Below are 576,716 nucleotides of genomic sequence, written 5' to 3' on the forward strand. Positions count from 1 at the left end.
TTAGCATTAGCAAGATAGTTGCACCATATACCCTAGAACCATCCCTTGTGCATATATTTCTTTGTGAACATAGTCTGACCATGCAATCCCTTTCTGGGTGCGTGAGCCAAAGACTCTCAGTAAAGCCTGCTCAGTACAGGCTGAACAGGTCCAGTGTGTGATCCAGCCCATAAGTGCGTAGGATAAGATATACTGATTGCCAAATCAACATGCCATGATATTATGCCAGAGCCTGAGCACAAATAAGCAATACATCAAATGTGAAAACCTTTAATCATATAGCAGATTTGCTTCATAGTGCCCTCTCATTTCCTTTCAGTTTTGATACTGTGCTGTATGTGTGAAGTGGGGCTGTAATAAAATGCTCTGTAGATTTCAGAAGAAATTGCAAAAGCAAAAGAAAATACATGCCAAAGAATTTCAGTATTACCTTCTTTTAACTTCGTTCCAAGATACCAAATTCAATCTTGATAGGCACTAAACAGTATTAGGTCTGTTCATAGTGAATTCACATCAGACTAAGTGGTGCATCCTTTTGAAACAAACAAGCAAAAGTGTAATGAAGATATTGGATTGAAAAAAACCAGATATTGGATTGAAAAAAACCAACGGGATAAGGCTGGATGTTATGGTCTCTGACGGCAAAAGGATCCTATTTTATATGCTAATGTTCTTTAGAGCCAGGATTAGTTTCATGCACCAGGCTCTTGCATGTTGTCTGATCCAAAGAGGTCCATGCAGATCCATAGTCACTCTTGTAGATGACAATTCTTGTCCTCATGCTTATGTCCAAGGCATTCTCTATGCCAGGGGTTCCCAACCTTGGGCCTGGAGATGATGGAGGACACTGACTCCCATCATTCCCCATCACAAAGACCATTGTTGCTAGGCATGATGGAAGTTGTAGTCTGACAATATCTGGGGACTCTGGGTTGGGAAGCCCTGTTCTGTGGTGTGCTATGTCATTTGACTGGCATAAGGGTTAGAAATGTCTAATATTTTTTGTAAAGGGACATCCCTTATTTTACACAATTCCAACTGAGCAACTTCATAAAACAAGCAATCGTCCTGATTTCAGAGTACTACAGATACTGCAGTGCCAGTTCCATTTTTCTCCTTTTTGGTCTTACTATTAAAGTTGCACTGACAGCCACAGACACCATTTTCAACATTGGTATTTGTACTGGATCAGAATTTATCTATCTTTCTATCTGTCTATCTATCTACACCGCTTTGGGAAACTTTGTTGAAAAGCGGCATACAAATATTCGTCATCTTCGTCCAAGCAACGAGGAATGGTCACTTGCCTGTATGACATGCAGAGGTCCACAGGCTCAAGGGAAGGATATCTGCGCTGCTGCTGCTGCACCTGTACACCTGTGCTGCTGCTGAAAACAAAAAGGCTCTGTGGTTACTAGGGAGTATGTCATTGCAGTAATGATGCTACTCCCACTGGGAATAGCATCACAACTGCTTGGAAGCTAAGCATGTGCCTCTCGTTTCAATCAGGGGCTTCCTACACAGTGTGGAAGTCACTGCTCCTTATCTCTTCATTCCCTCAAGGACATACTGGCCTGCCATGAACACTTTCTGTCAAAATTAGTTGGTTCAACTTCAACCTGCTGATACCTCTTTCTCCAGCTACCCCTTAAATGTGATAATAGTAATAAGAATAATAAATTTTATTTGTTGGCTGCCAGATAACAAATTGTTCTCTGGCCGGCTCACAACAGAAGATCAAAACATACAATTAAAAACACATAACACATTAAATTTTAACAGACAAAAAAGAGAAGAAAATACAAAATGCTATACAAAGCAGCTTAAAATCTCATTTTAAAATTAGTTAAAAATCAGATCAAATCTGAATTTAAAAGGCCTGTGTGAACAAAAAGGTCTTTACCTGGTGTCTAAAAAACCAAAATGATGAAGCCAGGTGAATCTCATTGGGGAGGCTATTCCATAAACGGGGTGCAACCACCGGAAAGGCCCTCTCCCTGGTAGCCACTGCCTCACCTCATTTGTCAGGGGCACTCAGAGGAGGGCCTCTGAAGAATATCTTGAGGTACAGGTAGGGACATATGGGGCAAGGCACTCTCTCAGGTAACCCGGTTCTTATCCATTTAGGGCTTTAAAGGTTAAAACCAGCACTTTGAATTGGGCCCAGAAATGGACTGGGAGCCAGTGCAGCTGACGAAGCACTGGCATAATATGATCAAAATTTCCAGTCCCAGTTTAATTTAAGTAGCTGGCCTACAATTGCCAATTGATAAATGAGTCGGCTCCTATCTACAGTTCTCTGGCTTCCTTCCTTCCTCAGTGTCCCTTGGCTGAGCCACAAGCACAGTTAAAGGAAGTGCCCCTCTTGGCACTTTGGGCAGGTTCTGACCTAGGTTTTTTTGCTCTATGTAGGGAACAATTGTGTACACTGTCCTATGAAAACTGCTTGCCGTGTTTCAAAGTCTCTGCTTTGTCATGACCACACATGTTTGAAACCCATTGTGCACAGCAGCTTTTGGCTTGTTTAACTCCAGTAAAATGGGTTCTTACTCAGGAAATGTTATTGCTTACCAGTCTATATAGGTATAAATATTTCCCCATACTGAAGTTCTCTCCATGTTGGGGAAAGTGTCACGTGTGAAATAGCCATTTTTGAACTAACTCTGTAGCATTAGCATTGCCAAGGAAGAACTGGAACAGAGACCATTTCTGAAAACAATTGTCTTTATTTACTGAAATATCTGCTTCAGAAAGCTTAAAGATAGAAACAAAATTATTTTTAATCTTATAATAATAACTATGCAGGTTCCAATATATAAACCAATATTCATTTTTCACCGACTGGAGAGCTAAATTCAGTTCTCCTGCCAGTCCTGCCTCTTAATTTGTTCATTTAAATTAAATCCAGAATTTTAATTAGCCACTCCTTGAATGCTGGAATTACAGGCTTTCCCCAATACTGAGTCAGTACTATCTTAGCTGTCAATATTTACTGAAAACGATGCAGTCTGAAGCACGGGCCTGTTGGAGCAACAACTAGGCCTCACTGTGGCAAAATGTGCTTCCTTGTTCTTCCTACTGGTTGGAGGTAGACAGAATGGAAGGCTTTCTAAGCAGTTATCAATCAAATAGCTTTCTTTGAGGTCCTAAGGTCACAAAGTAGTTGATGTAAATCTTTATAGCAACTCTATGGTATGAGACTCAAACTGCCATATTGGGAAAGAAGGCACGATGCTGTGTGGGAACCTTTGCTTTAATTATTGCTGATGAACATTTAGGTCTCAAGAGTTTCTGATGTTAATTTTTTCCGTTATTCAAGCTTTTCCTTTGTTTTCAAGGTTTCTTTTAGAAATTAACAAAGCCTACCATTGTGTTTAGTTTAACAGAAACAATAAATTAACTAAGACTATTCAGACAATTATCTTGCTCATGTGACTGATTGTTGTGACATCTTTTTGTAGAAAAAAATCTTGTTATATGAAGGCACCATTATACTCTTAACAGACTGGATATAGGCTTGGTTGGTTGGTTTGCCCCATCAGGTGAAAATATGCTAATTTGATATTGTTGACATGCTTCCAAATAGATCTTTACCCATAGTACATCACAATGGGAAAGAAAGCAGAGAGAAGAGACCCCTCACATTTCTTCCCCACATCTCTTTTCCTTCGCTGCATGATTCCATCAGGTCTGGGTCCCTCTGCAAGCCGCCTTAGTGAAAGTGATTTGCCTAAAGATATAAACCTTATTCACATGTTACGTTCAACACTGGTACAATTTGTGTAACATGCACACTGGTATAAGAACTGTATGTTCAACGCAAGTACATTAATACACTTTCTGTCTGTACCATGCATTTGTGAGCCCTGTACCCAGGTTTGTTTTTTAAATGAATGCAGGTACAGTAATTCACACACAAAGCATGTTCAGACAGCTGAATGATTGTACCTGTGTTCATTTTAAAAATGAACCTGGATACAGGCCCTTCAAATGCATGGTACAGATGGGAAGTGCATTTCGGTACATGTGTTCTGCCTAACATGTGAATGACTGTACTTGTGTGCATATCTGTACCTGTATACACTGGACATTTGTATGAGTATTGAACATAATGTGTGAATGGGCATTTATTTATTTATTTATTTATTTATTTCATTTCATTTCATTTCATTTATAAACTGCCCCATCCAGAGGCTCTGGGCAGTGTACAACTAGTTTAAAAAACATAAAAACAAACATTTAAAACACACTACATGAAACAAAATTAAAATTATTTTAACAATTTAAAAACAATTAAAATACTTAAAAACAATTTAAAAACCTTGGAAGGCCAGGCCAAACAAGTAAGTGTTTACGGTTCTCTTAAAGGCCAACAGTGAGCCTAAACTGCAGATATCTGTCAGGAGTGCATTCCAGAGGCCAGGAGCAGCTACAGAGAAGGCCCGGTTCTGAGTCGCCACCAGACGTGCTGGCAGTAACTGGAGATGGGCCTCTCCAGATGACCTTAACATACGATGGGGATCATACAGAAGAAGGCACTCTCTAAGGCAGCCCAGACCCAAGCTATTCAAGGCTATAGTGTTCTAAATCAGACACTGATAACTTCTGCTGTTGCTTGCCACCAGTATGATTGTACCCCATTACTGATAGTACTAGGACAACAAGTTGGACCTCTCTAATGGGAGTAGGCCGCCTTCCAGCAACTCACCCCCACCCAAAAATGGAAGACTTTTTTTAAATTTCTGCTTGTGTTTTGGGGCCACCATCACCACTCAGCCCTGTCTGTGGACCATAAAAGCCCTTGCTTAGACTAGGAGGTTGTTTGAAGAAAGCTACCTATTCCCTCTGCGCTCAGCCTAACATTTCAGTGCTCAAGGAGTCATGCCCATTAGCACCAGATGCAGTAATGATGTGCTTGGGAGCTGTGATCATTTGCATTGCATACAACTGTTCACAGCCCGCATGCCCAGCAGAATCCAAGGGCATTGGTCTGGAGATAATAGATGGGAGACCAAATAATCTTCCCTCAATTCTATAGGAACATAAGAAGTTGCTATATACTGAGTCAGACCATTGAACCATCTAGCTCAGTATTGTCTACCCAGTCTGGCAGCAGCTTCAGCTTAAGGTAATAGAAATGTATAACACTGAGACAATTATCATGTGAGACAAGCACACCTACATTGTCTGCATGATGGTTTGGGGCAGACTGGGAACAGTGGGGGATCAATTGTCTACTTCCCAACTATTTTGGGGAAGGATAGAGTGACCAGTAGAAAAGACTTCAGTGCTAACCTATGGTAACCTCTTTTTATGCCCTGTACTAGCTACACAATTAGTGTGTCAGAAATAGAAAACAGGCACTGGCAGGCACTGGCAGACAGACAAGGCAGCTTCTACATATATATTTGCAAAGCATATAAGCCCCATTCAGATGTATGTGGATACAGGTGTCTGTACATAAGCACGTGGTGTGTGTGTGTGAATGAATGAATACTTTATTATGGTCATTGTCCCAACAACGCAGTATAAATAGTACAAATACATATCAGAATCTTCATAGTACTATTAAGTATAACTTAAACCATCTCATTACATGCAGCTGCACAGAATTTGGCCCCACACGGTGTTTGTGGTCATTTTCTTTTGACAATCAACCAAAAGAAAATGGCATATTTATCATCTGTTCTATACAAAATGTCTATAGAATGAACAATATAAAAGAATGTGAGTCACAGACTCAGTGGCCTGACCTCAGTAGGGACAAATCCAGCTGATAAAGGGAATTTTTTGATACCTGCCCTCCAACATGGCAGATGGAAGAACATGAAACCGTGCAAAGGAAAAGGCCCTTCTCTGAGATAGAATGGTTCAGCTCATTAGATAATGAGCTACTCTAGGATAATCTGGAAAGCTACCAGGAAAATTTCTTGCAGAGATCAGTCCCCAAGCACTCTGCTTTTCAATGTCCACTATTCATTGTTTTAGAAGTCCTTTACAGCATCAAGTCCCAATGGCATTAAAAATGGAGAAGAAAATCCACGCTTGCCAAGCATATCATAAAAGCCAACTAGATTGAAAACCATCTTCCAGAACAAGAGGAGCTAGGCCTTTCAGATGGAAAATAAGTGTAAGCCAAAAGTTAAATACAGACAGCCAAACTTTGGCCTCCACTCCTCTTAGGCCAGCTTCCAGCGGTAAAATAGCATTGGGCATGCATCTAGGGACCAAGAATATAGCCTGCAGACTTTTGAACTGGACTATCTCCATTTGTTTAAAGTTGTAGATAGCACAGATAGCCGCACCATACAGCAGTTGTGAAAGCACTTTAGGCTCATAAACCTGAATTGCAGTCGGTATGTATTGTCCATCTCTGTGGGTGGCGGGAGGGGACTGTAATATAGCAGAGGCAGTCTGGTGATGTGTGAATGGCTGTACCTGCATTCATTTTAAAAGTGAACCCAGGTGCAGGCAGGCACCCCCAAATGCAGAGTACAGATAGGAAGTGTACTACTGTACTTTCGCCTGAATAACATGTACATAATGCGAAAACCCAGCTCCCTTGAGAAGTCCATAATGCTGGGAAAAGTTGAAAGAAAGAGAAGAAAAGGACAACCTGCAGCAAGGTGGATGGACTTGATTACGACAGCAATGAATGCACCACTGAGAGACCTTAAAGGCCAAGCTGCTCATCCTGGAGAGAATCTATCTATGTGGTCGCTAAGAGTCGACACCGACTTGACGGCACGTAATCAATCCAATCAATCAATCAATCAATGTCTGAATAACTGCGTGTGTATGCCGATCTGTATGTGCTGTACATAGATTGTATATGTGTTGCACATAACATATGAATAGGGCTAAAGTTAAGCAACTTTGTAAATATTTCTTCATGAGCCCATATTTACATTTATACTTTTAACAAAATGTTCTTTATTTTCAGCAAACATATTTGTTGCATCTGTACTTCCACTTTCCTTCAAAGCATACAAGGAGGGACCATCTATTTATTTATTTATTTATTTTTCTATTTATATACATACTGCTTTTGATTAAAAACATCTCAAAGTGGTTTACAATATAGTTAAAACAATACATAATTAAAATACAGAAAGTACAGCTATTAATATAAATATAAAAATAATATCTATTCAAAAAAAACTTTAAACCTATATAAAATACATAATACCTATATAATACACAAAACACGGAACAGCAGAAGTAAAAACTAATCTCATTTAAAAGACATAAAAAAACCATGTCTTTATTGGTTTTCTAAAAACCGTGGTGGAAGATGAGGAGTGGATGCCAGCCGGGAGAGCATTCCAAAGCCTGGGGAAGGCCTTGTCCTGCGTGCTCAACAATGCAGTCTTTACCCCACTCCCCCGGGTAGGTTCAGGGGTGTAAGAGCATCAAATATGCCATCTGCTTTATTATTATTATTATTATTATTATTATTATTATTATTATTATTATTATTATTTAATTCTATCATTTATCATTTATCAAATCATTTTCTTTCCAGTTCTTTAAAAAAAAAAACCAGAAATAAAAGTATGGTCATAAACATTATGACAATCTGTGTTGTATTCTAAACAATTTCCCGCAAAAGCCCTGAAAATACATGGTGTCAGATATAATTTGAAATATAATTCTGCTGCTTAGTTTTATCTTAGCTGTTCAGGTGTTGTTTTAGTGCATCTGATCTCCAATTAATTCTTCCAGTATCTATAGCACTTGCAAAATTTCTTTCACTGTATATTATTTCCGCCCCATCAATCCATCTGCTTATTTTAGCTACTTGTTCCTTCCTCTTTTCTGGCTTCTGAATGGAACTCACAAAGGTCAGAGGTTTACATTTCAGCTTTGTTTGTACAGTATAAGGACATAGGCAAAGGCTTTTAATTCATTTCTCCTCTATGGATTTGCTCTAGCTTTTGAAGACATTCGGGAAAGGGCTGTTTCCTTCCTCAAGGTCTGTTTGTGATGCAAACACAAGAGAGCAGAATTAATTTCCTTAGTCAAGACTCTTACTTGACTCTGTAAAACCAATGTTAAATATTAATTAGAATATTCTTATTAATTAGCACAAGGCTTGGCTTGAACGCTAGGGAGTACACGTGCTTTATGAGTTTATATAGCAACAACTTCAGATCTCTTGTCAGCATCTCAGTAGTTATTGGCTTTGCGGGGTAAGGGTCCTTACAGGCTGTGAAAAACTGCATGAACTGAAGAGCTTGCTCACAAGCTAGAAGTGAGAGCGTGTAGAACTTCCAGACCATCCTACAGGCTTGCATCTTCTTTCCCTGTGGGATTTCACATAGTGGTCATACAGCAAGCAGGGTGCTTGCACAATTCCACAGCACCACCTGCTGGCCATTTGTAGAATAACTAAAATGGAGTCTTTCAAGACTACTTTAAAAGTACTTTACTTTTCATCACGAAGAAGATGCAAGCCTACAGGAGGATCTGGAAGCTCCACAACCTCTTACTTCCAACTTGCAGGGAAGCCACTACACTCACACATTTTTTTGCAGTCTGGAAGGACCCTAAATCATAGACCTGAAATTACTATCCGACATTTTTTACGTTCCCATGCTGATTTTCTGTCACAATCATGATGATGTTCTAAACTGCCATTTTGCACAGTTGCCTTGTGATTAAATATTGTTTAGATTTTTGAGATTCCTGTAGCCCTTTTTTCTGCTTTCTGGAAATTTCGCAGTCTATGGCTCCAAATTAGGAATGAAGGGGCTGTTCACTGTCTGCTACAGTCATGGAGACCATCTCCCACTACTGAACAGATTATTAATACTATCATGGTTGAAAGTCAGCCCACACTAGTGGAAAACCACAGCTTTCATTTTCTTGGAGGGTCATGGGAATTCATCCAGTTTTACAGCTTTAGGTGCAAGTGCGCAGCCTGAGAGTACTGCTGGACCCAACTAAGCTTTTGGAAGCTTAGGTGGAGGCGGTGGCCAGAGGTGCTTTTGCACAGCTTCAGCTAGTGCGTTAGCTGCATTCCTTTCTCTAGAAGGCAGAACTGGTCACAGTTACCCACGCCCTAGTCATGTTGCAGATGGATTACTGTAGCACACTCTATGTAGGGCTGCCCTTGAAGAATATTCAGAAACTGCAGCTAGTGCAAAATGCAGCAGTTAGGACTGTATCTGGAGCTGCCAATTTGGATCATGTTACACCCACTCTGAAAGAGCTGCACTGGCTACCAATTTGTTTCCGGGTCCATTCAAGGTGCTGGTTTTGACTTTTAAAACCTTTAAAACCCTTATTGGTTTGGACCCTGGATATCTGGAGGACTACCTGCTCCCAAGGGTTGCTGCCCACTTGACGATGTCATCTGAGGGGGTTCTGCTCCAGGTGCCGACAATGAGGGAGGCTCGGTTGTCGTGCACACAGGACAGGGCCTTTTCTGTTGCTGCCCCCAGACTTTGGAATACTCTCCTGACTGAAATTGCTCCTCAGTCTCCTTGACAGTTTTTAGGAAAAATGTTAAGATGTGGCTCTTCACCCAGGCTTTTGAATGAGAGTATTGGTTGTTGTTGTTGTTTTTAACTGCTGCTGCTTTGTGTTATGTATTATTATTAGTAGTAGTATTAGTATTTTATGGGTTATTAAATTTTCAAATAGAGTATTTTTATATTTATATTAGCTGTACTTTTATATTCTAATTTTTGAGATCATCTGTACCTTTGTATTTTAATTATGCATTGTTTTAATTATATTGTAAACCGCTTTGAGATTATTTTAATGGAAAGAGGTATATAAATTGAACAATAAATAAATAAATAATAAACCTGAAATGCCAAGATAAGATTCAGATATAGGCTGTGGCTGTGTAAACTCTGTTACACTGTAAACTCTGTGACTCTGTTGGTCCTTTTGGACCTCTCAGCAGCTTTCGATACTATCGACCATAGTATCCTTCTGGAACATCTCAGGGTGTTGCGTGTGGGAGTCACTGTTTTACAGTGGTTCCGCTCCTACCTCTCAGACAGATTTCAGATGGTGTTGATTGGAGACTGTTGCTTTTCAAAATCTGAGCTTAAGCATGGTGTCCCTCAAGGCTTCATACTCTCTCCAAAGCTTTTCAACATCTACATGAAACCTCTGGGAGAGATCATCAGGGGATTTGGAGCGGGATGTTATCAGTATGCTGATGATACCAGATCTATTTCTCCATGTCAGCTTCTTCAGGAGATGGCATATTTTCCCTGAATGCCTGCCTGGAGGCAGTAATGGGCTGGATGAGGGAGAATAAACTGAAGCTGAATCCAGATAAGATGGAGGTACTTGTTGTGCGGGGTCAGAACTCCAGAGATGATGATGATGATGATGATGATGATGATGATGACATTTGTACACCGCCCCAAACTTTCATCTCTGGGCGGTTAACAATAGTATAAAACAAGTTAAAATATATACAAAAACTTAAAACAATTTAACAATTTAAAATCAACCACGAATTAAAACCTTAAAAATTTATACAGAAAAAGCTTGGGTGAAGAGGTGGGTTTTCAAATGCTTTCTAAAAAGTGTCAGAGATGGGGAGGATCGTATCTCAGTAGGGAGTGTATTCCACAGTCTCGGGGCAGCAACCGAGAAAGCCCATCCCCGTGTGGCCACCAGCTGACTTGGCAGCAACTGGAGATGGATCTCTCCGGACGACCTCAATGGGCGGCAGGGATCATAATAAAGAAGATGTTCTCTTAGATACCTGGGGCCTAAGCCATTTAGGGCTTTATAAGTTATGACAAGCACTTTGTATTTTGCCCGGAAACCTATTGGTAGCCAGTGTAACTATATCAACAAAGGAGTGATGTGGTCTCTCCGAGATGAGCAAGAGACCAACCTGGCCGCCGCATTCTGTACCAACTGAAGCTTCCGGACTACATACAAAGGCAGCCCCACATAGAGCACATTACAGAAGTCAAGTCTGGAGGTTACCAACATATGTACCACTGTTTTGAGGTCATTCATCTCAAGAAACAGACGCAGCTGGCGTATCAGCCGAAGCTGATAAAAAGCACCCCTGGCCACCACCTCAACCTGAGAAACCAGGGAGAGGTGTAGATCCAGAAGTACTACCAGACTGCGAACCTGTTCCTTTTGGGGATGTGTGACCCCATCTAGAACAGGCAGATCAAAATCTTCTCTAGAGTTCTGACCCCGCACAATAAGTACCTCCGTCTTATCTGGATTCAGTTTCAGTTTATTCTCCCTCATCCAGCCCATTACTGTTTCCAGGCAAGCATTTAGGGAAGTTATGCCATCCCCTGAAGAAGTTGACATGGAGAAGTAGATTTGGGTGTCATTAGCATACTGATAACACCCAGCTCCAAATCCCTGATCTCTCCCAGATGATTTTGATCTACCTGTTCTAGATGGGGTCACACTTCCCCAAAAGGAACAGGTCCACAGTCTTGGAGTACTTCTGGATCCACACCTCTCTCTGGTTTCTCAGGTTGAGGCGGTGGCCAGCGGTGCTTTCTATCAGCTTCGGCTGATATGCCAGCTGCACCCGTTTCTTGAGACCAATGACCTCAAAACAGTGGTACATCTGTTGGTAACCGCCAGACTGGCCTTCTGTAATGTGCTCTACGTGGGGCTGCCTTTGTATGTAGTCCGGAAACTTCATTTGGTTCAGAATGCGGCAGCCAGGTTGGTCTCCGATTCATCTCAGAGAGACTGGTCTATGACCGAAATAAATATATATTATATTACTTCCTTGTTGATTGAGCTACACTGGCTGCCAGTAGGTTTCCAGGCAGAATACAAAGTGCTAGTTATAACTTATAAAGCCCTAAACGGCTTAGGCCCTAGGTATTTAAGAGAACGTCTTCTTCGTTATGTGCCCCACCGCCCATTGAGGTCACTTGAGGTCTGTCTCCAGTTACCGCCGGCTCGTCTGGTGGTCACACGGAGACAAGCCTTCTTGATTGCTGCCCTGAGATTGTGGAATGCGCTCCCTGCTGAGATGTGATCCTCCCCATCTCTGACTATTTTTAAAAAACGTCTGAAGACCCAACTCTTCACCCAAGCCTTTTCAGCTTTTTTAATTTGTAGGTTTTAACTTTATGCTGTTTTTAAATTGTTAAAACTGTTTTAACCTTTTATATTTGTTTTAATTGTTTTTATGTCATTGTTAACCACCCAGAGACGAAAGTTTGGGCGGTATACAAGTTAAATAAATAAATAAAATAAAAATAAAATAAACATTTCCGTATGCAAGATGCTGTCAAAACTCAGATCGTACGAATGCACACCAAGCCCATTGCAAAGCAATTTTAAGCTGCTATCTGGAAAGCACCCAGGCATTTATAGTTTTGACCCCAAGCTTAATTTACAAGAAATTTCAAGTACTGTTTATAGAATGCAAGCATTAGACTGGGCTTTCCACATAAGAACTTTCTGGTCTGTTTTCTTAATTGATATAATTGCCACATTTCTGGTTCTCCCATGAGTTTGTTCCTATGTGGACAACATCAGGAAAACAAGACATTATTAACACATTTTGATTTGCAGGTTGAATTAAGTGAAATCTGATATCCATTTAGTTCTTTGGGAAATGGCCTTTGCTCTTCTTCTTTTTAAGCTGAATCCCATGCTTTCTTTCGGCAAGTTGTCTCAAGCAAAATTTCAGGAGAATTTCTCTGTGTGCTGTGGAAGGCGGCCATGAAAACTGTACGTTCAATCAAGTAGATGATCTCCAGATAACAGCATCATGTGGATGAACACCCTGTGAATGTCGGGGTAGCAAAGAATACGGAGGTGTCCCAGTTGTGCCTTTAGGAATAAAACCAGACCTCCAATGCCTCAAGACAGGTTATTCAATCCATCAAAGACAAGTGGGAGGTATTTAACAATATTCTCTTTCTCTTTAAATAACAAATATTAGGTAGGTTGCTAGGAAGAAACTCAAAAGTATTTCATTTACCAACAGACTTTAAAGCACCATATAAATTTCTTTTCACTACTCTGATTTATGGATTGTCTGGAGAACTTATCGGAGGTTAAAAAAGGTCAAGAGAAGAAATAATCATGTTGTTGAACACTTGTTTAATGCTAAATTATGGGCCAGAACAAAAACAAAGATATTAGGGCCTCTTAAATTATAATTGCTTGGATACAAATCATATTAGTTTTGGGAAGACTTAAGTGTGAAAACATCTTTTTTCTATGCAACAGAACTCAGGCTAACTTGTTTTGGTTAACAGATTCTACAGGAACCTCACCCCTCTACTCCCATGCGATTTGTCAGCTGAAATTTTTGTTCTCATCACATTGTTATTTTCAAAATCTGATGTAACAGAAGTTACACTTCACAGTTTTTCTTTTGCAGCCTGTCTTTCTTTTCCTATTGGTTTACTGGGAACCATCTTCACACATTCTTATTGGTATGTAAACAATGCCAAGTTTTCTTTTTAATTTAAAAGTGGTATATAAATATTCCAATTAATAGACAAATATTTCTATGTAAATGCTTTAAAAGGTCATATAAAGATGTATTTAGAACATTCTGAACATTGTAAACAAAGTTCATGTAGGACTTTGTTTACAATGCAGGCATGTCCTTTAATTTGTTCTGTGGCTGCTCAAATCTGAGAAAACCTAGGCATACCAAGTGGGAATATTTTATCATCAAGATAGCAAGGGTTTGCTCATAGGTGACACTTTTAGTGATGCTGTGGTTGGTAGAGCACAGTTTTAGCAACTGTGCTAAAATCCCTCCATTGTTTTCCACAGAAGTACATTGGAAGTAGGATTTCTGACACATTCCATATTGATGATGTTGGAGATCCAGCTCCAGATGGCTTCGACCTTTTGCACCAGCAACCCTAATGGACCACTAGGAGCATTAGGAGTAGAGGTAGTTAGTTAGGGTCTCCTTCTCTTTCCTGTTTATCTCTGCTTCTATGACCTCTCTATGGATAGAATGTACTCAGGAACTTCCTGGGAGTGACTGACTTCTTCCCAGAATGCTTCTAGCCCTCTCTCTGAACACCATGCTTCTATAGGTCTCTCTCTAACGAACATATAGCCAGTGGTTAGATATAGGTCTTCTTTTCCTATCATCATGTACTTGGAATAAAGTAGATCAGTTTAACCTTACATGAATCCCCATGCTTATCATTTACAAGCTGTTGCCCCTGAGACCCTGTTAATTCTGCTCTAATGGGAGTGAGTTAGCTCCTGAAATACTCTGCTATGATCCTGTGGTTGTCAGAGCACAGTTTTAGCAATTGTGCTAAAATCCCTCCATTGTTTTCCACAGAAGTACATTGGAAATAGGATTTCTGACACATTTCATATTGATGTTGCAGAAGGTGTAATATAGTCTCTGTGAGGACCAGACACACGTCTGGTCCTCACAGTGTTTTTATTAACAAACGAGTTCACCAGAACACATACTTCAGGCAGCATCCATCTTGTAGCTCACAAACTGGAAAGAAAACTCACTGAGCATGCTCAACCCACCAGATAAAATAGCGCTGGGAATGCTCAATAACCAAGTAAGATAGACTACTAATAGTCTAGAGTTGACTCCTAAACTACAAAACACTACAGAGTGTATTCTCTCCTTTAATATTCTGCTAACACCTGGACCAATTTTGTTTATGACCCACCCTGCCAAATAATCCCATGTAATTTAGGGAGTTATGCCAAGAGTGAAGCCATCTTTATGCCCTTTCCCAACACGTTCCCCCAGCACATTCTTTTATTGCAGGTGGGGGTGATTTGTTTGAGTCACTACTTTACTTGCAACCCAAATGTTTGTTTAAACTTGTATCTGGTTGCCGTAAATATTTGGGTTGTGTGTTGCTTGATTCAGATGAAACCCGCCCCCTTCTATGCAATGAAGGAACCTTCCCCCATCTGCTAGGAGGACATTTAGGAAAGGTGTCAGGACAGGCATGCTTTCAACATGTCCCCCTCTTTAATTGTATGGGCTAATGGAGGCATTGTCCAAACTGGCCCAGATTTAGTTGGCAAAGCTCCAGTAAAATTCCAGAGAAGGGCTGTCGTTCAGTGGCAGAGCTCATGATTTGCATGCAGAAGATCCCAGTTCAATCCCTAGCATCTCCAGTTAAGACTGGGAAATGCTGCTAGGGATGTGCACAAATCAATTTGGTGCATTGAATAGGGATGTGCCGAATTGTTTCAGCGGGGTGGGGAGCAGTACCATTTAAGCATGAGTAAAGCAAGTCCGTACCTGCTCCTCTGCCACCTTGCCGCTTTCCTGGGCACGGCACTGTGCCACTGAGGAGTCTGCACATGGCCATGAGGTTTCACCCAGCAGCCTGCACGTGGTGGTGCAGGACGCACATGGCCACCGCATATGCGCAGTGGCCACGTGCGCCCCACCACTCTGTGCACACTGCTGGGTGAAGCACTGCAGCCATGCACATACTTCTGAGTGGCACAGCACTGCACCCAGAAAAGCGGTGGGGCTGCAGAGGAGCAGGTAAGGACCTGGTGTACTCACACTTAAGGGTACTGCTCCCTGCCCCGCCAAAATATTTGTATGCATCCCTAATTGCTGCTAGTTATCTGAACAAGATGGATCAATGATCTGACTTGGTATAAGACAGGTTCACATATCTGTGTAAAGCTGAGGTGAAAACAAACCAGCAATTGTTTTGCTGCTTTTGATGGGTTTCTATGGCAGACGGAAAAGGTTGCCCAGATGAAAAAAAATTTTCATGACTGTGGGATTGTCACTGATGTTGGAGTCCCTAAAAACATCACGCATGAGCAAAAGCCTAACAATAGAACACCTTAAATAAGAAAAAATACAGTGACATTGCACAGGGTGATGCTTCAGCTATTTGTGGCATTTCAAAAAACAAACAAAAAACAAATCTGAAGCCTTATGCTTTTGGTGCATTAACTAGCATAAGGGTCCAGAGTATAAGCAGGGAGAGAAAGGGGGCATTTGTCCGACTGGAATAGAGAGATCTGAGACCATATGTAGTAACAGCATAATAGTAGGCTTTTAGTCAGGACTCTCTGTACCATTCCGAGGGAGGGCATAGGCCGGCACCTCACTGTACAGATGATAGCTGCCTATTCTGCTCTATTTAATTGTATGTAAACCACCTAGAGAAGTTTCATTAGGTGGATTATAAATTTAAACAAGTTCTTCTAGTAAGAACTAATCAGCCTACTTTCCTTTCACTTTCTCTACATCTGGAGTAAATTTGGTGCAAACCGAGGTCATCAAGTTAGATCTCTTGCACCTCAAATGTTCTTGTGTCTGCCATCTTGGATTGGGGTGGATGTCATCATTATGAACTGAACCATTGAGATGTGTCACTCACTACAGCTGTTCCAAATTTGGTTCAAATCAGTTAGACATTTCACAGGTAAGTGCACTTGTGCCTCAAATGTTTATGCATCTGCCATCTTGGATCAGGGTGGGTGACATCATCACAAACTGCACCGTTGGGGCATCCCTATGTGTCCAATTAGCTGTAGCAGATTTGGTTCAAATCAGTTAGACTGTCCATAGTTCTGCCATCTAGAATCAGGGTGGATGACATCACAAACTACACCACCAAGGTGTCCCTGTGTGTCACTCACTGCAAGTGTACCTAATTTGGTTCAATTCAGTTAGACAGTCCACAAGTTAGCCCATTTGCACATCAAACGTCCACACATCCACCATCTTGGATTGGGGTAGATGACATAATCACAAACTATGCCATTGAGGGGTCCCTATATGCCCCTACAGCTGCAGCAAATTTGGTTCATATCAGTTAAGCGGTTCACAAGTTAGCCCACTTGCACCTCAAAAGTTTACATGTCTGCCATGAGATGACATCATCACAAATTATGCCATTGAGGTGTCCCTGTGTGTCACTCACTGCAACTGTACCTAATTTGGTTTATATTAGTTAGACAGTCCACAAATTAGCCTGCTTACACCTCAGTTGTTCACATGGCCACCATTTTGAATTGGAGTGGATGACATCATACACACCACAACATTAGGGCACTCCTATGTTTACGCATCCACCATCTTGAATCGGTGTGGATGACATCATCACAAACTACACTGTTGAGGTGCCCCTGTGTGTCACTCACTGCAACTGTACCCAATTTGGTTCATATGGGTTAGGCAGTTCATAAATTAGCCCACTTGGACCTCAGATGTTCACATGGCCACCATCTTGAATTGGAGTGGATGAACCTCTGCAGCTCATGTAGTGTTTGGGAGCTGTAGCTGTTGGTGGAGATTAGTTGTAACATTAAAGAACAATTGTGGTTTTTAGGCATCTGTGACCCCTCTGTTTTTCCTGCTACCAACACAGCTCTTTCTTCCTCCCCATGGCAGAGAGGAAGATTACCTCTGCAGGGATCCATCTTTCCTCCATGTTAAGAGCCCAACCCAGGCAACTGGTATGTGCTTGAACATGATGTGAGTTAAAAGGTGGTTGTGGTTATTGTGAGAAAGCTGGAGGGGTTCAGGCAAGGGCATGGGATGGAGGTTTCAGGTGGGGCAGGGTATGGGACTGGATTAATAGCAATAAAAATACTACGAATTTTTAGGGGTAGGAAGAGGTGGAAGATGAGATAATGGGTTCTGGGAGCTGCTCATACTGAAGGCGGGGTAAAAATATTTTTATACATTTAAATCAGATTTTTTTATTTTTTAAAGAAGTATTTATATACTAAAATAAGATTTTTAAATACATGGGTTATAATTAATTAAATATGCCTCAAGGGATCAATTAAACGAAGCATCATACAAATTAGATACCCCCCCTCTCTCTACACACACACACACACACACACACACACACACACACGATCCTGAGTTAAGTGAACAATTTAAATTGTGTGCAGCAGCTTATTTCCAAATATAAAAGACACTAATGCACTAGATCACCCAGATAGGCCAGGTTCCTGTGGCTTACATACCTGGTTGACGGATTATCTTACTACTACGGATGATCTTACTACTACGAATAGTTATATAGTGCTCTTCAACCAAAGTTCACAAAGTGGTTTACAAAGACAAATACATAAATAAAATGGTCTCCTGTCCCCAAATGGCTCACAGTCTTACATACTGGAAGCAGGAATATAGACATGCTTCTCTGTGTTCTGGTAGCTGTGCATTCTGAATGGACGAGGGGCACCTGACTTGGTTATATTATGTAAGAGAAATGTACTCTACATATATGCAGAGGCACTTTCCTAACTGCAAAGTCCCAGGTATTACAACTACTACTGTTTATATATTGCTTTTCAACAAAGTGCTCAAAGCGGTTTACGTAGAAATATAAATAAATAATAAATAGGATGGCTCCCTGGCCCATAAATCTAAAAGAAAATACAAGGTAGACTCCAGCAACAATCACGAGGGCTGCTGTGATGGAATTGCATAGGGGCAGTTGCTTTCCTCTTGCTCTAATAATAATAATAATAATAATAATAATAATAATAATAATTCTTATTATCCATATTTTTATTCCACCTGATGTGTACATCTCTAGGTGGTGTACAAAATTTAAAACAATATTTTAAAATCAACACAGATTAAAATACATGTAATAATTAAAAGAGTAGCATAAAACAGAAATAAAAACAGGAGCATAAAACAATTATTAAAACAAATTATTAAAATTAATTCTAATTAGAAGTCTGTGAAAACAGGTGAGTCTTGAGGGTCTTCTTGAAAACAAACAGAGACTGAGATGCTCTTATTTCAGCAGGAAGCTTATTCCAAAGCCCTGGGGCAGCCACAGAGAAAGCCCAGTCCTGGGTCTCCATCAAATGAGCCGGTGGCAACCGTAACTAGACTTCTCCAGAAGATTGTAACAGGTGGCAGGATTCATGATAAAGGAGGCACTCTCTTAAATACCCCAAAAAACCATATTAAGGGCTTTATAGATAATAATCAGCACCTTGTATTTCACCCGGAAACATATCGGCAGCCAGTACAGTTCCCTTAAAACTGGTGTTATGTGGTCCCTTCGAGTTGTCCCAGAGACCAATCTGGCTGCCGCATTCTATACCAGTTATAGTTTCCAGACTATGTACAAAGGCAGCCCACATAGAGTGCATTACAGTTGTCAAGCCTGGAGGTTACCAGCATATGTATTACTGTTTTAAGGTTATTTACCTCTAGAAATGGATGAAGCTGTTCTATCAGCCAAAGCTTATAAAAAGTGCTCCTGGCCACTGCCTCTACCTGAGAAACCAGGGAGAGCTTTAGGTCCAGGAGCACTCCCAAGCTATGTACCTGATCTTTCAGGGAGAGTGTAACCCCATCCAGAACAGGCAGATATAAACCACCTCTCAGGTCCCAAACCCCCACAGTCAGTACCTCCAACTTATTTGGATTCAACTTCAGTTTGTTGTTGTTGTTGTTGTTGTTGTTGTTATTTACATTTATATCCCACTCTTCCTCCAAGGAGCCCAGAGTGGTGTACTACATACTTAGGTTTCTCTTCACAACAATCCTGTGAAGTAGGTTAGGCTGAGAGAGAAATGACTAGCCCAGAGTTACCCAGCAAGTATCATGGCTGAATTATCCCTCATCCAGCCCATTACTGCCTCCAGGCAGGCATTTAGGGAAGATATGCCATTTCCTGATGAGGTCAGCATGGAGAAGTAGATCAGCATATTGATAACACCCAGCACCAAACTTCCTGATGATCTTTTCCAGCGGTTTAATGTAGATGTTAAAGAGCATTGGAGACAGTATGGAGCCTTGTGGGACTCCACACTTCAGTTCTCGCTTAGTGGAACAGCAGTCTCTAAGCAACACCATCTGGAATCTGCCAGAGAGGAAGGAGCGGAACCACTGTAGAACAGTGCTAGCCAATCCCACCTCCCTCAGACAGTCCAGAAGGACACCATGTTTGATGGTATTGAAAGCTGCAGAGAGATCCAAAATGATCAGCAGTCACACTCCCTCTGTTGATAGCCAGTTGGAGATCATCCATCAGGCCGACCATGACAGTCTTAACCCCATAGCCCACACGAAAGCCAGTTTGGGTCTGGATAATCTGCATCCTCCAAAACTGCCTGAAGCTGAGAGGCCACCACCCACTCAATCAAGTTGCCCAACCATGGAAGATTGGAAACACGTCTGTAATTAGCTAACTTTGAGGGATCCAATGCAAGTTTCTTCAAAAGTGATCTAATAATAGCCTCCTTAAGACAAGGAGGCATCCTGTCTTCCCTCAGAGAAGCATTTATAATATTTACCAGACCCTCTCTGATAATATAATTACCAGCTGAGATAAGCCAAGTTGAACAAGGGTCAAGAGAACAGGTTGTAAGATGCATGGTCCGCAGCGGTTTGTCCACTTCCTCATGAGTCACAAACTGAAAATGATCCAATCTAATCCCATAAGAGGAGTTGCTGGACACCTCCACAGTAGACTCTGCAGTAACTGTGGAATCTGACAATGTATGTGGTAATGTATGTGAATAACCACTTTAAAAGGTGCCTCCTTGCTCAGTTGGCAGGAGTTGCTAGCAGGAAATGTGGATGCAGGCAATGCAAAGGCAGTTAAAATGTGGCACATGATCCCTGAAGTGGGGGTGGGGGGGATGGCTTTGATTATACACTGGGTCGAGGCTGGTGTGTTTCAGAGCATGCAGAGACACAAAATAAATGTGCATATGTGCTGCAGCAGTACATGCTAGGGTACATGCTAGAACAACATAAAGCACACACTATGCACTCCAACCATAGCCCCACCAACTCCAAACTCACCAGCCACCACTGGGCTTTTCCTCCCCTCCCCAAATATTATTTTTACAGACACCTGGCCCTTGTAAGGGCCTGCTTGCTCTGTTAGAGTGCTTTATAATCCAACTCATCATGTTCACTAAAACAGCCATTAGCTCATTAGCTCATTTGAAAATTGAACAGGATGTCATGGAATATAAAATGTAGGCAATAGGCACATACATCATACTTTCACAAGCAGCCTTTCTTGTACAGGATTATGGAGAACAAAGTAGCAGGCTAACTTTGATATCTATAGAATGGCCAAATGAGATGAAGGAATGGGTACAGAATTCAATATGCCTACAAGTGTTTTGATGATGAATCAATATTTGATATTGTTGGCTACACTCTTTAGAAACAAGACTGCATTCTTCTCTCTGCATGGAGGCTATTAATTTACAGCTGAACTATACACTTTTCTCTGATAGCTACTATGGCTGCCTTTTGTGGACACCTTCAATAGACACAGCTTTAATTAAAGTTGTAAAGACTGGAAAATAACAATCCAAGGGAGAGCTTGTCACCAGGAATGAATAACAGTTACTGTTTGTACAGTGAAGGTTTTTGGCAGAAAGAGTCATGTTTTAAAAAGCCCACCCTTATTTTCTGAGAAAGGGAAGGTCAGAGTTCAACAAATTTACTTGTGACAAAGATTTAACACTTAGGTTTGAGAACATTTGGAAATATATGCAGAGGTCATTATTCAAAGGGGACTTGTCCTAAAAGTAAAATGAGATCAAGATGCAGGAGAGGGGGAAAATAATTGTACCACGTTGTGGGCTGCTGTTCTGGGAAGCAGTGACATAACATTGGCAAAAAGAAGAGGAAAGTAATTCACATCTCTCCTCTTAATCCAGCCATATAAATTGGACAACACAACTGACAAAGGAAGAGTGATATGATAGATTTGAGATTTGAGAAATTAATAGGTGTTGGAGCAGGAAGGGAATATGCAATGAATCAAAAATGAGATGCTAAGTGGGTATTAGGGAAAGGAGAGGCTATGAGAAGACAACTGTGTTGAGAATTATCTGGGTCTGTGGGAACACTGGCTGGGGATGGACAGTAGTTTTTAAGAGAATTGAAAGTGATGTGATGCAGATATCATTGACCTTCGTGTAGTGCTGGTTCCCAGGATCAGCAGGTCAGGAACTGGCCCAGGGCCCCAAGACTATCAAAGGGGCCCTGGCTGACATTGAGGCCCTCGAGACCCCATATAGAGGGAGAAAGGAACAGTACAAATTCATTCCTTTCCCTAGCATCCTCCCCACCGTCAAATGGGAATGTCCACTGGAGACCTGTGGGGAATATTTCTATTTGTGGGAGTGCTGGAAGACACACACCTTTGCTGCCTTCTCCCCATTTGCCAATGGACTTGCTCTCTGAAGCCTTTGCAATGACGCAAGAGCCTCTGGGAGGAAGCCTACTGACAAGTGGGGAGGGGGAAGAAGGCCTGTGCTGGCAGCTCCTCCCTCTCCCATCAGCAAATAGGGATAGAAGCAACAGTAGCTGCTTGGAGAAAGAACTACACCACCCAGAGGCATAGTTAGGGGAGAAGGGGCCCATGCTCTCTCCCCAGGGCCCCTCAGAGTGAGGGAGATAATGAAGAAAATAGGGAGTCATGGAGCTGGAGGGCCCGGGTTATTTGAACCCATCCGCTCAATGATAGCAACACCCCTGGCACCATCATTGCACCCCCTTCCCAGGGGATGGAGGGACTCAGCCTGTCTGAGGAGAAATCACCACCAGAACCAAAGTTCCCACCAGTTCCCTTCCCTGCTTGCGAAGGTAATGCCTCCCTGCAATGCTTCATGGCATTCACATACCTAACTAAGGGTCCCTAACATCCTGGAGCCATTCTTGCCTTTGTGTACACACTCATTTCTTTTTTCCTGCTGTCATGTATGATCAAAAGTTTGTGCAGGTTTTTAAAACTACAAAAACCTGCACAACCTGTTGATCAATAGCAAGATAGCAGACATCACAAGTAATGATACCTCTACCATAACATCTCTGTTAAAACCACTGTCTGTCTCTTGAGCCAAAGAGTAAATTCTTCAGGGCATTTGGGAGAAAGGAAAGCCATAGAGTACTGCATAACTTCCAAGAGAAAAGAAACCAAGACACCCACAGTGGTGTCAGGTGCCGAGACTTGCTTTACGTACCCAGCAGCAGGATTTTGGATGTGTTTCTTAAAAAGCAGTTAAAGGATTTATTGGGTCCATGCAAAACCTTTGGACTTCCATATGCTTGCAAGAGCTCTCTAGATTATGGCCCAGGATTCCCCCACCCCATCTGCCTATGAACCCGTTTAATCAAGGAAATTTCAGCCAAGCCATGTCCTCTAGGCATTAAAGTAAGGGCCAGCTGTTTATATGGCAGTAAAGAGATTTACAAATCCAGCCCTTGATTGTTTTCTGTAGATTGCAGGGCTTTGTATAAAACTATTAAAAACATCATTTTTGTTCTAGACAGTAAAACTGTGTTTGAGTGAGTTTAGTCATTTAAGATATCAGATAATTTCATTTCCATCATTACAAATTATATGTGAAATGGTTAAATTTACTCAAACAAACCTTTATTGTGTAGAATAAAAATGGAGAATCTCCTTCCAATTCCTCTGTCATAATCACATCGTGACATCAGCTTTGCTGAGCTGCCAGAAAAGTGAGCTGTGAATGACAGGATGATCTATTAGCATTAAGTTTTAAATCAGTGAAGATCATCATACTAATAGTTTCAATCAGCAGTGTCACTGGCTAGTATGTTTTTATGGAGAAGTAACCAGTGATATATTCATTTCCATCTCATTCCCATGGCTAAGAACCCGTTCGGCCACTTCTTAATCAAAGAGATGTTACACCACAGAGAACCACACAGTTTGCTTTATCTACCCAGAGGAGCTTTCAGCTTGTGGTTCTGGAACAGCATTGTCCCATGCTGTGTGCCAAATTAGTTTTTGGATTTGAGATGAATTTCAGATGCATATGATTATATGCCATGAGGAAATGACATATGGACAATGAGATTCAAAGAAATGTTAGAAGTCCTACTATGCATGCTTTTTGTGTGTGCTTAATGCAGTCCTCTGATTTATGGATATAGTTTATTTATTTTATTTATTTATTATTAAAACTTTTATACCGCCCTTCCAAAAGGCTCAGGGTGGTTTACATTAAAACACCATTAAAATCAATTAATAATTAAACAAAAATTATAAAACATAAAACAATGATTAACAATTAAAAACATCATAAAACAACAATTAAATAATCAAAACAATTTAAAAACAAGTTTTAAAAAGCTGAGAAAGCCTGGTTGAAGAGATGTGTTTTCAGGTGTTTTCTGAAAATTGCCAGAAATGGGGAGGTTCGTATCTCAGCAGGGAGCGCATTCCACAATCTTGGGGCAGCAGCCGAGAAGGCCCGTCTCTGTGTAGCCACCAAACGAGTTGGTGGCAACTGGAGACGGACCTCCTCAAGTGAACTTAGTGGCCGGTGGGGCTCATAGCGAAGAAGACGCTCTCTTAAATACCCAGGGCCTAAGCCATTTAGGGCTTTATAAGTTATGACTAGCACTTTGTATTTTGCCTGGAAGCCTATTGGCAGCCAGTGTAACTCCATCAACAAGGGAGTAATGTGGTCTCTCCGAGATGACCCAGAGACCAACCTGGCTGCCGCATTCTGAACCAACTGAACTTTCTGGGCTACGTACAAAGGCAGCCCCATGTACAGCACATTACAGAAGTCCAGTCTGGAGGTTACCAACAAATGTACCACTGTTTTGAGGTCATTGATCTCGAGAAACGGGCGCAGCTAGCGTATCAGCCGGAGCTGATAGAAAGCACCCCTGGCCACCGCCTCAGCCTGAGAAACCAAGGAGAGACGTTGACCCAGAAGTACTCCCAGACTGCGAACCTGTTCCTTTTGGGGAAGTGTGACCCCGTCTAGAACAGGCAGATCAAAATCGTCTCTAGAGTTCCAACCCCGCACAATAAGTACCTCCGTCTTATCTGGATTCAGTTTATTCTCCCTCATCCAGCCCTTTACTGCTTCCAGGCAGGCATTTAGGGAGGATATGCCAACTCCTGAAGAAGTTGACATGGAGAAGTAGATCTGGGTGTCATCAGCATACTGGTAACACCCAGCTCCAAATCCCCTGATGATCTCTCCCAGCGGTTTCATGTAGATGTTAAAAAGCATTGGAGAGAGTATGGAGCCTTGAGGAACACCATACTTAAGCTCAGATTTTGAAGAGCAACTATCTCCAATTGACACCATCTGGAATCTGTCCGAGAGGTAGGAGCGGAACCACTGTAAAACAGTGCCTCCCACCCCCAACCCCCTCAGACGTTCCAGAAGGATACTATGGTCGATAGTATCGAAAGCCTCTGAGATATCCAAGAGGACCAACAGAGTCACACTTCCTCTGTCCATTGCCAATTGGAGATCATCCATCAGGCCGACCAAGGCAGTCTCCACCCCATAGCCCACCCGAAAACCAGTTTGAAATGGGTCTAGATAATCAGTTTCCTCCAAGACTGCCTGGAGCTGAGAGGCCACCACCCTCTCAATTACCTTGGTCGGCCTGATGGATGATCTCCAATTGGCAATGGACAGAGGAAGTGTGACTCTGTTGGTCCTCTTGGATATCTCGGCGGCTTTCGATACTATCAACCATAGTTCTTGCCTCTCAGCATCTATGTCACAAAACTCTTTTGTGAATTAACTCCCACATGGTAAAACTGACAACATGTTCTAAAAATGTGTGATGGCCAATTCTGCTATCTCACTTTAAAAAAAAAAATCTGGTGTGTGTGTGTGTGTGTATGCTTTATTGATTTTTGTGAATGGATCAACCCACGGCCAGATCATGGATTAATATGTGGGAAGTAGTATTTGGTTTTATAGATATAGGTTGGCTGAAACTGTGTTGAGTCATTCCTAGGACTAGGAATATGAGATACAAGTTGATTCAAAAACATACGAAAACAGAATTTCTGTTGGAAAAAATTAGAACATGTTCTGGCAATCTAACCTCCTCAAGTCACCATTATCAGTTAAAGTGATAAAATCTGCTGTCCATAAAACCTCCTGGGAGGCATGGGGTACAATTCCAACTACAAGCATGTTACCACAAATGGAGAGCAGATAAAGTGTATGCAGAGTACATGATTCCAGATTGCCAAAGGAAAGGAGCCAAGCCCATACCCTCCAACACTTCACAGGTGAATATAGGGGTACACTTGTAACATCTCTCATGCCAAGGATTACTGCTCAAGCCTCCACCCTACCCCACCCCACATGTTGCTGAACCCTGGATCCCACCTACTATACACAGTGCACTGCAGAGTGTGATGCACCCTGTCAAGGCTTCATGAACAAAGTAGCAGCTAGGAGAGTTTCAAGGAGCGCTATAGAACCAGCAAAGTGCAGCTTTGAAATGACAGCTCAGGCAGCCACAACCTTCCAGGCCAGTCCAGGCCTGCTTTACTCATGAGAAGTCTTCAGCCAGCTTACCCTTCCTCTTGAGTAGACCCCCTGGAGGACAAAACCCCATACTGCCAGTCGTGCACTCCATCATCTATGCTGGGATTCTTCCCTAGCTCATCAGCGTCTGCTTTCCTGGAGGCTAGGAGGTAAGTCTGGGGATTCAGGAGGCTCTGAAGATCATCCCCTGAGAAAGGCTTGGGGTATAGCATGCAGTTGGTGGGAGGAGACCAGTCTGCTGGTATCTCCTTGTCATCTGAGGTGGAGAGACCTGGTGTTGTGGGGTCTCTGAAGTCGAGGGCTCAGGGAGTACCATGTCCTCCTCTGGAGATGTGCAAAATGGGATTTCCCCTGGGGTTTCCTGTTCTGGGGTTTCTGGAGGGCAGGGGTCTGGTGTGGCTTCTTCCCCAGAATATCTTCTTCTTCTTCTTCTCTGGAGTAGCTTGTCTCTGGGTCTGAGTCAGGACAGATTCTGACAGTGAGTCAAGTGTGCTAGAGACATGATGTATCCATCCACCCATTTGAAGATTTAGTTTCTAGAGACTCTGAGGAGGTAGCTGAATCCTGAAGGACAAGGCTAGCAACTCACATAGTGAGAGAAAAAATGAACACGGCATCCCCAAGAGGCAAAAATAGGGTCAGTGATTTGCCAGGGACAGATTTTTAAAAAATGGGGGCTGATGTCCCTGGGTAGGCACAGTGGAACCTCTGCTAATTGACTCTGAAACTGCTTATCTTGGTTCTGATCCTTCAGAGGCCTGCGTCAGAGCTGGGCATGGGCTTAGCACCTAACATTGCTGGTGTTCTGTCTTTTTTTTTAAACTAGGAAGGCCAGAGGTTCAATAATCTGTAACATGTAGGCTGACATAAAAGACAAAAACTGAAGCTGATAAGATAAATGTGGCCAAGCCGCACGAGAATGTAGCGACTTTTCCCAATATAAACACTTCTGTAGCCAACGCAGCACTTCTGGGCTTTTATTTGTAAAATGTTCCACCTCTCCTTAATCATCCTAAACAGAAAAGGCAGGGAAGATACTGAAGGCCTTTGTTTCCATTTAATAAATACTATAGCACTGCAATTAAACACTCTTTCTTTATTAGCTGCATCCTCTTTCCACAGATACATCTTGGATATAGATGGCATCATGACACTTCCCTACTCCATCTGGAGCAGAGGAAGAAGAAAAAATTCAAATGACTTGCCAATGTTTACTTGATATAGGTACTTTGGACATATCCTGTGTAGATAATGAGTGATAATGTAACAACCTCCATTGTTCAGGGGTACACTTGAAAACATGCTGATGGCAATGGTGATAGTCTCATTCTTAAAAAGTGCTTGCTCAGACACTTTGTATTGTGTCCCCTTCTCAGTTTCTAAGTATACAATCTATTTCTCCTCTGCGTGCCTTGTCTCTGTTCTGCTAGTTATCATTTAACCGCCTTCAATGATAACAGACTATGGACCTACAAGAGCCAAATCTCTCACTCTGAGCAGATTTTGGTTTTTGAAAGCCACAACACTGAAGAAGCATGACTGAGAAAATCCATTACACATTTCTGGATTCAATATACATGTTAACTTTTATATCTTAAAATAATGCAGTCTTGTCCCTTGCTAGAGCCTTCTCGTCAGCAAAATGACGAGAGTCTGTGCAGGACTGCGGCCCAGGGGTGACTCAGCAGTTCCTGAATTCCATCTGCCCAGACTAGCCAACTCAGGGCCTATTTAGGGACACTGCCTGTGGCAGTGGGCTTGCTACCAGGGGGGGAGACACCAAAGAGGGTTGCCCCTTCGTGGGAGCCACTTTGGGGTTCACTAGGGTGAGGGCCCGGCCTCCTGGCCCAGGAACCTACGTGCGGGTGGTAGAGGCAAGTGGATGGGTATTTTATATTAGGGATGTGCTCAAAGTGTTTCGGCACCTCTATTTCAAGGCACTGAAACACTTCAAGCTGCCCCTGCCAAATTGAGGATGAGCAGGCACTTTAAAAAGAGGGAGGAAGGTCTTACTGCATCCCTCCAGTGGCTGTTGTTGGCATCTACCTTTATGTTTCTTTTTAGATTGTGAGCGTTTTGGGACAGGAAATCACCTTATTAATTATTTTTCTATGTAAACTTGCCCCTCCTTTGCTCCTCCACCATGTGCTGAGTGGCACTGTTTGTATTCAGCAGCTGGGCTCTCTGTTTGCCCAGCTGCATCCTGCTGAGAACAGGAAGTTGCCTGTTCCCAGCAGCCTTTGGGCAGCGTCAGGAAGGAAATAGCATCTGAGCATGTGCAGATGTCATCTTAAGTGTTCAGCAACACTGAATACTCAAGATGGTGTCCGCACATGCTCAGACAACATTTCCTTCCTGGCACAACCCAAAGGCTGCTGGGAACAGGCAACTTCCTGTTCCATGAAAGATGCAGCTGGGCAAACAGAGAGCCCGGCTGCTGAATACAAACAGTGCCGCTTGGGAGCAGCGGGGGGCAGCAGAAGAGCAAGGGAGGGGCAGGTAAGACCTGCCTTCCTCCTTTTAAAGTGCCCGCTTGCACACACACACACACGGTTGTGCATGAAATACTTTGTACACATCCCTATTTTATATTTTGGTTTCTGTTTTAAGTCCTGGGCGAGATTGGTTTATAATGTGTCTGGGTTTGTCTGGAGATGGAGAGACAGGGGATGTATCCTCAGATTATAGGGTGGTCATTCCAATGGGGAAACAGCTTGCCTAGAGCGCAAGAGGCTGTTAGTTCAAATCCCCGCTGGTGTGCTTCCCAGACTGTGCCTAGTAAATACATTTGTAGTCACCTATATTGGGTATAGGGAGCGATATAGGGAGCTGCTGAAAGGCATCATCTCATACTGCGCAGGAGGAGGCACTGGTAAACCACTCCTGTATTCTCCCAAGAAAATCACATGGAATGTGATCTCTATGAGTCGACACCGACTCAATGGCACAATTCCAGTGGTGGTGGGGAATAGAAGAAGTAATGTTGGCAAGTCAGCGGGCCGTTACAGGGAAAGGAAAATCCGAAATCTAATAGTTGTTTCTCCCTTCCGGCTGTCCTGCCAGCTCTTTGACCTCAGGGAGCAGTACCAACCAGCCACAGAGCCTCACCTTGCTCCTGTGGAAATCGTCCACAATCTGATTCTGAATAAAGGAACTGATCTGGTATGTATCACAGAGACTTGGTTGGGGGAGGCTGGTGGCCCAGTCTGGTCCCAGCTTCTCTTCCAGGGTACTCTGTTGAGGAGCTGGTGAGGGGATGTGGGCAGGCAGGTGGAGTGGCTGTGGTCTGTAAGAACAACATCTCCCTTGCCAGTATCCCTTTTGAAGTGTCGGACCATATCAAATGTGTGTGCTTAAATTTGGGGACCAGAGATAGATTTGGACTTCTGTTGGTGTAACGACCACCCTGCTACCTAAAAGAGTCCCTAACTGAGGTGACAGATGTGGTCTCAGGTTTGGTTTTGGAGTTCCCCAAGTTATGGTGGTGGGGGGCTTCAATGTTCACTTTGGGACCAATTTGTCTGGCTCAGGAGTTCATATCGGCCATGACCAAGTGGTCTCGGGACTGACACATGTTGACTGACACATGTCACACGCTTGATCTGGTCTTTCACTCTGATCAGGGTGGTGGTCCATGGATGGGGACTCCTGTTATTTCCCCATTGTCATGGACAGACCACCATCTGGCTAAGGTTGGACTCATGACCATGTCCCACCTCCGCAGAGGTGAGGGGCCTATTAGGATGGTCTGCCCAAGAAGGTTATTGGATCCAATAGGATTCCAAGAAACCTTGGAAGGATTTAGTGTTGGCTCTGCTGGTGATCCTCTTGATGCCCTGGTAGAGAATTGGAAAAGCAAACTCACCAGGGTAGTAGACATGATCTCTCCTAGCATCCTCTCTGACCCACTTCAAAACTGGCCCCTTGGTATACAGAAGATCTACGGGGGCCGAAGCAGCAAAGTTGATGACCGGAGCGCAAGTGGAGGAACCTGACATTACAATGAATCTGCAATGAAGATACTTCTTCCCAGTACACAGGTGTTCCCAGTACACAACATCTTATTAGGCAGGATGTTGGCCATGGCCACTGAGGCAGACCAGTGGTCCATCTAGCTCAGTATTGTCCACATTGATTGGAAATGACTCTGCAGACATTTCAGATGGGCCTTTTCCAGACCTACCTGGAGATGTCAATGATTGAACCTGGGACTGTCTATATGCAAAGCACATGCCCTATCCCTAAGCTATGACTGCTTCTTGTTGCCCTGTGTAATTTTCTGAATCGTTAAGACCAGGTTATGTTAAATTCTACATTCCTAATCCCAGCTTAAAACCTAAAAGGCAGTCTAAAATCAGATAGGATGGTACATTTGGCATTCTTATATATTCTCTCTTTTTTAACTTGAAAAGGTTTATTTATTATAAAAACATTGAAGTATCTCTGTCCCGCCCCTCTAAAGGAACCAGTGGGTGGTTTGGATCATAACACCTGACTAGCATGCCCAAATGTGTAATGAAGGACATGTGTCTGCACAAACTGTGCTACCCCATGGCCAAATAAATACATGGGGGCAGAATGGCTGAACCTCCTTGTATTTCTTGAAAAGCAGCCCCCCATGTTGCCTGACAAATCTCTCTTAAAACTAGGGAATTTCAAAGCAGCTTGAGATACTTCAAGATACCTCATAGTCAAAGGAGAAATATCAAAAACCCCACATGAACTGCCCAAGCTCTTGGTTACCCTAAAGTGGCTTTTTAATTCTCAGCCATTGTGTTGTTATCTGATTCAGTTAGGTGTTGCTAGTGATGAATTTCCCCTCTATAATATTGTAATTGAGGCTAATATTGAGGTGATTTTTTTAAAAATCGATAACTGCTTGCTTGTTAAGAGCCTGCCTTTCCCCATATCTATATATAGATATAGATATGGATATAGAGATAAAGACAGAGATCTAGAACTAGGTATATATAAAGAAACAAAAGACAAAGGCCCTTTTTGGCCTTCTAAGGCTGTGTAGGCTCAATGTATGCAGGCGGTAGCAGGATTGTGTCTGGTCTCCCTGCCCCATACCTCCAGAACTGATCTGAACAGAACCTACACACAGAGCTTCAATGCACATGAGTTCTGCACAGCCCCTGATCACATAGAGAAACGCTACATTTGTACCAGTTTTCTATGTGCAGAGCGATGGATAGATGTCAGGGGTCGGGGACAGTGGGCTCAGTCTTGACTAAACCATTTTTAACAGTGTGGAAAGCACTAAATGGTTGGGAGTGGGGAAGGACTAAAGAACCTTCTCCTAACAGGTGAAAAAATGAAAGCGCCAAAACGGAAATGACTTGCCCCTTAAACTTGGGCTGTATTTGCTGCTATCTTTAGCTAGGTAAGAGCAAGAACAATGCTGTTCATTAGGAATTGGAAGCTATAAAGCAAACAGAACTTTCCTCTGGTTAGAGCCCAGTAGTGGTGCCAATTGGTTTATTGATTGCTCCCTCCGTAACAAGAGCTTTTGCCCCTGTAGCTTTGTTGTTGGTTTAAGCTTTTAATAGACTGGATTCTTTGATGCATAGATATCAATCCATTTATTCCTTTTTGGCAGGAGAAACACTTTCTGAACCTTATGCTGGTATGTCTGTTCCTAAATTTGCTATATATAGCCTTTCAAACAGTTCCCTCTTCTCTGTAGTAGGCACATTTGCTCTTTGTCCTTTAAAGAGCAGGCCAGCACACACACACCCGACGCATCTCTCGTCTCAACCCAGTTGCATGCTGTACATCGCCTGCAGTGTTTCAGGCCTGAATTCTGGCCATCTGTGTCTCATTGCTTCAGCAACTTTCCTCTGAGTGCTGTCATTAAGCATTTCCTCTGTGTAGCTTTTTGCTTTTTAAAAAAATATCTGGAAACTAGAACAGTCATAATCTTCTCATTTTCCATCCACATTATTTTGTCCACTGTTTTGTGTGTATACTTAAGTAGGACCCACTAAATTCAGTGGGGCTTACTCCCCAGTAAATGGCATATGACTGCATGGGGAATAGGACTGTAGCTCCGTGGTAGAGCATCTGCTTTGCATGCAGAAGGCCCCAGGTTCAATCCCTGGCATCTCCATGTAGGACTAGGAAAGAGTCCTGCCTGAAACCTTGGAGGGCTGTTGCCAGTCAATGCAGAAAATATTGAACTAGATGGACCAGTGGTCTGACTCAGTATAAGGCAGCTTCCCATGTTCCTATTGTAGCCTTAATGTAAGAACAAAATTGTGAGTGTGTTCCAAACAGGGTCAAGAAATGTTGGGTCTGTTCACCAGCCAGACAAAATAATTTTACTCGTTATGTTGGTACATTGTTGGTCAGATTTTTTTTGCTTGTCAGACATCATTTTTCACTCATCACAGACAAGTAGACTAGTAGATTTCCTGAGCCCTAGTTCCAAATAAATATAGACTGTTTGCTGCTCTGCCTTTGCCTGGGATTTGTTATTTGTTAATCTAAGACAATGACCTTTGTTGCTTTTCCCCTTTTGCTGTTCATCTAGTCTGATGAAGAGTTCGGTAGAACTCAAAAACTCGTGGTTTAATGCTTTGTGACTCTTTAGTTAGTCCTAATAAAAGTATTATCCTCCTTTGGACTGTAGATTTTTATATTAATTGTCACTTCTTTGGTAACCTTGGCTATCTTCTGTCTAAAGTTAATCAAAATCCGAATGATGAAATAATGAATATATTAGAAATGTATTTGTATTGCAAGGGTAATTCAAATTTACATGAATGAACTCTTTGGGCAAATTTGCTTGGCTTTTATCCCATTTTCACTATATTTGCTTTAGTGAATTGATATGTTTACAGCAGACCTCTGTCCCAAAACTTAATTAGGTCAGTCTCGTAACTGCCCCCCCACCCCACACAAACAAAGCAATGCCCCCTCAAAGTACTCAGGAGTATTCTTTTTATATTATTTTGCCACAGTGGAAGCTTTAACAGCATACCAACAGGCAAATGGTGCTGGTTGCCAACTTATTTGTAATCTGGAATGAGGCAGGAAATGATTCCATATTGCATTGTAGGACCATTTTCTACTTTATTCTAGTCTTTAAAAAGATGGCTGGTGTTTGTTGACATCTTTTTTTAGTCTACTCTCCCTTTTAGTCTACTCTCCATGTGAGGTGCTTTCTCCTTGCATCCTGAATTGCTGTGGTCAAATCAGCGTTTCCAGTGTATGTTTAATTTTTTTTGGGGGGGGGGTCCTGAATGAGGCAGGAAATGACCCCATTGTAGGACCATTTCCTGCCTTATACTAGACTTTCTACTCTGATAAGAGCAGAAGCAGATTCAGGAGGTAAGCAAGCTTTTCTAAACAAAACAACAACAAGTTCTTTTCCTTCAAACAAACTAACAGGAGGAGGGGAGATTTAAAGGGGCTGGTTTCTCTTTAAGGGAGAAGTGTGTGTGTGTGTGTGTGTGTGTGTGTGTGTGTGTGTGTGTGTGTGTGTGTGTGTTTCTTGCCAGGGCTAGCATTTGCCAGGGCTTGCATTAGGGGCTCTGTGGCATTTAGTTGTTGTTTCTCCCTGCCTGGAGGGGAACAGAGGGAGGTGTCCTCTAGGGCTGTAGTGAGTCACACCTGATGTAAGGGGCGACATTCCTGAGCAACATTCCTTTGTCTCAGTTTGAAGCCTACTCTCTGTATAAGAGGTGAAGGCCCAAGAGTTTAGTGAACAGAAATTAGCGAGCAGGGATAGCAAACAGAGCATTGGAGTTTTGTGGGGAAGTGCGGGGGAGCCTAAAACAAGTCCCCTTGATCACAAGTACTACTTCTTTCTTCATATTCTTGAGAAAGGAAGTTTGAACAGTTAAATAGCTAACCAATACAGCTAAGACCTAACTTTCTAATATACAATCTCTCAGCCAACATAACCAGTTATGAAGATAGAAAGCCATCAGGGGAGGGGGCACTTCCCAGTGTTTTGCACAGAGTGTCACACATATGACTGTTTGCTCCATGGGCAGAAGTCATGGGTGTGTGTTCAGTGCAAGGAACTCCTGGCTCTCAGGGAACATGTTCGTTCCCTCAAGACCAAGGTGATGGATCTGGAGAAGCTCAGAGAGGCTTGCAAATGAGACCTTCAGGGAAATGGTAGAGGAATGCCATTCAAAAGCTGATAGCTCCTCTTCTGTCAGGGAGAATGAAGGTCTCAGGAGCGGAGGACATCAGTCTGAGGATGAGGGAAATTTTCCATTAGAAGGGATCCCTTCTGTGAATGATAAGCCCATATCCTCTCGCACAAAGGATACTCTGGGGGGGGGCTCCTTTTAGTGGGCGATTCAGTCATTAGAGGTATAGAGAGACGGGTCTGTGACCCATGTGTTGACCACACGGTGACTTGCCTGCCTGATGCAAAGGTTGCAGGCATCATGCAGCATCTAGATAGGCTGTCAGGCAGTGCTGGGGAGGAGCCAGCTGTCATGCACATCAGCACCAATGATGTGGGGAAATGTAGTCGGGAGGTCCTGGAAGTCAAACTTAGGCTGATAGGTAGCATATTGAAGTCTAGGATCCCCAAGATAGCATTCTCAGAAATACTACCTGTTCCACATGCAGGTTCAGCGAGACAGGCAGAGCTGAGGGGTCTCAATGTGTGGATGAGATGTTGGTGCTGGGAGGCATAGACTTGTTAGGCACAGTAGAAAAAGTAGTAGAATTCTAGATCAAAATTCTAGATCAACAGAAGCAAGGGGGCAAGTGGACTGCTTTGGATGTTGTACACATTTTTTAAAGAAGATACTGTTTTAAAAGAGACATAGAAAGTATTTATGGAGCTTTTTGGTAGTGAGAAAAGATCACAGAATGAAAAGGTCCCAGACCAAGCATATATTATCCAGGGGTGTTGCTATAATTGAGCGGATGGGTTCAAAGAACCCAGGCCACCCCCAGCTCCTGAGGGCCCCCCACTCCACACCTCCCTATTTTCTTCATTATCTCCCCCACACTGAGAGCCCACTGGAGAGAGGGGCAAACACGGGCCCCCTCTCACCTAGCTACGCCCCTTATTTCATCACACATACTGCTGATGTTAATTTTTAAGGGCAACCTTTGAAAAACCCAGTAATGTCACTTGGTGAAAATGCAAATATATCTTCCTCAGTGCTTAAGGGAAACAGAAAAGAAAAAAAAAGTGCTAATGCAAACACTGGACTAATGCACAATAAATGTGACATCACTGAGAGAGTCACAAAGTCGATGGCTTAATAAATTTCAGTGGACTGACCTTGGTCAGATTTTGAGTCAAATGTATTGAGCTATAAGTCCAGCAAGGTGCTCTGAGATACTCCTGTGATTTACCAGGAATTAATTATTAACTCAAAGGCTTCAGGAGAATTGAGAGCAGTTCATAAGCTCAACCATCATTTACTTGCAAGCACATACTGTAAGTGGCTATCCATAGGCCACATTTGGTCTTGGGCCTATATGAGAAATCTCTAGTGTCCATGAAATAGTGATGCAGTGACACTATTCAACAGAGTTTTGGAGCATGTGTTGAGGGGTGATTAAAATTAATGCCCCCCTCATACAATGGAGGGATGCCCTAGAGCGCATTGGGATGTTTTCTTGTGGCATCAGGGTGGGCACACTCTTGGCTTGAACCTGACCTTGTTGTGTGTGCCTGGCTGCATTCTTCTGAGCTGGCCCAGAGAGTTGAAGACAGTATGACGGGAGCATCATTGTCCATGGCATGCATACTCATCCTGCCTTTGTTTCTCTTCTCAGGTGTGTAGCACTTCAAATATCTGTTAAAAATTGTTTTTGCTCCACAGTCATCTCTAACCAAAGAAACAATGCTCTGTTGCACTACCTTTAATTCTTTTAAAAATAATTGTTTGTAATAGTAATGGTCTCTAGCCTTTTTAAAACTATAAAATATATAGATAGGTAATAAGAAAGCATTTAAGATATCTTCTGTGGCTTTAAAATCTTTTAATGTATAATGTGTAACAGAAAGGTTGTTCCCACGCACAGCCTAACCCAGGCTAGGGAAGCCCAGCCTGGGTTAAGCTGCACAAGAGAACCAGGCCTGATCCCGACCAGGTCCGATCCCAGCGGGGCAGCGCCACCTAGCCCAGTTTTTTAGGCAGGGACGTATCTAGGGTGGGGCAGGCAGGGCACGTGCCCCGGGCACCACTTGAAGGGGGGTGCCATTTATAAAAATGAAAAAAAAATTGAAAATGGCCACCTAAAACAAAATGGCCACCGGGCATGCTCAAATGGCCTCTGTGAGGCCCTAGACCATGCCAGGCCTTGCAGAGGCCAATTGAGCATGAGCGGTGGCCATTTTGTTTTCTGCAACCATTTTTAATATATATATATATTTTAAAAATGGCCACTGCACATGCTCAAATGGTCCCTGTGAGGCCCTCAGCCTGGGATGGGCTGCAGCAGTGAATTAAGAGGCCAGTGGGGGGAAGGGGAAGCTTTGCAGACCCCACCTCCCATGGCTTTTAGGAAGTCCCCCAAAGGGGCTACAGGTATTTTTTAATTTAATATAATATAAGTCACTGTACACATATTCAGTTTGGCACTATGTACAGAGAATCAGGGCTTGTGAATACTGAGCTGAAGCTTATGAGCTAGGATTGTATTCATTTGCTCTTATTTTGCTTCTTATGATAAGTGAGTTAAATGTGATGTCTTAATAATATGGCTATTAATGGTGAGTTTGTCTCTGAATCAGTGTGAAATCCTTAGTATTAAGGCCCACTGGGAGTTTTTTGCTCTCCTTTTCTCATTTCAACTGTCTTTCTGAAATACTAGAATATATTCCAAGCAGTGATACAGTTTACTCTGCATATCCTTTAATTATTTTCAGAGTATCTGGGAAAAGTCAAATTCTCCATTCATTTTAAAAACTTATGTAATAGTGATGCTACAACGCATAGTAGAGAATTAGACAGGCACTTCTGTTTAGTTTCCCAAGTACACCTCCACATAGTATTTGGGTATTTCATGAGCCCCAGCATACTGAAATTTGTAGTTTTCCAGCACGTTTTGGTCTGGCTATGTCCACTGCTAAATAGTTTTTGAAATATTAAAAGATTAACAAGTTTGACTTGTATTTCTGAGCTGATATTATGGTAAAGTTATCTGAAAGATGGGTGTCAGATGTTTGTACAGGGGGCGCAATTTCAGTGCTTGCCCTAGGCGCTATTTTCCCTAGATACGCCTCTGTTTTTAGGCCAGCTTTTTAGCCCAGCTTCTAGTTGGGGTTAAGGGAGCGAGCGCTCCCTTAACCCAGGCTTCCTGATTGTGTGTTTCTTTGGGCTATGTTCAGTTTGAGGAGACACAGAGATGAGTGCCTAGAGTGCCCGGCCCTGGTGTAATCCCCAATGCACCATGGTCGGCGCATGGTACATTTTAGGATAGTGATACCTGTATGCCGGGACATGTCGTTCTAGTTCTTCAATGGAGTGCAGACAGTAAGGATGTGTACGAGCCTGTTCAGCACTCCTTTTCTGAAGTACCGAACTGATTCCGAGTGGCGGTGTTCGAGCCAGTTCACGGGGGGGGGGGTATCCTTTAAGGGGTAGGGAAGGTGCCCTTACCTGCTCTGCCACTTCCACCCACCGGTGCTCTCCCCAAAAGTGATGATGTGGAGCTGCAGCATACCCCCCTGCAGCCCCAGTCAGCATCATACCAGAAATGGCCAACATGCATGTGCATGGCACGCATGCGCACGGGCGTTGGCAATTTCTGGTACAACACTGACCAGGGCTGCAGGGGGGTATGCTGCAGCCCCATTCCAATGCTTTTGGGGAGAGCACCGGTGGAGGGAAAGTGGTAGGGCAGGTAAGGGCACCCTCCCTGCCCCTTAAAGGACCCCCCCTGCCTCCCAAGAGTGCACAAACCAGTTTGTGCACATGCCTAGCAGATGGTGCTCCCAGCAACATTTAGTCAATTGTCTGGGGTGGGGGGGGAAGGTGAATGAAGCGCAGCCTTTCCCCCACCCGCCTAGTCATGTGAATGACCTCAGTGTCTATTAACCATAATTTGAAGTATGTTTTGCTAATAATGGCATTCCACTCCCCAGGGCACTTGATGACTTAGTGGCCTTAAGCCATTGATTTACTGTCTACTTTGTACTGCAAGAGCACACAATAATCCTGTTGAGGGATCAGTGGCCCATAATGAGTAGGAGATACTTGTTAATCTAGGCACTAGTGCAGATGGAGCCATGTCCCCTTTATACTTAAATTTGTTTCACATGGCAGGAAATTAATGACCACTGCCAAAATCTGAGACTCACTTAACATAAAAAAATAAATAAATCACAAAGTCGAGAGGACTCCCTTAGTCACCAGCTGCAAAGAGGAATTTGACCACATATTCCTTATACCACAGATTTTCTTCAAGCCTTTTTTAGCAAAGCAAGAGGATTTTCTGGGAAACTGTGTGGCTGGTTTAAAAGTAATAATAATTTGATTTATCAGCTCGCTTGAATGTTTGTAGGACTGACTGAAAAATAATTAGGGATAACAGTTAAAAATAAGCATTTGGGTGGTGTCCTTTATCTCAAAATAATTATACAAACCATATCCACTTCCCCTTAAAATCAACTGGAGGTCTGCCATGTCCTCAATGGGAGAAGCATCCAGCTTTATGAAATTGAATCCTAAGTGTAAACTTAAAGCTTTATCAATGAGATGAAACACATTTAATGCAACTTTACTATATTTTGAAATCAAAGCAGAGTTAAAAAAAATTTGGTGACAAAGTCTTATGCCAGACTTTGGGCCAATGAAATAAAGATTTATGTACTAAGCTGTTGGATCATTCAGTTTTACATGGTTTTATATGTTTTCTTTTTGCTGACTTAACTTAGGTGAATCCTGGCTACCATAACATTGACAGCAACATTTATATCATATTACAGGGTGGGATATGTAGAGTCAACCAAGAGGAAGTATCAGTGTTCCTAAAGGAGACCAATATTCAGCACAAAGCATCTATCAATATTGCTCTAGTTTCATATTTGCTTTGTAGTTCACTTTCAGCAGACATGATTCTGTCCACAGGCTGCTGCTCCATGATACAGGGATTGTCATCTATATTTTATGCTTTTAATGGAGTAATTGAAAACTCCAGAAGAATATTTGTGGCTTTGGTGAAATGTTCTCTGTGGGGGAAACAACAACAACCCCACATGTCTGTAACCATAGGCGTTCCACAATGGCTGCCATACAGATGAGGGTCTAATGTCTGATCCAGATAAGGGTCCCAGAACACTTAGGGAAATATTTTCAGGAACATGAGAACAGCCCTGCTGGATCAGGCCCAAGGCCCATCTAGTCCAGCATCTTGTTTCACACAGTGGCCCACCAGATGCCTCTGGGGAGCCCACAGGCAAGAGGTGAGGGCATGCCCTCTCTCCTGCTGTTGCTGTCTTCCATGAATTTGTCTAAGCCCCTTTTAAAGCCATCCAAGCTGGTGGCCATCACCACATCCCATGGCAAAGAATTCCATAGATTAATTATGTTGTGTGTGAAACAGTAATTCTTCTTGCTAGTCCTAAATTTCCCATTCTTCAGTTTCATGGGATGACCCCTGGTTCTAGTGTTGTGAGAGAGGGAGAAAAATTTATCTCTGTCCACTCTTTCCACTGCATGCATAGTTTTATACACCTTGACCATGTCTCCCCTTAGTTGCCTCTTTTCCAAAGAGCCCCAGATGCTATAGCCTTGCCTCATAAGGAAAGTGCTCCAGGCCCCTGATCATCTTGGCTGCCTTTTTCTGCAACTTTTCCAGTTCCACAATATCCTTCTTAAGATACGGTGACCAAAGGAGGTAATCTTGTGGTAGCCAGCATGATTCGTCCCCATAGCTAAGCGAGGTCCACCCTGGTTGCATATGAATGGGAGACTAGATGTGTGAGCACTGTAAAATATTCCCCTTAGGGTATTGAGCCGCTCTGGAAAGAGCAGAAGGTTCCAAGTTCCCTCCTGGCATCTCCAAGATAGGGCTGAGAGAGATTTCTGCCTACAACCTTGGAGAAGCTGCTGCCAGTCTGTGTAGACAATACTGAGCTAGATTAACCTATGGTCTGACCCAGTATATGGCAGCTTCCTGTGTTCATAAAATTGTATGCAGTACTCCAGATGTGGCCGCACCATAGATTTGTATAAGGGCATTATAATATTAACATTTTTATTTTCAATCCCCTTCCTAATGACTTCCAGCATGGAATTAGCCTTTTTCACAGCTGCCACACTCTGAGTCAACACTTTCAGTGAGCTGTCAACCATGATCCTAAGATATCTCTCCTGGTCAGTCACCGACAGCTCAGATCCCATAATTGTATATGTGGAAGTTGGGGTTTTTTGTCCCAATATGTATCACTTTACACTTGCTTACATTGAACTGCATTTGTCATTTTGTTGTCCACTCCTCCAGTTTGGAGAAATCTTTTTGGAGCTCTTCAGTCTGTTGTGGACTTCACTACCCTAAATAGTGCAGTGTTACCTGCAAAATTGACCACTTCGCTGCTTACCCCAACTTCTATATAATTTATGAACAAGTTAAAGAGCACTGGTCCCAGTACTGATCCCTGGGGGATCCCACTTCCTACCTACCTCCATTGTGAAAACTGTCCATTTATTCCTACCCTCTGTTTCCTGTCCTTCAACCAGTTACCAATCCACACATGAACCTGTCCCCTTATCCCATGACTGCTAAGTTTACTCAAGATTCTTTGGTGGGGAACTCTGTCAAAAGCATTTTTGAAGTCCAAGTATGCCTGTTGACACTTCCTCAAATAACTCCAAAAGGTTAGTGAGGCAAGACTTGCTCTTGCAGAAGCCATGCTAGTTCTCCTTCAGCAAGGCCTGTTCTTCTGTATGTTTAACAATGTTGTCCTTAAGTATGCTTTCCATCAATTTACTCAACACTGAAGTTAAGCTAACAGGCCTGTAATTTCCCAGATCCCCCCTGGATCCCTTTTTGAAAATCGGCTGGCAGGAGATCATTGTAGTTGTAGTCAAACAATGACTGGAGATCCAAGGTTGCCTCACCCTGAAATATAGGGATGCCCCGAGAGTGTGTTGGGAAGTCCTCTGCTTGCTCTTGGTGTGACCCGTCCTTATGCTGTGCGGGTAGACAGCTTGTCTGAACTGGCCCTGGCCCATAATTAAGATTCCCTCACCACCACCGCTGTCTGCACAGTATATACTTACCATCTGTCCTCTGTGGGAGATAATGCTACCATGTGTTGAAGAAGAGAGGATTTTTTAAAATTAGTAGCCCACCACATGCAAAATGTTCTCCCCATTTTGCATGTGGTGGGTTGGAAGTTGTGCAGGGGTAAAGGATGAAGATATATCCTACTTTGAGGCAAGGAGGCCTTTGGGATCACATCATTTACACAATTCTTTACCTCAAGAGTGAGTGGGGATAGACTCCTATATACAAAGATTGTGCAAACAAGAAAGATAGAAGACATGCTCTTCAGAATTACTTCTACCAAGTACCTAATGCTGCTGCCTTTGTTCCTGTCAACATGGCTCAGGTTGGGTTAGGCACTTTTGTTCATCACAAGATTCACCTCGGTGGAGAAGTGCAAGTATAAATAACTGAATGACACAAAGCTCTTGACCAGCCACCTAACGGCACAGCAGGGAAATGACTTGACTAGCAAGCCAGAGGTTGCCGGTTCAAATCCCCACTGGTATGTTTCCCAGACTATGGGAGGATCTCAAAGGCCTCCTCTGCTTGCGAGGTAGCAATCAGAGGAAGCCTTTGAGACCACTTCATGTATTAAATCCTTTACTACAGGGAGGGGTGGGAAATACTCCTATATTAAAAAATTGTGCGTTTACTAGGTAGCAAGTATTGCTTCTTCCTCTGAGGTGGGTAGGGCACCCTGGGAAGATGAGTGGGAATGTTTACATGAACAAACTACTCAGAAGTAGGTGTACGTTTTTTTAAAGGAATGGTTTAATCCTTAATTTCCCCCTTAATCTTAATTCTCAGGGCCAATTCAAACATGGAGGCCACAAAAAATGCTTCCTTATGGCAATATTCCATGTGGCAGGGGATAATGTTTGCATTATATTTAGCATGTGAGTCAGTTCAATCATCTCACTCGTGTTGTATTTTCTTGGCAACAGTTAGCACATCCTTCTTGCTAACGATGGGATCCTTATGGAATGTGATGTCCTGCTATTTCCCTCAAGTAAAAAATGGACTTTGCTCAAAGCAGTTCTTATGATTAATCAGCCATTTGCTGTTTGCAGGAGACCATGCAGAACACCCTAATTGGAAAGCAGACAACTCTTTGCTTTTAAAGAAGCTCTTTAAAGAAGCCCTTTAAAAGTCTACGGTTTGAATCTTGCTCCCTTACTGGCAGTGGATCGGTACCTTGGCGGAATCGATTCTGCTTTATGCAGTGAAACAAAGCTTTGTCATTTAGGTACTGTGTAATTCATCAGAACCTGAGCTTCTGAATATATTCATATTTAGAATTTGGATAGGAAAGAACGTGTTGTGGAGCAGAGCAAACTTTAATTATTCACTTGTCTAGGAATCAGTGCAAGCTCATGCATTATTTAGTCTTAATGACACCCTTGACAAACGACACCCTTTAGCATTATTTGGCCTGACTTCAGAGGAGCTAAGTAGCTGAGGCTTCCGTTATCTTGAGCACCTTGTATTGTATTTCCTCTTCTGTGCTAATGCCTTCGACTTCTCAGATGCAGTGACCACCTGCAGCTCCGAATTGAGTATCTTACCTTTGGACACTTGTGTTCTCTCAAATGCATATAGCTATAATCGTTTTTTGGCAGTGGTGGTGCGGGGGGGCGTTATTCATTTTCTGCTGCACAATCACCTAATGGTGCAATATCACTGTTTGAAAGGGCAGCATAGTTTGTGCTAGAATTTTCCTCGGAATCGTCTGGAGCATATCTGCCCCCTCTGTCCTCTTAAGAAGAAAAGCTGTTCTTGCAGATAACTGATCACCTCATTGTTCATGTATTGCATGGTTTTTAGACTGTATCACCAATGATCTTGCCACCTGATACAGCTACCATAGTCAGGGATTTCTAGAATGGCTACTGTCATGTGGCAGTTTGCCCTTTGTTAATCTGCCCTTGAGTTTTATGGATTAATACATCTATGTTGCCTATTTCAGCAACCATCTTATATGGCAGGGAAGCAATATTTTGGACCTCATTTATCTATAAAGTTCATTCTGCTGATAGTACTTCTTTTATTTCTTGGATTGTGTTATTGTGAAGCAATAAGACTGCTCATGTGGTCATAGTTCATACTTCTCTTTTCGTCTAGGACATCACTTATTATAATAATAAAAACTACCTGATGATTTTAAGATATGTGTTGAATTAATGTATATGTCCCTTTAATACAGTTGAAGGGAGGAAAAAAATATTGTTGGCTGCATAGAGTGAACTAACTGTGGCTGTTTGGCAGTCACTAAATTTAAGTTAAGATTGATAGAAGCCTTGTTTCCCTCTGTATGGGTAGGAAGGAAACATGTTCTGGAAAGCTGAATGTAAAGAGATCCTAGGAAGTAAGACATCTAAAGGATCCAGAGGAAGGAAGCTGGAAGCATAAGGCAAGAGCAGGCAAGGGCTTGAGAAGCAGGGTCCTGCAGATAGGCCCAGAATAAAGTGGCCTAGAAAATCTTGGCTCTGGCCATAAGGACAAGGTCAGTTCTGCTCCATTGGAAGACATGGCAAATGGTAGAGTCCAAAAATGTAGTGGGAAGATGGTCAAGAGGCAGGATGACTAAAGGCCAGAGGGAGCACTGGGTTAAGAAACGTGAAAGAAAGGGAAGTGTGGGTTCTGAGGTGAGGTGGGGGAGCTTGACATAAGGAAGCTGGAACCAGGGAGCTGAAGGTTGCACTTGATGTTATGAAGAAAATATGAATTTTTCAACCTGTTTTTTCTTTTCAAATCAGATGTGGAGGGGTCACTTTAAGCACAGAATCGGTGGGCTAAAGGGAGTAACTTAGCCCTTCTCCACCTAGCCTTTAAGATGGAAGGCCACCAAGCTGTGGAAAAAACAGCTTATGAGAGGGGCATTCACAGAGTCGAATCAAAGAGTGTGACGAGCTAAGTATCTGTTCTTCCCACAAACTTTTCTTTATAAATGTCCCTTGCACCCTTGCAGTCTCATTGCCTCTTTAAAAAACTGGGCTTGGGAATATTTATTTGACAAGAAAACATCCAACTTCTATCTCAGGGCTGAGAAGGAAGTGGGGGGTGAGAAAAACATTTGCAGGGTGTAGGGAGAGGAAGATAGAAATGTGTGCTAACAGCAGAGAGGGAGTGAAGAGCAAGGTCATTTTATTTATTTCATTTCATTATTTATTATTTATTTCACTTTTCTTCCATCATCAAGGTGGTGTAAATGATGTTTTCAAGCAGTCACTTCATCCAGACACTGACTAGATTTAGACCCGCTTCTGACTCAGGAAACCAGTGGAGCAAAAAGGTAGGGGTGTGTGTGTGTGTGTGTGTGTTTGTGTACACATTATATATTCATTTATATATGAAATTAATTCCATACATTGATCTGAACCAACTAGCCATACTCTTAAAGCCCAACCTTTAAGAGAGCCCTAAAAATGTACTTGCTTGGCTTGGCCTTCCAAGGTCTTTAAATTGCTTTTTAGTTTTAAATGGTTTTTAAATTGTTTTTTAATTGTTTTTAGCACTGTGTCTTAAATGGTGTGTGTTTTTATATCTTTTTAAATTTGAGCCTTTGGATGGGGTGGTTTATAAATGTAATAATAAATAAATAAATAAAATACTCTTGGCAGTAGGTTTTTATTTTGAATGTTTTATTTCCTACCATGGATTCTACTCAAGCTGAATTTCAATATTCTGAGCTTGGCTTATATAGAAAGACACTAAGAAGGGAATTTACAAAAGGTGAAGAAACATATATTCAAGGAATTACAAGCCATCTCTGTATAAACATGGATTAAAGATAGTTGAATCCACAGCACAAAATAGATAAATAATGTGATAGAGCCTTTGGGTTTTTATTTGTAACATTTTCTATTCAGTAATAACATTGTTCATCTGGATAGCAAGTGGAAGCCTAAGTATCTGAGCAGAACAGAGGGTTGTTAAGCCTTAGTTTCTGCAAAATGAACTGTGTGATAGTGATCCTAGCTGTTACATTATTTTTAGAAAGCTGTCTGTTGATAGCATACTCTGTAAGAATGACCTTTGAAGATGATGACCCCTCCCCCACCTGAGATAAGGGTTTTTGAAGATTTTCTCCCATTCAAAGCAGATGCTCCTGCTTCTTTGGTTATACAATGTGCTACTTTTCAAAGAGAAGTTATCAGAATTGATACTGCCTTTTTTTTAATTTTTCCTGTGATTGTTAGAAACCTCACACACGTTTTTACTGTACATCAAACTCTCCATTCAGTTGCTGTTTCAGTGCAACTATTAGGTCCTTGTCTGTCTGAACAAAGTCCTCTCCAGTTATGGCCAGCCTAAGGCTTTTTAAAAGTATGTGATAATAAAATTAAACAGAAATTATAATGAAACACAAGGTCAAAAAGAGTCTCTTTCTCTTTCTCGTGTATAAAATCAATAGGCACTAGTAAAGTGGCTAGCAGTTTGCAAGCATGCATCCTGTACCACAAAGTCCGGACTTTCTGTTTTGTCAATCCATTGTCTTTCAAGGGTAATTCAGGATGTGAACAATTAGGAGTAGATGTGAGTGGGTTCATTTTACAGTTGTTTGAATTTTCTATGAGAGGAGATAAAACATTGCAAGAAATTGTGACAACAGTTCCTGCAAATGCTAAACACACTAGTGCTGAATGAAATGAAATGAAATGATCTACATCATGGCTAAAACAGTTCTGGAAGAGATCATGGAGCAGATTAATAAGAGAACTTGTGTTGCGTTGTTGGCTGGTGAGACTAGGGACAAGCAAGGCATTGAGGATTTAACAATTGCTCTCCGATATCTTGTAAACACGAAGCTGACAGAAAGATGTGTTGCTATTTTAAAGCTTCATTTACAAAATACATCTTGAGCATCTTGAATTTTGTCAGCACTGACAAAAGTTAAATTTTGACAAGCTAATTGACTCAATTGTATGACGGAGCATCTGTCATGAAAGGCATATCTGGTGGTGTTCCTTTGATCTCAAAGGAGCTTGACTGAAACACTGAGGCTGTTCTCATGCACAACCTAACCCAGGCTAGGGAACCTGGATTAGGCTGTGCTTGAGATCTGCCGGGATTGGGCCTGATCATGGTGGTGCCGTGCCACCTAGCCTAGCTTTTAGCCTGGGTTAATGGTGCCAGCGTGCTGTTAGCCCAGGCTCTGGGATCATGTGTCTCCTCATGCTTCGTTTAGCCTGTGGAGACACAGAGACGGGCACAGAGAGCCCGTCTCCTGGGAAAATCCTTCAATTTACTGCGCATGGTATGTGGTGCATTGTGGGATACCTGGAGGCTGGGATGAGTCATCCTGGCCTCCAGAGCTCTGTACTGCCTGGTGCAGCAGAGGATAATCTGGAGATGCAGTTTGTGCTCCCAGAAATGATACATGGGCCATCTGGGGGGAAAGGTAAGCTTTGTGCAGCCTTCCCCTCCACCTGCCCACTCCCCTGTTCTCCTGGCCATGTGAATCGCCCCATTGTATTTCTTCATTCTTTTATCACCACATGTTAATAGTACATGCAACTGAGGCTATACCTGAAGTGAAGGAATATTTTGATTTATGTGAAGAGTTGTATGCATTATTTATTTTTTTTGGAAGGGGTGTGTTCCTCAGATGTATTAAGGATGCTTGGATTCAGTTATGGTTGTACATTCAGACAAAGAATTCATCCTTTACACACTCAAATTTATCAGTGCATCTTCCCTTTGTGAAAAATTTGGTCATCAGAAAACTTAAGCTATAAGATAGTTCAATCAAATCTGTACTCTTCCCCACGGAATCTACTGACCATGAAGCACCTTCAGAACATCTTCATAAACTCCTGAAAAATTTTCTGACAGTATTGTTGATGGTGGAGAGTGTTAATTCTGAAGAAAGGAGTGACGATGAACTAGAAGGCTTTATAATAGTGTTATTGACCATTTTGCTCTTGAACCGGAAAGCAGATTCAAGGAGAGAGACAATATTGGTATAGTAACTGCTTTGAATAGGGCACTTTCAGTCAGAAAATCATACCATTTACTATTCAGGACACAAGAAACAAAGAAGGAATGGTGTTGCTTTCATAGTCAGGAAGCATATAGCAATGGCAGTACTGGGGTACAACTAACTAATATCAATCAGAATTCGTGGACAACCTTTTAACATGACAGTTCTTCAAGTCTATGCCCCAACAACTGATGCGGAAGAAGAGGAAGTTGATGAGTTTTATGCTCAAGTTCAGTCTGAAATTGACAGAACATGCAAGCAAGATGTGCTGCTTGTGATTAGAGACTGGAATGCCAAAACTGGAAATGGTAAGGAGGAAAACACAGTCGGACTATATGGCCTAGGAAACAGATATGAAGCAGGAGAACGACTTATTAGTTTCTGCCAAGCCAGTGATCTCTTCATTGCTAACACATTCTTCATACAAACAAAGCGGCTCCTATACACATGGACTGCACCAGATGGAGTACACAGAAATCAAATTGATTACATTATTGGTGCAAGGAGGTGGAAGAGCTTAGTTATAACAGTAAAGACGTGGCTGGGGGCTGATAGTAGAACAGATCACGAACTGCTCATGTGCAAGTTCCAAGTCAAACTAAAGCGGAATCTTGAGAATGTACCCACCATTTTCATGGAAAACATCAGGAACAGCTTTGGAGTTCTGAACCTTATTGATAGGGAACCAGAGGAACTGTGGAATGAAATCAAAGAAGTTGGTAAGGATGAATGTGAAAAGAGCCTGCCAAAGACCAAGAAAGAGAAGAAAGCAAAATGGATGCCAGAACAGATGGTAGAAATTCCCCAGAAGAGGAGAGAAGCCAAAGTCAAAAAAGATAAAGACCTCAGGAAGGAACTTAATAGGGAAAGTTCATACTAAAGAAAGGAAATTTCACAGATTGCGCAAACCATCACACAATATGCTTAATTTCACGTGCTAGCAAAATAATGCTCAGGATCATCCAATGCAGATTAGAGCCCTATGTGGACTCTTACCCCTTCGGGGCCAAAGTCCAGGGCCTCCACAGCCCCTGGGGGGCCCCCAAACCCTCTTTATTCTTTCCTGGGTGGTGAAATCGCCCAGTGGAGCATGATGATGCTTAATTTGCAGGGGAGGGGGGCCTCCAAAGGCCTTTAGGTCCAGGCTCCAAAATTACCTCAGTGCACCTCTGTATGAGGAAAGGGAAATGCTGGATGTTCAAGCTGGTTTCAGAAAAGACCAAGGATCGAGAGACATCACTGCTGATACACACTGGATAAATGAGAAAGCAAAAGAATACCAAAGAGAAGTCAATAAGTGCTTTATTGACTACAGAAAAGGCTTTGATTGTGTCAACCATGTCAAGTTGTGGAATATCCTTAGGAAAATGGGTGTCCCAGAACATCTCATTGTACTCATGAGAAACCTGTACAAAGGACAGAAAGCCACAGTCAAGACAGAACATGGTGAAACAGACTAGTTCCAGATCGGCAAAGGAGTAAGACAAGGCTGTATACTTTCTCCTTATTTATTCAGTTTATATGCTGAACATATACTGAGAGAAGCTGGATTGGAAGAAGATGAGCGTGGTTTTAAAGCTGGAGGGAGAATCATCAATAACCTGCACTATGCTGATGACACCACTCTGATAGCTGAGAATGTGGATGATCAGCAAGCTCTAGTAATGAAAGTCAAGGAACACAGTGAAAAAATGGGACTACGACTAAATATCAAGAAGACTAAACTAATGACAACGGGTACAGCAAATAGCCTCAGAACTGATAATAAAGACACTGAAGTGGTGAATAGCTTCTGCCTTTTAGGATCAACCAACAGTAAAGGATCCAGTAGTCAAGAAATACACCACAGACTAGCACTTGGTAGGGTTGCAATGAAGGCCTTGTAAAGAGGATTTAGATGCTGCGATGTGTCTATACCTACAAAGATTAGAATCGTTTGAACAATGGTTTTTCCTGTGACACTCCGAAAGCTGAACTTCAAAGAAGCATGATAGGGGAAAAAATTTGACACTTTTGAACTTTGGTGCTGGAGAATATGTTTGAGGATACCATGGACAGCCAGGAGAAGAAACAAATGGATCATAGAACAAATCAATCCAGAATTTTCACTTGAGGCACAAATGACTAGGCTCAAACTATCATACTTGGGACACATTATGCGAAGACCCAGCTCCCTTGAGAAGTCCATAATGCTGGGGAAAGTGTAAGGAAAGAGAAGAAGAGGATGACCAGCAACAAGGTGGATGGACTTGATTACGACAGCAATGAATGCACCACTGAGAGACCTTAAAGGCCAAGTTGAAGACAGATCATCCTGGAGAGAATCTATCTATGTGGTCGCTAAAAGTCGACACCGACTTGACTTCATTTAATCAATCAATCAACTGCTTGCATGCATTTGTTATGGGAATGAAGAGAATTTGCATCTGCTGTGTGAAATATTAAAACACAACTCGGATAAATTTAAAAAGCTAGAAAATTTAAATTTGGTGCCTCAGTTGACAAGATCTCTTATTAAAAGAAAGGTCATTACTGATGCAATTTGCAAAGGATCCCACAAAATATGGACCTGTGTTTCCTGGAACTGGTCTTTTGGTTGAGGTTGCATTGACCATTCCAAGTAGTACTGCAAAAGTCGAGACTTGTCTTTCTCATTTAACATCAGTTTTACATCCACAGAGATTATCAGTGCTATATGAATATAAAGCTGATCTTGTTCTTTTGAGTTATAATAAGGACGTAACTAGAGCATTGGACTTGGATGAACCAGTACTATGTTTTGCAGCATCAAAGAGAAGAACACTTTTGTGATAAACTATAAGAATACTCTTGTTGTAGGCTCTTAATGAAAACAGTTTACTACTTTAACAATGTGAATTTTTAATTAATAATAAATGTTGTTAGCCGTCTATAACAAATTGTTCAATAACAATTTTTTATTAAATTTATTAAATGTATTGATTCAGAGAATTCCAATTTCTGTATACTTTTGCACTACTTCAGTATAAGTGCCCCAGACTGCAAGTTGTCTTAGAAAGGCCAGATAAACTGCCTCCCCCCTGCACTTTTGTTGGCCCCTCCAAACTTTTAGGCTGGCTATCAACCTGAGTCCTCCCCACACCTCCATGAAATACATAAAAATGTAAACACCGTGATACATCATTTTAAAAATTATGATGGTGACTGATGGGAATTTCCTCATCCTTTCTGATCTCTTGGTAGGTACCTTTTCCTGGTCACATCCAGTTGGTGTAACGTCCCCTTTTGTATCAGCCCTAGGAGCTCCCCAGCTAAATGATGTGAGAATTTAGGTTTCTTACTCTGGATCTGAGAATGCCTCATAATGGGTTTTCCTGTAGCAATTCAATAAGGCAGGAATTGTCAGAGGTTGTTGGATTACAGCTCCCTTCATCCCCAGCCACAGTGACTGAGGACAATGAGAGTTGTAGTCCAACAATATTTGGCAACCCAAGATTGAAAACCCCTGCAGTGAGGCTTATCGTCTTCACAAGGCAGTACACAACCAGGACAATGTGGGGCATCTTTGCTGGTGCCAGGCACTGCATCATCCCCTTTTTGATTTGCTCCTCAAAGACCCTTTTGAAGGAAAGAGAAATAGGAATGCCTCTTCTCAGATGGCAGCACTGCCACCATGGGTTTTTTAAGTAATTGAAAAGAATTAACTTTTAAAACGATCGACTTCCTAATTAATTGAGGGGACCCTTTTAATTAATCAAAAGGTTTTAAATCAGTAAACCTAAGGAATTAATTGACTGAGCCCTGGAGCCCAACTGCTTTTCATTATATGGGATGAAAGTAGACAAGAAGGATTTCTAGCTGCTGTGCAATCTGGACTTAACTCTGTTACTAGTAAGACGTCTGACCTCTCTGGATATCACCTTGTGCAAGGTGTAGTGGAAATGTAATGTAGCTAACCATATACGAACTCCAGAAATTCAGCATACAATGTTGGGAGCCTAGTCAGGAGTCTAGCATGGCTCAGATCCAGGTACTGATGCAACAATACAGCTCAAGGCAAGAATTTAAGACAACCATAGAGCCAGGTTCAAGATGTGATTGTGACGAAATGGGCTTTGTTTTGTTTTAGAGTTACAATTACAGAGGGTAATATTTGCTTCTATTTATGTTTGTGTTAAATTATGCTGGAGGTTATGTACTGAATGTACTAGAGGCAGTAAAAGCACTGTGGTGATTGGGCAAGGGAGGTTATTTTGTAAGCAGGTTGGTACAAGGGGTTTGTGTGAGTTAAAGTCAACAGGAGTTTTCTGTTACTGTTGGGAACATGTGCTTCATTTAGCTCTGTGTAAAAGGATAACTGTTGTATGCTTTTCCAACCAGAATAAATCCCTGGTGGTTGTTTATCCTGATTGGCAACTTTATTGTCAATAACAGAGGAACTGTTGGACCAAAACAGCAGGCCTGCTCTACTTTGGACCCCCAGCTGTTTGGACAACTCCTCCCATAATCCCCAGTCAAAGTGGTCAATAGCCAGGGATTATGGGAGTTGTAGGCCAACATTTGCATGAGGGCTGAAGTTAGTAGTCCTGCAGTACAGTGACCCTGAGAAGTTTGGAGGCTGAAAGTTTCTTCAAGTGGTGGCAGTGAACTGAAATTTTTCACTACAAGTGTCTCAGTGTTGCATCCCAGTGATTTTCCAGTGTAGATTTTCCTCCCCCTCCCCCGTAGAGAATTTGGATTTTTATTGGCTGCATCCATTCCTTTTATTATCTATCTATCTATCTATCTATCTATCTATCTATCTATCTATCTATCTATCAGTCATGGAATTTTTATTCTGCTTTTCCATTCTCAAAAGAGAAAGCTCAAGATAGTTTACATCACAAAGCAAAAAAGCACAATCCAGAAAGAATCCTAAAACCAGACATGAATCATATATTACAACACCATCGGTTACTGGTGATGCAGTTATGCTGCTGTTCTATTTTTGTGCTTTTTAATTAGTTTTTACATTCTTTTGTTGTTAGATGCTTTATTACAGCTACGAGCCACAAAGGTCCCTTTTCTCCATCTTGTAAAGCATTTGGAAAATAACCAACGTGTCTGAATATTATCATTACTTAAACTCTAAATAGTGGTTGCAAGAAAAATCTGTGGTGACAGGATTTATTTATTTTTACTGCACGCTAAATGTTTGTGCAGATTTACACATCTGTGCAATTATAGCTGCAAAGAAATATGCTTTGTTTAGTTCACAGAAGGAATCATAGGTAGCAACATTCATTGAGGTCATTCATATGACCTTTGAAGGAGGGCAGAAGAGCATCCCTTGTGGTCCCGGGACGCATGGCTCATGCACCCATCTGACTGGCGATTTTGTGATCCATGTGGCATTCTGGAGGCCAGGAAAAATGCATTCCGGCCTCCAGATATCCCACAATGCCCCGTGCGATGATCGGGGTGTATTGAGGGATTCTGCCACGAGTCAGGCACTTTAGGCATCCGGCTCTGTGTCTGCTTGGGCTGCATGCAGCCCAAGCATTCACACAACCCTGTACCTGAGTACAGGTAAACGATACCTAGGTAAGCAGTCAGGTAAAAATCCTGGGCTACATGGAAAGGCAGCGCCGGGATTGGCTTCAATCCCGGCACTTCACATGAGTAGCCCTACCCAGGTAGGGCTGCTTGTGTGAACAGCCTCATTATTTTCTTGGTTCTGAGCTGGACGTGCAGCACAGCCTACAAGCGGAGATGTCACTGCACATTGCATCTTACTGTTTCCATGTATTGTTTTGTTTCTCAATATTCTTGCCAGGTAGCTCCACTATTGCTATCTTTATTTTCCAAACCTACGTTTCAGATGGGTTCCTCTTGTTCAGCCTTCTGGATTTCTTCAAAGTAGGATCTGTATACTGCCAAATGATGCTGTGTGAAATTAATAAAATACGTCCAGAACTTTGTCTTAGCAGAGCCAAACTCTAACTCAAACCATTTGCCCTTGCAGTAATAATATACAGAAGCATAGTAGCATAGGGAAATGTTTGCTTGTGATGACTTTGGCCCTTGTCCTATGAGCTACTGAGCATCTCAGAAGAGAATAAGAATTTCTCCAGTCGATTTGATTATAAATCATTGTCATTAATATCATGAGCTTAGCCATTTGATGTTTATTCAAGAGTACTCTTTATCATACAGTGGCAATTAAATAACCCTCAATATTGAGATGACCAGTCAAATTCACAAGGGTACATGTCAAGCAGCTGAAATTGACATTGATACTGGATACTGACCATTTGGGATGTAGTGATTTAGAGATGCAGCTCTGTGGAATGTGGGTGCCTTGGATAATTGATTGTATGAGTCCAGTAGAAAGGAAGCTATGCCCAAGAGACAGAAGTGTGTTAGTGAATCCTAGGAATTGCTGCATATGTCTAAAATTTCTGAAAAACAGTTTGTGTTACTTTCAGTACCTAAATCCTATTCAGACATTACATTGCACATGAATACTGATGTTTGGACACATGTTCATGGTTTTGTGTGAATGTACATGGGTGCATGTGATAAGGGTGGGGTTGTATCAAGAGCATACCAATCCTGATGTCAGGATCTCCTGATGTGCTATTAGGGTGTCCCTTAATGACCCGAGGGGGCTGTTTATTTGAATTGTGCCACATGTAGAGGGGCCATTCAGATGAATAGCCCCCTCTTGTGATATAAGGATGCACTGGGAGTGCATTGGGACGTCCTCTAATGATACAGGATGGGTGTGCTCTTGGCACAACCCTATCACATGTGCTGTGGGTATCTTGTCCGCACCATCCTCATTTGTTCATTTTAAAAGTGAACCTGGATACAGCCCACCCTCAGATTTATTTATTTATTTATTTATTTATTTATTTATTTATTTATTTATTTAGCAATTTTGTATACTGCCCATTGCCGAAGTCCCTAGGTGGTTTACAACATCAAAACAAAACAAAAATTTTAGAATAACTTAACACATCTAAAAGTTCATATTAAAAGAGCTAAAAACAAAATAGCTAAAAAGATGTAGATAGGAAGTGTATTACCCCACATTCATTGAACATAAGGTATGAATAACTGTCCATGTGTAATTCATACCATAATAATACCATACGGTATGAATAACTGTTCATGTGTATACAGATCTGTCCATGTGTAACTCTGTACAGCAATTGTATGTATGTTGAACATAACTTGTGTATGGGGCTGTATAGACCCACTGCACTCTTAAGTTGGCTATATAGGATTTGCTTAGGTCCCCATCTACTCAGGAGGTGAAGTGGACAGTAAAGCAGACCAGAGTCATCTTATTTACTTTATTTCTTTATTATCGTCGTTACCTTCATTTTCTGACCATGAACACCTGCGGCAATGAAAATGTTATAAAATACTTACAATCCAATAAAATCCTATTTAAAATGGCATCATAAAAATAGTAGTAATAATGAAGCAAAGCTGTGGCTCTGATTCTATGAAACCAGGAGCTTCCACAAACATAGTTTCCAGCTTTCAGAGTAAATGTTGAGTGAAGCCACTTTGAATTACACTCGTGGCATGAGGGAAGCAGCCCCTCCACTCTGCTCTCGGGTTTTCTTTTTGCGCAGGGTCACGTTGCATGCCTCCATGTTTTCCTTCTAGCCAATGGAGTATGAGTGAGTGAGTAAGTGAGGCACTTAACATGAGTGGGTGTGAAGCGCCTCACAGTGGTTTGCGGGGAGAGCGGGTTTAACATGTAGCCCTGGACGGCTGGCTCAGCCACCCACACAACTACTGGCTCCGTTACAGAGCTCGTGGGGGCTGCAGGGATCAAGGGGCCACTTGGCCTCCGGAAGTCCCATGATGCCCTGTGCAAAGCATGGGGGACATTCTGGGGGACCTGCAGAACTGTGAGGTTTCTTGTAGCCTTCTGGCTGTGTCTACTCGTGTGTCACCACGCACCACAGTGGCACACAAGCAAATAAATAAGATTAACAGAGCTCTCGCTCTGTTAACCTCGTTTAAGGGGAGGTGGATTTAGGTGGGCTAGCTGCCTTGGGACCACTGGGCTTGCCCGTGGTTCCGATGAGCACCAGAAAGTGGGCTAGGCTCCTTAGCCCGCTTTCTGGTGATCGTCAGAATAGCCTCAGTAAGTGAAAGAGTGAGGCTATTCACATGATGGTAGAAAATCGGGCTAGCCTCCGCTAGCCCGATTTTCTACCATCACAAGAACCACCAGGCTCGTCTGCGAGCCCGGTGGTTCTTAAGCGGGTCACCCGCTTAAGTAGCCCAGTGTTTAAACCAGGTTTGTGGAGCGAGCGCTCTGCAAACCCAGTTTTTGCAATCGTGATTTGCTGCAGCGTGGCTCTGCACCGTGGCAACTCACTAGTAGACCCCCGTCTGGGAAGCGAAAAGCAGCCTCCGAGCTCAGGAGTCTCTCTAGCATGCCCTGAGCACTCACTCAGGACATGCTGGAGCTTCTGGGGACCGCATGGCCCCTGATCCCTCCAGCCCCCGCCGGCTCCGTAACAGAGCTGGCAGTCGAGTGGGTGGCCAAGCTGCTGCCCTGCTCGTCTATGAATAATAATTCTATGATAGCAAATTAGAGTGGATTCATGGTGTCTCATTGAAAATCTCATTTGCTATCATAGAATCCACACTCAGAATACCTCAGAAACAACAGAACCCTGTACCCCATGGGTTAGCAACCCATGGGGGTGGTTGTCACCCTATGTGCACTACACCACCACTCGCTCTGGGCCACCCCAGCACCCTCCAAGTGCACTTATGGGGCTGCTGAAATCTCCATTATACCTTATGAGGAAAAACCTTAAAGACGCGTAAACTTCAACTATTCACCAAAAATCAGCCCTCTGCCCAAATCCTTTGAAAAAAATCAGGTAGCTTCCTTGCCCCTACCCGGCACTACCACCAACCCCACACCGCTCTAGGCCACCCCTTTACCCCCGATGTGAAGCGATACACCTTCCATTATACCTAATGGGGGAAAACCTTAAAGATGCGTAAACTTCAGAAATTCACCAAAAATCATCCCTCTGCCCAATTACTCTGCAATTGGGGTGGTAGCCTTCGCCCATTAGGCACTACCACCCCACCCCACTCTTCTGGCCCATATCCCATGTTATGCCCCGATCTGCCCCAAAGACACTAAAACTTCAAAAATTCACCAAAAACCAGCCCTTTGCCCAATCCCTCTGCAATTGGGGTGGTAGCCTCCACCCATTAGGCCCTACCACCCCACCCCACTATTTGCCCCTGGGACCCGAAATTCGAGCAGACGTCACATCAGACCTTTTTGCATTGAAGTCAATGGGAGGCAAAAAGGCGGGAAATTCAAATAGACATCATTGCTCAAAATGGGGGTGGGGGAGAGAAGGCATTTATTGGACACAAAATGGAGGTCCGAAACATCCGAATATTTCAGATCCGAAACAGGGGTGATTTGTTTCAGATCCGAAATTTTTCAGGGTTCTTCGGGGGTGATTCGGTTCGGATCCGAATCACCCAAAATTCGCTGTTTCGGGTACAGATCATTCTGTACCCGAAACATTTTGCACATCCCTAGTTAATGACTCTCTTACCACGTTAATGACTCTACTTCAGTGCCTCTCTCTATTTTCCCTAGGGTTTTCAGGAAAACTCACTTAGAACCAGAATTTTAAAAACCTGGAAATAAATCGAGACAAGCTAGAATTCGGAAGACAAAGCCCAATTTGTGTGGGGGGTGCTTCCAAAGATCTCAAATGGACTTCGGGGTAAGTTTGGTTGGTGTGTGAATGTACACACTCTCTTCCAGAGGAGATTCGTGGTAGCAGCCCTGTGTGGAAACGCCCCACATTCCCCGAAAGGTCTACCTCTAGTTTTCTGGAACCCTTTAAAAAACAACAACAACCTGAGGCAGGCCTTGGAACGTCTCTGACTGCCTCAGTAGGGTTTGGTTGGTTCTTTTGTAATTGAGCACTTTGCTAGCCTGTGGCATTTGTGCATTTTTAGGTTCATTTGTGAATTTTGGAAAGTCATCTGTATTCCTTTGTTAGCTGCTTAGTGTCACTGGAATATACAGGATATTGGGCTGGTTTGGGAGCTGTGCTGGGATCACGCCTGCCCTGACATCACCAAAGGATTCCCAAAGCGGTCTCAGATGTCCTTAAGGACTTCTTAATGACTGCCTGCTAGGCAGAATTTAGCAGGTGCATCTTTCCCCATGATATTATCTTTACACCAGGAAAACTATCACCTGTTGAATTTCTGCCTGTTGGAGAGAAGAATGTAGACAGCCATACAAAGAAGCAATTACAAAATAAATTGGTAATAATAAGTAGAACTCTGCCTTTTGTAGCCTAATACAGCTGCCTTTCAGTTGCCAACTATTTAATTCCTTGTTAGGAATGCTTACTGCAACTTTTTTTAAAAAAGGAACCTGGAATTATTTTTTCCTAGCATAAGGGATTGCTGTTTGATACAGCACCATACATAAAGCACCATCCTTATTGCTTCTCTTGCTGCTGATTCGATTAACTGAGAAAAACAATATTCTTCACAGCTGCCTAGATGCCCTTTGGATTTTAGTGCCAATATTGGCAAAACAAATAAACAAAACCCACCAAACAATAAAAAGGGGAGGTAAATAGGGTTGCCAACTTTTTCTGGCAGGGCTTCTGTGCCTTGAGCAGCTGTGGGACAAGCAGAAATTCAGCAGCTGGTGCTTTCCACATTATCACATCTCCATGTCCAAAGACAGCTTCACCTATCCTGAATTCCTGCTTGTTGCACAGCTGTTAAAAGCATAGGGACTGCCAGAGTAAATGTTGTCAACCTAATGTTTTGTTGAATATCTAGTAATTCAATCATTCCTAGAACGTCTGGGAAGCTTCCATTGACTTGTGGAACAAATGAAGTATCTTTAGATGACTTAAGGATTGGGTGTGTGTGTAAATGGTGTATTATTTGTGCCATTATAGTAACAGCTGCTGAAATTCAGTTTTGCAAATAATGCCATAGACTGCTGGTTGAATATATTTAAAATGTTTGTTTAGTTTCAGTGCTAGACTGTTTCCTGTACAGTGCCTACTGAATATGGGGAGATGTAAATGTAACATTCATATGTATGTGTCTATTCCTTTAATTTTGAATCATCTCAATATTTTCAGTGCTTTTGTTTCTGTTGTCACAATAAATCTGGATACTTCAATGAGCTCTATGTGGGGCTGCCCTTGAAGACAGTTCAGAAGCTTTAGCTGGTCCATAACGATGCTGCCAGAATGCTCGTGGGTGAAAGTCACTTCATGATTGTCTTACCCATTATGCAGCAGTTTCATTGGTTAGCAGTCTGCTTCCAGGCTGGATTCAAGGTTAGGGTTAAAGCCCTACAGGGCTTGGGTCCGGGTTACCTGTTGGAAAGTATTCACCCATTTGAACCTGCCAGGGTCCTCTGCTCGGCATTTGAGGCCCTGCTTATGGGCCTCAAGTGCTAAGAGATCTGGTTGGCGGGGACTAGAGACAGGGCCTTTTTGGTTGTGGCCCCTTGGCTTTGGAACAACCTCTCTGAAGAGCTTTGCCATGCACCTTCCCTCAGTGTTTTTAAAAAACAGTTTAAAACTCATCTTTTAAAAGAGGCTTTAAAATGTTTTATCTGCTGCTTGTATCTGGTAAGTTTTTTAGATTTTTAGTTCTCTGTTTTTCGCTTTTTATTAATAACTTTTAATTGGAAACTTGTAAAATTTGTAATTTTAAATGTGGTTTTAGCCTGGTCTTTTAACTTATTACACTTTTACTTTATATTGTATCTGTTTTGTTGGTGTTGTGGGCCGCCCCAAGCAGTAATGTAATGGAGGGACTAGGTATAAATATTTTGAATAAATAAGTAGGATAGCAAGCAGCCAAATTTAATGAGCTTATGTGATCTGCTGGAATATTTTACTGTTTTACAGTGTTCAGTTTTAGTTTACAGAAAACTGTGGGAAGTCCAAAATGCTTGACCCAGTCCCATTTTTTGTTAAGGTTTAAGAGGGTGTGTGGGTGACACTCTGAACACAGTGATAGGAACAAGATGCTGATTCTTTATATTCATGTGATGTATACATTAAGATATATAAGCTATTTCAGGTCTTGCATTTGCCTTCTTTTAGTAGATTGACGCCTGTACATATTGATATATATGTTTGAATTGTGCAAATCCTTTGCCACAGTATTAACAATGTGATAAACAGATCTATGTGACTAAAAGGCTTCCATATCCATCAACAATGAATAAGAGAACTCACTTGGTTTCATATATATCATGTTCTTTTGGAACAACATGGCAACAACCACCTGTACTAAATTGCATTTTTTACTTTCTGTTTCTCTTGGTTTAGTTTTACCTACATTGTTTGTATAGTTGTATGCTTGTCATTTCCCTTTTTCAATTTAGTAGCTCTTTCAGATCCTCTCTATGTACACAGATTATGTCTTTCCTATTCTTCATAGGCTGCATTCTCACAGACACAAGGAACTTGGTTTAAAAGTTAATCAGGATCAGCAAACCCCTAGGGAAAATTTAAGAACAATCCTGATCAAACCACTCTGGTTAACCAGTGTTTAACCAAGATAAATAACTGGGATTCAATCCTAGTTATCTACCTTGTTAACTGTGCTGGTTTGAACAGGGTTGTCCTGAAATTCTGTGTTATCATAATCAGCTCTGTGGGGCTTGCTGATCCTGATTAACATTTTAACCAGGATCCTTGTGATTGTGAGAACGCAACCTTAATGTGCATTTATTTAGCACTCTCCATTTAGGCTCCTTTCTGTATCAGCCCTCATTCTTTTTCATTTTATTCTTTGATCTTTTTGATGCATCTTGACTTTAACTTTGTCTATCCATCTTTCTGTCCATTGTATGTCCAATGGTGCCGTATGCCAGCGTTTTCTCCATCCCTGTTTCATACTCCTTTGTCTGCAATGTCAAAACAGCCCTTCTCTTACAGGTTCATCACTGCAGTTATCTTTTCTTTGCTGCATCACTGTAGTCTTGATGCTGATGAGCTAACCCACAGTTTGAGAGTTATACAGTTATACATAGATTGATAATATAATCACCATGGCAACTGTCAAACCTCCCAGAAGAATCATTCAAAATAATTCATATTTGTGACCTCACCTGACACAAGAAGCCTTTTTCTGCTCCTTACTTGAATTAAATACTTTGATACAAGGTTAGAGAAGATAGTCAGAAACTTATAATATAAACTAAACAAAGCAGATACAAACAAGAGGACAATCTATGATAAAACTGAAAGACATTTGTGTAGATTGATATCTATAAGCCACAAAAACGAAATAAAAGGATAGCAAAACTTTACAACATTAGATTTGAACTTCAGTGCTTATATTAACAAAAAGACTTCTCAGATGTTTGGACAACCAGCTGGTCATAAAGCAAGTAAATGTTATTTTTCAGGCTGGTCACTAATCTGAAGACTCCGTAGAGATTATTCTGTAGCATGTGTTGCAACCCCCTCAGATCAGAATGGGTAAATGTTTTTTCTAAAAGATACTGTAAGGAGTGGGGGTAATTTAAGGCCCATTAAAATGAATGGGGTTTTTGTTATTGACTTCATTGGGTTATGGATGGCACCCTGTATCTAAACCTGTCAGTCTCAGCTGGGCCTCTTTGACCTTTCCTGCAGCATGCTAGTAATGAGATTGACCTTTCCCTTCCAAACACAGTTTCATAGCTTGACACAAAGAGCTAAGCACTGTCAATATAAGTCTATATTCTCAAGAGATGCCATTTTCTGATTAAAGCAAATCAGAAATGTTCAGACTTGGCATGGAAATATTAAAATGCTTTCCAGATGTTTTATTTAAAAAATAGCACTGCACACTTTTCCTTGGTCACAATGATTTTCTTTTTTCTTTTCATCATCCATTTCCTACACATAAAGAAGACAAAGTGGATCTACAGTCAAGCCAAATGATGACCATCACTCTGTGTGTGTGTGTGTGTCCCTTGCTCTTTTGTTGCTCTACTACTACTTTCTGTATCATTATTTATAACCTTCCAGTTAAAGTTCAAAGATGCAATCCTACACCCTGCACTCACAGATGCAAAGCATGTCCCACAGCGCCCTATTATAACCCTCCCATCTCTGATCAGTGGCTTCCATGCATGCTGCATTGCTGCTCTTCCAAGTGTGTGCTTCAGTTTGGGAGGACCATTTAATTCTCTCCAAGCCTTCCATTTTCCTGCCATCTTATCCTGCTGCCAGATCTTACTCAGACTTTTGTGTGCAGCTTGACTTCCTTTTTTTTTTTTTTTTTTTTGCTGGAATTAGCCTGTGGCCCTGGAGAAAGAGAGCTGCTGAATGCTGGTGCTAGAACAAGGGAGTGGTAATAAAAGCATTGCTGCCTCAGCTGCAATCCAGTGGCCATGCTGGATTGAAAGAGCCAGCATGGTGTAGTGCTTAGAGTGCTGGTCTAGGGCCGGGAAGACCCAAGTTCAAATCCCCATTCAGCCATGATACTTGCTGGGTAACACTGGGCCAGTCACGTCTCTCAGCCTAACCTACTTCACAGGGTTGTTGTGAGGAGAAACGTAAGTAAGTAGTACATTGCTCTGGGCTCCTTGGAGGAAGAGAGGGATATAAAAAATGATTTAAAAAGAAAGAAAGATAAAAGAGCAGCAGCACGTTATGCAGGTGGGGAACAGGAAGATTATTTTGATTGATTGATTGATTGATTGATTGTTAAATTTATATACCACCTTTCATTAAATAATCCCAAGGCAGTTTACAGCAAAAATTTAAACACAAGATGGTAAAAAAAGACACAATTAAAAGATTAAGTGAAAAATATTAAACAAATCTGATTAAAAATTTAAAATAAAAGCAATAGAGAGTATAAAGAGCAGCAGCAGAGAATCAAATAAATGCCTGGGCAAAAAGCCAAGATTTTACACTCTTTCGAAAAGCTGTGATGGAGACTGAGGAGCTAATAGTCACCGGGAGAGCATCCAGAGTCTGGGGGCAGCAACAGAGAAGGCTCTGTCCCATGTGCACGACAAATGAGCCTCTCTCATTGCTGGCAACCGTAGCATCTGAGGGGCCCTCAGATGACCTTGTCAAGCGGGCAGTAACCCTTGGGAGCAGGTGATCCCTTGGGTATCCCAGGCCCAAACCATTAAGGGCTTTAAAGGTCAAAAAGAGCACCTTGAATTGGACCCGGAAACAAACTGGTAGCCAGTGCAGCTCTTTCAAAATGGGTGTGATGTGCTCCCACCGGGCAGCTCCAGATAAAACCCTTGCTGCCGCATTTTGCACTAGCTGCAGTTTCTGGATATTCTTCAAGGGCAGCCCCACGTAGAGCGTGTTACAGTAATCCAGCCATGCCGTGACTAAGGCATGGGTAGCCATGGCCAGATCTGCCTTCTCGAGAAAGGGACGCAGCTGGCGCACTAGCCGAAGCCGTGCAAAGGCACCCCTGGCCACCGCCTCCACCTGAGCTTCCAAATGCAGAGCTAGGTCCAGTAATACCCCCAAGCTGTGTACTTGCTCCTTCAAGGGGAGTGCAACCCCATCCAGAACCGGTAAAATCTCATCCCGATTGGTTCTCCTATTGACCAACATTACCTCCGTCTTGTCCAGATTCAATTTCAGTTTATTAGCCCACATCCAACCCATCACGGCCTCCAGCCCCTGATTCAGGACATCCACCACCACCCTAGGATCAGGTGACAAGGAGAGATAGAGCTGAGTGTCATCCGCATATTGCTGACATCTCAGTCCAATTCCTCGGATGACCTCTCCCAGCAGTTTCATGTAGATGTTAAACAGCATGGGGGACAAGACTGAACCCTGTGCGACCCCACAGGCCAATGGCCACAGAGCCGAGCAGTAGTCCCCCAGCACCACCTTCTGGACCCTCCCCCCAAGAAAGGACTGGAACCACTGAAACGCAGTACCTCTGATTCCCATACTCGAGAAGCGACCGAGAAGGATACCATGGTCAATGGTATTGAACGCCGCCTAGAGGTCCAGCAGAACCAACAGGGACGCACTCCCCCTGTCTAGTTCCCAGAATAGGTCATCCACTAGAGCAACCAAGGCAGTCTCAGTCCCATATCCGGGCCAGAAGCCAGATTGCAAAGGGTCCAGATAATCCGTATCATCCAAGACCCTCTGCAGCTGGGATGCCACCACATGCTCCATCACCTTGCCCAAGAAGGGAAGGTTAGACACAGGTCTATAATTGTCCAGGTTGGAGGGATCAAGGGAGGGCTTTTTTAATAGAGGTCTTACCATCGCCTCCTTGAGGCACGATGGCATCCTGTCCTCCCTTAATGAGGCATTAATAATAACCTCCAACCATCTACCTGTCTCCTCCCTGGCAGCTTTTATTAACCATGAAGGACAAGGGTCAAGAGCACACGATGTTGCCCACACACTGTCCAGGATCTTGTCCACATCCTCAGGCTGCACCAACGGAAAAGAATCCAACACAATAGGACCAGATGGTACCAGAGGCATGTCTGCCGGAACTGCCAAAACTCTGGAGTCCAAATCAGCATGGATGTGAGCGACTTTATCCGTAAAGTGACATGCAAACTGATCATAGCGGGCTGTGGATGGTTCCTCCCCCATTACCTGGGGGGATGTGTGCAGCAATTATAATAGGGTCCCCCTGGAGCCCCTCTGTACCCTGCTCTTGATAAGCACAAGGTGCAGAATTACACCCAAGAAAAATAAACTGTAAATAAATGCAACATCTTAAAACAGTGAAAAAGACCCATTTCCTTGCCTTCGGCCTGGTTACTGAACACTGCTCAAGTATTTCAATACAGGAAAATCATTACAAGCCTGGGATGGTCTACCATCCCATATTTTTCTCTTTTCATGTGTTCAACAGACATATAAAAGGGTTCCATACTTCCCTGAAGCAATTCAACTTTTTTTAGCCTGGGCCACTATTTAGTCAGTTAACATTTTCATTATGATTTTCCAGATAAGTTCACCTGTTTTCATATTCAGGAGCTGTGCTCATTGTTTTTATTTTTCACTGAAATCTTAGATTTCAGTTACAAATACTATGTTCTTAATACCACTTGATTTAAAGGACAATTTCAAATCCATTAACTAGGTGAAATATTTTTGTTAAGAAGAGATAACTGTAAAAGCAAAATAGTCATTGGTATTTTGGAGGTCCATAGAGCCCACAGAGAGATTTCACGGAAGAGGATTGTCAGATTATTTGTTCATAGTGTTGAGAGCAACAAAATATTGCAAAACATGTTGCACAATAGGCTTGTCTGAGACAATGAACATTTGATCTCTAGCCAGTCTTGACGCAGGCAGTGTGACAGCATATATGCATCAGCATGACCTTACTTGCATATTCCAGTTCAGAATAATGGCAAGCAACACAAAGGCAATTTGAAGCAGTTTGGATGAACAAATTCAATTACATTTCAGTAAAATATATATAATAAAGTTGTCCCTGAGCATTTCTAAGACTCAAGGATACTGGGTTTTAACAGGTCTAGGCATAATGCCACCAGTCATAAACTTTGCAAATGCCATCTTTTGTAATACGTAATATAATTTCTTTTATACAATTTATCTTACCATAATTGCTAACAGAAGACATGTGTGCAACAAGTGAAAGGTAATGCATTTCTAGATCTAACCATTCACAAAACAAGCATCAGTATCCACAGTCTTGCTTTTTCCAAATGTTTACAGATGCATTGGTGATTGACATTTTTTCAAGACACTGATAGAACTTGTTTTAACGTTAATCTGCTGATATAGAGGCAACTTGGCCAGTTAAGATGTCTACACTGGATTTAAATGAACCTGTTTTTTATGTCAAACATGTGTGTATTATAAGTGGGAAATGGTCCACAGATGCTGAGTAATGTTATCTGAGCTAAAGCTCTCATGTCCCATTCTCCTCTAGTGGGGGAAATGCTTGCATGGGTTCAGTGTGACAAATTATGCATGGTGTTGCTTTATTCATTTTTTTAAAACCTATGACTTACTGTGACATTTATATGTACATGTTCTTAAAGCTACACTAGTGCAGGGTATATCCTTGGTGGGAATATTTCTTGACAGTGTGACTCTTCAGTTCAGGGGCGTAACTATAATAGGGCAAGGGGAGACAGTGGTCTGGGGGCCCACTGCCTTGAGGCCTCCCCAGAGGCAAGTCACATGACTGACTCCCCCAGCCACGCACCCGCCCGGGCTTCCTTCAGTTGTGTTCATCCTCCAAAATTGATGTGAGTGTTAAGATCTGGAGTTACCAGAACAGCATGTCTTTCTCTAGTACCATTAAATGGCTTGCATCATCCACAATTTACAAAACCTTTTAAAAAATAATTTATTTATTTACTTCATGAGCTGAGCTTCAGTGGGGGGGGCATTTTAAAATCTTGTCTCTGGGCCCACTCCAACCTTGCTACGCCCCTGCTTCAGTGGATCATCTTTCATTTCATTTCTCACATCCACACTGTGAAGTTGTTAAAATTTTGCCTTCTTTGTACCTGAATCAAAGCCTGTTGAAACTGGTGAATAGACTGAACTGTTGTTTTTCTTCAGTGTATTTTTGCCTGGTATTGCAGTGGTGCATCACTGTCAAGAAGAAGACTAATGGGCAAGGTTGCAATCCAGCTATTAATTTATAACCGATTACTCACAGTCATCAAAATTATTGTGCTACACTGGTATTGCACTTAATTTTGAAATATCTTACTGAAATTACGTTAAATGGTTCAAAGAAACATGAAGTAGACAGAGAAGTTGCTGCATATATATACACATATATATTGAGGTGTAGTGGATACAGGATAGAAATACAGGATGATCATTTCCTTTCTTTGTAATGTGACTGGACTCTGGAGATGTATCGGTTTGTGCTGTGTTGTTATTGTTTAGTCTTTTCTCATAAGCTTGTGAAAGATGACTACATATGAAAGTCTTATTTAGCTGAATGGACTTCCCACATTGAAGTAATGTTTACATGGAAACAGTGGTGCTCTTCATTTATTTGAGAGCGTTTGAGGGCGTTTGCAGTATCTCTGCTCTGACGAAAAAAGAGACCACAATAAGAAAACCGAGTGGATTTCATTAGCATTGTGGCAAAATTCTCTTCTTCCTTCTCTGCTGCTGCTGGAAATTCCTACCAATAAATTATTAAACAAGAGAAATATCTTGCTCATGAGGATCTACCATAGTTCTGTACAATAAAGGAGTATCTTTGAATTGTTTCTTCTTCACATGCATTTCCACTCTTCATCCATTCTTAGAATAACACCAGATCAATATACATCCAATGCCCTTGATTGTGTCTCAAAAGGCACAAGCTAATGATGCTGACAGCTTTCCAGTTGGCCCAATGTGGGATAAATTATCCCGAAGAAAATTGTAGAATGTTTTCCAGTAATGCTATTAATGCAAAACATGCCATCAGCAATATGTCTCAATGCTTAATAATACATTATAGGATAAACAAGAGGGATAATGGAAGAATCTTCTTAACTACTGAAAAAACATTGCTGACGTATGTTTTTGCACCTTCTTCAATTCTCAAAAAAGGCTCCTTTCAAATGGGAGGATCGTTTAAAGAAGAACAAAATTGCTTATACTGGCTGTACAGCATTCTAAGAAAGAGATAAAGGTAGGATTTAATTTCATTCTTTTTGGAATGTTAAGTTGCTCTCAACTAATCCCCCTGAAGTTTGTATTTAAAATAGTCCAAGAAAAAGGTGTTTTGGATGACCTCTTGGGAGAGATGAAATACAGCAGAGATGATACATTAAGCAACTTTTGAGGCCCTATAATAGAATGAGCACATGCCTATTATGGATAATACGTGCAGTCTGGTATATGTATATTAGTTATATGTGTATATAAAACCAGCCTACTTGTTAGTAGGGACTAGGGATGTGCATGAACCGGTTCGGAGGTCCGGTTCAGTGGCAGGGGCTGTTTACCTTTTAAGAAGCAGGGAGGGTGCTCATTCCCTCCCACTGTGTTTCCACTATCTGTAAAACCGCTGGAGTGGGGCAGCAGCATATCTCCTTGCCGCCCTGGTCAGCATTGGACTGGAAGTGGCCAGTGCAAGTGCATGATGTACGCACACGCAGCAGCCACTTCTGGTCTGACACTGACTGGGGCGGCAAGGAGGTACGCTGCCGCCCCGGGCCAGTGGTTTTGCAGGCAGAGTCAGCAGGGGAAACATCGTGGGAGGGGCTGAGCACACTCCCTGCTCCTTAAAGGTAACCTCCCTGCTGAACCAGCTGAGCGCTTGTTTGTGCACATTCCTATTTGCACACACACTGGCCACTTCCGGTCCAACGCAGACCGGGGTGGCCAGGAGGTATGCTGCCACCCCACGCCAGTGGTTTTGCAGGCAGTGCTGGTGGAGGAAACATGGTGGGAGGGGATGGGCACCCTCCCTGCTCCTTAAAGGTAATCCCCTGCTGCCGAATCAGCTGAGTGCTGCTTTGTGCAGATCCTTATTGGCTAGTTATCAAAATAGTTAGACAATTCTCCTGTCAAGTGCCTCAATGAAAAGTTCCATAATTTCCCAAATGCCCCCATCATAGCTAATATTTATTGGAAGAATAAATCAAGCATGCCAGAGCCAATCATGTTGTTAACATAAATTATAATTTCACCCTCTATGATGACAGTTCTCTGCAATGTAAATCCTCTCCCTACCGCATATGACAGTAAGTTGCCTCTACCACTGGCCCCACCAATATTCATAGACTGAGGGTGAGGTAATAGATGGTATTAAAAAAAAGTTGCTCAGCTGGGAAGGCCCTTTTGAGCTAGCCCAGGATGCTTTATTTATTTTTGTTTATTTAGAATCTTTCTACACCACTCTCCAGCACAATGTTCACAAAGTAGTTTTCATAACTCAGAGATGGAAACAAGGTTTCCTGTCTCAGAGGAGCTCATAGTAAAAGAAAAAGAAACCCAAGGGGGACATCGACATCAGCCACTGGAACAGATGCTTTGCTAGAATGAACAGGGGCAGTTCCTCTCCTCCTAATAAATATAAATATAAAAGAGCCACCCCTTGAAAGATGCCCCTTTGACCAGTTAGTGATTAAACAATTTTATTTCCCAAGGCTAGGGAGCTGTGTGTATGCATGCCCGTTTATGGGAGCTTAGCAATGGCTCAATTACTTCTGGACAACTTTCTTGGATATGTTGATCTGAGGCACACTTGGACACCTCACGGCTCTAAGGCCTGGAAACTTCCTCATAGTATAGCTTTGGAAACATTGGCTAATATGCCCTGGAGCCTTAGAAGGGCGAAGCCAGTGCACAGGGCTTGCCTAAAAAGCAGCATGAGGAGAGAGATGGGGGAAGTGATTTTTCCTTCTCTTCCTTCCCCACAGAAGCCCTTTTTGTGTCCAAGAATATGTCCATGAGGGTTGAACATACAGAAGAATTTTACTGCAGGATGGGAGGGGATCAAGAAAGGCTACTTCGTGAAGATAACCGGAGAAGAAGTAAAAGCAACCCAGATCTCCTGGAGAAAGAGAGATTTAAAATGGTGTGACCATGCCCCCATTCAGCCAGCCAATCAGATCTACAGTATGTGCAGTTTGAAATTGTACATCCCAGACACAAGAGGCTCCTTCAGACATTACTCTGAAGGCTCACTGTATCTGTTAGTGGCAGGCCGTAGGGGGAAGAAGTCTCATGGCCCACACCCACCACATCGCTCATTCCCGTGTCCTGTCGCTCTTGGGTCTGATGGGGCTAGTCTGAAGAGGGAAAAGCCTTCTCCATGATGGCAGGTGGACCTGTTATTGTGAGGGTGAATTGTTCCACCCTCATAATCACGGATCTTCCCACCATCACAGAGAGGACTTTTTCCTTTTCAGACAATCCCTGTCGGACCGATGAATGATAGGGCATGGGGATGAGGGATGTGGCGGGAGCGAGATTTCCTCCGCCTTCACCCTGCTGCTCATGGGTATGGTGAGACTTCAGACTAACATCTGAAGGAGCCTAAGCTTACCACATCAATCAGCACTATGCCCTAGGGCTCCAGGGTCAGGTAATCTTGGGTCTATGGGAAACTGGCTAAATGATGTAGTCTCTAAATGTAGACCACTGGCATAAGAGATTTCATTCACCTTCCTCCTCCAATGTAAATACTTTTAAGACAGCTGCAGCTGAAAATACTGCAGTGTTGATGCTACTATGATAACATTCCAGGTGAGTCATGCATTGAGACAGCTGAATCAGCATAGATGTAAATCTGTAAACATTTCAGAGACTATCCAAAAGGTCAGTGATAGTCATCTTTGGTTGTTTCTCCCTAACTGATAGTACAGCAGGAAATAGAAAGCTGAGAAATTATATACTCAAGAGTTTTTTCCTTATAAATTGGGAGAGTGAATCACATGTGACCAAATCTTACAAGAAACATCACACAGAGATTGAAAAATAAATATTTCCTCATGTATCCTTTCCACTATCAAAATGTTAAAAACAGAAATTATAAATGTTAAAAGTTAATGTTTGTTTTTTTCAGGTGAAAACTTGGTTATTGAAATGCTGAGGCATGTTCTTTGAATAGCATAGCTTTAGAGTGCATGAAATTATTATGTTTTTGATGCACTGCAAAGCATGAAAAGATTTGCAAAGTGGCACTTGCCTGAAAGTGTTTGAAGAGAAAGGCACATACAGTGAAGTCTGCACTGAATAACATGCAATTATATTTAATAGGCAACTCCCTCTCAAGTGTGTTGTCTTTTAAGTTCAGTGTTCTGTTTCCAACGGCGGAGAGCTTGATAACTCTGGCAGCTCAAAAACAGGGCATAACAGACTTAGCCACTATTTATTTCTTTCTTTGGTACTCAGTTTATTCTGCTCTGAGTGATTTATTAGTATTGTTTTTAATGACAAATAGTTGTATACCCTTAACCGAAGAACGGTACACTCCTTCTATCTGGGATGGTCGTCCTCTTCCACTGAGCATGCAGCTTCGGGAGGGACGCACATGGAGCGGTGAGGAAGGAAGGGGACACCCGCCTAGCCAGCCAGATCAGCCGAATCAACCCTGGCGATCAATGTGGTGACAGATGTCGCAGCCAGATCGCCCTCACATCCGACAAATAGTTGTTAATAGTGCTATCCTCCATGAATATGTCTAATTCTTTTTAAAAGCCATCCAAACTCATCATCACATTTTTGTAGTAGTGAATTGCATCTGTTAATTATGCATTATTTGAAGACATATTTCACTTTCCTAGTCAACTTTACTGCTGACTTCATTGGGTTTTTATTGAATAACCTCTACTTACATGTTTCTTGAAACTCTCAAAGAATTCTATCATGTTGATGTGACTAAACTCCCTTTGTGGCAAAACCCCCTTTGTGAAACCACGCTAAGTGAGAAAGACTCACTCTTCTACATACAGTATTAGTAATTCTAAATTTGATATATACCATCCACAATCAGCCAATGTTGAGTTGGTTGCTTTGTGTGCCTAATAACTGGCAACTTCTTTAACAAAAACCAGCTGTGCAGTGGGGCTCCTGATTGGGATTGGGACTCTGGAGAGGGGGAATTAACAATTCCTTTTTTGCCACGTTCCCCTTAGAAATCCGCCCCCTCCCACAAGGTGCTGTCTTCAAAGCAACCATTTCCTACAAATCTGGACCTCTTGATAAAAAGTAGTTGCCCACTTAAAAGATAACACTTCATAATGCAATCAATGCAATGTGTCATTTGGCCCTAGTTTATTGGGGTGGAAATTAGATGGACAGATTTATAGTTTATGAGAACACTCTCTGCATTCTTCTTAAAAGATTGGTGTTGCATTGGCTGCTTTTCAACCCTTCCTTAAGGAGGCTGGTTTTAGCAGCATATGTATTTTAGTTAAATGATCGTCTTTGTAAGATAGTGCAAGAGCGATAAGGATTAGTGTAAGAACCAGTATAAGTACTGTGGGAATTATCAGTTAAATGACGTCTCTCTATCTTGCACACCAGATCCATTTTCTCCATACATGGAGATCAAAAGTACATAGAGAGTTCCCAAACAAGCAAGGACTACTCTGTTGTCTTAAATTCCTGAAGCTGCTCTAGAGATGCATTTCCATTCCATGCACTAAGCTTCTCCCAACATTTACATTAATACGGAAGACCATTCGCAAGAAAATTCCATAAGACCACTGGAGCACAGAAGTGCCCTTTATCAGTCTCTGCTTTTGACTTATTTTATTTATTTGTTTATTCATTCGATTTCTATACCGCCCTTCCAAAAATGGCTCAGGGCGATTTACACAGAGAAATAATAAGTAAATAAGATGGATCCCTGTCCCCAAAGGGCTCACAATCTAAAAAGAATCACAAGATAGACACCAGCAACAGTCACTGGAGGTACTGTGCTGGGGGTGGATAGGGCCAGTTATTCTCCCCCTGCTAAATAAAGAGAATCACCATGTTAAAAGGTGCCTCTTTGCCAATTTAGCAGGGACTTGAGAAAAAGCAGCTAATTCTGAATCCAACGTGTGTGTGTGTGTGTATACGGTGTATGTATGTGTGTGTGTGTGTGTATACACACACACACACACACACACACACATACTGTACAAGTTGAGATGCCACTGTCGTTACCTAGGTTAGAATGGAATGGAATAGATTTCTTTATTTACGACCCAAGGTCAGCACAACATAACATAAGCAAAACATCTCATAGCATAGGAAAATACAATTCAAAGAAGGAAATATGTCAATATGTGAATAAATGTCAACGGATAAATAATCAATTAAAAGATTAATCAAGAAAAACTTGCTGCAGTAACAGTACTGCAATAGAGCAAAAATTGGCCACCTTAAAGGTGACATCTAAAATTCTATCTGCAAGAATATAAGAAACATAAAAGTCTTCTGAACAGCCTGGGAAGTGTGTCAGAAGATGAGTTAATAGGGAGCATCTTAAAATCTCTATATAATAGACAGCGCAACAGAACATGTTGGATGGATTCGACTTCCCCCATACCACATGGGCATATCTATCCTTTCTAGGGATCCCCAGGAACCTCCCCGAAAGCACCGCTGAAGGTAGCATGTCATGTCTTGCTCTAAAAAAGGCCCTCTGGTAGCACGTCATGCTCAAAGCATTCAAACAGACAGCATGGCTCCAACTAGAACTACTCAAACCCAACCTCCTTTTAGTACAATCGGGTTAGAATGGAATTGAATTCAGTCTACCATTTTTCTCGCATATTATCTTGAGATAAATGACCTCAGAACAGTTGTACATCTGCTTGTCACCTCCAGACTTGACTACTGCAATGCGTTCTATGTGGGGCTGCCTTTGTACGCAGTCCAGAAACTGCAGTTAGTCTAGAATGTGGCGGCCAGATTGGTGTCTGGGTCATCTTGGAGAGACCATATCACTCCTCTCTTAAAACATCTACACTGGCTGCTGGTAAGTTTCCGGGCAGAGTACAAGGTGTTGGTTATAACCTATAAAGCCCTAAACATCTTGGGCCCTGGGTATTTAAGAGAACGTCTTCTTTGCTATGAACCACACTGCCCATTGAGATCATCTGGAGAGGTTCGTCTTCAGTTGCCACCGGCTAGTCTGGTGGCTACTTGGGGACGGGCCTTTTCCATTGCTGCCCCGAGGCTTTGGAACACACTTCCTGCTGAAAAAAGAGCCTCCCCATCTCTTACAACTTTTAAAAGGGCAGTCAAGACACATTTGTTCACCCAGGCTTTTAATTAAATACTGTTTTAGTTGTGTTTTAATAGTTTTAACTGTTTGATTTTGATTGTTCAGTTTTAATCTTTTATTGGCTGTTTTTATTGTTTTGTAAACTGCCCAGAGAACTTGTGTTTTGGGCGGTATTAAAATGTATTAAATAAAATAAACAAACAAATAAATAAATGATGGGGTTTCTTGTCAGTGGACACAGCTGACAATGTAGCAAAATGGCCAAAAGCTTTTGGGAATGGAGTGGCTGCTTTCTGGGTTGGCTTGTGAGCATCCAGATTGAGGACACTGCAGCTAGCTATGGACTGAAGACATTGTAGCTAGCTACCTGAATTCTCACAAATAAAGTGATTTGGGTTATTAAAGCTTGGTGTTCCACCCTGGTCTTCAAAATGATCCTTCATTAATTTTAAATCCCTGTTATAGGAACCGTTATGGGCAGCAGCAAGTGGCCACTTAAAGCTTTGTTAATTTATTATTGAATCCTTGCTAATTCATAGGTTGGGCTCTTTTGCATGCGTATACTGGCAGGCTGTGGTTGGAACTTGTCTCTTTTAAACATCTGTGCTCATATCACGAGGGATGTGTTCTTTTGACCTGGCTTGTTTGAACTGTGCTAGAAGTGAATATCTAAATCTCACTTCAGGGTGTGAATTGTTGCTGGGTGATGATAGGTAATTGGATAGTGATCTCAAAAAGAGCTATGAGAGCACCGGTGATCCCATGTTCTCAAAGGTGGGGGGAACTTCTTCAAATTCGCTTGCAAGGGAAAATAGAAACCAGCTGTATATAAAGAGAGCAGGGAGTACAATGTGTTTTTGGACAGATCTTTTTCTGACTAAAGGGCGTATCCAGATGATCAGTTCAGACCTTTTAGGACAGCCTTACAATGGCCAATTCAAAAACAATATTTAGTCCACATTAAATAAATAGGGGAGGAGGAATAAACTTGCTGCTAGAACAGGAGCTGAGATTCATGTCATTTGTTCCCAGTCCCTTTTAAATATGGTTTGCCCCCTGATATGAAATAGTTGGGTTTTAAAAACAAAATTAGGACAAGATTATCAACATTGTTTCTTGTGTGATGACAGCCCTATGAATGAACTGCTCTATGGGGAGAAGATTGGAGGATGGGGAGAAGGTGGGTCTTACTTTTGTAATGAAATGCTACTAAAAAGAATTATGATGTAAGGGAGAAGGTCACTTTAGGATTTACTCAACATCCTTTGTAAGCCTGGCGTTGATCGCAGAGCATCAGCAGCAAACTGTATACAAGATAAACACTGGATTGTTGAATGGAGCATTCTGAGGTACCTCACATATGTTTCTGTGTTACATGATAAATATTTATAGACCTGTTTTTAGTTAATATTGTTGATACAGATTACAGAGGGAAATGGAGACTAAAATAATCCCTTCAGAAGCTTTCCTAACTTATTAAGTGATCCCATCCCTAAATAATATAACTTCCTGAAAAATATATTCCTGAAGAAATATTAGAGAGTGTTTGAAGTGTGTTCCTTCAGTAGCTTTAATGGGGTATTTCTATATAGGGATGTACACGGACCGGTCCGGAGGCCATGTTAGAGGCCTCCGGACCAGTCCGGATCTGGACCGGTCCGGCGGTCCGGCACCGAGGGGGGGGTCTCCCTTTAAGGGCGGGGGGTAGAACTTACCCCTCCCACCACTCTTCCCCCTCAGGCGCTGTCGTTTAGAATGAAGTTTTTTGGGGGGCAGCGTTCGTCGCTGCCGCCCCTGCCCCCGTCATTGTTAGTAAAGCCTTCATAAGAGCTCTTAGAGAAGCACGCATGTGCGCGCGGTGGCGCGCGCCTGTCGCCACCGTGCGCGCGCCGCCGATGTCACACGCAGCGTGCGCAGTGTGTGTGTGCAGCGTGCGTGTGACATCGGCGGCGTGCATGCGCCGCCACGCGCACATGTGTGCTTCTCTAAGAGCTCTTACGAAGGCTTTACTAACAACGACGGGGGCAGGGGTAGCAGCAAGGAACGCTGCAGCCCCAAAAACTTCGTTCTAAACTACAGCGCCGGAGGGGGAAGAGCGGCGGGAGGGGTAAGTTCTTCCCCCCTGCCCTTAAAGGGAGACCCCCACTCGGTGCTGGTCCGGACCGGTCCAGACCATGCACATCCCTATTTCTATACACTAGGGTGCTTTCCAGATTCGACCTTGCAATGGGGTCACGTCATATCTCGGAAGTGTGCTTTCACATTTCCTGCTTCGTGACACCACAGTCCCTGCGTGGACAGCAGGGTGCCATTCACATTGCTAATGCCTTGTCTCAAATTTAATCACTGTGATATAGAGCTAGGGCGTTGTATATTTGGTGCAAGGAAGTTCCTGGGTTTTTTAGTTGTTAGTTGCTGCGAGACTGCTCCCCCTGCTGTTTACATTTTCAATCCGACTTGCCGGAACAGATGCATTTTGCTGCTGTTGAGCAGCTAGTTTGGAAAGCGCCCAGGAGACTTAAAAGATACATTAATTGTTGCTTCTTAATTCTAATTATGTCCATTTAGGACATTGTCACAGATCCCACAGTAAACAAATCCTGCAAATAACAAATAGGTCATCAGCATAAATGGTTTGGCCTCTGTGGTTATTAAAAAATACCCTATTAAGGTATGGTAAGCCCTATCCATCCCCCAACACAGCATCCCTCCAGTGGCTGTTCCTGGTGTCTGTCTTATGTTTCTTTTTTAGATTGTGAGTCCTTTGGGGGCTGGAAGCCATTTTATTTCTTTGTTTGTTTGTTTGTTTGTTTATATCAATGTTAACTGCTTTGGGAACTGTTGTTGAAAAGCAGTATATAAATATTCTTCATATTTGTACCCCATATATAGTTGACTTGCAAAACACCCACTATCTAAGTTAAATGTATTCTTCTATGACTTTATTTGCCTCACCATGTTTTGTTTGGTTGACCGGTAAGTCCAGTGCATTCAAAGTTCACCATTGTGGCAAAATTTGCAAAATTTAATGTATTAAATTTTAGGTAGCAGTGTTATTGGAGTCGGACCACTGTGTCACCTCTGGACACAGGAAAAAATCATTATCACTTGTTCTCAAGAAGGAGTCTCTTCCTTAATTTCCTGTCTCAAGAATGCCAAGTCATTGCACTTTTGAATTTAGAGAACAACTTCTAACCCTACTGTAACTTTCACATTTGTTCATTATTGCCCTTCTGTGCTTTGAAAACATGGGTATATATATGCATTGAGTAAGAGCTTTTTTAGCTTAGCTTTTTAAAACTTGTTTTCAAATTCTTCTGATTATCTAATTGTTGTTTTACAATGTTTTTAATTGTTAATTATTTTTTTATGCTTTATTATTTTTGTTTTAATTATTAACTGATTTTAATGGTGTTTTTAATGTAAACCACCCTGAGCCTTTTGGAAGGGTGGCATAAAAGTTCTAATAAATAAATAAATAAATAAATGCTAACTGGGCAAAGAGGCACCTTTTACCGTGGTGATTCTCTTTATTTAGCAGGGGGAGAGTAAATGGCCCTATTCACCCCCAGCACAGTACTTCCAGTGACTGTTGCTGGTGTGTGTCTTAAGTTTCTTTTTAGAATGTGAGCCCTTTGGGGACAGGGAGCCATCTATTCGTTTGTTATTTCTCTTTGTAAACTGCCCTGAGCCATTTTTGGAAGGGCAGTATAGAAATTGAATTATTATTATTATTATTATTATTATTATTATTATTACGAAATAAAATAAATAAATAAGATCAAGCAAGGTCTGTGTGTGGCGGTGGTGGTGGGGACTGCATAGATGACAGATTATTGAAAAGGCATAGGAAGGCATAAGAATGACAAGTGCTGTGCTCCAGGGGTCATCAAATTATTCCAGAGCTTGGTAGTCACCCATAATTTTTTTTTTTACTAGCCAACAATAAATTCCAGTCCCAACACTAGAATAACAATTAGAAAATTTCTCGAGTAAATTGAACCTATACACAGAGCAGTGTTGTTAAAAGGGAAAACAATTTTTAAAGCTTTAATTTGAGGAGGGGATTGCAAACAGCTGGAGTTTGAACTGTCAAGAATTCCCCCACATGTGCTTCTTGTGTCCATTGCAAGGCACAGGTCACTAGGGGGAAGGATGTCAAGCATCTTGGGACGTCCTTGATGTGGCAACACATCGCACAACATCACCCTGGCATCCTTTCCACTGCTGACAGTGCTAGAGCTCCAAGTTGTTTACCTGGTTGTTTGTTCCCCCCCAAGAATGTCTTGAGGAAGCAGCTGGCTGAGAAGCTAGGGAATTGGGAAGGCTGCAGCCTGGAAAGCTGGAGACAGCAGAAAGATCCTTTGCCTGTGAGTAATAAGATAGGGACCAGTTCAGTTAAATGTGTGAGGGAACTTATCTTCCTTTATTGTATTGCTTGAATCTGAGTTACCTGGTTAATGGAAACTCTCTGAGGCTCTTCTCACGATCGGCAAGAAGAGCCTGGGGAGGGTTAGTGGGGAGAGCGGGCTTAGCGTGCTCTTCCCGCACATGAGCAGGCAGTCTGCTCCGGACAGCTGAAGCGGCCGCCCACACAACTGCCGGCTCCATTACGGAGCCAGCGGGGACTGGGAGGATCAGGGGCCGCACGGCCCCCAGAAGCTCCAGCATGCCCTGCGCAAGCTCCAGCATGCCCCAGCGAGCGCGCAGGGGATGCTGGAGAGACCCCTGAGCTGGGAGGCTGCTTTTAAGCCTCCCCATCAGGGGTCTATTCATGAGTTTCCGCACTGCAGCAACTCACAACTGGAAAGCCCGGGTTAGCAGAGTGCTCGCTTCGCTAACCTGGGCTTAGGGCATGGGTACTTAAGCGGATGACCCGCTTAAGAACCACCGGGCTCATAACCGAGCCTGGTGGTTCTCATGATGGTAGAAAATCAGGCTAGCGGAGGCTAGCCCAGTTTTCTACCATTGTGTGAATAGCCTCTCTCTCTTACAATCTGCTTTATGAAGAGATAATTGTTCTTATTGCATACTTTTTTCATTTTAATCTAATATTTATCCCTTGTTGGTAAAGTGGGTCTGCCCTAGTCACATGCCTTTGGAGTCTTAGGATTGCTCAGCCCTGCTAGGGAGAGTTTTTGCCATTTTACAAACCACCACCCTTGATTGGGTTTCCCACATGAAAATAAAGTGGATGGTGGCAATGAATCCCTTACAGTCAAGGATTCACCCCAGTGGAAAACCACCACCCCCATCTCTGGTAGGAGCTATGACAATATCTCATATAAATAACAAGTTCTTCTGTAGTTGCCTTGTCTGTAGAACCATCTAAGAAGATGCTTACTGCAGCATCTGATAGGACACTAACAGCCCCACTGCATTTTCTATGGTTAAGTGATTTATTATGATATTTGCATGTCTCATGCTTGAAAGGTGCATTACAACTCTGGAAAAGGTTAGAGGTTTTGTCACAAATTGAAGGGAATGAAACACACACTTCACACCACTGAGCGCAAACAATTCTAACTACTAAGCACCACATTTTGTTACCTGGAACAATGATATAATAAGGGCAAAGAAGTATTGCTTCACTTCTTGATTTCCTGCCTATCCTATAGCTGTTAAAAATTACGAAGTCTCATTAGCACAAGCATAGCAACTGCTAGACCAGTCTCTGAGCTGTTCTTTTGCCAACAGCTAGGGGTGTGCACGAATTGATTTTTTTCCTTTCAATTTATACCCAAATTGAAACACGCCCGATTTGTTTTGGGTCTGAATCTGATCCGCCCCCCCCACTCCAGATTCGATTTGTACCTGAATTTTCCAACTCCAAATCGATTCATATTTTTAAAAAAGGTCCCAGGGACAAGAGTGGGGTGGGTGGTAGTGCCCAATGGGTGGAAGCTACCACCCAAATTTCAAATAAATTAGGCTAAGGGGTGATTTTTAAAAGAATTTTTGAAGTTGGCGCATCTTTAAGCTTTTCCCTATAGGGAATAATGGGGACTTCAGCAAAGTAATAGCTCATGTAGGGGAGAACAAGGGTGACCCAGAGCAGGTTGCAGTGGGTGGTCATTCCCAATGGGTGCAAGGAAGCTACCACCCAGATTTCAAAGAAATTGGGCAAAGGGGTGATTTTTAAATGATTTTTGAAGTTTACACATCTTTAAGTTTTTTTTTCCCATAGGGAAAAATGGGGATTTAAGCAGCCTTGGTTATAGGAGGGGTGGCACCAGGGTAGCCCAGAGCAGATTTGGGTGGTAGCTTCCACCCATTGGGCACTACCACCCAACCCACTTTGGCCACAAAATGGAGGTCCGAATCTCCGAATTCTTTGGATCCAAATTGGGGGTGATTTGTTTTGTACCTGCATCTGGGCAATTGAGGACAGGGGTGATTTGTTTTGTCTACAAATCACCTGAATCAGCCAGATTTGGATACAAATAATTTTGTACCCAAATAGTTTTGCACATCCCTACAAACAGCCACCTTATTTTGCACGTTAAGTGCAAAAACTGCTCATGAGAAAAGCGTCTGGCTTGCTGGGTCTCTTGCAGCGACTGCTTTGATATCAGTCAGTCAGATTCCACAGGGGAAAATGGGCAGTTGCTTTGAAACCTCCACCCCACAAAAAAGGGAGGGAAGCATCTGCAGGAGATCCGATCATAGATCTCCCAGCACCTTATCTAGTTGCATCCCCAGGCATATGTTTTAAAAAATTTTAAGGAGCTGACATTCCATAGAGTTTACCTGTCACCCCTGCAGCAACACTGAAGGCGCAGGTGTTCTGTGAGTAACTAGAGAACAGAGTATACCTATGAAATCACCATAAACGACACATTATGATTTCAGGGAGTGCACAGGAGGAGAACATATGGGAGCGTGGATTTTGTCAGCCTGTCTCCTTGGCCTCAGCCTGGAGATATATCACAGCCTCCACACCTCCCCTCTCCTCTAGCCCAGCTTGGATAGTTAGAAGACCAGCTCTGCCTAGCTGTTGTTCTGCTGCTTTGCTTCTTTCATTCCTTTTTTGAATGCCTGACAACTCTACCTGTGGGCACTAATTTCATCTGCCCCAGCTTGGAGCCAGCTGTGAGAGGGGGGACTGAGTTTTGGGGTGATCATAAGGAAGTGCCGGTGGTGCAGCCAACCTGTAGGTGGCCACCAAAGGGGGCCGGCCTTTGGTGCTGGGCCTTTGGTGTGGGACTGAGATTTGGGGGGAGGTAATATTAAGACAGGGTTGGAGGTCTGGGCTAAAGTTTGTTAATCCTCCTCTTAGTGGGTTGTGCCAGGCCTTTTGCTGTCATGTGTTTGGGCTCTCTTGGGAAGGGTGATGCAGGAGTGTGTGTGTGCATCCTGCTGCCTTGGAGCAGCTACTACTGGTGTGGTGTGAAATGGACTATTTAAATTTAATTTTAAAGGATTGTAAAGAGGAGAATTTATTCAATGTTGCTAAATTTTGTTATATTTGTGGTGTTATTCGGAATGAAGTTGTTAATTCTAAATGACTTTATTCTTGTAATTCTGGCCATTGGCTGTAATAATAAAGACTGACTGGTGGAGAATAGAAGAATTGGTGTTGGCAGAACAGTTGGCCATTACAGAGGAAGGGAGACTAGTAATTTAGTAACGGTTTCCACTTCTGGCTGCCCTGTCAGCTCTCAGGCCTTGGGGAGCAGTTCCAACTACCCACAGAACCTGGACATTCTCCTCTGCAATGCCAGGTTGGTCCAGAATAAGACTGAAATAATCCATGACTTGATCATGGATGAGAGAGTCAACCTGGCTTGTATAACTGAAACCTGATGGGGGAGGCTAGTGGCCTAGTTTGGACCCAGCTTCTCCCACCAGGCTACTACTAGGATAACTCCTACCAGGTTGTGGAGCAGGCATGGGTAAGTGGGCGGGGTGTGTGTGAAGTGGCTGTGGTCCATAAGAATACCATTTCCCGTACTAGGGCCCCTGTGAGACAGTTGACATATTGAGTGTGTATATTTTTATGGCTGGGATTTAGGGATAGATTAGGGATTCTGTTGGTGTACCATCCACCCCACTGCCCAACCGACTCCCTAACTGAGCTGATGGAGTTGGTCTCAGAGCTGGTGCTGGTCACCCAGACTTTTAGTGCTGGGGAACTTCAATATCCACTTTGAAGCTAACGTTTCTGGTGCAGCTCAGGAGTTGACAACTATCAGCCTATCCCAATAAGTTTCAGGACCAACTCATGTTACCGGTCTTACTCTTGACTTGGTCTTTTGTTCTGATCAGGGGGTGTTCCCCATTGTCATGGACGGACCACCACCTGGTTAAGGTTGGTTTCATGGCCCCAACTCAGCCTTGCAGGGGTGGTGGACCTATTAAGATGGTCCACCCAAAAAGGCTGCTGGACATAGTAGGATTCCAAAAAGCCTTGGAAGATTTCAGTGTCAGTGCTGCCAGTGATTCTGTCTATGCCCTGGTGGGAACCTGGAATAGGGAACTCCCCAGGGCAGTAGACATGATCACTCCCTTCCAACCTTCTTTAAAAGTGGCTTCTTGGTCTACAGAGGAGTTGTGGGGTCTGAAGCAGCAAGGTAGTTGACTGGAACGCAAGTGGATAAGAATTCGGCTCAAATTTGACAGGATACAGCATAAACCCCATTTGAAGGTTTATGCGGAAGCGGTGTGTGCAGCAAAAAACCAATTCTGGTCTGTGTGCATCGCTTCTGCAGGTTCACGTTCAGTGGAATTGTCCCAGGTTGTGAGAAGCTTGATTCAGGTTCCCTCCAGTTCAAACCAGCCCCCAGAGACTATGTTCTGCTGTAATGTCTTTAATGGGTTCTTTGTGGATAAGATCTCTTGTGTTCGGGCTGACTTAGACTCTACTGGTTTTACAGAGTCTATTAAGGTGGTGTCCAGCAATCCCTCTTGCAGTATTAAATTGGTTCAGTTTCAATTTGTGATGCCTAAGGAAGTGGACAAGCTGCTTGGGGTGGTGTGGCCTACCACTTGTTCTCTGGATCCTTGCCTGACTTGACTGCTTCTATCTAGCAGGGAAATATTTGGAGACGGCCTAGTTAATAGCATTAATCACTGAGGGAGGGTAGGATGCCTCCTTGTTTGAAGGAGGCAATGATTAGGCCACTTCTTAAGAAGCCTTCCCTAGATCCCTCAGCGATGGGTAGTTATAGGCCGGTTTCCAGTCTCCCATGGTTGGGGAAGGTGATTGAGAAAGTGGGGGCTAATCAGCTCCAGGCAGTTTTGGAGGAAACCAATTATCTAGACCCATTTCAAACTGGCTTTTGAACAGGCTATGGGGTTGAGTCTGCCTTGGTCAGCCTGATGGATGACCTTCACCAGGGAATCGACAGAGGGAGTGTGACTCTGTTGGTTCTTTTGGATCTTTCAGCGGTGTTCGATACAATCGACCATGGTATCCTTCTGGATCGCCTGAGGGAATTGGGGATAGGAGGCACTGCTTTGCAGTGATTTCGCTCCTACCTCTTGGACAGATTCCAGATGGTGGAGCTTGGTGACAATTGCTCTTCAAAACAGGAGCTATTATATGGAGTCCCTCAGGGCTCCATTCTGTCACCAATGCTTTTTAACATCTACATGAAACCACTGGGTGAGCTCATCAGGAGATTTGGTGCAGGGTATTATCAGTATGCTGATGAGACCCAATTTATTTATCCTTATCATGATCATCATCATCATCATCAGGAAATGGCATTCACTTCCTAAATGCCTGCCTACAGGCAGTAATGAGCTGGATGAGGCAAAACAAATTGAAGCTGAATCCAAGCAAGATAGAGGTGCTCATTGTTGGGGATTGGAATTTGAGGGATGAGTTAGAGCTTCCTGTCATGGATGGAGTTACACGCCTCCAAAAGGATCAGTTTTGCAGCTTGGGAGTGCTCTTGGATCCAGGTCTCACCCAGCTATCCCAGGTGGAGGCTATGATTTCTATCAACTTTGCCTGATTCAACAGCTGCATCCATTCCTTGAAGAGAATGATCTCAAAACAGTGGTGCATCAGCTGGCAACCTCCAAGCTTGACTATTGCAATGCACTCTCCATGGGGCTGCCTTTGTATGTAGTTCGGAAACTTCAGTTAGTTCAAAATGTGGCAACCAGACTGGTCTCTGAGGTAACCCAGAGAGACCATATTATGCCTGTTCTCAAATAGTTTCACTGGCTGCCAATATGTTTCCGGGCAAAATACAAAGTGCTGGTTATCACCTTTAAAGCCCTAAATGGCTTAGGTCCAGGTTACTTTAGAGAGCGCCTTCTTCTGTATGATCCCCATTGCACATTGAGGTCATCCAGAGAGGTCCGTCTCCAGTTACCACTGGCATGTCTGGTGGTGACTCAGAGCCGGGCCTTCTCTGTAGCTGCCCCTGGCTTGTGGAATGCACTCCTGACAGATGTCCGTAGTTGGGGCTTGTTGTTGGCCATCAAGAGAGCCCTAAATACTTACTTACATTGGCCTGGCCTTCCAAGGTTTTTAAATTGTTTTTAAGCATTTTAATTGGTTTTAAATGTTTCTGAACTATTTTAATTTTTTAATGTATTGTTTTAATTTGTTGGTTTAAAATGGTTTTGTTTTTGTATTTTACTTGCTGTGCATTTCCCAGAGCCTTTCAATGGGGTGGTATAAAATGTAATCAATAAATAAATTATAAACAAATAAATTAACACCAAGACAAAAGAAAATTGTTGCTCGCTAACTTCAGCCCACATTTTAAGCAAATATTTTATAAATAAATCACATGAATGGAATTTCAGCCTTTTTATTGACAAGTGACATTGTTCTTGGAATGTGCATGAAGCATTTTGTGCACATTGTGGGTGGAGGCAGAAAGTAGGCACATGGAGGGGTGCCCCTCCATGAATCCCCCCCACATCTGAGTGGCACTTTGTATTAAGTAGCTGGGCTCTCTGTTTGCCCAACTACATCCTGCTTGGAACCAGAAGTTCCCTGTACCCAGCAGCCTTTGGGCAGCATCAGGAAGGAAATGGTATCTGAGCTTGTGCAGATGCCATCCTGAGTTCTGTGTGTTTGGACATAATGGAGAGTGTCTTCTCTGCAGTCAACAAGACTGCAGAGAGGAGAGGGAACTGGCTGTGAGGGCTTCCTTCTTGACTCAAGCACAGTCCACAAAGCCAATCATGCCTGACTTGAGAGAGGCGCTTCCTCCCTCAATTCTGCTTCCAGGGAACACAGCTTGCATTCCCACATTCAGACGTACCTCATGCTGCATCCAACCTTGGACTGCAGCAACGAAACTCACCAAAAATGAGAGTTCAGATTGGAGTTCCAAATCTGAACCTTCAGTTTCATTGCCATGCCTACCTCCAATTGCATGTATTCACATGTAACACATGCAGAACCACTGGCCCCTTCAATTGCAGTTCTGTGTTATGTGCGAATGCGGCCTTTGTAAAGCACCTAGTGCATGTGAAGTGTCTTTATCAATGATGATCTCCATTGTTCCAAAGACCAATGACAATTGCTTTTAGTGATAGTTCATCTGAACAATTTAAGTTCAGGAATGGAAGCTCAATGTGACATTTGCAAAGTTTTCTCTTTCCTGCCTCTAGTTTATTTCATTGCTAAGAGTAAGAGATTCCAGTCTGGTCTTGTTTTTGGAAATATGACTGAATGTGAGACTGGGAGCCCAGGAAACCAATGTAAGTTGTGCTGTAAAAGTTGGACTGGCATCCTAAGCTGTGTCAGGATGCTTGGAGTGAATGCTTGCAGTATTTACTAACAATAACGGGCCATTGTTCTTGCTCTCTTTCCATTTTGAATCACTACTACTATGAATATTTATATACTGCTTTTCAACAGAAGTTCTCAAAGCAGTTTACACAGTAAATAAATCAATAAGATGGTTCCCTGTCCAAAGATGCCTCACAATGTAAAAAGAATTACTTGAGGGATGCTGTGCTGGAGAAGGATAGAGCCAGTTGTTCTCCCTTTCTAAATAAGAGCATTTATTACTTTAAGAGGAGACTCTGCTCATTTATCAGGGGCATTTTGAAATTTCATATCTGAAAATGCACTTTCTAATAATCATGGAACAAACAGCATTCAGAGAAACATTTTGTTCAAAACAACAACATATGAGCTACCACAATCATATCTGTTTACATATTAATCCCATATACCAAATCTCTCTCTCTCTCTCTCTCTCTCTCTCTCTCTCTCTCTCTCTCTCTCTCTCTAACTATGACCATGTTACTATATATGGTCATGTTTCAGCAGATAAAGGACCACCATACACTGCTGCATATTTTGTACCTGTCAGAGTAGACAGCTTGGCAGTACCAAGCAAAGTAATATGTCTTTGCGCCTGGAATCCTGAAACATCAAGAAAAATGTCAAAGCACAGAATTAGTGCATCTGGCAAGATTCGCAGAGATCGCACTGGTAGAAAAAATAGAAGATGCAAGTTAGATGATGATATGCCAATAAAGAAGAGGAAAGGTAATATTTAAATTGCATATGTGTTGCAATATATTGAGTGGTTGTCTTATGCTTGACAGTTTGAACAGAAATCAATATCAGATAAATTAGGATGAATGGATTTTGCTGTGTGTTTGGAAGAACCATACTTTAATATTAAATACTGGGTTGTTGTTTTGTTTGGGACAGGGTATGTACGTGTCTGTACCACATACTACTACTGGAAAGAAAGGAAATAATTTCTAGTAACTGTCTTTCGTGTAATTAGGAACTCCATCTTTGGCACCAGTGAATCACCAGCAAGCATCTTCCATGAAAAGAGAAGTCATAAAATAAGTCACCAATAGCCTGAGGGGAAGGCTGCAAAATCCAGGAGCACTCCTGTCCTGTTATAGAGCTAGACATGTCTGTGTGTCAATAAATTCATGAAAACTAGTTTTCTCTTCAGTGTCACCCTTAATATTTCATTCTCTTTATCTTAGATGATTGTTTGTTGTTGTATGTTAACTGAATCATTAAAAACATGACATTTGCTTAAAGGGAAAGATAGGAATTAAATGTGTTTTCTTATTATTATGAATACTTATATAGTCTACACACACACACCTACACCTCAGTGTAGTTTATATCTCGAAAGGAATCCCTGTCTCATGTGCACTCACAATTTATAATGATACACATTGTGGGGTGCCAGCAATAGTCACTGGGAGAACATTGTGCTGCATTGACTAAGGACAGTTTCCATCCCCTTGCTTACTATAAGAGAACCACCTCTTTAAAAGGCTCCTCTTTGTCTAGTTAGTAGGTGGTTTGTGCAAGCCAAGAGAAGCCATATAAACACAGTTTCACATTCCACTAATGAATCATTTTGAGGCAAAACAAGAAGTCAACAAAAGGCTAAGTGTATGTATTGTTTCTTAACTTTTTATATAAGAGGACAATCTAGAGGCCTGAACACATCTTCTAGATATGTACACAACAGAAGTTCTGGATAATACTAAGGGCTCCTGAGAAGCCATTTTTTATACACACTTGCATCATAAACTCAGCCATCAAGGCTATGAAAGAGGTATCCCCCTAATGAGTCTCATTCTTTAGAATAGGGGAATCAAACTGGAGTAGGCTGGAGGGTCACTTCACCCAGTAGATAGATGCCCAGATGTTTTTAACTAAATAATTATTGGCTTTGATGGAGAGAGCCCCAGACTTCACTCTCCTTGATATCTGGCCTTTTCTTCTTCTTCTTCAACTGTGTGTGTACATGTGTTTAATACTTCTAATAGCTGCTTTGGGAAAGTAGGGTACACATTTTTAGAATGTTGAAAAACAACAATGCTCGTTTCTTCTAAATTTCTCTTACATGGCCAGATATAAATACACCATTTAGTCTCAGATAGGGAGGTCTATTAACTTCATTTCATCACAAATGAAAGTGGCATCATTAGTTTTTGTTAACATTGCAATTTGCTTATTAAACAGTCAAAGATGCCACAGAAAATCAAAAGCTCTGGAAAGGACATCAAAGACAGGTGGTGCTCCAGTTACTTGGAGCATGTAAGGACACAAGGATGAGTACCTGGCCAGGCTCAGATGTAGGAGGGGCCAGAGCCTAACCCATCTCCATCTTATGAGGCATTGAAAGGGCAGTCATGGAGGTAGATCTGGAAGGAGGCAGAGAAGATGATCTCAAGGAAAGGGAAGAGAGGTAAAAATCCTTACAATATCTAGGACATTTAATCTTCTTACTATATACTGTAGGCGGGTTTAGTTATAGTAGAAAACTAATTGTTGGTGTTTGCCTGTTCCAGGTTACAGATCACATGAGGGGAAAGAAGGGGAAGGAGACATCACCACTAAATATCTTGAATTTGAAACCTCCTGCTCTTCCCAGAGTGGTTTCATCCCCTGAGGGGAATATCTTTCAGTGCTCACACTTCTAGTCTCCCATTCCTAAGCAACCAGGGTGGACGCTGCTTAGCTAAGGGGACAAGTCATGCTTGCTGCCACAATACCTTTATTTTAAGTCATTCATCTCACTAAAGTCTCTGCAAAACAAAAAATAAAACCACCCCTTCTGTTGGAAGACTCGGGAAGAATTCTCCAAAAGTCATGGAGCCTGAAATCATTTGAACTTTGCTTAATCAATAAGTACTAACATATAATGTCTGGGTCCAAATATAAATCCACGAAGCATCCATAATTCCATGAGGCATCTTGCTATTATTATGAGAAAAGATGTAGGTGACAAAGCAAACCTACAAATGCAGCAAAGTAATGTGCAAGAAGGACTTAAAAAAATCTCATATTAAAGTCTTTTGGCAAAAAGCAGCACACACATACTAAAAATAAATATTAAACTACCTAGATGTGACTCAACATTCATCGTCGTATCAATCATTCAATTTCTCAGTGCAGAAACAAGGTGACACAGGAGGTTAATTTTCCAAAGCAGCAAATGGCGCTAAATTCTGCATGGAGGAAAATATATGACATTATTTGAGAGTCACTGAGGCTGATCACAGGAACAGGCTTGGCCTGTCCTACTTGGGTATTGTGAAGCACTGGGATCAAAGCTACTTCTTTCGGTATAGGTAGGGCTACTTGGCTGTTGACTGGACTATACAGGCAGATCCTGCTCACCAGTTATTGAAAGTTAGGAGCTCTTCTCCATACTGGCTAGAGCCAATTTTGCTCATTTACTTGTTCCTTTAATAAAATTGGAGCCTGAAAACGTTACCTATTATCCCTCTTATCTCTTTTGCTGATATGTTTCATTCAGGGTTAGGTAGGCCTGGAATGAAGAAGGCAGCTAGGCAGCTAGCAGTCCTATCTTTCTTCAGAATATGGAAATAACAGCTTCCACAATTTTTCATATTGTTATACTTGAGCCATATGATAACTAACCTCAAGGTCTCAAATATTTTCTTTTGGAAGCATTTTTAAATCAACACAAGAGTGTTGTCTAATATCAGCAAAAAATGGAATCTCTGTACTTTCTCTCATTTTCTCATATTACCCTCCTTGTTATCTTCAGAAGTACGCCTCCTTTCCGCTCTGACTATCCTTCCTGGATTTCTGAATGTCTTTCCTGCCTTTTTTGTGTTGCTGTTCATGCACAGAATAAACTTGCCCTTTCAGTGTCTATAGATACTTTCATGCTTGTAGTTCAATGTCAGTCCAGGCCATCTGAAGTAGATTGTAGACACTAATTTAATGACAGATTTTAAAAGCCTTGCAACTGTCTTCTCTGGATGCTAACAAAGTAAGTGGCTGGGGTTACACTCCCCCTAAAAGATCAGGTTCATGGTCTGGGAGTGCTCCTGGATCCCAAACTCTCCCTGGTTTCTCAGGTTGAGGCTGTGGCCAAAAGTGCTTTTTATCAGCTTTGGCTGATACGCCAGATACGTCCATTTCTGGAGACAAATGACCTTAAAACAGTGGTACATATGCTGGTAACCTCTAGACTTGACTACTGTAATGCACTCAATGTAGGGCTGCCTTTGTACATAGTTCAGAAACTACAATTTGGTTCAGAATATGGCAGCCAGACTGGTCTCTGGGTTTACCCAAAGGGACCACATAACACCAATTCCAAAAGAACTGCACTGGTTGCAGATATGTTTCCAGGTGAAATACAAAGTGCTGGTTGTTACCTATAAAGCCCTTAACAGCTTAGGTCCAGGGTACTTAAGAGAGTGCCTCATCCGTCATGAACCCTGTCGCCTATTAAGATCATCTGGAGAAGTCCAGTTATGGTTGCTGCCAATATAGTTATGCTGGAGTGTGTTTTCAACGTTCCACCATTATAAGCCATGAACATACTATTACTTATAAAATCAAAACCATTTGTTTAATCTGCCTTATCAATAGCATATATTCACTAGGTGTCAAGAGACATTTCCCTTGCAAATTTGGCAAAGGTCTGTTGGAAAATGGCGTAGATATAGAAGTTTAAAGTGGGGTTTTTTTTGCTTTTGAGCAGGGGTTTAAAGGGTTGGTGACATTTTTTTCAGACTAAGGAAGTGCTATTTAAATGATTATGTAGTCCATTTGCATAGTTCGAGCCTTTAGATTGCATGCCAGAAAAGTACCTTCTGCATATCCCCCGCCCTGTAACCCAATTTATTGTTGTTTTATAATTGATCCTCAAAGTTGGGTTTATTTTACAACTGATTGTCAAAGAGGCAAAAAGATGCATTTTTAGTGCTAACAGAGTCTGTGCAGTGGGAAGTTTGAGGTTAAAGTGCCTACAGTGCTGCCCACAATAAACATGGTGGTTGACTCACCACTCTGCCCTCCCAGTTGCGTTGATCCTGCTTCTCTGGCCCAATAGCCACTCAATCCCTTTAGGCCTGCAGCACTGTGGCCCAGCACTGGCCCAGTGTAGCTGTGGCCCCCTTGTCTTCGCCACTCTGCCCCTCCAGTTGCCCTGCTTCTGGCGCTCAGATGGCACCCCATGTGTGGACAGCGGCTGACTTTCCCTCTGGCCATTGCCACCACTCCTGCACAATGCTCCCTTCTGCTGCTCAACCCTCACCCATTCTGGTGTGCACCTCACCCTGGCCTCAGCAACCCAGCTTTCCCTGCTGGCTGCCATGACCTCCACCCCCAGGGCTCAGTTGGCCTCTAGGCATGTGCAGACTCTGCACAAGTGCAAAGGCCATTTGAGCCCTGGGGGTGGGGCAGCCGGCAGGCAATGCTGGCTTGCCGGGACTGGGAGTCAGGGGTGAAGTGTGTGCTGGAATGGGTGAGGGTGTGTGCGTGCGTGCGTGCACCTGTGTGCATGTGCCGGCGCCCCTGTGTCTTTGTGTGCCCCTGTGTGTGCCCCATGCCTTTGTTGCCCCTGTGTGTGTGCCTGTGTCTGTGTGTGTGAAGGGCTGCAGTGTGTGTGCCTGTGTCTGTGTGAATGGCTGCAGTGTGTCTACCTGCATTTGTGTGAATGGCTGTTGTGTGTCTGTGTCTCTGTATGTGGATGGCTACATCACTTGTGTACAATTCTTACACTTTTTCTGATAACACAGTCCTGAAGGAACTTAAATCAAGGTTCCATGCACCCACACTTTGCCTTGATCAATGATGCATGAGGCAGAAATTCATCAATGGCATCTCTAGGAAGTGATTAGGGAAGCTGCACATGTTGAATGTCTGCCTGGATGCACCCTTCCCCAGCCAAATGTCCAACTGAAAGACCAAGGCAAAGTATGGGTTCATGGAACCCCGTTTCTAAAGCCATCATCATATAACAGACTACAAAGTCTTTACAGCTTATATGGTGCGGAAGTGAAGATGGGCACCTTAACTTGCAATTTCCATTCTCTTTAGAGCATGAGTGAAAAGGTAAAGCATCTTAACTATCATTTTAAACTGAAGGTTTTTGGGTGCATGTATGTGCACATGTGTGTATGCAACTGTACACACACACACACACTATTCACTGAGAAGCTTCACTGCCACAAGCAGTACAATATATGACAGGCCTCTAAGATACATATGTACATTAATAATCAAGATGATTAATATACTTAGAAATAATAGCACAGCTTATTTCTGAAAATTATGTCCTAAAATTAACATTTTGTTTACATGAGCACATGGCAAATTATGATCCAATAGGTTTTTTTTCTTTTCAGGAATTCCTGGTTTTAAAATAGACAAACCTCACTAGACCTTTTGTACCATTTACCAAAAATTACTTACTAATCAAAAACATAGTGAATGAATCACTTTTCACTTGCAATATAAATGTTGAAGAGTGTAAAGGTTTCTCATCTATATGTAGGAATGGAAACTCTATAATATAGAAGTGGTTTGGAGAGCGAGCGAGCCATTAAAAAAAAAAAAAGCTTAACAATAAAAAGTAGAAAACTGTGTCCTGTTTTTGAAAGGATATCCCTTATGCTGACAGTCTTCCATGACTTGATCTTGCTAGTGTCAAGTCAAAAGAGCCAAGCTGGCCAAAGAAAACTCAGTTCATATTGTATTTTAGCAGGTCACCAAGTTTTTGGTTAAAAAGAAAGGCTGTGAAGCTAATCCAGATGCGATAACTAATCTCTGTTTATGTTCTACTATGGTAAAGACATTCACAGCAGATACAGTTATGGAGAAAGCTTCATTTGCTGGATTTCTGCACATCAGACATTTTCCTAATAGGGTTTCAATGCATTAACAACTGCACAATAGTATTCAATTCATTATGCATTATGTGAAGTGTTTCCTCCTTGCTGCATCTGTTGAATTTCTGCATATTAAAAGCCCTGGAGCAGAAATTCTCTCTTCTAGCAAGGGAACCCTTTTGCATCTTATTATCCTAGACTTGCTCATTATTCTTTTTTCTTTGTTTAGCAAGAAATATAATTTATTGATTGATTTATTTATCATATTTTTATACCACCTGATATGTACAACTCTAGGCAGTGTACAAAATTTAAAATAATATTTAAAAGTCAACACAGATTAAAATGTGTGAGACACAATAAAAGCAATAGTATAAAACAGTTATTAAAACCAATTATTAAAATTATGAAAATTAATTCTAATAAAAAGCTTGTGAGAACAGGAGAGTCTTGAGAGACTTCCTGAAAACAAACAGAGAAGGAGATGCTCTTATTTCAGCAGGGAGTATATTCTAAAGCCCTGGGGCAATTCTAATAATGTTTATAATTAAATTAATATAAAGGGATATGACTTGTGGCAGCGGGCCTGCCACCAGTGGGGTCACCCCTTTGGGGGAGCCACTTCAGGGGTTAATGAGGGCCAGGGCCAGGCCTCCTGGCCAAGGAACCTTGTGTGTAGTAATGGTGGTTGAGTGGGTGGGTATATAACACTTTGGGCTTCTGTTTTAAGCATCTTTTGGGTGAGACATGTTTAATGTGTCTAGGGCTGTCTGGAGATGGGAAGAAAGGGGACATATCCACTAATTATGGGGTGGCAATTCTGGTGGTGGTGGAGAATAGAAGAAGTAACATTGGCAGGTCAGCGGGCCATTACAGGGGAAGGGGAATTGGAAATCGAATAGCTGTTTCCCCTTCCAGCTGTTCTCCCAGTTCTTTGACCTTGGGGAGCAGTGCCATCCCCACATTGCTCCTTTGTAATGCCAGGTCAGTCCAGAACAAATCAGAAACCATCCATGATCTGATTCTGGATGAAGGAACCGACCTGGTATGTATTACAGAGACCTGATTGGGAGTGGCTTGTGGCCCGGTCTGGTCCCAGCTTTTCCCTCCAGGGTACACTGTTGAGGAGTGGGTGAGGGACCGTTGATGAGGAGGTGAAATGGCTGTTGTCTATGAAAAACATCATCATCATCATCATGATCACATTTTATATCCCACTTTTCCTCCAAGGAGCCCAGAGTGGCGTACTACATACTTAAGTTTCTCCTCACAACAACCCTGTGAAGTAGGTTAGTCTGAGAGAGAAGTGACTGGACCAGAATCATCTCCCTTACATCTACCTTACCAGGATCCCTGTTGAACTGTCAGACCATATCGAATGTGTATACTTGAGTTTGTGGACTAAGGATAGATTGGGACTTTTTGGTGTACCAATTGCCCCACTGCTCAACAGAGTCCCTAACTGAGCTGACGGACACTGTTCCCTCTAGCAGGGAATCACAGATGTTGTTCACTACAACTCCCAGGATCCCCAGCTGTAGTGGCCTTTGGCTGGGGATTCTGGAAGTTGTAGTAAACAACATCTAAAAATCCTTGTTAGAGGAAACACTGCTGATGGACTTGGTCTCATGCTTGGTGTTAGAGTCCCCGAGGCTTGTGATGGTGGGGGACTTCATTTTGGGACCAATCTGTCTGGAGCAGATCAAGAGTTCATCGTGGCCATGACAACTATGGGCCTATCCCAAGTGGTCTTGGGACCAGCACACATTGCTGGTCACATGTGTGATTTGGTCTTTCACTCTGCTCAGGGTGGTGTTCCGTGGGTGGGGACTCCTGTGATTTCCCCATTGTCATGGACAGAATACCATCTGGTTAAGGTTGTACTCATGATCACTTCCCACCTCCGCAGGGGTGAGGGGCCTATTAGGATGGTCTGCCTGAGAAGGTTATTGGATCCAATAGGAATCCAAGAAGCTTTGGAGGGATTTAGTGTTGGCTCTGCCGGCGACCCTGTTGATGCCCTGGTGGAGAACTGGAACAGCGAACTCACCAGGACAGTAGACATGATCGCTCCCAAGCATCCTCTCTGACCCGCTTCAAACATGGCCCCTTGGTATATGCAAAAATTACGGGGGCTGAAGTGGCAAGGTAGAGTGCAAGTGGAGAAATACTTCTCAAATTCGACAGATTGCAACATGAAGCACATTTGAAGATCAGGTGATCTGTGCAGCAAAGAAGCGATTATATTTTGCTCATATTTCATCCACAAGTTCACGTCCAGCGGAGTTGTTTAGGGTTGTGAGAGAGCAAGTATGTGCCCCTCCTCCCTTGAATTAGAATCTAGAATGACCAATTATCCTCTGTGATATGTTTAATGAATTCTTTGTGGGGGAAATCTCTCGTATTCGGACCAACTTAGACTCAATCTCCACAATTACCTCAGTGTCTGATGTAGAGGTGTCCAGTGACTCCTCTTGTGTGATTAGGTTGGATCAGTTCCAGTTTGTGACTCCTGAGGATGTGGACAAGCTGATTGGAATGGTGCAGCCTACCACTTGTTCTCTTGGCCCTTGCCTGACATGGCTTATACTAGCTGGCAGGGGCGGGTTTATTGTAGAAGGCCTGGCAGAGATTATAAATGACTTTCTGAGGGAGGGCAGCCTACCTCCTTGTCTTAAGGAGACAATTATTAGACCATTTCTGAAGAAGCCTGCCTTGGATCCCTCATAGCTGAGTAACTACAGGCCTATCTCCAACCTTCCGTGGCTGGACAAGGTAATTGAGAGGGTGGTGGCCTCCCAGCTCCAGATGATCTTGGAGGAAACTGATTATCTAGACCCATTTCAGACTGGCTTTGGGGCGGGCTGTGGGATGGGGATTGTCTTGGTAGGCCTGATGGATGATCTCCAATTGGGAATTGACAGTGGGAGTGTGACTCTGTTGGTCCTTTTGGACCTCTTGGCAGCTTTCAATACTATTGACCATTGTATCCTTCTGGAGTATCTGAGTGGGTTAGGAGTGGGAGACACTGCTTTGCAGTGGTTCCGCTCCTACCTCTGTGGTAGGTTCCAGATGATGTCCCTTGGAGATTTTTGTTCTTCAAAAACTGAACTTTTGTATGGTGTCCCTCAGGGGTGTCTCCAATGTTGTTTAACATCTGTATGAAATTGCAGGGATAAATCTTCAGGAGATTTGGTGCTATCAGTGTGCTGATGACACACAAATATATTTCTCCATGTCAACATCATCGGAAGAGGGCATAACCTCCCTAAGTGCCTGCCTGGAGGCAGTGATGGGCTGGATGAGAAATAACAAACTGAGACTGAATCCAGATAAGACGGAGGTACTCATTGTGCGGGGTCAAAACGTGGGAGATGAGTTTGATCTCCCTGTTCTGGATGGGGTCATACTTCCCTAGAAAGAACCTTACTTTAGGAGAGGAGAGCTGGTCTTTTGGTAGCAAGCATGACTTGTCCCCTTAGATAAGCAGGGTCTGCCCTGGTTGCATATGAATGGGAGACTTGATGTGTGAGCACTGCAAGATATTCCCCTCAAGGGATGAAGCCGCTCTGGGAAGAGCAGAAGGTTCCAAGTTCCCTCCCTGGCTTCTCCAAGATAGAGCTGAGAGAGATTCCTGCCTGCAACCTTGGAGAAGCCGCTGCCAGTCTGTGAAGACAATACTGAGCTAGATGGACCAATGGTATGACTCAGTATATGGCAGCTTCCTGTGTTCCTATGAACAGATACATGGTCTGAGGGTGCTTCTGTATCCAAGCCTCTCCTTGATGTCCCAGGTTGAGGCAGGGGCCATAAGTGCCTTCTATCAGATTTGGCTGATATGCCAGCTGTGTCTGTTTCTTGAAATAAACTACCTCAGAACGGTGGTACATATGCTGGTAACCTCCGGACTGGATTACTGCAATGCGCTCTATGTGGGGCTGCCTTTGTATGTAGTCTAGAAACTACAGTTGGTCCACAATGCAACAGCCAGGTTGGTCTCTGGGTCATCTCGGAGAGACCATATTACTCCGGTATTGAAAGAGCTACACTGGCTGCCGATAAGTTTGCAGGCAAAATACAAGGTGCTGGTTATAACTTATATAGCTTTAAACAGCTTGGGTCCTGGGTATTTAAGATAACTTCTTCTCCATCATGAACCCCACCACCCATTGAGATCATCAGGAGAGGTCTGTCTGCAGTTGCCACTGGCTCATCTGATGGCTACTCGGGGACGGGCCTTCTCCGCTGCTGCCCCAAAACTTTGGAACTCGCTCCCTGCTGAAATAAGGGCCTCCCCATCTCTGACAACTTTTAAAAAGTCTTTAAAGACACATCTGTTCACCCAGGCTTTTAATTAAATAATGTTTTAATAGTTTTAAAATTGTTTTAAAATATTATTTTAACATTTAAAATGGTAATGGTTTAACTTTTTCTGTTGACATTTATTTTGTTTTAACTAATATTTTAACCTTTTCTGTTGTTACTTTGTTTTGTTGTAAACAACCCAGAGACTAAAGTTTTGGGCGGTATAAAATATGTTAAATAAATAAAATAATTCTAACAACATTTACTGGAATAAGGTTGCATTGGAGTTAGTGGAACCTACTTCTAAGTAAGGATTTCAGCCTTTCAGTGTTACCCTGAACAATATATTCAAAAGGAAATACTCAGAGATAAAAGGGCTTAGCCCTCTATAAGATTGGCTGTAATCCTCTGCACTGCTACCTGGAAGTAAGCCCACTGAACACAGTAGGACTTGCTTCTGAGTAATCATGAATAGAATTGTGAGTTCTAAACAGATTTGCAGGTAAGAGCTATTTCAGTCAATAGGATTATTTTCATTTCACTCTTAGGACTGCAGCACTAGCATTTGGCTATCAATTATCTATAAAGGAAATTGATTAAATCAATTGGGAGCCCTTGTAATTTTTTTTAATTGATTGACTGATTGATTGATTGATTAAGTGCTCTCAAGTCGGTTTCGACTCTTAACGACCACATAGATAGATTCTCCCCAGGATGAACTGTCTTCAACTTGGCCTATTAGGATTGATCAACTGGTCGATCCTAAAAGACAGAAGCTATCCACCACTTCAATGTCTTCAGACCAGTGTGCCTGAGAGAAAGGCAAGAAAGGATGCACCCAGGCCAGGGAGCTCTTGTCCTCAGCTCCTGAAAAGACCGACAGCCTGAGACAACATTTTATTTATCTTCTGTAATTTGTTTCTTTTAATATTGTAAACTTGGGTGCCTTTGTCAAGGCAGAAAGGTGGTATAAAAATATAGTAAGTAAGTAAATAAGTAAGTAAGTAAGTAAGTAAATAAATAAAATTATCAATTCTAAGGCTGGTTGCTATACTCATTGTCATTAGTTTAGTCTTCTTTACATTTAATTGTAGTCCCATTTTTTCACTGTACTCCTTGACGTTCATTACTAGAGCTTGCAGAACATTTGCATTCTCAGCTATCAGAGCAGTGCCAGGCCATGCAGAAGCCAATTACGCAGGCCGCCGTGCCTGAAGGGGAAGGTCTGAATGGGCCAAAGAGCTTGCCGAATGGTCTGGTTTGGGCACTAAGTGAGGCCAGTGGGGGGAGGGGGAATCTCCACTGCCACCACCACCACTGCCACCGCCTTTTAAAATTTTTAAAAAATTGTGAACCCCCCTGGGTAAGGCTGTAAGTGAGGCAGGAGGGGTAGGGGGAACCTCCACGGGACCTAACCCCAACCCCACTGGCTTGAACAACTCCCCCAAAGGGGGTAAGTTAGAAATTTAAGATAGATAGATAGATAGATAGATAGATAGATAGATAGATAGATAGATAGATAGATAGATAACTGGAAACCCCCCTTCCTGAATGTCTGGGGGGGGTGTTCAGTCCCGGGTTGGACCGAACACAAGGTAGTTCGGTTCAATCCCAAACAGTCAAAACGAACAGGTTCGACATCTAACACATTCGACGTTGAACCTGTTTGCACATCCCTACCCTGCAGAGTATGTGCTTTTCTTGTGCATCTTCAAAAATTCAAATATGACATATAAACCTATACAGTGTTAATGTTTTGATAGTATCCCTTCTGACCCATAGGACCCCCCTCCTTGCTCACAGACCACATCAAAAACTGTGCCCCCTCCCCCACAAGAAAGTCTGGATGCCTCAGAGTCGTCCTCCTCCTCCTCATGGAATACATAACCAAAATTCACACACAGGAAACAGACTAGATTGATCTTTCTATTGATATGGTTGTCATTATGGGAAGATGGTCTTCTGTGTTTTCTCTGTTTTCCTGCCTCTATTCTTCTCCCTATTCTTCCAGGTGGCTTTCCTGGTTCATCCCTTCCTCAGCTGCATCAGAGCACTCTAAGTGTTCTTCCGAGTGCTGCTCTTCAAAGTGGTCTTTGAGGCCCAAATCAAGATGGGGAGGATAGAGTGCCTGCTCCACATTGTCCTGCTCCTGTACTGCCTTATGAAGCATCTGAGCCTTACTGCAGGGGTTTTAACACCTGGGCTGGCTGCAATTTCTACAACTCCCAATTTACTACAACTCCCATCATCCCCAGCCATCATGACTGGGAATGATAGGAGTTGTGGCCCAACAACATTTGCTGACCCAAGTCTTTCAAGGTGTGTAGACATGGAGCTATATAAAACTCTGATCCATGTCAGAGTTGTATACTACAAAATTAGTACTGAATACGTGGGAACCTTGTGCCACTTTCCCATCACCGTGATCTCAACAGGTGATCTCAGGAATCAGTCCGGATGGAACATGGTGAAGCAGACTGGTTCCAGATCGGCAAAGGAGTAAGACAAGGCTGAATACTTTCTCCTTATTTATTCAACTTATATGCTGAAGATATACTGAGAGAAGCTGGATTGGAAGAAGATGAGCGTGGTTTTAAAGTTGAAGGAAAAAACATCAATAACCTGCACTACGCTGATGACACCACTCTGATAGCTGAGAATGTGGATGATCAGCAAGCTCTAGTAATGAAAGTCAAGGAGCACAGTGAAAAAATGGGGCTATGACTAAATGTCGAGAAGACTAAACTAATGACAAGGGCTACAGCAACCAGCCTCAGAACTGATAATGAGGACATTGAAGTGGTGGATAGCTTCTGCCTTTTAGGATCGACCATCAGCAGTCAAGGATCCAGCAGTCAAGAAATACACCACAGACTAGTACTTGGTAGGGTAGCAATGAAGGCCTTGGAAAGGAGATTTAGATACCGCTACGTATCTATAACTACAAAGATTAGAATCGTTCAGACAATGGTTTTCCCCATGACACTCTATGGATGCGAAAGCTGGACTTTGAAGAAGCAAGATACAAAAAGCATTGACGCTTTTGAACTTTAGTGCTGGAGAAGATGTTTGAGGATACCATGGACAGCCAGGAAAACAAACAAATGGATCATAGAACAAATCAATCCAGAATTTTCACTCAAGGCACAAATGACCATGCTCAAACTATCATACTTTGGACACATTATGTGAAAACCCAGTTCCCTCAAGAAGTCTATAATTCTGGGAAAAGTTGGGTCCCTGGGTCTATGTGACTGAGTGTTGTGCTGTGGAGCAGAGGGCCTGGTTTCTGATCCCACTGTGCCTCCCTTTTCCCATCTGAAGGTATTGTTGCCAGCAGGACCCCCAAAAGGTAAGCTTATAAAGGTCATGTTTGCATCTCCCCAGGGTACAACTCAAACACCACCTCCTATATGTTCTTGCATTGCCCTGTCCCACAGAACTACTGAGCAGTTTAGCAGTGCTGCCGCCTGCTTCTTGGCTTGCAGCAGTTTCCTTTCTGTTTGTGCATGCAGTCCCCTACCACTCTAAAATGCTTGTTCCCCTCACAGACACAGTACTACAAATTATTATTATTATTTTTAAATGTGTTGTGTCCAATGCTATGGTATTTGCACTGGACAAATTTGTAGTACGGTGTCTGTTAGGGGAATCTTTCTCCTGAGAAGCTTCTTGGTTCTCCATTCAGACCTATCTGCAGCATCATGATCGTTTGTGTAGGGTGAGGCAATATGGCCTCTCTCTTTTTTGGCTGCCAGTTTATGTATGGAAGGTGTGTGCATCTGTGATGTTAGGTGACATCTGTGATGTTAGGTGACATTTGAACACCAGTGTGTGTGTGGACTGACACACACACTGGCATGGGTAATGTGAGGTTTCATCATTGTGCAGCATTGTGATGGCAGGTCATGGCACAGTTGCCGAGAATGTTGTGGGAATAGTGTTACACATTAGCTTCTGTTTCTGTGATGGTTGTTGTCCAGTTGACTCTGCTAGCTGAGCATAGGATTGTAACTATATTATATCAAAGTTAGTTCTGTGTACTGGCAGCCTAGTATACATTGACCATTGGATCACCCTGCCAACAGGGCTGGATTAAGGCTTTGGGGGGATCAGGGCACAAGACAGGGGGGACCTTGTGTGCAGGGGCGTAGCAAGGTTGGAGTGGGCCCAGAGACAGGATTTTAAAATGGCCCCCCCCTCACTGAAGCTCAGCTCATGAAGATAGATAGACAGATAGACAGATGTTCTATGTGCCACAATAGAACATCATACTAAATTATTTTATTAAAGGTTTTGTGAATTGTGGACAATGCAAGTCATTTAATGGTACTAGAGAAAGACATGCTGTTCTGGTAGCTCCAGGTCTTAACACTCACATCAGTTTCAGAGGATGAATACAACTGAAGGAAGCCTGGGCTGGTATGCGGCTAGGGGAGTCAGTCATGTGACTTGCCTCTGGGGGCCCCCCAAGGCAGTGGGCCCCCAGACAACTGTCTCCCCTTGCCCTATTATAGTTACGCCCCTGCTTGTGTGCTTGTCCATGTGTCCAGCACATAAGAGCATGGGTTGAGTACATAAAAATTATTGGTTGAAACATGTGTAAGTTGTATGTGATTTTACATGAAATATTGTAATATTGATTTCATATTGTGTAAATAAACTACAAAGGTAGAGTAAAAAAAATAACGTGTTTTTCAAGAAACATGGGTTTTACTGCTGGCCTTGACAAATTCTGAGGTCGTTCACATGACCTCATGCTGCCACTTGGGAAGTCGGGGGGGGGGGAAGCAGGAGCTTATGAGTTGTGGCTGTTGTTGCCTCCACTGCACGATGCCATATGCACAGTGATGTGGCAGAGGCCAAAGCTGGGATCAGACAGAGGAAGACCTCCCACATCCCAGAGAGACCTGAACCAGCAGCACAGCAGATGCTCTCATTAAAGCAGCCATTGCACTCGGCATGGCCACTCCTCTACCCACCCACCCCTACAGCTTGCTGCCCAAAATGGTGATGGGTCAGGGGGAAGCCTTCTACCCAGTGGTGATCACCCAGACTACCTGCCAAGGTAGAATGAACCCACAGTTTTACCTGGGTAAAACGCCGGGTAGAAGAACAGGATTACCCTGGCTGGAGCAGCTGGGAGCAAAGGGGTTCTGGCATTCCAGACAACACGAGTTGCCTGGGTTACCCCAGGCAGCTTGTGTTGTGAGAATAGCCATATTATTTAGATGCAGGAGCCAGACTCCTCTCCCCGCACCTCCCATGGACTTTGAATAACATGGGAACAAAATTGTGTCCTACAGACAACTGAGTGCACACACTGAGGTGGGGCTGGGGGGCAGCTAACACATCTTCCAGCACACTTTCATTCTCCTTGATAGATTGTCTACAGAGGACTAACATTATTTTAGTTACATTTATACAGAGAGGGCTCACATTGTTTTAATTCTTACATTTTATACATCAAGGAAAAAAGCCATTTCAATTTTTTTTTAAAATGTATGTTGATTTTTCAGTATTTTAATACCCAACGGGATTTTCTCCCATTGGTGTGAAAGCAACAGCAAAGAAAGGTTGTGCACATGACCATACACGGCGGCAGGAGGTGGGGGGGGGAAAGCAAAACTAAGCTTCTCTCCCCCCCACCCATACCAGACGATCTGTCATCTTGGCATATGGTGTGCACACCCACACTATCTGCATTGCTCCCGGAAGTGTGGATCTCTAGAGGCTGGGAAAATGAGTCCTGGCTTCCAGGAATCCCTAAATGCATCATGTGAGCACTGCAGTGCATTTAGGGATTCCCCTGTGATTTGGGTGCTCTAGGAACCCGGCTCTGTATATGCTCGGGCTGTGTACATGGCCCCAGCCCCAGGGTTAGGAATCTGCTCGATCCTGATCTCTTTTTACCCTGGGGTTAAAAGTCAGGCTACCCACAAGGGCAGCGCCGGGATCAGGCTCAATCCCCATGCTTCACACGAGCAGCCCAGCCCAGACTGGCTTGCCCTAGGCTGGGTTGGGCTGCTCGTAAGAACAACCTTTGAGACTTGTGGTACCTTAAAAAACAATACATTTATGGTGGCATAGTGTGCTGTCATGAGCTCATGGTACAATCAATCAATCAATCAATCAATCAATCAATCAATCAATCAACCAATCATTTTAAGATACTACGAGTCACAGGGGGCTTCCACATTCTGCTCCATACATGCCATTCCCAACTCACACACCAGCTGCATTATTAGTTAATTTATATCCTTTTTCTAAGGAGCTCAGGGCAGCCTAAAATATTCTCGCCCCACTTTTATCCTCCCAACAACCCTATGAGGTAGGTTAGGTTAAAAGATACCAGGACTTTTCTCACGATCGATGGAAACCGAGCTAAGGGAGACCAGCCTGGTTTCCATTGATCATGAGAACCACCAGGCTCATGGGCAAGCCGAGAGTTTCAATGGTGGCTAGCCCACCTACATACCCCTCCCTCTAACTAAAGAGAAGCGAGCACTCTGTTAACCTTGTTTTTGTAATTCTGCTTGCAGCCATGGCAAACATACTCAGGTTGGAGTGGGGAGAGGAGAGGGGACTCCAAGACTGTACCTCACACTTGCCCGAATGAAGCCTCCGCTCATCTAGGCGGCCAGATCGGCCACCCAGCAATGAGCTACTGCTCGTCTGCAGGGAGAGCAGGTTAAACCCGCTCTCCCCACAGAACCCCTTAAGGCTCTACACTCTGATCGTGTGTAGAGCCTCACTGACTGGCCCAGAGTCATCCACTGAGCTTCAGGGCTGAATTGGGTTGTGAACAGAGATCATTCCCACTCCTAGCCGAACACTCTAAGCACTGCTGGTTCTACTGCTCTCTCCCTTCTGTGCTCCCTTCCCAATTCCAGAGGAGCTTCCCCTGCTTCACCTCTGGAACACATGCCCAGAGCTGCAGCTGCTCCACTGTGCTCCTTAGAAGCACTAGGTAGCTGCAGCTGGGTCAGGGGGGGTTGGGTCTCATGCATGAATCACTCACACTCAAGCTGATGGCCAGGGTGAGGGCCTTGGATCCTGACTGGCTGAGGCATCTGTTAAGATAACAGTAACCAAAGAGATTTCAGGCAGCAGTTTCTAAGCCTGCCTTCCTTGGCCGGAGCATTTTTCGGCTCCAAGTGACTCTCCTCCCAGCCTAGCCTACCTTGCTGTTGCAGCTTGAAGGGACAGCAGGCTCTTGAAGGCTCTTGCCCCTTCCCTCCCTCCCTTCATGCTTTTGTGTGCTCTCCCAGGAGGTCCCTTGATATGGTAAGGCCAGGGACACATACACCTTGGGCACGTGTTTCAATCTGGCCCTGCTTACCAGGGCCAGAAACGCTTACAAAAGACTTGAAACAATGAAAATGTGATATTTAACTATGAACAGGTCAACATTGGCAAGAGATATTTTGATGGTTCTGAATGCCTCTTCACATGTTAACAACAAAATATAGATATCTACATTTATTGACCTTTTGGTTGATTGCATATTTGTGCAAACTTTGAAGGGCATTTGTGCAAACTTTGAAGGGAAATAGCCAACCATTTCACAACTGTTTCAGAAATGTCAGTACCCATAGTGAAAATACAGGGCCCCAACTTCTCTAAAATGATAGTATAATGCTTGTTGGAAAGTGTTCAGTACTGTCTATCAGAGAATCTGAGGGTGGCCTGCTATTTATTGCAATTGTAATTATAATTGAAACCACCTTAGCTCTTATCATTTATAAGACTAAATTAACCAATACATTGAGAGGTAATAATTTAATACAGAGTACAGCTGGAAATGATTCACTACTAGTTTGGATCCTGATAGGGATTCCAAAGAGAAGGAATGTAGCAAACAGACTTGTGGCCAACACTCTGACTACGAGGAAGCGACACATTTATTAGCAGAAGCAGTTTCCTTTCAGCTTAGTGTCAAATGCATTGTTCAGTTCAAGATGTTGATGCTGCTGCTTCCAATGAAGAATGATTCCCTTTACCCATTCCTAAAATCCCAATATTAAGGAAACAGAAATAAAATGCACTGAAGATCTAAAAGCCATATGTACTGAACAAGAGGCAGATAACGAGTTTTATGGTGCCAATGCAAGCAGGCTCCTGTTGCACCTAGTGTATCAGCTGAGGGGGCAGGCAGAAGCAGAGTAGGCAGTTGGACTGTCTGAGGACCCAAACTAACCTGTTGTTTGCTGTAAGTTGATGGAAGAAGGAGCAGGATGCAGAAAGGCAAAGAGGGGTGAGACTAAGCATGATGGCAGGGCTGTTGCTCATTAGCTGCCTGGCAGATTGCCCATGGGAAGTGTATGGGTATGCCTGTGGGTGGGCTGCCTGAGCCAAGCAGCTAGGGGAGGGCCTTTCAAACATACACAGGAACTTATTAAGGCTCCCTGTGATCGTCACTTATCCGTGCAGTACTGGAAAGGGAGATAGCGAGAGAGGGGCTTGGTGCTACTATACTTGCTGTATTACATAAGGGCTCCTCTGGCTAAATGTCTCATGACAGATGCTATATCCTGCTTAGCTACTGCTGCAGAAAATATTTGGAAAGGCACAATTCCTGAGACTGGAAGAGGTCATATCTTGGATCCTTCTAAAAGGTTGAGAGGACCTTACCACAGATCACAAAAATGTAAAGCAAGTGATGATTCTGGAAGTGTACTGTGAGTCTTTATGGCACTGTTAAAAGTCTATGGTTGACTTCTCAAATTGCTCATTCCTGTTACATAATCTTACCCACAGAACTTCAATGATCAATATCAAAAGCCAAACAAAATGTAAATCTTCCACATTCACAAACTTCCACTTGATTGTCAAGGGCCACACTGCAGCTTCCTGGCATGAAACAGAAGAGCCCCACTGCTGCAGACTTTATAAATGTCCTTCAGGAAAGAAGTCAGCCTGAACAGCCAGCTCCCCCACCTCTCTGCAGTCTTGCTGACTGCAGAGAGGCCCCTTTCCTCAAAATCCAGAAGGGGGAGCATGGAACTACAGGTTCATTGTGTTGCAATTTGTGATTGTTTAGCAAAGCACCAAGAGGAAACTGCCCAGTCCAGTTATGAAGTAGTGCAAAGACTTATTGTTGCAGTTAGTCAAGAACAAGCATGGAGGTTGTAGTGCAGTATAAAGTAAATAAGATTTATTAGGTTAAGTACATTTGAGATAAGAAAGAATTATCCTAACTACGAACTACATAATGAATAGGAGGGGGAGAGAGAGAGATGCTCCCATCTGCTCTCCAAGGAGAAAGGAAGTAGAACTGACTCACTACAGGAAATACCTGGAGTCAAGGCAGGGGTCATAGAGTAGAGGCAAAGCAGGGACAAGTAAGGGGACCCTTATTACCTCGACTCCCAATGCCCTTAGTGGACGTTAGGATAGTTGGTGTGAAAGGTCAGTGCAATGGAACTCCATCTCTAACACATTGGACCCATGGTTCCATGTTACATCTGAACCTGGCCGCTGTCTGAGTAAACCCTCAGCATGGGATGATTCTGCAAGTGTTATCCATGTTCTGATTTCTTTTATATAACCAAATGTTGTTTGATGCATGTATTTAAGGACAAAGGAGCCTATAGGGAAAGGCTCATCTAGTATAAAAACTACCCAAAGTAATTTTTATATTATATGAAACTACTCAGCTGTGGTTTCCCCTCTTGAGACTGTCCAAAGGCCGCCATCACCTTCACCAGCATTCAAACCTCTCCTCTCAGAACAGTGGCAAGGTCTTCCATCACAGACTTCAAACATTGAACATGACGTCCTGGAGCATGAACGTTTAGACAATCTTGTTCCATGAGAGGAAAACTTCCACCAGATGTAACTACTCCTGTAAATGGAGGTTTGTGAGCTATGCGAAGTCTAGAAACTTTGAACCAACTGCTGTCTTTGTATGCCAAGTCCTACTATATTTGACTTCCTTAAAGAATTCATCAAGGTCCACATATCAGCCCTGTCTGCAGTATACATGGGTTGGAACGCTAAGACCTTTTTATCCCACTCTGACTGCAGAAGGCTTCTCAAAAGGCTGAACAATCTCTTTATCCATCAGTTTAAAAAGCTAGTTGAAACCTGGAGCTTCTCCCTTATGGTTTCTACTCTACGGAGTCTCCTTTTGAACTATTAGCCATGGCCTCTCTTAAACTTCTCTCCTTAAAGACAGCTTTCCTATTTGCAATTACCACTGCTAGGAGAGTTAGTGAACAGGGATGTGCAAACAGGTTCAATGTTGATCGTGTTCGGTTCAACCATTCGGGGTCAAACTGAACCATCCCCTGTTCAGTCCAACCTGGGACTGAACACCCCCCCAACTGTTTGGGGGGTTCGTGCACATTTTTTAAAAAATTTATTTACCCTCTTCGGGGAAGTTTTTGGAGGTAGCAGAGGGGGGTCCATGGAGGTTCCTCCCTCCCCCTCACTGGCTTCCCTTCATGCCTATAACAGCTGTTCAGCCAGCTCTTTGGCCTGTTCAGGCCTTCCCCCTCCAGCATGGCAGCCATTTTGGAGGCCGCCGCACCTGCGCAATTGGCCTCTGCATGACCCAGGCCACGCAGAGGCCAATTGCGCAGGTGCGGTGGCCTCCAAAATCACCACTGCATTGGAGGAGGAAGGCCCGAGCCGGCCAATTCTGTGCACACCCCTATTAGCGAACTGGCCTCCCTAGGAGCTAATGTTCCTTTTACTGTGTTCTTATAAATAAAGTAGTTATTTGGACTGACCCTGTGTTCCTACCTAAAGTTGTCTCTGACTTCCATATTAACCAAGACATTATCCTCCCTACTTTTTCATGAACCCTGTGTCCCACCTGGAACGCTCTCTCCATTCCCTGGATGTTCAGAGAGCACCCCTTTTCTACCTGGACAGGACCAAGGATTCTAGAAAATCCAAAAGACTCTTAGTTGCCTTTGAAGGTGCAAACAGTAGCCAACCTATCTCCTGACAAAGACTTTCAGAATGGCTGGTCCTATTGATCTCCACCTGTTATGACAGGCAAGGCATAACACACACACCCCTGCAGTATTAAAGCCCATTCCATGAGGACTATGGCCACCTCTGCTGCTCACCTGTCTGGCACTGGTTTCTCTGAAATACAGAAAGCTGCTGTCTGGTCTTCCAACTTACCTTTTGTCAAGCATTATACCTTGGACATCTATCTGCATCCGAGGCTGGCTTTGGGCACATTGTACTAAAAAAAAGTTCTCTCACACATCTTCTAAACCACTTGCTTTCTAGGAGAGCTTGCTAATCATCCATGTTGCGAAGCATACTAGATCACCATTAAGATAAACAGGTTGCTCACCTGTAACTTTTGATATTTTGGTGGTCCGGTATCATTCACAACATCCATGCTGCCTCCCCGCTCTTCAGATGTACCTACCTTCCCCACTTTAATTACTTTGAGAAACAGTGGCTAACGGTGTTTTCTAACAGTGGCTGTTCAGGAACTGAGCGGGGAAGCACTCTGCTGCCAAAGATACCGAGTGCACACTCTGTGCGAAGCGCGGAGCACCAGAGAGCTATGAGGAGCTTGAAATCCTTCTATGGGGACTATTGTGTAGGTGCAAAGCCAACATTATGAATGATACCAGATCGCCAAAAGATCAAAAATTACAGGTGAGCAACCTGCTTATCATTTATGAACAGGTTAAAGAGCACTGGTCCCATTACATATCCCTAGGGGACCCTATTTCTTACTTCCATCCTTTGTAAAAACTGCCCATTTATTCCCACCCTGTTTTCTATCCTTCAACCAGTTACAATCCACATATGAACCTGTCCCTTTACCCCATGATTGCTAAGTTTGCTCAAGAGCAGGCTTCCTCATCCTGCGGCCCTCCAGATGTTGCTGAACTACAAGTCCCATCATCCCAGCCACAGCTGAGTCTTTGGTGGGGAACTTTGTAGAAAGCTTTTTGAAAGTCTGAGTATACTATGTCAACCGGATCACCTTTATCCACATGCCTGCTGACACTGTCAAAGAACTCCAAAATGTTAGTGTGGCACGACTTGCCCTTGCAGAAGCCATGCTGGTTCTCCTTCAGCAAGGTCCATTCTTCTATATGTAACAATTTTGTCCTTGTATGCTTAAATGATGGATAAACACAAGGTGATTGTGTTGAATACTGTTGTGTTAGTCTGTTGCATCTGTACGTTTAAATAAGAGATAAAAGTATCAATATGGAACTTCCTGGATCCTTAGGTAGCTGAGGTTCTTCACCTCTACCACCCCCCCCCTTGTAGGTTTTCCAACAAGGAGCCTATTTTTGGAGCTGATGCATTCATTTTCTAATATAATCTCCACAAAGGAGCTCTCTGATCTCAAATTCCTGTGCCAGAACAGAATTGGAAAAAGAAAGCTTGAGGATGTGAAAGTGAATGATGTGAAAGTGAGGATGTGAAATGATCTCTTCTCCCTTTTTCTGGAACAGGAAGAAATTTCATATCATCATCATCATCATCATCATCATCATCATCAAATTTGATTTCTATACAACCCTTCCAAAAATGGCTCAGGGCAGTTTACACAGAGAAATAATAAATACATAAGATGGATCCCTGTCCCCAAAGGGCTCACAATCTAAAAAGAAATGTAAGATAGACACCAGCAACAGTCACTGGAGGGATGCTGTCCTGGGGCTGGATAGGGCATGACAATGTAGGATTGTTAAGTTGCATGCTCAAAAGCCTGAGAAGAGAAGATCTACTAACTCGGCTGGAACAGTTTGTAGAGGCACAGAAGGTGATCCAGCTGATCCACTAGATATCGCAGGAAAACAAAGGAAGACAAGTCTTTGTTTTTTGTGGCATACTGTTAGTTAGGGGATTTTCTTTTCTTCATGGGAATGAAGAACAGATGTAATTATTGGGAATTCTGGAGACAGGGTCTACAAATCCACTTGCGCCAGTTCACTCACAGTGGATGCCCCCAGCCGCCTGGTGAGCAGACCACACAGATCTCTTCCCCAGAGACCTCTTTTCTATTTCTGATTTTGAGAAGGTAAAAAAACAGCAAGAATCCTTTCTGAGCAGTAGGAAAGGGACCCCACTGTTTCTTACCATCTCCATAACCCAGTGCAAATGACAGAAGACCCACTTCTCTTCTAAGACCTCTGCCTGCGTGCCAGACAGGAAAGGATTTGAGGGAAACGAGGGGATTGGTGGTGACCACAGATAATGGCTAAACCAAATAAAGCCGAAATTTGTGGATCCCTGTCATGAGATATGATTCACTCTACTCATTAAGATTTGTGAGTTTATATTCAAAATTGACACTGCATTGTGCTTTCTGATTTATCTTGAAAATTTAAAGCAGAACCACCATGTAAATAAATTCTAGCCTGTTGAATAGTTAGTGGGGAAACTTCATGATGGCTATCTACTGAAAGACATACATACACTGATCCAGCTGGAGTCACATGTCTAGAACAGATCTTATGCAATAAGGAGCATAGATCTGGAACTCACTGTATTCCTTTGCTGATACTAGAAAGCCCTATCCAGCAACTAAGGCCCATGTGTGCACAGCCCTGGTCAGATTACTGGCAATAAATCAAACCATCTTTTCAAGAGTGGGAAATAAGAACAGGAAATTAGATCCAGTTTTCTTCACTCTCCCAAACTAGTGATTGGTTCTTTCACTGATAATCTGACCAGGGCTGCTGGACAGAGCTACTACTCTGTCACGGACATTATCTATGTGTGTCAGTAAACAACCAGCTAGAATTCAAAAACTGTTAGTAATAAATAGTTACAGGCATATCTACACAGGTTACCTGGCCTCAGTTTTTAGCAGGTTGTCACAAAATATTTGGAGTGGAATTATTAAATGGATTTGCACCTTGAAATGATAAATGATGCAAACATTCAACTTCTGACTTTTGTGGCTATCTTAAAATATATTTTGCTTCGCTGGTTTGATGAAGAATTTTATGAGGCTATACAAACTAGATATTCAAGTAAAGTAATAATAAAGAAGGAAAATAGTTCCATAAATTATGAAGAGCATAACTTTGGATAATGCTCTATACTCCTAGAGACCCTTTGGCAAGAATTCCCAAAGAGATTTATTGCTGTTAAAAATTAAATGTTTTGGCATGTCTTCAGATATTAAAGAGAACTGTTGGATGTGCTGGGAGTCCATGTCACACTCTAATGGAGTATCTTTAAACATGCTTATTGCATTTAGCACATTAAAATCAAATCACATATCATTAAAAATTATTTCAGTAGTCTTCTACTAATAGTCCTGGAGCAAAATTCTTCAGCAGTTTTAGAAAGCCACTCTCAAAAAGAGAAAGTGTGCTGTTGCCTTTCTTATTTTATCCGTTGTTATTTGAAACAGCTTTATCTTTTCAACCCATAAGTGAAGATTTAGCAGCCTGAGGACCGACCCTGATCTTCTCTCCATGTTCGCTGCTTAAAGGACATTGGCAGGAAATGGTCAGCCTGAGGACACAATGAAAGGAAACACAGCAGCAAAAGTTTCACTGATAACGTGTGGTTTGAGGTTGGTGAGCGGCTTCAGCCAGTCGTCCAGCTGTTCAGGCCAAAGTCTATATAACACACTGCTGACTCCAACAAGACCATGTCAGAAAAGCATGTGCAGGACTGATGAGTGATGCGTTACATAGCATCCAGGGAAGACAATGTATTTCCAGACATCATCATATAATTTCTTATTTTAATACATTATACTAATTCAGGAATGCTTTTTTTAAAAGAAAAGTTTAAAGGTGGTGGTGAAAAGTAGTATTGTCTGCTCTGAATTGGTATATGTAGATATAACATGGGTTCTGAAGAGCATGAACAGCAACTGAATTTGCAAGAGGGTTAAAGGTAAAACAAGTTATATAAATATATTTATGCAAATATGCATTAGCAGAAAGATTTAGCTTAACATATTCTTACACATACCTTTCCTCATTCTGCCCCCCCCCACCCCTTAGTCCAATTTTTAATAGGGATGTGCACAAACTGGCGCTTTGGCCAATTTGTCAGCAGAGGGGTCACTTCTGGTCCAATGCTGACCGGGGCGGCAAGGAGGTACACTGCTGCCCCACACCAGCGGTTTTGGAGACAGCGTCGATGGGGTAAATGCAGCGGGGGGGAGGAGGGGGTTGAGCACTCTCCCTGCTCCTTAAAGGTAACTGGCCCGAACTCCGGGCCTCCAAACTGGTTTGTGCACATCCCTAATTTTTAACTCATCCAAATAGCTTGGGGGGGAGGGGGGGGCAACTATCTGACTTGAAACTCCTGGAGCTTTCTGAGATGGGCAGCTTTACTGTGGCAGGAAGTGCCAAAAGTTTAAGCCATTTTGAGCACTGCACCAAAGTGCTACATTTTTAGGGCACATATAATACACAGTAACTGTGAATTGTCAGGAGCAAAGCTGAATAATGCCATTGGTTTTATGAATGGCACCTTAAGTCCTGACATCACTGTAAATGGTACCCGCATATGAACTCCCCCACCAGCCTAAATGTAGCAAAGCTGAGTTCAGTTGCCATTTGGAAAAGCTCCTGCCTTCTGAATCTGCAGAGTTGATCCAGCTCTTCTGTTTGTTTGTTTTTCCAAACAGTTGCAGCTTTCCAGTAAGGTTCACAAGACAAACACAAGTTTTATAATCCCCTAAGCAAGGGGTTAAGGCTGGTTCAACTGTCACATGCATAAGACAGACAGATATACCTCCATTATCTCCCTCTGCTTTGGGTTTACTCACAGCAGAGCTAGCTTCTCCCTAACCACTCCCACTAGCCTGAACCGACTACTACACCCTGCAGGGGCCAGGGGTTACATAGACATAATGAAAGTTTCATTGGCAAAAACAAAAAACCCCCAAACAAACCAATTTCATCTTTTTCTTTGTTAGCAGTTAGCTTTCCTTATGAGGCAAGGCTGCAACACTGGGGCCTTGTTGTTTAGAAAAAAGACAACTGCGGGGAGACATGATAGACGTCTATAAAATCATGCATGGTGTGGAGAAAGTGGATAGAGAGAAATTTCTCTCTCACACACATAACACAAGATATGGTGTTGGCTACTAGTTTGGATGGCTAAGAGGGGTTTGGATAACTTCATGGAGGAGAGGTCTATTGACGGCTACTAGTTGGAGAGCTATAGGCCACCTCCAGCCTCAGAGGCAGGATGCCTCTGAATACCAGTTGCAGGGGAGTAACAGGGAGGAAGGGCATGCACATACCTCTTGCCTGTGGGCTTCGCAGAGGCATCAGGTGGGCCACTGTGTGAAACAGGATGCTGGACTAGATGGGCCTTGGGCCTGATCCAGAAGGGCTGTTCTTATGTTCTTATCAGGCACTTGTATTAGTTGCTTATTTTCTATCAGATCTACCATTCTGGGCCTTAGAACAACATATTCGTTTGGACATATGCTTCTCTTATTTTCAACACAGCACATCAATGAAAAGCAACCAAAAGCAGTTTTTCACTGATGCAGACAATGAAAGGATGTTAGGGTTTTTTTAAAGGAAGCTTCAGTATTTTACTAAACATGTATATCCAAACGTGAAGCCACCACTCATGTTCTCAGGTATGCACCAGGGACTGTCTGTGGCATAAAGACATTAATATACACATTTGTTTTATTAACTCACACCTTCAGGCTGTGCTCAGCTGTCATTTCTCAGAGTCAAGGACAAACTTGCAATAGAGGCCCCGCTTCCCTTATCCCCAGAGAAGTCCTTGTTTGTTTTGAAAAAAGTTGAGGACTATTGGTGTCTGTAGAGGAATAGCTGTCTATCCCACTTCTGCCACAATGTGTGGAGGAATTCTTACTTGTCTTACCTGTGAGATAACATTTGTGGAGGAATTTCAGATCCTGCCAACCCCATGATATCAATTCTTTACTGCTGCCACCAAGTAGACTTTTCTTTTATATGGCTTGGTCTACTATAACAGCTTACACCTTTGCAAAAATACCAAAAAAAACAACAACCCCAAACCTCAGCAGAGTGGAAAGGCTCATCAGTGTGGAGTGGAGACAATTAACCAAGCTTCAATTTTTTTAAAAAAAAAATGTAACATACTTTGGAAAAATATATAGACAGTTTAAAATATTAATTTAGGTTTCTTTTTTCTTTTTTCAAACACAGTTGCCATAAGAGCATAAAGGAAGAAATAAAAGGGTCGGGGAAAACATATCCAACTAACCTTACTCAACTAGTCCCTAACATAGAGCCCTCTACAATTACCTTCTCTTGTCAGCAACGTGGCTTGTTCTTTTCTGCAGCTTAGCCACTTTTACTGGCCTGGGGTTAAATCCAGACTGGTGGTCCTGTATTTTCATTCCTCGAGAGAGTCTTCATGCTCTCTAGTGATTTTCAGCTATTGCTTGTGACTTCAGACTCTGAACCACACTGATCCGTCCTTTCTTCCTTCCTCTCTCCTTCTTCTTCCGAATCACAGCTGTACACAGCACTCCACTGCACCAACTCTGCCTTCTTGACTCTCTTTATTCTTCTTGACTCTGACTTTCTTCTCACTGTGACTGCCAACCAAACTCTCTCAAACTCTCTCTCTATATATATACACAATTTTACTCCAACAGTTTTTTTAAACAACCCAATCATGGTAACTCAATGTTCCCTCTATTTTTCAAATCTTCTCTTCTCTCCAAAACGAAATTGTCAGACTGACATTCCCAACATGGAACTAAATACAGCAGGCATGAACTTTTGACCCTGCCAGTTTCCCCACCACCACCATGTATAGGAATCTGCAAGCATATTAAACACACAATCTTATTCACAATAAAGAAGAGTTTTATGAATATTAATACAATACCAGGACTTATTTACAAAACCTCGAGGTCTCGGCCTCATTCCTCCACAGTGTCCTTAGCTGTTTTTAGTTCCTTTAAAACTTAAGCTCTTCATGTTTCTGGCTGCCTGATTTGTATAGATATAGGTAAGAGACTGGAGCTCTTCTCACGATTGGTGAGAGAAGCTCCAGGGAAGGCAGGTTCAGCCTACCTTCCCTGAAGACAATCTCCTGTTCTTCCCTCAGCAGGTTGCTCGCCCACCCAAAGGAGTGGTGGCTCGCCTGCGGCTTGCCCAGCAGCTCTGGGGTCAGGCTGCTGGGATGCGCCTGCCCCCAGGAGACCCGATTAAGCAACATTCAAGTGTGTGGGGCATTACTGGGATCCCCCCTCCCCGAGGGTGTAAGCCGCAGCTGACACACAATCAAAAATAAAATGAAGTTACGAGAGTGCTTCCTCCCTTAACCTCATTTTAGCATGAGGCTACTTAGGCAGGTTTGCTGCCAGTTAGCCACCAGGATCGGGCACAATCCTGGTGGTTCACATGAATGTGCAAAACTGGTCTGGGCTCCCTTAGCCCAGTTTTGCACGCTCGTGTGAATAGCCTCACTATGGGATATATGTAGATTAATTACACTCAAGTAACAAACGCCCTTTAGACATTGTTCATTGTTCCTGGTATAATTCTTTGCACTCTGGAGACCAAAGGCATACTGTAACTCATCCACTTACATAAGTTCAGGGCTTGTAGATCCTATCAGCAGCACTGGCTTCCGTGGCACCAGGGATCTTCATGTACCTGATTATTATGCCACTTGTCTGTCCCTCTTGCTACCATCGAGATGCCACATCAGTGATTCTTCCTGCCTGTGCATAGAAAATCACAGATGAAATAAGGAACTCTGGGACTAGTAGTTCTTGAGAGAGCATGTCATAGAGCACACAAGTTCTAGAGTCTCCTGAATAAACTTTATGTTCTAGAGCAGAGGTTCCAAAGCTTGGGCCCAGATGTTGTTGCACTACAATTCCCATTATCCCCAGCCATATTGGCTTGGGCATTGTGTCTGAGGATGATGGGAACTGTAGTGCAAAAAACCTGGAAGCCCAAGGTTGGGGAACCCCCAATCCAATGGAAAGCCTGGGCTGGCAGCTCACCACTCAGAAGGTTCTGTTTTAACACTGCTTCTGATTGGCTCCAGCAAATTCCGTAAGCTCTTACAAAATCTAGGCTCATTCTAACCCTGCCTCCCTCACAAGATGGTGAATTTGCAGCTCAGGCCAGGTCACTGAGCCCAAGTAAAGTATCCCCTTCCCTCTCCACCCCACCTCCGCCCTGCCTTGAAAAATCCTTAATAACCTATTTACCTCCTGAGGCTCTAGCCTAATTCTATTGCTATAGATGTCAATCTCCAGTTGGCAGATAGGATCAGGAGGCACATATCTTTGAGCCATTTTTAAGGGTTAAGTATATTAAAAGGGTCTGGGAAAGCCAGGGTGGAGATTTGACTGTCATTTTGACAGAGGTGCTCTTACAAACTGCATAAAAGGCCAAAAATGAACAATTCAAGCTTTTTGTGGCAAGGAGGTGCAGGGAGAGAAGTACTGCACCCATTGGATTTCTGCCTGTGATGCAATTGTTAAGACACAGAAACTCTACCATTAAAAAATGGCCTGCGTAGGAAGAAGAGGCTTCAGATTTTCCACAGCTGGGGTTCTAACTCTGACAAACAATTCCTGGCGTTTCCTATCACCCCAATACTTTTTTTGAATATTTAATTTTTCACAATATCAAGCCAATAACATCTCCAAGATTGCTTTCAATACTCTTTTGGAGATTGATACCAGTTCCTGGAGACCCCAGGACTCTGCACAGGCCCAACATGATCTGATAAGGGATGGAGGGCTGTTTACTGCCGCTCACATTCCCAAATCTGCAGAGATAACTCTCCCAAATCCCTTATGGTTTGGCCAGAATTCAGTGGAAGCCACATAACATGTGGCTTCAGGGTTGAAACTTGAAGGCTGGGTGCTGCAAAAGAATATTACAAACAAAAGAAGGAAATTTCTTGATTTAATGACAAACAGATTTTTTTTCACCGATTGAATTTTGAGAGATCAAGATGCATGTGAGGAATGCAGGTCTCCTCTGCATTAATGGGAGAATGTAATGGTTTCTTGTTAACTCCATTTCTCTGCCCTCTCACTCAGCTAGTGGCTCAGTTGTTACTGAGATGGTTATGAGTAATGTGGTTATAGAATGGTCATTGGCATTTAACTGATAATGCCAATACAATGACAAGACAATATGGATGTGCAGAAGGTTTCGACGTCAAAGCATTTCAATTCAAAACATCCATGTCAAGCTCGAAAGAGAACACCTTTTAAATAAAGGGCCTGTTTCAAACTTGGAGCAGAACAAACCCAGTTTGATCAAAACATTTTGATTTTTCGAGTGCCATTTTGGAAGCCTGTTTTCCCCTTGCTGGTTCGTTTTATGGCACTGACTGCCAATTTGCTTGCAATCTCCTTGCTTCTTGGTGGGCTGGGGGGAGGGAGAGGGGAACACAAAAGAGAGAATTTCAAAATGTATTCAAAGGGACTTGGGGGCAGAAAGAGCCCTTATAGTGTGCCTCTCTTGAAGAAGAGGATACACCAGAAGAGGAGGAAGGAAGGTTTGATTTTGTGGTTTTCTTTTCTCAGCACTGAGTATAATATGCTGTGCTATTGCTGCTATAACTATCTGGTTTTCCTGGATTTCAGATTGACAAACGCAGAACTTGGGTGCCTTCCTTCCTTGAGTTGTGGTTTGGTTGTTTATGAGCTAGTATTGTGGTGAGAAATTGACAGTGGTAGCTGAGCTCACTCTCTCTGTGTAATATTTTCTTGGTGATTGCTGTAAGATGAGCTCCATGTCTAGAGTAACTTCTGCTTCACTCACTTCTCTGGTCTGCTCTGCAATCTGCATTGCAAGGTGTACTGACTCAGTCAAAATTTGGCTGGAGACATTGGTGTAGTTGAGCTTATGGCTATGCTTGCTGCTAAGGGTACTGCTGTGGCAGCTGTTGCAAAGCTAAAAAGTATGGATGGAGTCATAATTGTGTGTGAGAGCAACTTGTGCCAATGATGTTACTGCAGTGCAGGCACTGTGGCTCACAGTTGATTCTGGGTCAGTGATTCTTCTTTGGCTATTTTTAGAATGTGTTTGAAAAAATGTGTTTTGTTCTGTGCTGGGAGGGACATATTCCTTTTACTGTGTGCCTCTAATCTGCAGTGTTTTTTTCAAGGCAGGGATGCAAAATGCATTGTAAATTGCAATTCAGAATGTGTCGTGTTTACTCTGTGAGTACAGTGTGTTCCAGCCATAAGGAACACTGAGTAACTCAAAACACCCCCATTGCTCCCTATGAGTAAGTCCTAGGGACACCAAAGTAGGTTGGGTGGTAGAGCAGGATGGGTGCTACCTACCACCCAACCCACAAAGGAAATGGGCAAGTGGGCAGTTTTTTGTTTTTTTTTTTAATCCTTTACCCCCCCAAACCCCATAGGCTTGCCCATTTCTTTTGAGGGTTGGGTGGTAGGTAACACTCATCATGCCGTACCATCCAAACACTTTGGTGTCGCTAGTACTTACCCATGGGGAACAATGGGGTGTTTAAAATTCCCCATTATTCCCTATGGCCAAATCACTCAAATCTTTATGAGGTGATTCGTCAGGACAGCCGGCAATGGCCACTGTTCTGACGAACTGATTTGAGGATTGTGCGATTCGTTTCAAGCTCAAAATGAATTGCAAACTCTGATTTGTGCACACCCCTAGTGAACCGTTCATAGGGTGGAAATGAGGTGAGTAAAGACCACAAAGTTAGTATTAGACCTAACATTTTATAGCTTTAAAAATCTCCCCTCTCTCTCCCAAATAACCCTCTTATATGGTATGACAGCATAAGGAGGAATTGTTTTTATTTGATTTTTCTCTGCCTTTTAAAAAAAAGGTGGGGGTTGGGAATCAACTGTGCAAAAATGGGTGTGTGAGCAGTGCTTGCTGCCTGCTCTTTTTGCCTTTTGTCCTAGTAACAGCTGGGAATAATTTCTGTCAGAGCTGGCAAATCTGCCCCTCTACCACATCCTTGGGGAAAGAGAAATCTCTTGAAAATAAAGGGCAATCATTAATACATTTTAACACATGTCTCTGAGGTAGATTGGGCCTCTTCTATCACATAGGCCTCAAATGCTTAGCAGTGTTAGAGGCTATTCTTACGGCCAGCCAAAACCAGGCTGAGGAAGCCAAGCTTGGTCTTGGCTGCTCTTAAGAACCATTGGCAGCCACATGGCTGTTGATGGCGCTTCAGTGGCAAGCCTTCACAGCTACCCTGTTAAATGAGGTTAAGGGAACGCTCGCTCCCCTAACCCCATTTCTCTGCTCATGTACAGCGCCATCTGCTTTTGGCTGGTGCTGCAGCAGGACTACTGGGATACCCATAATGCCCCGTGAACTTGCACGGTGCATTATGGGAGTTCCAAAGACCAGGAGGACACATCCCGTCCCCCGACCCTCTACACAAATATAATAAATAAATAAATTTAATATGTTTAATTGTAGCCTGCCAAGTTCTTTAACCCATGCCAAGTTATTTAACCCAAGTTCTTTAACTGGGATACCCATAATGCACCATGAACTTTCATGGTGTATTATGGGAGTTCCGAAGACCAGGAGGACACATCCCGTCCCCCGACCCTCTACACAAATATAATAAATAAATAAATTTAATATGTTTAATTGTAGCCTGCCAAGTTCTTTAACCACCATACAAGGAAATGCAATTCTCCTTGATAAGATTCTGAATACGGTATAAAGAATGAACAGAATCTGAATATAAAGGAACATTCAAAGGAAAAAGCATTTGCAAAAACACTTTGCCCCCACTTCTTCCTTATAATGCATTTAAAAGGTAGTGGGAGCCTTTCCTTTGCTTCTAATGGCCTGAATGCCAGCCTCTGTGTGAACTGATGATCACTGTGAGAAACAGGATGATGGACAAGATAGACCCTTGGTCCCACCACAGGGTGCTTCTTAAAATATGTTCTTAAAACAGCCCTTTTGTGAATGGAAGATGCCTTCCGCATGCAGTAAAACTCAATAAGGTTGTTCACATGCCCGAAAATGCTGGCAGGGAGGAGAGCTGGTGGGGAGGCGGGCTCCTCCCTGCTTCCTTGCACATGATCAAAATTAGTTTGAATGCTCTGCCACTTGTGCAGCACATGAGCCGCGCCACAGCAAGCAGCAGAGCAGGGAGCCAGAGGAGGCTGTCCTCTGGCATCCCTCAGTGCACTGCACCAGGAACGGGATGCATCAAGGAATTCCCCCTCAACAGAGCGTTCTTGCCACCTGGCTCTGTGTGTGCTTGGGCGGCTTGCAGCCTGCACACACACATGACCAGGTACTTGGGTAGAAGGGCCCACTTGCACCCTTCTACCTAGGTAATACCCTGAGGTAAAACCTTGGGCTAGCAGCCCTACCCCACTAGGGCAGCACAAGCCTCGGTAGGGCTGTTTGTGTGAATAGCCTTAGTGGCTGACATCCAGACTACCTTTCACTGATCCATCAGGGTTTTCTGTTGATCGAGTGGTGGATGGTGTGATTCCCCGCCCCCCAGTGAACTCCCGGTGCCTGTGCAGCCTTCAGTGTCTCCCAAAATGAAGTCCCTGATGATTGGGGGACTCTCGGGAAGATAGTTTCAGGTTGTATATTTGGCTGCAGAGGGAAGGGGAGTTAACTGAAAATTGTGCTCACCCCTGACTCAATGAAAGACCTGGCTTTGGGTTATCTGGATGTTGCCTGGTATTTTTCTCATGGTGGAAACTACTGAAAAACCAGTCATTTTTTAAAAAATTACATTTATATACCTCTTTTGCGCCAAGGTGTCTAAGAGGCTTTACAATGGAAAAAATCTCAAATCAGTAAAAATCAACAACACAATTACAAAATGGAGTGGCCTGCAAAAGATAAAACACAATTGCCTCCCACCTTCATTGTGGTGAAGGTGGTCCCTTTGGGGGCTGATGAGCTACAGTATGAGCTGCCCTGGCCTGGGTTCTCCTGTTCCTTCTCCTCAGGACACACAGATCTGGAGCAGCTCCTGGCAAAGTGGGGGAGAGGTTGCTGCCAACAAGTAGGAATTATTATTTAGAAGAGCGATACTAGTTTCTTTTTTCCCCCGCTTTAAAACTCTGCCAGGGATAACATGCCTTCTAGTTAATATATAATAAAAATGTTTACATTGAAAAAGGCCTTTCATACAATCCAGGAAAAACAGGGTTTGTGTCCGTTAATTCTGAACAAGCTTCACTGGCCTTTCCAACTGGCATTAAATCAATATTGGAGTGTCTGGCAGATCGATCACCCTCAGATATGCTGGTATGACCAAATTGGGAGGGAGGGAGAGGTCAGCACTTTGCATAGCCTTTTCTTCTTTTGATCATGGGCATAGCTTCCATTGGACAAGGGTGGCATTTGTACCTAGGCCTGGAGGGCCGGGGAACCCACAAGGCTTAGGATGCACCCTGCCACCACTGCCCTTTCTGTGCCAGGTGCTGGTGCCCTGCAGCTTTGGGGCACACACATGATGGGAGAGCTGGTCTTGTGGTAGCAAGCATGACTTGTCCCCATGGCTAAGCAGGGTCTGCCCTGGTTGCATTTGAATGGGAGACTTGATGTGTGAGCACTGCAAGATATTCCCCTCAGGGGATGAAGCCACTCTGGGAAGAGCAGAAGGTTTCAAGTTCCCTCCCTGGCTTCTCCAAGATAGGGCTGAGAGAGATTCCTGCCTGCAACCTTGGAGAAGCTGCTGCCAGTCTGTGAAGACAATACTGAGCTAGATAGACCAGTGGTCTGACTCAGTATATGGCAGTTTCCTATGTTCCTATGGGAAGAAGTGCACGGGGACTTCCTTCCTTTCTCCTCCCCTGCCCATGCTTCCTCCTTCCAGGAGGATGGCCATGACGGACTACCCCTCACCACCCTCGATGCTGCTCCATCCCCTGGCCACTGGAGGAGGGGGTTTCCCTGCCCTGATCCGTGCTGTTGAGCCAGCGCTGCTGCTGGCCATAGTGGCGGCCACATCCCACTCTATAATGACTCCAAGCCTCGCGGGAACTCCACCCCACCCCAGCAACAGCTAGGCAGCAGGCAGCTGCCACCACAATGGCAGCTGCAAGAACGGGACCAGCCCTGAGCAAACTGGTGAGAAATCGGGAGGGGAAGGTTTGAGTGGGTTATGTTGCCCTGCCCTATTGCGACTGATGTCAGATGTAGGGGGTGTGGCTTGGGGGCACGTGCTTTGCTTATGTGATGGAAGCCCCCTGGCTTCACTTTGTCCCCCTGCTGCCGGGAACCTCGCTACACTCCTGCTTTTGATAACTGACTTTCAAATAATCACGCCAACATTATTTCAGCATCTTAAGTGCGGTTCTGTCAGTGCTCCTTTTGACTGCCAAGTATTGAATCCTCCTGCTCTCCCAAAATATTGGACTCCTATCCTCTTGGAATCTTGGGTTTCCCTTTCAAACACAGGCTTAGCCAGAGCAAGCCATGATCCTCCATAGGGGCTATAATAAAGCAGCGGGCAGTGGCTGTTCATACCTTATTGCATTAGGCTCCCGTGAAACTGAGGTCATGAATCTGGTCACTCTAATAATGGGTGGAAAATTACCTTTCCCTGTGCGGTCCTGGTTGGAAACATGTGCTCATTTCAAAGAACTCAGCAGGCTGCCACCTAAATATATTAAGTGGAGAGAGTATTTCAAACCTTTGGCAAGTTCCAAAATGAAAGAAGAAAAATCTGCTTCTGGGATCGCTTAGCAAAGCAACAGAAATCTTTTAGCTGTCAAACTTAGTAGCATTGAGTGAATTTCAAAAGCTGATCGATTGAGTTAGAGCAAGTATTCAAAGAGTGGAGGTGGAAGATCAAAGCCTGAACACAGTGTTCCCTCTGGCTATGTACTCCTAATGTGCTGAGCATTATGATCCCAAACTTTCAAACACCATTTGCTTTTAGCTGGAGGCCACAGGGAGATACCATTGCCATACGAGAGCTCTTCACATCTCCTGGCAACTGTTCGGTGTGCTTAAGTTATCTTGCCTTTCTTTTCAATGATATTTTATGAAAGGAAGAGGAGTGGGAGAGAGGTTATGCAAGTACTAGAACTATTTTCAAAAAGGTGAATGAAATAACAGAGGTAACATGTCATACTGCACTGTTCTGATTACATCGGTTCTTTTCTTATGGAGCAATTATGACATTGCGAATGTCAAGTTGCAATTCTCATTGCCTCTTCTTATTGTTTATTGAAAAGTTGTTTGAGAAAAATATTGCATGAACTAATTTGGATGGAAGAATGGATGGAAAAAGGAAGAATATTACCGTATTTTACGGACTATAAGACGCTACGGACTATAAGACGCACCTTAATTTTAATCCAGTTTTTCAGAGTTTTAACATATTAAACTGTTAAAACATATAAGACGCTCCTGAATTTTGGGGGATATTTTTCGAGGAAAAAAGTGAGTCTTATAGTCCATAAAATACGGTATATACAGGAAATAGCGCGCTGTGCTGCATCTAAAGATGGCTTAGTGTAGTGTTCCAGGAAGATATCCTTCATGGGCTTCCAAATACTCCTTCCAGATTTTATTGAAGGTTTTTTGGATGGACCAGGTTCCTCTTGGATGAACACAGATGTTAGTCATTTCCAAATGTGTAGAAAAAGGTATATAAGTCTTAATTTAATTATTATTGGGCTCAATATTCTGTTTTTATGCCAAGATGTATGCTTTGTATGTGTGCAATAATTGTAAATGAGGAAGTGCTTCTGAACATGTGCAGAAGTGCATTTTAATTATCATTGAGTAACAGTAGCCATGTGTCGACAATGTCAAGTTGAGGAATATCTTTAGGAAAATGGGCGTCCCAGAACATCTCATTGTTCTCATGAGAAACCTATACACAGGACAGGAAGCCACAGTCCAGATGAAACATGGTGAAACAGACTGGTTCCAGATTGGCAAAGGAGTAAGTCAAGGCTGTATATTTTCTCCTTCTTTATTCAATTTATATGCTGAACATATACTGAGAGAAGCTGGATTGGAAGAAGATGAGCATGGTTTTAAAGTTGGAGGAAGAAACATCAATAACCTGTGCTATGCTGATGACACCACTCTGATAGCTGAGAATGTGGATGATCAGCAAGCTCTAGTTACTAATGAAAGTCAAGGAGCACAGTGAAAAAATGGGACTACAACTAAATGTAAAGAAGTATTTCAATAAAGTTTTTTCAATAAGGTTTTCCCCCATGACGCTCGATGGATGCGAAAGCTGGACATTGAAGAAGCAAGATAGAAAAAGCATTAATCCCTATGAAATATCCTTTTGTTTTGTTTTGTTTAGGATTGCAGCAATGCAACACTAGAGCTCACTCTACTTTTCTGTTTTCCTCTGTTGTACTTTTGGCATTTTAAGTAATACAAAATAAATGTACCTTTATTTTAATTGTTCCTTTATTTAAAGGTAACAAGCTATCTTTAGCATGGTGAAAGAGGAAACTCAGAGTGATGGGTAAACTTCCCTTGACTTGAATCAGAGTTGGCTTGGTAATTCTGAGCTTTCTTAGTGAGCTTTTGAAAAATGCTTATCTGCTTTCCTGGTTGAGTTCTTTCCTGGCTTCTAATGTTGATGAATGTGCTCCAATAATGCCTTATGTATGTTCTTGGAATTGTAATTCTACATGGTCTAGCTTTCATTCACATTAATGGGTTTCTTGTACTATTCTGGACCTATACCCTAAGAATTTTGGCAGTAACCCCTTGCAGAAGCCATGATGGAGAGCCACTTGGACATTCTAGGCTCCATTTCCAAAAGAAACACACCCAGAAATGAGTAGGTCTAAGATCTGGATGAAGGCCAACATCTATTTAAAATGTTTGCAAGAAAGGATCAAGAGAATTGCAAACAGAGAAGGTACTCACCAAAGGAAAGGTTTCCTAGTGAGTGGTCTGATCACATAGTTCACAGCAATTGATGCAAGTTTCAACAGTTAAAGCATCAAAAGTTAAAGGATTGAAATTAAAGAAATGTATGCAGGTGCGCATACAAAGCAACTGAATGGCTTAGGTCTGGGTTACCTGAGAGGGTGCTTTTCTCTACAAGACCCCCATTGCTCATTATGATCATCAGGAGGGGTATGTCTTTGGGTGTCACCAGTTCATCTGGTGGTGACCTGCAACCAGGCCTTCTCAGTTGTTGCGCCTAGGTTGTGGAATGCTCTCCCCATGGATATAAGAGGATTATCTTCCTAGGAAGCCTTCAGGAGAGCCTTAAAGACCCATCTTTTTAGCCTGGCTTTTAATGGCATCTAGTTTTAGTTTTAATTTTAATCTCATTTATTTTTTTTTATTTTAATTGCTTTATTATGTTTGATTATAATGTAAACTGCCCTGAACCACTTTAGGAAGGGTGGTAATATAAACTGAATAAATAAATTAAATAAACTGGCTTTGCAGTTCGTGTCATTTCAGTGCAAATCAATGGGATTTAAAAAGATTTAATATTGAAGGATGTTTGTGCGTGCAGCTACAAAGCAGCTGGGTGCCTGATCTGCTGAATGCTGGCTGCACATGTGCAGAATCTTGTTTTACATTCTGAGCTGGAGAAGAACTTTGGGGAAAGGGGCAGCCATGCTGAACAGATTTGTATTCTGAACCAAGGAATTAAGATTTTTGACGTAATCACTAGAAAACAGAATATTAGAAATTAATACCAGTATACCCCATTTCATGCCCAAATTATATGTTCATTTTATTAGCCTCTACAAGTCATTTTTCAATCAGCTATAAGGTTCATTAACCATGTGTTTGCTTTACTTAGCACACATTTTAAAAACAGAAACTTACAGTGGGCTGGTCCAGCCAATACTTTGCTCAACTGCCCACCCCCACATGAAGAAGACAGGAGTGCACTGTGAGCAGGCATGTCCTCCCCTCTGCGCCCAGTGCACCATTTCTTAATCATGTGGTCTAATTCTTACTTTTAAAGTAGTATTTGGCCTATGTGTATGGGTAGTTTGGATTAATGATGCCTGTCATGCTTAAGGAACAATGTGCTGGGGGCGGGGGGAGAGAAGTGCAGAGCACTCATGCCTTTATCACGTGGGGTGGGCTAGTTAGGCAAAGTACAGTATCATCTGAAGCAGTCCCAAACAATACAAGTAAGTATGAATAAGGCAATAAGGTCTTTCACGTGATCATCTGTGGATGCTCCAGGGGAGGGAAGAGTTCCTCTCCAATTGTCACAGACAAGCAGAGTCTCTATTTGGCTCTGCAAACCCTGAACCCTGATGAACATGGCAGCCACGGGCTCCATTCCTGAAAAAGGGAGCTGGGTCCTCCAAGGATCCAAGGAGGTATCCCAGAATGCATTGCACTCACAGTAGAGAGGCAGTCCTCAGTGCACCAACATCTCTCCTCTGATTGGCCCCTCTAGCCACAGCACTCTGACAAACATGGCCACTGACTACTGCAAACTATTTTAAACAGTTATTACACCACATGATCAAAGACCGAGGTTGGATAGCGAACTACTGTTGTTGTCCTTCCTCAGTAAAAAGCAAGGTTAAAAAGCCAGACTACCCAGTTTTGAACAGGCTGGGTAGGCAGGAGTCCCATGGGTTCTCCAGAGCAGCAGTAGCTGGCTTTACTGCCTCCTATGATCTAATTCTTGTTCCTGAGAATGGACTTAGTAGGTACATATTGAAATACCTTGCTACTATTATTACTACAAATATTTATATACTTTCAACAGAAGTTCTCAAAGCGGTTTACATAGACAAATAAATAAGATGGTTGCCTGTTACTGCTCTTTTTTAAATTCCAGTGGCTGATATAGTTTGACTAATGCTATGCATGTGCAGCTAAAAAAACCCACAAAACCACATGTGCAGCAAATGGGTTCCTGTTTTAGCTGTGCAGGCACTTGCACAGGGTGGGCAATTTTCACTGATTCTTCTTCCTCTGGAAACTCTCTGTGAAACCCACAGATATGTTCCCAAGGGTTGTGCAGACTCAGGGACATACTTGTGGAGAGCTTCCAGGAGAAGAGAAAATTGGCGGAAATTGCCCCTTGCCTCACAGAAACTCCTGCCCGGTTGAGGCAGGAATGCATTTGCCTCATGCATGCTTCTTTTGGCTTCAAGCATGCAGTTTTCAGTGGAATGTCGGCCACTGTTGCCCATTCCCCCTTTGAGATTTGTGGTTTTACACTGGAATTTTAAAAGAAGAGCCACTGTCCAAAATCCATAGGAGGAAATGCTGTCATGAGCATTTGGCTGTATAGAAGCTGTATGGGCTTTGCTACTTTTACTGAGGTAAAGAAGCAGGTTATCTTTCATACAAATTCCAAAAGGCTACTCAATTTCAAAGAAAAGGGAAGAATCCTCTTCCTACAGGCAAGGTTTTGGACTAGAGCACTTCCTTCTGCCTTCTGACTATTGTCCTCACACTTCGGTTCCTTTTATCATGAAAACAACATCTTCCTAGATCCTTCTTCAGACAGAATGGAAACATGTTGGCCCAACAATTACTAACATGACCTAACATAAACTCCTTATTTAAACAGAAATACAAATAAGATCTTACCATTTCTGATTTAATGTGTTTTTACAAGGGCCTGGGAGGAAGAAAGGGATTTAATAAATGATCAACTAAACAAGATTAAAAAGGCCGAGCTTTGGAATGCTGAGACAATCTAAAGTATTTTATTATGTGTTTTTTATTTTAATGTAGCCACTTTAGCCGTGAGCCACTCTAGGAAGGGCAGTATATAAACTGACTAAATAAATAAATAAATAATATATACTTTAGTTTTTGTTTGTCTCATGCCTTATGTATGCATGTAAGGCATGCAGGCATGCCTTATGCCTGCTGTGGCCATATTGACAATAAAGGTACATGCCCTGCTACACTGTTCATGAATTTCAAGACATTTTTAAATAAATAATATGTTTTTCCAGAAAAAACTGCTGAAGCCAAAGCTGCATTAAATCAAGGTAAAGAATTTACAATGCACACATATCTTTTGCTATATTCAAGAACATGTTATCCATATCCTTCTCAGTCTGTGTTCTACTGTAGGCCATTTACTTATCGGAAATGATATTCTAGCTGAATATTTGAATACTGTTTCTGCTTTCTGTTAGGTTTAAACCATGATTAAAGCTACATCGCTTGGCAGCTATAACTATAACACATGTAAATATAGCTGACATGTGCAGGAGTCAGATAGATTCAAGCAAGCTCAAGTTTCCAACCAGACTGTCTGACCTTGGATATATAGAGAAAGTACAACTTACTGAGCACTGGTTCTTCGGAGAGGAAGGCCTGAGTTAAAAAAACACTTTCAATTCTGAAATGTCTTTAAATAATACAACTCCAGAATTCTGATCCATAAGTAGCAAGAATGATAGACTGAATCTCCACTCATTCTAAAAGACTAGTACTTTGCACACAATCAACCATGCATACAATGAACAAGCCCTCGGGGACATATCTTCTGGAGGAACAGTATGGATGTTAGCCACTGTCTTTTTATATGTATTTCCAGTTACTCAGTGTTTTTACAAATAAATTAATTTAAAATATATGACATCAATCCAGTGATTTTGTTATTTTCCCCCACGTTTCTTTTATATTAAAAGGATATAAAACATTTTCCCAACATTTCTTTTATATTAAATGTTTGCCTCATGCCTTACATAAGGCATAAGACAAACAAACAAAAAACTAAAGTATATATTATTTATTTATATATTTAGTCAGTTTATATACTGCCCTTCCTAAAGTTTCTCATGGCTAATTGCCCTTCTATGCATATTCCAAATACCTGTTTAAGCAATGGAAACAATGGAAATAGTGCTGCACAAGTGCAGGTGTGCTGTTTTAAATAGTTGCGCAACTACCCACTTCCGCAATACTGGGACAAACTGGCACGTGTGCAGCAGTGCTAGTTGATGAGCAATGCCGGTGTTGTGCATTAAGTTGGCCACTGTGCTTTATGGGGTCTACTTCCTAGTAAATGTGTTTAGGATTGTAGTCTAGGTCAGCACACCTACCTGGAAACCCCAATGTAAGCCTTATGCCAGAATATTTATTTATTTATTTATTTATTTATTTTTATTTGATTTGTATATACCACCCTTCCAAAATGGCTCAAGGCAGTATACAAGAATAAGTATGCAAAGGCTCAAGCTGTATTTTTTAGCATAGCTATATCTAATAATAATAATAATAATAATAATAATAATAATAATACTAGACCAGATGCTAGTAAATTGAAAGATATGAAAGACAAGAAGCTGAAGAATGAAAACACCAAACAGTATCTGATCCAAAAATACCACCTAGATTCAAGGAAAATTAAAGAAGTCCTGGAAATAATAAAGCAGCAAATATCAGCAGTGTCAAAGAAGATTAGCAGATATGATGCCAGAATTACACAACACAGGCAGAATCTCCAATTCCAGTCGAACCAGAGACATTTCTACCAAAGCATAGAAGGAGAAACTGCAAGAAACATAGAAACACCAAATAAAGAAGAAACAGTGCAAATCTGGGGGAAATTATGGGACAATCCAATAGATTATAATAAAAAAGCAGGCTGGATGAAAGAGGTCAAAAAATGTAACCAACAAATGCAAGATCTAATAATAACACCAGAATTAATAAGTGAAAGAGCAAAGAAAATTTAAAATTGGACTGCGCCAGGTGACGATGAACTGCATGGCTTTTGGCTTAAACACCTAACAAGCCTTTATAAACAACTATCAAAACAGTTCAATCACATTTTGCAAGGAGGTGATATTGAACAATGGCTAACAACTGGGAAAACTCATCTCATCATGAAAGACCCAGCAAAAGGTGCAGTTCCAAGTAATTATAGACTGATAACCTGTCTGCCAACCATGTTCAAATTATTAACTGGAATACTAGCAGATGAAGTCATGCAACACTTATTAACTAACAAACAGCTTCCAATTGAACAGAAAGGAAATTGCCCGAACACCAGAGGCACAAAAGACCAGCTGCTGATTGACAAAATGATTTTAGAAAATTGCAAGAGAAGAAAAACCAATCTAAGTGTTGCATGGATTGACTACAAGAAAGCCTTCGATTCATTGCCTCACACATGGATACTAACATGTTTAAAAAGAAATGGTGTCAGCAAAAACATTCAGATATTTATTAAAAAAGCAATGAGCATGTGGAGTACACAGTTAACAATCAATGGCGAGACACTTAGACAGGTTAGCATTAGAAGAGGCATTTTCCAAGGGGACTCACTATCCCCTCTGTTGTTTGTAATCGCCATGACCCCACTTTCACAAATACTAAACAAAACAGGCCTCGGATACCAAACATCTAAAACATCAAGTCAAATCAACCATCTGCTGTACATGGACAATCTGAAGTTGTATGGAAAGTTCCAGTCAGAAATCGAATCACTGCTAAACACTGTCCGTATATTCAGTAGCGATATAGCAATGGAGTTTGGACTAGACAAGTGTGCTGCATTAATAATGAACAGAGGGAAAATAACAAAAACAGAAGGAATAGAACTGCCCAATGGAAGCAAGATCAAGAACCTGGAAGAGAAAGAACATTACAAATACTTGGGCATTCTCCAGGCTGATAACATCGCACACACTGAAGTTAAAAGAAAAATTGGAAGTGAATACATCAGGTGAGTTAGAAAAATCCTAAAGTCCAAACTCAATGGCGGGAACACCATACAAGCCATAAACACCTGGGCTATACCTGTTATCAGATACACTGCAGGAATAATAGACTGGACCCAGGCAGAGCTAGAGATGCTAGATCGTAAGACCAGGAAAGTCATGACCATCAATCATGCTCTGCACCCCCGCACTGATGTAGATAGGCTATACCTCCCTCGCAGCTCAGGTGGAAGAGGAATGCTGCAAGTCCATCAAGCAGTAGAGGAGGAGAAAAGAGGCCTTGAAGAATATATCAAGGACAGTGAAGAAGATGCACTTCAAATGGTCAATAATGCGAAACTATTCAACACCAATGAAACAAAGCAGGCCTACAAGAAAGAACAAGTCAAGAACCGAGCATAAAAATGGAAAAATAAGCCACTGCATGGTCAATATTTGCACAATATAAGTGGAAAATCAGACATCACCAAGAACTGGCAATGGCTTAAGAATGGCAACTTGAAGAAAGAAACAGAGGGTTTAATACTGGCTGCACAAGAACAGGCACTAAGAACAAATGCAATAAGAGCAAAAGTCGAAAGATCCACAACAAACAGCAAGTGCCGCCTTTGTAAAGAAGTAGATGAAACCAGAGGCGTAACTATAGGGGGGGCAGGGGGGGCACGTGCCCCGGGCGACATCTTTTCTGGTCACATGGGGGGCGCCACCATGACCACATTTTTAAAATTTTTTAAAAAATTTTGTTAATACAAATGTTTCCTGCTCAGTGCAGCAGCGCTGCAGCAGTCAAGGGAGCGCATTGGTGCCCCCTTCCCCACGAGCGGTCCCTTCCGCGCCGCCTGCGGCCCCCCCCCATTGCTTTGCTGGCGCCTGGCGACCAGTCAGTGGCCTGGCTTGGCGGCGGCGGGCGCTTGTGAGGAAAAACCTAAGTATAATGTAGTATGTTGGGGGGGCGATGGGGGGGCGCAGTGGGGGGGGCACCATTTCAGTGCTTGCCCCGGGCACCGTTTTCCCTAGTTACGCCTCTGGATGAAACCCTGGACCACCTAATCAGCTGTTGTAAAAAGATCGCACAGACTGACTACAAACAAAGGCATGCCAAAGTAGCAGGGATGATACACTGGAACATCTGCAAAAAATACAAGCTACCTGTAGCCAAAAATTGGTGGGACCATAAAATTGAAAAAGTTGAAGAAAATGAAGATGTAAACATATTATGGGACTTCCGACTACAAACAGACAAACATCTGCCACACAATACACCAGATATAACTGTAGTCGAGAAGAAAGAAAAACAAGTCAAAATAATCGACATAGCAGTACCAGGGGATAGCAGAATAGAAGAAAAAGAAATAGAGAAAATCACCAAATACAAAGATCTACAAATTGAAATTGAAAGGCTGTGGCAGAAAAAGACCCAAATAATCCCAGTGGTAATTGGCGCCCTGGGTGCAGTTCCAAAAGACCTTGAAGAGCACCTCAACACCATAGGGGCTACAGAAATCACCATCAGCCAATTACAAAAAGCAGCTTTACTGGGAACAGCCTATATTCTGCGACGATATCTATAACAATTGACAATAAAATTCTGGCATCCCAGGTCCTTGGGAAGGACTTGATGTCTGGATAAAACAAACCAGTCAATAACACCTGTCTGACTGTGTATGTGTAAACAAGAAATAATTGACATAGCAATACCAGGGAATAGCAGAACAGAAGAAAAGAAATAGAAAAAAATAACAAAATACAAAGATCTACAAATTGAAATTGAAAGGCTGTGGCAGAAAAAGACCAAAATAATCCAAGTCGTATTTGGCGCCCTAGGTGCAATTCCAAAACAACTTGAAGAGCACCTCAAGACCATAGGGGCCACAGAAATCACCATCAGCCAATTACAAAAAGCAACATTATTGGGAACAGCCTATATTCTGCGACAATATCTATAATAACAACAAGAACAATATTGATAACAAAACTCAGCCCTCCCAGGTCCTTGAAAAGGACTTGATATCTGGATAAAACAAACCAGTCAATAACACCTGCCTGACTGTGTAAACAAGAAATCCTATCTAATAAAAGGCCTTGGAACGTTGGGGATCTGCGTCCCTGTCTCTCTGGGCTGTTCTGGGCCTGCGTGAAGCGCAGAACAGCCCAAGGGAGACAGGACCGCCAATGCCAGTGTCCCAAAGCCACCAAACACTCGACCTCCTGCCATCGCCCACCCACCCTCCACCACCGTTCCGGCCCCACCGGCGACCATTTCGTGCCTATCCCCAGTCCTCATCGCTGTCTGCCCGCCCGCCCGCCTCCCATCACTGTCCCGGCCCCACCCGCGGCCATTTCGGGCCAATCCCTGGTCCTCCTTGCACGGAACCCACGGGCAGCCATTTCACCCCAAGCACTGCCGTTGGCCGCCTGCCCTCCCTCCCTCCCAACTGCCGAGCCCTCCTTACCCCGGCCATGTCCGTCGGGTTAAAAACTCCTTAATTTCCAAGAGAGAGAGGAGCTCGCAAGCAGAGCTCCTCTCTTTGCAACGGCTCTGCCCGTACTGGCGGTTTGGGCGTAAAGGGCGTCCTTTACGCCCAAACCGCCAGTACGGGCAGAGTCTTTGCAAAGGGAGGAGCTCTGCTTGTGAGCTCCTCTCTCTCTCAGAAATTAAGGAGTTTTTAACCCGACGGACATGGCCGGGGTAAGGAGGGCTCGGCAGTTTGGAGGGCGGGCGGCCAACGGGCAGCGGTGGCGGCGGCGTGGGCCAATTTGGCCCGGACGAAGGACTCGGAACTTGGGAGGGAGGGTGGGCGGGAGGGCAGCGGAGCCAGCGGCAGAGAAAGAGAGAGAGAGATAGGGGAAGGAGTGAGGGAGGGAGATAGGACAATAGAAAGATAAAAAGAAGGAAAGAAGGAAGAAGAGAAAAGAGAGAGGAGGGAAGGAAAAGGACAATAGAAACAAGGAGGGAGGGAGGGAAAGTAGGAAAGAGAGAAGGAAGGAAGGAAGGAAGGAAGGAAGGAAGGAAGGAAGGAAGAAGGAAAAAAAGGAGAAAGAAATGAGGGAGAAGGACCAAAAAAAAAAAAAAAAAACAAAGGGGGAGGGAGGGAGGAGCAGCCAGCCCCAAAGAACAAGCCCATTAAAGAAAGAAAAGAGGAAAAGACCAAGAAAACAGAAAGATGGGAGTTAGAAGAGGTGGAAGAAAGAAAGGAAGAGAGAGAGAGGGGGAGAGAAGAAAGGAAGACAAGGAAACAGAGGAAGAGAGAGAGGAAAGGAAGACAAAGGAAAGACAGGGGGGAAAAACAAAATAAAAGGAAAGGAATAAAGAGAGAGGAAAGGAATAAAGGGAACAACAACAACAGGTACTAGCGCCCATTATTTTAACGTGCTTACAATTACTAGTAATAATATATTTAGTTAATAAACAAATTTGTTAGCTGCTCCATAACAAGCTGTTTTCTGGGCAGCTCACAACACAACATTAAAACATCAATTAACACACATAAAATACATCAACTCACAACACACACACACACACACACACACAAATACAAAACAATTTCAAAATTTGTTTTAAAAAAAAAATTTTAAAAATCAATTTTAAAGAGGCTGAGTGAACAGAAAGGTCTTCACATGGCATCTAAAAGAACAAAGTGCCAGTGCCAGATGAACGTCACTGAGGAGGTTGTCCTATAAATGGAGTGTAACCACAGAAAAAGCCCTCTCCATAGTAGCCACCTGCCTCACCTCATTTGGCAGGGGCACTTGGAGCAGGGCCTCCAAAAATGATCTTTAGGTCTTAAGGTCTGAGCCGAAACATATGAGGCAAGGCGCTCTCACAGGTAACCCGGGCCCAAGCCATTTAGGTCTTTTTACGGTTAAATCCAGCATTTTGAATTGGGTCCAGAAATGGACTGGGATCCAGTGCAGCTGACGAAGCACTGGTGTAATATAATCAAGGTGCCCAGTCCCAGTTAATTAACTTGCAGCCCTATTTTGCGCCAATAGCAGGTTCCGCACCATTTTCAAAGGTGCCCCACATACAACACATTGCAGTAGTCTAAGAGGAAGGTTATCAGAACATGAGTAACTGTAACTGTGGCCAAGTGATCACTATAGAGGTAGAGTCTCGGTGTATCAGCCAAAGCTGATAAAAGGTGCTCTGAGCCACAGAGGCCACTTGAGCCTCTAGTGACAATGCTGGATTGATACACTCCCCACAGTCTGTGAACCTGGTCCTTCAGGGGGAGTGCAGCCCCATCTAGAACAGGCTAAACATCATTCACCCATGCAGAGGAACCACCAGCCAACAGTACTTCTATCTTGTCTGGATTGAATCTCAACTTGTTCACCCTCATCATATCCATTACTGCATCCAGGCACTGATCCAGGATAGTCACTGCCTCACCTGGGTCTGAAAAAACAGAGAGATACAACTGAGTGTCATCTGAATACTGATGACACCTCAGGCCAAATCTCCAGATGACCTCTCCGAGCGGTTTCATGTAGATATTAAAAGGCATTGGTGACAGAATGGAACCCTGCAGAACCCCCAAGCACAGCTGCCAAGAAGTAGACCCGTAATCCCCCAGCACTACCTTTTGGAAATGGGCCTCGAGGTAGGAATGGAACCACCTCCAAGCAGTGCTTGCCACACCCAACTTGGTATCCTGTCCAAAAGGATACCATAGTCAATGGTATCAAAAGCCACTGAGAGGTCCCAGAGGATTAACTCTGCTTGTCACTCTCTCTACACAGGTCATCCCACAGGGCAACCAAAACAGATTCTGTTACAAAGCCAGGCCTGAAGCCTGATTGAAATGATCTAGATAATCCATTTCTTCCAAGAGAATCTAGATTCCATTTTTGTACGAAATATTAAATATTCCACTCAGCTGTGTATAAAGTGAAATATACAGTAAGAGAATAGAGACAGTATATACTGACAGAATATACTGGGAGACCCAGTTTGGGGCGGTGAGTGGGGAGGGAGCCCTGGGCGGCCGGATTGGCCGCCCACACGATTGCTGGCTCCATGACGGAGCCAGTGGGGGCTGGGGGCAGAGAGGGCCAATTGCCCCCCGCAAGCTCCAGCCTGCCTTGCGTGAGTGTGCAAGGCATGCTGGTGAGATCCCCAGAGCTGGGAGGTGGCTTTTTGCCTTCCCTCTGGGGGTTTCTTCATGAGTAGGCGCAGCGTGAAGCCGCGCCGCAGCTACCCACGATCTATAAAACCAGGTTTGCGGAGCACTCGCTCCGCAAACCTGGTTTTAGGGCAGGGGTTCTTGAGCGGGTTACCCGCTCTAGAACCACCAGGCTCACAGCCGAGTCTGGTGGTTCTTATGATCTGCAAAAATTGGGCTAGGCTCTCCTAGCCTGATCTTTGCAGATCGTGAGAATAGCCCCACCATGAATCAATAATATCATTTCCCACAGATTTTTAAGAACTGAAAAGTAATAGCTCTTTTAGAGCTGAAAAAGACCGACAGCTTAAAAAGAAAGGTTACCAGTTTTTAGAGACCTCATATTGATTCAGTGCAATTTTTATATGTGCTCTTATGAATAATGTATACATGCCTATAGCTGTCAGTTACATCTCCTGATAAGTGAAAATAAATACATTTTGTGCAATACACTTAAAGCCTGGATGTTGCTCAAGACTAAATAAGGCTGCAGATGCATGAAATGTCAAAGGCATCTGACAAAACATTTTGTTTTAAATGAGATAAGTGATCAAAAATTTACTGCCAGTGAGTTCAGATATATCAACCTGAGAAGCAATTGTTTGATAGAAAATCTTATAAACATTGGCTTGGATCCTAAGATGTCTAGTATGAGGGGGGAAACCGTTCCACTTGTCAGTGGAATGGAGGGGGAGGTACTACAATTTCTGCAAACTCTTTCCTCTATCCACAGCCCCACACACTAATTCTCATACCATTCTAGAAGATCTTCTGAGATCTTAACTACACATTAAGCTAAATGCATTATTAGAAAACAGGGTTAACACAGAAGTAATCCTTTCATCTTTAAAAATTAGCTGCTGCAGTCCTGATCCAGTTAAGGACCATGGCATGTGGTTAGGAGGGTCAATATTTTCTTTCTACGCCATTTTTGCACTGAAATTCCCTGTCTATAGCAGCAAGAAAATACTCAAAATCCTGCGGGACTGTGGCCACAACATGGATGCAGTGGAAGGAAAGAAGGACAGGAGTCATGATCTTGAAAACAAAGGAACCCTTCTCGTGATCAATGAGAAGAGCTCCGTGGAAATCTGCGGGGAGAGCGGGTTTTATTTACCCTCCCCGCAGACGGTCACTGATTGCCTGCCCAGACGAACACCAGCTCCTGCCGATGGCTCTGGGGGTCAGGTGCAGGGAAATGCTGCTGTGCAGTGGGGCGTCCGGCCCCAAGAGCCCCAATAATGCATCACGGTGCATTACTGGGACCCCCTCCTCCTGAATGTGCCTGCTGCAGCTGAAAACAACCGCAGCTGACACACAATCAAACAAGTGAGGTAAAGGAAGCACTCACTCTCTTAACCTCATTTTAACAGGAGGCTACTTGGGCCAGTTTGCTGCTGTGTAGCCACCAGGCTTGTTCCTAATCCCGGTGGTTCACACGAGTGTGCAAAATCATACTGGGCTACCTTAGCCTAGTTTTGCAAGCTCATTGAATAGCCTCAAAGAGTTATTTTATTGAGTGATAATGGGGGTTTAGTAATTGAAAAAGAGGTGGTTAACCTTGCTGCATGTTTACCAAGTTACAGTACTGGGAAGGGAGAGGTCTGAGGGTGAGAGAAAAGAGAAAGAGAAAAGCGTTTGTTATAGCTTCCTGAATCTAGCTGGGAAAATCCTTATCTCCAGGGAGCAAAAGCACAAAGTGAGCTCATGAGATGCCCCAGGGAAGTGTGGGGCACAGAATCTGGTGGTGGGGTGTAAATGCAAGGGAACCCCAGGCAGAGTGCGGTCTTGCAAGAGTGGGGGGGGGAGGAAGGGAGCATGATTCTATGTCTGAGAGAGTTTTTATAGGCAAAAACATACCCTGAGGTGTTTTTTTAATTGTGTTATGTTAACCACCCAGAGATGAAAGTTTGGGCAGTATATAAATGTGATAGATAGATAGATAGATAGATAGATAGATAGATAGATAGATAGATAGATAGATAGATAGATAGATAAAATGAATATTGGTTATTGATTAAGTTCTGTCGGGTGGCTTCCCTGTATGCTCCTTTAGACAAATAAAATTTTATGAAAGAGTGATCGCTTTGGCAATCACCTGATTAGAGATGGGACGGGGACACATTCTGGCATATGCCTGCTGGTTCTGAAAACAACAGGGATGTACCCGGTAGTACATGGGAGGAAGATTGCTCACATTCCTTTCCCTTTTGTCTCTTTTCAACTCTAATTAGGTCTGTCCTGCATATCGCTCTCGCTCTCCCCCCCCCCGCCCGCAATGCTCATATGCAATCAGAAAGGGCACCTTTTGTCAGGAATGCAAACAAAAATGTGTTTCTCTTCCAAGCAGGCTAAGCAAAGAAAATAGATGAAAGGCTGAGTTTTAGAGGTACACTGAAGCATCCCCAAAATATCATAGTGGCCGTATCTAATAACATGGATCTGATTGTCAACACATGGATGACAAATAGATGTTGTCTACACTTGAGTTTTTGTTTTTTTTTAAACCCTGTCTGTGTCTCCTAGGATGTACTGTGAATTGGGCATGTATCAGACTGTACTAAACATACATCTCACATTATTAGAGGGAGATACCCAGACCCATGGATACACGGGGACATAGTGGTCTCATTTCTTCCCTTCAGAAAGTAGGCTAACAAATGTTAAAAAGAAGGACAAAATCCCCCAAATGGCATGCTATTGTGACTGGAAAGGATACCACTCTGTATTATATCCCACCTTCCACAGTATACAGGAACTAGTTGTCATGCAGTTGCCCATTCAAGCACTGACCAGACCCAGGTCTGCTTCGTTTCAGCAGTATTGCTACCCCATGAGCCTTCGGACCACAGCTCCAGGACCACAAACTTGTTGGGTTCTTACGTGTTTGTTTTTGATGTGAGCTCTTACATCCTTGAGTTGAACAATAGACAAAGCTTAGTTTCTAAATAACAGAAATAATATAATGAGGCAGGTCTCATGATCCGTGAGACCCACTTTTGCTAAAACGGCAGGGAAAGCGGGCTAAGCCCTCTCTCCCCGCAGACGAGCGGGCAGGGAGCCCTGGGTGGCCGGATCAGCCGCCCACACGATGGCTGACTCCGTGACTGAGCCAGCGGGGGTGGGGGGAGCGGGGGCCGCGTGACCCCCACAAGCCCCAGGATGCCCTGTGCGAGCACACAGGGCATACTGGGGAGACCCCCAAGCCGGGAGGTGGCTTTTCGCCTCCCGGTCGGGGGTCTACTTGTGAGTAGGCATGGCACGAAGCTGTGCCATGGCTACTCACAAGCCTAAAAAGCAGGTTTGCTGGAGCGCTCGCTCCGCAAACCTGCTTTTTAGCAGGGGTTCTCAAGCGGGTTACCCACTGCGAGCCCAGTGGTTCTTATGACCAACAAAAATCGGGCTAGGCTCTACTAGCCCGATTTTGTTGGTCGTGAGAATCGCCCCAATGAGTTTTTCCAAGGAAAGTTTGTAATGACTACACACTATTGAAATCTACAAATACAACAAATATTTATGTACGACTTTTCAACAAAAGTTCCCAAAGTGGTTTGCAAAGATACAGATAAATAAATAAAATGGCTCCCTGTCCCTGTCCTCAAAGGGCTCACAATCTAAAAAAGGGACATAAGATAGACACCAGCAACAGCCACTGGAGGGAAGCTTTGCTGGGGATGGAAAGGGCCAGTTGCTCTCCCCTTGCTAAATAAAGAGAATCTCCACTTTTAAAAGGCGCCTCTTTGCTCAGTTAGCAGGGGATCTACAGTAGATGCTGCTTGTGACTAACTTAAGTTGCATTAATTTCAGTGGAACTTAGTGATGAGTAACTTTCTTGGATACAACCCAATAATAACAGAAGATTCTAAGGAGTTCACAGATTATAATGCTTGTGTAGCTCATTAGCAAAGTTATCATAAGCACTATCCAGCAGGTAACTAAGGCAGTGGTGTCCAACAGCACTTTTCCTTTCTATGGAAGTGCTAGCTAAAGGGGGAAAGTATTTAGTACATTTCTAAGTACTGGAGCAATGAAATATCCCCAAAATAACATCCACAAATGATTTCAAAACTCCCTCTCCCCACAACAAATACATAAGGACTGGGTTGCACTATAAATTGATTATCTGAGAAAGCTTTCAGTCTACTTCCTTTCACATCATAATGTTCATTCCTTTTAGGAGCTTGACAGATTGTCCTAGCTGTTCCGCAGAGTCAAATTGGGCTCCTATTCGATTATTCTGAACAACTTATCTTTGTTCCCATAATCACATCTGATTTTAGGATTAGGTTCTGCTAAAAGGGTTCCAACATTTCCCATCCCCTAATAACATGTGAAAAATATATCTTGTCTATGTTTCACGTATGTACCAACTAAGATTAATGAAATGCAAGACAAGTAACATTTTCACATATCAATACAATAAATCTACTGGGCTCACAAACACCTTTTGATATACCTGAAGTAGCTCTTTGAACCCCAAGCCATAGGAACATAGGAAGCTGCCATATACTGAGTCAGACCATTGATCTATCTAGCTTAGTATTGTCTTCACAGACTGGCAGCAGCTTCTCCAAGTTGCAGGCAGGAGTCTCTCTCAGCCCTATCTTGGAGAAGCCAGGGAGGGAGCTTGAAACCTTCTGCCCTTCCCAGAGCAGCTCTATCCCCTGAGGGAAATATCTTACAGTGCTCATATGTGGTCTCCCATTCAAATGCAACCATGGTGGACCCTGCTAAGCTAAGGGGACAAGTTATGCTTGCTACCACAAGACCAGCTCTCCTCTCATATTTTGCATTCAGTATTATACTTGCAAAGTTGCAGAAGGAAAGTTTATCTTTAACAAGTGATGATGTCAAGACAGAATAAAAAAATCAGCTATACATGTATCAATGGACATCCAATGAATAGTTAGCAAAAAAAAAAAAAAAAGGTTGAGTAGTACTTTTTGAAATGTAATTCTAGTGTTGTATTAATCACCGTTGTAGTGTTGTATTAAAGTAATAAAATTATTGTATTATTTTATTACAAAAGCACCCCAGAATTACTTATACATCACATAGCTACAGATATCTTCTATAATATTTTATGTGAAGTATTTTACTTCCATCTGCCATGGATTTATTGCTTGATTGAGACATACTTATGAAGGGTATTTACACAGCATAATGGCTTGCAACGTCATTTAAAACAAAACTTTGGTAAAAGTAAAATGTCTAAACAGTCCTTTATTTTGGCATTAAGAAATAATAACACTGAAATAAATCATGAACAGTTCTCAAAACTTTCAATTTAAGTTTCAACTTAACGCATACACAATTTGAATAATGGAAATTTCAAAATGAAAAGCAACCCATTATGTCATGAGTTTTATCCAGCTTTAAATACCCCCAAGCATCTTACGTGAGAAGTCTCAGTTCAAAAATATTTTAAGACCAATACATAAACCCCTAACAATTACTTTGCAATGGAAACTCTGACATATTGCCATGTCCTCACTGTTGAACTTTTCTCTGTGTACCACATACGAGTTACACCCATTGGCCAGAGTCATTACTGGCTTATTGCTGAGATTTTGTGCTGATTGAAAGAGTTGCCAATGATAACAGAATGAAGTGAAGGGAGAACGCAGGAGGAAGTACTTCACGTTAGATACACACAGGCCATTGTTACAGTGACCACAGTAGAAAGCATTAGGAGCCCAATCCAGAGAAAATTAGATTAACCTAAATCTTTTGAAATGGATCGGAATGAAATGTTTCCCTAAGAACATAAATTCCATGTATTTCAATGAGATTTGTAATCCAGGGTTAGGCAGATGTATTTGTATCTCACTAAATTTTAAGGTGCAAATAGATGCATATATGCCAGTTATAAACTTGGTATTTTGAATGTGATTGTGCGACATTTTCCCCTTATGGTCAATGTTCTTGCAATGAGGAATCACTTAGAAACTGAAAAAGCAAGAATAAAAATAAAGATCTTAAATAAAATAAAGACCTTCCTTTGCTTTTAAGGAAGATCTAAATATATCATTTCTATCCACTATTGCAAGTGTTTATCGAAATTGAATAAATAAATAATAATAATAATAATAATAATGTATCTGTGTCTAAATTATATTTATCTTTCATCTCTCAAATACTGTATTAAGATATACTGCTTTGTCCTTTCGCATTGTAATTTGAGTGTGCTTTACTCGAGTTTTGTTTGCTCATATTTATTTATTTATTTAAAACATTAATTCCCCTGCCCTTCAAGTGCAATACTGCTTGGGACCGCTCACAAAATTAATAAAACAGATAAAACAATATAAAAATGTAACATTGATAAAAAATTAACTCAAAGCAGGACCCAGTTAAAACCAAATTTAAAAGCTGAACATTAAACAACTCTTTTTGTAACAACTTTGCAAGTTAAGAATCATTTCACTGTGGGAGGAATAGTAATTTGAGCCTCTGTTCTGCCTGCAGTCAAATGGACAGGATAAGTTACTTCTTGACAGAGGTGAAATTTCAACCCAGGCATTCCAGGTCCAAATCCAACACTGCACATACTGGAACATCTAGGAAAACCCACAGATTTGTATAAGATTGTGTGTGAACTTAAATATACTTTTCCTCATTAGTATGTGCAAAGATTGGTCAGAAGGCCCATGATGCAGTTCTGCTACTGGAGTGAAACAGGTCTAGTGCTATAAGTGTGTTGCCAACAGTCCTGTACTATATAGGAAGTCCTGTATCTGAAGCAAAAGTCACTTGCAGAACATTGTTTTCCCCATATTATTGGCAGAGCCTGGGGCAATCCCTCATCCCTCAATGCATTTGCATGGAGCCCTCAGAAGTCTGGGTGAAGTCCAGATTATAATGTAAAACAAACAACAAAGTTCACAAAAGAAGCCCCAGTTGTTTTGTAAACTTACAGGACAATTGACTTGGTTTATTTACATTTTGCTAATTGTTGGCTTGTGCGGCAAGCTGGAGGGGGGTGGTGGATGTTGTGTGTGTGTGTGTGTGTGTGTGTGTGTGTGTGTGTGTGTGTGTGTGTGAAAACCTGGGGGATTCTCTTAATTTTTCACCTGACACTTGCTCTCCCATGTCTAAATGGGATGGTCTGTGTGAACAAGGAGCTTTGTGAAATCACAGGGTTTGTGCTCTTTTGTTGTTACAAATGCATTGCTACTCAGGCTTCTGATTGCCCATGGGATAACCCCACCCCCAGATTATCTCACCCCCAAGACACTCCCCCCCCCCACTGGCCTTGTGTCCCTTATTCAGGCAGTGGAATGTTGGCAACCCTAGATAAGCCATCTGGACAAGAGACCCCTGGAAACCATATGGACCCACTCGGATCTCTTTGGAGGAAGCATAGCATATCTGCATTCCAACCAGATGCAGTTACTAGCTATATTCACTTCACCATTTGGGGGGTGCTTCAGTGTACTTCTCAAACTTAGCCTTTCAGCCATTTTCTTCCCTTAGGCTGTTGGGAAGAGAATCACTGGCTGCATTCTAGATGAAAGGTTGTTCTGGCCAGGCATCTCCCTAGGTGCCTGTCAGGTCATTTGCAAATGACTGCAAGGGACTAAAGGAGAAGCCACTCTCTGATTGCATTAGAGCACAGGCAGAGAGAGATGCAGAATAGCCCCAATTAGAATTGAAAAGAGGCAAAAGGAAAGGAATCCAAGCCCACTTCCCTCTATGATAAGCTCAAGACTGTGCACACCTTTTAAACCCCATTTCCTCCCTCCTGTTAGCAAAAGTTAAACAAGTATATGTCAGAATGCTTGATGTGTCCTCCTCCAAAAACCTATTCAGCAGATTACTTCAGCAATCATCCTTTTCAGAAAACTTCCTTTGTCTATTGGAGCCACCGGCATAAGCTAATCAATAAACAATATCAGTTCCAGCCTTATCAGAAGCTGGAACTCCTGAAGTCAGTAAATTCCTGGAGGAGACAATCTATCAGTCTCCTCTAGCCTTCAGTTAAAGCCTCAGGTTTTTGCCTATAAAAACACCCCTCAAATATGGGATCACGCTTTTGCCAGAGCCTTTGCCCCCTGCAACTGCCATCACACTTTTGCAAGCCCGCACTCTGCCTGGGGTGCCCTTGCATTTGCACCTCACCATCGGACATTGTACCCCACACTGCCTTGGTGCACCCCAAAAGAACTTGCTTTAGGCATGAGGTCCCCTGCAGAGGATCCCCACAACCAGATTCAGGTAGCTATCACTCTCTTCTTTCATCCTTAAGGCTCTATCCCAGTACTGTAACTTGATAAACATGCTACAAGATTAACCATCCACTTTTTTCATTCCCTGTACCCTCTTTATCCCTCAATTAAATAACTTTGTTTTTGAAGTCACGTCTCCATCCTCCTTATTCCCCTTCCAGTGCATCAGCTCTGCAGTCACAATCTTGACTGCGGAGTCAAGACTTGAGTATTTTCTTGCTGTTCATGGGTCTGCACCCATTTGGCACCAATTTCCTCTGCTTTATGCAAAGCATAGAAATGGATTGTGGCAGTAAATGCATATCCAGAGGACCCGAATAATAATGATAATGCCACACAAATGGCTGAGCCATCTTCTAGGCTAGGAGGTCATGCCCCTAATTGAAGGAAGAGACAGAACTATCAATAGGTTCTATTTTATGCCCCAAGATCCATTCGTATTTCAATCAGTAGCACAAATGTCAAGGAGGCTGAAGAGTGTGGAGTCAGCACTTTGCCAAACTCTGCATCCTTGGGCAAAGGATGTTGAATGGTAAACAGTATTCTGAGAACAGTGAGAAGGAAACATGAGTGACAGTGATGTTCCCATTGGCAGAAAGCGAGTGGGGGACACAGTACTTTTAACATGCAAGAGACTTTTGGAAATTAAGCAGTAGCATGTAGGACTTAAATGGCACAGAGGGGGTTACTGCCATTGGGGAGCTGGCCAATCGTGTCGTCACAGAGCTGGCAATCGTGTGGGCAGCCGATCCGGCTGCCCAGGCTCCCTCCCTGCTCGTGTGCGGGGAGAGCAGGCTTAGCCCGTTCTCCCTGCGCAGCTCCTGAAACCGGGTCTCACTGATTGTGAGAACCCGCTCATGGTGTTGTTGGTGTAGGTAGGAACATAGGAAGCTGTCAGATACTGGGTCAGACCATTGGTCTTTCTAAACACGGGAACTCATTTTGGTAAGAAACACCTAGCAAACTAATCAGCATTTTAATGGGTACGTATCATAGGAACATAGGAAGCTGCCCTATACTGAGTCAGACCATAGGTCCATCTAGCTCAGTATTGTCTTCACAGACCGGCAGCAGCTTCTCCAAGGCTGCAGGCAGGAATCTCTCTCAGCCCTATCTTGGAGATGCTGCCAGGGAGGGAACTTGGAACCTTCTGCTCTTCCCAGAGCAGCTCTATCCCCTACTAAGGGGAATATCTTACAGTGCTCACACTTCTAGTCTCCCATTCATATGCAGCCAGGGCAGACCCTGTTTAGCTAAGGGGACAAGTCATGCTTGCTACCACAAGACCAGCTCTACTCTCCAGGTAAAGGTCTTTTGTCAGGCAAGATGTGGAAGCGTGACACATTGGAGTTAAATGCCAAGAGGTATTTTGTGAAAGATAAGCACCGGTCCTACTTCTGGCTCTCTCCACTTCAAAGCTGTAATGAAGTTCTTGCACTCATTGAGCGTAAAGCTCTGGTTCCTATGTTTTGCAGCTCCTTGTTTAGCAAAAAGTTGCAAAGCCTTGGACACCTCATATAGCTTTGCAGTGATTGGCTGGCTCTTGCCCCCAGGAGTGCCTGTGTTCCAGGGAAGCTAAGAAGGAGGAGTCAGTCTGCCTGGTGGAACTGAGCCATTTAACAAGCAGCATTTTTTTTTTACTGCTCTTTGGGAGTAGGCCCCAAGGAGCTGGTAATTCAGGTTGGTTAGTTTCATTATCCTCTGTGGTTTAATGTGTGGTGGTGTTGACTTCTCTTTCCCTCACTCTTTTTCAAACCCAGGCCCTTATCACTTTGCTAAAATTAATCACCCTTTGTTTTTGTAGCTGTAGTTGTTTGTTTGGTGTCTCTAATCCCAATACTCCCCACAGCCTACCTGTTCAGGGTATGATGTTATGAACATCATACCCCAGAGGGTAGCTCTGGGGCTAGTGATCCTACCCCCATCAGGAGCTCTGTTACAAAACTGAATTATTATTTTGTTGTTTAAAACATTTGGATATCTGGATGGAGAGTCTTGTTTCTCCTCTAAAATGATTCCTTACTGGAGTGTTAATGTGTTTTCATATGGCTTTTCTTGCTTACACTGACTTGCACAATTTGATTCCTTTGTTTTTCCTAGTAAGCAAATTTCACCATCATTTTTAACAGATTGCATTTAAAAATGCAGTGATATGTCCGAGATCCAGAGAATGAAACAGGGTGAGTTTATTGACAGCCAGACAGACATATCTTGCTCCTATCATGGACGAGGCGCTGGATCTTGTCTTATTTCCCTCAGATCATGATCTGCTGATGTCCCCTGTCATGGAAGATGCCTGGTGGTGATACACTAGATTGTAGTGATCAGAGATGGAATTTTTAAGTAGGGAAAGATATTCACTGGGAATTATTTTTCCCTCCTCTCCAGTAGTAGTATGTGGCACAGACACGGACGAATCCTATCCAAAACAAAGACAAAAAACCATTATTAAAACTTGGTTCCTTCAAGTATACAACATGGTCACATCATCTTAAATTCATTTGATATTAGCTCCTGTTCCAATTGTTTACAAAGCATAATATGACCAGCCAATGTAACACATATAACACCTAATAATTACCTTTCTTCTTCTTCAGTGGTGCTTCATAGATTTTCCTGCACTTCTTGTTCCTCCTGCTTGGGGGAACTTTGCGAAACTTACACGCTGATGCTGGACTACTTTTGCGGCTTGACATCTTCCTTGAGGTTTCAGGATTCCAGGAGCAGAGACATAATCTTTTGGCCTTGTGAGGCCAAGCTGTCTACTCTGATGTTACATGAGTTTCTGAAGAAACTGGGCCTGAACTCTCACTTTTATTAAATCTGGAACAATGCAACTCATTGTTACAGTGTCCCTTTGTTTACTAAAACATGACCATATATAGTAATAACCAGGGATTGGTGGGGAATTATAGGTATGGTTGTTGAAGTCCATATTTTGTTGATCTCAACAAAACATTTTCCTGAATTTTGTTTGTACTGTTCAAAGTCCAGTGATTAAGAGTTGACACTGACTTGACCTGTCTTAATCAATCAATCAACCAACAGAGTATGCAATGCTCAGGTTTAAAGAGGGGAACATTAAGCTCCTACCAACGTAATTGTCATGCAATAGAAAAAACTAGCTGGGCCAGGCACAGAACATCTGCGCCTCTAGTTTGCCGCCACTTCCCCCGCCGCCCCTGCCCCTGTTTCCCCCCTGCTCACGCCGCTACCCCTGCCAACTCCCCCACCTGCCCACTCACCATTTTCTTCCCACCCGGCCTCTACCACCTTCTTCTGCCCGCCCACCTGCCAGCTGGCCAGCTGACTACCCACTGCTGCTGTTCACCACCGCCATTTTCTTCCCTCCCGCCCATCCCCATCACTTTCCGACCGCTGCTTGTGAACTCTCGCAAGAGCTGCCACGCATGGGATTAGCGATGGGTACGCCTAAGATATCTATCTTATCCTATCTATCTATCTATCTCCCAGGACATCATGTATTTTGATATGTTTGATAATACAACTGGGCTAGGGCCATGGCAAGTATAAATCATGGTATGTTATCTCTTTGTGAGATCACAGTGCCTACATCTGTCAAAATGAGGAAGCATTTCCCCTTCTTCATCTTCAGTTATTGTGAGTTATAATTCACTATTAGGTCAATGTCAGAGGTCAGCATCCTCAGGCTGAATTCTGACAGTTGCTGAGGGTCCTGGACCTATTTGAAAGGCTTGCTGCTTATGCCTGATCTGAGGTGTCAGGGATCAGTAGCAGACATTTCTGAAGGCCTAGGGCACATCCTGTGATGATGAAATGACTCTCTTGGCTGAGTCACCCTATTGCCTCCTGTTTCCCATTTGTATGTTCAGCAATTCTGCTGCGCCCTCTACTGGTTCCAGGTCTCCTTCTCTGCCCCCAGTGCCTCAGCTCGGGGCATGGGATTCAGTCTCTGCACAGTTCTTCATCCTCTGGGGATTCTAATTAACCTTCCTCCTTCTAGGGAGCCAAGGCTTTTGCTGAGTTGCTATCCCTTCCTGTTTATCTTTGGCATACTCCACAACCTCCTTAGATAGCCTGGTACAGTCTGCAATCCCATAAGAAACCTCCGGGCTCTGCCTCATTCCAGGGTTTCCCTTTGTTCCCATGATCCTTCCCCCAGCCTGTCTGCCTTTCTTGACAATTCCTCCCCTCTTCACTCTCTCCCAGTCAGTTGCACACTTGCAGACACATTATGTCAGTTCCACCTGGAAGTCAGTAATAGGCTTGTGGTGAGTATTGTGCCTCATGTCGTGCCTCTAGGGCTCCCAGAGAGGCTGTGCTATGATAATACAATATTTAGAGTTGGGAAGCCCAGAGAAAGTGGCAACAAAGCTCCTGCATTATCTTCTCTCTCCTATCATATCCACAAACCGGAGCTTTCCCCCAGAGGCCTTTGGGCCAAAGCTCCCATTTGCAAGGAGAGGGTACCAAGAGGAAGCTGTAAACACCCCATGAACCTTAGGAGGTTGCCCAAGTGGAAGAAGGCCCACAGTAGGGATCAATGTTCCCTCATGTGTGTGCGTCCACATTTTTTGATGTCCACTCAGTTAATTTTAGATCCCGCTCAGGTTGAATCAGGAATGCCCCACTCTGAATGCACATGCGCACACACTGTCTTGATACTGCCACCTAGAACAAAATTCATTCTGCACACAGATGAAAAAAATTAGAGAGAACACTGGTAGGGATATGCTCAGAACGCGATTCAGCATCCGAATTGCAGCACAATCCCTTTATTATTTATTTATTTATTCATTCATTCATTCATTCATTCATTCATTTAATATACTGCCTTTCCAAAAATGGCTCAGGGCAGTTTACATCAAAATAAAAATAAAACAATTAAAATCAAAACTAAAGCAATTAAACAATTAAAATCCTTTAAACATTAAAATCATTAATATTAAAATCATTTTAAACCAACATTAAAAATGTAAAGCCATAAATCTAATTAAATGCCTGGGTGAATAAATGTGTCTTCAGTGCCTTTCTAAAAGTTGCCAGAGATGGGGAGGCTCTTATTTCAACAGAGAGCACATTCCAAAGTCCAGGGGCAGCAACAGAGAAGGCCTGTTCCTGAGTAGCCGCCAAAATCGAAGGCTTAAAAACCCTTTAAAACTGAGGGCTTACCCAGCCCCTTTTGCGTGGAGAAGAGTAAGTCCATACCTGCTCCTCCTCCACTTGCTGCTTCCGTATTCATGGTGCATCCTCCCCCGCCCCGCTATGATGTGTGGGGTGTCTCCCAGCTGCACCTGCACAACACTGGCACACACATGGCCACCGTTAATGCCGGGATTGTGCAGTCAGCATTGCGCAGTCAGCAACCATGCTGACCACGCAAATGGCCACCACACATGCATGGAAGCCATGTACGTGCCGGCATCGTGCAGGGGCATCTGGGACATGCCCCGCTGGTGCGCAATCATAGCTGGTGGGAGCACCATGATTACGGAAGTGGCAAGCAAAAGAGGGGCAAATATGGACCTGCTCTCTTCTGTGTTAAAGGGCTGGGTAAACCTTCAAAGGGCTGGGTAAACCTTCAGTTTAAAAGGGATTGTGCTGCAATTCGGATGCCAAATGGCATTTTGAGCATATCCCACAGAAAGCACCTGCCAAGACCCCCTTAAACTTGGTGCCAGTCCTGTTCACTTTTTCAGTGAGTAGATTTCTGCAGCTAGTTATGTTATGACAACCTGCACAGAGCCATACTCTAGCTTCTACCAAGGCGCAGTCAACAATTAAAGTATAATTTCTTACACAGTCTACTCTGTGCATCCGAGACTGTTGCACTAGGCTACTGGTGTACCCAGTACACACCCACTGCTTGTATACATATGTGTCTGTACACTCCGTATATGCAGTCTTTGATCATTGCAATTAGCTTGGTAAGAGGAGATTATCAGGAGGAGGTACACCTGGATTGATGTACCATCCAGCACTATCTTCTCCTATGATAGCTGGCATGGTCAAAGCTGAAAGCAATGGCAGTGCATACCCTAGGTCTTGTTTATCACCATTTTGCACCAGTGATAGGGCAGCACTGTGTGTTGATGTTTGGATTAAATGGTGTACAAATTGTTCTCAAGGATAAAGCTGTATGAACTCAGCAACATCTGTCTGATTTCCTGAATGTTAGAAATACAGTAAATATAAATATTCCATCATTGTGATGATTCCTAAACACTCTAGTCTTCTCCGTATTTGCTGCCAACATTTTAAGAAGTTCTGCAATTCCAGTGTTTCCATCCATAGAATAAATGCATATGAAGTGGATCGGGTAGAACAATACATAATTTCCATTATGAAGAATATCCTCTTGGTCTCAGTAATACAGGACTATTTTTAACTTGGGTCTGGAGTTTAAATAACCTGGGATTTATTTTATGGTATGTGTGAAATTAAATGTTGTTTTTGGAGTCACTGAAATACAGAACATTAAAGTCATTCCTTGCCAACCATGGTTTTCCCAACTGCAGTTTGAGTCTCTGCAACTGGGAAATTGCTACCGGTCTTGTCAACTCCAACTTGAGTATATGTGATTCTCGTGGGATTTTATTTGCGAGAGGCATGATTTTTGTGGGCAAGAGAGGCAGGGAAGAGAGGAGGGAAAGGCAGAGGAGAGAGACAGGGAAGAAGTGGAGAAGAGATAAAGAGATACGGAGGAGAGAAAGGGAGGCAGAAGAGTAGAGGAATGAGAGAGAGAGGTGGAGGTGAGAGAGAAGCATGTTCTGCTCAGTGCAGAATGTGTTGGGGGAACTTGGGAGATATGTGAGCCAGCGTGGTGTAGTGGTTAGAGTGCTGGACTAGGACTAGGGAGACCCAAGTTCAAATCCCCATTCAGCCATGATACTAGCTGGGTGACTCTGGGCCAGTCACTTCTCTCTCAGCCTAACCTACTTCACAGGGTTGTTGTGAGGAGAAACCTAAGTATGTAGTACACCGCTCTGGGCTCCTTGGAGGAAGAGTGGGATATAAAATGTAATGATGATGATGATGATGATGAGATGATGATGTGTTGGGGGCTGTAATGGGTGCTTTCACTGCTGTGTTTCCACTGTGTGCTGCTGGGGGGAGCCTCCATGTGCTGAGGGCTGAAATGGGTCCTGTGCTCTCACTGCTGTGTTTCCACCGTGTATTACAATTGATGCCAGGGGTGCAGGCAGAGAAAAAGCTTGAGCAGCTCCTCACTTACATTCTTGCAGAATAAATGAAAACCAATTTTTGGGTGGGAGAACAAAATTTGGGGGATTGAAGATATGGGTTATTGGGCTTGGTGGGGGGAGTTCAGTAGAATGAGGGGGTGCCTAAAACACTTGCAGGAGGTCTGCACCCGATTGATACTACCACAAAAGAAATGAATACACTCCAAATCCCACAGCTGTGAAGTTTGACCATAATTTTATATAAACATAATATGTCAGTTGACCAGTCTTGTTACATTTGTATTGATATTTCTTCTAGCTGAGACACATTAAGGCAGTTCACATGATCTCTAAGAGGCATCTGGTGGGCCACTGTGTGAAATGGGATGCTGGACTAGATGGGCCTTGGGCCTGATCCAGCAGGGCTGTTATTATGTTCTTATGAGAAGAATTTTCCAATTGCACTGCCAATTTTCGATCATTTCTTAGCAAACAACTAGGTAGGACGAAGGGGGAGTTATTGTCTGTGAGACAAGTGCCGAGAAGAATGGGTTTTCCTCCTATCTCATTAAAGTGCTGGGTAGGACAGCACCGTGTCACAAACGATCACTCCTCCCTCCTACGTAGCTGCTTGCTAACAGACGACTGAAAATCAGGAGTTTACACAGCTCCTGAAGCTGAGTAGGAAGCTTGTCCTGCCCTCTTTGTGATCATGTGAGTTGCCTTATTACTTTCCTAAATTCCGAGTGGAGGCACACTTGACCAGAAGCATGCACTTCATAATTCTCACAGGGAGGCGCAGCAAAATCCCGCTCCGAGAGATTACCCACGATGTCTTTGTGTGGGTTGCTGTTCTGAATTTGTAGTGGAAGACTCAGCAAGGTACTTTCCTGGCAAGTCTGATGCATCTCTATGCTGGCTGTGATTTGAATACAAAAACAGAGCAGAATTGTTTGCTCTCTTAAGAGCCTGCTCGGAAGGAACCACGTTCACAGCCTAACAGGAGTGTGTTAATTAATTCATTTTGCACATGCATATCTTTATAAGGAGACACACACACAAAGCTCAGTGGCTTTCAGATGGTTTATTGCCCAACATGTTGCAACTGCTTGTGCTTGGTGCTTCTGGCTACTGCCATGATCTTGGTCTCATGGTCTGTTGGTTTATGGGAATGGCACTTCTGCTTCTACTCCAGGAAGTGAAGGAGACTAGGAGGTAGCTGAGGCTCTCCGGTAATGGGATTGGCGTCTGCCTATATTCAACAAAAAGAAGGGAATTAAAAGGAACAAATGCAATCATCCCCACTCCCAAATCACCCTTATTTTCCCTCATGAAGGAGTCCTATTACCATGCTCTCCATTCATATAATTCATAATGATTTTGCCCCTTTGCCCAAGGTCAAGAACTGTGGACCTTGCTTTGGTTTATGTGCTGATAAAAAGCCACAACAAAAACAATGGGCCAAGTTATTTGATACTTCTGTGTCCCATACAGTCAAAAGAGGGGCACAACAAGGACATGCCTATCCTGATGTCTGTCACAGAAGTCTGAACACCCTTCCAGCACTTTCCTTTATTGTGTGGGAGGGCTATTAGTCCAAAAGGCAGCTTTGCATGTGACCTACTAGAATTGGGATAAAGAGATGTGCCAGGAGGACGTTGGAATGTCTGCAAAAGATGTCACGATGGGTACACTCTCGGTGCATCCCCCTTTTGATCATGTGGGCTGGGTAGGTATTGTCCAAACCAACCCATAGTGAATCACATAACCATTTTTTCTTCCTCAGCCTTTCAGCCAGTCAGCTGCCTATGCAGAGATCCATGACAGGATTCTGAAATATAGAACATTGTTCCTATACATTGGAGGAGAGCTGGTCTTGTGGCAGCAAGCATGAACTGGCACCTTAGCTAAGCAAGGTCCACCTTGGTTTGCATTTGGATGGGAGACCTTGGTTTGCATTTGGATGGGAGACTACATGTCAGTGCTGAAAGGTATTCCTCTTAAGGGAAGAGCATATGCAGGCTTCCATGCACAAGGTCCCAGGTTAACTCCCTGGCATCTCTAGGTAGGGCTGGGAGAGATTGCTGCCTCAAACCTGGAGAGCCGTTGCCAGTCAGTGTAGACAGTACTGAACTATATGGATCAATGGTCTGACTCGGTATAAGGCAGCTTCCTATGATCCTATGAAATCAAACCTTCTGCTTTTCTTAGGATTCTTGTAAGATCACAATTCATCCTCAGGGGCCTAACAAGCTAGATGAGATCTCTTTGGACTGGTTCAAACTCTGTAAAAACTCCCCACAGAAAACATAGAAGTCATTTGCACAATCAAAAACTATGTTCTACCCTGATTTGGTTGCTGTGTGCGTTCCCAGTTTTCGATTGTGTGGCAGAAAGGCAGGCGGAAAACCTGGGTAGAAGTGATTGTGTGGAAGCAAGGTAGGAGGAAGAGCTATCCAGGTTTTCCTCCTGCCTTGTGTCCACATATCCAAAAATTGGGAGCGCACACAGCTCCCAAACCCAGGTAGAACACAGGTTTTGATTGTGCGAATGATCTCATAATCTCACAAAGGACCAGTTTAGATAAGCATCAGCTGCAACACACCCGCAGGACAGGTTCATGTTGAAGAGAGCACCTGCCCTGATGTCATTGGTGGATGTCCCAACATGCGTGTTGTGGAGTAATTCAGATGAATAATGGTTAAAGAATATCCTGACAGAGAATCAGGATGTCTTCTAGTGATCTCAGGTTGAGTAGAGTCTCAGCATAACCCTGTCCTGATCACATGATGTAGCTGACATTCGTCTGAACTGGCTCTTTGTGAGATTATGTTTTTTGTGGCAGGTTTTAAAAGAGAGTTTTATTTTTAGGGTTCACTAGTAGGGGAATTAAGAAATTTCAGTGGAGATGGGGGGCCAAGGCACCCAGAAAATTTCACAAGCCTGCTGCTGAATGTATGCAAGACTAAATTCCTAAATAAATAAGTAAATAAATAAAAATAATAGTAGTCTAAGTATCTAGACTACTTAGTCATGACTAAGCATCACTGAAATCAGTGAAATCCCTTATTCATGACTAATAAGTCTCACTAAATTTCAGTGGCTGACATTCTGATTAAATTACTCTATGGAAGACCTACTGAAATTAAGTAGCCTTTTACAGTAACTCCTGGGTAGTACTACTGAGTAACTTGATCTGGATATCAGATAGTGAGGTGATTCATACGAGCAAAGTGAAGCTCCTTGAGGTGGTGAGCAGGGAGCCATCCCTGGGCGGCCGGATCGGAAGTCTCAGTAAGTCCCTGGGAGACCCCCGAGGCCAAGAGGCTTGTTGTAGCCTCCCTATTGGGGGTCTACTTGCGAGTCGGTGTGGCGTGGTGCCACGCCCCATTGGCACACAATCAACCAGATGGGGTTAGCAGAGCGCTTGCTCCACTAACCTCCTTTAGAGGGGTGGGGTACCTACTGAAGTTTGCTGTCGGGAGCCGCTTAACTCCTGTGGCAGCACACAACCGCGGGATAGCGGGCCCCTCATTTAGCCTTGACTATTTTGGTTGGGATGCTCCCTGAATTTTAAGAGCATATGTTTACGATAATGTTCATGTTTATTTACGTTTATGATAAATGACCTCAGTACAGAAGTACATCTGCTGGTCACCTCCAGACTTGACCACTGCAATGCGCTCTATGTGGGGCTGCCTTTGTACGTGTCCACAGCAAAGATTTTTTTTTTTTAAGTGTACATGCTCTATTCTTGAAACAAATGCACATGTTTGAAATAAAAAAAATAAATAAGAGATATGCTCCTGAAAAATAATCACACAGGATCTGAAACAAGATTTGACATCTGTGTAGATGGGGCTGTAGCTCAGTGGTAGAGCATCTGCTTTGCATGCAGAAGGTCCCATCTCCAGGAACATTCCCAGATGGAGATTTTACTTTGTTTCAAATCAGAGAACACTCCATACAAGGTTCAGGGTTTTCATTGGGCATTGAAGCTTAGTCCGATTTATTTCCCGGATGAAATAATCCACTTTTTGTATCTTTGTTTCTTTGTTTGTTGATGTTCTAATATACCCCTTTGCCGCATTTCAGCCTCCAGTCTGGGAATTTATTTATTTATTTATTCTTTTAAAAAAATAAAAATAAAAAAATACCGCCCTTCCGAAAAGGCTCAGGGCGGTTTACAATTAAAAACAGAAACCATTAAAACCAATAACAATTAAAACAGAGATATAAATATTAACACCAATTTAAAAACATCTTAAAAAACAATTAAACTAGCGTAACAATTAAAACCCTAAAAATCAGGTTGGCATTAAAACAATTAAAACTAATTAAAAACCCTAAAAGTCCAGGCCAAACAGATGGGTTTTTAGGGCTCTCTTGAGGGTCAGTAAGGAATTAAGATAACGAATTTCTGCTGGGAGTGCATTCCACAGCCTGGGAGCAGCCACAGAGAAGGCCCGCCTCTGAGTCGCCACCAAACGAACCGGTGGTAACTGGAGACGGACCTGCTCAGATGACCTTAACATGCAGTGGGGATCATGTAAAAGAAGGCACTCTCTAAGATATCTCAGACCCAAGCCATCCAGGACTTTAAAGGTAATAACCAGCACTTTGTATTTTGCCTGGGAACATACCAGCAGCCAGTGTAATTGTTTCAAGACAGGCATAATATGGTCTCTCTGGGTTTCCCCAGAGACCAATCTGGCTGCTGCATTCTGAACTAATTGAAGTTTCCGGACTATGTACAAAGGCAGCCTCACATAGAGCGCATTGCAATAGTCAAGCCGGGAGGTTACCAGCTGATGCACCACTGTTTTGAAGTCATCCTCTTCAAGGAATGGGCGCAGCTGTTGAATCAGCTGAAGCTGATAGAAAGCACTCCTGGCCATGGCCTCCACCTAAGATACCAGGGTGAGGCCTGGGTCCAGGACTACTCCCAAGCTGCGCATTTGCTCCTTCTGGGGGAGTGTAACCCCATCTAGCACAAGAAGATCTAACTCACCCCTCAGATTCTGAGCCCCCACAATGAGCACCTTCATCTTGCTGGATTCAGCTTCAATTTTTTATCCCTCATCCAGCCCATTACTGCCTGTAGGTAGGCATTTAGAGAATGAGTGCCATTTCCTGAAGATGAAAAGGAGAAGTAGATTTGGGTGTCACAGCATACTGATAACACCCAGCACCAAATCTCCTGATGACCTCACCCAGCGGTTTCATGTAGATGTTAAAAAGCATTGCTGACAGAATGGAGCCCTGAGGGACTCCATACAACAGCTCCTGTTTTGAGGAGCAACTGTCACCAAGTTCCACCATCTGGAATCTACCCGAGAGATAGGAACTGAACCACTGCAAAGCAGTGCCCCCTATCCCCAACTCCCCCAGGCGATCCAGAAGGATACCATGGTTGATTCCCCGATAAAGGTCATCTATCAGGCCGACCAAGGCTGTCTCAACCCCATAGCCAACTCTAAAGCCAGTTTGAAATGGGTCTAGATAATCAGGAATGCACCTGCTAGGACTGGGAAAGCTTCTGCTTAAACACCTGGAGGCAGAACTGAGCTAGATGGACCAATGGCCTGACTCTGTATAGTGCAGCTTCCTGCGTTCCTAAGATGCAATAGGTTTCCCCTCCTGAAATGTGCCTGTTTGAAATGAGTCTGTTTTTACCATGAATGATTTGTTTCAACAATTTTTGATGGGCCTCCCAGAAGAATCCAGTTAGTGGTTTCCCCACCTGTTTTACCTCTCCGCCTAATTCTTCTGGCGGGTACTCTCCTGCGATGTCTTGCTCTTCTAGTACGACGCACTCTTCTGCTTCGGTAAGATCTGCGTGACCGCGCCATTGCTTCTTTTTAAGGGTTCCAATCTCAGCAGAGCTACACATTCAGTCGGTCATCTTCTATATGATGATTGATGTTGTTCTGACCAAGCACAGAAAATAAGTTACAACGGGCCTTTTGTGGCTGGTTATTATGCATTATAAGTGTTAAGATTATTATTGGCTTGTACAGGTAAAAAAAATAAGAAACAGTATCCAAAATGGTTTCCTAAGACCTGTATTTTCTCAAGAATGCTCTGCAACATGGTCCATTACAGTTTAAGTATTCAGAGTCTCAGCTGAGCACACACAGTCTCGCTGAGGCACTGCAAGTTCCGTACTAAGAAATCACAGAGGTGGGTTGTTGTTTTTTAAATTAAAAGCAGCTACAGGAGGAGGAGTCAAAGTGAGAAACTGCACAAATCTTCCAGTCTAAATCCCCACTTAACACCAAAGCTGCTATTTGCTCCTCAGACAGTTGCTTGAATTAAAAAAAGAAAAGAAATAAATCTGCAGGATGTATTTGATAGATCTAATAGATCTCCCAACATCTCATCTAGTTACATCTTCTATACATATTTTTAAACTTTAATGGAGCTGCCATTCAGTAGAGCTTACCTATCACCATCTGCAGCACCACTGAAGGTCGAGCTGTTATGTGAGTTACTAGGGAACTATGAAATCATCATAAATGTCACATTATGATGTCATTAACACCAAGACAAAGCAAAATCACCTTTCAGTCTGTTGTTTCCTCTCAAAGAGATAATATTTTTCATTATCTTTGAGCTGGATGAAATGTAATTTAACTTTTTTGTAATTCTGTACCAAGTGCAGTTCAGCATATAATATAATTAACAACAATACAACATGGCTTTAAAACATCAGACAACATTGTACAGCCACAAAGAGAAACAGGCGAAACCCAATTGCTTTCAGCCAGCATCAAATGCTTTTTTGCTAACTTGGCAAAGAGGCACCTTTTACCGTGGTGATTCTCTTTATTTAGCAGGGGGAGAGTAACTGGCCCTCTCCACCCCCAGCACAGTACCTCCAGTGACTGTTGCTGGTGTCTATCTTATGTTTCTTTTTTAGATTGTGAGCCCTTTGGGGACAGGGTTCCATCTTTGTTTGTTTATTATTTCTCTATGTAAACCGCTTTAGAAATAGAAATATTTGTTGTTGTTGTTTTAAAGGGCTTTGATCAGCTGTTAAAATGCAAGCAGGGAGATGGGACATGAACTGATTGCATATTCCAGAGTATTGGCATGGCTAGAAGGAAGGGGCAACTCTGTACTTTCATCGTCTTCACCTCTAAGGAGGTCACTCACTGGCATCTCCCTGCAGCTCTGGTGAGGAACATTTGGAGGGAAGCCTTCTTGAATGTGCATGAACACTCATCTATCTGGGGCTTCAAAAGCAATCATCAGCACTTTAAATGAGATACCAAAACATATAAGCAGCAGCTAAGTTGGGCCAAAACAGGAGTAGAACAGAGTAGGAGGGATTCTTGTAGACCAGCCACCTGTTTGATGCACGAAATCCAGAGCTAAAGCATAAGAACAGCCCTGCTGGATCAGGCCCAAGGCCTATCTAGTCCAGCATCCTGTCTCACACAGTGGCCCATGAGATGCCTCTGGGAAGCCCACAAGCAAGAGGTGAGGGCATGCCCTCTCTCCTGCTGTTGCTCCCCTGCAACTGGTATTCAGAGGCGCCTCTGAGGCTCTGGAGGTGGCCTATAGCCACCAAATTATTAGCCATTGATAGACTTGTCCTCCATGAATTTTTTACAGCCCCTTTTAAAGCCCTCCAAGATAGTGGCCATCACCATGTCCTGTGGCAGAGAATTTCATAGATAAAATATGTGCTGTGTGAAAAAGTACTTCCTTTTATCAGACCTAAATTTCCTGACCATCAGTTTCATGGGATGGTCCCTGGTTCTAGTGTTGTGGGAGAAGGAGAAAAATTTCTCTGTCCACTCTCTTTACTCCATGCATAATTTTATATACCTCAATAATGTCTCCCCTTAGTCACCTCTTTTCCAAATTTAAGAGCCACAGATGCTGTAGCCTTGTCGCATAAGGAAGGCTCCAGGCCTCTGATCATCTTGGTTGTCCTATTCTGCACCTTTTCCAGTTCTACAATGACCTTACGATACGGTGACCAGAACTGTATGCAGTACTCCAAATGTGGCTACACCATAGATTTGTATAAGAGCATTATAATGCTAACATTCTCATTTACAATCCCCTTCCTAATGAAGGGGATTGAAAATAAGCATGGGATTGGCCTTTTTCACAGCTGCTTGGGCAATGAGTTGACATTTTCAATGAGCTGTCCACCACGACCCTAAGATCTCTCTCCTGGTTAGTCTCTGACAGCTCAGATCCCATCCATATACGAAGTTGGGGTTTTTTTTTTTGTCCCAGTATGCATCACTTTACACTTGCTTACACTGAGCTACATTTGCCATTTTGTCACCCACTCCCCCAGTTTGAAGAGATACTTATGAAGCTCCTCACAATCTGTTTTGGATTTCACTACCCTAAGTATTTTAGTGTCATCTGCAAATTTGGCCACATCACTGGTTAACCCAACTTCCTCATCCTCAACAGATGACTGCCCACCCTCTGCTTGAAGACCTCCAGTGTGGAAGAGGCCACCTCCTTCCTAATAATTGGTTTCATTGCTGAATTGTTCTTATGCTTAAGAAGTTTCTCCTAAGGTTCAACCAAAATCTACCTTCCCTTAATTTAAGCCCAGTAGATCTAGGCCTGCCAGGGGTGTAGCGACAGGGAGGCAAATGGAGACATTGCCTCTCCAAATAAAAATTCTGTCTCTCCAAATGAAATTTTCTTTGAATACGCAGATTCCTTACTTGTGGGGAGGGGGGAGATAAAAATGTAGGGGAAGCTGGGCTCTGCCCTAGTCCCCACCCCCCACTACAGGTCTGAGTGTTGCTGGAACAGATGTCTACTTTGGAGCATCAGCTGCCCGCCACCATCAATGCCCCTGGAGCTGTTGATGTCTTCTCCTCCTTCTCCATGTTCCAGCCAGTCAGGGGCAAAGATCAGGACTCATGATGAGCAATGCAGGAGCTTTGGCAATGTGCTACTACACTTCCTAAGTTGCATTGCAAGAACCCATATGTGCCAAAAAAATTGGAGGATAGTGTGTGTGTGTGTGTGTGTGTGTGTGTGTATATATATATATATATATATATATATATAGAGAGAGAGAGAGAGAGAGAGAGAGAGAGAGAGAGAGAGAGAGTGAGTTCACAGGGGAGGCTTGTAATTAGTGGCCTAAATACAAATTGAAGTGGGGCGGGGAGAATTCATCCATTCTGGGTTTTTATTCACTGGTTTGTTTTTGTTTTTTAATTTGAAGATGTATTAAATAATGCTAGTGTGTTCTTAATTATTTAAATAAGTTCTCTTGTGCCCCCACCCCCAATATGTCACAATTGTTAAACAGCACATCTGCTTTATGCTTATTTCTTTTTATTCTGCTAAATGTTCAACTATCTCATCTCTCTATCTGATCATATTTCAGGGTAATCTGTTAGCCTGTTCAGGTTACCAAATGATCCATTAAAACAAGTTAACCTGATGAACAGATACTGCCTGCCCATGTATGATCATGCTGAAGACACAGAAGTTGCCATGTTGGCTGTGTGATCTCATAATTCCAGAACCCTTTAAATAAAAGTGCAGCAGGTAGCAGAGTTTCACAGACTCGAATCCCACCCAGAGGACAAGTTGTGCTGGCTTCAGCTGGAAGACATGCTTCTTTTCTAGGCCTCTAGCACCATCAGAACCCTGAGAAGATGACACGGTGCAACTGCAGGCCCCCTTCCCTCAGCAGGCGCAAAAGGAAGGGTGCTGGAGGCCAGAGGAAAGGGAGAAGAGGAAAGAAAGGGAGAAAAGGTAAGAAGTCATCCTCATGGCTTTCTCAATGAATAATGGAGTACTGGACTTGGTAACTTGGGAAATAGGCATTTGAATGCAGGCAGCTAGTTTGCCAACATGAAGTTTTATCTATGCCCCTTCTTGGCACAGATGCATTTGTTTGCTGATTTCATTAATATAATCAGTAGACAATGAAGCAATTCTCACAACCAGGAGAAATCCAGCAAAGGGACGCTAACCCGATTTCTCCTGGTCGTCTGCTGCCACAGGAGCAGCACAACTCCCGGCAGCAAACTACCAAAACCACCCCTACCCTTAAACCAGGTTAGTGGAGTGAATGCTCTGCTAACCGCATTTAGTTGCTCGTGTGCTGCCATGGCATGGCTCCACACCGCGGCAACACACAGGGAGACGTCTGCCTGGAGGCTAAAATAAGCCTCCTGGCCTCGGGGGTCTCTCCAGAATCCTGGGCATCCTGGAATTCCTGGGGGCTGGTCAGTCCCTGATCCCCACAGCCCTCACCAGCTCCGTGACAGAGCCAGTAGTTGTGTGGGCAGCCAATCTGGCTGCACGAGACTTGGGGGCTACTCATGTGTGGGGAGAGCGGGCTAAGCCCACTCTAACCACACAAACCCTCCTGGCGCTTCACATGGGTTGTGTGAAGTGCCTCATTATGTTTGTGTTTATGGGGGAACAAACCTCTTCCAATATGTTGTTCTCGTTGTTTCCACAGTATCTGTAGCTCACACTGTGTACTACTACAGGAAGGTAAAATAGCCTTTGTGAGCCTCCCTTTTCCAACGTGCAGCAGTTTTGGAAACATCAGCCGACACCGACAAGATGATTTCTGCCACAGCTCCACCAAAGTCAGATGGACTGACACACCAAGATGCTGAAGTCCTCCAGAGAGCAACAATTTGTCATTAAACGTGAAGCTGCAATGTCCTTTCCGACTGGCCTGGTTACTTTGTCAATTCTTGTTAAACTGGGGAAGATGGAAGAGAGGGCAAAAGCTCTTGGCAGTTTTTAAAGGGCTTACGGTGGTTTCACAAAGGTCCCCCCCATCGAAACAATTTTTACACAACGCGCCCTTTCTTACGATCAGAGACCCAGGCGGAAGGGCACCCAGAGAGGAAGCTACAGAAGCTTACTACTTTCCTCACAGATGACTGGGTCCCTGTTGCTGGACAATCTGCTGCTACCTCAGGCAGTGCAGAGTTGTGGGGCCCAAAATGTGTCATACTGACCAAGAGAAATCACACATTGCATCATACAGGAAATCCCACAGTGCACCCTCAGTGACGGGTGGGCACCCTTCAGTGTCTCAGCATTGTCTGAAAGCGCTGACACATGGTCAGTTAAACAGGTTTAAGGGAGCACTTGCTCCCTTTAACCTTGTTTAACAGCTGGGCTTTATAGCTGGGTCTGCCACTGAGAGCAGCACAGCTCCCAGTGGTTCTTTCCAACAGCCAAGCCCGGGCTTGGTTGCCTTAGCCCTGTTTTGGCTGCTCATGAGAACAGCCTCAATATTTTGGTATCCAGTTGTCTCCTGTTCATTGGTTGCATAGAATGAAGATCAGAAATGTCATCTACAAACATACACATTGAAGTCATTCACACAATCAAAAACTGTGTTCTACCCAGGTTTGGGAGCTGTGTGTGCTCCCAATTTCCGGTTGTGTGGAAGAAAGGTAGGAGGAAAACCTGGGTAGTTTCACCTCCTACCTTGCTTCCACACAATCACTTCTACCCAGGGTTTCCTCTTGTTTTTGATTGATTGATTGATTGATTGATTCATTTATTCATTCATTCATTCGATTTCTATACCGCCCTTCCAAAAATGGCTCAGGGCAGTTTACACAGAGAAATAAATAGATAAGATGGAACCCTGTCCCCAAAGGGCTCACAATCTAAAAAGATAATAAGATAGACACCAGCAACAGTCACTGGAGGTACTGTGCTGGGGGTGGACAGGGCCAGTTACTCTGCCCCTGCTAAAGAGAATCACCACGTTAAAAGGTGCCTCTTTGCTAGGTTAGCAGGGTTAGCAAGGTCATGATTGTGTGAATGACCTTGCTTAAGGTCATTAACATGTGCAGCCTAACCCAGGCTAGGGCAGCCAAGGTTAAGTGAACCTATTGTTAGCTTAACCTTGGCTGGTGATTGTCTGGGTGACTGCAGCAGGTTAAACAGCTTCCCCCCTCCCGGCTCACCGCCATTTCCAGCAGCAAGCTGGGGGAGGGGGAGGATTGGCTATTCCGAGTGTAGTGGCTGTTCTAAACCATCATGCTTGTGCCCTGGGGCACCCTGGGATGCAGGAGGGGGGAAGTCCTCCCACTCCCAGCATCCCCCTCCACTGCACCACTGATGGTGTGTGGTGCCGGGGAGGGGAGGATCATGGTTTTTCATCTGTTGGGGAAGGTAGGGGAGCTCCTTCCTTCCCCGCAGCCTTCCCTCCCCAGCAATGTTTATTATCCCAAAACATATGTCATAATTTATAGTAAATATTAAAAGGTAGGAATAAACTAAGTGTTTGTAAAAACATCTGAAAAAATACAAAGTCTAATAATCTAGTTCAAAAATAAATTATATAAAATATCATGGCTAAAATATCATCTTTTTAAAAGTTGCAAAATGTAGTCACACCCTTATTGATCTTATAGATCTGTGGTTCTTTTATGACTTGTAGGAGAAGCCAAATGAGTCTTGACCCTTAGTCAAGTGGCTTCTGAAGTGCTAATTCAAATATACAACACACATCCTGTTAGTGGGTTGCTTGTTCATTGGTTGTCCTCTTTCCCCCTCTTTTGCTTAAACCTACTTCTTTACTCTTCTGTGAATTTAATTTTCCTTTCAGATTTTAATCACATTACACTTCTATATGCTCCCTTCACTGGTTTCTCGTTTGGTTCATATAAAGTTCAAGCTCTTCTTAATTTTTTCATCTTTTCATAACCTTTTCCCTTTTTACCTATCTGTGTTGCATTCTGTTTGCCAGAATCCCTCTGTTCATCAAACATGAATCTTATTAAACTTCATCTCTCTTGTGCTGTATCTGTGACTCCTCATCTCCTCCTCCGGCTCATATGTGGAACTCTCTTTAAATATTTGGCTGGCCCTTTCCCCCCCTCAAAAAATTGTTTAAAATCCATATCCCCACCTCATGTTTCCTTTTGATGTCCATCCTTTTTGACTCAGCCTATGCAAACCTGCTCCTTTCTTTCCAACTCCCCTTTCATTTGTGTCCTGTAATGTTTTCCAGACTATAAGCCTGAGGACAGGGACTTGGTTATTCTTTTGAAAGCACCTAGTGCATGTGTAGTGTCTTTATAAATTATCTCCATTGTTTCAAAGAGCAATGACTGTTGCTTTAATGGATCATCTGAACCATTTAAGTTCAGGAATGGCAGTTCAGTATGACATTTGTGAGTTGTGCTCTCTCCTATCTCTATTTCATTGTGAGGAGTAAGAGATTCCTGTTGGATCTTAGTTTTGGAAATATGACAGAATGTGAGACTGGGAGCTGAAGAAACCAATGTAGTTGTGCTGTGGATGTTGAACTGGCGTCCTAAGCTGTGGCAAGATGCCTGGAGCAAATGTTTGAGGTCTGTTAACAACAGGCGGTTGTGATCTCTTGTGAGGTCACAGACAGGGGCGTAACTATAAGCAAGGGGAGACAGTTGTCTGGGGGCCCACTGCCTTGGGGGACCCCCCCAGAGGCAAGTCACATGTCTGACTCCCCCAGCTGCGAACCCTCCTGGGCTTCCTTCAGCTGTATTCATCCTCTGAAATTGATGTGAGTGTTAAGACCTGGAGCTACCAGAACAGCATGTCTTTCTCTAGTACCATTAAATGACTTGCATCGTCCACAATTTACAAAAGTGTTTTTAAAAAAATAAAATGCTACCACTATTCAGCCTCATTTAAGATTACTTTACTTCATGAGCTGAGCTTCAGGGGGGCGCATTTTAAAATCTTGTCTCTGGGCCCACTCCAACCTTTCTACGCCCCTGGTCACACAGGTCCTATATCTTAGAACTGGGGTCAGGAGGAGAAGAAAAGTGGTCCTTAGAGACTGGAACCAGAGTTGCAGCTCAGGGATTGGATAATATTTATTTTATTTTATTTTATTTTATTTTATTTTATTTTATTGATTGATTGATTCATTGATTGTTGCATTTATATACCACCTTTCGTTAAAAGACAACCCCAAGGCTCTCCTTGGCTCTCCTACTGACCAACAGTACCTCCGTCTTATCCGGATTCAATTTCAGTTTATTAGCCCACATTCAACCCATCACGGCCTCCAGCCCCCAATTCAGGACATCCACTGCCTCCCTAGGATCAGATGACAAGGAGAGATAGAGCTGAGTGTCATCTACATATTGCTGACAACTCAGTCCAAGTCCCCAGATGACCTCTCCCAGCGGCTTCATGTAGATGTTAAACAACATGGGGGACAAGACCGAACCCTGTGGGACCCCACAGGCCAATGGCCACGGGGCCGAGCAGTAGTCCCCCAACACCACCTTCTGGACCCTCCCCCCAAGAAAGGACCAGAACCACTGCAATGCAGTACCTCCGATTCCCATACTCGAGAGGCGACCCAGAAGGATACCATGGTCGATGGTATCGAACGCTGCCGAGAGGTCCAGCAGAACCAACAGGGACGCACTCCCCTTGTCTAGTTCCCGGCGTAGGTCATCCACTAGAGCGACCAAGGCAATCTCAGTCCCATACCCGGGGCGGAAGCCAGATTGAAAAGGGTCCAGATAATCTGTATCATCCAAGACCCTCTGCAGCTGGGACGCCACCACACGCTCCATCACCTTGCACAAAAAGGGAAGGTTAGACACAGGTCTATAGTTATCCAGGTTGGAGGGATCAAGGGAGGGCTTTTTTTAATAGTGGTCTTACCACCGCCTCCTTGAGGCACGATGACATCCTGCCCTCCCTTAATGAAGCATTAATGATCACCCCCAACCATCTGCCTGTCCCCTCCCTGGCAGCTTTTATTAGCCATGAAAGGCAAGGGTCAAGAGCGCACAAAGTCGCCCGCACACTGCCCAGGATCTTGTCCACGTACTCAGGCCGCACCAACCGAAAAGAATCCAACACAACAGGACCAGATGGTACCAGAGGCACGTCTGCTGGAACTGCCAAAACTCTGGAGTCCAGGTCAGCACGGATGCGAGCGACTTTATCTGCAAAGCGACAGGCAAACTGATCACAAAGAGCTGTAGATGACTCCTTCCCCATTGTCTGGGGGGATGTGTGGAGCAAGGTTTTTACCACACGAAACAGCTCTGTTTGTCTGCACTGAGCAGACACAATGGAGGTGGAGAAAAAGCATTTCTTCGCTGCCCCCACCGCCACGGAGTAGTCCCTAAAATGGGCTCTAGCCCGTGTTCGGTCGGATTCGTCACGGCTCTTCCTCCAGTGTCGTTCCAGCCGTCGTCCGAGTTGCTTCATCGCCCTAAGCTCTGAGGAAAACCAAGGAGCAGATCGGGCTCCACCAAGCCGGAGAGGGCATTTAGGAGCAACCGTGTCAACAGCCCGGGCCATCTCTCCATTCCAGAGATCAACCAGGGCCTCGACAGGGTCACCAGCTCTGGACACTGGAAACTCCCTGAGGGCCGTCTGGAATCCAAGCGCAGGGCATACTGGGGCTTCCGGGGGCCACACGGCCCCCGAGCTCCCCACCGCCCATCAGCTCCGTCTTGGAGCCGGCCATTGTATGGGCGGCCGATCCAGCCGCCCAGGGCTCCCTTCCTGCTCGTGAGTGGGGAGAGCGGGCTTAGTCCGCTCTTCCCGCTCAGCGCCCTAAACCGGGTCTCACTGATCATGAGACCCGGTCCTGTGACTACAGTCCTTTTATACTATGCAGATTGATGGGAGCTACTGCGGCAGAGCTCCTTCCCACACCACTGTGGTTTCATGGGATGTTCTGAACCACATGGCTTGATGTCAGGAACAGCCTGGGTTGAAACTGAGAGCCATAGACACTGCTTATAGCTGCTTCATGTGGCAGACCGCTGAACATCCAGAACATAGAGCTCTCTGTCCCTACTCAGTTGGCTGTTGATTGGATCTCCTAGGAATGGAAAGGGAATAGAAGCTTCCTGTTTGGAGCAAGGACAATGGTCTCAAAGGATCATTTGCCTCAGTATCAAAGACAACATGGTGTGTTGTCTATTTAAAGGAAGAGAGATCCACATGAGGAGTCACACAAGATCGACGATACTGACAAAATACAGCACGAGGCACTGAGGTTTAATAAGACTCCTGGTTCGTCTACCCTGTGGTGGTTTTGACAGAACAGCCTGTACTGTTGCATTACCTGATTCCTAGCTTGCTCATCCCAGAAGCTGGGCTAGTATGGATGCACAGGGATTCTCATGCTACCTCCATGATATAAGTAGAAGCTGCACTGCAATGACTTCCATGTCACATAGAACAGTCTGGCTAATGATACAAGCCTGGTTCACACAAATGGTCAAATCTAGGTTTAAAGTCAATAACCAACATTAGCATGATAGTGAGAACCTGTGCCAAGATGACCTATGTTGGTTTGTTTCCCGAGATGAATCTGAGATTCTTGCCTTGGCATGGGTTCACATGATTATGCCAATGTTGGTTACTAACTATAAACCTAGATTCAAACAATTGTGTGAACCAGGCTACGGTATGAGCTGGTTTTCACAATCAGGCAATATTAGTTATGTTTCAAAGTCAGGACGTGGAGCATGCATGCTCCCGTGAAAGCTGATAAAGTGATACTATGCCAATTCCAATGTTGGCTGGGCACCATGCCCCACTGGACATTCAACCATGATCTGATCTATGGTATGGATTGTGGTTGAATGTCTGGCAGGGCATGGCACCCAGTCAACATTGGAGCTGGCACACAATCATTTCAGTTGCTTTCACAAGAGTTCACGCATCTTTAATTCCTGACTTTCAACAGCATACCTAACATTGCCCAATTGTGATCCTCTGTGGAAGTCTGTGAGCTGATACAAATATTACCTTTTGGAACTTATCTGGGCAAATAACAGCATGTAGCCTATTTACATGAAGAATCACTGACTGCAATGGCGGCGGCTTCTGTTATGTTTGTGTTTTAAAGTCTAATTCTTTTGCACCTTGCACATGAAATGAGCTGCTGAACTTTTCTGTGAGCTCCTGAATTCTGTCTCAGTTGTATTTGGAGCAGGGGTGTAACTATAATAGAGCAAGGGGAGACAGTTGTCTGGGGGCCCATTGCCTTGGGGGTCCCCTAGAGGCAAGTCACATGACTGACTCCCCCAGCTGTGCACCCACCGGGGCTTCCTTCAGTTGTATTCATCCTCCGAAACTGATGTGCATGTTAAGACCTGGAGCTACCAGAACAGCATGTCTTTCTCTAGTACCATTAAATGACTTGCATTGCCCACAGTTTACAAAATCTTTTAAAAAATAATTTAGGACGATGTTCTGTTATATGATTTTTGGTACCACTATTCAGCCTCATTTAAGATTTCTTTACTTCACGAGCAGAGCTTCGGGGGGGGGGGGTATTTTAAAGTCTTGTCTCTGGGCCCACTCCAACTTTGCTACGCCCCTGATTTGGAGTCAGATTTCTGGCTCAGCTGGGATGAACACATCCGGTCAGTTCCTGTCCTCCTACCACTGTGGGTGACAGCATGTGGCTGAACTCTGCACTTACATCTGCATTTGAGAAACAATTACACATGGATTGGGGGATGCAATTCATTGCCTGCTTTTTCAAAAACTAATTTTATTTGATATGGGCTTGGCTATAAATATGTACTTGTTTATCCTGCAGCCAAGGGCAAATCTATGGTACAGACAAGGCTCTGCAGCCACAGAGTTTGTGAGAACTCAGCATTCTTGGGCACCATTAATAGTTCTAAGTACTTTTGAGACAGCCTAAAAATAAATCTGTAGAGTTCTCACATGCTACAGATATTACATTTAGTGGAGAAGGAGGGAGGAGAAAAGATTTTATTTTAAGCATAATCATTCCAGATTAATTCAAATGTCCAAAACCAACATCTTTTAAATAAGTTATTTTGGGGACTATCAGTGTACTTGGAGTTACAGTCAAGTCAAAGTCAAGTGTGAATTAAAATAGAGTTCACTTGAATCTATTGATCCAGTGCCAGAATCAGTGGATTCTCCTTGACTTCGTAGCTTCAGAATAAAATAGCTATTTCAATGCAAATAAATGCTGAGACTGAGGCATCAAATGCCTGATTGGGACTTTTGCTTTGTTCCGTGTGTGCGTGCGTGAGTGTAACTCAGCTATTTAGATTTGTCTACAATTAAGAGCCCTAAATGTAGTGTTAGTGAAGCCTTTGGAATTGATTGGCTGAGCCTCTGTGATGCTCTGCAAATATTCAGCAACAATTCTGTCCACTGAAAGAATGAAATTGTCAGCTCTGGAATATTTGTTATAGTATAATATTTTTCAGGTTCCATGCCAGGTTCAATCCCTGGCAGTTTCAGGTAAGGCTGGGAGAAGAGAGGCTTCCTTCCTGAAACCTTGGAGAGCGGCTGCCAGGCAGTGTAGGCAACACTGAATTAGAGGGACCAATGCTCTGACTTCGTATGACGTCGCTTCCTCTGTTCCTATGAAATGGATTAGTTAAAAGTAAATAATGTTAAACCTACCTGGCTTCATAGCCCAATTGATTTAAACATGAATTTCAGGTATTTGTGTGCTCATGATTATTTGGTCTGATCATATGTAGCTGGCCTACAGTTTTCATTTTATGAGGACTGAATACTAGGGCAACTGGGAAATGGTCCAAAACTGTTTAGGCAGTTTCTACACACGTGAGAAGTGTTCAGATTAATAGTATTCTAAGGAAGTTATCGGATTTTTTTTAAAAAAGGATAACCTTTTTAAACGTACATATAGTACATTATAACGTACATATAGGGTGTCTCTGAGGCAGGCAGATGAACTGTTAAATGACTTCAAATGACTTATGATGTTAATCAGTTCTCTCTTTCCTAAGGCAGGAACCTCAGATTCAACTTGGGCCATAAACTACCTTGGTGTGGGTTCACACAATCCCGCTAATGTTGGCAACTCACATTAAACCTAAATTTAAACTATTGTGTAAACCAGGCCTATATTTCAAAAGTTTTGCTGCAAATATTTTAAAATACTGTTTTTGTTTTACTTCCCAAAAGTAAACATAATAATAATGAGTGTAAACTAATTACACACATAATTTGGAGCAGTTTGAATATTGCACAATATTTATATGTGCTTATAAAAAGTGACCTTTATACAAAAATAAAATTTAAATTATGTTCCCTAACAATGGTTCAGAATAAGATAAATATAATACAGCCATTACATTTATGATTCTGTGTTACATTTATTGTTTTATTGATAGCCTTTGTTATGGAACATGGTGACATATATAATCATCTGTCAGCACATTATTGGATTCTAATGATTAACATATTGAGGCTGTTCACACGAGCAGCCCCACCCAGGCTTGGGCAGCCCTACCTGGTTAGGGCTGCTTGTGTGAAGCATCAGGATTGTGGCAGATCCCAGCGTTGCCTCCACAGGTAGCCCAGGAATTTTACTCGACCTTTTATCTGGGTTAAAGGGCGGGAGTGTGCCCTTTTACCCAGTATGGGGTCATGTGAATACACAGAGCTGGGCGCCTAGAGTGCCCAGTTCACAGGGGAATCCCTCAACACACCACATTCATTGCACGGTGCATTGTGGGATATCTAGAGGCTAGGTGACCTCTAGAATGTTGGCTCGTTGCAATGCCAGTTGTGTGGGTGCAGAAAACTGGTTCGTGGCAGTGCCAGTTGTGTGGGTGCGCAAGCTGCATGGCTGGGATTGCCACTGAATTGTCTGGGGGAAAGCTAGGCGTTCTCCTGCCTTCCCCTCACCCACCCTCCCCGGCCCAGAAGATGTTGTGTGAACAACCTTAGTGTGTACTTTTTTGACATGTGAACATGCACAGTTTATTTTAGTTCCATCAGGCAATATTTTATATAGAATGTAGCTCACGCTACAGAGAATGTACAATATACTTAGCTGTGAAATTGTATATGTGTGTGTGTATGTAAGGGGAGAAATATAGCATTCATACATTGTGCGGTACCGGCAGTTTGTTAATGATGCTGCTCCTGGGGGAATTGGCATACACCTCTGACTACTTTGGGGCTTGTGTGGGGAACTAGAAAGTTTAGATGGGGCAGCTATTTTCACAATAAATTTGAGCAAAGCTTCAGTCGCAGGGATGACTGACAGAGTGTTTGAAGTTCAGAAAATAGAATCAGGTTTATTTAGGGTTTAGGGGGCTATGGAAGAGAGCTTTTGGTTAATAAGCAACACAACATTAACTAATAAAACTAGCAAGGCTAATAAATCAATAGGACTAAATTGAAGCTCACAGAGAGGCATTTTGGCTTGACATCCAGATTAAATCCACTCAAGGCTGACCAGAGAAATGGTCTCAGAGAACAGCTTTGGATTTAAAGAGAGCAGAAGCAGAGGGGGGCCAGAGCAGAGGCATAGCAAGGTTGGAGTGGGCAAGGTTGATAGTGGACAAGATTTTAAAATAGGCCCCCCCTCACTGAAGCTCAGCTCATGAAGTAAAGAAATCTTAAATGAGGCTGAATAGTGGTAACAAAAGCATAGTAATCCTAAATTAATTTTAAAAAGGTTTTGTAAATTGTGGACGACACTGCAAGTCATTTAATGGTACTAGAGAAAGACATGCTGTTCTGGTAGCTCCAGGTCTTAACACTCACATGAATTTCGGAGGATGAATACAAACTGAAGGAAGCCTGGGTGGGTGCACAGCTGGGGGAGTCAGTCATGTGACTTGCCTCTGGGCCCCCCCCAAGGCAGTGGGCCCCCAGACAACTGTCTCCCCTTGCCCTATTATAGTTACGCCCCTGGGCCAGAGGCTTTGGAGCAGAGATTAGTTATACCTAAGCCCGTCTGGTGAAGTGTGTGGACCCTTGTAGATTGACCAACGTCGAGGGACCTCTTTCCTATGGGACAGGCAGGAAGGCAAGAGCAGGGACCCAAGTGCCACATGAGGATCAAAGAACCAGGAAGAATCCAAAGAGGGTCTGATCTCGGGAGACCTGTAGCTGGATGCAGCCAAGTGCGCTGCACAGATTGGGCTTAGAAGCCAGGCTGATCTGGAGGCGACAAGTAGGGCAGGAACGAGAGTCCAGGCACACCAAGTTAGTGTAGCTAATGCCCAAATACACAAACATGCAACGGATGAATCCAAGGAAGAGACACACAGTTTGATGGTCTTGAGGGCTGAAATAGGCAGCATCTTGCCCTGAGGCAGAATGGTGACCACACCTTTCTCTTGGAAAGGGTGACAATGGTGATAAACATAGGAATACATTGTGTTCAGTTCAGACTTCTCTGGGTGTGCTCTACCAGCACAATGAGGTGAATAGGTTAAGAAACCTGTGTAGGGTAGAATGAAATGCGTGCACCAGAGCATCCTCGTGGTCAGGAAGGACCTTGGGCATGCGTAGCAATGTTTTAACAAGCTTGTTTCTCATGCCCCAAGCCAGCCATTAACACTCTTGTTAGGGAAGGAGATCAGCCTGTTCCCTCTTATCTAGCCTGTCCTGCAAAGATGATGAGCTGGTCCGATGTGCCAACATAGGGGGAGAGCCTTTGGCTAGTTCTTTAGAAGAATAGCGCTTAATTAACTCACGCCTACTCTGGCGTCTTCACCTAGATTGGAATCAGGGAGGCGAGCAGAGGGATAGTCCTCCTGCAGTTGCAGGTTACTCTTGACCTAGAGCCACCTTTTCCAAGCTATGTGTCAAGTGACATACCCCATGAGTTAGCTCATGCAAACTGAATGGTGAACTCACAATCCCATGGGTTCAGAGAGGCAAAATGGAAACTACAAACCTGTAGCTCCAAATCAGGTGTAGGGGTGCTCTTGGGAGCCCCCAAACAGGCTAGCTGTATAACAAGTTCATTGGACAAAACAAATGAAATCAAGTCTGTAGGACCATCATATCATCACTGAACACAACAAACACCATCCACCGCTGGAACATATGAGTTTCTTTGACAAATACGAGAACAGTAATAAAATTTATGTATTCAGTTATGTATTTTCAGTTATATAACTACATATCCCACGCATCTTTTTTAAAATGCTAAAAGCAGCTAATAACATTTGGTAAAATACAAACACAATATATAAAATATCATTAAAGTAATAAAAGTGTACAGAGCCCCTTAACAGTAATGGCATTAAAATGCAAACTAAAGAGTTCAAAGGCTTCCCAGAAGTGCAATGAAATATTTATTTCACACGGTTTTCACACAGTGGAAGTCTAAGACATTTTGCTGCCAGAAGTGAAGGACACTATGATGCCCCCATATGTGGGTGGGTGCTCAGGCCACACTGCTGAGGCAGTAGTAGCAGTGGCGGCACAGGAACACTCTCAGACTACGGCATCCAGCCAGGCAGTGGCGGAAGTGGTGTTCCTAACTTGCATTGTGGGAGAAGAGAGGAAAGAAGATGTCCACCCTACAAAAAGAGCAGGGGGAAATCAACAACATGTCCCAGTGGGTTAAGTAAGGCCAGTGGCAGTGGGCAGCAAGGAGGTTCATGGGATGTTACCCATGGTGACATGGGCCCAGTGTTTTCCAACCTCTGTGCCTCTCCTCATCCCTGTACATGAGGTAACCATCTCACCCGGCTTTATGGAAGGGCCACTCCTGTTTTCTATGGCTGCCAAAAGATAAGCAGGGAGACCTCCTACAAGAGAGCATTCCTTAATCTTAGTGCCACAACAGAAAAGTTTTGTTCTTCATAAACAGCTGCCATACCCCTGATAGTGGATGGACACACAGCAGTGATTACTTACTGGCCAGCAGGACTCATATTTACTTAATGGGCCATACCTTGGTCCACTTTATAAAGGCTTAGAGGTTGTTCTCATGCACACTCTAACTCTGGCTAGGGAAGCCCAGCCTGGGTTAGGCTGTGCATGAGAACTGCCAGGATCAGGCCCAATCCCAGCCGGGCAGCACTGCCTAGTCCTGTTTTTAAAACCTGGCTTTTAGCCAGGGTTAAGGGCTCGGGCAAGCCTTTAACACAGGCTCTGGGATCGCATGTTTGCTGATGTTTAGCCCTAGCAGACACAGAAGGGCACCTCGAGCGCCTGTCTCCTGGGGGAATCCCCCAGTGCCTCACACATGTCGTGCAGTGCATTGTGGGATGCATTGTCCCAGCCTCCAGAGCTGTGCACTGCGCCACATAGCACTGCTCATCTGGGAGCCTGGTCCATGCCTCCAGAAACAAGTCATTGCTTGTCTGGGGGGAAGGTAGGCTTAAACAGCTTTCCCCTCTGCCCGCCGCCCCGCCCATCCAGTCATGTGAATGACCTCTTAGTAAATGAACAGCTGTCATATGCTGAAACTTGCTGGTTTGCTCTGTCTGCCTTAGCAAAAGGAACAGTGCAGTTCTATGTTCCTATTTTAATTCTCTGTCTCTATGCACCTCTCTATGTTCTGAATAGCTGGGTAACACAGAAGAGACGTGCAGGATAGGATGTTACCTAACCTATTCCTACACTCGCCAAAAGGCCTTTTTCTTTGACTTAATGAGAGAATTTTTATTTGATGAATACAGAAAGCCCAGATTCTGTATAGGACTGAATAATTCTTGGTATGAATCATGAACCTACTTTCAAGCTGGTAAGTTCAAATGTTCTCTATTACAAATCTTGCCTGACGTTACCATTGACATTTCATGTACCACCAACTAAAATATTACACAACTAATGGTATTCACTCACATGTCCATATTGTATCCTCAATAAAAACATTGGCCTCTCTATTTCAATTAAAGTGGATTGAAAAAAAGAAGTATGGCAAATAGATCAGGTCACATAAATAACTTTATGATCGAGAGCTTCTGAAGAAATGCTTACAGAACAGGGAATGGGCAGTTACCAGCCAGTTAGGGACTAAATAGCAGGCTTTTGTCTGAAAATTACCACCTAGGCAGCTTAGAAATTCAAATAACAGGGAAAGAAGGTATCATATTAGAATAGGCTTTAACAGGTGGAAGGACATAATTGTAGGTTTGGTGGGGAAATGAAGCAGCAGTTTTCAAACTTTCCATCGCTCCATAACAGAAACCACCAGGCTGTCCAGGGTCAGGCCACAAGCTGTCAGGCCTTTGTATCTTAGCAGATGGGTGTGTGTGTGTGTGTGTGTATGTCGGGGGGTTGAATTCTCAGTCTGAAATGAAAAGCGTAGTCTGTGACAGGTAGAAGTTCCAGTTCCAAAAGCATCAGCTGAAGATGATAAGGGCCAGAGGCAGGTAACATAATTGAAGCTATGCAAGAGGCTACGTTCCAAAACCTTTCCAAAAATAAGGATTGGGGAGAAGGAAAGAGGTACTTAGCTAGGCAGCATCCTCTCCCAGCAAGACAAGTTGCTTAGGCTGAAAGCCCCACCCTCAGAGCTTGCCTTTATAAGACTTTGTGAAGCTGAGGTCAATCAAGTGGCAGAGCTTGTATTGCAGCCCAGGTGTGACACTCTTGAGAAACATGGCTCAGGAGGCAAAGTTTGCAGGAGAAACATGGTCCTGCTGGTACAGGGGGTATGGCACTAGACTAGAACCTGGCTGTTGGAGGCCCTGCCTTGATTACCTCTACCCCTGCAAGCAACATTACACAGATAAAACTAAAGATTCACTTAAGTTTTCTTCATGTCTTGAAGTCAACACTCCTTGATTTTCACAAATACTTGCACATCATTGTGAATCTTGTCTTGTCTTGTGCTCAGCTGCCAGGAGCTATGCGCAAGTGTGCATTTATGTGCAAGCATGCACTTTAGTGAGCAAAATTTGTTTGTAATTCCCTTTTTTCCAAAGACCTGATCCTACCAAAAAGTAGCAACTAGCTCCATTCTGCATACTTCAGTGGTACCTAATCATAAGTACATATATGATTATGATCAGCGATTGATGTTTTCTAGCATATTTTTACATTGCTTATGAGGAAGGGAATTATTTTTTAGCCAACTCTCCTCTTCCATATTAATTTACTTTCACTTTTTCATATCTCTCCCACTGCTCCACTCCTCCATCCCAGGTTATTGGAAATGGGCTTCTCTGACTTCTGAAATGATGCATTATTTCTCTGCATGCATGGAGGCTGCAGTCCTAACTCATGGAGATCAATAGGTTGCAACTACATTGTTTGGGTATGGCACCTTAAGGTTTCTGTTGTATGCAATGAGTATTTACTTTCCACACATTCTCCATGCATAATCTGACAGCATTTATCTTTATTGTTGCAATACAATAAAACAATTAGTCAAGATTAGAAGATGAGCATCAACAGCATGGCAACTCAGTGGGAAAAGTGAAATCCAATTTATTGTTTATCTAAAACTAAATGAAATACTGTAAGCTTGCTGTGAAGACCCCAAGAAGACCCCAGAACAACAAAGACTGGACAGGAAGAGATGCTTCTGCTCTGCTGGCAATCTTTGTTGCTCACTAGGGGTCGCAGGATGTCAAAAAATCAATCAGCCAACAAGAGCAAGACAGCCAAGTCCGATCTATCCAAAGCAGCTTCAGTTCAATTGTTTGTGCATCAAGAGTACTTTGGGAAAACACACAAATTGGGGTACCAGCAGCTATTAGAGGCAGTCACTCAACTATGTTTTATAGGTAAGAAGTTTTTTTTAATAAAATAAAGAGCTCCAATGAAGGCTTCTGAGAAAGTCAGCTGGTGTTTAATGAACATCTGTGACAGAGATCTAGCTATATTGGCGATCTCTGCTGACTAAGAGTAGATGATATTAGTAATACTAATTCATTGAAGAGACATTTTTTCTGATGCTTTCTGAAATATTTTAGTTGCAGAAGTCACCAAAAGCTGCATTTGTTTGTAAGTCAAACAGAAAAAACTACCCCAAAGAGGTAGATAAATGTTTTTGTACATACATTTTTAAACAACTCTCTTCCATTTTCGATTCATTAATTGCACACAGAGGCATTCTTACAGTAATTTGTTAAAAGTTTCATCTTACATTTTTCATAAACCTCCATCAATTATACTTTACAATACATGACCAAAATCAGGCTAATACATAAGTGTAAGCAACTGAAAATATATTTGGAGACCAAAAAGCAATGCCCGATAAGTGTCTAAATAAATGTTTGGAAGTGATTTGTCTACTTTTCCACTTTTATGAATGTATATATGAGACAAATGTCATGATGTAAATTAAGCACATCAAAATGTGTAATGGCCTATATAGAAGCAGTTAGGCATTGCCCTATCCAGCTCCAGCACAACATTCCTCCAGTGGCTGTTGCTGGGGTCAACCTTATGTTTCTTAGATTGTGAGCCCTTTGGGGACAGAGGACTGACCATCTTATTTATGTATTATTTATTTCTCTATGTAAACTGCTTTGAAAACTTTGGTTGAAGAGTGGTATATAAATATTCGTCGTCATCTTCATACAAAGGCGTTGATCAGCATACAGAGTGCAGATACTAGTACGAACAGACTAAGGGACGATGCAGACTAATTGGTCTTTGCCTTGTATAGTCACTTTTTACAGTCACCAAACACTGGTGACTGTGACCTGTAAGTAACACTGTACAGGAATACAAACTTGTAGGAATACAAACATTGTAGGTAACCTGATTCCCTTGGTTACCTACAAGTGTAAGCATCATGATGGCAACAAGATGGCTGTAAAATCCATTGTGTCTTTGGCCTTTTTGTTCAGCCAGTTTCACTGAGGGCTCTACATTATTCTCTCTCTGTAAAAGCAGCTATATGATGGGGGGGGGGGAGTGGTCATGAATTTTCTCTTGAGCTTTGCTCCAGAGAGCCAAGCTGAGAATATAGGCTGACCTTCTGTAGAAAATTTCTGCAGATCATTCATTCATTCATGTCTTGCTTGAACTAGAATTGAAGGGTGAAAAAACCTGAGGAATTTGTGTAATTTCTTTGTATGTTTAGAGAGTTAACATTAATTACAGGAGAGTTCAAGGTGGGATGAAAAATGCAATCACATTATGGGAATCTACATTATATCTTGAGTCAGTGTGGCTCACAAAAAAAGTCTAAATGTAGCATATATAAAATAGGTGGGATATAAAATTTTAAAATAACATTTACCTTAGAAAGTGATGTTGGGTGCCTAAATAAATACCCTCTTCCATCTTATTTCTGGTACTCCCTTGCTCTGGCAGAATCTATACATGCAGCAGAATAAAGTAAATAAGGTGGTAGAACTCAGGTGTGGAATATTCAGGTGTGGAATATCTGTTTTTAATGTCCCCCCAAATAAAAAACTCTCTGAAAGCAGAAATCTAGCACACCAGGGAGAAAGATTCTAGCCCACCCCTTAACCAGTAATACTGTTCTTATAGTTGCAGAGAGCCTTTGTAAAGAAGGAGAGTGTAAAAAAATGAGCCCCGCCACCTATAGTATTAATGTGTGTAATCTATTCTACCACCCCTTACTGATGCATGAGTAGACCAGAACTCTGACTCCTCCCTTCCCATCTGTTTCTCTCCCACTTTTTAATTCTCTTGGTTGCTTGTGGGAAAGGAGGTATGTCACTGTTACCTAGCAACCACAGGGTGCACAACAACACCTGGTGGGGTTGTTTTCTCTCCTTCCTCTGGAGCCAAGATATTTTTCATTTGAGAACTGAAAAAACAGTGGCATTGGGGACTAAGAAAGAGAGCAGGAGAGATGTTTGAACCCAGGGGTAGGGAGAAGCACACACAGACCCAGAAAAAGATGTCTGTGTGTGCACAAAACTGCAGGGAAAGGAAGCTTATTCAAACCTAAAATGCAAGCCATGCATCTGGTCCTCCCTCTGGAGTGCTGTTAAACTAGAGTGCAATTAAACTATATCTCCACCCCAGAGTGCTGTTAAATATATTTGCAGATATATGTTGCTCCTCTTTTATATGGCTCAGTAAGATTATCCCCTGATATAGCCATGATGTGTAGACTGTGAACAAAAACATCTTAGGTGTTATTTAGGAAAGTCCAGATGACACTTCCATGTGCTCATATGACTCAGAACAGTCAGAACTGGCATAGTTAGCCCCTCTTAGCGCCTGAGTCTAGAATCGTTTCTGACACCCTCATCATTATACATTTAGCTTCTGCAAACTATGTAGGTTTTAGGCTATCACATTAGATTTTAATCTCGCTTTGGTTTTTGATATGATGTCCTTTCCATTTCTGTCTGGTAAAGAGCTACCAGCAACTAATGCCTTTCGCTGTGATAAAAACAGTATCCATGGATACATGAGTTGACTTAGAGCTGGATGGATTGGACATGATGTGAGTTTGTTTGAGATGCTAAGAAGTAAAGACAGTGATTATTTTAAAAAAGAAGAATGCCTCTCCATATATATATATATATATATATATATATATATATATATATATATATATGTATGAGGTTCAAATGGCATAGATGAACAGATATATAAAAGCCTCTTTTCATTGTGAAAGTCTCAAAAAATGACACATCCACACACCAGGATTTTGCATTTTGTTGCAAATGTTCAACAGCACCCACTAGAACTGTCAAGAGATATCTTTGGCAATATAGCCCTGTTCCTTGTCATAGTGACAAAGCACAGAATGTATTTTTGCTGGATGAGACCAAAGGTCTCTCTAGTCCAGTGTTCATTTCCCAACAGAGTCATGTCAGATGCTTCAGGGAAACCCACAAGCAGATCATGAAGGCAGCAACCTTACAGGTTACATGGCAATAATCTACTTCATATTTTTCTGTTAGATGAGTGCACTTTTCACACCAATTATTTCCAGAGATGTTACAGTGATTTGGTACAACCTTTTCCTACACAAAAGTCTTGAATCGCTTTCAGTCCCAGGAGCCCAGATTCTGACAGCCCCCACCCTCCATTTTGCACCGTATTTATTCATAGAAGCACCCACAGGGAATATATCCTGTCTGTGCTATTCAACATAAATAGGATTTGAAATAATATGTCTTTGTGCAGTGATGCTAGCATTCCATTTGTTCAAACTGATATTTTAATGACAAATTGAATGGATTTGGTTCTCTCCAATTATAAAGGAGCATACAGAGGAGCCCTAGTGCCAAGAGATACTGCCATCCACATACCAATTAGCATTTTTTCCATGCTGAAATAAAGCTTTTGATCAACTAGACCAAGATAACTGAGCTATAGCAACATGAGGTGTGCTGACTTGGGTCCTTTAGGAACAGAAAATTGGAAGGCTAAAGAGCCAACCAGCCATGAGAACCTAGAGAGAGCTGACATCTGGAACCCATTACATATGAACAAGAAGTTGCATAAGGTAGGGAATACAGAACTGGCATAGGGAGGACATGCACCATTCCTTTCACAATAGTCAATTTGTCATCTTAAATTACTTCACACCATTTGACCTTTTTCTGCCAAGCACTAATACTGAACAGGCCCATATGCAAATATGGTTCTGTACATGTCAGCATATTATTCGTTACATAAGAACATAAAAACAGCTCTGCTGGATCAGGCCCATGGCCTATCTAGTCCAACATCCTGTTTCCCACAGTAACCCACCAGATCACCTGCAACTGGTATTTAGAGGCTTTTAATTAGATTTGCAGTTTTAATAGTTTTAATATTATATTAAATTTTAAATTGCTGTAATGTTTTATCCTTTTGATTTTGTTTTAATTTGTATTGTTTTGTTGTAAACTGCCCAAAGCCATCAATTTTGGGTGGAATACAAATATGTCAAAAACAATAAACAAACAAACAAACAAACAAACAAAGCTTGCCTCTGAGGCTGAAGGTGGCCTATAGCCATCAGACTCTACCACAAGATGTGGCGACAGCCAACAACTTGGATGGCTTTAAGAGGGGTTTGGATAACTTAATGGAAGAGAGGTCTATCAATGGCTACTAGTCAGAGCGCTATAGGCCACCTCCAGCCTCAGAGGCAGGATGCCTCTGAGTACCAGTTGCAGGGGAGTGACAGCAGGAGAGAGGAGATGCCCTCAACTCCTGCCTGTAGGCTTTCAGCGGCATCTGGTGGGCCACTTGGTGAAACAGGATGCTGGACTAGATAGGCCTTGGGCCTGATCCAGTACAGCTGTTCTTATGTTCTTATGACTAGTAGCCATTGATAGACCACGAATTTCTCTTAGCCTCTTTTAAAGCCAAGCTAAATCCAAGCTAGTGGCCATCACCACATCCCGTGGCAGAGAATTCCATAAATTAATTATGTGCTGTGTGGAAAAGTACTTCCTTTTGTTGGTCTTAAATTTCCTCCATTTCATGGGATGACCCCTGGTTCTAGTGCTGTGAGAGAGGGAGAAAAAATGGCTGCCCATGAGGTCAATAACTGGCTATTAAAATAATTCCAACAAGACCCATCATACCTAGAAAGTTTTAGCATGCTCAGACTACATCCCCACAAACATCTGGCTGCTTGTCTTCTACCTATGATAAAACCCGATTCTTATTGCTGAATTTAAGATGCCTACTGAGATACTTGTGCCAGCATTTCCCATTGGCCTGTGCTGCTGTGAGCATCTAAGGAAACAGTGGTCTTGCGCAACAGTAAGTGAGTAAAGTGTGCCATCGAGTCGGTGTCGACTCCTGGCAACCACAGAGCCCTGTGGTTTTCTTTGGTAGAATACTGGAGGGGTTTACCATTGTCATCTCCCGTGCAGTATGAGATGATGCCTTTCAGCATCTTCCTATATCACTGCTGCCCGATATAGGTGTTTCCCATAGTCTGGAAACATACCAGCGGGGATTCGAACCGGCAACCTCTCGCTTGCTAATCAAGTCCTTTCCCCACTGTGCCATTAGGTGGTTTTGCACAAGAGTGCTCTGGCAGAAATAAGACCAGTGGGCATGCACTTCAGGAGCACAACTTACATGGTTTCCAGTGCAACTTGGCACTTCACTACATTATTTGGCAGACAAGTACATCACATAACATGATGTTACCGTAGCAGCATTATTCCAAGACTGAAACAGGCAGAAACACTATCACAATATTTAAGATTAGGATGTCTATATGGATTATAATTGATTTGGCAGTTGTTGAATCTCAATAAAATAATAACAATAATAAAGCTACATAATAATTTTGTAGCTTCATCTCTCAAAACTCTTTGAGAAAATGAACCTGCAAAACTACCATTTAAAATGTAGGGTTTTAAAAATATTTTGTTCACCCAGGTTGTAAGCAAGCAGTGGAAGTAACAATAGTTGTTGTGGACATAACTAGTTTTTGCTGCAAGAGAGAGAACTATTCAAGATGACCCCAAATAACGCATTAAAAAGTTCCCTGACTCCCAAATAAAAATGGTTCATAAAAACGAGTCAGCTACCCATTAAAGTTAATTCGATTGTTGCATGGTGTGGAGAGATGTTTTTATGTTGCTGTGTTCATATGTATTGTGTACATCTAGGGATGTGCCTGAACAGTGGTTTGAAGTGTAGTTCGAGCACTTTATTGTAAACTAGTTTGGGAATTTTAAGGAAAAGGAGAGCAAGTCCTTACTTGCTCTCTGCGATCCCATTTGGCTTCCTGCATAACCCTCAGTAGAGTGCCAGCAATGTGCGAATGTGCAGATACCATGTGTGTGCTGGCGCTGTGTGGAGGGTTATTGGGCTGCTTCCTGCCCCAGCAGGAAGTAGAATGTAGCAGAACCAGTTTCCAATAAAGTGCTCGAATTGTGCTTTGAACCGTGGTTCAGGCACATCCCTTTTGTGTTCATATGTATGTTGCGCAAAACAACCTCCTGTTCTGATTGGCTAGTTGCTTCTGAGACCTGGGGAAGATTCACAGATGATGTTTGTCACAACACAGGGAGATGTGGTCTGACAATAAACAGAGAAACTATGCACATGGAAGTGCCTACAAATTTAAAGATTCCCTGACTCACTAACCTAGAGGATAAGAGTTGGTGGTCAAAGTCTTTCTTTGGGAATTTAGATTGCAATCCTCTCCCACAGTCAGTTCTAGCAATGGGCCCTGGAGTATAGGTAACTGTGGATTCGCTTGTGGCGCTAATGAGTAAAACAAAGCAAAAATTGGCTCGAGTGTTTGTGATGGAGTTACTGTGTCTGAAACTAACCACAGTTGCTAAACTCTCTTAATCTGTTTAGCAAATATTTAGTTTGGTTCCCTCCTCTTTCTTAAATCTGGCACTCAGGATCTGCTTTCTAAGACAGAAGACACCAAGGAAACAACATCTCTCAACAAAGATCAGGGATTTATGTACACTGTTTAATAACTAGAAGATGGCAGGATCTTGGAAGGCAGTAATGTGAATGTACAGCAAACAACATGATCTGACCTCTGTAACTTTGGATGAGGCTTGTCCAATTAAATTTTCCTGGCCCTGCTTTAAAATAGCTATTCACAGCTGTGGGTGTTTGATTTATTCCCTGATGAGAGCCAGGGATGCTAACCAACACCAAAACCAATTGTTTCTTTATATATATGCTTATGGTAGACTAAAATCATCACATCCCCTTTTATCACAAACTTTAGTTATAATCTTTCTGAGTCTTTGCATTATTAAAAAGAAAGCTTATTAGAAGAGATAATATCTGCATGCCATACTTTACATTTGTTTATATTGTTTCAGACAAGCATAAAATTTTCATAGAGAAACCCAAGGAATTGTTGGGTGACTTTCCAACTCCCATAAACCTTCAGCTGAAAGTAGTGTGCCTACAGCTACCCCTTCTGGTGTGGCTGCTTAATCCCAGCAGGAAGCAGAAGACAGAGTAGAGGAACAACATGAGGTGGGAAACATCACTAGCACGATGCCTGGGGCTATCAAGATTATCTCTCTGTTGTTTTTCCCCTGCAGCGCCAATGAATGTGGGGTACGTATAACCAGTGCAAATTCAGGGGGAAATGATGTCTCATGGGGCATGTATATATATAGTGCAGATTCAGGGAAAACTGACATAGGATGGGGCATATAGAAATCCATATGTGGATTTATATATGCCCCATGCTATGTCAGTTTCCCCGGAATCTGCACTTACCCCACATTCATTAGCATGGCAGAGAAAAAACAGAGAGATAATGGGGATAATTTGGGGATGTGGCCTTCACTTAGTGCCAGAGCACATGCTTTGCACGCAAAAGGTCCCAAGGTCAATCTCTAGGTAAAGTAAAGTTGTGCTGTCGATTCGGTGTCGACTCCTGACGACCACAAAGCCATGTGGTTTTCTTTGGTAGAATACAGGAGGGGTTTACCATTGCCTCCTCCCGCGCAGTATGAGATGATGCCTTTCAGCATCTTCCTATATCGCTGCTGCCCAAAATAGGTGTTTCCCATAGTCTAGGAAACATACCAGCGGGAATTTGAACCAGCAACCTCTTGCTCCCTAGGCAAGTTACTTCCCCGCTGCACCATTAGGTGGCAGGGAATCTCTAGCTAGGACTGGGGAAGATCCTTGCCTGAAACCTTGGAGAGCTGCTGCCAATCAGTGTAGACAATACTGGGCTAAGAGAACCAAAGTTCTGACTCAGTATATGGCAGCTTCCTGTGTACCACATCCCCTTTTCTTTCATTTCTTGTAATGTTGTTTTCCTTTGACCGGCCTACCTTTGTTGCCTGCTGTTCCCTAATTCCCTGTACATAGGGGCTTTCTCTTCTGGCATGGATCGAGCTTAGGGGTGGCCACTAGTAAGACCATAAGCACTGGACAGTACCCAGATTATTTAGTCATAACTAAGCACTACTGAAATCAATGAGACAAGTTATGATGAACTTATGGTAAGTCCCCTTGGCTTCAATGGAACTTAGTCATGACTAACAGTCTGGATGCTGGTTACTACCAGACAACCCAGTGCTTCTTCTCATAGGAACATAGGAAGCTGCCATATACTGAGTCAGACCATAGGTCCATCTAGCACAGTATTGTCTTCACAGACTGGCAGCGGCTTCTCCAAGGTTGCAGGCAGGAATCTCTCTCAGCTCTATCTTGGAGAAGCCAGGGAGGGAACTTGGAACCTTCTGCTCTTCCCAGAGCGGCTTCATCCCCTGAGGGGAATATCTTGCAGTGCTTACACATCAAGTCTCCCATTCATATGCAACCAGGGCAGACCCTGCTTAGCTAAGGGGACAAGTCATGCTTGCTACCACAAGACCAGCTCTCCTCCAGCTTTCCAGTCTCTTTGCTGAAATGCTTTGTGATCTGTGAGATGACTGTGGCATGGGGGAACAGCCAGGGTTTTTGCAAAGTCAGAAACAAAAGGAAACCAGGGTTTGGTGAAACAAGGGGTTATGACACCGATTAATATGCACAAATCACATGCTTTTTTTTTTTAAGGGAAGGACATAGATTGTGGAGAACGTAGGATGGGACAATGCCAGGTGTAGGAGATGTTGTAAAATATTTGTCCAGGCAAACAAAAGGAACATCTGGGGCGGCGGGCGGGGCGTTTTAAAACTACCACTTTCACACTGAGAAAGCCAGAAAAAGCAATGCTAATTGGGATATATGAGGTGTGAACTCCACAAGCTATTGCTGGTATTTTCTGGGAGAAACCAAATGAAAAATTAGCTTTTGCAAGCAGAAGATTGAAGAGGCAGGCCAGGATGTGCATCAGAGAACACCTAACTCCTCTCTCCCGTAGTTTAAGAGAACAATCCCTTAATACTGTGCTGGGAAAACTACACTTAGCCAGAACAATATTCTGTATTGCCAGGAGCCCTGCCAGATGGCGGTTTAACTTTGGAATGGCAGCTGTGCATTCACATACGAGAATCTAGATTTACATCAAAGTCCCTGTGAGCTATCGGGGAGCACTCCATACACAATTGGGGTTTTCACTGCACATTGGAGCTTAGCCCGATTTATGTCCGGGGTAAAAAATTCCACTTTTAGCATCAGGTTTGGGGGCAAATTCGAAATATCCAATGTGTCCCGTAACTCACAGTATTTCACCCCTCTTAATCCCACGGTAAAACCTGCTGTCTGGGAAAGGCCCAGGTGAAAGAATGACCACAGAAAGGAAGACACTGAACAGTCTCTGAATTGAATCATTCAGACTTGTCTAAAGTTCCAGATATTAAAGTTCAGGGAAGATTCATCTGCCCCTCTCCAGCCCTATTCACACGTTATGCCCAACACTTGTATGAGTGTACAGATTTGTACACAGGCACAGTTATGAACACAGGTATATAGCAGTACACTTTCTATCTATACTGTGCATTTCAGAGTCCTGTACCCAGGTTCACTTTTAAAATGAACACAGGTAGTCTTTCACACACAAAATGTATGAGTGTGCAGACATCTGCCTGCTAGTACAGCAGAATGAGGCCATGCATACAACATGAGCTGCCTGGGTTCCCCCAGGCAGTTCGTGTCTGGAGCACTGAGAGCTCTGCTCCTGGCTGCTCCAGTCCTGGGGAAATGATCGGAAAATGGAGCAACCTGAAAGTGAAATGGAATCACAAAATTGTTCTACTTTACATATATTTTCTAGGGAATGCAAATTGGTGGTAAAGGTCAAGTGTGCCGTCAAGTCGATTTCGACTCCTGACGCCCACAAAGCCCTGTGGTTTTCTTTGGTAGAATACAGGAGGGGTTTACTATTGCCTCCTCCCACACAGTATAAGATGATGCATTTCAGCATCTTCCTATATCGCTGCTGCCCAATATAGTACCAGCAGGGATTCAAACCAGCAACCTTCTGCTTGTTAGTCAAGCATTTCCCCACTGCACCACTTAAGGTGAATGGGTGGTAGGGACCTTTTAATTTCTTTTAAAAAGTGTTCTACATCGACATTACACTAATTTCCTTGTCTTGTTTAGATAGGCTTGTCATACCTTTCCACTGTGGATAGGCACAGTTGACTAGGGGTGGGCATGGAACCGCCACAGTGGTCCGGCACTGGGGCGGGGGGGGTCGCTTTAAGAGTGGCGGGAGGGTTTACTTACCCCTCCCGCCGCTTTCCGCTGTGGCGCCGTAGTTGTAGGCACAATTAAAGCTCCCAGTAATGCTTTGCGCATGTGTCGTGCGCACGCTTCACGTCACTGACGTGCGCACGCGCAAAGCATTACTGGGAACTTTGCAGTGCCGCAGTGGGGAAGGGGCGGCAGGGAGGTATCCTGCCACCCCAATTACTCTACTAATTATGGCGCCATGGCAGAAAGCGGCGGGAGGGGTAAGTAAACCCTCCTGCCACTCTTAAAGCAACCCCCCACCCCCAATCCGGACCACCCAGGTCCGGGCCGGTCCGGAGGCCATTTCAATGGCCTTCGGACCGGTCCGGGCCCATCCCTACAGTTGACCTGATTGTGTCTTGGCCATCAGCTCACCTAGGACTTGCTCTGATCTTTGCCAGGGTTCTTCAAGGCCCGACTTTGCTACCCGGCTTTTTACTGAGGTTTGTTCTACCTTGGCAGGCAATCATGTGTGTGATTGCTGCTGGGTAGATTGGATTTTCCCCCGCCCACCACCATTTAGGTCAGCAAGCTGGTGGGGAAGGAGTGGCCAGCTGAGTTCTCCGCCAGAGGGGTATCTAGAGAAAATAGCGCCTAGGGCAAGCACTGAAATTGCACCCCCTGTCCAAACATCTGACACCCATCTTTCAGATAACTTTACCATATTATCAGCTCAAAAATACAAGTCAAGCTCGTTAATCTTTTAATATTTCAAAAACTATTTAGCAGTGGACGTAGCCAGACCAAAAAATGCTGGAAAACTACAAATTTCAGTATGCTGGGGCTCATGAAATACCCAATTCCTATGTGGAGGTGTACTTGGAAAACTAAACAGAAGTGCTTGTCTAATTCTCTACTATGCATTGTAGCATCACTATTACATAAGTTTTAAAAATAAATGGAGAATTTGACTTTTCCCAGATACTCTGAAAATAATTAAAGGATATGCAGAGTAAACTGTGTCACTGCTTGGAATATAGTCTAGTCTTTCAGAAAGACAGTTAAAATGAGAGAAAGAGAGCCTGAAACTCCCAGTGGGCCTTATTACTAAGGATTTCACACTGATTCAAAGACAAACTTGCCATTAATAGCCATATTATTAAGACCTCACATTTAACTCTTATCAAAAGAAGCAAAGTAAGAGCAAATGAATACAATCCTAGCTCATAAGCTTCAGCTCAGTATTCACAAACCCTGATTCTCTGTACATAGTGCCAAACTAAATATGTGTACAGTGACTTATATTATATTAATTTAAAAAAAAAATTACCTGTAGCCCCTTTGGGGGGCATCCTAAAGGCTGTGTGGAGGGGGTCTGCAAAGATTCCCCCTCCCTCCACTGGCCTCTATGTGCGGTGGCCATTTTTAAAAATGAATTTTGTGTTTAAAAAATGGTTGCTGAAAACAAAATGGCCCCCGCCATGCTCAATTTGTCTCTGTGAGACCTGGCTTGGCCTAGGGCCTCGCAGAGGCCATTTGAGCATGCATGGTGGCCATTTTGTTTTTTAAAAAATTAATTTTAAAAAATGGCGCCCCCTTCAAGTGGCGCCCAGGGCACATGCCCTGCCTGCCTCACCCTAGATACACCCCTGGTCTACGTTACGGTGCCACTCAGGTGGGCATGCAGCGTGGTGGAGCCTGAGACAGCTGCCACTTGTCTGGGGGGAAGGCAGGCACGCTCCTGCTATCCCTCTAGCGCTCCCCAGCCCTGCAGGAAAGGTTGTGAGAATGACCTTAATGTCTGAATAGGCTTCTCTTTCTCTCGCCCTAAGCATAAGTGTATGTTAAATGCATATAAAATCTGTATACAGTGTATATATGTACAGACATTATGTTCAATTCACTTACAGTAGGACACTTATCTATAGCCCACATTTGAGGGGCCTGTACACAGCTTCATGTTTAAAATGAACGTAGTTATAGTTATTCACAGGTTCAGTATGAGTGTATAGAGTGTACATCTGTACACTTTTACAATGTAATGTCTGAATAGGGCTTGTCTTGTGAGGGAAAATGTGGACTGTGTCCCTGTTGCCCAGTGGCTTCTCTTCTTTCTGCAACCTTCCCATTGAGTGAAGGTCAATGTGATTATTGTATGATGCTCCCACAAAGGGCTCGTAATTGGTATTCTCTCAAATGACATACATGATGGATTCCTTCAGGATATTACTTCTTTGATTGCCTTTCTTCAGTTTAGATTTCTTTTTAATGCAATGCAAACATTTGGATGAGCATGTAAATGCCGTATGGGTCTCTTTTTGTTGCCTCTTTTACTCATTTTGGTTTCCTTCCAGTTATGCAGTATGTCTCAGTATCTTTGTTTTGGTTGCTTGGAAATTGCTAATGCACAGGCTTTGATTGATCAAGTTGTCAGATGAAGCAACACAGTTATGAACAGGTTGGCTGTGTGTGTATATGAATGATGTGAAAAAAAGAAATCCTTGTCAACTGAAAATGATTGGAAAATTGAACAATCTGAAAGAAAGTGAAATGGAATCACAAAATTGTTCTACTCTACATACATTTACTAAGGAATGCAAATGGGTTGTAGGGAACTTTTAGTTTATTGGAAAGATTGTTCTACACTGACATTACAGTAATTTCCTGGTCTTGTATAAGATAGGCTTGTCATATACCTTTCCACTGTGGACAGGCACAGTTGACCTGATTCTGTATCTTGGCCATCAGTTTGTCTAGGTCTTGCTCCGATCTTTGCCAGGGTTTTTCGAGGCCAGCTGTCCTTAAGTCTGTTGGCAGCCAGTAGTGCTCTGTTGCCACTGGTGATGTTGAGGTCAGGGGCAGATTGCCGTATGCTGTCAGTGCGTAACTTACTGGGATAGTTAATCTGCTGGAAGGATATAGTTTAATCATGAACTCACTAGGGAGACTCTCACACTTGAGATTGCATATTGTAGGTTTTCCTTTTGGAACTTTGAGACAACAGGGAATTCCCTATAATGAATACCTTCCTTGCCTGCATTTGTGATTCTGCTAATGTATATTTTAGAGGTCTACATGACAAGATCTGTTTTATGCGTGTGATCCACAGCAGCTGAAAATCAAGTTACTGTTCCTAAGGTAGGTGTGCTTATGTATATTCTACATATTCTTTAATTATGCAAACTGGAGTTATTGGCAGAGTTATGACTAGATTCCTGAAGTTTAATTTTGGAACCAAATAAGTAACAGAGGAGACTTTTTGGGCAACTGACTTCTTTTCACTAACACCAGGAGATCTAAGCTTGGTAATGCATCTTATATTTGATGACACACATTCTGCTTGATGTGTAAGATGAAAACTGCATTACACAATCTTAGATGAACTGGTAGTGGGGGTAGTAGGGTCTCCTGCTATTTGTATGACGTTGGCTTTGGTAAATTCTGTTAATATTGTGAAAAGGATGAAAAGTCCACTAATGTTTCGATGAAATCAAAACTGTGAATAAAATGACTTTAAAGAAGATTTCAGCCAAATTTGGCAAATGACATCAAAGTTAAGGCTTTGGGGGTTCTAAAAACAAAGCACAAGGTTTCTCAGGTTGTGCATCTGCTACCATATTTACCTGAATCCAAGATAATACCCCCCCCCAACCCCAGTTCTTTCCTGTTAAATATAGGAAAGGATAGGAAATTCATCTTGAATTCAGAGTCCTCTTTCTCTTGGGTAAATATAGGCATAACCTATATTTAACCTTAATATTTTAAGGCATGGTTTTTAATGCAGAGTCACTTTCTATTCAGGCAAATACTGTATACCGTATTTTACGGACTATAAGACGCTACGGACTATAAGACGCACCTTAATTTTAATCCAGTTTTTCAGAGTTTTAACATATTAAACTGTTAAAACATATAAGACGCTCCTGAATTTTGGCGGATATCTTTCGAGGAAAAAAGTGAGTCTTATAGTCCATAAAATACGGTAAATGGAAGCATATAAATGTAAAGGATCTTTAAGAAAATATTGGTATTTTATGGATATTTTAATCTGGTTTTTATATGTTTTAACTGTTAAATTCTTGGTTTGTTTTTGTTGTATGCTGTAAACCGCCTAGAGACTTAGGTAGTGTGGGTACACAAATTTATTAAATAAATAAAATAAATAAATATAACCCTCTGTTGATGCCATTTTAAAATAGAGGGTGAGAGAAACCAATCCAGAGTACACAGTTTCTTCCAGCGAACTATTTATCTATTATTATTTTATTTATGACATTTATCCTTCCCTCCTCCACAGAGCTCAGGGTGGTACACATGCTTCTTCCCCCTTTATTTTCACAACAACCTTGTAAGGTAGGTTTGGCTGAGAGTGACTGATCCTTTGCATCAGGACAACACACTATAGCCCTGTTCAAACATTATGCACAGTAGGAATGCTGTGTTTGCAGTAGCTGGCATCCAGACATATGAAGTGACTGTAGTACATGAGAAGTAATGGTTCTGCAGTTGAGCTCCTGACTCACTCAGCATCAGAAACTCCCTGTGCTACAGGAAAATATGTCCCTGAGGGATGCATGAGTCTTATGGACATATTCTCAAATGGCAAAGAGCAATTCTGGGGGGAGAGGAGGGTGTATGAATTCCCCCACAATTGCTGGTGCTGAATTACTTGAAGCCATTGGAAGCACCACCACTTCTCATGTAGCACCATGCTTTGTAAGCCTGGATGTTGGTCAGTGTCCCCAACAGTGTGCATGAAAGCTTTGCCTTCACAATGATAGCTGAAACTCCACCCCCTTCTCTCTACACTAGCATCCTGGGCGCTTTCCAGATTAGCCGCTCAACAGCAGCAAAATGCTTCTGTTGAGGCAAATTACATTCAAAACGTAAATAGCAAAGCGCCCAGCAGAGGGAGCAGTCTCGCGAAAACCAAGAAGCTGAAAAAACAGCAACTTTTTTTTACACCGGTTATATGACATTATATCTCATACTGCGTGGGAGGAGGCAATGGTAAACCCATCCTGTATTATACCAAAGAAAACCACAGGTTTTTCCTGGGCTCTGTGGGTGACAGGACTCAAAATCGACTTGATGGCACACTTTACCTTACCTTTAGCACTATATCACAGCGATTAAATTTGAAACAAGGCATTGGAAATATGAACAGCACCCTGCTGTCAGCGTAGGGACTGTGGTGTGCCTACTTCAGAGATTCATCATGACCCTGTTGCAGGGTCTAATCTGGAAAGCGCCCTGGTGTTTTACATCAGGGATTTTCAACGTTGGGTCCCCAGATGTTAATCTACATCACGGGGAGGATCTTGACATGAAGACAGCATTTGTCTCTTCAGACATGGTAAGTGTGGAGAGTGGAGTCAGGGTTTTTGAAGGCATCACAAATCAGCATGTGGTTGGAGTTCCCAGGTGTGCATTTGTACATGAATACAGTGTCCCTTCTTTGTAAAACACATAGAGTTTATGAGTGCCAGTGTGGTGTAGTGGTTGGACTAGGACTGGAGAGACCATCTTCAAATCCCCTATCAGCCAAGAAGCAAACTTGGGCCAGTCATTCCCACTCAGCCTGAACTACTTCATAGGGTTGTTGTGGGGATAAAATGGAGGGGGTTAGAACTATGTACCCTTCTCTGAACTTCTTGACTCAGATGCAGTAAATATCCCTGCTAAACTGGCATGAAGCACCTTTGAATGTGGTGGCTGCCATATTTAACAGGGGAGAGCAACTATCACTAGCCGGCCCAGCATAGCATCCCTCCCAGTTGCTGGCGTTTCCTTTGCATATGTGGTGAGCCCTTCTGAGAAAGGGAACTATATTCTCATATCTTGTGCTATGTAAACTGCAATGAGATGTTTTTGTTGTTGAAAAGCTATATATAATAAAACCAGGGACATAGCCATACTTGAACAAGGGGGAGGGGGCAAATGTCCCTGGCCCCTGAGGAAAAGGGGGCCCACCACCTGAGCCACAACTTGCTTTTCATTCTCCCCCTCTTGTTTCTCCAAAAATGAAGGCAAGGAGGTGTTGAGAGGAGCAGGGACTCATCTTCTGTTTTTGTCCCACAGCCCACTCCAACCTTGCTACGCCCCTCAATAAAATACTAATACTATAATAAAATAAGCGCTGCCATTTTGCATTCAATAAGTAAATGGTATTCCACAAGATTGGCCTAGATGAGCATGAGAAGGGCATTTATTATTATAATTTATTTGATTTCTATACCGCTCTTCCAAAATTGGTAATTTATCCCCCCACACACACACACTGGGTAGCTTTTCCTCCTACCTTGCTTCCACACAGTCACTTCTAACCAAGTTTTGCAAACCTTGCTTCCACACACAACTGGAAATTGGGAGCACACACAGCTCCCAAACCCGGTTAGAACAGTTTTTGATTGTGTGAATGAGCTCATTTTATTTTAAGGATCAAGCCTGAGAAGGCATTTAAGAAAGCTTAATAAATGATATGAACAAACATTGGCTAGCAGCCCTTCCAGATTTTTTTTTTTTTTAAATCATCACATCTAACCGCTTCCTATTGTGTCTAGGTATCCTCTTCCACAAACAGCCACCATCCTTCCAGGGTCCTATAGTCAGCAGCAATTTTGACCGTGGATGTGATGATGAAGCAGTTTCACTGTAAATGTGATTAGGAAGCTCACATATAATGTAACCTCTCCTAACTTTGCTTGGAGACACGGGAACTCTTCCCAAGTCCTCCTCTAAGAAGCTTTTGGGAACTCCTGGATGCTAGGAGCTGCTTCTTCTTTGCTACCTCGTTGGGAGAGGAAGGAAGGAAGCATGGAAATCTCCGTCAAGCCCGAATGGGTTTGTTATGAGTGTAACTCTGTTTGTGGTTGGCATCTCCGCTAATAAGGAGATGAGAGAGACCAGCTCCCTTTTCAGCGCTCAGAAAGGGAAGCCGTCCGGGAATTTACTAAGATATCGGAGCCTTTGGAGAGCTCTCTGCTATATAATAATAGCCGGAGCAGTTACTTTGCGGCCCTTTCAAATTCCGTGTTAAATGTGACACCCCAACGAGATTTGAGCAGCAGCAGAAACTCCTAGTTAACTTTCACCTCCCCCGCTTTTTTTCTTCCGTAGACTTGTTGTAAAAGGAGGAGGGGGAGTTTCTTACTGTAAAACGCTCACCTTTTGACACAGCTCCGTGGCACATGTTGTTGCAAGCTAGGAATCCCCCTGCTTCCCTTCTCCCACGGTCGCCCAGGGATGCAAGTTGTCCCGCATGCATATACATGCATATTTTCTCCCCTTGGCTGTGTGTGCGCGCGCGTTTTTCCTTAGCCGACCTCCACGTTTTCTCTTTCCAGGCTGATCGGCTGAACTGAGGCTTTAACTCGCTGATCTGTTAGCTGGCTTGGGAAACAAATCCTCTCCTCACCGACTTCGTGGCGAATGAGCCCTCTGCAGCCGAATGCTGAGAGAAGCAGAGCGCATTTCCAAGCAAAGGAGGAAAGGCGCTGAAGCTACGACGGAAACTTTGCTCCTGCAAACCTTTCTAACCTTTTGCATCCGCTGAAAAGCCAGAGCCAAGCTGCCTGCAAAACTACTGCTACTGTCTGCTCGTGCATAACCTGGTTTGCGCGGTTTTAATTTTGCATTTGCCTTCTTGTGGTTTTTTTTTTAAAAGCTGAAACTGCTTTCCTTGGCTGATCAATGGTCCTCTTATATCCCTTTATTTAAACAAACTGGTGGACGCCTTGCAAACTTTCCTCGCCTTCTCGCGCCTTGCACGCTGGCAGCGGAGAGTGAAAGGCAGCAGAAACACTGCTGGAAAGGAGCGGGGGGAAGGCATTGCAATTATTTTTCATCGCCGTTATTGTCACCCTCGCCAAGCGTCCTCTCTCCCTCTCTGTCTCCGGATTCGGCCGACCCGCCTTGGGGGCGACTGCTGAGCAGTGATGATGCCCTTGCTCTGAGCCCCGTTCCCTGCCTGCTCCATCAAGTCCTACTATGCCTCGCTTATCTCCACAGACAGCAGCTCTATGGCGAGAGAGGCACACCGGGCAGGCGCGTGTGTTCTCCTAAGGCTATCCAGAAGGGAGCAGATCACAAGCGGTCCGGATCCTGACCCTGATTGTATGAATAAGTAAGCAGGATGCTGACGAGGACGGCGGTGGACGTTTTCGCAAATTAAAAAGGAGGGGAGGGGGGAGGAGGAGGACGCGGGTGGCGGGGGGGGGGAGAGGAACCAACAAAAATGGGGAAAAGGTGTGTGGCGGGGTGGGGAAGAAGCTTTTGCGCTTTTCTGCTGCTCCCCGTGCAAACGCTTGGGCCTCGCTACGGGGCTACTGTGGGGGAAAGAGTTGCTAGCCCCCCCTTCTTTTCTTTCTCTCCTCCTCGGCAGTTTGCTGATGTGCAGCCCGACTCCTTCGCCCAGTAGCAGGCGCGGGAGCAGTAACGGGATCGGGAGCAGCAGGAGACTCGGCGGGAGGCAAGCGGCAACCAGGATTCCCACGACTTGGCTCAGCCGCTCGAGCCCTGGCAGGAGAAACCCCGGGCAGCCCTTTGCTGCTGCTGCTGCTGCGGGGGCGGCCGTGGCTGTGGCGGGAGAATTTGCAAGAGCGGCGGCGGCGGCGGCGGCACCAGGAGCCCAGGAAAGTTTGCTTGGCCTTTGACAGAGGCGGGGGAGCCAGGCGCTCTGAGAGGGCGGCAGGCGAGCGCCTCTCTGCTTCCAACTTCCCTCCTTGCCCGAGCGGAGAAGCTCCCTTTTCCCACCTCCCTCCCCTCCCCCCACTTCCCTCATGTTTCACTCGCGAGTGGGGAAGCTCCAGATCAGACACCCGGAGAGGAGCCTTTAAGTGCGGACGAGAATCCCGCCTGCCTGCCACCCCTTCCTCGTTGCAAATCCAGCGTGGACGGGAGTGAGCCTCTAGGGGTTTGAACTTGCTTCTGCAAAGCGCCCCCCAGCCCCCACGGCTTTCCTCCTTCCACCCGGCGCCCTCTCCCTCTCCCTCTCCTCTCTTTCTGGGAAGGAGAGTGAACATGCTTTGCTGGAGGATGGCTCTGTGGCTGGCTGGCGTGACCCTCTGTGGCAAGCTCTCCCGCTGCTCCGGCCTCGATTATGACTACGCTTACGATTTCAACGAAGAGGATAAGGCTGAGGCGATAGATTATAAGGATCCTTGCAAAGCCGGTAAGTGCCTTCCTCTCAAGCCTGTCTTAGTCGGGCTAGCCCAGCGCCCTCCCCCGCGCTTGGCTTTAGGGGACTTGCCTGCTTGTATATTGCCCGGGGCGGGGGGGAGAGCGAGGAGCAGGCGAGGTTCACCTGTTTCCTCCTCCTCCTCCTCCTCCTTGGGAACGGAGTGGGGACTGACTGGCCTGGCCAAGAGGAAGTGTGGGAAGCCACAGTGGTGGGGCGCCGCCGCTACTTTTGCAGGGAAGCCACTGGGGGCAGATTGCGAAGAACCTGCTCGCTCGGCACTTGCGAGGCTCCAACTCCCCCCAGCCCTCCCCCGCCGCTCCAGACACTTTCCTTTGCGCTTTTGCAGCTGTGCCTGGAAGACAATCTGCTTTCCAGGCACTGCGAGGAGAAGACAACAACCGCCAAGGGGAGCAATCTGGAATGTGTTTCCCTTGCCCTGTGAGGGGACTCTTGGAACGTCCCAGCCTTCTTTGGGACCATCATGGCATTCCTCCGTCTCCCTTCTCCACTTCCCTAATCCCTCCCCATTGCAGTGCTAATCAAAACGGGCTCCTTTGGCTTGAGACTGCCGAGGAGGCGAAATGGCACCGAGTCGCCCTATCATGCCCTTTTACGGGTTTGATTCTAAAAGGACTAGCTGAAACCCGCGCCTTCTGCTCCCCTCTCCCCCGCCCCCATTACATAGGTGCGAGGAAGGCAAGCTGATTAAAAGGCACTCTCTCTGCACATGCTTAAGGGCACTTTTTCTTTAGTATGATGTCCCATGATGATGATGTGCCTACATTGAGCGTTGGCATGGAAAACAAATACTAGGGCTAAGCCTTGCTGAATCCTGACTCCAGTCCGGCAGTTGCTTTGTAATATAAAGATTGCCCTTTCTTCTAGATTAACACTTGTTTCTCGAATGGACATAATGCCAATTTATCCGGAGACGCCAATGCTAGGTATCAGAGCTCGCTTATGCGCAACCTGATCCAGTGCACGCTTACACAGACATAAGTGCTTCTCCGTCCGGTAGGGCTCGCTCCCAAGTTGAGCGTGTGTGGGAGCGTTAGTTCTCGCAGTGACGCTACAGCTACTTCCAGACACTCTCGCACTGCTTGTGCCATGTGTGAAAGTTGCCAGCACGTGCTTTTTAGGCCATAATAGAAACCGAATGCCCCTTCTCACCTTTATGGATTTACATTCATCCTACAGACCGATTTTAGCATCATGTGCGAAGGAGGGCAATTTGGAAGCGCCCCCCGCCCCGCCCCCCTTAATCTTACTTTATTACAGGACAGTGCTCTGGTTGGGTCACTTATTGGCATTCTGAAAGTATAATAAAGAAAACCCTCTCAAATACAGTGCAGAGTCAGCTCTTTAAGCTGTGGGAAAGAGGGGAGGGGCCATCGCTCTTCCACAGATACAGTCTGAAACCAGCAGGTGTTCTGGCTCCCTAGGAAATGCAGAGCTGGCGCCTTCCATAAACATAGGCCAGTGGTGTGGAGCCACTGAGTCCTTCCCTTAGCTGCATGGGCAGCTTCCGCTCTCTCCCCTTGTCCACTTGAGTGCTACTGGATGTGGGAGGAACTGTCTTTTGCCTTAAGGATGATTATCTTCAGATTCTGTCTTGAATGCGAAGCTGAGTCCTTTGAGGAACCTCCTCCTTCTGTCTTTTATCATCTCCAGCTGAAAAACAGATAGGAGTTATCCAGTGCAGTTAGGCTTGGGAATGGGATGCAGTCCAAAGTGCCAGTTCAGCTTTAATGTAATTCTTCCACAGAGGAAAACACGCAGAGGCATACATGTGGAAGGCATTATATTTGGAACACAAAATGCAGGTGGATTTTGCATGAAGGATTCAAGAGCAGCAATAAACAGGCTTCAAGTATCCTCCTCCCATATCTGTGCTATATGAATGGACTTTTTCATTCCATCATACCATTCCCCATGTGTGCTGCCACATGCTTTCCCTGGTGGAGGAGAGGAGTTACATCAGAGATGACCTGAAGAAAGTATCTTTTCCTAGACTCAATCTGGTAGTTTACGATGCAATCAGAGAAATGGCAGATCTGAAGATAATTAAGACTTGGGAACACTGGAAATTTGCTCATAGGCTAGAATACATTCCCAGTTCAAGAGACTAGTGATTTGAGACCTCTGTGAGATAAAGAATCATGACTTGGAAAGTTCATTTTCAACCCAGGTTGAAAACCTGGGATGGACAAACCAGCAGCAATGGATAGAATCAGGATTCAGGACTATGCAGTGGACTTTGGGAAAGCATGAAAAACAAAACATAAAGAAAAATTCACATTGCAAAGACAGAGGTTAAGTTCATTAGTCTACAGTTCCATCAGTGGTAAATGGTGACACATGGTGACTCATGTGACACGGATGGGAACAAAGGGAAGAGGTGGATGCAATAAAAGAGGGTCTTTTTCTCAGGACAAGAACTGAACATTGACCTTATCCCAGGAGATGGAGATGGAAGCAATCAGTCTGGAAGGTGCAGATCCCTCCCCTTGCTCTTTCCTCCAACCAAAACTTTTCAGTATTTCTCATTGGGCTTGAAAGCAAATATTCAAAACCTTGCCTGGTGAAGTGAGCAGGGGGAGTTGCTTACATGTTCCACACCAGCTGATGGTATCTCCATGATTAAATTTTAGGGCTCCAACTTTTGTTTCTAGATCTCAACAACTGGCCAATCCAAGATCCCGGATTGCATCTAACATTAATGTAATCTTTAAGAAAGTGTTCCTTCTCAATTAATATTTGTACCAATAATTGTGTTTTGTGTGCCATTAAAGTGGGTAGCCAGGGGAATCCTGAAGTTTATTTCAGTCTGAACACTGTGCTTTATATTATTAATTCTGATGCTTGGTTTTATCCAATGTATCTGGTTAACAGCTAATACGAAGTTAGCATGGCCACCTACTGCCTATCTATGAGTGACCTCTAAGTTAGTTTTCATTAGAGATGAGTTAATATGTCAGATTCCGTTGCAAAAGGAAGATCTCTGTTTTTCCAGACTTCAGTGAAACATCTGCTGATTGCATGACATGTGTTTTAGATTTATAGGTTCTTTAAGTGGCTTGCGTGAGTTAATACTGGATCCTTTCAATCCTCTCAGTGGCTTTTCTGGCACCAGGAATGGGGCCATAGTTCTTTAAATCAAAATGACATACCTTTGTAGTTTGGGTTTTGCTTTTCCTTCTCAAAACTCTTTTTGAAAGAGCATTGTAAACAGTAGAAGGAAGCCCATGTGCTTCAGCTGGAGTGTAACAAGTGCTGGAAATTTGGAGTCACTGCGTTAGCTGCTCTCCTCTATGAGTCTTAGTTCAGCCAGAGTTAGTGTTCGTTTTGGCCACAATCCTCACTTTATTTATTCTTTAGCAAAGAATGAAATGGAGTGGGTTGAGGTCCAAGTAGTGATGAGTATACTCATGAGGTCATTCACAATTAAAAAACTCTGTTCTATCTGGGTTTGGGAGTTGTGTTTGCTCCTAATTTTTGATTGTGTGGCAGCAAGGTAAGAGGAAAACCTGGGTAGAAGTGATTGCGTGGAAGCAAAATAGGAGGAAAAGCTACCCAGGTTTTCTTCCTACCTTGCTTCCACACAACTGAAAACTGAGAGTACATACTGCTCCCAAACCTGGGTAGAGCACAGGTTTTGAGTGTGTGAATGACCTCCTTGAGTAAGCTGCTTGAAAACTGGCCTCAGTATGTGATGCTTGGTTGCTTTTAGTCATAATTAAGGAGTAAATGCTGGCAGTGCCAACTGTGCAAAGGAATCATATGATTCTTTTTCTAATCATAAAAATATGTATCACCTAGGTATAGATTGCTAAATATTACGCGCTTGCAGCTGAAGAATGTAGAGGAGCAGAAACCAAATGAGTTTGTTTCTATTAGTAATTGCTCAACAAACATGTATGAAAAAATTAGACACATTCCGAGCACAATTCCAAGCTTCTGAGCAATGCAATGATATGGATGTTTTCTCAGAATTAAGTAGCACTGAATTCAGTGTAGCCTTTTCTCACATATGGGTACTTCCAGTTTGGATGTTTAGTCCAGGACTGTCATACCACATTCACTCACTGTTTTGGGGGGGTGAGGGTGGGGCGGGTGGGCGGATTTCACATAACACTTTCATCCATCCAACTTGCACTTTCCCCATGCTTAAATTGTCATGTTTATTTAATGGAAAAAAATCTTGTCATCTTTTAGAATAGCAGCACAATGGCTGCATGTGTGGATTGTTGTTGGCACTACTGATCCATCTGTGTGTGTGGGTGGGGGGGGGGGCAGTGTATGTCCAGATACAACAAACTACAACAGACACAAGAGGGGTAAAAGGGGGAGTAATCAATCTATTCTGTGTCCCCAAAATATGTAATATCTACTATATTGTGGATGTGGAAGGAGCATGCAATTCTCTTTGAAACACAGAGAGGAAAAGCAACAGCAGGATAGTATTACAAGAAACACATCTGGAAGTGCCTTAAGTGTGCACAAACAGCATTGCAGACTGATCCTAACTGGGTTTACTTGGAAGTAAGTCCTATTGATGCCAGTGGGACTTGCTTCCAAGTAAGTAGGCTAGAGTTGAAACATGCTTTCTTGGGACTTGCAAATTAGGGTTGTGCGTTTTTTTTCTGTTTTGTTTTTGGCCCGAATCTGAAACACCCCAATTTTGTTCTTTTTTTGAAATGTCAAAATCCAAATATGAAATGTTTTGGATTTTAAAGAACGTTCCTGGGGCAAAATTAGTGGGTGGGGGTGGTAGTGCCCAATGGGTGGAAGCTACCACCCACATTTCAGAGGAATCGGGCAAAGAGCTGATTTTTGGTGAATTTTTGATTTTCTCCATAGGGAATAATAGAGGTTTCAGCAATAATATAGCTTCATGTTGTGGGGAGAGGGGTAGTCCCCAGAGCAGAGTTGGGTGGGTGGTAGTGCCCAGTGGGAACAAGGAAGCTGCCAGAATTATTTCAAAGGAATTGGGCAGAGGGCTAATTTTTAAAGATTTAATGGAGTTTATGCATCTTTAAAGTTCTTTCCCATAGGGAATGATGGAGGTTTCAGCAGTCCCATAACTGCACTTGGGGGGCACTGTGGTGGCCCAGAGCGAGTGGTGGTGTAGAGCACAGAGGGTGCCAACCACCCCCATGGGTAGCCAACCCATGGGGTGCTGGGTTCTGTTGTTTCTAAGATGTTTTGAGTGTAGATTCTCTGGTAGCATATGAGAGTGGATTCATGGTTTGTCGTTAAAAATCTCATATGGTACCAGAGAATCTACACTCAGAACACCTCAGAAACAACAGAATCCAGCACCCCATGGGTTAGCAACCCATGGGGGTGGTTGGCATCCTGTGTGCACTACACCACTTTCTCCTGGCCACCCCAGTGCCCACCCCCCCAGGTGGAGTTATGGGTCTGCTGAAACCTCCATTATTCCCTATGGGAAAAAACGTTAAAAGATGCGTAAACTCCAGCAATTCTGAAGAAATCAGCCCTTTGCCCTATTCCTTTGGAATCTGGGTTGTGGCAGGCACCCCTTGGGGCACTGCAATCCAACCCACTGTTTTGCCCCTCAGGCCCCCTTTCTGCCCCAAATCTACCCCAAAGACTTGTAAACTTCAGAAATTCTTTAAAAATCAGCCCTTTTCCCAATTCTTTTGGAATCTGGGTGGCAGCAGGCACCCATTAGGGCACTACCACCTCACCCACTCTTCTGCCCCCAAAGCCCCCTTTCTGCCCTGAATTCACCCCAAATAACACATCAACAACAACAGCAGAGCTTTGCAAAGAACCAGGCAGGTTTCAAAAGGTCATGCACATCCACATCCCTCCCCCCAAAATGCAATTGATCTACACACAACAGTGTGAAACAACAACAATGAAATGCACACTGCCCCATGCAGTGTGCACACTTCCCCACTGGCCAATGAGGGTAAATGCACACTGGCCAATGAGGTTAAATGCACACTGCCCCACTGGCCAATGAGGTTAAATGCACACTGCCCCACTGGCCAATGAGGGTAAATTTTACCCTTAAATTTCCTTAAAAGGAATAAGGAGGCAATTGCCAGCAGATCAGCCCATGCTTTCGCTGGTCAATCTGCAGGCTGGAAATTCAAACAGATGTCAAAACTCAAAATGGAGACTGAAGGAGAAAGACTTTTTGCAGTTTCAAAATGGAATTCCGAAATAGCCGAAACAAAACGTTTTGTATCCGAAACAGGGTTGTTTTGTTTTGGCTACAAAATGTTCTTTTTTGAGCATTGGGATGGCAAGGTATTGTCATATCATTTGCACCATCCGCTCAGGTTTTCAATAATGTTCTGTTCTTTTCTTTCCTTCCCCTGTGATTCCTGTTTCATGATTGCAATGGAGGGTGCTCTGCGGTTTTCAGTCAGACCTATTTGGAGTTCACCATAACTGTTCTAATTTGAACTTGGTACTATTGTGTTATAATCTGTCCGTTTTATTATGCTGAGTCTCTTTTCTTATATGTAAGCATGTAAGTATGTATGTTTTAGCTATGCACTGGTCCATGACCGTAATAAAGGACTGACTGACTGACTGAGCATTGGGTGTTTTTTTTTTCAGTTACAAAACAGCCGAAATGGCCTGTTTTGGGCACAAAACGTTTTGTATCTGAAACAAAACGCACATCCCTATTGCAAACATCAAACTTCCCCTACCCCCTGCAACACTTCTCTGAATTGGATAACTTAATCTGTTTATGTTTTGTAAGGTTTCTTAAATGGTCAGAATAGTGGAACTCTTGCTCAGTGGCATAACAGGTTTTCTAAAATTGCATGAACTTTTCAAGAGTAAACAGGAAGGAAAAAAGAGTGGAAGTTTATTGGTTACGTCAGTTGTGACATTTAAAAACTATCAGATGCTGAGAATGCCTGAAAAACGGGTATCATCTGATTGAATATTTCATGCAAAATAAACTCTTTTTATTTATACAAATGAATATGTATTATTTATCATACTGATCACTTTGAGCTGTGCCCATGCTGAGAGCTTAGTCATTTACTGATGCTTTTGGTGGAGTCTTGGAATGATGAGAGCTGTGCAAATATATGTGTGTGTGTGTGTACACACACACACACACACACACACACACACACACACACACACACACACAGAGCTTGCATTCTGTAACCATTAAAATGCTCTGACATACACTGGAAATTTCCTCTCCAATTTGAGGGCTATTGCAGCATTGCCATTGAAATTGGGTTTTTCCATTGTCAGGCTCAGATTCTGGCACAGTAGACTGCTCTTCTCCATTCAGAGGCTAGTTTGGAACACTCCATTCAACATTCAGCAGCTCAACAGTGAGGCTATTCTCACAACCTCCCAAAAGCAGGCTAAGGGAGCCCAGCCCGCTTTTGGAAGTAAGTCCAATGTTGCTGTGCTGCAACAGGAGCTATGTGGCTCCCGGCGGCAAACCTCTCCAAATACCCCTCCCCTTAAGCGAGCACTCCGCTAACCCCGTTCTTCTGATCGGGAGTCGCCACAGCGTGGCTCGCCGTGCCAGCTCATGAGGAGACCCCCTACTGGGAAGCTCCAACAAACCTCCTGATCTCGGGGAGGGGGCTCCCCAGAATACCCTGCGCACTCACACAGGGCATCTTGGGACTTCCGGGGACCGGGTGGCCTCCGATACCTGTTGCCCCTACTGGCTCTGTGATGGAGCCGCTAATCATGTGGGCGGCCAATTTGGCCACCCAGGGTGAGCACCCTGCTCGTCTGCGGGGAGAGTGGGCTAAGCCTGCTCTCCCCGCAGAGCCCGGTTAGGTTGTTTCAGTTACAAAACAGTATGTTCTACTTGTGCCTCAGTATACTCTACCTGTGCCTTAGATTAAAGGTAGAGAAGTTTGCCCTCTTGAGTTTTCACATCAGTAGAATCTCATATCAATAATAAGACACTTCTCTGTGTCTGCCTGAAGATGGCCCTGATCAATGTGAAGAATTCCAATTAACCTGTTGTTCTGAGCATCTTTATGAGGCTTCATCTCTTTTCTTTCAATCTAAACATAGCCCCAGCAAACACACGCTCCCAGCTTTTGAGTTTGAACCACTTTTTTTTTAGTTTTTTGCTTTAAAAAGTAACTTTGTGATAAGAAGATCATTGCCAGATCACTCCTGCAACTGAAAAATGAAGGTCTGTTATGCAGCACAGCATTACAGAGTTTGTCTGCATTTAAGACTGAAATTCTAAGCACACCTATTAGATAATAAATTCAATTGAATTTAGTAGGAGATACTTTATTTACTTATTTATTTATTTTATTTTTACATTTATTTTTACATTTACATCCCACTCTTCCTCCAAGGAGCCCAGAGTGGTGTACATGGTTATGCTTATCCTCACAACAACCCTGTGAGGTAGGTTAGGTTGGGAGATAAGTGGCTGGCCCAGAGTCTACCCAGTAAGTTTCATAGCTGATTGGGGATTTGCATTTGGGTCTTCCCAGTCCTAGTCCAGCATTCTAACCACTACACCACGCTGGTTCTGAGTAAACATATTTAGGAATATGCTACACATCTTAGCATAATAAGGCTACAATCCTATGCATACTTACTTGGGAGTAAGTCCCATAGAAGCCAAATTAGGTGTATTTGCATTGGTGTTTACTCTTGCCTTGCTGCTGAAACTGCTGCTGGATACCTAAGGCTTGCACAACCAATGATAGTTTCAGTTTGTTTGTTTGTTTGTTTATTTATCCCGCTCTTCCTCCAAGAAGCCCAGAGCAGTGTATGTGGTTGTTTGTCCTGTGAATATACAGGTTGAGTATCCCTAATCCGGACATCCAAAATCCACATGAAATCTGAATTTCATCTCCACCTAAAATGCCATGTTTGAGTCTAACATGACCAGCAACATTATTGCATTGAAAATTTTCTTGCAGTTAGTTTTCATTACATTTACAGCTACCCGTAGTTATTGTAAATTGAATGCTTACTTATATTTATACTTTAAATAAAACCTGAAAAAATAAAATACAGTGTACAGTAATCTTTTGGGTTTAGACTTTGATCCCATTCCCAAGATATCTCATTAAGGTATGCAAATATTCCAAAATCTGGAAAAGTCTGAAATCTGGAACACTTCTGGTTCCAAGCAGTTCAGATAAGGGATACTCAACTTGTACCACTATTTTGCCGCTGCTTCTCCAAGGATGCTTGGAACAGACTGTGTGAATGGTTTCTGGACTTAGTGTAACTACTTCTGTTTCTCAAGTCAGAAAATAATTGAGCAGAATGATGCATTCCAAGAAGCATTCTCATACAGTGCAAGTAAAATAAGGGATAGCATCTGTGCAGGTTGGCAGTCCAAACTGATCAATCAGCTTAAAGTTAAATAGCAATCGTGAGTTGAATCTAGGACCAGTTTTGCACGTGTGGCAAAGTGCATGTGAGCCTCTCTCCTACTGTTGTTATGTCTGTGTTAAACCAGATATGAAAGCAATAGAGTAGCACCAAGAAAATGGGACAAAGAAAGGAGATGAAGCCTCATAAAGATGCTCAGAACAACAGGTTTATTGGAATACTTCATACTGGCCAGGGCCATCTTCAGGCACACACAGAGAAGTGCTTTAGTATTGATATGAGATTCCACTGATGTGAAAACTCAAGAGGGCAAACATCTCCAAGTTAAGCTAGCAGTTAAGTTGTAACCAAGAGCTGAATCTGAGATCAGTTTCACAGGTGTAACTGGTATGCCTTTGTGAAAGACAGAAGTTCAGTTTTAACTATGGTTGTATCAGGTTTTTAAATTGATTGATGGCAATGCAAGAAGGTAGATGTACAACTGCATTTCACACTTCTGCATTTTGTGGGTCACCAGTGAACAGATGTGTTCTGTCTGAAGTGTAGGGAGGAGGAGCCAAGATGGCAGTGTGAGAGCAGCTACTTCTGTGAGCTCCTCTTCGGAGTTAGATGTTTTCTTTAAAAAAAAATTTCCCCCCCCTTTTCTTCCTCTTTCTGCCTGGACTTTTGCTTTTATCTTGTTTTTATGGTGCTAGAGCCCTCCAGGTTAATTGATGCCAGGATTATGCTGCCTTGATTATTTACGAAGAGTTCATACTGAGTAGGTCTCTGATTTGTCCGAGTGTTCAGCGAACATCTTTCTCTGACAAAAAGAAGAGTAAAAAGAGATCCAGAAATTTGCTGGATGGACAATCTGGGAATAAGAGCAAACTTTCCAAGCTTCCAAAATTGAAGAATATCTGATCTTTCATGACTTTGTAAGTACTACGGGTTTTGGTTTATCTAATAGGTATGCAGCTATGAATAATGATTTACTACTAGACTCTTGGTCTTTGATTACTTCTGTGGACGCTATACCTGATTCTGCCCAAGGGGCAGAACTTATTCTTTGGATAATTCCTCCAATCAGACCCTCCCCATGATAAGCCAACAATTGATCAAGGGCTTTTTGCTGAAGGGGAGAGTGCCTTGGTTCATCAGGAGGACTTGACTGCTAAAATATATGCAGGAGAACCTCATCATTTGTGGGGGTTCTGTTCCTTGTCTACTGCCGTGAGTAATGGAACCACGAGTAATGAGGTATAAGGGCTATGGGGAAAGAGGGGTTAGGTTTCATGGTGGAGGAAAAAAATTGTAAGTCCCCAAATGACCTCCAAAATGGACCAGAACACACTGTGGTGTGCTCTGTGGGTCCCCCATGTGCCTAGGAATGCTCCCCATGGATGAAATGCCCCCCGCCAATGGTGGGGGAAAGTCCATTTTTAAAAGAGAAATGAGCCAAAAAATGACTCCTCCTGTTTCCTCCTGGGTTATTTGAGACAAAATGGTGACCAGAAGTGACATCCTCAGTGGTTTTAATCCATTAGTACCCGCAGATACTGGAAACGGGTGTCTATTAGACACCCTGTGGATACATGGAACCATGAATAATGAGATTTTCCTGTAATATCTGAAGTGTATTTTTAATCTTCACCTAACATTTATTTAGTAGGGTTGTACATGTTTGTGAATGTTTTCTCCACATTATAACCTCCCCTCCCTGTATGAATCTATATCTCTGGTCTTCTGTTAGCACGCTCAACACAGCCCCTATTGTGTTAGTCAGAAGAACTGGGCCTCAATTAGAGTCACTGCTTGGAGGGTGGGCTTCTCCAAATAAGGAAGAAAGCCTGGGAAAATCAAATTCCTGTGGCCCAATCCGGGGTGTGTTGGAGTTCAGTTCTTCCCTGGAGGCCTCTGAGTAAGGTGTGATCAGCAGCTACTTTAGGGAAAGGAGAGACTAACAGCCTTGGGCTGGGAATCAACTTGAAGTTCCTTACCTGGAAGTAAGTAAGTCCTTCCGGATAGGGACCAGTTTAGCTAGATTCGTCAGGGAATTTATTCTGGTTTAAGTGCTTGGATCTGACGGCATGGTTCTTGTAATTCCTGGAGAAGGGTTGTACTTGAATGGAAGCAGAGATTGTTGATGCCTCTGTAGTTTCCCTTTTTAAAGAATGTCCCTCCTTATTGGGTCCTGCCCTAGTCACATGCTCTTGAAGGCTGAAGATTGCTCCCAAGAAAGGCTCGGGAGATACACTCCCAAGCCTTTCTTGTAGGGAGGGTTTTTCCACTTTACACTCCCAGAATATTCCCTTGGAAGGCTGAATCTGCTCATATTAAATAGTGGGTGGTGGCAGCCTAACCGGGACTCTTCGCATCTAGATGAGGGATTTTGTATCCCTCCCTAGTTTTTATCATTACAGCCCCTTTACCTGATTTCTCAATCTTTTTCTACAGCCATGGCATTTTCTTCACTACCCCCACTCCCCGTATTTGGTGAAAAGCCTTGTCAATTTCATCAAAGTCTGAACAAGTTTTCTTTTTAATTACAGGACAACATCTAGATTAAGTTAGTCATGACTAAGTCCCATTGAAATTCATGAGACTTAAATGAGTCTCAACTAACTTGTCTCATTGGTTTCAATGGTGCTGTCATAATCAGCTAGTCTGGATGGTTTCCAAAGTATTTAAGGTATTCCTGTTTGCACCAGAAAAAGAAGCTTTTGAGAAGTTCAGTACTCTTCATCTCGAATTAGTGCTGGGTGGTTGCAACGAAGAGACCTCAGGCTTCTCTAGGAAAGCAGGCCAGGAACTCACTGCTGTAGCTGAAGTCAAGGAATCAAATGGAAGGTGGATGATTGCTTTACTATTCAATTTTGCTATGCAGCTGTATTATTTTCTTCTGAGCTTACCTTACTGTAGGCCTTGACAAATTTTCTCTGGACCTAAGAGCCAGCCCCAAAAGTTGGGAGCCAGTCAATGGACACGTCACTACATTGCCAGACTTAATGATAGACATATTGGTAGAGGAGAAGGAAGTGGGGCTTCTTTTTATCTCCTTCACAAATATTATAAGAAACCGGATTGCCTGGGAGAAATAGATATTTTATTTAATAACTCATTCTGAATATTCTAATCTAAGTGCCATGGTACATTTCTAGGCACCATGGCTCCCTGTCACCTGGGACTTATCAAGCCTTGCTGTACTGTCTTTTCTGTTCTTCATTAAAAAAATTTCAGTGTACCCTAATTGTTCACAGACTCTTTTGTGGCCACTAGGTGGGATACTGAAGTATAGCTGAGTGGGCTTGTCTCTCTCCGGAAAGCACTGAGAGTACTTTCTTAAAGTTTGAAGGCTGAGTGGTGCTTTCTTAAAGTTTCCTCAAAGTTTAAACTTCCTTGAAGTTTGACATCAGAGTGCTGATGTCCAGAAGAAATAAAGTGGGAACTCATACTTGTTGACATAGGGATTACTGGGGGTTACCTGGGCCCATGGGCCTTGAGAAGGGTGTGTATAACAAAAGGAAGTAGACTTTTTAAAAACAGCAGTCTAGGGTTTCCAGATAGTCAAACAGATGATTCAGGCACTTCTGCTGTTTAATGGTGGGTTACAGAGCCTGAGTCTCTGGGTAGTTTTCTGTGCAAGGAAACTTCCATGGAATTAGCAAAACTCACATAGTCATAGACAAGTCCTACTCTCCTGTCTCTGTTGCAGCTATAGCAACTATCATATGGAAAAGACATGCTAGCAAAGTAACTTTGGTATTTTTAGCTTTCTTTTACAGTATAAAACAAATCTTTCATCCTTTGTGAAGAAAGTTAGTCACACTGTCTACATTTGCACTTCATTTCATCTCCCCCTCCCATCTGTTCAGTTCCTCTTCCTTACTGTTGTTCCTTGTGTCTTTCCTTGCTGGCTGCTGCTGTGAGCCATCCCTTTCACTTATTGCCTTCTTCTGCTCCTTGAGCCTCATGTCCCCACACATACGATGGTCTTCCTTCCGTTGTGCTTGCCTCTTCTGCGACTTTACAGCAGTTCTGCTCCCTCTGCTTGGCGGCTGTTTCCTTGCAGTGAGAGTGCTAGTTTGCTTCTACAGTCTTCTAGCCAGTAGATTCTTCAGCTTTGTAAACTTATCTGAGATAAAATTAAAATCCTTTTGAGTTCCCCAAGCTGCAGGTAAGCACTCTGTTTGATTGGGGTGCTTTGTTAGCTTGCCTGAATTGGAGACAGAGTGGTAGTGACCAGGAAGAGAAGGTAGCAGTGGTACCAAGTGAGAGGGCAGACACAGAGGGGCAAGACTGACTGGAATTCACTGGGATGAATGCCTGATGGCTGCCTTGTGCTAGGCTTGTAGTGTGGCTGAGTCCCATTATATGCCATATTCAACCTTTGCCTCAGGGCAGGTAATAACTGCACCTTAGGAATGGGCAATGTACTGCTACTTCTGGCACCTGAGTTCTTTTTTAAATCCAGAACATCTCATCGTTTCAACAACAAAACAGTAAGAACATAATAACATAAGAACAGCCATGCTGGATCAGGCCCATGGCCCATGTAGGCCAGCATCCTGTTTCATACGGTGGCCCACCAAATGCCACTGGGAGCCTACAGGCAGGAGTTGAGGGCATGCCCTCTCTCCAGTAGCTTTTGAGCCTCCATGGTAGGAAGGAAACAGATGGATATGTGTTGGGGGGAAAATCAGTGTAGTTTTGAGCACCCAACAGATTGTGGCAAACCTGTATTATTTATCTTCACAAAAGGAATTCTGAAGAGGTTATCTAGCCCTATTCAGACATTATATTATACAAGTGTACAGAATTGCAGATATCTGTACACTTGTACATATTATTGTGTGAATGACTGTACCTGCATACATTTTAAAAGTGAATCTGGGTATAGGCTCCTCAAATGCATGGTACACATAGGAAATATACTGCTGTACCTGTGTTCAACACAACGTGTGGATAACTGTCGCTGAGTACACTGTGCACTTGTATGGGTGCTGAATATAATGTGTAAATAGGGTTTTTGTTAGTTCCATTTTATTAATCCTAGCTCTTTTGAGGAGCTATATAATGAGGTGATGCTGTATTTGTGTACTGTGTCCCTGGGAGTACACTTGAGAACTTTGCCCACACTCTCCATGCTGATGCGCTCTGATATAAACCCCACCCCAGTCCATGCTTTCAGTGTTTGTCTAAAGAGATTCTTCCTGTGACCAGAACACTGGGGAACCCTAGCATTCCACATCACAAGGGGAATTTCTCTATGAGTCCAGTGTTTGCCTTTGTAAGCTTGGAGAGCAGGGGGAACAACTGGGTTTCAAAATGGGTTAGCATGGGTGCAGGGCTTCCAAGTATGCTTTTGGGAATGCTGTGTGCAAGTGCAACGTCCCCACTTTATATAACATCTGAGCAGGGCTTCTGAGAGAGAACTTGCATATTTCTTATTTATTATCATTTGTATTTATTAAAATATTCATATCCTGCGCTTTCCGTTCTGAAGAAACTGCAAGGTGGCTTGTCCAAGAATTCACAAGACTTGCCTAAGGCTGCTCAGTGAGCTGCAGATTTTGAACCCAAATGGCCCAGACAGAGCACTTGGTCTGCTGGGCCACACTAGCTGGTACGACATAAGAATGCAAGCCTGTGGTTTTTCCCTTCAATATTTAAAAGCAGAGATTGTCAAGATTCAAAGCGGCAGAGATCAATTTTGCTCTAAAATAGCTCCTGGGCTCTTGTTTTATCGAGGTATGTGAAAGATGATGCCTAAAGGGAGGCACTCTTGGTAATTAGCCACCTGCTCAGCATACTTAACATTGCTAAGATGATATTTGCTGACAAGAGGGTCAATAATTGAACAGATAATTGATTTTGAATTGTTTTTATTGGCAAGGATACACGTTACATTTTTAAAAGGGATTTATTTTGCTGTTATGCAGCATTCTGTAATAAATATCCTCTGAAGCAATTAGCTATTGAAATGCTCTTATTTATGATATTTTATGTTGAAATAGTTATGGAAATGTCAGACAGGAATTCCAGTTCTTGGCTGGAAAGCTTTCAGGCAGCAAAGTCCGCCCAAGAATTATATCAGGAGCTGGACTTCAGCTAGTTGGCATATTAATTACTATAAGAAATAGGATTTCCATATATTTGAATAAGCATGGTGGATGTGACATCTAGTGGTCCAACTGACCTCATTCTGTGAATGTCTACAGTTCTGAAACCCATGATGTGACAAGTGTAATTCCTTGACCTATTTCAATCTGGCTTATGGCCTGGGTATGGAACAGAAAGGGTATTAGTTGCCCTGGTGAACAATCTTTGTCTAGAGACAGACTGGGGGAGTGCCACTCTGTCGATTCTCTTAGACCTTGCAGCAGCTTTCAGTATTGTGGATCATAACACTTTACTGTGCAGCCTGGAACATCTTGTGGGTGTTATTGCTCCAGCATTGGTCTAGATTAGTTCTTTCTTGTCAGGAAGATTTCAGAAGATGATTATTGGGGATAACAGCTCAGCCTTTGCAATGTTCCATATAGGTCTGTCCCATTGTCTATGTGTATCACATTTATGGACCAGTTCAGATGCTACTTTGCCCAACCAGCCTGACCCATGTGATAAAGATATGAGCATGCATATCTTCCCCCACACAGTGTGTTTTTCTTTAACTGTATGGGGGCATAGTTAGTTCAGTTTTATTTAACTAATAATACATACATCTCTATACCATATGTTCAGTTATGATCAGTTATGCAGCTTACAGTGGGCCTCTTTGAATGATAGTGTTCATCAACCCAGCCCACCACAGGATAAAAAATGAGAATGAGCAAGTCCCGCCTCCCCACCCAGCATACTGTTCTTCTTCACATCTTTGGGAGGGCAGAATGTCTGAACACCCCAAATCACATGGTTTAATATTAAACAGGGGTGATTTGGACATTTCATCCCCCACTTGAGTATGACTTTCCACTTGAGAGTGGAAAGGCATGCTGAGTGGAGGGCTGAATCTGTGCATCGCCACAATGCATCGTGCACTCATGCAGCGCATTGTGGAATTTCTGGGGGCCAGGACGACACATTCTGGCCCCCGTACCTCCATACTACCTGAGGCGCACAGTCCACATACCCAGACAGTCCTCAGGGATTGTCTGCAGAAACGGTGGTGGGCTTCTGCAGCCTTCCCTGCCTGTTGGCTGCCATACACCCACCCGTCATTCGTGAGAATGACAGTACTATAAAAAACATAATAAAACACAATATAAGCCACAAATACAAACATCAAAACAATAGTAAAACCAGCAGCTAAATGTGAAACGTTAAAAGGCCTGCAGAAATAAAAATAGTATTTCCCTGATACACGAAAATAATAATGTGGGCATCAGCAAAACTTCTGTGAAGGGAATTCTTTAGGTCAGGAAGCATCTATCCGGTTGCTACATACCTCACTTTAGATTGGAGGGGTTGCCTGAAGAAGGCCTTTTGACAAATGGTCTGAATGCATGAGCAGGTTATTGCAGAATGTATGAACCTAGAGGTATGTGCTGCAGACTCTGGAGAACAATCAGGGGTGTAGCAAGGTTGGAGGGGGCCCAGAGACAAGACTTTAAAATGGGCCCCTCGCTGATATACACACACAAACACACTTCACAATATATAATGCACTCGCACTCACATCCCTATTATGAATACGGTGAATATCTAGTTCACATTGAATCTAGTTTTTTTACTCTCTGCTCCTGCCGATCTCCAAGAGACTCAACATAATTCATAGGGGGTGCAACATGGGCGGGTGGGGAGTCATGTGATGTGCCTCTGGGGGGCCTCTCGAGGCAGTGGGGCCCCAAGATGACTGCCTCCCCTTGTCTAATGGTAGTTACGCCCCTGAGAACAATATTGTAGCGCTGAAATAATTGCAATATTCCATTTTATCAACCCCTTCCATGCCAAAAATGGGCTGCAATAATGCAACTGCCTGAAACAGTCCAGAACAGCTCCTAAACTGTCAAGCTGCATCCCAAAAACAGTGCAGTAGGCTGCAGACACTGGATAAGAATATTGTAGCCCTGAGATATTTCCAGTCTTGCACTTCTATGAACCACTTGAATGCAAAAACATGGACCACAACAGAACAATCACCTGAAACATCTCGGAACAGCCCCCTAACTGTCAGGTTGCATCCCCCAAACAGCGGAATGGGCTGTAGACACTGGAGAAGAATATTGTAGCACTGAAATATTTCTAATCTTGTGCTCTTATGAATGCTTTCAGTGCACTTTTATGAACGCTTTCCGTGCAAAAAATGTACCTGAACTGCGCAACAGCCTGGAACAGCACCCAGTTGTCTTACATGCAACCCATTTCTTGATCATTTGACTGTGTAAGTGCTATATACTTTTATGATAAATCGATCTATTTACAAATAAGTAATACATACCCAAATATATTTCAAAGATCTTTCATTGTTCCAAAGATATAACATATTACATTTGAAGCCATATTCTTTTGAAAACATGAACCAAGGAATATAACTAGAATAGCAATGTCAGCAACTAATTGTTTGTGCTAAAAAAAACCCTTTATTCTTAGCATTATTAAAAACAAAGCATTTCTAATTGTCCTCTGTTAGCATCACTACAAAATTTCATTATAATGATGGCTATGTAAAGGAAAAGAGTGTAGCCATCTTCAAAAAAGATTTCCTTTGCCACTTGTGACTCCTGCAGTCACAACACTTTGGACACATTGTATATTTTTCTCCAGTGTCTACAGTCCATTCTGCTGTGTTTGTGGGTCGGTTTGGAGGCTTTTCTGGTCTGCCTCAGGCCATTCCACAATCCCGGTCCATTTTTGGCACTGTAGGGGTTCATACAAATGTAAGACTGGAAATATTTCAGTGCTGCAATACTCTTCTCCAGTGTCGGCAGACCATTCCACTGTTTTGGGAATGCAGCAAGACTATTAGGTTCCGGGCTGTTACCAGGGGCAGATTAACCTCTTTGCTGCCCATAGACAAAGATGATTTTGCTGCGGGGGAGCGGGGCAGGGGAAATCTCCCCCTTTTCACTCTTAAAAACATCTTCGCTGCCACGGCTGGCTGGCTGCAGGGAGGGCAAGGAGGGAAGAATACCCTTTTAAATGCGCCAGGAGCAGCGGTGGCCTGACTCTGGCCCCGTTGCCTTTCAGGAACTGTAGCATGCCTTGCCTTGGACTGGCAATGCCCAGCGAGCTCCTCTCCCCATCTTTTTAGCTGCCTGAAGAGCCTTTATTTCTTTTCCTCTAGCGAGGGAGAGAAAGGGAAATAAACACTGTTTGGGCAGCATCGGCTTCCTGAAATGCGAGGGGGAGAGGAGCTTGCTGGACTTCACCAGCCCAAAGCAAGGCATGCTACAGTTCCTGGCAGGCGGTGGGGGCGGAGTCAGGCCACCGCCGCTCATGGTGCATTTCAAAATGTACTCTTCCCTCCTCGTCCCCCATCCCTGCAGCCCACCAGTTGTGGCAGCGATGATGTTTTTAAGAGTGGGAAGCAGATTTCCCCTCACGCCCCCCCTCCTGCAGCTACCACCGCCCCCAGAGAGAGGCAAGGCAAAATTTGAGGAGTGGCAAAAGTTGCCGCTCCTCAAATTTGGCCACCGTAGGCAGATGCCTCTTCTGCCTATGCGGTAATCCGCCACTGGCTGTTACAAGTTCCGGGATGTTACAAGGTGTTGTGCCATTCTGGCTCTGTAGGGGTTAATGAATGTGCACGTGCCCAGGCTTTTGCAGGGCATTCCGGACTGTTCTGATCTATTTTTAGCTCTGAACGGGTTAATAACAATGTAATTTTGGAAATATTTCAGTGCTAAAATATTGTTCTCCCGTGTCTCCAACACATTCCTCTGATTTTGGGATCCAGGTTGAATTTTAAGGGCTTGTTCTGGTCCGCTTCACCCCATTGTGGCATATTCTGGCATTCAGACAGATAAAATAAAATAAATAAATAAATAAATAAATAAATAATATTTGAACACCACCCCAAATATCCATCTCTGGGTGGCTTACATCAACATAACACAAATTAAAACAGAATTTAAAACCTTAAAACAATTTAAAACCACAAGTTTTGTTAAAAAGCTTGGGTGAATAAATGTGTCTTTAGAGACTTTTAAAAAGTTGTCAGAGAGCAGGAGGCTCATTTCAGCAGGGAATGCATTCCAGAGTCTCAGAGTGACAACAGAGAAGGCCTGTCGCTGTGTAGCCACCAGATGAGCTGGTGGTAACTGCAGACAGATCTCTCGGGATGATCTCAATGGGTGATGGGGCTCATAGTGAAGAAGCCATTCTCTTAATAATAATTATTACTAGCTTAACCCGCGCAGAGCATCTGTGTGCTACTACTTGTTTGCTGCCCTCACCCCATGCCACAGCCCCCCTCACCTTGGATATCTCTCCACCCTCACCTGAGCCTCACTCCTGCTCCTCCTCCTCCATCCCATTGCTTCCACCTCCCTCACCTCTCTTGGTCACTCCTCCATCCCTTTACTCCACCCCCCTCAACCCTATTGGTTGCAGCTGCAGCGTTGCTGGTGTCTATAGGCCAAGCTTCAGCCTCCTATCTCCAGAGATCTCCCCACCCTCACTGAGCCCCCTTCCTGCTCCTCCCCACAGGAGCAGACTGGGCCCTTCCTCGCTGCTGCCACCGCCATGGCCGCTCATTCCCCTCAGGCCACTCACAGCCTCTGGTTTGTCCCTCACCCTTCCTTCTTTCTCTCTTCACCTTCCTTCTTTCTCTCTCTTTCTCTCTCCTCTACATGCTCTTCCCATGTCTTTCTTCCCCTCCTCTCTCTCTCTCTCTCTCTCTCTCTCTCTCTCTCTCTCTCTCTCTCTTCCTCTCCCTCCGAGTTAACAGATTTTGTTCATCTTGTTTCCTCATCTAATTCACACAACGGAAGCCTCCTTCTCCTGAAGGTTCTCTTTCCTCTCTCAAGATCTCTCTCTTCACAGACCCCTGCCCACTATCCTTTTATATATAGAGATTCCTCTCCTGTACAATCAAGAACATCTTCCGACCAATAACAGTTGCATTCAAACTGACCTTAACCATCACAGGCTCCTCCTCCCTATCTGCATATGGAATCCCCACTGCCCAATCACCATGGTGCTTCTGCTTTCACAGGCTCCTCCTCCCTGTCTGCATGTGAAATCCCCACTGCCCCATCACCATGGTACTTCTGCTCGCGAACTCTTGCGAGAGCTGCCACACACGGGATTAGACACAAGTACACCTTGCAGCGGGGAAATACTTGACTAACAAGCAGAAGGTTGTCGGTTTGAATCCCTGCTGGTACTATATTGGGCAGCAGTGATATAGGAAGATGCTGAAAGGCATCATCTCATACTGTGCGGGAGGAGGCAATGGTAAACTCCTGTATTCTACCAAAAAGAATCCACAGGGCTCTGTGTGCACCAGGAGTCAAAATCGACTTGACAGTACACTTTACTTTACTTATGCCTTAGAGAATTATATATAGAGATTATTTTATTCTGCTTGATATGTACATGAGCTGGCAGCAACCATAACTGGACTTGGGCCTAAGCTGTTTAGGGCTATATAGGTTATAACCAGCACCTTGTATTTTGCCAGAAACATATTGGTAGCCAGTATAGTTCTTTTAATATAGGAGTAATATGGTCTCTTCGAGATGACCTGGAGACCAACCTGACTGCCATATTCTGTACCAACTGCAGTTTCTGGACTACGTTCAAAGACAGACCGACATAGAGCGCATTACAGTAGTCAAATCTGGAGGTCTTGGCTCCAATCTAATAAAAAGCCTGAAGTCTCTTTATGAACATGTTCTGAGGGTAACAGCACACAAACAGGATATTATATATCCTGATTTAATGTGTTTGCATCTCTAATGGAAATATATAAGAACATCTTTCATGTGGTGGCATCTGACATGGGTGAGTTAGAGCCCGGGAAAATGCTCTGTCTACCTGAGGTGTATAGTTATTACATGTGTTTTCAAATTACCTGCCCTAAGCAATACCACCCACATCTGATATATGGCTTTCACGGATCACAACACAATCTAGACTAACATAGAAAAATAAAGAAATAATAGGAAAAGCTCATAGAAAAAGTAGGAAATTAATCTAGATAAAGAGCAGAGAATAGTCTCAAGGGTAATGAAGAAACTAGGGAACACATGCAGAGTGTTTCAAACAAGTAGGCAAAGCCACAAACTACAGGTCAATACACGCATGCATTATATGGCCAAGAAATTTAGCATGTAGGAAACACACGAACACTGTAGACCCGTTCAGAGTGCAGTGGCACTCACGATTTCAGCTGCAAAAGCAGGGAGAAAGTCCCTTCCTGCTGCTGGCACTCATCCTTTCCTGCTGGTTGCTCATGGTTATGGCACTGTTTGTGTGAAGGGGGAAGCGCCATCGCTGTGATGGCTGGCGCTCCTGTGAACAGCAGTCTGGATCTCCTGAAGCTTCCACTCACGGAAGTAGCTATGAGTGATACCGCACTTAGTAATGTCTAAATGAGCCTAATCTCTCAAGAACAGGAAATACAGTAAATTAAAGGAAGCACGTTCTCTCATCATGTGTACATAGCCTAGACAAGACTCAGTCCCGATTCAAACATCTCCTCCTACCCTTTTACAGTGATAACACTGTACAGCCAGGAAGTCAGGAACAGAGGAGAGCAGCAGTGGAGAAGCCCAGGAAACCATGTGAGTGGCCTGCTGTGGTGGATGAATTAAAAGTTGTGCATTCAGACTGGCACCAGGCACACTCACAGGCTTCTGGCCTTCTTGTGCCCAGTAAATATGCATGTGCATAATGAACACATTTAAAAATTAAAAATGACATTAATGGGGAAGAGAAACTCAGATGGTGGAAACAGCACTAGCGTTCCATTTTTGTTCAGCTGCTATCCCAGACCTTTAAAAGCCCATTGGAGCCATTTTCTTTTAGCTTGGTTGGCAATTCTGTGTGCGCCATGATTAACATTGACTGAATTATTGGCAAGATGATTTATATATTGAAAATCTGAGTTTTAAAAATAACCACTTTGGCATGTTATTGATCTTTTTAAATAGAATAACAAATTAAAAAGCTTTTGATTTTTTTATTGGCAAAGATTATTCATAAGTTAAACATATGGCACATTAGATTAGTTATTTTAATGCCAACATTAATATAAATATGTAGAACTGACAATATTTAAACTAACATTTACAGAAAAGCATGATTAACAGGGTATTAATAACAGTGTTTGTCATGTGTTTAGCATATGTATATAAACCATTTTCCAGAAGAGTGACAAGTTATCTTAGTTTTTGTTGCATTCAATTTGGAACCTTTAAACGTTGTAGATTTTCCACTAATATGCTGTGTTTCCCTCCATCAGGGAGTATGTTTCTAGCTTTGTGATCTTTAATGCTGAGGCTCACATTCTGAAACAGAAAATGTATTTAAGTATCAAAAACCCTTCAACTTAAGATGAGAGTAAAGGTGCTTACAGAGTTCACTTGTGTTCCAAAAAGCCTGGAGATTGCAAACTTCTCTGCTCTATGTAAGCAATAAAGTCTTGAAGAGGAAGACAGAGGAGGTTCCTGAGTCAGAGGCCCTTGTGGCCAAGAAGCCTAAAGTCACCTCGGATCGTTCTACACCAAAGAAATTGGTATTGGGATGTCTTAGCTTTGGCTGCGGAGTCATTAGACTTTGGCCCACTCTCAGGTTTGATTGAGTAGAGAACTTTCAGTGGTGACGGATGAACCGGGGTATGCTTCATCGGAAGAAGAGGCCTGTTCTCCAGCCAAGCCCGCAGAAGACGCATTGTGGCTGCCTAGGCACCTGTCGCCCCCTCGAAGGCACCAGGAGAATGTCCTTCTTAGGGACCGTGGTGCCCATTTGGACTTGGAAGAACGCTCCTCAGTTTACAGACAGGATCGGTCTTGGGACCATCGTGAACAGTCGTATCCAGATTGATACTGGGTGGCAGAACATAGTTCTTCTTTGAGTGAAATTGAGTCGTCTTATGGAGCTTGGTGCCAGGACTCGGGTTCGTGTACTCGTTACCAAATGGACTATCTGTCTGACTATTCGGACTATGCTAGGCCCCCTTATGGGACTCGTTACTTGGAAGGTCCCATGTATGGAAGACCCATGATGATGAGGGGCTGGCGTGAACCCCCATCACACACGAAAGGGAGGCCACGTTCCAGCTCACCGCAACACCAAGATCAACCCTAAAGATCAAAACTTTGGGGGGAAAAGGTAGGTCCTTTCCTGGATCTCCTGCTACAGGACAAGTGGGATCCTGCAAAAGCGTTTCTCTGTGAGGCTATTCAGGTGGCGAACCAAGTGCTTTATTTGGCCTGGCATTCAGTAGAGTATGTGGCTAAGGTGATGGCCACATCTGTGGTGCTCAGACAACACACTTGGTTGCATTCATCTGGACTGAGCTGTGAGGCCCGTGCTAGGGTCGAAGACCTGCCCTTTGAGGGCACTAGTCTCTTTTGCAGAGCAGACTGATGACACGCTCCAGAAAGTTCAAAAATTGAGGAGCACAGCGCGCTCCATGTCATACACTTCATTGACTTCCAAACCACAGAAATCTACCAGGTGGTCACCTTGAGAAGGCTCCTTCTCAACAGCAGTCACCTTTGGAACAGTCCTTTCGTGGCAACAAGGTCCAGTCGAGATACAAGTCGGGCTTCCAGCCTAATAAGCTGGCCTTTCAGAAACAGTGCCTGAACACCTTCCAAAAGAAACAATGACTCGTGGCGCTTCAGGACTCGCTTGGCCCCGTTCTTGGTAAGCTGGGACAAAGTGACTACAGACCAGTGGGTCCTTACAATCACACGTTTGGGCTGTGCCCTGGAGTTTTGTGGGACACGGCTGGTGTCTGGGATTGTGATTGCCTCATGCACCCCAGAGTTGGACCAGGAGGTTGCTGCTCTCCTGTCAAAGGATGTGATTGAGATAGTTGCCAATCTGAACAGGCCCGGGTTTTATTCCCGGTAATTTCTTGTACCGAAACTGGACGGAAGTCAGCGTCCCATACTGGACCTCAGGGCTCTGAACAGACATTTGGTCTACAAAAAGTTCTGGATGCTGTTGGTACTGACCATTATGACTATCCTGGAAAAGAACATGTGGATGGTTTCCTTGGACTTTAAAAATGCATATTACCATGTCTTGATATGCCTTCAGCACCAACGCTTCCTGCATTTTCAGATCGGAGGGATCCCCTATCAATTCAAGGCCTTGCCGTTTGGCTTCATCATGGCACCGAGAGCTTTTACGAAATGTCTGGCCCCGGTGGTGGCTTTCCTGCAGGAGCGAGGGTTACAGGTTCTGCCATGTCTAGACGATTGGCTCATCTTGGTGATCACCAGATGAGCGGTCCTGGATGCCCTCGAGATCGTGATCGGTACTCTGCAGGTTTTGGGTTCTCAAATTTCAATAAATCTCATTTGGAACCGACCCACAGGATACAGTCCATAGGGCTGATTTTCGATATGACCTTGGAAAGGGTCTTCCTTCCAGATGCCCGCATATGTACTCTCAGGAGGCTGGCAGCTGCTTTCTTAGTGGGAGCCCCACAGACTATGCGCTCAGTGCAGCGTCTGTTGGGACATATGGCGACTACTAGGTATGTACTGCCTCAGGTGTGTCTTCGAATGGGCATCATTCAGAGATGGTTTTTAGACGTGATCCCCTTCGGGATCTGGGCCATCTAGAATGCACATCCCCTTGAGGGGTCCAGCGACGGCGGAGTGGTGGACAGCATTGCGGCACCTCAGTGTTGGGGCCCTCTTTCAGGCTCCCCGATCCCGATGGGTCATCACAACAGACGCCTTGGAGCTTGATTGGGGGGTGTACCTAGAAGGGTTTCATGTGAGCAGAGATTGGTCCCACAAGGAGCAGACCCAGCACATCAGTTATTTGGAGCTGTTGGCCATTTTCAACTCTCTCAAGGGCTTTCTGCCCATGACTGGGGGTCACTCAGTGACAATACAAACAGACAATATGACTGCAAAAGCCTACGTCAATTGTCAGGGCGGCACGTTCTCGAGGAGCTTTTTGTTCCTGTCTCTGGACCTTTGACATTGGTGTGTGGCACATGCGGTGTCACCTCAGGTGATTCATTCAGGCGAGCATCCACTTGGACACTCAGTTTTCTGAATGTCCAAGTGTATGCTCTGAGCAGGATGAAGGTGGTCTCCCATGAGTGGGTATTGAACCATGGTGGGCTCAGGAAAATATCTGTGAAATGAGATGTCCTTACTCTGGACCTGTTCGCTTCCCGGGACAATACTCAGTGTGCCAAGTATTGCTCCAGGGGAGGGGAAGGCGAGAGCTCTTGAGGCGATGCTTTTGTCCTATCTTGGACGGGCCCTCTTCTGTATGTGTTTCCCCCGTTTCCTCTCATTCTGAGGGTCCTGCACGAACTGAGGGTGGATCGAGCCAGGAGCATCCTGATAGCCCTGTGGTGGCCCAGGAGGCCTTGGTTTCTGGCTCTGTGGCACTTGGCGGTGGACCGGGCATGCCTGCCAGCCATACCAGACCTGCTGTCGCAGGAGAGGGGATGGGTGCTCCACCTGGATGTTCGGCCCCTCCATCTGATGGCATGGAAGGTCCTGCTGACTTCCTGTTGAGACTTAAGGAAGTTTTGGTTGCCACAAGGAAACAGTCCACGCAAAAGTCCTACGATCACAAGTGGACTCGTTTCTGTTCATTCACTTCATTGCATAACTTTGATGTGTTTAATACTTCTGTACAAGATGTATGTAATTATCTGTTGTCCCTTAAGGAATCTGGTTTAAAGCTTGCATCACTTAAGAAATATTTGGCTGCCATTGTGGTGCATTCTCCCACAAACCGGACTTCATGGTTTAAAGACCTGGTAGGAAATTTCCCCCCCCTAAAAGATTTATCACATATGTTTCCAGACGACCCTGTCATGTCACCAACCTGGGATCTGTCGTTGGTTTTGGCTGGTCTGCTAAGGCCTCAATTTGAGCCTTTAGCTTCAATTGATCCATGTCTCCTGACCTGGGAGATCGCCTTTTTAGTGGCCATTACTTCCGCTTGGAGGGTAAATGAGTTGAGGGCCCTGAGGGTTGACCAACCATACCTTCAGTTCCATAAGGACAAGGTTGTACTCAGGCCAGATGTCCAGTTTCTGGCCAAAGTGGTTTCCATGTTTCACCGTTTGTCCCTGCTCACTTTGCCAGTGTTTTCCCCAAATCCTTCCTCAGATGCAGAGAGATGGTTGCATCGTTTGGACATTAGAAGGGCGTTATCCTTCCATGTCCAGAGGTCTGCTGAATGGAGGAAAACTCCTTCCTTGTTTGATGGGCCGTGTAAAGGTCTCCAAGTTTTTGCCTAATCCATGTCTAGATGGATAGTTTCCACTGTTGAATTTTGTTATCAATTGGCTCATAAGCAGTTGCCTACAACCATTAAGGCACACTCGGTTAGGTCAGTGGCGGCCTCTGTTGCCCTTGATCGTGTGGTCCTCTTGGACGCTATATGTTAGGCAGCTACCTGGGCTTCGCCTCACTCGTTTATCCGTCATTATGCTATTGATGCCAGGGCACGGAATGATGCTGTATTTGGAAGGAGTGTCCTGCAATCGATTTTCAGTTGATATACTTGCTTCTGAAATAAAGAATTTTCCTGGCCGATTACATATTGCTTGTGTTCTTCCTTTCTCCTTGGATGCTAGCTTGTTATGTGCCCATTAGTGTAAAAGACAGAGACCGCGTCAAACAACTATAGGTTACTCACCTGTAACATTGCTTCTTCTAGTGGTCATCTGTCCTTTTACACGCCTTCCCGTCTTCCCCACAGGGTTCAAGCTGGACTCAGTGACTGAGGGGATGGGGAGTGGCGCAGCTGCATATAGTGCGGCTGGGGACGGGGTTCCTGCCCAGAGCAGGAGAATTGAGCTTGTTAGATTCCAGCGAGGTCTCTGTGCAGGCACATAGCCCATTAGTGTAAAAGGACAGATGACCACTAGAAGAACCAACGTTATAGGCGAGTAACCTGTAGTTTTCCCTTGCTGATTGGCTTTCTGGCACTGGCTTCTGATTGGTGAGATCTCCTTGCTTCTTGGTTGGTTTGTTGTCATTCAGACAAAATATTGGTGTGGGCAACTGTGCTTTCCCATTGGCAGGGGAAAGGAACAGGGGTGGGGGAGGCCAAAGGAGGGAGTTTGAAAATATATATAAGGTGTTGCTTAAGGCAGAGAGGGCCATTGCTTTTTGTGTCTCAGGAGAGAAGGATCAGACAACCACTGCACCAACACTGAGAGCAGAGTGGTGGTGATGATCTGGGCCTGTCTGTCTGCTTGACCCCTGGTGAGTGGACAGAGAGACAAAGAGTGCCTGCCTGTTGGGCTTATCTGTCTCTCAATTTATTTTTTTAAAAAACCTTTTAATTTGCAGTGCTACAACTGCTTAATTTTCCTTCAGTTTTTTAAAAAAATGTACCAGCAGCACCAGGCGCTTTCCCAGACAGAAGGCTTTATTGCAGATTTACTGCAAGGCTTTACTGCAAACCTTAAGTTGTCCCAAAAACCTAATGCAAAATGTGGAAATTTTTTTGCACCGGATATAAATTGGGCTACATTCTAATGCACAGTGAAAAACCTGAATTGTGTGTGAAGTGCTCCCAATAGCTCGCAGGGACTTTGGGATAAATCTGCCCAATTTCTGAACACACACCCTCCATTCTGGAGGCTCAGTTAAAGCCCAGTGGGTTTTAACTGGGTGCTGCTTGGGATTTTACTTTATTATTCTTGCTTATAGGCAGCCCCATCCTCACTGGGGTGCTGTACTGATTCCCCCCTCCCCCCATGATTATTTTAGGATTGTATCAGCAATCCCAGTGGCTTAACTGGGTCCTGTTTGGAATTTTTTTCTTTGTGTGGTTCCTGCCCCCCACAAGCTTATTGTTTTTGGATCTCCACCCCCAACTTATTGCTTGTAGCTAGCTAATCCCAGTGGCTTTAATAACTTGGGTGCTGTGCTGGTTTATTTGTTTCTCTTGAAGACCCAAGATACAACTTTTCTTTGCTGCTACACTCTGGACTGAATTTTTATTTTATTTTATTTTATTTTATTCATTCATTCATTCATTCATTCATTTTTTGCAGGCTGGTGTGCTGTGACTTCTGTCTGGTGCCCAGACTGTCCAGGCTCTCTCTGACTATTTCACTTTTTCCCCGGGTTCTCTTTTGTTTTGAATGTTTGGGAGGGTGCCTGACTGGTGCCCACCTCTGCTTCGCCCAGCTGTTGAGTCTGCTCGGCCCAAGAGTGCCTCCGAGAGCAACACCTGGCAGACTCCAGCTGAAAATGCCGGAAAGTAAGAGATACCTTCTCCCCGCCTTGGTAAGGTTCTGTTCTTTAAATAGGGCCCAGTTTGGGTAAGAGAGGGATTAGGTGGCAGGACTGTAGGATAGGAGGGGTGGGTTGGAGAGAGGCCACAGTAATCTCCTGCCCTTCTTTGCCTTCCCTTCCCTCTGACTTGCCCCATGCTTGCTTGGGCAAGTCAGACACTCCTCCCCCACAAGAAAGTCTGCTTCTTTATTTGTGGGGGCGGGGGGATTTAATTTTTCTAGTTTCTGTGTGTGTGCCACGGTGCTATAGATAGTGCTGTGTGCAGCGCACAAGTGTAAATAGAGCACACCTAGTCCCATACTCCCTTAAAGGTGCTCCACCCCCATCAGGACTTAACATATTTAAACCCCAGAGGAGTCCAGAAGGGTGCAAAGCAGAGCCAGGGGCAGAGTGGCAGGCAGAGGAAGGGGTGATGATGGTCCTGGTGGGCGATGACGAGAGGGACCTACTCCCTGAGTCATCCCCAGTGAGGTGGCTGTGCGCAGGCTCTCCTGTACGGAGGATCCTGGTACCGCAAGCTCCACTACTTCTTCCTGAGGCTGAGATAGAAGTAGCGGGAGGTCTTCCCCTGTCAGCAGATAAGCTCTTCTTCCCATGGCAGGAGGAGGAGGTGTCGGCTGCTAGCCCAGCCAGATCGCTCCCTTTATCCTCCCCAGTTTTGTTGGCATTACAACCCCACTTCTGTGACTGAGGATTAGCTAGCAGAAGTCATTCTAGTTGTTCCTGGACCTTCTCAGCCCCAGAAGGAGGGCAGTGGTGTTGGGCCCCTTCCAGAACAAACCAGCAGCCTCAGCACCACCACCACCGCCACCAAATGGTCCCCGACTGAGAGCAGCATGGTGTGGGACCATTTTGAGCTCTGCCACGGTGACCCACACCATGCTGTTTGCACCCGCTGCAGGATGGAGTAGAATGATGGGGATACTGCGGCACCTGCGATGGCATCACCCTGCTCCTGCTGGCAGCTCCTGCTCCCAAGCAGGGGAAGTCACCTGTGTGGTGGGTGCAGTCGCTGGGCAAGTGATCTGGTTGCCTATAGCCTCATCACATCACCCAGGCCATTGGGAAGTTGATCTCTTTGGACGACCAGCCATTCCAGGTGGTGAAGAATGCCAGCTTCCTCTGGGTGCTCTGACTGCTTGCCCCCAGCTACCAAATCATGCACCACCTCTAGCAGGTGGCTGGTGCCCTCCCTGTGCCGGACGTGCAGGGAGGCCGTGTCAGGGTAGCTTCATGTAGCAGCACCTGACACCAGAGTGCACTTCACTGTGGATCTGTGTACAAGTCCCAGTGGGAGGAATGTTGCTTTCCTGTCCCTCATGGCACACTGGTGGAGACAGGAGAGTGAGGGGACATCTAGTAGTGTGGCCAGCCCCCTCCATGCAGTGAAGCACAGGTGGGTTGTGCTGCATGTGGGGTGCTGGACACTGAGCACATTGCAGGTGAGCTATCGGCATTCATGGATTGCCAGGTAGTGGAATGGCTGTCCGGAAAGCCAAACCTTCACTTGAGTGTTCATGATCCCCAACAATGTCGCCAACATAACGAAGGCAGCCAAGCAGGGTCAGTTCATGTCCATCCATTGTGTGGTGCACACTTTGAACCTGGTTGTAAGGGATGTGCAAGGCTCCCTGGGGCTGCATCCAGGCAAGACATCCCCACTGTAGGCACTGGGCGCAATCCTGCTGCTTCTGCGGCTACTCTTGTGTAGAAATGTTGCAAGATAGTTGCAAGATCTCAGCTTACTTCTTCTGGAGTGAAAAGGGTAAGTGTATGCTCAGGGAGAGGCAGCTTTAGCTGGGCCAACTGATCCCTCAGAATGTTCCAACCTAGTGGAACACCACATTTCTCTTGCTCCGGTGCCTGCAGGAGCAAGAGCTGGCCATCCATGCCCTGGTAAGAAGGTGTGGCTTGGAAATGTGCAACCTGTCCAGCTAGGAATGGGCACTCTTTTTGTAGGTTTTGGAACTCAAGCCGTTCTTTGTTGCCATGAAAAACCTGTGTGCTGAGACAGCAACACTGAGCCAAGATTTGCCTACCACTTCTTTTTTTAGAAGACGATGGGTGAGCTCTGGACCACGCTGGCCACTTAGGAAGCAATCGCTTTGGCAGGTTGGCTGTGGACTGGAGTGATGGATCGGCTCAGAACACCCTTGGGTGCACCAGCAGCACATGTTTTGTCCTGCCTATGTGACCCAAGTATGTAGGGCAAAGCAGTCACCCCTGACCAGCTGTCTAGGTGGAGGGACTTCCTGGTTGCAGAGATTAGACAAGTTGATAATAGGAAGCTGGAGCACAACCAGGAGGAGGGTGCTGTAGCGCATACTGCTAGTGTGCAGCCCACCCCTAGCAGCAGTACTATCACCACTCCTTCCTGATCCAGCAGTGTGGTGTCCCTGGCAGGGTCAAGTGAGCTGCATTGCATTGCATTTATTATTTATATTTATAGCCTGCTCTTTCTTTATGGAGCCCAGAGCGGTGTACTACATACTTAAGCTTCTCTTTTCACAACAACCCTGTGAAGTAGGCTAGGCCGAGAGAGAAGTGATTGGCCCAGAGTCACCCAGCTAGTTTCATGGCTGAATGGGGATTTGAACTCGGGTCTCCCCCGTCCTAGTCCAGCACTCTAAACACTACACCACGCTGGCTCCATCTCCGTGTTTCACCCTGTGGTTCACGGAGGGGTTCCTTGTCACCTTGCCGAGGGGACAGGAGTTGTCCTTGCAGCAGTGCTGAGTAGTGTGTTCTGTAGTACCTGCAGGAGCTGGTGGCAGATGGAGAGGCTGAGCCGATCCAGTTTTGGGCAAAATATCATCAAGTCTGGCTGGACGTGGTGACAATTGCTGGACAGTTCCTCTCATGCCTTCCAACCAGCATCCATTGCGAGAGGGTCTCTCCATGTCTGGGGGTGTGGTGATGGTGACACCCCATTGCTTACACTTAGATGCTGAAATGGTGGAGTGGATGGTCTTCTTTAAGGGCAGCCTCCCTCTCCCTCAGCCTCTATCCTGAGCTGGCCATGGAGGATGAGTGATTCATGCTCACCTCCGCCCACTCAACACTACTGGCAGCTCGCCCCACTCTGACCAACACCCAAACCAGATGTGCCACAGTCTGCCCTAGTGCTGCTGACACACAGACACATAAGCACACCACCACCATGGCTGATGATGAAATGATGGACTGGTGCTCTGACTCATGTGTTAGGCTGTCAGCCAGGGCCCAGTACCAATCTGAGACAATGGAGTTATCTAGACATAGGCAGGGATGTACGCTGGAGGAAAAGAAAGGTGACCTTTTCTCATGTTAAGAGTATAAGCTTTGTTTCTTATCAGACCATTGGTCCATCAACCCATGTCTGATGCTCTGTCCTCCTATCTCTCTGTGGCTAGAAGGAAGGAAGGTTTGATTTTGTGGTTTTCTCAGCACTGTGTCACTAAATAAAATATGCTTGCTGTGCTATTGCTTGCTGTTAACTTTCTTGCTTTTGATGGATCTCAGATTGAAAAAGGCAGAATGTGGGTGCCTGCCTGCCTTCCTTGAGATGTGGTTTGGTCTGTTTCTGAGATGGTGTTCTGGTGAGAAACAGACTATGGCAGCCCAGCTGTTTGTGTGTGTGTAATATTTTCTTGGTGATTGCTGTGAGATGAACTCCATGTCTGTACTAACTTGTGCTTCACTCACTGCTCTTCTCTGCTCTGCAGTCTGCATTGCAAGGTGTACTCAGACAAAATGGCTGAAGAAGGTTCTAGTTGATCTTATGGCTATGATTCCTGGCTGATAAGGGTGCTGCTGTGGCAGCTGTTGTGTTGCTGAAGTAAGGAGTTGTAACTGTGTATTAGAGAGTAACTTGTGCCAATTATGTAACTGCAGCACAGACACTGTGGCTGGCAGTGGATTCTGGGTCAATGGTTCTTTTTGGGCCATCTTTGGATTGTGTGTTTGGCAAAATGTGGTGGTCTGTGTTGGGAGGTACTTTGTGTGCTTCTGTTCTGCAGTGTTGTTTTTCAAGGCAAGGTTGCAAAATGTGTGCACTCTGCTTGTTTCAGCCATAGGGAACAATGGGGAACTGGAATCACCCCATTGTTCCCCATGGGTAGGTCTTAGAGATATCAAAGTGGGTTTGATGGTACAGCATGATGGGTCTTACCTATCACCCAACCCACAAAATAAGTGGGCAAGCTGGCAATTTTTAATTTTTTTAAAATCTAAATCTCCCTAGAATACTATGGAGTGTGTGTGTGTGTGTGTTTTTTTTAAAAAAATTTAAATTGCTCACTTGGCCATTTCTTTTGTGGGTTGGATGGTAGGTAGCATCCATTATGCCCTACCACTGAACACTCTTTGGTGTCCCTTGGACCTACCCATGGGTAGCAATTGGGTGATTCAGGTTCCCCATTGAATGGCTGGTTTGATGAATCTATTCAAGTTTTTGTGATTCGAGGTCGAATTGAATATCAAAGAACAATTCGTTCACATCTCTACTTTAAAGGTGTAAAATGTGAGAAATACTGAACAGATTTTTTTAAAAATAAAAAGGAATGCATTCCACTATGGACCTCAATTTTTAATCCATGTTAAGTAACAAGAAAAAAGAAAGTTTCCCTTGGTTAAATATAGGTTGCCAGCAAGTTAAATCTCCTCCTTAGGGGTCAATTTTCAAGCTGTTACATCTTAGTGATTTCTTGATGAATCTGCCTTAAATCGAGAGAATGGTGGCAGTTGTCACCTAGGTACTGTATGCCAAATTTCAGGTGGATTGAATGGGCAGTTTCAGTTTTATGATTGTTCAGAGCTTATAATGCTGGAATGCAGTTCTTATTCTTACTGTACCAGTTAAAGAGCAGTTCCCCACCTTAACTATACAGGCACTAGTGTGCATGTATAATAAACCATCATTAGGTATATAAACAATGTAAACGTAGATGGACATTCATGCATGTTAGGTGTGGTGAGAGAGAGCTGTGCATAGGAGTTGATATTAATTGATGTGGCAAGGGTAGCTACGTGCAAGGAATTCAGTAATGCTGCTGACCCCTTCACTGAAATGAGAAGAGAAACTCTCTCCTAAGCAGAGGGTCTCCAAGTAAGCATTCGGATTCCTCCTCTGTTGGCCCAAAAGCAATCACTGGATTGTGACTAGGCATGCAGTAATGATATGAAATTAGTTACTACTTCGGAGATATTCTAGTAAGTAGAAATCAGTGGGTCACTGGAAGCCACTTACCCATTCTGCAGCTTTGACTAGAAATGGGACAAATTTGGAACTGGTGGAATTTGAAATATAAACTACAGAAGAAAGAGGAGATTGACTAAAATTGCTGTTCTCCTGTAGTGGTGTGCAGCATTAATCTGGATGTCAGCCAGTAATTATGATATTGAGGCACCTCATGTACAGAAATTATTAATTTATTAGGTAAAGTAATCTGCCCCCCACCCCCCGCAATCACAATGTAGCAATGTCTGGAGCTGCTGTAAGAATGACAGTATTTTCTTCAAGTTATTGTAAGTAGTCAATGCTGAAATCTACGTTCTCTCAAGTTTTGCACAGTAATGTCATGCAGTCAACCTTTTGTAATGGGCAACATGCCTTCAAACAAGTGATGAGCAGAATTTTAGATGCCTCTTACATAATATCAGTGTTTATTTCAGCATTTTACTTACACAAGCCAATTTTATTTGGTGTCATGAAGATAGTTTTAGAACAATTCAGTGGGTGTGAGAACATGATGGTGATGAACATCTGAGATGAATTCCCCAATTTCACCATCTGGCAAAATTGCTTTTTGGCATTTGTATAAAGACATTGCACGTTCTTTAATTTTAACCTGCATAATTAAAGTGTAATTTTTTTCCTTCCTTGTGGGGAAGGGAATAGTGGGGGTGGGGGGTGGGGGGACGCTGGTTCAATTTCAGTAATATGTGGAATTGTATATGACTGGATTTGTTGAGAACCCAAATGCTAAACTATAAATAAATATATCCAGAGTAAACCTAATAAGGGATATGGATATATTATGAGTAAAAGTACTGGATAATATATTATAGGCTAAGACCACAACTCAACACATTTAGGCATGCTTAAATTCATGCAAGAACTTAAATAGATTTAAGTGTTCTTGTTAGAATTCCATAGCATCCTCAGATGAAGAATAGGAAACTACATCACATTAGTTTCTATCACATTTCTAGATACGCTAAATGACTGTGCCCTAGAGCAGTTGGTTATGGAACCAACCAGAGAGAAGGCGACCTTGGATCTAATTCTGAGTGACACCCAGGACCTGGTGCATGACGTCAGTGTCATCGACCCTTTAGGGAACAGTGACCACAGTGCCATCAAATTCAGCATACATGCGGGGAGAGAATCACCAAGGATGTCTAACACAGACATATTGAATTTCAGAAGAGGAAACTTCTCCAAAATGAGGAGTATGGTGAAAAGAAAGCTGAGGGGGGAAATCAGGAGAGTCACTTCGTTCCAGAGTGCATGGAGTTTACTCAAAACCACAATACTAGAAGCCCAGTTAGATTGTATACCAAAAAGGAAGAAAGGTACCACTAAGTCCAGGAGGATGCCAGCATGGCTAACGGGTACCGTCAAGGAAGCCATAAAAGGGAAGAAGACTTCCTTCCGAAATTGGAAGGCCTGTCCAAACGAAGAGAACAGAAAGGAACACAAACTCTGGCAAAAGAAATGCAAGGTGACAATAAGGGAGGCAAAAAGAGAGTTTGAGGAACATTTAGCCAAAAGTATCAAGGGGAATAACAAAAACTTCTTTAAGTACATCAGAAGCAGGAAACCTGCCAGGGAGGCAGTTGGACCATTAGACAATGAGGGAGTGAAAGGGATTATTAAGGAGGATATGGAGGTTGCAGAGAAACTGAATGAGTTCTTTGCGTCTGTCTTCACGGCAGAGGATAGTGAGCATATACCTGTTCTGGAACCAGGCTTTTTAGGGATGGAGGCTAGAGAGCTGAGTCTGATAGAAGTGACAAGAGATGATGTTCTAACCTGTCTGGAAAAACTGAAAGCTAACAAATCACCAGGGCTGGATGGCATCAATCCAAAAGTCCTCAAAGAACTCAAATGTGAAATTGCCGAACTCCTTGCTAAAATATTTAACTTATCCCTGAAATCGGGCTCTGTACCAGAGGATTGGAGAGTAGCAAATGTAACACCAATTTTCAAAAAGGGATCCAGGGGCGATCCGGGAAATTACAGGCCGGTTAGCCTAACGTCCCTTCCAGGCAAATTGATGGAAAGGATAAAATTGTAAAGCACCTAGAAGAACAGGTCCTGCTGGGAGTGAGCCAGCATGGCTTCCGCAAAGGTAAATCTTGCCTGACCAACCTTTTGGACTTCTTTGAGAGTGTCAACGAGTGTGTGGATCAAGGTGATCCAGTTGACATAGTCTACCTGGACTTCCAAAAAGCTTTTGACAAAGTTCCTCATCAAAGACTCTTCGGAAACTTAGGGGTCATGGGATAAGGGGACAAGTACATGTGTGGATTGCTAACTGGTTGAAAGACAGAAAACAGAGGGTAGGTATAAATGGAGAGTTTTCACCATGGAGGGAAGTAAGAAGTGGGGTCCCCCAGGGATCTGTACTGGGGCCGGTGCTTTTTAATTTATTCATAAATGATCTAGAAGTAGGGGTAAGCAGCGAGGTGGCCAAATTTGCAGATGATACCAAACTCTTCCGGGTAGTGAAATCCAAATTGGATTGTGAGCAGCTCCAAAAGGATCTCTCCAAACTGGGGGAGTGGGCAACAAAACGGCAAATGCGGTTCAATGTTAGCAAGTGTAAAGTGATGCACATTGGGACGAAAAACCCCAACTTCAAGTATATGCTGATGGGATCCGAGCTGTCGGTGACGGACCAGGAGAGGGATCTTGGGGTTTTGGTGGACAGCTCGTTGAAAGTGTCGACTCAATGTGCGGCAGCTGTGAAAGAGGCAAATTCAATGCTAGGGATAATTAGAAAGGGGATTGAAAATAAAATGGCTAACATTATAATGCCCTTATACAAAACTATGGTGCGACCACACTTGGAGTACTGCATACAATTCTGGTCACCACATCTTTAAAAGGACATTGTTGAACTGGAGAAGGTACAGAAGAGGGCAACCAAGATGATCAGGGGCCTAGAGCACCTTTCTTATGAGGCAGGGCTACAACACCTGGGGCTTTTTAGTTTAGAAAAAAGACGACTGCGGGGAGACATGATAGAGGTCTATAAAATCATGCATGGTGTGGAGAAATGGAGAGAGAGAAATTCTTTTCCCTCTCACACAACACTAGAACTTGGGGTCCCTCCATAAAATTGATTGCCAGGAGGTCTAGGACCAACAAACGGAAATACCTTTTCACTTGTGATCCACTTGTGCGTGATCTACTTGTGGAACTCTCTGCTACAGGATGTGGTGACAGCCAACAACCTGGATGGCTTTAAGAGGGGTTTGGATGACTTAATGGAGGAGAGCAGGGGCGTAGCAAGGTTGGAGTTGGCCCAGAGACAAGATTTTAAAATGGGCCCCCCCTCACTGAAGCTCAGCTCATGAAGTAAAGAAATCTTAAATGAGGCTGAATAGTGGTAATAAAAATCATAGTAAAATTTATATATATATAACCTATGTGCCACAATAGAACATCATCCTAAATTATTTTTAAAATGATTTTGTAAATTGTGGACGATGCAAGTCATCTAATGGTACTAGAGAACGACATGCTGTTCTGGCAGCTCCAGGTCTTAATGCTCACATCAGTTTCGGCGGATGATACAACTGAAGGAAGTCTGTGCGAGTGTGTGGTTGGGGGAGTCAGTCATGTGACTTGCATCTGGGGGCCCGCCCCAAGGCAGTGGGCCCCCAGACAACTGTCTCCCCTTGCCCTATTATAGTTATGCCCCTGGAGGAGAGGTCTATCAATGGCTACTAGTTGGAGAGCTATGGGCCACCTCCAGCCTCAAAGGCAGGATGCCTCTGAGTACCATTTGCAGGGGAGTAATGGCAGGTGAGAGGGCACGTCCTCAACTCCTGTCTGTGGCTTCCAGCGGCATCTGGTGGGCCACTGTGCGAAACAGGATGCTGGACTAGATGGGCCTTGGGCCTGATCCAGCAGGGCTGTTCTCATGTTCTTCTGTTCTTCTGTTCTTAGTTATGCTTTTCTAACTTAACTTGTTCAGAAGAAGCCAACTCGTAGTTACCACCTAATAATCCATCAGCCCCTGCACCTTTCACCCAGGACCACTCTCTAGTGAGATGCTTACCAAAGGATCTGATTGGACTACATAACATTTCAGTGGACCATTCACTTGAAACAGCTCTGTCAAACTACACTTCCCAGTAAATTTAGGGCTGTTCCATATCAACATGATTGTAAAGTTAAAGTTTGCTGTCGAGTCGGTGTCGACTCCTGGCAACCACAGAGCCCTGTGGTTGTCTTTGGTAGAATACAGGAGGGGTTTACCATTGCCATCTCCCGTGTAGTATGAAGTGATGCCTCTCAGTATCTTCCTATATCGCTGCTGCCTGATATAGGGGTTTCCGCATAGTCTGGAAAACATACCAGTGGGGATTTGAACCAGCCACCTCTGGCTTCCTAGTCAAGTCATTTCCCCGCTGTGCCATTAGGTGGCTGTAACATGAGTGTGGCCCTGGTTGTGGCACTTGTTAAAACTTGTATATATGATTCATTTGTATTAATGTTTGACCGGTATGTGAGAATGGAAAAATAGATGGGAATGTTGCCCAGTAATTGTAGTTAAGTTTATTAAATATTTTGTATCACGAAAACTTATATCTATTAACTTGGAAGTGAAGGGTTAGTCTTACTCTTTTGAATATAATTCAGTTTCTAGTAAAAGTGTCAAATTTGTTTTCAGAGAAGGCAGAATTTAATTTATTGCAGATTTTGAATGAATGGAAGTTTGTCTTCTTGTTTCATGACTCGATACTTTAAAAAACAAATAGTTAACAAAAAAATTAGGTGGTTGCTGGAAATTACAACATGCCAATTTGGCTGAGACTCTGGATCAGCCCATTTAATCAATGGGGTAGGAACCTGAGAGCACTCTCCCCCCCCCCCCGTGTTCTTCCTCACTTCAGGGAACAGCTAATCTGAAATATCGCTTCTTAGGCAAGAGACAGTTCATCTGAAACAGGGGTTCTCAGCCTTGGATTCCCAGATGTTATTGGACTTCATCTACTATAATGCCCTAACCCAATGGCCTTTGGTTGGGAATTATGGGAGTTGAAGTCCAACAACATCTGGGGACCCAAGGTTGAGAACCTATTCTGAGAACTTTAAAGAAATCTTCAAAGACACTTTGGGGCACTTCACACGAGCAGTGTTAAGTGCCATAAGGGGGTTTGTGGGGAGAGTAGGCTTGACCCGCTCTCCCCGCACATGAGCAGGGAGCTTGCCCTGAGTGGCCGGATCAGCTGCCTACACGATTACCGGCTCCATCACAGAGCTGCTTGGGGCGGTGGGGGTTGGGGGCATTCTGGCCCCTGGAAGTAACAGAATGCCCCACGCGAGTGTGCGGGGCATTCTGGGGAGCCCCCCCGACACTGGAAGGCTTGTTGTAGCCTCCCCGTTGGGAGTCTACTTATGAGTCACTGTGATGTGGAGCTGCGCCACAGTGACACACAACCAGGGCTGACACACAACCAGGGCTTTGTCAGGGCTTTAAACTGGACTTCAGCAATGAATCATTCTGCCTGAAATAAAGAGTTCTTGGGCTACAGAAGGTGTGTGGGTGTTAGCAATTTCGGAAGAACAGCAGGAGTTGGAGAAAATCTGAGTTCCCCAAAGAACACGGCTTTCTCTTCAATTTCTCTGTTGGTCACAATGTGTAGTTCTATCCATCGCTATGACTTAACAGTGTGCTGTTTGTACTTGCCTCATTGTAAAGGTAGATGAGCAGATACATGGGCATTTTCAATCCAGGTGTACTGTTTGTCCTGCCCCAAAGCCATTGCTAAGTTTTGTGTACTGTTTTCTCATTTCATTTGATTGCATCTGTCTGTCTCTCACTTTGCAGTGATTATAAATGTCCTCTCTGAGCTGCTGGCTAGGCTAGGCTGCAGGACCCTGGAGAGGTCCCAGGGAACAAGTTGACTTGCCACTGGCTGAAGGCAGACTCAGCCCTGGGCTCTCCCTCCATGCCTTGATGTCTGAGCTTTAAATGCACAGCTTGGAGTCTGGCAATCCTAAGTGCTCTCTTTGGGTTTGCCAGTGGTATTGGTGTGCTGACCTTGGGGACTTTGAGCTATTCCTGCTCAAAGTCTCAAAATTCCTGCCCCAGGGCTTCCTGTCCAGTGATGTGATCTAGGGCTGGGGCCAGTGCCCGTCCTGCTTCCCCCCCACTCTGATACATTGGTAGGCCTAGGGTATGGGTTGTTGCTGACTCTCCCCCCCCCAACTAACTTGGAGTTGCCACTGGGGTGACGACACACCAGGTAATGACAATCAGTTTAAAAAAAATATTTGTAGATATAAGATTATTATGTCATGCCTTATGTTGTACTCTTGGATAGATGGTACTGTCTCCTGTTGTTTTTCTTCATGTAAAGTTTGGTGAGCTTGTCCAAGCTTCCATTATAATAATAAATATTCCATAATAAATAATAAATAGGGAACTGAAAGTTACATGGCTATGTTCTCTGCTGGGCTTTTTCAATCCCTTCTTCCTCTTCTTTTTTGAATATGTCGTTGGTGGTGATCCATTTATTAATGGACCTAGGAACATAGGAAGCTGCCATATACTGAGTCAGACCATTGGTCTGTCTAGCTCAGTATTGTCTTCACAGACTGGCAGCGGCTTCTCCAAGGTTGCAGGCAGGAATCTCTCTCAGCCCTATCTTGGAGAAGCCAGGGAGGCAACTTGAAACCTTCTGCTCTTCCCAGAGCGGCTTCATCCCCTGAGGGGAATATCGTACAGTACTCACACTTCTAGTCTCCCATTCATACACAACCAGGGCAGACCCTGCTTAGCTATGGGGACAAGTCATGCTTGCTACCACAAGATCAGCTCTTCTCTTTATTTGCACTACCAAATTCCACAGAACACACTCAGGTTAATGTGCGTCTTTTGGTTTGTTTGTTTGTTTGTTTATTTATTTGGTTTATTTATGAAATGCCCTGCTATCTATGTATGCATAAGCTACAAGCCCCAACATTCTTCCTATAAAGCTCTGGTTCTTAGATATGGTTTTACAGTTTATTTCTTCCCAAGGGAAAAGTGTTTTATTCCATAAGGGCTTTGTTGTGTGTGTCTTTCTTTTTAAAACATTTATTGTATTGTACTATCAGGAGAAGATCCCTTTCTCGCGGTCGAGGAGAAAGGGCTACAGGGTGAGCAGGGAAGTAGCCTTGAAATACTTATCTCCCTACAGACAATCCAAGCTGCTGGTCTGGGCACAGAGATCATATTCCCATATGTGCAGCTGCCCCCTCCGGCAGTGCAGAGGGTTGCCCCACCCCAGAACTCCCATAATGCACTACACCAGTGTGCAGTGCATTATGGGGATCCCCCCCGATGCCAGCCGAGCCCCGCAGTCTCCAAGCCCAGGCTGCAAGCAGCCAGGGCTGGCACACAATCTCAAAAATGAAGTTAAGGGAGAGCTTGCTCCCTTAACCTTGTTTTGAAGGTGGACTCCAGAGATGGGCTTGCCACTGTGGGGCTCCAAGAGCCAAGTGATTCCCAGTGGTTCTCATGTGCAAGGGAAACTGGGCTGGGCTTCCTTAGCCTGGTTTCCCCTGTGTGCAAGAACAGCCTTGAATTGTACTGTGCTAATAATTAGGTATTCTATAAAAGATATTAAATGCATTTGAAGCAAAGATCTCTCTGTGTGAAGTGCATGAAATCATTCATATACTATGTGTGAAGTGCTTTATATATGCTGAAACACTGGCTCTAGTCATAATAACTACAAAAATAGGTGGTAAAGTACATTTATTAGCTATAAAAATAAATTAGAATTATAAATCAAGTAAACTAATTTGATCCAGATTTTGTAGACCATATACTTTTGCAGCAGTGCAAATATTAACACTAATTCAGTTGGACTCTATAGGGCTGGGTTTGTTAAAGCAAGGTTCAGATAATTTACTTTCATTAATATTCACAATACTTGATAAATCCAATTATTAGCTGGCTTTTGTGTACATGAGTTGTGTACATGAAGGACATGAAGTACACTTGTAGTTACTTGTTGAGCTCTTAAGCTTAAAGAATCAAATATGTGATAATTAAATTAAGATTCTTAATTTAATCCTAATCTAAGTTTAAAGAATGAAAGATGTGATAAAGAATCAAATATTGAGCTCTTAAGATGAAAGAATAAAATATGTAATACTTACTACTAGGTTTCAGCTTTCAGGAATTTTGGAAGCCCTGATAGGTCTATCCCCTCCCTCAACCACGTGGAAGCAGCTGGTCCTCGGGCAATTGTCCCAGGTAGTATGGTGGGTGGGGTGGGTGGGGGTTCTTTAATTCCTGATCAGTGGTCCCTTTAATTCTTTTCATCTCTGTGCGGAATGAGTTTTGTTCTCGGCGGCAGTATCAAGGCAGTGTATGTGCACATGCATTCAGAGTGGGGCCTTCCTGATCCAACCGGAGCAGGATCTAAAATTAACTGAGCGGACATCAGAAAGCTTGTGAGTGCATGCACATGTGCACGCCTCAGAGGGAACAGGGTTCCTGACCCAGCACTGGCACATGGGAGGCTGGATGAGTGCAGGGAATGCTGGGAGGCTTATTGGGTAAGGCTGGGGAAAAGCGTGGAGATGCCTAGGGACTGTAGTTTCCCCCAGAGCTTTTCCCATGGGAAACTATAGGAAGGTACTGTCCCCAAGTATCCCAGCACTTTTTCCTAATCTCCCAGTGCTCTTTCCCAGCCTCCCCTGTGTGTGTCTCCCAGCCTTTCCCACAGATCCTCCTGGCAGCCTCCCATGCAACAGTGCTGGTTTGGGAATTAAAGAACCTCCACCCACCCCAATCACCACACTATCTAGGGCAATTGCCCCAGGATTGGCTGCCTTGGCATGGTGGGGGGAAGGAGTACCCCTATCAGAGCTTCCAAAATCCCCCAAAGCCCAGGCCCACTTATTCCTTGTGGTAATTGTCATATTAAAATGTATTAAATAAATAATTTTTCCTTTGACATTGTCCTTTTCCAGGTTTTTTTAAAAAAGTATACTTGTTCTAAAGAAAAATACCCACTTGACTGGATCTTTCCTCCCCAAATATGCTTATAGCAGGTCAGTTGATTCATTAAAATATTATTCCAAATTCTCCATTTCCGGTCGCTGGTGATTGGAAACCCCTGTGGCACCTAAAGTGGGGGAGCAGTTTGCGGTCTCCCCCACATGGTGCAAAGTATCTCCCATCCACTTCCAATGTCTGCTTACGTGCCCACGGTTTGCAAAGCATGCCAAAATATTTTTCACCCACCCTGACTGCTGATGCCTTCCTTGTTTCTCTCCCATCCCAGTGTGTTGTTTCCTTTCACAGACACACGTGTGCGCGTGCACACACACACAGAGCTTCCATACCTCCCTAATAATGTTTTCTCTTCCTCTCTGTCATTTTTAGCCCCTGCCCAGTCCATTGCATTCTCTCGCACTCTCCTTCTTTCTAACTCTAGTTCCACCACCTCTGCCCTGCCTGTTATGCCCCCGATTCCCTTTCCATGTGCCTTACCTAGCAGCATGAGTCACAGCTATCACTGCTCTCATCCAACCTTCATCATTCTTGCCCTAGCTTTTGAAAAGCAAGGCCAGGGAAGGAAGCAGAAGTAGGAGGTGTTTTGAGCCAGAAAAGAGAGTGCCAGCCTCAGCACACCTCCTGCTCCCTTTACTGGCCACTGGATTTTCACAGAGAAGGGGCAGAGGAACAGGACAAGGAGGGCAGCACCTTGGCATAAGGAGGGCCATCTTGGAGTGGCGTTTTGCTGTGTACTGGCTGTGGGAACAGCTCTTCACATTGCTCAGTGAAGAACTGCTCCCATGGCAGAGGGAGGCAGGTGAGGTGGCGAGGACATCTTCCCTGTTTTCTGGCACTAATAACCTGCCACTTGAGGTGACTGTCTCAGCTCATGGAAGAACCGTTCCTGTGTCCAGTTCTACTACCGCGGAGATTTGTATGCCGCTCTTCAACCAAAGTTCTCAAAGTGGCTTATATAGAAAAATAAATAATAGATAAATAAGCTGGTCCCCAAAGGGCTCACAGTCTAAAAAGAAACATAAGGCAGATACCAGCAACAGCCACTGGAGTGATAGGGTCAGTAGCTCTCCCCCTGCTAAATATAAGAGAATCACCACTTTAAAAAGTGTCTCTGATCAGTTAGCACTAGTAGTTGAGGCAGTTTTCATGTCTCACAACATTCTCCCTGTGGCTAAGATATTTGCTAGACCTGTGGAAATAGTCACCTGCACAGTGCCTGCAGGGTGCAGGTTATTTGGCTTTGGCTGTTCAGAGCTGAATATTTGCACGTGTCTTAATATTTGCCACCAATATTTTGTGTTCAGTCTTTACCTAACCACCTAGATGGTACAGTGGCAAAATTCAGTGAACTCTAATATCTGACAAACATCTCTTATATAACAGGATATTTTTCCATTATTTCTGTACATGCACTGTTTCCTGAACATGGGCAAACAGGATCGTAATACTATGCTATTTCTAGCACATTCCAGATATCATACCAAACATTTGCTTGAAGGCTTGTAGATGTGTGATACCATATGTACAAGAGCTTATAAAATGTTCCCAGGAACCTGTATCAATGAAATCTCTGGATGACTCATTACAAACCTGAGTCAATTGTGTATTTATAATACTAATTTTATTTCCCCCCTCTTTATTTTACAACTTGAATCTGTAATCAGATTCACTACAATTCTGTACATTTTAGATAGAAGTACCTTTTGATCATTATGGAGCATCAGACATACAAAAGATGTTAGATATCTGTTTATATTATGAATTAACATTGTGTAGTGATAACTATGAATCTGCAAATATTGAAAAAGAGATAAATGCTTGTCAGGAGTGGCTGCTGGAGATAATCAGGGGGGCATACAATGAGCTGCAGAGACTAGGGTTTATTTGATTTAAATCAGATTGTTTTAAATTGCTTCACAGAGAAACTCTGTTTTAATGATTTAACTCACTAGTCCAGAAGATTCTATTTAATAATCATTTTCTAGTAAAAATACAGTCTTATTGTCTAATATAACCTCAATACAAGTGGACATCCTTATCGATGGGGGTTCTGCTCATGCCGATTTTCGCAGATAACAGGGCATTGTCTATGGCGATTGGGAAGTTAGGTCCCACAGGGCAAAAAATGCTTTTAAAATGGTGGAAATCGGAGAAAGTATGTACCTTGCTTTGTGGGTCCCCAGCTGTACAGCAATGATCCCCAAATGCTGAAATTTGAAAAAAAAAATTCCTGAGAAAATCGGGTGGGGGGGTGATCCTTTTTTTTTTTTAAACACAAATGAGCCACAAAATGGCTCCTTTCTCCAAAACATTGGTGGCCAGAAATAACCTCAGAGGTCGTTTCCAGCCACCTAGGAACCATGGGTATGCGGTTCTTAACCCTTTAATTACCTGCGTATGCCGAGGTCGGGTCTAAATTACCTGACCGCAATTGATACATGAAAACATGGTTGTCAGGACTGCATATGCCAAGGTCCACCTGTGCATATTCAGAGATAGATGTAGGTTTCATTTTTATATGTAAACACAATATTATGTACACACGTCTCATAATGCAATTTCATTCCGGCAACCAGGCCTTATCTTGCTTTGTTGCACTTCCCAAATGGAGTCTGTTTTACAGCCTGCTGCCGTGTTAGGTGATTCCATTCTACAATGGAAGGATACACTCCAGAAAAGTTTCCTCAGGATTTTATTTATTTATTTAACACATTTTTATACTGCCCAAAACTTACGTCTCTGGGCCGTTTGCATGAGTATGTTTTGCTCACTTTTGTTCTCACTTTCTATTTCCCTCCCCTATCCCTTGCATTTATATCCAGATTCCTCCTTGATCAGATCTGCTCGATCCCCCCCACCCATCTTCTATTCATTTATTTACCACCTTTGTCTGCACTTTTAGGGGGTGGACTTGACTGTACAAGCCCTTAGGAGATCCTATAGGGGATTTTGAAACAATATGGTGGATTGGCAAAAGGTCCCCTGGGACTGACTCCCAAGTGCTGTGATTTATATTAAACACAAAAGTTATTAAAGGGAGACAGACACCCAGAAAGATAGAGAGAACACATAAACCTTTTTCCCTTTAGAAAGTAGGCTGAAACAGAAATAAAAATGGTAATATATCCAAAAGCTGGAGAACTAAAACAATCTGTTAAAAGTCTGAGATTATAAAATTGTATACACTTGACATAAAAATATCAAAAGGTTCGTGCTGGCTGAAAGTCTTTGAGGAGAGCATTCCACAACCTGGACACCACCGGTGAGAAGGCCTTGTCTGTGATAGCTGCCCACTGCACCTCTGAAGATATCAGCACCCGGAGCAGGGCTTCTGATGCAGTTCTTAACTAACAGACACATTCACATTGGACAGTCAGTTCTTCACATCTTCCATTCATCTTCCATTCATCTTGTTCCAAGATGAATAGGCTTTTAATGGGCTCCAACCTTACTGCAGCCCCGTTTTTGTCAACAGAGGTGGGATTTCAGAGTGAGACCCAAGCTCATTCTTCTGGGCCCTATGTGTGGATATGTTCAAAAAGAGAATGTGGATGCCTGTGATTGTGCATGCCCCATATCTGCATGTGCAGGGGAAGAGTTATGGGAGAGGAAGAGGAAGAGCCTATGGGATTTCCTCAGTGCAGATCACTGACTTAATTGTATTGTGACTCTGAGACAAAAAAGATCCAACCTCTGGGCTGGAAGGTATTATTAGCATGTCTTGTTTGTTAAATGTGTCTTTCATTCATGCTGTTGAAAAGATTGACACATTTTATTATAAAGAGGGTCTTAGTTCTGTTTGTATAAATCCCATTAGGGATCTATTCTTGGAAAGGGACAGCTTTATAGGAAGAATGTTGGGGCTTGTAGCTTATGCATACATAGATAGCAGGGCATTTCATAAATAAACCAAAGACGAGTGAAGTACATTAACCTGAGTGCGTTCTGTGGAATTTGCTAGTGTAAATAAAAAGTGAGTGCATGATGCCACAACTTGCTCTTTAAAAAAAAAAAAAAGCTTGCTGAAGTATTTGCCAACATTTTCATTGCTGTATAAACGAATACTTTTTAAATTAAAATAAAAGTGGTCAAAACTGCCTTGGGATCAATTTGCTAGTAACTGAAGATCTGCTTTGAAACTACGTTAATTGCTGTATTCATTGGTTTGGCTTTTCCTGCCTTTACCAATGTATATAGTACCAAATATGTTTGTGAACCCCATACAAGAACCCCATACCAGAACAAGAACCCATTTTATAGTGGAACACTAGAAGAAATCCTTTAAAAGAAACTCAGAACCATGCTACTTGTGTATTTGTAAAAACAACAACAACAATACACAGATAATATTTTTAAACAATCGAAACAAACCCAAGCTCCGTGGTGGTTCCACACTTATGGATCACAAAGCAACATGAAAATGCTGGTGTAAACAAACATATACAGGCCGCATAGTTTCCTCACCTGGAGGCTGGAGAGCAGCAGCAGTAGCAAACTGGTCCTTGAAGGGGGCAAAAAGAATGAGGCAGTAAGCGCAGCACACACTAGAGGCAGCATACACAAAATGCATGCATGCCTTGTCAAATGAGAAGAATGAGCACATGTTGAATGAGATGCATGTTGCTTTAAAAAGTTCAAAAGAAGCAGTGGAGAAAGCACTGGGTTATGTTTTAAGAAGGTTATGTTTTAAGACACATGGCTAATTCTGCAAGTTTACACTATTCACATTCAGGATGTGCATATATTTTGTACTTCAATACAAATAAATTATTTGGTAACTTGAGCAGTATGGCCATTTTCTGCATGTACTGGACTGTGAAAGTGTATCGTTCAATCCTATATTGCCTAATTACATAAACAATGTATGTTGTTTTGCTTTTATTAGATACGTTATGAAACAAAATGAGCACAGTACCATAAAATGTTAATATGTATAGTTTCCACATCTGCTGTTATTCAAGTGCCACCCTTAAATTCTGCATTAGTATTCATGACAGCAAATGCCAATAATTTATAATAATGCAGAAAGGAAAGACTCCAAATCCATGACCGAATGAAAATTCTTTTTATTTAAATTGATTTTCCATTGATGTCCTGGGTTGTTGTTTTTTAAGAACTCTTGTAGCATGAGAAAGGATACAAAATTTTCCTATTCTAGTAGAGAGATTGTCTTTAGGATTCACCCAGGTTGTGTTCTGCCTGTACATCCTAAGACCAGGGGATAAGATGGTTTGAATTTGAGAAAGCACACACTTTCAAAGATGTGGCTAGGCTCTGTTCCCTCAATATATTTTTAAAAGTTGTATCAATTTCTATATTGACACCTCTTTGCCCTTTAAAAAAATGTATTTATAAATTTCATGTACAATAAAAATTAAAACCACTGATAAAACCTAAGAAAAGTTACATCTTAAAATACCAACACATCACGTCCATACATGTTGCGGCAATTCAAACACTACTTTTTCAGCCCAAGGAATAAAAAGAGGAATGCGTTGGGTGCATGTGTTTTGATATCTTTCACAGACATACCTACACCTTCCCAGCGCATTCCTTTTGTGTGTGTGTGTGTGTGTGTATGTGGGTGGGGGGAGGCAGACTGTCTGAAATGCTCCTCTACATGTGCTCCAAATTCTAGTTTAAACTAGTAGGCAGTGATTCAGATGATCCACCCCACACATATGACAAAGGAATACACTAGGAGGATGTTGGGATGTCTGCAAAAGACATCACAATGCATGTGCTCACGCTTAATCACATGGACAGTAAAATGTCCAAACTGGCCCATTTTCAGGAGGGAAATCAACTCCCTTCATATACATACCCTCATACATAGACACAGCGTGTGGGAACTTTCTGGTGTAGTCCCACACAAGTGTCTGTGCATGAATATTGTAATCACATGCATGGAGCTATTGCATGGTTCTTTCCCAACTGATCAGTAATAGAGATAAACACCTTAAATGAAAAAATGCTTAGCGTTTCTCTGAACAGAAGATAATCTGTCTTCTTATCTTGTTTGCAAAAGTTTAATATATCTTGTCATACCCAGTGCTTTTATTTAACCACCATTTTCTTTTGGCAGTAATATTACCCAAGAATTTCAAGTGTCTGCACAGAAGTTGTGAATTTATAGGCATAGCCGGTGAGAAAGTTTTGCTAAGAACATTAAGCTTCTTATAAGAGGAAATAATATTAATGGCTGAGAGTTGGGAATGGGATTTAAACTCTTAAATGAACCACAATTTTATATATACAAAAAATAGGAATAAAGATATTTTGTTTAATATGATTTTTAAATGTCTGCTGGAGCAGGTAATTTCAAGTACTGAAGATTTGCTTCAGTAGCAGTTAGGATAGATTGTCTTTTTCAAGCACCTTCCCCAGGGATGGCCCCAGCATTCTTCCCACATGTTCAGCCTTCCCAGCGCCAGTGCTAGGTTGGGATTTAAAGAGCTCCCACCCCCATAGTACCTACCACCACCACCACCACCACATAAGAACCAAGAATTAGCCCTGCTGGATCAGGCCCAAGGTATATCGAGTCCAGCATCCTGTTTCACACAGTGGTCCACCAGATGCTGCTGGGAAGCCTACAGGCAGGAGTTGAGGGCATGCCCTCTCTCCTGCTGTTATTCCCCTGCAACTGGTGTCAGAGGCATTCTGTCTCTGAGGCTGAGGTGGCCTATAGCCTTAAGACCAGTAACGGTTGATAATTCGAACCACCACCACCATCACCATGCTACTTGGGGCAATTGCCCTATGATTGGCTGCCTCCCTGTGGTGGGGGGAGGAAATGGCGCTGTTGGGAGTTCTAATACTCCCAATAGCACAGGCCTATTATTTATTGGTACTATGGAGAACCTTGTGAGATGGCAATCAATAGGAGGAAGAAAGAAGAAACTTTGCTCAGTGCAGGACTTTTTTGTTATGTGCTAAAAGACATGTTCAAGAAAGTGGGTCAAAAAGAATAGTGACTAGATCAGGCCTGTACAACATAAGGCCTGAGGGCCAGATATGACCCACGGGAACCTTTTTTGCTGGACCGTTGGTAGAAATTCTCTGCAGTAAGAGCATTCCAAAAAGGCAGAGGGCCACTCCTGGGGTCAGTTCCCTATTCTTCAAGGGGGCATTTCCTGTCCTCTCTGAAAATGCCCTACAACATGATCCCATGCATGTTTAATCCTAAACAAGCATGCTTATGACTGCAATCTGAAAGCAAAATGATTTAGGGAGAAAAGACGACATTTGTTTGGGGGCAGGCATGCACTCAGGTGCCCCAGTGACTGATCAAGGACAGAGACTATTTTGTGGCCACTAGTTAAAATTGTGGGTCCCTTGAGAAGGGTAATAGATCCACAGGTAACTAATAATTGCTTTCATTAATATTTTAATAATTAATTTTAATGTAATAATACACCAAAAATCAATTCCGGCCCCCAAACCTCACATTGTGGTTGGTTCTAGCCCACTGGGGAATTTGAGCTGAGCTCCCCTGAACAAGCTGGTTTTGTCTTACCTAATAACTTAAGGAAAGAAAAAATGGCAGACATAATGGGCAGAAAGTATGTAGGTCTTATGTGAATAAGATATAATTTCGGTCAAAGATATCTGAAGTATTAGTATTTCATCTGATCTCTGAGATGTTTCTCCATGTTGTAAGTTTGTTCTGAAGTGGAAACTATTTTTGTCTCTCATACTTGGCTTTTAAATTGTGGCATCAACCAGAGGTTAGCAGAATGCTTTTCTCACGCCATTTAGTAACCAAACATTCATACTTAATGACACAGACAGGGTGATGTCATCCTTCAGATAAATTCTTAGTCATTTGATGTCTGTTGGTGGCTTTCGTTGCTGTTAAACTAATTAATCAGCATCAGGACACAGGATATGGAAAGTGGAAGAAGACAGTAAAGCCCCTTTTGCTTTAATTAAAGTTTCTCTATTTGTGCCTTGAATAGATAATTTCCTGTGTCTTTAGAGCATGAATCTGTGTAAGGCAAGAAAAGGTTGCAGCTCTATAAAGCTGAGTCACCATTAATAAGTTGGAAGACAATATAAATGGTTTATCCTTATGCTAAAATCTAGGGGTGTGCAATTTGGATTTTCGGTGATTCGGTTCGGGACCCAAACCGAATCACCTCTGTTCTGTTTTGTGCCCGAATATGGGCCACCCGAATCACCCTTGATTAGGTTCGGATTCGGATTTAATCTGAATCCGAATCGATTCGGGGGGGAAGGGGCCCAGGGGCAAAATATTGGGGTGGGGTGGTAGTGCCCAATGGGTGGAAGCTACCACCCCAATTTCAGGGGGATTGAGCAAAGGGCTGATTTTTGGGGAATTTTTGAAATTTTAGTGACTTTGGGGCAGTTTGGGGGCATAGCATGGGATCTGGGCAAAAAGAGTAGGGTGGGGTGGTAGTGCCTAATGGGTGCAGGCTACCACCCCAATTTCAGGGGGATTGGGCAAAGGGCTGATTTTTGGGGAATTTCTGAAGTTTTCATGTCTTTGGGGCAGATTGGAGCAGAAAGTGGGGCCTGCAGCAGAATAGTGGGGTGGGGTGGTAGTGCTTGGGGCTATTACTGTTGTCCCAGTCCACGCCCGCCTTCTGCGCCCGCCCATTCATGCAGCTAGCACCACTGAAAGAGCAGCGAAGGGCTGCTTCTCTCGCCTTCTGGGAGCGAGGGGAGGGGTGGAAAAGCAAAAGGACTGGCTGGCTGTTGATCCTCCCTCGCCTGCAGTCAGTCCGCAAAGAAGAAAGGGAAAGTCTCCTCCTCCTCCAGTCAAAACAAAGTGAAACGCGCCTCCTCGCTCCTAGTCCCCCCGCCCAGATGCAAGAGCCCGGTTCCAGCCTAGACAAAATCCCATCCCTTTTCCCGTCCGCGCATCCTCTGAGGGCAGAGCCAGTGAGCATGTGTGCCACTGGACTGCACATGACCAACAGTGGAAGGCACTCAAGGCAGGAAAGGAGAACGCAGACAGCGTTGTTTTTCATGTCCCCCTTCCTCGCGCCGCTGCGTCCGTGCGCGCCACGCATGCGCAGAACACCCACAAGAGACATGGACGCAGGTACCTTAGGGTTTTATTATATAGGATACTTTTATACCGCCCAAAACTTACGTCTCTGGGTGGTTTACAACAAAAAAAAGAAAAGTTAAAACATTAGTTAAAACAGATAAATGACAACAAAGAAATTAAAATATTGGTTAAAATAAATGGCAGCAAAAAGTTAAAACATTACAACAATTTAAAACCTTAAAACAATATTTTAAAATAAAGTTAAAATTATTAAAACAGTATTTAATTAATAGCCTGGGTGAACAAATATGTCTTTAAACTTTTTTAAAAAATTGTCGGAGATGGGGAGGCTCTTATTTCAACAGGGAGTGTGTTCCAAAGCATTGGGACAGCAACAGAGAAGGCCCATCCCCGAGGAGCTACCAGACGAGCTGGTGGCAACTGCAGATGGACCTTTTCTGATGATAGGAGAGGAGAGCTGGTCTTGTGGTAGAAAGCATGACTTGTCCCCATAGCTAAGCAGGGTCTGCCCTGGTTGCATATGAATGGGAGACTTGATGTGTGAGCACTGTAAGATATTCCCCTCAGGGGATGAAGCCGCTCTGGGAAGAGCAGAAGGTTTCAAGTTGCCTCCCTGGCTTCTCCAAGATAGGGCTGAGAGAGATTCCTGCCTGCAACCTTGGAGAAGCCGCTGCCAGTCTGTGAAGACAATACTGAGCTAGATGGACCAATGGTCTGACTCAGTATATGGCAGTTTCCTATGCTGATCTCAATAGGCAGTGGGGTTCATGACGAAGAAGACGTTCTCTTAAAATACCCAGGGCCCAAGCTGTTCATGGCTTTATAGGTTATAATCAGCACCTTGTATTTTGCTTGGAAACTTATCGGCAGCCAGTGTAGCTCTTTCAATACAGGAGTAACATGGTCTCTCCAAGATGTCCCAGAGACCAACCTGGCTCCCGCATTCTGAACCAGCTGTAGTTTCTGGAGTAAATACAAAGGCAGCCCCACATAGAATGCATTACAGTAATCCAGTCTGGAGGTTAGCAAGTTATCAGCAAATGTACCACTGTTTTGAGGTCAATCACCTCAAGAAAACGGACACAGCTAGCGTATCAGCAGAAGATGATAGAAGGCACCTCTGGCCACCAACCTGGGACACCAGGGAGAGGCTTGGATCCAGAAGCATTCACACAGACTGCGCACCTGTTCCTTCTGAGGAAGTGTGACCCCATCCAGAACGGGCAGATCAAACTCATCTCTCGAGTTTCAATCCTGCACAATAAGTACCTTCATCTTATCTGGATTCAGTCCTAGTTTGTTATCCCAAATCCAGCCCATCATCACCTCCAGGCAGTCATTTAGGGAGGTTATGCCTTCTCCTGATGATGTTGACATGGAGAAATAGATTTGAGTGTCATCAGCATACTAGCAGCACCCTGCACCAAATCTCCTGATGATATCTCCCAGCAGTTTCATGTAGATGTAAAACAACATCGGAGACAATACAGAGCCCTGAAGGACACCATACGAAAGTTTAGATTTTGAAGAGCAACAGTCTCCAAGGGATATCATCTGGAACCTGCCCGAAAGGTAGGAGCGGAACCACTGCAAAGCAGTGCCCCTCACTCCCAACTCCCTCAGACGTTCCAGAAGGATACTATGGTTGATAGTATCAAAAGCTGCTGAGAGGTCCAAAAGAACAAGCAGAGTCACACTACTTCTGCTCTCCACCCAATTGGAAATCATCTATCAGGCTGTTCAAGGCAGTCTCCACCCTATAGCCCACCCGAAAGCCAGTCTGAAACTGGTCTAGATAATTGGTTTCCTCCAAGACTGTCTGGAGCTGGGAAGCCACGACCCTCTCAATTACCTTGCCCAGCCATGGAAGGTTGGAGACAGGCCTGTAGTCACCCAACTCTGAGGGATCCAAGGCAGGCTTCTTTAGAAGTGGTATAATAATTGCCTCCTTAAGACAATAAGGTATCCTTCTCTCCCTCAGAGAAGCTTTTGTGATCTCTACCAGGCGTCCTACAACAATCCCCTTGCTAGATATTATAAGCCATGTTGGGCAAAGGACAAGAGAACACATAGTAGGCTACACTGCTCCAAGCAGTTTGTCCACATCCTCAGGAGTCACAAACTGGAACTAATCCAGCCTCATCCAACTAATCCAACAAAAGGAGTCGCTGGACACCTCCACATCAGACACTGAAGTAATTGTGGAGACTGAGTCTAAGTTGGCCCGAATATGAGAGATTTTCCCCACAAAGAATTCATAAACACGTCACAGCAAGTAATCAATGGTTCCAGATTCTGATTCAAAGGAGGAGGGACACGTACTAGCCCTCTCACAACCCTGAACAACTCCACCAGATGTGAACTTGTGGATGAAATACGGGCAGTAAAGAATCTCCTATTGATTGATTTGATTTGATTTGATTTTGATTTTTATACCGCCCTTCCAAAATGGCTCAGGGCGGTTTACAATTAAAACAAACCATTAAAAGAGCTAAAACAAAAATTAAAAACAATATAACAACAATTAACAATTTAAAAATATTTTAAAAGAACAATTAAACAATCACAGTAATTAAAAACCCCACATATTGCCTGAGCATAGATCTTCTCATGTAGTCTATGTTGCAATCTGTCGGATTCGAGGCCATCTCAACATTTGGAAATTTGTCTCCCAAAAGCTGGATGGGGTTACACTTCCCTGGAAGGAGCAGGTGTGCAGCTTGAGAGTACTCCTGGACCCAGGCTTCACCCTGGTAACTCCGGTGGAGGCTATGTCCAGGAGTGCTTTTTATCAGCTCTGGCTGATTCGACAGCTGCATCCATTTTTTGAGGAGGACGACCTCAAAACAGTGGTGCATCAGCTGGTAACCTCCCGGCTTGACTATTGCAATGCGCTCTACGTGCGGCTCCCTTTGTATGTAGTTCAGAAACTTCAGTTAGTTCAAAATGCGGCAGCCAGATTGGTCTCTGGGGCAACTTGGAGAGATCATATTATGCCAGTTTTGAAACAGTTGCACTGGCTGCCAATATGTTTCCGGGCAAAATACAAAGTGCTGGTTATTACCTTTAAAGCCCTGAACAGCTTAGGTCCAAGTTACTTTAGAGAGCGCCTTCTTCTACATGATCCCCACCACACATTAGGGTAATCTAAAGAGGTCCGTCTCCAGTTACCACCAGTGCGTCTGGTGGTGACTCAGAGGCGGGCCTTCTCGGTAGCCACTCCTGGACTATGGAATGAACTCCCTGCAGAAATCTGCAGTCTGTTTACATGTGCTGGCAGGAACACATTGAAGGTTCATCTGTGTGGATATGTGGCTTGTGTGCCTTTGGGGCTGTGAACAGTTGTCTGGTGGAAGGTATGTATCTCCTCCCCCACCCCACCCACCCCTGCGCGCATGTGGACATGTGAACATCCCCATAGTATGAATAGGGCTCAGGATGTTGCAGTACCATAGCATTACTGAATAATATAATTACTGGAAATTTAAATTGCCTTTAAGGAGACGGCAGTTTGTACAGTACTATTGCCACTGTTGAAAATGCCTTGTAGCACTGTCTGTTTTAATTTTAACCAACGTCCATGTTTACTTCAATAACATATAGTGCACATCTGATGTGTATTGTCTTCATTGTAAAAATCACTAGTTTTTTTTTTTTAGTTTTTTTTTTAAAGAGCATCCAGTTCTGTTTGATTTACTGTCCTTTATACTATGGGTGGGCGGAAGGAATTCTTAGAAAGGGATGTTGCAACTGATGTCTCTGGTTGGAAAATGCCACGGCCTTGCTAGCTGCCTTGTCATTTGTTTCCTTGACCTCAATTAATGAAGTGTGTGATTCTAATTATTTTACTTGTTTATACATCACATTGCACAAATGAGTTTCAGTTGTCTGCAAAATGCAGACATGAAGAGAAAAAAAAACACTGAATAGCAAATTGCTGCGCGTGACTGTTCTGTTACAGAATTCTTCCAAAGGGTTTTTTTTTTAAAGGTGAGTGATCTAGGAGGATTGAAGGAACTGAACCATACCAAGAGACGATCTTTCCCATGGACCTTGGAGATCTGGTCTGTGGCCTCCTGTCTCCAGGGGAGGCCCCAAATGTTCTGGGGGTCCCTCTCCAGAAATATAAGCCAAGCAGCTAAACAGTACAAGCAGGTTAGGTAAAGGCAGAGCCAAAGCCTTCTGCCTCCAGGCCGAAGCAGCAGCAGTGGCAGCAGTCCCTAGTTCAACAGACGTGGAGGAGAATCAGGCAGGGGGAGGGAGGGAGAGGGCTCACTCCTCCCTTCAGATAGCCTACCCTCCCTCCCCAGGTACTCCTCCCCATGTGCACTTTTAGCACTTTTCCTTGGGCAGCCGCACAAGAGCATACATTTCTCCCCCACCTGCCCCGCATCCTGCCGCAGTGGCTGCATTTGCTCTGAGACCTTCAAGCACTCTGCCTGCCAATGGATTTCAGTCGTGGCTCTGCTTCCTGCCACCATTCAAACTCTGCAAAATGAAGCAGCCTTTCCCCCCTTCTCGTGGGTGCATGGATGGTGGGGGGCTTTGTCTATACTTTCACTGGCATGGGGTCTGCCAGCAGCAGCCGCTGCCGCCTCCACAGTGTTTCTTCTCATTCCGTGGCGGCTTCTCCCACTCTCTACCTGCACCTCCACGGGTGGTGGTAGTGGCATGGAGTGTGTGTGTGTGTATGGGGGCGGCGGCGGGAACCAGCTTCCTCTGGCTGCTTTGAGTGCCACCAGGGGAACCAGGAGGACCTCCCTGGCTCGGCTCCTGGTCTTCTGCTGGGCCTGCAGGCACCACTTTCCCTTGGCAGGAGGAGCCGAGGCTGTTCTTCACCAGCAGGTTTTATTTAAAAAAGGGAGGAGGGTGCTCCAAAGCCCTTCAGGTCCGGGCTCCAAAATAACCTAGGTGTGCCACTGGCAACACCCATGCATTTGTAGAGGGAGCCAAAAAATCTTTGAACAGCCCAATGCCAGATTTGCTCCCAAGAGAGTGCCTGAAGCAGATCTACCATAATACAAAAACCATATTCACATGTTATGTTCAGTGCATGTACAACCTGTGTGCAGTATATGCACATATATATCTGAATACATGTACAGTTATTCAGACACTGGGCCAGTTTTCCCCTTCAGACTTATTTTTTCTTGTTTGCACCCCCCCGCCTTCTAAATTTGCTTTGGCGTTTTTAATTTTGTTAAGATTAAATTTGCAATTGCTAAAAAGTTCAATAATAGCAATATAGGAAATGCAGTCTCGTGATATTTCTGCAAAAGTGCAGAAGGAAGAACGTTCTGTCTAGTCCTAAAGAACTTTTGCAACCTGGGAAAAATGAGTGGTGTTAACCTATTGGCAGGTTCCCAGGCAAAATTTACAGCCCTGACCTTTGTATTCTGTGATACTTTATTAACTTTATTTTGATATTCCATATAATTCAGCCTCTGAAGAAAAACTTGTTTGACCTGATCATACCCTAGAGAAGTAAGAGATTCTTTTGAAAGGTCATATGAAAGTAACTCCTTTCCAATTTCAGACTTCCAATTGTACATGTGCTCATCTGAAAAAAACTGAACCTTGAGCCAATAACTAATTATATACCTCCAAGCCTTCATCTCAGTTTGGGCATCCCAGTCTCTCATCTGAGTACTGTATTAGATACAAATCTAGGGCAGAGAGGATGGTCCTTAAGAATTTAGTTTGAACTGTCTCTATAGAATCCTGATTAATATAGATTCCGACTTGTGCCCTGTGTAGAATTTGGGCCAAGGTTTTAGACTCAGAGAGCTTTAAAGCTGCTGGAAATATTTCTCATTTTTGAAAAAATAGCTCTTAATGGCCATTGAAGATTTTAGTGCCATTTGCATAACATGCTCTTTATGGAACTTCCAAATCCCCATGGAATGGAATACTACTCCCAAATATTTAAAATTAGGAACAGTTCAATTCTGTTTCAACAATCCATTTTTGCTGTCTCAGTCTTGGCAAAAATACCATGATTTTTGCTTTTTGAAATTTGATAACCAGCCTGTTCTCTTTACAATATTGGATTTTAGATCTCACAGCTCTTTTAAGACTGATTGGAGTATGTGAAATGACTGCCTCATCATCTGCATTCAGAAGTAGGGGATATTAATTCCCGCAATTTTAGGTGGATGAACATCTGAGTTGTCTCTTTTGGACATCGAGTTAATACAGGAATTAAATAAAGAGGGCGCCAAGATACCCTAACCCTGCTTAACCCCTTTATAGGTGGTAATCATTTTCAAGACCAACCCTTGCGGGTTGCATCTCACTCTTAGGGAATGTTCATATACATTTGTGTTCTGGGGGTTCGTGATCTGAGGGTTCTTCTGGACTTGTGGCTCCTGCTTGAACTGCAGGTGGAGGCTGTGGCCAGGGGTGCTTTTGCCTAGTTTCAGCTGGTTCGCTAGTTACAGCCTTTTCTCGACCGGCAGGCCCTGGCAACAGTAACTCCTGCCTTTGTTACCTCTTGTTTGGATTACTGTAATGCGCTCTACCTAGGGTTGCCTTTGAAAACGATTTGGAAGCTTCAACTAGTCCAGAATGCAGCGGCCCGCCTCCTCATGGGTGGCTGTAGATTTGATAGTGTCACACCTCTTTTATGGTCACTGCACTGGTTGCTTGTTCACTTCCTGGTCCAATTGAAAGTACTGGTTCTCAACTACAAAACCCTTATGGGCTTAGCACCTGTATATCTCTTGGATCGCCTCTCTCGGCCAGTTGTATCCTGTGAGGTCCTCTCAGCTTGGCATCCTTAGTGTCCCAGGCCCTGGTGTAGTGTGTGTTGCCTGGGCCTGTAGGAGGGCCTTTGCTGTGGCAACCCCCCTTCTCTCCCAGATTCATTCAGCCCCCTCCCTGGCTGCTTTTAAGGCCCTTCTTAAGACCCACCTGTTTCACCAGGCGTTTGCCCTTTTAAAAATTATTTTTATTTTATTTTATTTTATTTTGATAGTTATTGGTATTGTTGTTCAGCGCCTAGATTCTTTGGAAGAGACGGTGTAGAAGAACATTTTAATAAACAAACAACTTCTGGAAGCCTCCCATTCAAACACTGACAGGGTCTAGACCTGCTTAACTTTAACAACGTGTTTGTATCATGTGCCCTGAAACCATACCCAGAGACTAGCAAGCCACAGTTCCCCAAGTTAATATGTAATACAAATTTGACTATTTGAGCCCAGCTTGTGGTTTGATTCTTTCCAACATAACTCAAAACATATTTTTTAAAAAGACAATAGTTTTTAACATCCACATAGTAAATAATTTCACAGACATGCCAAATTTGAAAACAAATTTTAAGAGCATTAAATAACATGTTCAACTATTAATACCTTATAATGTACAGTATTATTAAAATATTATGAATAAAATTACTTTTTAACTTTTCTGGTTTGGTATAATTTTTCCTACATGCTAAGTAATTTTAAAATAGCATCCAACATTTGAAAAAGAAACACTTAAATTTGGGGTGCATAAAAGGCTTTAATTCAAAGGATAATTTATTTTGGATTACCAAATCGAAGAAATCCCATCTCCCTCTCATCCCCAAGCGAATACCTTTTCTTGTGTGCTCTAGTAGTTTTGTTCAGGGGCATAGCCACTGTTGGGTGACCAGGTTCAAAGAACCTGGGCCACCGCCCCTTAGGGGCTGCACCTCGCAGCCCTGACCCCCCCGCCCCCGTGTCTGACGTCAGACGCAGGGGGCCTGGTTTAGCTCCCGAGTGGGGCCATGAGGCCCCGTTCGGGAGTTAAATGGCCATTGCTGCGTTCACAGCGTGGCCAGGAGTGGCTCTTCCCTGCCTTAAGGCAGGGAGAGCCGCTTCTGGCCATGCTGCAAACGCAGTGCTGGCCTTGATCTAGCTCCTGAATGGTGCCGCTCAGCCCCGTTTGAGAGTTAAATGGCCAGCGTTGTGTCTGCAGTGCGGCCATGAGAGGCTCCCCCCGCCTTTAAGTCAGGGAAGAGCTGCTCCTGGCCACGTTGCAAACACAGCTATGGCCATTTAACTCCCGAACAGGGCCTCACGGCCCCACTCAGGAGCTAAACCAGCCCCCCATGTGTCTGACATCAGATGTAAGGGGCGGGGCCGCGGCAGTGGCTGGACACGGGCCGTTGCTGGTCTGGCCCCGCTACTGCTTTTGTTCACATAGTGGTAAAACATGGTTAAGTTATGTCTGAACTGGGCCACTGACATGGTTTCACCCAAGCAACCCCAGGAATTGTATTTTTGTGAAGGTGCTGAGAACTCTGTTAGAGTAACAGCTGGTTGACAAAACTACATTTCTCAGGGTTCCTGAAACTCAGGATAGAATTTAACTAGTGATACAAACATGCCTTCATTGAAAAAAGCCTGTGCTCGTAACACAGTCTCCCACTTTACTCCTAGAAGTAGAAATTTTATTTCTCACCATTTTTCTCCCTCATGAATACCTGATTTGTTTTAAGTTGTAATGAAGTAGCTCTGATGGTCCTGTATGTGGGCCATGCCACCCCATGGAAAAGGGATCCCCCCAGTTCTTTTTTATTTATTTTTATTTTTTTTTGACATTTTCTGCTTAACTATTTAACCTTAGCTGGAGTGCACATCCTCTCTCATGGCCTCTCTTTGATATGTGAGATTAAGCCCCAATGACATGGTGAGCTTTCCTCTTGTCAGCTTGCTCTGACAAATATGTATGACATGTTTCTCAACTCTTTTCTCTCCCACTGCTGTGGCCTCTGTTTGTAGCACTTGTCTGCTAATTGTCTTGGCAATAGGGGCCCTATTGACAGTTATCTTTACAGGGCTGTTTTATCCTTAATGTATGTGCCTAACTCCCTGTTGATGTTAATAGGACTTAATCACACATATCAAAGGGATAATAAACCACTTACAAGAGTCTACAGCCATCACTTGGGAAATGCACCTAATTACCATTAGTTCAGCAACAGGGCTGCTTGCAAATGTGTTTCTTATTGCCTTGTGATGAAGTGCACTGCTCACTTTGCTCCTTCAAAACCTTCTGGTTCCACTTTAGTGGGCCTTATAGCCAGGTGTTCTATTTCTTTGATTTGACTTGACTGCAGGCAATTAAGGCTCATCTCTTTCTGTTTTAAATCCCGTGCCTTGTTGACTTTATAATATCGAGCATCACAGAATGGCCCTTTTGAGCTTTATGTGTTACTGCCACTGGGGTCTGTAAATTAGCTCTTTTCAATGGCGCTTCAGGCCAGTGTTTAGTTTCTAAGAGAAAGGTTTCTGGAGCCTGATGTGAAGAAATTGGCTGAGAAAATACTCCAGTTGAGACGATAACTCTCTTGGGAAGAGCCATGAAGTCCTTTTTTGAATTTCACTTTAGTGTTGGTTGCTTCTGCTGGAACCCTTTCCCTTGATCCCTAATCTCAGCTCTTGCGCTGCGGTTACTCGGAGCTGTTTCATATATTACATTTTTTACAGGTACCGTCAAAACATTATCCAACCACATTACTGTATGCTCCACTGATTTAAGTTTGAAGGTTAGGCACATACTTAAATATCTCTCATTGAAGTCAATGGGAACTTAAAACTGCTTCATTTGGCTGGATTGAATTCATTATGTATCCCTATAGAACTGTCATATGTGAGTATGAGAGTGTGTTTCCTGCTTTATACATCATGCTACATGCACCATGTAGCTGGGTTTGTCAACCAATACGTTTGCTGCTACATAATGTATATGAAGCATTATTTCATGTGAACGGCAAGATACTCTTGTTTAGCAATATTTTTTCCATATGCTCTAGGATTAAGATTTAGCACTAGGAGTAGTTTCTGGGGTCAGATCCTGGTGAGCCCTGACTCAAAGTAGGACACAATTTTGCTCATTGTGCATTGATTTATTTACAGTTTCTTTTTGCTAGTTTATTTTCAGTGATTCACAACACTATTTCTTAGAGTGTTGGAATTAGTCTTTCCAAAGATGGGAGTTGGACTTAAAAACACATACTTAATAATGATAAGCTTCCTTATCTCTCAAGACAGTAGTTAAGTGGATTTTACTTTTCTTTGGCAAAACATGGGGCTGTAATAGTGTTGTTTCACATTTGACAAATGCTAGGATTTTTACAAGTGTTGTCTGTAAGGATTAGCTAAGTGGCAACCTCATTGTTCTAAATAAAAGGCGTAATAGGATTAGGCATTTCAGCTCCTGTTTTTTATCACTTAATTGGGACATCTTGGTCTAGAGCCAGCCTATATTAAGTGAAACCTTACCTATTCTACGTTGAAGTGCTGTAATTTGAAGGTAGTAGTTTTAAGGCAGGAAAAATTATCAAGTATATGTCATTAGAAAATTCTCCTTTCATTATTGATTGAGTGACCGCTATTAGCTGTCAGATGCTTTCCAACAGCTATGCTTCAGTGAGAATTGGCTCCCAACCATGCATCTAACAAGGGGTCTGTGATGTTTTTGGTTAATCCATTCCTTGATCCAGACAAGCTTTTGAATGGGGCTTTAGTTACTTGTGTTCCAGTCCTGGTGTAGAGGCAGAGCTAACAAATAGCCAGCAGCAAGAGCACTGAAAAGCAGCCTGCACTTGCCTCTCTGTACATAATACATATTTAATTAAACTACGAATGTTCCTGATTTTACTTCACTGCCTGGTCCTTGTGTGCCACAACTTCTCTTTCTGGATTCTATAGGGTCCAACATGGTCCATTCTTCACACACTGGTTTTTACAAGCGAGGCAGAAAAAGCATACACAGGTGTGAAGATCAGGTGTGTATCTCTTTTACTGCACACACTACTGGGACAGGATATGAGAAGAGACATGACATGAGAAAAGGTTTACGCTATGGTCGCACATGATTACAAATGGGTAACGGCTAATCTTGCACTGATACATGGGTGGCGAGTGCATGCTGAGCAGAAACAAACAGACCTGGTGGCAGGCAGGGCAGGTGTAAATAGGGGAAGCACCACCTGTTGCCATGGGCACACATGAGCGCGTGCACCACTAGCAGCTACTGGGCTTGCGATACGTATACATTTTATTTATTTACTAGTATTTTTAAGCCCGTTATGATAACGGGCGCTAGCTTTCTATCCCGTCTTTTCTGTCTCTCTCTCTCTCTTTCTGTCTCTTCCCCCCCCCTTGTCCCCTCTCTCTTTTTGTTTTTTGTTTTGTTGTTGTCTCTGTTTTTGTTCTTCCTTATTTTGCTTTTACTTTTTTGGGGGGGGGGTGGATGAATAACGGCCAAAATGGCCCATGAGAAGGTGGCCGCCCCCGCCTATCGCCCTCCCGCGCACCCAGCTGCCGGAGCCCACCTTACCCGCTCCAGCCCGAAGGAGAAGAGAGGAACTCGGGAACAGAGCTACTCTCTGTGTTAAGCTGCTGCCCACACTGTCGCAATGGACGCAATAGGCGTCTTTGCGTCCATAGCGGCAGTTTGAGCAGTGACTTAGCACAGAGAGGAGCTCTGCTCTTTTCCCTCGGGCTGGAGCGGGTAAGGTGGTCTTCGACAGCTGGGAGGGCGATAGGCGGGGGCGGCAACCTTCTCATGGGCCATTTTGGCCCTTAATCTTTTTTGGGGGGGAGCGGGGAAGGTGATTTTGGGCAGCTGGGAGGGTGGGTGAGCAGGCGGCGGCGGCTGTGAGCGGGCGGGGGCCTCGTTGGCGGCTTCGCCGCCACCTCGCCAAGCTTCATTTTGGGCAGCTGGGAGGGCGGGTGAGCAGGCGGGGGCGACGGCTGTGAGCGGGCGGGGGCCTCGTTGGCGGCTTCGCCGCCACCTCGCCCAGCTTCCCTGTCCCCCGTCTTGGTCTTCCCCCGTCGCCATTGCCCTCGCCTTTTTCAGGGCGGCCGCTTCTGGCTGCCTCGGCCTCCTCTTGCCGTGCCTCAGCTCATGGCCGAGGCGGCGGCTCCGCCGCCACCTTGGCCACTTTCCCCCGCCGCCACACACCGGCTAATGGCCGCCCGTGGCTGTGGGACACTGGTGTCTGAGGTCCTGTGTCCCTTGGGCTCTTCTGGGCCTGCGCTTTGCGCAGGCCCAGAACAACCCAGGGAGGCAGGGACGCAGATCCCCAACGTTCCAAAGCCACGGCCACTCACTTAGCCTTTTATTATATAGGATTTAAAATATTTTTATACCACCCACACCTTAGTTCTCTGGGCGGTGTACAATAACACAAAATAAAATGACAATAGAAAATTTAAAACATTACAACAATTTAAAGTTTTAAAATAATGTTAAAACTATTAAAACAGTATTTAATTAAAAGCCTGAGTGAACAGATGTGTCTTTTAAAATCTTTTAAAAGTTGTCAGAGATAACTCAGAGATAAATAAGAGGCAGCTCTTATTTCAGCAAAGAGTGCATTCCAAAGCTTCAGAGAAGGCCTGTCCCTGAGTAGCAACCAGATGAGCCAGTGCCAACTGCAGACGGACCTCTCCTGATGATCTCAATGGGTTGTGGGATTCATGAAAAAGAAGACGACATTCTCTTAAATACCCAGGGCCCAAGCCGTTTAGGGCTTTATAGGTTATAGCCAGCTCCTTGTATTTTGCTCGGAAACTTACTGTCAGCCCGTGTAGCCCTTACATGGTACATACAGTACATATGTCTGTTATCACCCAATGTAAACACAGAAAGTGGTTCCCCCTGAACTTGCCCTAAGTAATGAATTGATGATGTCCCCAGAAACTGTTGCTTTGTGTTCAGAGAAATTAATAGCCCATGCATTGCAAATGGATATTTGAAAGATGCATACAATGCAGCCACTAGAAACAAACCTTATTTAATACCTCTCAAGTTTTCTTAGAACAGTTTCTTTCCTCTGTAGAACTAACATTCCTGTTCCTGCAGAAATGACATCTTTCCAGTGGGATCCCATTGTAAGTGGATATAGACCTACGGCTTCTCAGGATACCATACAGGAGAAACCCGTTATTTGCCGAACTATTTGCGGTTCCGTGTATCCACAAGTGTAAAAAAAAACACCCAGCCTCTATATCCGCATATATGAAAAAGTTAAAACTCACATATGATAGAGGGCTGGAAATGACTGGGGAGGTCATTTCCAGCCGCCATTTTGTGTTCAGGAACCACTTGGGGGCTCATTTCATTTAAAAATAATGAAAATCCCCCAGAAAAAGTCATGATTTCCCCCCATTTAGGACTTTTTTGGGAGCATTTGTGGAGCATGGCTGTACTCCTACAGATCCGTGGAGCACAGTAGGGCACTTTATTTGGCCTGTTTTTCCTATTTTTCCTTTATTTTTACTGTGATTTTACCAAGTCTAGGAACCTAACCCCAGCAAACCCATTGACTCAATTACTCAGTATCCATGGTTTCTCTATCTCCAGAATGGAACCCCCACGAATAACGGGGTTCTCCTGTACAGTTTCGCTTTCTCCATGTGACTTTCTAGAATAGAATTCCCAGCTTCACAAAGTCTCACCAAACAGCCTTCAGCTAATTGATTGATTGACTGATTGATTAGATCTTGATATTGTTTCACCCAGATGGTTCTAGGCAGTTCACAAATGTGGGATTATCAATTTTGGTAAAACTTAGCTGGCTGCCAGATGAGAATTATCTCTTGAAAGGAGAGAGCTCTTTTTGCACCCAAAGCCCAAGAAGAGACAGAACACGAGAAAAGGGTTACACTATGGCCACACGTGATTGCAAATTGGTAATGGCTAATCTTGCGCTGATAGATGGGTGGCGAGTGCATGCTGAGCGGAAGCAAACAGACCTGGCGGCAGGCAGGGCAGGTGTAAGTAGGGGCAGCAGTACCTGCTGCCACTTGGGCACATGCAGTACTAGTACCTGGTGATGTGCCCTAGACCCTTCCAGAGCGCAACTCAGCCCACACTGGCACCCTTCCCTGCTCCCCAGTTTTCTTTCTTTCTTTCTTTCTTTCTTTCTTTCTTTCTTTCTTTCTTTCTTTCTTTCTTTCTTTCTTTCCTTCCTTTTTTATTTTCTTTTTTGCACATGCAAAAATATACATGCAGGGGTGGCTGTTCATAGGATATATGTGTAGTCGTGCATTTAAAATAGCTACCTCTTCCTCTTAGAACACCAGTCTTCTGCATGAGTAGTGGCACCGAAGAGGAGCCTTGCTGACTACCTGGCTAACTTAGCTGCTTGCTCATTTAGTCACTTTAGTTTTTTCAATAGTTAACAGTCCTCTCAAAATTCCACAGAATAGATGTCCCCTCTGAATATTATCCCATCCTTTTAGTAAATTCCTAGAGTGATAATGCCCTGGCACAGCAAGTATTTGGATTGGGCAAGTATTGGGCAATTAGCAGTTAAAGAAACTAAATATACAGTTCTGAAAAGGCTGGAGCTACAAAGCCTATTGAGTCAAAAAGGAGAGTTAATGCCAATGCGTGCATTGATAAGTAAAGGACAGAAGGAATTTTTGCAACTGCAGAGCAATTACTAATCCTAATTGTCACTTCAGATTTTATTACTTTCATGTTCTTTGCTCACTTATGCTCATATAAAGCCTTTTATAAATATTGAAGGGCCACTTTGAATGATTTTCAGACCTTGTACAAACAGAAAAAGGTTGCAGTGCCAGTGGTTGAACTTTGTGGAATTTATTATTCAGTAAAGAAAGCAACTGAGGAGTATTGGGGTTGTAGTCTGATGTGTGTAATTAAAGGTGTTCAAGAACACAATTCTCTGTAAAGCTGAGACTAACATTGCATCCATTTATTATTTTTTCCTTAATACCTGCTTGAAATTTTTTCAGTTTAATTTCAGTTTAATTAAAATTTCAGTTTAATTTAATGATTACTTTTTGTGTTATGCACAGTTTAGCAAATGTTTTGAACACAGAATCTAAATTATATTTTAAAAACCTTTCATGTAATTGTTCAGGCGCAAATTGTGGAATACCTAAACCTTTGCAACATTTGTATACCAGTTCAGCGTTAATTCAATACTTGGAGATGTCCCCACACATTTGGAAGTATTAACTATAGAAATAAAATTCACAGAATTCCATCCAAAGTGCTGGACAACCAGTTTTAATACTTTAAAAATGTTGAATGAAAATAAGGTAGTAGTACCAATAGCAGTTTTACTTAAGCCTTCCCCTTAAACAAATCAGAGCAAACTAGACATTTGGGGGCAGCTACATTTTTGACAAATATGTGCTCCAGATGGCTAAGGCAAATGTTTAGGTTTTTTCCAATACTAGTATAGACCTTCAGGTTGGGTAAAGGGAATAGTGCTGGAGAAAGGTGCCCATCATTCACTCTACCCATGTGATTCTTGCATACATTTGTAACCAGAGTGGAATGGGACTGAAAGATGGGGAAATAACTGTTGTAATGTGGCAACTGGTTCTTCCCTCCCTTTTTTTTTGCTTGCAAGTGTCACAAATATTTCCAAATCAAATATTGCAGTTTGGGATCCCTCCTAGAAAGCCCCTTTGGAAGTGACAAATAATATAACAAATGGCAAACCCTCTCACTGATTTTTTAGGTAAAAATAGTTTTTGTTTCCAACATACATATCAAAATGAAGGAAATTTCATTTTTAAACATTTTAAGAAATTTCACTCACTGAGAATACAATTGAACATCTGAAATTTTCTTACTAGAGCAAAACTACACTGTGATTGGTTGTTGAACATCCTTGCCAGCTGTGAGTTCTTTGCACTGGGCAAAATGAGCAAAGTTCATTTACATGGGAATTTTAATATACAAAGTGCTGGTTATTACCTATAAAGCCCCAAACGGCTTGGGCCCCCAAACCAGGTCTTCTCTAGGGTTTCCCTGACATTCTGGAATGCACTCCCAAATAAAATCAGAATCTCCCCATCTGTGGTTCTTTTTAAGTGACTTTTCTTTGGGAGGGGAATATATATCTATATCTATATATATGTGTGTGTATGTATATATCTATATCTCTCTCTCTGTGTGTGTATATATATGTGTGTGTGTGTGTGTATAAATATATAAATAAATCAGACATTTAGTTTATGATGTTTTACAGTTTTATTTATGGTAATTTTAATCTGTTTATATATTTTTAGGTTTTGGTTGTTTGATTGGAATGTAAACCACCAAGAGATTTTGTATAGGGCAGTATATAAATGCCATATCATTATGGCAATATAGGGTCAGTGTCGTTTAAGCCATTATTTTCTTTTAAGATGTCTGTCATCCCATGGAGACAGACCAAAAGGAGAGGAGAGCTGGTCTTGTGGTAGCAAGCATGACTTGTCCACATAGCTAAGCAGGGTCTGCCCTGGTTGCATATGAATGGGAGACTTGATGTGTGAGCACTGCAAGATATTCTCCTCAGGGGATGAAGCTGCTCTGGGAAGAGCAGAAGGTTTCAAGTTCCCTCCCTGACTTCTCCAAGATAGGGCTGACAGAGATTCCTGCCTGCAACCTTGGAGAAGCCTCTGCCAGTCTGTGAAGACAATACTGAGCTAGATAGACCAATGGTCTGACTCAGTATATGGCAGTTTTCTATGTTCCTATGAACTGCTAATAAAGATTTGAATACATTGGTGTTCAAGATTTGAACACATTGGTAACCAAACAGGTTACTTTTTTGCTACAGAATCCTTCCTGTACATTTGTTTATTGCTATAATTTATAGTCTTTTCTATGATAAAATCACACTCAAGGTAACTTAACATAAATGCACAAAATACATTAAAATGTATGGGATCACACGGTAAAACCATAATACAAACTAGACTGTACATAGGGGGAGTTTCCAGCCATTTCCATGGACATAGCAGTCCTTTTTGCAGCCACTGGAATAGACGTATTATTTTTTAATTCAAAGATGTATAAGCTGTTCCTGAGGAAACTTAGTAATGCGATTGATTGATTGATTGATTGATTGATTGATTGATTAAGTGCCGTCAAGTTGGTGTTGACTCTTAGCGACCACATAGATAAATTCTCTCCAGGATTATCTGTCTTCAACTTGGCCTTTAAAGGTCTCTCAGTGATGCATTCATTGTTGTTATTGAGTCCATCCACCTTGCTGCTGGTGGTCCTCTTCTTCTCTTTCCTTCCATTGGATAATGTTTCTAAAGTATGATAGTTTGAGTCTGGTCATTTGTGCCTTGAGTGAAAATTCTGGATTGATTTGTTCTATGATCCATTTGTTTGTTTTCCTGGCTGTCCATGGTATCCTCAAAAGTCTTCTCCAGCACTAAAGTTCAAAAGCGTCAATACTTTTTCTATCTTGCTTCTTCAAAGTCCAGTTTTTGCATCCATAGAGTGTCACGGGAAAAAACATTGTCCAAACTATTCTAATCTTTGTAGGTATAGACACGTCATGACATCTAAATATCCTTTCCAAGGCCTTCATTGCAGCCCTACCAAGTGTTAATAATGCAGTTACAAGCAAGTAAAATCAATATGTGCAATGAAACACAAGGACAGAGCAGAATAAAGCAGTGGCAATAAATCATAAAGCTATAAGAAATTAGTGGAACAAAATAAAGCCAGATTCCAATCCTGAGATGAAATGACCAAGCAAATAAAAATGTCTTCATCTGGCACCAGTGGCAGAGCCAGGGAATGGAGGCCCAGCTTCTGCCCCATCCTCAGCAGCCCCGCTGTGTGTGTGCTGTGAACACCAGTTGCACCCCTTGCATGTGACATCATACACACACGGGCATCGCCCAATCACTGGAGGGCCCAGGTGAGCTCTCTGGAGTGTATTCCAGCCAGTGTTTGCTGGCTGGGTGCATTTATCTCCTGTTCACTCCCTCCAGTGAGGGAGAGAAAGGAAAATAAATTCACCCAGCCAGCAAAAGCAACCCTTCCATGGCTCGCGGCTGAGTTCTCACCCATTTGCTCAATGGTGGTTCTTCCTCTGCCTGGCACCAATATGGCATTACAGACAGCACCAGGCAAGTTTCTTTCCTGAGGTAGGAATTCCTCAGCTGGGCTACCACAACTGAAAAACGCCCTCTCCTCAGTCATCACTCAGATGGTGATGAGGGAACCTGGAGGAGGACCTCGGATGATGAACACGATGTCATGGAAATGGCTGTGATCTGCCTCCATTATTCAGTGACTCTGAGGTTTAAACAAAACATCTCATGGATTACTGAGCCTAGCCTAATAAGTTACTGGAACTGTGTGTGTTTAGGCCACCAAGCCTTCTTCAGTCGCAGAAGAGAAGATGGATGGGCAGTGTTAGCCCTTGTAATTGCACAGTGAAGCCCCTGGATTGGATTGGCCAGGCCTGGTAAAAAGTACCAGAGCTCCCTAGAAACGTATATGTCACGGGAATACTATATAAATATTAAGATGAATAGGAAGATAGCAATAGAACGAGTACATGCAAGCTTTGTTTAACCAATTACATTAAATTCATCCGCTCATTAACTGTGGTGGAGGTTTTTTGTTGGGGGAGTATTGTTTTTATAAGTCTGCATAAACAAAAATTCATTTTAATGTGCAAATGTTCAAAGCAGCTTTCTTCCAAACAAAATATTACAAAATTTTATCACTGCTAGGTATTCCTGTTTATGTTATTGTTCGGAAAGACATGATGTGAATATGTGGCTGTTAACTTATCTGATATAATCTGTTCTCTTCAAGAGCAAAACACATGCTGCCAACCTTTTGTTATCTAATTTCCCAACTGCAGTACAGTACTGAGTCCTGCCAAATTTGCTTACATGTTACAAGCACTCACCATTGCCTTAGTTATCTCTTCCTGGTAGTCTGCATCCTGCCACTTAGCTGGAAGTCTCTCACTCACATTCATACACACACACACACACACACACTCATTCATGTTTCCTACTAATCATTTTTTAAAAACCAAAAAGCTAAAGTCACGTGCAGAAACAACCTAGCACATGCAAGGAAAATCAGATATATCATAAATGTTGAAGATTTTCTTAAATTGTGTTCCTTAGTGTTAGAACACTTTATTTTAAAACTTTTTAAAACACAGAAATTAAGGTTGTGTTGAAATGGGGAAAAAAAAATTAGATTCCTAGTTGCCAGCATTGGATGTTTGTTTCATTTTTTAGGAACCAGCTTCACATTTTTTGATTCAAGGCATGCAAAAGAGCTGAAAATGTAATGTGAATTCCTTAGCACCAGCATCAATTAATTGTTGTGCAAAGACAGAAGGAAAGGAAAAGGAAAGGTTGTGCCATTGAGTTGGTGTTGACTCCTGCCGACCACAGAGCCATGTGCTTTTCTTGGTAGAATAGAGGAGTGGTTTACCATTGCCTCACCCCGCGCAGTATGAGATTATGCCTTTCAGCACCTTCCTATATTGCTGCTGCCCTGATATAGGAGTTTCCCATATTCTGGGAAACACACTAGCAGGGAGTCAAACCAACAGCCTCCTGTTCTCTAAGCAGGCTGCTTTCCCGCTGCACCATTAGGTGGCAAAAGAAGGCGCATGGATTTCCCCCCCCAAAAAAATCTTGATATTGTGGAATAGTTATACTGTACTGAGTCACCCTAAGTGGCGCAGCGGGAAAATGCTTGACTAACAAGCAGAAGGTTGCCGGTTCGAATCCCCACTGGTACTACATCGGGCAGCAGCGATACAGGAAGTGCTCAAAGGAATAATCTCTTACTGTGCAGGAGGAGGCAATGGTAAACCCCTCCTGTATTCCACCAAAGAAAACCACAGGGCTCTGTGGGTACCAGGATTCGAAATCGACTTGATGGCACACTTTACCCTTACCTTTACTGAGTGGTGATTACAGCTAGGACAGATAAGGTTGCTGTCCTTTTTCGGGGGGGGGGGGGAGTGGACCGAGAGAGAACACAGGTGCTGATATTTAGTAACTCTGTACATGTGAAGAAGATTCTAATATGCTCCCACAACCTTAGATGTTTGAGGATGGTGCCAACTACCTTAGTGTCTGCAAATTAATTCTCTTTCTGCACAACAAAAATAGAAAATAATCTATTTAAAAATTTAATAACTCATTAAAAATACATAAAACACAAAGTTATAAATGGGGCAGCCGCAGCTTGGCCAAAGCTTTATGTTTACCTTGGTAGCCCTTAGTGCTTTTGCCTCACAGTCATTATTTAGCAGTTTCAAATGGTTTTTATATTTAATGCATATATGATATCTGACTCTGCAGCTGAGCTTATGTAACAAACTAATAATTTATAACTATGTAAATAGTTTGTCTCCAGATATTCATCCCCCCCCATCTTTTTACTTAAAATTATTATTACATCAACAGAAGATATCAAAATCAGAATAATGGTTAAGATTTCTGTAGTTTCTCTTCACTTTGCTCCATATTTCTAAGACTTTGAAATGTGTAAACAAAGGTAATGCATAAAGCAACTTAATAAGCTTGTTCACATGACTGCTAAGTGGGTAGAATAAGTGTCCTACTACGTTCAGGAACTGTATGCCCTCCCTATTTTCAAACATGTGTGAATTAAAAGTTAGGTTGAAGGAGGGTTAAGTCATGTCCCCTGCTAACTGAGCAAAGAGGCACCTTTTAAAAATGGTGGTTCTCTTTATTTAGATTGTGAGCCCTTTGGGGACAGGGAACCATTTTATTTATTTATATCTTTGTAAATCTGCGTTGCAACTTTTGTTGAAAAGCGATGTACAAATATCCGTCGTTGTATTGTGTGGGAGGCAGGTGCAGATGGTGTTTCCTTCTACCTTGATAATATGATGGGTAAAAGTGCTGGGTAGGACAATGCCATTGGCGCCTGTGCTTGCTTCCCACACGATACCTGCACCCGCCCCAACTTAGCTTTTAATTCACACATGACTGAAAATCAGGAGCATGCACAGCTACCCAAAGTTGTGTGAACGGTCATATGAACAATATATGTTCATGGATATACCTTTCAGCAGTCTTTTAAAATCTCTTCAGATTTATAAATACATTAGAAGATAAGTATATTTGATTTTATCTTGACTTGAGGAAGATAACTGTGTGGTACAGTTAATCTTGTTTGTGTAAATAATGCAGAATAAGAGGCCCTTTTAACTATACATCATGTGTTAAAATGTACCATTTCTCATTTAAAAACTATTGCTGCACTATGTCTGTATTATACTAAATATACAGGTGAAACTCGGAAAATTAGAATATCGTGCAAAAGTCCATTAATTTCAGTAATGCAAGTTAAAAGGTGAAACTGATATATGAGACAGATGCATTACATGCAAAGCGAGATAAGTCAAGCCTTAATTTGTTATAATTGTGATGATCATGGCGTACAGCTCATGAAAACCCCAAATCCACAATCTCAGAAAATTAGAATATTACATGGAACCAAGAAGACAAGGATTGAAGAATAGAACAGTATCGGACCTCTGAAAAGTATACAGTGTACTGTGCTTGATTGGCCAGCAAACTCGCCTGACCTGACCCCATAGAGAATCTATGGGGCATTGCCAAGAGAAGGATAAGAGACATGAGACCAAACAATGCAGAATTGCTGAAGGCCGCTAATGAAGCATCCTGGTCTTCCATAATACCTCATCAGTGCCACAGGCTGATAGCATCCATGCCACGCCGCATTGAGGCAGTAATTGCTGCAAAAGGGGCCCAAACCAAGTACTGAATACATATGCATGCTTATACTTTTCAGAGGTCCGATATTGTTCGATTCTTCAATCCTTGTCTTCTTGGTTCCATGTAATATTCTAATTTTCTGAGATTGTGGATTTGGGGTTTTCATGAGCTGTACGCCATGATCATCACAATTATAACAAACTAGTATTTTTAAGCCCGTTATGATAACGGGCGCTAGCTTTCTCTCCCGCCTTTAAATGGTTTTTTTTAAGTGTTTTTTTTCTTCTTTGTCTCTCTCTCTGGTGTTTTTTTTCCCCATTATCCCCTCCTCCCTCTGTCCTCCTGCCGCCCGCTCACCCGCCCTCCCAGCTTTCCAAAATCCCCTTCCCCGCTCCTCCCCCCAATTGATTACGGGCCAAAAGGGCCCATGAGAAGGCCGTCGCCCCCGCCTATCGCCCACCCGCCCACCCAGCTGCCCGAGCCCACCTTACCCGCTCCAGCCCGCGATAGTCGGGCGAAGAAAAACAAATTATTTGCACAGTGGAAGTGAGGAGCTCAGGAACAGAGCTCCTCTCTGTGCTATGCTGCTGCCCAAACTGCCGCTATGGACGCAAAGGACGTTGCGTCCTTTCGTCCATAGCGGCAGTTTGGGCAGCAGCATAGCACAGAGAGGAGCTCTGTTCCTGAGCTCCTCACTTCCACTGTGCAAATAATTTTTTTTTCCTTCGCCCGACTATCGCGGGCTGGAGCGGGTAAGGTGGGCTCGGGCAGCTGGGTGGGCGATAGGCGGGGGCGACGGCCTTCTCATGGGCCCTTTTGGCCCGTAATCAATTGGGGGAAGGAGCGGGGAAGGGGATTTTGGAAAGCTGGGAGGGCGGGTGAGCGGGTGGCGGGAGGACATGCTTCCCCTACCGCCTCTTCCCCCCTCAATCACCGGCTGGGCGGTCTCTGGAGGCGCCGCTGCCATCCTCCGCGGCCGGCCCGGGCCCTTCACGGTCGGCTCTGTCCCGTTGGCCTCCATTCCGTCCCCCGTCTCCCCAGCTTGGTTGCTGTCTCTTCTGGGCGAGGCGGCGGCTCTGCCGCTGCCTCGGCCAGTTTCCCCCGCCGGCTCTTCTCCGGCTTCTTCAGGGCGGCCGCTTGTGGCCGTCCAAGATGTCCGCCGGGTGCTGGCAGTCGTGTCTCCCTTGCCCTGTTCTGGGCCTGCGCTTCGCGCAGGCGCAGAACAGGGCAGGGAGGCACGAACACACGCTTGGTGCCCGTCCACGGACGGACACCAAGCATTTTATTAGAGAGGATTAAGGCTTGACTTCTCTCGCTTTGCATGTAATGCATCTGTCTCATATATCAGTTTCACCTTTTAATTTGCATTACTGAAATTAATGGACTTTTACACGATATTCTAATTTTCCGAGTTTCACCTGTACACAAGCTATATTGTGTATATAACGGTATAAAGCCAAAGTTGTTTAAATTAAGCTCCACACCACATTATCCCTTCCCTGGTGTTGTTTTCAGGTAGCATTAATGAAGGAAGACATGTCAGTGGGAAATTGGCATCATGTTTGTCTAAAGAATGTCTTGCTCCGAAGACATTTTTGTAATGTACGAGTGGTATGAATTTCTGCTAAAAGAGCAGAAAGATATATTGTACAGTACCAACAGTATACTGTAGGGAAGATAACAAGGATAAAATTGTTACTATTCCCTAATATGAATGATGACCTTTGTTCTTAAATCATTTAAAATAGTAATCAAGAAAAAACTATAAAATGTGTAAAAGCGAAAAGATAAAATGTAATTAAATGTAATGCATAATAATATGAATAAACAATCTGCAGATTAATGTTATATACATTTAGAAATGGGACAATTTTAAGTTTTCTTTTTCCAACTAAATGTGATATACCTTTACGGGCAGGGGCGTAGCTAGGGAAGATGGGGCCCGTGTTCACTCCTCTCTCCTGCGGCCCCTTGGATTGAGGGAGATAATGAAGAAAATAGAGAGGGGTGGATCTGGGGGGCCCTCAAGAGCTCAGGGGCCTGGATTCTTTGAACCCATCTGCTCAATTATAGCTACACCCCTGATTACAGGAAAGGGCAGTATATGTGATACACAAAAGGAGGCTTGGCTCGAATGTTATGGTTCTGAACCTCCAAAGCAATGTTGTGCACACTGGACTATCAAGCTAAAATATATAATTTAATATATAACTCCTTGCTAAAATATATAACTTATCCCTGAAATTGGGCTCTGTACCAGAGGACTGGAGAGTAGCAAATGTAACATGGTTTTCAAAAAGGGATCCAGGGGCCATCCGAGAAATTACAGGCCAGCTAGCTTAACGTCCATTCCAGGCAAATTGATGGAAAGCATCTTCAAGGATAAAATTGTAAAGTACATAGAACAACCGGCCCTGCTGGGAGTGAGCCAGCATGGCTTCCGCAAAGGTAAATCTTGCCTGACCAACCTTTTGGAGTTCTTTGACATTGTCAACAAGTGTGTGGATCAAGCTGATCCAGTTGATATAGTCTACCTGGACTTCCAAAAAGCTTTTGACAAAGTTCCTCATCAAAGACTCCTGAGGAAACTTAGCGGTCATGGGATAAGGGGACAAGTACATGTGTGGATTGCTAACTGGTTGAAAGACAGGAAACAGAGGGTAGGTATAAATGGAGAGTTTTCACAATGGAGGGAAGTAAGAAGTGGGGTCCCCCAGGGAACTGTATTGGGACCGGTGCTTTTTAATTTATTCATAAATAATCTAGAAGTTGGGGTAAGCAGCGATGTGGCCAAATTTGCAGATGATACCAAACTCTTTCGGGTAGTGAAATCTAAATGGATTATGAGGAGCTCCAAAAGGATCTCTCCAAACTGGGGGAGTGGGCAACAAAGTGGCAAATGCAGTTCAATGTTGGCAAGTTTAAGGTGATGCACATTGAGACGAAAAACTCCAACTTTAAGTATACGCTGATGGGATCTGAGCTGTCGGTTACTGACCAGGAGAGCGATCTTGGGGTTGTGGTGGACAGCTCATTGAAAGTGTCAACTCAATGTGTGGCAGCTGTGAAAAAGGCCAGTTCCATGCTAGGGATCATTAGGAAGGGGATTGAAAACAAGACTGCTAATATTATCATGTCCTTTTATAAAACTATGGTGTGGCCACACCTGGAGTACTGTATACAATTCTGGTCACCACATATAAAAAAGAACATTGTAGAATTGGAAAAGGTGTAGAAGAGGGCAACCAAGATTATCAGGGGCCTAGAGCACCTTTCTTATGAGGCAAGACTACAGCACCTGGGGCTTTCTAGTTTAGAAAAAAGACGCCTGCGGGGAGACATGATAGAAGTTTATAAAATCATGCATGGTGTGGACAAAGTGGATAAAGAGAAATTCTTTTCCCTCTCCCATAAAACTAGAACCAGAGGTAATCCCATGAAATTGATTGCCAGGAAATCTAGGACCAACAAACGGAAGTACTTTTTCACACAATGCATAATCCACTTGTGGAATTCTCTGCCACAAGATGTTGTGACAGCCAACAACCTGGATGGCTTTAAGAGGGGTTTGGATGACTTCATGGAGGAGAGGTCTATCAATGGCTACAAGTCAGAGGGCTGTGGGCCACCTCCAACCTCAAAGGCAAGATGCCTCTGAATACCAGTTTCAGGGGAGTGAGGGCATGCCCTCAACTCCTGCCTGTGGCTCCCAGCGGCATCTGGTGGGCCACTGTACGAAACAGGATGCTGGACTAGATGGGCCTTGGGCCTGATCCAGCAGGGCTGTTCTTATGTTAAGCCTCCCTCAGTGTCAGCACATTAAGCAAAGTCCCCTCTGATGATCTTGTCAAGCAGGCAGAAACATTTGGGAGGTATCCAGGGCCCAAATTGTTAAAAGCTCTAAATGTCTCTCCTCCCGCAACTCTCATTGCCTTTCTAAGGTTGGAGAAGAAAGCGAAAGAGGTCCTTTCTCAGTCTGTTGTTGATATCAGCAGTTTCCAGGCTTCATAAAATCATGGTGTTGGAAGGGAGCCTAATAGAGAAATGTCCTGCCCTAGACAGGATATCCTAAAGAAAAGGCATCACCAACAAATGTTGGCTGATTATTTATTGAAAACCTACAAGGAAAGAGATTCTTCAAACCTCAAAAGCAGCTTGTTCTACTGGTAGCCTACGTTTATAGCTAGGAGCATCCTCCTAAGTTTATACCAAAACCTTTTCACTATATTGTGGATTATTGGACTTATCTTCTTGGTGATGTGTTTCCATATGTCAGTTGTCAAGTTTTTATCCTTACTTCCCTTTCTTTTAAACTTAGAAATTTGTAGCTGCCATGCTCTGTACTAAATTGTAGCATTGGTTTTAGCTGAAGTAGACTTGGAGGAACTCTATGGTTGTTGAAAAGCGGTATATAAATATTTGTTCTTGAGTTATTTTTTGTTTTTATGTTATGTTATGACCAGTGGTCACAACAATAAACGTATTACTTACTTAAACTATAGTTCAGCTCAGTAAGTCTCTCTCTGATCAATGGGTTGGGAAATTTCTGTCTTTTGAAATATTTCTGTACTTCTGTACTTTTTTTTGCACATTGTGCTGCCTATGTTTTCATAGGAGAAACATACCCAGTTACCTTATCCTTTCCTAAGAATGTATAGACCCTCTGCCACTTTTCTAGTGCTCCTCTGAATCTTCTCGAGTTTTTCTTAAGCTGTGATGCCTTTTCTTAATACTGCATTCCTATGCCCTCTTACTTGATTGAAGTTATTCAGATCAATGGGACTTAACTTTTGAGTAAACATGCTTAGGATTGGATTGCACATGTCTTGTCAGAGCATTATCATTTTGAAATGGTTTAATAACTTTATGAAGGACATGATTAAACCTCCCTTTCTGTATCTTCTGACAAGGTAGAGGCAATTAGAGCTTTGGATTTTCCTCCTCTTCTTTCCCTGATGGTGCCATATAGATTTATCTCTAGTTGCAACCTCCCCCCCCCCGCTGAGGCAAATGAAGACTTGTGGGAGTTACATTTTGTGCGGTGATGCATTAACTATCTCATTGAGCATTGCTCTATGCTCCCAGTCATTTTAACTGATTATGATAATACCAGATGACCCTAAAAATGTTCTGCACTAATGCAGACATACCAAAGATGCCATTTTTCAAAAGCTCAATTAACTTTATGGGGAAAGTACTTCTGACAGAGCAAATAGGAAGACTGCGAAAAGGACAAGTGGACAGATTAGACTAGACAGGTGATGTGTGTTCTGAAGGATAAAAACCAGATAATTCTCAAGTCATTTTTTTTTCTTTTTAAAAAGTTTGTCACAATTCAGATCTTGCTTAACATGGTTTTACTACTGAAATTGTTATTTATTTAACATTTAGGTTTCTGTATTTATAGGAGTTGAAGGATAATGGAAAATATTTGTTTATGAAACTGATTAACATTACTGAATCCTGCAATAAGTGAAGCTGTTTGTAAAATGGGCAGGTCAGACAAATTGTAGTATTTCTTCTCACTGTACATACTTAACTAATGGAATTCATTGTAACAAGGGGCTGGTTCAGATGAACAGCAGCTATGACAATGACCATGGATATTTATATCCTGCTTTTCAACAAAAGTTCCCAAAGCGGTTTACATAGAGAAATAAAAATAAATAAATAAAATGGCTCCCTGTCCCCAAAGGTCTTTAGCTGTGCTAAAAGCGTGCCTGTCCTGAAGTCACTGAAGGATGTTTTGCTGCGCTCAAGGTGTCAGAATGGCTACACTCTCAGCACGACCCTGTCCTCCTTGCGTGTAGTGGCCACTGTTAATCTGGACCATCCCAAGATCTTTAAATGACCACTGGTTCCGATGACGTTAAAAGAGAATTAGGCAAATTCACAAAGGATAAGTCTATCGACACCTGTGATAGTTAAATAGAACTAAATATTCTACCTCCATGTTCAGAGGTAGAATATCTCTTAATACTAGATGGTGGCAGGACAGAAGCAAAGAAGAAGGAAGAACTGATGTTCCTAGAGGCATCTGGCTGACTATTATTAGGACTGTGGACTGGATGGACCCCCAATCTGCTACTGCAGGGCCCTTTTAATATCCTAATAATTGCAATTATTTTTAGGTTGTGCTGTTAGGTGTTTTAGTGTATCCTTCAAAAATGAAGCTCTGTACAAATAAAGGATTTCTTTCAAAAAAAAATTATAAGTACTGATAAGGAGGTGGCTACTTGAACTTTCTTCTAAGCTACAGCAAAGTTAAAATTTAATCTGAAAAACTGGGAATCTTGTTGCAACAGACCTCTATGATGCTTCCTGTGTCTGCAGGAAGAGAATCTTAGCAGAGAGGATGAACCCTTTCTCTGTGTCAGGTACCGATCAAAATGTTTCAGGAAGCAGATTTGTAGATTTACCCCAAACCTCACCAAGTTAGTAAAGCATTTTGTTTGGTCAGCTCTTTGCCACTGTATCTTTATTTATCTGATATAGTCTTTTCACCTTAACAAGCATCCTGTTCAGGAAAAAAGCGTCATCTTATTTCCTTGCCAGTCTTCCTAAATGCTCTGAATTTGCAAGGGAGTGTTCAGAGTGACACATGTAACAACAGTTTTCATAAGAACTTTCCCCTGAGCCAATGGGAATTTGTATTTTATTGCATCTTTTAAAATGTCAAATAGACCTGCATCATGAAGACACAAAACAAACTCATGGAAATTAACCTTCATGTGTATTTCTGGAAAGGTTTATTTAAAATGTAATCTCCCTCCCACCCATTTTCCTCTTCCACACTGAAGAATAATGGGCAAGTGTTTCCATTCTGGATCCTTGCATCACTACCCCCTTACAGTCCACTGTTTTAGTCTCTAACAGTCTTCATCAGCTTCCGGGTCCTCTTCCTTTCATTCAAGTCACTAATCCAGTCATCCTGACTGGAGAAGGTACAGCAAGTCTCCTACAGTACATGCTGGATATGCTCTAACTGTCCCTATTATTAGGTATAGACCCTATTTTACAGTATGTGTGCCTGGTAAATCAGTGTTCCTATATTTCTGTATTGGGGCTGCTTTATTAAAATGCTGTTAAATCCTGTTCAGGTGGGACTGAGCAGCAGTGCCCCTCTCTCCAACCCCAGGGGGAAAAAAAACCTAAAATAAAATCTGCATGTGAAGTAAGACCCCACTTAGAGCAGGGACTCCTGTCTTTGTTGCTAACTTATGTTTTTCTTCTTCACCTGCTCAGCCACAGGCTCAAGTGACACATGCACACCAACTTGTGACCCACCTAACTCATTTGAAACAAATCTGCTACAGCTGTAGGAAAACATAGGGACACCTCAGTGGCATAGTTTGTGATGATGCCATCCACCTGATTCAAGATGGCCGACGTGTGAATATTTGAGATGCAAGTGGGCTAACTTGTGGACCCTTTAAACAATTTGAACCAAATTTGGCACAGTTGTAGTGAGTGACAAATAGGGATACCTCAATGGTGTAGTTTGTGATGATGTCATCAAGATGGCGGACGTGTGAATATTTGAGGCTCAAGTGGGCTAACTTGTGAACCACCTAACCAATTTGAACCAAATTTGCTACAGCTGTAAGGAAACATGGGGACAACTCAATGGTATAGTTTGCAATGATGTCATCCACCCTGATTCAAGCTGGTGGATGTGTGAATGTTTGAGGCGTAAGTGGGTTAACTTGTGGACCACCTAACTGATTCCAGTCAAATTGGTACAGTTGTGGTGAGTGACACATAGGGACACCTCAATGTTTGTGACGAAGTCATCCACCCCTGTTCAAGTTGGTGGATGTGTGAACCTTTAAGGCTTCAGTGGGCTAATTTGTTAGGATTTTAATTATCAGTTAAGATTATAGTGAAAAGAAAGTAGGCAGGCTTACCCAGAACAACTTGTTTTATTCTACAGTCCTGAAAAAAAATAAAATGAGAAACTAGGTTCCACTCTCTAACTGTAGTTGCCTATTACTGGAAGTTTAATTTTATACAGAGATTTAAATGTTTTTTAATATGTTTCAAAATTATTTCAAAATACATAGTTACTTAACTCACTTGGTAGCACAACTTTTATTCTGCCACAAAAGTGATAGGTAGCCATTTGGAAAGCTTTTCAACTGTATCCTAAACTGGAGATTGAGGTATCTTAAAAATGCTAATTGATTTATCTTTAAATATAAATTTACCTGATTAGCACTGATAAGTTCAAATGTTATCATTCTTCTCATTAAGTTGTCAAGAAATAATTCCCTTCCCTTCAGCATTTAGCCAGTGTTAACGGAATGCATCTTCTTGCAATACTGGGCTTTTTCTCTTCCTGAATTAAAACACATACTGTTTACTATGACAACATGGCATAAAGCACTGCTAACAGTTAAATGCCTTCAGCAAACACTTTGAAACAATACATTTCACAAGGTTGCTTTTAAACAATGAATAAGGTAATACTGTCTGTAGGACAATTCACCCTGTTTTTGAGCTGCTTCCATTCCGTTTAGTGAGACTTGCTCAGGAGTTTGTGGTTTGTGCATGTATTTGATTCATGCTGCTTTGGAACTGGCATACCATGCTAGAAACACTCCCTTTTTTTCAAGAAGCATATCTATTTACTGAAAAGCAAGTTATGCTATGCTTAAGTTTGAAAAGAAGAACAGGCAAACAAGGTCACAGCATTAACGTCTTCAGTTCTTCACTCAAAACCCTTGTTGATTTCAGAAGTCTTTTCTAGTGTGAGAACTACAGCTTGTGACTCATATTTTGTAAGTTTTTGAAAGTCCATTTCCAATATTTTTTTTGCTGTCTTTCTTACTTCTTCAGTAATTTACAGGAAACTGCTTTCCCTTCATAATGAAGTGTCATATAATTGATAATTGTGACATTGCCCTTGGAAAAGGCAAGCATGTGACTCAGTGAAGTTTGGAGCAAGAGTCAAGCACTGAGGGGAAAAAGGAGAGAATGATGTAACCATGGAACAATGGAAGTTCTGTCTGTCAAACTGCTGAAGCACCCACTCCCCCATGCTAGGTAAATCTGCATCTGTTGAATGTCTGCCATGCAACTGTTAAAAGTCATGCAACTGTTAAAAGTCTGGGGTGGGCCATCTGGCTCTTACCTGGAACTCAGCAGTCCTTGAGGTACAAAGTTGGAGGGAGGTAAAAGCCAAATAGGAGCACTGAGAACTAGCAGTTATGAGGTAAAATAGAGCAAAAATGAAAGAGGCCACCCTGCCACTGCTATGCAGCTGAAGTTTGTGTGAATCTACCTCAGAAACATGAGTTAAACCAGTAAAGAATGATGGTTGCCCTTTATTTTAAAGACATTTCTTCTTCCCTGGGTGATGTCGGAGTGAGGCCAGATTAATCAGATTAATTTTGTCAGAACAAAGGGCTTTCTCAGCTGTTTCCAAGGTATAAAAGAAGAGCAAAGCACACTGAACAGCCACTCTTTGCATACCCCCAGTAGTGTCCACAGGGGCAAGGGCAGGTTAATGCACAGGCAAAGTAGGCACTTGCCTATGGTGGCAAATTTTGAGGTGTGGTAAATTTTTGACAGGAGAACTAAAAAGTGTGTTCCCTTTTAACATCCTACTGTATGTAACATGAAGAAAGCAAGTAATCATGAAAAACACAAGCTCATCTGATGAATCTCATCTGATGAATTCGCTTCTGATATTCTCTCCAGGAAACCATGGAGACTTTATGCACACGTGTGTCGAAGGAGCAGGCTGTCGAGCCGAACTTCCTGCGTCAGTCCCCCAGCAAGCAATACCAAGAAATGTTTTTGTTGTGAGCAGGTGGGGTATAGTAGTTGATCTCTTGTGCTCTTATTGTTTTTGGCCTTGGAAATAACTAAGAAAGACCTTTGTCCTGACAAATTTAATCTGGTTAATCTGGCTCCACTCCTACACCACCCAGAGAAGAAGAAATGTCTTTAAAATAAAGGGCAACCATCATTCTTTACTAAGTCAAAGAGACATTATGGTGATCATGGCACTAATAGAACTTTCACGTTAAATGTGTTTGAACGGACTTTTCTTAACAGAGAAAATGCCCAGAATATGGTTAGTATGTTCTGAGAGTTTGGGACAGGTGTTTTTGCGGTATTTGCCTTCTGTTTTTGAGTGATATGGCAAAACGTATCATTTTCTGAAGGAGGTTTTAACAACTGGAAGAATGCATCCATTAAGTTAAAAGAGCACAAAAATTCTGCAAGTCACAAGATGTGTGTTAATTTTCTAAAATCCAGAGCACATACTGCTGGCCAGATGGCTAGAAATTTAATAGAGCAAGTAGAAGAGGAAACAAATTACTAGAGGAAAGTACTTCAGCCTGTTGTAGTAGTAAAAACATTGGCTTCGAGAGGTTTACCTTTCTGGGGTCACGAAGAGAATTTTGGATCTAAATATAATATATGATGATACTAGAAGTCATTGCCGAATTTAATACTTTTCTCGTGGACCACATAGCGGGGTTTAGTAACCCAGGAAGAGGAAACGCTTCTTGTTTGTCTTTAGTGGTTGCTGAGGAATTTCTTCAAATAATAGACATTGCAGTCAAAACTGAAATAGCGAAAGAAATAAAAAGAACAAAGTATTTTTTCATAATCGTGGACTCTTCACCTGACATATCACATGTAGATCAACTTGCCATTATCATTAGATATGTCCAAGAGAATGGTTCTACTTTTGAACAATTCATAACTTTTCTTCCCTACGTTGGCTACAAAGCTGAAGAGATGTATGCTGTAGTCTGTAATGTTCTGGCAAGCCGTGATTTGGATATTCTTAACTGTCGAGGCCAATCTTATGACAGTGGCAGCAATATATCTGGTATGTTCTCTGGGCTACAGGCACGCATAAAGAAGCAGAATCCTTACGCTCAGTACATTCCTTGTTCTGCCCATTCCTTGTTCTGCCCATTCCTTGTTCTGCCCAATCTTGTGGGTAAAAACGCTGCAGCTAGCTGCGATGAAACAGTGTATTTTTTCCTCCAGGAACTTTACAATTTTTTTTTAGTACATCAACATATAATTGGGAAATCCTTCGGAATTCGAACCTTGTTGAGACAGATGCACAGAGAACTACTCTGAAGAGCCTCACGGGTACAAGGTGGTCAGCTCAGGATGACTGAAGTCAAGCACTGAGGAGATGCTGGTTTGTCTTCAATGATTGTCTTCAGTACAATCAAATCTATAGAGAAAGACACCGCCCAAATATCTGTAACTTGTGCTGAAGCTCGAGGGCTCCTTAACAAACTCAGTTGGTTGGAGACAGTATTTATGGCTGAATTTGGGGGATCTATTTTAGAGAGACTCAATGCCACTAACAAGAGACTTCAAAGTGTTGATATTGATATATTGCAAGTCATCGAAATTTATGATGTGGTCGTATTGCTGTGTGAAACAACGCGAGAACAAGTTGAGTTCTTTGAAGAGAAAACAGTTCAGATATCCGCTGTCAAGTGTTTTGAAGGTGATCTTGAAACGAAACAGAAGGGGGGAAAAATCTACAGCATGACGTATCAGAAGAAGGTGAAGTGGTATTCAACAATATATAAGGGACAGTTTTCAAGTCAATACTTTTCTCATAATCCTAGACAACATATTGACTGAAATGAAAAAGAGAAGGGAAGTGTATATTCAAATTAATGAAAGGTTTAGAGCTATTACTCAAATTACAGACTTGCCGTCCAGAGAAGCAGAAGAATATTTGCATTCGAAGTATCCTGAAGACTTAGAGGAAACATTGGCTGAGGAATTGCTTCACCTGAAAGGCCACCTTGTAAAATTAAGGGAAAACCTTACTCCTGTTGAGCTCTGTCAATGGCTGTGAAGAGAGCATATCATTTACTAAGGTATCTATATTGCCCTCCATATGTTTGTGTGTACTCCCATGGCCCACTGTGCTGCTGAAGACACCTTCTCTTGGCTAAAAAGAGTGAAGACGTATTTGCATTCAAACATGTCACAAGATTGGCTCAACTTGCTGGCCATAATCTCCATAGAATCAGACGTTTTGAATGTTGTGGACTTCAGCAGCATAATCGAGAACCTCACTCATCAAAAGGTGAGGCACAAAGCTTTCTGAGACATGTGCCGCAACTGAGGCAGAGCCTAATTTCTAGTTTATTCATGAAAGTGAACAATGAGTGAGTTTATCTCGTTTGACAATAAAGTAATAAAATAAATGTCTGAGGCCCTTTCGTACTGAATTTCATTTTCGCATTCTTGAGTCACGTATTTATAATATTAAGTATGTAGTCATGGAAAACAATATATTGTTGGGAAATCGTTTCATCTATGTTGGGACAGAGAGGGGAGGCAAAAAGCTTAATCCACCCCTACATACACATGGAATGGGAGTTAAACAAAATGCAGATGAGACTTCTAACCACTCACCTATCCCTGACCCACACCAGTGCTTTGTTCTTTCTTGCCTTCTCTGTCACCATGTGGCTGCTTAGTCACCTGAGTGTGAGTGGCTGACTGGCTTAACATGGTGGCAGGGGATGCAAGGTAGACAAGGCAGCTGGGGCGGGGAGAGGTGAATTGGAAAGATTCTCACCTGTGGCTCATTTACCAGATCTCCTATTCTGTCTAGTCCTTTCTCTGCCTAACCACTGTCCCTCCCACTTTTACTCTCCTTATCAAAATTCTATACTGTTGGCATACTGCTGTTGGGCACATGTGGGTCTGACAATACCGCAGAACCTAATGAGAATCATTTACTTAATTTGTAGAAATTCAAAACATATTTAATTTGACAAGCTTTTGAATGGCCTGTGCAGTGTTCTCTCTAATTTTTTTCATCTGTGTGCAGAATGAATTTTGTTCTAGGCGGCAGTATCAAGGCAGTGTGTGCGCACATGCATTCAGAGTGGGGCCTTCCTGATTCAGCCTGAGTGGGATCTAAAATTAACTGAGGGAACATTTTAAAAAACTTGTGAGCGCACACATGTGTGCATGCCTTAGAGGGAACAGTGGGCCCGTGTATGAAAGACAGATTATCTAAAGAGACCTTCGCTGAATAAATTGAGTCAGTCTGGATTTCACTATTAGTTAGCAAGACTTGCCATTGTAAATAGAGGGGGGAAGACCTCACCATACTGTGCTTTTATGTGTGTATTTATTTATTTATAATGTTTACATTCCACCACTCCAGTACAATACTGCTTGGGGAAGTTTTCAATTTTTGCTCCTTTGGGTTTTATTGTCCACAGATTCATTAGAAAACTGACATATTTTTTCTGCATGTGATTCTACTTAGAAATGCCTGTTCTAGCATGAATATTGCAAAAGGAAAACTTTGAGAAAACACGGAAAGTCAGTAGGGGAATTGAGTGAAATAACATGATGGAATGCTGTTTTACCTCTCTACCCATAATACACAGGCATTCCTGTGCCTGTGTAATGCAGTAAAGAGGAACCAATAAGGTGTGGCATCCAATTGGCAGCAGGAACGAAGGACAAGTACCATATTAAGCAGGAACATTGAATGCTCTGCTGCTGTGCAGATTTACATGTCCTATCCACATGTGAGTAAATTAGTTAGGCTTTTGGTCTCAAGAATCCATAGAAGAACTGACACTAGATCCCAAGGAAAGTCTAAAAGACATTTGTCGATTGAATATTTTACACACACACACACAATATTGCCATATCTGGCTAAAAATACAAATCAGGCTGTCAGAAATGTATGGCACTTAAACAAAGAGAACTAAAGAAGCTTAACCTCCCTAAGCATAGGAAGGTTTGAGTTAACTTAACTTCCCTAAAAAGCAAAAGAAGACGTTAGCTTAACCTCCTTAAGAAGCATAGTATCCTTAAATGCCTATTGGAGACGGTTCTGAGTTGAATGAGGGATAATTAACTGAGACTGAATCCAGATAAGACAGAGGTACTTATTGTGCAGGGTTGGAATTTGGGAGATCATTTTGATCTGCTGGTTCTGGGTGGGGTCATAATTCCCCAGAAGGAATAAGTACGTAGTCTGGGAGTGCTTCTGGATCCAAACTTCTCCCTGGTGTCCCAGGTTGAGGCGGTGGCCAGAGATGCTTTCTATCAGCTTTGGCTGGTATGCCAGCTGTATCTGTTTCTTAAGATAAACAAACTCAGAAGTGGTACATCTGCTGGTAACCTCCAGAATTGACTACTGCAATGGACTCTATGTGGGGATGCAGAATGCAGCAGCCAGATTGGTTTCTGAGTCATCTCAGAGAGACCATATTACTACTATATTAAAAGAGCTGTACTGGCTACTGATATGTTTCCGGACAAATACAAGGTGCTGGTTATAACCCATAAAGCCATAAAGCAGCTTAGGCCCTGGGGTGTTTAAGAGAACGTTTTCTTCGCCATGAGCCCCACCGCCCATTGCGATCATCTGGAGAGGTTCATCTACAGTTGCCACTGGCTTGTCTAGTGGCTACTCAGGGACAGGCCTTACCCCGAGGCTTTGGAATATGCTCCCTTCTGGAATAAAAGCCTTCCATCTCCGACATCTTTTTAAAAGGCAGTTAAGACACATTTGTTTACCTACTTTAATTAGACTTACAGTTTTTAACATAGTGTTAAATTTTAAATTATTGTAATGTTTTAATGTTTTAATTTGTACAGTTTTATTGTAAATTGCCCAGAGACAAGTTTTGTAAATATATAAATATGTTAAATTTAATAAATAAACAAATATATCACTCAATCCTCAACTTTTTTCAAAAGAGGCAAAGCTTTTCAGGAAGGGTGTTAATGGAACTGCCCAGGGTGGTTGATAAATGCCCCCAAAATTGCATTTGGGCTTTGTGTGTGGAAATTAGCTCAAAGTGGAGCAGTTCCACGTTAGAATAAATTTAATGCCAAATGTTGGTTACAGGAAAATGCCCAACTGAGAAATGTTGGTTACAGGAAAATGTCAGAGAGAGAGAGAGAGAAAACAGAGAAGGTTTTATTTGAGGGTAGGGGGATACAATGGAATAAGAGTGTTACTAAAAGCAATATGATTACTGAAAATACGTTACAAGATTGACCGTACAACTGCTAGGAGGCAATTTAGCTTAATGTCCAAATTAAAGTAGCTTCTTAGGCTGGCCAGAGAAAGGAGACTCAGAGAAACAGGCTCTTGGATTTAGGAAAGGAGAGACAGGGATAGAGGAGGCCCAGATTGGGGCCCAGCAGTTATCATATTGGTTCTTTCTTCAGTGGTGGGTAGATCCTTGCATCTCGGGAGCAACCAATGGACCTCATTCCTCAGGGGTACACCGGGGAGCAGCAAGCAGTGAAGTATCAATGGAGTTAGATAGCAGGTATGGATCCAAAGGGCATCTGTTCTCATGATGCCAAACCCAGCTGTTGGAGAAGATGGCAGTGCAGATCAGATCCGGCAAGGGAATCGATCTAGGGCTGGAAGCGAGGGTGGCCCGCAGAGCAAAACACAGCTAAGTGGTATAGCAAAAGTTCACTGCAGCATCAAAGTAAATTGGGTGACTCCATGAGGTAGTAACCAAGAGGATAGCATTGGAGGGCAAGGGGAGAACACTGGCTCAAGAATCCAGAGGCAGATAAAGCCCAAAACCTGTCCTGAGGGGACATTCCAATTGACCTTCCTCCTTGACTAAGGAAGATCCGGGGAATCTCAAATGATCCCATTGTCATTTCTGCTGTCCTGCCATTCAACATAATGAGACTATTCACACATGTAGCAGAAACCAGGCTAAGGGAGCCGAGCCCAGTTTCTGCTGTGCATGTGAACCACCGGGCTCACACCCGAGCCTGATGGCTACAAGGCAGCAAACCTGCCTATGTCACCTCCCAGTTAAATGAGGTTAGGAAAGTGAGCACTCTCCTAAACCCGTTTTTCTGGTTGTGTGTTGCCACAGCTGAGAGAGGGATCCCAATAAAGCACTGCACACTTGCGTGGTGCATTATTGGGGCTCTGGAGGCCAGGGCATCTTGTGGTGTCGCTTCCCTGCACCTGACCCCTGGAGTGGCCAGGTGAGGTGCGGGCGGCCCACAGGTGAGCCACTGGTTGTCTGGGTGGGTGATCCGCCCACCCAGTGATGTGCCTGTGATCATCTGCAGGTAGGTAAGCACTTTCGGGCCTCCTCCCCTCAAAAGAGAGTTGCCTACTCACCAATCGTGAGAAGGGCTTCAGTGAGTGAATAGGATGATGCAAATGGAGTGGCTGAACTCATTTCGGTAGGAAACACCTAGTAAACTAATCAGCATTTTAATGGGTACATATAATAGGAACATAGGAAGCTGCCATATACTGAGTCAGACCATAGGTCCATCTAGCTCAGTATTGTCTACACAGACTGGCAGTGGCTTCTCCAAAGTTGCAGGCATGAATCTCTCTGAGCCCTATCTTGGAGATGCCCAGGAGAGAACTTGAAACCTTCTGCTCTTCCCAGAGCAGCTCCATCCCCTAAGGGCAATATCTAGCAGTGCTCACATATCAAGTCTCCCATTCATATGCAACCAAGGCAGACCCTGCTTAACTAAGGGGACAAGTCATGCTTGCTACCACAAGACCAGCTCTCTTCTTTCAGTTCCTATCTTCATGTTTCTAGTGCTCCCTCCAGCCTTCTTTTGATAAGGAGGGAGTGGGCATTCTTGGAGCCTGATCTGAATTCCCTGCTGAGATAATTGTCTTTTAGCTTGTTTGAGGCATCTATGGAGAGGAGGTAATCCAAAGGAAGGTCAGTCGTGCAGAGAGACCTTGAATGGAGAGTTAACTGTTGAGAGTTAACTTCGAGAGTCTACTCAGGTATCCTAGCATGGGGAAGGTGCAAGGTGAGCTCCCTTTCGATTTGGTTCTTTTGCAGCTTCTATGGAATGACTGTTCCCCAATATGCCAACAAGCGGAGAACTCACTATGCTGTGAGGCTCCTGAGCATGTCCAAAGCGAGACCCATATGTCTGCAGTCTAAAATATAAGCAAGGAGGCTTTTGAGAGCTGGCGGAAAAGGAGTGCTAGCAACAGGGGGAGAGAGAAGGGGACCCTCTTAAATGTTTGTACCAAACCTCCCAAAAATCATGCTTGTCTCCAGGCCCGCAGCCAGCAGATGGCATGATGTGTACCTGCCACACCAAAAAATTCTCTTTCCTCCCCAGCCTCACTGACTGTTTTCACTGAACATTTTATAACCTGCCTCCCCTGTTTTCTGCAATCCCTCCCAAAAAAACTTTTAGGCTGGTTACAGGCCTGCTGAAAGGCCTTTTGAATAATTAATTACAAACAATGTTCCCTCTAACAGGAATTACCTGATGTTGTTGACTACAACTCCCATAATCCTCAAGGAAAAGCTGTTGCAGCTGGGGATTCTGGGAATTGTAGTCAACACTGATTATAAACTTTTGTTCCTTTGCTGTTTTCTGTGGCAGAAATGTTCTCCCCATGCCACCCAATGACTCTTTTTATACATTCAAAACTTCTTATAACATCTTCTTAATCCTCCCATTGACTGTCCCATTATCTCTCCACCCCAAGGTCGATACTCTAGTGAGTTTTCAACCTGGAGATTGTCACTGTCAATATCAAAACAACTCTTTATGAACTAGGTGGTTTGGAAACCATGTAGGGACAGACACACCATAAAGTACTAGCTTCATAAAAGTGCCAGTAGCTTTCTTCAAATAGTAGGTAGCAGGCTTGATCCTTTGAGGGAAACCCCCACCACTCCCAATCCAAAATAGTGTAATTGCAATGATCAAAAGGAAGGAACAATACAAAATCCCTCCTGTAGCTGTGGGGAGTCCAAGGAAGGCTGCCACCATCCAGTTTTTAATATGAGCAGATTCAGCCTTCAAAGGGTAAAATGGAAAATCCCTCCCTACAAGAAAGGCTTGAGCAGTCAGACCGTCAGGAGCATATGACTAGGGCAGGACCCAATAAGGAGTTACACTCTGCAATGACAAGGATTTGTTAATCATTGGATAATAAGGAAAACTGTAGAAGCACCAACAATCACTGCTTCCATTCAAGTAAAACCCTTTCCCAGGAACTTCAAGGACCATGCAGGCCCAAGTTTAGTGAGCTTGATGACTGAGTGGAAATTGGAATCTGGGATTCTCCAGTCCCAATCCAACGCTCTAATCGCTACATAACACTATCTCTCTCCTTCCTTCCTTTGTGTTCTGTTCTGTACACTGTTGCATCTCTCTCTCTGCAGAAAGGTAAGGATCAAGCTAGTTGATTGTGTGCATACTATTTTGTGAATCCTCCAGTAATTAAAAGAAGTAGCTTTCAAATCTTAGGAAGTTAGGGCAATGCTCTCATCTCCTTGAGAAAGGATAACTTATCCTTTCCACTAAAAGAGTACGTAAATTGACTTATAATACATTGAATTTTGAGTGCTTTTATGGAGAAAGTAGTATAGAAATGGAAAAATTATAATAAACAACACATTCTCTATTTCAGTGATCTGTCATTTGAAGAATATAGATGAGTGAGAGATCACTTTAAAAGCATTGTTAAAGCATGTTTGTTTCTCTCAGTGGATACTATTAATGCCCACAGCCCCACAATTCGCTACGGTTGGAGTGCCCACTTCTGCAAAGAATGTACCACTAATTTCAGTGGAGAAATCACATCTGTGCATGTAGATTTGTTGTCCCCTGCACATACTTGTAGGGGGAAGGGATAGAGCTTTCTGTGCACTTTGGAGGACTTGAAGGACTCTGTGATACTCAAGCTTCCTTACTTCAGATTTCTACAATTGGTTTTTCTGGTTTAATCAAGCATGGTTTTGTTTCAGAAGTGTATGTAGTTTATGAATACAGCTCACCAGTCCCTCATAGGGTGATTGTAGAATGCTGTTTGCAATCTGAGTGCTGTTTTGTCACAGGAGCAAATTTTGTTGGCAGTTTGGACAGCTGGCCATTCTGTCCAAAATACCTCTGTGATTATCTATGATAACTGTAGTCAGTTTTGTCATATAATAGTTTGGGCTACCTGAAAAACGAAACAGATTTGGAAAAAATAATAGGCAAATACACTTGTGATTTAGGCTGCTATTATTAACAGTGCTTCACATTTCATGTTTGCACAAGCTTGGTATTTATATTTGGGAGTTGTATGAAAGGAAAAACCAATAAGATAAATGTTAACGGAGTTCCTGCTCTGCTAATTTGATACGTTTAAAAAAATAGAGGAGACCAGTGTTGATTCACAAAATGGAAAATAATGCAATTAGCAAAAGGAAAAAGTATTTTTGTGCTTCAGTGATGGAATTAATAACAGGCAGAGAAAAATCAATGCACTATTCAATTGCATTCTACAATAAATAATTACATAGTTGTAAGGGTATTTCTCATGTTACTGATGCACAATACATTTCTCTCCCCCCCCCCATCAGGGTAAGCAGTAAATCAGGGCCTGTTTAGGCTTTTATGCACTCAGTGGAATTTTTTTAAACTTTTTTATCAGCTGACCCATAAGCTTGATCATAAAATGGTTGTGATACTTCCTTCATTTTTAAAAATAGCCGTGTGATGAGAAATTGATTTTAATCAAAACCAAATCTAAAGCCCCAGTAGACTCATGGAACCATTTGCTCCATTCCATTGATCCTAACCAGAACATTTACAGTAATTCATGCAGTTACCCAGATCATTAACCATACCAACATAGGGTATATTTTGAAACACGGGGGCAATTTGTACAATTGAACCAATAAGTAAGGCTAAAGGAGCTCTGTCCATTTTATGCTTAACCTATCTCTATTAGGGATGTGCATGGAATCAGCAGGTGGTTCTGCCGGTTCAACGGTGGGGTGTGTGTGCTGCTTAAGGGCAGGGAAGGGTGCACTTACCCCTTACACCCCCGCCATCGCATTTCCCCTGCTGCCACTCGGTTATCTATAAGTCCTTTGGCGTGGCAAAGTACCTCCTTGCTGCCCCATTTGCTACATTGTCCGGATGTACCCGGAAGTAGCGGGTGTGCGCAGGGTAAACAACAAAAAAGCAGATTAACAGTAGACATTGCTAGAGCTCTATTTTATTTTAACTTGGAGACTGGTTGGTTAGCTAAGCAAAGAATATGTGGTGCTATCTTTTTTTATAACTTGTATTTCACTCCTGCACTTCCTCCAGTCCTCCTCACTCATCAAGCAGTTGTAATGTCTTATTCTCCTCTGTAACTGGGGCCAAGTCAAAGCACAAGAGAGCAGGAGAATTACATGTAAGTGCGCAAAGAGCTTTGGGCAGAACCAGCTAGCAGCTTTTGGTGGGAGGAGAGACGTGATGCCTTTATATATTCTCTAGCCCAGGAAGCCATACTTTTATTAGTTTTGGCTGCCCCTCCCACCTACAGCTCCTCATCCCATCTCAGTTTGCCTTCTGGCAGATAGGATGCAGTTATTGTTGGAAAGAGCACTTTTTCATCTTCTGAAAGCAGAAAGAAGAAGGCGGGTAGTAGGGAAGTGAGCTACTGATAGCTTTGATCCCATTCCCTGACCTTCCACAGCCCCTCCCAACAACAGATTACATGGACAGCCAACATTCCCTCCCTTGCATCACTTCCTCTTTTTGAGATGCATTTCCTCCATCAGAGAGAGCTTCTTCTCATGACAAGAAGAGTTGTGGTGGGGGCGGGGGGCGGGGAAGGATTCGTTGGTGAGAAGAGAATCATCCCATCATCCCATTTTTCTTCACCCTTCCTGATATGGTTCCTAAGGATCTTCATGACTCCTGAGGTATAAGACCACGTACAAGAAATGTGCTCTGATGTTCAAGAACAGAGTGCAGGTTGTAGAAATATTTTAAGAGGGTGATGCCATGGTAGATCTGTGCTGAACTGAGGGAGCTAACAAGTTTGCCTTTACTGTTGTAGGTGATATTGAACTTTGCAACTGGCTTTAAAACCCAGGCAAAATGTGTAGCTGTCTTTGATGCACGTGTCCTGAACATACTTGTTTAAATTGACCAAGAGACAACTTTGCTACATCAGACAACCTCCAGCATGATGTGAAAAGTTGTTGCTAGGTTTGGTACAACTTGTAACCTAGCCAATTGAACACAGTCCTGTGCCCTGTAAGTTACAAGGCTCGACAACTCTTCTAGTCCTCCAGGCATGCAGCAGAAACAAGAGGTTAGTTGAACCTCTGGCAGGTGGGTGTGGGTCATAAGTTGTGTAGGCTTGTCTTAAGGTATGCCCACACTGGCACTTAGTTGTGCTTTCTACAGTCTTGAAATACTCTTTCAAACAGAATTGTGTTCTATAACCCTGCACAGTTTGTCCAAATTAGCATTTTGTCCTTGTGGCGCTGCCACTGTTATTGGCAGTGCCACAAGATGTAATCGCCCACATTTGTGGTGGGAATGGGCATGGGACCAGGATGGGCTAACACTGGGTACCATGCGAATTGTTAGGACTGAATATACATTAGTGTGCTTCAGACTTCAGTGTTGCATAAGTGGGTACTTGGAAGTAATCTCTTATGCAGCAGTTACCTTTCTGGATTCCTGAGTTGTCTCAGTTTCTGTACGAGGCATATTATATGGACTTTAAGTGTCATGTCTTCGCAGAAACCACTGGCTGGGATTGATTTGTTTGTGGTCTTTTTGATATGATGTTGAAACCCTTACCCTTTCCATGATTTCTGATTTTGTCCGTATTTTCTTGACTGAACTGTGAACTTGAAGTGATCCAACACAGTAATTATCCATAAATGTAAAAATGTTGTTAAGAAGGCTATTTAATTTCAGACAGTTTTTAATCTGTGAGAACTTTCTGATGAAGTCTGACTGTTTGAGTTAGCAATTGTACAGGGCTAGATTTTGCATTAAAAAAGGAAAAAAATGAATAGAGTGCAACCAATATGCAGATTTAAAATCTAATTTCTGAGGATGGGAATGCTTATTTCACAAAATTACTGAAGGACTATGTTAATGGATTTTACTATGCATTGCAGTCTTGAAAGGAAAATTACAGTTTTGACTGTGACTATTTCAGGACTAAAATAGCTTTGACTCAACTTCAGTTTATTATAACCTCCCTTTATTGTCTTTGCCAATAGTTCTGAGGAAAGTGAGCTTATTGAAGGCCATCCCTTAAGACCTTTATCATGAAATTAACAACTTGCTGACCTACCTTAGTTAAATATTTGAGCACTCATTTGTGGTTAGCATACAGGTCTCGACACCAACTCGACGACACACTTTACCTTTACACGTCTAAATATTTCGAATTCTGTCATAAATGAAAAATGACTTCTGGGGTGCAGTTCTATTTCTATATAATACAGTGGCAAAGCTTCCTTTAATGTAATGGAACAGGAAAGCAGCCTTAAATTGAATTTTTTTAAAAGCTTGCTGAATATTTGAAAAACTCACATTCAGGAATGAATATAAATGATGTATATTCTTATTAGTGAGTGATGCCTGAGACACTGTTTTATTCCTCTTTTAATTTAGAACCATCCTTGACACTAAAGCAAATATTAATATTATCAAAAAGCAGGATTTGACAAATACCAGCCTCCAGTGAGTTATGGCTCCTAGAAATTTAACTGTGATATCTAGTCTAGGATATTCAGTGGTACAGTAATTTTAATAAAGTATTTATTTGTGCCAGGCAGCCCTGTTTCTGGTTTAAGTATGTTGCTTGTTAGAGATCCCATTTACCCTCCTCCTCACCACAATGTCCATCACTAAGTCCTGTAATTTTGTCAAGTGTCCATTGTCTGGCTTCTACATTTTTGGACTGGCTTCTAGATCCAACGAAAATTTGTCAAGGCCTGTGCTAAGCTGTGCCATTTCTGAACATGCAAATAGTTCACTTTGCAAATAAACATTTTTCGTTTATGTAGTACTTTCTTAAGCATTCAAAGTGCTGTTCAGAACATTGAGGCTGTTCACACGAGCAGCCCTATCCAGGCTTGGGCAGCTCTACCTGGATAGGACTGCTCGTGTGAAGTACTGGGATCGAGGCCGATCCCAATGCTGCCTTCCTGGGAAGCCTGGGATTTTTACCCACCCTTTTACCTAGGTATGAGGTCGTGTGTATGCTTGGGTTACATGCAGCCCGACCAGACCCAGAACCAGGCACCAATCCCTCCATGCATCGTTCTTGCATTTAAAGATAGCTGGGAACTGGGCTTCATTTCCCAGCCCCCAGAGATCCACACTGCTCAGTGTAGTGCATATCGTGTGGGTGCGCGAGCCGCATGTCACACAGAGGACGACCAATCTTCTGAGGAGAAGATAGGTTCAGCCCTGCCTTTGCCCCGCCTTCTGTCCCCAACCCAGTAATGGTCATGAGAATGACCTTATTATCCCACGAATCCTTTCTTGTAAGGTATGCCAGTCTTGTTATTTTCATATTGCCATTAAAGGGCTGAAGGAGCAGAAGCTTTCCCAACACCACCTAGTGAGCTTATAATGAAGGTAAGATGCAAGTCAGGGACTTCCTAACTCAGACTTTTCAATTATGCTACCAGCTTTCTGTCAGAAATGGCTATTATATAAATTACATACCGGCACAAGATCAGTCTCCTAGCTTCGTTTGCAAACCCCCCTGCTTTTGTTGCTCATGATGTTTTGGCACATGAAACATGCTTTATATAGGATTCAAGGTGGAGAGATTTGAGTCTAAGCTGATCTGTCTCTGTTATTTTCTTAGACTACTGGAAAGGTGGTTGCTTCCATGTTCCCATTAATTAGCCACTGTACTTGATTGTGGGTTTCCTCTTTTCTGCTGGTCCTATTCACAGCATGTCATCTGTGTTATAGGGTTTTAGGAGTTTGAGGGGAAATACTTTTTATTTTAAAGAAAGACCTGAAGATTGTTTATACAGATATTAGTGTTGTTTTGCCTGCTATATACAGGCTTCCGGTTAAGCTGTGTTTACATCATTGCTTCCTCACAGTGCTTTTTAAATTGTTTTAAAATATTGAAAATGTGAGAACCGCAGTATACAGCGGACATCTTCTAATAACTCAACTATTTATTGCTTACAATTCAGTGGAAAAGCCCAATGCATACAAATTTAGATGTAAAAAACAAACAAAGACAAAACCTCAAACCAAGTACAGCTTATTTGTGAATCATCTCTGGTTTCTAGTCCATCTGGACCTAGGACAGTTCAAGCCCTGAGGAGCTCATAAAGGCCCAACCATTCACACAAGCTTCAACTGTAGATCTGAAATGGAGGCCTCCTATGCCTACCTCTTAAACAGTTAGCAAACAACTCATTCATGGGCACATTTAATCACATTATTGCCCTAGTGAGCTTGCTTTTTCCTTATGTAAATAGCACATGTGGTGGGGGATCTGGATCAGGATCAGGATTGTGGTAGCAAGACTTTGGGCTTATTTACAGTATCTATGCTGTGATCTCAATCTGGATTGGGACCTACTCAAGTGCTGTTTGTGGGAGGGGGGCTTCCTCCCCCCTCCAGGCATAAAGCACCATGTGGCCCAATGTGGTCCTGATCACCTCTCCATGGTGTACTGTTTACATTAGAAAAAACGAGCTGTCTGAGGCCAGCCAGTGTATGTTAGGTCTAGTTTGACCTTTAAAATCCTTTGCTATGTCTCTTCTATGTATGAAACACGCATCATCACTTTCCACACATGTTCTCCTCTCACGGTTGTCAGACTTCTTCCGTTATCTTGGGGAAGTAGATTTAGTATTTATTTTGTTTTTGTTTGTGTGGTTTTTTAAAAAAAACTATGGTGTCAAATGTTCATGCGTTCATCAACATCTGAAGTTGGCCAGAGTTCCTGTAACTATATACCCCTCAGTATTATTATTTTTTTTAAAAAAAAAATTGATTAGGATCTTAACAAGATTCTGGTTTCTACTGCTGTGAAAACAAAATTTAGAAGTCCTTGACATAGTCTGGTTCTAGAGAGACAGGGATTGAAGGATGAATCCTTACTGGAAATGGAAAGTAACCTAGCCAATTCTTTATAATTCATGGGCCAGGCAGGCAAGTAGCAGGAAAATAAAGTAAGAGAACAAGATGGGTTAGTTTTTAGGCATGTGCCAACATGCAATTCGAAATGTTGAAATGCAACACCAGCACACACACAGCCTCTGTGCATGCACAGCGGCCATTTGCGTGGCTAGCATGGTTGCTGGCCATGCGAAGGGCCACCACGCATGTGCAGAGGCCATGCGCCACATAGGGGCAGCTAGGAGATGCCCTGCCGGCATGTGGTCACAGCTGGGGGGAGTGCTGGGATGGTGGCAATAGTGGCAAGCAGAGGAGGAGCAGGTATGGGCCTGCTCTCTTCTGCTTTAAAAGGGCTGTGTGATTTTAAAGGGAGGTGCCTGTGATTTGGACAGCGGAATTACATTTTGGCACATCCCTATTACTTTTCTGGATGCGTCACTCTGCTCATTCCTTCCAGAGGGTATGAACTCTATATAGAAATGGTGGTGAAGTTCATTTATGGTAGGAAAGACTTTCTGCCTTAAGGCTGGACAGTGTAGTGTTCATACTATCCTTTTTCCCCTGTGCAATTTAGACTCCTCCCTCCGCTGATTTGGACACTACCTTTTACTGGCCCCATCCACCATATGATTAAGAACTAGGGTGCACACGAGTATGTCATTCCGTCCCCACTCACATGGTTAAATTTAGAGCATGTGAATGGGGGCAGTTCAGGAATTTCATATCTGTGTGATTATATGAGGTGGACTGGCAAGCAGGGTAAGGGTATATACCATGCATGCACTCCATTCTTAATTGCATGGTCAGTGGGGCTGGAGGATAGTATCATCTGAATGAATCCACAGTCTCCTGCCACCTCCTAATATATTGAATGCTCTTAAGTATGAAAACGTAGCGACCCTGTAGCAGCCTATAGTAATATGCTACCTTAAGGTGACAGTGCAGCAATAGGCTTGACTTCTAGGCAAACTTGGTATCCTGTTTTCTTTTTTTTAGACAGCGGGTCTCGTATAACACTTAACTGCACCAATGATTAAAAAAAAATCATGTGCTAAAAAACTATACCATGAAGCTCTTCTCACGATACGTGAGAAGATCTTCTTCCGGATCGACAGATGATCAAAAGGCAGCCCTGGATCAGCCACCCACACAATTGCCGGTTCCGTTACAGAGTCGGCAGGGGCTGCGGGGATCGAGGGCTGCATGGCCTCCAGAAGTTCCAGAATGCCCCACGTAAGTGCGCGGGGCATCCTGGAGAGACCCCTGAGTCTGAGAGGCTGCTTGCAGCCTCCCGGATGGGGGTCTACTCGTGCGTCGTCGCACACTGCAGCAACACTGGAGCAAAAAAAAAAAAATTAGGTTAGCGAAGCACTCGCTCCATTAACCTCATTTAAGGGAAGGGGGAATTAGGTGGGCTAGCTGCCTTGGGAGCACCGGGCTCTCCTGCGAGCCAGTGGTTCCCAGGATCCCTGGAAAGCAGGCTAAGCTCCCTTGGCCCACTTTCCAGGGGTCGTGGGAATAACCTCCCTGAGTAGCATTGGGCAGAACTACCTATTGCAAACAATAACTAATGCTCAAAATGACACCTCTGTGCCAAGTCCCCCTCTCTCTACCATGAGATCTGGTGCAACTTACCCCACGTCCTGACATTACATTTTGTTTCCCTGTCTGCCAGTTGCAGCCATGATGTGCACAAGAGGCAGGGAAACATTCATTTACTGAATTATTACTGCTTTTTGTGTATTATTTGAGCCTTGAGTAGAATTATTAGTGAAAAAGTGGCATAAACATTAAAATTGAATCTAATGATGCGGGGAGAAAGGATCTCAGTACAAGGCTGCCATTTTCAGCAGCAGCTCCTCTATTCTTTGTGGTATACAAAATGAGATAGAGATGGCTGTGCCGCTCTGTTTTCCCTCCAAAATTGTCACTATGTGTTATTTGTTAGCACACCAACTATAGACAAAACAAGTTGTCTCCTGCAGGATGCCTAGCATACCTTGTAAGATCTGTATCAGTGTTGAGTTGATAACTGTGTCATGCCCGTAACACAACATCTTTTCACCAATGAGTGTAGTTCTAGCCTTTTTAGCAGTCTACAGTTTTCATTGTCATTGGATTGCAGTCCTTTACAGTTGCTTAGCCTTAGTACTTCTCGTAACCTTTCCTCACCATTAACGTGCTAAAAGTGAAAATGTTTTGTTTTCCTGTTAGAATATCTTCTACAGTTTCCTTAATCCTAATATTGGCAGCGCCTCAAAATATTTAGGAATACTCTCTATCAAATTTCCCCATGTTTTCTTAGAACAAAGAAATACTTTTCATGCTTGACCTTTCACTTTATACACCTGTCTTCTGAACAGCACCACACTGTATTTGGTATTGCAACACAAACGGCTTTAGAACAGAAACTGCTTTTGTCACCCTGCAGGATAACCTGTGCAGGGAGAGAGACAGGGAGAGTACAACCCTGTTTATTTTCTTGGATCTCTCAGCGGTTTTCCATACCAGTGACAATGGTATCCTTTTGGATAGGCTGGCCGAGTTGGGTATGGGAGACACTACTTGAGGTGGTTCTGCTCCTACCTTGAGGCCTGTTTCTAAAAGGTGGTGCTGTGAGATCCCTTTGGCAGTTATGCTTTGGGGTTCCACAGGGTTCCATTCTTTCCCCTATGCTGTTTAACATCTACATGAAACAGCAGGGAGAGGTCATCCAGAGATTTGGCCTGATCTGTCATCAGTATGCTGATGACACAGTTGTATCTCTCCTTTTCATCAGATGCAGATGAGGCGGTGACTGTCCTGAATCAGTGCCTGGATGCAGTCATGGACTGGATGAGGGTGAATAACTTCGACAAGACAGAAGTACTGTTGGTTGGTGGTTTCTCTACATGGCTGAATGATGTTCAGCCTGTTCTAGATGGGGTTTTACTCCCCCGTGAAGGACCAGGTTCGCAGTCTGGCGCTGCTCATCGATCCAGCACTGTCGCTAAAGTGGCCTCTGTGGCTCGGAGCATCTTTTATCACCTTCGGCTGATACGCCAATTGCGACCTTATCTGGTTAGAGAAAGCTTGGCCACAGTACTCATGTTCTAGTAACCTCTCACTTATTGCAATGCATGGTACATGGGGTGGCCTTTGAAAACGGTCCAGAAACTGCAGTTGGTACAAAATAGGGCTGCAAGATTATTAACTGGACCTGGACATTTTGATCATACTACGCCAGTGCTTCGTCAGCTGCACTAACTTCCAGTACGTTTCCAGGACCAATTCAAAATGCCCGTTCTAACCTTTAAAGCCTTAAATGGCTTAGGACCAGGTTACCTGAGAGAGAGCATTGTCCCATGTGTCGGAGGTCCTGCTCCAAGTGCCCCAACCAAATGAGGTGAGGCTGGTGGCTACTAGGGAGAGGGCCTTTTCGTTGGTTGCACCTCATCTTATGGAATAGCCTTCCCAGTGAGGTTTGCCTGGCTTCATCACTTTGTTCTTTCTTTTAGGTATTTCCTCTTAATTATCTTTTTGTTCACTCAGGCCTTTAAAATTTTGATTTTTAGATGTGATTTTAAAAACTACATTCAAGTTCTTTAATGTTACAGCCACAAGCCAGAACAGAAGAGAAAGATTACAGTTATATAACAATAAATTGAGTGTATATAATTAAAACAGGCTGAAATTAGAATTAGTTAAATTTTTTAAACAAATTTAAAAACATAGTGATAATAAAAATTTAAAACAGTAAAATATCCTTATTAACCATCCGGTGATGTATATTTTTAAAACTGAGTTTTTAAAGTTTTTAAATTGTTTTGTATTGCCTTTTTTTTTAATGTGTTGTGGTTTCATGTGTTTTTCTTTGATGTTTTAATGCTGTGTTGTGAGCCGCCCAGAGAACAATGTCTTATGAGGGAACTAACAAATAATGACTATTTTTATTAATTCTTTTTTATTAATTATTGTAAGCAATAATTCTTGGACTCTCCCCCGCCCCCATTATATGAAGTTGTGACTTTTAAAATATAGTCATCGTATCTTCAAAACATTTTGTTAGCATGACTAGCAGTCAAGAATAATGGTGATCGTTATTTTATCTTTCTTTTTATAAATAACAGTGAAATATGTAAACCTTTCTCTTAGAGCTGTCCTTGGTAGCTAGCTATATAATTGTTGACTGCTGTGTTGCAGGTTAAGATTAGTAATCTCACAGTAACCTTTAGAACTGTATGTCCCCCCCTGCCGAGATATCTGATTTTTTTTTTTAAAATACTTTCTTAAAAGGAGAAGCTTAATGCTAAGGATAGTGTTCCAGAGCTGGAGTACCACAAGTGAAAAGGGCCTTTTCCCTCCCTGATCACTATCTGCCTCACCAATGGTGGGGCCTCCCAGAAAAGGATCATGAGGATGATCTGAATGTCTGTACAGGTTTCCGTGAAAGAAAGTGCTTCTTCAGTTACCTGGGGACCAAGACACATTGGATTTTAAAGTGAGTACCGGCACTTTGATTTGTGCTCAGAAACATGCTGTCATGCACTGTCCTGGGATCATAGTCTCCAACGACCTCCCTTTCTCTGATCCTGTACATAGGCTGTGGAAGTGGCCTCAGAAGTGCTGGGGAAGGGGTTAATTGTCACCCTATTCCTCCACCAGCTGTCAGGGAGAGGGATAAGACTGCTCCTCACTGGGAGTGTCTAGGTCCACATCACTCCCATCTCTCCAGACCTCCTCATCCCTGGCCATCCAAGCCTTCAATAAAACCTTGCAGTCAGGGCAATCCCAACCACCCTCTCCTGAATCTACTCTCTCCAATGTAGCTGTCTGCATCAACATAGGAAACTGCCATATACTGAGTCAGACCATTGGTCCATCTAGCTCAGTATTGTCTTCACAGACTGGCAGCGGCTTCTCCAAGGCTGCAGGCAGGAATCTCTCTCAGCCCTATCTTGGAGAAGCCGGGGAGGGAACTTGAAACCTTCTGCTCTTCCCAGAGCGGCTTCATCCCCTGAGGGGAATATCTTGCAGTGCTCACACATCAAGTCTCCCGTTCATATGCAACCAGGGCAGACCCTGCTTAGCTATGGGGACAAGACATGCTTGCTACCACAAGACCAGCTCTCCTCTCTTGACCAGCTCTCCTCTCTTAATCCTCCCTCCTTCAGCTGTTGCCTATCTTGCCAGCTGTTGAGGCCCTGCCTTCTCCTCTTTGCCACTAGGAGGCAACCTGTTGGACCATTCTGGCCCATCCAGGGTCTGTGGGTTCCTTGGGTGTCCTGGCTCTCCCTGGCAACCATGTAAGGTCCCAGCTGGCTTTGCCTGTACCCAGGAGCTGTATTGCCTCCATTTTCTCAGCCCCCGTCTTCTTGGGTGAGTATTCGGGGGCCCTTGCGGCCGACAGGAAGGCCCGACACAGGCAATCAACAAAGATGTTTCATAACCTGTGATATATTACTATTTGTTATCACTTCTAAAAGAATTTCCAGGGCATTCAGATAATTTTCATCTTAATTTGCTTTTAGCTGAAACATCTGATGAAATTTCTTTAAATGTTGCCAAGTTTTGCTCAATAGCTCGGAAAGTCCGCCGGAAGCTGGTAACTTTATCAGTTTAATGTATAGTTTGAATGGTGTTATTATTAGTTAAACCTTTAATTGAATTATGGATTTCAAGTGATTTTTTTTCCTTTTTCTTTATTGGGATTTTGTATAATTTTGTTTCTGTATTCTGATCAACAATTGAAATATAAATTATTCATTTATCTGAACCTGTGATATATGTTCCCACTGGCTGGTCCTTTTATCAGCCTAGCAGCTGTATTTTAACTAGCTGAAGTTGCTCAACAGTGTCAAAGACAGTCCTACATATAGCATGTAGCAATAGTTTCAACTGGAGGTCATCAGAACACAGAAACCCATGGCAAAGTATGCATAATTTTTCAATTTAGGAGAGGTTGCATCTGCACCAGCTGTAGCTGATTGAAGGCGATGTGAGCCATGAAAGCATTTTGGGTCTCCAGTGGCAAAGCTGGATCTATAAGCACCCTCAGACTGCAGACCTGATTCATTGAAGGGAGTGCAACCCCATCCAGTATGCATTGAACATCACCTCCTAAGATGGATGGACCATCAGTCTCTGCCATCTTCTCAGACATGTCAGTATTTCAAGTGCTTACACCCTCTCTCATGTCTTCAGGGTAGAGAGGGTCTGTGGCAAGGGCAGAAGCTACACAGAGCTATCAGTTCCTCACACAGCTGTCATTTTATTTAGGAAGTGAATAAAATAGACTAGAACTTGATTTATTAGTCAGAACAACCATATCAAACAACCATGGGCTTAAAAACAAGACAAACAAAAAACATGGAATTTTAAGCCTAAATAGAACTGAATCAAAAGCCCATGAGTCTATAAACAAACAAATCTAAAATGTGAAAAATTAAGCCTAAAAAGCCTATCAAAAGCCCATGGGTCTAAAAACAAAGGGAGCATAAAACATGAATATTTAAACCCAAAAAGAATCATGTAAAAGGTTCATGGGACTTAAAACAAGACAATCATCAATGTAAAAACAATGGATTTACAGCTGTTGTATAAATACAACAGCTCCAGACATCAATCCTCATGGAGTCATCATGACAGTTAACCCCAATTGACTCCATTATTTATTTATTTATTTATTTATTTATTTACCATATTTCTATACTGCCTGAAATGTCCATCTCTAGGCGATGTACAAAATTTAAAATATTTTAAAGTTAGAAATTAAAATACGTAATAAAAACAATAAAATAGATATTAAAACAAGTTTTAAAATTATTAAAATTAATTCTAATTAAGAGCCTGTGAAAACAGGATAGTCTTGAGGTTCTTCCTGAAAGCAAACAGAGAAGGAGATGTTCTTATTTCAGTAGGGAGCATATGCCAAAGCCCTGGGGCAGCCACAGAGAAAGTCTGGACCTAAGCCATTAAGGGCTTTATAGATAATAACCAGCTCTTGGTATTTCACCCAGAAACATATTGGCAGTCAGTGCAGTTCTTTCAAAACCGGTGTTATGTGGTCCCTTTGTGTTATCCCAGAGACCAATCTGGCTGCCGCATAGTGATGTGCTCGGACCGGTCTGGAGGCCATTCTGCAAGCCTCCGGACCGGTCCAGCCTTGGGGTGGGAGTCACGCGCGCACATCACGTGCATGCACAAAAGGCTACCTGAAGCCATTTGCTGCCACAGGGGGAAGGAGCAGCAGGGAGGTATCCTGCTGCCCCAAATGCTTGCTAAATGGACGCGCGCCGGTGGGGGACAAGCGGAGGGAGGGGTAGGTACACCCTCCCCCCACCCTTAAAGGGACCCCCACCCCAATGCCGGACCGCAGCTCCGCGGTTCCGTGCACATCCCTACTGACGCATTCTGTACCAAATGTAGTTTCCAGACTATATACAAAGGCAGCACCACATAGAGCACATTACAGTAATCAAGCCTGGAGGCTACCAGCATATGCACCACTGTTTTAAGGTCATTCACGTCTAGAAATGGACGTAGCTGACATATCAGCTGAAGCTGATAAAAAGCGCTCCTGGCTACTGCCTCAACTTGAGAAACCAAGGAGAGCATTGGATCCACTCCCAAGCATTGGAGCACTTCCAAGCTACGTACCTGATCTTTCAGGGGGAGTGTAAACCCATCCAGAACAGGCAGATCTAAACCATCTCTTGGGTCCTTTCCCTCCACAATCAGTACCTCTGTCTTATTTGGATTCAACTTCAGTTTGTTGTCCCTCATCCAGTCTATTACCACCTCCAGGCAGGCATCTGGGGGAGATACGGCATTTCCTGATGAGGTTGACATGGAGAAGTAGATCTGGGTGTCATCAGCATATTGGTAACACCCAGCACCAAACCATCAGTATATTGATAACACCCAGCACCCATATTTACCAGACCGTCTCTGATAATATGATTATTAGATTAGATAACCTAAGTTGGGCAAGGGTCAAGAGAACATGATGTAGGACATACAGTCAGAAGCAGTTTGTCCACCTCCTGAGGAGTCACAAGCTGAAAATGATCCAATCTAACCCCTTGAGAGAAGTTGCTGGGCACCTCCACAATAGACTCTGCAGCAACTGTGGAATCCAGCTCAGCCTGAATCAGAGATTTTATCCGCAAAAATGTCATTAAAAATGTCACAGCGAGTGACTGATGGTTCCAAATTTAAATTCAAAGGGGAGGGGTACATATTACCCCGCTCACAACCCTAGACAACTCAGCTGGATGTGAATTTGAGGAAGCAATGTGGGCAGAAAAGAACAACTTCTTTGCCGCCCCACTGCCAGAGCATAGGTCTTCAAATGTGCTTTGTGTTGTGCCCGATCAGATTTGTGCCGAGTCTTCCTCCACTTGTGCTCTAATAGTCCACCTCGCCACTTCAGCTCCTGTAACTCATCCGAATAAAGACACGGGGCTGTCTTTAAGGCAAGCCGGAGATGACATTTAGGAGCTATTGTGTCTACTGCTCTAGTAAGTTCATTATTCCATCTTTGTACCAGAGCATTGACAGAATCATTAGCAGAGCCAACCCTAAACCCTTCCAAGGCTTCTTGGGATCCTGTTGATCCAATACCCTCCTCGGGCGGACCAGTCTAACAGGTCCTTCACCCCTGCAGAAGTGGGTCGTGGCTGTAAGTTCCACCTTAACCAGATGGTGATCTGTCCTTGACAGTGGGGAGATGACAGGGATCCCCTCCCAAGGAACACCACCCTGATCAGAGCAAAAGACCAAATCGAGCATGTGACCAGCATCATGTGTTGGACTAGAGACCAACTGGGATAAGTCCACTGTTGTCATGTCTCTATGAGCCGCCCCTGACAACTCGGTCCCAAAATGAACATTAAAGCCCCCCAAAACCCACAACCTGGGCAACTCCAATGCCAACTCAGCAACCAGGTCTGTCAGGTTGATTAGGGACTCCACTGGGCAGTGGGGGGAACAGTACTTCAGCAGAAATCCCAGTCTTCAGCAGAAATCCCAGTCTTCCAAAGGCCAGCCCCCTTTTGCAGGTGCTTTCAGCAGCAAGCAACCTGTGCCAGCAGCTGCACCTCTGGCTGCAGCCCACGTTAATAAAGGACAGGAGATCCAAAGCCCAATGGGTGTTTCTCACACCCACACCAATCAGGCAGTTTGGCCAGGAGCAGGATATCAAAAACACAAATAGTTCAGCCCTCGATAACAAATACAGTCTGCACAGCAGTCTTCCAGTTACATATTAAGGCTGTTCTCATGAGTAGCCCAGCCCAGCCTGGGTTAGGCTGGTTGTGTGTAGTGCCAGGATCCACACAGATCCCAATACTATAGATCCCAATACCCTTAACTCCGGTGCCGGGTTTGTGTGTCTGCTTGGGCTGCTTGCAGCCCTAGTGCACACAGAAACGGGTGCCTAGAGCACCCATCTCACAGGGGTATCTCCCAATGCACCATGCTCATTGTGTGGTGCATTGTGGGATACACGGAGGCTGGGATGGATTCAGAGGCGTAACTAGGGAAAACGGCGCCTGGGGCAAGCACTGAAATTGCGCCCCCCGCCGCCCCCCCCAACATACATCTGACTGACACACATGTTTCAGAAAACCTGTATCTCAAACATCAGAATTATGATGCAGTCATGATACATACTACATTATACTTAGGTTTTTCCTCACAACAACTCTGTGGATCAACAGACGGATTTCATATGGCTCAGAATCAGGACAACGAATACTGAATCCAGCCGATGGAAGAAAAGAGTAATGATTGACACAAATCAAACTCCTCATCCAATTTGCCTGGTTTTGCATTTTAAAATGTCTCCCCGGTGCTGCTGTAACAAAACTTGTAAACAAAACTTCCATGGCTAAATGTGGGTTTGTAAATCTAAGATTAAATACATGCTTCCATCAATATGTATACACACCATACACAACATGAAGGTGCACACCACACATTCAGAGACTACCACAGGATTTAAAAACCAACCATATAACATAATCCTTGAAGACAGAAATACATATATCCATTATGGGGTTAAATATAGAGGCTATTTAGAATTCACCAAAAACAAATTCAAGCATTCACAGAGAAAATAAAATATTTCTAACTCAGAGAACCATATATTCCTTAGGACCTTTAAAAAAAAATTCCCCATAAACATATACTGATCTGCTCACCTCTGTCAACTTAGCAAAATGTTGGTCTGTAATGAAAAGCCAGTGCCCAGGTTAGGGTTGCCAGCACTGACCGAAGGGATTCTTGGGGATCCGATTTTTTCACTCACACTATCCCCCACCCCAACATTATTTACCACAATATTAAGCTGCTAAAATCGCCAGGATTCCTTTCAATAGTCACCTCTGAGGTTGATGCCGATTCTTGGGGAAACCAGGCCAATGCTGGAGGGTCGGTAGCCCGGTTGCTATCCAATCACCCCTGCACTGCCAACTGAACAGAGGCGGAGGATTCTGGTCCTGCTAACGCCGGCGAAGATCAAGCAGGCTCAGTCAGAGGGCGTTTTGTGCAGTGACCGGGTTAAGCTGTTCTTCGCGTCTTGGGAGAAAGGGAGGCGGCCCCTCAGCTCCAGTTTCCTAGAGCCCGCCGGCTTCTGCTGCGCCCGCCCACTCCCACAGCGTCGCTTGGGGCCACGCCGCCGCCGTGTCTCGGGGAGCCGTCTGGACGTGCTGCGATGGGAGCCTGGGCCCTGGTGGGCATGGTGTTTTGCAGCTTGGCTGCTGCAAGCCTGGGTAAGGTCGCGGCGGGGGCAAGAGAGCGAGGAGCGTGTGTGTCCTCGACCTGCCCTGCACCTGCTGCAGCCCCAGCCCCAGCAACGACGCTTTCCTCCGCGACCGCGCCACCAGCCCACCACATGGTCGAACCGAGCTGGGAGGACGGACGCACCTGCACGCATGTGCAGCGCAACTCGGCACATCGGCCGAGTCGCGCGTGCATGTGTGACTAGAGACCCAAGCCACTAGAGGGCCTCTTTCTGGCTGTGGCTGGCCTGAAGTTCCAGACAGAGCACCTCAGCCAAGGCAAGCAGCAGTGAGCAATGCATGAAAGGCGCCCGCCACGGCGCCCGCCGCCCACCAAGCCAGCCAGGCCAGCAAAGCAATGGGGAGGGCGCGGGCCCGGAAGGGACCACTGGCGCTCGTGGGGGAGGGGGCGATGATGCTGCTGAGCCGGAGAACTTTGTATTAAATTTAAAAAATAAATAAATTTCATGGCGGCGCCCCCCATGTGACCCAAAAAGATGGCGCCCGGGGCACGTGCCCCCCCCTGCCCCCCCCTATAGTTACGCCTCTAGATGGATTGCCCCAGCCTCCAGAGATCCTTGCAGTGTGCAGCAGCACATATTGTGCAGGAGCACAGTCCGTGCTTCCCACCAGCATTGCTCGATCATCTTGGGGGAAGGTGAGTTTTGCACAGCCTTTCCCCCACCTGCCTTCCCCACCTCCTGGTTGTGTGAATTGGTTTTTTAACTGTGAGGCCTTAATGACAAAAGAGGCCACTCATTCTGTTACGTACTAAATTGTTCCTGCAGTAAAAAAAGTATTTTTCTTTTTTGGATGCCAGAATTTCAGTTTCCACTAATGTGGTCAGCAGCCCATTACACTATGATAGAAAAGTCTTAATAGGCTCCAAGTCTTTGATTATTACACTGAACCAGCTGTAATATTAGAAGGTCGTTCACACGACCCAGTCGGTGGAGGGGAGGGCTAAGGGGAACACAGGAGCCTACCTCCCTTCCCTGATACGATCTGAGCCTGTAGAGAATTCCGCTGCTCACATGCTAACACAGTGAGGGGAGATAGAGGAAAGGGAGCCAGATATTCCTCAATGCACTGGTCTCTTTGTCCGGTGCACTGGGATATACCGGGCAGCCTGGACACTCCTTCCCTCGGCCTCTATGGTTCTGGCAGCCCAAAAAGAGCTTCTGGAAGCCAGCTCGCCCACAGCCTGCTCGCCCATGTGATGTGTCCTTCTACCTCACTTTTAGCCTGAGTTTCAAACCTGGGCTACCTGGTGGAGGAGCACTGGGATTTTGAATGATCCCAACGGTTCTCATGACCCGCTCTACCCATGCCAGCTCTATGGGTAGGGCTGGCCCTGAGAACGACCTCATTGAATCATTTGTTTTCTCTTTTGCTTGGGTAAACTAAGTGTACAGCAGTTCAGTTAACTGTTTCTCTATCAAGTCTTCCAAAAGTTTGGCCCTGATTTCAGAGACATGTATTCTCTCACTTCTGCATACATTTTCTTCCAAAACTAACTCTGAGGAAAGAGTTGAGGTAGATCCCAACTCTTGGTGACTTATATAACTCTTGGTGACTGTTTTTCAAATCCACAGACCAAATAGCGGTCATGTGGTTAGAGATTCAATTACCTCACCTCCTACCTCCGCCCTGGCTGAAAAAACTTTGTAATTTTTATTTTGTGCTGTTGCCTTTTTGGCACAATATAAGCAGCATTTGGTACAATCCTCAATAATGCATATGCCTGACTTGTTAATACACGCCTATCAACATAGCCCCCTGCAAAACCCAATGGCGAATTAATCCAAAGAGCCATGCTGAACTTTGTAAGCATTGTTCATTCTCTCTTCAAGAGACTTGTGCTGTAAGAGAAACAGATGGCCAGATCTATCCCTTTCAAATTTAATTATCTTCTATGTGGTCTCAGCCCTTTGTTACAGCAACACCTTGGCTTCACTTTTCACTTCTCCCTTGGTTTTTTCTCTCCATACCAAGTAATAGCTTTCTCCAAGTATCTGAGGCAGCAACTGAGTTTCCAGTATTTTGTTCTTTAAACTTATCCATCTGAAATGATAACATAGTCTCCAGTTGTCTTCAAGTGCTGTGCCACTTCGTGTCGCACTTGGCACAACACTGAGGCACACCCTCAGGCTGTCCTGCTCTTTTGCATGTGCAAAGTTACTTTGCGTTTTAGGCTTGATTGCAGAGGGGGGAAACAAACAAGCTCCAGCTCTGTCCACTCTCTCCCCCCAGCCCCAATCTTTAAGAAGTGGAGTGATCTTCACTACTGCTTTAGGTATTTTTAACCTATTTCCCTTAAGATAAAAGCTTATGAGGTAACCCAGCTGTGTGTGTGTGTGTCCCTATCAGCCTCACAATGCCTGGACCGATTTGAACCAAATTTGGTACACTCGTAGGGACACGTAAGGACCCCTCAGTGGCATAGTTTGTGATGATGTAATCCATCCCAATTCAAGATGGTGGACGCATGAACATTTGAGGCGCAAGTGGGCTAACTTGTGAACTGCCTGACTGATTTGAACCAAATTTGGTACAATTATAGGGACACCTTGGGACACCTCAAAGGCGTACTTTGTGATGATGTCATCTGCTTCAAGATGGCAGATGCATGCATGTTTGAGCTGGAAGTGGGCTAACATGTGAACCACCTGATCTATTTGGACCACATTTGATACAGTTGTCGGGACATATAGGGACACCTCAACAGTGTGGTTTGTGATGATGTCATCCACCCCAATTCAAGATGGCAGACTTGTGAATGTTTGAGCCAGAAGTGGGCTAACTTGTGAACTACCAAACTGATTTTGACCAAATTTGGTACAGTTGTAGAAACACACAGGGACACCTCAACCATGATGTCCCTGTGGCGCAAGTGGGCTAACTTGTAAAGATGGTAATTATGATTTAAGGAATTAGTGAAAGGAAAGTAGGCAGATTAGTTCTTACCAGAACTTCTTGTGTCACATTTTGAGGTATTCACAAGACACATAAGAGAGAAGCACACAAAGCCACCATCTACTCTGTTCCTCAGTTCTACTAGAGATGCTCAGTTGCCAAAATTTCTTTTTACAGGTAGGCATTTTCCAACACAACCCCATATGTGGCAGCCAAGAAAATCATTGCCTCATTAACAGGGAAATTTTTTATATATGGGTTACAAAAAATAACAGGAGATAAGTTTTTTCAGGCTATTGAAATTATTATGTAAAATAATAAGGGGTTTTAATGATAATTAGATACTAATCCCATTTTTCCACTCTGTAACGAAGAAATATAATTAAACCTAATGTGATTAGAAACCCAGTGGTCACAATAAGCTGCTTGATGTCTTCTTTATTTTGCTCCACAAATATGATGATTGACTGGATTGTCTATAATTTGCAGAATTAAATGATGGCAATCCTATTATGAGCTATTGAAGTGTGCCATTTGAAAGAAACTGTCAGTTATCACTGAATCACTCCCTGCCTGCCCCATTTTTATGTTGCACAGTGTTAAGAGGGCAGGGCAGAGCCTATCCAGCCTTGCTGCTTCAGACTCTCAGTGCATCCACCCATGCAATGTTCTGGGACATTTGGGGGGTATTTGCACAAGACCCCAGTCAAGTAACATGTTTCCAATCAAACTAGAGCCTCTGGATCATGGGCAGATTATTTAAAGTATTCTGCACACTTGCACAAATACTCCTAACTACTGGGGTTTTGCTGTGAGGCCAAAGCAATGCAGATAGATTGGCTCTGCCCTCCTAACACTGTGCAACATGTGGGCTACTATTTGTGGGGTATACAGTTATAGATTCAAATAGCAGAATAGCTGGTTGTTGTTCTTTTAATGAATTTTGAAGCAAACAGTAAGGGAAAATGTTCCTAGTTCACCAGAAATGATTAAAGCATACATATGGCATAACCACATAATTGGAATGTAATATTTTACATTGGAGATTAAATTTCTACAAGCTTGAAAGTGAATTACTCTCTTTATAATTCTAAAAATGTGGGGTTTTTTTTAGAAAAACTGAATGAGTTTATTTACACCTCAGTACCCTGTAATGTAGGTATTCTGGCAATTTTCCTAAAGAATTTTTTTAAAAAGCAATTCACTCTCTGCAGGGAGCTGACAAGACTAGGCATGTGCTTGATCTCCTCATTTGAAACTTACTTACTACAAATCAAAATTGCTAAAATACTGTAGAATTAGTTCACCCCCCAGCCAGTCTGGCTTCCTGCCCTTTGTGTGTTTTTAGCTATTGCAGAATTATTCCACACTTTGTGGAATATATCAATCAGTTTGAGATGTTAAGCTGTATTCCATTTTGAAAATATGAATAAGGCTGAAAGACATCCGTGACTTGATTTGTTCTTTTTAGTTGTGTTCCATGGAACAGCAGGTTATCTGTGAAATTAGAAATTGTGAGCAAATGTTACACAGACATTCGTTTTGTGTGTGTGTGTGTGTGTGTGTATATATTTGTGTGTGTGTGTGTATGTATATGTGTGTGTATGTATATATATATATATATATATTCCATTCCCTTGAACAGTTCAGATCTGGCTAAATAACAGTAAGCATAATGGTAAGCAAATTCAGGGAAGTGTCCTGCAGTGAAAACCCTCAATTTATAGAGCCATAGGAGCTCCATTATAACATAGTTCACTTGGATTTAAAAGTTCTACCTTTTCAATATGATTCCTTATTTTCTACATTTCTAATTTTGTTGTTTGCATGTAGGACCAGTTATAATGGGTTTTCACAAAGCCTAAGTGAAGCTCAAGTTCATAAAAGATTTAGCTGTATAGTTAATAGGAGAAGCAGATTATGAAATGTCTCTGAGGAATGGTGGGCTGAAGGACATAGAGGTAATATACAGGTATATGATCATCTGTGGGGGTGGTCTTGGGGAGGGAAGAGTCCACAGCCAGTGCCCAACACATGAGCAGAGGCTCTGTGTGTCACCCCACAGACAACCAAGGATCCCAGCACTCTGGGAAAGGAAAACAAAGCTGGCTCCACTGCGGCCATCTCTGTCATAGAGTACCAAGGATAGAAGGGCCAGGCATAAGAGATTTGCTGCTGTACCTCCTGGGAAGAAGTTTAACACAGTGAATGCAGCACATGTTCAAATGCCAAATACTATGTTCATCCTACCTCAGTAAAAATGTAGGTTATAAAGTCAGGCTACCCAAATTTGAAAGGACTAAGACGGCTTTCTCTGAGTTCTTACGAATTGAAAACACTGTGTTTCCTGCCTCCTACTTTGATTTTGCTGATTGTGAGAATGAGCCCATGCTCTGTGGAATACATTCACATTGTTAATTAACCTACCCAAGATGTAAAACCATCAGCAAGGGAAAAACAAGCCTCCCAAACAGTGCTTGAAATGTCAAAACGGGTTGTTTTGCTCCAAGGTCGAAACAGGCCCTTTGTTTAAAGCGTCTTTTGTTTCTAGCTCGAAACACTAGAAGGCCCATTTCAAATCAAATTGAACGTTTTGCACATCCTTACTGCACATGTGGAAGGCTCCTGCATGCAATCTGGAACACAGTGGCCAAGGTTCCAATCATATGGAGGAAACCTCCACCATAAAGATACAGCTTGGATCCTTTCAGACAAACGCCGAATATGTGGTGACATCAGCAAGGAGTGGTTAGCAGTTGTAATTCCTCAAAAGTTCTCAAGTGTAAAAGAGACATCAAATATAGGACTTGGAAAGTTTGGATGAAAGTAGCTGGGGATTTTGGAATTGCATAAAGTTCGAGACTGCTAGAGTGTATTTCCTTTTCAAAAAAACATCGTAGTTCTACGTCAGAAACCTTTCAGTCTAAGAGAAAAGTTAAGCTTCATAAAATTTCACTATTTTCCAGAAAGGATGACATTTGTAAGTGAAGATTGTCTCATTGCTAATGACACAGGTCAATATTTTGTTGACGTATTTAGTCTGAGTCATCTTACAATGCTTCTGACCAAGCCAAGTGATATGTGCAATTTCACACTACTGCTACCATTTGTCCATCAAGAAAGCGAAGATCCTTACTGTCTTCAGCAGGAGTGATGGTAGTTTTGACCGGGGCCTCACTAGCTCACAGATGCAGTACAGTGATGTCTTTGATTTATGTAAGTAAGGGCACACTGGGACTAAGGAGGAGGCCTTCTGATCTGGAAATAGCTTTTGCCCATTACATTATTCCAGGGGCGGATTCAGCTTTGGCTGCCCATAGGCAAAAAGGCTTTTGCCGCCCTTTCACCTTTTTAAAAGGTAAACGTGTGCAGAGGAAGCCCCAAAATGGGCTGCAGAAAGGCCCATGAGTCATTTGGGAGAAGGGGAACTGGAAGGAACTCACTGCCCTCACCACCCCCATCCCGCCGCACAACGGTGTTTTAAAAGGTAAACTTTCTCCTCTTCCTCCACCCTCCCCACAGCTGCCACTACCACCCCCATCCTGGCAGTTTTTAGAAGGCAAAAGGGGGAACTTTCCCTCCCCCCCCCCGGCAGTCACTGCGGCCACTGCTGAGACAAAAGGGGAAACTTTTTCCTCGCTGTAGCAGCCCCATCTCACCACTCAAATTTGCCACCATAGGCAAGTGCCTCCTCTGCCTATGTGTTAATCCACCCCGCATTACTCCCTGTGGTCACCAAGCCAAATGACTTGATAGGCACAGGTTATTGCCAGGATTCACACATGTCTGGTTTTTACATGCTGACTCCAAGCTGTTTTTCCATAATCCATTGGCACTTTATCTAAAGTTTAACATCGTGAAATACATAGATACATTTTGCTGAGAGGCTAGTATGGGCAAATAAGGCATAACTGCTCTGTGTTGAAACAATACAGTGCATTTAAAAGTTGTCGAAATGATTACATATGGTGAGAATATCTTTTTGGAATTAAATATACCAAACTATAAACAGGCTTCACAGTGGTTTATAATCAGTTAGAAACGTCTTGTCTGATCTCTTTCTAAATAGCTAGTTATTTGTATTTACTTCATATATTTGAATGAGCAACAGCTGTAAAAGTGGTGATTTGGATAGATCATGAGAAGGTTTTCCTGTGGCAATAGATCTATATAAGATTGTTAATGTTTTTAGAGAACTTCAACAACACTATTTCCTCAATAATATGTAATCTTTAATTTTAAAAAGCATTGTTAAAAATGCATTTTTAAGTTTCATATTTACAGATCACACAATCCAAATCAGATTTAACTGATTTCAGTGTGTTACTTAATTCTTTATTGGATTCTGACGATCTTAAGCAAATGCTTGTGTCATACTACTCTTAATATATTTAAATTAAGCTCTCTTTTTGTATTTAAAGCTGTCTTTTGGGGAGATATTGCCTTAGATGATGAAGACTTAAAAATCTTTCAGATTGACAGGACAATTGATCTTACACAGCATTCAAATGAACAACTTGGACATAATACAGGTAAGCTGCTACAGATTTTAGTTTATTTACATACACAAAGAATAACTAATGTACTGTGCTGAATGTATGCAATTAATTCATTTTCTTAGGGACTAAAATCTCCCAGTCTGGATTGTACTGTGATTGTAAACTAAGTGTTAATTCACACAAGCCCTTGATGTAAACTGCTAAGCTTTTACCTTACTGTGGACCAGTTTATATGGTTAGTTGTGTGTCTCTGGCTGTCCCTAGGGATACATTCATGGAGGTAGCATCTTGGTGGTGATTTCTATAATCATGAAGGTACATTTTTCAGCCACTACAGCCATAGGAATTGCTGAATCAAAGACATATTGACTATACCCAGAGAAAGCCCAGTTTGTACAAGATATTCTCCATCTGCATGTGTCTTCAGGTAGCATTCGAGTGGAGGCATCACTGACTTTTTTGTCAGTCCTACCATGCATATAAGGACCATAGAAAATATGAGAGGAACATGCTGGACTTATCAAGGGAAGAAATGCTAGGAAAGGTTTGTTAATGCTTCGTCACAACTGTGTAAATATATGACTGTTATGGCTGTTATGACTGTTGCTAATTTTATCTATACCTTTTCAACAAAAAGTTCTCAACGCGTTTTACATAGAAAACTGTAATAGCAAAATAATGATGATGATAATAATAATTGGTTCCCTGTCCCTAAAGGGCTCACAATCTAAAAAGCAATAATAGTTATTAGAGATGCGCATGAATCTACTGTTTCAATTCAATTTGTGCCCAAATTGAATTACAACTGGTTTGTTTTGTGTCCAAATCTGCCCCCCGCCCCCGAATCACCCCAGATTCAATTTAGATTTGATTTGATTCAGATTCAGATCAATTCGGACCACCTTTATAGGTACTAGGAGCACCAGATTTGGGTGGCGGGTCCTTATTGGTGCTACCTACCACCCAGATATCAAGGCAGTGGATCACTTGGTTGATTTCTAATAGTTTTCTTTTAGTTTTTACTGATTTTGTATATTTCCACTATAGGAAATAATGGGGATTAGAAGTATCCCTATCCTAACCCTAACATGGATCTCCAGCTTTCATTTTTTAAAAAAAGCTAAGCTCTAGCCCTTGTAGAAGTAGAGTTACAGAGCAAAACGTGCGGTCACTATTTTTCAGTGGTTTGGATTCTTTGGTGTATAATAACTTTTCCTCATAATGAATCCCTATGAGGATTAATTGCACACCTTCATTTTTTCTGTTCATTTTGACTCATTGGACAGTGCCAGCTGTCAACTGCCAAACTTCATAAAATCAGCATATGAAGCTTATTAGCAGGATGGAGATAAAGCTTGTCATCTGCTAATATCTATATACCACAGCACACTAAAGGGATCTGTTGGCAATCCAACCTCCTGCTGGCCCAGATGAACACACTGGAATTATATGAACTATACATATATTTTTTAAAAGGTTTGCGTTCTTTATTAATAAAAAGAAACTATTTTTATACTATCTTTTCATTTTTGCTTATCTCTTCTTAAAATTACCTGTTCTAAGTAGTAGAATCTTTGATCTTTATTTAGATGTGGATTTAATAGACTGAATTAATTCTCCCCCCCTGCCCCCCCCAGATAATTTTAATTAGCTTTGAACTTTCAGAGCATAATTGTGCTGACAAATCCATTCACTGAGGCTAATAACTTCTGCCTAAACTTGAATTTAATTGATTTGTTTAGTCTGCATTTTATCTTTTGATTTATAAACATCTGCAAATCTATGTTGTAATGTGCTCACCTCCTGAAAAAGCAGAATATTCTATACCGCCTTGAGCCATTATGGAAGGCTCAAATACAAATCAAATAGATAGATAAATAAATAAATATAGGATGATATTGTATTTCAGGAAATGCTACTGTAGCTATATTACAATCTTGTTGCAAACAAAATCAGAGTATTAGTCTTTCTGATTCTCAAATAATAAAATTATATATTAAACACCTTTAATTAGAATTCATTAAACAACCTTTAATTACAACTGAAGAGAGCTGGTCTTGTGGTAGCAAGTATGACTTGACCTCTTAGCTAAGCAGGATCCTCCCTGGTTGCATATGAAAGGGAGACTAGAAGTGTAGCACTGTAAGATATCCCCCTTAGGGGATGGAGCCCCTCTGGGAAGAGCATCTAGATTCCAAATTCCTTCCCTGGCATCTCCAGGATAGGGCTGAGAGAGATTCCTGCCTGCCACCTTGGAGAAGCAATGCCAGTCTGTGTAGAAAATACTGAGCGAGATGGACCTATGGTCTGACTCAGTATATGGCAGCTTTCTATGTTCAGATTATCTGTACATGTATTTCATATACTTTAGCTATCTGTTATTGCATTGTTAATCTTCTTTCACTGATTGTGTGTTTTATAAAATAACTCCTCATCTGAAAAATTATTGTATCAATGGGCAGTAAATGTTTGTGTACTGTGTAGTATCTACTGATGCTTACCAGAAAGCTCATTGGGAAGGAATGTCTTAAAAGTATTGCCTCATTCTCTTCAAATCTAAGCAAAAATTTGAAAAATGTTTCTCAAGAGTCGTTGCAGCTATGTGACAGTGTAATGCAAATAATTAGGCAGATTACTGAGTAAGCGTCCAACATACTTGCCTTATATGGCATCGTGCATTTTGTTATATGGCTTTGAACATTGTCATTTAGGAAGTTTACTTGAAAACTATATGTCAAAAGAATTTTGGGAACTGCTGGAAAGGCAGCAGTTCTTGTTACTATTGTCCTTGTTACTGTCTGAAACCTCTTATATACTCTTCCAGCCCTCCTATTACAGGTTGAGAGAACAGTATTTTAACACTAGATAATCCTTTTTTTACAACTATCAGGTATTTTGTTGAATCACCCAAGAGCTCTGCAGATAGTTAGGTACTGGAGTGTTTTTACAGAAAAGACAGTTGTGAACAGACTAGCTGTGTGTTGAAAAAAATCAAATAGGAAATGCAAATGCTACATATTATCTGCAGAAATATGTGGCATGATGGTATTATGTGGCATGATGATATTATGATAAAAGGTCAGTCTGCCTCTGTAATTGGATCTTGAGATTCCTCTGTCAATCAGCTCCTCAGTTATTGATACTGGAGTTATTCGAGTATCTCATAATTTAGAATCCTTTTGAGTTAAGGTGTGTTATTGAAATTCACTCATACATTAATAGCTCCAAATTATTACATTGAAATCAACCATTTTGCATTTTTTTCATCATGTTTTAATCTCTTTATTTGATGCTTCTGGATTCCTGTACATTTGACCTTTGTAAAACTGATTATTTTCTAAATTTAGCATAATATGAATAAGTATAGCATGAATTTACCATTTAGTATACTACTCAGAATGTGAAGGTCATGAGGTGAGGGAATCTTTCAAATAGTCATTAGATGATGTAATTGTTGTGAATTGTTAGAATAACAAAGCCATGCTGGCTGGCATTATGGAATGCACCCTAGAAAACCTTACAGCTACCAAGTATATTTTTGTTTCACTCTCAGTATCTAGAGAATTTGAATGTTAATTGCCCAAAGAATCTTCAGCTTTGTTAAAGATGCATTTCAGCAGCACATCTTAATATTCAGAAAATCCACACCCCACCCTCAAGTCTTTATAACACATTTGCCAAGTGTAAGTGTATAATTTCTTACTTTATTTTCTTCTTTTACAAGGTGGCTTTGGAGAGCGTGGTGTATCAAAAAAAAGTGATGCCCTTTATCAGCTTATAGACAGGATAAGAAGATTTGGCTCAGGTATTGTACGATTGTTAGATGTTCTAATTTTATATGTGAATATAGGCAGCACAGTGAGACTTGGTCTTTAGCCCTGTCCAGAGATTAATGCACAAAGATTACTTGTGTGTGCTGACTTCACTCAGTTTAGTAGAGAGACACAATCTAAAGTGCAAAGGATGGGTTGATTCCAAAAGTTCATTTAATCTGACAGAAGGATGCCTTCTTCTAGAGCAAGCAGCAAGGCATCCTTCGATTGGATAAATGGAACCTTTGGGTCCCCCTACAGAGATTAATGGGAAGATCTTGTGAATTAGGGAGTTCTGTGTATGGCGAAGGTGCTGGGACCTCTAAATTTGGCGTACAAGTAATAGGAAGACTATTAAAAACAAAAGTGCTCTTTAACTGACTTCGGTTTGACCTACCTCACTTTGACAGATCTCTTTTTATACTTAAGCTCCGTAAAGTTAAATTTGGGAGTGGAATAAAATTTCTATTACAACGACCAAACATCCTGATTAAAGGTGCACCTGCATGCCAGCAAGAAGGTGTCCCTGCTGCAGAGAGCTTCATGAGATACACAGTGCTTATCCCACAAGGGGAGGGGGGATTTTTGCTGAGCTCCTCTGTAGAATTTCCTGTGCCACTTGCAAGTGGGTGACATATTTCTGGATGGCACAGGGCACTTCCAGAGAGAGATCCGTAAACATTGCCCCCCCCCCACCCCAAGATAGGTGCTGCAGAGCTCAGGAAACGCTGCAGTGTGGATGCTTCTTCCTGGCACACCAATGCATAGTCAGGTTGTTGTCCGATATTACAAGGTGTCCATCTCAATACTGCTTATGATGAAAGAATTTTTAAATAATATCTGTTGGTGAGACGCTCACTGATATAATCGAAATAAATGAAATACATTTGGAACCTCAGCTTGTGGGGATGGGGGAGTGGTTGAGGGAGGAGAGTTGAAGGGGGATAGTATGCAGAAAACGAGTTAAGATACTCTCTGCCACAGCTTATTCTTTGCAAATGGGCCTTGCCACCAAAAGCACTTTACAACAAAAAAGTTTGGAAATGTGACTTGGCTCTTTTGAACATGTTGTTCTAGTCACAAAGGTCTTGCACACGACCATATCGGCTGGTGTCCAGGGAGGGCTGGCAGAACAGGGAGCCAGAGGAGGAACTCCTCTGACCGAGAGTGTGGTGCATTGAAGGATCCCTCCTCAGCCAGGGGGTCAGGTGCCCAGCTCGGCGTACGCTCAGGCTGCGTGCTTAAGGTTAAGGCTGTTCTTGCGACCTTAACCCTGGCTAAAGGCCGGGGTCAAAAGTAGGGTTAGTCGGGGCAGGAGCACTGGGATCGGGAGAGAACTCAGTGCTCCACACAAGTAGCCTAACCCAGGCTGGGCTGCCCTAGCTTGGGTTAGGCTGCTCATAAGAATAGCCTCGGGTCTTTTAAATTGTGTACACCCCCCAGGGATGCACATATTAGGTGACATATAAATAGGATCGATCAATTAATCAATTAAAATAGTCAAACTTGACTTTTAAAAAATCTTTTCTTTAGGCGGTTATTCTATTGTAAATAAACATTCAGATATATAGCCACATCTTCTTATTTACCAGACTGAGGCAGAAGCTCCTAGGATCAGCTACAGGGTCCTGAGTGCCAGTGCAAGGGTAAAACTGGGGTTGCCATATGGAAAGGAGGCCAGGTCTCCTGTACTTTTAACAGATACAGAGAAGAGGAAATTTCAGCAGGTGCAGCTTGCTGTGCGGGAAAATTCCTTCTTCTCTGCATCTGTTAAAGGTAAAAGAGGCTTCTGTGCATCTATTAAAGGTATTAATTATTTTTTTCCATATGGCAACTCTAGGTAAAACCATTGCCATGTGTCAGGACTGTACTCCAGCTTCAGTGTGGACATGTTGGCACAAGCATGCTTGCTGGTATAAGGAGCTTTTCCAGGTAGGAGCTGATAGGAAGGCAGGCCAATGAACAGGTGAGCAGCAGGGCTCTGCTCCTTTTCAGTGCCTAGGATGTCGCATCATTGCACCATAAATAGCTCAATAGCACTGAGATGCTAAGTCATTTCATTTGTAGCAATCATGTTAATGCCTTGCATGGCAGGACTGGACCCAAAATATATTAAAAACATTTTTGCCTTTAAATAGATGGTTGCCCTTAATGAAATACTAAGCATGTGGTCTCATTTTACATTGTAAATGTTATTGCAGGTTTTGAACATAATAATACAACTAAGGGAAGAACAGCCCTAACGTTCTCAGGTAGCTATGAGAGAAAAAGATATCCTAGGGCAGCTACGTCACGCACAGAAAGAATATGGCCGGGAGGTGTCATTCCATACGTAATAGGAGGAAATTTTACTGGTAAGAGAGACCAAAAAAAATGCTCCTTCGTCACATTTCTGAAGGAAATGAAAGTTTGTATTTAATGAGTGGGATTTGGATGTATTAAACACCTTTTTCTTTTTTTGTTTTCTCTTGTGAAATGTCATGTATGCTTAACATGTTCCTGGTACCAAATTTTTAAGAACATGCATATTCCAATCTGGATAATATAACTGTCTTTATTTATTATTTATTTATTATTTATTTATTTAATTTATATACCGCCCTTCCAAAATGGCTCAGGGCAGTTTACAACAGGAACCACTGTTTATATGCTTTATAAACTATCTATTAATTTAGTCATAGTTTTCTTTTTTTAAAAAAAAAGGACCTTAAAAGTCCTTTTAAAAGTCCTTAAAATTGAACTTAAAATACAACTGGTCACGTTTATTAACAATCTAGTCCAACTTTACCTTACCACAACTTCTTGATATTCATCTCAAGTTAAGTGGTATACATTTCAGCTTGCACTGAAATGCAGGAACACTGCCCCTGAAGTGGATCAGAACATATGAATGTATTTTGTAAGAAGCAGCCTTTGGTCTTTGCTGTGGGGCATGGGATGGCAGTATGGGGGTGGGGGTGGGGAGAGAGATAAATGTAGATGACCTCCAAAAAGTATGGTACATAACATAGGCATGCTTTATTACTAATCTCCCTTCTGTTATAAAATTAAGTTAGTCTACATTACTCAGAGGTTTCCATTACAAATTTAAAGCTACATTTCTAAAAGAAGAGAAGACCATAATTGGCACAAGTCTTTCTCCAGTAGCCTTGTATGGTGAAAGGAATAATAAAATAAGAATGATAGAATTTTGAAGTTGGAAAGGATCTTCAAAGTCATCTAAACCCCTGCTCAGTGCAGGAAACCGTTACAGCATCCCTGATACCTGGCTATCCAGCCTCTTTTGGAACGCCTTGAGTGAAAGAGAGCTTACCACTGCACAAGGAAGACTGTTCCACTGTCAAAAAAGCTTACAGCTTTCCTAATTACAGTTAGGAAATTCTCCCTAATGTCAAGCCCAAAGCTGTTTCCTTGTGATTTCAACCCATTGGTATGAAAAATAATAGAAGGGTATTCACATGTGCATCCTAACCCAAGCTAGGGCAGCCCAGCCTGAGTTAGGCTGCATGTGTGAAGCATCAGAAGCAAGGTTGTTCCTGACACAATCTCTGTGCCAATCCCCATTTCTTAACCCGGTGTTTAGCCAAATTCACGTAACCTTGGTTTGCTTAATCTTGGCCGATCATCTGGGTGAACGCCACCGGGTTAAACAGCTTCCCTCATGGCCACCATTCCTGGCAGTAAGCCAGGGGGAAGGAATGGCTACGCTCGTGATCCAGGGCAACCTGGGATGCAGGATTGGGAAGTCCTCCTGCTCCCAGCATTTCCTTTAGCCATGCCACTGCTCGCGTGGGTGCACAGTGTAGTGGAGGGAAGGACGGTGGCTACTAGTCTTTTGGGGCCCACTCGCCCTCCCCCGCAGCCCACTCAGCCTCCCCCACAGTCCACCCACCCTCTCTGGCGAGGTCATTTGCACAACATTTTCTAGATCTGGAAAATTGGAGTAGAGAGAGTTAAGAAAGGGACTCATGAACTACTACAGCCAGAGTCTCTTTGATGTGCTATTTGCTCCCCAAATAGTAAAAGACCCAGGCTTGGCGAGTTATGGATTGTACAAACCTGGTGTGAAATGTGAATAACCATGGCAGTTCTTTCTGAACACAGATAATTTGTCTGTATGTGAGGGAGTTTTGAAGTTGTGGTCTTTTCTCTATGGAATTACAAAAGTTGCCAGCCATTTCTTTCACTGCTTTTACCCCAAAGCCTGCATTCAGTATTAGGTTGCATGTTAAAATGTCCTCAATTCATTTTTTTAAAAAATAATAATCAAATTAACTTGGATATAGTTGGTGGGAAACAGGATACAATTAAAATTATGTTTGTATTTGATTCCATACACTGATTTCAGGCAACCAGCGAGCAATGTTCAAGCAAGCAATGCGGCACTGGGAAAAATATACTTGTGTTACATTCATTGAGCGAAGTGATGAAGAAAGTTACATTGTGTTTACATATAGGCCTTGTGGGTAAGTTGGTGTACAAGTTGTTGATTGTAAGTGCTTGAGGACTTAGCCCTTTAGGTATAAGGACTGATGCTAGAGCAATGATTGCGTTTAATGTTATTTCACTGATGCATGAGTGCATGCATGTCTTATGTGTAGTATGCAAAGAAACGGTATGGTTAAAAGACCACAAGTCATTCAATTCAAGATGAGCTCACCAGCCATTCAATCCATGGCAGAGAATGAATTTCTTATTTGCAGTTCGTCAGCATGCTTAATCATTAGCGATAGGAGAAATGGAGTACCCTGTTCTTCCACTACACTTCTCTTTTTCTATCCAACTCCCTCCATTTCTGCCCAGCCTTCTAACCAGTGGATTTGGGATAAAAGTGAAGCAGGAGTTAGCTCAGCAAATGTTATGATTTTTCATGTGGGGGCCACTTTGGAAAAAAAGAACTTCAATGTGAGAGCTATTTCTCACTGTGCTGACCTCTCTACAGTGCTGTGCTTTTCTCAGGGCTGGGAGGGATAAGAGATGGAACTTAGATGTGGTCACAATTCTGTTCACCACATCTAAAAAAGGACATTGTAGAACTGGAAAAGGTGCAGAAGAGGGCAACCAAGATTATCAAGAGCCTAAAGCACATTTCTTATGAGGCAAGGCTACAACACCTGGGGCTATTTAGCTTAGAAAAGTGATGACTGAGGGGAGACACGATAGAGGTCTATAAAATCATGCATGGTGTGAAGAAAGTGGATAGAGAGAAATTCTTCTCCCTCTCGCATAACACTAGCACCAGGGGTCATCCCATGAAATTGATTACCAGGAAATCCAGGACCAATAAACAGAAGTACTTTTTCACACAACGCATAATCAACTTGTGGAATTCTCTACCACAAGATGTGGTGACAGACAACAACCTGGATGGCTTTAAGAGGCGTTTGGATAACTTCATGGAGGAGAGGTCTATCATCGGCTACTAGTCGGAGAACTATAGGCCATCTCCATCCTCAAAGGCAGGATGTCTCTGAGTAACAGTTGCAGGGGAGTAACAGCAGAAGGGAGGTCATGCCCTCAACTTCTGCCTGTGGCTTCCAGCGGCATCTGGTGGGCCACTGTGTGAAACAGGATGCTGGACTAGATGGGCCTTGGGCCTGATCCAGCAGGGCTGTTCTTATGTTCTTATCAAGTCGCCGTTATTACTGTTTGATACCGGTGATGATGCCCTTTTAGATCAGAGGACTCGACGAAATCATGTAATCGCTGTTGAGTGCATTGGATCAGCTAAGTACTTTGATGTGGTGCTTGTCCCTAAATTTAGATGTCACTTTAGCACGCTTAAATGTTCTTCCTACAGCGGTATTGGATGGCGGGTTTAAGGGAGCTCCGCTATTTTTACGACATTGCCCATGTGGCAAGGGGGTTATAGAATCCACCTCGCATGTTATTCTTTACTGTGATTTGTATAGTGAACCCCATTTAAGACTTATATCTCCTATGTTAGATAATTTGCCTGGCCGTCTGATTAATTTTATTTAAATTATCTTTTAACTAATGTGGACACTGATATTATCTCTGTTGTGGCCAGGTTTTGTTATATTATTTGTAAAATACGTACTGGTTTATTGTAAATGTTTGCTGGTCAATGACCAAATAAACTTATATATCCTCCACGAGTACCCCTTTAGGGTCCACGTTTCAGGGGTTCCTAACTGGAGGTTTTAATACAGAGGTTGATGGAGAGGAGGATGTGCCTCCTAGGTCCCCCTCAATGTCTCCATTCACAGCAGGAGCCAGGCCTTCATCTTTCCAGACACCAGCGGTGGTCCCACCTGCTAATATTGCAATGTGGAAACCAGTGCCTACGTTTGTTCTTCTTCAACTGAATGTGCCTCAAAAAGACCCCATTCATGCATGCAGCTTCCATTATGTTTTCTCACCAGTGGCACAGTTAGATTGGGCAGAGTTCCAATTGTGAAAGATGCAATGCATGCTTCAAGGCCTTCTTCCGCGTCAACCAGCGGGGACTGTAAAACAATGAGTCTCCCCAGTACAGCCCTTGGTGCCCTTACCTCCTAAGTCCTCTGGAGCGCCAGTGGTTCTGAGCCAATGTGTTCAAATTACACCGGTGCCATTGGACGTGCCCCTGACACCCATGGAGCCACCACCTCAGCTTCCTTTTGCACCCCTTGGACCTGTTCCAGATCCGCTTCCACCTTCCTGTCCAGTGGAAACACTGACCTTCGGTCCACCCTTGGAGTCCTCTGTTGACTCATATGATTCTTCAGAGTCTTCGGAGTCCTCAGAAATGGACACAGAAGGGGACGATGACACACCGCAAAATCCTTCTGATCCCCCTTCGGATGTTCCACCGAAGTCCTCCCTTTTTCCAAATGAAGAACTGAAATCATACACCAATATGATTCAGCAAATGGTGGAAATGCTGGGCCTAGAGATCAAGCGCCCTACTACCGACCTCGAAGACCCCATTTATAAGATGATGGCAGTTGTACAATCTACGCAACCGATAGCTCTGCTGATGCTGCCGGTCTTTACTAAGGTAGCTAAAACTGTGTGGGACATGTTGCAAACATCCACGCCTACATCAAAATGTTTAGAGACTCTATATCGCATACAGGACGAAGCTAATTCCTATTTATTGAAACATCGCATCCCAAATTGCGTTACCCAACATCATCAGATTGGCCAGTCATGTCTTGGCATGGCACCAAATAACATCTGACCAGTGGGTCTTAAGAATTATCAACACTGGTTACGCAATTGAGTTCATAATTTGCCAGATTTCAAGGGCGTAAAGACTACTCCCTCAATCCCAGCCCTGTGGCAAGAAGTGCATGTTATATTGGGAAAAGGTGTGATTGTACCTGTGTGGTGGACAGACCGACTGAAGGGGTTCTACTCACGCTATTTCCTCGTCCCCAAGTGGGACAGAGGACTAAGAGTGATTATGGATCTCCACAGCCTGAACCAACATGTGGATACACGCAAGTTCTGTATAACAATGTTGCAGGGAATTCTTCCACTCCTAGCCAAGGAGTAGTGGCTTGCTACATTAGATCTCAAGGATGAGTACTTTCATATTGAAGTTCAGGACAACCACTGCAAGTTCTTGAGATTTGCAATAGGGAATTTAGCGTTCCAGTACAGAGTTTTGCCCTTCGGCTCATCAGCAGTGCTGAGAGTCTTCATAAAGTGCATGGCAGAAATCATAGCTTACCTTCGAACACAAGGGATCATCGTTTTTCCTTACCTAGATGATTGGCTCTTGGCACACCCCAACAAAATCGAAATTCACCCTAAGGCTACTGAAAGACCTGGGAGTCCAAGTCAATTGGGCCAAATTCAAACTCCAACCGGCCAAATCAATAGACTTTATAAGTGCCAGCTTGGATACTCAAATGAAAAGGACCTATTTACCTCTCAACAGGTACCAACAAATCTGGGCCCTTGTATGCCTCTTTGAGGATTACCCCCAACAATGAGCTGATAAGATCCGGAGACTGCTGGGTTTAATGGCTTCATGCAAAGCTATGGCTCTCCACACTCGATTACAGATGTGTCATCTTCAGCTGTGGTACCTGCAATCATTCCGCCTGAATATCAGCAGTCAAAGGATGCTTCTGGACATCCCTCCACAAGTTCTAAAGTCATTGAGGTGGTGGAAAGTGACGGAGAACCTTCAGAGCAAGGTTGCTTTCGATCCTGCAACTCTGACGCTGTGTGCCATGACAGATGCCTCTTTATTGGATTCGGGAGCCCATTGCAGAATCAGGTTCAGGTTCTGTGGACAATGCAACAGCAACGTATGCACATCAGTTTCTTGGAATTGATGGCAGCTTACCTGGCGCTCAAGTCTTTTGCTCCCTTCAAAACATGATTGTGCAGTTACAAATGGACAATACCATGGCGATCGCCTATGTAAACCAACAGGGCAGCACAGTGTCGTGCTCTCTGTTTGCTCTGAACACCAGTTATGGAATTGGTGCATATCCAAGACTGTTTTCCTCGTTGCCATCCATGTAAAGGGACTGGAAAATATCTTGGCGGATGACCTCAGCAGGACTTTAAGAAACCAGCAACATCATGAGTAGAAACTTAAACAGTTGTGCCCAGATCATTTGATAAAAAGATGGGGCGTTCCTCAGGTTGACGTGTTTGCTTTGACCACAAATAAATTTCTGCAATTTTGTTCCAGAGCAGGCATTGGGCAAGGATCCCTGGGGGTTGCTTTTCAGCACCACTGGGGGAAGGCCTCCTCTATATGTCCCCCCCACTCAACCCCTGATCAACACGGTAGTGGGCAAACTGATACAAGACAATGCATGAGCTATTTTGGTGGCACCATGGTGGCCTCACCAACCATGGTTTGCGTCACTACTAAGACTGATGGGGAACGACTATTGCCACCTCCTGCTGGACCCCGATCTGCTGTCAAGAGATGAGGAAAAATATTACATCCATTCCTGTGGACCTTACAGTTCACGGCGTGGAAGGTCAGCTATTGATAAATATCCTTCTGAACTCTCGTCAAGCCTCCACCAGGAGGAGTTACATGAGTAAGTGGAAAGCGCTTTGTAATTTATGTGAAAGACCATGGTTTCCACCCGTTCAAGGCCTCTTACTAGTCAGATCTTGTTGTATTTAACCAGCCTGAAAGAAGTGGGCTTAGCTAATATGTCTCTGCGTGTCCACCTGGCAGCTATTTCGTCAAAGCATAAGGGCTGGCAAGGTAATTCTGCCTTCTCACACCCAATGTGCAAGGCATTGCGGTGCGTTAATGATATTTACCGCCCGATAAGACACCCAACTGAACAATGGAGCCTATCTCTAGTCTTGGCCTCTCTGACGGAAGCCCCTTTTGAGCCTCTTTGTGAAGCAAGCCTATGTTACTTGACACTCAAGACCGTCTTCCTAATTGTTATCACTACTGCCCAGCGTGTAAGCGAACGAACTGCCATAAGGGTGAATGCCCCATATAAGCTAATAAAGTAGTTATGCGTACTGACCCTGCTTTCTTACCAAAGGTAGTAACTGATTTCCACTTGATTCAGAACATCGTACTTCCGTCCTTTCTTCAGGTGCCTGAAACACGTTTAGAGAAAGCATTGCACTCTCTTGATTTGAGCAGATGCCTTCTATATTATCTAATGGGAAAAGAACGCATGAGACAAACTAAGATGCTATTTGTTTTATTCAAAGGCAAGAATCAGGCCCTGTCTGTGTCTAAACAAAGACTGTCACACTGGTTGATGGAGCTCATTTTCTTAACATATAAGTTACAGAATCAACAACCTCCCAAGCTGATAAAGGCACACTCCATGAGAGCGTATGCTACTTCCGCTGCGCATTTATCTGGTCTTCGTTTTAAGAAACTATGTGCATCTGCTACATGGTCTATACACTTACCTTTCATTAAACACTACGCCATAGACTTACGTATGGCGGCGGAGGCCAACTTTGGAAGAGAGGTACTCAAGATAATTCTTCAATAGTGGGTGAAACGGCTGTACCCTCCGCCACTGAGATAAAAGCTGGCTAGTCACGCATTTCTCATCATGACAGTGGATGACTTCCAGATAAACAGGTTGCTTACCTGTAACTGATGATCTGGAGGTGATCCATTATCAGTCATGAGACCCACCCGAACCTTCCCACTGCAGCATTTTCAGAACAGAACTGACTTATCTACTTGGTCATTGAATCATGCGGCATGTGGATCCTCTGTCATCAGACAGATCTCCAAGAAACTTAGACAAAATGGCGCCCGACTGCCAGGAAAAGGAAGGCATGGAGCATGTGTACGGCAGGGAGGGGCGCCAAAGAGGAGCTAATTAATCCATCCAGAAGGTCTCTGTGTAGGCGCAGTAACCTTTTTCTCATGACTGACAATGGATCACCTCCAGAACATAATTTACAGGTAAGCAACCTGTTTTTACTATCTTTCATGACTGTGCTTTGGCTTAATGTCCGGCAGTGGAGCAGTGGGGAAATGCTTGACTAACAACCATAAGGTTGCTGGTTCGAATCCCTGCTGCTACTATATCGGGCAGCAGCGATATAGGAAGATGCTGAAAGGCATCATCTCTTACTGAATGGGAGGAGGCAATGGTAGACCCCTCCTGTATTCTACCAAATAAAACCACAGGGCTCTGTGGGTTCCAGGAGTCGAAATCGACTTGATGGCACACTTTAATACAAAACTGCATACAGCAAAATTATACATTGAGGTCCCAGGAAAGCTGACTGAGAATAGGGTACACCCATGTTGTTGGAAGTTGGTGCTGTCTCTTGTCTCAGACAGTGGAGGACAGACTAGTGAGTCAGAGGGCTAGAGGGTCAAGACATTGGTCACCCCTTCACCACTGCTCTGACACTATCCCTTTGAAATGTAGATTGGTACTATTAGGGATTAACTTCCTTCCTCTCTCTCTTTTCCTAGCTGTCCTTCTACCTTGCAACATGGCAAGCTCCTCTCCCTGTGTGCAGAGAAGATGCAGAATCCATCTGCATCCAGCTAGATAGATAGATTAGAGATCCTAACTCCTCACTTTCCTATCTAGAATGGAGTTCCTTAATAAATGCCTTATATATTGATTTGAAACTATGAATTGGCTCCAAGTTACTTTACTCTCAGCATACACGCATGCCTAAGCAAATTCTGCTGTGTTTTGCCTCTGTGCACTCTGCTATAATGAGAAAGGGATTCTCTCACCACAGAGAATTTCCAACACATGTTGGGATTAGGTTTAATTGGAGAACAGAGATTTACAGTAAAGGCAATGATTAGCATCTCAGCAAGGTTGCTTGTATTGATCTTCCCTTAGGGCATTAATGTTCTGAGAATGGCATAGAGTTGCCCCATATAGACATTTACAGGTTAGTGCTGTGGGAAGGGATTGAGTTGTGGACACTAGGAAATGGGAGTGAGAAAGAAAGGAAGGAAGGAAGGAAGGAAGGAAGGGAAAGTGGAGAGAAAACATGCAACTTTTGCTGGAATTATGAGAAAGGAGATCCACTTGGCAAGGGAAACTCCGGGCAGCTAGGGTTGTGGCTTACAAGGAACTGAGGAGCCCCAAAAACATGATTTCAGAATAGAGAGTTCAGAAATTCTCAGGCTTGAGAATCTCTAGGATTCATCTATAGACTGCAACTCTCTCTGGGCTTTCAGTGGTGTGGAATATGATTAGGTTAGTGAGAGAAGTTGGCAACATCAGTTGCCACTTGGGAAAAGCATGATGTGGAACTGTTCTGGCTGATACAATACAAATTATTAACTCTAAGGGGGTGGTTTGTATCCTCAAGATAGTTTGGAATTTCTTTGGTAGTGATCACCTTTAATTTCCTGGGGAGGATTCTGTTAATTTCCTATGGATGTTCTCTTAGACATTCCTCTTAAAACAAAAGGCTGAAGAGGTGATCTCCCAAGGGAGACAACTGCAAAAGGAAGCGGGGCACTGATTTTCAACATGGCTCACTTGATTGAATCTCTTATCTGTGGAAGGGAATCCGCCCTTGGTTCCTTGGCTTATTTGGGTGTTTACTTGTTAAGAGTGAGAAACTGCATTCCAGTCTTAGTACTTTGGCGTGGTAATTCTGGCACCTTCTGTGCATGCTCAGGGGGGCAGTGCCTATCAGAGTGGCATTCCCCTATGATCACACTACTGACCGGATGACACTTTTAAAAAGCCTGGCCGGAATGACCCATTTTCTCAAATCAGAAAAATGTGCTCAAGCAGAGGCATCACTGTTTCCTAGAAACAGTGATTCAGCCAAGATTCTATTTGGGGGTGCACTGGGGTGCAGTTCGAACAGGTGGGCATGGCAACAGCTTCATCCAAAGCCTAATAAACACTCAGGGTTGATGGCGGCTGTTACTGGCTCCAGGCCTTACAATAACATACGCCATGCTAGTTGATTGAGAAGAATTTGGAGTACATGTTCAAGCAAGCAAAACGGGTGTGTGGGGGGGAGGGGTAGTGAATTCCAAGAGGATTTGGCTGCAGAAGGGGAGGACAGAGAAGAAGTTTTGTGGGGGAAGAAAACAGAGATAAATGAATGAAGTAAAAGCAACCCTGATCACCTGGAGGGAGTGAGTGAGGGAGAATGGTGTGGCTTTAGCCCTGCTCAGCTGGAAGAGAAGCCCAAAGACCTGGGGAGCTTCTTAAGCCCAGCAGATACCAGTAGTTCCTGAGCTACCTGATGCCCACCCCTGGTTTAGATGTTGCAAACATGGAAACGGTTTCATTAGTGGTCTCAGCCTGTTACTAATTATTATTGAAAGCAATCTTTATCTTGGGAAGCAAAATCTGTTCATTTATTTAACAGATAATCTGAAGATTTTTCTTCTTCGAAACTTTAACAAAGTTAGTTCGGAATTTCAAAATATTAGATACCAGCAAAGAAGGAGAATACTTTGCACAATATTAACACTAAACATTTAGCCTGAAGTAAAAGAACGTTTTGTTCTTATTTTTCTGACTGAAAGACAAGCTTCAAGCTGTCATTAATGAAATGACTAACTCTGTTGCTTCATCAAAGGATAATCTATTGTGAATTATCAAGCTTTACAATTAGGAATGGAAGGTATTTTGTGAAGTCATCTTTTCACACTTAAAGTAGTATGAAGTTCATGTAATGTTTTTTTGCTATTATAATTTATAAAATGTTTCAAATGTGCACATCTTTTACTGCCTAAAGAAACACTAAGTGCTTGACCTGGTTCTGTTTCCAAACTCTTCTAATCAGCTTAAAGCCCACCTTTATCGTTTAAGTCCCAGAAGCATGAAGAAATATTATTATTACTCAAATAGCATGGCTGACGTCATGCCCAGAGCCCCCCACTTTTCCCCAGACTGTCCATTATTGTAGTTTACTTGCCATTATTGATTGACTAGAATGATTAAATGGAATTAGAGATTCATAAATAGTTAGTGCCTTTAACTGCTGTCTGGTGCAATAAAGATTAAGGAGATCAAGATCTTGAAAATCGGCCCTTTGGCACCGTTTGAAGGGGAAGCTAAGTGTTCCTACTGTGAAGAGATAGCTGGGCTTTGGGCCAAGTACACCTAGTGTATGTGGTTACAGCAGTTATACAGACAACCGTATTCATTTGGCGTCTCACTTTTTGGTATTCCTAACCCCTTGACTCAGTGCTATTGTCTTAGTAGTTCCAGGTTAGGAACTTAATTGGATGAATCTGATGTGTACTTGGCAGGCTGCTAAGAGCTGTGAATCCCAAAACCTATCTTGTAGTTTCTACTATGGCTGGGTTTTTTTAGATTCAGTTGTTGTTGACTGCTGTTTTGTTTTTAATACAACAAATTATTATTTGTGTGAAACTTGTAAAACCCACCAGGCATTAAAAAAAATTTGCAGTGATCAGCAGCTTTATTTTAAACATGAGCTAATTTTTTATTTTTTGTACGGTCATGTAGTTCCATATTTACTTCTGTATGTTGGGGGATTACTGCTCAGGCCCCTGAGATTTTACATAGGGGGCTGTAAAATCTGTAGCTGTCTTATCTCTGTAGCACTTGATGTCTATACAGTCTGTTGCTTTATGTGGAGCTGTCCTTAAATATGTTCAGAAGTCGCAGCTAATGCAAAATATGGCAGCTCATCTTTTAATTGGTTGTAAGATGTCATAATGTATAATGTTAAAAAGCAGTGCAATGCACTCAAAATAGTTAAATGTTATATAACTGAGTGAATTGCACTGCTTTTTAACATTATTCAGAGAGCAGGAGTTAGTCTTAAAGGTCCAGTAAGACAGTCCAGCATGCCTATTATTATTATTATTATTATTTTATTTTATTTTATTTTATTTTATTTTATTTTATTTTTTTACACAGTCAGACAGGTGTTATTGACTGGTTTGTTTTATCCAGACAGCGAGTCCTTCCCAAGGACCTGGGATGCCAGAATTTTATTGTCAATGTTGTTGCCGCCCTTCCAAAAATGGCTCAGGGCGGTTTACACAGAGAAATAATATATAAATAAGATGGATCCCTGTCCCCAAAGGGCTCACAATCTAAAAAGAAACATAAGATAGACACCAGCAACAGTCACTGGAGGTTCTGTGCTGGGGTGGATAAGGCCAGTTACTCTACCCCTGCTAAATAAAGAGAATCGCCACATTAAAAGGTGCCTCTTTGCCAAGTTAGCAGGGGTGCCTTAGGGAGCAACTCTTCTCCTATGAGTCTGCCTGCCTGTTAAAGTAATTAGAGGAAGTTTCGCACTGTATACCAATTCCATGTGAAGTAACACATTCAGTAAAAATGAGTGGGTCCTTTATAGAGGGTAGTTCCAGTACTGTGGCGCTCCCTTCCTAAGTAGCTACCATTGATCACCCTTGCTTGCCTTTTAGAAACAAACTAGTTTTAAAAAACTTTTAATCTTCTGTCACAGTTAAATATGATATGTCCTTGATTAAGTAAGTTGTGATACTTTGGCCAGGTTCTCACTACCATCTTGATCCTGGTTAAATGGGATTGACCAAAATCGTTGTGATCATGTGAACTCATGTGCGGTGGCAATCCTGACTAACATCCACAGAGTTAACCAGGTTATTTAATCTAGGATCCAATCTGGGCAGTACACTCTGGTACAATAAAAGATATCATAGATGATGCTGTCCAGGATACTCTGGGGTTCATGGATTTGCCTAATTCAACCCTAGGGTCAGAGCAAAATTCTGGCAGCCAAATCCTGGTCAGTCGCTTTCTCTCTGGCTTGTTCCCCCTCCCTTCTGGGGTGAACTCCCCCTCCCCCCACTGAGATCCGAGTCATGACCCAGCCAAAGACCCTGTGGCAGTGAAAGGGTTACAGTGCCTGTCCTCATTTGAAATCATCCCCCACCTCCATGGGCATGTTGATTAGTTCCCCAGTACAAAAAATGTACTTATAAGTACAAGCTGTGGAGGAGGGCAGAGGGGACAGCATGGTCACATAAATGGCCTCTGTGCAGAGCTCCGAACCAGGCCAAAGTGGCCTGGGCTTCTCAGGGTGAGGCCAGTGGGGATGGGGTAGGCTGCCATTGACCCCCATGGCCGCCACCGCAGCTCATACTTGCAAGTACATTTTTACTCTCCTCCCACCCCCTCTATATGTAGGAAAGCCCCCCTGCTCCATACTGGTAAACGGGAATACTCACTGGATTCCTCTTTACCAGAATAGCTTTGAGCTCGTTGAGCTTGGCTCAAAGTCGAACCAGGTCCGTGTCATGCCCCCACTCGAGGACATTGGAGAGGAGTGGGAGGCAGGCGACTTACTAGAAAGTGGGGAGGCACCGGAGGAGGAGCAGGCCAGTAATGTGAATGGGGAGGTAATTGAGACAGGCCAGGGTGAGTGTTTGGCGCAAGAGGGGCCAGCGGGCCGGGTGATCTTGGGAGAGAAGGGTTAGGATCTGAGCCATAGTTTGATTGGCCACTATCTCCTCGAGAACACAAATGGGGGAAATGTCAGCAGCAGATAAGGGAATTACGAAGAAGCAGTCGGCTGGCGAGCATCTATGGCCGCTGGTGGGGGTGGAATGTTGATTAAGTGCACATGGCTGCTGACTATAAATCGGGCAGCCTGTGCCTTGAACAAACTGCTGGAAACAACACGTCAAATCTGCTTGGAGCTTTTGTCGGAGAGATTGTGACTGGAATTTGAGCTTCTCACTCCTCAATTCTGTAGACTTGGTGAGACTGTTAAACCTGACTGTTTAGCAGTAAAACTGTAACTTGAGCTACTGGCTATTGTGTAATATATTTCTGGCCAGCGTCTTCCATCAAGTGAGCTTGTGACCGCCCGGTCAATCAGGCCAAAACCAAGTTGGGTCAGGTCGGCTCAAATCCGATTCAGATTCTAGCCAAACCAGCAAATCCGGTTCTGGGCACACCCCAGAAGGCAGTGTAAGGGGTGGCATGAGGGCTGCCAGGATTGCATCCAGGTTTCTGGAGGCCATTAGCTGCCACAATCTGCTTCTCATAGCTGCTAACCGGAACCATTTGGGCCCTACACTGCAGCAACCTGGCAGCAAAAGTGATAGTCTGCTGGGTGCTCCTGCCAATCCGGGCTAATTTGTGGGAGCATAAAAGTGGTCACGAGGCCCCTTTATTTTACTAGGCTATTCTTTAAAAACTCTTTGGATGTTTATTAATGGTGGACGTTGTGTTGGTTTTACAAAGAAGGACAGGGTATATGTATCCTAAATACATAAATGGAATAGAAATGGAATAGAAAACCATTAGTGATTATACGAGTACTTTCAGAGGTTGCAACTGGAGGTCAAGTTGAAAGCACAAAGAATTGTTAGCCATTTTCCTGTAGAAAGTATGCACACTCTATTGCTTGCCTGTAATTTTTGTTGTAATTTTGTGTGCCTTTTGTACCAGTATACAGAAATTCAGAGTAACTAGTGGCGATATTTTTAATAAATTGTGCATTTTTCAATGTAATTTTTCCTCACAGAACCTTTTTGCACATTGTGATCTTCAGAGCCTCCGCAGGCTTTCATAGGTACTTGCCGGTGAACTGCAGAGCACAGCAAAGCTCTGTGCAGAGAAGCAGGTGGAGGGACTGGGGCAGAACAGATGGGGGAAAGCGATTATAGGAAGCACAGACTTAGAATGATTAACTTTTGTTTTTCAAAAAGTCATTTTCCTAAGATGTGGTGCTCATCATTACAATGTTTTGCATCCCCCTAGTCAAAGAGTATTTTTACTCCCAGTGTGACCTATATGACCTTAAAAAAGCATTGCATTGCTGAAATAGGTCAGAAGCTGCTCATAAATTCAAATATCTTCAGGGAATTTAAATCCCAGATATAAAGAAGCATAAGACCTGCTTTATGCAGAGAACTCTGTTTCAATGGTTCATTACCTTAAAAGGAATATTATTTTGCAAAATGAATTTTAATACTTAGAGACCTGTGGATATCCTACACCAAAAACATCCAGTTTATGCACCAAAGAATAAAGTACATAATAAATAAATTACATAATAAATTATGTAAGCACATGTTAATTTTTCTTAATTTGCTCAAAAATAAGGCTCAAATTATAATAATTGTAGACTAAGATCCATTGATATCAAGAGACGTTTGAACTAGCAAGTGTAAACCAAGATTATAATCTAATTTCAGTTTGTGGTATAGTTGAGAGGAGCTCAGGGACATTACCTATGTCTCTTACAAAAATGATGTAAAGCAGAGATCTATTTCAAAATGTTTTCTGCAAAGTGTGATTCATAATAGAATGAGGCTGTTCTCACATGCAGCTCAACCCAGGCTAGGGAAGCCCAGCCTGAGTTAGACTGTGCGTGAGGATCCCGAGGATACCCAGGATCAGGCCCAATCCCAGTGGGGTAGCACCATCTAGCCCAGCTTTTTAGCCCACTTCTAGTTGGGGTTGGGGCACAGCTCTGTGACGTGCGCACGCGCGGCGCAAAGGACTGCTGGGAGTTTCCCCAGCAACATCAGGGAAGGGGCGGCAGGGAGGTATCCTGCCGCCCCAATTACTCTTGGAATTACGGCGAAAGTGCGGGAAAGCGGCGGGAGGGGTAATTAAACCCTCCCACCGCTCTTAAAGGTCCCCCCCACCCGAACCGGACCGCTCAGGTCCGGACCGGTCCGGAGGCTATTTCAATGGCCTCCAGACCGGTCTGGGCCCATCCCTACCAGCAATACCCCCAAGCTGTGTAGTAAATATGGAAAACATCCGCTGCTGCTGCTGCTGCTGCTGCTGCTGCTGCTTCTTCTTCTTATTATTATTATTATTATTATTATTATTAATAATAATAATAATTTGATTTGTATACTGCCCTTCCAAAATGGCTCAGGGCGGTTTACAATTAAAACAAACCACTAAAACAGTAAAGAGCTAAAACAAATTAAAAACAATATAACAATTAATAGTTTAAAAGCATTTTAAAACAACAATTAAACAATTACAGTGATTAAAATCCCAAAATCTGGTTTTTAATTTTAAAATAAACCAGATATTAAAACCCCCCAAATTTAGGAAACTGAGAAAGCTTTGGTGAAAAGATGGGTTTTCAGGTGTTTTTTTAAAATTGCCAGAGATGGGGAGGATCGTATCTCATCAGGGAGCGCATTCCACAATCTCGAGGCAGCAACCGAGAAGGCCCGTCTCTGTGTAGCCGCCAAATGAGTTGGCAGTAAATGGAGACGGACCTCCTCAGATGACCTCAGTGGGCAGTGGGGCTCATAATGAAGAAGACTCTCTCTTAGATACCCAGGGCTTACGCCATTTAGGGCTTTATAAGTTATAACTAGCACTTTGTATTTTGTCTGGGAACCTATTGGCAGCCAGTGTAACTCCATCAGTAAAGGAGTAACATGGTCTCTCCGAGATGACCCAGAGACCAAGCTGGCTGCCGCGTTCTAAATCAACTGAAGTTTCCGGACAACGTACAAAGGCAGCCCCACGTATAGCGCATTACAAAAGTCAAGTCTGGAAGTCACCAACCGATGTACCACTGTTTTGAGCACCTGTTATAGTGCTTAACAGGACTACAGTGGATCAAGACACAAGAACACACACAGGAAAAGAACTGTACAAGCCACAAGAAAAGCACAGACGAAAACAGCTTCTGTGGAGAGTAAATGCATTCTGAAATCACCAGGTCAACTCTGTCTGCCTGATTATTTAAAAAATGAATACTACTACTAATAAATAACAACAGCAAGAAAGAACTGTCAGAGTGGTACAGTGGTTAGTGTGCTTGACTAGACTGGGGAAATCCAAGTTCAAATCCCCTTTTATCCATGAAACTCACTTGGTGACTCTGGGGCAGTCACTTATCTCTCAGCATAACCTTCCTCATAGTGCTGTTGGGAGGATGTTCACCACTGTGGGCTTCTTGGAAGAAGCACAGGCTATACATGTAAAAGTAAATACAGCTATATGAGCCACAGGTAAAGCAGAGACCAGCTACAGAAGTGAAGAACAAATGCATCCTGAAGGTACAAGGGCAGCTCTAACTGCCTGTTTCAAAAATGCATACATAAAGAACAGAGAAATGACAGGCTTTTCAGTGATGCTTGCTGCAGCTATGAACCATCTCCTGTAACTTAGAGGACACCATGGAAAGCATGCATATGTCCTAAAAGAACTTTCTGGCTTCTTATGCCAGTTTCTATTCTAATTAGTCCAGGCTTAAAGTTTGCTGTTCCTTCCTATGTTTTATAGCATGCCATTTGGGGAATGGGCCATAATGCATATAGATCAGATCAGAAAGCAAGTGACAGAAAGCAGTGGTTGCATTCCTGCCCTCCAAACCAAGAAGTCAGCAAATTATCAGACTTACTAACACAGCCTGCCGGCCTTCCTGCTCTCACTAAAATGGCATTTGGATTCTTCTGCGCAGCTAAAAGAAAAAAAATCCCCACCCTCTGGGCACTCTGATTGGCTGCCTGAGGAGTCAATCATCCTAGACCTTCTCCAACTAGGTGGCCCTAGGACCACCCACTTTGCAAAAAGAAAAGTGAGCTTGCTTGCTTATTTATTTATTCATTTAATTATTTATATATGTATGTGTTTTTTAATTGAACATATTGTTATACTGCCCAAAACTTTCTGGGCGGTTTACAACAAAGCAAAACAAACGGAAAAAGTTAAAACATAGTTAAAATAAATGATAACAAAAAGTTAAAACTTTACAACAATTAAAAGCAAATTAAAAAAATATTTTAAAACAATGTTAAAAGTATTAAAACAATATTTAATTAAAAGCCTGGGTAAATGAATGCGTCTGTAAAGACTTTAAAAAAGTTGTCGGAGATGGGGAGGCTCTTATTTCATCAGGGAGCGCATTCCAAAGCTTTGGGGCAGCAGTGGAGAAGGCCCATCCCCAAGTAGCCACCAGATGAGCTGGTGGCAACTGCAGATGGACCTCTCTTAATTATCTCAATGGGCGATGGGGTTCATGACGACGAAGACATTCTCTTAAATACCTAGGACTCCTGCCATTATTGGCTCCTGCCTTATTAATATTAATATTTTAAAAGATATGGGGCTTTTCATTTGTTCTGTGCTACTGTTGCCCACCTCACAACTCTTAAGGCAGCAGCAGGCTGCAGGCAAGAGCAGCAGAGAACAATAGAGGAAGGCAGTAGGCACAAAAAAATGGAGGCAGAGACAACATGGCTGCACAACCCACTTTGCCCATAGATAAGATCTGATCCTGCTTCACTCTCCACAACTGCTACTGAGGGTTTTTTTGTTTTATTTTGAATGTGGCAGTTCTGATCAATGATCGCCTACTAACTGGGCAAAGAGGCACCTTTTTAACATGGTGCCTCTCTATTTATTATTTATTTATTTATTTATTTATTCGATTTCTATACCGCCCTTCCAAAAATGGCTCAGGGTGGTTTATTTAGCGGGGGAGAGTAACTGGCCCTATCCATCCCCAGCACAAGTACCTCCAGTGACTGTTGCTGGTGTTTATATCTTATGTTCCTTTTTAGATTGTGAGCCCTTTGGGGACAGTGAGCCATCTTACTTGTTAGTTTCTTTGTTATTTATCTGTGTAAACCTCTTTGGAAACTTGTTGAAAAGCAGTATATAAATATTTTTTGTTGTTGCTGCCTATCATCACATTTAGTTTGGCCTTAAGTTAGGGGAGATTAATGCAGAACATCTATTAATGGTTTCCTTTGTGTGCTAAACAAATATACTTTGGCAGTTTAAAATATTATACAACATTTCCCTATACCTGCATATTTCATGGCTTTCAAATTTGGAGATATAAATGTCTCTGCAGCCAAAGTAAATTAATACAGAATCAGAGAGATTTTAAAAATATATATTTACTGTTGCACTTCTTTCTTCAGAAGTGTTCTCATTTTCAGTCTTCTACTATTGCTAATAACAGGATCATGCTCCATTTTGGCACTGGCCTCCTTAAGGACCAAGAGTAGTTTATAACATACCTGCTGCACAAGCAAGTGTTGCTTAAAGCAAACACCCACAAAGACGCCTCCCTCTCTAAGGGTAGAAAAAAATTAAATGTTTTCAGTTATTTAATTTAAAAACAAAAGAAGCACACCCAAGTTTATTCTTACAAGCTAGACCACAGTATAGCGAAGTATGTTCAGAACATTAAAATACAAATCCCAATTCGCAACATCTTTCTGCAACTACTGGATGATGTTCATTGAAGATGTTGTCATATTCTTGTCCTGGATTACAGGTGCTGCTCTTATGTAGGTCGAAGGGGTAATGGTCCTCAGGCAATATCTATTGGAAAGAACTGTGATAAATTTGGAATTGTTGTTCATGAGCTGGGACATGTAATAGGATTTTGGCATGAACACACAAGGCCTGACAGAGATGATCATGTAACCATCATCAGAGAAAACATCCAGCCAGGTGAGACCTTTCAGGGTGATGACTTATATTTCAAAATGTTGCTCTCTGTTTCATTTACTTGCAGTTCTCGTTGGGACTTTGTAATGACTAATTTAGTCTAGATTCTGATCAGTGAATGTACAGGTGGGATATGAGAAAGGGGAGAAGTGCAGATATGTATTTACAAGAAATCAGTTGTACATTAAATGCTATCAGGCCTCTAATAAAGGTTATGAAGTTATTTGACAACTAAAGTATGCTAAATAAATGTGCTAAGTATTATGTAGCCAGAATAAAGTATTACAAATAAGGTCCTGATTACGTACCATGTTAGCACCTCACTGCCCAAGGAAGGCAATGAGTTCGTCTGCGGAGAGGGTGAGTCAAATCTGCTCTCCACGCAGACCTACACGGAGTTCTTCTCACTGATTGGGAGAAGAGCTCCAGAGAATGTCAGAAAATAGTGTACTATCAGACATGTTGTTTGGAATATTCTTCACAGTATTGGCTTTCTCATTTGAGATAACATGTTGCAGAGTAAGATAGGGCTTCATAGGATTTTTACAAGGATAATTAGAGGATAGGCTTCATATTTAGGGATGTTTACATTAGAGAGGAAATAGATGAAAAGGTTGAAAAATGAAAAAATGAAAAAGCTTAGGGTTTTTGTGCAGAAATTATTGACTTGATCAGTATTGAATTTCTCTAACTGTGTGAGTGAGGACTGAGTTGACTTTGCCAGGCAATGAACTAGTGATGTTTCTGTGTCTGACTTTGTTGTTTCTGATGGTCAAAGCATCAAATTCTTCAAAAATATTACATAACTGGCAGAATTCTTTTAAATGTGTCATAACAGTGGAAAGTGAGCAGGTGAAAACTCCACTTTGCAATCACATGTTCATCTCTTGTTTTTTAAATTCATTTTTCATCTCTTTCATGTGTGTATTTATTTAACTATTGTAAGGAAGCAAAAATGTGGCCAATCCTACTCTCTGTTGCACAGAACCTTTAGAGCATCCAGTGTTATGGTCCAAACACTACCAAGGGACAGTTCTTTCGGGAATTGGCCCACTCTCTGTGTCATTGCTCTTATGCAAGGTAGAGTTGCCACATGATACAGGAATGCCATACAACTTTTCTGAAGGGCGGTCGAGTGGCAGCACCACTGTTGAAGGATGTTTGGGTGGCAGCACCTAGGCATCTCACTATGCTAATGTCTCTGGAGTGACTCCTAACTTGTTAATGCCTACCAATGCTTCCATTGGCTAGAAGCTGTTTCCACCAGGCCAGATTTAACCTGTATACAAATAGAAGAGCTGGGACTTCTGTTGTTTTGTTTTGTTTCTTCCCTTTAGGAAAGGCTCATATGAGATTTTGCTTATGAATTACAGGTCAGGAGTACAACTTTTTGAAGATGGAGCCTGGAGAAGTGAATTCTCTGGGGGAGCCATATGATTTTGATAGCATTATGCACTATGCCAGGAACACCTTCTCAAGGTTGGAGTCTCAGGTTATACCTTTTGACTTTTAATTCCATTCTTCTCTGTGAATGTTTTATAGATATAGTTTTAATGTAGCCTGTTGCTAGAAGAACAACTCCTCAGCTGTAAAAATGTAACTCCTCAGTTGTAAAAATGCCTGTTGTAAATGCTGAGGTCATTCACAGGAGGAAAACCTGGGTAGAAGTGATTGTGTGGAAGCAAGGTAGGAGAAAACCTGGGAAGCTTTTCCTCCTACCTTGCTTCCACACAACGGAAAATTGGGAGCACACACAGCCCCCAAACCCGGGTAGAACACAGTTTTTGATTGTGTAAATGACCTCACTTTCTCTTACTGATTATTGGTTTCATACATTCATTCATCTTAAACCATGGGCAATTTCCCCTTATTTTCTTCTGTGAAGGGAAGAACATTCAAAATTTGTACCATTGCACTCAAGATTTCCCTGCTCACAGGCTACGATGGAAAACTTCCTGTGCATTCATCAGACCTGGTAGACTGTAGCTATTATCTTTAAAGTGACACCCTATTTTGACTATGGCAGGAACAACAAAGTAGCTTAAGGAGACAAATGCTGTGCAAAGATTCAGCTTTGAAGAGTCGAAGCTTTTCGCACATCATCCCTGATCCTGTGGGCAACTGCACTTACCTCTGTGCAGAACAACCCTGTATGCAGCACCAAGGAAGCCGTTAAAAGAATTCACAGCTTTAGGAAGTCCCAGTGGTTTGTTGGAAGGCATTTGGCAAGGCTCATGAAGTGCTAGGAAATGTAGTCCTCTCCAGAGGTCTCTCTGTGGATTATTCCAGGCTACTGTACTGAAATTAAAAAATACTGCAACTAACAGAGACAATGTGTAATGTTCCCCAGCCGTTGTATATTAGATTTTTTGTTACTGTGAACAATTTTAAATAACACTAGCTTGATTATTTTTAGATTAAAAAGTTGGAAAACAGTGGCGGCCCGTGAATGTGCCCTGGGAGGGCGGTGGGAGGCACCTTTAAGAGTAAAAAAATTCAGTGCTCACCTCCGCTGCGGTGGCACCTAAATGCTGTTCAGAGCTGCAGTGTGCTACCCAGCAGCCCCTACGGCGGGGAAGCACCTCCACCACTCACCTGGCTTCCACCGGGCCTAGCCCCCACCAGCGGCCAGGTGAGTGGCCGAGGCGCTTCTCCGCCATAGGGACTGCTGGTTAGCACGTTGCGGCTCCGAACAGCATTCAGGTGCCGCCGTGGCAGAGGTGAGCACCAAATTAATTTACTCTTAAAGGTGCCTCCTGCCCCCCCCCCCCCCCCGAGGTGCATTCACGGGCCACCACTGATGGAAAATAAAACATTTAAAAACCATTCAGTGAGGCTATTCACATACACGTGCATAACCAGGCTAAGGATCTCAACCCTGTTTTGCATGTGCATGTGAACCACCAGGATCAGGCCTTATCCCAACGGCTACATGGTGGCAAACCCGCCTAAGTAGCCTCCCTTCAAAATGAGGTGAATGAAGAGAGCGCTCCCTTAACCTCATTTTTCTGCCCATGTGTCGGTGTGGCTGCTTGCAGCCACAGCTGGCACATTCGGGGTGGGGGGTGGAGAATCCCAATAATGCACAGCGCACTTAGGAACACAGGAATCTGCCATATATTGAGTCAGACCATAGTTGCATCTCGCTCAGTATTGTCTACACAGATTGCCAGTGGCTTCTCCAAGGTTACAGACAGTGGACCGGGTCTCACGATCAGTGAGACCTGGTTCAGCAGGGTGCGCGGGGAGAGTGGGTTAAGCCCGCTCTTCCCGCACACGAGTGGGGAGGGAGCCCTGGGCGGCCGAATTGGCCACCCACACGATGGCCAGCTCCGTAACGGAGCGACGGGGGCTGGGGAGCTCGGGGGCCGTGCAGATAGCCCGATTTTTGCTGAACATGGGAATAGCCCCAGTGTCTCTCTCAGCCCTATCTTGGAGATGCCAGGGAGAGAACTTGGAACCTATTTATTTATTTATTATTTATTTATTTGATTTGTATACCGCCCTTCCAAAATGGCTCAGGGTGGTTTACAATTAAAAAAAACCACTAAAACAGTAAAGAGCTAAAACAAATTTAAAAACATAACAATTAACAATTTAAAAACATTTTAGAACAACAATTAAACAATTAGTGATTAAAAACCCAGGAATCAGGTTTTTAATTTTAAAATAAACCAGATATTAAAACCCCCAAAATTTAGGAAACTGAGAAAGCTTTAGTGAAAAGATGGGTTTCACCTGAAAACCCATCTTTTCACTAAAGCTTTCTCAGTTTCCTAATTTTTTTGAAAATTGCCAGAGATGGGGAGGATCGCATCTCAGCAGGGAGCGCATTCCACAATCTCGGGGCAACGACCGAGAAGGCAGTCTCTGTGTAGCCACCAAACGAGTTGGCAGTAACTGGAGATGGACCTCCTCAGATGACCTCAGTGGGCAGTGGGGCCCATAATGAAGAAGATGCTCTCTTAGATACCTAGATGCTAGATGCTCTTCCCAGAGCGGCTCCATCCCCTCAGGGGAATATCTTACAGTGCTCACACTTCTAGTCTCTCATATGCAACCAGAGCAGACTCTGCTTAGATAAGAGGACAAGTCATGCTTGTTACCACAAGACCAGCTCTCATTTGCACGGTGCATTATTGGTGTTCTGGGAGTGGGGGGGAAGCACGTCGGCACTTCCTTGCACCCCGACCCTCAGAGCTGCAGATGGAGCCACCGCTCATCTGCATGGGCAATCTGCCCACCCAGGGAAGGAGAGAGGATCTTCTGTGGGGAGGGTGAGTGTAACTCGCTCTCTCGATAGACCGCCAATTGTGAGAAGAGCTCCAGAATGTTTTATGGCAAAAAAATTGACATAACCTGACTTTATTCTTTTCTGCAGTTCTTTTGAAAGTTATCACTTTGCATTTTGAATTGTTTTTCTTAGTAGAAACATATTCTCTGTTTCTTCTGCCTCCCTTGGAGTTTTTCAAATCAAAACATGATTTGAAATTTTTGATTTTGATTTTTTCAATTCAAAATGTCACAATAGGCAATTAATCAGAATTCAAAAGACTGCCACTTTTATCATTGATTATGATAATGAAAATAAAGGTTTCCTAGTAGAGACCTATAACCTTTCTCGAAAATTTGCTGCACCATCTTATAAATGTTTAGGTGCTATGGTGAAAAACATCTGATCAATATGCGTTAAATAAGGAGAAATCTATTTCTCGCACATCAGATAATTTTGGAAATGATTACACACAAGAAATATACAGAAATTCATTAAAGGAAGCAGATTTTAATACACTGATTAGAGGAGAGGAGATTTGGCAGACTTTTACTAAGAAATATGTTGCTTTTGCTATTAATGTGAAACAAGTACAACAATCAATATTATTGTACAAGACCAGAAACTTCGATTCAAATAATTTTGAGATGAGATGCAATGTTGTTGACAGTTTGCTAAGGAACGGGGATTTGATCCAACAATTTACACAACTATTCTCATGTGGTTGTCAACTACTTTATGAGTGTTCTGCTTAAGTCCCACAGCATACAATATAGGTATACTGGCTGACATAATTTACAGTGTTACAGAGGTGTAGCACTGTTCTGGGGGCTGCTGCAGACTTGGAAGACAGCATCAGAGCTGCTCAGAATGGATGGTTACACAAGGAGCATTTCTGCAGATTTACACATTCAGAACAGCGGGGAAACCTTCAGAAGCACTCCTTGAAGCTATTCACACGTGCAGACAACACCAGGCAAAGGAATCCTAGCCCATTTTTGCCTGAGTGTGTGTAACACTAGGATCGTGCCCGATCTTGGTGGCAAACCCGCCTCCGGAGCCACCCTCTTAAATGGGGTTAGGAAAGCAAGCGTTCTCCTAACCCTGTTTTATTGATCGTAAACTGCGGGGCTTCGTGGTGGTGGTGGGGTTCCCCATAATTCATTTCCGCGGTGCCTTATAGGAGTTCTGGGGGCAGCACGATGCACCCTGACACTCCGACACTTCGAGCTACTGGCAGAAGCCAGTATTTGTATGGGCAGCCAATCCGACCACCCAGCAACAAGAAGTGGATCGTCTGTGTTGAGGATAATGACTTATATAGCAGAGTATTTCAGAAGCTAACTCACTCCAATTACCGCAGAAGTTTACAGAGTCTCAGGGGCAACAGTTTGTAAATGGTAAACATGGAGATTCATGTAAAGTTAAACTAATCTACTTTATTCAGAAGTCCATGGTGATAGGAAAGACCTATATCTAACCACTGGCTTCATGGTGGTCAGAGACAGACCTATAGAAGCATGGTGCTCACAGAGAGAGCTACCTGTAGAAGCATTCTGGAAAGAAGAAGAAGTAAGTCACTCCCAGGACTCCTGAGTACATTCTATCCATAGAGGGGTCATAGAGTCAGAGATAAACAGGAAAGAGGAGACCCTAACAATCTATCTCTACTCCCAGTGCCCCTAGTGGTCATTAGGGTTACTGGTGCAAAAGGTTGATGTCATCTGGATCTGGATCTCCAACAGTCTGAGGGGGAGGTAAGCTTTTCCAGGCTTCTTTCCCTTGCCCCTTCATATCCTTTTCACGGAGCTCTTTTTGTAATCAGCCATTCTGAGCAACCCCGATGCTGCATTTCAAGTTTGCAGCAGTCCAACAGCAGTGTTACACCTACGTAACTCTGCACATCATGTCAGCCCCTTGGTTTATATTTCTTCACTTATCTGAAATTATTTCTGTTGTGGTGTACTGTAAGCAAAAAAACGAGATGGCCAATATTTTTAAATAGGTCACAATTGTTGCTTGTTGCACTATGTCATTTTTCTAGTTCCCATGTATAATTTTTATTTTAACTCTTAATTTGGATGCAATTTGTAGATTGCAGAACATGTAAAACAAAAGTAATACAGGTAGCCCTGCTTATTCGCAGGGGTTCCATTCTTGCCTATAGTCCCAAATATGGAAATCACAAATAGCGAAACCTTGAGTCAATGGGAATTGGGGGGGTAGGTTCTAGGGATGTGCAAAAAATTTCGGGCACAGAACGATCTGTGCCCGAAACGAGCAATTTCGGGTGATTCGGGGCCGAACCGAATCACCCCCAATGTCCCCCGATATTTTTCGGGCCCGAGCCGGATCACTCGAATTTCGGGGCTGAAAAATTCGGGTGATTCGGTTCATGGTTGCTTTTTGGGGTGGTAGCCTGCACCCATTAGGCACTACCACCCCAACCCACTCCTTTTGCCCAGATCCCATGCTATGCCCCCGAACTGCCCCAAAGTCACTAAAACATCAAAAATTCCCCAAAAATCAGCCCTTTGCCCAATTCCCCTGAAATTGGGGTGGTAGACTCCACCCATTGGACACTACCACCCCACCCCAAAATTTTGCCCCTGGGCCCCTTTTTACCCCCCGAATCGATTAGGATTCAGATTCGGATTAAATCCAAATCCGAACCGAATCAAGGGTGATTCGGGTGGCCCATATTCGGGCACAAAACAGAACAGGGGTTAGGGTTAGGGTGATTCCCGATCACTGAATTCCCGAATTGCACACCCCTAGTAGGTTCTTAGCCCCACCCCCACCCCCAACGGCCAAAAAAGCAAGGGAAGCAGAAATACAAGAAAAGGACAGTATCTTATTTTCCAGGTCTCCAGTTCTCCAGCAATGCTATCGCCACAACCCCCCAAACAGTTGAATATTAACTTAAAAAAAAAAATCTAAGAGCCACAAAATGGCTCTGCTGGAAAATGGTGTCTGGAAATGGCATCAGAAGTCATTTCCAGGTCAGTTCTGGCAACTCAAAACTGCAGATAGGCGAATTTCACCTGTTTTTCTGCCAGTGATAATGAAACTGGGTCTCTAAGACCCAATTGCGGATACGTGAAACTGTGGATAAGGAGTCTGTGGATAACAAGGTCCACCTATATGTTGTAAATTCAAGGTAACTTTGATTTCAAAACTGATTGGGTTTTCTCAATTTCTTTAGGGGTATGTTTCTGGATACCATACTTCCTTCCCGTGATGATAATGGTATACGACCTGCCATTGGTCAGCGCACACGACTAAGTAAAGGAGATATTGCACAAGCAAAAAAGCTGTACAGATGTCCAGGTAGTGCACCATAAAATATATATACCATGAAGCATTTTTCATGATAGTGTTAATAAGTACTAATTGATTAATTTGAATAAGTTCTCTAACCTGTTTCCATGCAGGCAGTTGACACAACAGTTCAAAGATGAGATCATAAATATTTTTAGATGTGAGATCTCTGGAATGCTAGGTGCTAAGGTATCAATTGCCTGAACCTGAATTTACTGTCCCATATGGCATTTCTTTGCTTGTCTACTGTAGCTGTTCACTTGCTGGCGATGGAGGTGGGGAAGATATGATTCATTCTGTCAGTTCTTATTTAAGATATTGTATTTTAAACCCAGAGCTATGTTTAGCAAGATGATGGAGTTGTTTAACATACCTCAGCACTGGAATCCATCTGCCCTGCAAAACAGTTGCCCTAAACAGCTTTTTGTTTTAGAAACAATGAAGAAGGTGCAGGAATTGTTTATACAATAAGTATAACGTCTGGAGGGAGCCCTGAGCTTTGGTCTTTTGAGGAGCTGAACTGGAGCCTTGCTTCTTTGGCTGCTGCCTTTCTATTGCAGGCCAACTACTTCCTGGGCCCCTGAAACACCATACGTTACCTTGCTGTCCTATGCACGTTTTTGCCCTTATATAACACCCACCCTTGCCCTTGTATAGTTTTCCCTTCCTGCTGGCAGCCTTTATCTGTAAAATGCTGAACATCTCCTGTGTGATGCTACTGGAACTCACTTATATATTACTGTTCAAGAGCACCTATATTGCTGGCCCACTTATTAGTCCTACTTTCTGAAAATTATTATGAATATGTGTGATATATACATGCCAATAGCACAAGTCATGCTGAAATAACTTTTAGCCATGCAATACAGGAAATAGGAGCTGTGTCACGTTTTATACAGGGGTGTATGTGGCCTTAGAGAAAATAGAGACATATATTATAGAGGCAGTACTTAGTTTTTACTGGCATGAAAAGTGTGAACATTAGTCCTTAGGAATTGTGAACATAGCAACTTTCACTATGTTTATTCTCCCATTTCTTCTTCTTTCTTTCTCCCATTTCTTCTTGCAATGAAGCCCACTGTTAATGGGCTGCAATACAGTAAAAAGATTGTTAACAGCAAACCATTTTATATACTTATTCTCAAATAATGTAAACATTGTAGTTGTTGGGACTGCAGTTATGGACATAAATCTCTGGATTCTTTTGTATTGGAATTTTTACTAATTGCACTGAGAACTATTGAAATGTGATTTTTAAACTAGTATGTGCCAAAATATTGTTCAGTTAAAAGCAAGAATGAAATTGAATTTTGTCAGGGCTAGCCAGCGCTCAAATGAGGAAGATGGCTACATGCCCTGCCTTTATCAGCAAGGTGGTAGAGTTTGTAGGTACTGTAAGAAAATAACTTTTTTCAATAAAGTTATAAGATAGCTTTAAAAAAGGCTATTGATAAATTATTTGAGTAATATACCGACTCTCTCTCTCTCTCTCTCTGTATATGTATATGTGTGTGTGTGTGTGTGTATGTGTGTGTGTGTGTGTATATATAAATTATTTGAGTAATATAACAACTCTAATAATCATTTCCTGTAAATGATCCAGCTTTCTTGAAATGTAAGCCTTCACAGATTGCAATGGAAGTAGGAATACATTCACAATGCAGCATATACCTGCTTCTATTATCTAATATGTGAGATGGCTCTGTGCCTTTAAAAAAACAACCTGTGTGTACTCTACAAGATGGGAGCTGGAACCATTTGTGGCATGTGTTGCCACCTCAAATATTGCAGGTTATATGCAGATACATGCTAAATTAAAAGACACAGTACTCCAGGGGCGTAACTACAATTAGGCAGGGGGAGACCGTTGTCTCGGGGCCCCCCGCCTTGGGGGGGCCCCTCAGAGGCTCTCCCCCACCCAGCGCCTACCCGATCTTCCTTGTGAAGTCATTAAAAAAAAAAATTCTCCTTCTTGTTCTGGCACCACCCGCTATTTCTTTGTTGTTTGTCTCCATTTGTTGTTTGTCTCTTTGTTGTGAGTCCACCCTTGGGGGGGGCCCTCAGAGGCTCTCCCGCACCCAGTGCCTACCCGATCTTCCTTGTGAAGACATTTAATGGGGGGGCATTTAAGAATCTTGTCTCAGGGCCCACTCCAACCTAGTTACGCCCCTGCAGTACTCACTTCTGTAAAACTCACTTCATACTCTCTTCTTCTGTAAATACAAAGCAACAGTTATACACAGCCTGGCCTCTTCTCGGTTCTTCTGTTAGGAATGCCACTTAATAGGTTTTGTTGTTACTACTATTATTATTATTACTATAGCCCCATCAATGCACATGATATTTTACAGAAGAATGTAAGCAAATAAGATTGAACCTGGCTCTAAATTTTGACTGGCTCTAAATTTTGACTGACGAACAACAAAGAGAGGAAAGGTACATGCAAGAGTAACAAGGGTTGAAAGTGAAATATGGTTATGTGTACTTAAGCATTTCAGTTGGAGATGGGAAGTAAGGGGTTAAGCCAAAGTCTTCTGGAGAGTATCCTCCTCTATACATCAGATAAGAATAGTCACTTTTTGTGAGTTTTCCTCAGGTCCAGGGTTTTCTCCCAGTGACTTTTTGAGCCTGGGCACTATCCACAGGAATATGAAAATGCATAATTCCTAATTTGTTTTGTGTGGGAACTTATTTTATAGTTTAAAATGAATTTGTAGTTATATGTGTAATGTTTAATGAAATTTTGAAAGAAAAATGATTACAATCTTGTTATAAGTATTAGAGCATTTTGAGAGTTCTTCAATTAAACATGTATAGAACATTTACTCCGTGACAAACTGCAGGTTGAGGAGAATTTAAGAACCTAATTATGAGGGCTACTTGAAACACAGCTAGTTTGCTATTGTTTTGTGCGCTCAGAAAAAAATGGTGAAAAGTGCTACTTTGAGGCCTGCTACGTGCTTATCATATCTATTTCACTGCATTTGTATAAGCGGAAGATAGATAGATAGATAGATAGATAGATAGATAGATAGATAGATAGATAGATAGGGTTCTGCAAAGAGAGGGGTCGTGAAGGGAGGAAAGAGCCCCTTCAGGAGAAGGAGGCTGCTGTTGTGTGAATTAGATGAGAAAACAAGATGAACGAGATCTGTTAACTCGGGGAGGGAGAGAGAGAGGAAAAGAGAGAGAGAGAGAGAGAAGGGAAGGATGACAGAGGGGAAGAGTGAGAGGCGGAGAGAGAAATAGAGAGAGAAAAGGGAGGGGAAGAGAGAAGGTAGGAAGGGCGAGGGACGGGTCCAAGCCTGTCAGCGGCCTGAGGGGAATGAGCAGCCCTGGCGGTGCATATTGGTAGTAATGAAGGGCCTAGTCAACCACTGCTGCTGTTTGAGGCTACTGAGGCCATTGGTGGAGGGAGGCAGGCAGGCAAGAGAAGAGCCTGGGACTGTCAGCGGCCTGAGGGGAACGAGTGGCCATGGCGGTGGCGGCAGTAAGGAAGGGCCCGGTCAGCCACTGCTGCTGCTCTTTCAGGGAGGAGCAGCATCAGGACTCAGGTGACAGTGGGGAGGTCTCTGAGGATAGGGGGCTGCATCATGGCTAGTAGGCACCAGCAATGCTGCAGCCGTGACCAAGAGGGGTGAGGGGGATGGAGTAGAGGGCTGGAGGAGTGACCAAGATGGGTAAGGGGGATGGAAGCAACCGGATGGAGGAGGAGGAGCAGGAGTGCGGCTCAGGTGAGGGTGGGGAGAAATCAAGTACTAGTGCGCAGAAGTTCTGCGCGGGTTAAGCTAGTATATGCATATATTAGGAAGCTTTCTCACATATCTACATGCAACAGAATAGACTCTTGTGATTGTCAATGAATGAATGAAACTTTATTACAGTCAACGACCAGCAGTTAAAAAATCAAAACCGAAACAACAGAGCTGAGTGAAAACAACTTCATAGCATACATACAGGAATCTCAATTATTAATTGCCAACTAACTCCCCTCTTAGCTTACATGCTGCAGCACAAAATCTTGCTGCCCCAGCTGTGCTTGGTGCACACCAACCACAGCTGGTGTTGGCATGCACCCCCAAGAAAGAAACATAATACTCATCTGATCTGCCTGGCATATTTTTTTTATAAGCAGTTCAGTCATAGCAATCTGAATATCTCTGTAAAATAAACAATATTTTTAAAATGTTTAATAGACTCAATATTACCCACACCACATGGGCATAACTGGTTTCTGAGGGGTGTTCTCTTAAATCTGGCTTCCTAAGCTATGGACGGCCAAGGTATTAAACTGTGCCCATGAAAAAGGTCTCCTCTGATTTCAAGTAGTCAGGTTTGTAAGATATGCAGCTAGCTGGGGGTAGTTTGAAAAGTCACCTAAAATACTGCTGGGGGCAATAAGTCTTGAATTGAATAGCTTCTCCATATCTGCTATGCGTTGTTTAATAGTCTTTTCAGCAGCATCATATCCCAGTGGAGTTCATATCTACCCAATTTTTCGTAGAGGCCTTTACACCAATAGGAGTGGAACTCATCTTTCAATACCAGAGGGGCAAGACCTTGATGGCATCGCAAAAATGTAATTTAAGCCAATAACTGAATGTGTGTGAAGCCATCCTTGTGCCTCATCTCTGGTTGTGATTGTCAGATGCAATTATCTGAATGTGATGTACACGTTTTCCCTACAAACATGTGATCTCTGTGTAGAAAATGTCAAAATGGTAGCAATACAATCACTATATGAAAAATATAACTATCAGAATGAAAATATTATAAATCTATAATAAGGTCCTTCACATAGCCAGCCCTACCAGGGCTTGCACAGCCTTACCCAGGTAGAGCTGGTCGTGTGGAGTGCTGGGATTGGTCCTGATCCCGGCACTCTACACCAGGGTAGCCCAGGTTCTTTACCCAGTCTAAAAGAGAGGTAGAAAGGCATGAGCGCATGTTTCCTTAAACACCACTCCTCCGTCGTGTGAGCTTGTGTGGCACATGTGTGGTGCTGTGGCGAATGGCAGAGCCAGCAGCCAAAGGAGGAAGTCCTTCAGCATCATGGAGGAACTAGACGGCAAGAGTGTCCAGCAGTGGGGAAATCCCTCAATGCACCCTGCTCCTGGTGCCGGGCATTTTGGGATGCCAGAGGACTTCCTTCTCTGGCTCCTGACTCTGTTGCTCACCATGGTACCACTTGTGTGCGCATGAGCAGTAGAGTTTTAAACTGTGATTGTGTGTGTGTGTGTCCGGGGGGGAGGCAGGTAGGAGCCTACCTTCTCGTCAACCCTCCCCAGGGTTTTCATGTGACAACCTTAATATGTTAACATGGTAGTTCTGCTACTCTTGCAGAATATCCAAGTTGTAATGGGCGAATCTACTTGAATTTAATTCCATTAAAACCAATTAGACACTTGCAGGCATATGGTGTCATTTATATAATTGTAACATACCCAGTTCTTAATGAGCCAGATGAGCTATGAAACATTGGAGCATCATAAACTTGATGTCACTGTCATTAATATAATGCTTATGAAGTTTCCGTTAATTATTTCACAATTCAGACCGAAAAACTGTGGTAATCACTCAGAAATGTGTGCAAGCGGTGGGGGGGAGATAATTACATATGCAGCTGGAACTTTGAACATTATACTGGCCAATATCCAAACTAACACTGCACTTCTACAATGAACACCGTTGCGCTAGTGCAAGAAAGCCATGCACCTGCATGATGATGTGGGGATATCTGAAGTTGCACACATGATCACAAAAGTTTCACAAAAGTCTTTGCAAAAGATATGAGGTGAGGCAGAGCTTTTGCAGTAGGAAGCATACCACCTTGTTGCTTCTTTATAGTTTTGCACTAGACTAAAGGTAAAGTGTGCCGTCAAGTCGATTTCGACTCCTTGCGCCCACAGAGCCCTGTGATTGGCTTTGGTAGAATACAGGAGGGGTTTGCCATTGTCATCTCCCGTGCAGTATGAGATGATGCCTTTCAGCATCTTCCTATATCCCTGCTGCCTGATAAGGTACCAGCGAGGATTCGAACCGGCTACTTTCTGCTTGTTAGTCAAGCATTTCCCTACTGCACCACTTAAGGTGACTGTACTAGACTAGTGCAGCACTAATCTGGGGTGCAAGCTCCTGAGAGCACATCTGGCTAGTGCAAGGATCTTGCACTAAAGCAATATGTTTGCACAAGTGCAGCATTACGCTGGTTGTTTATCACTGTTGCCGTTCCCACTGATGAAGAGGCAAGTTGCCTTTTAAAATGTGTTCACTTGTGTCTGACTGTGGGAAGGAATTGCTGTGGCAAAAGCACCAAACCAAGATGAGGCTGCATTTCCACAGAAGTTTACTAAGGCCCTTGGCGTTCATAAGAGGCACTCCCTACTAAGGATTTCAGAAATTCATAAAACCCAATTCCCTTCCCGTTCAGTTTACTATCCTTCTATGTTTGTTGTGTGCTTGTTTCTTGAAAAGTCTTTTAAACTTCAGGCAAATCTTCAGTACAGCCTTAAATCCACAGCAATCAGCATTGGGGAAACCCATGATACTACTCTCTGCAGTTTACTGGAGTCACTAATGATTGCAGAGTTAAAAATAAACTACTGGTAATTAGCTATGGTATTTACTCTGGAAAAGTCTGATACTGAATAAATTATTTAACATGTAGCTCATCTTTGATTAAATATCATGTGGCATGTGCTTGGAGGGGAAAAGAAAGAAAAGATATTAAGTCAGGGTTTCTTCTTTTCAGATATAAGAGAATGCCATTTAGTTCTTATACTGTACCAAACATCCTGGCCAACATCCAGACCAATGAAATGTGCATGTAGTGATGCTGTGCATGTGCTCAGTAAAGAGGTGACTTGAAGTTGACTGTGAGTCTGGAATATATGTCCCTGAGGGTCATACAGCCCTCTGGGTTTTATTTTGTGGAGTCATAGTCGTCTTCAAGAGAAGGAGAGAGCGATGAAAATTGCCCCCTCCCCATGTCATGTATGGCATTACCTGCATGCACACTTTGTTAGTCTGGATGTTGGCTACTGTTTTTTACTTATCTCAAATACTGCTTGTATATTATGACATATATTTAGTACTCACCATAGCGTTTAAATCCATTGCTGTCTGACTCAATATTAGATCACATTTAAAAGGACACAAAACTTTATCTCTTGCCTAAAGATTTTCCAAATAATTTATAATTAATTTGGATTTTGATTACACTTGTTCTCCTGCTGGCAGCTCTAGCCCTGTGTGGCAGGGTCTTTGGCCAGGTCTTTTGGTTAGGTAGTAATTTCATATGTCCACCCTTTAGTTCCTACTTACCAGATCAGGAGATGAAGCAACTTGTTGGTTGAGGTCATAAAGATTATTGGCAGTCATGTAGGATTTGTGTGCAAATTAGGGTTGATTGGCAAAGAAGAATCTCAGTTCTTGGTAGTGGTCCTATTGTTCTCCACACTGTGGATGCCTGTGCCTATGTAGACATGACCCGGTGAATCTTCTAGAGCTGTCAAAGACTTTTGGGGTAGCCCCGCCCCCTAGTGACATAAGCATTCCCTCAGACGTACCTACCTCAGTCCTTTTCCGACTGCTGTGCGAGTGACATCGGAGGACCTTCTGCTGCAGTTTTTTCCTGTGAGCTGAGCTGTTTTTTTTTTTTTTTAAGGAGAAATGGTTCTTTCTCTCTCTTTTCCCTTTTGCCCCATTTGTTTTTCAGAGCTCATTCTTCCTTTCTGTCTTCTAGTTACTCCTGCCTTCATTACTTTTATGTCTTTATTTCTGTTGGACCCCCCCCGCCCTTTTCTGAGGGGTCTGAGTTAGCCTATGGCTGCTAAGCCACCTTTCAAACTCTGTTTCCTGTTCAACGAATGCCCACAACAGCTGCCTTGTGTGTCTTGGTAAGGCTCACTGCACGGATCAGTGCCAGACCTTCCAGGCATTTATGAGGCAAGCCAGGAGAAACCAAGCCTCACACCTGCACACTTTGCTGTAGGAGAGGGTTTTGACTGCTATGACAGCCCTTCAATCTTCTCCCACTCCTCAGTCTTCCCAACAATGCCATACAAGCTGTAGGGTGGAGTATTCAAGGGATCAGTAATCCACTTTACTAGAGGCTCCAAAAGCCCTGTCGGTACCCAAGCCAGGTCCATCAAACCCAGTGCCGATTAAGCAGGAGCTCCCAGCTCCAAACCCCTCTACCTCGGTACCGAAAGCTAACAAGAGGCTAGGGCCCTCGGACAATACAGGCACGAAAAAGTACCACAAAAAGAAGCATACTGCACCGGTGAAGAAATCTGTGGCTACTTTCCCTTTGCCTGTTGATGACACGGAGGAGGAGGAGGAGGATTTTGATCCTGAAGGAGGGGGTAACCCCCTTCCCTGAAGGGGGATTGCGAGTCCGTCTCTTCTGGTACTAACCCTGACTACTCCTTATTGGTACAGAGACTGAGGCAGGTGTGTTGTGGGGCAGCATTCCTTCACGAGCAGAAGCAGGGAGAGACTGTACTATCCCCCTGACTGGCACTAGAGGCACTCCCCAGACTATTCTGACTATGACCACCAGAGGTCACATTTTCAATATGTTTTAATGGAGCCATCAAAGACACTCTTACTAGAGCCCAGGAGAGAGGGAGTGGGGCCACAGATTTGGGCACAGCTCTAAGAGGCATTGGTCTTGCTCCCAGACAAGGCCCACTTTTCTAGGTAGAAGGGCCAAAGGTCCCGAATCTGCTAAACAGGACAAGACCAAAGTCATAGTTTCTAAGGACAACCAGAAACAACTTAAAGCAGCACCTCAGCAACTAGTTAAGCCTTCTCAGATTGCCAAACTTGATGCCCCTTCAGGCCAAATAATGCTTGATTCTGACTCTGAATTAGATGCTGCCTCATTCTCTAACAAAGACCCCGACATGCCACCAGATTCACCTGGATCAGAGGATCCTCTTGATGGGATACGGGCAATCCACATTGGATTACTATAGACCCTACACTGAGTAGGTCCAGCACATGGCATCAGCTCTGGGTCTAGAAACACAGCATTTGAAACATGAGACAGTTGACCCTGTATTTAGCCTGATCAAACCTTCTGCTACGGCCTTCATCTCTCTGTTACTTCTTCCTACTGTCATGCAAGTGGTCAAGGCAGCCTGTACTAAACCAGCGTCCATCCAGCCAACATCTAAGAAATTGGAAAACCTGTATAGGGCCCACCAGGCTGACGTGCCTTACTTATTTTTACACCCCCAGTCGAACTCCATCGTAGTAGTCTTCTCAGCATGGCGCAAAGCAAAGGCTGTTGTCTGCCCCATCTGATCCAGATGGAAAGAAGCTAGATTCTTTTGGGAAGTGCATTTACAGCACAGCAAGCCTTCAGGTTTGCATATCAAATTATCAGGGGTACATGGCCCATTATATGCATTTCATTGTGGAAAAACTAGAGCCTTTTCTTCAGCAACTTCAGCCAGACCAGAAGGAGGCAGCTATGACCTTCCTCTTTGAGGCCTGCAAACTACAAAACAACAACTGCATTCAGTGGGTCATAAAGTGGACTGTGTTTCTTGAACCATGGCTGCAGCTATAGCATTACACCGACATGCTTGACTTAAGTCTACCTCTCTTGGGCCTGAGGCTAAACTAAATATTGAAGATCTCCCCTTTGATGGGGACAACCTGTTTGGCAAAGAGATGGATGACACCGTGGAAAGAATTCACAAACTTAAAACCATTGTGATGTCTATGGGGATCCAGTCCTTCCAACAAAAGTCTAATAAGCAACACCAGTGGACCCCACAGCCACACCAAAGATCTACTTTCCAGCCCTTCTGCTACCAGGAACAACGAAGGAACAGATACCCATCCTACAGTTCCTTTCACAGGTCGTCCACTCTTTCTACACAGACCACCCCGAAGTCTAAGCCTTCCTGCAGTAAAAGGGCCTGACACATTGGCTGATTCCAGACTCTTCCCATTTGCAAACACGTGGTAAGATATCACCGTTGACCAGTGGGTGCTAATTATCGTACATGTGGGGTATGCAATCGAGTTTCACACTCTGCCACCCTTTTCAGGAACAAGGTGTATACAGCCCAACCTGACCCTTTACAGGAAGTGAGATCTCTGTTCAGGAAGGGATCCATCCAACCAGTGCACACCAATACCATGGCAGGTTTTTATTCTTTGTGATCCCAAAAAGAAGTGGTGGCTTGAGACCCATTATGGACCTTAGCGGCCTCAACCAGTTCATTTACTTAAGGTGTTTCCATCAACCAGATCCTGCAACTCCTTTTGCACAATGACTGGTTCTCTGCAATAGACATGAAAGATGCCTACTTTCATGTTTCAATCGACCATGCCACAGAAAATACCTTCGTTTTTTGCTTTGGAAGGAAAGTCTACCAATACAAGATTTTGCCCTTTGTCCTGTCCACAGTGCCAAGAGTCTTTACCAAGTACATGTCCATAGTTGTGGCACATCTTCGCCAACAGGCCAATCACATATTTTCATTTTTGGATGGCTGGCTCTTGGTGGCACAGACCAAGGAGAACTTACAACAACATACTCAAACTCTGCTAAACCTCCTAGACTGTCTAGGTCTATGTGTGAACTGGGAAAAGTCAAAATTGACACCTACAAGGACTGTAGGGTTTTGGGGCACAATCCTTGACTCCCAGGAAACGTTAGCCTCTCCACCTCTACAGAATATAGCAGACATCAGGGCCATGGCCCACAGGATCTTGGCCTCCAACAGGCATCCAGCACAATCCATACAAAAGATGTTGGGTTTTATGGCATCCACCACCAGCATCCAATAACTAGCATGCCTCCAGATGTGTCCCTTACAGCACATGCTACTACCTGACCGTCCAGATCTACTCTCCATGGAACAGAGGTTGGTCCTACATCTGGACATTAGGAGCCTTCACCTCATGGCATGGAGGATTGCCCACCGATGATTCAAGACCAGGCAGTCCTAGATGTCAACTTGGCCACTAGAAAAACCTTCAAAAAAAGGTTTTGAAAAACATGTTCATATAAAGCAAAATGGAAATGTTTTACTATTTTCACAACTTCCAAGAGTGTTAACCCCAAAGAGGCTTTGTTGAATTTTATCCTTTCTTTTCTGTTGCATTTGAAAAATATAAACCTTTCTGTTTCTCCCTTGAAGGTTAATCTTGCTGCCATTGCAGCCAACACTTCACATGTCCATGTCTTTTCTCTATACCCTGTTAAGAATTTTTTAATAAAAGGTTTACTTTGGTTACATCCAGCCAGCCCCAAGGCTAGCACCTCGTTAGGATTTGAAGTTAGTCCTGTCTTCCCTCATGCATAAGCCATTTGAACCTATGACTACCTGCTCATTAAAATTCCTAACCATTAAGACAGCCTTTCTGTTGGCAATCACATCAGCTCATCGTGTGTCCGAGCTAAGAGCACTGAGGGCAGATCCTCCATTTATCTCCTTCCTGCAGAATTAAGTTCTCCTTAGACTTGACATCCAATTTTTACCCAAGGTTGTATCTCAGTACCATGTTTCTCAGGATATCTGCCTTCAAGTGTTCTTCCCTTCGCCCACTTCAGACAAAGAACACTCTTAGAATATTTAAGCATTTCCTGTCCTTCTATCTTCACCGCAAATGCCCAATCCATCAATTGAACTCTTTATTCATTTGCTATGCTGATCCTAACAAAGGGTAACAGGTTTTCTCTCAGAGGCTGTTTGCCTCGATCACATTGGCGATCAAGCAAGCATACACCTTAGCTACGAAGCCACCACCGCCTTCCATCAGAGCACACTCAGAGAGGATTGTGACTACTTCCACAGCTTATCTCCATGGAATTCAACTAGAAGCCATCTACAGATTGGCCACCTGGAAAGGGTCCTTGTCCTTTGTCTGCCACTACGCCCTGGACCTCAGGTCAAGAGCTCATTCACAGTTTGGGACCCTAGAAACCACCCTTCAGTAGATGCCTGCTTCTTCCACCTTCCTGGGAGAAGGTGATAATCTCCATTGGAGACAATAGAACCACTACCAAGAAAGTCAGGTTGCTTACCTGTAACAGTATTTCTTGTAGTGGTCCATTGTCCTTCACACGACCCTCCCTCTTCCCTGCTGAAGCGTCACTTACCTGATTTTTTGACCGGGGCAGTCAAGGACTGAGGGAGGTATGTCTGAGAAAAGGCTTATGTCATTAGGGGGTGGGGCTACCACCAAAAGGCTTTGACAGCTCTAGAAGGTTCCCCGGGTCATGTCTACACAGGCGCAGACATCCGCAGTGTGAAGGACAATGGACCAACACAAGAACTAGGTAATCAGGTAAGCAACTTGATTTTTTCACTAAGAAACTCATAGGAGGGGAGGGCAGGAATAATGGCATTCTGTACTTCTGTCACCTAAAAAAGGTGCCATACAGACGTAAGATTAACAGTGACAAACAATCTATACAGATAGGCACAAAAGGAAAAGGAAGGAGGAGTGGTAAGGAGACACAAAGGAGGAAAATTATTTTTTGAAAATCTGATTCAGATAACTTTAATAATATAATTAGATGTCTATTTAACTATGATTAATTGATTTCAAATTGGATAATAGCTGGGTAACATGTCCAGTTGAGTAACAGAGCAGCAAAGGTGTCAGAATATCAGTAAGGCTGAATATATTCCATTAGTTTTTATATTTACTTCACTTCACCTCAGTGCCGTAGTTTGTGATGATGTCATCCACTCTGATCCAAGATGGCGGATGTGTAAACATTTAAGGTGCAAGAGATCTAACTTGTGGAACTCAATAAGAACCAAATTTAGTCCATTTGTAGAGCTAGTGAAAGGAAAGTAGGCAGATTAGTTCTTACTAGAACAACTTGTTCTTTATATTATTTCTGCAGGAAAATGAGGTTATCCATGGAATTTTCATGTCTAATTGCCATTAGTGACATTTTAAGAACTCCTGTATTTTTTATATTTTATTTCAGTAAAGGAAACTTATATGGAAATAATTTTCCTCTTCTTTTTTTGGCAGAGCCAGAAGTTCAAGGCAGACTGTTTTGAAATGATTGCTTTACAAAAAGTATATTTTTGACCAGATTAATTCTCCCCTTGCTGCTAATTAATCAGAGTAAAGAAGAAGCATTATTACTTTGCACTTCATCAAGCAGCTCTCAGTTTATATAATATCTCATTTATTTCAGCTTGTGGTGAAACACTACAAGAGTCTACAGGCAACTTTTCCTCTCCAGGATTTCCAAATGGCTACCCTTCATATACACACTGCATATGGAGAATTTCAGTTACACCTGGAGAGAAGGTACTTTGCTATGATTGCCTATGAATCGGTTTTTGCTCCTTCCGACAAATAAAACATCATCTTCTTGTTTGTGCACTTTTATCCTATTCATAAGGATTTTTTTTAAAAATGTAAAGCATCACTTTCATTTAAAAACAATGAGTGAGTGCTGTGAGTGGCTCTAGGAATAGGTTAATGGGATAAAGCCTTTGACTGTACAGTTACTCATTTGATTTTGGTTTTGGCCTTTGTAGCACATTTGAAAAGAGTTCCTGACTTCTGAGGTTTCACAATTAAAACCCACACAAAATTAGTCTCTCTGTTGCCACCTTTGGCACTTTAGAGGGAGATATAATAACAGGCATATTTCTTTTGTTCACTAAGTCTCTAAACACATTGCTCCCCTACTTGATGGCCAAGTGAAATGTTGCATGACATTGAAAATGTTATCCAAGTAAATCATGAAAGCATGATTGCATGGCATGGTTAACACTACTTAACAATGAAAAAGAAACTTAATTGAAATATGTTTTCATCGGTACCAAGAGCATTGGCTCACAGAGATGCGAAATATTGTTAACTCATATATATCACATAGACACAACACGAGCCACCCAGAGTAAATGTAGCAGCTTGTGTCATCTGGAGCTCCAGTTGCGGGGGGCTCCCAGCTGCTCCAGGACGTGCTAGCCCTACTTTTTAATCCAGCATTCAGCTGAGGTTAAACGGACCACAGGTTAAAAGGTTAACACCACTGTTAACATTGGTTAACATGCTGGCTTAAAAGGCTTCCCTCCGGCAGCTAGCTGGGCAGGGGAAGGAGTGGCTGTGCCAAGCACGGGGGCTGCCCTGAGAACAGCCTCTGCACACATGCCACACGGCACTCCGAGATGCAGGAAGGGGAAGTCCTCCCACTTCCAACTCTTACTCTTGCAGTGCGTGTGACAGGGAGGACAGCCACTGCTCATCTGTCCGGGAAACTCCTGCCTTCCCTGCAGCCTTTAGCGGTGGCTGCCGGAGGTCTTATGCACAACCTCATTCTGTATATTTATCATACTGCTTTCCATTAACTCCATTTTATATGTATAGTCACTTTAAAATGACAGCTTTTTAAACTTACAATATATAAAAATAGCACTTTATAAATGTTTCTATTGTGGTTATACCATTTTGTTACAATGTGTGCATATTACATGGGCTTATCCCTTTCCATAATGTATTGTGGGCTTTCCTGTTCCAGCAGTGAAAATGTGTGATTCATTATTCTGCATGAGACAGCACTGCCACTGTTGAATTTGCTTACATAGCCATTAAATTTCTCAATTGTGCTGACAAATATTCATTGATTGTTTATCTCTGGAGACTTGCAGCCATCCTGTCCTCTTGAACTGTTGATCTATCTTGTCTCCAGTTCTTCTTTTCTGTCTGCTGAGTTGCAAAATAGAAGTTAAAATAAATTTATGTTTACTCAAGGCCACAAGTAATGTAATGTTTAGCTCCTGTGTTACCATTGCTATTGAAAACAGCAATTATGAAAAACAGAAGAATTTCAGTGTATTGTGAGGCACTGGGTTCTGTATATTACATCTGCTGTTTAAAACTCAATGCAGTACTAATCGTCTCTCTGCTAAGACTGGCCACATTGCTTGGTGGTTTGCATTGTTTCCATATCACAATGGAAAGAAATATTACAAATAATGGCGGAAATGAAGACTGTGCTAATGCAGCAGTGCTGTGATCCAGACTACTGCTGTGCCATTGTGTAAGCAGGAGAAGGGGTGGTTTTCTACAATCTCCCCTTGCCCCTGAACCCACTGTGCATCATGAAAATCTGTACCTCAAGGTTGCGTGGCCCTGTTACAGCAGAGTGCACAGAGGCAAAACTCCAGAGCTGACTAGACATGCGTTTCTGCTTAGAGCCAAAAGAAACATGGAGCCAGCTCATAGTTTCAAATCACTATAAGGAGTATTTATTGGAGAACTCCATTCTAGATAGGAAAGTGGAGAGACAGAGTATCTAATCTAGCTAGCTAGCTGGATGCAGAGAGATGCTGTCTGCATCTCTGCACACATGGTGTAGAGAGAGAGGTGAGTGTGTGTGATAGGGAGAAGAGAGAAGGAAGAAGGAAGAGAGAAAGGGAGGCAGGCAGGCAGGCAGGAAGTCCCTGAGAGTAGCAATCTACATATCAAAAAGATAGAGTCAGAGCAGTAGAGAGGAGGAATGACCCGTGTCTTGACCCCTCTAGCCCTCTGACTCACTAGTCTGTCCCCCTCTGTCATTGAGGCATGAGGCAGTGCAGAATCCTTCACTTCCAACAGTTTAAATAAGCCATCATTACATATTTACTGCCTCACACACACACACCGCAAAACTATGACTCAGAATTTCTACAGCTTTCAGTATATGAGAAAATTTACCCAGCATTTCCAAATTACTGTACATCACCTTTTAGAGAAAAACCTAAAGACTGGGGTTTAAATAAAACCCAAACTCTGTGTTTTATTGTGCAGACAGTTGGAATTAAAAACCACTGGCACATAAAAGGTTGGGCGGTAAATGGTAGTTGGATTAGGTAGTTGGAGAGGAGAGCTGGTCTTGTGGTAGCAAGCATGACTTGTCCCCATAGCTAAGCAGGGTCTGCCCTGGTTGCATATGAATGGGAGACTTGATGTGTGAGCACTGCAAGACATTCCCCTCAGGGGATGAAGCCGCTCTGGGAAGAGCATAAGGTTTCAAGTTCCCTCTCTGGCTTCTCCAAGATAGGGCTGAGAGAGATTCCTGCCTGAAACCTTGGAGAAGCCGCTGCCAGTCTGTGAAGACAATACTGAACTAGATAGACCAATGGTCTGACTCAGTATATGGCAGCTTCCTATGTTCCTATGTACTGTAAAGGCAGATTTCTCTTCTATATAGCTCCTAGTAAATCTTGTTGGACTTTTGCAAAAACTGTTATACCCTTAAATACATAGGTAGCTGTCTTATTTCTAGTCTGTATGATCCACTTCAGCATTGAGGCTGTTCTCATGACCAAATGGGGATGGGTTGAAGATCCTACCTTCCACAGATCCAGATGACCAGACCCTCCGTTTGAATCTTGCGCCTACACGGACTCTGCAGCAGCATTCTCCAGAGCTGAAATAGGGAGATGGAGCTTCCAGCTATACCACTGCATTGCGCGAGCAGCAGAGAGGCAGCCCTTAGTGCAGGAATATCTCTCCTCTCCCTGGCCCTGCTTGCCACCTGACATGACCACTGGCAGTCTGGGGACAGTTTAAATTGTGCTAGCTGCATAGATAACCCAAACAGAAAGGTAGGATGGCGATCTTTGTCTCCTACCTCACTTTTAACCTGAGTCACGCATCTCGGCCATCTGGAACCAGGCCTCCTGGTTTCCCAGATGACCAAGGAATCCTTTGTTAACCCTGTCCTACCCATCAGTCTGTGATCATGAGAACAGCCTCATTGTCTGCTCTTATAGCAACAGCTCTCTGTGGTTTAAGACATGAGCCTCCTCTCTGGAGATGCCAAGGATTGAAGCTGGGGCCTTCTACGTGTAAATCACGTACTCTACCACTGAGCTATAGTTCCATCCCCTTCTCATGTTAACTATAGATTGTTGAGTAAGTGATTAAAGATCTACATATCTCACAGTCCATATAAGAGCCATCCTATCTGCTGCATCTGCGAGACTGAAACAAGCGACTTCCTGGAAAGCTTCCAAAATACTCTTTAAGAAACAGGTGATGGTACTGATTAGGTAAAGGTAAATTTGGACGGAGTCTCCTGCCATCTTATCCCCTTTACATTGTCTATCAATAGATCTATCACCCAGTATAACTGCAGGCTGTGTTTTAGAAATAAAGATTTTATTATTTTAAAAAATCAGGAGATCCAGTCACACATCTTCTGCATCACATCTGTGTCCTTCCCACAGTGCTTCATCTAGCTCAGCTTTGACAAGCAATGCCAGTTGCTCCCACTGAGAAAATACAAGTGCTATGAAAAAAAATTGAGGAAAAAAATCAAATAAATAAATGAAGGCTATGGGTAGCAGATAGCTGGATTCCACACAATCTTTGATTATGAAGGCACCACTGATCTAATCCCCAGTGTAATTCTTCCCAGTAATATCTGTTGAGGTGGGTCTCACGATTGGTGAGACTCGCCCAGAGCCGGTGTGCAGGGATCCCTGCAGACGACCGGAGGGGAAGCCCTGGGTGGATCAGCTGGCCACATGTCTGCTGGCTCCGTCATGTTTGGGGGCCGTGCAGCCCCCGGAAGTTCCAGCATGCTCTGCACGAGTGTGCAGAGCATGCCGGAGAGACCCCCAAGCCAGGAGGCTGCTTTTTAGCCTCCCAGTTGGGGGGTCTCCTCATGAGTTGCCACCGCGCAGAGCTGCGCTGCGGCAACACACAATCTGGAAACCCCGGTTAGCGGAGCACTCGCTCCGCTAACCTGGGCTAAGGGGAGGGCTTCACAAGCGGGTTACCTGCTTTGAGGCAACCGGTGGTTATCACATTCTGCTAAAATGGGGCTAGGCTCCCGTAGCCCCATTTTAGCTGATCGTGAGAATAGCCTCAATGTGTAATAGAGGAAATTGCTAAATAAAAGAGCACAAATGGATTTTTGATTTCAGAAAAAACCTTCTGTGCTGCTGCATATTTTGTGGTTCGTTATATGTTGAGTGTATATAAGCTTCTTTCCATTGTTGTATCAGTTCCAATATAAAATCAATGTGTTTGGGAAAGGTCAGTTCAGTTAAATGTGATATTTAATAGGGTACTTTGTGCATATTATGTGCACTCAGAAACCAGTTAGCAATCATTTAGGCTCATTGTTCACATTTCAGTGTTCTATTTCCTGGTTACAAGCAGAGAAAAGGATAGATTCCTTCACAGATACTAATGACACCTGCAGTTGGTACTGGAGCTACCAAGGGCGGATATACAGTTGCAGTGCAAAACTGAATTTGTACTGTGCTATAGTGAATGGTTCTTTTATAGCAAATGATTAAAATCTGAAGTATCCAGTTGTCAAACAAAGTGTCACTAATCAAACAACTCAGTACACAGAGTTTGCTGTGATGCTTAAAAAGGCTGTGGTCAATTTAAGTGGCGATCCTTGAATCATTCATTTGATGAATGACATGACCTTTTAAAAGGAATTATCATTAAAACATGTTTCTATATCTTTGGGAAGAATGTTATCAGCTTTCCATTATATGAGTATCAAACTGCTTTGAAAAGATTCCGCAAGCATTTATTTATCATTTACAGATGGTAAATCTCAAGTTGCTTATCTAGATTTGCTCCCCAATTATCATTTATAGGATGCAGTCAGAACAAAAGAAGGCCAATGTCCAGGCCAATGGAAAATGTACAGATTTGGGCACTTTTAAAAAAGAAGAAGAAGAAAAGGATATTAGCCACATTTGCACGTAATGCAAAACCACAGTTAAATGGGACAGAGGTTTGAATTTCTGAACATCCAAATGCATGTAGCCGTGGTTTTGCGGCAAAAGTGACCTGCGGTGGCCTTGCCAAACTTCCATTCAAACCTTTGTTTTGTAGTGAGTTTTGCCGCTGCAACCTGACATTTTTCCATAGCAACATTACGTCCAAACATGAATGCTGCCATAACTGCAGTTTTGTGCATTTATGGAACAATAACCACAGAGAGGGCAGCCCAGACCTGCCCAGCATTGTGCCCGCTGGCTGCCTTTCTGAGCAATTGCCTCGCTCCGATCCAAGAAAGCAGTGCACCAGCATATGCCATTCAAGCTTCAAAGCCTATCAAATGGGAAAGTCACATTGTGGTATGCCCTCTTCCCACTCTGTCCCTTGTTCCCCCCTCCTGACAGTCAGGAGAGAAAGGGGACGAGATGGCAATATGGGCACTATGTGCTTAGCTCTCCAAAAATGAAGCGGTCAAGATTTATGTCCATAAGCCCATGCAGGTACGGTGGCAACATAAACAGGGCAACCCTATTTGATCACTGGGGTTGAGAGCAACATATGGCAGGGCGGTGATACCTGGGATTGGGTTTAAAGGGCAGCTCCAACCAGGAATTCTTGAATGGCTCTGCTCTATTTGGGGGGAAGCCCCCTTCCCCTTTTATGTTGGATAAAGCAAGCCACAGGGATGAGTTCCCTAGCAACACTTCTCTCTGTATTGGCGACTGCGGCAAGAAGCAGTCAAAGCAAGCCCTCTGGCATTCTGTCTGTCCATTTGAACATGCCCATCTCTTTATATGCTGCCTGCCTTAAATACTGACATTTTGCAAAAATTAATCATGTACAAAAGTGCTTTGTACATCATGTACCTTTATAACATTTTCTAATGTAAATATCTGGATTATGTTTTTGCAGCCATTATCTTGAGATTTCCTTGAGTACTTAATAATATAACCAAAATATAGTACAATAATATAGATATATAATATTTTGTCAAATATTTGACCAAAATATAAGCCAAAGGCAGTGGAACTTGAGATACAAGTTTGTGGCTATGATATGTAGATAGTTTTTCTCATTTGTACTGATCATTCTCCAACCCTGATCTTCCCAGTTCCTTCCCACCCTGTATATTTCCAGCTAAAGGGAGAATGAGCAGTGGGAACAAAATTTCTGTAAATTTACTTGTAATTGTAACTCTTCTGTACAAATGTAGTGCCTAGTATATATGTATGTTATATACTTCCCTGTTCATTTGTCTGCCGTGCTGTGTCTTGGAATGAAGCCACCCCACCTCCACCCCCAGTTTGTTCTTTGGGTAAATAAGCCCTCACTCCCTTAGATATAGGTTATCTTTGTATCAACTGGATTCTGTTTCATAGAAAGGAAGAAAAAGTAGCTGATGCTAAGTTTTCTGAGGTTGCCCATTCTATTTTATTGTCAGCATGTGTGTGGAAATACTTTTGTTCTGATTCAGACTGCAAACCAAATTAATTGTATGGAATGCTTATTTCTTTTATACTCTAGATTGTTTTAAACTTCACTACAATGGACCTCTATAAGAGCAGCCTCTGCTGGTATGACTATATTGAAGTAAGAGATGGCTACTGGAGAAAATCACCACTGCTAGGTATGAACACATCTGTCACAATCTGAATTGAATATTAGAAACAATAGCAAAGTCAAAATGATTTGGAGTTAACTTTTTTGTCAAGCATCTGGTCAGAAAGTGGCATAGGATTACCTGTGCAGTATAATCCATGAGAGAGTTGTGTGCCTTTTGTGACTGCAATATATGTGAGAGCACTTTTTCTACCATGAATATATGCCATAAGAAGCCATAATTGATTGGTCGCAGCTCCCTGTCATCTGCAGTTTAAGTGAGCATGCAGAAGTTTTAAAAGCATGAATAGCTCTTACATAGCCTCTTGGATAGACATAATGGATGCACAGTGCACCCAGTCTTTCAGTAACATGTAAAGAAACCCTAAGTAGATCCTTACTAAGGAGACACTGGCTGACATGACACGCAGTGGAATGCCAGTGTTTGAGAACCACCAGGGCTGCTGCGCAAGTGAAAGGCAGCCATGGCAATGTTGCACAAGAGTGCAGTTGTGCAACTACTTAAAACAATGAAAGTAGCTTTGTGCAACTGCACACACTGTTTTAAGTAGTTGCACAAGTGCACTATTGCGCAACACTGCCAGGGCTGCCTTTCATTGAGAATGTGTGAGCCGGCTCAATTTGAACTAGGTTTCGAATCAAACCGGCCTGGTTCATCTAGTCTGGGTTTGAACTGGATTGGCCCCCCAAAGAGGAGTGCTGGTCTGTGTTTGAACTGGACTGGCCGCAGTTTGAACCAATTTGGGAGTTTAGTGGTAAAGGGGAATCTGGTGAGGATTCCCCTTTACCAGTAAAGGGGCATGTGGGCTTCCCTAAGGCTAAAGAGCAGGGTGGGAGAGTAGTAAGGGGTATGTAACTCAATTTTTGGCATTGGCAGCTGCAGTGGAGGTGTGGCAGGTACCCCCACCCCCACAGCTGCTGGCCTCTCCCAGGGTAGGCCAGCCTGGCAGCAGCCCACGATACTCTGGGGGAGGCCGGTGGTTTGGGTGCAACACCCTGTTTCTGCTGCCTAAAACTGAGTTAAGTACTCCTGACTCCCCCAGCCACTTTAATGGTAAAAGGAAATCTTCACCAGATTCCCCTTTACTGTTCCAAACCAGTCCGGCGACTGGGCCAGGCCAGGCCTGTTAGAATCCAGATTGGATTCAAACAGAACCGGCAAAACTGGTTCTGTGCACACTCCTGCCATTCATGAGTGTAGAAGTCCCTGTAGGATGTTGCACACATATGCTGGCATTTCAATGAAGAGAGTGGGATGGAGCACAGTCTAAGCATTCTGTCAGCCACTGAAATGAAAGGATAGGCGCAGGCACAGTCTTAAGCATTTACTAACATTGCTGTGGTGGAGAACCAACTGTAGCAACAGACAGTGAGGTGCAGTTCCTTAGCTTTCCTCTTGAAACCAGCTATTGAATGATTCTTCACTTGCTCATTATTATAATTTTTAATGAGAAATTCAGGGTGGAGAGCTTAGGTTTCTGTAGAGCTGGATATCTGCTCAGTTCCACCACTTACAGTGGTGAAACACTGATAACACCCTCCATCTTAATTGTGCCATTATGATAGCTCTGTGTCCGTATTTGTTTCTCTCCCACCTGATGGTTATCAATCTGATGGTTTCCCACCTGATGGTTATCAATCTGATGGTTTCTAATTCACCCAGGAGTAATTTTATATGTCTTCCTGACCTTCTAGCTTACATTATTACAAGCTTTGACAATCTTATATGTCACCTTACTTTTAGGATCTGATATTAAATGACTTAAGATTACCTCACTTCATCTGCACCCCATATTATTCGGAAGTTCCCATATACACAGTAGGATGTGTGTATATAATTGTATGGGCTCTGTATATGCCACATATAATTACAGTTTTCCTCAGTGGTCACTAAATATAAAAATGAAGATAAAGGGTAGGAAAGGAGTGAAGACTAGAGGATGAGAAATCTGGTGAAGACTAGAGGATGAGAAAAAGAAGTGAAAATGATAGCAGAGAAGAAGGGAAATGTTTAAAACAGGAGAAAAATGACTAACGAAAGAAGTAGGATTATTTGCCCTTTTGATGTATATAACCTTCTGACACTGAACTCCTCTGTTGGTGAGATTATTTCTACTCACTTCAAGGAAAGAGTTTTAATACTGATGTGAATGCATTGTGGGTTTGAATATATGCATGAAATTTGTTAACTTTTGTTAACTAGCTTTCTAGTGAGAAACAAAATTAGTGATTACTTTTTGTTAGCCATTAATGTTCATGTGTGTATTATTTATGCATATTATTTAAATTTCAAGCGTTAAATCATATATTGTTCAAAGGGGCTAATTCTACATACAATAATAATTGAACTGAAGCCAGTAAAGGCTGCACTATACATAACCAATTGCATCCATCTCTTTAAACATGAATCTCCCCCAATCACATGTACAGCAGGGGTTGAGGTGCAATTTAAAGTAAAAAAGAAGCACTGGGAATTCTGAACCCCTCCCTCTCAGAGTGTCCCTCACCATTATCCCTCACCCAGACCTGGCTTGAAGGAAAGCATCTGGGTTCCAGGAAGCAACAGGCAGGCGAGAGTTTTGTTCTCTAAGTTCTACTTTCAACTGCCGCTTTGCATGTGATTGGGCCAGTCCCTCATTTGAAGACAGGGGATCTATCTCCATCAGGTTTAATTAGCCACTAAACTTTGATGTGAAATTGTAGGGGTTTGGTCTTCAATGAGACCCTAAAATGTATTTTCTCATTGCTTTTTAGGCAGATTCTGCGGTGACAAACTGCCAGATGTACTCACCTCTAGTGACAGCAGAATGTGGATAGAATTTCGTAGCAGCAGTAACTGGGTAGGAAAGGGTTTTGCAGCCATTTATGAAGGTCAGTCACTCTGAAAATAAAACAGAGTATTTTTCACTCCTTTGCACCTGGATTAAATTAGAAAATATAATTTTAAATATGATTATTAATGAATGGTGAATGATAGCCCAAACTAGAAGTGACATAATGATTTGTCTCTTCCCTCCTAATGTTTGGTTGGTTGGTTGGTTGGTTGGTTTTACCAATTGCAGCCTCAGGAAGAAGCAGTGCTACTTTCCCCTCTGGCTATTTTTCTGCTAAATTGTCCCCCTACTTATAAATGTTTCCCCATCCCTAAGAGAAATTATGTGTGGGATTGTGGCAATCCCCTTTGGGAAATGCCTCAACTATTCGTGGAGGTCCCTCTATGAAATAGATCCCCTTTCTTTACAATCTCACTGCCACTATTTATTCCTAAACACTGAATGACTAATAACCCTTTTAAATGCACTGTGGTAGAATGAGATAGGCATTGGAAAGAACCAAAGTGACAAGGTAAACTTTAAACGAAAACAAGTTAAGTTTTATTTTTGTAAATATAACTTTTAGAGTAAAAGACTAATTATGTACCAGTACTGGCCAGTGAGGGCAGCGCTAGCGGGGTGGGGGGTGAGAGGCACCTTTAAGGATTAATCAGCAGGTGTTTACCAGTGTTTAGGTAGCACTTGCAAGCTGCCGTACTCCACCCGCAATCCCATGCAGGGCGACAGCACTCCGCCTGGCATCCAGTGGGGCAGTGGTATAGCCCTAGCCTCTGAGCATGCATGGAGGCTCTGCGCACAAGTGGAGACCATGGCTATGCCGCTGTCCCACCAGATGCCGGGCAGAGGTCTGCCATCCTGTTTGGGATTGCGGGCGGAATGCAGTAGCATGCAGGTGCTGCCTAAACACTCATAAGCACTGCTTATTAATCCTTAATGTTGCCTCTTGCCGATGACGCCCCAGCCCCCAGCACTGCCCTTACTGGCCGATACTGCTATGTGCAGAATAATAATGATGTAGTTAGTTTCAAAGGAGTAGCTGTCTAGGTCACACCCCTGATTAATCTAAACTGCCAGTTTCCCTAGACTATTTTCTCTCTGTGTGGTCACTCATGTACAGATACAGGCTTGTGGGTCCCTCGAGGCAAGCTGTGTTAAGGCTTTAGCTGGGTCCTCTGTCCCCTTGCCAGCCCAGGTGTCAATGAATCCTCCCTTTCCCCGGCTGTCTAACTTGCAGTCTACCTGGCTGCAAGTTATCCCTACTGATGCAGACTTCCTTTTTAGTTGGATCCTTTTTCAGCCTAAAGCACAGACAAGGGAAGATTGCTGTGATTCCAGCTCCTCCCTCCCTCCCTTCCCCTCACAGTCTCTTCTTCTAGCCTCCTCAACCTCATCTGAAGAGAAGATCTGCAATAGAGTTGCCTTGGTCACCAGCAGGGGGCCTTACCTTTTACCTCACAGAATCCTTTCAAAGGGAGGCTCAATCTCCACAGAGATATTACAGCTTCTGTTTTTCTCATTAAATTCACCAAAACAATAGTATTTGCTGAATCATGCCCTATATTTTTAGTTTTCTAGTTTCTCTACATAGTCCTGCGTATTTTCTTTCATTACATGGGATCTAGGGTTTGATCTTGTAGAGCTGCCTCATAGTTGAATAAAATGGTTGTTCTCTTGCGCAACTCTAATTCATTTGAACATGCTTTATGTGTTCAGGCATCCCAGAAGGCTGGGCCTGTTTTGAACAGTAATAATGGCATTTTTCATTTCTTCATGAACGTACAAACTGTGGCAGCATCCCAAGTTCTGCATGCGAAGGGCTTCCTTTGCTATGAGAAGGAAATGTTCCATGCAAAGCACAGATATTTCCCATTGCGCATGCCAAGCATTTCCCTCTCATAGAAGACAAAGGGAAACCCCTGCCTTAGCGGGTCTTGGCCCCGAGATTGAAGCTGCTGGGTCATGTCCTATGGCTGCAGTCCAGCCTGCAGTTTACACACACATCGTGCGTAATTTCAGGATGGATTGCAGTCTATCCTGTTAAATAGTTTTAAACCATAAATGCTAGGTTTGGGGAAAGGAAGTAGGTAGATTAAATAGCCAAGCATTATTTTGATCATTTGTGGTATGTCTGGATCTTCCTTCTGGCATAGCTGGATCACTAGCTTTACAAAAGATGGGAAATGTACATGCTGTTAATATGTAATATGCTTAAATTGACTTTTGTGTTTTCATCAGCAATTTGTGGAGGTGAAATACATAAGAATGAAGGCCAGATCCAGTCTCCTAATTATCCTGATGATTACAGGCCAATGAAGGAATGTGTGTGGAAAATAACAGTGTCAGAGAACTACAATGTCGGATTAACCTTTCAGGCATTTGAGGTAAAGCCTTTTAACTGATCTCAGCAAGCCATCTAGTGGATAAATGACAGTGACATTTCAGGGAATCCTCATTAAGCCAATGAAGAAACAAAGCATTCTCTGTATAATGTAACCTCTACGGTTAATATTTCCTTTCATTGAGACTTGCCCCATTGCATACATTTCAAGAAGATTAAAGCGGTTTTATGTTATCTGTATTATTTGAATTGCAATGTTTTAAAAATTGACAATAGTTTCTTTTGACAAACACCTAATCCTGTTCCACGAGGCTGCTTTAGGAATCTATTAAATAATAGGGCTGTTATTTCTTTTCTAAATATATGTGTGCTTTTTGTAAAAGAACACATACTTGTTAACTGCTTAAATTTCTTGTTACTAATATTTGAAGTTAAGCATCAGTTTTCCCCCACTTTATTTTTCTAGTAGCCAGTTTGTTACAAATTTCCTTTAAAATGTTAATATTTCAACACTCCCACAGTTTATTTCTGTGTGGCATTTGCTGCAACAAACAATTCAATAAGTATATCATTCTAATTTTTACCTATTGTGAACCACTAGTTTTGGCTTAGGAAAATATATATTTTTGTTCAGGATTTTGAATGCCCCCATGGGAATAAAATAATGTTTAAAAATACATAAATGAAAGATATTCAAAAGGGTACTCATAAATTTTGTCATGAATACTTTATGTAGTGGTTTGGGTTTCACAGCTGGTGCACAATATTTGCATTTCTTTGACTATTTCAGTTTGGAATGGCATTTTGCATTTTTCTATTATATAAGCTTGATCTCTTACCCTTGTAGTAGCTGTTAAAATCAATGGGTGTTCAAAGTATGGAAATCTCAAAGGATCACAGCACTAGAGGTCAGCTTCAAGACGATAGCCTAAGTTTCTGAAATAAGTCCAAAGCTATGTCATTTTCACTGAGCTATAGGAGAACCCATACATTGCTTAGTGCATTCTTTGTATGTATGAGAGTAACTCCCAATATGGCCAGTAAAATTATCTTGGACAACAGGGTTGAGAGAGACCTCTGCCTGAAACTTAGAGAGCTGTTGCCACTCAGATTAGACAATACTGAGCTAAATGTACCAATAGTTGGGTTCAGTTTTGCAGCTGTGTATGTTCACTTTCTCATTTTCCATCCACACAAAGGATGCTATGCTGCCTGTAATTCTGCTTGCCTCTCCTGTCCATTGGCCAATATTCCCTCAGATAAGTAACCAACATTAGATTAACGCTGTGCAGATACAACAGGGTTTTCCATCACATGGTGGGGGACTTGATTTTAAGCAATTTTCCCCTTCCCTCTTCAGCTGCCTGTGTTTCTTAAAACTTATACCATAGACCAAATCATATACCCAAAAGCCATAGAATTTCTTCAGAGTAATGGACAGGCATATCAAATGCAAACATTTAGTAGAAAGGTTGCTTTTTGTAATCCTGGCCAAATACTACTTTGTACTTGCAGATTGAGAGACATGATAACTGTGCCTATGATTACTTAGAAGTTCGAGATGGAACCAGTGAAAGCAGTCCTTTGATTGGCCATTTTTGTGGCTATGATAAACCAGAAGACATAAGATCTACCTCCAATACCCTGTGGATGAAATTTGTTTCTGATGGAACAGTCAACAAAGCAGGGTTTGCTGCTAATTTTTTTAAAGGTAACTCTTTTTAAAGGTAATAGTTTTGAATAGTAAAGGGTTGGCTGGATTTTACAGTGCAATTTAGAGAAAACTTAGAGAAAAAGTTAAAAGATTGCCTGCTCTAAGATCTGTTTGACATTATTTCTTTGTTCTCTGTCCCCACTCACCTCTGGAAGCGGTGAGATCAAGAGTGGTCCTACACCTTGTGGGCTTTCTTTCCATCCCACAAGCACCGTAGCATCTCCCGCTGTGTTTTGCTCACCCAAACTAGGTCATTTGGTTCTCTCCCTTAATCCATGAATGCTAAAACATGGGGCTTAGAGTCAGCAATATATTCATGGTTGATTCTGTCTAAATAATAGAGGCACAGGACAACTGAGCTAAATGTAATAGAAACAGGTGTCCAACGCTAGATAAGTACTTGGTGTGTTTAAAATCCAAAGGTAGTCCAGCTGAAAATTATCTGCAGATGGTATTTTATACAGTAAATAAATAGGTGAGGACGTGTGACTCTGTTGGTCCTTTTGGACCTCTCGGCGGCTTTCGATACTAGCGACCATAGTATCCTTCTGGAGCGTCTGAGGGGGTTGGGGGTGGGAGGCACTGCTTTGCAGTGGTTCTACTCTTACCTCTCAGGCAGATTCCAGATGGTGTCCCTCGGGGATTGTTGTCAAAAACAGTCCCCGAGGACTGTTCAGTTCAAAAACTGAACTTCAGTATGGTGTCCCTCAGGGCTCCATATTGTCTCCGATGTTGTGTAACATCTACTTGAAACCGCTGAGAGAGATCATCAGGAGATTTGGTGCAGGGTGTTATCAGTATGCTGATGACACCCAAATCTATTTCTCCATGTCAACATCATCAGGAGAAGGCATAACCTCCCTAAATGACTGCCTGTCTGGAGGCAGTGATGGGCTGGATGAGAGGTAGCAGGCTGAGGCTGAATCCAGATAAGACGGAGGTACTTATTATGTGGGGTTGGAACTCAGGAGATGATTTTGATCTGCCACTGCCAGTTCTGGATGGGGTCACACTTCCCCAGAAGGAACAGGTTCACAGTCTGGGCTGCTTCTGGATACAAAACTCTCCCTGGTGTCTCAGGTTGAGGCAGTGGCCAGAGGTGCCTTTTATCAGCTTCAGCTGATACTCCAGCTGCGTTCATTTCTTGAAATAAATGACCTCAGAACAGTAGTACATCTGCTGGTCATCTCCAGACTTGACTACTGCAATGCACTCTATATGGGGCTGCCTTTGTATGTAATCTGGAAACTGCATTTGGTCCAGAACGCGGTGGCCAGGTTGGTCTCCGAGTCATCTCGGTGAGACCATATCACTCCTATCTTAAAAGATCTACACTGGCTGCCGATAAGTTTCTGGGCAAAGTACAAGGTTTTTGTTATAATCTATTGAGCCCTAAACAGCTTTGGACCTGGGTATTTAAGAGAACGTCTTCTTTGCTATGAACCACACCGCCCATTGAGATCATCTGGAGAGGTTCTTCTGCAGTTGCCACCAGCTCGTCTGGTGGCTACTTGGGGACGGGCCTTCTCCATTGCTGCCCCGAGGCTTTGGAACACACTTCCTGCTGAAGTAAGAGTCTCCCCATCTCTTTCAACTTTTTAAAAGGCATTCAAGACACATTTGTTCACCCAGGATTTTAATTAGATATTATTTTAATTGTGTTTTAATATTTTTAATGTTTTAAATTTTAATTGTTGAAATGTTTTAATCTTTTTATTGGTTATTTATTGTCTTGTTGCAAGCCGCCCAGACAACTGCGTTTTGGGCAGTATAAAAATGTGTTAAATAAATAAATAAAAAATAGGTGAAATTGAATTTACAACAAAAACATGATTCATGCTGGATATGTGCAATGCAGATTTTGAACATTTGGTTCTCATATCCAAACATGTTGTTAAGAGATATGATTATAGATCAAATTGCTTTGTTTAAGTTTAGGAAGCATCTGAAAGAAATCTTATTCAATAAACACAGGGAGCTACCTTATATTTAGTCAAGACCATTGGTCCATCAAGCTTGGTATTGTCTGTACTGACTGGCAGTGATTCTCCAGGAGTCTTTCCTAGGCCTGTTTGGAGATGCCAGGAATTGAACGTAGAGCCTTCTGCGTGCAATGTAGCTACCCTACTACTGAGCTACAGCCTTTAAATATGCCTCTAAAAGAAAGATACTTTCTAATTACTCTTGACAGCAGCAAAAATAGGACATGTCAGGCAGGAACTTGAATTTAGCCGGGAAGGGAGGAATATCTGATAATTTAAAAAATGATGCACAGTGGAAATGGAAGAAGTTCGCTTTTTTGAAATGCCCCATCAAGTAGTTGATTTAGCAACATTTGCTGAATATTAGCTGCAAGTGGTGTGTATTGGAATCATATATATGGATGCATCTTTTATTCATTCATTCATTCATTCATTCATTCATTTAAATATGAATGAACAGGAGAGGTGGGATTATTAATTGAATAATCCAGCCTAGTTTCCTTCGGTGGCAGTTTGCTTGTACGGTGCAATGCATCTGCATTTCAAAATCACATGTGTGAGATTGGACTGTTCATCTTGCATTACAATTGTGCTTGAATTGTCTGAATAAAAAAGTGGTCATCCTGTGTTCAAAAAGCCATTGGATCTCTCAGTCTTAAAGTTTACATTCTGGTTCAGAAGTAACATGAAACCAGGATTGGAGCCTCAGTTTTACATGAGCATAAAGAGCATGCATGCCCCATCGTTTTGTGCTTCTTCCCTGTGCCTTCCCTGCTCCCATCACCACATATAGAAGTAAAAGTGGTTCAGACATAATGTGGAGCTAGAATTGAATTCTGGCTTCCCATGATGTTCCCATTCCTCGGGTGTGTGCCGGGAAGAAAGGATTCTGCTTTTCCTCTCTTAGGACAAGGCAAGATCTCTTCTTTGACAAAATTTGGCCAGAATTTCAGAATAAACCAGGATTTGCAACTGATGATCCAAAAAATGGGATGCAGGAGCATACACCCCTGAGACTAAGGGACATTGCATGACATCAGGATTCAGTCCTGATGCTGTGTAACATCTGTATTGCTGTCACTTCTACATGTGGTAATGGGAGCAGAGAAGGAACAGGGAGGAAGCTCACACATTTGTGGCATTTCCTTGATCTCAATGCACATGTAAAGTGAGGCCCCAGACCCCATTCCTGGTTCTACATTATGTCTGAACTGGACCATACGTTTTCAGACTCTGAGAGCCAATGACTATTTGGGCACTTGGCATGCCCCCTTTTAATCACACGGGCTGGGGACATATCGTTTGAATTTGCCTGAAGATAACTCTTCGTGTTGCATGCTATTGAAGATAAACTATTGCCATTCTGTTAATAATACCCATGGCTCAGGTATATAATTACATTGCATATTTTTAATAGATGATTCAGAGACTGCTTTTCATAAAATCAATGGACTAAGCTTACTAGTGCAAGTGGTAATTGAACTGTCCCCTAAATACGTCATTCAGCATGTGCAGATTATACTATATTTTGCTGCCTCCCTCCTTCTGCTGCATCTTATTTTCTTTAATATCAGTGGAATAAAAATGAAAAGGATTCATTTAATCTGGCTTTGTGTATGAATCCAGGATAATATACAAATTCATTCTGTCAGAGATAAAGTGCCCTTTGGTTGACCCTGCTGCAGATTTCCAGTCTTTCTTTCAGTGTACTCTACAACCTAAATTGTTGCAGCTTAAAGTTGCTTCATGCTGCATGCCTGTGTGTGCACACATAAAAAATGAAAGTGGGGGAGTTGGGGGCAGAGCTCTGCTATGCTTCATGATCTCTCTATATATTCTGGCACCATAGGTTTGTGGGAAAGGACCATGCCTATAACATTCAGGGCTGGTGCTTTTTCAAGCAATGAATATATTTTAATATCGCAATCCCAAAATAATCCAATCTGCAGACATGACTGTGGTATGTACAGCAGGAATTACAAGGAAATTTAAGGCGACTCGCAAAAAAAAAAGTATTAAGTGCTTTGAGGAAATATCAATGTGTTGTTCCACAGTCAAGAGAAAAAGATGGTGGTGGCTTTATTTTAAACCAATTCTGTTCTTTTATCTCTTCATAGAGGAAGATGAATGTGCCAAACCTGACAATGGTGGATGTGAACAGCGGTGTGTGAATACGCTGGGCAGCTATCAATGTGCTTGTGATCCAGGCTATGAGCTTGGGCCTGATAAGAAGAGTTGTGAAGGTACCTTATGTTGCTTTACAGTGTCCTAGAGACTATATAGTTTTATTGTGTTGAATGCTTACACAGGCTCAGATTTCCTTCTCTTAATATGTAAACTGCTTTGAAAACTTATTTTGCTGAAAGGCAACATATAAGTATTCTAACTAGGCAATATATATAATTATTAATATAATAGTCATAATTTAGGATTGTTAATATGTACAGGATTACTCTTCCATCGAATTAGCATGATCCGATGCCAATACTGATTTAATGCATGTGAATTCATAAACCACGTAACAGAGACATATCAAAATGGTGATGAGGAGCAATTGCTTCACAAAACAGTCATAATTATCCATGACATATATATGCTGCACAATGATAAGTACATAATATGAACCCTGTGTGAAAAAGTATTTCTGTTTGAGTCCAAGTCTTGCCTTCAGTGGGGATGTGCAAACCGGTTCGAATGCATACAGGTTCGGTTCGATGGTTCGAATGTGAACCGAACCAGCCATTAGGTTTGAGCTGCAGGTTCGAATTTGAACTGAACTGGGGGGGGGGTTCAATTTGAACCAGTTTGAACTAGTTCAAACCTCCCAAAGTGGGTGGGTTGGTAATTGGCACCCATGGATGCCTACCACCCTACCCCCAAAGCAATCAGACGCTCGTACAATTTTTTTTTAAATTTTTTGGGGGGGAAATTCTCATAGGGTATAATGGGACTCAAGCCAGCCCATTATTCCCTATTGTGGAGCACCCATGAGTGCCAGCTACCACCCAAACCCTGAAGCAATTGGACACTCCTAATTTCTTTTATGAATTTTTGAAATATTTTTATTATTTTTCTCATAGGGTATAATGGGACACGAACCAGCCCATTATCCCCTATTGTGGAGCACTTAGGGGCACAAAGGTGGGGTGCCTACCACCCACCAAACCTAAAGGCAATCGGAAACCGATTATTGGTGAATTTTAGAAGTATTTTTGAATTCCCCATAGGGAATTATGAAATTATCCAGCAAATGTATAGCTTCACATCGGGGGGGGAAAGGGGTAGCCTAGAGCGGAGTGTGGTGGGTGGTAGTGCCCAAGGGGGGCAAGGAAGCTACCAGAATTATTTCAAAGGAATTGGGCAAAGGGCTGATTTTTGAAGTTTACGCATCTTTAAGGTTTTTCTCCATAGGGAAGAATGGAAGTTTCAGCAGCCCCATAACTTCATTTGGGGGGGGGTGCTGGAGTGGCTTAGACTGAGTAGTGGTGTAGTGCACAGAGGGTGCCAACTACCAGTGCTGGGTATTGTTGTTTCTGCGGTGTTGTGAGTGTAGATTCTCTGGTAGCAAATGAGATCACCACCACTCGCTCTGGGCCACCCCAGTACCCCCCAAGTGCAGTTATAGGGCTGCTGAAACCTCTATTCTTCCCTATGGAGAAAAACCTTCAACACGTAAACTTCAAAAATCACTTAAATATCAGCCAAAAATAAAAAAAAATAAAATCGTAGGCGTGTCTGATTGCTTTGGAGTTTGGGTGGTAGTTGGCACCCATGGGTGTTCCACAATAGGGAATAATGGGCTGGTTTGAGTCTCATTATACCCTATGAGAAGAAAATAAAAGAAATTTTCAAAAATTCATAAACAATTGTACGAGTGTCCGATTGCTTTGGGGGTTGAGTGGTAGGCACCCATGGGTGCCAACTACCACCCTACCCACTTTGGGAGGTTTGAACTGGTTTGAACCAGTTTGAATTCAAACCAAACTGGCGGGGTTCCAGCAAAACCAAAACCGAACCTCCCCCTCCCAGTTCAAACCCAGTTTGAATTCGAACCGAACCAAGCAAACCGGTTTTGTGCACATCTGTAGCCTTCAAACCTTACCACATGCAGAACCTATATGTCAGGTTGCATTGTGAACTGGCCCTAAACTGTAGATTCCTGGACTGGTCTATTTGATCTTTACTGCAATATAGACATTATTATTATTTGAAGTCAGGTCTTTCAGGGCTATGTTTCATGGATCTGTAAATAAGTATACTTTTTCTTTCTCTTTTATTTTAGCTGCTTGTGGAGGACTTTTGACAAAACTGAATGGGACTATAACTACACCAGGATGGCCCAAAGAGTATCCCCCTAACAAAAACTGTGTGTGGCAGGTAGTTGCTCCCACCCAATACAGAATCTCAGTGAAGTTTGAATTTTTTGAATTGGAAGGAAATGAAGTAAGTAATTTCAGAAGCATACTGTTATCTGAACATAAGAACAGGATCAGGCCCAGAGCCTATCTAGTCCAGCATCCTGTTTCAAATAGTGCCCCACCAGATGCCTCTGAGAAGCCCACAGGTAAGAGCTGAGGGCATGCCCTCTCTCTTGCTGTTGCCCCCCTTCAACTGGTATTTAGAGGCATCTTGCCTCTGAGGCTGGAGGTGGCCTATAGCCACCAGACTAGCAGCCATTGATAGACCTGTCCTCCATGAATTTGTCTAAACTCCTTTTAAAGCCATCCAAGCTAGTGGCCATCATCATATCCTGTTGCAGAGAATTCCATGGATTAATTATGCTCTGTGTGAAAAAGTACTTCCTAAATTTCCTGGCCTTCAGTTTCATGGGATGATGCCTGGTTCTAGTGTTATGAGAGAGGGAGAAAATTTTGTCTTTGTCCACAGTCTACACTCCATGCATAATTTTATACACTTCTATCATGTCTCCCCGTAGTCACCTCTTTTCCAAACTAAAAAGCCCCATACGCTGTAGCCTTGCCTCATAAGGAAGGTGCCAGGCCTCTGATCATCTTGGTTTTCCTCTTCTGCACCTTTTCCAATTCTACAATATCCTTCTTAAGATACGGTGACCAGAACTGTATGCAGTACTCAAAATGTGACCACACCATAGATTTGTATAAGGGCACTATAATATTAGTATTGTAATTTTCAGTCCCCTTCTTAATTATCCCTAGAATGGAATTTGCCTTTTTCACAGCTGCCATGCACTGAGTCAACACTTTGAATTAGCTGTCCACCACAACCCCAGAATCTCTCTCCTGGTCAGTCACTGAGAGCTCAGACCCCATCAGTGTGTATGTGAAGTTGGATTTCTTTTACCCCAATATGCATCACTTTACACTTACTTACATTGAACCGCATTTGCCATTTTGTCATCCTGTCACCCTGTTTGAAGAGATTCTTTTGGAACTCCTCACAATCTGTTTTGGATTCCACTACCCAAAATAGTTTAGTGTCCTATTCAAATTTGGGCACTTTGTGGCCAAACTTCTATTCAAACTCAAATTTGGCCCAACTTCTAGATAATTTATGAACAAGTTAAAGAGCACTGGTCCCAGAGCAGACCCCTGGGGGACCACTGTTCTTACTTCCCTCCATTGTGAAAACTGTCCATTTATTCCTACCCTCTGTTTCCTGTCCTTCAACCAGTTACCAGTCCACACATGAACCTGTCCCCTTATCCCATGACTGCTAAGTTTACTCAAGAGCCTTTGGTGGGGAACTTTGTCAAAAGCTATTTGGAAGTCCAAGTATACCTGTTGACACTCTCGAAGAACTCCAAAAGGTTAGTGAGGCAAGACTTGCCCTTGCAGAAGCCATGCTGGTTCTGCTTCAGCAAGACCTGGTTCTTCTAAATGTTTAACAATTTTGTCCTTAAGTATGCTTTCCCTCAGTTTACTCGGCACAGAAATTAAGCTAACCGGCTTGTAGTTTCCCTGATGCCACCATGAACCCCTTTTAAAAATCGGAGTTATGTTAGCTACTTCCCAGTCCTCGGCTACAGAACCTGATTGTAGGGACAAGTTACATATTTTTGCTAGGAGATTAGCAATTTCACATTTGAGTTCCTTCAGGACTCAGGTGGATGCCATCTGTCCCTGGCAATTTGTTCACTTTTAGTTTTTCAAGGCAGTTTAGAACATCTTCTCTCCTCACCTCAGATTGGCCCAGTTCTTCAACCTCTAAGCCTGAAAAGCTCAGTTCCGGAGTCGGCATATTTTCAGTATCCTCCACTGTGAAGACAGGTGCAAATAACTTATTCAGCTTTCTGCAATCTCCTTATCCTCCTTAATAATCCCCTTCGTGCCCTCATCATCTAACAATCCAACCGCCTCCCTGGCAGGTTTTCTGCTTCTGATATATTTAAAGAAGTTTTTGTTATTCCCCTTGACACGTCTAGCTATATGCTTGAAACTCTCTTTTTGCATCCCTTATTGTTTCTTTGTATTTCTTTTGCCAGTGTTTATGTTTCTTTCCCCCACTCTTCATTTGGGAAGGACTTCCATTTTCTGAAGGAAGTCTTCTTCCCTTTTAAAGCTTCCCAGACTCTACTAGTTAGCCATGCTGGCATCCTCCTGAACTTGGTGATACCTTTCTCCTTCTTGGTATATATTCCCACTGAACTTCTATTATTGTCGTTTTAAATATGTTCCATGCTTTCTGGAGTGATGTGACTCTCCTGACTGTCACTTTCTTTTTTTTACTAGTCCCCTCATTTTTGAGAATTTTCCTCCTCTAAAGTCCAATGCATCTGTGCTGGACTTCCTTGGCAATGCTCTACTCACATATAATCTGATTGAGTACAGCCAATTGTAGTTGAATTGTTCAGGTTCTAAGCAGAAAATGAACCTGTTTGATGTTTTTAGGGTGATTCAGTCCATCAAATTGAGCAGAGTTAGAACATGCCCATCTTTCTCCCTGTCACTTGATACACAGTCCCTGCCTCCACTGTCTACACAGCAGTGGCATGTCCAAAGTCAGCTTAATGTTTAATACCCAACGTGTATAGGCTTCAGTTGGAAAATCAAATGAATCAATCACACATTTTGGGCCTATATGCATTGAATTTTATGTGCATAGGCTGACTTCTCAAGTGGGATGATAAAAGCTGGGAAGACAGGTGCACCTCTTGCTACTTCACATCATCGACCAGATTGGCTCCAAAATATTGTCCAAGCCAGCTCAAAGTCTTCTGCAAAAACTTACTATTTTTTTCTTTATGTAGTATTATTCGTGTCTGTGTGTCTGTGTGTGTCTGTGAAGTGCCTAAAAAGCAAGGCACTGTGAAGACATACAATTAATGACAGGACATTGCCTGAAAGTGTACAATTTAATGAGCACATTAAACTGTATCACAAAAAATACTTTTTAAAGCCTCCTGCTGTGTTTTAGCTAGCTTTTTAAAACATTTTTTTTAAAGTCTGGGCCCTCAAGTTGGAAGGTTGTCAAATGAAGATTTACGGTGCAGTCCTGTGCATGGATACACAGAATTAGGTTCCAGTATTATTTATTTATTATTAATAATTATTTATTCGATTTCTATACCACCCTTCCAAAAATGGCTCAAGGTGGTTTACACAGAGAAATAATAAATAAATAAATAAGATGGATCAGTAGCTGACATCCAGATTAACTAAGCATTCAGATTGCTATGGAAGAAGTACCAGTGTAGCACCAGTGCTTCTGAAGACTTGCAGAGTAATGCTGCACCAGTGCTTCCATGCGAGACTTTAGCAACTTCTCCTTCTTCTGAATGTATTCTGGTGCCACCTGAAGATATTTCCCTGAGGGTTGTGGAACCCTCAGAGACATATTTCTGGTTGACGCAGAATGCTTTAAAGAAGGGGAGATTGGTGAAAATCACCTGCCGCCTTTGCTTTCATTTGGAATGCAGCACACTGCACATGTACTTCCTTTGCTGCACATGCACATCTAGTGCACATCTAGTCTGGATGTCCCTGAGTGTCCTATTGCTATATGAAAATCACTGGCTGACATCCAGAGCAGCCTAATTGGGATGTAGCAGAGGGCACAGAAAGGTTGTTTGGAGCTCAGCCAGAGTGTTGCAGAGCAGCACAGCCCATGCGCAAGGGATAATTTTTTCTGCTCTCCCCAGTCCCTGTGAGTTCTCCTTGCCTTCGAAAATTTGACCCTGACGATCTCTGCAGGGGAGCACAGTGAACCCCCCCCCCGCTAGACACACATACCCTGCTGCTTTGCAACACTCTGGTTGAGCTTTAAGCTCCCTCTTCTCATTTGACACCCCCACTCACCCAAAAGTACTATATACTCTTATTTGGAATAAATAGAATGGTGCCATTGAATTCTTAAGTGTCTCCATTATGATCAAACTGTCATATTTATGTGGCTGCATAGTTGCTGTCATGGACTGATTTAGCAAGAGTGGAAACACAGAACGATCAGAACTGTAAGCAGCATATCACATTCCCAGGAGGAGCCTTTTTAGTTTCTATTTTATACTATCAGTGTCAATTATAATATACATTTAGTGTCCTCGCTTGTGCATCTAAAACATTAGTATTGCTAAAAGTAATCTGTAATAGTCTTAAGTCTTTTGGAGGAACAGAAGCATTCATGAAAACTAGATCATACCTAGGGAAGGAATATTTAATTTTCTTAAAGGGTGGAATATTCAGATTCCACCACAGGTATCTCTGTTAACCTTCATTTTAACAGATGCTAGATATGCAAGACTCCCAAATGATAGACTTTCAAATGGCTATAGATCTTTCTTCAACAGTAGTATTGTTAAACATAGATAGTGGATTGTGGAAAGGTGTATTAATGTTTAATGGTTGAAAATAAAGCATTCACAGAACCTTTCTGAAAGCTTGCTTGTGGCTAAAGTGTGTGTGTGTGTGTGTGTGTGTGTGTGTGTGTGTGTGTGTGTGTGTGTGTGTGTGGCATTTATGAATTATTGCAATCATCATAATGTTTTCAATTCCAGTGCTTTATAAATTGAGAAAATGTAATAAATTTGTTTAGAGTTCATAAATTATGACTTGAACTCTAAACCCCTGCTTGATGGTGGAGGAGAAGTTATTTCTGCCCACAGCTATCTCCTAGGAAAATGACAAAAGGTGTTTCATGTAGCCTATGCACTGCCATTAGAAGGCAGAATCTTGTGCTCTAATTATAACAATGTATTGTTATCTGCCTAGAATCGTTTGGTTTGAAGGACTGACATAAAATGTAAATAAATACTAGGGTGCTTGAACAAATGGCACTAGATTTTGTAACTTTCTCATGATTATTGGTATAAATGACAGTTATTTAAACAGAGCAATAGTTATTGCAAAAGTGTGACTTCAAAAGGTAAATTCATGTGCTTAATTCTTTTACATTGAAATCAAGTGCTTAACTTTGGTGGCATTGTGTCCACAATTTTTAAATCCAGAGATCAAAAACAGTTGGGTACTTATACATGATTATAGTAATACATATAATGAAGAGCATGCAGTACACACACATTTTTAAACATTTTCAAACAGGGAAGCTGTAGATTAATCCATCCTAAAAATATTAGATCTTGCACTATTTCCTGAAGGTCGACAAATCAGAACTCTGATGGACCAGGAAAGGCAAGGATTTCCAAATGTTTGTTCCTTACATGGAGAATGCCCTGCTTCCAGCTCCCTGAAGATAAGATTTTGGGACCATTAGCAAGAGTGTTCCAGCTCATCTTAATACTCATGGAGGTACATTGAGGGAAGGGTCATCTTTAAGGTAACCAAATCACAACCTACTAATGGCTTTGTAGATTAAACTCAACAGCTGGAAGTACAACCGATATCAGTACAGATGACAGAATATGGGAATAATACACTCCTTATATTAGCTTCATTACATGCTAAAATATAAGCATATGGCCTTTCTCAGACAGCTGAGCTAGCCTAGGATCCTAAATTAGTAGTGAGTTAAAGATTAAACATTACCACAATATGCAAGTTTCTCAACATTTAATAGACAACTCAAATAGAGACCAATTGCCAAGACATCTTCTTCAAGAGAATGTAAACTCTGACATCTTTTCTTTGCCCTCTGTCTCCATAAAAAACTATCTATAATCCTGTTCCTTATTCAGAAATCTACAGCTTCAAGTGTGCAATTTTTGATTTGAAGGTAGAAAAATTAGATATTTGATCACATTCCTGTCAAAGGTATTGCTTATAATGAACCAAAACAGTCACATAATGAAGTGAGAGAGAGCTATACTATTATCCTATATAGAAAGTATAAATTAAAATTGTAAGGTTATAAATAAATCAACAAAGAAAGTTAATTATGTCTCATTTTATCTATTGTTATTTGAGTTATACTGGATCTTTCCTTTCTCAGGTTTGCAAATATGATTATGTAGAAATCCGCAGTGGCCTTTCTTCTGATTCCAAACTGCATGGCAAATTTTGTGGTACAGAAGTGCCTGAAGTTATTACATCACAATACAACAACATGAGAATTGAGTTCAGATCGGATAATACTGTCTCAAAAAAGGGTTTCAAGGCTCACTTCTTTTCAGGTATTAAAATAAATGCCTTGGGTATATTGATGTGATTGCTTTGTTGTTTACAGTATCTTTTATTCACTGAAGGCTTTTGCTTACAGTTGGTGCTGGTAAAGATTAATGGCCCTTCCCTTAATGTTTTCAATTTCAATTTTCGATTCAGTTAAATAAGGTAATATTATTTTTATTATTTAGAAAGACTGCGTGATCATGAAGAGGAAGCTACACAACTGTCCAATTTCAAATACCTCATTTATCTTCCTTTAATGTTGATTGTATTTTAGTGAAGAATTTAAGTATATTTCAAGTTCTATCCCTTTGGACATTAATAATGCCTTGAAACCTTTAAATAATTTTTAATAAATCTTTGAAAACATTTTTAGTGTTTCACTAAAAGAGAACCACCATTTTGAAAGGTACCTTGTTCCCTCAGCAAGAGAACAGTCAATGAAAGAGAAAAACAGATGCACATTTGGTGAAAGCATCGGGCACATGCATACACTCAACTTCTGTTTTTGCCAGGCAATGACGGGGGCAGGGGCGGCAGGGAGGAACACTGCCGCCCCAAAAACTTTGCAATAAAGTCGAGCGCCGGAGGGGGAAAAGCGGTGGGAGGGGTAAGTACCACCCCCCGCCCTTAAAGCTCCATACCCCACCCCCACTGGACCGGCCCCAATCCGGACCGGTTCGGAGGCCTCTACCATGGCCCCGGACTGATCCGGTGCACATCCTTACTTAGGAGTTCACAGCAGCCCTGGAGCAGATCAGTACAGAGACATAACACTGCACATTATGTCAGCCACTACCTTTCCCCCCCTAATACTTACTTCTATTACCTGAGCTAGCAATTATAGGTATTTTTAACCAAAGGAAATCTGGATTTGTGGCCAGAGTGATATTCCTAAGTACTTCACCTTAGCTGCCATTTCTGAAAGGGATTAAGGTCCTGGTCTGCCAAAACAAACCTGAATATTGCAACCGAAGACATTTGCCTTCTATTTTAGGTAAATATAATCAAAACACTTTTAATACAAGTACTTGGGATGAATTATATTTCTATATCACATTCTAAACATCACTGATTTCATGAATGAAAGCTAGGTGAAATTCAAGTTCTCAATTTTAGCTAGCTTATGGATCAGTTTGTTAAAAATTATTGACACGATCCAGCCAAATTTAAGCTGATTTAATTCTCATTGATTTCAATAAAATAAAAGTATGTGCTTAAATCTCTCTAATTGAAATCAATGCAACAGTGCTTTGCAGATCCAGACCCCAATGAAAAAATGACATATTTAGTTGGAGTAAATTAGGTCCACTTTATTAATGTACAGCAGAAAACAAAACAGTGAGGTCCCTAACTAATCAGAGTGCAGATACATCTCCGTGTGATTGCCACCTCCCAGTGAGGGCCATCCCACACCAGGGTGAAGGGCCAGGTACTGATTTGGTCAGGCGCCATGTCCTGACATCCTCTCACCACAGCCCGACCCACCCCCAACATAAACCACCAAAACTCTGAGTTGGTTAAGTCGAGCCACTCCCTGAGCGGGGACCATTCTCAGCCCTCCAGGCCACAAAAACCCTGAAGGGCTGTTCCTTCGGATGGAGGGCCCACCCCAAATGGCCCTCCATCCGAACACCGTTAATAAATCTACCTACCCAACACCCGCACTCTCCTGCCAAGTGACCAGTTACCTTCAGTGCCCACCTATGGCCCAAATTCAAAGGACTCGGTGAGAAGTAGGCGAAAAAGGCCATGCCTAGTGCCAATCTGGTGCAACTCCCAAAATTCCTACCTGGCCCTCGCAGGTGACCGGCTATCCCTTGCTGAGTGGGGATGGATGCCAGGCTGAGGAGCAACTGAATCGAATGGAGGTGGCCGGGCCTGATTGGCCCGCCTTCCTTTCCCCAATTGGCCGGGCCCGGCCACATGGAGGGGGAGAAAAGATGGCGGCGCCATTCCTGCTTCTGGTGCTGGGGGCACAACCCCACCCCCCACCTCATCACAGAGGTGCAGCGGCGGGAACCAGCATAACTTTGACTGAATGGTATGTTGTGTCAATAAATATGTTCAGGTTACATCCTAAAACAATAATCTCCCATTGACAGACAATAGTATTCTCTCAATGTCTCACATGAATATTTTGTATTTTTAAAACCATTACTGTATAAAACCTTTAACTGCTTCAAAGTGCTGTTTGTATGTTATCCTAAAATGTTATCAGCTAAAGTCCTTGGCCATGATCCACTTGTAGGTTCCCCTGAATGAGCCTCTTTCCTCTTGAGCAACTCCTGTTCAGTTAAACTGTTTTGCTTATTAATGCAATATATAATTAAATGTCATATATAAAACATTTATTTCTGCAATTGATGAGATGCTATGCAATATAAACCTAGACAGAGATGTTTCCACCTCGGTTAGTTTCATAAACACTGATGATTTAGTAAAGTATGTTATTAACTTTAACAAAATTTAACAAAATAGATCATTTTAACAAAATAGATAAACTACTTGGCAGGGTAGTAGCTAATCTAAATGTAAAGACTCAAGGATTCGAAGAGGTATTTGGGTGGGTTTGGATGAAGTATTTGAAAAAAGGATGGAGGAGACCCCATGTAACTGTTTTGAGGATAAATTCTAGACTTAGGAAGGAACATGGGTGGAGTCACTTAAGATCATGGGAGAGCTACTGAGAAGCTGAGAGAAGTGATGTTAGTGATTCATAGTAAATGAATCACAAATCTTGTACATCAGACACCATTGAGAAGAACATTTCCTTCCTGGACATTAGTGCTGAATGAAGAACTGTAATATAACCACAAACATTCTCTCTAGAATTATTACACCATAGATAATATTTTCTTTGTTCAGTATGTCTTCAGTGTCGTACATGAAGAACCTTCATGTCGTACATGAAGAACCTTGTCACATTAAGATATGATTATAAAAACATAATATATACAGGATATTATTTTAAAACATAGGCACCTTTGGGAATATATCCTACAGTGCAGACAGTTTTGCTTACATGAGAGGATGAAACATTAAGTATATTGGTTCATAGCAAACTGGATGTTAGAAGAGAGGATGTTGTGCAGAGTATTAAGAGCAGTCATGTTTTTGATAACTGTCTGGCAATTGCAGGTTATGTACTAATCCTGTTGAAACAAAAATCTTCAAAAATCCCTTGAATGGTAAAGAATATTACATCAAAGCACTTTTAATTGTTGTACTGCAAAAGGGAGCTATATGATAAAATGCCTTTCTGAGGTGATTTATGCAGGGTTGATCACTAGGTCAGTTAGAAATGGATTCTGGAGTGTAAGAGTGCTATTAGAACATGGAGAGATGAGCATGAGATCAGGACCATGGCACTGGGAGATGGTGATTTGTTGTTGTTGTTTTCTTTCTTTCCCTCATGCCATTTCCACAACTAGATTGTTTCCTTGAAGTTGCTGTATGACCAACAAGGAAAACCATATGGGCACCATGTTGGTAACTGTATATTTACCCTCACTTGGCTAAAAATGGCTTTGGGAGACCAATTTAGTTTACAAATATGGCAGGGAGGGGAAGCGTTAACCCCCTTTCCAAAACCATGGTCCCTATTTGATTTCTGTGTCATGGATCTCCTGTGTCCAATCTAGTTTGACCCTGAGTGATACTTCAAAAGTTCATACAGTGATTAGGTTTGCAAATGAATTAGGTAAAATGTTTTGAGGAATTTCATCTATAATCCCATTGCATACATTGTTGTACACTGCCCAGAGCCTTTAGATAGGGCGGTATGGAAATCTTCATGCATACATACATACATACATGCACATGAGATGCATAGTGGTAAGTTTGGAGGACCGAGAGTGTTCAACAGATAGCACACAGTACTCTCAGAAAAATGAATCAATTTCTTTATAAACAAAGTGGTAGCACTAGGAAACCATGCTCAATTACTTCACACATAATTTAAACTGTAACTGTTATTCACTAGTATTCTGTTTCATTCCCAGCTGCAATACATTGTTTAACTGCCCAGTTTTCAAGTGTAGTTTTTTATTTATTAAATTGAAGGTTGTTCTTTATATGATCTTTTAAATAGGCCACTGATTTTGTCCCACAGTGAAAATGAATTCAATTTATTGTTATCCAGCATGATAGAATATTGGCAGAAGAGGTGGGACTAGGGTATAGTAATTATAATTATGTTTCTACCCATGAGCAGATTAATGTTGGAGCAGTCACTTATCTTTGGTGCCATCCTGGTACATTTTTTTCCCAACAGACAAAAGAGCTGCCTGCAAGGAGAAAATTTTTGTTTTTGAATCATGCAAGGACTTGATACAGGTTGCCCCTTCAGGCCGAGTACGTATAATTCACAGACTGGTGGCCTCTGAGGGTCTCAGAGGTATGACCATATGTCTTGTGAATAGTTAAAATCTAACACATTGTTGAGAATGGATCTTTCCTCATATTGGCCGTGGGGGGGAGGGAAGAGACACAAAGCATCCATTCAAAACTGGAAGATTGATTTCCATCTGTGAATGCAACAAATGTCTTGCAGGTATTTAGCAAAACATTTGTTTCTCTAACTAATCTGCACTAATTCTTTTTCTTCTAAGATTCTCAATCTGGAATGCACATGATGGAAAGTCTACCTTTATGTAAAATATAGATAAAACTTTGTCTCACAATTCCTTAACAGTGCCAACCTATTGTATTCTGCTGCAGTTTGACCTTTCTGTCACTTTTTAAATTTCTCAACACGGGTCACTGGAGAAGCCATTAGATACTCATTTAATTAAAGCATGAATCACTTAAGTAAAACTTTTTATTATAACGTGAATTACATATACAGCTGAATACACGTGGTTTCTCTGTTTCAGGTCTTTTGGAGCAATAGAGAAAGCATACAAGTTTCTAAATAATTAGAACCTTCTACACATCTATTTATTACATCTAATAAATGGTTCTCTGAGTTCACTTTTTGTACATGTGACCTCTTTCTAAGGAAAGTAGTTGTTAACTTGAGGATGGGAAACACTTTTCAGTGACTGCAAGAGAAATTTTGTCATGGACAAAAGGCAAACCTTCTTATGTGTAACAAGAAGATCAGTATTGTTGATCTAGTATTTAGAATGAACTGTAATAGTTGGAGTCATTCTACCAATTAATACGGGCAAATGCTTGCATTTCTTCGGGCATTCCAGCCTTGGACATATGCAGAGGGCTACTAGGATATTGGCCTGAATGAATACGTTCACAATTGTAAATTCTATATTTATCATTAATTTGATGTACCGTTAAATGGCAACATTTGGCTGACATTTTCAGGAACCGCCCAAGTCAGTAGTCTACCTGCAAGAAAAGTTGCATGTTTGACTGGCAAAAGTTTCATATAAAACTCCTGTTCTAGAGTTCTTGTTTTAAAGTATATACATGAGTTTTTGCAATGTTTTAAGTACAAACATGAGTTTGTACAATCAGTTTGTAGAAGAGACTTTTAGCAGAAGATGACAAATCTCTGTTATTCTCTTCCAATTACCTGTTTTACAAATGCTGCCCCATGTGAAACAGAGGAAGAACTTCAAAAAATAGGCACTAGTGAGAATTCATTCTAATAATTCATTTGCAATATTTAATCAATTAGTTGGTGAGATTAACTGATGAAAAAAATCATCTGAAAAGGGACCACTCATTAACTGAGTGTGATTTCTAAAAAAAAATACATTATTTTAAAAATATGTAATGATAAAAATTTCAGATGGCAAGCACCTTCTTGAAAAAGACATTACTACTTTTTTATCACATAGGATGGAAGGCCCTTTCTAAGATGATAACTGCTGGAACATGTTTTTTAGTTGATGATTTAATTGAATTTTATTGATTGCTTTAACTGTTAATTTTATATATGTTTTAAATGTGTTAATTTTTTGTTTTTGTTATTGTAAGCTGCCTAGAGACTTTGGTGTGTGTGTGGGGGGGTCAAATATATTAAATAAATAATAAAATAAAAGTATGCATCCCTTAAATGTAGGGATGTATCTTGCTTGTTTTTACCCATATGCAAATTTATGCAAATTTAATTAATGGACTAAAACTCATAAAATTAATCAGCTAAGATGGCCTTTATTGGGTGACAACCCTATTAATAATTCATTTGTGAAGTCACCCAAAGCTTATTGAAGAAGAGCACTTGAGTGCCTGAGAACAAATACAGTGGTTGTTTTTAAAAATTCCTTTCATGGATTATTGTCCAAAGTTTCAGTTGAAGAAGTGGGAAAGAAGAGCAGTTGCAAGAAACTAATGTGATGTGGCAGTTTGTGCATATTTATTAAGTTCTGCTGTACCAGTCATGACATGAAATAACTGCATGGTAATCTTATTAAGAAATAATTCTTCCTTTCATACGTCTTAATGAAGGGGAAGGTCATGGAGATGTCTGCTTTGCCTCCCTAAGTTTGCATCTCTCTGATATAATCATCCACAGCACTTTCTTAGTTTAGCTTGTTGCAATGACAGGGCCTTATACACATCTAGGGTGATGTGTCATTATGAATGTATGTCAGGAATAAGTCTTGCCAGTTTTGATTTAATGGATCAGCCCCGCCTAAAATGGTAACAGCTGAATGGTGGCAGCTGATCCCTCTTGTGGAGTGACTGTCTGTGGATCTTGTTTGGCTTTTCTCCTTGCAAATGAATTTTGATGCCATTTAGTTCTGCTCACATTCCCCTTACCCCCACCCTGCTTTGTGTCTAACACACTAAAAGCTCTTTTAGAGGATTGTTACTTGATAAACAAGACTGCTACGTGGCAGATTTTCCTGCAAATCATAACATCCATTTCTTCTATGTGCTACTTGAATGATATATTTCTGTTTTCAAGGTGCTATGCTAGGTCCAGATTCATTCCATTCAAAGCACATTTTTCACTGTCTTAAAAGGGGGGAAGGCCATAATGTTTGTAATGTTTTTTTTTTTAATTGCACTAGGCTTGAAACCTTGTTTAGCCTACATTTTTATTTTGAGCACTACTTCAAAATATGTGTAGAGTCCACATTCCCACTTTTGTATCAATAATATTGATGAAGCTTGCACAACTTGTGAGCCAGAAAGCCAAATGCAGCTACCAAAGGCTTGACAGTGTTCTTGCTGCCTTTTGGGGATTGAAATATATGGGGCAGACGAGTTGTCAGGCACATGGCAAACCACCATGCATGGCTAGTGACGTGGGTCCCAAGATGTGGGGGTCCGGTAGACATCTATGCTAAATTCTGAATCCCTGGTGAGACATACTTTGAAATCAAAAACATTCACTTTACAATTAAACATTGGCAGTGGTTGTTGTGCTCAGTTTTTTAATTATTATTGTTTACTTGAGAAATAGACTTCATGGCAATCTGCACTGCACACTGGACATTGAATGGGTATAACTAAGGTACAATTATGTTGTCATGTTGAGAAGGATGCGGTGAGTGCCTTAGTTCTTCCCTTTTCTGGACTTAAGCATAGCTAAACGCTTCCATCCCACTTTCTGAAAACCAGGAGTAGATATTCTGCTTATAATGAATGTGTTGTGTGTCTTGTAGACAAGGACGAATGTTCAAAGGACAACGGTGGCTGCCAGCATGAATGCATCAACACTGTAGGAAGCTATGTGTGTCAATGTCGCAATGGATTTGTGCTACATGAAAACAAACATGACTGCAAGGAAGGTAGGAGGAGGTAGTTTTATAGAGCAGCGCACTCTGAGTGATTCACCTGACTAAGGTCTTTCATGTGTATTTGTACCTATTGCAAGACACATTATCAGCATGGAAAAGCTTTGTGTGATCCATAATAGAATACACTGACATAAATTCCATTCATTCATTTTTAATCTGCCCTATATGCAAGTCCCCGGGCATTTCACAATCTAAAAACTAAATCTAATGCTAAACACAAAACTGGCACTGGGATTATTGCCTATTATTCTATATAATGATTTTGTGAAAGGTGATGCTCATGATAGACTGAAAGGGTGATTAACCCTGGCTTAGCATCTGGAAAATCCTACCCCTTCAATGAAACAGTGGGTAAATAGCTTGCTTCTCTGGCTGGATGATATTGCACATTTTCATCCAGACTCACTGATGCTATCTATCAATTATTGATGCAGCTGAGTGTGAACAGAAGATCCATAGTCCAAGTGGAATTATCACAAGCCCTAACTGGCCTGACAAGTACCCAAGTAGGAAGGAATGCACATGGGAAATCAGCGCCACTCCTGGTCATAGAATCAAAATAGTAAGTGCCTTCAGTATTATTGGCAAAAATGTTTTGCAGTGCATCAATAGATTCTCAGAAGATTGTCCAAATATTAAGGTAATTTGTGGTTGGCAATATGTTACAGATGGTAATATATATAAGTTGATGATGAACAATCCAGTAGGCCTGTAATTTCCTCTATAAACAAACAAACTTTGTTTAATGCCAGGCAGCTGCATGGTATTGCTTTCTCGGACGTTTAATTAAAATTAATTGTGAATTATTTAGTTGTTTTTATTCAGTGGAATTGTTTTAATTGTTTTATTCTGTGAAATATTTTAATTGTTTTTATTCTGTTTTACATTGTGTTTTGGATTATGTACACCTCCTAGAGCAGTGGTTCCCAACCTGGGTTCCTCCAGATGTTGCTGAACTACATCTCCCAGCATCCCCAGCTATAATTTATTGTGGCTGGGGATGCTGGGAATAGTAGTTCAGCAACATCTGGAGAAACCCAGATTGGGAACCACTGGCCTAGAGATACATAGATCAGGTAGTATATAAATATGATAGATAAATAAATATTGAAAGGCAATATATTTTCAAAAATGAGCTTTAAAAAACTGTTATAGGGAGGAATTTAGTGAGTGTGATGGATGACACAATTAAATGGGCAGATTATATTTAGTGGAAATAAAAGTGCTTTTCCTGGACACATTGTTTTGGGTTTACATGAGGAATATTGGTGGTATATCCTGTCTTATGCACAGTCTTTATTTTATTTATTTATTAACATCCGTCTCTTGGTGGTTTCTCAGCTTTCTCATTCATATTGCTAGAAAGTAATATCCTTAGCTTACAACTAGTGATTGGCGGCACCTGAAAATATGTCCCTGCAGGCTGCACAGTCCTGAAGGAAATATTTTGATGATTCAGAGCATTTCCAAGGGAAGCAGGGATCTGAACAATTGCCCTGCACTGCATATGGAAGCTCTTCACAGTACAGGAACATCTTCCGGATGTGAATCTGCTTTGTTAGGATGTCAGCCACTAATTTAAAATTTTAAAATCAATATCTAATAAAACCACACAAAGTGTATTCCCTATTCTATTTAAATTAATGGCAAAGTCCCATTGATTTTAACAGATTGAACAGTGCTATATGTGTACATGTGGAAGAGCCATGTGCGTATCTAAAGACCTTCCATAATTTCTACTAGCAACACACTGCTTGAAGTGGCAAGTCACTTTTCAGTTTAAAATGCATGTCTCTTCAGCAGTGTGAGCAGCTTTGGCGTGAACTTTAAAGAAACACGTAACTGATCATGAGGGGCCAGCACAGCAGTTTTGTTTCACAACTACTTAAGAGCACATCTAGTATTTGCAGATGACCCTCCCACCCCCCCACCCCCGGAATATAGTTGCATAGAACATTCTTTATACAGTATGAAAAATTGCATTCTTCTGCCGCAAACCTTCAGCTCAGGTACCCCGCAGAGACTGTGTGTGTTTGTGTGTGTGTCAGCATGTGGCACGGCCGTGGCGTGGCCCTAGCCTCTGTGCTTGCGTGGAGCCTCCACACACATGCAGAGACCAGGGGAACGTGCCGTATGCTGGGCAGAGCACCACTGCCCTGCATGGGATTGTAGCCCTAGAGATACTAGTACTTCCTGTTGGGAACTCCTGCTTTAAAGGATTATCTCACCCCAAATACTATGCTCCTAAACTAAAAGTATAATTCAAAGCATAGAGGAATGGCTTCTTTGGACCTTTCAGATATCTACACGGAGCACAGTGTAGTCCTGTTTTCTCTGAAAATTTAAAACCACTACCAAATTTAAAACCATAAAGAATGGAAACAGCACTTTATAAAACACACTAACTTCCAAACAGAATGGATTTTGTTCTGTTCTTAAGCCACTTCCCATGTATCCAAATAACAGTACTTAGCCGTATGAAAAGAGCATGGTTGAATAAAATTTATGAGTAACAACTGGGATTGCTCTACAGCTGTTTATATTGCATCTGTGGTTACCTTCTATTATTCAGAATGCTTAATCGTCCCTAAAAATAAATAAATCAGGGGGAAGTATCAGTATTTCCTTCTGCAGCACTTTGCGCCTTTCTTGACTATTCTCTCTCCACTGCCAAAACATCAGTACTTGGGCTGTGTACAGTTCCTCAAGGACAGCTGTTCATATAAAGTGGCATCACATTGTACTTTGGCTGGCTTCCATTATGGGATTCAGTAGATTAGAATTGCTTTATGATCCCAGACAGAAGGGACAACAGTTCTGTTTGTTCTATGTTTGACTCTTGTTTGGTTTCATTACTTTTGAAAATTGAGGTTTAATACTTCAGCTTGCTTTGTTAGAAAGTCCCTCTGCTGGCTTGATGCAGGGCAGAGAGAAGCAAGGAAAATCTGCAGAGGAGCCAACTCCATTTGCATGAGTTTGCATGAGCCAGACATATGTCAGTTCAGAACCCTGAGAAAAAGAAAGAGAGAGAGAGAGATCCATCTCATTTTAAAATAGATGTTACAAACCTTTTCAGAAATAACCTTTACCTATTGAAACAGAATGAGTCCCGTTTTGAAAACACTGTTCTTAAAATATGCACTTTTTGTCTTTTTTCTGCTAATTGTTATAAACTTGTTCAGTAAAAGTAAAGTGTGCTGCCAAGTCAGTGTCAACTCCTGGACGCTTTCCAGATTAGACCCCGCAACGGGGCACATCGCATCTCAGAAGTGTGCTTCCACACTTCCTGCATTGTGACATCACAGTCCCTACGTGCACAGCAGGGTGTCGTTCACATTTCCAATGCCTTGTTTCGAATTTAATCGCTGCAATATAGGGCTAGGATGTCCGATATCTGATGTAAGAAACTTGCTGTTTTTTCGAGTTGTTCATTTCCACGAGAATGCTCCCCCTGCTGTTTATGTTTCAAATGCGACTTGCCTGAACGGAGACATTTTGCTGCTGTTGAGCAGCTACTCTGGAAAGCGCCCTGGCAACCACAGAGCCCTGTGGTTGTCTTTGGTAGAATACAGGAGTGGGGTTACCATTGCCATCTTCCACACAGTATGAGAGGGGCTTCATTATCTAAAACCTGAACTGTAGTTGGTATTCAGGAGTGTTAACGTGAGCCTCTAGGAGTACAGATTAAAGTTTAGGTAAAAGCGATGCAATGGAAGAAAATAATATTCTTATTCAGTTATTACTGTTTCATGCAGCAACTTCTTTTATTTTGTTGTCAGGTCTTCTTTGTAAGTTGAACCAACATTCTGTTGCAGCTTTTTCCAGTAGTAGTGATTTGACTTGGTTGAGTGTTAAATAGCACAGCAATTATAGTTATAAAACTTATTTTATGTAACATTATTAAATGGGAGAAGTTCATTTTCACACATGTAAATGTATATACTCACAAAGATAGAGACAGATTAATTTGTAAAGTCTTATTTCTTGGATTGAGTTAGAATGAGTAAGCAAAAAACCTTATTTTATCCTCTGTACAGTAGCCACCTACTGGCACAGCGGGAAATAACTTGCCTAGCAAGCATGAGTTCGAATCCCCGCTGGTACCTATATCAGGCAGCAGCGATATAGGAAGAATCTCATACTGTGCAGGAGGAGGCAATGGTAAACCCCTCCTGTATTGTTCCAAAGACAACCACAGGACTCTGATTGCCAGGAGTCAACACCGAATCGACAGCACACTTTACTTTATCCTCTTTATAAAGTTGAAGTAAAAATATTGAATCTGCAGTGTTTCATACTTGTTTCAGAACCCTCTTTCCACATTTTAATTGCCTTTCTAGTATATTTCAAGAGACACATGAGATGATCCCGTGAACAGGCGAAATGAATTCAGTGGAACATCTATATTTTCCAGATTGTTTCTGCCATTGGATAATTATTGGGAATATATGCTTTAAACCTTTCAGCATGGTTTTAAACAATGCCTGCCAAATCTGACAGCCATTGAGTGAGGAATCTACTCACTACTGCTGCTGTTCAGTCTCCCTTGCAAAGGATCTTACATGGGAAACTGGCAAAAGGTTACAGAGAAGCAGTGCTTGGTAAATTGTACCCACTTTCCTCATTATTGCTTCCTTACTTCCAAAACTGACAAGACATTCAAAGTTCAAAGCCTTTAAAAGCTGCAAACCTATAATACAGGTTAGTACTCAGAACACACACAAAGTATTGGATTAACATTTTGGTTAATTTTTCAGGTTTTTAATGAGTTTGAAATTGAACAACATCAGGAGTGTGCTTATGACCATTTAGAAGTGTTTGATGGAGAAACGGAAAAGTCACCAATTCTCGGACGTTTATGTGGAAATAAGATACCAGAACCTCTTGTTGCTACTGGAAATAAAATGTTCCTTCGGTTTGTTTCTGATGCATCTGTACAGAGAAAAGGTTTCCAAGCTACACACACTACAGGTCTGAATATAATCCCCTCTTTTTTCATTAAGAAATCTGCAAAATGTTTTAGAACCAAGGTTAATTTTAGGTGCATTTACATAAAACGGGAAGGAAATATAGGTTCCTAATACACTGTTGTTGACTTAGTGTCTAAAAGCTTCAACAGTCCTTTTTATTATTTGAAAAAGAACAAACTGTAGTATTGTCTACCTTGGTGAAGTCAGCATATTTTAAATGAAGATACAATATGCAGCTTCAGCACTGAAAGCACACTGCATCCTTCAGATTTAGTGATTACTGTCACTCAAAACTACTTTAAGAAAAGGCCACAGGCAATATTTTAGTCCAATTTCCCCACTCCAATCACAAATATTACTAGTTTGTTAGTTTCATTTCTTAGTTTATAGTGACCCCTAGTGGTAGTTCAAAATACTTTCCTGATCATGGTGCTTCACAAAAATTAGACAATAATGGTGAGAAATTACACGTGAAGCTACCTTACTGTGAATCAGACATTAATCCACCTAACTCAGTATTACCTTCACTGATGGCAGCAGTTCTCCAGGGTTTCAGACAAGATCATTTTCAGCCCTATGTGGAGATGCCAGAGATAGGACCTGGTGCCTTCTGCATGCAATCACTTTCCTATGCAGCCCCTAAATTAAATCTGTATAAATTGTTTTAAAGCTGGACTGAGACAATGTCTTTGTTTTCCGTTCTTCACATTGCACAGAGTGTGGTGGTCGCTTGAAAGCTGAAAGCAAGTCGAGAGACCTCTATTCCCATGCTCAGTTTGGTGATAATAATTATCCCGTTCAAGCCGACTGTGAATGGTTAATTGTGTCTGACCGGGGCTACCGAATAGAATTAACTTTTCAAACGTTTGAGATGGAAGAAGAGGCAGACTGTGGTTATGACTACCTAGAACTCTTTGATGGACATGACACAACTGCTCTGAGGCTTGGTCGGTTTTGTGGATCAGGGGTACGTATTCTTGTATTTATTATAGTTATTAAAACCTCCTCAAATAACAGAGCAACTGTAATCCAGAGGTGTGTAAGGGAAAGGTTAATCACTAAAGCAGTATTTTATTTATTTATTTATTTTTTACATTTTATATCTCGCTCTTCCTCCAAGGAGCCCAGAGCAGTGTACTACATACTTAAGTGTCTCCTCACAACAACCCTGTAAAGTAGGTTAGGCTGAGAGAGAAGTGACTGGCCTAGAGTCACCCAGCAAGTATCATGGCTGAATGGGGATTTGAACTCGGTTCTCTCCGGTCCTAGTCCAGCACTCTTAAGTACTACACCACGCTGCCTCGCGTGGTGTCATTTTGTTGATTATCTCCATAGAGCAGACTAATGCCTGTGTGCACATTTCACATTTATCTCCATCAAAATGAAGTAGCTTTCACATACTCCAGTTACAGAGTCTGGAGTAACAAGCACAGAAACACCGTGCTAGTATAGGAAAGACTTCTGAAGCAGAAATGATCTTCAGTGGGATACTTTTAAAAAGTTAACTTGATTCATGATATAAAAGGAAACAAATACTGTTTTCATTGCAGTATGGTTAAAAGGAAGTAGGGGTATACATGAACTAGTTGGCGCAATTTGGTCTGAATCCAAACCAAATTTGGATTGAACCGCATGTATGTGGACTGGTTTGGTTAAACTGATTGGCTGGGTGGGTCGGTTTAACGAACCAGCCCGAACTAGTTTGGAGTGGTTCGCGATCGAACCGCTCAAACTGACCCAGTTCGCAGAGGTCCAGTTAAATGGCAAACCGGTTCTGCACATCCCTAAAAGAGACTGGTTTCCCCCACAGCACATATAAACAAACAGACACCTGAACTTCAGGCACTTTACAGAGTAGGGATGGTATAGCCGCACAGAGTCTCCAGGATTCTGCTGGGAAGCCCTGCCCTTACCACAACATGAGTTTAAACCCTACCCATTCCACTCTCCATGCTTATAACATTGTGTGAAGAGACTAATGCTGTATTGGTGGGGAAAGCCTTCTCATGATGTGGGCTACTGGGGTGCCCCAGCATTCTAATCACAGGAAGAATTTCTTCTGGCATACTGTGTTTATTTCTTCATACAAGTCCTGTGAGTGGGGGTGGGAGGGGTTTTAGAGTGCAGCAGCCTGGGGGCAGAGTGTTTCCAGGAATGCACTCAGGAATGTTGTGTGCAAGTACAGGGTCTCCATTTCCTATATATCTCAACACAGCTCAGGTAGACAGAGAATGTCACGAGGACAAAGGTTTAGGTTCAAACTACATGCTATGTGGATTTCTGATATCCATTTAGGGTATTCACACATGCAGCCTAACCCAGGCTAGGGCTAGGGAGGAGCATCAACTGGTTTGGAGGCCCTTTTACAGGCCTCCGAACCGGTCCAAACGTCCGGAGGTTTGGCCGTTGCAAAGGTGGGGGGATATCTTTAAGGATGGGTGAGGGTACTCTTATCCTTCCCACCTCATTTCCCCCGCCGGTGCTACCTTTTAAAATGGTCCGGTGGGGCGGCAGCGTACCTCCTTGCTGCCCTGGTGCCTCTTTGGACTGGGAGTGGCCGGAAGTGCCCAGTGCATGCATGTGTGCGATGTGCACGCACAACGTGCACACACACACACCGGGCGCTTTCGGGCACATCATCCCAGCTTCCAGAGATTTGCACTGCATGCAACAGCATGGATTGTATGGGCTTCCCAACAATGCTGAAGGATTGTTTGAGCCCTCCCTCGCTGCCTCCCGGTTATGTGAATACCCTTTTTATGTGTTTAAACAACCACAAATTAGTCCTAGGCAGGCTGCTTGGCCAGAAGTAGTCTGCTTCACCCTTTGCACTCCTGTCATTTTCCCCCAGTTTGAAATTATCCTCCTCCAAATCCTTTTTTTCACCTGCAAGTGAGGGAAAGATACCAGTACAAGGCCCCCATATCTTTCCCTCCATTAATGAAAAAACAGCTTTGAAATGATAATTTTGAGCTGAAAAAAATGACAGGAAAGGGTGAAGAAGCCTTTCTCTCAACCCATCTTTCTTCTATAGCTTAAACAGAAATGTGCGGGAAATAATCAGGAAATTTTGCTTGATATGTATTTCAAACTTTAAATATCCCCCAGACCTTCTTGTTCACTGTTGCTAATGGAACAAGCAGTGATACTAGGCACTTTTTCTCAAGGAAAACAATAATGTTAATTGTTACATCCTGATTAATTGTTGTTTCAGTGTTCACCGTTTAAAATTTATTCTTTGTTTCCACAGCCACCTGAAGAAATTTATTCAGCAGGTGATTCTATTTTACTCCATTTTCACACGGATGATACAATCAATAAGAAAGGATTCCATATACGATACAAAAGTATAAAACATCAAGATAATGTTCACACCAGAAAATAACACAAGATTCCTTAGACATGAAATGAGACAAGAAAGAGCAATGGTTATGGAAAGAGAGGGGTGGGGTTTTTTTTTACTGACCTTATTAGTAAACAAAGATTTTTACACCATGAGTTCAAATTGAAGGAAAACTCGTACACCCAAAACACCTCGCTGTTACGTATACTCCATTTCTAGAGGAACAGACGTTATGGTGATGATGTGTGGTCCCCATGCGTGGTAGTCTCTGCAAAGCTGGCAAAGGGGCATTGCATGCTTCCAGGGAGACTAAAGATCTTTGTTCACAGCATAAGTGTCATAGCTGCCTGCATACTCGACCAGTTAGGTTCAGGGGAAGCAGACTGTTCTTCCTTTTGACAAGTGACTGGTGTCCAGGAGGGGAAAATAAACCTTACCTTCTGCAAGTCATGCAACTCAAAATGCTGTCCTTATATCTTTCTTATTTTAATTGCTTTGGTGATGTATCCAGGATACAATGCATACAAAGAGAATTTAGATGTCAGGGAAGAGGGAAGGGAGGTCTTCTGGGATTATGATATACACACAATTCATTTGTCCCATCAACATGTTAATATGACGAAAACTGGAAAACTACATTTACAGAATCATTTGATCTTTAGAGAGTTTTGATTATAGCAACACATTGGAATGTCTGAAGCTTTAAACGTTCATCTTAATTATTAGTACATCCAGACCTTGGATACTGTCAGTGACTGAGAATACTGGATTTATTATTGCTGCAGGACTCTGTATTTGCTGACCTTAAATTTTACACTGAGAACTATTTAAAAAAAGGGTTAGTATTTTACAATTTTGCTGCAGGCCTTTATCCAGCAAACAACAGAAATAATCAGGATAAAAACAATCAAAATGCCAGATATGGATTTAATTTCTATAGTAATGAGCTGCTAAACTGCTTTTCTTTGGAAATTTTTGTGAATGAGCTTATTATTTTAAACAAATGAAAAAGAAATGGTTTCCAAAGACCAAGTTTCCCTAAGAACTGAAAGAAGAAGAAATTTTGTTTTCTGGGAATAAGATTTTTTTGATGGCAAAGATCATTTCTATGGTGCTATTCCATGAACATTAACAAAAACAAAAACCAAGATATTTTAGATCTTTGAGCCAACAACTTGCAGATCATGAATGTCTCACTATGTCTGGCTGCATCTTAAGAAGAACAGACTTTCTAAGCATGTGAAAAAAGAGCATTGCAATGGCAACACTAGCCCTGTGGAACAACTACTACTATTGCCTTAGAATTCTTGCACATGATCAAACAGATCTTCCTGTAGATATATTCAATTTAATAGAACTGACAACTTGAACATTTAAATATGTATTCACAAAAGTGATCCTCAAGCAAATTCCCATCTGCAGAGCAAGATCATCAGTTGTAAATACAGTGGACTTGCTACCAATGTAGAAACATGTTACTTTTAGAAAGAACTATTGTATGTGCTTTAGGCCATACATGGCTTTAGTCACAATGTATATGCATCATGTAAGTATGTATGAATGAGTGCTTTAAGAGAGTGAGGAGTTTTGCGAATGAATGGGCAGGTAAATTGTACTTCATGTGCCAAGTTCTACCAGAATCCGGATTGACTGTAGCAACTTTCTTTAAAGGTTTCATAAGCAGGACTTCAATAAAGAATCAAGAGCTAATGGAGTGTTACGTTTCATTTAAAAGAAATATTTTGATATCATTTGATGTTGGTTGCTACTCATCTTGGTTTTTGTTTCCTTACCATGACCATACACTGGCATTAAGAAATGTTTGGGGTTTTGTTTTTTTTAAAAAAACAATAAAATAAAACTAAGCATGTGTAAATCTCATTTATATTTACAACTGCTTTCTGTCTTTGTATCATTCCTTTCCTCTTCCAGATGGCACACACATAGAAAGCTTACAACAGCATTGCAGTAACCCAAACAGGTAGGGGTTATTGAATGCTGCTGTGCATGAGAGGGATAATAGCCCTTTGGAGTTTGAGGAGGGAGAACCCAAGCTGAATCCCACCCTCTAATAAGACTAGCACTGTGCCACGTGTGCATGCTGCTTTTTGATAGTCCTTTAAGTCCTGAAGAGGCAGGAAAAGAGGGCTTGGGTTGCATATGACTTCTGCTGAGGCAAGTGTAGTTTGCTATGGATGTGCGAATCGATTCGGGTACAAAACAATTTGTACCCAAATCTACCTGTTTGGGGCAATTTGTGGACAAAACAAATCGCTTTTGGGCTAGCTGGCCAGATTTGGGTCCAAAACAAATCACCCAGATTTTGGATCTGAAAAACTTGTAGATTCAGACGTATGACCTCCATTTTGTGGCGATCTCTCTTGCTGTTTCCATTTTGTATCAGGAACCTCGCCCTCCTAAGCTTTAGATGGGTGACTTACAGTGTGCAACGATCGGCTGGCAATTCCCCCCTGGTTCCAGCTTGGCACATAACCATTAAAATCTTGTGTTGCCAGGGGTGACTGACCCTGCATTGGCTAGGGGAAGAGTCAAAGAAGGGACAAGGGTGGGGGTTGTTCAGAGGAGGGATTTTCAAATGTACTTAAGGAAGCAGGCAGCCACTATTCTGCCTTTCTGGCTCATGGGAGAAGAGAAAGAGATCCAGAGGAGCTTTGCTTTGCTTTGCCTTGCCTGCCTGCCTTCTGCCTGGAGTGGATTCTCTACTTTTTGTTCCTGCCTTTTTGATTGAGGAAAAGAGAAAAGAATTCTTTTTCACCTAAACCTTTTGTGCTGCTGAGAGAATCACTGCCCACGCCTGTTGTCTGTGCGAATTGATTTGGGTACAAAACTATTGGTACCCGAATCTACCTGTTTGGGGAGATTTGTGGACAAAACAAATTACCCCTGTGCTAGCTGGCCAGATTCGGACCCAAAACAATTTGGGAGTGATTTGATTCGGGTACAAATCCAATTGAACAAATTGATTCATGCGCATCCCTATAGTTTGCCATTCAGGTGCTTTGTCGTAGATATTACATGGCTGGAACTTTGTACTTAACACCACTTCTCAGTTCTGATTCAGCCACACATAGGGGCTGTTCACATAACTGCATGGAGCGGGGTGGGGGGAGGCAGGGTTCAACCTACCTTCCCCCAGTCTACTGCTCACAGCCTGGGTGGCTGCGCAAGCCACACACCCACAGGACCAGCACTGCCAAGAGCAGCATGGATGAATCTCCACACTGCTCCGACAGCGCTGCTAAACAGAGGCCAGGACTCATTGTCCCGGCTTCTGTGAATCCCACAATGCACCACACAACAAGAGACAGGCACTGTAGGCAAATGAGCCCATATCACTCCCTTAGTCTCAGCTAACAGCTGGGCTAAGAAGCATGGTAGGAGGCACTGCCCCGCCAGGAACAGGCCTGATCCCAGCAGTTCTCACACGAAACCTAACGCTGGTTGGGTGCCCCTTGCCTGAGTTTGGCTGCATGTGAGAACAGCCTCATAGTTGACTTGCTGGGACAGAATATGAAGATAATATAGATCCTGTTGATTGTAAAGTAGTGGGATGGATGATTGCCTATTTGATGGGGGTATGTTCCATCTCCGTTTCTCCATCCCAACTGAGGGCAATGGGCAGATGTCATGTGCCTGTCCCAAAAGATGTTCCATTCTAAATTTGATTGTCTATATATTGCTGTGCTGTCGTCATGTTTAGTTTATCTCATATAGCCTTAGATCAGACAATGAAAAACCGTGTCAGGTGATAGGTAGGTAGGTTTCAAGCTGGCTCTGCTTGATTCTGCTGATGCTCTGGTGCAAATATGGAATAATGAACTTAGTAGAGCAGGTAGACGACTAGAGTGCAAGTGGAAGAAGACTTGGCATGAATTTGACAGATTGCAACACAGCTCATTTGAGGATCTATGCTCTGGCAGTGCGGATGGCAATGAAGCGGTTCTTCTCTGCCGGCATTGCTTCTGCAAATTTACATCCAACTGAGTTGTCTAGGGTTGTGAGGGGGCTAGTTCACCTTCCCTCCACCTTGAATTTGAACTTGGAACCATCTGTCACTTGCTGTAATGTTTTTAAGTTTTTTGCACATAAGATATCTTGGAGCTATTCACACAAGCAGAAAACAGAGTGACCTCCTGAATGCAGCTGGAAACCTATTTTTACCTCATAGCAAACACACAAGCATATGGTGCAGACTCGGCAGGGAGCGTGAGCAACATACGATTAACATTTCAGGGTTCCCCAGCCACAGCTAGCATTGTTGGTCCTCCAGCCCCGCCCCTGGCAGCATCAGCCCCCTAAGTGGACAGGGCGATCATGTGAAGGAGCCCACTCAGAGGGCTCCAAGCTGCAGTCCTGCTTGGTAGCCTCAGTTAACCCTTTCCTGGCAACTGCAGCACTGTCAAAGGCACTGAACTCCATTCTCATGCCCAAAACTCCCTGCTCACAACAAGGCAGGGATCGAAGGAGAGAGAAGAAAGCAGCTGCATCTGCCAGCCAGCCCAAAGCAAGACCCAACATGAACACACAGAAACCCCAACGCACACCCCAGATCCAGGAGGGACACAGCAGATGCCCCTTGGAGCAGTTGCCAGATGCCCCCACAACTAGCCCAGGCACACTCCACTCACCTCCCTGTCTGCTCGTTCAGCAGGCATGCAGGGCTGGGCCACCCATTAATGCTGGGAAAATGGCCCCCCGGAGCACTAAGCTGGTGGCAAGGGTGACGAGGTGTCCCCTACCACCCCTGTGCAGTTGCCCCCCTGATCACAGTGGACAGGAAGACAAGCAGGCAATGGGGAGTGAGCACCTGTGCTCCTTGCCACATGTGCCACCACCCCCTTCACTCTTGCTGTGGCCTCCCCCATCACCCCACCCCACCGTACAGCAGCATTGTTTGGGAAGGCAGAAGGGGGAACCTGCCCCCGCCTCCTCATGCTCCCTGCAGCTGTGGCTGTGGCCTCCATGGCACACTCCCCCCACATCCCAACATATAGTGTGTGTAGAAGGTAAAACGGAGAACCCCACTGCTGCCGTAGCCAAGTGGCGACTCTGCCTCCCCATCATTCTGCCACTATCACCCCCTGCCAGCCTCCCAAATAACAGGTCAGTCAATCTGCAACCCATTGTGGTCCTCTGCACATGCACGTAGTGAGCGTAGGAGCTGCTCTGCCCGCTACTGCTATGAGCCCCCTGCTACCACCATGAGCCCCCTGCCGCCGCTGCCATTGCTGCCATGAGGCCGAACCACTTTGCAAGTATCCCAGTCACACCACTTTCCCCCCGTTCACACACACACACACACACCGAGGCAGTGGTGGGCAGTGGGAGCGACCACTGAGCTGACCTTCCACCTCCGCGACCTTTGCGTGGACAGTTCAGCAGTCACACATGGCAGCTAGAATACTTGCAAAGATCAGCAGTTTGGCCTCACGGCGGTGGCAGCCAACCCCGCGGCAGCTATTCAACGCCTCCTCCCACACTGTTGGGGCCATGATCCAAGGCCCCATGGTCCAGGGGTAAGAGCACTTCCGGGCGGGTGGGTGATGCTGGACATCTGCCCATTCACCCATCCACCCTGTCCACTGGCCATATGCTACGGGCCCCTCATTTTCAAGGGCTCCGCACTCCCCATACAGAGGACATTCCTGCATCCCCTCGCAGGGTGCGAAGGGCTCCCTCTTGCGCTGCTGCGAGGTGTGGAGCAGTGGAGTGCAGCTGTGTGCAGGCTGCCTTTGGGGTGCGCTGGGATGCGATCCTGCTTCCTCTCTTGTGCTTCCCACTTATGGCAACTCCGCTCCCAGCTGTATGCACAGGGGTGACCTCAGCCAGGTGCTCATATGCCACCATTATTCTTGGTGCAGCCCCTGACAGCTTATTATGGGCCTCGACCTCCTTGAACTTTCTCTTGAAGAGGCTTGACTACCATAATGCACTCTACATGGGGCTGCCTTTGTAAGTAGTTTGGAAGCTACCATTGGTACAGAATGCGGCAGCCAGTTTGGTCTCTGGGTTTACCCAAAGGGACCATATAACACCAATTCTAAAAGAACTGCACTGGCTGCTGATATGTTTCCAGGTGAAATACAAAGTGCTGGTTATTACCTTTAAAGCCCTTAATGGCTTAGGTCCAGGGTACTTAAGAGAGTGCCTTCTCTGTCATGAAACCTGTCACCTATTAAGTTCCTCTGGAGAGGTCAGGTAACAATTGCTGCCGGTGCCGACTCATTTGGTGGCAACTCGGGACCGGGCCTTCTCTGCGGCTGCTCCAAGGCTTTGGAACATGCTCCCTGCTGAAATAAGAGCATCTCTTTCTCTGTTTGCTTTTAGGAGGACCCTGAAGATGTACCTGTTTCTCCAGACTTTTTACTGAAATTTTAATTTTAATGTGTTTTTATCTTTTTTAATGAATTTTAAATTTTTTATATTTTATATTATGTTCTAATCTGATAATCTAGAGATGTCTATATTAGGCAGTATAGAAATCCAATAAATAGGTAGGTAGGTAGGTTGGTAAGTAGGTAGGCAGAACAAGCTAAAGCAGCAGCACGTTGAAACAGACAGAGCAAAAGCAGCGGCAAGTTGTGTGCAGCTGTAAAAAAAAGTATGGAGCAGTAGATAGGAATATTTTTGCAGAACCTTTCACCTCTCCCCAAAATTCACTTCAAAAATCAAACTTCATTAAAATTTTGGTGCAACAATACAATAGTCTGAATTATTTTGACTGATTTTGTAATACAATGTGACTTTTGAAAACTCAGACTCATGTTTGACAGTTTGATTAGATGACTTGCTGATGCAAACCGTCTTTAGGCATCCAAATTGATTCATGGAGAGGGAGAAATGAAAGCATTCCAACTAGTTATGCTCCCTAGTGCTGATATGATCTGTCACCACATACCCCATTTCCCCCATATTCTGGAAGCCTTGCAGTCAGAAAAACTGACAATGTTTTCCCAGTGTGGTGTAGTGGTTAGAGTGCTGGACTAGGATCAGGGAGACCTGAGTTCAAATCCCCATTCAGCCATGAAACTCACTGGGTGACTCTGGGCCAGTCATGTATCTCTCAGCCTAACCTACCTCACAAGGTTGTTGTGAGGGTAAACATAACCAAGTACACCGCGCTGGGCTCTTTGGAGGAAGAGCAGGGTATAAATATTAAATACTACTACTACTAATAATAATAATACTAAATTAATTGTCAGGGCCAAGTTATAGACAGCAATCAAGGTGGAACCAAGAACTTGGAGTTGGGCCAGAAGATCGGAAAGTGAATGAAGAACATCCCCTTCAGAGCAACCTAAGACAGTCGAGCCAGTATAAATCATGATTACCAGGAATAGTCCCAGACCAAATAGGAAACCTTGCATGGCTCTTCCTGCCTGAGAGGGGCAAATGGCCAGCTTGTGTGGGGAAAACCAATCCAAAATCTGACAAAACTGTCTAGGAAGATATTGCAAATATCAATCTTGGTGGTTCACCCAATGAGGCAGCTGCATACACAGCTGTGGGTTCCTAGTTGTAGCCCTGGTGCCTCTTGACACTTGCAGCATGAGGGACATGTGTTTACCTTCTAACGCATGTTGTTTATTAAAGAAGTGCTCAAATTAGAAATGTTGACCAACATTTGAAAGGTTGAAGGCACATAATAAGCCAGCGTGGTGTAGTGGTTAGAGTGCTGGACTAGGACCGGGGAGACCCGAGTTCAAATCCCCATTCAGCCATGATACTAACTGGGTGACTCTGGGCCAGTCACTTTTCTTTCAGCCCAACCTACTTCACAGGTAGGTTGTTGTGAGGAGAAACCTAAGTATGTAGTACACCACTCTGGGCTCTTTGGAGGAAGAGCAGGATATAAATGTAAATAATAATCTATATATTTAATCCCCGTAGACGTGCCTCAGCCTCTGTGGGATGCGTCCCGGCAACCCAGCTGATTGGCTGGGCAGCGGAGCGGAGGGACGCACCTGATTGGCTGAGGCGCGTCTGTGGTGGAGGACAGAGGCGTTGGCGGGTCTTGCCGGGCCATGGAGGCCAGGGTGGCGGCGGGCCCAGCCCGAACGCGGAGGCCGGCGGCGGCGGGCCCGGCCGGAGACTGGGGCGGGGGGGGCAGAGGTTGCCGGCAGCGGGCCCAGCCCGAACACGGAGGCTGGCAGCGGCGGGCCCGGATGCCAGGCAGCGGGCCTGGCCGCGGCACTCAGCCGGGCCGGAGACTTGGGCGGCGGGAGAGAGGCGGTGGATCCGGCCTGGCGAGGAGTCCAGGCGAGGAGGCGGCGGCGGCCCGGCCAGAGACTGGGGTGGGGGGGGAGAGAGGTTGCCGGCCCCAAAAAACGCACAGATGCTCTGTGCGGGGGTCGGCTTGTAATAATAATTCTTGTAATGTTTGCAGCTGTACTTTGAATTCTATTAGCTTTAATATGTTCAACTGTGGATTGTCTTGTTTGTTCTTTATCCATGTGTTAAGAAACAAAGAATTACAGAGAAAGTTATTTTATACAAATGTCATTAAGGTCTTGCCAAACATGTTCTGCACTCATGATGAAGATGACTTTTATCACATCAGCAATGTCAAGAGCCTACATTGCTTTTAGATATATCCCTGCCCATGCTTGGGATATGTTTTGTCATGATCCTTTGCTGAAGTGAAGTTTCACACAGCAATCCATGCATTTTTTTAAACTGCCCTGTTTCCTCATTAGAAATACCTTTGAGTAATCCGACATCTTCTCTGCACTGGCACTTCATCCTCTAAAAGACAATGCTGGCAAAGAGCACTACCTGCCCGCCCCCCATCCAACCAGGGCTGGAGAAAATCACAGCAAGTAGCACTTGTAGAGCTGCTCTTGTACCTAAGGCTGTGTGTTTTCTGCAATGCAAATATGTACTTTTGTGCAGAACTCTCAACTCATTTTTTAAAAAATGCATAATTTTCCTATTACATTCTTCTGTATAGTCAGTTGCCAGATACTGTATATAAATTCTAAGCACTTTCCAGGACAACTAGAAAGCGGGAATATTCCACTAGTATCATTCATATATTATTTATTCCTCAATTGACTTATGTCTGGGTTTAGATCAATTTTGTGAATGATTCATAAAAAGGGGGTTTATGACATACCCTTAGCCTGTCCAGCTCTATTTTCTACACTGACTGGCACCAGCTCTCCATTCTTTCAGACAAAGATCTTTTCCAGTCCTATTTAAAGATTCTTTAAATAAATTAAATCCTAGACTTCCAACATGCAAACATGAGCTCTGTGACTTGGCCATCCATTATTTTGCCATGGAGATGTCACTGAAAATAGCACATCTGTAACATGGTCTCCCATTCCCCACCATAACATTGACAAACATTTACCATATGACTTGGCAAGTTGGCTCCATCATGTAGCAAATATTTCTCCAAGAAGAAACTGAAAATCAAAGAGGAATTTTACGGTTCTTCCCAAGGGAAAACTGAAATTTGAAGAGAATTCCGGAATTCTCCCAAGAGAATGTCAGAACCTCCCCAAGGAAACATCAGAATTTTTTTTCCATGTGGTTTCTCCACATCCTTGGAACAAACTCATGAATTCATATCCTGCCCCACATGGATCCTTTTGAAAGCACTAACCATAGCCTACCCTACCGTTCCCTCATATTCTTTTTAACAAGGCTGTGGGCTCCCACTTTTTAGCCCTTCAGTGAAGGCATAACAAGCCCTTCCTTTTCAAACATAATCTGACAGAGTGGGACCTGGAGAGGCTGAATACCCAAACAAAATCTTGCCTCCTCGGTCCTCTTCTGACTCTTTGCCAGATAAAAGTCAGGAAATCAATGAATTTAATTTGAATTTTTTAAAAAAAACTAATTCTGATTGTGGTTTTAGTTTGGATTGTTAATGTGTTTAATTTGGTTAAATTTATTAGTCTGATTTTGTATTGTAACTATTTTATAAATGTTGCGAGCCACCCTGAGCAATAATGTACTAGAGGGGGAAGGTATAAATATTTTAAATAAAAAAATTAATTTATGCCTAATTGGGAATAGCATTTAAAAAGAAATGTTCCACATTTATAAATGATTCTTACTATTCCTAAATTATACTGATTCCTCCTATTACATTGGCAAGGCATACTTGTGCATCTGAGTCAGCAGGATGTAGCACTTCAGAAATCCCATTTGTTATGCCAGTCTGATCCTGATGTGCTAGTTTCAAGACCTGCCATATACATACATAAATACTTAACTAAATATTAAATAGTTAAATACATTCATGGCTCATTCTTTAAAAATATTTAATTTTGGCTAGATTGTAAGCACATTTAATAGTATATTTTTGTAAAAGATAAATGTGCTCAAAGAACTATTATTAACATTATTATAGGAATGCCATAATTGACATCCAAAAAAAGACATGGGCTCACTAGACAGTGAGTCATTGTGTGGTGTAGTCTGAAGAGCACTGGGATTAGACATGGGAAACCCATGTTTAAATATCAGAGGCTGGCTGATTCAACTCATCAACTAGAATATTTCAGAGATATCCTAAGAAATTTAATTGTATTTTTACATTGCTCCAGTTTTTGTGTGTGCACGGAACTGCCAGCAGAAGTTTGGTTCGGATTTGAACTGAACCACCAGTCCATGAACCAGTTCATCAGAACCGGCAGGACACTTAAGTTTGTGCACATAAACTGGTTTGACAGATTTTGACCTGGTTTGGGATGCTTGTAAAGGGGAATCTGGTAAGTATCAGGGGATCCTAGTGACTAAAGTTGGGTTGAAAGGGGCGCGTGGGCAGAAGATCACCTTACCCACGGTGGCTCCACAGTGGGGGCAGCGTGGCAGCAGCTCTGCTAAGCCTTGCAACCCACACATCAGTGTGGGCTGTCAGGGACCCAGTTCTGAAGCCATTTGTGTCACCATGCAAATTTCCATGGCAATGCAAAATGGCCGAACTGGGTCCCCGCCAGCCCTGATGAGGGGAGTGCTGGCAGGGGCTAGAGGAGCTGCCATGGAGCCACCATGGGTAAGCCTCCTGATCTCCCCTGCAATTTCCCACCATTTTGTTGCTAGGGATCCCCCAATGCTTGTAAAGGGGAATCCTTACTGGATTCCCCTTTACGAACATCATGAACTGGGCAGAACCATTTTGAGCTCGGACCAGTCAAACCTGGCAGGTTTGAATCAAACCAGTTCTGCACACCCTACTCCAGTAGACCATGCATAGATGTTCCATGTATGGGGATTCTAGCAGTGTAGGAAAGGATGAATAATAGCATTCAAAATGCAGGCAGTAACCAAAACATGGTACCTAATTTTGGCCACCTGATTTTTGGTACCTAATTTTGGCAACCCACATAATCTACTACTACCAGTGGCTCACATACTGTGCAGCAAGCTGCTTGTCTAAGCAACATATGTGCTTGCTGCTTCTGCAGCACTTTAAAGATAAGAATTAAAAAAAACAGGAGGAGCACAGAAAGGACAAAGTTCAGTTATGGTTGGGCAAGCTGTGTCTCATGTATTAGATTTCTGTAAGAGAAATGAGGGGTCAGCGGGTAAGCAATTTGTCCATCCATTCCCCCCTAGCCCATGGATAGTGCTTGCCCATCCATTCCCCCTCTGGAGCTGCCCTTGCCTGTACCAGTACCAGCCAGTGAGGGTGCTGGTGGAGGGGTGGCGAGAGGCACCTTTAAGAGTAAAAGAATTGGTGCTTACCTCTGCTCTCACCACACCTGAACGCTGCTTCAAGAAGCAGCGCACCACCCAGCACCCCCTGCGGTGGGGGATTGCCTCCACCAATCACCTGGCCAAGTGTGGGGGATCGGCTCTATGGAAGTCAGGTGAGTCGCGGAGGTGATCATGCACTGCAGAGGGTGCTGGGTGGCACGCTGCTTCCCCGAGCAGTGTTCAAGTGCAGTAAGAGCGGAGGTAAGCACCAATTCTTTTAAAGATGCCTCTCGCCACCCTTCCGCCAGTGCCCTCACCAGCCGCTACTGGCCTGTACAGTGGGATAAATACTGGGCCTTGATTTATTTACTTATTCCATACTTTAAACACATGAAACCTCCCCCTCCCCGCCAAATCTCTATACATGCTGGAAACACTAGAGTACCAAAGACAAACATGTACACAATCACATATGAAAATTCTGCAAGTCACAAGTCTCTGTTTTGCTATCTCTGTGTTCATCGACATGTGCACCATTTGGCATTAGCCAGATGCACCAGGTCTGTGTGTCCACTCCACTAGAGGGCCCCATTATTTTCCCAAAGAGAAAAGGGGGCCCCTTTTATTTTTCTAGAATAGCTTGGCCTAGAGTTCTGAAATTTGGACAGGTCATCAGAAGGAGTGTTAATTTTGAAGCAAATCAGTCAATCCATTGATTTTTAATGATTTTTTTAATTTTCAAAGAAGTCGTATAAGTGGCTTGTTTCGTGACAGAAAATCACAAAAAGTATGGAACTGAAGCCCTCCCTTGGACCATCATTTCACCCCCATGTGAAGGAATTTGCTCTTTCCCTTCATTGAAGAGTGCAGAATGTCCCCCCCTTTTGCCCAACCCTTTACATTCCCAAAATGGCTGGGCTGAAATTTGGCACACTGAAATTGGGCACACTAAGATGGCAGGACTCTGTGTATTCTTATTGCAAGGAAATTGGTCAATCTGATTATTTTTAATAATTTTTTTCATACTGCAGTAAAGCTGCCAGAAAGAGTTATCTCTATCCTTGGAGTACTTCACATGTAGTGAAAGTATATCTGAATACACAAGCAATTTTTTTTTAAAAAAAGCACTATGCTCAAGTTTGTGATCCAAAAGGTATGCATGATAATTGTGAAGCAAGGGGCACGTGTTGTGTTCCTTATGAATGCACTATATGTCCAGGTTGGTTTTGTGTTTGAACTGTGGGGCATATATGGACACATATGTTGTGTCCCAGTTTGTTTGTGATTGGTCAAGAAGCTGTGTGAATCCCTTGGGGCTTGCATAGATTTTGTTTTTTTGGGGGGGAGCAAATATGCTGTGGCCCAATCTGTGGTGAATGATCAAGAAGATGTATAGATCCTTTGGGTGCTGTGTAGTCTCCCCCACCCCCATGCATTCTGGCCCAGACCTGTGGTGGTGAAGTGCATGATATATGAAGAGGATGCTTATTTTGCAGGGGCCCTCCATAAGGTCCAGGGTACAAAATTACCTAGCTGCACATCTGTTAATTGGAAACATGCCCCTGGCATCACAGCTTTCCAGTAAAGTCACCACCTGGTAAAACAGAAACTTAGATCTCCAACCCTTAAGGTTTATGCCTGTGTACATAGGTTTCTTATGGCAGCTCCTTCCCTATCGGTGTAGTGGAAAGAGCATGTGACGCAGCCTTAACTTATGAAAGAATGCAAAGGTTTTGCATTCTACAGAGAGTTTGGGTTATACAGTGTTTGAAGAGTTCAGACCTTTCCTTGCGGAGTTGAGCTGTCTTTAATTGTGAAAAGCCCTGTTCTTTGCCTGTGTGTTTGGAAATTTTTTAGTAAGCCGTAAAATGTATCTGTGTTTCTATAGATGATGTTTTAATTAACTGAGTGTGCTTCAGCATCATACTAAAAGAAATAGTGTGCATTGCCAAAGCCAAACTCATTCAGAGACTAATTCCGAAAACATGACTTTCCTTTTCTCAAACATGCCGTTCTAGCCATTCTTTTCATACTAGTCATCTCCCGCTTCATTGTTCTCTATATTTCTGGAAAATATTTGCCTTCAGTGCTCATGTTATTTGATGGTTTTGTCACAGTACTAAGGATCCCTGCTAGGAAATGAGAGACTTCCCGATATTTAAAGAGGGCTATCATATCTCCACTTTGTTCTCTCTTTTCCAGGTTAAACATGCACAGTTCCCTCCACTATTCCTCAAAGCAGAGCCGGATTAACCTAGTAGCAAAATCAGCATTTGCTACGGGCCCCGCATTTTTGGGGGCCCACATTAAATGTTTGCAAGCTTTTCTCCTATTCCTATAACCTCCTCTCCTGTCTGGAGATCTCTCCTCCTCTCTGCTTCTGCAATCCACCCTAGTCAGGAAAAGAGCCGTTGCGGTCTTAGTGCTCACCGGTCTCCCAGCCCTCACAGCTCCATTCATTCCTGTTGAAGGGAAAGTTCGCTTTGCTGCCCAGGCAGTGCTCCAAACAGCGAAAACCCAGGGCTTGCAGCAGCCTGAAGGAAATAGCCTATTCTGTCTGTGTGTGATTTGTTCCCCTTGGTCAAGTATTTCTCTCTCCCCCACACCCCCATGAACCATGTGTGTACATGTGAGGCCTTGGTTTCCAGACTGGAAGGGAGGAGAGCTGGTCTTGTGGTAGCAAACATGAATTGCTCTCTTGGCTAAGCAAGTCGACCCTGGCTTGCATTTGAATAGGAGACTAGTTGTGAGCATAGCAAGATGGATGGGGCCCGTCTGGGAAGAGCAAGAAGGTTTCAAGTTCCTTCCTTGACATCTCCAGACAGGGCTGAGAGAGACGCCTGTCTGCAATTTTAGAGAAGCTGCTGCCAGTCTGTGTAGACAATAATGAGGTGGATGGACCAATGATCTGCCTCAGTATAAGGCAGCTTCCTATGCCCCCCTCATCCTCTTTGGTGTCTTCCTCTGAACCCCTCCAGTTTATCCATGTTCTTTCTAAAGGGAACTGGACACAATATTCCAAGTGAGGTCTGACCAGTGCAGTAGAGCGTGGAACTATCACTTCTCATGATCTGGATTCAGTTAATGCCGCCTATGACTGCATTCGCTTGTTTAGCCCCTATGTCACACTGCTTGCTCATTCTCAACTTGTGGCCCACCAAGACACCTCAAACCTTTTTCATATGTACTTCTTCCAAGCTGTATCTCTCCTATCGTATAATTGTACATTCAGTTTTTCTTAACTAATTGCAGGACTCCATACCAAGTAGTCACTTGCTGTCTATTCATCCCATTAACTTCAGTGGGATTAGTGGCCTACGTGTCTAGTCCAAGTCCACCATGCAGGATGACTATTGGATCAAGATTAGGTGCAAACGTGCACAGGGACCAAGTTGCAGTGTTGCAGTGGTGCAGCCAAACAGCCTGGATGTCATATGGCTGCAGCAAGCCAGGCACAGGTGAACTATGCAAAGCTTTTCCTAAGTCAGATGTGGGCCAAGGGGTGTAGCAGGATAACTGGTACTGTTCAAAACCCTCCTATCCACACCAATAAGGCCAATGATGCAGCTTTGTAGGCACAAAATACCTACTGTGTGTGTGAGGTTGCTAATGGCAGAACCAGTCCAGGATTCAGCCACTGTACAATGCACAACTCGGCTGGAAAAAGAGGAAGAGGAGGAGATTGAGATGGTGTTTCAAGTGGTATTTGCAATTAGTTAAGATTCAGGCACGAGTTACATAAAACAAAGTTAAGCCTGATTAGAACTTCTCTACTCTTTGTGTTCCTCTGGCCTCCTGCAGTCCTTTTCTGAGGCACTTCCTGCAGCTGTTCCTTCCTTCCATCTCCTCCCTCTGAGTTATTCCCTTGTCTGCTTTCCAGCTCTCTTAGTTTCACGTACACTGACCCAGATGGGATTAGGTTTGGCTGCATGACTGGAAGTGACATCGCTTTATTTATGTCATTACAACATTAACATCCAGCAAAGTTTGATGGAGGAAGGGAACAGAAACTGGGGAATACGTAAATGTGGAGGGGATGGCTAAGAAGGATATGGATAAATGCTAACCCAAATGAGGGCCATTCTTTGCCAGTTTCCTTAAGGATAAGTAAGATCACTTTACATTCCTCTAGGGGTTTCCACATCACAACCCTAAAATCCTATTAATCTAACATATTTGCAGCAGCAAAACAAGATCCAACCACGATTTCTTCCATCTCCTCCTGACTCAGTTTCAATGTCACCCACCTGCTGAGAGAAAAATTGAGAATCCTGCTTGCAGCAACAAGTGAGAAGGAGGTTGGTGTGGAACAGGGACTGTGAAATGGAAGAGCCACAGCTGCATTTTATTTCATGGTACAGAGATACACATGTGCGTGCGTACACACACACACACACACAATCTTCAGGTACAACCTGGCAACCTCTTGCAAAGGGGATATTACTCCAAGGGTTGGGGGCCTCCTAGTAGTGGATGATTTGATCATTAGAGGGCATAGAGAGATGGGTTTCTGACCTGTGTGTAGACTACATGGTGACTTGCCTGCCTGGTGCAAAGATTGTGGACATCACACAGCATCTAGATAGGTAGTGCTGGGGAGGAGTCAGCTGTTATGGTGCACGTCGGCACCAACAATGTTGGGAAATGTATCCGGGAGTTCCTGGAATCCAAATTTAGGTTGCTAGGTAGCATATTGAAGTCCAGGACCCTGAGGGTAGCATTCTCTGGAGTGCTACCTGTTCACCATGCAGAGCCAGTGAGATAGGCAGAGCTGAGGCATCTCAATGCGTGGATGGTGGTGCTGAGAGGAGGCGTTTAGATTTGTTAGGCACTGGGATACATTTTGGGGGAAGCAAAGCCTGTACAAAAGGGACAGACTTCATTCACACGATCACACTGTCTGTAAGCCACATTAAACTTGGATTTGAGCAATTGTGTGAACTAGGTTCTCACTGCCCAGAGTGAAGATACAGGACAGCAGCTTGTCTCCTTCTCCCACCTGGTCCTGTAAGTACTTTTAGGGGTGAGGGGAAGGGCCAGAGGGTTTGGACCCAAGTTAAGTGAAAGTCCTCTTAACTGGTTTGAATTAGATAGGAGACACTTCCAAAGCACTGAGGCAGTCCCTGGATGGAATAGGATCCACTTCACATAGCCCTAAAAATTACACTGAGTATCCACAGGAGCTTGCAATAGCCTTTAGTAGCTCGTTGTATTCCACCTCTGGTTTGTAGACAATTTGTTGTTATGACTCGCTACGCTGCTAAGTCACTATGTCTTCAGGTTAGAGAATTGTCCAAATTAATACATAATTATAAGTTTAATTCATGTATTATTCATGAGCCAGTCAAATATATAAACCAATAAAAAATAAGCCAATACTATGCATGGTTTTTCAGATGTATGTTCTATTGAGTTCAATGGGGCTTACTCCCAAATAGGTGTGCATAGGGAATGCAGTCCAAGGCTAAATGATAAAAAAAGATGAGCCAAAGATTATTGTCCTAAGAAAATGTCTTTGGCAAATTCCATACCAGAACATGATGGTAGGATTGCAGCCAGCACAGCTCCTACCCGACCTTCATCCATTTAGTGAGGTTGGTGGAGGAATAGCATTTGATGACCTATACCCTGCTTCCGGGAAGCCAAACCTTTCCAAATGAAGAATAAAAGACACTTTTTATTTTCTGGCAGGGAGTATATTGGGGAAACCTGCATTAAAAGCCTCTCATAAATGTGTTGCTAGGAGCATTTGAAAAGGCCCACATTATAAAGTAGCAAGAGGGGGGGAGGGAGTAAATTTTGCAAATTTGTTTGAGGTGTAACAGTTTGATTGCATTTTTCAGCTCCACACTGACCTTCCTGACATAGTTTAAAAATAAACAGAGCAAAGCAAATGGCCAGAGAAGCCGAGCGTGCTTGATTTTGCAGCACTGAAACATTTGTTTATTCTACAGTGCTTTGGGAAAGGAAGCCCCAAGGCCTTGTAATAACCATTAAATCTGGCACAGGTAGGAATAGCTGACCTTCCTGTGTAGTCATTCTGATGGTGTGACAAACATGTGCTTTTTCAGGGTTACTTGAAGTAGATAATAACGTATGTGTGTTTCAAAGAGCATGTCAGTGACTTCTGAGATAAAGTTCCATGAGCTATTAAGAGTTATTTGTGGATAATGCCTAGTTATGTGAAGGAAGTAATATACAAGCTAGCATGACCAAGTTGATAGGCATGCAGGTAATCGCATATTTTTCAGCCACTCCACTCATGCAAATCACCATTGGCAAGCATCACCTTTCAACATAGTCATTGCCGCTCCTATATCGCTGCTTCTACATGAGCCTCAAAATGGCGTTCAAATTACCCAAATTGATTCAGGTCGAACCGGGAGTGATTTGCTTTGACCCTGAATTGGGCCCTCTATTTTGAGCGTGATTTGATTCAAGGTCAAATCTGAAAATTGCCCCAGATTCGACCTGAATTGATCTGACCTCAAATCTTAGGCCATTCATATAACATTATGTTGCCCCATTCAAATCAATGGGATTTAAGTCTGTTTAACCTTCTTTGGAGTGCACTCTCTGATTTGAAAAGTCTCCAAACCAAGAAGAGTTGCACAACTGTAGACCAGCCACCAACTATGGGCATGTTCATATGCTTAAAAATCCTCCACATCAAATGTCCATGTGGACCTAGGGAGAGCAGTCTTCCGAGGCAGGCTGACACACTAAGTCTGGTGCAGAGGGCTGGTCTATTCACCAACCCCAACTGGTAGAGCAGCTGTACTGTTTTTCAGGGCAAAGCTGGTCTATGGATTGGGGTTTGGAGGATAGACCAGCTCTCTGCTATGGACTTAGTGCATCTGCTCACCTCGGAGGATTGGTCTACCTGGCTACACCAGTCCCCTGAGGGGGGCTGACTCACTATGGAGGGCTGGGCATACAAACCCTCCCAAAAAGAGCCATTTTGAGGCCCATTTCCCAAGCAAATTAAAGGGTGATTCATCGAGATACCAGCCAAGCCGGCTCTTCTGGTTCTGTGATTCGATCTGAGCTCTCAAACCGAATTGAGAATTTGATTTGTGCATACCCCTATTTCCCACTGTGCTAACCTCTGCACAGTGCTGTATTTTCTCAGTGGTGGGAGGGCGCTATAAGAGAGTTGGAACCGTTTCCTAAGAGCTAGATGGGAAGACTGCTGTGAGGGGCTACACTTTCCAGCACACTGGGCACAGAGGCGTAACTATAGGGGGGGCAGGGGGGCACGTGCCCCGGGCGCCATCTTTTTGGGTCACATGGGGGGCGTGCCATGAAATTTATTTATTTTTTAAATTTAATACAAAGTTCTCCGGCTCAGCAGCATCATCGCCCCCTCCCCCACGAGCGCCAGTGGTCCCTTCCAGGCCCGCGCCCTCCCCATTGCTTTGCTGGCCTGGCTGGCTTGGTGGGCGGCGGGCGCCGCGGCGGGCGCCTTTCATGCATTGCTCACTGCTGCTTGCCTTGGCTGAGGTGCTCTGTCTGGAACTTCAGGCCAGCCACAGCCAGAAAGAGGCCCTCTAGTGGCTTGGGTCTCTAGTCACATATGCACGCGCGACTCGGCCGGTGTGCCGAGTTGCGCTGCACATGCGTGCAGGTGCGTCCGTCCTCCCAGCTCGGTTCGACCATGTGGTGGGCTGGTGGCGCGGTCGCGGAGGAAAGCGTCGTTGCTGGGGCTGGGGCTGCAGCAGGTGCAGGGCAGGTCGAGGACACACACGCTCCTCGCTCTCTTGCCCCCGCCGCGACCTTACCCAGGCTTGCAGCAGCCAAGCTGCAAAACACCATGCCCACCAGGGCCCAGGCTCCCATCGCAGCACGTCCAGACGGCTCCCCGAGACACGGTGGCGGCGTGGCCCCAAGCGACGCTGCGGGAGTGGGCGGGCGCAGCAGAAGCCGGCGGGCTCTAGGAAACTGGAGCTGAGGGGCCGCCTCCCTTTCTCCCAAGACGCGAAGAACAGCTTAACCCGGTCACTGCACAAAACGCCCTCTGACTGAGCCTGCTTGATCTTCGCCGGCGTTAGCAGGACCAGAATCCTCCGCCTCTGTTCAGTTGGCAGTGCAGGGGTGATTGGATAGCAACCGGGCTACCGACCCTCCAGCATTGGCCTGGTTTCCCCAAGAATCGGCATCAACCTCAGAGGTGACTATTGAAAGGAATCCTGGCGATTTTAGCAGCTTAATATTGTGGTAAATAATGTTGGGGTGGGGGATAGTGTGAGTGAAAAAATCGGATCCCCAAGAATCCCTTCGGTCAGTGCTGGCAACCCTAACCTGGGCACTGGCTTTTCATTACAGACCAACATTTTGCTAAGTTGACAGAGGTGAGCAGATCAGTATATGTTTATGGGGAATTTTTTTTTAAAGGTCCTAAGGAATATATGGTTCTCTGAGTTAGAAATATTTTATTTTCTCTGTGAATGCTTGAATTTGTTTTTGGTGAATTCTAAATAGCCTCTATATTTAACCCCATAATGGATATATGTATTTCTGTCTTCAAGGATTATGTTATATGGTTGGTTTTTAAATCCTGTGGTAGTCTCTGAATGTGTGGTGTGCACCTTCATGTTGTGTATGGTGTGTATACATATTGATGGAAGCATGTATTTAATCTTAGATTTACAAACCCACATTTAGCCATGGAAGTTTTGTTTACAAGTTTTGTTACAGCAGCACCGGGGAGACATTTTAAAATGCAAAACCAGGCAAATTGGATGAGGAGTTTGATTTGTGTCAATCATTACTCTTTTCTTCCATCGGCTGGATTCAGTATTCGTTGTCCTGATTCTGAGCCATATGAAATCCGTCTGTTGATCCACAGAGTTGTTGTGAGGAAAAACCTAAGTATAATGTAGTATGTATCATGATTGCATCATAATTCTGATGTTTGAGATACAAGTTTTCTGAAACATGTGTGTCAGTCAGATGTATGTTGGGGGGGGGCGGCGGGGGGCGCAATTTCAGTGCTTGCCCCGGGCGCCGTTTTCCCTAGTTACGCCTCTGACTGGGCATGCCTTCCAAGATGGTGCAGGGGCACAAGAGGGATCTGTTTCCCTTAAATGAGCCTCACTGGTGCTGGGCAAAGTGCAGCACTGGGTGGTGAGAATTGTTGTCTCTACATAGTGCCAGGGAGACTGTGCAGAGTAATTCAGCTTTGGCTGAAGCTTTGCACAAGTCCAATAAACAATTAGGAAGCCACACTAAGGATTGATAGGAGCTGCGACTGGCTCCTGGGCCTTACGATGAAGAACACTGCTATAGACCTTCAAGTTTAAGGTGCCTCTTTTGCTTAAGCTAGTAGGTGTTTTGTCTGATATTTTACAGCTCATCACATTTAACTTAAAAACAATTAATGAAATCCCTCAACACAAGCCATCGCACAAGGGGAGAAAGAAAAAAAGGGAAACAAATCTAAAGAAATTGTGTATTCAACACCATTGTTGGTGTTGAAACTGCTGTATTCAACAGGAGTGTGTCAAATAGTCAGATGTGTGCAAATGCAAATTGCAGGTCTTGTACTACTTAAAAAGCAAGTCGCTGAGTATCCCTCTTCATACCTGAATTTTACACTTTTGCAAAGTGCTTTAAAAAAACAATCACTTTCCCACCACTCATAGCTGCTTCTCCAGGGAGCCTCTTGCACTCATCTGTATGCTGTGATTTACCCTTTAAAAATGTGAAATTCAAAAAATGAGGGGCTTAATTTTCTGGTATACAGGGCAGCTTTGTGCTGCTCCACTGGTGCAAAGCTCTGCTAATCTATAGCATTTTCCTAGTCCCATGATTAGAGCTAATGTGAAGCCAAACAGTCTTTGTCAAATCAAAAACTCAATGAACCTAGGCAGCATTTTTTTCAGCTTGGAATTTCGTTCTGTCTCTATTTCTCACAAATGACAGTCAATGTGCAACATTCATTTCTAAGCAGTAAATTGTAAACATGCAAGCTAATTTGTACATAGTGAGAATTTAATGTAACCTGAGGTCAGAAGCAGACAATCATAGATACATAGCACAGGTTCTCACAATCAGATCCATGGCTGGTAAACGAAAAACTGAAATCCAGGTGGCACATGTGCTTTCACAGAGTGAACAGGTTCATGTGAGCCCAGGAAAAATCAGTGATCTCCAGTTGGCAGCATGCTAACCCAACATGCCCCTGGGATCCACAGCCAGCATTCAAATCTAAGATTACTGATCCCAGGAGAATGTCAGGTTGGCACACTGCCAACCAGAGATTGCTGATTCCCAGGTTCACACAATATATTCTAAGGGAGCGCACACACCACCAGGTTTTCAGGTTTTCGAATACTGGACATGAATATGATCACGAGAATCCGCCATCGAAAGCTGCCTTCTACTGAATCAGGTCCACCTCGCTTTATTCTGTTTACACTGACCGACAGCAGATCTCCAGGGTTTCAGGCAGAGACCTTTCCCAACCCTATCTGGAGATGCAGGTATTGAACCTGAAATATTCTGCCCACAAAGCATGTGCTCTACCTCTGAGCTATGGCTTCATCCTCCAGTTCAAACAGGGCAAATTAAATTCTTCATTCCATGTAGAAAATTAATGTAGATCAGAATTAATTTAAGCTGAAAACTGTTGTGTGTGAACGTATCTTGCTGGGAAAAGAAAGCATATAGTTAGGTGAAATCTTCCTTAGGGCCACAGAAAGAAAAGTCCACAAAGGAAGTGAAAACCAATTCCCATGGGTGTTTAATATTTCATTACATGTTTTGAGTGTAGCCTCTACTTCAGCTTCTCTTCAGAAAATTAGATCTTTTTTTCACCTGAAGAAGAGTCCAGTGCTTTGGGAATTCGGAGACTTCAGTTGTGATTGCTAGTGGAGCATACAAGAATCTTAATATATCATCTCATGAGCTGCACTGTTAGCTACAGTTTCTCAGGGGATATCTGGAATGTCTTGTGTTCAACCGAGGTCACTTTTGTTATGCTGCTCAGAGCACATTGGGAAGTGCTAGTAAATGTCAGAGGCCCATAGGCATCTGATTGTTTTTGCTTATTTTGCTTAGTGCCAGCCAGCCAGGTACATAACCAGATAAAGGGGCAAAGCGATGCCTTGGTGCAAGTTTGGTCCAGTCCTGGGTGTGGGCAGGGCCTGCAGAGGAAACTGCTGGGTCCTGTGGAAACCATTACACACAGGCCCAACACTGCATAGATCACCTGAATACTAGTCAGATTGCCAACCTTGTATTTGGTGGAGCGGTGGTGGGCACAACAAGTGGATGTTCTTGCCTGCTCATTTGTTATTCCCTGGAGTCCCCTCCTCCCCTTCATCACTGAGCTGCTTAGCTAATGAAGAAACAGCTGCATTCTAGCTATATTGGCTGGATCCTATGAAGAGGTAAATCCTGGGATGATAAGAGTGAATGTATGGTTTCAATCTGTATGTATTTTGCTTTCCCTCCCGAGCCCAGCTTTTCTTTTGTCTGCCTCCCACCATTTCTTTGACCGTGTCATTGGCAGTTGTTAGTTATATAACCCTAAGGCTGCAAAATGATTGGTTGCAGCAACAGAGGTGCAGCGGTATAGATATATGTTGCAGCAGAACAGACCTGACAGGACAAATCTGAGCTGGAGATGTCTGCAGAGGGGCCCAAGTTGAGTGGAGCACATTTCTCGCATCTCTCATGATTGTCCCATGATTAGAGTGAATGTGAAGCCCTACAGTCTTCATCAATTGAAAAACTCAGTGAGCCTAGGTTGTATTATTAGTGTCATAACCACTGTTGGCATTATTGTCAGGGGACAGACAATCTGGGTTCTACAAACGTGGTAGTTGACTTAGGTAAGATACTTACTATCTATCTTTCATCACCACCACCCCTGCCACCTACCCCATCTGTAAAAATTGGATAGAAATGCTGGACTACCATAAAATCTTGTTATGAGAATTACTGAGATAGTCTACATTAAGTGCTTTGAGTATTTAGGATAAAAGCATTTCATATTACCAAAACCAGAGTAATAGGTTTCAGGTTCTCACAGTTCTGCATGCAGCTTACAACAGGCAAGATGGACATTATTTTAAGTTCTACTACCTGTAAACCTCTTCTGTAGCTACCAAGGTAAAATTTAATGATGTGACTACATGCTCTTTGAGAGGAGTTGTTAGACTACCCATGTGATATTGGTGTGCAGCCAGTCTGTGAAGCAAATGGAACAGTGTATGTAGTGTATGAAGGCTGCAAGAGATTAATCAAAATTAAACTGGTAGTCATGCAGAGTAAACTGCATCTGTGCATGATCCAGCTTGGATCAATTCAGCGTTATTACTCTTTCTAGGCTAATGGCCCAGGCTAATGGTGTGCAAAATATCCATTTAAAAATAGATAACTGTTTCATCTGAGCTGAGAATCTCAGCCTTGAATTGTAGCTTTGGGCCTCTAATTTTTCCCATCCTGGATGTAATTCCGAATTTGCACATATATGTTATAGTTGCTGGGGACAATAAGAAAGGATCACAAAGGAGCCACATGAAGTAGTTCTTCCAGTAAGAATGTAAGAAGAAAGTATGTATGTATGTATGTATGTATTTATTCGATTTTTATACCTCCCTTCTGAAAAGGCTCAGGGCAAGGGCAAATTAGCATGTTGTCTGTGGTGAATGAAAGCACATACATAATGGAACAAATCCAACATTAAAAAACAAGGAAGTTATAATCACAGGAGCAAAATTTTAATGAGGCACAAGTCCCCCCACCCACAATTGCCTCTCCAAGTTCCCACACAAATCATGGGATATAGAGCAGACTACAGGTGTTTTAAAAACTGGGGATGCTGTCCTTGTGTACAGCACCCCCAAAACTTTCTGAAGCTGCCCCACTGCACTGCCCACAAATATAATGTTTGTCTTGGCAGAAGAACACTGTAACCATGGATCTTCTGAGTAAATCAGTGCATGGGCGGGGCTGCAGAGCCCCACAAGTGTAGTAGTATACCACATCCTCAGTTTTCATAAGGCCTAAACAGGGAAATCCACCTAATGGTGCAGCGGGGAAATGACTTGATTATCAAGCCAGAGGTTGCTGATTTGAATCCCCATTGGTATGTTTCCCAGACGATGGGAAACAACTATATCGGGCAGCAGGCTGAAAGGCATCATCTCATACTGTGTGGGAGGAGGCAATGGTAAACCCCTCCTGTATTCTACCAAAGAGACAAAGACAGGGCTCCGTGGTCGCCAGGAGTTGAAACCGACTTGAAGGCACACACTACCTACCTTTAAACAGGGTTAGTGTTCTTTTTCTATGATTAATGATCAACAGATTATTATTCCTGTTTACTCTTTCTGGATATATCTCTGAACTTCCTGATGTTCCAGATTGTGTTGCATAAAACAAAAACACAGGAAAACAAACTGGGCTTGTTAGGCCATTTTCGTCACCACCACAAATGTCTCTGAACAAGAGACTATCATCAGATAGTCTCAGTTCAAACAAGCCTTCAAAATGCATTTGCTACGGAGGAATGGAAGAGCCTGTTTCTTTCATGCTCCTCAATTAAGGGATTGTGGGAGGAGGGCCGAACTGCTTAAACACGGACTTCAAAGAACAGAACCCACGAGTAGGATTTGGTCTTTGCTCAGAGGAATCTTTCCTAAAGAGCTGGAAATGTGATTATCTTTATGGGCATGTAACTAGAGCAACCAGGCAAGAAGGGCGTACTGGCAGACTTGGGGTAACCTGCAGATATGTTGGTTTCACAAAAACCTGAAGAAAAAACCTTAAGGGGGCAAAAATCCAACCAACCCAAAACTGCCCCAATGTAACTCAGTGGAGTAGAATGTTTGTAGACTCAGAGGGTGGTAAATAAACAGCCAAGTAGGTAGAACTAATGAGCCTCAGGGGTGGTGGTGGGGGAATGAGGACTTGAACAAGAAGAGTGGGGACATTTTCAGCTTGAAGAATTCCCCTCCAAGACAGTCACAACTGCTGTTTCTTCGGAAAGAGAAAGACGCCTGAAACTTACACCATGCCCGGGCACAGGCGACACATGCACATCATGGATATATTGCCACATTTTGTTGCAGGTTCATACGTGTCCTAATCTATCAGTGAGCATATTAGTGAACAGCTCACTTAACTTCCTGAGCTGCATAGCATAGTGCAGTGCAAGAATGTCAGGAGAAGATGCAGCTTTAAACTTATCTCTGCTGCATAACTGTTAAAGGCAGGAAGCCTTATCATATGTTATACACAGAGTGAATAAACACAGATTGATGAGGGGAGGTGATGTTGCAGCAGGAAGCTCCATTCAGACCTACCCAGACCTACCCACATTTGCTTCAGTGTCTGAAGTGACCCTAAGCACTTCCAAATTTCAACTGGGGCTGCTGTGATACTACCCATCACCATGAGTCGCCTTATTTGGCTAAAATGAATTGGCAACATGAGCGGCACTAGAAACAAGGTAACAATTATTGTATGTGCATGAACAACCACACACACTCCATTATTTATTGCTCACAACTCACTGGAAATGCCCAGGACAGAAAAAAATTACATTAGTGAAATAAGAAGTACAATTTATCTGAGGACTTATATCCCTGGTTATTGGGGTCTAGGACCAGTGAGTCCCTTGAGGAGATAATATGAGCTCAACTACACACAGAGAGCTCCGCTGCAAAAATGAAACTATTTCCCTCGTGTTGACTCATTCATCCTGAGGCCTTCTGGATTTATTTATTTATTTGTACAGTTAAATTTCCACTTCCTCCGAGAAGCCCAGAGTGTTTACATGCTTATGTTTATCCTCACAACAAACCTATGAGATAGGTTAGGCTGAGAAATAAGTGACTGGTCCACTGAGTTTCATGGCTGAACGAAAATTTCAACTCGAGTCTCCCTGTTCCTAGTCAACACTCTAACCTCTATACCACACTGGCTCTTCGGTAATTAAAACAAGTGTTTGTGATTTATTTTTAGTCCTAGAGATTGTTTGGGCAATAGAACAGGCAGAAATAAAGGTTAAATCCCCAAAGTATTCTACTACCGTAAGACCTGACTAGTAACTGAACAGAGACTGAACTAGAAGATGGGGCTTGGGTTGTTGATTTTAAAAAAACTGAAATGTTAAATAAGCCCTGACATCCAGAGGGTTAGCTGTCAGAATTTATAATCTTCACCAGGAAATGATAGAATTCATAAATACAAAAGGGCAAAGTTTTGTGGAAAATCACTCTAAAATTGTTCACCCACTCATAGGCATTAACTTTTGCTGACATGACAGCAGCAAAGAGATGTTGCAGCAGGTATGTTTTTAGAAAAATGCCCAAACTTTAAACCATTTCAGTAGATATGCTTCTTATATATCCCTTCATAATTTTTTTTCCTTTTGAGACTAAAACACACAGAGATATTCTGTGGAAAACTTGGGAATAATTCTGCTTTTGATGTTGGTTTTTTTAATGACAGAAATAGCATTCAGAAGGTCAAGACACTGGCTGACATCCAGACTTACCAAAGCACCAGTGCTATGGGAAAAGCACCACTGTCACACCAGTGCTTCTAAAGGGTTCCAGACTAATGCCATGGAAGCAGCACCAGTACTTGTGAGGAGTTTAGCTAACACAGTTCCACCATTCATGCAGCAGGGGTAGGGAATTTCAACTCCCCTTCCCCTGGGAGCACATTGTGCCACTTGAAAACATGTCCCTGAGGGCTGCGCAATCCTCAAGGACACATTTTCCAGTGGCACAAAGAGCTCCCAAGGATAGAGGTTGTTGAAATACCCCTGCACCGCATGAATGGTGCAGCTGAGTTAGTTGGAACTTTTCAGAAGCACCGGTGCTTCTTCCATAGCGCTGGTACTTCAATAGTCTGTATATCAGGTACTTATAATGTTTCTGTTTGAGCTCTTTACCCAAGATTGGACCTACAAACTCCATGATATTTATGAATTCTATCGTCTCCTAGTGGAGACTATAAACTCTGACAGCTGTTTTACAAAAAGGGCAAAATTTTGTGGAAAACTAACTCAAATTTTTGCTGACATGAAAACAGCAAAGACATGTTGCAGCAGGTATATTTTTAGGAAAATGCCCCAACCACTCTCTACACTGGAGAACCAGCAGGTGTGCCTATAAAGGCTCAGTTTTATTGGACCTCTTTGTGCATTGCAGGAGTGAGCTTCAAAAGCCATTCTGGCTTCCACTGTCTGCTTTGAAGCTTTGGTATAACAAAATGATTTCATTTGGTTCTATTCCTAAACTTCAGGTGATCCCCTCTTGCCCTTTCCCTAGTACAGGCAAGCTGTAGCCGGTCTAATGTTTCTTAGTCACAGCAGTTTTGTAAGATATCTGGTTTACAAACCCAGTTTACTTTGCTAATATGTGGAGATGGCAGCTGCATTTGCATGCAATGGGGGACTGGAGTTGCAGGGAACTGTGAGTTCCTTACCATAATAAATAAATAAATAAATAATGTCTGAACGTGTGCAACTCCGGTCCCATCTGTAGCACGACCCGAGGTTGTGCTGAGGAGACTCCAATTTGGATGCTGCTCCAAACCAAGGGTCCAGAGAGCCTCCATTCCATCTGATGCAACACTCCTCCCTCTCTCCCTCCCTGATTGGCTGTGTGGGCTTTCCTTCAAGCAAGAAGGAAAACTGCACAGCCAACTACCCCACCTCTAACAGACTGCAGAGAGGACACTCTCCCGTACATCCAAATGCGGATGGGAGAGTGGCAGGAGGAGGGAAGTGGAACTGTGGCTCCACTGGGCCTGTGATTCCATGCTACATGTGAATATGACTGGCTTCTGTTTTTTAAAAGGATTCAGTAGACAATGCATTACTGGATTTCATTTACCTCATTAAGTGATTTCTCTCATTATCTTTGCCAGCCATCTGAAGCAAACTATAACAGAAAGGAATCACAAGGTAGATCTTTTCTTTGTTATTGAGAAAAGGAAAGCTTCACTTACTGATTTTGTGTGCCGTGCATCCGTAATAGCAGAGAGTATTTTTCTATTAATAGAAAAGTGGTGCCCCAGATGAATATAATTCTGCTGTCCAAAACTATATGCAGGATCACAGCCACATTTCCTATTTTTTATTCCTGTCTCCATAACGATTGCAAGTTTTCTGATCAAATCTTTCTTATAGCAACCCAGATCAAAGAAATAACATTGTTTCACAGCAAATGTACTTAAGCATTGCTAGGTGGCTTTTCCACACTAGATGTCAGTCCTATTCTTTTTAAAAAGTAGCTTGAGCTATGCTGCTAAAAGTTTTGCATATTGAGAAATCACTTCACATCAGGATTCTTTTGGAGAGCGTTTCATGTAATGATTTCTAACCCCCTTTCTTTAAAACGTTTATTGTGCTTGAATGAAAAATAAAAGCTTTGTACTAGGTAGGTCTATCAGTAGTCTCTTTCTTAGCCAATGAAGCTGTGAGCATTTGAAAAGCTGATCTATTAAGTATTTCAGAATATAGAAGTGTGGAGAAATGTATGCAGCAATGAACAAACCTGTTAGTGAAGGTGCTAGGAACATTGGGTCAAACTCTGTGCTTTGTGAAAGCATAACATAATAAGCTGAAAGGACCTAGCTATTAATGAAACTACTGGAAATCTAGCAAAAAAGAAAATCTAGTATTTATCTCCATCCATGTGTGAATGTGTGGTGCATGGAAAGACAGGAGACTTGCAGCTTCAATTGATTTATGAGATTGGTTTTGACACCTAAATGCCTTGTCCTGCCTTATCCTCCTGCCATTAGACCATGATTGCTCAGCTTGTTGACTTGGGCTGGAGACAGAACTGATGTCGGGGATGCACCAGGTCAGGCATGCACTTAGGATGCAAGTCAGGGATGCACTTAGGCATGAGCTCAGGGGTCCATAGCCATCTAAGAATCTACCTAGCTGACCCTGGAGGAAAAAAGAGAGACAGCTGCTGCTGTCCACCACTGTACCATAAGCCTTATCATAAGTCCTCCACACTTGGCAAGTCAGCTGAGAATTGTTAGTTAGAAGCAGATAATGACCTCATCCTTCAGTACATGGTGCCATTTGTATTGCTGAGATATCCTGGTTCCCTGATCCACTGTTATCTCCCAATAGTCCATGGCACAGGAGAACACTTGGCACCATTGGGAGAAAGGAAGGATTAGTGTGCACCGGGCGGGGGGGCTGGACCCCATGCACCACTGAGGTGTGTGTGCATGCTGAGCACACATTTTTGCTCAAAGGCTGCCTACTACCAGTCACCAGTCCTGGCTGAGAGAAGCCTCCAAACAGCAGAAAGGATGAGGGAATCCTGCTGGGATCTGTTGCTTGCTTCTAAGCACCAAGGTCGTCCACATCTCCATGGCGATGCCTGAGCCAACCCTGTTCTCCTCCTGAGATCTGGAAGCATCACAGAGCACATATGTGGCTTGTTGTGTTGGCTTCATATGTAGGAGGAAAGTAGCCTCTTTTCAAAGAGCAGGAGGCTGCTCTTTTCATTTGCTCTGTATTTAGGAACCAGAAAAGTGGAGGAAGCAGAGGTGTACCTAGGTAATTTTGGAGCTGGGACCTAAAGGCCTTTGGACACCTCCCCTCCACTGCAAATTAAGCATCATCATGACCACACCACCCAGGACAGACTAAAGAGAATGGGGGGGGGGAGGTGCTCAGGGGCTGTGGAGACCCTGGACTTTGGCCCCGAAGTCCAGGGGTAAGAGAGCCTCTGGGAGGAAGGCAAGGGTGGTTGAATCTCCACCCTTCCTCATCTGAGGCTGCAGCAACTAAGGAAATAGACCCTCTCCTAGGTTGGATTTAAGGCAGCTTGGGAGGCAGGCCTCAGTTTCAGGGGTCTGCACCTCATCTATCAGGGAATATTAGGGCAAGGCACACACAACACATCCTTCTGTCATAATGATGGTTGTCCATATGGCCAGAGCATGTGACAAATGGACTACTTATCAGCTTCATAGCATTAGAGAAAGCCAAATCATTCCTGGTCCAATACATGTTATTGAAAAGAGGCAGTCTCTTCCCCAGTGAAAGCTGTTGATGATCAAAGGGTCCTCTCTTTTTGTTGCAGTGATTATCTGATTATCTCACATCTTCTCTATAGAAATAGGATTTTCAGTCTTCTTGACTTCTACCAAATAATAACCTGTTCAAGCCTTGTGAGACCAGAATCTGTACAATACATTTCAATTGAACAATGAAGTAATAACATTGAGGCTAGTCTCACAATTGCAGAAAATCAGGCTAGCCTCCACTAGCCCGATTTTCTGCAATCGTGAGAACCACTGGGCTCGGCTGTGAGCCCGGTGGTTCTAGAGCGGGTAACCCGCTCAAGTACCCCTCCCCTAAAACCGGGTTTGCGGAGCAAGCGCTCCTCAAACCCGTTTTTAAAAATCGTGAGTAGCCGCGGCACAGTTCCACGCCGTGGCTACTCACAAGGAGACACCCGGAGGGGAGGCAAAAATCTACCTCCTGATTCCGGGGCACTCGCCAGAGCTTCTGGGGGGCGATTGGCCCTCGCTTCCCCCAGCGTTCGCTGGCTCCAATTGTGTGGGCGGCCGATCTGGCCGCCCAGGGCTCCCTCTCTGATCGTCTGCGAGGAGAGCGGGCTTAGCCTGCTCTCCCAGCTGTGCTGCACAAACTGGGTCTCACTGATCGTGAGACCCAGCTCTTTGTCTAGCTCCAAATCCTAGATTTGCTATGATGGGAATTGGCAAAAAGGTATTGGGGTGTGTGTGTGTGTGTGTGTGTGTGTGTGTGTGTGATGGACAAGAGGTCATAGCTCCTTATTCCTCTTTGCCTCTTTATTTAGAGTCTTATGGGATATCGTGCTCAATACTGAGGTCTTCTTCCCCTGACAGACATGGAATAATGCTTACGTGTGTCATTGCAGATTCCATTAAATTCATAGGGTCAGTTGTTATGTATTACTCTAGAAAATACTTGCAGTCTGATATTAATTGTAGTTTCCTTGATTTCAGTGAGACTTGCTTCCAGGTAAGAAAGGTTATAACCTTACTTTTCCACCTGGCATTTCTGATTTCAGATGCTGGGTATTTGCATTTGCTCCTGTTTGCCATTGGTGCTTTGAGCCAAACAGAATAATAAAATCCTCAGGATCTTCCATAGTGAGTTTGCCTGGAACTTCTTCAAACTAGTGTGTATTGACCAGAATAGATCCCACCGAGAACAGGCATAACCATGTTGATAGTTGCTTTTCATGCAACATTCCACTTATAATTAAGGCCTCATGATCTTGACTTTTACACACTTTTCTTCCATCTCAAGATATAATGTAGGAAATTGCATTCCTGGAGAGAGAATTGGTGAGCTCTCTGACACATGAATCCCAAAGGCATTATTCCATTGCAGCAATTATCTTGAACAATAACCAGCTGCAGTGAGTGAATTGTAACTTTTTTCAACTACAGACTGTAAACAGCAGGCCGGCTATCACTGGGAAAAACAAACAAACCAGAAACAAAACAAAAAATCATTTTAGGCAGGCAGCTTGCCTATTTCAGTCAGTGGAATGCTTGATCTAAAACCAAGGGGCCTGCTTGTAACTAGCTACCCTTTTACTTCTTCCAGGAGACTTTGTTACCCATTTTACCTACCCATTTACTTCTTCCAGGAGACTTTGCTTCTGTAGAATGAGGAGCGATTCAGATTTTATGCTTTGGCCACAGCAGCACCACAGTCAAAACAAGTGAATCCAGGCCTATTTAAAAATGGAAAAAGAAACAGAAATAGCATAGTGGTTAGAGTACTGGACTAGGACTGGGAAGACCTGAGTTCAAATTCCCATTCAGCCATGAAACTCACTGGGTGACTCTGGGCCAGTCATGTATCTCTCAGCCTAACCTACCTCACAGGGTTGTTGTGAGGATAAAAATAAAAATAACCATGTACTCTGAGCTCTCAGAGGAAGAGCAGGATATAAGTGTAAAATAAATAAATAAAATTCCCAAGGTAACAAAATTGGTGTTTGTGAAAATCATTTTCTCCATAAAAGGCCTGGAGAGTGTAAATGGATTTCAGTGAAATCCCAACAAGACTACTCCAGTGTAAACTACTGATGCTAACCAAAATAGGTAGTTATTTGCTCTGACCCTGACAAAAAACATTGCCGGGAGAAATTAAGAAGGAAGTTACAAAACTTCAGGAGGAAGCAGTGCAGGGAAACTGGAACCGAGAGTGTGCGCTCCCAGTGGGCATGTCATACAAACCCACCCAAATCTGTTTCCTAAATTGCATTACCAAGATTATCTTGACTTCTTCTACCCAACTTTAGATCTATGTGACAAATGGGCAAAAGTCTGGAGGAAGTCCAGTGAAATTTGGTAATCAGGCACAGGAACTAGATTTGGGTGGGTTTGCATGGCACATCTGCTAGGAGCCATGGGTTCCTGACAGTCATGTGAACCTGCCTTTAGTCTCTTTTCCTGTTGGTTGTTTTAAAACTGATCGGATTGGATTGTCTGTCTGCCACTCCTGTCTCCTTGCTTTGCTATTGCTTTTACGTTTATTCTGTTGATTTTTATTGTGGTTTTTTTGTTGGAAACTACCTTAAGCACGCATTGAGCATATCAAGTTGTCGAATATCCTTAGGAAAATGGGCATCCCAGAAAATTTCATTGTTCTCATGAGAGACCTATATACAGGACAAGAAGCCACAGTCCAGACAGAACATGGTGAAACAGACTGGTTCCAGATCGGCAAAGGAATAAGATAAGGCTGTATACTTTCTCCTTCTTTATTCAATTTATATGCTGAACATATACTGAGAGAAGCTGGATTGGAAGAAGATGAACATGGTTTTAAAGCTGGAGGAAGAAACATCAATAACCTGCACTACGCTGATGACACCACTCTGAAAGCTGAGAATGTGGATGATCTGCAAGCTCTAGTAATGAAAGTCAAGGAGCACAGTGAAAAAATGGGACACAATTAAATGTAAAGAAGACTAAACTAATGACAACAGGTACAGCAACCACCCTCAGAACTGACAATGAGGACATTGAAGTGGTGGATTTTAGGACCGACCATCAACAGTAAAGGATCCAGCAGTCAAGAAATACCCCACAGACTAGCACTTGGTAGGGTTGCAATGAAGGCCTTGGAAAGGATACTGTGATGTGTCTACACCTACAAAGATTAGAATCGTTTGCACCATGGTTTTTCCTATGACACTCTATGGATGCGAAAGCTGGACTTTGAAGAAGCAAGATAGAGAAAGCATTGACACTTTTGAACTTTGGTGCTGGAGAAGACTTTTGAGGATACCATGGACAGCCAGGAAAACAAACGAATGGATCATAGAACAAATCAATCCAGAATTTTCATTCAAGGGACAAATGATCAGGCTCAAACGACCATACTTTGGACACATTATGCAAAGACCCAGCTCCCTTGAGAAGTCTATAATGCTGGAGAAAGTTGAAGGAAAGAGAAGAAGAGGACCACCAGCAGCAAGGTGGATGGACTCGATTACCACAGCAATGAATGTACCACTTAGAGACCTTAAAGGCCAAGTTGAAGACAGATCATCCTGGAGATAATCTATCTATGTGGTCGCTAAGTGTCATCACCAACTTGACGGCATTTAATCACTCACTCACTCACTCACTCACTCAATTGTCTTAAGTGAAAAGGAAGCATATACATTTTAAATAAGAAACATAAATAAATGCATGTACAGTACCTACTTTTGGCTATTTCCCCCCATGTAATGTATAATGGATGACTGATCTGTTATCACATGGTAAACTGTTTTGGATCAACTCAAATCCAATTTAGTATTGTATGGAAGAAGGTAATCAAATTGCTGGGGATAATCACACCATTTAATTTTGCATCAAACTTTAGAACCTTCCTGCCCACTCACTAGCTAATTGTTAACAGAATGGTGCTTTTACAATGTACGTAACAGTCCATCTTCTTCCCTTTGCACTACTGCAATATTTCTTTTTTATTCGTAGCCCTAGATGTTCCTGTTTCTTCAAGATGCATTTGCAGTGTGCATAATGAATACTGCAGTGATGTAGATTTTTGTTAGTGATGGCGTTCCAGTGTATCGACCTTTTGCACCAACTATCCTAATGACCACTTGGGGCATTGGGAGTAGAGGTAGTGAGTGAAGGTCTCCTTACGTGTCCCTGCTTTGCCTCTCCTCTATGAACCCTGCCTTGACTCCTCAGGTACTTCCTGTAGTGAGTCAGTCTTCTTCCTTTCCTCTTTGAAAAAAGATGGAGACATCTCTCTCTCTCTCTCTCTCTCTCTCTCTCTCTCTCCCTTCATTCCCTACATTCATTATGTAGCTGATAGGACTAGGTCTTCCCTATCTCAAATGAATTTCACCAATAAACCTATTTAGTTTGGTACAACAATCTCCATATGTGTTCTTTAAGTAATTGCAACTACTCAACTCAGCACTCTACACTGCAACTGGAATGGGCAGCTTCCTTTGGCATTTTGCTGAATAATTACAAACCCCAACAATTTTGTAGACTACAAAAAAGTCTGTATATGATTCAAACATATCTGCAAAAACTTCCAGTGCCAATACAACTTTTTTTTAAAAAAAAAAGGAATAGTGGCAAATAGGTGCAATTGAGATCCACAAAAATAATATATGTGTGTGTATCTGCCCCAGAGTTTTTGCACATAATTCCTCTCATGGATTTTGCCTTTTTAAAAGTAGAATTCATTGGCAACCTTAACTAGATGTGAATTTGGCCATATTGAATTATTATTTTATATTTCTTCAACAAACTGTTTAAAGAGGGAACTTCAAATACCAAAATCAGACTTTTATAGCAAAGGAATTTAGTTAGTTCATCGCTTGCTTAATATGGTCATAAGATCAAAGTTTTCATCAGTTCAGATTAATGTTTCATGTAGTTTAAGTGAAGAAGTTGTAATCAATGTATTTTCATTTTAAACATCAATAAAATATACAGTATTAGTATATAGTAGTGGCATAAAAGTAATGATTCTTCAGTTACAGAACAATTAAGTGAGAACTGATTTATTTCAGAGGAAGAAGTTTAAGCATGTGCTCAACTCTGCCATTAGAATAAATAACACTTTAAAGTGTTTGATTTTGGCTGAATTGCACCTGATAACAACCTCTGATGCTAATTAGAAGGACAGTTATTGATCTAAAGTAATCTAGGAGGTCAGTTTTTGGTGGCAGGGGGAAACATTCATCCCAATATTTTTACCAGTATCACTTGTACAGTTGAGTAGAAGGGATGCATAATCATTTCCACATTTCCAGAGAGGATTGATCACACATGGAAACAAACAGGTAGCTAGTTATTACTTATTCAAGTCTTTGCACATGGGTAGACCCTCTTTGGAGCCTCTAAATCTTCTGGCTGTTGAGTTAGTGTACTTCTTCTCTTCTCTGAGAAAGATGGAAGGGATCACTGTAAAAATTGTAGGGTAGGAGTTGCTGCTCGCTGGTACACTGTTTAGCGAGCTACAGGGGCATACAAAGTTCAAATGAGCCTTGGAGCAAGAAGTGAAGACAGCCCATGACCTCACTGCCTTCTTCTTCTCTCCCCTACCCTGTGTCTTTGCTGCAGAAGAACTATATGGATATGGTGAGAAACAAAAGATTCTCAGCATTTCCCTTGTCTTGCTCCTATGCAAAGAATAACACACTCCCTTCCTCCGATCAGGAGCCAGAAGCTTGTAGGGAAGAATGGCAGTTAAGTCCCCAAGCAAAACCAGATGGTTGAGAAAGCAGCAAAGCAAGAGGTCTTGAGACAGTTCTTTGGTACTGAAGAACTACAAGGGTTTATTTAAACAAAAGGTTACAAATGAATGTAAAAATGCCTGCAGCTTAATTTCAGCTATAGCTCCTGGCTGAAGAGAGAGACCAAAACAAACAGCCATCTCTGGAGAGACAAAATAGAAACTAACTCTGGGAGAACAAGGAGGGGAGGAGTCCAGCACTTTTATCCACGACCCAACACCCACCCACCCCCACAGTGGTCACTATGAAATATTGCAGCTGAGAGCTGATGCTACCAGGGTCCTAGCTCCAACAAAGCTTGCCACTGAGTTAGGGAGGCTAGAGAGGAGAGTGACTGTTTTCCACCCAGTGGGCCCCCTCTCTCCCTCCCTCATGGGCCCAGGGACAATTTTTCTCCCCCTTATTCAATTATTTTCCTTTCCTGGTTGTTTGCAAGGGGACCTTCAATATGTTGAACAGGCAGAGCCAGGCTGCTCCTGTGTGGTGAGTATGACTTGTAGCCTGACTCTTCTGTGGCTCAATATGAAAGTTTTCACCCCTGGTGCTGTTGCTGGCTAGTAAATGTATGCATAGAGAGTAGCCTTGAGGCATATGATTCATACTGCTGAAGATCAACTGCTAAAGGGATTCTGGCTCAGAGCAGTGCCTGGATGGGATACTGCATGTGAACCTTATGTAAGCAGTTCTGAGCTCCTTGGAGGAAGAGCAGGATATAATTATAACTAACAAATAAATAAATGCATGTGGCAATGAAAACAAGTAAATAGCTCATACTATATAGGCCAGAAAGTGAAGGATAAATATAATATATTGCTGATAACAGAAGGTAAATATGTCATTAGATTTAACGAACTATTTCCCAATTTATAGCACATTCTCTTTCCTTGTCTGAGTAAAGTAGCCTAGATGGCTAATAAATCATTTATAGGACTATTTTAAATTCATAAAAGCAAAGAAGCTGGCTTGAAAATGGTGTAGTATATTTTTATATACACTCTTGTGCTAGTTTAATATTTACTCTGCTTTTATAACTGTCTGTCTTTATTATTTAACATTATTTAAATTTACTGTCATGAAATTCTGACATGAATTGATACATTGCTTCACTCTGACACTGTTGGCCAAGTTGGACTTTTATTACCTTCATGTTAGAAAACGAAACAGAAAAAGCTTCTAACGAATCATATGAGTAAGGAGGCTCTGCTGGGGTGCACTAGGAACCTGCGTGCAACTCCCTCAGTCTTCCTGCACACATGCCGTTGTGCCACAGGCGAAGACTTCAAAGCACTGCCGTGTTCTCCAGGTCTGGAAACACATCATGAGTCAGGTCAGGGGCAAATCTTAGTCCCGTGGCACAACATTGTGCATGCAGGAGGGTTGGGAGTACTGTTTCCTCTAAGGCATGCCCGTATGCATGCACTCACATGGTTTCCGATTTCTGCTCAGAAACCACGTGAGTGCAGATCTGCTTTTAGATCTGCTCAGGTTGAATCAGGAAGGCTCCACTTTGCATGCACATGCACACACACTGCCTTGATACTGCCGCTCAGAACAGAACTCATTCCGCACACAGATGAAAAAAAAAATAGAGAGAACACTGGTTGAGAGAGTTGCATGCGGGCTCCCAATGCCTCCCACAAAGCCTTTGGAGTCAGGTGGTATATTTCTTATATTTTCCTACAAGAAGGGAGCACATTGCTTTGTGATTTTTTTAAAAGGCAGTTAGTATTCGTTATACAATATAAAAAGGATATTGGAGTCAGTTGGACCTCAAAAAAGGAAAAAGGAAACTTTGCAAATCCAAAGAATGCCTAAATGATTTCAAAGGAAGTGAAAACTTGCCCTTAACCTCATCATAGATACTTTATGTTGATGCTGCACCTAAAATAATGAAGAGTGCCTTTCAAAATGCAAGGAATTTTTGCCATATGATGTCTTTGCTATGCCAGTTGGAATGATTACTGATGAACAACATTTTTTCACGTTTATCAGACAACTCCCCAAAATCATACATACAGATCATACATACAGAGATTAGGGATGTGCAAACAGGTTCGATTCCGAACCTGTTCAAAGTCAAACCAGTTTGGTTTGACGGCTCGATGTTGAGCCAAACCCACCCTGGTTTGTCTCAACATTGGACCAAACCACCCTGGCCATTCAGTTCAAAATGACCCAGGTCATGCAGGGGCCTCCCAAATGGCTGCCATGAAGGGAGCAAGGCCCAGAAAGGGCCCAAGATCACCAGAACGGGTGCTTTTATACATAAAGAAGGCTGGTGGCAGGAGGGGAAACATCCATAGACTCCCCACCCCAATGGCCTCAGAGAAGCCCCCTGGAGGGCGTAAGTACAAAAAATAAAACATTTTTTAAAAAAACATTATTCACAACCCCCCCCCCACCGCCACCCAAACCAAACCGAATTGAGGTTTGGAGAGCAGAGCTGGTCTTGTGGTGACAAGCAAGCATGACTTGTCCCCTTAGCTAAGCAGGGTCCACCCTGGTTGCATTTGAATGGGAGAGCACATGTGAGCACTGTAAGATATTCTCTTCAGGGGATGAAGCTGCTCTGGTAAGAGCAGGAGGTTTCAAGTTCCCTCTCTGGCATCTCCAAGATAGGGTTGAGAGAGATTCCTGCCTGTAACCTTGGAGAAGCCGCTGCCAGTCTGTGTAGACAATACTGAGCTTGATAGACCAATGGTCCGACTGAATAAATGGCAGCTTCCTATTTATGTTTCAATTTAATGTACATTTTTTTAAAATGAGAGGAGAGTTGGTAAATGAGAAGAGAGCATGACCTGTCCCCTTAGCTAAGCAGGATCTGCCCTGGTTGTATATGAATGGGAGACTCGATGTGTGAAAACTGTTAGATATTCCCCTTAGGGGATGGAGCCACTCTGGGAAGAGCAGAAGGTTTCAAGTTCCCTCCCTGGCACCTCCAAGATAGGGCTGAGAGAGATTCCTGTCTGCAGCCTTGGAGAAGCCACTGCCAATCTGTGTAGACAATACTGAGCTAGATGGACCTATGGTCTGACTCAATGAAGCTCTTCTCACAATCTGTGAGAAGAGCTTCTGGGCAGAGTGGGCTTAGCCCGTTCTCCCACAGACGATCCTGCCCAGTGCCTTGGGTGGATAGATCAGCAGCCCGCACGACTGCTGGCTTTGTCACGGAGCCAGCAGGGGTGGCGGAGATTGGGGGTTGGCCGGCCCCTGGAAGTTCCAGCGCGAAAATGCGAGGCATCCTGGAGAGACCCCCAAGCCCAGGAGGCTGCTTGCAGCCTCCCGGCCGGGTATCTACTCTTGTGTCGCTGTGCGCCCGGCAAAACATGAGCAACAAAATGAGGTTAACAAGCACCTGCTCCATTAACCTCATTGAAGGGGAGGGTGTTGTAGGTGGGCTAGCCGCCTTAGGAACACCGGGCTTGGTTCCCACGAGCACTCGAAAGCGGGCTAAGCTCCCCTAGCCCGATTTCCATTGCTCGTGCCAATAGCCTCAGTATATTCCAGCTTCCTATGTTCCTGTGTACTGGGGGTGGTGGTGGGGGGGGGTTGAGTGGGGCAAATCCAAACTGGCCCAGTCCAGTTCGAGCCTGGTTTGGCCTCAAACCGAACTGGTTCAGCCGTTTTTGTGCACATCCCTAGCAGTGATTTCATTTGCTAAATTTCTGTAAGGTGCCAGGGAACTTGAATCAGGGCTCTGTTAGCAAGACTCAGGCACCCTACTGCTATGTCTCAAGGGTGGTTCTCAAGAAGAGGGGACTATTGGCCTGATCTTTGCTGCACTGCAGTGCCCGCCAGAGATTGGCCAAAGTGGCCAACCCATTCTCCAGAGTGGGATACGAAGCCCAGCAGCTTAGCCAGACCTGGAAAGCCAACTGGTTCATTGTTTGCTTTCTATGAATATTATATAAAAATATTGCCTCAGTCTTGGTTTCTTAGTCTGAACAACTCATTGTTATGAGTAGCCATTCAGACTTGTATGCTTCTCTTCCCCTTTTTAAACCTAACCATCATCCTGACCTTGACTGTACCTGCTTCTGTCCCCTCTAATCTTTGTTTGCAGCTTTGGACCTTGCCTTTGGCCTGTCTCTGGACTATATAACCAACTCTGGGCCTTCCAAATGACTTCTTGAAGGCTTGACCACATAGTTCCCTGACAACTTCCTCAATCCACAAAAGCAGAGTACTACGGTTCCAGTGTACTGTATTGTCTTCTTTGTGGCTCCAAATAAACTCCTGTTCCTAGCTTTCTGTCTTGTGTGGTATAATGCATCAGAAAAGTATGCATCAAAAATGTCAGAGTGGAAGAAGTGGTTATAGGAGAGTTGGTAGTCAGCTAAAGAGAAAATTGGAGACAGCTACTCTGGTGGGTCCCATTCTTCTATGCATCACTAGACGCTATGATTAATTAACTGAAAAATTAGTGGTCCTCTTGCAGCTATAGTTCTCCGATTTCACTTTAGAATGAGTCGTCTTTTGACCAAGAAATTATGTCTTGATATCTATCTATCTATCTATCTATCTATCTATCTATCTATCTATCTATCTACCTACCTACCTACCTACCTACCTACCTACACAGTATATAGGAACGGTAAATTGCTAGTAAACAAATCTAAAAAGAAGAAATCACAAAGCTTGTTCCATTTATGAATGCTTTCATATTAACAGGTTGTTGGACGTCCTCTCCTCCTCCTCTAAAATATATTTTAGCAAGCTAACCTCAGAAATCCAGAAGAGCTAACAGTGCCCAAATCTATAATAACTTGATCCTGACAAATTGCCTGTCATTACAAATTCGCTATAACAATTCTAAACTTACAGTGGTACCATATTCACGCTTCGGATTCCCATTTTACATTACAACTCTCTTCTTAGAAAGGTAAAACTTTATCCATACCCATGATTGTGTGGCCACTATATTGGGGTGACCATCCCAGAATGGAATGCACCTGTTCAGAGATGACCAATATGACATGAGACAACCCTGGTGGGCCTTCCATCACATTGCAGGCACTAACATGACAATAATACCAGGGATCCTATTGATCAACAGTTCAATATCACATAGGCAAGTAACATATGCATTTAAGTAAATACAGTATCTAAAGTTCAACTGACGTGTGGTTACTGTTTGTAGGCCACATTAAAACATTTGAGAGCCATTTGATATCCCATATTCTGGAGCTCCATTTCTCTGGCACCAAAACATTATAGTGATGTGTATTGTTCTTAATTTGGTGCATTCTGTCATGTTTTGTCTAGGAAATGTTCAAATCACAATGCTGGTATTTTAACATTTAACATTTAACAGTGGCCATAATGCTGGTTTTTTAAAATTACCAACAGCTGGGAACTTGATTACTTTTCCCCGTGATGACAATGCAGTTCAATTTTAGTACCGTGTAAGGAAATGGTGGTTCATAATCCATAGTATGTATGGATTACGTATATAATAGAAGGTCCATTTGTGGCTGACCATGATTAGCCCAATTTTCAACACAGTCCTGCACTAGTTTGCTGGTGTATACATGAATACTCCATTTATTCTATAAGTAAATGTGTGTTCTGCTTGCAGTTGATTTCGGATGAATGCATTCATTAAGATATGATTCTTCAGATTTTTTAAAAACAGATTATGTTCTAATATTTTGGATTATTTTCTTAAATGAATTTAGTTTATGCATTTAGCACCAAAATAACACATACTGAGCCGGGTCTCACGATCAGTGAGACCCGGTTTGTGCAGCTCAGCGGGGAGAGCAGGCTAAGCCCACTGTCCCCACAGACAATCAGGGCAGGACACGATTGCCGGCTCCATGATGGAGCCAGCGGGGGCTGGGGGGAGCGGGGGCCGATCGGCCCCCAGAAGCTCCAGCATGCCCTGTGCAAGTGCGCAGGGCATGCTGATGAGACCCCCGGAGCTGGGAGGTGGCTTTTTGCCTCCTCTCTGGGGGTCTTCTCGTGAGTAGCCACGGTGCAGCGCCGTGGCTACTCATGATTTTAAAAACCAGGTTTGTGGAGTGCTCGCTCCGCAAACCCAGTTTTAGGGGCGGGCTACTTGAGCATGTTAGCCGCTCAAGAACCACCAGGCTTGCAGCCGAGCCCGGTGGTTCTCATGACTGCAGAAAATCAGGCTAGCAGAGGCTAGCCCGATTTTCTGCGATCGTGTGAATAGCCTCAAAGTTATATATACTTCATAATTTTAGCTGTCAATTTGCAATCACTCCCTTAGTCCTGGACCTAGCAGGTACATACTTGCAATGCTTTCTGGCACATACTCCACAGATTCCAGTGGAGTATTTCCCAGACTATGGGAAACACCTATATTGGGCATCAGTGATATAGGAAGGTGCTGAAAGGCATCATCTCATACTGCACATGAGATGGCAATGGTAAACCCCTCCTGTATTCTACCAAAGACAACTACAGGGCTCTGTGGGCACCAGGAGTCGACACCGACTCGATGGATCACTTTACCTTTACTTTTAAGTATAGTTAAGATTGAGGAGAATTAAGGCTCCCCTTTTTCATTCCTTGTTCTTGACATATAATTTAGTTAGTACACCTTGATGAAACAAGTGTGCACAGTTCTGAATGGCATCTGATAGTAAACATTTCCGGTGAATGATCCGTCCTCCTGCCTTCTCTTTCCACAGTTGGGTGACATGTAAATCTCTAATAAGGCAAGTCGAGAATGAATTTGAAATGAAAATTGTTACAAATGTAAAGAGGAACAATACAAAATGCCATAAATAAATCAGAAAAGCAGACATAGGCCCCATTCAGACATAGCATGAAACCTTGCGTAGAGGAAACTGGCTAATTTTTGAAGCTGCAGACCAGTGATGTAGTAACAAATTCAGAAGTGCAGGCACTCTCCATGACGGCCCCCATGGCCATGCCCACCCCAACAGCTAGAGAAGCTGAGAAGTACCGGCGCTCCACCCCTGAGCATCCCCACTCTACTACATGCCAGGAAACCACCGGTTTCCTAAGCCATATGCCCGAATTCAGGAAACCAGAATTAAAGGCGAGAAGGAGCCCATGGTTTCTCTCCCCGAACTCCAATCTGAACCTTTAGTTCAGAGTGCAGTCTGGGCCCCTCCAACTCTGGTTTTGAGGTGCCAGTGTTACATCTGAATGTGGGCACTGCCGTTTCAGCCCCATGGAACTGGAGTTGAGGGAAGAAGCTGCTCCTTCACTCTGGCCTGATTGGCAGTGAGGACTGTCCTTCTGTCGAGAAGGAAGTCCACATAGCCAGCTCCCCCACCTCTCTGCAGCCTCACTGCAGAGAGGACTGCAGAGAGGCAGCTCTCCTCCTGAATGTCTGAATGCGGATGGGAGAGTGGGGGGCACGGAACAATGGGTCCATTGGACCCATTGTTCTGTGTTATGTCTGAAGGTGGCCTTTGTGATCATCTGAAAGCATGAAGCCATGGTTTTGTCACCCAACCATGGCTCTATTTTTGCTCCCAAACATGAATTTGAACTCTTGGTTTGTAGTGAGTTTTGCTCCTGAAACCTGAGGTTAGATGGCAGGATCATGTCATCCCAATTCTGCTACTGTTATAAACTGGGTTTCATGGGCAAGCTCCTCCCACAGCCAGGGTGGCTAAGAGCAACCCATAAATGCATCAGTTCTAGGGCGGCCGTGTTTCTTGCTGGCCAGCTCTTGGAGCTGATGCCTTTCTCCTCCTTACTCCTCCTGCCGCTTCTTGGCAACAGGGATGCTGCATCCATGTAGTTCCTACATCTAAAGGGATGGAATGGAATTGGGGAAAGCATGCTTTAAGTAAAAGAAGGAGAATGGACACATGTACTAAGTTTCATTGACATATGTGGAAGGAGCCTATCTAGCCCCATTCCTGGGACTGTCAGCCCTTATCAATGGAGTATGGTTACTTTGGTCTTAATATACACAAAGGTGCAGGATTGGGGAACTAGACTGAGGGGCATGCCCGAGAATCCCAGGGGAAGACACTATTTATTGGACCATGGAAGGACTGGGGCTGCTCGTCTGGTACTCTAGGAACAGATCTCATTAACTTCCTAGGAGGGGATTGTATATTAAAGCAGGCAAAGGATCCTGGTGTTTGGTTCACTGTAACCAAGGGTGCCACCTGGCTTGCAGACCCAGGAAAAACAGTGAGAAAGACCCAAGACACTCTTGTCCTCATGCCAGCTTGCCAGTCGGGGGATTAGCCTTTTCATGGAATGGCAAGTCCACCACACAAAACAGAAACACATATATGTGTCAGTTCTCCATTTGACTGCACTCTCATGAGCTAAGCCTTCCAACTATAGGGGCCTCCACTGCTGTGGCTCCCGTCAGCACTGGTTAACAACAGAATTCATACTCCACACCTTCTCCCTTGCACCCAACCCTTCCAGACTTCAAAATAGTCCAGGCTGCTTTGAGCAGTTTTGGGTTGGGTGGGCAGACAACAAGAGATTGGCGATGAAACATCTGTTCCAGGCTAATCAGTACCGGCTGGACTCAACACAGCAAAAAATGCAACACCCATGGATTAGAATGGACCCTGTGGAGATGTGTTGTTCAGAGACCAGACTCTTTTAAGTGACATTTATATTTTAAGTTCCTGGTAATCGCCAGGACTGGGAGGGATGTTGCTGAGGGACCCTCCCCTGGAATTTAGTGGAACTTTCAACTGGGCCAGGAGGTAAGATCCCTCCAGCTCACATGTGCGTCTCTATGGCCAGGCACTCTCATGAGAGAGTGGTCTGCTCCGGAGCAGGATCTATCTTTGTTGCACAAGAATTGTGTGATTTAATCCTGCTCTGCATGGATGGTTCTTCTCATGAACATAGGAACATAGGAAGCTGCCTTATACTGACCATATATAGGTCCATCTAGCTCAGTATTGTCTTCACAGACTGGCAGCAGCTTTTCCAAGGTTGCAGGTAGGAATCTCTCTCAGCCCTATCTTGGGGATGCCAGGGAAGGAACTTGGAACCTAGATGCTCTTACCAGAGTGGCTCCATTCCCTGAGGGGAATGGTTTGGCCAAGACCCAGCATGCTTTCACCCAGGGAAAGGGTCTGGGGTCCCCTTCCCCTACCAACTTGTACAAAAAACAGAACAATACTACCAAGAATTGAAGGGGTGAATCCTAAATAATCTCGAACTATTCCAAGCAGTCTCAAACCATCCATCCATGCATAAGCACTTATACATGGGACAGGGGTGGGGGTCTAGGGGCAGATAAAAATAGTGGGGCATGCGTCTTCTGACGTATATGCTGGAGAAAGGGCTGGTGTGGATGTATCAAAAATGGCGACTGCTCATTCTGTGAATATATTCTCATTCTGCAAACTCCTTCTGCAAACATATGAGGAAAAAGTAGAGGGATTGCTTGTGCAGTCTGTTCTTAACCAGTACAAGTGGGAAGAGAAGGACCCAATCATCTCTTCCCAGGGGAGGGAAGAGGGGGATCACAAGACCCTTCCTCTCCAAGTGCAGAAGACAGTGGTGCGAGTGGTGTGAGGAAAGGGTCAAAGAGTCTTTGCCCTGCCAATGTTTCCTTAGGAATTCCATGTCATGTTTCCATGCCATGTTTCCTTAGGAATTCAGGCGTATGGCTTAGGAAATGGGAAAGATATAGAAAAGGACCACCAGACTGTGGTCTATACAAAGAATAATCTTATGTAGAAAAATTTAAATAGTTGATGCTTTTTACATTAGATAAAAAGTTACTGAGGGGAAATGTTCAGCTGTACATACATGTATGTGTGACTGTGTATGTGAGGGTTGTATAGTAATTCCCAAAAGAAAAGGGAGGGAACCCAGCCCAAGATGACTGCTATAATCAGAAAAGCTCATCAAAACATCCTTAAACACAGTCAGTTCAATTTGTAGGTGACAGAACCAAGGTGCCCAAGGGTCCATGTCCATCATCTTTTAAGCTTTCACTTTAGGAATTACATACAGAAGAGGTTGCAAAAAGGTTTCTTCCCAGATTCCTCCCCATGCTCCATTTCGTTTCTCTAAAATGTTGAACCCTTCCAGTACTCTTCTTCTTCTTGTAACTGCTAGTCTCCTAAGGTGTCCTTTGGGTAGTAATGCCCTTTATGGTAAATAGGTTTCCCCACCTTCCCTCAAGACTTTCTCTAAAATCACATTAAAGTGACACTTCCATTACTATGTTGTGGCATATTTTCACAGAATCTGTGGATTTTGTTTTTATTAGTGTACTCCTTTTCTACCCAGTGCTAACATGGGGTGTTGACTCTGCTAGTCACTGAAGTGCCTCCTGGCACTGCCAAGGGAGACCCCGTGACAAAGGAAGTGCATCCAAATGTTCTAAAATTGGACTGGTCATTTGTGCTCAGTTTTGCCTTAGGCTTTCTCACCTTCTTATTTGTGAGGGGGGAAAAGAAGTTCTGCATTAAACACATGTTTAGTCAACCTCTTCTCCAAAAAGGGAATGAAAGGTCACTAAACAGAATTTATGTTGCTACAAATGAAGTATTCAAAGCCCTTGAACTCGCATTCTATCCAGGTTATAATCTCATAATAAAGCAGAATTGTCTTAATCCAGATAATCCATTTGTCTGGTTGCTGGTATAAGCATTCCATGATCAGGAAGGACACTAGGAATTGTGCACAGATGTTTTGTTTTGTTTTTTATTCCAGTCATGTGAATGCTCCCCTTCCCTTAGCCTTTTGAGAAAAGGAAACAATTTCCCAAAATATTCCTCAGTATCTGCTGTAGGAGGTATGAGTGTTGGTTAGTTTCTTCCTGGTAAAGGTGCAAATTAAGAGGAAAATATCTAAGCAGATTTGATGTCTGCAAATTAAACCCAAATTAAAATGATGTGCAATTCTTCTTCTGTTACTAGAACTATTCAACAGTCATGTAGCACCAGGGGTTTCTTATGTGCTGAACAGAACATAGAAAGCAGCACTTTTTCTGCACAGAAAGCTTACAATCTAATTGAGATAAAGCAATAAGAAGCGAGACGATAACTTTGGGTCTTGTCAAAATACTCTCAACTTTACACTGCTAAATAGCACAAGTACTTAAACAAAAGAAAATAAATCCATTTAAAGCTTTAACCTCTGAGAGAAACTATCCTTCTTACCAAAAATAAGGTAGTCACATTTCTAGGCAAATCAAAAACATATGGTACATGCTTCTAAGGACATGAAATCTTGCCGCAGAAATGTTTAACCAGATAAGAATATGTTCCTGTTTTATCTGTAGTTATAGAAATGACCCACAGCAAAGAAATAGGGAGGCTATTCCTATGATCAGGAGAAATTGGGCTGTGGCTTCCAGGTAGTTAACCCAACAAAGTAACCCTCCTTTTAAACCGGGTTTGCAGAGCGAGCACTCTGCAAACCCGGTTTTACAAATTGTGAGTAGTCACGGCTCAGCTACTCATGAGTAGACCCCTGGCGGGAGGCTGAAAAGCAACCTCCTGGCTCGGGGGTCTCCCCAGTATGCCCAGTGTGCTCGCGCAGGGCATACTGGAGCTTCTGGGGGCTGCATGGCCCCTCAACTCCCCAGCACCCGCCGGCTCCGTCACGGAGCCGGTAGTCATGTGCGCAGCTGATCTGGCCGCCCAGGGCTCCCGCCCTGCTCGTCTGCGGGGAGAGTGGGCTTACCATCCCAAACCGGGTCTCACTGATTGTGAGACCTGGTTCAGGTTTTTTTTAAAAATCAAGCAGAAACTTCCTGTTAAGTGACAAAGAATAAAAAACAGTGTACTTGCCCTGTATCAGCAGCATTGTAGAGCAAAGCATCACCTAGCCCGCTCTCCCCACAGGTGATCACACCGGCAGCCTTGGGTGGCCAGATTGGCCGCCCAGACGACTGCTGGCTCCATCATGTAGCCGGCAGGGGCTGCAGGGATTGGGGGCTGTGTGGCCCCTGGAAGTTCCAGAATGCCCCGCATGAGTGTGTGGGGCATCCTGGAGAGAACCCCAGGGCCGGGAGGCTTCTTTCAGCCTCCTGGCGGGGGTCTCCTTGTGTGTTGCTGCGCCACGGAGCCACGCCACAGCAATACATGATCAAATAGACGGGGTCAGTGGAGCACTTGCTCTGCTAACCTCATCTAAGGGGAGGGCTACCTAAGCGGGATACCAGCTTTGAGGAAACCGGGCTCACCTGCAAGCCCGGTGGTTCTCACGCTCACCCAAAAGTGGGCTAGGCTCACTTAGCCCGCTTTTGGCCAATTGTGAGAATCTCCTCATTGTTTTATGAATGCTGGTAGCCAGTTCTACCCATTTTGAAAACAAATATGTCTTTGTTTATATCTACAACTACAACTACATCTGTTAGTTGAAACATGGAGCCACTGAAGCTTCTAACCAAGCTTCCAGAAACAAGTAGAGAGAGAATTCCATATACTGACGACCCGACAACAGCATGATTTATTTTGCTGTCAAGGGGTTTTTTGTCCCCTCCCTCTGCCATTCATCCAATCCACAGCTGTTTTTTTGGCTGATCTGTGCTGAGCCTCTTGCAACAAGCCTGAAAATCATGTGTGTGGGGGGTAGTGGTGGTGGAATTTGTCGGTCTGTCTGTCTGAGCATGGGTACCTTTTGATGCTCAAACCCCAGCATATGGACTTCCTGGCTTTAGTCTTCTGGCTCTCTTTGATATAGGTGTCATTTTAGTCCAGTGGTAATATTGCCTGTCTCAGTCATTTGCCACTGGATTCCAACTTCAAGCAGCCACATTGTGATTTAATAGATAACCTTTTATAACAAACTAGAGCAGGTCAATGCTCTGGCTCATATATTCAGATAACTTGGATATGAATCAGAGTAAAGTTGCCAATACATTCAGAACCTGCTGTCTTACTTTGCCAGGGCTTGTACAATGTGTTGTCTAGCTTCTTCCTCTTTGCCCTGCCTGGTCATGCAATACTTGTATCAGCTACCAGACAGATGGATTAATTGGATTTGATCCATAACGTAAGCACTGACCCATAGTTCAGCTCGGTTTCTGCTTACCAGATGGTATCCTACAATATTCAGTTCTTTGGGGCTTTTGCTGGTGGACAGCTTTGAGGATTCATCTGCAAAGCTGAGTTCCAATCCGCATTCATCAATTTACTCTGGTGTCAGTCTGAACTTGATAACAAATTCAGATGAATAATCAGTGTGTTCTTAGGTGGTGCAGCTATTCTTATGAGTCTCAGCCTTTCATTCTTTTCCATCTGGTATCAGGGAAGATATGGACACCTTGAAGCACTGCCTTGCTGTCAGGGGTAGCCCAAAACCTCAGGATGCCTGAGGCAGGGTATCAAGTGCCACCCCTGCCTCCTCATCCTCATTTTTGTTGTCTGCTCCTACCACCTGACATGGCAGGGCAGAATGATCCACTCCATGCTTCTTCCTTGGCACACTGCTTATATGTGAAGGGGGAGGCAGGGGAAGTGCAGAGAGCTAAAGAGAGTAGTGGAAGAAGCTGTAGTGGAAGGTTTCTTCCCACCTCCTCCATACTTTATCTTCTGCTCCTTCCCCTTCATTTTCCTCTTAATATCTAGAAGTGCGAAGGAGGACAAGGAGGACTCAGCTCAGCTAATCCTAGCAAGACAGAGTTGCTGTTGCTTAGCAGGAAAGCTAGTCCTGTTTTGGGTTTACATTTTGTTCTGGATAGGGTTGCACTCCCCTTGAAGGACCAGGTTCATGGTTTGGGATGTTCCTGGGCCCAGCTTTGCTCCTGGCAGGTTCGATAGCTATGGAAAGGGGTGTTCTTGCTTCTTGCCCAGCTTTGGCTGGTGCACCAACTATGTATTTTTCTGGAGGAGACAGATCTAGCCAAGTGTGAGTCACATAATACCTTGATTACTGTAACACAATGTACTTGGGGCTGCCCTTCAGAAACTTCAGATGTGCAAAATGTGCCACTCAAATACTTTCTAGGGCTCATCGGTCGCAGCATATCACGCCAATGCCATGTGACCTTCACCAGTGCATTCCAAAACACAATTCAAAGTATTGGTTATTATTTCCACATTTAACAAGATATAATCAGATGTTTTAGAAAAATGATGGTCCTGTGCAGTCTGTCCGGCATTAGGGTTGTGCCCAGCCCAAGGGGAGGTGAGACACATCATGCTGCCATCTGTGTAGGCAATGCACCTCCTGCGTGAGAGGAGAGCTGGTCTTGTGGTAGCAAGCATGACTTGTCCCCATAGCTAAGCAGGGTCTGCCCTGGTTGCATATGAATGGGAGACTTGATGTGTGAGCACTGCGAGATATTTCCCTCAGGGGATGTGGCTGCTCTGGGAAGAGCAGAAGGTTTCAAGTTCCCTCCCTGGCTTCTCCAAGATAGGGCTGAGAGAGATTCCTGCCTGCAACCTTGGAGAAGCCACTGCCAGTCTGTGAAGACAATACTGAGCTAGATAGACCAGTGGTCTGACTCAGTATACAGCAGTTTCCTATGTTCCTATGTGCCCATTGGGCAGCAGGTGTGGGATGTCTGTATAAAGCCCCATCATCAGTCTGCTGCCATCCCATGTTCAGCTCAGCACCCACCCACCTGCCTACCCACCTGATGATCAGTGGGGGGAACAGCCTACTGCCTTTAGGAACCAAGGAGGAATTACTTGTTTCTACCCGATTGGCAGTGGCAGGATGGGGGAAAGGCTTTTTGGACTACTTCCCACTGATCGCAGGGTCAGGGCCTTTAAGTTATCAGTGCACTGTCTAACTACTGCAGTTGGTCACACTGGCAGGTGGGTTCAGGCTCCAGGTGTATATTTTTCCCCCGTGGTGTACGTCCAGAGGTGCCATTTGGGCAATTGGGGATTCCATGGCAGGGCTTCATGGCCTGGGGCTCCCCTGAAACTGTTCAAGCACAATGGCCAAACAAGCCATCAGATCTGGCCTTCCCAGGACCATAACACAGATTGTATAGGTAACATGGCTACTTCCCTACTCAGTGCTATCAACCTTGATGGTGTGTGGAGAAAAAAAGGGAGGCAAACTCCAGTGACTCCCTTGGTTGCTGTTTGTAGAAGTGGTTTTTCAGTGACAGTCACAGCAATAATATCTTAATTGGGCCAAAGTTACGCTTACCAGCCAACTAGTTCTATACTTTATAGTGATAAAATGCCAGTGTCCATAGGTTATGCTTATAAATACAGAGCTAAATTCTGGGTAGAGAGGTATTTATTGCATTTCAGTCCTATCTCTCTGATAGATAATTTCTTCTGCTGCCAGAAGAACAATGAGGTGGGCCTAAGTGGATGCTGCAAGCGGCAGAGACCATGTAATGAATACCTCCAAGCTAGGCTTCCATCAGATTGTATTTAATTAAGGCAAGGGACACCATTTCAGAGTAAACCAATTAAAGGCATTTTAATTAAATGCATGAACACTGCAGCAACAGCTAGTGTCCAGATAACTCTTGCTGCTTAATTTCCCAACAGCTTGAAGGGATAAAGGGAGGGAGAACAACTGTGAGGGATTTCTGCTTATAAGGAAAGAAAATGTAATTTATGCTTCCGAGAGCAAGTGGAAACTTATACTTGCAAGCGGATACTTATACAACATTTAGAGCTACAATAAAGGTACACACCCCTTCCCTGCCTTTCCTTGAACACTCCAACCCTGCCATATTCACCAGTCCCTAACCTTCACCTTTTGACTCATGCAACATTAATAATAACAACATTAATTTGGATATTGTGACATTGGTATTGTATTGTACCCCTGCTAACTTGGCAAAGAGGCACCTTTTAATGTGGCGATTCTCTTTATTTAGCAGGGGGAGAGTAACTGGCCCTATCCATCCACCCCCAGCACCGTACCTGCAGTGACTGTTGCTGGTGTCTATCTTGTGTTTCTTTTTAGATTGTGAGCCCTTTGGGAACAGGGATCCATCTCATTTATTTATCATTCCTCTGTGTAAAACCACCCTGAGCAATTTTTGGAAGGGCGGTATAGAAATCGAATGAATGAATGAATTTGCGTTAATATAAAACAAACTTGCTTCCCCTGTCTTTGGACATAACGTGGAACCGCTGGTCCAATGGACCCGTATTTCCATGCCCCCTTCCCCCACTCTTCTGTCCACATTCGGATGCACTGGAGAGAATCTTCTCTGCAGTCAGCGAGTCTGCAGTGAAGCGGGGGAGCTGGCTGTGCAGGCTTCCTTCTTTCATAAAGGACAGCCTGCACAGCCAATAACAGCTTTTCGGGACGATCCTGGCGGCACCACATCGGCAAACCTGCCTAATTAGCCACCTATTAAAACAAGGGAGCGAGCTCTCCCTTAACCCCATTTTATGGGGTTATCCTCTGGGAGGATGATAAAAATGTGTGCACATTTTGCAGCTGTGCATGCAAAACCGGGCTGGTCTCCCTTAGACCAGTTTTGCACATGTGTGTGAATAGGCTCATAGTCTGAGAGGACAGGAATGGGGAGAAGACTTCCTAGGAGAACATAGTTTATAGAGCTATAAAGCATTCAAGATTGTCATCCGTTACCCTGGATACTGTTCTTACACTTTTAAATCTCCTGATGGAATCAAAGGAAAGCCAGCTGACAGGCAGCCATGGCAGTTTGCACACCTTCACTTGTCAGAGTGTCCTAACCACCCTTTCCTCACCTGCTGTGTGGCAGGCTTGGAGAGTTGTTTATCAGCGGGTGATGGGAGAGAGTAGATGGCAGGACTAGGGACCACATGAAAAGAAACAAACCCAGAATGTTAACAACAATGAAGAATATTTATATTCTACTTTTCAACAACAATTCCCAAAGCAGTTTATATGGAGAAATAAAATAAAGAATGTTGGATTCTCCCGCAGCACTTCTCTCTAGCAACCCATCTGTCTTCAACAGCAACTTCAAATCTTGGTGACAGTTGTTGGGTTACCGGACGAAAGTGCTGCAGGACAACCTGGCATTTCCAGGTTCACATGACATGAGAGGTGAGGAAGCAGCAACTCGCAAAAGGGAACACTCATGGGGAACCAGCGGCTGGGGGGCATGTTTGAGAAACTCTGGGCTATGCTGTATGTATGCTGAATCAAGAGAGGACACTTCTGGGAATTCTGGAAATCAAGAGAGGACACTTCTGGGAATCTGTGGGGAACATTTAGGGAGAGATAGCTCTGATTCACCACCTGAAAAGAACAGTATTATTGGATGTGCTGTAAGAGCCTGAAGTTCCTTAAGCATGTTTATGATATCCTACTCTTATATGGGGCTCCAAGACATGGAAGGAATCAGATCCACATCTGCTTAACATAGCTTCAGCAAAGCTGCAATCTCAGCTACTCTACACTCTTCACTTGCCCAGAGAATTGTTACAGAAATAATATTGCATGTATACTTTAGAATTTCAGATGTACTCCATGGTATTTATTTGTAATGCTGAATAATTAACTTCACATAGACAACAATGAGAAGAATGATATTAATGGGATTGCTTGAAAAGGGTTTATTTGGAATTCCAAATGGAGAGTATTGAGCCACATCAAGCAGAAATACATTGTTGAAACAATTTAACTGGTATGTGTGTATGTCTGTGTTGAAGCTATGCAAAATACTCCCTTCACTTTAACAGCATCTCCCTTTATTGTTGGCCTACATCTGTTTGGAGAACCTCCTGTAAACCATCTTTCTTTGAAAGTATAAAGTGGCTACCTGACATTCATGGCAGCAGTTATGCTGGGTGTGAGTCTTTAATAACAACAACAACAACAACAACAACCTTGAAGAGCACCTCAACACCATCGGGGCCACAGAAATCACCATCAGCCAACTACAAAAAGCAGCTTTACTGGGAACAGCCTATATTCTGCGACGATATCTATAACAACAACAACATTGACAATAAAATGCAGCCATCCCAGGTCCTTGGGAAGGACTCGATGTCTGGATAAAACAAACCAGTCAATAACACCTGTCTGACTGTGTAAACAAGAAATAATAATAACAGCAATACCAGGGGATAGCAGAATAGAAGAAAAAGAAATAGAAAAAAATCACCAAATACAAAGATCTATAAATTGAAATTGAAAGGCTGTGGCAGAAAAAGACCAAAATAATCCCTGTGGTAATTGGTGCCCTGGGTGCAGTTCCAAAGACCTTGAAGAGCACCTCAACACCATAGGGGCCACAGAAATCACCATCAGCCAATTACAAAAAACAGCTTTACTGGGAACAGCCTATATTCTGCGATGATATCTATAACAATAAAATTCTGGCATCCCAGGTCCTTGGGAAGGACTCAATGTCTGTATAAAACAAACCAGTCAATAACACCTGTCTGACTGTGTAAACAAGAAATAATAATAATAATAATAATTATGCCTTTCATGCATAACTATCACAATGAACGGTCTGCAACAGTCAAATAGATCTATGGGCATTAAATAAAGAGTTTCGGTTCTTGAAGAAATGCTTTTGCAAACATTCATTTGAGAAAAAGAATAAGGCGCTTACATTTGACACACTGTGTGACATAGAAATTACCATACACAAGAGTTTCTTTAAACAAAGCAACATGTTAGAATTAAACCAATTAATGAGAATGTCAAGTAATTGTTCTCTTATCTCTAGCAACCAAGCATCAATCCATGTACAAAAGTCATGCCTGTCAATCAGTGTGAATAAAACTCTAACAAATTCCATGAATAATCTTTTGGCACCACAACTAGCTCAAGTGCCTGGACACAAACTGATCTTTTGGCTGGTGCTGGGCTTTCAGCTCACAATTGGTTGTTTTAATTCCTCAATCAGACTGTGTGTAAAATAAAATTAAGCCTCAAATTTCCATGTCTTACCCAAAGCTGTCAAAAATTCCAGCAATAAAAGATGAATAAAGAATAAAAAGAAAAGAAGAGCTCTATCTTTTCAAAATATAGTTTAAAATGTGCTGATAGGAAGCTGAATATTAGTGTTGTAAACGAAATCTAACTAGAGAGTAATCAAAGATGGCATTTTGGGGTTACAATCTCTGGCTTACCTTTTCTCAACCAAAACAAAATAAATGAAAGTTGAAAGAAACAGCTGCACATAACACCTTATTCAATATTGATGGTAACTGAAATATGGATTCGAATATGTTACTTCAGCCAAGTTCATGTGTTCTGTCATTGCCACAGTGTCAAATAAATATAATTTTATTCTGAGGAGAAATATAAAATCTGGGCTGATCTAAGATGAAGAAAAGCTCTTGAGAAACTCTCACTGTGTGTGCAAAATAAAGACACTGAAAGAATATGTAATTATTAGAGCTGGTACTCTATTAAGGAAATTACTCATTAGAGTTTTATTCAATTAATTACATTTCCAAAATTTGCAGATTCATACACTGTTTTCCACTTTATTTAAAACTATACATATAATATTGAGTGAACATGCTTGCTAACGATTTTGAATTTAAAAAAAATGGTTTGTGATGCTCCACAGGGCAGAAACTCCGGTTGGTTAGCTACCTTTATTTCGTTAAATTTAAAAGTTAATGTAAAGCAATTGTCTGCATGTGAAAATTAGGCTCTTACAATATTGATTACATGTTTTAATCATCAACTGATCTGTGTTAATGTATATTTGCCTACATTGTGGGATGGTACTAGGATTAGGCTGCCGTGGAAATCTGTGGAGTCATATCTCATGCACTTAATTTCCTTATATCCATCAGCCTCCCTCATTTTTTGGTGGGGGGGGGACTGTAATGCAAGATTGAACCTTAATGATGTAACACTATTTGATGGATTTGCTTTATGTCCTCCACTGATTAATGGCCATTCTAATATTTATACACGAGTCTTCATAGATAAGGTAGACAAATTTGCGGGATGTATGCTTATCCAGACTATTAACAACTTAGATTTATTTTTGTTAAATGGTGCTGTTAAAGGCGATCGCCCTGGACAGTATACCTTCTTGTCTGGGGCTAAACAGTCAACTATTGAGTATATAGCAACATCTCGAGACCTTCTTGAGAGGATAGCTGAATTTAGAGTCATCCTGAGACCAGAAAGTGCCTATCCTCTGCCTATCCTGTTGAGCTGTAATTTATTGGACAATGACTTTAAAAATTGAACATATAATTTGCAGCCAAGCATTAACACCGAGATAGCTTTAGGTGGGAAAAGAGTTAAATGGTCACAACACTCTGCCCAGGTAGTGAATGGTTGGCACATATCAGAAACGAATATGAGGACCCGCGAGCAGCAGCAGCAGCTTCTTCTTCCTTCCTTCTTCCTCCTTCCTCCTTCCCAGTCAGACAGGTGTTATTGACTGGTTTGTTTTATCCAGAAATCGAGTCCTTCCCAAGGACCTGAGATGGCTGAATTTTATTGTCAATATTGTTGCTGTTATTATAGATATTGTTGCAGAATATAGGCTGTTCCCAGCAAAGTTGCTTTTTGTAATTGGCTGGTGGTGATTTCTGTGGCCCCTATGGTGTTGAGGTGCTCTTCAAGTTGTTTTGGAATTGCGCCTAGGGTGCCAATTACCACTGGGGTTATTTTGGTCTTCTTCTGCCACAGCCTTTCAATTTCAATTTGTAGATTTTTGTATTTTGTGATTTTTTCTATTTCTTTTTCTTCTATTTTGCTATCCCCTGGTATTGCTATGTCGATTATTTTGACTTGTTTTTCTTTCTTCTCGACTACAGTTATATCTGGTGTATTGTGTGGCAGATGTTTGTCTGTTTGTAGTTGGAAGTCCCATTATATTTTTGCATCTTCATTTTCTACCATTTTTTCAATTTTATGGTCCCAACAATCTTTGGATACAGGTAGCTTTTATTTTTTGCAGATGTTCCAGTGTATCATCCCTGCTGCTTGTCATGCCTTTGTTTGTAGTCATTCTGTGTGATCTTTTTACAACAGCTGATAAGGTGGTCCACTGTTTCATCTGCTTCTTTACAAAGGCGGCACTTGCTGTTTGTTGTTGACTTTTCTACTTTTGCTCTTATTGCATTTGTTCTTAGTGCCTGTTCTTGTGCAGCCAGTATTAAACCCTCAGTTTCTTTCTTCAAGTTGCCATTCTTAAGCCATTGCCAGGTCTTGGTGATGTCCGATTTTCCACTTATATTGTGCAAATATTGACCATGCATTGGCTTATTTTTCCATTTTTCTGCTCGGTTCTTGACTTGTTCTTTCTTGTAGGCCTGCTTTGTTTCATTGGTGTTGAATAGTTTCTCGTTATTGACCATTTTAAGTGCATCTTTTTCACTGTTCTTGATATATTCTTCAAGGCCTCTTTTCTCCTCCTCTACTGTTTGATGGACTTGCAGCATTCCTCTTCCACCTGAGCTGCGAGGGAGGTATAGCCTATCTACATCACTGTGGGGGTGCAGAGCATGATTGATAACTTTAGGTGGGAAAAGAGTTAAATGGTCACAACATTCTGCCCAGGTAGTGAATGATTGGTGCATATCAGAAACGGGTATGAGGATACGTGAGCTGCTTTATTAATTATTTATTATTTCTTGTTTACACAGTCAGACAGGTGTTATTGACTGGTTTGTTTTATCCAGACATCGAGTCCTTCCCAAGGACCTGGGATGCCAGAATTTTATCATCAATACTGTTGGTTATTATAGATATTGTCGCAAAATATAGGCTGTTCCCAGTAAAGCTGCTTTTTGTAATTGGCTGGTGGTGATTTCTGTGGCCCCTATGGTGTTGAGGTGCTCTTCAAGGTCTTTTGGAACTGCACCCAGGGCGCCAATGACCACTGGGATTATTTGGGTCTTTTTCTGCCACAGCCTTTCCATTTCAATTTGTAGATCTTTGTATTTGGTGATTTTTTATATTTCTTTTTCTTCTATTCTGCTATATCCTGGTATTGCTATGTCGATTATTTTGACTTGTTTTTCTTTCTTCTCAACTACAGTTCTATCTGGTGTATTGTGTGGCAGATGTTTGTCTGTTTGTAGTCGGAAGTCCCATAATATTTTTACATCTTCATTTTCTTCAACTTTTTCAATTTGATGGTCCCACCAATGTTTGGCTACAGGTAGCTTGTATTTTTTGCAGATGTTCCAGTGTATCATCCCTGCTACCTTGTCATGCCTTTGTTTGTAGTCAGTCTGTGCGATCTTCTTACAACAGCTGATCAGGTGGTCCACTGTTTCATCTGCTTCTTTACAAAGGCAGCACTTGCTGTTTTTTGTGGATTTTTCTACTACTACTACTATTACTACTACTACTACTATTACTATTATTATTGATAAAATTTATACCCCGCCCAAACTTACGTCTCTGGGTGGCTAACAATTAAAGCACATATAAAAGATAAAACAATTCAACATATATCAACACATACAAGTTAAGACAATACAATAATTAAAAACCATAAAATTAAACAGTATTTTTAAATTAAAAACCTGAGAAGGCTTGGGTTTTAAAAAAGGGGTTTTCAAATGTTTTTTTTTTTTAAATAGCCAGAGATGGGGAGGATCGTAACTCAACAGGGAGCACATTCCACCATCTCGGGGCAGCAGCTGAGAAGGCCTGTCTCTGTGTGACCACCAAACGAGTTGGCGGTAACTGGAGACGGACCTCCTCAGACGACATCAATGGGCGGTGGGGTTCGTAACGAAGAAGTCGCTCTCTTAAATACCCAGGACCTAAGCCGTTTAGGGCTTTATAAGTTATAACTAGCACTTTGTATTTTGCCCAGAAACCTATTGGCAGCCAGTGTAACTCCATCAGTAAAGGAGTAATGTGGTCTTTCCGAGATGACCCAGAGACCAACCTGGCTGCCACATTCTGAACCAACTGAAGTTTCTGGACTACGTACAAAGGCAGCCCCATGTAGAGCGCATTACAGAAGTCAATCTTATGTCATATTTGGGGAATTTGGATTGTAACTTTGGCGTGCTTGCAGAACAACCTCTTGTAAATCATGATGAGTTCAGCCCAAGGAGAATCAGAGACGGGCACACAAAGTGTCCAGCTCAAGGAGAAACAGAGACAGGGTGACCTGGAAGTGACCTGGACTGACCCAGGCTAGAGAGACCTGATCTACCCATTGGGTTCAATGGCTAGACCAATGGGTAGATTCATTGGGTTTGCAGGAGAGCTGGTCTACCCATAGACTCCAATGGGTAGACCCAGTCTCTGTTTCTCTTTGGGCTGAACTCTCTGTCTGCCAGTCTCTGTGTTGCCTTGGGATGAACTCAGGCCAAGGAGACACATGAAACCTGATAGCTGGGGTAAGAGTTCATGTGCACCCTTAGCCTCAGCCAACAGACAGGTTTCTTAAGAGTGTCATGTGGGTGGGGAGCAGAGGGATCCACGAGGATCCTGCTGCTTCTCATGACCAGCCAGTCTGGGCTGCTCCAAGCTGGGTTAAGCTGATTATGAGAACAGCCTCCAGCTCTCCAGCAAACCCAATGGGCAATTGCTATACCGAATGGGTAAACCCAATGGCTCCAGAAGTAATACCCAATGGGTTTGCTGGAGAGCTGGTCTACCCATTGAACCCAATGGGTAGACCAGGTCTCCCTTGTAAAATTATTGAGTCTGCCCCATAAAAATTGAAATACCCCTTCCCCCAAAAATCAACCAAGTTCCCCAATTGCTATGTGGGTTGGGTGGTGGGTAATACTCATGGTGCCCTGCCATCCAACACACTTTGGCGCCTTTAGCCCTTCGAAAAACCAGCCAAATTGATCCAAAGCAAATCAAATTTGAAGCAAATTGACCCAGATTTGATAGCAGTAGATTCGAGCTTGAATCTAATTGGGCTGATTCGATTCAAACACAAATCGAATAGCAAAATTCAATTCATGCACAATCCTAAAGATGCATGCATGAAAGCAAGGAATTGTACCTCAGGACAGATAAAGAGATGGTGGGATAACATTTGCTACCCTAAATGAGTTTAAGTCTCCAAGTCCAGATGAACTTCATCCCCGGATACTGAAGAGATCACATCCCCAGATGTGATCTCAGAACCTCTTCCCGTAATCTTTTAAAATTCTGGAGAATGGTGAGATGCCTGAAGACTGGAGACAAATGTCAAAAGGGGGGAATATGAGAAGCCAGGAAACGACAGACCTGTCCGTCTGTCGTAAATACCTAGAACAGATTATTAATCTGTCTGTGAGCACCTAGGAAAAAATCAGGTCATTAGTAAGAACCAGTATGGATTTTCAAGAGCAAGTCATGCCTGTGGATCTCATCTCATTTTTTGATACAGCTACTAGTTTCATAGATCATGTTGTGAACATAGTGTATCTTGATCTGACAAATCCCCACAATATTTTTGCTAACTAGTTGGTAAAATATGAGCTAGATGATGCTACTGTTAGGTGCTTTCACAGCAGGGTGAAGAAATGTATGAGGCAAATATATTCATTCATGGTTCCATATCATCCTGGAGGATGGTACTGAGTGAGTGCCACGCTCAAAGGGCTCTTCCTGTGTCCTGTGCTGTTTAACATTTTCATGAATGACTTGGAGGAGGGAATGGTGGTGGGGGTGCTTATCAAATCTGTAGATGATGCAAAACTGGGGGTGTGGAGCTAGTCAGCTATTTGTCAGAGATGCTGTATCAGTTTCCTGCTCTGAGCAGGGGTTGTATTTGAAGACCCCAAAGGCAGCTTCCAGCTCTAAAACTCTATGATTCTATCAGGAACACTGATCCTCCACTTAGATTCTGAAGTAGTACCACCTCAGGACTCTCCTCTTTATTTTGCTGCATGTGTAGACTAGACCTCCGAATGTAAGGATATGGGGAAATTACCAGGTGACTTTAACCTGTCTGTCTGGGCCAGTATTTAGAAGCAGAATGTTCCCAGATTGCATGAGCGCTTGTAGCTGAACTCTTCCTAATTCAGATTCTGAGGGTATGTAGGATCCCATTGATTAGTATGGCAATGTGTATTAGCAGCAGTAACTATTCAGTTATTTTGCAATCAAGGAGATAATTTAGAGCCAGCACACACATTTAATGCCACACACATACCTCAATATGACACAATGGACTAATCAAGTGAACTGTAATTCCCACCCCCAATCTCTACTTTCTGTTCTGAAAGATACTGGTCAATACAAAGCTAAAATATAAAATGAGATCTCTGATTTAGATGTTCCTCTAAACGTTTGGTTAACATGTATTGTTGTGGTTTAGTTCTTGACTTGTAGAAAGAAGGATTGAAGGAAAATGGAAGGACACAAACAAATTAAACCCAGACTATTATTTCTTCGGAGCTTCAGACAGTGCTTTCCCTACCCATATCAGTGAAGCAGATCCCATGGGAAAGTGTCTGGATGAAGGACTTTTTATAGTGTCTTACTGCATGTCCCAGTACAACCCCCTCTGCTCCTGAAGTTGTAATCTTTCAGCTGAGATTACAACTGAAAGTGTGTGAAGCACAATTAGAACTATAGCTTAGTTTAGAATGACATGAAAAATGCTGATTTTAATCCCAGGAGATTTTGGCACACATTGTTAAATAAACATCATTATCTTAACTTTGTTAAGATTCCCCCCTCTGATGAACTCTGCTGCAGTTTTCTTTTTTTCTGATTTTGAAATTAATGCATTTCCTCTGTAATGAGGGTAAATCTTTTTCTGCCGCATCTCTATTACATGCATTTGAACATAGTAATTTAATCTAGCCATTAAAAATGAGTTAAGGGACATTTCTTAATAGCTAGCTCCTAGCTCTGGGGTTAAACCACCTAAATTAAAACTTGATGGATTTCTAGAATTATTCACTGAAACAGCTGGCCAGAGGTGAAAAAAGAATTCTTTTAAAAACCCACAAATTTGTAAAATTCATTGTAAAATTGAACAGCCTGGTGACATTGTGGACGTGATTATATAATTTAAGATGACAACCTACATTTTGGATGCCTTCTTTTTTGTAATAACAGGAGTGTAGTCTTGGGAGAGTAACCAAAGATGGGGATAAAATTTTAGATCAGTGAAATTCTATGAGGCTATTCCCACAATCAGCAAGAATTGAGCTAGGGAAGGCTAGACTGATTTCTCCCGACCGTGGGAAGCAACAGGAGCTGTGTGGCTCCTGGTGGTAAGCCTAAGCCCACTTAAATCCCCCCCTTAAGTGAGGTTAGCAGAGCACGCTCTCTGCTAACCCCATTTATCTGATTGTGTGTCACTGCAGTGCCGACCCATGCCACAGCAACTCATTGCCTCCCGACTGGGGAGGCTACAACAAGCCTTCCAGGGTTCAAGTTCAAGTTCTTTAATGTTACAGCCACAAGCCAAAACAAAAGAAAAAGTTTACAATTATAAACAATAAATAGAGTTTATATAATTAGAACTGGTTAAAATTAAAATTAAAAAATTTCTAACAGACTCAGAAACATGGTGAAAATAAAATTAAAACAATAAAATATCCTTATTAACCATCTGGTGACGTGTATTAATGGCAGCAGCACAGAATTTAGCCACATTGGATGTAATTACAACTCTGAGTCCGAAAGCAACACGGAACAATAAAATTGCTCCTGTCGACCAGGGAATTTACAAAGCAAAGGTGTGATGAAAGTCACAAATATCCTTATAGAACAAGCAGAATAATAAAACATGTTCAATAGTTTTGACCTGATCCAGCCCACAAGGGCAAAGTCTTTCAGCAAATGGAACCCCTCTATAGCACCCTTCTAGAACTGCCTTCTAGAACTGCCGAGGGTAAACAGTGGCAGTGAGCCAAGGTAAAAGCTTTCCTATACCTCAGAAATTCCAACCATGTAAAATAATTCATTGCAGACTAATATCTTCTTTCCTCCGTGATGTAAAATTTGGAGACCTTCCCAAGGTCATTTTGCCGCTTGGAGTCAAAAACCCGTTTAACCAGCAACCTTGCCTGATCAAAACCCAGCTTGGACAAAATTGTGACAGAGAGGCCCAAAGTAGCTATTTTAGCCTCAATAGACTGGATGCACCTAGAGCCAAAATCATCCTGTAAAATTAGGGGAGCCAGGCCATCTGGATGATAAATTAGTTTAAGCCAGTAACAAAGTATAGTAATCCAGACAGTGGCCTCCACCCCAATAAAGCCCATCTCCAAACGGGTAGCAGCATTTGAAACAGATCTTGGGGTATTAAAAGCAGTTCTCAAAAATTTTGACTGCACACATTCCAGAGTTGCTATATTTGAAAAACAACCCAACTGCACTCCATAAAGTAATTGAGACAATGGCTTAGCTTTAAATAGTTTAAAAGCTGCTGGTAAGTAATAGCCACTTTTTGATTGCAACTACTGTAGAATGGCAAGTGAGCTTATCTGGGCATTGGAAGCTACATAGTTCGCATGGGCCTTCCTGGTGCCCCCAGCATGGAAAACTACCCCTAGGTACTTAAAAAATAATACCTGCTCAATAAGTTGTCCCTCAATCCTCCAAGTGCAAATCTTAGGTCTCCGTGCGAAAGCCATTATTTTGGTTTTCTGAAAATTTATCTCCAAAACTTCCTTCTTGCAGTGCAGATGTAATGCACTTAGCATTTTTCTGAGGCCAATTGGAGTCCTCGACAAGAGGACCGCATCATCTGCATAAAGCAAGATAGATATATGCCTCCCTGCAAATTTAGGAGGGTGGAAATCTAAAAGGCTCAATTGACCTACCATAGAGTTTATGTAGTAATTAAATAAGGGCGGAGCAAGTATGCAGTCCTGCTTAACACCTCTCTGAGTCACAATAGCACTCGTTAGAAGGCTGCATCTAACTTTAAGAGAAGTGTCCGAATATAGTGCTTGGAGCAGGTATAACAAACGACAGTCTATGGAAGAAGACCCCAGGTTTCCCCAAAGCTTAACCCATGAAATAGAATCAAATGCTGCCTTCAGATCTACAAAGGCAGCATATAAGGAGGTCGTACCTGGGGAGGAATATTTCTCAATGAGATGTTGCAATACGAAACAACGAATCGGTAGTAGATCAACCCTCCCGGAAGCCAGCCTATTCATCAGCAAGAAGGTTCTCGTGATCCAGCCAATCCTTTAAATTATCATGTAAATGTTTTGCATAAAGCTTACCAATGATGTTAAGTAAGCGATGGGTCTATAATTGGCTGGATTGGGGGGCTCCCCAGAATGCCCTGCATACTCACACGGGTCATTCTGGGACTTCCAGGGGCCAGGAGGCCGCTGAACCACCCCACCCCAACCGGCTCCGTGACAGAGCTAGTAATCGTCTAGGTGGCTGATCTGGTCAAGCCCTCTCTCCCCACAAACCCCATTCAGGCTCTCCACACTGCTTGTGTGGAGCACTTTTATGCCTACTTAACAGGCATCATCTAGACTTCTCTGTACAAAGCAGTGCTTTTTCCACAACCAGGGCTGGTGGCAGGGGTTAGCTTCAGTGGCCAACTATCAAGGGCTCACTGAATGGTCCAATGGTGTCCCACTGCACCCTTAACCTTTATGTGGTGATGACAGAGTGACTCTTGGGGCTCACCCACATAGGAGAGTAATAAAGAGCCAGTTTTCAAAGACCCCCGGAAACCTGGAATCAACAAGATAGATAGGAACTCAAACCTATCTTAAATTCATGTATCTCCCACTTACAAAATTCTTGACTGTTTTGAAAAAATAGAAGTGAAGGATATATTTGTGTCCTTTAGCTTTTTTAAAAATAAGTTCCCTTTGTTTTCAATTCCTTACATTTCTAGCAGCCTTCTTTCTATTTTTAGCCAGATATGGCAATATGGCTTGTATGTATATTAATCATGCATGAGTACCTAATGCCCTTTAGGTGGTATCTTCTCCCCCTAGACTCTAGTATCAGTTTTTCTCTCCACTCTGGAGACATGGTACTCACATATGCTTCTTGAGCTTATCAAGAAGTTTAGCTTCTTGATGAGCTTAAATGGGGGACAAAGAAGTAACTTAAAACTGATTTGCAAAATCTTTCAGTAAAAACCTTTCATGCCAAGTCTTAAAAAATTGCTAAAAGGATCAGCATTTTGAGGGGAAAATTCAGTTAAACGCAAAGACTAAGGGCCTGTTGTTTCTATCAGCAGCACTGCCTCTCACTGTCCTCTGGATCTCAGTGTCCCTGGTTGTTATGGGGCTTCTCTCTTCTTCCTGCTTTTGGTTCCTCCTGCCTGTATATAGGAAATATCTTCAAAACATAACTAAGAAACTCTATAACTTGTAATTTGAAAGACAGAGAGGTCATACTGGGCTCTGCGGAGAGAAAAGGCTTAGCAGATGATCAAGACAATCGCAGACGATCAAGCCTGCCACCCTGGGTAGCTGGACTGGCTGCTCACATGACTAGCAGCTCTGTCATGGAGCCAGTGGGGGCTGTGGGGATCATGGGTCGAGCAGCCACCGGAAGTCTGGTGATCGCTTCCTTGTGATCGTGGGAATAGCTACAGAGTGATGTATGCTGCCAGCCTATGGGTCATGCTCTGTCAAGAACTATAAAACCCTAGAGTTCCCTGTGCAAGTGCCCCCTCCTTTCCACTTCTGCCTTAGAGAGCCTGGTCTGGCAGCTCACTGTTCATAATCTTTCTTATTGTGTTCTAACAAGGTTTCTGTTGGGCTATACCAAATCTCACAAATCCTAAGCATCCCCTATAGATAGTGGGACTTTGCAGAAATGTTCTCAAGCACACGCTACAATTTAGACTCATATTTTCCCTGGGCTCCGCAGATGGGTTTGGAGCCCAGGCTAGGCTTCCATCAACCACCATCCCACTGTATGGCATGCTTAGGCCTTGTGAGGTTTGGTAGAGCCAAAGAGAAACCTTGTTAGAGCAGATCGGGCAAGATTATGAACAGTGACCTGGGCAGAAGCATTTTCTTCCCCTATCAGTGTTTGAGCTCAGGCTCTGTTTCCAGGCACATCTGAAGGTCAGAACCTTTCCCCCTTTTCCGCTTTAGAAATTAAGCAACCATACTCACATTTTCATTCATAACGGAGCTCCTAGACTTTCCTTGCCTTCATAAGGTCATTTATTGCATAATAAGCAGATACATGGGATATCACTTCAGTTAAATGATACATATGAAAAATGAGAGTAAATAATGCATACCTCATTTGGGTGCATGAAAGTTTCAAAAGAAAGGATGCCCGGGAGTAAAAGCCCAGAAGCATATATATCAGGGAAAATAATTACAAACACAACCAACAGAATAGAAGTCCCATTTAAATAGACAGAAATACTGACACTAGGAAGTATGAGCCACAAGATCCAGTTCATACAGCCTTCACTTTGATCCATCTTGGGAGATCTGAACACACACAAAGAGGCTGAAACATATGCATCACTTGCCATTGGCATAGCTAAGGGAGAGGGGGCCCGTGTTCACCCCTCTACCCAGCTGCCCTTCAGAATGAGGGAGATAAAGAAAATAGGGAGGGGTAGAGCTGGGGGATCCTCAGAATCTGCAGGGCCCGGGTTCTTTGAACCCATTTGCTCAATTATAGCCACACCCCTGTCATTTGCAGATTGGAAACTGTAGGCATAAATCTGACGGGTATTTGAATGTGCTCCACGATGACGATGCAACAACTATAGTATATAGTATATACAGTATATAGTATATACAGAGCATGGGTAAATTAGTGCAACAAGAGAACAGCCAAACAGAACGTCTAGCTAACTGCACTGGTGCAGTTGGGAAGCAATTTTTTTAAAATCCTCTCCTTCCCCTGGAAGTCCTCTCTATCACCTGAAAATATGTCCCCAATGACTGCACAACCCTCAGGGACATATTTTTTGGGTGGCACAGATGGCTTCCTGGGGAAAGGAGAGGGCGTCAAACATTGCTCTTTCCTGGTGCTTTGTTTTGAATTTGATGTACCTTCCATGCACATTATCACATAACTAATTGCATGTAATCAGAGATTTATTGGTGGCTATAGTCCGATTCAAAAATTATATTGTACGAGTGTACAGATGTCTGTACACTCATACAGCATAGTGTCTGAATTGGCATAATATCTGAATCAGGGTGTCTTTTATACTTAAATACACCTGTTTACCTGTGTTCATTTAAAAAGTGGACCTGGATACAGGCACTTCAATTGCATGGTACAGATAGCAAGTGTATTCTGTACCAGCGTTCAGCATAACATGTGAATGACTGACTGTACTTGTGTACATTGCACAACACTCATTGTACAAGTGTTGAACATAACATGTGAATAGGCCTCATGTTCATGATGTGAAAAGGTTGACCATAAACCAGGTTTCATGAACACGAGAGCTTGACTGTAGTATCTTCAGTAGGTGCCAATGTATCCTTTGATAACTACCCTGTTATCTTAACAAGTTACTCCTATGGGATGTGAAATAGAGTAAGGAAACGTTTTATATCTGCCCCTGCCCCTAATTGGCTTTCCTCTCCTTCTTTCTGCTCTCTGCTTGTAGCAAACTATAATCTGGATGGAAGCTCTTCTGACATTGATGTTTAAATATCCTACCCTATCTCAGTGTAGCAGTAGTAGTATTTGGGACTAGATTAACTTCAAGTGCCTACCAGCCCTGTGATTCTATTTAAACCTCTTTTTACATAATAAACAGAGATCTTCAGTCCACCCTCACTTCCTCCCTGCTGAATTACAAAAAAAGAGGGATTGCTTCCAACATTAGCAGTATCGCACAAGGAGTATTGTGTGTAACTGATCTCTATGTTTACTGCTCCCAATCTTTGTTAGTATTTATTATTTTAATAGTGTTAATACCCAGAGCTCCTATTCTATTGATTATGGTGCTAAATAAACATCAAACAGGCTGCCTAAGCCCAAAAGACATTTAAAGGCTTGCTCTAATTCTTTTTATAATCAATTCTTCGGCTTTCATTCACATCACTGAGAGCTAAATCATTCTACAGAAAAAGTGCAATGGATGGATTTAGAAAACAGTACTGGAGACTAGCAGGAAGTTAGATAAGGGGAACACAGCAAAAGGAGCATGTGGTGGCATCTATTAGACATACTGTATACAAGTGGAGATAAATATGCATACTCTGCATATTCATAGAATACCTTCTCTATACTAATCTCTACTCATATATCCTATTTGCACTACTTATATCCCCATTTGCAAACTGCTTATCCCTGTGTGTGTGTGTGTGTGTGTGTGTGTGTGTATGAGAGAGAGAGAGAGAGAGAATTTTCAAAGCTGCAAACTGAATGCCATGCAAGTAATATCTGGATCTCTCAAGAATTCTGCTAATCCAAAAGAATAGTATAATATTGTTGTTGATTAGCTGAACAGAAATATAATGGGCAAGACACGTTGGCTTCTGCCTTCTTCAATGGTCTGTTGTTATAGGCAAGATATATTAGTTGCAGTAACAGTTACAGAATACCCAAGAGGAAGTGTTCAGCAATCGAGGATTGGCTGCAGCTGAGATGTCAGGTGTTGTTGTCCTCAAGGCTGAGGCCTCCTGGGGCTAGTGTTCCGAGTACACAGATCCAAAAATTCTCTCTTGCTTCCTATTTCACTGCATCTGATGGCATCTCAGTTGCACTAATGGATAAGTCTGATAGTTTGTGTTCTCCAGTGTTAATAACTGAAAGATCGTATCAAATCAAACAGAACATCAGCTGCAGATCCTGTAATGTGACTGACTACAAAAAATGGGTAAGACAACAATTGACCAATGTACATGCTTCCACAATCACAAGTCTGCAATAAAAACCAGTAGCCGAACATGTTAACACTGGCAAACACAAACTGTCAGACTTATCAATTACTGCAGAGATGTCATCAGATGCAGCTAAATTGGAAGAAAGAGAACTTTTGGTTGTACATACTTGGAACACTAGCCCCAAGAAGCCCCAACCTTGAGACTGAACACTAGTCACTGCATTGATGATACTGTTTCATCTATACCTCTTCCCACCAAGAGCACATGGCTTATTCTTCCCATAATCCTGTGCTGGCAGTTTCACTTCTTAGCAGTTGAGATGTTCCATGAATATGAAAACACCACAGTGGCTGAGCAGATTGTGGTTCCTTGTAACAAAGTGAAGCTGGAGTTCTCGGAGCCAAAACCAGAAGGTCTTAAAGACTGCAACTGCCCACCTCCTTATTGGAGATAGTCAGTAACTCTATGCATGACCAAAAATGTTGGGTTCTGATCTGACCCAACAGTGAGACTGGTAAGAGGACCATGTTGCTTCCCACAACTGTTGTCAGTGTCACGACCCCGGTCTCTCCATGGTCGTTCTCTTGTTTTTCTTTTCCGTCTCACCTCCCCCAGGCAGGGCCTCAGAGTTTTTAAGGGGAGGGGGCTTGGTTCACCTGAGTTCTCCTCCTCCAGGCTCCTTGGGGTCACTATGGTGGTCTTTCTCTGGAGGCCTCCACCTCTCACCTCACTTAGGCAGGGCCTCAGAGTTTTTGAGGGGAGGGAGCTTGGTTCACCTGAGTCCTCTTCCTCCAGGCTCCTTGGGGTCACTGCGGCAGTCTTTCTCCAGAGGCCTCCACCACTCACCCTCCAACTGCCCCTCATCACTGCTCAAGCTTCCCTTAAATTCCTCCTGACAACTTATGCATCACCTGCCCCCACTGATTGGACCTCCGCCCTGCCATATCAGCCTGCTCTCATACTTATCCCCCTCAACTGTGCCTCTGTCTTCCATTGCCTCCTCCCTCAGTCGCCCCCACCCTTCCCCTATCCTTTCTAGACTGTCTCCTTGGTCTTGCAGCATCTAGGCTGGCCGCTTGTTGGGTTGCTCTGCCTGGCCACATGCCCCGCCTGGGGCCTTTCTGGCCTTGGCTGCCAAGGGAACGCCGGGGCCAGTAAGGTTGGAGGGGGCCCGCGCCAGACAATCAGACTGAACCCGACTGGAACTCTGACATTTCTGTGGGACTTCCCTCTTGCTTTGTCTTTCAAGACATTCTCTTGCTTTCTCCTCCTCCCCTCCTTTCTCTGAGACTCAGATATAGGCAGGGGACAGCTGCTTCCATTCTTCTCCATCCTAGAGGAAACAGGAAGTTAGCTGGTTGCTTTGCTGGGAGAGGCTTGTATTTAAAAAGCAACCTTTTAAAAAAGCTATCCTTCTACCTATCTGAGCGGCCTGAGTAATCCCAAGAGCTGCTGGAATGCTCAGGCACCATGTAGGACAGCTTTTCTTCTAGGAACCCAAATAACACCGAGTTTGCAAGCAGACTGCAAAGAGTTTGAAAAAGGTCTGTCCAAATGGATGACATGACAAATGGGGTTCAGTGTAATTTAAGTGTCATGGCCCAGGGGAAATATCTTAGTGCTCACATGTAGTCTCCAATTCAAATGCAAACCAAGGCAGACCTTGCTTAGCAAAGGGGACAATTCCTGCTTGCTACCACAAGACCAGCTCTCCTCCCACTTCGTCAGAGGAGAACTTTGAAGACTTAGATGGAGAGGAGGGCCTAGACTGGGAAAAGAATATTTGCCAATGTATTAATTATAATTGAAGAGAATATTTTGGAGAATTATTCTATCTGTTCTATTAAATGCACTGACAAATATTCTTTTCCAAGTGAGCTCCCAAGCCACCATGAGATAGTCAGTGGAGTAGCTGCCCTGCTAGAGAATTTCATGGTGGAAGAGTCCCAGGAAACAGCAAGGCCTCCACTTCTTGCACCTGAGCTCTATCCTGTTACCTGACTCTGATCAATCCTCCCCGGAACTAAAGCTCATGCCTGAACAGTGCAGCTCCTTTAATTCCTGAGCAAGAGTCCTCTAGGAAAGTAGAGCTTCATGCATACCTTTCAGGTTGAGAGCTTTAAATTTTTGTGGAAAAATAGTCTATAAATATTAATCATGGATGATATGAAGACTGACTTACTCAATGGAAGTCCCATAGAGTCTTTTGGAGTACTTGCCAAGCAGTACTGTTGAGTAGCTTAGTTTGGATTTCAGATGATGGTGATATTGGCTGACATGATGCTCAGCATGCTAGCAGTGGTGCAAGCCATGCCAGAGCTGCTGTGGACTTGTGGGGAATGGGAATAATTCTGGGAGCTCTGCTTACACAACTGCTCATTTTCAACAGTGTCAGAGTACCTTACAAGTCCCCAGCAGCCCTGGCATGGTTCAGTCCGTCACTGGCATGCTGTACATTATGTCAGACAACCACAACCCTTAAGACCCATTAATTTCAATAAAATTTGCTCATGACTAACTTAGCCTGGATGCTGCTCAGTATTAGTGTAAAAAACCATAGAGCTCTATAGTGTTTTGTTAATATATACATGTGTCTGGGAACGACTGGGAGAGGGGAAGCAGGGGCGGAAGGACTCACCCCACAATCTGGCTGGGTGTGCCCGCGGTCACATATGTGTCCCATCATCCTCGACTGATGGTGTGGTTGGGTGCGCACTGGCTTCAGCAGCCAATCAGATGCCAGTTCAGCCCCGACAGGCAGGGGATGAGAAAGCAGCAGGCCAATGTGCCTTGCACCTCCTCCAAGGGATGGCAGTTGCCCCAGGTGGTGGTCCTGCTCCCATGAGAGGTGTGACATCTGTGGAAGCCTATTTTGCAGATGGTGGCTAGCCTATGAGTCTGGAAGGACAAAGACTCCTTGTAGCAGAGAAGGGGAACTTGAGAGGAAGTCTGAGGTCTAGCCTCAGATGGGGCATCTTGGGGCTTCACAACATGATATTATTTATCATTTATAAATAACTGGTTAAAATTTTCCCCCCTAAAAATCTGTGGATCTCTTCCTTGCCATTACAGGCTCCCACACCTGAGATCCATGCCCTGCTTATGTTTTACACAATAATCATTGGGTATACTTTTTGAAATGGCTTTGGTTTCTTCTTCTCACTCTGTATTTCTATTTGGTCGAGAAAATAGCATGAAGTTGGAAGTAGAGCATGCAGTAATTATTTGAAACATGAGGAAAGGCTTGGCCTTTGTCTGCATCACTTTAGCCCAGAAAAAGAAATCCGTGGTGACTCCACAGAGTACACCCAAGGTTGTCATCACTTTGCCAGAAGGCCTGAATGCTTGTAGAGCAATAACAAAGCATCAATGTTAATGATGACATGCTGAGAGGGAAGTAAGAAATCATTTGCCATAATAGATTGCTCTCTGCTACACCAGCAAATCTTTGCATTAAATGATCCCATTTTCCTTGAAAGCATATTTTAAAATGTAAACCTCACAGAGTCATTGAGCTTAATATCATTAAGAACGCAGCTTACAGAGACCAAATAGCACAGCATGACAAATGACAAAGCCTGCATTTCTTCTGATAATCTAAGATAAACAGTGCCTCTTGTAGCTGTTTGTGAGACATTCTTCAATTCAAAACTCTGCAGGATGGTTTTATTAAGTGATGGGGCTAGGGGGATATTTTTATTTGAGAGAATTTGCATTCATTGGAAATTCTGGTATCACATAAGAAACTAATATTGCCTGCTGTTTAAGTGTTTTGTTTCTTTTATCCCCTCTCTCCCCTGGCTGCACTGAGCTATTGCTTTACAACCAGTCTCCTGTATTAAAAATATTCACTTGCTTCCCATCCACCCCCAACCCCCGACAGACTTACTGCATAACTGTAAGTATGTTTACTCAGAAATCAGTCCGATTGAGCTCAATGAAGCTTACTCTAGTGAACGGGCTAAAGATTCCTGCCTTCGATAGATTTTAAGGCTTCAGTGGATATAAATGGGAGCACTGCAACCTTCAGCCCTTCGTCAAGAGATCTGTGGACCCAACTACTTGTTGTGCTGAACACCAAAGCCCTATCTGGATGTTAGAAGAAAGGGGCTGTATGCTTGAGCCTGTCAATCACAGTAGTGCCTGTCATCAGGCTTAAAGGCAAATACTGTACTCCTGAGTGACGCACCAGAGGCAACTGAGAGGCACGCTAGGGTGGGACTTCTGGCATGCTTTGGGAAGCTTGTGCTTGTGTACAGCTTCTTTGTTATAATATCCAAACATCTTGCCCTTGCATGCTTGTCTAACAGAAATTACAGCTGTGAGGGGAGGGAATCCAAATTGGTACCAATCATCATGGCATGATAGGTACCATGGCATGGTACTATGACATTCTTTCCACAATGGTTGTAGTAGTATAGATTTGTAGCACAGAGTGACTCTGAGGAGGAGGGAGCAAATCAGGCAAGAGGAGCCAGCCCCCGCCCCCACCACGGCCCAACCCCAGCCCCAGGCCTGACTAGAGCCTGAGTCAGCCATCTGGGACATCCCAGAGCCAGAGGCCCAAGACCAGCAATCACTGAGCCCAAGCCTTCCTCCGATGAACCAGTCTTTTCCACATCACATACTTTATCTTTTTCTACTAGCTTGCACAACAGCAGCAACAATGGGCCCTGGCTCTGACCAGTCTGCCTTGTATATTAAGAAACCTATACAGTGAGCTGTCATAATGCCCTCCTAGGAGGTCTGAAGTGCCTTCCGTTGCTCATTCTGCAGATATGTGCCTAGCACAATCCAGTGCAATGTGGGTTCCGTGTGCATATAACTCCTGAAGACTGGATTTCACTGCCACTGGTACCATGAAGCCATCATTTTGCATGGACAGAGACCTCTGGAATCTGTGTGCTTTGGCCAAGGCTTGATGATGCCTATTGCTCCTATTGCTAGGCAACTGAAGGAAGCAGTCATCTTAGGGGTGACTTGAAACTGACGTGTGTATGCATCTTTAGGAATTGAGAGCCAAACAGATCATTGCCACATCATTGGTCCTGATGAACTTGCTATGTATTTTAATTTTTGAAATCATCTGCACCTTTGTACTTTAATTATACATTGTTTTAATAATATTGTAAACCGCTATGAGACTATTTTAATGAAAAGCGTATATAAATTGAACAAACAAATAAATAATTATCACTTTTTGAAAGTGGCAATTCTCTTTATTTAGCAGTGGGAGAGCAACTGGCCCTATCCATCCCCAGCACAGCATCCCTGCAGTGGTTGTTGCTGGTGTTTCTCTTATGTTTCTTAGTTAGATTGTGAGCCCTTTGGGGACAGGGAGCTATTTTATATATTTATTTTTAAGTACATAATTGCGTTGTGAACTTTTGTTGAAAAGCGGTATATAGATACTCGTATTCATAATGCCAACCCATATCCTGGAGTAAGCATTCCCAAACATCCTTGCCACTTAAGTGCCCTTCCCTGTGGACTGTAGGCTGTCCACTAAAACTCATTCTGTCTTCTCCCAGATGTAGAAGCTGAGTTGCAAATTCAACATTTTATATATTACTCCAACACATTGCATACTAGTCTACTCTTCTGTAGTGGCCACACTTCAAGACCTGTACTGCTAATTTAGAAGGAAATAGGTATGGGCTGGGAGATATGTTCTGGGGGTGAAGAAGCAGCCTTTATCATATCCAACCCTTTAACTTAAGATAGTGGCTTCTTGTGAAGGTCTGGGTCCATGAGCCACATTGGGACCCATAAAGGACCTCGATGTTGCAAGCTACAGAAAAGATCTGGGATCTGAGCCCACAAGGCATGGCTCAGGCCCACAACCTTCCCCATTTCAGTAATTAAACTTTTCCATGCTATCTAAAGGAATACTATGCTCTCTTCCAGTTTTTCAAGCCATTATCCATGCATTCACCAACATCAAGCAACATGGAGGACTAAGGCACTAAATAATTAATCTGGGGCACATTCTCACAATTGTTAACATCTGTGCTGCCTCTATGTTACTACAGGGGATTTACTCTATGTTACTACAGGGGATCATTACAAAATTGATTGATTGATTAAGTGCCGTCAAGTCGGTATCGACTCTTAGTGACCACATGGATAGGTTCACTCCAGGATGATCTGTCTTCAAAAGGTGCAAAGAGGCACCTTTTAACATGGTGATTCTCTTTATTGAGCAGGGGGAGAGTAACTGGCCCTATCCACCCCCAGCACAGTACCTCCAGTGACTGTTGCTGGTGTCTATCTTATGTTTCTTTTTAGATTGTGAGCCCTTTGGGGACAGGGATCCATCTTATTTATTTATTATTTCTCTGTGTAAACTGCCCTGAGCCATTTTTGGAAGGGCAGTATAGAAACTGAATTAACAATAACAACTACAACAACCTGGCCTTTAAGGTCTCTCAGTGATTAATTCATTGCTGTCGTAATCGAGTCCATCCACCTTGTTGCTGGTCATCCTCTTCTTCTCTTTCCTGCAACTTTCCCCATCATTATGGACTTCTCGAGGGAGCTGGGTTTTCGTATAATGTGTCCAAAGTATTCTGGATTGATTTGTTCTATGATCCATTTGTTTGTTTTTCCTGGCTGTCCATGGTATCCTCAAAAGTCTTCTCCAACACCAGTTCTAAAATGTCAATGCTTTTTCTATCTTGTTTCTTCATATACCCCTATAATTGATTTGACAAACTGGAAATTCATTTTTTACCTATCAGACTTACAATGATGAGAAACATTTTTCTTGGTAAGCAGATTGAGGAATAAAGAGTTTTAAAAATATTTCATGAATAAAACTGAAAAACATTATGTTCACAAATCTGTGCAATCATTATTATGTTTTTTAAAATAATTACATGGCTGATACATATTTATGAAAGCTTCCAAGATTTTTGTGACTTTTAGAATGATTAAAAATTCACAGCAGTCGTCTGGTAAGCAGTATGCACAAAACTGTAGGTGATGGTATAAGTGTGCAACCCATGAAAGCATACCAATTAGGACACACTGTAGGATTTTCCCCCTTGTGAGATAAACCCAGCTTCCCCACCATCACCATACACACACTTTGCAACACAGGAGATCAGGTCTTGTGGTAGCAAGCATGAATTGTCCCCTATGCTAAGCAGGGTCCACCTCCCGTTTGAATGGGATACTACATGTGTGAGTACTGTATGGGGTCAATCTGAGAAGAGCAGAAGGATCTCCAAGATAGGGCTCAGAGAGACTCCTGCCTGCAACCTTGGAGAATCTGCTGTCAGTCTGTGTAGACCAGACCTGCTCAACTTTGGCCCTCCTGCAGAAGTTGGCCTACAACCCCATAATCCCTGGCTATTGGCCACTGTTGCTGGGGATTATGGGAGCTGTAGTCCAAAAACAGTTGGGGGAGAGGCAAAGTTGAGCAGGCCTGGTGTAGACAATACTTAGCTAGATGGAATAATGATCTGACTTGGTGTAAGGCGGCTTCCTATGTTCCTATGTACTAGTCAGTGAATGGAGCACTAATTTAGTTGACTGCTTTGTCTACCCACTGCACCCGATGCTAGCTGCATCCACCTTGCTGCTGGTCATCCTCTTCTTCTCTTTCCTTCAAATTTTCCCAGCATTATGAACTTCTCAAGGGAGCTGGATCTTTGCATAATATGTCTGAAGTATGATAGTTTGAGCGTGGTCATTTGTGCCTCGAGTGAAAATTCTGGAATGATTTGTTCTATGACCCATTTGTTTCTTTTCCTGCCTGTCCATGGTATCCTCAAAAGTCTTCTCCAGCACCAAAAGCATCCATGCTTTTTCTATCTTGCTTCTTCAAAGTCCAGCTTTCGCATCCATAGAATGTCATGGGAAAAACCATTGTCTGAACTATTCTAATCTTTGTAGGTATAGACACGTCACGGCATCTAAATATCCTTTCCAAGGTCTTCATTGCAACCCTACCAGCCTTTGCTAGTCTGAGGTGTATATCTTGACTACTGGATCCTTTACTGTTGATAGTCAATCCTAAAAGGCAGAAGCTATCCACATCTTCATTGTCTTCATTATCAATTCTAAGGCTGGTTGCTGTACACTTTGTCATTAGTTTAGTCTTCTTGACATTTATTCATAGTCCCATTTTTTCACTGTGCTCCTTGACTTTCATTACTAGAGCTTGCAGATCATCCACATTCTCAGCTATCAGAGTGGTATCATCAGCATAGCGCAGGTTATTGATCTTTCTTCCTCCAATTTTAAAACCGTGCTCATCTTCTTCCAATCCAGCTTTTCTCAGTTCGGCATATGAGTTAGGCATATAAATTGAAAAAAGAAGGAGAAAGTATTCTGCCTTGTCTTACTCCTTTGCCGATCTGGAACAAGTCTGTTTTACCATGTTCTATCTGGACTGTGGCTTCCTGTCTGGTGTATAGGTTTCTCATTAGAACAATGAGATGTTCTGGGACCCCCATTTCCCTAAGGATATTCCACAACTTAACAAGGTAGACACAATTGAAGGCTTTTCTGTAGTCAATAAAGCACAGATTGACTTCTTTTAGGTATTCTTTGGCTATCTCAATTATCCAGTGTGCATCAGCAATGATGTCTCTTGTTCTTTGGCCTTTTCTGAAACCAGCTTGAACATCTGGCATTTCTCTTTCCACATAGGGCTCTAATCTGCATTGGATGATCCTGAGCATTATTTTGCTAGCATGTGAAATTAAGGATATTGTGCAATGGTTTGAGTAATCTGTTAAGTCTCCTTTCTTTGATATGGGTATGTAGACTGACCTCTTCCAATCTGTTGGCCATTGTGTCATTCTCCAAATTTGCTGACATAGTTTGGTTAGAGCTGTGACTGATACTTCTTCTGTTGGTTGCCATATTTCTGTAGCTATTCCATCAATTCCTGTAGCCTTCCAACTTGGTAATGATCTAACTTCATCTTCCCGTACTAAAGGTTCTTGCAAGTAGGGAATATCTTCTAGAGTATCTTGGGTGTTGATGTCCCTGCTGTACAGATTTTCAGTATACTCCTTCCATCTCTGTTTGATCTCTTCTGAATCAGTTACTATCTGTCCTTTGAGATCCCTTAACATACCAATTCGAGGTTGGAGACCTTTTGGGAAACTTTCCTTGTTTTTCCATGTCTATTTTTATCCTCAAGGTTTTTACAGATGTTATTGTAGTACTGCTCTTTGTCTTTTCTTTCCAAAACACCCTATTAAGTTCATTCCTGAGGTCTTTATCTTTCTTGACTTTGTCTTATCTCCTCTTCTTGGCAATTTCCACCGTCTGCTCTGACATTCATTTTTCTTTCTTCTGTTTCTTGGTCTTTGGCAGTCTCTTTTCTCATCGGTCCTTAACAACTTTGACTTCATTCCACAGTTCCTCTGGTTCCCTATCAATGAGGTTCAGAACTTCAAAGTGCTTCCTGATGCTCTTCTTGAAAATGGTGCATACATTCTCAGTTCAATTCAATTCAATTTTATTGCGGCCGTAGGCCATACATACATTCTCAAGATCATATTGTGGAACTGGATAGCTTTGTTTTTCTGCTTTAACTTGATTTGGAACTTGCACATGAGCCGTTTGTGATCTGTTCCACAATCGCCCCAGCCATGTTTTTGCTATTAAAACTAAGCTTTTCTACCTCCCTGTACCAATAAAGTAATGAATTTGATTTTTGTGTACTCCATCTGGTGAAGTCCATGTGTATAGGCACTACTTTGGTTGTATGAAGAATGTGTTAGCAATGAAGAGATCATTGGCTTGGCAAAAACTAATAAGTCGTTATCCTGTTTCATTTCTTTTTCCTAGGCCATACAGTCCAACTGTGTTTTCCTCCTTACCATTTCCAGCTTTGGCATTCCAGTCTCCATCCACCAGCATCACATCTTGCTTGCATGTCCTGTCAATTTTAGACTGAACTTGAGCATAAAACTCATCAGCTTCCTCTTCTTCTGCATTTTGTTGGGCATAGACTTGGAAAACTGTCATGTTAAAGGGTTGTCCATGAAATCTAATTGATATTAGTCAGTCACTGACCACATTGTACCCAAGTACTATCATTGTTATATCCTTCCTGACTATGAAAGCAATGCCGTTCCTTCTTTGTTTTTCGTGTCCTGAGAAGTAAACGATATGATTTTCTGACTCAAAGTGTCCTATTCCAGTCCACTGTAATTTACTGATACCTAAGATGTCAATCTGTAGTTGATTCATTTCACCTTTCACTGTGTCAAGCTTTTCCATATTCATGCTTCTTAAGTTCCCCATTCCCATTGTAATTCTGTCTTCGCAGCTTTGGATTTTCTTTTCCTGTATGGCAACATCCGCTGCTAGACATCCAAAAAGCTTTGATCTAACTGCATCATAAACACCATTGGTACTCTGAGAAATCCTCAGCTCTTCCTCAGTAGCACGTTGAGTACCATTCGACCTAAGGGGCCCATCATCCAGCACTACATCGACAATCATTCTATTTTGTCTAACCATGTGGAGTGGTTTATCATTGCCTTCTCCTGCATAGTATGAAATGATGCTTTTGTAATTGTCACTGAAGTGATTGTCTGCCTCCAGCACCTTCCTATATTGCTGTTGCCCAGTATAGGTGCCTGCTTGCTTTAGCTCTGCAGCTGGCTGGGATGACCTTCACACTTTGGGTGACCCTACTGGGAATATACCTCCCAGTGCAATTCACTCATCCCTTCCAGGAACACTCCCACAATGAGGCAGCACAGCAGGACTGGCGGGGGGTGGGGCATAAACATATTTAAGCTGACATTTTTATGCATGCTTGAACAAAAGATTTGAAACAAGAATAACAAAAGATAGTGATTTTATTAGTTTTGTCACAATCAGTACAGTAATTTTTTTGCTTTTCATAGCCCTTCCACTGTGTTTTAATTGCTTATGTTCTTACTATTCATGTTTCTTATTTAAGAAACACCTTGTAGTGACCAGCCAGCCCTCCCCTAAAGAGGTAAGCAGAAATTAACCCTGTCCTGACTGACAGGCTGGGATCAGCCAATCAGCACACCAGGTGGGTGGGACCTAGAGGGCCGTTGGGAGGAAGAGAAGAGTTTCTTTGTTAGAAGGAGTTGGCTGGAGGAGCAGATGAGATGTGGCCATGAGGTCTGGCTGCAGGGAAATCTCTCTGCAAGTCCAGGGAAGCCAGGAGGGAAGAAAACTTGAATCCTTTACCATGGTTTGGTGAATTCAAGAAGAAAAGGAATCCAGGGGTTTTGGCTTCAGGGAGTATTCTTGTGACCATGAAGTATTTTTACCTGTAACTAAAAGTTGAGAGAGCCTCAGACAGAAGCAATCTGTAGCATTTGAATATAGCTTTCCCCCTTTTTGTTCTTTTCATTTTACAAGCCTCTCTGAGTAGACTTTTGGCTCAAGAGAAAGGGGGGGACTAAAAGGAGATATTACTCTGGTGTAATCACACCTTAGTCTCGGTCCACTTGGATCAGTTTTTTCACCATGTGTCGGCTTGCATGTGGAAGGTTTGTGCATTTAGCTTAAAGCAACAAAAGGGAATTTTCCCTAGGATTTCCACCCAAGCCCAGGAAGGGTCAAGCTCTGTGATAAAGAAGGGTGGCGGCGGCAGCCATTTTTGAACTTACCATAAATACAGGAAAGTAAGAGAAAGTCTTATTCGGAAAACATAGAGGGGATAATTCAGCATTTTTCTTTCCCCCACATGGGCTTGTTCTGAGACAGAGGCTTTAATCTGCAACACAATCTGGACTTTGGGGTTTTTTTGTTTTTTAGCTCCATCAAAATGTTTCCCGAGGCAGTGTTCAGGACTGTTCTGATCATTAATGCCCCGGTTTTACTCACAGAAAGACAAATGCAGTGTAAGACTCCAGAAGTAGATTGATAGTCCCCTTTCCCCTTTGAAACAACATTCTGGGATATGTTCCTGCTCTGTCTGGGCTTGCTCACCTACTGAGAGCTTAGTTAAGAGCACTTCTCTGGGCCCCAGCTGCTCTGCTTTCAACATTCCTTTCCACTATACCACTGAAGTGCCTTCATGTATCACTGCAATTGTACTAAATTTGGTCCAAATTGGTTCCCACTTTTGCCTTAAATATTCATGTATCTGCCATCTTGAATTGCATTGATGATTCATCACAAACTATGCCATTGAGGTGTCCCTATGTGTCACTACAACTGTACCAAATTTAGTGCAAATTGGTTAGGCAGCTCACAAGTTAGTCCACTTGTGCCTCAGTGTTAATGTGTCTGCCATCTTGAATTGGGGTGGATGACATCACCACAGACTATGCCATTGCGTTGTCCCTATGTGTCAGTACAACTGTACCAAATTTGCTCCAAATAGGCCCAGACATTGCAAAGTTGATAGGTGAAGACAGAGAGTGAGAGAGCAAGAGAGAGAGCGCTGGGTGATCTTATAAGCTTACTTTGCTTAAGGAAAGTAGGCTGAAAATAACACCCAGGTCACAATGTGGTTGGACTGTACTGCTACAGAAATAAGTAGCAGCTTGCTAGCATGGCTGTGTGGGGATATTTTTCTCATGTTATTTATTCACAAATGTAAGCAGTACCCTTCTCTGGCAACTTTCAAGAGAAGTGTAAAGGCCTTCCTGTTGCACCATGCTTTTGTACAGGGGTGTTAACTGGCTTGTTGGTTTCTAACTCCCTTTGCTGTTTTTTTAACAGATGTTTTTAGGCTCCTATACTTCATCAGCATTTTGCTGATTTTGCATTATTGGGCTTTTAATTGTACATTTGTATTTTGTAAGCTGCTTAGTGAAAGGTTGGATTAAAAACAATAACAATAAATAAACAAAAATCAGCAACTTGGAGGAGAGGGAAACGTACACTGTTTAACAGAAATGATCTTGGTAGAACCCAAAGCATCAAGATATCACAGATTCCAACGTCACTATTTCTGAACTAAACATATGCAGCGAAGGTTACATCACTGTTGGCTGCGAGTGAACAATGGTTATACAGTCCAGGATTATTTCAGAAATGATCTATGGCCAGCGTAAAGGACTGGATGAATATGAATATAATTTCAGTGAGAAATCATTACCATAATAGTTCTGGACATAATATGCCAGCTCTACATCATTAAAACTGACAGATCATTTCTGTGTCAGTTCTTGATTTAAATACTACAAGAGTCATATGCCAGATCCTTAAGTGCAATGTGAGTGTGGCCAGGGCCCTCAAATTATTCCAATAAAGCAAGGCCTATTCATTGGCCTGTGTGTATAAAGCAGTACTTTGTGGATTGGACTGAATATATTTTCCCCTTAAAATGTTTTACGGGCTGTAAAAGCAATCTGCCAAGTTTCTGACACTTGTAAATCCTGTCTAAAGGAAGGCTGTGTAGACCCTGAAAGCTTTTGCATCCTCACTTGGAGTTTCTTAGTAATTAAACTATATTGCCTCCATATTTTGCCAAAACCATTCTTTAAGAACAAAGCAACAATTTTGCCTGATAACCACTTTCAGACAAGCATTTAATCTTCTCTTGTTTGACAAGAATAAGATTATACTGTAGAGGATATAATCATAGGAATATAGGAAGCTGCCTTATACCGTCAGACCATTGGTCCATCTAGCTCAGTATTGTCTACATTTTGCAACTTCAGGTGTACTTGGATAATACTGGAATTGAACTCTGGATTACCTGGTGAATTTAAGGTGGAGGGGAGATTTGAACCATGGGCTTCCTCACTTGGCACAAACATTTAGCCACTACAGCACACCAGTTCTTAGCTGTCCCTATGTATTTTATACTGTATAATGGCTCCCTTTTTAGGGGGCGGGAGGAGATTGTTGCTCTCATACGTACCCTGTTATTTAGAACTGTATTTTCACATGACAGGAAGAACTAAGGTATGTGATTCTCCCATCCCACCAACCCCTTTGGGAACTATGGAGCAGCAGCAGGCTCATAACTTACACAGATCATCAGTGAGTCATCCATGAAGATTATCATGTCTGTAGCATAATTATGGACAAATCTGCCAAACAATGAGAACATGATGGATCACCCATGATCATTTTGCTGACTTCAACACAAATTAATCATGATTAGTCATGGAAGGGCTGAGCTAATGTATGACATAAATTGTCAGCCTAGGACATTACCCAGTGTATTTGACAGGAAAGCATATTAAAACTCAGCTTTTTTACAATCAGCAGAAATTAACCAACAAACTACATTTCCATGCACCCACTTTCTCATTACACATGACTTCTCCAAGAACATTCCCCTTTATCATTTGAATAGACAGGCAAATATCACACAATCACTTCTTGAAGGGCTCATCATTATTCAGTCTACAGTATCATGAAGCTATTGAATTCTGACACTTGTGTAGTTACTTACTGGAACAATGAAAATGAAGTTCCTAATATGGAATATAAATGGTGACCCTTTATTTCAGTGTTTGTGCCAGGCCATTGGTTGTACCTTACTGTAAAACAGACAAACTATAAAAGCTACTGAATCATGTAATGATTGCAGAAATAGATTTTTTTTTTTAAAGAAGAAGAATATATCCCAGTATCCTTATAGCTCAGCTATCTAGAAGATATTGTTAGAATGCAATTTGAATTCATTGAGATCGGGATTCGGTAATGCTAAAACATACAGAGCTAAAACTCTCAAGGAGTTCTGATCCACATATATGGAACTGCCTGCTAGTTAAGGCTTCAGTGTGGACTGTGATGTTGTGGGCAGTTCCATATGTGCAGTGATGTGGTACATGTGGAGCTGCATCACAGTCAGTGGAAGGAAGCTCATGTGGAAAATCTGTGTGCTGCATTCTGTGTGTTTGGACTTAGTCAACAGCATAAAGCTCCCTTTGGGTCCAGATCAGGGCTGCACAACTTTGGCCTTCCTGTAGATGTTGGACTACAACTCCCATAATCCCTGATTGTTTGCCACTGTGGCTGGGAATGATGAAGGCTGTAGTCCAAAAAAAGCTGGAGGGCTGAAGCTGTACTATTATACTAGTATTAGTTAATAATATAATTTTATAATTAATATAGTATAATTAAGTACTATTATAGTATAATTAATTACTATGATTGTTGTAACTACAACCTGGTCCCAAATGCTTCAAGTCAAGGGTCACCATGATGCACAGTGTACCGGTGATGATGTGAACCACACTGGGGCCACAGCAGACTCATAAGACAGCTGTGGCACTGTTCAGAATGAGTGGATATGCAAGTAGCACAACCATAGTCAATCCTATTGTGGTATGAGTGGTCCCCACAGTTTTTATTGCTTTCCTGAGCAGGCAAAAGGGTGAATGGGCACAGATACTCCTTTTTTGTTTAGTTTTTTAAAAAGCAAGTGTGGAGCAGCGACCCAGTGAAGTAACTTTGCTAGCAATTATTATTGGCATCAAGTTTATATCTGTGTGAGGCCCGAGTACCAGACATGGACAGAATGGGAATGAATGGGAATGCAGGATTAATATGTAGACAATGGAAGGGGAAATGGCTGGGGGATTCCAGACAGGATGGATAGTAGGGAGAGATGAAGGCAGTTAGAAAGCAGGGAGATGAAACTGCTATGGAGATACATTACTGTCCTGTAATTTCCTGGATCCATCTGGATCCCTTTTTGAAAATCTGTGTGTGTACACACACACACACACACACACACACACACACACACACACACCACACTCAGAATTAAATCCAAGGTCGCCATCTCTCTGGTTGGTACAGCAACTAACTATTCTAAGGCACAGTCATTTACCGTGTCTAGAAATTTGGCCTGTCTTTCATTACCTGCATGTGAATTTACAGAGTTTATGTATGGATAGTTGAAGTCTCTCATTATTACTGCCAAGTCTGTCTTTGATGCCTCTCTTATTGGCTTCTCCAATTCCAGTTCACTCTCAGCTTTTTGATCTAGAGGACAATAGCACATCCCTAGTAACGCATTTCCTGTCATTCCTCATATTATCACCCATAATGATTCTGTGGAGGATTCAGGTCCACCTAGGTATTTGAGCTTGAGATTGTTCAAATCTATCTCTTCTTTAATATACAGTGCTACTCCTCATAAGAACATAAGAACAGCCCTGCTGGATCAGGCCCAAGACCCATCTAGCCCAGCATCCTATTTCACACAGTGGCCCACCAGATGCCACTGGAAGCCTACAGGCAGGAGTTGAGGGCAGGCCCTCTCTCCTGTTGTTACTCCTCTGCAACTGGTACTCAGAGACATCCTGCCTTTGAGGCTGGAGGTGGCCTATAGCCCTCCAAATAGTAGCCATTGAGAGACCTCTCCTCCATTAAGTTATCCAAACCCCTCTTAAAGCCATCCACATTGTTGGCTGTCACCACATCTTGTGGCAGAGAATTCTGCAAGTTGATTATGCATTGTGTGAAAAAGTACCTCCATTTGCTGGTCCTAAATTTCCTGGAAATCAATTTCATGGGATGATGCCTGGTTCTAGTGTTATGTGAGAGGGAGAAGATTTTCTCTCTATCCACTTTGTCCACACCATGCATGATTTTATAGACGGCTATCATGCCTCCCCGCAGTCGCCTTTTTTCTAAACTAAAAAGCCCCAGATGTTGTAGCCTTGCCTATTAAGGAAGGTTCTCTAGGCCCCTGATCATCTTGGTTGCCCTCTTCTGCACTTTTTTCAGTGCTACAATGTCCTTTTTAGATGTGGTGACCAGAATTGTACGCAGTACTCCAGGTGTGGCTGCACCACCATTTTGTATGAGGGCATGGTAATATTAGCAGTTTTATTTTCAATCCCCCTTCCTAATGATCCCTAGCATGGAATTGGCCTTTTTCACAGCTGCCGCACATTAAGTCGACACTTTCAACGAGCTGTCCATGACAATCCAAGATCCCTCTCCTGGTCAGTCACTGACAGCTCAGATCCTATCAACGTATACTTGAAGTTGGGGGGTTTCATCCCAATGTGCATCACTTTATACTTGCCGATACTCAACAGCATCTGCCATATTGTCGCCCACTCCCCCAGTTCGGAGAGATCCTTTTGGAGCTCCTCACAATCTGTTTTGGATTTCACTACCCGAAAGAGTTTGTTATCATCTGCAAATGTGGCCACCTCGCTGCTTACCCCAACACTAGATTATTTATGAATAAATTAAAAAGCACTGGGCCCAGTACAGATCACTGGGGGAACACACTTCTTACTACCCTCCATTGTGAAAACTCTCCATTTATACCTACCCTGTTTCCTGTCCTTCAACCAGTTAGCAATCCACACATGTACTTGTCCCCTTATCCCATGACTGCTAAGTTTTCTCAGGAGTCTTTGTTTTTTTGTTCAAAGCTTTTTGGAAGTCCAGGTAGACTATGTCAACTGGATCACCTTGATCCACACACTTGTTGACACTCTCAAAGAACTCCAAAAGGTTTGTGAGGCAAGATTTACCTTGCAGACGCCATGCTGGTTCTCTCCCAGAAGGGCCTATTCTTCTATGTGCTTTACAATTTTATCCTTGTGGATGCTTTCCATCAATTTGCCTGGAAAAGACATAAAGCTAACTGGCCTGTAATTTCCTGGATTGCCCCTGGATCTCTTTTTGAAAATCGGTGTTACATTTGCTACTTTCCAGTCCTCCGGTACAGAGCCTGATTGCAGGGATAAGTTATATATTTTAGCAAGGAGATCGGCAATTTGACATTTGAGTTCTTTGAGGACTCTTGGATGGATGCCATCTGGCTTGGCAATTTTCTTGTTTTCAGATGTATTTAAATAGGTTTCTGTTATCCCCCTTGATGCTTTTAGGTAAATGTTCCACAAACTCTCTTTTCGTCTCCCTTATTGTCACCTTGCATTTCTTTTGCCAGAGTTTGTGTTCCTTTCTGTTCTCTTCATTTGGGCAGGCCTTCCAATTTTGGAAGAAAGTCTTCTTCCCTTTTATGGCTTCCTTGACATTACCTGTTAGTCATGTTGGCATCCTCCTGGACTTAGTGGTACCTTTCCTCTGTTTGGTATACAATCTAACTGGGCTTCTAGTATTGTGGTTTTGAGTAAACTCCATGCATTCTGGAGTGAAGTGACTCTCCTGATTTTCCCTTTCAGCTTTCTTTTTACCATACTCCTCATTTTGGAGAAGTTTCCTCTTCTGAAATTCAAAATGTCTGTGTTAGACTTCCTTGGTGATTCTCTCCCTGCATATATGCTGAATTTGATCGCATTATGTTCACTGTTCCCTAAAGGGTCATTGACACTGACATCACGCACCAGGTCCTGGGTGCCACTCAGGATTAAGTGAAAGGTCACCTTCTCTCTGGTTGGTTCCAAGACCAACTGTTCTAGGGCACAGTCATTCAGCGTATCTAGAAATCTCACCTCCCTGTCATGACCTGACTGTGAATTTACCCAGTCTATGTGTGGGTAATTGAAGTCACCCATTATTACTGCCCTGCCTCTCCTTGAAGCCTCCTTGATTTCCTCCTGCAACTCCCAGTCACTGTCAACGTTTTGATCTGGAGGGTGATAGCACGTCCCAGTAGGAAATTTCCTTTCAGGCCTTGTATTGTCACCCACATGGTTTCTGTGGAGGACTCCAGTCCTCCTAGGTTTTCTACCTTGTTAGATTCTATACAGTGCTACTCCATCTCCAAGGCGCCCCTCCCTTTCCTTTCTATAGAGTTTATATCCAGGGATAACAGTGTCCCACTGGTTCTCACTGCTCCACCATGTTTCTGTAATGCTCACTATATTTATTTCTGTGCTAGCAACCAAGCACTCCAGCTCACCCATCTTGGCTCAGAGGCTTCTGGCATTAGCATATAAGCACCTATGTGCTGAATCTCTTTCCGCATGTATGCTATCTTTCTTTTGACTCTTTGACCAGCTGGCACAGCCTTCTGTCGGTTCTTTATGTGGTTCTGCTCTGTCCCCTTCTGTTTTATCTGAATCTTTTGCACCCTTGCACTTTAAAGGATGGCATTTGCCAAACCGGATACCGTCAAGCTCCTGTCAGCTATTTCTCAGGAGTCATTTTAAAAGCTGCTTGGCAACCATTTTAATTTTAGGTGCCAGCAGTCTGGTTTCATCTTGGTTCAAGTGCAGTCTATCCCTTTGTACAGGCCTTGCTTGCCCCAAAAAGTATCCCAGTGCCTAACATATCTAAACCCCTCCTCCCAGCACCAACATCTCATCTACGCATTGCAACCTCTCAGCTCTGCCTATCTCACTATACCTGTGCATGGAACAGGTAGCATTTCTGAGAATGCTACCTTGGGGGTGGGTCCTGGACTTCAATACACTTCCTGTCAGCCTATATTTGGCTTCCAGGACCTCCCGACTACATTTCCCCACATCATTGGTGCCGACGTGCACCACAACTGCTGTTTCCTCCTCTGCACTGCCTAAGAGTCTATCTAGATGCTGCATGATGTCCGCAACCTTCACACCAGGCAGGCAAGTCACCGTGCGGTCAACATGCAGGTCACAGACCCATCTCTCTATATCTTTAATGATCGAATCACCCACTACAAGGAGGCCCCAACTCCTGGAGGAGTATTCCCTGTACAAGAGGATATGGGCTCATCTTCTATGGAAGGGGTCCCTTCTAAAGGAGCATTTCCCTATTCTTTAGACTGATATCTTCCTTGCCCAAGACCTTCATTCTCCCTGACAGCAGATGAGCTATCAGCCCATGAGTGGGATAATTCTACCACATCCCTGAAGGTCTCGTGCACATGCCTCTCTGTCTCTCTGAGGTTCTCCAGATCCACCACCTTGGTCTTGAAGGAATAACTTGTTCCCTGAGAGCCAGGACCTCCTTGCACTGAACATATACTTATGACTTCTGCCCATGGAGCAAATAATCACACATGTGACACTCTGTGAAATACGTTGGGAAGTGCCCCCCCCCCTGCTGGCTTTCTATCTTCATAACTGGTTTTGTTGGCCGTTTACAGTATTTAGAGATAGTTTATTAGAAGGGTAGGTCTCAGCTGTATTGGTCAGCTATTTAACTGTCCAAATAGCCTTTCTCAAGAATATGAGGGAGGGATCAATACTTATATGAGGAAGGGATTTGTACTTACCTTCTCTTCTCCACCGTGCTCCTTGTGATCACAGGGACTTGTTCCAGGCTCCCCCGCACACCACCACCACTTCTTCTTCTTCTTCTTCTTCTTCTTCTTCTTCTTCTTATTATTATTATTATTATTATTATTATTATTATTAATTCAATTTCTATACCGCCCTTCCAAAAATGGCTCAGGGCAGTTTACTTCCTGCTAAACTCCCTCAAAACTCAAAAGCCCTGTTGGCTATGCTCTGTTGGCTATGCTTTTGGGCCTTTACCTCTTATGTAGAGAGTTGGTTTCAAACTTAGACAAAGGATGCGGCTCAAAGAAATGTGGGGTCTCCCACAGTCCTAGTTGACTCCACCCTCTCCAGGCAGGGACAAACGAAAACTGGATGCTACAGGAGTTTGCTAGCCCTGGCAAATAACAAACACACATATTAGGACTTATCCCTTAAAGAGAAACCAGCCCCTCAAAATCCCCCCTCCTCCTGTTAGTTAATTTGAAGGGGGGAAAGGCTTGATGTTCTGTTTAGAAAAGTTTGTTTACCTCTTGAAACTGCTTCTGCTCTTCCCAGAGTAGGCTTTAAACTGAGACACAGGATGTGGCTCAAAGGAATGTGGCTCCTCCCACAGCCCTAGCTGACTCCATCCCCTCTAGGCAGGGACAAACAAAAACTGGGTGCCACAGGAGTTGATAGCCCTCCTCCAATCATCCCCTCCCTGTCCCTTCTGTAGAGTTTATATTTAGGAATAACAGTGTCCCACTGGTTCTCATCATTCCTCCAGGTTTACATTACACCCACTATGTCTATGTTTTCATTAGTAACCAAGCACTCCAGCTCATGCATCTTTGCTCGGAAACTTCTGGCATTGGTAGATAGACACCTATACACCGAGTCCCTCACCTGGTGTTGGCGTGTGCTATTTCCCTAACCATCATTTGACCTTTTTGGCTTCTGCTCAACTCCTGGCTCTACTGTGTCCCTTCTGGTTTATCTGAAATGTGTGCACCCTCAAACCTTAGGGGATTTTGAGTGCCAAACCACCCAGTTCCTGTTGGCAATCCCCCAGGTGTAATTTTAAAAGCTGCCTTTTTGATTTTTATGTGCCAGCAGTCTGGTTCCATCGTGGTTCAAGTGGAGCTCGTCCCTTTGTACAGGCTTCACTTCCCCAAAATGTATTCCAATGCCTAACAAATGTAAACCCCTCCTCCCAGCACCACCATCTGATCCACTCATTGAGACCTCTCAGCTCTGCCTGTCTCACTGGCCCTGTGCGTGGAACAGGTAGCACTTCAGAAAACACTACCCTGGTGGTTCTGGACTTCAGTATGCTACTTAGCAGCCTAAATTTGTTTTCCAGGATCTCCTGACTGCATTTCCCAACATTGTTGGTGCCAACATGCACCACGACAGCTGACTCCTCCCTAACACTGCCTAATGTTAAATACATTAGGTGTTTAATCCTGGATGCACATTAATGTTAAATCCTAGATGCAGTGTTTCATCCACAACCTTCACACCAGACAGGCAAGTCACTGTGCTGTCTACACGTGGGTCACAGACCCATCTCTCTAGGATGCTAATGATTGAATCAACCACTACTAGGAGCCCCCACCCATCCCCTGGAGGAATATCCTCTGTGCGAGAGGATATGGGAACAGGAACAGGTCCCAATTAAGAGAGTGTTTCCCTCTTCCTCAGACTGATGTCCTCCTTCCCTGAGACCCTAATTCTCCAGGACAGCAGAAGTGCTTTCAGCCTGGGAGTGGGATGCCTCTATCATATCCCTAAGGGTCTCATCCACACTCCCCTCAGCCTCCCTGAGTTTCTCTAGGTCAGCCAGCTTGCCTTCGAGGGGACAACCTTGTTCCCTGAGAGCCAGGAGCTCTTTGCACTGAGTACACACCCAGGACTTCTGCCCCTCAAGCAGATAGTCATACAGATGACACTCTGTGCAATACACTGGGAAGTACCCCCTCCCCTGCTGGCATTCAACCTGCATAACTGGTTTGATTGGCTACTAGAATATGTAGGGCTTGTTCACTTGAAGCTATGTATTGGGTGCAGTTGTCAACTGAATAAAGGTTTTAAGCTTTGTCCTCCAATAAAATTACAAAAGTCAGGTAGTACTCATCTTATACTTGTGCTGTGTGTCTCTTCTGTGATGAAGGGGGCAGGGCGCTTGTGTACCTCCCCACATGGTTCCCCAGCAATCTCCCACTAAACTCCTGCAAAACCCTTTCGATATCTGTTTGCAAACTCCTGTTTGGAAAGTTCCTGGGAGAAAAGGTCCTCTGGTCTGAGTCTTGTCTTCAAGATCTGCTGGCAATCTGACTTTCCTCAGCAATTTGACCCCTCCCACAAGCCGAGTCACTCACCTTGAATTAATCCCCCACTCAGGCTTACTGCTCTTGCTCTCTCAAAAAAACATACTTCCAGCCAGGGATAAATCAAATCCTAGAAAATTACTATCCCTAACAAACTTGTGTTCCTCACAAGTCAAATGATCTGGGAATTTTCAAGGTAGCCCAAATGAGTTTCTATAGGACTCATATAGGACAAGTAAAATTTCTTTGAGAGTTTTTCTGCTTACCTCAATTCTGGAGTTGCCTGATTTTATGGAGAAATGTGGCTATCAGGGTGTGGTTGGTAGGTGCAGTCTTGTTTCCTTCTCCACATGTTCAGTGGATTAAATTGCAGTCCTCGAGATAATAACACACAATTAAAAAGCGCATTGTATGAAGCTGTTATTATAATTTACGACATGAAGAACAAACATATCACAATTATATTTTATTCTGAACAGCAAAACTGAATCTCAGTTAGTGCCATCTTCCAGTTCTAAGGATCTTCAGAACACAGGAATTTATAGCTGGATAGCATTGCAGGGTGCCACCCACTCAGTGACACTGCGCCTGTTAATGAAGGCATCATCTCGAGATTGAGGCCTGGCCACACTAATGGTAGAGATAAGCCTAGCAATACTTGACTGTTTTCAACCCATTTTCATTCCCCCCTCTAATCTGCATGGTAATTCACATTAATTTTCAGCTCAGTGAGCACAGGATTTGTTTTTTTCCCCTTTTTGTACAATTATTGCTCAGGCAATAAAAGAATGTAAATCTGTTCTTGTGTTGCTTGTGCTTCCTGTAATGTGGAAGCAGATGTCATCGTTACACTGTCATACTGAAAAGCTGAACTCAGTAGGGTTCCCAGTGCTTATGTTAGCTAACAAAAGTTGACATGTCTTTATGAGAAATTATTTATTAGAGATTCCTACTGTTCCATCATGACAATGAATCTTGCCTCCTTTTTTTATTACCTCCCTTTCCAATGTCTGTAAAATATAAGATATGTTTTTCAGTGATAAAGATTATGTTAGCAGTGTACTGGCGGTGGCGGAAGCCTGTCAAATTATAGGCTTCAGGAGTTGGTGTGTTGGCATAATCCTGAACATAGATATGTGTGTAAATCCCTTTCATTATAGAACTTACTCTTATGTTAAACCGTGATTCTTAAAGTGTGGTCAAGTGATAAATATGCATGTGTGAACTGTCCTTAAGTCCCACTCATAGTTTTGTATAAAATGGAATCTTTGGTATTTCAGATTAGCTTCAGAAACCGCTAAGTTCTAATATTGCTCACTGTTGGATATAAAACCAAGAAGTGTGTGATCCCCAGTTCAGTAGTAAACTAAACAGAAGGAGATTTTTAAGCTGTTGGAGGCAGGAATGAATATGGAATGAAGCAGTCCAATAAAATGCTATGAAGTAGAAAATAAAAATATTTTTCATTGCTTTGGTGCTTTCTGTCTAACCCTACCAATCTTTAACTTTGTAGGCATGAAGGAGCATTCTAATAGCTTTGCTTCAGAAAGGAGAAAACTTGAACGGAGAAATGAAGCTATCTTCCCTTCCATATCCACTTGGTTAGGGAAACAGATACACAGCTGAGCTAACAGTATCTGCTCCCCTCCCAGTCTAGTCTGAAGCTTTCCCCAGGAATAAAAATCCCTTTGGTTTTCACAGCATCTAGTGCATTAATTAATGAGTGCCATTAATGAGTGCCATGCCTGGGTTGTCATGGGTGATGGAAGTCAATGGTTTCTTGGTGCACCTAAAAACTATGGAGTGTCCACCTGTTTTGTGAGACTTCCCCAAAAAGAAGTGTTGAGAAAGAATGGCAGTTTTCATACAAGCATTCAATTGCCCACAAATGCTTGTCCACCTGATTTTATTTCAAGGCATTTATCATTTCAGTCATTTTCTCTATACTGGCCTTTACCAGAAAGAGTAAGCATGGGACAACTCACGGAAGCCATCTTGAGCAATTTGGCTACAAAGGCACTGCAGATTTTTTTAAAAAATGCATCTTCATTCATTCAAGCAGTCTTCACATTAAAGGGTGGAACTAGCCCTATATAGGAGTTATAGCTACATATACACATGTATATCTGTGATGATGGGACCATGTTCTTGCACCAATGCAGTCTCTTGCCATGCCTGCTGAGTGTCATCATTCATCATTTTTTTCTGAACAGACAATGTCTTGTGGCTAGGGAGAAGAGGGAAAGGGCCCAGTGATACAAGCTTGTACTGGGATATGACAAATTATACTTGGCATTGTCCCCATCTCAAGCTGTGTACAAGTTACTTTGTTTACCACTTGTTATGATTTGTAATAGTTATGTGGGTCCTGCTATTTGTGTTGGTCCGTGTGCTTTTTGGAAATGTCCCATGATGATAAAAGAAATCAAAATTCCCAAGATACCACGTGATCTGCTGAAGCCCTAAAGAACAGTGACTATGAGGCGAGTCTCACAGTCGGTGAAACTCGCCAAAATGACATTATTTCCTGCTTACTGATGCAGCCCTGGGTGGCTGGATCAGCCGCCCACACAACTGCCAGCTCTGTCACAGAGCTGGCGGGAGCTGCGGGGATCATGGGGCCACACAGCACCCAGATGTTCCAGGATGCCCTGCGCAATAGTGGAGGCATCTTTGTTGTTGCTGCGCCACAGAGCCGCACCATGGTAATACACAACCACAAAAACTGGGTTAGCGAAGCGCTCGTTCTGCTAACCTGGGCTAAGGGGAGGGTAGGTAAGTGGGTGACCCACTTTGGGGAAACCAGGTTCGCCTGTGAGCCCGCTGGTTCCCACGAACTGTGGAAAGTGGGCTAAGCTCCCTTAGACCACTTTCCACTGACCATGAGAATAGCCTCTATGGGAGACTTTAGCACCACCAAGATTAAGAACCAATTCAGATGATACTGTTTTGGTGCATGCAATTAAATGGGTGATATGCCAAGAGCACACCCACCTTAGCATTTTTTGTGGCCCTGACATCCTCCTGGTGAATTCATTGTTTATATCGGGATGGGGGGTGGGGGTGGAAACAGGGTTCATCCAAATCACTACCCTACACAGGACCCCAGAACTACAGTGTAGGTTGCATGTACAGTGGCAATTCAATTTCGCCTCTTCCAAATGCAAGAAAAGAACATGATGGGAAGACATCAGGATGTCAGTGAAAGATACCAGGATGGGTGCGATCTCATCATGTCCTCCTCTTAATCAAGTGGACCGAGAAAGTAGTTTCCAAACTGGCCCAAGGTTTGCTACCGTGGCTAGGGAGTCTGCCATTCACTGGTGAAGAGCTGATTGTTGTCAGTTTTGGAAACTCACATCATTTTATTTCTACTAGTATTCCAATATTTCCATTAATGCAAACTTAAATGTAATTCTTGGCTACCTAAAATGAGTAAATAAAAATAGAAAGTGTCTAATTAAAGCTTCCCATTTGAAAAGTTAGCTGTCAGGGAAAATAATTGCTGGTACATCAAACATGATATCTCAGTTTAACTTGCAAGATAAGTTTTCTGCTTCCAGAGATATTTCAGATATAATACCTCTTATGATTTGTTAAAGAGAAATTGTAGTCTTGTCATTTATAAAATGAACTTTGACTAGATAGCTGTTTCCAGGCTTTTAGCAATGAACACTCTGAAGTTCAAGTTTTTCCTTCATTGGTATGAAATGCATTTGAAATCATTTATTTCAAATCATTTGGGAGGTTAGGTTACTTTTGATGTCCTGGCAAGTGACACAGTTATGTTTTCCATCCTGCTAATCTCTTTCAAGTATATTAGCTTCAGATGTGCATCTGCCTATGGATTATATTCAGTTCATTTTCTTTTCTGTACAAGTGCATACACAATTAGGACTGCCAACTAGGGACCTTTATAGAGGACATGCAACTATTTTGGGGACTAAACAATTTTTTTTTTGGCATTAGAAGGAATAGATACTATTTTGGGGACCAAACAACTTTTGCATTGGTAGTGGTATATGAATTTCTGGGAGGAGCTGGAACATTTTGTTCACTCAGAACACTTGCTGTCATAAGGTGCTTCTTTTCCTTTGTAGGGGTGTGCAAGAACAAAAAAATCCAGGTGGGTTTGAATACAAATCTATTTGATCCGAATCGCGTTGCTTCGAACAGGTTTGGTCGAATCGATGGCTGGTCCAGCCCATTTGATTGAATGGTTTGGGTGCTTCAGACAGCCTTTGCTTGTAAATGGGAACTGGGGAGGATTCCTCTTTGCAAGTACAGGGGGTATGGGGCCTTCAAAGGGTAAGGGGTAGCTGGATGGGGGTGGCGAGAGACAAAAAAAGGTGCTGGGTAGCACAGCAGCTGGTAGTGCTGCTGCTCGCCACCGCTCAGCCTCCCGGTGCATGCATGCCCTTCTTTACCAGGCTGCCAGCTCAGCAGTGGCTCAGTTCTGGCCTCCACGCATGCAGTGGCTTGGTAAAAGAGGGGCAAGTGCGCTTGGGGCTGCACTGAGTTGGCGAGTGGCAGCGAGTACTATCCAACCCAGGACAGATTCAGTGACTGATGCTGGTGTCACCTTGTGCTTCTCTTCAGATTGTGAGCCTTTTGGGGACAGGGGAGCATCTTATTATTTATTTTTCTCTGAAAACCACTGCAACGTTCTGTTGAAAAGCAATATATAAATGCTTGCAGTCACAGAGAATGGCAAGCGAGTGGGAGACCGTGCATGCGCCACTGTGCCAGCATGCAAAGAGGCTGGTTCAGTAGCTAGCTGGTGCCCTGCCTCAAGCCAAGAACTGAAGTTGCTGGCCTGGCTGGGGAGAGCAGGCTGCTGTGGGGAAGAGGACAGAAGACTTTGTGTGAGGTAAACCTAACCAGGCAAGGAATGTAGTTAAGAAGCAGGGGGCCTTAACAACTCTACACCTAGACAGCAGATTGAGCAGACATACAGCTCACCTGGTCATCAGCTTCACAATGATGAGCTGTATTTGTTATCTAATTATCCAATTTTTATCAAAATATGCATATATAATACCAATAATAACACATGCAAATTCCATGCAAAGTGCAGACTTTTTGGAGACGTGTGTGTGTGTGTGTGTGTGTGTGTGTGTGTGTGTGTGTGTGTGAAAAGCATCAGTTGTTTCTACTTTTTAGTGATGGCTATTGACTTTTTTCGCCATCTAGATCTGGCAACCTCATATCTGCCAACATGTCCCTTTTTTCCCATTCAGGTGAAAATATTGGCATACCTGCCAATGTTGGCAGGTATGCAACACTCTAGACATTGGCCACATTTGTACATAATGAGGAAATCGGGGTTGAAGAGGGCTGAAGTTGAATTTTCTGTGTGTCTAAGTGCATGCAAACATGGTTCGGACACAAATGCAACCTAAGGATTACCTCCTGAAACTCCATTTTGAACTTTCCGTTTGTAGTGGGTTTCGCTGCTCCTACCTGAGGTTTCATGGTTCCAGTGTTACGTCCAAACAATGCACTGCAGTCCCATTGTGCTCCATCTGGAGTTGAGGCAGGAATCTGCTTTCTCTCTCCAGCTGTGATTGGCTGCCAGGCTGTCCTTCAGTCCAGAAGGAAGCCCACACAGCCAGTTCCTTTTTCCCTCTGCAGTCTCCCTGACTACAGAGATCCTCCTCCGAATGTGGACAGGAGACCGGGATGGGGATGGGGAGTGGAACTGTGTGTCCACTGGACCCGAGGTTCCACGTTACATGCAAATGTGGCCCTCAAGCCTTAAAGTTCATTTTGTGGCATATTGTATACATTAGGGAAATGCAGAAATTAAAACTGAGATTTGAAATAAATATTAGACACACTTAGAGAAATAGATCATTCCCAACTTTTGGCTAGAGATAACCATTCAGCTTGGAATTGTTCATACTGTTATGTCTCTGGTCTCACAAATAGGCAAAGACCATCTTGTGTTGTGTAACAACAGGCTTCTATATTCAGCCCTCCATTACAAACTTTTATTAAGATTGAAGGAGCACTCTACTGCCCCACTCTGGTAACCTGAGCGAATGTATTCCTAGTTTATTTTATCTATACAGGAGCACCTCGATATTTGCAGGAGTTCCATTTCCAGATGCAACTACAGATATGGAAACTTCAAATATTGAGGTATTGGGGGCTAGGTATGTAGGGGGTTAGGTTCCTGGTTGTTGGGGAAATTGTCAAAAATTGCTGAAAATCAGACAAACCTTGGGGGGAAATGCATGTGTGGGGAGGGAGCTCCTTACCATGCTTTGCTGCTCCCTCCGAGTCATGCTGTGCCCCAGAATACCCCCAAATCATCCCAAAATCAGCTGAAAATTGGCAGGTTTCCTCACAGTTATTTTAAAAGGAATCTTTTTATGGCTCCAAAACACAAAGTGGTGGCTGTAAATGACCCACACAGTCATTTCTGGCCAGCCCCGACCCACAGATACGCAAGGTTGATGTGTTCTCCCCCCCCATGTATGCCGAGTTTGGGTGTCTTTTACCTGACCATGGATATGTGAACCTGCAGATACAGGATATCAAAACTCTCCTGTACATTACAGGGGTTACAACCTGTGCTACTCCAGATGTTGCTGAACTACAACTCCCATAATCCCCAGCTACAATGCACTGATCTTGATAAATACATTTCGTATCCTGCATAAGTGAATCGGCCTCTGCCCAACTCCTGGCACACCATTTCTTCACCAAGACTGGTGATGCACAACAGCTTTTCATAATGCTGCATAATAGGGGCATGCATGGAACTGTCCCTGGTGGTTCAGTTCAAATTCAAACTGAATTCAAACCAACCTGCGTTCCATGAACCAGTTCATTAGAACCTGCTGGCAGTTTGGTTTGTGCAGTTGAATCAGGTTGAACCAGGTTAACCTGGTTTGAGGGACTCTGTTTATAAAGGGAAATACAGTGAGAATTCCTCTTTACAAGCAAAGGGGATTCCTATCTCTAAATTAAAGTTGTGCTGTTGAGTCAGTGTCAACTCCTGGTGTCCACAGAGCCCTGTGGTTTTCTTTGGTAGAATGCAGGAGGGGTGTACCATTGCCATCTCCTGTGCAGTATGAGATGATGCCTTTCAGCATCTTCCTATATCGCTGCTGCCTGATATAGGAGTTCCTCATATTCTGGGAAACATACCAGTGGGGATTTGTACCAGCAACAACCTCTTGCTCCCTAGACAAATTACTTCCCCGCTGTGTCATTAGGTGGCTTTCTATCTCTAAAGGAGGTTCAAAGAGGAGGCAAAAAGGCACCTTACCGCCAGTGGTGATTCTCCGGCAGCTGCGCCTGCTTAGGCCCCACTGACGCTTCCACCCCTCCCAGCAGTGTGGGCCGGTGGCGGCCTGGTTCTAGCCTCTGTGCATGCAGGGGAGCCATTTGTGTCACCTCAGAATCCATTTGCATGACAATTTGCATGACGCCAATGACCTCCGCACATGTGCCCATGCTGTTGGGGGGAGTACCAGTGGGGCCTAGAGGAGCTGCTGCTGCTGAGGAGACGCTGCAGCCTCACCAGTGCCGTGCCACCAGCAGCAAGGTGCCTTCTCGCCTGCCCTCCTGCCCGCCATTTGAACCCCTTTAGAGATAGGAATTCCTTTTGCTTGTAAAGGGGAATCCTCACCAGATTTCCCTTTACAAGCAGAGCCCCTTGAACCAGGTTGAACTAGGCTGAACTAGTTTGATCTGAACTGGGCCTGGTTCAGGCCAACCCCCTTTCTTGGAGGCCAGTCCATTTCAAGCTCTAACCAGCTGAACTGGCTGGTTCAAATCAAATCTCGAAGAGACCATATTACTCCCATATTACAGGAGTTACACCGGCTGCCAATAGGTTTCCGGGCAAAATACAAAGTGCTGGTTATAACCTATAAAGCCCTAAACAGCTTAGATCCACGGTATTTAAGAGAGTGTCTTCTTCTGCACGATCCCCATCGTCCACTGCGTTTGTCAGGGGAGGCCTGTCTGTGGCTACCTTCAAGTCGTTTGGTGGCCACTCAGGGACGGGCCTGTCGCTCTGAGACTTTGGAATGCGCTTCCCACTGACATAAGACTCTTCCCCATCTCTAGCGGTTTTTAAAAGATCTTTGAAGACTCATCTTTTTAACCAGGCCTTTTAGCTTTTGTAATTCTAAATACTGTAAATTTTTCATTTTCAGCAGCTTTTTTTGAGGTTTAATTGATTTTAATGTTTTATTTATTTGAACTGTTTTATGATTGTGAACCACCCCGAGACTTTGGTTTGGGGCAGTATATAAATGTATTAAATGAATGAATGAATGAATAAATAAATAAATAAATGGGTTTGATTTGAACCAGTTTTGTACACCCCTACTGCATAACGGCTTTTGAGAAATGCTGCTATAGTGCTTTGGCACAATCTGCAAACAGCAATCTTATGCAGATTCTCTGGAAGGTTGCAGAGTCAATGCACAGCCACCCTCCAGGAAAATGGCACCATATATAAGCATCCTAAGAAACCATCTTTTCAGCAAAAAACTGCTGTTTTTGCCCTTTTCTCCTTTAATGGGTTCAACAAGGATTCTTTTCTTCTGACTCAGTCCAGCGTTTTCCAAATTAAAACAAAAAGTGTGGAGTCCAAATCTGATTTACTTTATACTGAGTCAGACAGTTCACCTGGGAATAAACCTTCCCTCTGCGTAAATTGCTTCACCATACAAAGGAAGCACAAACAAGAATGAAAGCTCAACTAAATAGAGAGAGAAAAATGATCCAAACAATAGCTCTCTGAGTAACGAAGGGGAACTTTGCTATAACAGAACTTTTGGTTTATCCATGAAGCAGGAAAGAGCTAAAAAAAAAAAAAAGTCAGCTATCTGAAAAGGAAACAATTCTTTATCTTTTTTTTTTTTTTTTTTGCTATCACTCTGTGAGATGAGGAAGGCAAGTAGAAACAGCTCTGGATACCTTATTGCTTCATAGCAAGGTGAACAGTACACTTTACGAGAACAAAGAATTCTCCAGGAATAAATCTGTGAAGAAATGCATAAGGTGCGCAAAATGCACTTACAGTAGTTTAAAAACTAACGCTGCACTCTGGAAGGAAGAGGCCATAACTTGCAAATTTTGAAATTGTTACTACATTGGGAAGTATCTATACACAGAGAGATCTTACCATGGAAAATTACAAGCAATAAGTATAAATAATATGAACAATACAGGAAGTCCTCGGACTTATGACACAATAGGTTTCTGAAAACGGTCTTAAGTCAAAATGTGCAAATGTACTCCTATCTCAAAATACAATGTGCCATACCAGTTACACAGTCCATCTGTGCGTGGGCCTATAGCTGAACCCATTGTCCTCTCTTGAATTAAGAGATATGCAGTCTCTTTTCATTGACACATTGCCTGTACATTGTGAAGTTGGTTTAAAATAAATGATAGCAAAACAATTTTAAAATGTAGATTTTAATATGCTATTTTATATTATCTTCTAAGTACCTTGGACCTAGAAAATTGTTCCTTTTTCTATTACCAATTGTGTGACTAACATAAGTAATATAAATGTAAATAAATGTATAGCATTATCGACTTTCTCGGTTAAAGGGCTTGTAGTCCAGGCTGATCAAGAATAGATTGAATTAACAGTTATTGAAATTATCAAGTCCATCACTTCAAGGTATATAATGACATAAAAATAGAAGTAGCCAGGTAGTTTAGATTTTTTTATTTTGTTGTTCATCATGAATTAATCCAAATACCCATAATTTGCATTTGCTTCTCTCAGTAATTACCTCTTTAAAGGCCTTGGCAATTCTCATTCCCCCGCCCCCGCAATTCTCTCCCACAGATTGAAGAGTTGCACATATTTATATAGAAGCCCACATTTTGCTGAAGCTTAAGCTGAATGTGTGGTTTTTATAGTGTGGTATCATATGCAGTTTTCAGCATCTTGTAGTAGTCAATTTTAATTCTGCCCTTCAGTGCCCTGCACTCTGGACTGAAAGATTTTATGACAAAGAAAATAATGTTTGAATAACATCTGACATTTCAGATACACAAATGACTATTAACTAAAATGAAAAATACCTTCATGAAATTGTAATGGATTCATGAAGACATACAGTAAGGACAGCCCTGCTGGATCAGGCATAAGGCCTATCTAGTCCAGCATGCTGTTTCACTAGATTCCTCTGGGGAGCCAACAGCCAAGAGGTTAGGGCATTCCCTCTCTCCTGCTGTTTGTCCCCTGCAACTGGTATTGAGAGGCCTCTTGCCTCTGAGGCTGGAAGTGGCCCACAGCCACTAGACTAGTAGCCATTGATAGACCTGTCCTCCATGAATTTGTCTAAGCCCCTTTTAAAGCCACCCAAGGTGGTGGCCATCATCACATTCCATGGCAAAGAATTCCATAGATTAATTATGCACTGTGTGAAAAAGTACTTCCTTTTGTCGGTTCTAAATCTCCTGCTCTTCAGTTTCATGGGATGACCCCTGGTTCTAGTGTTGTGTGTGTGAGAGAGAAATTTATCTCTGTCTTTCCTCTCCACTCCATGCATAATTTTATACACCTCGATCATCTCTCCCCTTAGTCACCCCTTTTCCAAGTTAAAGAGCCCCGGATGCTGTAGCCTAGCCTCACAAGGAAGGTGCTCCAGGCCCCTGATCATCTTGGTTCTCCTCTTCTGCACCTTTTCTCATTCTGCAATATCCTTCTTAAGATACAGTAACCAGAACTGCACGAAGTACTCCAAATGTGGCCGCACCATAGATTTGTATAAGGGCATTATAATATTAGCATTTTTATTTTCAGTCCCCTTCCTAATGACTCCTTTTTCACAGCTGCCATGCACTGAGTCAACAGTTTCAAAGAACAGTCCACCACGACCCCAAGATCACTCTCCTGGTCACTCACCGACAGCTCATATGAGCATATATGTGAAGTTGGGGTTTTTTGCCCCAATGTGCATCACTTTACATTTGCTCACATTGAACCACATTTGCCATATTGTCATCGACTCCCCCAGTTTGGAGAAATCTTTTTGAAGCTCCTCACAATCTGTTTTGGATTTCACTACCCTAAATAGTTTAGTGTTATCTGAAAAACTGGCCACTTGGTTGCTTACCCCAACTTCTAGATCATTTGTGAACACATTAAAGAGTACTGGTCCCAGTACCGACCCCTGGGGGATCCTACTTCCTACTTTCCTCCATTGTGCAAACTGTCAATTTATTCCTATCCTCTCTTTCCTGTCCTTCAACCAGTTATGAATCCAAGCATGTACCTGTCCCCTTATCCAATGACTGCTAAGTTTACTCAAGAGCCTTTGGTGGGGAACTTTTGCTAATGTTTGCTCTCCCCCGCTTTTTGTGTGTGTGAATGTTTTTGGGTATAATTTACATGAACAAATGTGATTCAATAATTTTAATAAACAGAATGGTGGATTTTGGATTGATTACAAAAACAATTTTACTTTCTTCTGTTCTTAATCATTGCTATTGTACTTTTAAACCAATTCACATATACGATGGATAGTCTTAATCTGGTAATGTATGGTGAGTGTTTGTTCCTTACATTGGACTCTAATGGAACTTGGCAAAGAGGCACCTTTTAATGTGGTGATTCTCTTTATTTAGCAGGGGGAGAGTAACTGGCCCTATCAACCCCCAGCACAGTACATCCTGTGACTGTTGCTGGTGTCTCTCTTATGTTTCTTTTTAGATTGTGAGCCCTTTGGGGACAGGGATCCATCTTATTCATTTATTATTTCTCTGTGTAAGCTGCCCTGAGCCATTTTTGGAAAGGTGGTATAGAAATTGAATGAATGAATGAACATAGAGGAAAGCTGCAAAGGAATGGGAGGAGAAGAAAATGTCCTTCCCTTCATCTTTCCCCTTTCTGAAACTCTTGCCTCTGCTTCAAGATCACTATAAGTTTCCTGTCCAGGCTAGCTAGAATCCTGAACAGGAATGTTCCTCTTAGGGGCTGAGGATGCACATCAAAATGTTTTTGCAAACCTCCTTCTACAACTACATTCTAACTATTCAGACAGTTTAGGATTGTGAACCCTGACATATCTGTGTGTGTGAACAAGGTATAATGGAGGGGGCGGGGTAGCTGAGATCCCAGATTTTTTGAATGTACAGGAGAGGGGAATGCCCTCCACATTTCAATACCTGATTATTTTCAATAGATTTTTTTTTAACCAAGCCTTATATTAGGGGCTTTTCAGCCTCAATGAACCCAAATTGTAGATAACATTCTGAAATCCCTAGATTTGGGAAGGGACACAGCACTAATTTTCATAAGATTTAATGGTACTCAGAACTGCTGTATATGAATCTGTGGGTTTTTAAAAAAGCGTTTAAACTATAGGTTATTCACTTTTCAAAATATTTTATGCAATGTTCAGCATAAAACTAAAATACACAGCAGGGACGTTCAGCCAAGTCCAGCAGCCATACTCTGAATAACCATCCAACATAAATCGATCTGATCAGGTTCCAGCCTCCTGGAGGTAAAATTCAACAGTCTGATCACATCCAACCCAGTTCTAAACCTCCCTGTTGGAGATTTCAGATGCTGCCTCATACCCAGCTATGTCCCTTTTGTCTGCATACAGTAGAATTTGAAAAATCATCAGTCACACTGCAGCATCCCAAGTGCAAGATTCTCACAATCTATCATATCCTTTCAAGTGTCTATCCAGACTTTTCTGAGAAAACAGTTTCACATAGCCTATCCTGTCCATTTCTTTTAAAGTCAGCAAGAGTATTCCACACTTAGCGATCTGAGTGCAACCATGCGGTCTAAAGGTACACTAGGATTGTTGTGAATGGACTGATCACCCTATTCCTGATCAAGGTCTGAGATTTGACAAAGGGATGTCAAAGTAGCTTATTGCTCAGTCTACATTTTACTAATAGGAGATAGTTGGTAACAGGTGACATATCACAAGTTTAGTGCTGAAGGGATAGCAGGACAGAGCAATCCCTGGTGCTGAAACTGCAGTGGCAATGAAGAGAGGGCATGCCAGAAGCTGAGTCCAGCACAGGGGGAAGAGGGGCAGGGTCTGGGCTAGTGAAGTGGGGTGTGGGAGAGACTGCCAAGGAGGTGCAACATCAGTGCTTGCTGTGGGCAATGAGGCCTTTGCCTCTAGCAGCAAAAGGGGACAAACCAGCACTGATCTCCAGGAATAGCTTCAGTCAGAGTTGGCAATCCCATTCATAAATACAGCAAATATTACTAAACACCCTATCACCAGATTCAGACATAACAGGAAACCTGAGGTCCCTTCAACTCCGGTTTCCTCACCTGCATGTCCAAATTCAGGGAAATGGAGTTTGGCAGGGGAAGTGAACCTTCAGTCACAGCGGCGTTTCACCGCCACAAACTCCAGTTCTGCGGTGCCAGTGTTACATCCAGATGCTGGCATCGCCGTTTCAGCCCCACAGAGCTGGAGTTGAGGGAGGAAGCTCATTCTGGCCCAACTGGCTGTGCTGTGTGGGCTGTCCTTTTGTCAAGAAGGAAGTCTGCACAGTCTCACTGACTGCAGAGAGGCAGCTCTCCCCAATGTCTGAACACAGAAGGGAGAGCAGGTGGAGTGGGGGGGGCATGGAACCGGGGTTCCACGTTATGTCTGAATAGGGCCAGTAAGTCTCCAGTGCTCTTTACACCAACTGACCCCAAACGCTGAATAGTGATACCTTTTGAACCTTCAGTTGGGAAAATGGGGTGCATAGACGAGTATTTTAACTTATCATGCCAAAAAAGAAAGGGTTGTGGCTTTTTTTGAAATCCTATGTTTGAGGTTGCTTACTACAATATAACCCCACCCCACGCAAAGCAGTGGCTTACATACTGCACAGTGCCCCACTAATCCAAGAGCAGGGCATGCTTGTTCTGTCGTCTGTAAACCCTGTGTATACTACTGAGAGCGAAGAGGCTCTGTGGCACCTAAGAATTGCATCAGCGTACGCGTGATGATTTCTCCATAGGAATGATGGTGAAATATTTGCTAGTGCACTGTTGTAGTTCCTAGGCACCATGTGGCCTCTCTGTGCTCAGTAGCCGCATGGACAAGGTTTGCAGATGGACAGAATTAGCACACCCTGCTCTCGGATCGGTAGGGTGCTGAACAGTGTGTAAGTCTGTTGTAACTACAAATAAAACACCCAAATGACAGCAGCATCAGTTTTTCCATGCCTCAGCATCCACATGCCCTTCTAATTCTATGGGGCTTGTTCTTGCTTCTCTAATGATGGGCGGCATTATGGCTCCATAAACGCTGCTCCCCAGGGCTGCTGCAACTCAAAATGAAGATCCAGTGCTATAGAAGATGGGTGGTTATGCTATCATTGCTTCAGCAATTGTTACAAATGGAGTACACTGTGGAAAGTCTGTTAGTGCAATCGCCCATTCTTAACAGCATTTGCACTGCATTTGGAGTTGCAGCAGCCCCGGGGTGCAGCATGACAGAGCCATAATGCTGCCCATCTTGTGAGCCACTTGAGCTCAATGAACCAATGAACAACAGAGCAGTAACTCTGTGCAGCGGGTCAGAATTTGTCCCTGAAAATTAAGTTGCTTTCCCCACCCTTCTGCTGCCACATCCCGTTTGGTTCCCTTGCCTCTGCCCAAGACATATTATCTGCAGGGACTAAGAAACTCTGGAACTTGTAGTTCTTGAAATAATAACAATAACAATAAATAACAATAACAGCAGCAGCAACAACACCTTGAAGAGCACCTCAATACCATAGGGGCCACAGAAATCACCATCAGCTAATTACAAAAAGCAACTTTACTGGGAACAGCCTATATTTTGCGACGATATCTATAATAATAATAACACTATTGATAATAAAATCCAGCCATCCCAGGTCCTTGGGAAGGACTCGATGTCTGGATAAAACAAACCAGTCAATAACACCTGTCTGACTGAGTAAACAAGAAATAATAGTTGTTATTATTGTTAGTATTTCTCGTTTTTCTGCAACTGTATACTTTCGACATTGAGTTTGCTCTTCCAGTAGCTCTGCCGTCTCCAGCCCTGGTTGCTCAGCTTAAGATCCTGAGTCCTGTAACCCATTTTTGGACAAGTGTCCAAAAGTCCCAGGTACTCTAGCACTCGACGCGGCCCTTGTTGACCTGGGCGACGACCAATCCAGTATAGAATTCATTTTTCTTGTTCTCACCATGGTTATGGGATTAGGCATATTTAGTCTGGCTTCTCAACAGAGGCCTGTCTGGTTTGGGTGACCCAACAGCATAGACCTCTGCATCCTCTAAGCTCTCAAGCCCCTCCACCTCATCAAGATAGTGCCTGTCGGAGGAGGATGCCTGTTGGATGCCACACTACTTAGGACAGCACAAATACTATGATGATATCTTTAATTTTTCTTTAGTTATCCTAGACCCTTGGAAAGGGCCCAATAATTAAAGTACCAAATCCAGTCAGTAACATCTGGTAGACTGTGTGTAAATAGCATAATAATAATAAATTTATTTGTTAACTGCCCCATAACAAATTGTTCTCTGGGCTGCTCACAACAAACATAAAATAAAAACACAACACATTAAATCATAACAAACCAAAAAGTGGGGGGGGGGCAATGCAAATCAATTTAAAAACTCTTTTAAAATCAGTTAAAAATCAAATTTGAAAATAAAAATTATAAGGTCTGAGTGAACAAATAAGTCTTTACCTGGTGTCTAAAAGAACAAAGTGATGAAGCCAGCTGATCCTCAATGGGGAAGCTATTCCATAAATGGGGTGTAAACATCAAAAAGGCCCTCCATGGGTGTAGCTATAATTGAGTGGATGGATTTAAAGAACACAGGCTCCCCAGCTCCTGAGGGCCCCCCAGGTCCACCCCTCCCTATTTTCTTCATTATCTCCCTCACTTTGAGGGGGTGCCAGGAAGATAGGTGAACATGTGCCCCCTCTTCCCTAGCTAAGCCCCTGAGGCCCTCTCCCTAGTAGCCATCCGCCTCACCTCATTTGGCAGGGGCACCTGGAGGAGGGCATCTGAAGAAGATTTTAAGTCCCGGTTTGGGACATATGAGGCAAGGTGCTCTCTCAGGTAACCCAGTCCCAAGCCATTTAGGTTAAAACTAGCACTTTGAATTGGGCCTGGAAATGGACTGGGAGCCAGTGCAACTGACAAAGCACTGGCATAATATACTCAAAACGTCCAGTCTGAGTTAGTAATTTTGTACCAACTGCAGTTTCTGGACTGTTTTCAAAAGCAGCCACACGTACAATGCATTGCTGTAATCTAAGCGAGAGGTTACCGGAGCATGAATAACTGACCAAGCTATCTTGAAAAAGTGCATCACAAAGGGTGGCACTTCTCTGTCAACATCTCAGAGTTTCCCATACAAATTCTGTCTTTCTCTCTATTTCTGTTTCGGAGGAAGAGGTCCGGGCCAGAATCTTACTGCTCAGAATATTGCTTGTTCAGGGATGGGCTGGTTCAGATGTCACATGGAACCTCAGCTAGACTCCACTCCATAGCTGCATTCAAATGCAATGCAGAACCACGGGCCCCATGGATCCACAGTTCTGCTCCCCACCCCACCCTGCTCTCCTGTTCGCATATGGATGAAATGGAGAGTGTAGTCATTGCATCTGTAGAGAAGAGGGGGAACTGGCTGTGTGGGCTTCCTTCTTGTTTGAAGGACAGCCTGCACAGTCAATCACACATGGAAAGAGGGAGGAGCTTCCTCCCTCAGTCCAGGGGAATGCAGCCTCCAACAGAGGCACAATGGAATCCTGGTTTTGAGCAGTAAACCTCACTACAAACTGAGGATTCGAATTGGAGTCTCCAGAGTGAAAACCTGGGTTGAGGAAGGAATGGGACTGGAGTTGCATTCGTTTGGAGATAACGGTAGGGAAACCTCTGGCCCCTGCAACTCTGGTTCCCCATTACATGCAAATGCAACCCATCTCTCTGAACTTTGGAAACACGTGATGCCCTCCATCCTTATGTGAGAGTCCACTTTCCATCTTGGTTAAAATAAACCAAGATAAGTCATGAGATCAGAACCCAATTTCAGTTTATAGCCTACTTTCTTCAAATAAGCAAAGATCTGTACCCAAGATTAGAAGTAAATTACAGATTTTGGCAAATTTAAAGTATATTGGCTAGAACAAACTGATACCAATGGGTTTAGATGCAAGACCAATCTTGAAGGGAAATGGATGCTCATATGGGGATTGGGGGGTGGTGGTGCAGATACAAATACATGAAGCTCAAGAAGCCATGCAGATCACGGCTTTATCTGAGGCACTGTGTGACATCTGAACCAGCCACTGTTTCTAATTGACTCCAGAAAATCTTACAGGATTGTACATGATCTGGGCACTCCAAATTGATACAGGAAAATAAGTTTGCATAAAGATCCTCATCTACAATATATAGCTTCATGTCCCCCTCAGGGCACTGGGTTTGCTACTTAGCAAGCAGTGCCCTGGACCTCTGGGCCTAAGTAAAATGTACCCTTGTCCCCATACTTGGGCCTTGCTTAGACCAAGACTCATTATGGTCCATCTGATCTAGTACTGTCTCAGGCAAAGATCTTCCCCAGTCCTCCTCTCATCCCAAGATCCTTTTAACTTTAGTCCCTGGGGACTGAATCTGTAGACCTTGTGTATGCAAAGTGAGCTCCACCATTGCTACAGCAGCCCACCCACCCCCCACCCCCGATAAGAGTAATACAATTTTCCTGTTGGAATTGGTGAAGGAAAGGCAAATAAAAAAGGACGTGAACAAATGAAATGCTCAGAGTGCCAGACTTTTTATTTATTTTTCCCATTCTGCCTGTTGGTTACATGGCATATACACCATCCACACCGGAGCTCACAAATTATTTAAGAAGCTGATTCCAAGCCAGTTATCTTTTATCATGTAAAGCTTGCTTTAAAACTATCTATTACATCTTTGACTGTTTCATCACTGCTGCACATGAATGGTACTGCAAACAAAAATGTATGCCAGAGAGCAATCCACTGCATCTTATTTTTATGTTGGGGGCATTTCTGGGAAATTTCATACTTTACCTATATTCTGACATAATAGCATCCTGGAGGATTTGTTAGTAATCAACTGTTTATTATTTGAATCCTGAGGCAAGTCAGAGAAAAGAGAGCATTCTTATAGCCAGGAAGGGGATATTTTCTTGCAGCCATTATTAGGAGCTATTTTCAAAAGTTTACGATGCAGATGGGCAAGCCTGAAAGCACTTGTAGTCACTGTAAGGTATCTGTGGATATTGGCAGCTTTGTATGTTCTTTATATCCTACATTTCAGAACAAATGCAATGTTTGATACTGTCTATGTCCTATGGCTAATGGCCTTTATATTTGCTCTTTGTTAGGGTTGTGCAAGAAAAGAATGCTTTGTTTAATTTCTCCAATCATTTTTGTTATTACAAAGAATAACTACTCATTTGCTTAGTTATTCATTTGTTAAAATCACATTCAGTTTATTATTGATTCATTACTATTTCACTCATTTTCATAACTTGTAATTGTTTTCATTTCCCATTGCTTTTAGTGGGAAACTAGGGTGCAGGGTAGGAGGAATTGCCCATAGACTCTAAAGGAATGAAGCAATTCTTAGAGTCTCTGGGCAATAAAGACATTCATCACCCAGGAATATGGCTGATAGGAGGAAATTTCATCTATTGGGAGGAGAGCTTGTCTCATGGTAGCAAGCATGCATTGTCCCCTTTGCTAAGCAGAGTTTACTTGGTTTACATTTGAATGGGAGACTACATTTGTGAGCATTGTAAGATATCCCCTTCAGGGGATCAGGCTGCTCTGGGAAGAGCATCTGCACGCTTGCATGCAGAAAGTTCCAAGTTCCCTCCCTGGCATCTACAAGATAGAGCTGAGAAAGACTCCTGCTTGTAGCCTTGGAGAAGCTTCTACCAGTCTGTGTAGGCAGTACTGTGTTAGATAGACCAATGAGCTGACTCGGTATAAGGCAGCTTCCTACATCCCCCTTGGGGATAAAGGGTTCTGAGTAGGGATGCACATGGAAAGGATTTTGCATTTTGTTTCAAGCTCAAAAGGAAACACAGATGGCTGAAACATTCAGTCAAATGACGGAACAAACTTGAAAACACTTTTGGGTGTTTCAGCCATAAGGAACAATGGGGAAACTAGAAACACTCCATTGTTGCCCATGGGTAACTCCTAGGGACACCAAAGTGGGTTGTGTTGTAGAGCATGATGCTACCTACTATCCAACCCACAAAAGAAATGGGCAAGCATGTGATTTTAAACGCACTCTTAACCTTTCCCCCAACCCCCACCAAAAGATTTTATGGGGGCTTTGGGGAAAGGTTAAAAATGTGTTTAAAATAACCTACTTACCCATTTATTTCATGGGTTGGGTGGTAGGTAGCATCATGCCCTACCACACAACGCTCTTTGGTGTCCCTAGATGCTACCCATGGGCAACAATGAGATGTTTCTAGTTTCCCAGTTGTTCCCCATGACCAGAACAAGCTCATAGAGTGCACAATTGTGTAACCGTACCTTGAAAAATACGACAGAGGTACACAGTAAAAGGGAATCTGTCCCTCCCAGCACTGAGAACACACATTTCAAACATAGTCCCCCAAAATGGCCAAAAAAGAATAACTGACCCAGTATCCACTGCCAGCTACAGTGCTGCACTGCAGTAATATCATTGGCACAAGTTGCTCTCTCACACAGTTATGACTCCTTACTTCCTTACATTGCAATAGCTGCCACTGCAGCACCCTTAGCAGCAATCACAGCCATGCATTCAACTAGAACAACTTCAGCCACATTTTGACTGAATACACCTGCCACTCAACATGCCAAGTACAGCTGCCACTGTCCATTTCTCGCCACAACATTATTTCCAGAAACAAAACAAACCACAAACAAAGAAGGCAGGCACCCAAGTCCTGCCTTTGTCAATCTGATATCTAGCAAAACCAGATAGTTAAAGCAGCAATGACACAGCATATTATACTCAGTGCTGAGAAAAGAAAACCACAGAATTGAACCTATCTGCCTTCTCTCCTGATGTATCCTCTTCAAGAGGGGCATAGGGCTCTCTCTGCCACCCAGTCTCTTTGAATACATTTTGAAATCCCCTTCAAACGTGCCCCCCTCCCTCCCCCCAGCCAATAGGGACACAGTTGCCCATGACCACACTTGATTTCTATGATAACAAGCCAACTAAGAAGCAAGGAGATCACAAGCCAATTGAAGCCAGTACCAAAAAACCAATCGGCAAGAAAAAAATAGGCCTCCAAAATGGCACTCAAAATATCTAAATGTTTCACTTGAAACAGGCCCCTTTTAAAAAGGGGTCTTCTGTTTCAAGCTTGAAACATGCTAAACAGCCTGTTTAAATTTGGAACATTTTGCTGTCAGAACATTCTGCACAACCCTAGTCCTGAGGATGACTTTGCTCCCACACCAGACATGTTCTAAGGTGCTGGTGTTTAGATTGTCCAGATGTTCTATTAGATCTTATAGAGCATCTTTGCTCCAATATAATATATAGGCAATTTAAATACACGACACCCCAGAAAATAGTTGTTGAGGTGCAAAAAGCCCACCTTCTCAGGTTACTCATAAGGTTTTCATTTAGGCCTCAACTAAAAGTGTGTCAGGATTTTATGAACATTTTCATGAGCCTTAAATGGTGCCTTCCTTTCTGTAATGTTTTGAAGTTTGGAGCAAAATGGACAAAAGGGTTAGTCTATCCAAGAATCATTGCCCTGAATATGTTCTATTTGCCCTTACACTTCTGATTGACTAGTAAGATTGACTGACTACAGGGTACTCCAGTTACCCCGTTTTTCTGAAAGTGTGCTGCAGCAGCAACTCACTGATAGTCCCCCAACGGAGCGGCTACAACATGCCTCCTGGCATCGGGGGGGTGGGTGGGTGCCCAGAATGCCCCACGCACTCGCATGGGATATGCTGGGACCTCCAGGGGCTGGGAGACCCTGACCCCCACCGCCTCAACCGGCTCCATGATGGAACCGGTAATCGTGTGGGCGGCCCATCCGGCTGCCCAAGGCAGGCTGTCTGCTCATGTGCGGGGAGAGCGGTTCAAGTGTGTTCTCCCCGCAGATCCCTTTTTGGCTCTCCACATTGCTTGTGTGGAGAGCCTTGCTACTTGCTTAAAGCATACGTAGGTACAGATCTGTACACAGGTATCGCTATTCACAGGTTATGGATGCAGGTACAGAAATACACTTCCTGTCTGTACCTATCTGCACTTGAGGGACCTGTACCCAGGCTCATTTTAAACACAAAATATAGGTACAGAAATCCACACAAAAACATGTGCGTGTATATATAGGCATCTGAATGCAGGTACACAATAATAAGGACATTTTAGGCAGGCTGTGGTGGTGGTGGTGGGGGGCAAGACACAAACTATCTTCCCTCACACAATCCTCGCCACTCTGGGATTTCGCAGCAGTGCTGGAGCATGAGGAGCGCGGGGCATTGGGGAATTTCTCCACTGATGGGTGCTCCTTCTGCCCGGCTCTATGGAAGCTCAGGCTTCCGGCAGTGAGTGGGGAGGGTGTGTGCATCCTCCTTCCTTCCTTTTAGTCTGTGTACAAAACTTGGGCTACCCGGCAGAGGAGCACCAGGATCGGGACTGATCCTGGTGATTCACACAACCAGTCCTACCCAGGCTAATGCTGCCCTGCCTGCGTATGGCTGGTCATGAGAATGACATCAGTGGCTGACTGGAGCTATTATGATTACATTTATCTATTTATTTAGTACATTTCTATACCGCACTATACAAAAATGTCCCTGAGTGGTTAGGGTTATCACATTAACTATGCAATCCCTGATTGGCTGCATTTTTTTAAAGATCCCAGAATGGCCGCATTCTTTGCAAGAACAACAACAACAACAAAAAAGCCCCAAACAAGCAAAAATGATAAATGATGCTGAAACAAGAGTAGATCAAAGAAATGTCCCAGGAGAGAGAAAGGGAGGGGCATCCTCTATACAGTAGTAGTAGTAGTAGTAGTAGTAAGCTGTTTTCCCACAGCTATTTGGGCGATTCTGAAAGCACTACTTTTGTCCTGAAAATGGAAATGGGCAAACATCATTAAGAAGATCTTTGAGCTGCAATCCTATTATCCATATTTACTTGGATAGGATAAGACAAGAATAAGTCACATTGAACTCAGCAGGATTTATTTCCAGATAAAAAAATATGTATGATTGTGTTTTTGTTCTAGTACAGAGGACTCTTCTTATGTTCCCAGCTACCCACCTTCCAATGACTGTGTTGTAACATCACAACCTAAGTCTGATTTGAGAAGTACTTCAAGAATAATTAGGCTCCCTGTCCAATGGAAAATATACGTTAGGGACCAGTACTCTGCTAAATGACTTCCAGTAATAGGGGCTGTGCCTGTGATTCCATGAAGGCACACACAGATACTGCTTCCAATTTTGTCTTTGCTTTATAAGTCATTAAAGCAATTTTAAAACCAATTCACTATCCACAGTGTGCTAGTCTTTAATATTCTCCAAGTGGGAAGCACGGATTGAATTCATTTTATAGGAGTAACAATTTTAACAGCAGCATGTATTTACTACAGGTTTGAGCATGTACAGCAGGTCATTTTTCCAGAGACAACATAAAACACCATTTTAATCAGCCTATGCTTCATCCGTAATGTTATATGTCAGACACTGGCAATGTTCAATGGTGACAAAAAGCAGCGCTCACTGAAAATGTGACATGATCAAAAGATTTTTAGCAGAGTGAGAGAAAAAATGATGGGATAGTCTTTCACAATAATATTTCACTTTAAACTATTTTCTCCAAAGCAATCGGTGATGCATGGCTTTGGAAAAGGCAGAGAAAAAGAGCAATAGAAACGGCCAGTTCCATTTGGCTGTAAGCTAAAATACATGGTTAGCTTTGAATGGCTCAGCAGGGAAAAGAGCTGGTTAAGCAGCAAAATGAATGGCTTGTAACAGCTAACTAGGGAAGTTAACCTTCTTACACATTCAGTGAGCAAGCCCTCAATGTTCTCTATTATGGATTTGTAAGCAAATGTATGTATGTATGTATGTGTGTGTTTGTGTGTGATAAATTTGTATACCGCCCACTACTGAAGTCTCTAGGTGGTTTACAGCATAAAACAAAGAATAAAACAAACCAAGAATTTAACAGTTAAAACATATAAAATCTAATTTTAAAAAATATCCATAAAAACACCAAACTGCCTTTAAAACACAATTTAAACTCTCTCTTGCAGGTATACCTTCCCTAAGCATGCACTTGATATTCCTGCTTTCTCCTCCTCTAAATCCCTCCTCATTCTCAGCTTTTCTGTAAAGCTTTTGGCTTAATGTAATAATCCTCATTCCCAGTGTAACCAGACCTAAGCATGCAGGTAATTGCATTTGTTCACATTTTATCCCTTGCAAGTCTCATCTCCTCCTCTCTTCTCCTTCCTTTCTGCCATTGTCTTGTCCACAGTCAAAATTTAAATTGTGAGCTCCTGGGGGACAGGGACCTTTTACTTGTGAAACGCTGTAAAGCATCGTGTAGCAGGATGATACTGGCTTACATTCTGCACAGAGCACTGGACATGTAAGAAGGTCGCGCAAGCACTGCTTCTAAGCCACAGTAAAGCATGCCTGTGGTGCTGGCAAAAGTGGGGCTGCTGTGTCCCTATTAAGCATTACATTAATGTAGCAGCAGTGCTACTCTCATCATTCCTAATGGGAGTAGCAATGCACCTGCATGTATGCAATGCTAAAGAGGCACAGAGCAGCCCTGCCTTTGCAAGCATCATGAACGTGCCTTACAGTGGTTCACAAGCAGCGTGCTCACCTCCCTGTTAGATGTCCAATGCGCAGGATGCAAGCCACTGTATTGATAACCATAATTACAGCAATAATTCAAACATGGTTGATACAGGGTTAATGTTGCCAATGAAGGAAAAACAGAAATGAAGAGATTTCTTTGTTATCATGTATGTTTCTTGGCAAAGCAATACAGACCCAATTTACAAATGATGTGTCTGTAGTTTGGCTACTGCCACCATCCTTAAACCATGGAGCAATCTCCTTCGATGGCTTGTTGCTTGTCATTAGACCAGTTTTGATCATATCCAGGAATCCCCTCAAAAGTAAAGTACTTCCTCGGAATAATTGGCCAGGATGATGTGTGTGTGTATTCATATAAGAACCTAATTTCATAGAGGGGCATGCTAGTAGTTTAGATTCATGGTGGCAATTTAATTGTAGTGTAAAGTTCTCAAGGCACTTCAAGTTCCATATAGATCACTTTAACAGTGCTGCAGGTCATGTCATTAACATATTTTAGCCCATGCTTAATGCAGTGGCCCATCATCTAAGTAAGGTGAGTCTCTGGGAGCATCTTTTGCCAGCACTCCATTTTATATTCTTTCCCATCCCAGGTATATCTTCAGATGCTGTTTTTATATATACATCCCTATACAGTTAGACATCAACACACACAAGACCATTGTGCCCTGCATCCCATTGTGCTGCTTAAGTCTGCAGAGTGCATCTTCTTAACAAACCAGAATATCTGTGTCAGAAAGGGACATTCTGTGTGGTTTTTCTCCAAACAGCAGAACTCCTTTCCCCTGGAAATATACCCAAACCTAAGTCTGAGCATTAGGGGGCTATTCACACATGGGTGAGTGGAGAGGAAGGCTGCTCCAACTCACCTCCCCACCCCCAACGATCACCAAAAGCCTGCTGGGAGCACTGACTGCACTCCCAGATGATCCGTGCTGCACCATACAGCATGAAGCTCCAGAGATCCCATAATGCACTGTGCCCCGAGTGCAGTGCATTAACAGGATACCCCATCTTACAGTTGCTCTAGGTGTCCATCTCTGTGTCTCCTCGGGCTGCATGGGGCCCGAGGAGACACAAGTGCCCAGCAGCCAGGTCAAGGGAGTGTTTGCTCCCTTAACCTTGGCTTAGAGTTGGTCTTGAGAGTGGGGTTAGGTTGGGTGGGAGTGCAGGGATTGTAGCCTTCAAAATCCGTGTGGATCCCGGTGTTCCACATGAGCTGTCTAGCTCATGAGAACAGCCCCTAAGGATTTTCCATGGGCTGGATTCTGAGGGATACAGTTAAGTCAAAATTTGGGGGTCATTATGTTTCAAATGCATCGGCTGACATCCACACTAACTTACTGAATAGTAGTTTCACTCAGGGAGCAGTCTAAAGGACGAATTAATTTCAACTGGACTACTCAGGAGAAACTTAGTCTGGATGTCAGACCCTGACTGATTTTTCTATGGATTTTTAAATTGTCTGTCCTCAGGCCTTCTGAATGGGTGGGTTCTTTTGAAATCAATGCATACATTTGTAAGTAGCACTACTGTTGCTATGGTAGAATGGTGCCTTCTTTTTTTTGCTACAATTTCTCCATAAAACTAATTATTTAAAATAGGCCATGCATCAAATAACACAATTTCCTTAAGCTTATAATTTCAATATTTATGAGTTAATTTGAATCCCAAATCAAAAAAAGAGACGTTCTGTGCGCAGCTGTAGAAAACAACTTCTCCTTATCTTATGCATAGCTAATTGCTTGGAAAAGTTCAGCTGATTCCCGCCCCCCACCCCTGCTACTTCTGCAAAAGTGTCAAAAAGATGAGCAATCTTAAACCTTCTAAATACCCACAAGTCAATTTCATCTTTAAGAAACAGCCCACCCTAACAAATGACAAACGAAGCAATAGAAAATGCTCAATGGAACTGTTCACACACTACATTCTCATGCACATGAGCACTCCCAATCTTGCTTGGGAGTATTCTCACATAGACAAACATATCATGCGAACTGGATGATCACAAATACAGCTGGCAGCCATTCCCTTAATCATGGCAGCACTTTTCCCAGCCTAAGGCATATCATAGTTGTGAACATTCTGTAGCAAAACCCTTCAGGCACGTTTGTTCAATATGTGTTTTTGTGGGGTTTTTTTGTTTCTTAGTGAACACAGAGTGTTTTCTTATGCCTTTGCACTTGTTATGAGCTAATCTGCACAGTTTAACCATCTTTCTCATTTCTCAGGGTTCTCAGTCCTGCAGCAGATATTAACTTCTGAATGTGTTCTTTTAAAATTGCATAAATGTTCAGCAGCATCAAGCAGGGTTATGTGTTACACAAACTATGACACAGGTAGGCAACCTTGGCTCTCCAGATGCTGTTGAACTTCAACTCCTAGCTTTGCCAGCCACAATAAACATTGGTTGGGGATGATGGAAGTTGTAGTTCAACAACACCTGGAGAGCAAGGTTGCCCACCCCTGGATTATGAGGATGCCTCCAAAAGTAAGTGGGCTAACTGGTGAACTGCTTAACTGATTTGAACCAAATTTGCTGCAGCTGTAGGGACACATAGGGATGCCCCAATATTGTAGTTTGTGATGTCACACACCCCGATCCAAGATGGCAGATGCATAAACATTTGAAGCACAAGTGCACTAAATTGAAGACTTTCTAACCATTTTTAATCAAATTTGGAACAGCTGTAGTGAATGACACACAGAGACACCCCAAAGGTGCAGTTTGTAATGATGACATCCACCCTGATCCAAGATGGCAGACACATGAACATTTGAGGCACAAGAGATCTGACTTGTGGACCTCGATCTAACTTGTGGACTTTGATTTGTACCAAATTTAGTCCAGTTGTAGAGACAGTGAAAGGAAAGTAGTCTGATTAGTTCTTACTAGAATAACTTGTTGGTTAATCCATTTCTTGATCTAGGCCAGCTTTTGAACGGGACTGTAGTTACTTGTATTCCAGTTCAGTTAACAAGCAGCCAGCAGCAAGAGCACTGAAAAGCAGTCTGCACTTGCCTCTCTGTGCATAATATCTATTTCATTGAACTATTAATATTCCTGATTCCACTCCACTGCCTTGTCCTTGCATACCACAACTCTTTCCCTTGGATTCTATGCTTCCGTGACAACCAAGAGCCCATCCAAGCAGCTTCCAAAGGCAGAGGCTGCTTTGTGACTTTGAAGCTGTGCATCTTCACTGGTGCACTGCTACTGATACTGGGAACCATCACACACAGCTTCAGAGGCATGAAACAGCCTTCACCTTCGGAAGCAGTGTGGATGGCTCTTGACTGGAGCAGAAGCAGCGAGTGTGTGGTCCTCTTGGGTGGGCAGCTTGCTGTGTGTAGTGAGGATAAACATGGAGCAGGGGAGAATATAATTAACCCTAGTATTGTCAGACTTTATGTTTGCTAGCTACTGTACCTTGAGTATCTTTGTGACAACACAAGGCCAGGATAGAAATGCTAATCATAACAAGATCATCACCATCATCAACAGTTTGAACTAAGGCTGCTGCTCACATTCTGTGTAATGCAATGTGAGCACTAGGAGCCCCACCCACACTGCTGCACATGTGTAAATGCTGTTAATGGAGTTCCCAGAGCAACACTGATATGGTCTAATGTACAACCACAGTTGCAAAAGAGGATATCCGTGATTTCCTATGGTGTTTGCACAATGTTTAAGTTGTAGTGGAGTTTCCCAGGGTCACAACTCTGTCACAGAGTTTACATGTGCACAGCAGCGCAGGTGGGACACGACTCCTACCACCCATGCAGCATTGCGCAGAATGTGAGTGAGAAACTGTAGCTTTGAGCTCTCCAGATATAGCCATCAACTCTAACATCTTTGTTACTAATCTTATTTTACTAGGGGGTAAACACCCCCTATGTAACAATGCATTTTCAGTTACATTAATGCTGTTTGTAGATTAGAAAGGGGGAAAAAACCAACCCTCTTGCTTTATTGCTATAAAGCATCCTCATCAATTGCTTTGTTCAGTAAAATCTTCTGTAGCTTTGTTTGTCCCTGTTGGAACTCATGCTTCAGCATGTAAAAATGTCTTTTGTTTTAAGATCTTTTCTTTAACACAGGAGACTCATTATTTTTTGTCTTCGGGCTTTTGAGAACAATTCCTATATTTATCAGCCACTGGATAAGCTCTACATCACCGGGCTCCTTCTTTCAAGGAGGAGATTAATGTAAATGTTGAGAGTTGCATTATACAAACCAATGTTTTGGATTTTAATTTTTTTTAAAACCCTCAGTTCTCCAGGTGAATATAAATAAGCTATCTTGGATGTTGTTTACTTACTCTGATTTGTGTGTGTGTGTATGTGTGTGAGTAGTTTTAATTTGTGTGCAATTCAACTGAATTCCTTTGGATGTTAAGTAGGGCATGTAGTCCCCAGTGATGCTAATCCCAGTTGGTTGCTCACACTATTCTTGAAAACACAATGTTGACATTGCATTCCTGACTATTACTACTCTTGGCCTTTGTTCTGAGTGGCGCTCTTACCCCTGGACTTCGGGGCCAAAGTCCATTGTGTTTTCAATGTTTCTGCTAGTGCATATTTGCATAAATCTACCTGTTTTATATTCTTACATTATTGGGTTCAGTTGCTGCTTGTGCCCTCAAGAAGCCATGTGTTAAATATACTATGCGGCTATTCTCACGATCAGCAAAAATTTGACTAGGAGAGCCTAGCCCGATTTTTGCTGATTGTGAGAACCACTGGGCTTGGCTGCGAGCCCGGTGGTTCTAGAGCAGGTAATCCGCTCAAGTACCCCTCCCCTTAGCCTGGGTTTGCGGAGCAAGTGCTCTGCAAACCCGGGCTTTCTGATCATGAGTAGGCGTGGTGCGGCTTCGAGTAGACCCCGGAGGTGAGGCAAAAAGCCGCCTCCTGGCTCCGGGGGTCTCCCCAGTATGCCCTGTGTGCTTGCATACTGGAGCTTCCCGGGGCATACTGGAGCTTCCTGGGGCCGCGTGGTTCCCGAGCTCCCCAGCCCCCACCGGCCCCATCACGGAGCCAGCAATCATGTGGGCGGCCGATCCAGCCGTCCAGGGCTCCCTCCCCACTCGTGTGCTTGGAAAGCGGGCTTAGCCCACTCTTCCCACACACTCTCAAGAACCGGGTCTCACTGATCATGAGACCCAGGTCTATGTGTGTGTGTGCGCATGCGCGTAGGGATATGATGCTTAACTTGCAGCTGGGGGTGGGGCTCCAGCGGTGAGGCCCTTCCAAAGGCCTTTCGGTCCAGGTTCCAAAATTACCTAGGTGCACCTCTGACTGCTCTTTCTCCATTTTATCCCCTCCAAATTAAGTTACTGAGCACGGTTTTGATTTACAACTTCCTATGTATCTGGAAACAATTAGTTGCCAGTCTAGATTTGGATTTAGCCCTTGGACGCACCAAGTGGACTGCTGCCATACAAAATGCTAGATTTTTGAACATTTTAAAGAGAGGAGAATACTGAAGATCAGGTTAAGAGTAGATAGCAATAGCAATAGCACTTACATTTATATACCGCTTTATAGCCGGAGCTCTCTAAGCGGTTTACAATGATTTAGCATATTGCCCCCAACATTCTGGGTACTCATTTTACTGACCTCGGAAGGATGGAAGGCTGAGTCAACCCTGAGCCCCTGGTCAGGATCGAACTTGTAACCTTCTGGTTACAGGGCAGCAGTTTTACCACTGCGCCACCAGGGGCTCAAGGTATAGATCTTGCCTATATTGGCTTACTGTGCATATGAGCATATTTTCCAGTGTAGTCTGATTATGTTTTTGCATAGTGCCGTACAGCTCCATGGAGTGGTGGTTTTAAATACTGCTTCATTGCATGTGAACCTACAGTGCCACCATGCCAGAGGTGGTGTGAATCAGCACAGAGTTTCAAAAGGATTGACAATCAGTTTGCAAACTTCCCACCCACCATGTCTACAGTTATATTTAGTATGATCATAACAAATAACTTGTATTTCTCATGGTAGATAAGATCCATGCAGCTAAAATTAAGAAACAAGCAAAGGATCTTATTCAAGGTTCATAAATATGGAGTAGCAAGAAAGGAGTTCATATGTTGCCTAAGCAGAGCAGTACCTTAAGGCTAGCAAAAATAACATTAAACATCTGAGATGTTTTTAATTCATGTTTCCCTTGGATGATGGTAATAGGCACATCAGTTGTATTTAGAAACCAGTAAACAATTGGAATGAATCCATTCCTGTGATGGGTGTTTAGCACTGGAAGAATGGAAATCTACACTAAAGAACTGGTCTCATTCACCATCTGTCCATTTGGCACCCTCAAAACCCTGACACTACAGCTTCCCTGAATACCAGCTGGCAGAAGATACTAGAATACATTCTGGCTGTCAGCCTTCCTCCTTGGAAAAGAATCTGTTGGTTTATAACAACAATAGGAAAATACTGAAGTATTCAGTGAAACGGATTAACATTTGTTAGGCCAAATGTTAAGACTGGATCTAAGGACAGATTCATAACCACTGACAGACATAATGTGTCCTACATTTTCATTTGTAAGCAAACATATAAACAATATTTTATAGTGCTTAGAGATGAGTCATTTTTTTAAAAAAAAATTCATAGTGAAATCCTTGAACTAATCATACAAGCCAAAGTAATTTAAATATGAGCTATAATGGCTGATATAGCCAGGGAGCATAATGTATGAAAAACCTGTTTTTAGATTCAGAATTCAAATAAATCTGGGGTAGTTAAGGGCTCTTTGCAAGAAGAAGCTGCAGTTTAAAGTGTATTTCAGGATGTATCTCATGGAGAAACCTTGGGGCAAAAGATTTATTTAATTATTTTACATTTATCTCCCGCTCTTCCTCCAAGGAGCCCAGAGCAGTGTACATGGTTATATTTATCCTCACAACAGATAAGTGAGAGATAAGTAACTGGCCAAGGATCACCCAGTGAGTTTCATGGCTGAATGAGGATTCAAACCTGGGTCTCCCTAGCCATAATCCAATATTCTAACCACTACACCACATGGATTGTTAGTGATATTGTTTTATTTATTTGACCTGCCCATCAGCTTATTCAGAATTCTTCTGACTGGGTTCTAGCATTTGTGCGAGGCTGCATAAAGAAGTGACTATTTTACTTGAGTGCGAATTCAGTGTAAAAGTTTTCCACACAGCTGGGAAACACTCACATAATGCTCTGAGCTCCTAGCAGCATGGGTAAGATTGATCATAGCTTGACTAAAAATGCGGCAGCTTCTGTGTGCCGCAGTCGTTTGAATGAACTATTAGTTGTTTAGCAACACCGATTAAAGAATGTTGCCATGGGAAAAGGAAACCATACATTTCTCACAGACCTTGTGTAATTCAGCTGCTAGCTCTGATTCAGTAGTCTACACTACCTTATAAATGTGGAAGCTTTAACACTCAGTTGGAAGTGCAAGAGGGAAAAGAGGAATGATATGACATTAGATAACCTTGCGCCAATCTTGGCATCAGATAACCGTGGTGGATATTCAGACTAAACCATGCATGCCAGCCCTGTGCAGCTGTGAGGATGGCAGAAGACTGAATGCAAACACTGTTGGGTTGTGGAAACATATGCTTTGGAAGTATACATCCAGTCCCTCAAATGTGGTCAGTGGAGGGGCACATGCCCCTTAAATACTGATTGCAGCAATTTGTTCTTCCAGTTACTCTGAAGTCTAATTTCAAAGCAATTGATACTCTTATAGAACTTCTGCCATTGCATGATACTTTGGCACTGTCATCAGTAGTAAAGGGATGAGTAGAATCCTGGAGAAAAGAATGGATGTAAAGGCATTTAACCACGGATGAAGACAGATATAAAAAAATAAACTACAAAACACCTTTTTCAGCACAGATACAAGCCTGGCTTCACAACAGAAATGACAGAATCACATATAAGTTAGAAACATGTTGGCTCAATCCTGCCTCTTCCCTATGCTTCAGGTGGACTGTCTGAACACCATATGAATGTTCATCCATTTAGCACCTTATTAATATATATATATATTTTTAAAAAGCACTTTTTAATGTGCAAAAGTGTTCATGGGATGGCAGAAGAAAGAGCTTTCTTGGTGATGTCCTCCTGGAGCAGACAGTGTCTTGCACTTCTGCTTGGAATGTGCAGAACTTTTTTCTTCAAAGCATGATATTTAAGGGGCATGTGCCGCTCAGCGAAGAAAGTTATGTTTGGCTTAAAGGTCACACTTTCAGAGTGCTCTCACACACTTAAAATATTTGCGTGTCCTTACACGAAGGTCCTTAGGCAGTTCTGTGGTTTGTTTTGTATTTCATGGCTTTTTTTTTTTTTTGCTTAAAAGGCAATGAAATTGAGCTGCTAAATTGCCTCTTGAAATGGCTTATGTAAAATAGGTGTTATATCTGAAGGTGATTTCTGTACAATCTTTATCCATTCAAAGGTATCACCTGCATGGGAAGGACACTGGCTTCTGAAAATATCCCTCCCATGCAGGTGATACCTTTGAATGGATAAGGATTGTACAGGGATAGAAGAATAGAAGCATAACACAAAAGATTATGCATTTCAAAAACTCTGTAACCAGAGGTCATTGTGAAAATGTGAGCTCTAATTAATACTCTCAAGGCATACAGCGTTTAAGCCAAATAACTTTTATGAGCTATAAATAACTGGTTTTCTTTGTCTGAGCCAACATTAATTACAAGAAACATTGTGAAGCTGGATTGTATCGATAACATATTACCAGTGAGTGCAAAGTGCCATAATGTGAAAACTACATGACAATTCCACATCCAAACTTACTGCCTTAGAGAGAAGACTAGGCAAAAAGCATCTCAAAAACCATCTACATAGTCAAAGACATCCAAACTAGAGTTGCACTAGTGTGATGCTTTTGTGGTAGTGCAAGGTAGTGCAAAATAGCATTGCACAACAGAAGGGAGTCTGTATCAGACCAGTGTTTCCCCGATGCTATTGACTACAACTCCCATAATCTCCAGCCAAAGGCCATAGTAGCTAGGGATGATGGAAGCAGAGGCACTCTAACCCCCAGACCTTGGGGCTCCGGTCTATGGTCTCCAAGATAGGGGGGGCCTCCAAAATGGCCGAGGGGCTCACCACATCGAGGCTAACATACATGCCTTTAAAAAAAGCCACCAACAAAGCTGAGGGTAAGCTGCAGGGGGGCACAAGCCAAGTAGTCGACCCATTGTACTGCACGTTGGACAATACGTTGTGCAATGCATTGCATGACATGTTGCTCAGTGCCTTGCATGTGTCCCAGAGTTGGCCTTGCACTAGCAGTTTCACAATATCATGGGGCACCCATAATTTGCTCAGCAAATTTCTTAAGTAAATTTCTAATGTGTGGACTACTTTTCTCATTGCACAAACAAAGTTTGCATATCAGTTGTTCTATCTGGTGTCTACTGTAACCCATCTCCACCTGGCAAGTTATCCATGTCTACAACTGTAGCATTGCTCTTTAGATTGCTGCCTTCAAAAAGAATTCCATGACAGGACTATATACCACTACAGTAACCATGTATGAATCAGCCCACCTCCATGCACCCCCATACTTTGAACTGGCTGCCAGTGAGCTTCCTACACTATTTTGCTGCCAGGCAAGCCTCCCTAGTGGGAGGATCTCACAGCTTGGGCATCACCACAGAGAAGGCCTCCTCATGAGTCCCCATTCACCACACCATGTAATTTGTTATCATATGCCTAAGGACAATTAGATCTTTGTTCCTTGTTCACCAAGGTATAGCTTTATTAGGTTTACTTGATATTAATTGGATTATGGACTACATGGTTAGAAGCTGCAACTGACTTACTACCAAAGCACTGAAACATTCTGTGTACCACAACACAGGATGAAGAATTTTACAACGATTGTTGATTTACAACAATCACAGCTGCTCAGCAATTATTGATCAACCATTTCAACTCATGTCAAATGATCTGCCACATTAGGGAGACATTTTGGGGGAAAGAAACAATGGCACTACAGTACAGTGCATCTAGTTCATGAAAGTTTACAATTGACAGATATTTATACCATCATATCAGATTAGAGTTGTTATTATTATTTCTTGTTTACACAGTCAGACAGGTGTTATTGACGGGTTTGTTTTATCCAGACATCGAGTCCTTCCCAAGGACCTGGGATGGCTGAGTTTTATCATCAATACTGTTGGTTATTATAGATATCGTCGCAAAATATAGGCTGTTCCCAGTAAAGCTGCTTTTTGTAATTGGCTGATGGTGATTTCTGTGGCTCTATGGTGTTGAGGTGCTCTTCAAGGTCTTTTGGAACTGCACCCAGGGCGCCAATTACCACTGGGATTATTTTGGTCTTCTTCTGCCACAGCCTTTCAATTTCAATTTGTAGGTCTTTGTATTTTGTGATTTTTTTCTATTTCTTTTTCTTCTATTCTGCTATCCCCTGGAATTGCTATGTCGATTATTTTGACTTGTTTTTCTTTCTTCTCGACTACAGTGATATCTGGTGTATTGTGTGGCAGAGGTTTGTCTGTTTGTAGTCGGAAGTCCCATAATATTTTTACATCTTCATTTCCTTCAACTTTTTCAATTTTATGGTCCCACCAATTCTTGGCTACAGGTAGCTTGTATTTTTTGCAGATGTTCCAGTGTATTATCCCTGCTGCCTTGTCATGCCTTTGTTTGTAGTCAGTCTGTGCGATCTTCTTACAACAGCTGATCAGGTGGTCCACTGTTTCATCTGCTTCTTTACAAAGGCGGCACTTGCTGTTTGTTGTTGATTTTTCTACTTCTGCTCTTATTGCATTTGTTCTTAGTGCCTGTTCTTGTGCAGCCAGTATTAAACCCTCTGTTTCTTTCTTCAAGTTGCCATTCTTAAGCCATTGCCAGGTCTTGGTGATGTCTGATTTTCCACTTATATGGTGCAAATATTGACCATGCAGGGGCTTATTTCTCCATTTTTCTGTTCGGTTCTTGACTTGTTCTTTCTTGTAGGCCTGCTTTGTTTCATTGGTGTTGAATAGTTTCTCGTTCTTGACCATTTGAAGTGCATCTTCTTCACTGTCCGCATTTATTATTCCGCTCTTCCTCCAAGGAGCCCAGAGCGGTGTACTACATACTTAAGTTTCTCCTCACAACAACCCTGTGAAGTAGGTTAGGCTGAGAGAGAAGTGACTGGCCCAGAGTCACCCAGCTAGTATCATGGCTGAATAGTGATTTGAACTTGGGTCTCCCCAGTCCTAGTCCAGCACTCTAGCCGGTTCAGATGGTGAAAAAAGTCAATGTTGATCACCAAAACAGTGGAAATAGAGGACACTTTTCACCCTCAAAAAAGACTCAATAAATACTCCACTTTGCATAAAATATGTATGTGTTTATTGGTATTATATATTCCTATTTTGATAAAAATTGGATAATTTGAGAATAAACACAGCTCATCATTGTGAAGCTGATGGCCAGGTTTGCCGTATGTCTGCTTAGTCTGCTGTCTAGGTACAGAGTTCTCAGGGCCCCAGCTTCTTAACACTTGCAGCAAAGCAAGAAAAAGCAGTTTTGCAAAATTATATCTTTAGTTATTTCACAAAGAACCATTTGAAATGGACCGGTATGGCCCAATGACTAAGGGAACATCTGGAGAGAATTCATTAAAACTCCCTTATTGATTGATTGATTGCATTTTAATACCGCCCCATAGAAAAAAAGTCCCTCGGTGGTTCACAATCTATATAAGTAATAGGGAATGACTATATATCACATATCGATATCATTGAGAGCCAGTGCAGTGCAGTGCAATGAGCCTACTAATGGGGAAAAGAGGCACCGTTTAAAAGTGGGGATTCTCTTTATTTAGCAGGTGGAGAGCTTCTGGTGCTATCCATTCCCAGCACAGCATTCCCCCAGTGGCTGTTGCTAGTGTCTATCTTGTGTTTCTTTTTTAGTTTGTGAGCCCTTTGGGGACAGGGTAGCCATTTTATTCATTTATTTATATCTATGTAAACTGCTTTGGGAACTTTTGTTGAAAAGTGGTATATAAATATTCATCGTATTCATATAAAGTGATGACTTTTTTTATTTAGCCGGGGGAGAGCAACTGTCCCCATTCAGCCTAGAGGTAGTCCTCTTCATACATGAATTTAAAAGGATGGTGTAGCCGTGTACACCATCCAAAGCAGGAATTGGAGTTCTGTTCCTTCAGCACGTCAATAATACCCCCTCACTCTGCCTCCCACTCCACTCATGCCTGCAGCGTTTGTCTGATGAGCCAGATCCTATAGACAGCTGCTATTACAGGACTGGCTTTAAAATGAGTTTCCACTAATGAATCTTTTTTCAAAGATGCAGAAAGGGAATTCAGAACAAAGGTGGAAAGAAGGAGAATGAACATCACAATTCTCAGGTGTCATTTGCAGTGGTGGAACACAACACATTATTCACACATTATCAGGTTATCACCAAGGGAGTTTTTTTAAAAAAACAAAAACAACCATACCCAATGTTTTCTTAATGTTATTAGTTAAATCAACATTGGGAAGGATGAAATACTATGTGGTCCCCAGGGACTAGTAACAGTACGAATCTGTTGATCCGGGATGTTTGTCCTTTGCTGTATGTGTGATGTGTTTTCTGAAGCCTTTTCCTGTTGTTCCGGAAAGTTGCCATTTACATAAGCCCATCAGAAGGTTTCAAACAAGGCTTTACCTGAGATCATAAGCTTGCTGCTGAGCCAACACACTGTAAAAGATACTTAACAAAGATGTACCAATTACAAGCTTGCTTTCAAGCCCTCTAGGGAGGAAGCGGAGTTACACAACAGCTTTTCGAGTATGCAAATTCAAAGTGGATAACATTCACACAAGGGGATTAATTAATATATTTGAGTTAAGAAGATTTGAAAGGATAATAAATAATTACAGAAGGCTTGGTAGCTGACCTTCTTTCTACCTCCCATACTCATACTAATTGGGCTAATTGTGCCATTCTAATTCTGACTTTTATGGTCCTGGAATAAGATACCCTTGATTACTTTTATATTTGCTTTTCTGTCTTGCTCAAGGTACACAGTTATTTGTATCTCACAACAGCCCTGTGAAATAGGTTAGGTTGAGAGATAAGTGATTGGCCCAACATCACCCGGGGAACTTCATGGCTGGAGAGGGATTTGAACTGGCCCCAGTGCAACTGCTATACCACCAGTAGGCTCTAAGGTGCCCCACTCCCTTTTTCTGTCTCTTGCACAATGCTCCTTGTGTTATATTTTTGAAGCACTTGTGCACTCTTCCCTTAAGTGCACCAATGTGGTGCACAAGTCCAGTTTTTAGCCTCTCTTCCTTGCATTTCTAGAAGGAGGAGGAGACCCCGCTGCTGGTTTTGTGCTTAGAACCCTACTGGAGAGCTGCATATAACCCTGTTTAACAAACCTGTGTGGAACTTAAATCAGCATTCAAGGCTCAAAAGATGACATATTCCAGGTAAGGACTTTCCTATGGTGCCAATTGCTATGGCAGTTCCAGCACAGACCTCAAGGTCCACATGAACATAGCATAAATATGCATTACTTCTCTACCAGATGCCCAAATTTGATTTCAGAGCTCATGGGTAGTGGTTTATATAGCAAATATATTCTAATAAATATCTCCTAAAAAAAGTAATTTGGAAATCACCTTTTGGGCTCTGAGATTGACTACATTGTAGTGGAATCACCAGTTTGGCATTGCAAAGTTGCTCTTAAGTGGAATCATCTTTAGAGGACACAGTAAAACAAAAGGAACTCTTAGTTGCTCTCTGTCTCTGTGTTTCCTGTTATACAACATTGGCTTCAGTTTATTCAGACTCTCAGTTGCTGACCAGTTAATTTCACTTTTGTTTTCCTTAGTACTCTTTTGCTGCCTATGGTCTTATTCAGGCCATGAGGCCTGTTGGAGGTTTGGTGCACAATTTCTGTTTTTTAGAAAGGATTTTGTTAATATTTATTGATAGGCAGAGATTTTTTGTTTGACTTAACTGTAGCACAGACCTTATCTAGTAGCTATAAGATGGTAGGCCTTGTTTTTCTGCTTCTGCCCGGAAATGTTTTGCTGTTTGGGGATGATAAGTGGGAAACAGGTAGTTGGTCAATGGAATGTTTCAACATGGAGGCAAAAGCCAGTAAACAAGTGACTGCAAACATCCAGTAGATTGATGTGGTACATACATTCTTTGGGGGCTGGTCATGTAATGTGCATCATCATCATCATCATCATCATCATCATCATCATCATCATCATCATTCGATTTCTATACCGCCCTTCCAAAAATGGCTCAGGGCGGTTTACAAAGAGAAATAACAAATAAGATGGCTCCCTGTCCCCAAAGGGCTCACATTCTAAAAAGAAACATAAGACACACACCAGCAACAGTCACTGGAAGTACTGTGCTGGGGGTGGATAGGGCCAGTTACTCTCCCCCTGCTAAATAAAGAGAATCACCACGGTAAAAGGTGCCTCTTTGCCCAGTTAGCAGGGGTAACAGGGGTAGCAGGGGTAAGCATGTAAATATCCAATCAGAAAGCAGTAAACAACTACCATTGTTAAAGTTATAAAAATAACTGTATTAGATGGTACATGGTCCTTCACAGATCTTCGCTGAGAAGTGTGTTTGGTCCCTTATACTAGTTGAGAGATAATCAGTCTTGTGGTTTTCAGCTTTCAGTTGTGGTAAGTTAAGAACATAAGAACAGCCCTGCTGGATCAGACTCAAGGCCCATCTAGTCCAGCATCCCATTTCACACAGTGGCTCACCAGATGCTGCTGGAAACCTACAGGCAGGAGTTGAGGGCATGCCTTCACTCCTGCTGTTATTCCCCTGCAACTGGAACTCAGAGCCATCCTGCTTTGAGGCTGATGGTGGCCTATAGACCTCTGACTAGTAGCTGTTGATAGACCTCTCCTCCATGAAGTTATCCAAACCCCTCTTAAAGCCATCCACATTGTTGGCTGTCACCACAACTTGTGGCAGAGAATTCCACAATGCATTGTGTGAAAAAGTACCTCCGTTTGCTGAACTAAATTTCCTGGCAATCAATGTCATGGGATGACCCCTGGTTCTAGTGTTATGTGAGAGAGAAGAATTTCTCTCTGTCCACTTTCTCCATACTATGCATGATTTTATAGACCTCTATCATGTCTCCCTGGAGTAATTTTTTTCTGCACATTTCTCAGTTCTACAATGTCCTTCTTTAGATGTGGTGACCAGAATTGTATGCAGTACTCGAAGTGTGGCCGCTCCATAGTTTTATATAAGGGCAGGATAATATTAGCATTTTTATTTTCAATCCCCCTTCCTAATGATCCCTAGCATGGAATTGGCCTTTTTCACAGCTGCCACACATTAAGTCGACACTTTCTGCAAACTGTCCACCACAATCCCAAGATCCTGCTCCTGGTCAGTCACCGACAGTTCAGATCTCATCAACGTATACTTGAAGTTGGAGTTTTTGTGTCCCAATGTACATCACTTCACACTTCCAGCATTGAACCACATTTGCCATTTTGTCCCCCACTCACCCAGTTTGGAGAGATCCTTTTGGAGCTCCTCACAATCTGTTTTGGATTTCACTCCCTGAAAAGATTTGAAATAAAGACTAGTTCTTGAGTAAGATTATCTCTGCTTGACATTATTAGGGAATCTATGCCTAAAACCTACAATCTATCTTCTTATGCTGATGCTTCTCAATTGAGTCAAGGCCAAGCTCAGTGTGGAGCATCTTATAGCAATCAATAAATCTCTTTCAGGCTTCTCTCCATTAGTTGTCTGCTTACCTGTTTGTAAGCATCTCAGAGCTTACAGACTGTATGAACTGGTATCAGACAGTTCAGAAAGTAAACCATGATATGTCCACAGCTGCTTTTAGATAACAAATCTGTGTCCGGATTTCTCAGATTAACCACTGTGGGAATCAGAATGCTAAAACAGATGGACCTGTGACATAACATGGGAACAGAATCTGAGAGACCTGCAGTAAACCCTGCAGACCCATAACATAGCAAACCCATACAAATCCATATATTTGGGACAGACACAGACATCAAACCCAGAACATTGGGAAGTAAGCCAGGAAGAGACAAGTAGCTTTTCCACAGTGATATAATTTTAGCTGGAAGGAAGCCAGTTGTTTGGCTTACCCAGGACCCTCTAGTCTAGCAGTCTGTGAACGGGGCACACTGACAGGCCATCAGTGATGGCTAAACACTCCAGCCATTACACCCCCAGGCTCCAATGAAGACAGGACATGCTTAGTTGGAGTAAATAAGGGCCACTTTATTTTTGTACAGCAATAACAAAACTTGCAACGAGGTCCCTAACTAATCAGAGTGCGGGTACTCCTCCCTGTGGTGGCCCCTCCTATTGAGGGCCATCCCACACCAGGGCGAAGGCCTGGATCCTGATTTGGTCAGGCTCCATGTCCTGACCTCCTCTCACCGCGAGACTTCACCCGCTGAGGGGGGTGGGCCTACCCATCCCAAACCCAAGCCGCCAAAGCTCTGAGCCAGTGAGTCGCGCCACCAGTGAGTTGGGGCACATTCCCAGCTCTCCAGGCTGCCAAAACCCTGAAGGGCTGTTCCTTGACCCCCTTCACCCAAATCTACCCACCCACCACCCACACTCACCTTCCAAGTGACCAGTTGTTTTACAAGGCCTGCCTACAACCAAGCTCCTAAGCCTCAGTGAGAAGTAGGCAAAAAAGGTCACACCCAAAGCCAATATGGCACAACCCAAACAATTCCTACTAGGCCCCCACAGGCGACTGGCTATCCCTCACTGAGTACCGGGAGGCCGGCACTCCCTTCCCGCACATGGTTGCTCGGAGCAACCAGCCGACACTCCCTCCCCACACTGGGCCGAGAACTCAGGAAGCCCGCACGTGGTCGCTCGGAGCGACTGACCAGCACTCCCTCCTCGTGCCCGGCAGCTGAGAGATTGACAAAGATGAAGGCTGTCGGGCAAGTTCCTCTCTGCCCCCAATCCTGATTGGCCAGGCCCTGGCCATGTGGAGGGGACCAAGATGTCGGCCACTGTGCCTGCTTCCCAGGCTGGATGCACAACCCCACCACACTGGGCAGGCGCAGGGGTGGGGAGCGGCATTTGCACTGCCAGACCTGAATACACTGAAATGCCACATCTGACCCCTTAAACTGGAACTGGTTGGCTGTATCTTAAAAGTAGCATCTATCTACCACCCATCAATGATCACTTAGTCTGTGTTCATAGCCTGAAGGAGGCAAGGGAAAGATCAATCCCTCATCATCAATGTTAACAAAGGATATAATCAACATCTGACTGATGCTGACTAGTTAGATTAAAATGAGCACCTTAAGATAGGAATTCTCAGTATCTTACTACCAATTATCAGCAGCATCTCATCTGCCCAAGTGCCTCATTCTTCTTTCCTGTTTCACAGTTTCACACCTTGCTTTACATGCTGACAGCACAAATGAGAGAGCAGATAAGAGCTGAAAAGAAGCAGTGGTTATACAGGACAAGGGGAATTACATTTTAAAAGGAAGGAATGGTTTAATACCTGTTTCCTGATGGGGATCATTGTGTGCAGCTACAAAAAATTTCAAAAGCAATTTTCAAAAGCAATAATGGAGAGGAGCCTCATTGCCTGAAGAAACCATAGGCAGCAAAATAGTATTTGTGGAAACAAAAGTAAAATGCTGTCTGGAACCCAGTAATACTTCTTAACATTTCTCTCTATTAATTCAGAAAAAGGAATGACCATGTGTGAGATGTGAGCAGCTTTGCTTGGTATTGGACAGCTTGCACACTTAACCATTTTTAATCAAATTTGTTTTATATTTTTAGCTTAATATTTTAATTGTGTCTTTTTTACAATCTTGTTTTTAAATTTTGCTGTAAACCACCTTGGGATTGTTTTAATGAAAGGTGATATATAAATTTAACAATAAATAAAATAAAATAAAACCATGGCATGAAGAGCTGCTTTTAGATAATACATGTGTGTCTGATGAATTCAGGGGAGAGGGACAGATTGCACCCATTGACCCAGCACTTGGCCTTTGCATGGTTGGTCAGCTGAAGCGCTTATCAGAGCCTAGGCATGTAGAGTTCACATACACACTCTGGTATTTTGGTCCCTCTTCATGCAGATGGTGCATATTACAACGCACTCTCCACATAGGGCAATACTGAATTGATCCAGAAACTTCACTTAGGACAAAATTTAGAAGCCAGGTAGGACTCTGGGGAACTCAGAGAGACCATATTACTCCTGTTTTAAAATTGTTCCATTGGCTGCCGATATTATTCACAGTTAAATACAAAGTGCTACTGCTGATCATCTTTAAAAGCCTAAATATCTTTGGCCTGAATTACTTAAGCGATCATCTACTTCTGCATGTTTCCCACAGCGCAGTCAGAACATCTTCAGAGGTCTGCCTGCAGTTGCCACCAGCTCGTCTGATGGTGGCTTGAGGTCGGATCTTCTCTGTAATTGTCCCCAAGCTGAGGAACACGCTCCCTGCTGAGATATTGTTTTGTTTTAAATTGTTTTAATCTCTTTGTTAAACTGTCTTGAGATCTAATAATTGGTGGTATATAGATGTACTCAATTTTTTAAAAATGCATTTTCAGGTTGTGAAAATGAGATCATGTATAATGGTGATAGTGTGCCACATACACAATGTTTTTCACTTGGTGCTGACAGTGCATTCCATCAAGAGCCAGAGAAGGTCATTACGGTGGGCCTAAATGTCTAGATTATATATCGTGTTTATAGAAGCATTTATTTCCATAAAAACCCAGCTTTTACATGTCTTTAGCTTACAGGTACATGCAGTCTTGGTTTCATGCATCCAGGGATACTGCAGTAAGGTACAGTTGCTAATTGGTCAGAAAAACCTGGCCTGCTTGGGATTTTCTTTTCACTTTGGGGACAAATGCCTGAAAAGCAATAGGTACTTTATTTATTTAGTTAGTTAGTTAGATTTATATGTCACCCTACTCCCATAGAACTCAAGGCAGCTTACAAGCAAACATACACAACAACACAATTTCATAAACATATATCTTACATAGCCTCATAAATTCCACATGACATAATAACCAAGGATTACAAGATCACTCTACGACCAGCTATCTCAGCGACCGAACACCCGGCAGAACATTTCAGTCTTACATGCCTTACGAAAGGCCAACAGATCATGGAGAGCTCTGATATTATCCAGGAGACCATTTCATAGAGTTGGGGCCACCACTGAGAAGGCTCTGGCTCTCGTTGATTGGAATTTAATATCTCTAGGGCCCGAGATCACCAAGGCATTACTTGTGGCTGATCTTAGGAAAACATATCGAACCAGGCGGTCTTGGAGGTATGGAGGGCTCATACCGTGTAAGGCTTTAAATGTTAAGGTTAATACCTTAAACTTAACCCGGGACTCAACTGGCAACCAGTGCGACCTCAACCAGAGCGACCTCAATGGTCTGAGCCTCCATATTCAAAGAGGCATCAAGAATCACGCTCAGGCTCTTCACAGTAGGCTGAGGTATCAAACAAGCACTATCAAGGGTCAGTAATTGAAAACTCTCCCCTGACCTCTTTGGGCCCAGCCACAGAACTTCAGTCTTATCCGGATTAAGCCATAGATTAAGCCATAGAAGGAGCCCCTGGTGGCGCAGTGGTAAAAACTGCCGCCCTGTAACCAGAAGGTTACAAGTTCGATCCTGACCAGGGGCTCAAGGTTGACTCAGCCTTCTATCCTTCCGAGGTCGGTAAAATGAGTACCCAGAATGTTGGGGGCAATATGCTAAATCATTGTAAACCGCTTAGAGAGCTCCGGCTATAGAGTGGTATATAAATGTAAGTGCTATTGCTATTGCTAGATGACTTTGCCTCAGCCAGCCTGCGACCTGGTCAGCTGGGCTATGGTGTCCTCAGCCCTGCCATCCATCAGCAGAAAAAGCTGGTTGCCATCCACATATTGGTGGCACCCTAGCCCAAAACTCCTCACCAGCTTTGCTAGCAGCCGCATATAAATATTGAACAGTAAGGGTGCGAGAATAGCCCCCGGGGGACACCACATGTTAGTACCTGACGTGAAGACCTCTCATTGCCCATTGCCACCCTATATCCCCGGTCTTGCAGGAAGGAATGCAGCCACAACAAGGCCACGCCTCGAATCCCAGCATCAGCTACATGGTGGACTAGAATATCATGGTCCACTGTGTCGAATGCTGCTGTGAGATCTAACAGCAATAGCAGCGCCGACCCTCCCCTATCAAGTTGGCAACAGAGATCATCAGCCAGAGCGACAAGGACCGTTTCTACCCCACTCCCAGGCCGAAACCCCTACTGGAAGGGATTGAGAATCGCTGCATCCTCCAAAAATGTCTGAAGTTGTACTGCTACTGCTCGCTCTATCATTTTACCTAAAAAAGGCAAATTCAATACCAGGTGGTAGTTAGCTGGCTCCGAGACATCCAACGAAGGCTCCTTCAAAAGTGGCCTAATCAATGCCTCCTTCAGCAATCCTGGGAAATTCCCCGTCTCCAGGAAAAGACTGATAATATTCCCAAGGGAGGTCTGCAACCCCTCCCGGGCAGCCTTCACCAGCCAGGAGGGGCAAGGATCTAGGGGACATGTGGTAGGCCTCGTAGCCATCAGAATTTTTTCAACATTGGCCTCCAAAAGTTGGTAATGAATGTGTAATGAATGATGTGGGACTATGTTAGGGAGCAGGCACTCCAGCACGTCTTTCCCTTTGCCCTTATTATGTTATGGGGTGTATGTGATCCAAATCACTGCTGAGATTTTGTGTGAGAGGATTTGTCTGAATTATGCCCCTACACAGTCTAGGGAAGGGGAAAGGTGCACTAGCAGAAAAGAGAGTGCAAAGTACCATTCTTAATTGTGTAATGGGTGGCATCTGATTGGGTGTCTTGTTCAAAATGGCCCTTTGTTTTATGTTAATCCTGCCTGACACTTCTTGATTAATTGTAAATTATCAAGTAATAATGGATCATTATTATATGATAATACATATCATCATGTAATAATTGATGATAATTATACCCAGAATGAGTACCCAGAGTACCCGGAATGTTGGGGGCAATATGCTAAATCATTGTAAACCACTTAGAGAGCTCCGGCTACAGAGCGGTATATAAATGTAAGTGCTATTGCTATTGCTATAATTGTATTATTATTGATAATAATAGAGCTCAGTAATATTTATAAGTTATTACTCAAAACAGGTACAACTGGTTCCCTCTTCTTTGGCCTTTAAAAAACTTGTCCGTGATAGGGAATCAGGCAGCTTTTGTACTGGGCTTCACCCCCCCCAACCCCTTAAAAACCACTGAGTTCAACTCCCACACCTGTCAAACATGGTTGGAATCCACCGGCTGCCTTAGCACATAATGTAAAACTGGAGTTCAAGGGGCCGGAGGCTGCCAAACCTGCACGTCCAAATGCAGGAAACTCCAGCTCCGCAAAGTGAGCAACCCAAGGTTTTCTTTTTGAAACTCAAATTTGAACTCGTGGGTTGTAGTGAGTTTCATCGTCCTAACCCAAGGTTGAACGCAGCCTGCGTTACTTTCTAATTTGGAACTGTGGGCCGCGTTCCCGTGACCAGAGTTGAGGGAGGAAGCTCTGCCCTCTCTCTGGCCATGATTGTCTACATGGGCTGTCCTTCATGCAAGAAGGAAGCCTGCACAGCCAGTTCCCCCTCCTCTGCCTGACTTCAGGCTCCCTGTTCTCCATTCTCCAAATTCAGACAGGAGAATGGGGTGAGGGTGGGGAGCAAAAACATGGTTCCATTGGACCTGCAGTTCCACATTATGTGTGAATGCGGACACTGTGCTTCCCCCACCAAGCCCTGCCCAGGTGTCAGAATACCACAAGGTAGCTATGTTTCTCTTCCTAAACATATTTTTTTTGGATTGTTGACACAACAGTAGTTGGATAGCTTTGATAATAGTGGTCTATTTTTACAGTATTTGTATATGTATCTCTTTTCAACCGTAATGGGTTTCAAAGCAGTTCACAATAATAAAATTAGACTTCCGAGCAGATGATCTTGGCCTAACAATATCAGATCAGGAATACCAGGTTGCTGTAGATGGTATCAAACAAATGGTAATTGTGACTGCCCCCATTTCTGTGATCAGGACACTGGGACGCCCTTATCTCCCAATCATGGAAACAGGAGGATGAAGAGTGGGTTGAGAGAGTGAGTGATGGGGGTGGGGTGGGCATTCTGACCTGCTTCTAGCCGTGTAAGCATGGTAAAAAATGTTCTCTATGAACTCCTGAACCAGGGGCATAGCTAGGGGAGAGGGGACCCATGTCCGCCCCTCTCCCTGGTGGCCCCTCAGAGTGAGGGAGATAATGAAGAAAATAGGGAGGGGAGGAACTGGGTGGCCCTCAGGAGCTGGGGGGCCCAGATTCTTTGAACCCATCCGCTCAATTATAGCTACACCCCTGACCTGAAGAGGTCTATAATGTATGATGTAGGGGAACTCATCCATCCTGACCTTATATCTATTGTGTTAAGAAAATATCTGGTTTTTTCTTTAATATTAATGGGTTTTAAAAGGCACTTTAATGTCAATTCATAGTTAGAAGCCTGAAAAGTAACTAATAAGTCATTGCTCAGTATACTTTTAACAGATAATGATGATGATATGTTTGGGACATTCTGCTGATAAAGTAATATTAAAAAAAACAAACTATTAAAGGCTTTTAATAGTTGCCAATAAAAGCAACTAAAAACAATAGTACATATATAAAACTGTTTACATGCTAAAAACCCAGCTGACTGAGCAAAGAGGCACCTTTTAAAAATGGTGATTCTCTTTATTTAGCAATGAGAAATCCACTGGCCCTATCCAACCCCAGCACAGCATCCCTCCAGTGGCTATTGCTGGTGTTTACCTTATGTTTCTTTTTAGATTGTGAGCCCTTTGGGGACAGGGAGCCCTTTGGGGACAGGGAGCCATTTTATTTATTTATATCAATGTAAACCACTTTGGGAACTTTTGTTGAAAAGTGGTATATAGTTATTCGTCGTATTCCTATTTGTATTTGTAAAAACATAACCATGTTGCCAGAGTTGCCAGAGAAGATCAGAAGAACTGGCCATGCAATGTATTGAAGCTTAATTGCCTGTTGAAATTATCAAGCCTGTATAGTGCAGTGGAAGCTATCGAATGCAGGGGTCATATAAACTTCCAGTGGAGAGAGTTCTACAGTATCCCATCCTCATAATCCAAATCCTCATAATCCAAATCCAGAAAAAATAAAAGGAGACTACAAGGGAGAGAGTAAGAGAGAAGATATATAGAAATAAAAAATATCAGAATTCGCAGCTCTAAAGATTTAGACTAGTTGCCTTTCCATTTAGTGCCAGCATCTTTCCTGATAAATACTTAGGATGACATCCAGGCTAAGAAAGCACTGATGCTACGTGAGAAGCAGTGGTAGCTTCGACTAACTCAGAAGCGACGATTACATGGATGGAGAGAATTTCAACAAGCTCCCCTTCCCCTGGAAGCACACTGAGCCACATTGAAATATGTCCCTGAAGATCATGCAAGCTTCAGAGACATGTTTTCAATAGACACAGAGCATTTCTCTGTGCCCTGTGCCCCCTCTGCAATTCACCTCCCCATGCAAACAAAGAGCTGTTAGCCAAAACCATCAGGGGTGCCAATGCTTCTCACATAGCACCATAGCTTCTTTAGTCTGGAAGTCAGCTTATATTATTGGATTGCCAGTTTTAAAATATGCCTCGATCCAGGTTTCCAAATGTGAAGTTCTTCTCTAAAAATACTTTTCTCTTACTTCTCTGCAAAGGTGCTCCTACCCCTGGGTCCCCAAATCCACTTTGTCCTGGGTGGTGTGGTGGGCCGGTAGATGATGATGATGCGTAATTTGCAGGGGAGGAGAGCCTCCAAAGGCTTTTAGGTCCAGGCTCTATAATTACCTAGGTGCATCTCTCTTTGTCTGCTCCTTGAAAACCATGCTCCTTCTTCTGACCTTCCTGCACTATACACATCCTATTAATCTATGTGATCACGGTATAAATACCTGTCAATCTCCCCCATTCCCTGCAATTTAAATAATATTTTGTTTGGTATTCTATGTTAGAAGACTCCTGAGATTTTGTAAAAGCTGACACCATAGGTACCTTTAAATCCCTTGAATACCTTAATCCTCCAACAACCATATCCTGCTCTTCTTTCAAATCTGAGGGATTTTTACAATTTTAGGTCTCTAATCCTTCACCATCACAGAAGTTAGTCTCCCAGCATGATCTCAAACAGATCGAGTTCTTAATACAAATTTGAGAGATTGGGATGCATCCACAGAGCAATGTTTTTATACATGGAAGGGAGCAAAATAAATTGCACAAGATGTTCAATGCCAGTCAGTGGTTTTACCGAATTTAATTTGCACACACCTTTTTTCTTAACGAAAATAACAGGATATTTTAAGAACTAATATAACATAAGTGACACTAGAAAAGAAAAGCCCTTTGGTCTTGAAAGAAGATATTGTATGCGTCTCTTGGAAGAAGAGTTTGAAGACGTGTGTATTAATGTGATGAGAGTTTGAATTACGTGTTTGGAAGGAGTTCTGGTGAAGTCAAGAGCCACACCAGGAGGCAGCAAACTTGATTTCTTTCTAAAGAGAAATCTTGATTTCTCGCGCCTGCAGGGGAGCAGCAGTAGGCACCTTTAAGAGTAAATTAATTTGGTGCTCACCACCGTGGCAGCACCTGAATGTTGTTCAGAGCCGCAACGTGCCACCCAGTAGCCCCTACGGTGGGGAAGCACCTCCGCCACTCACCTGGATTCCATGGACCTGAGCCCCCGGCAGCGGCCAGGTGAGTGGAGAAGGCGCTTCCCCACTGTAGGGGCTGCTGGGCAGCATGTTGCGGTTCCGAACAGCATTCAGATGCTGCTGCGGCGGAGGTGAGTCCCAAATTAATTTACTCTTAAAGGTACCTCCCGCCCCCCCACCCCCCGAGGCATGTTTACGGGCTGCCACTGCACCAAAGAATCCAAACACTTGAAAAATGACTGCACATTTTGCTCCCTAACTCCACTTCTACAAGGGCTAGGGCTTTGCTTTCTTTTCTTTTCTTTTCTTTTTAATGAAAGCTGGGGATCCATTTGGAAGTCCTGCCCAAATGAAGAGAACAGGAAGGAACATAAACTCTGGCAAAAGAAATGCAAGGACACAATAAGGGATGCAAAGATATGCTCTAAGGGTGGGTTCAGCCATAATGGTTGCTGCCATCCCAGGAGCGCACACTCACCCCATCCTTGTGCATGCTTCTACTCCATTGTATGTTCCAATATGCCAGTATTGGTTGTGTCATCCGAATCCACCAGTCTTGGCATATCCTACCCTACCTCTCTCAGGGAAGATGATATCTATAACTGAGATTTTAAGTAAGTAACGGATCTTGGCTTCCTGAGGGAAGCAGGGCAGGATATGCTGCAATTGGTGTGTTCAGACAATGTGACCAATCTTGGCATTTCGGAACCTACACCAGAAGTAGAGGTTTGCGCTGGCATAGAGAGAAACAAACACTCCTGGGATGGTGGCAACCTCAGGTTCCAGTTTTATATCTGAACATGCCCTAGGTGTGCTTGTGCACCCTACATGGAGTGCTTATGCACCCTACTACAAAGTTAGAGCACAGGCAATGTGGAAAAAGAGGCAGGGATATTCATAGTGAGCCAGACTTGTGGTAGCAAGCATGACTTGTCCCCCTAGCTAAGCAGGGTCCACCCTGGTTGCATTTGAATGGGAGACCACATGTGAACACTGTAGGATATTCCCCTCAGGGGATGGAGCTCCTCTGGGAAGAGCAGGTTTCAAGTTCCCTCTGTGGCTTCTCCAAGATAGGACAAGATTATTATTTTTTAAAATAGGACAAGATTTTTTAATTGAACCAACAAACTAGGGCTGAAAGATATTCCTGCCTGCAACCTTGTGGAATCCATTGCCAGCCCTGTGTAGACAATACTGAGCTAGATAGAACAATGGTCTGACTCAGTATATGTCAGCTTCCTAACACTGCCCCCTACTGCTGTGAAATTAGTGAAGGGGTTACCACTTACCAATTTTTACAGTATTTTAATTAGATACTGTTTTAATTATGTTTTAATAGTTTTAACTTTTAAATGAAATGTTTTAATCTGTTCATTGGTTGTTTTTATTCTCTTGTAAACCGCCCAGAGAACTTGCGTTTTGGGTGGTATAAAAATATGTTCAATCAATCAATCAATAAGAAGGTCTTTCCTGCTTCACATGTGATTATGCTTCACATGTTGCAGTGACTTATGTGCTTATAAGTGATGGCTTATATGTCCCATCAGTACTGAACTGCCAATAAACAAGTAGGATTATGTACACAGGAGATATTCCTGACCACATGCCACTGCTTTGTAAATGCCCATTCAAGGTTATTCCATTGTTGTCCTGTTACTCATGATATTTAATTGGGATTATATATACTTAGAGTGAATCCTGCTGATTTATTCATGGGTATGGTTCTGTTGAAGTGAATGAAAATAATCAGGTGAATAAGGAGAGCAATCTATATTTAGTGCTAAATGCAAACATTAAAAAACCCCGTTTACTCCTTGCAACCTCGCATGACCTTGTCAACAAGATGTTATATAATGGCACAGCTTCTCCTTCGGCAGTTCCAGATAATATGAAAGTGATCTATAGAATCACCATCCTGACAGCTGTTCAGTGAATAGATATATTAGACAATAGGCTCTGTTAATAATTTCTCCTGACATGTTTGCAAAGTTAAACAGTCTGCTTTTTGACCGCAGGAGACCAAAGAGTATCCTTCACTGGCAAAAGCTGTGTAACTAATTTGCAAGGAGACAAAAGTCTGAGCAGTAACTTCTAGCATTTCTCAAGCTGTAACAGTTCAGAATATATTCCTGGTATGAGAAAGCTTTCAGAAATACAGCACAAAATTGTTTGCTAGGGGAACAAAACCTTGATTAACTCTGGGATTTTCCTTTTGTGAAACAAAAGAGAGAGCACTTCCTTGAAATAGGAGAACATATAGAAGAACAACTGGCCTTGAAGAAGACATACTTGACAACATGCATTGGGAATTTGCATTCAACTTGAGAATGCCTTCACACATGACATATTTTAGGTGTACGCCTATAATTTTTAAGTGCACACATATACAGTTATGATGTTACTCCTACTGGGAATAGCATCACAACTATAATTGTGAATTGCTTAGTAGACATGGAATAGCCAACTTCCACAGCAGCATTGACATGCTTTGATGAGTCCCACAGCAGTGTGGGCACCTCTTTCACTCTCCAGAATTTCTCTGTGGAGAATTTGAGTTGTGTGTATCCTGCAGGTACAGTTATCCGAGAACAGGGGTTGTCGGCTGCTCCTTGATAAGTGTGCACTGAATCATCAACCTTGGGTTGTGCTTTGTGATGTGTGAAACCTCTATGATAATATTTCATCCAGCTCCAGTTTGAGGTTCACCCCTTTTTTTCTTTCATTGCTGTTTTCAGTTTCCCCTCCTTCCCTTGTTATGTTTGGACCAGAAGAAGAGAAGACTTCAATGAAAGCTCTGTAGGTTGGGTTGGTTACTCTAAAATATGTCTGCTTCCCTCCTTCAGGCTGGGCGTAGAATCAGAATCAGGTATAGAGTACATAATCCAATTTTTTTTAAAATAATTACATTGAAGGAACAGAAAAAAGAGGCACAGGCAAATATTCTTGGATGAATAGAATCTTTAAGCCAAAGCCATTGTAAATGCTGCATGAAGATGCAGATAAATGGCTCACCATTTCCTGAGGTTATGCCCCTTGGAGTTTCTGTAAGAAGGGTCATGTCTTTGCTCGTTAAAAGAATCGTTTAAGATTCTTAAAGATTTTACATTTCTTGTTAGAAAATCAGATTGTGCTCCTTTGTGGTTTCTTCTTGAGAAAAGCCTTGAATTTTCTTGGAGATTCATCAGCTCAGGTTTCCTGTTGCATTCCAAGGTCATATAAATTTTGGTGCCTATAATTTTTTCTTCAGAGCCAAAAACAAACCATTCAATACAATCTGGTGCTTGAACTAGTTATATATAAAATTGATATGCAGGGATAGGATGCACACATTTCATGTGCTTTGTGTTTCTTAGCAACAACACCATGTCCACAATATAGCTTTTGTATCTCCTCTGTCTATGGCAGGAAGTACCAGGAACAACTTTGGACACATTGAGGTACTCTCTGAAGAGGAGAGAGAGGCAGATTCTTTGGTGGCTACAGCACATATGGGGACCTCAGGCACTCAATAACCACTGAAAGAATATGTGCCAAATAGCTCCCTACCCAAGATGACGACAACAGTGGTATGTTCAGTGCCTCTTATTAGGACCCCCCCATCACAGCTCTGGACAGAGGCGTAACTATAGGGGGGGCAGGGGGGCACATGCCCCGGGCGCCATCTTTTTTGGTCACGTGGGGGGCACCGCCATGACCAAATTTTTAATTTTTTTAAAAAAATTTTGTTAATACAAATGTTTCCTGCTGAGTGCAGCAGTGCTGCAGCAGTCAAGGGAGCGCGTCGGTGCCCCCTTCCCCACGAGCGGTCCCTTCCGCGCCGCCTGCGCCCCCCCCCCGCATTGTTTGCTGGTGCCTGGCGGCCAGTCAGTGGCCTGGCTTGGCAGCGGCGGCAGGCGCTTGTGAGGAAAAACCTAAGTATAATGTAGTATGTGGGGGGGCGGGGGGGCGCCATTTCAGTGCTTGCCCCGGGCGCCGATTTCCCTAGTTATGCCTCTGGCTCTGGACTCTCTTTCAGGACTCCTGAGACCTCAGCAGAAGTGCCAACAATAGGCCTAGGCTGTAGTTCAGGTCCAGCGACACAATTCCTGATTGGCTACCCAAGACCTTCCATCCATTTGGCCTACTCAGGAGGGGCAGGTACAAGTCCAACACAGGCTCTGGAGTCAGACTGAGTGAATACACATGTTCATGAGCTCACTTAAAAGGCCATCAGTGCTGATGCAACAGGTTAGAAAATATTTTACTCCTTGTGAATGAGCTCCAGCCTCCTCATTAGTCCCAGCCTTCAAACCAAACCCTGTGCTCTTGCTGCTTGCGATCTCCGCCATTTCTTAGGGGGAGACACAGACACTCTAAACAGAGGAGCCCAAGGTTGGGAACTCCTGTCTAGAAGATGCACAAATATTGTCTTTGCATTGGGAATTTACATCTAGCAATTCCCATGATGGGGAAATGCAAAGAATGTTTTTTGGACACAATATTACAGTGTAGGAACAGGAGATATTGTACACCCTCTTCCTGCACAGCAAGACAAAACCTGATCTCCGAACAATATTAATTAAAGAAATCGAACTATATCTTTTTGTCAGGCATATTATTCTACTACTAGCTTTGATTAAAGAGCCTCAAAAAAGTCAATAATGTATTTCGAGTAATGCATATACACACTAGAAATGCAGTTTTGTTTCCCCCCTTAAAAGCTAATATTGCTTCCATCAAGGCTGTTTTTAAGATGTTTTCATTCTTAAAAGCTTATTGCAAAAGTCTAGTTGTTATTGTCTGACACATATACACAAGCAGAAGGGCCAGTCAGTGTTCTTAATGGAGAAAGAGAAGAGTTTATTGGAGCTGAAGTGGATTTCTTGAGTGTTGTTTACAGTAGATGGGTAAAAGCAGCTTCCAGAAGCAACAGCTGTTAGGGTGTGCAAAGTATGCTCTCTGTGTCTAAATTTGTCATAAGCTACTAATACAAAGCTCTAAAATATTCATGCTTTGGCGCTAGTTGGAGTGGAGTACCACTTTTCAAGCATTATTGATCTGATAGGAGTGGATAAAGAGTTAAAGGAATGAAAAGGGGTCAAATGTAAGTCAAATACTAACTCTTTTTCAGTTCCCTTTCTTCTTCAAAATCAACCTTCATAACAAAGTATTCCAGTGCAGTATTCTTTGTTATCCGATATTCTGTTTTTCAGGATTAATCTGGGACCCACATGCACACAGTGACAACCATTCACAACTCATTTATTTTCAGTTGTCAGTACACAGTGGCACCTCACAGATATGCATAGCTATGCCCTCTGTACAAAGAACAGTGCCTGATATAATTCAAGTGTACAGGTTTTCCCCCAAAAAAGAGAGAAGAGTGGGAGAAGGAAGGAGTGATGATGTGCCCCTTTCCTACAGTTTGCCACCCTTCTCATCATGTTATTCTCATTCCCTTTACAACTACTACAGTGTGGAACATAATCTGAATTTGACATTAGTTGCATACTAAAACCAAATTAGATGTTAAACACACCAGTAGCTTCAGACCCCACCTTGTGTCAGTCACTGACTGTTCTTGATGGTTTTATGGACCACTCATGTCACAAGAAGGACTTCCCTAGAACCTCCAGCCTCCCAGTACCATATGAGTGAAAAATGATTTCCAGGCATCATTTCCATCCCTCCAACCTTAGACCTGGTGTTTCTGGGACTCCCAGGTTCCATGGACCAAATAAGAGGATAGCCCGAGCCCCAAATGACCAGAACGTATGCTAATTAGGTCATCTCTAGTCACTCGAGGACTAGTTGTTGGGGGACAGGTGGCCTCTCTATGAGCTTGCCCTGTTACCCTGAACAAATACAGAGGGGTTTTAAAGAACAATGACATGAGCAGAAACTGTCCCCAGCAGGGCACCATTTCCAACCCCAGCAGGGATTAGCATAGGGTTATCACATGATAGCTCTGCTTTTCAGGATACAACTTGAGACCAACATGAAATTACTTGGGAATACCATCCTTCTAGCCACTCTATTGCAGTGCTGGGATCATTCTCCTCTCCCTTACTGCCAGGAGACACATTTTGCTTTGTCTCCCCTGACACTCTGTTTTGCCTTCCTATAGCTCTCTCTTCAACTGATGAGCTGATGAGTAATCAGTTCCAAGGGGTAGGTGAGGTGGGGGGTGGGATGTGATCAGGACAGTTTTGCCTGAAAACATCAAAGAGTAGTTCTCTCTTTTTGCTTGTTTCTATAGGGTAGTAAGGCTGAGAATCACAGGTGGCACCACAATAAGATTTTGGCTGCACACTGCTAGGAAACTGGAGTGGAACCTAATGTACGAGATGCTTAGGTTTCTCTGGATTAGTTGCTAGGACTCTTAAAATGTGGAAAGGAAGCAGCATGCAGCAGATGGCACATGTTCTCTTAGGTTACATGACTCAAATGATTGTAAAATTTTTATTAAAGCAATGTATAAGGAAGAACACAGCTCTCCAGCAATTTAGGGTAGTAAAATCCTTTCATTTACGCAACTGAATTTAAATACCAAGGATCCGGTTCTGCACTGAAATACACTACCATGTATTTCACACACACATTGTACCGTGTGTGCCTGTGCTGTAATGTTGGAGTTGAGCCACTGAGAAGCTAGTTATCTGGTGCTTTGCCCTACATAGCTGTACCTTTGATTTTTGATTTCTGCCTCAGGTTATAGCAGCTATTCTACTTGCATGCTGGCCAGCTGTCAGTTAGGTGCATTGTGATATCTGAATGTTGTGCTCCTTAAACTGTCATATCCTGTTCACTCAGAACAGCACAGAAACTTTTCAACACTGACAGAACGCTTAGATGGTTGATATGGCTAATTTCGGCGCCTTCTGCTTGGACTGGGAAAGAGGATCTGGTGCCAAATACTGAGTGCTGGATAATACTGAGAATAAGAAGAATGGTTTATTTCACAGTCTCAGAGCTTCAAATCAGAAGAAGAAGAAGAAGAAGAAGAAGAAGAAGAAGAAGAAGAAGAAGAAGAAGAAGAAGAAGAAGAAGAAGAAGAAGAAGAAGAAGACAAGCACAGCATAGCACAAATTCAGATTAGCCTCAAAGTACTTGCATACCAAATCATGAAGTAATCTAACCATCACTGAGAACATTAGCACTCCCAACTCATCTATGTTAATTTCGATTCTTTTCTTTATGAACAGAATGGCTGCACAGCAGATGCTGCCAGGGACTGAACCTAGTATCTACAAAAGAACAGCCCTGCTGGATCAGGTCCAAGCCCTATCCTGTCCAGCATCTTGTTTCCCACTGTGGCCCACCAGATGTCTCTGAGAAGCCCACAGGAAAGAGGTAAGGGCTTGCCCTCTCTCTTGCTGTTGCTCCTCTACAACTGGCATTTAGAAGCATCTTGCCTCTGAGACTGCAGGTAGTTCTGCCACTGAACGACAGCCCCTCCCTCAACTACTAAGATGACATAGGGCTTTTGCATAGTTCAGGCGCAAAAGGGAATTCCAGTAACAGAAACACGGTGGAACAGTGGGAACCAGTGGGACACTGTTCGCCCTGGATATATAGTCTATAGAAAGGACAGGGAGTGGTGCCTTGGAGGTGGAGTAGCACTGTATGTTAAAGAAGGGATAGAATCTAACAAAGAAGAAAATATAGGTGGACCGGAGTCCTCCACAGAAACCCTGTGGGTGACAGTACAAGGCCTGAAAGGAAATGTGCTACTGGGGATGTGCTATTGCCCTCCAGATCAAAACGCTGACAGTGACTGGTAGTTGCAGGAGGAAATCAGGGAGGCTTCAAGGAGAGGCAGGGCAGTAATAATGGGTGACTTCAATTACCCACACATAGACTGGGTAAATTCACAGTTGGGTAATGACAAAGAGGTCAAATTTCTAGATACGCTGAATGACTGTGCCCTAGAACAGTTGGTCTTGGAACCAACCAGAGAGAAGGTGACCTTTCACTTAATCCTGAGTGGCACCCTGGACCAGGTACATAATGTCAGTGTTATCTACCCTTTAGGGAACAGTGAACATCGTGCGATCAAATTTAGCATAATATGGGGAGAGAATCACCAAAGAAGTAACACAGACACATTGAATTTCAGAAGAGGCAACTTCTCCAAAATGAGGGGTATGGTGAAAAGAAAGCTGAAAGGGAAAATCAGGAGAGTCACTTCACTCCAGAATGCATGGAGTTTATTCAAAACCACAATACTAGAAGCCCAGTCAGATTGTATACCCAAACGGAGGAAAGGTACCACTAAGTCCAGGAGGATGACAGCATGGCTAACAGGTAACGTCAAGGAAGCCATAAAAGGGAAGAAGACTTCCATCCAAAATTGGAAGGCCTGTCCAAATGAAGAGAACAGAAAGGAACACAAACTCTGGCAAAAGAAATGCAAGGTGACAATAAGGGAGGCGAAAAGAGAGTTTGAGGAACATTTAAGGGGGAAAACAAAAACCGCTTTAAATACATCAGATGCAGGAATCCTGCCAGGGAGGCTGTTGGACTGTTGGATAATGAGGGAGTGAAAGGGATTATTAAGGAGGATATGGAGGTTGCAGAGAACATAAATGAGTTCTTTTCATCTGTCTTCACGGCAGAGGATACTGAGCATATACCTGTTCCTGAAACAGGCTTTTCGGGGATGGAGGCTAAAGAACTAAGTCAGATAGAAGTGACAAGAGTGACAACTGTCTGGAAAAACTGAAAACTCTCAAATTGCCAGGGCCGGATGGTATCCATCTAAGAGTCCTCAAAGAACTAAAATGTGAAATTGCCAACCTCCTTGCTAAAATATATAACTTATCCCTGCAATCAGGCTATGTACTGGAGGACTGGAAAGTAGCAAATGTAACACCAATTTTCAAAAAGGGATCCAGGGCGATCCAGGAAATTACAGGCCGGTCAGCGTAACGTCCTTTCCAGGCAAATTTATTGAAAGCATCCTCAAGGATACAATTGTAAAGCACATAGAAGAACAGGCCTTGCTGGGAGAGAACCAGTATGGCTTCTGCAAAGGGAAATCTTGTCTCACCAACCTTTTGGAGTTCTTTGAGAGTGTTAACAAGTGTGTGGATAAAGGTGATCCAGTTGACATAGTATACCTGGACTTCCAAAAAGCTTTTGACAAAGTTTCTCATCAAAGACTCCTGAGAAAACTTAGCAGTCATGAGATAAGGGGACAAGTACATGTGTGGATTGCTAACTGAAGGACAGGAAACAGAGCGTAGGTATAAATGGAGAGTTTTCACAATGGAGGAAAGTCAGAGGTGGGCTCCCCCAGTGATTTGTACTGGGACTGGTGCTTTTTAATTTATTCATAAATGATCTAGAAGTAGGAGTAAGCAGCGAAGTGGCCAGATTTGCAGATGATACCAAACTTTTTTGGGCAGTGAAATCCAAAACGGATTGTGAAGAGCTCCAAAAGGATCTCTCCAAACTGGGTGAGTGGGGGACAAAATGGAAGATGCGCCTCAATGTTGGTAAGTGTAAAGTGATGTACTTTGGGACGAAAAACCACAACTTTAAGTATATGTTGATGGGATCTGAGATGTCTGTGACTGACCAGGAGAGAAATCTTGGGGTCATGGTGGACAGCTCATTGAAAGTGTGGACTCAATGTGCGGCAGCTGTGAAAAAGGCCAGTTCCATGCTAGGGATCATTAGGAAGGGGATTGAAAATAAAACTGCTAATATTATCATGTCCTTATACAAAATAATGGTGCGGCCACACCTGGAGTACTGCATACAATTCTGGTCACCACATCTAAAAAAGGACATTGTAGAACTGCAAAAAGTGCAGAAGCGGGCAACTAAGATGATCATGGGTCTAGAACAACTTCCTTATGAGGCAAGGCTACAACACCCGGGGCTATTTAGTTTAGAAAAAAGATGACTGCAGGGAGACATGATAGAGGTCTATAAAATCATGCATGATGTGGCGAAAGTGGATAGAGAGAAATTCTTCTTCCTCTCACATAACACTAGAACCAAGGGTCATCCCGTGAAATGGATCGCCAGGAAATCCAGGACCAGCAAACGGAAATAATTTTTTCACCCCAAATTGGTGAATTTCAGTAGTTTCATTGGTCATTTTAGTAATTTCAAATAATTTCAGGAATTTCTTTAATGCAGTTGCATCTTTCTCCCCTCTGATGAACTCACATGTGCATGTGAGGGGAGTTCACTTTTCCTCTAGACCTCTTATTCCAAAGTACACCTATAGAGAAGACTGAGATTGCCTGAAAAGTACTCCTTGCCTATAATTTATGATGGCAATTTCAGCAAATAACAATAAAGATGTTTATGAGTTTCTTAAACCACCTAAGTGAATCAGTAAAATACTGCAGAGAAGAAACTCAATTCAAGTATATATATGATCACATAATTATTGCTTTTTTGTTGTGTATAAATATGTATTCACATCATTTATATACAGGAGGGTGAGAAGTGAAAGGACTGAAAGGTATTGTAAATTGTGCATGCACAGCTCTCAGCATAAAATTAAGAAATTAAACAAACAAGCAAGACAACGTAGGATTCCGAATATATCAGTTTCATTTTTCAGGTAATTCAGAACTCCAGATTCTAAAGAAATTTGGAGAGAGAGAGAGAGAGAGAGAGAAAGAGAGAGAGAGATAGAGAGATGAGATATATGAGACAGGTGGGAATTGGCAGACTCAGGGAACAGAGGAAGAAAGGAAGAAAGGCTGAGGTGTGGAAAAGGAGGAAGAAAGGAGGCAATCTGTGGAGGAGAAGAACAGTGAGGGAGAATCCAAGGAGCACCCTCAAGGAGCCGGTAACAAGGACTGAGGGACCTTGAAGTTCGCCTGCTTTGTGAGCTGCAGGGATCGGGGTGCCTAGTCTTCAAATGGGCCCATTTGCTCTGCGCAGGTTCAGCTAACGGGGCAGTTGGCGGGTAAGTGGAAAGCAGGAGGGAGACATCAACAGATGAACTGCCGTCAAAATGAAGCCCAAAATCACCGGTAGCATTAAGGAGAGGAAGGAGACGAAAACACTGGCTAGGGTAAAGTGTATTTAATATATTGGTGGGGGATCAACAGTGTGAGTGCCATTAAAAACTGTTGGGACTGTGAGGGTGTGCTGCTGACCTTCCCACCCATAACCAGTTTGGCCATTGTTCCCAGTCCCCCTCCCCCCCAAAAAACACCTTGGGATTGTGAAAATCAGAACAACCAATCTTCCATAGCCCACACAACCAAAAAACCCCACCAAAAAACCCTCAGCTCCCAGACACCCCTTAAAAAAAAAACACCTGGCAGTTCCCCCCCCAAAAAAAACCAGGTGGGGGGAGGAGGAAGAAAGGAGGAAAGGCAGAGTGCGGAGGGGAGAAAGAAAGGAGGAAAGGCAGTGTGGGGAGGGGGAGGACGAAGAAAGGAGGAAAGGCAGAGTCGGGCGAGTGGTGGGGGGGGGAAAGAGAGAACGAGAGACTGGGGAGGAGAGAGAAAGAGAGAGAGTGGTGGTGGGGAGAGCGAGACAGTGGTGGGGGAGAGTGCGAGCGAGTGAGAATGGTAGGGAGGAGAGAACGAGTGAGAGAGTGGTGGGGAGGAGAGAACGAGCAAGACCGTGGTGCGAGGGGAGAGCACGAGCGAGAGCGTGGTGATGGGGAGAGAGCAAGCAAGAGTGGTGGGGAGGAGAGAATGAATGAGAGAGTGGTGGGAGGAGAGAGAGAGCAAGAGTGGGGGGAGGGGGATGCCACAGGCTCAGTGCACTACTGCACAGCTGCTCTGTGCAGGATCAGCAAAAAACCCCAAAGTAAGTAAACTACCGCACAGATATTCTGTGTGGGTTCAGCTAGTTAGGAGAAATTTTGGAAGTGTTTTGTCCTGTCCTGTGGCCAAGAGGCCATGAGGTCTGGAAGACATTGAGGCCAGGTGAGCCAAAGCAAGATCCATGGACAGTTCCATGGGACCATTTTCTCAGGCAGCAATTGAGGTAGACTGAGCTCTTAAATAACTTTGAGCTCAGGCTACCCTTCTCCGGCTCTGCCTAGAGAGGCTTTAAATAGGAAGCATTCTAATCCAGAATCTGGCACTCCTCCTTCTCTCTATCTGATCCTGCCTAACCTGTGGCTGGCACCAGTGTGCATATCAGGGAGAACACTGGTGAGGGAAGGTCCAGTTTCTCAGGGGGTTCCAATTCCAAGGCATATGGATGCTTTGCGGAGGCTCAGGTTCTGAGGGCACTGTACTGAGGGCTCCAATTCTGGGACTCTGCCCTGTTGTTGGGGCTAGGAACAGTCCACAGTCCTAAACATGCCTCCTCACCAACCCTCTTTGAACAGGAAGCATCTCGAGTCTCACACAGGTGGCATACAGGTTTCCCATCTTCATCTGTATCTTCTCTTCCAATCACCGTTAGGACTGAAAGAACTCCGGAGAAGGTGGCAGCAGCTGCAGCAGGGACAATCTGTGGGAAATCTGTTGGCTGGTTGAGAACTGTGGCAGAAGGACTGTCGGAATGGAGTAATTCAAGTAAGGAGTGATAACTAGTGAGGGAACAATTAGGGAACAAAGTTGAAAAGAAGCAAAAAGAAGCATGGGCATGGGATAGATGCTATGCATGAGGAAATATGGCTTCTTGGAGAGGAACAACAGTAGCCATGGTTGTGGTTCCTGTGGCCAGTTCTTTACTATTATTTCTACTTAGGGAACATAGATTGAGTATGAAATTGCTTGAACATCTCTTCATTCCATAAATGACTGGATCTGATTTTCACTTGTTAGTGAAATAATATTTCATAATATTTCATAATTTTTATTTCATTTCATAATATTTACTCAGTGATATTAATTTACTGTTGCAGGTGCTACTTAACTACACTACAGTAGAATTTCACTGGCAAAAGAGATCCATAAACATTTTTTCCTGGTTTATGCTGGTAATAACATGAATAATGTATACCTGTTTTTGTGGACATATTTATTAATAAGGCATTTTTCATTCTAAATGAAACAGTACATTTAATCAAACCAGAGATGTGCTGAACAAAGATGTGCTGAACATTAACATGAACTTACCTACAAGTATCACCACACCAATGGTGGCAAATCGTTCCTTGAGCCTTTCTTCACCTCTGTTTTGTTTTGTTTATTTTATCTCCCCTTTTACATACAGGGAGATTTTGATGTTTTCAATGTTTTCCCAGTGCTTTCAATCAAGAACTTCCTCATATGCTTTCTGATGGTATGCTCTACATGTGCACTTGAATGCTTGAATCCACTAAATGTCAGTAAGGAATGAACGAGATGAAGCTAAGGTTTTGGTGCAGATGCCATAGGAATGAAGGAGCTACCTTATAAATGAGTCAGGCCATCTGGCCATCTAGCTCAGTATTGTCTCCTCTAATTGGTAGTGGCAATTCAGACAGGAGTCTTTCCCAGCCCTTTCTGGAAATACCGGGGATTGAACATGAGACCCTCTACATGTAAAGCAGATGCTCCACCAGTGAGCTATGGATCCATTCCCATATCAATGTGTCAACCTATCAAAAAGCACTGGAGCTGAGTGATAGATGACACCTTTTAATGACTTTAGATTACAGCTTGATTCTAAGCATAATTTTGATGAGAATGATCAGACTTCAGTGAAAGTCTGGGGGAGGAACCTTTTGTGATGCCTCTCTTAACTACATTTTTAGAAGGTTATAGGCATGATTTGGCTATAATTCAGAGAACCTGCAGTTAACCTCCCACATTAATGATACCTCCAGGTACAAATGCAAGACATAGGCGGCTGATGAGGATGGCACTGGAGGGGTGGTGAAAGGTATCTTTTAAAGACATTGTCATTGATACAGGTGGCACCTGGAAGCTGTTGGGAGCAGCGGTGCCCCGCCCAGCATCCAACATGGCTTCTTGCATGGTGGCTCCTCCACCTACTGCAGTCATCTGGCCTCGGTGCATGCGTGGCAGCCATTTGCATGGTCCGCAAAACTTTGCTGACAATGTGGGATGCTGGGCAGGGTGCCAGTGATCCCAGTGACTTCCAGGTACCTTTTGCTGCCCGCTCCCAGTGCTTCCCTCACCAGTCGCCTCTGAGGCAGGGTGTCTCTGAATACTGATTGCAAGGAAGCAACAACAGGAGAGGGGGCCTGCCTTCATTTCCTGCTTGTGAGCTTCCCAGAGATATCTGGTAGGCCACAGTGAGGAACCAATCAATGACAGCTTTAGCCTGGCTGCCACTCTAGATTGTGCAAGCCTCGCTGCCTCACTGGCCTTGCCCCCAGCACTAGCTAGGAGTGGATCTGCGCAGCCCCACATCATCGGCTCCTCCCCTATCTAATACCTGCCAACATGTCCCTATTTTCTCATTCACCCTAATGGGAAAATAGACTTTGGAATGCTCTCCCAGTGGTCATTTGCTCTCGGACTCCATCACAGTTTTTAGAAAGCTTGTTAAATCTTGGCTTTTTATCCAGGCCTTTACATGATGGTTCTGTGTGTTTTTATCTGTGTATAGTTTTTATGTTTGTATTTTATATATTTTAAATCAGATTTGTTTTCATATTTTTATCTTAATACTTTTAACTGTCATTTTTATTATATATTTTTTTATTTTTGTAAACCGCCTTGGGATTGTTTTTAATGAAAGGTGGTATATAAATTTAATAAGTAAGTAAGTAGCTTTATTACAATCGTAGAACAGACAGTATAACAACAACAGAAAAGAGGGAAAAGAAGAGAGAAAAAAGAAAAGAAAAAATATTACATGAGACTACAATGTATAGTACAAACAATGTAGCAAAACCTAGCCACATAGAGGGTAATCTATATAAACTGAAGGTAAGGTATATAAATTTAACAATAAAAATGTTGGCAGGTGTGCCATCTGCCCAAGTCTGCATCTGGGGTTGAGAAAAGCCATTTCTTGTGATGCACCAAACATAAAGAATTAGTAACCTCAGTGCCTATCCGTAAACCACCTTTCTGACCTAGAAAACCCTCCTTCAGTATGTGCGGGGTGGGGGTGCTTGTGACTACTCAATGGAGAGGGGAGGGCACTCTGCACATGCTTAACAGCACCCTCTCAGTTCTCACACTATGAGCCTATTGGGTATGCCACTGACATGTGGCCCCTGGTGGCGCAGTGGTAAAACTGCCGCCCTGTAACCAGAAGGTTACAAGTTCGATCCTGACCAGGGGCTCAAGGTTGACTCAGCCTTCCATCCTTCCGAGGTCAGTAAAATGAGTACCCAGAATGTTGGGGGCAATATGCTAAATCATTGTAAACCGCTTAGAGAGCTCCGGCTATAGAGCGGTATATAAATGTAAGTGCTATTGCTATTGCTATTGCTATTGCTATATGACTGCCCATGCTGCTTTATTCTGGGATGGAACAGCTACATATACACAGTATCATTCAGGATGTTGGACATTATATTCACATTGAGGACTCTGAGGTCCAGTTCAGATGATACTTTGCCCTACTGGTGGTATCCCACATGACATTATTAGAATGTGAGTGCCCTGTGAGTACACACATTGCCCCACCCCAGCAGTGGATCCTTAATCACATGGAGGTTCATTTCATCTTTCTTAATCCACAATCTACACATGCTCCAAATACTACTTTAAAGTATCATTTGGAGTACATCTAGAGGATTGGTTAGATCAACTACACTGCCCACCCATCCCACCACATGTTATTAAAGAATAGATCACTCTGGAGAAATTGTGCATGTTGTAGAATCCAGAGGAAAGAGCTTCGGCACGCAAGGAGTAGAATCAGGAATATTAATGGTTTGATGAAACAGATATGATTTATAGAGAGGCAAGTGCAGACTGCTTTCAATGCTCTTTTTGCTGGTTGATTTTTAGCCCCGCCTCTACTCTAGAACTAGACTAAAAGTAACTAAAGCACCATTTAAAAGCTGGCTTGGATGAAGGAATGGATTTATCAAAAACACCAAACATATATTCACCTCTTACTCACATGGACTGGGAAGGTTCAGCAAAGTACCCTCTCAAGTGGCTCAGATTGTGGAAATATTTGGTGTTCTGACCACTGTTTTAAAGATTTTGCAGGAGTTGTAATGCATCTTCCTGTATTCATGTCTGTGGCTTTTAAACCGAATATATATAGGGGCTCTTTAAGCCACAAGGCAAGTCAAAAGAGAAGTAAATAAATGAGTAAGTAAGTAAATAAATGACATGCAGGGTTTAATTGATGTTTTAGCTGGTCTTATGAATTCTTTAACACTTTATTTAATGGCTTTACTCATGTAGGCATTGTCTTTCTTGATACAATAAAAATGGGAGGACTGGATTTTAATTATGCTTGCAGCATTAATCAGGACAAATTCCATCCCCACTAAAAACTAATTTGCTCTGTTGTCTACTAAATTATATACCCATATCAAATGCACTTGTGGTAATTTTCTGGGTAAAATGGGTTACCCCTTCCTCATATAATTTAACACAGCTATGATTTATGTTGGAAAATGAATCATTTTTAATCCCAGAGAATTTGTAGCAATAGCAATAGCACTTACATTTATATACCGCTTTATAACCGGAGTTCTCTAAGCGGTTTACAATGATTTAGCATATTGCCCCCAACATTCTGGGTACTCATTTTACTGACCTCGGAAGGATGGAAGGCTGAGTCAACCTTGAGCCCCTGGTCAGGATCGAACTTGTAACCTTCTGGTTACAGGGCGGCAGTTTTACCACTGCGCCACCAGGGGCTCATGTAGTAAGAAGTTTGTCCTTTCTGACCAATTACTTGTTTTGAATCTGTCCCTACAGAAGTATATTAACCTTCCAATTTAATCATTCATACTTGCCAATATCTCTGTTGAAGTAAGGAAAGTATGCCTGAAAGCTTTATTTTGAAGGGCAATCATATTCCCAGATACTAAGAAGAAAGTAAATAAGTGGGAAAGTACAGAAGATAACTTTGTCTAAATGGAAACATTTTCAATAAATAGTGGAATTTCAAGATGGCAAATGCTTATTCCGTTTCCTTCTTTGGAATGGGCTGGGCTCTTGTTGTTTTCTTTCAATCCCAATTACAAACACCTCTTATTTGTTTTGACTGGTAATGTGGGCAGTGGGAGTACTGCCTGTGCTGCTGCATGTGTGCCAACACCATCAATAGTGGTGTGTGCACCAGGGCAGTTTCCTCCTCCTCCTCCTCCTCCTCTTCCTCCTTCTTCTATATTTATATACCGCTTGTCAACCAAGGTTCTCAAAGCGGTTTACATAGAAAAATAAATAATACATCAAGAAGATGGTCCCCTGTCCCCAAAGGGCTCACAATCTAAAATGAAACATAAAGCAGATAACAGCAACAGCCACTAGAGGGATGCTTTGCTGGGGTTGGATAGGGCCAGTTGTTCTGCCCCTGCTAAATATAAAGAGAATCACCACTTTGAAAGATGCCTCTTTGCTTAGTTAGCAGAGGTAAACCTGATTCTGGCGTAAGTTGCACAAATGCAGTTTATTTCCTATTGGGAATATTTACTGAAAATATTTATGCCATGCTCAGTGGTGTACACCAGTGGTGTGCCCTCTACACCACTGTTCAGGGTGGCTCACAACAATAAAATAGATACAATGTAAAATAAAACTAAAAAAACAACAACCCAAATTAAGTAAACCAGTTAAAAGTCCAGGCTAAAATCACAGTCAGAATTAAGTTTCAAATTAAGTTATTTTAAAAGACAAAAATTGAGAATTATAAAAACTAAAAATTAAAGAACTTACCAGATATAACCAAAGATGGAACATTAAAAATCCTCTTTCTTCAGGAAAGCTCTTCAGGGAGGGCATTCCAAAGCTGAGGGACCACAACCGAAAAGGCCCTTTCTCTAGTCCCGCCAACCAGATATCTGTTAGTGGCAAGGAAATAGGGAACAAATATAGTTTGATAATTTCCTATTGTTTATTTCCTACTGGAAATAATGGGCATCCTCAAGCACACACACAACTCAACTAAGCTGCCCTGACCCAACTTTATGCTGGAGGGGAACTGTCCCAGTGAACATCCCCTTCAGTGGTGTTCACATGCAGCATGCAGCAGCTTGAGCAATGCTCAAACCACCCGTGTTGCCTTGTGCAGCATCTGAGCCACTGTTTGTGCAGCATCTGAGCCACTGAAGTTTTCACCCCAATATTAGGCCTGGGGTTGAAAACTTCAGCCCCCAAAATTCACTGGAATTCTGGCATTATTGCTGGGCCTTTTCTCTGAGTAAGCCCCACTGTCTCCTTGTGGTTTCCTTAGCACTTTCAAGCCCATCCATCCTGAAATTGTCCATCCCGTGTTTCTCACAATGATGAAAATAACAGCAGAAATGGAGGCATTTGAATATAGCCTTAACCACTACTATTTACTGTTCCTGTGGACTTTTAAAATTTGTGGTTTTTATCTGACCTAATAGATATCTGATCCCACCCACTAAAAAGATCCACCCCCATCATGTACATGTGTTGAACATAGACAGAATAAGACAAAAATTCATCCTGGAAATTTTCAAAAGACAAGTTAACCCTTTTAAAGGAATCTATAGCCAAGTCCTAATTTCGATCTCAGTCCTATATACCTAGTTTCCCCAAAGATTTTGGAAGGGCAGAAAATAAATGATATTCACATTTTGTGCAGGGATAATATATAGGCATGATTCAGCCAAAGTTAAGTTTTTTGATGTCTCATTGATTTCAATGAGATATTGAAGCACATACTTAAATCTTTCCTGCTGAAGTCAATGGGATTTAAAAAGCATTTAACTTTCAATGGTTCATGCCCTCTAGGCTGATGCCCAGAAGAAAAAGCTTCTGCCTGATAGTAACAATGAAATCCACTTTATTAAAGTAATAGTATTTGACTCATAGACATTAGAGACAATGCTGATGTTGTGCAAACACCACGAAATGCACAGCATTTCACAGCACTTTTATTAGAAGCTAAGGAATACATTCCCTGCTGACATAATAATTCCATTGAAATTAATGGAGTTCCACCAGAAGAAAATCTGGCTCCAAATTGATCATAAGTTAGGGGAAATATACAATATGTCATGCTACCAAGCAACATGAACCAGGGTACTTGGCAGACAGCTCACAGCTATGGCATCTTTCCATGTTCTACTGCACACTGATTTTCCAGTTTTCTTGCTTATTAAAGTATAAAAAGGCAAAGAATTTGTATTCCCTGATGTGACCAGACAAAGTGCAGAACAGCTGGGTTTCATAACCCAGTTACTGTATTTATTTTGATTATTTACATGCTCTCAGGACTTAAGGTGGATAACAGTCTTTCAAAGAACAGCATCAAGCACTGAAACATTGCAGCATCAAAATCTATCCAGTAATAGGGAACAGCAAGGTTATATAACTAATTACATTTCTCTCCTGTCCTTTCTTTAAGGAGTTCGGAGTAGCGTGCATGGTTCTCTACCTCCCCATTTTATTTGCAAAATGCTCTTGTGAGGTAAATTAGATGAGGGTGCATTTTAAAATTGAGGTTGTATAGACTTAGGTTATGGGACCTGCTATAACCACCAGGGTAGTAGGGATGTGAATGAACCGGTTTGGTGGTCTTTTTGCAGACCATCAAACCAGTTTGAAGGTCCAGCAGTTCATCCACTTTGACGCAGGGTGGGGTTACCTTTAAGGAGCGAAGAGGGTGCTTTTACCACCTGCTGGATTTTCCACGCTGATGCTGTCTTTAAAATCACTGGTGCTGGGCAGCAGTGTTCTTCCTTGTCGCCCCGGTCAACGTCAAAGCAGAAGTGCATGATGAGCATGTGTGCACACACTGCCACCCAGCACCAGCAATACTAAAGACACCACCAGTGGGGGAAACATGGCGGGGGTGGTGTAAAAGCACCCTCCCTGATTTTTAAAGGTAACCCCCCTATGCCAAACCAGCTGTCTGCCGGGTTGTGCACATTCCTACAGGGCAGCCCTTCCATAAGGCAGGGTGAGGTAAATGTATTAAGCATGGGCATGAGTCCATCAGGAGGCTGGTACTGGCCCCTCACTACTACAGTCTCCACCCCATGGGTTTCCCTACCACCAGCTGCTACAATCCCTCCTCATCTGTGGTACACCTAGGTAATTTTGGAGCCCGGACCTGAAGGGCTGGGGAGCCCCCGCCCCCGGCTTGAGGGGGGATCAAGGGCAAGTTAAATCTTTTTTTAAAAAAAACTTCAACTGCCACTGTGTGGAGGGGATGTGGAGACAGGAGGCGGCCAGTGGGATGCGGACCGAGGCAGAGTAGGTGGAGGCGGTGGCAAGAGCCCCTTCCCTGAGCCTGCCTGACATTCAAATGACAGGTCAGGCCATTTTCCGGCTGCCCCTGTCTCTGTTGCCTTGTCAGGATGGCCTGAGAATGCTGAACATCCATTCAGAACAGAGATGTGTGTGTTTTATTGTCCTTTGCCTCAGGCAGTCTTGGACCATTTCTGGAAATGACACAGTCTGCACAGTCTGCACAGAAAAGCCAAACGTTTCCCACCACAGAAACAGAACTAAGAAGAACAAGATTGTATGAGGGATATGAGACACTTTGGAAGAGGGAACAATTTTGTCATTCCTTTTGCTATGTAAAAATGTTTTTGAGAACTTTGAGGATGTTTTATGCTGAAAGCTAATATGTAAATATTAAACATATTGTAATTATTATAATATACATGCCTGGGGTGGTGGGGGTTGGTCCAGCATCAAAGCTAATTTCCTCATTGGCTGGAAGAAATCTACAAGTGATATGGCAACCTGCACAACTAACCAAGGCAGTCAATAGCAAAGTTCCACCTCCAATAAGTTCTAATCTAAAATGGATCTACTGTATCTCTATGGAAGAAAGACATAAGTTATCTACTGGGGAGATACTGGCAGCATTTGCATATGACACAGAACTGCGGGTTCAATGGACCTGCAGCTCCGCTCCCCTCCCAGCACTCTTCTGTCCACATTTGCATGTAATGGACAAGAGGTGAACTGCAGTCACAGAGACTGCAGAGAGGAGAGAGAGCTGGCTGCATGGGCTTCCATCTAGACTGAAGGACAGCCCTGGCAGCCAATCGCAGCCTGAGTGAGGGAGAAGCTTCTTCACTCAATTTCAGTTGTCGACAACTGCGATGCCGCATTCAGATGTAATGCTGGTACTATAGAACCAGAGTTAAAAGCAGCAAAACTCACTACAAACAGATGGTACAAATCACAGTCTGGGGAGGGAAACCACAGGTACATTTTCTGTCCGAACTGTGGTTGCAAGCATTCGGACATACACAAATTTCAACCAGAGACCGCTTTAACTCTGATTTTGTGTTACGTGTGAATGTGGCCACTGTCTGGGGTACTGTAGCTTCAAAGCATATTTGTGTGAGTACAAATGCTATCTGGAACGTAGGTGTCTTTGATGCATTATGGCCGACCAGCAGTTTCATTCATTGCTGAGTCAGTATTTCAGTAAAAGCTGAATTTGTACCTTCCATTTGTAGTACGTTTCACAGCCTTTAACTTCCTTTGAGCATTTTGTTTCTTTATGGTTGATAATTTTAATAACCTCCTTTTTTCAATTAGTTTAAACTGGTAATGTTCTGCAAACACAATATTATATGCATGTACCTTACTTTGCACCTTTCTTTTTAATAAGGAGGTTCAGAAGACCTTGGACTAGTGGGAGTAGCACACCTTCTAAATGCTTTCCCAAGGGGGACATACTTTGCAGTGGGAATTGACCATTGATGACCACAGAGTTTCTTTTGAAGTTTCCCAGCCTCTAAGGTCAATAAGCAGAAGGTTGCCATTTCAAATCCCCGCTGTACTACATTGGGGTTACATGGAAGTCAGGTCTATCAATGGCTACTAGTCTTAGAGCTATAGGCCACCAGTTTCAGAGACAAGATGCCTCTAAATACCAGTTGTGCGGGAGCAACAGTAGGAGAGAGGGCATTCCATGAGGGTTTCCCAGAGGCATCTGGTGGGCCACTGTGTAAAACAGGATGCTGGACTAGATAGGCCTTGAACCTGATCTAGCAGGGCTGTTCCTATTTTCATATGAGTTGACTTGAGGGAATGCCATTGACCCCTTCTGCACTGGCCATTGAAGATTCTGGTTCCAATGCCCTTTCTTTGATGACCACAGAGTTTCTTTTGAAGTTCCCCGGCCTCTAAGTAAGGGCATTGGAACCATAATCATCAATGGTCAGTGCAGAAGGGGTCAATGCGGCATTTCCTCAAGTCAACTCATATGAACATAGGAACAGCCCTGCTGGATCAGGCTCAAGGCCTATCTAGTCCTGTTTCACACAGTGGCCCACCAGATGCCTCTGGGAAACACTGATGGCATACCCTCTCTCCTACTATTGTTCCCTCACAACTAGTATTTAGAGGCATCTTGTCTCTGAAGCTAGTGGCCTATAGACCTAAGACTAGTTACCATTGATAGTCCTGGCCTCCATGTAAACCTAATATAGTACAGCGCGGATTCGAACCAGCAACCTTCTGCTTGTTAGTCAAGCATTTCCCCGCAGTGTTAATTAGCTACCAATCTATATTTTGCCAGTTATTGCTAAGTTACCCGCCTAGTCCTGGCTCCACCTCCTCAACTACCCACAATTGGCTTTGCCCAGAAGCACACATAGCCCATGGGGATTTGGTCCGTGGCCTCCTGTCTTCTGGGGGGACTTCCACAGAGCCCCACAGCTGCCCCATGCCCACTGAACAAGTCAAATCTTTTTAAAAACTTTTTAAAAGCACCGCTGCATGGTGGGGATGGGGCTGCCAGTGGGTGTGCAGGCACTCGGGGGAGGGAGGCGGCAGCACGAGCTCCTTCTCTGAGCCAGCCTGCCTCCCTAATGACAGATTGGGCTGGTTTGGGTCCAGTTTGGGCCTCTGCACACGCAGTCACAAAGAACCCCAGAGAAGGAGCTCTTGCCACTATCTTCCTTCCCCGAGTGCCCATACACCCGCTGGCAGCTCCCATCCCTGTCACACAGTAGCACTTTAAAAAATGTAAAAAAGTTAGATTTGACTTGCCCCCCCAAGCCCGCAAGTGGGTGGGGCCCCTCCGAAGCCCTTCAGGTCTGGGCTCTAAAATTACCTAGGTGCACCCCTGGCTTTGCCTCCTGCACCACTCCTCACTACCTGTGGCTCCACCCATCACCTGCCCTGCCTAGCCTCTCCCCCGCCCCAGGAATCACCAGCCACCACTGCATGAAATAATATCACAATCAAAATGCCTGTTGATGAAGGGAAACTGAGACTGTAGATCATTCAACATTTCTATGTGTATTTGTATGCATCACAACCTGATGTGGGTTTTCCAAACATCTCCTCCCACAGGTGATGGGAGAGAACATGGCAATATGAGCTGTTTTAGGGGTTCCTACTTGATAGGTATTCTCGTTTTTATTCATTTCGGGGGAGAGGAATGCAAAAACTGAATTTACAACTAAGAGTTTCTCTTTTTAAAAACCAAAGATACTTATTTTAGTGCATATTTTTCCTCGGTATAAAGATGCATGATACTAATCAGAAGTACAAAAACGATTACCATTAATAGCCTCATTAATACCTCACCAGACTGAGACTGTACAGGAACTTTGCTGATGTATCATTGATTACAGTGATGAAAAATATCACGAAAAAGCAATTTATCAAGTAGTCAAAAGAAGCAAAACCCGTCACTAAATGGAGGATAAAGAACTGAATTAAGACTTTGGATCCAAAAGATGACTATTAGGGAGCATAACAAGTTGGATAATTTCATGTTGTAAGTGAAACTCTTGATTAACGTTTCTCAGGTAGCTGCCAGGAACATTCACAGGGTTCATTAAGAAAGTTCATTCAGTAACATACTGATGAGCAAATCTGAAAGTGTGATGTAGATGTTCTATGAAAACTTTACCTTAAAAACAAAGGTGGACTTCGTTGGTAGGAGAGACAGGTGACAACTCTCCCATTCAAGCCATGTCACCTGCATACTGATACATAGATCAAAGGAGAATATTAACATATATATTTGTCAAGTTGCAAAAAAAGTTTAGCCGAATGGTCACTGACAGCTGATTCTTACAAACATTTTCCTAGTGGCTGGAATCACTATGGCTGCAGTTGGATAATCCTTTAAACCAGTGGGTATGGGTCAGATACTCACATGCCCCTTATATCGAATACAAATGAAGATGTCTCTATATAGCCATTTTATACAAAACAGAACCCGATTATTGGTCCATCAAGCTCAATATTGTCTATACTGGTTGGATTGCCAGGGTTTCAGAAGGGGGTGTTTCCCAGTCCTACTTGGAGATGCCACATATTGAATCTGGGGCTTTCTGCATACAAAGCATATACTCTACCTCTGAGCTCAACTTAGTTTTAGTTTTAATGTTATCTAGTTTTAATTGTATTTTTAATCTGCTTTTAATGGTTTTTTTATTTTAATTGTTATGTATTTTTCATTTTAATGTAAACTGCCCTGAGCCACCTTTGGAAGGGCGGTATATAAATCAAATAAATAAATACATAAATACATAAACAAACTCAATAATTATATCCTGTTAGGATCCCATTGTAGTTTACTATTGCAGCCAATTGAAGCAAAGTATGGTACGATTCGCGGGGGGGGGAGTAATTAAGCTGAATGTGTGAGAAAATGAGGGAAGCAGACAGAGAGAAAATAGAGTGTGCATGGTTTGGAGCAGTGTTTCTCAACTTTTTTGGAGTCAAGGACCGTTAAATTTTCCGTGCAGAGTTTCAAGGACTGCTACATTCTCCGTGCAGAGTTTCCTGGACCAGCAGTTAGTAAAGTGGTTTCAGGTTTAAGTTTATCTATTTATTTATTTAACAGACTTCTATACCTGCTCAAAACTTGCATCTCTGGGCAGTTTATAATTAAAATAATATCATAAAATAAAATTTGTTAACAATAAACTGTATTTCATTTACATACTCACTAAAAATACAAGATATTAAATTAATGTGAACATTGGTCTTGTCTAGTTTTCACCATCCGCTCTATTCGCAGTGCAATCTTTGTCAGGACCAAACGTAAAGAATTAGTAACCTCAGTGCCTATCCGTAAATCACCTTTCTGACCTAGAAAACCCTCCTTCAGTATGTGCGGGGTGGGGGTGCTTGTGACTACTCAATGGAGAGGGGAGGGCACTCTGCACATGCTTAACAGCACCCTCTCAGTTCTCACACTATGAGCCTATTGGGTATGCAACTGACATGTGGCCCCTGGTGGCGCAGTGGTAAAACTGCCGCCCTGTAACCAGAAGGTTACAAGTTCAGTCCTGACCAGGGGCTCAAGGTTGACTCAGCCTTCCATCCTTCTGAGGTCGGTAAAATGAGTACCCAGAATGTTGGGGGCAATATGCTAAATCATTGTAAACCGCTTAGAGAGCTCCGGCTATAGAGCGGTATATAAATGTAAGTGCTATTGCTATGTGGAGCATAGGAGTAATTTGCTACATCTTTTACGTGTTTTTGATCAATATTCAGAATCTTTCAAATCCTAACAATGTAAAAAAAAAATATTGATTGCACATATTCTTGGTTAGCAATCCAGATTGAACCTACTTATGTGCAACAACAGATCCAGATATATCCATCATGGCTATTTGAGTCTGGATTATTTCTCCCGTCTGCCCTGCACTTTCTTCAGATGTATTTCTTTTTTTAAAGTCCCCAGGATAGATAAACCTGGGCCTATAGGCATGTTGATTTAGGAAAGGATTTGTATTCTCCTTCCTCCTCTTCCTCCTCCTCCTCCTCAGCTGCCTGTGCAAAAAGGGAGCTGCTTGAGCAGGAAGTGTCGCAGATGCAGTGGGCACCATGTTGTCTGGGGTTATCTTTTACATTTACATATTAACCCTTTTATTTGGGGGTCGCTGCAAGAAAGCAGGGATCATGGTGGTAGGGGAAGCACACGCTGCCCGTGCAGCACAGTGAGCAGAGCCAAGGCAGCCCTCCTCCCTCCTTCTGCCGCGTATCCCTCCAAGGAGCCGCGCCGGCCTCCAGCAGAACCCAAGGCAGGGAATGCTGGCCGTGGGGTGCATCCCAGGAGCCTCTTCTGTGGCTGCTTGAGGGGAAAGGAAACTGGGCAGGGGGCTGGAGAAGCTGGGGAGGAGGTGCAGCCTGACCTGCAGAGGAGTAAAGTGGAGTGGAGCCAGGAGTAAGACCTCGGGAGGTGAAAAATGGGGGCTGAGGGAACTCACAGGGAACAAAATGCATGCGGACGGCTGGTGCAAGGAGGCCTGGATGCACCCATTCATCAGATAAGAACCTTGCAAGCTACATTTAATCACAACTCCCGCCGATGCAAGTCCCCTTGGCATTAAATCCTCTCCCCCGCACTGTGCTGCCTCCCTCCCCAGCTTAACTCTCCTTGGTGCGCTTGCTTGCTCCACTCACTCCCACCACCCTCACCCCACACCACACCAGCAGCTCTTCAAGTGGCACCCAGTGCTATACCTTTTCCTCAATGCCGCCGCACTGCATACAGTTTGAAGCTACTTGTTGGAAGATAGTGCAATCTCAGCAGCACATGGAGGCAAGGTGGAAGGCAGGTTCCTGCGCTTCCGTGATACTCCTCCTCTTCCTCTTCCTCTTCCCCTACATACTTTGTCTGCGCTGCGTCCCTTCCAGTTGTATACTTCCCACTCCTGCGCCCCCCCGGCAGCCCCACCCCTCTATTTTAACACATGAAAAAAAACCAGGAGAATGCCAGGAAAAAGCCAGAAAGAAGCCAGATTTCAGGAAGTTTGTGCTTGAAAATCCAGTCTGGAGACCCTGCTTCCGTTCCATGTGCAAAATTGAAGTGAGTGTCTTGATCGCACTTGATGAAGGGGCTTTTGACTCACAGTCACGAACTTTTGACTCACAGTCACGAACCAGCACTCAACCCTCTGTGGACTGGCAGTGGTCCGCGGACCGGCTGTTGAGAAACCATGGTTTGGAGGATCATCTGAATGAAGTCTATGAGTTAACTTTTGGGAGGAGTTTGATGTTATGATCTGAATTTTTGGTCAGCTGCTGAGACAGCAACTTACATTTGTGGCTTAATGCATTTTGTCAGTTTAGACAAATGTCTAACTGAGAAAATTCAACTTATGCTGATGTTCCCACTGAAACAATAGCTAAGTGAATTAGACCTAAGCTGACAGTTAGAATGATCTGGGCAGAACAGCATAGAACATCTGCAGATAAGCATCAATACCAGAACATTTGTAATTTTCCCAGGGCTGTCCAGTGAATACATAAATGAGTTGGGTCAACAGCTGAGTTGTGGCACTGTGCTCATAAAACTGGCATTTTGTCAATTAAGAACATCAGCACTGGTAAATATTAAGTATGATTACTGGCAACACTAGCAATTTAATAATGAAAGGCCAATGGAAATGAATGCTTGATTTTTTTATTTGTCTGTACATATTTGTTTCTAGGCACTTACAGTCTAAGAGAAATATGCACTTTCTATGCCTCAGAGGAATTAATATTTATATTTTTATCTATCTATCTATCTATCTATCTATCTATCTATCTATCTATCTATCTATCTATCTATTTTTACATTTATAAATAATCTTTCTCCAAAGAGCCCAGAGTCAGAACTTACATATCTTTCAAATAACAACATTGACTGCAGCTAAATGTTCTTGTGGACTTTTTGGGGAGTAAGATTCAATCTTTTGATATTTGCTGACTGCTTCCCTCCCAAATTTGTATGGCTGTAGATAAATTTCAGCACTAATGCCTTTCAACATCATCAATTTGTTCGTGTTAGTTTAAGCAAATAAAACTCAATGTGCTGACTGGCCTCTAATCAAATCATTGAACAATGGTTTAGTGTTGCCTGTTCTGTGTCTTGGTCAGCAGACTGACATACATTAATTGTAAAAGGATATTCTGCATATATAAATATTCATCATACGGTCATGTAGTAGTTTTCTTGGTATCGAGTCTTTCTAGAATAGCTCAGAAAACTGTAACTATGGTCAAGCTTTGTGACCAAGCTGAGTGGTGTGCATATGTGTGCACACACACAAGCAGTATGTATGTGCGCGCGCACACAAGCTGTGTGTGTGCGTGTGCATGTGTCTTTCCCCAAGCTGAGTGTTGTGTGTATATTCTGGGGAGTAGGTCTATGGTAGCAGGCTCAATCTATGTGCATTGATGTACATTGATGTATAGGCTCTGATGCCTCATTCAGATGTTATTTATCGGAGACTATACAGTCTCAGTACAATCTCAGAAAAAGGCCCATAAGTCTCACTTTGTGAGTCAATAAATTCTTCTCCCTGCCACACCACTCATACTCACAGCCTTCATCTGAAAAGGAGAAGGTTGTAAGCATGATGGCAGGCGCTTCTGTCATTGGGAGAATCCAGCGCCTCACAATCCAGTCTCACAATCGGAGAATCCAGTCTCACAATCACAGAAGTGTCTACCATCATGCTTACAGACTTCACCTCTTTAGATGAAGGCTGTAAGTGGGAGTGGCACATGGGGGGAAAGAAGTGATTGACGCATAAGTGAGGCTTCTGGGGATTTTCCAAAGGCTGTAATAAGTACAGCCTCTGATAAATAACATCTGAATGAGGCTGTAACATGCAGCTGGGAATATGCAAAAAGCAAGGCTCCGATGTAAAGGAACCTATGTATGTACAGTTTGTGCATAGAGCTGGTGTAAACATTATAGTGAAACTGTACAGATCTGCCCCTGCAATCCTGTTTTCCTTCATGTTCACTCTGAAGACAGCTTTTTAAGTAACATCAAAGGCTTCCTAAATCCACATTATAACAAAAAGCAGGTCTTTCTGGGCTGGCCCTACCATGAATCAGGGTGAAGTGGACCACTTCTGGTGACAAACTGAGTTCTTTCTCATGATCAGAAAGAAGAGCGAGGGGGTGGGAGTGGGGAAGGCTGCTTAAACTTACCTTCCTGGCAGATGACTGCTCCTCTGTTTCTGGGTACACCTCCCGCGTGTCCAGGCAATCTTCCACTGGCACAGGCAGTACAGAGGACCAGAGGCCAGGACACGTCATCCTGGTCCCCAGAATCCTACAATGAACTGCATGAGTGTGCAGTGCTTTGTGGGGATCCCCACAATGACAGGCAGGTGCCCAACACTGCTGCTGTGGAGGCTAAAAGCAGCCCGTGCTGCACATAAGCAAAAAACGAGGGCTGAGGGATCTCTTGCTCCCGTAACCCCATTCAAGAGGCTGGCTCTGGAAGTGGGTTTGCTGCAGAAGCACCGCCAGGTGTGGCTGGCTTAGCCTGGTCTTGGCTGTGCAAGAGAATTGCTTCACTATGGGCCAGTTCTCATGGGCAACATGGAAAACCAATCCAAAAAAGGCGGGCAGTATCATGAAATACAAACATGAAGAACAGATGATAATAATAAAATAATAATAACAATGAACTTTAGCTGTCAGCTGCCCCATAACAAATTGTTTTCTAGGCGGCTTACAACACAACATTAAAATATGAGATAAAAACACATAACACATTAAATCATAACAGACCAAAAAAAGGGGGGGGGGAATACAAAATATAATACAAAATAATTTAAAATATATTTTAATCAGCTGAATCAGAACAAAATTTAAAAGGCAACCACCTTTTAGTTCACCTGGCTACATCTCTTTGTTCTTTTAGATGCCAGGTAAAGACCTTTTTGTTAACCCAGGCCTTTTAAATTTTGCTTTTCAGATTCGATCTGATTTTTACTAATTTTAAAATGAGTTTTTAAGCGGCTTTGTACTGTATTTTCTTTTCTTCTTTTTGTCTGTTATGATTTAATGTGTGTTTTTATCTCATGTTTTAATGTTGTGCTGTAAGCCACCCAGAGGACAATTTGTTATGGGGTGGCTAACAAAAAAAAGTTGTTTATTATATCATCATCAACATCATCATCTCAGTACTGCTGTATTGAGAAAGAAGGAAGGAATTACAGGGTGGTGGTTTCAACAGAAAAAAAGAGGCAGGGAATGGGTGCCATTTTGTGCTCTGTTTCAGGCAGCAAAATGTCACAGGCCGACTATCAGGTATTTTGTGACCAGGGCAGCATCTAACTTATGTCTACACTATTGTTACACAACTGGTAAAATCACGACATTATCTCTGTCCAGGTGTTCCGAGGGAACACTGGTGAACATGCTTACAAGGCTGAAAGGAAGTCCTGCCCCCAGCCTGTCATTCACTCTTCTGCTTCATGCTCTGCTCTTCATTCATCAGGAGACGAATGCTGTAAGCCTGTCTGCCTCCATTTTCACAATCAGGAGGCTGGGGCGCCTCAATCTCCCAATCATAGAAACAGGACAGTCACACTTACAGTTTTAATCTCTTCACACGAATGCTGCTTTAAGTGTGAAGAGTGGAGAGGACAGGAAAGTGAGTGACAGGCTGGGGGCAGGGCCACCCACCCCTTTCAAACTTGTAAGCCTGTTTACCAGTGTTCTCTCTGAATACCTGAGCAGAACCAATGGGGCCGAGGCCACATTTTAATGGACTCCAAAGTTGATAACACTCAGGCATCCAAACCTGAGAAACACAGTGTGACACAATACCAAAGTAAATGCAGAAATCCTTTTTTAAAACTCTACCTTGAAAAACAAATAAAGTTGTTTATTATATCATCAATCATCATCATCATCATCATCATCATCATCATCATCATCATCATCCCAGTACTGCTATATTGAGAAAGAAGGAAGGAATTACAGGGTGGTGGTTGGACACAGAGCTGGAGCTGGACACAGAAAAAGATCAAGCTATGGTTGAATCCTACTAACAGTGAATACTGCAACAAAAAGATGTTGATTTGAGACTCTTCATGCAGAGGCCCTATTTGGCAGTAAAATGGCAAATGATGTTTAAGAATTGAATAATATATTTTTTTTAATCACCCCACACCTTAGGTTGTAAAATGTATATGCCATCCAAAATCAGATCACAATGAACTGTATGATGGATACTCAAGACAATATTTCTTCTATGTATAGCATGCTTCCCCTCTCTAAGGACACAATTAAAAAGTTATATAACAAATCCTCGAATCTTGTAAAAACACAGCTGGCAATCCAATTTGTAAATAATTGGCATCCCTGAGGAGGATGACTGAGGCAATAGGATTCAATTCATAACTGACATTTCACAGAGCATATTGGGAGCAGTTTTCCTCACTGGAATAGAACAATCACACATTGCTTCTAGTAGCTATAGTTTCAACTGAGTGGTAACTAGTAATGAAATTACTAGCAGTTTAAGAAAAGGCACTGTGCTTTGAGAAAACATTTTAAACACTGCTGGGTTCATGCCCACTCAAAGGCTTTTCCAGCTGTTACCGATCAATTGGTGAAAGGTGCTGTTCTGTGTATTTCTGGAAGAGAAATACTGCCCTTTTCAGATGTTCAGAAAAGGGACCCTGTACTTGCAAACAGTACCCTGATACCACATTCATATGCCACAGACTGACACTGATGTACTAAAAAAGCTGAACCCCTCCCTGCACTGTCCACACTTATAGAATTTGAAGAACATAGAGTGAAGGAGATTGTTTGCACGATCAGAAAGCTGGGGTTTTCCAACCTTCCAATCATAGATACAGTCTCCATCATACTTACAGCATTTGTGTCTTCAAACTCAAGGATATTGTGCAGAGGATACTGAGCATATACTTGTGTCTGAACTGATCTTCTCAAGGACAGAGGCTAAAGAACTGAGTCATATAGAGCTGATGAGAGATGACGTTCTAAACTGACTGCGGAAGGGGGAGCGGATTAACAAATTGCCAGGGCCAAATGGCATCCATCCGAGAGTACTTAAAGAGCTCAAATGCCAACCTCTTTGCAAAAATATGTAACTTATCCCTAAAATCAGTCTCTGTACCAGAGGACTGGAAGGTAGCCAATGTAACACAGATTTTCAAAAAGGGAACTGGGAGGATCCATGAAATTACAGCCTGGTTAGCTTAACATCTGTTCCAGGCAAATTGATAGAAAGCATTCTCAAGGATAAAATTGTTAAGCATATAGAAGAATAGGCCCTGCTGAAGGAGAACATAGCTTCTGCAAAGATCAATCTTGCCTCACCAAACATTTGTGGTTCTTTGAGAGTGTCAATAGGTGTATGGATAAAGGCGATCCAGTGGACATAGTATACTTGGACTTCCAAAATGTTTTTGATAAAGTTCCTCATAAAAAACCCTTGAGAAAACTTAGTAGTCATGAGAACGGTGACAAAGCAGCCCAGAACTACATGGGGGGAACTTGTCAATGATCTCAGGGCAGCTGGAACCATAGTCACCAAGAAAACAACTGGTAACACACTACGCCGTGAAGGACTGAAATCTTGCAGTGCCCGCAAGGTCCCCCTGCTCAAGGCAGCACATGTACAGGCCCGTCTGCAGTTTGCCAATGCATATCTGAATGATCCAGAGGACAACTGGGCGAAAGTGTTGTGGTCAGATGAGACCAAAATCGAGCTCTTTGGCATCAACTCAACTCGCCATGTGTGGAGGAGGAGGAATGCTGCCTATGAGCCCAAGAACACCATCCCCACCGTCAAACATGGAAGTGGACACATTATGCTTTGGGGGTGTTTTTCTGCTAAGGGGACAGGACACCTTCACCGTATCGAAGGGACGATGGACGGGACCATGTACAGTCAGATCTTGGGTGAGCACCTCCTTCCTTCAGCCAGGGCATTGAGAATGGGTCGTGGATGGGTATTCCAGCATGACAATGACCCAAAACACACAGCCAAGGCAACAAAGGAGTGGCTCAAGAAGAAGCACATGAAGGTCCTGGAGTGGCCCAGCCATCCTCCAGACCTTAATCCCATAGAAAATCTGTGGAGGGAGCTGAAAGTTCGGGTTGCCAAACATCAGCCTTGAAACCTTTCTGACTTGGAGAGGATCTGCAAAGAGGAGTGGGACAACATCCCTCCTGGGTTGTGTGCAAACCTGGTGGCCAACTACAAGAAATGTCTGACCTCTGTGATTGCCAACAAGGGTTTTGCCACCAAGTACTAAGACATCTTTTGTGAAGGGATTGAATACTTATTTCCCTCACTACAATGCAAATCCATCGCTGACTTTTGTGCACTGGGCTTTTGAGGGTTTGTTTGTTGCTATTCTATCTCTCACAGCTACAATAAACCTACCATTCCAATTATAGCCTGGTCATTTCTGTGTCAGAGGGCAAACGGACAAAATCAGCAGGGGATCAAATACTTATTTTCCTCACTGTATGCCGATGGGGCCTGAGCTGTCAGTGACTGACCAGGAGATCTTGGGCCCATGGTGGACAGCTCGTTGAGTGTTGACTCAATGTGAGGCAGCTGTGAAAAAGGCCAATTCCATGATAGGAATCATTAGGGAGGATCATGAAAATAAAACTGCTAATATCATAATGCCCTTATACAAATCTATGGTGCAGCCACATTTGAAATACTGTGTACAGTTCTGGTCGCCATACCTTTAAAAGGATATTATAGAACTGGAGAAGGTGCAGAAGAGGGCAACCAAGATTATCAGGAGCCTAGAGTACCTTCCTTACAAGGCAAGGCCACAACACCTGGGGTTATTTAGTTTAGGAAAAAGATGACTGAGGGGAGACATGATAGAGGTCTATAAAATCATGCATACTGTGGAGAGAGTGGAGAGAGAGAGAGAGATTTTTCTCCCTCTTGCATAACACTAGAACCAGGGGTCATCCCATAAAACTGATTAAGGAAGTACGTTTTCACAAAAGGAAGTACTTTTTTGCACTCATAATTAATCTATGGAATTCTCTGCCACAAGATGTGTTAACAGCCAGCAGCCTGGATGGGTTTAAGTAGGGCTCAGAGGACAAGTCTATCAATGGATACTAGTCTAAAGGCTATAGGTCACCTCCAGCCTCAGAGGTGAGATGCCTCTAAATGCCAGTTGCAAGGGAGCAACAGTAGGAGAGAGCATTCTCTCAGCTCTTGAATATGGGCTTCCTTGAAGCATCTGCTGGGGCACTGTGTGAAAAGATGTTGGACTAGACAGGTCTTGGGTCTGAGCCAGCTGGTCTGTTCTTATTTGTGAAGTAAGTGTGTGTGTGTGTGTGTGTGTGTGTGTGTGTGTGTGTGTGTGTGTGATTCGTCTGCCCTGCCTCGAGCCAAAAGGTGAAGTTTTTTAATTTTTTATTTTATTTTTACATTTTATATCCCACTCTTACTCCAAGGAGCCCATAAGTTGCTGGTTTGGCTGAGGAAAGTAGGCTGGGTGACCCATGCGGGAGGAAAACAGAAGACTATGTGTGTAGTAAACCTAATCAGAAGATGAATTTATGGTTAAGAAGCAGGGGCCGTGAAAACTCTGCACCTAGGCAGCAGACTGATCAGACAAACAGCTCACCTGGTCATCAGCTTCACTGTGGTGAGCTGCATTTATTCTCAAATTATTCAATTTTTAAAATCAAAATATGCATATATAATACCAATAAACATATTTAAATTCTATGACCTCTGGAGACTTTTTTTTTGGTGAAAAGTGTCCTCTATTTTCACTTTTTTGGTGATAGATATCGACTTTTTTCACCCTCTGGACCTGGCAACCATAGCTACAAACTTCATGATGCAATATAACCATATATGAAATACATGTTTAAAAACCCATACAAGGCCTATAAGTAATAAGGCAGGAGTTCATGATGTTGACATGCAACTGTCACCTACTGATATCTGAATTATCTTTGCTGTGGGGATTTACAGCTCAAGATCAAGTAACAGCAGCAGAAATCTAGACTAACAAAGTGCTTGCATAATGAACAAAGTTGTGCTAGTGCAAGAAGACCGTGTAGCTGTGCAAGATCCTGAGGATGTTCAGAGTTGTCTCCTGCACTCTTGTGCAATAGTTCCCTATGAGGAAAAATGAGGAAGAGGCTTCATAGCAGGAGGTGCAGCACCTTGTTGTGCAAGTATAAGCCTCTCTCTCTGTGTGTGTAGCCCTCTTTTGGATGAGGTGCACTGAATTACTTTTGGTCCTGATGGGTTGCTGTAGGGAAGTGGGGAAGAGATTTATGAAGGCAATACTGTGTGAAGAAGGAGATCTTGAGAAGGAACGAGATTAAGACGATGAGTTTGGGACAAGAAAAGTTCCAGTTCAGCTGAACCATTGAAGAGAAGACAAATATAGGAGCTTTCTGCTCTCCAGCATCCACAAACGCAGCACCGGCCATTTATCTCCTGAAGGGGCCGTGCGGCCCCATTTGAGAGCTAGATTGGGGCTGGCTGCAGATCTTCCCTGCCTTAAAGGCAGGGAAGAGCTGTTCCTGGCGACGCCATGAACACAGCGCCAGCCATTTAACTCCCAAACATGGGCTGCGCAGCCCCCGCTCAGGAGCTAAACCAGCATCCCCGTGTCTGACGTCAGATGGGAGGGTGTGTCCCGACGAGGCTGCGAGGTGCGGCCCCTGATTGGCAGCGGCCCGGGGTCTTTGAACCCATTCGCCCAATGGTGGCTCTGCCCCTGCATTAGTGGCAGGTTTAAATAACCACCACACCCATCCATTCTGAAACTTGTAACAACTTATTTTGCTCCTGATAGGATTCTAATTCAATAATAGTATCTTTCCATCAAGCACCCAAAGCTTTTCTTTTTCTCAACCCCTATATATATTTCAGTATTGCTGTTTTCAGGTTGGCTTCCACCAATGTACTTTATAAATGCTCACCCAATTTGTTGAGCTTACTATTGATTTCCATTTCCATTTATTTTCAGTTGAGTTACCTACAAGCAGTGAAGCAATTTCTCATCTGTCTCACAGTGCTGCTTCTGAAAGAGCTCTAGTCAAAGACTGAAGTGCCAATTTATCATGGATGTTCCCTTTCTAGTTGATTTGTATAATTTCTGAGCTGTAATACTGACAATGTTTTCCAATACAAACAGAATACAAGATAAGAGAGACTTCATTAATAGCCTGTACCTATCTCCTTTTGGAGTAGATGATATATAGCTAAAATAGGGAAACTGTGGCTAAATTTAGTT

General features: G+C 43.1%; 1 protein-coding gene and 6 long non-coding RNA genes across 20 annotated transcripts; 4 read left to right on the top strand and 3 right to left on the bottom strand.

Annotated features, from left to right (window-relative positions):
• The first annotated feature begins 43,714 nt into the window (after positions 1–43,714).
• On the top strand, positions 43,715–69,180 carry LOC128325662 (uncharacterized). 2 transcript variants are annotated; one of them, XR_008307547.1, is made up of 4 exons: positions 43,715–43,969; positions 44,666–44,758; positions 67,024–67,105; positions 68,841–69,180. It is a non-coding gene; the product is annotated as an uncharacterized LOC128325662 (long non-coding RNA). The 2 variants fall into 2 exon arrangements; XR_008307546.1 differs by lacking the exon at positions 43,715–43,969 and having other exon boundaries at positions 44,228–44,758.
• Positions 69,181–82,777: 13,597 nt separating this feature from the next.
• LOC128325661 (uncharacterized) lies at positions 82,778–86,030 on the top strand. Its single transcript, XR_008307545.1, has 2 exons — positions 82,778–85,616; positions 85,864–86,030. It is a non-coding gene; the product is annotated as an uncharacterized LOC128325661 (long non-coding RNA).
• Positions 86,031–109,917: 23,887 nt separating this feature from the next.
• On the bottom strand, positions 109,918–114,671 carry LOC128325660 (uncharacterized). Of its 2 annotated transcripts, none has more exons than XR_008307544.1 (3): positions 114,537–114,671; positions 113,239–113,528; positions 109,918–110,476 (listed from the first exon to the last, which is right to left on the bottom strand). It is a non-coding gene; the product is annotated as an uncharacterized LOC128325660 (long non-coding RNA). The 2 variants fall into 2 exon arrangements; XR_008307543.1 differs by having other exon boundaries at positions 113,239–113,534.
• A 29,869-nt stretch (positions 114,672–144,540) lies between these two features.
• Positions 144,541–160,826, top strand: LOC128326937 (uncharacterized). Of its 3 annotated transcripts, none has more exons than XR_008308346.1 (4): positions 144,564–144,657; positions 157,167–157,322; positions 159,526–159,899; positions 160,615–160,826. It is a non-coding gene; the product is annotated as an uncharacterized LOC128326937 (long non-coding RNA). The 3 variants fall into 3 exon arrangements; XR_008308347.1 differs by lacking the exon at positions 144,564–144,657 and adding an exon at positions 156,754–156,770; XR_008308348.1 differs by lacking the exon at positions 157,167–157,322 and having other exon boundaries at positions 144,541–144,657.
• On the bottom strand, positions 145,140–145,797 carry LOC128326939 (uncharacterized). The gene is made up of 2 exons (XR_008308353.1): positions 145,559–145,797; positions 145,140–145,396 (listed from the first exon to the last, which is right to left on the bottom strand). It is a non-coding gene; the product is annotated as an uncharacterized LOC128326939 (long non-coding RNA).
• On the bottom strand, positions 151,213–193,940 carry LOC128326938 (uncharacterized). 4 transcript variants are annotated; one of them, XR_008308351.1, is made up of 4 exons: positions 193,005–193,940; positions 177,079–177,155; positions 155,887–156,073; positions 151,213–151,395 (listed from the first exon to the last, which is right to left on the bottom strand). It is a non-coding gene; the product is annotated as an uncharacterized LOC128326938 (long non-coding RNA). The 4 variants fall into 4 exon arrangements; XR_008308349.1 differs by lacking the exon at positions 177,079–177,155 and having other exon boundaries at positions 193,005–193,840; XR_008308352.1 differs by lacking the exons at positions 177,079–177,155; positions 193,005–193,940 and adding an exon at positions 160,581–160,601.
• TLL1 (tolloid like 1) lies at positions 193,038–402,534 on the top strand. 7 transcript variants are annotated; one of them, XM_053254842.1, is made up of 23 exons: positions 193,047–193,962; positions 194,221–195,009; positions 311,550–311,660; positions 315,352–315,432; positions 317,641–317,793; positions 319,788–319,905; positions 337,106–337,284; positions 338,655–338,760; positions 344,760–344,884; positions 358,062–358,177; positions 365,138–365,240; positions 367,988–368,104; positions 370,303–370,448; positions 371,921–372,116; positions 376,219–376,344; positions 378,384–378,544; positions 384,464–384,644; positions 388,913–389,035; positions 392,217–392,342; positions 392,786–392,913; positions 397,109–397,322; positions 398,038–398,288; positions 400,572–402,534. In XM_053254842.1, exons 2-23 carry the CDS (start codon positions 194,859–194,861, stop codon positions 400,704–400,706), a joined length of 3,147 nt encoding a protein of 1,048 aa, XP_053110817.1. In that variant the 5' UTR covers positions 193,047–193,962; positions 194,221–194,858; the 3' UTR covers positions 400,707–402,534. The 7 variants fall into 7 exon arrangements, 5 of the variants coding, with proteins under 5 accessions (XP_053110817.1, XP_053110819.1, XP_053110820.1 ...); XM_053254844.1 differs by having other exon boundaries at positions 378,384–378,478; XM_053254843.1 differs by lacking the exon at positions 193,047–193,962 and adding an exon at positions 194,068–194,084.
• The last annotated feature ends 174,182 nt before the right edge of the window (positions 402,535–576,716 follow it).

The sequence above is a fragment of the Hemicordylus capensis genome, chromosome 5 (genome assembly GCF_027244095.1).
Source record: "Hemicordylus capensis ecotype Gifberg chromosome 5, rHemCap1.1.pri, whole genome shotgun sequence".
NCBI classification, from domain to species: Eukaryota; Metazoa; Chordata; class Lepidosauria; order Squamata; family Cordylidae; genus Hemicordylus; species Hemicordylus capensis.

What these genes read in the sequence shown, in the direction of transcription:
- TLL1 (XM_053254842.1), top strand. Translation starts at nt 194,859, where the DNA reads ATGCTTTGCTGGAGGATGGCTCTGTGGCTGGCTGGCGTGACCCTCTGT. An exon ending in GATAAGAAGATTTGGCTCAG is followed by an intron (nt 315,433 to 317,640) that starts GTATTGTACGAT and finishes ATGTTATTGCAG; the next exon opens with GTTTTGAACATAATAATACA. An exon ending in CCAAGCTACACACACTACAG is followed by an intron (nt 397,323 to 398,037) that starts GTCTGAATATAA and finishes CACATTGCACAG; the next exon opens with AGTGTGGTGGTCGCTTGAAA.